The 576,716-nt window shown below is 42.4% G+C and overlaps 2 protein-coding genes and 1 pseudogene across 7 annotated transcripts; all 3 read right to left on the bottom strand.

The window, feature by feature from the left end:
- Positions 1–6,867: 6,867 nt before the first annotated feature.
- Positions 6,868–9,824, bottom strand: LOC118666552 (annotated as a pseudogene).
- A 56,295-nt stretch (positions 9,825–66,119) lies between these two features.
- On the bottom strand, positions 66,120–80,650 carry INHBA (inhibin subunit beta A). Of its 2 annotated transcripts, XM_036327435.1 has the most exons (3): positions 80,598–80,650; positions 77,518–78,030; positions 66,120–68,030 (listed from the first exon to the last, which is right to left on the bottom strand). In XM_036327435.1, the coding sequence occupies exons 2-3, from the start codon at positions 77,903–77,905 to the stop codon at positions 67,138–67,140; spliced, it is 1,281 nt and encodes a 426-aa protein (XP_036183328.1). In that variant the 5' UTR covers positions 77,906–78,030; positions 80,598–80,650; the 3' UTR covers positions 66,120–67,137. The 2 variants fall into 2 exon arrangements, with proteins under 2 accessions (XP_036183328.1, XP_036183327.1); XM_036327434.1 differs by lacking the exon at positions 80,598–80,650 and having other exon boundaries at positions 77,518–78,129.
- Positions 80,651–260,809: 180,159 nt separating this feature from the next.
- Positions 260,810–534,986, bottom strand: GLI3 (GLI family zinc finger 3). 5 transcript variants are annotated; one of them, XM_036327429.1, is made up of 16 exons: positions 534,493–534,985; positions 520,674–520,838; positions 449,394–449,636; positions 379,216–379,321; positions 374,101–374,124; positions 352,123–352,328; positions 347,257–347,403; positions 342,245–342,446; positions 329,845–330,058; positions 328,501–328,614; positions 326,920–327,060; positions 276,468–276,617; positions 275,025–275,189; positions 268,996–269,286; positions 264,502–264,829; positions 260,810–263,402 (listed from the first exon to the last, which is right to left on the bottom strand). In XM_036327429.1, exons 2-16 carry the CDS (start codon positions 520,795–520,797, stop codon positions 261,058–261,060), a joined length of 4,800 nt encoding a protein of 1,599 aa, XP_036183322.1. In that variant the 5' UTR covers positions 520,798–520,838; positions 534,493–534,985; the 3' UTR covers positions 260,810–261,057. The 5 variants fall into 5 exon arrangements, with proteins under 5 accessions (XP_036183322.1, XP_036183324.1, XP_036183325.1 ...); XM_036327431.1 differs by lacking the exon at positions 276,468–276,617 and having other exon boundaries at positions 534,493–534,986; XM_036327432.1 differs by lacking the exon at positions 449,394–449,636 and having other exon boundaries at positions 534,493–534,986.
- Between the last annotated feature and the right edge of the window lie 41,730 nt (positions 534,987–576,716).

Here is a 576,716-nt window from a genome sequence, read left to right as displayed (position 1 = left end):
ATTCTAAATGATAGCTTTGCTGGGTAGAATCTTGGGTGTAGGTCCTTGTTTTTCATCTTTTTAAATATTTCATGTTGTACCCTTCTGACCTATAAAGTTTCTGTTGAGAAATCAGCTGACAGTCTTATTGGAGCTTCCTTGCAGGTAACTAACTGCTTTTCTGTGGGTTATGAGGAATGGCTATGACTGCAGTGGAAGAGGTGTTATGCATGGACTTACTCTACAGAGTAGGATTTGCCTGAGCCAAGCTCTGGTGCCTGCGGAATCAGCTCTTTGAGTGTGTCATTTGTGGAGGTGGTTGGTGATGCTCTGGTCTTCTTTGAGGCTGGCCATCAGGTGTGTTGGTTCTGAGTGCTCCTGGCAGGTGCTGCACTGTGCTTGCTCTGCCTGGGGCCACTTGCTATGAGCTACAGTGTGATCTGTAGATTGTTGCCATTTATGCAGGGCTTGGAAGTGCCTGGGAGAGGTCAAGCTGGGAACTAAGGCTGTCTGTCACTAGTTTTGAACTTGGGGCTGCTTAGCAAGAGCTACTGAGTTTGAAGAGACCAGATGCTGCTTGTTTTGGGATTTATGAGTCGCTGAGAGATTTTAGGAAACTCTACCGCATGAGCCAAAATATGCTGTTTATATGGAAAAGCCAATGGAAATGGCTTGGGTGGGCCTGTAAATTGGGTGGGGCAGGGTCTCAGAGAGTCACCAGGCAGGCAAACAGTGTTAGCCAGGTTGATGGAGACTAAAATAGTTGCCTGCCTGTGCCTGCAGGGGGAGAGTCAGCAGAGGAACAATGGCTTCTGCCAGCACTTCTGTTTAGAGAAAGCTGCCCCTCCAGAACTTGCCCTGAAGCCAGACAATTCGGTTACTTCTTGTATGTCTCTGGTGCCTTTTGAACCTCCGAGTAAATGCTGGAGCTCAAAGCCTGTGAGTTCATCAGTTAATAAGTCCATACTCAGATGCTTTAAGAAGAATCCTATGACTCCAACAGCCCTTTGTCACAGTGAAATCCCCACTGCTTTCATATTTAGATGTTGGGGTGGGTGTGTGTGTGGTGGGCTGTGTGTGGGGGCACTTCTCTTCTTGGTACTAGAACCCTGTGCTGGGGAGCCCGGTGTGGAACTGGAACACCTCCTTCCTCAGGGGGGACCTCCACACCCAAGATATCCCTCCTGATCTTTACCACCCCATGTGTATGTGGGACCAGCCCATTCTGCATTTCCACTCCTCCTACCAGTCTCATCATGGCTTCTTCCTTAGTTATATCCTTAGTCATAGGACTTTTGTTCAGCTAGACATTAGGCAGTTCTTAATGATCGGTTGTTCTGCCGTTTAGTTATAATTTTGATGTGGTCATGGGAGGAGGTGAGTACAGCGTTTAGCTACTCTGCCATCATGACAGGGAGCCAGTTTTAGGTTTATGAACTCAAAATCTGGATGTTTCTGGGTTCCCCATTTTATTGGTAAGCCTCCCAAAACTGCTTAAAGCTTTGCTCATCTTCTCAGCCTCATAGCCACTATTTATCCACCAGCTCTTGGGCTTTTCCAGCCTTCATTGATGAATGAAGTCTAGCTTTAAACCAGAAGTATATACTTCTGATTAAGAGTTCTCAGGAGAGACTTTTACTTTTTTTGCATCACATTTCATCCAAAAACAAGTCTAAGACAAGCATATATTGTACTTTCAACTTTTTCAACCTTTTTGGTGTTGTTGTTCTTATTCAATCATTTTGATCATCATCATTCAAGTGTTTTACTTTCCCGCAGAGGTCTCATCTATTATCTGTCCTTCTGCAGCCTAAGGCTTCACTTCTTATCCCCAAAATGTGTAGACCAACAAAGATGCAAATTGCTTACATTTCCAGATTAATTATTTCTATCCTCTAGTGGAATCCCTTAAATATTTTATCACCTTAGTCACTTATTTGCATTTTAAAAAATTTACCATTTTAGGTATATTGCATCAGGAGGTATATTTCTGAATTTACCATGCTGCCTAAATAAAAATCTAATCATGCTGTGACTCAGTCACACAGAAAATACATCTGACATCTTTCCATTTTCAGGCTTTGATTCCATTAATTCTTCTTTTTTATTTACTTACTTTATTTACAGTTTTTATTGTGGACACTATCGCAGATGTCTCCCATTTTACCTCCCCCCCCCCCTGCTTTGCCCATCTCCACCCAGCCCAACCTCCCTTCCCCTTTGTCTTCACTACACTATTGTCTGTGTCCACATATTTGGGAAATTAACCCCTTATCAGATGTATCATTGGCAAATATGTTCTCCGATACAGTGTGTTCTCTTTTCATTTTGTTGACGGTTTCTTTTTTTGTGCAGATGCTTTTTACTTTGATATAGTCCCATTTGTTTATTTTTTCTTGAGTTCCCCTTGCCCTCAGAGACATATCAGCAAAAATATCGCTGCAAGAGATGTCTGAGGTTTTGCTGCATATGTTTTCTTCTGGGATTTTCACAGTTTTGCACCTTACAAAGTTTTTTATTCATTTTGAGTTTATTCTTGTGTATGGTATAAGTTGGTGGTCTAGTTTTTGTGTGTGTGTGTGTGTTTTTGGTTTTTTTTTTTGCATGTAACTGTTCAATTTTCCCAAAACCATTTATTGAAGAGACTACTTTTTTAAAAATATATTTTTATTGATTTTTTTTTTTTACAGAGAGGAAGGGAGAGGGATAGAGAGTTAGAAACATCGATCAGCTGCCTCCTGCATACTCCCTACTGGGTATGTGCCCACAACCAAGGTACATGCCCTTGACCAGAATAGAACCTGGGACCCTTGAGTCCGCAGACCAACACTCTATCCACTGAGCCAAACCAGTTAGGGCTGAAGAGACATCTTTTAATCCATGTATGGTCTTGCCTCCTTTTTCAAGGTGGGAGAGACCACTCCTTTTTCCCTAAGCCACAGTTTTAGTCATTGACTGAGTCTCTACATATCAGGTCCCTCAAAGTCACTGCTGGGTGCAGCTTGCAGACCCCTCCACTAGACCCACACACAGTCACACAGCCTCTCCAGCAGCTGGAGTCCAGAGTGAACTTCTCAAGCTGGTCTGCTGAAAATAGGGGCACTCCTTCACTGGGAAGGTGTGATTCAGTCTCCTGGACAGACAGTATCCCCCTGATTCCCTTTGTCTGATGCTCCCAGGGCTCTTCTTCTTCCTGTCTCTGTTGCTCTGGGCTGGGGGTCAGTGCTTGGGGTTAAGATTCCACACTCCCAGAGGGAGGGAGTTTGGCAGCCTCAGCCATGATATCCCTCTGGCCTCTCAGCCACCACTCCTGCTTGCAGCGAGCTTTCCCTTTCCATGTCTCCACTCCTCTTACCAGCTCTGCATGGCTTTTTCAGTGCTCCTTATATATATTTCAGATCAGCTACACATCAACCAAGTTTTCAAGTTGATTGCTCTGTATTTTAGCTGTAAATCCAGTTGTGGCTGGGAGCAAGTACATGCAGCCTCCAGTCCAGCTACTCTGCAGCCCTCTTTCCACTCTACTAATTCTTTCATTCTTCTCGATATAAGAGGCATTGATATATGACACTTGAGAACTTGGCCTTTGGAATTAGATATTCTGAATTCAAGTATTTACTCTGCCACTCTTTAAGTATGTGACTTTGGGTCATTTACTTACCTTTCAAGGCCTCAGTTTCTGCACCTATAACACGGGTCTATTAATTGAGAGTTATAACTACTTAATGAGATAATGTGTGTAAAGTGTTAATACAACATCTCACACACTGTTTGCCTAGAGGCAAACATAATAAAAGATAAATTAATGTTAGTTACTATTATAATTGTTTACTATGTCCTTTCCTTAAACATTTGTTATTGAATCCTTATTCTCCATTTGAGGCCAACACATTCTACCTCCTTCAAAAATTCATTCAAATTTCTCTAGAAATCATTAAAATGTTTTTTATATTATATTCCCATAGCATTTTCATTGGTTATTAACCTCTTAGAGCAACTTTCTCATATCTAGCTGTCCTAGAGTTACGTATTCACATGACTCTCCCTCTACAGTTTGTGAGCTTCTATAGTAAAAGGATTATCACAGGGAATATATGTCAGATTTCACTGCATTGATCTGCATCCTATACTCTAGACGAGTTCTTTGATGAGGTGGGTGGCATACATTTGAGTTTGAAAATGAAGAAAAGGCTGGCCAGCATGGCTGCGTGATTGAGTGTCGACCTATGAACCAGGAGGTAAGGTTTGAATCCGGGTCAGGGTACAGACCAAGATTGTGGGCTCGATCCCTGGTGTGGGCCTGCAATGATTCCCTCATTGTTTATGTTTCTATCTCTTTCTCCCTCTCCCTTCCTCTCTAAAAATCAATTTAAAAAATATGAAAAATATTTTAAAAAAGAAAAGGAAGAAAGGCAGAAAGAAAAATGGGATATATGGGTTATAGTTTTAGGCTAAAAAGCTGTTTCATATATATTGTTTCTAATGATCCTTACAATAAATCCAGGGTGAGATTTTCATGAAGTTATCATAATTTCCATTTTTTTATAGGAAGATATAAATATCCATGAGTTAATGGTTTATCAAAATGTGCTAAAATACAGATTTTCTGATATTGTTACACAAATCTCGTTTTGAAGTGAGAAAAGAGGTAGAGGTGGCTTGATACAGAAAATTTGGGAGGAATATTAAGTTTCACCCCAGAAGAAGGTAAATTTCAAGGATAAAAATAGAAGGGGAAAAGTGTAAAGAGTAGGACAAGAGATTAAAGAATGCATTGTTATTAATGGTTCTCAGAGAAATAACAAATAGAATAAATATAAACATGTATATATAACCTATAGAGATATATTTATTTATATCTCTACATCTCTGTTTATCTCCATTTCTGTATCTCTCTATCAAGGGAAAAGTTTATTTTATAAAATTGGCTCATGTGGTTTTGGAGACTGGCAAGTCTGAACTCTTCAGAGCAAACCAGCATCTGAAGACCCAGGGAAAGGTTAATGCTGTAGTTGGAGCCTGAAGGCAGCCTGAAGGCAGGTGCCTCCTACCTGGGACGACCTCGAAAGGCGTTCATAACCTTACTGCTGAGGTCCCATCACATTGTAAACAATGATCTGCTTTACTCAAATTCTACTGATTTAAATGCGAATTGTATCTTTAAGAATACCTTCACGGCAACATCTAGACTGGTGTGTGGCCAAAAGCTATGTGCCATGGCCTTGCTAAGGGGACACATGAAATTAACCATCACATTGGTTAAAAGAAAACGTACAAACTCACAAAGTCAATCTCTTAAATTGTTTCCCTCTTTTTTCATTTAAATATGTTCTTTCCCCAATCTCACTCTTCCTAAATACAGTCTGTAAACTGAATCTCTAATACCTCATCAGTACTCTCTGAGATAGCTTCATTTAGCCTTTTCCAGAAAGATCCTGAACCAAAATTCAAAGCATCTCTTTCCCCTTTCTCTAACCTTTTTCTTTCTTAGTTTTCTTTTGATCTTGAACAAAAAAAAGTTCTATATATTATCTTGGAATGTAAGAGTTTTTTTTAGCAATAGAAGTGAAGAGCAATAGAATGAAACAAGTAGAGTAGAAAGAAAGAGATGAAAGTGGTAACTCAGAGAAGAACTAACAGTATATTTCAAAGGTGAAAAAAGATTTATAGATCTAAGGATGCCAACAAAGTCTTTCCTGGGCTGTACTAGTAAGGAAATGCTTCGAAAGCCGGCGGTGCCTCAGTGCACACTGGCAACTGAGAAGTTCACAGCTGGGAACTTTTGATAGTTTGATAGGAGGGGCAGTGCTAGGGATTCTGAAAGGAGGATTTGGCATGTCAGAGAATCATTTACTGTTACAATATGAGTAGAGAATATTTGCCATCTAGTCAGCTTCTTTTCCTCTATCATTAGATAGTAAGATTTTAGTCAGGTCTTCTGAGGAGCCAGATCCTAATGAATTCAATGTTTTCATTTTTATAAGTATCAACAACAGTAAGAGCTATAATAAGACTAAGTAAATCTTCCAAAATTCCCTGAAAGGTAATGTTTTTAATTCCTTTCTAAGAAGGTTCCTCATGTTGATATAATATAGTTTGTTATTACCATGACATAGACATACTGTCTGGCAAATGAATCCTGTCCCTGTAAAAATGAATTAAAATAAATCTGATATAGTAGTTATTCCTCACAAAGGTTTTTAGACATAGTATCAAAAACTGTAAGGTGCCCTGACCTACATTTTCTTTCACTGTTTGAATGAGTTTTACAACATTATCTACCAAATTGTGGTTCAACTTGCCTTCAAATGTTTTCATTGTGGGGAACCTACTCTTTGAGGAACCCCTCTGAATTTTAGAAAACTTTGACTGCGATTTCTTTATATTGAGCTGGAATTTATCTTCCTGTGACTTCTCCTCCCTGATTCTAGTTCTGCTCTTTTGAGCCTATTAGAATAAAGCTAACATCTTTGACTCATAAGTCACTAAAATAATTGAAGAAAACTATTATTCCCTCCTCACCCTTAATTTGGAGTTGTCTCTTTTTCAAAGTACCCACCCCATATTTTTAACTATGCTTTATTACTAAATGTAAAGCATAGTTGTTTGTTTGTTTACTGATCCCTTTCCTATAACAGATACAAAACTAGACAATTACCTTATATGACCTGACTGACAGATAATGGTAGAAAAAAACTTTTTGAAATGTTTAGCATTTCTATTATTTGATTATATCTCTTTAACTTTTTGGTTTATTAAAACTTGACAGTTGTTTTATCACATGGTGCTATGTTACATACATTACTTCCAATTTCATTGGGCAGTTGGGTTTTTGGATCCATTGTAGGATCTTATGTTAATCCCTGTATTTCTACCTTTTTTAGAGATTCATCCCATTGCTACAGACTGACAAGATTTTTTTGTTATTTCAATTCTGGTTCTGACATACAATGTGTTCATTCTCTTGCCAGGCTTCATGTCATCTACATATTTGATAAGCATGCCTTCTGTAGCTTCATACAATTCAATCTATAGGATTATACAGTCATAATTACATCTTTTGAGAACTTTCCAACCTTCTAAAGTTATATTTTCTTTCAAAACTTAATGTTATAGAGTAATACAAACTTTTCACTACACTTTTAGAAGTTCCACTTTCTAAACTTTAGAATCTATTCTTTCCTTCTTTGGATGTCACACATTCTCAGATGACAGGTTCTCAAAATACATTCATTCCATTAGCCTCTAACTGTGATGCTTAATGCTAACTTAACTAGGCTAAGGGATTTCCAGATATTGGTAAAATATTTTTTGTGATGGTGTGTCCAGCAGAGATTAGCATTAGAAACGGTTTACTACTAAAGAAGATCACCCTCTCCAATATGGATGGTCATCATCCAATCAATTGAGGGCCTGAATAAGACAAAAAGGCAGAGGATGGGCCCATTCACTATCTTTGTTTGAACAGACACATCTATTTTCTCCTGCCCCTGATCATCAGTACTCCTGGTTTTCAGGGTTTGAAATGCAGGCCAGTACAGTCAAACCTCCATTCTTGAAAAACTCCCATCTGAAACAGTTAGGTTCTCGACCAAAATGTTCATGAAAAAATGTCTTGGTTGTTGAAAAGAACTCAGGTTCTCGACCCAACAACCCTTTTCATGCTGTTACCTGTATATCAGTCACACATCTCTCAGGAGACAAACAAAGGAGAGAATAAGCCAGTATGTCAGTTTAACACTAAACCTTGCGCTGTTAACATCTCAGGAAATTGTGCAGTATTTTTATGATTGTTCATAGAAATTGGCAACTTAGATCATCAGTATTATAAATAATCTCTAAGCATTGTTAGATTTTACCAAAGTTATCATTAAATAAAACAAGTTTTTAAAATAGGCATGTAAAGACATTATAAAAATCTGTATTCTTTTTGGTTCCTGAACTATTTATCTTTGTCATTGTAGGTTACTCAGCATTTCCTGTAGCCTAAATAATATTGCAAATGAATAAAAAAATAGCCCTCGCTGGTTTGGTTCAGTAGATAGAGCGATGGTCTGTGGATCAAAGGGTCCTGGGTTTCATTCCAGTCAAGGGCATGTACTTGGTTGCAGGTTCTTCCCTCGCCAGGGCCCTGGTTGGAGCTCATGCAGGAGGCAACCACCAATGTGTTTCTCTCACATCGATGTTCTCTCTGTCTTTCCCTCTCTCTTCCACTCTTCCTAAAAATCAATGGAAAAATATCCTCGAGTGAGGATTAATAATAAAAATTAAAATAATATTAATAATAAAATAAATTACAATCTGTAAACTATTTAGCAAATGTTAAACAATTAAGAATTATCGATATCTTTCTTTAGATAAATGGTCAATTCCAGAGCTAGGTCATGAAAAAAGACAAGATGAATGTGGAGTACCTTGTGGTATCCGAGAGTAAGGACATGCTCAAAAAGATGGAGGCATGGCAAGGGGCCAAGGAGCCAACCTAGAGGAAGTCCCAGCATCCAAAGCTGGAACAAAATGAGAAACAAAATAAATGAAAACAATATGGGTTGTAATTCAATATTCTAATAAATATCCATGAGCTTGTACTGTCATAAATAAATAATAGTATAAATAAGTGGGAGATATGAGACAACTTTTGTTGTTGTTATTATTAGTCCTCACACTAGGATATTTTTTCTTTTGATTTTTTTCAAAAGAGAGGAAGGGGAGAAGGGCGAGAGAAGGGGGAAAACATTGATGTGTGAGAGAGCTATCCATTGGTTGCCTCCTGCACATGCTTAGACTGGGATGGGAATTGAACCTGCAACCCAGTTACATGCCCTTGACCAGGAATCGAACCCAAGACCCTTTGGTGCAAGGACAAGGCTCCAACCGGTGTGCCACTCCTGCTAGGATAGAGACAATTCCTTTTTAGAGAAGAATTGTAATCAGTAAATGTAGAAGGAATGAGGGAACCATAAGGGCACCACAATAACTATTGCAATCAAGATCCACTAATGGAAGCTAAAATTACAAGGGGGAAATTGTAAATTAACAGTGGAGAAATCTGGCAGACAACACTTGCACCAAGTAACCACTTATATGGATATATGTTCTTTGGCTAATCCCTTTACCTTCTTTTACCCAGTCTCTCCTTCCCCCTCCCCCTCTCCACATTTTAAATTAAAGTCTTCATAGTATCATTTCAGAACCTTGCTATCATAATTCTAGAATTAGCTTTAAGATTAAGAGGAAACAAATATGATTTAAATAGAAAGAGCATTATTTACCACATCCTAAAACTGTAATAATTTTTATAAGCTGAAATTTTTAAGTATTTGTCATTCCACAAAACATTTTTTGTTTACATTCTACAGGTGACACCATTCAATGATTTCCCAATATTTTCCTCTTGTGAGGATAGTTTGTCTATCTTTTTGACATCTGTAATTTGTTATTCGGGAAGATTTTTCAGAGAAACTTTTTATCTGAAATAGTAGGTCTTCTTAATTTATTTCCTCCATTTTCAATGTAAACAGTTAGAATTGAACTGCCATTTGCTGAGATAGCAATTGTTTCAAAGCCTCTGAAATATTATCATTTGGGGAAAGGCCGGAAATAATTTCAATAGAGTTCTCGTCTTCATTTCTCCCAGTTTCTAGAGAGGAACTGCTTTGTTTGCTGCCAGAAGTATTTACAATGGATCGATGAGCACTGTAGAGTTTTTTAATGAAGCATCAATGGCTCCTTCCATAGCCTTTTTTCTCAAGTCTCCAGTTTGGTTTGGTTTGGTTTGGTTTTACATCCTTAAATAACTGAAGGGTCACCCTGCATTCAGGTTTTAGGTCCAGCTGATGCTGCATTTCATAGATAGCAGGATTTGCCACATTCCCAGTCCATCTCTTAAAATGGTAATAAGTAAAAGAGTCTCCTAAGGACACAGGAAAAGGAGTAAATAACCTGGAATCATCTATGAATAGAAAGATAGAGGAAGATAAAATTAGAGTTGAATAAATCAGTCAATAATCCTATTAAATACATACTATACAGACAATTTTTTCTTTAGAAAATAATCTATTGAGATTAAGTCACATAAGCAATGATATACTAATTCCAGGTATACTAAACGGTTACAGGCAAAAAATAAAATCATAAAATATGTTAAGAAAACATAGGTGTGTCTAAACCTGTTTGGGTCAGGAAGGGCTTTTCAGGCAAGTGAATTTACAAAGAAAGTGAGAGAAATAATTGCAGAAAAATTAATTACTGCTCCATTTAAAATACCATAAAAATAAGTCCAATGTGAAACTGGGAACTATATTAGCAGTAAGTGTTGAGTAAAGAGAAATTACTAAAAAGCAACTATGAAAATTATTTAGTCACTTATCTACACATTTATTCATTCAAAAATATATATTGAGCAACTCCTCTATACCAACTAGAATACAGTAGCAAACAAACCAGACTGCTCCCTATATGAAGCGCACATAAGCAATAAGCCAATAATTAGAAAATGTGCCTCATCTTGGTAGAACTGTAAAGAATGAGAGCACTGGCTATGGGGGAGAGACGTGCAGGGGGGGTCATCCTTATTTTGTGCCAGGTACTCAGGGAAGGCTCTGGTGCCATCTCTGTTTGAAGAGAGACCTGAAGAACATGAGGGAGGGAGTGGAGAGATGTCTGCAAAAGGGGCTTCCAAGCAGCAGGAACAAGGAGGAGGGAGGAGCGAAGTCCAGGGTGGGAAATGCTTAGGACTTGGGAGGAGCTGTGTCAGGAATGAGTGAGCAAGAGAGAGAAGTGCAGGTGGCTTGGGGTGGTGAGGTAGATTACCTAGGGTTCTTTTTATTTAAATCATATTTGTTTCCTCTTAATTTTAAGGCTAATTCTAGAATTATGATAGCAAGGTTCTAAAATGATACCATGAAGACTTTGATTTAAAATGTGGCCATTTAAATGACTTTTGTTTTTATTTTGATGCCTTTGGAGGCTTCTGAATAGAAAATTTATTTTCATTTGTTCAACAAATTTAATGATGACTTTGTGCAACTTACTGGTCCACACTGACATGCCTATGTCCTAGTAAAACAGGAATATATGAAACAAATAAATAAATGAGTCAAATACTGGTATGCAGGCTACTGGATAGTAACAACGATGTGGAGAAAATAAAGCAAGGTAAGGACTGGCCAGGGAAAGGCTTCATGGAGAAGAGACAGCAGAGTCTGACCTAGGCTTCCAAAGGTCAATCTGCCTCTGTGTTAAGAATTTCCAGGGATGGGGGCAGGAGGGGAGAAGGGGGGCCAGTGTGGGGGCGGGAGGCATTGGGTGGCAATTGCAATATTCAAGCAAGGAGATCTGTGTCCTGAATTAGGGTAAGAGGGGAAGTAGGAGGTTTTGTATATGTTTCAGGTACAGTCAACGTAATGCTTGAATGTGTTGACTTTGAAATGCCTATTAAGACATCCACAAGGAGATAGAGCAGGAAAGCAGGCAATGGAATGTAAGTTTTTTATGTGAATGAGAGACCAGATATTAGTAACCTGTTTTCTCTGCTAGGGACACTGAAAGACATTCCCGTAATCATCTAAGTGCAGAGTCACACGGCTTTCCTGCGTCTTCCAAACATTAGATCATTGTCTCCTCAGAATAAATGTATATGGGAGCAATGGGAGCATTACAGAGAGCGTGAGAACTGATAAATGTCTCTGAAAAATGTGAAAAGAATGAAGTTGGGGTACGAGAGTCTTATTTGTCCTCAGCTCTGCCATTTAGTAGTGCTGTGATCTTTGATAAGTCTCTTGTCGGTCTCTCTCATCCTTTTTTCTTCGCTCCCTCCCTATCCCTCCCCTCCTTCCTCCCTCCCTTCCTTTGATGTCCAACTCTAAAGTGGAATTGGACTATTGTCCTGTCTAGATTAAACTAAGAAGTTCTTTGCTATTTTTTAAAAATTTTCTATCTATCTATCTATCTATTTATTTATTTATTTATTTTTAATTCTCACCCAAGATATTTTTCCATTGATTTTTAGAGAGAGTGGAATGGAGAGGGAGAGAAAGAGAGAGAAGTATCAATGTGAAAGAAACACATAGATTGGTTGCCTCCTGCATGGGCCCAGCACCCCAACCGAGGCTGGGGAGGAGCCTGCAACAGAGGTAAGTGCCCTTGACCAGAATTGAACCTGGGACCCTTCAGTCCACCAGTCGAAGCTCTATCCACTGAGCCAAACCGACTAGGGCCTTTGCTGGGGTTTTTTTTTTTTAATGTTTAACCTTTTAAAACACAGAGAGAACTTCAGAGAGTCCTTGGGGTTTCTTTGATTGGAGGTGGATTGGAATTATTGCTCTCCATGCTCCCTTAGACATGTCTGCTTGTTAGTGAAAATCTCAGAAGGTCCACCGACACAAGGTTGCTGGGAGAGTGGGGCTTGTTGGAAATGTCTGACATACGAAGTGCTGTGTGCCAACTCGTCTACGGGCAAAATACTTTCATGTCTATGATAAATAGGTTTCCAATGGTTCAAACACAGGCTGACACTGAAGGGGTCTAACACCATGATCAAAATGGTCATGGAGTTAAACCCATCGAAGTGGCCTCTTTATTTCTGCTTCTGCCTGTTCTGTAAAGGGGAGTGGAGGGAATCTCTCCGTTCACAGAAAATAAAGCTGAAAATGCATTTGCTCGGGAGTGTTTTATTGTTTTGGTTTGGTTTTTGTCTACTTAACGCGTGAACAAGTAATATTTGGTGACAGTCTACTTCTCTGCTACCAGGGGCAAGTGGCAGGAGAGACAGGACACTGCCTTGGCCAAGTCATAACAACAATCCAGCCAGTTCACCAACCCTTACAGACCAAGCCCAGGCTGGCTGCGAGGACAGTTTTATATCTTTGGAAATGGTTGCTTTGATGGCGCATCTTTAAAGGATAAAACAATGAGTTAATAGTTCCTTGGGGAGTCATTTGGCTAAGGATTAAGGACCTGATCAAACCATTACTTAAAAGTGAAAATCTGACTGAATTAACCAATTGCTTTTGTGTCCAGAGAACTCATGTTCTCCTTCTCTTTTCCTTTCTCCCTTCCCCTCTTTCATCACACCCACACCACTTAGGTCCTTCCGTGACCGAAAGTAGCACAATCACAGGTTTATTCCTCTCAAGCTTATTTGTGCTCACGCTTCAGGCGCCAACATGACAGCATCTCCACCCAGTTTCAGCAAGCCACCAAATTCTTGCATTCGGTACCCGACCCCCACCCCTGCCTATAACCAGAAACAGTGACAGGATTATCTTGAAAATGAAGTAGCTGCCAGATACTGTTAAAATTTCCAGACCTTGAGAAAAAATGCATCTTCTTTCCAGATTGTGCATTCGGTTAACAGAAGCCTCCGTGTGACCAGTTCCATGTGCTCATTCAACTTTGGCAACATCTGGATGATGCCTGAAAGTTTTTGGTGCTAAGAGCCTATTTAATTCATCATAAAAACAAATTGACCATGTTATATGCTGAAGGCAGATTTCTTCATCACGGGCAGACCTAAGACAATGAGTTAAAGGAACCCACTTTTATCTGACCAGGTATAGTTTTGGAGTCTCGTCTAAGAATCTGGTGTAGCATGTCAAAGTGAATTAAAAATGTCTATTTTAATTGATTACACATTGCTATTCCCAAAGAAAAGCAACCAAAATGAGACTCAAGGCTCAGGAATAAAGAACTTTGAAACAAAGGGGTGAAACTGGCTCCAGTTGCTTCCTGTAATATGTTCATTTTTTTTTCTCGTAGAAAATGATGATTCCCGAACACAACAATCTTTTAATCCAGGAACCTGCCTGAATATTTGTTCAACTGTTGTCTGAAAAGAGATTGCTTTCACACATCACTTACCACCCATGGATTTAGGAGAGACTAAACAGGCTATTCAAACATAGTCCAAGATATGAAGGACTAGATTTCAATTTGGTGACTTTCTGTCCTCTTTCATCTAATGGTTGATATTCCACAAGAATTCTTTGCTAAAGATATATTCCTTTCCTAAAATTCAGAAGAGGTGCAAGTGTAAATGCATCAAAATCGATATTAACGTGCATGGTGATTTTAAAGAAAAGAAAATCTTATAACTTTTCTGATTGGAGAAAATCTGTGATACCCCCTGCTATTTCCAACTAATTTTTGGCCATACCTTGTGGTTCATAAAAGTCAATGTTATGAATAACTAATCAAGAAGTGACTATAACATCAGCTCTTTAGCTGAAATGTATCCTGGAAATTGAGAGTTAAAGGAAATAATTAAACACCCCTTTTTAGAAGAAACTGTAGTTGATTTCCATTTGATAAAAGAAGGCCCTTTTTTCATAAGAGAATTCCAGCTAACAAATGGAGATTACGGAATTTAAAAATTATTTTCTTTATAATAAGTGAAAGTATAGATTTAAATTTGGTGGCTTTTAATTCATCTGCCATCTAACAAATTATAATTTAGTGAATTATCTAGGCTAATTCATTACATTAATAAATGAAAGAAGTGAATTGTCTGCAATCTTCAGTGACCCAGGCAAGAAACATCAGTGAGTGCCAAAACAATTAGGTAAAAGTTGTCGGGGCTAGGATATTCACAGGGGCCAAAGAATTATCCCAAAGAGTATTTGCTAGTCACAAAGGGGTCTTAAAATGGGAGAGGTCGCTCACTACCTGAACCCAATGATCCAATATAGCAATACTACCAGACAGGAAACCAGGAATTATGTAGCTCCTGCCATGATGCAGTATTAGTTATATAGTGTCACCCTAAACATTCTTACTAAATATATTTAATTTGAATCTAATGAAGCCTTTATATACACCTAACATGTTCACAGGAAATACAAGGGATAGAAAAAGCAAGTCAAGTAATGAGACAAAAGGAAATAATCCAATCATACCCATAAGGTGGAACAGTTGCATTGATCTCTTCAAAAAGTTAAAAAAAAAAAAAAAAAAAGATTGGAGGACTGATCTAGATTTTTAAGACTAAAAACTAAAACAAGTGCAACACGCAAATTTGAATTAGATTGTGGTTCAAAAAATCATAAAAATGATTTAGGGTGCAATTGAGAAAAGTTGAATATGGACTCACTATTAGAAGATGTTAAGACGGTCATCCTCTTCAGGGTAATATGGGTATGTGGGTATGTGGGAGAACATCATTTCTGGAGATACTGAAGTATTCAGGAGTGAAAAGTGATGACATGGTCAAGGTATTTTCAAATGATTTTGTATGAATCATATTTAGATCAAGGTTTTTCAACTTAACCACAACCTACCTATATTTTGGTCTAGATAATTCTTTTCAGTGGGGCGTGGGGGATTGTCCTGTGCATTCTAATACTATCAGCTCCCCCGCCTCTACCTTCTAGATATCAGTATCACAAACGGCCTCCTCCCCAAGTTGTGACAGCCAAAAATATTTTCAGATATTACTAAACACCCTGTGGTTGAGAACCACAGACTTAAATAAGGCAAAAACATATAGTTAAATAATTATGGTAAAATGTTAACAGTTGTTGGCTCTAGTAAATGAGTATACAGGTAATTATTAAGCTATTCTGTTAACATGGTGCATATATGAGTAATCAGTATACTATTCTTTCACTTCTCTGGAAATTTGAGAGGTTTCTAATAAAAAGAAAGGGAGAAAAATGAAGTCTTGATCTTATGTTCTGAATTGGCTTTGGATAGGAGCCGGGCATTTGTATTTTTCAAAATGCCTCCAGGTGAGTGTAAAGTGCAGACAGGGTTGGGGACAACTGGATCTAAATGATTTTATAATATGTCATCTGAGTTTTGATATAACTCTCGGAAATATAAAAGGGCTGTGAAACATAATGAAAAATAATGATACATCACATTTAATTTATACTTCATGTATTTTTTTAAAAAGGGAATACCTTTTACTGGTTTGTATGCACAGGAGAATGTGGGATTAAAAGAAGACAGTGATGTAATTAATACCTTACTACTAAAAGTATGGTTCCCAGACCAGCGATATCAGTATCACACGGGAGCTTGTTGGAAATGCATCGTCTCAGACCACATCCCCACACCTACTGAAGCAGAATGTGCAAGTTAGCAACATCTCTACAGGTGATCTTATGCATATTCAAATTTGAAAGTGCTGGGTAATACACAGAGAGATAGCTTAGCTAATTTATGAAGTAGTCACATCAGTGAGCGTTAAAGTAAGAGCCAAACAACCAGTTAAAAGGGGGGGGGGGGAACCATTAGTCAAATAAATCATTGTGTATAAAATCTGATTTCACTAATTGACTTTGATGTTGAACAGAACCAGATCACAAAGCCCATGCTCTCCTTCTTCCTCTGGAAGGATACCTTCTCTTTAGGTATTCCTTTCCCATGGCCAAAGACCCCTAAATCATTTCCATCCTCAAAACTTCATGAGTGCTGTTCCTTTATGGTCCATAAACTGCCTGCACTCATTATCAATAAAGTCAAAATGCACTGCTTATTTTTCTGGAACGAGAAAGAACTTAGGCATTTGCAGCAGAATGATCTGATAAAGGAAACCAAGGAGCAGAAAAAGTCAGGAACATTTGTTTTTCCACTACATAAGGCCCCCGAATAAGATTTATCTCTATCACTCACATTTGAAGACGTGATCTCTTACAATTATGTGGTTTACGGTATCCGTGCTGTCCCTCTCTCCACCCTATTAGTTGAGGTAGAAATAAAGGCCAGAAAGATGGATGATCTCCACTCTTATCCAACAGAAAATAGCTCTAAGATATACTTTCTATTCCTGCATCCCTTTCTCTGTTAAATGTTTTAAGAGATGAAATATTCATTGCATCCCTTTGACTACTTCGGAACACAACAGCCTTCTCGTTAGGAATTATTTTTGGTAACTCTAACAAATTTTTTCCGTGTACAATTCCATCTAATTATCCTGTACTACAACCATTTAGAGTACCAAAGCCAGCCCTCTCCTTCTCCATTGCTACAGCCTCCAAATATAGCTTCTGTAGTCAGAGTCAGCTATCTTGCCCTCTTAGTCACAGCCCAGGTGCCTAAGATGAGAAGAATGCATCTGTCAAAATGAATCAACAATAGACACACTGAGTAGGTGAAATACTCCTCTTTTCTCTTTACCTCCTACATTTTATCCGAAAGATGAGAGGGCGAAGAATTCTTGTGTAATTTCTCAAGTGGGAAAGATTTTTACCTTCCATGTTGCTCTACATGACTCAAAATCTACTGTTTTTCCTTCTTAGGGATTTGAAGATTTTTGTAATGTATTAATTTATTGTAATAGCAGCATTATTTGAATCTAGATTTTGATCTGTACCTCCTGGCTTTCCAAGGAACATTGGCTATTGCATATAAATTACTCCATTATTGTTATCATTCAAAATATCTGCCAACTTATTTAGCTGGACAGCAATAGGTTCAGTAAATGGAGAGCTTCTCTTTGTATATTTTTTTCCCAGTTGTGTCTATCTGTTCCTCCAAAAGGATACCCTCGTAGGCCTCAGGGGTTAATTTCCTTTTAGAATCAAAAGAAATGCAAATGACGCAAAGCAAACAGAAGTAAACATTTAAATCTTCGGGTTGGAAAGGCTGTGTAGTTAATTAAAAAAAGAGGAAGCCACCGCTGGTTTGCATGAGAATTTGTGGGCAAGCTGCCCATTGTTAAATTAGGATCATCCATTCATTGCTGAATTTGATTTCACTACACTCCTTGCTTTGGTTTTTGAGTGGGAGTTAAGCCAGTTGGGAGATTTACAGTCTTCCCCGTCTGCTTGTGCCAACATATGGATCTTGGGAAGGTGTTCAATGGTGTTCAAGACATTTTCAATAAGAAAAACCTGTCTGTGGGGTAAGATCACTTTTTGTACCCTCCTTTTAACTTGCATTTGGCTATGAACTTGGCTTCTTTGTTCTTTCATGACTAATATTACCATCTGTGACATTACGTATCAACATAGCAATGTAACATATTAAGCACAGGAAAACTCGGAATGCTTGAGTCCATCCAAGCATTTGTTACTGAAAGTTCCAGGCCTGCTTTCTAGCCACCTGAGGCATTTCCCAACTTCCTACTGACAAAATATCATATAACTAATCAAAGCATTTTTCTCTCATTAGGAATTGGAACCTCAAAGCCTCCAGCACAGCGGCCATTCCATAAGCTGTCTTCAACAGCAACGCCTAAAGAGCCATCGTTTTTGCCGTCATTGGCTGTCCCAGTGGGAAGGGCTTCCTGGAGTTCTGTTGGCTCCAATGAGAACTGGCTACTGACAGAATCATCCTGATTCCCTTTCACAAAAGACTCTAAAGTTCTACATGATGATCGCCAAGCATGGGTCAGAATCTATGACATCTTCTCTGTGGATCATGGGTTTATCCAAAGCAGTGCCTGGGACTAGGCCAAGAAATCGATAGTAAGCATTGTGCTACCTGGTAAGAAAGACACAGGGAGTTAATGGTGCAGAGTTTGAACAATTAATTTGCTACAATGGATGGATCAAGGATGTGATGAAAATAGATAATCCACCTTGCCCTTGGATATATCTCTACCTTTCACAACATCCTTAATGTATACTTATGTGACCTAAGCCAATGAAGAAATGACCCAATTTTCTTTTTCATTTCATGTATTTTCATAAGTGTAAAGTGTGCCCTAAATTCCGTCAGGTTTCGCCAAGGCAGTGTAGTTCAGGAGTGTTACAGGTTGGCCAAAAACCACTGGTGTTAGGCATTTTTTTAAATATATTTTTATTGACTTGAGAGAGGAAGGGAGAGGGAGAGAAAGAAACAACAATGATGAGAGAGAATCACTGATTGGCTGCCTCCTGCATGCCCCCCTCAGGGAAACGAGCCTGAAACCCCAGCAAGTGCCTGGGAATGGAACTGTGACCTCCCAGTTCATGGGTCAACGCTCAACCACGGAGCCTCACTGAGCAGGCTACTGGTGCTAGGCATTGACACAGAGTGCTGGACACTGGTGTCGGTTTTGTTCCATGTTTTTATCCTAGAGTTCCAGAAGTAGTTTTGGTTTTGGTTTAAGTTTAGTTGTAGGTGAAAACGTGACAGAAAAAATTGGTAGCCATCCTGGGGAGTTCCCTAGATGAAGAATCGCTGCTGGCTCTTACTGTAAAAGGAGGTGGATTACACACATATGATGAGACAGAGCCCTACCAATGCCACTGACTAAAACTGCCAGGTTTGGTATGTCCCTGAGCAGGACAGAGACTTATCATCAAAAATGACTATATTGGCAAAGAGGGAGAATTGCATAGGCATGGGTGGTAGGCCAACATTTTCTATGACTAGACTGTAATGTTTTCTTTTTATTGTTTGTTTCATAAATGTTCGCATATGATTTTATGTAATTTCTTCTATAAACTGTATGTTTATTGTTCATACTAATGTGATATGTCTGAATAAAAGACCTAAGGGATATTTTCCCATCCTGACAGAAGAGTGTTTTTTTAATTTGTGGGTTTTGACTCATTGTTGGGTCAATAATTTAGTGAGCCTTGAACAGCACTTTATAATGAACTAAAATAGAATAAAATATATCTGTGTGCATTACACACAATAAAGCTAAATGGTATTTTATTCAAATGTTTCATTTTTATTTATGTACACCAATTTTTATATACATACATGTACTGAGTTATGCTTAAAATGTATTTCCTATGTTGCATCTTTGTTAAAAGATAAAAACTGATGCTCTATATTATAACATCTCATTTTCTTCATTTATTATGAGAAAATTTCTCTCAATGTGTGTGTGAGTGCACTTTGTAGAAAACTAACCATAACCCAAATTGAGAAATGGGTTGAGAGGTCACACAGATGTAATTCAGCTATTCTACTGCCTTGAAGCAAAACAGGTACTAAATCTGAAGGACTATAGAGTGCAGAAAATAACATGGTTGAACCATCCTTTTGCTTATTGGCTGGTAATTACTGAGTGCCTGCTATGTTCTTGGCAGTGTGCCTTGAGCCAAAGACACTGAGATTAATAAACTGGCCCCACCTACCCTGACCACTGCTATCAGTCCTTAGTTTCTCAGTTACTATCATTGGTGTGCTGGTAATTGTTTAACAGTGGTAGAGAGAGGCTGGTGGAGGGTAAGGAAAGTCTGATTGGTAGATAGCATTTGCCAATTTCCATGGTGTAAATGCTCCCACCATGGCTAACTTTAGGTTGCCACCATGATGTCAGTAAATGTGGAGTTAGGTGCACAGTGGAACACCACTAGATAATAATAATAATAATAATAATAATAATAATATATATATATATATATTTATCCTACAGATAAAATATACATAACAGTAAAATAAAATAACTAGTGATGTATTTTGAATATATATTACCTTTGTCTCTAATATTATGTATTTAATTCTGAGTTTATATAATTTAATCTTTAATAATAGCTGTAATTAACAACCGGCTTACAAAATTTCATAAAGTTTAACAAAATAATGCACCATTGCCTAATCATCATAATTAATGTTACTGTGCCTTATGCTGGAATCTCTCCACAGAAATAGAAGTGTCCTTAAAGATAGTCATTTAGAACATTGGTCCCTTCCAATTTTTTTATATAAATTCAAAAGTGGGAAAATTTTTTATATCCTCTAAAAAAAAAAAAAGCCCCAAAATTTTCAGGACAAATTTTGTACCATTTCTGCTCTCTCTCCTTCCATCCCACAATCCCAAATAAACCCTTAAACACACATACACATACACACACAAGAAGAGATCTTGTTTTAGTTTAAGAGCACTCAAAAATTTTTTTTTTAATTTTAGAAAAATGAGAACCTTTATGCAAATGATACAAATCACATTAATTTGAATATTTCAATAAAGTATGCACATCATTCTTGCATGTGTAATTTTCTTGCACAAATCTTTTAGATCCTTTTCTAATGTGTGATTACATTTCAAAGGCAATTATAATTCCCCAGAGTAGTTTATTTTAGCTGCTGGCATGAAAAGATAGAGGATTAGTGAGAAGAGCTGTGCATAATCTGAGTTTGAGGTGTTAGATTAATAAATGAACAGGGCTGTTTATTAAATCTATGTTAGATAAATACATGTCAAAATAAATACGAGCAGTTGAAAACATTGCAGGTTAAAAATCAGAGATGAAATATTTAAGATACTTCTAGAAGTCTGAAGGTGTTTCTAGATGCTTGCTCTCTCTTGACACATGTTTCCTGTCTATCACAACATAAAACCCAGAGACAGTGGCATTAGGGAAACCACTTGTTGTCAATGAATCAAACCAAAAAGCTAATTTTACACTTTATCCTGAAATGTTTTACAAAACATGCCCAGCAGATTTTGTAGTTTCATTAATGCTCACTGTACTCCAATTCTGAATACATTCCTTGAGAACAGAGAAGATGTCTCCTGTCTCTCACCCCTAGTTTGACATAATATTTTTCTAGTCTCAGTGGAAAAAGAAGGATGTACGGGAAGAAGGGAATCTGTCGCCCCTTGATGTTTTTCCAGAATATTTTGTTTACTTCTGAATTTCCTAAATTCCCCTGAGCTGAGGTCTTTTCAACCTCAGCACTAGCGCCCTCTTTGTAGGGGGATTGTCCTGTGCAATGTCCGATGTTTAGCAGCATCCCTGGCCTTTACCCACTGGATGTTAGGAGCACTTCCTCCACTTCCCCAGTTGTGAGAGTCAATCTCCTGCTTCCAGTCCAGTTGGAAACGACTGCCTAAGGCAGCGGTTCTCAACCTGTGGGCCGCGACCCCTTTGGGGGTCGAACGACCTTTTCACAGGGGTCCCCTAAGACCATCGGAAAACACATATATAATTACATATTGTTTTTGTGATGAATCACTGTGCTTTAATTATGTTCAATTTGTAACAATGAAAATACATCCTGCATATCAGGTATTTACATTATGATTCATAACAGTAGCAAAATTACAGTTATGAAGTAGCAACAAAAATAATTTTATGGTTGGGGGTCACCACAACACGAGGAAGTGTATTAAAGGGTCGAGGCATTAGGAAGGTTGAGAACCACTGGCCTAAGGGCTTAGGCTTGAGACCATCAAGGCCTTGAGAGAACTCTGTCCTATCACATCCATCGCCTGGGGCAGTGAGCTTTGGACCAACCATCTCCATCAAATAAGGGAAGTGAAAGAGACTGCAGAAATAAAAGAGGATTTCAGATTGATATTTCTAATGTTTTTATTGTGCCATGTTTCATAATTCTATTTAGGTCAAGTCAAAATTACTAACATTTGACCATTTTGACCCCCCAAAATGGTACTTTTACCTGATTGAAACTGATATTTTATAAAAGCACACAAAAATGTGTATCCTGCCCCCTTTACAAACTAGCCCTGGGGGCTGAATAATCTAAAAGATCATCGCACTAAATGAAGTCATCAAAGATGGTTTATCCCACTGACCTAAAGTCTCAGAAGACTGTGCTGCAACATAAGCACATTTTTGATACAAAAGGATGAGGAAGGCTAGATGAATGGTATTTCCACCAGAACATTGGGTACACAGAACATTGGGGCTTACACTTACGGCTTTGTGGCCTCAGACTTCTGTCCACTATACTGGTAAAAACTAGAGCCAAAGGGAATTTTAATTAACTCCCAGCCCCTAATTTTACACATGAGGAAACTTGGAATTGGGAGACAAAAATTGACTTCCCCAAGATAGCAACAGGATTGGACCTATTGACTCACAGGCCAAAGCCTTTTTCTCTGGCCCAGGCTTCTTGTCTTTGTTTGGAATCCCAGTATGGAATTGTGCTATCATAATTTGAAATGCTCTTTCATCTCTAACAACCTGATCACAATGCAAATAGCCCAGAGAGGAGTTTGGTCTGAAGCATATAAAGCCTTTCAACTGAGTTTAGTGGAAATGACATAGCAGTAAGGTGCTTATGTAGAGATTTCTGACAGTGGTGACTGGAGAAGGGAGCTGGTGGAAGGAGGAAGGGAAGGAGACTGCGGAGAGAGGACACAGGACACTGGGGCCCTGTGCTAACTCCTGGGGCCAGGAAACCTTCAGCTCTTCCAGAGCTGAGATCCTGTTGCCAGGCTGATCATAGCATCCTAGGGTAAGGAGTGGATCTATAGCACGGTGAGGAGACAGCAAAATCACCGAGGAGATCTGAATAAAGAGAGAGGCATAACACGTGCCTAGAAAGACTAAATCTTTCCAGTTATCCTACAGGCTTAATGCAATTGTAATCAAGATCTCACCTCTGGCTAGATATCTCAGCTGGTTAGAGTGTGGACCTGATACACCAAGGCTGTGGTTCAATCCCAGGTTATACAAGAATCAACCGATGAATGCATAAATAAGTGAAACAACAAATCTCTCTCTCTCTCTCTCTCTCAAGTAAATAAATAAAAATCTCATTGGGATTTTTTTCTAAATTATCTTCAAATTCACCTGGGAGATTTCACAGGTGAGAGTCATTAAAACAGTGAAAGAAAAAAATATGGAAGGTCTTATTCTAAGAGCTACAAAACATGTTATAAAAATAATGAAGACCAACAGCCACAGTGTTGACTGCCATTTCCCAAAGTCCAATGTGGAGAGAGGCGAGAAGGAGACCCAAACCCTCTCACACTTTCTATAACTTGTCTAACTCCTTCTTCATTATCCTCTGGACTCTCTTTCCACCCAGGGTTCCAGGGTGCAGAAGCTCACTCTTTGGACCACATAAATGAAGTTTTGAATTTAAAACAGCACAGGATCTTGCCAGAGTTTTCTCTGTCTGAGGGCCAAGTTGCCTTTCTTGAATGGATCTTGGATCTAGGAGCAAGTTCATTTTTTTCCTACATGCTCTGAAATAGACATTTCCAAACATTCTCTTTGATGAATATTCTCTCAGCTAAAATGCCAGCCCTCCACCTTTCGGTGTGGATTTTCCTGAGTCACTGCCCAGATACCTGTCTTCTCAACAGCTGCATTAAATGAGATATTTATCTTATTTTCTGTTGGATAATAGTTTTCTCCTCTGATCACTGCTTTAACCCACCAATGTGTCTCCTTGATGCACCTCAAGGTCAAATTTAAAAATGGAACAAAATCTCAAACCATGAATCACTGATAAGAAAAGCAGATAGAGCTTGATGCTGCTTTTGGCATTTTCCTTATTGTGTACTAGAGGCCTGGTGCATGAAATTTGTGCACTGGGGACGGGGGGGTGGGGGGGGGTTGTCCCTCACCCAGCCTGCACCCTCTCCAATCTGGGACCCCTGTGGGATCGGGCCTAAACCGGCAGTCAGACATCCCCCTCACAATCCCAACTGCTCACCTGCCTGCCTGCCTGATTGCTGCTAACCACTTCTGCCTGCCAGCCTGATCACCCCTAACCACTCCTCTGCCAGCCTGATCGATGCCTAACTGCTCCCTGGCCAGCCTGATTGCCCCCAACTGCCCTCTTCTGCTGGACATCTTGTGGCTCTGGGCGCTGCCATCTTTGAGGGTGTGGCAGTCTATTAGCATATTTCCTCCTTATTAGATAAGATATGCAGAGAAGTGGGATTGTGGGGTAAAGGAAAGGGTTTATTTTAATGTGTTCTGTAATTGCCTGAAGATTAAACAACAATGTAAATACATTATCTCCTCTGGTAAAAGGTCAAACATTTTAACTGATTACTCACAATCAGGGAGGATTTTTACATTGACATTTTCTTGAAGCGCTGCTGGTTTAGGATAGCAGGACATATTAAGCTCTTGGTGCTACAAGATAAATGGGTTCATTGGCCCAGTGGTCTGGCTGTGCAATAAATCTGTAAGAAGTGTGCACTTGGTCACACCCCTCCCTTTGGGGTGTATAATGTAACATTAATGTAGTATGGTAGCTGTTTGCAGAAATATGGTGAAGAAGCCATAAAAAATGATTTGTAACCTTATTACCAAAGCAGTTAATAATGACAGAGTTGAATGCGGAGACTGGGAGGGATAGTGGTAAGGGCAGGGTGAAACAAAATAAATGTGAGGTCTGACATATATATTCATAAAATATGGAGATTTGGAATGTTGAACCTGACAATGGGCACCCATTAATAACAAAGGTAATTAGTGATGATAGTTGTGGGCAATAAGAATTTCCTAAATGGCATCTCAAGTTAGAAAATTATCAAGAGGGCATTTAAAAGTACTAAGGTGAAAGGGGATTGATGGTTAGTGACAGGAGGAGATTTGACTTTGGGTGGTGAACACAAAATGCAATATACAGATGATATATTGTAGAATCACACACTTGAAACCTATATAATTTTATTAACTAATGTCACCTGAATAAATTTAAGATTATATTTGAATTTATGTTCTTTTTTAAAAAATATTTGAAATAAACATTTAGACATAAAAAAAAGTCCTAAGGAGTGTGATGCATCTCCTTCCCCTGCTACCTAATGGAATCTTTGCTTTAAATTACAGAAAAATGGTCTACCCGTGAAGGACTCGAGATTTATCATGATGCTTCTGCAGCTTGGATGCTCGTGTTTAAGGAGCAGCCTTAAACAGAGGTTAACTGCTGTTGGCCCTATCGCTCACTGCATGTAAAATCAGCAGGAATTGTAGACAGGCTGTACTTCCTTACTTTGCCAAACTCACATTCATGTTTATGAATTTCAGGCTCAGTTTTCTTATTTGGAATGATGATAGAGCCTCCTTAGACCTACCTGCCTACACACACATGTTTTTCTTCTTACTATTCTTCTCTCAGCTTTCTACTTTCACCAGTTTTCTCCTCTAGGTTTTCCTTCACATTGCCACCCTGGGTACAGATTTGATGTCAATCATGGGAGACACTACCTTGGGAAATGAGAAGGAAATACTAACTTCAACAAAATAGATGCACAGTGCTGAAGATCAGGTACAACAGTCCACAAGGTCACAACTATTTTTAAAATAAAAGCAAAGGGTGGTTCTTAGAATAAATGATCAGTAAGAATGTTGGCACCCACTGTGGCATGAATTAAAGTACTGGAACCAAAATGTACTCTTCACCACCACATAAAATACCCAAAAAAATCAATTTAAAATGTCCCTGATGATGCAATAAAATTATTAATGTACCTATCTTTGTTTACATTTATGGTTTATGATTCCTACAGACTGAATATTTGTTTTCCCCTGGCCTCAAGTTCATATGTTAAATCTTAATCTCTAATGTGATGGCCTTTGGGAAGTGATTATATCAAGAGAGTGGAACCCTCATGAATGGAATTAGTATTCTTATAAAAGCTCAGTGGATAGAGTGTCGGCTTATGGACTGAAGGGTCCCAGGTTCGATTCCAGTCAAAGATACATACCCAGGTTGGGGGCTCAATCCCCAGTAGAGGGCATGTAGGAGGCAGCCAATCAATGATTCTCTCTCATCATTGATGTTTCTATCTCTCTTTCTCCCTCCCCTCTCCTCTCTGAAATCAATAAAACTATATTTTTTAAAAAGTCAGCAAAAACTTAAAAACAAAAACAAAAAACACAGACCCCAGAGAGTCCCCTCATCCCTTTTCTTCACATGAGGCCACAGTCAGAAGACAGTCATCTATGAACCGAGAAGCAGGTTTTCACCAGACACTAAATCTGTTGGTGCTTTGATATTGGACTTCCCAGTCTCCAGGACTGTGAAAAATAAACTTCTACTCTCTATAAGTGAAGCCTATGATATTTTTGTTACAGCAGCATGAACTCACTAACTCAGTGATCTTCACAACTTTTATTATATGCACATTGTACAGAGGACAGACTTGTGCCTTGAGTATAAATCACTTGATCAGTTCGTAGCTGGTTGGTGGCACCCCTGGTTCTGAAAACAGTAGGCCTGCCTGGCACCAAGGACTCTGTCCTAAACCAGTAAGACACACGCACCATCTCCCAGTGGTTGACATACACTGACAATTACCATGTTCTAGCACTGCGTTATGAGCTCACTGCACTTTTTCTCATTTAATACTAATTTTAAAGAATGAGGTAGTTATTTTTCATCACCTTTTTCAGGTCAGAAAACTAAAGCTGTGAAGGGTTAAGTGACGTAGCCACAAGGAGCATAGCCACAAAGGGTGGAGCAATAATTTGGATTTTTTTATTTTTATTTTTTTTTGTACCTCAAGTACAGGAAAGATTTGAGCTCATATTACTGCTCGATTTGTGGTACACTAACTACCAGTTTAACAAGACCTCTCTTATGCTTTATTTCATTATCTTCTCAACATTTCCCAATACCCCACTGCCATTGATCTCTTTATAAAACCATTGTTTTAATGTGTTTCATATAGCTCCTTAGATATGCATATTCCCTCAAAAAATAGTTTTCTAATATATGTTTCTAATTTGTCTAAGTGCTATCATGATATATATATAATCCCACACTGTCTTACTTTATTAATCACACACTGTTTTCATGATCAAGAAGCTATAATTTATTGGTCCTTTTTGCTGCATAGTATCTCATCATACTTGTCAGCTGCTCTTTACCAGATATCCCTAGATTTCTTCAAATCACTGCTCTTACATCACAAACAACCCTGTATGTAACATATTATAACCACGGTTTTGTAAAGATCTATTTTTAGGAAAAGATTTATGAATCACAAGTTACAACATTATTAATGTATTAACTACTGCTAGAGAGTTTTCCAGAATGGTACAAAAATATAGACTCCCACTGGGAGAGCATGAGGATTAGTATTTTCTTCGTTTCTTCATACTTGGTATCATAAACTTTCTCATTTTTGCCATTGTGATGGATATAAGGTCTTATTTAATTAGTGTCTTAACTTGTGCTTTGCTAATTATTATAAATATTAACCATATCTTCATCCACTTGCTAGCCATTGGGATGTCTCCTTCTTTGTACTGCCTATATTTAAATTGTACCCATTTCTTTATGAAGTTTTCTTTTTTTTCTTGTTGATTTCCAAGTGTTACTTTATATTGCAATATTAATATTTTATTTATATTAAATATTTTCTCCTAGCCTGTTATCCATTTGTTACCTTTGTCTAGGATTCCTTCCTTAAAAATTAATCTTTACTTTAAATGTACTGTACTGGAATTCATCAAATTTTTATGATGAAATATTCATGCATTTTGGATCTGGGTTATAAATTTTCATCCCAAAGACATAAAGATATTCTTCTGCATTTTATTCTACTAAGTTTTCTAGTTTGCCTTTCACATTTAATCATCTGGATTTCAGTATGTGATGAATTCTATTTTTCTTCATATAGTGAGCCAGTTTTCCCAAGAATTTTCACTAAGTAATTTATATTTTATTTACTGACTTGTGGTATCACTTTTATGCCAGTTTCCATATATAACAGGTCCTCTATTTTATTGCATGGGTTCTGTTTATTCTTGTGCCAATAACACATCATTTTTTAATCACTTTGATTTTTTAGTAGTTTTTAATAACTTGTAGAACAAGTATGCTGCCCATACCATCTCCAAACCTGGGGCCATTTTGGTTTTCTTTTTCACAATGCAGATAATATAACCAGCACACTTATTTTTACATAAACTTTGAAATATCTTTTCCAAGTTCCTTAAACAAAGTCTGCTTAAATTTTCCCTAGAATTACATTGAATGCACAGATTAATTTGAGAATAATTTATATCAATGCATGTTAAATTGTCCTATCTATTGACATGGTCATTAGTTATCTATTTATTCAAGTCTTCTTTTAGGTCTTTTAATAGGCTTTATATTTTTCTTCACTTTTTAAAATTTCTCCCACACTTTCTTAGGTTAATTCCTAGGTGTTTCATAGTTGCTGCTATTTTTGTAAAGCAAATAGTATTTTGTCAACTTTTCTACTCAATTATTATTAGTATAAAAGGGGTATTAATTTTTATAAGTTCATATTATATTTGGTGACTTGATTTACACTCATGATATCCAATAAATGTTTTAATTAAAATATTCCTGTCTCTTTCTTTTCAATCCTTAAGCTTCTTACTTTTTCTTCATGCCTTATTGTTTTGTTCAGAAACTTTAGGAAGTGGTTCCCTACATTAACAAATATATCTAATATTTATTAATTTAAATTGATGTTTATTTTAGCTTTTTAAAATAGATTTCATCAGACATAAAAATAACCTTCCAGTCCTTTTTTGAGAATTGTATCATAAATAGGCATTGAAAGCTAATATTTTTCTATAATTATTCATATAATAAAGTGATTTTTCTCCATTGGCCATTTTTTTCTATCTTCAATGAAATGAATTAAATTGATAGATTTTCTGGTACTAAATTATTTAAATTATTGTGATAAACCTTTCTTTTTTAATTAATAAACTTTACTTTTTAATAACAGGTTTAGGTGTATAGCAAAATTGAGTGGAAAGCATAGAGTCCCCATATAGCCCCATCTCTACACACCCACCATGTCCCTAAGCATGGTCACCCTGCACCATACTAGTATATTTGTTACAATCAATGATCCATCATTATCACCCAATGTCCATATTTTGCATTGTTTCACTCTTGGTGTTATACATTCCATGGCTTTTGATAAGCATGTAATAATATATAGCTACCATTGCAGTCTACGTAGAGTAGTCTCACTGCAGGGTGTAGCTCACGTGGGAAACCTACAGCAGTATACTGAGACTTACCCCAGAGCAGAGCTATTGTTTTGCTTCCCTCAGAAGTAGAATTCCTGTTCATGTTCCTCCCCTCAGGTACTTGGTCCCCATCTGCTCCTGCCTGCTGCTTCTTTTCCCTCCCATATTTGACTCTCCATGAGTTTTTCACAGTTTTTAAGATCTGAGAGCAATCAACTCCTGACTTGTTTTTGCTTCATCTCCAGAGTTGGTTTTGGCATCAAGAGCCAGCATCTTATATTAGTTCTTTTCTTGGCAGCCAAAGTAGAGATTTAAACCTTCGTTTGTTTGACTCCAAAACCCATGCTCTTTGTTGTAATAAATGAGAAAGGACTCAGGGCATTAGAAGAACTAGAATTCCAGATGCTATCTTGAAATGAGAAACAAATAAGCAATTGACTTTCCTAGATAAATTTAAGGGCACATATTTTAATTCTCTGACTTGAATGTAACCAAACTTCATTGCAGAACATTTGGAAAACATGTTCTTGTAAACTGTAGGCAACCACTATTTTACTATATTATAGTATATTTTCTTCCTGTGTATTTGTGTAAATTTTTAAGGCATAAAGAAAATCAATTTACATTTTTCCCTCTTAAAAGAACAGCATAACGAAAAAAGAAAAATTCTAGAACAGTTCAAGGGAATCTCACTTCAGCCTCAAATTCAGAGCCATATCCCACTGAGGTCTTGGCAAGGATAATATCCAGCTCAAAAGTCATACCTCATGAAAGTGATTGAAAAAGTCATTTAAGATCAGTGTCTTACAAAGGTGCAAAATAAGTTTAAGAGAACCAGAGATGTTTGTCTAGAGTTAGGAAGACCTTCTAATTCCTCTCAGGGTTCTAAGACCATACCAATTGTATATCTATAGTCCATGTTTTGTGTTTTGGAGGTGACCTCCTCTAACAGGACCTAATCTGTAGTACAGTTGCACCTTACAGCATCATACTTACCTGCTTAATAAATTCTATCTTAAAGAACTAAACAGAGGTTTGGGAAACTTCTACTTTAGAAGAATCCTGATTCAATAGTCAATTGAAATATAGAAGCAGCCACTATTGTTGGTCATTACTTATATGGCAGTCACTAACTTAACACAAACCCGAAGGGAAAGTTAGGCCTCTACCTTGTGCTAGAAGGTGCACTGACAACTGAGGCTCCTGAACATCTTCTGGAAGTTTTTGTAAATTTTTTCTTTATTGTTGGAAGTATTACAGATGTCCCTGATTGACCCCCTGCACCCTGCTCCCACCCCCACCCAGGCCTTCAAAGCACTATCATCTGTGCCCATGGGTTACGCATTACATGCATATAAGTTCTAATTAAACTTGCTTAATAATGTTGAGGCACATTATCCAGGAATCATTAAGTGTCCTGCCTTAGAACATCAAGGCGTATAAAGCACTAAAGAGTGCAACTCATTGAAGATAGAAGGTTCAGTCCCAGCCCATACCTGCACTTACACCCATCGACCTCACCACACCTGTGCCTGCTTCCAGGACACAAGAGAATACAGACTGTCCTATATCATCAAGCTCTAAAGTGGTAAACCAAGATAACTGGATACTATCGCCTTATGTGTTGCAGGTGCACATAAATGATAGACAGTTGCTACATTTTATTTTGTATAAATTTTTGTATAAAATAATTTATCCATGCAACTATTTCTCTCATTTTAATCATTGGAGTTTACTTGCTGTTGTTTTTATAGATCAGTACAATGTTCTGCAAGGTGATTTCACTATATACTAGTATATCCACTGACAAATCCACTTGCAGGACTTGAATTTTGGGAGATAAACCAAGAATTGTGTGTATGTGGACAAAATGTGTATATATATATATACATATATATATATATATATATATATATGTTTGTTGTTATATTATTTTTTACAAAAGAAAATTAGAAATAAGCTCTAATTCCAATAATAGATTGATAAAATAAATACTAATTCACCTGTCTAATTAAATGTCTTTAACGTCTGTGACTGATGCTCTAAAAGGATATGTATTGACATGGAACACCATATAATTAAGTGAAAAACATGTTACATTTATATACACAGTATATAACAATTTAAATTTCTACGGAACACCTGAGAACTTTACTAGGAAAACAGAAGGCACAGCATCTCTTTTTTAACATGACTTTAGGAATTACCTGGTTTTATTAGCAAAAACAATTATGTGAAACATGAGCATGAATTTAAAAATGTAACGGCACGTTGTTACATCGGCAGAGCAGAGTACTTGGTTCTTAAAGCATTTCTTCTTCCTGATTATATCAGCAAGTTTTTGGAAACTTCTGAAGATGCTTCCCTGGCTGCTTAGATAATTCTTCTGTTGTTTTGTTTCCTGAAATAAAATGTGTGTGTTTTTCTGAATATTGAAAGATAAGCTTCAAGACAAATGTTACTATAAAGACTGGGGGAAGGAATATGTGTAGTTGATGATTTTTAAGTCTCTGCATCTTGAGGGGAAAGAACCTGAAAATGTTTTTTAATAACCCAGTTGAGATTTGCTGGCAGGGTTGATAACTACGAGTGGTGGCTATGGCTCCAATTGCCCCACCACTCAAACTTTGTCTCTGTAAAATGTGAGGATGTGACCCACCTTGCCTAAGGGATTTGGGGCCATCTGACTCTCCAACTTTCAGGCCCACGATCAGATTGTAGGAAGCAGAGAGAACATGTACCCTCAAATGATCAGCCTTGAAAGTAAGAAGATTGTTTTGAAATGGGACAATGCACCTTAGGATTGTTTAAAAAAAAATATATATATATATATATATACACACACACACACACACACACACACACACAGAATTAGGACCAGTCTGAGCTCTCACACATACCTGGAATCCACAGATGCCTTTAGGATGTTTCTGATGTAGAGTTGGTTGGAAATGGGAGTATAGCTTCAACAATAGCAAATTGCATTTGGGACTCACTGATTTGAGACTAAGTTGCCATTTAAATGGACCCTTTACCTCTCAGCTATCAAAATAGTGCAGCCAACAAATTTGTCTGCGAGGGGGAAGCAGAGGAAATGTATTGGGTCATTTGAAATTAAATCCCCTGCAGCTGACCCATGAGAGGTGCTGATGGCTTCCAGATGGAGCTGTGTCCAGTTCCCATTGGCCAGATGTTTGGGCCTGTCCGGCAGGATTGTTTTGTATGTAGAGTGGGGAACCATGGAAATAGCATCGGGATTGACCAAGGGCTTACCACTGAAATCAGAAAATTCCAGTCAGAGGTGTGGTCTATAGCTTGAAGCATATTCAGTGCACTGACTGGCTTCAAACTCCAGCTCTCTCTCATCAGAGTTCTGTGCCTTTGGGCAAGTTGTTCAAACTCTCTGAGAATTAATTAATTCATTTGTAAGATGGGGGAAACTGCTTCATAACAGTGTTGTGAGGAATGCAAGAAATGATTTACGTTACAGGCTGACTCAATAGCACTTAATAATGCTAGCCATTTTTTAAATATATTTTTTTCTTTATTTCAGAGTAGAAGGGAGAGGGAGAGAGAGATAGAAACATCAATGATGAGAGAGAATCATTGATTGGCTGCCTCCTCCATGCCCCACACTGGGGATCAAGCCTGCAACCCAGGCATGTGCCTGACCAGGAATCGAACCGTGACCTCCTGGTTCATAGGTCAATGCTCAACCACTGACCCACACCGGCTGGGCTACATACTAGTCATTTATAATTATGAATATCAATATCATGATCTTTCTACAAATTGATTGAGCACCTGTTCCTTGCCTAGGACTGCACTGGGTGCTGAAGATACAAAAAAAAATGCTAGAACATCATTTTGGCCTTCTGAAAAGTCAGTCATTTATGAGAGTCAGGTGAGTGAGTAAGTCATTGGCCAGAGTAAATAAGCAATTGCCTAAAGCTGATAGGGATCTGCGTGTACACAGTGCTTCCAGAGAGGGCTGAGAGTGACATTCACACCCACCCACCACTGCTGCCCTTGGCATTAGGCTCGATAACGCCATCTTTTAAGTTTAACACAGCGGCATGAGACAGCCACGTTTTCCCTCACTTAATAAGTAAAAGAGTGAAGCAAAAGTAATTTGCCCATATTTGCATAGAAAGAAAATGGCAAAGTTTAGGTTGTCTTACCTTGTCTTCTCCCTACCCCACCAGGCTGCCTTCTGAGAACCAAGAGTGCCTAAGTGGCAGGAAAAGGCAAGAGGAGTCAGAATGTTTTACAAGCAATGTACAAATCTTTATTCTAGAAGAATAAATAAGAATTCTCTGTATGAGTAAAGGGCAGGGAAATTCCAGGCAGTGGGAATTTCATACGCTAAAAGTATGAACATCTGAAATGAAATATCCAGAGGACTACAGTTCCATTAGGTCTAGAAAACAGGATCTGGGTGTGCAGGTGGAGGTCTGTGAGGAGCCAGCAGAAATGAGTAATGGGACTGGGACTGTCAGTGGGGAATAGGTCACAGAAGGACACCATAGGTGTTTAGGAAATTCGGATTTATTTGTACGGATATGTGCCTTTCACCTAGTTATCTCCTCAATTTAGCATAACCCATGGGCAAACACTCCGGATTCCACTCTATCGTAGAAGAGGGGGAAGTCTATAGTTGGAGAGACTTCTGAGAAGTTTGAAGATCTCAAACACCTCCATTTGCCCCAGAGACAAATGAAAGTGCTCCAGTCTTGGATTTGAATCCAATTCTTTCATAAATGCAGTCAATCCCACAAATGGTTACTCAGCACTAACTGCACAGCGTGCATGGGTTCAAAAGCAGAAAGAGAACAAACAAATGTCTGTCTTCCTGGGGCTCATATTTTAGTGGAGAGACAGAGACCCAATGTCACAAATAAGTAAATCGTGTAGGATGGTTCTAAGTGCCACCGAAGAAAAATACAGGAGAGTAAGTGGAGTGCATGGGGCCAGAGGGGGAACTTTTCCAATTTTAAATGGGCCTGCGATGGGGGGAGGGGGCTCACTGAGAAGGAGATATTTGAAAGATGTGAGGGATGAGGAATACCTGGAAAAAGGCAATCTCAGGCAGAGAACAACCTGTGCAAGGCTTGAGGCGAGCATACGCCTGCAGTGTTTGAGGGCCAGAAAGGAAGTGAGTCTACCTGGACAGAATGAATGATGGAGAGAGTGGAACGGCATGGGGCCTTGGAATGGTTTTGAGCAAATGAGTGGCAGGATCTGATTTAGTTTTAAAAAGGTCCCACTCTGATTGCTGTGATGAGAATAGACACAAGTAAACATTTAAACCAGGAATAGCTGGATCATGTCTTCATCAATGGCTCCCAAACTTTGTAACTGTGATCCAGGAGGATAAATACATTCTAACTTAAAAAAATGTGATTATACTGTTCCTCATGCTATATAAGATTCATCTGATATTTTCAATTGTAGTTTGGTTTTTTCCTATTTCATTTTTTAATGTTCTGGCTGTCACTCAATAAAAGGCTTTTAGGAGTATATCAGTTACAAAGCTGTAGTTTCAAAAACACTTGAAAAAGGATTTTTGCACAAAATGTGTCATATATTTCAATATGGTTAAGAATATTCAGTCTTAGTGCATAATACCTTGGGTAAAGCTGAGGTCCATTACTTTTCATAATACTTAATAATTATTTCATTAATTGAAGTAATATTAAAGTTAAGTCTGATATTCTTGTGACGGAGACAACTGATGACAATTATTTACTTCAGGTAATTCACAGATGTAGAAACCCAAACCATGTGTTAAACTATCAGATTAGGTCAACTGATGTTGAGCATGAAGTGGAAAATAAAATAACACAGTAGTGGGACATACTAGAAATCATGTGTGTGAATAGACTGGATTAAAAGTTGAATGAAGCAATGACCTTTTAGCTTTTCCTATGACCATGCCCAGCTAGATAAATATTTGTGCTCAACCAAGTTACTGGATATTGTTTTCCTTTTTTGTTGTTGCTGTTGTTCTTTTTCCTCTATCCTGGAAGGAACATTTTCAATTACAGGTCCCATTTTTGGTAGCCTTAGCACATGTCTGTTGAACTGGACGCTACACCCAGCGCTGTGCTCCTGGAGACACTCAGGCAACAGGAAAAGTTGCAGCTTACATGACTGGACCTATAATCAGGCCCTTTCACATCTATCCTAGGAGTCCGGTATTTATGTAACATTGAGTGACCCTTTTCCAGGCTCTTAGCCACCCTTTGAACCTTTGCCCATGTATATTATCAACCTTCAGTTGATATGCTGAAATATTTGGATGCAGAGTTTATAGCAGGGACTAAAGCGAGGAGTGTCAAAACACGACAAGAAAGGCTTTTTCTTATTTGATTTCTGGCAGGGATCAGAGTGGAAGTGATGGAAGGCTTGGGAGAAAGCCCAATGCTGTCAGTGCTTCTAGCCAACTTGGCCGACTCTATAGGTTTAGAGGGTTCAGATGAGCTTTGTGTCCATAAACCTTTGAATACTCGTAGAGGAACTAATCTTACTGCCTGAGCTTTTCTAAGGTTTAACACATCCAGCTCCTCTGGTGCCAAACTCCTAGCTATGACCAGCCTCTCTCCCCACCACACACACACACACACACACACACACACACACACACACACACAAAGGCATTGCGCTCTGATTGTGTATGCCAAGCCAAATTCACAGAAAATGGCAAGGACTTTGATAGAGTATGTGCCTGTACCTCAATTGCATTGAAATTGTTATTACTTGCTCTGCCTTGCGGGCATGCATCTTTAAAAAAACATCTGGAGGCTTTTGTTTGTCTGTTTTTGTTTTGTTTTTCTGTTTTTACAGCTATTAGAGCTATGCCAACTAAAAATGGCCTCTATATAATATGTGCTTTTTGTTGTTGTTGCTAATCCTCACTCAAGGATATTTTTTTCCATTGATTTTTAGAAAGAGTGAAAGGGAGGGAGAGAGACAGAGAGAAACATTGATGTGAAAAAGACACATGGATTGGTTGCCTCCTGCACATGTCCAATCCGAGGCTGGGATAGAACCTGCAACTGAGGTACATGCCCTTGACCATACTTGAACCTGTAAGCCTTTGGTCCATGGGCCAATGCTCTAACTACTTAGCTAAACCAACTTAGGTTGATTCATCCTTTTGAATGTAAAAATTTTCTTTTTCCCTAGAAGATTTAGATTATTATTTCCAATGGATGAGATTATGTATTGATTTGTATTGTGTGTGTGTGTGTGTGTGTGTGTGTGTTTGCATGTGTGAAATAACTTTAACTTATGATCTACATATAATCCAAAGCTACTTATAGTTAAATTTTTCATGGTTCAATATTTTTTGATATCTGTATTTTAAATTGTCCTAGGAAAACGCTTAGTAAAAACAGGATTTCCCAGAGAAACTGTGATATCTGGCAACATGTGATACTGAGTAAAGAAGATAGTTTAGGAAGAAAGATGAGCTTCTTTTCTAAATTCATTGCTTTCACATTATGCAGATCTCGGATATTCATCTGAGGGCTTTGTAGATTTCTGTTCAAGCCTCCACTTAGATTGAAGTAACCTCCAACACACACATTTCCTTGAGAGCCCTCTTATTGAATCCACATTTCCAACTTTTATGTCCCTGGTGCTAGTGTGCCTACAATGCTGGCTCAGGATCAGGAATATGTCTTAGATATCCCTGCCACATTTTCTGAATGAATTCAGGGTTCCAGTTGTAGCTGCATTTTCTCTGAACTGTACACATATTCAAGAAAGACCATGTCTGGTAGTCAGAGAATAGTCAACAATGTCCCTTCTTCTGGCAGCCACACTTCCAGAGACATAATTCATATGCCCAGCACTACTACGGAGGCTTCTGGGTTTATCAATCCCCCGACTTGATCGGATGGGCAATTAGCCTTCATTCCATACCACATCCCAAATGCACAAGTAAGTCCCCAGCGGTGTTCCCTCATGGATACAGGCACAAATCATTTACTAGAGAAGAAAAGTGGAGAGGGTACTGGTGCTGCTTTGTCTCCATATCCAGGCTTCCTTGCCCAAGCTCACTGTAGCATTGAACTTCACATTTCAAATATCAACAATGTGAAAAGTAGGCTTCAAACACCAAACATAAGTCAAACCAAAGAATAAGCAATACACTGCATTTCTGTATTTTTGCAAAGCTGGGTTTTTTTGTTTGTTTTGTTTTTGTCTTCACCACTCTGGCCTTGATTCAACAAAAAGAGGCCTCCATTTTACTCCAACTATTCAGCATTTGTGCTGGTTTCTTTCTGTTTCTGCTCTATCTGAGATGGCTTTCCAATGTGTGTAGGGGTTTTGACAATACTTGTGACATATGAATAGGAGCACACACATTTCAATTTTAATTTGAAATTAAATTCACCATATAAAACAAAATTGTCAAAATAGTTTTTTAAGTCAGAAGAACTTCTGTACTTTGGAATGAATTTCAGTGTACTCCATATGTAGATAATTATTTAAAGTTTTCAAGTACTTGTCATAGAAGTTTACATCTCTAGAATTCCAGGAGTTACTTATAGTTTTATAATATCTCCTGAACATTTCTATTATGGCCATTGTAAAAACAAAAAAAAAATTAGTACCCTGTTTTATAGCAGATTATATTTTAAAATCCAGACTTAACTTGATAAATTCAGAACCTTTACTAGAAAAAAAATAAAAAACAATGATTCATCCATAATTTCATTTCTATTAGTTTTGCTGTCACTGAACTGATCATCCAGAGGGTATCTGCATATTTACATTTTATTGTGGGGAGAGATAATATGGAGTATTTGCAGATTAAGAAGATTTCCAGGCCCAAAAGAATTAAACTCTAATAGTGCCATTTCTGAAACTGGGGCTGGCAGTTGGGCAGAGATGGTGGCAGCTAGTATATCTGCCCACTGCAGAGTTCAGCCATGGCTGTCCCTTGGCAGAAAGGACTGACTTTTTCCCGACCCCCACTCCCATTCCATAGAACCAGGGCCAGTTCCTAGGAGCCCACTAGACATTTAAAGAACAATTTCTCCATTCTTATTTCAGTAGGGCACTAGCCATGAATCTAATAAATTTAAAGAAGAATTTTCCTTGGATGTATTTTAGTTCTTCCAGACTTAAATGTAGACAGGTAAGTAGAAATGTAGACAGTCCCCATTCACCTAGAACATGCATGTCAAACCACAGTGAAGGGCCAGCATTGCATTCCTCTTTTGTTTGTTGTTGTCAGCTGTCAGTCTCACTCACTGAAAAGGCTGTTTCTGAAAGGGCTTTTGGTGGAATCAGGAGTATGAGGCTTCTGGATTTCCTGGGACAGGGAGATGCCGTTCAGATTTCAGGGACAATGGTGGCTGTGTGTCACCATCCCACAGCTCCTCCTCTAGAAGGTCCCAGAATATTTCCCTGTCCTCAACTGGGCAGAGATCCTGTGGGACCTGCTGGAAACTGGGAGTTTTCATTGGCTCTCCCCTGAGGGGGAAGCACCAATCAGGTTCCCAGGACAGTGGAGCAGATGGCCCCACTTTCAAGCCACTCACTGGTGCTCCCTGAGGCTGTTCAAACCTGTAGGCTGTGCTTCTACTGCTGTCTTCTCTGTAGGAGTTAGGATGCAGGGTGTGGCAAGTGGGATTCCTGAGGGTAGGGGGAGCTATATTCGTTGGGGTAGAGTATTGGACATATCTCTAGCTGAGAGGGGCCTGTGCCTCTCAGAAAAGAAAGAAAAAAGGCTACTTTGGTTTTGGGAAATACAACTGATTGCTGGTCTCCCAGCCCCCACTTTTCCATGTCTTTCCCCAATGCTTCCAACTCCAGCCTCTCCTCAGGCAACTCCAGTCCACACTGTCCTCTCTCCACCAACGCCTCGGGAGAGTAGCTGCAAACAAAAATCCTGTGTTCTGGGTTTAAAGGAAAAAATAATAATCATCTGTTGCTTTATCTGGACCAGCTCTGGCCTCCTCAGCACCTGGAAGCCCTGCTAGCGATCCTCGCTTTTCCTACCAGCCTCCAGGTGCGTTCTGCTATTCCTTGTTGTCAGTCTCCTCCTTGGCTGGATCTGTTCCCCAATTTAGTTTCTTTCCAGGCGGGCCCTGGGAGGAGGCACAAGGAAGGTCTGCCTACTCCACCGCCATCTTCTCTCCTTTCTTGTTATGCCAGTTTTGCAGAGAAAAGTGTAAGAACCAGTAAATTCAAACCCTAGAGTTCTACCCTGCCTCAGTCTTCAACTTGCTCCCTCAAGAGACAATCCATGGGTCATTATTATAGGCCTGGCCCCTAAAGGAATCCTGACACCACCACCAATTTTGCATCTTTGCAATCTCTTTGGAAGCTTTGCAACCACTTGTCTACATTCTAAAAGGAAAGAAAAACTGGTAGTATCTTTCATTTTTACTTACATGGTAAATTTCAGGCAATGACACAAAGATTCAGTGACTAAACTTGGTTTAAATGACAAGTTTAACTCAGCCCTAAGTTAGTATGATGTACAGGGTATGTCAATAATATTGTTCAGAATTAAGTCAAGTGAATGGGATGGGAGTAGTACAAACCTTGTGTCTTGAACTAAATAGCTTTATAGTCCCATCTAGTACATTCCTAATCCACTATACTTAAGTGTGATTGAGATGTCTCAAAATCCTATGAATTCTGCCATTTCTACTTCTTAATAGATTTATAACTTATTTCTGTTCCATAATTAGAAAATTATAGTTCTACATAAAAAACATTGATCAGTTTTCTTGTACCAAAATCTCTACATATAATCAAACTGCTTAGGCACCTCTAGATCTTTGTTAATCACATTAGAAAATTCTTTCTTGGTACCCTATCTTATTATGGCAACAGCATATGCTTCAAATTTTGGCCACTCACAAGTTATTTCTTACAGGAAAGGGAGTGCACTGTAGATATCTAAATGGTGAGCATATGTTAGCACACAGACACACACATGAACATACTCTGAGTCAAAATCTGCTAAAGATATTGTAACACATCTGGCCAATGAAAGTTATAAATGTTCAACTGTTGGCTAGCTATACTAATTCACATAATTAATAAAGCTTATTCAAAATGGCAGGCTCATATTGCTATATTTACTTATAGTAATTATATCTTTACTCATAAAGTCACTTACTCTTCCTCAATTCAAGTTGTGGCTTTCTGTCCCTTGGAGGTTTCAGTCTGAATCAATTGCAATTTATGGTCACCATGCCCTTGCGTGCTATAGACATGGTGTCTTGATTTTTTCCTCAGATAGAGTTTCCTGAGATAGACACACACACACTCTTCATGGCTGATCCTATGTGCATCTGTTCATAGACTGCATTCTGGGTGGTCTACCAATGTCAGCATGGAAATCCAAATTTCACCATGTGTTTTATTGCTCATAGTGTTCCTGTTTATTTTTTAGAAATATTGATTTTTTTTGTTTTTTTAGTTCAAGCAATTCCATTTTTGGTCACGTACCATTATTTAGCTTTAGTTGTGAAATAGGTCAGCTGTCCTCTTGACTAGTCTGTGCGCACTGGTTTATGAGAATTCATCACTCAAGGTACAAGAGTACCAGCTTCCATTCAAATTGACTATGGGATTTCTAGACTCTCCCTAGGGCTACCCTCTCCAAGAATGAGCTGTGGCTCCATCCTCCTGTCATTTTTATCTGAGGAGGTATCTTGCTTCAAATAGTTGCTCTGGTCTTCTCATGAGAAGGTCAGGACAGGCCACTTCCTGATTCCTTGAGCCTGGATTTCTTCCTTCAAAATGTTGTTATTTTTTTCTATATTGCTTTGTCTCAAGTTTGAGCACAGTCCCTTGCTTCAATTCCCCAGAATGATTGTAAAGACTGGATTCCAACCTCTTAGAGACTTTACTGTAATTTGGGGAACAAATAAGTGGAAGAAAGACTCAATAAACAACTTGCAACTATGCCAAGTGGCACCTGGACTAAGAATGGTGACATCACTACCTTGCTCACAGATGTCTATCATTTTGATTAGGCTATGTACCTCTCCCAAATGAGAATTTCTCCTGAAGTCCAATCTCCAAAACCAGGAAGAAGACCACCAGCCAATTCCTCCTAGTTCTCTCTATTCCAGCCTAGCTTCCCTTATTTTTTAATATATATTTTTATTGATTTCAAAGAGGGAGAGAGATATATGGAAACATCAATGATGAGAGATAATTATTGATTGGCTGCCTCCTACATGCCCCCTACTGGGGATCAAGCTCACAACCCAGGCATGTGCCCTGACCAGGAATCAAACTGAGACATCCTGGTTCATAGCTCAACGTTAGCTTCTCTTGAACCAAAGGCAAAAACATGTTGAAAGAAAAGCTATAGTTTACTTCAAGTTAATTTCATTATATAGCAACTCCTCCCTCTTTACAGGTTATCAGGCTAGAATTCTGGATTCACCTCTGAATGCTCCCTTTCTTTCAGAGACCACATCCAATGCACTTACAAATCTTGTTAGCTCTACTTTCAATATATCCAGAGTATGAACTCTTCTCACAAACTATACCATTAACACTTGCGTCAAGCATCTATTATCTTTGGCCTGGATTAATGAAGGGGCTTCCTGATTTTTCACCATTTTTATACCTTGCTTTCCTCACCACTAATAGTACATTTTTGACTTACTAGTTAAAGGGATTCTTTTAACATTTAGATCCTATTATTTCACAACTCTGCTCAGAACCTTCTAAGTCTTCCCCAGTACCAGCCTTAGAGCCCAGGCTCTGTGCTGGGTCCTACATTTTCAAGCTCCTCAGCTCTAGTTTACAGCTGTCTTCAGGGGGAGAGAAAAAAAGCCAGAGTTTTCTTCTTTTACCTCATTCCCTTATCCACTGCAATTTTAGTACCTTGACCAGTAATTCTCTGACCCAATGGTCCCAGATGACTTCTCCCCCAGTGAGAGACTCTCCTCTGTCTATTCTCTCTAAAATAAAATGTGTAGGACCTGCACACACCCCTAAGCTTGAGGGATGGACAAGAGGTGGAGTTAAGGATGTGGCTCTGAGTTTCTATTTGTCATCTTGCCCTGGACCCAGACCTATTAGAGACCAGCCTGTGCTTCCTGTGTCACTCAGAGAAAAGCCAAAGTCTTTCAAAGTCCTTCAAGAGCAGATGGCAGTTGTCTCCTCCTTTGTCTCTCCAAGTTTATCTGTTTCAGGTCCTTGAGCCACTTTATGCTTCCTGGCACACTTAGATGAACTTTTATCTCTGGAACTTTGCACTGGTAATTCCCTCTGACTATAAGTCTCATTTTCCATCTATTTTCCTGCATGATTCTTCTTCACAGCACATATCCCGTTATAATATACAACCATAATATTTTATAAAAAATATATTATATTATTAAAATCATGACTCTAATACAAATATAAAATAAAAACTAGTCAAAGATTTTATTTAGTTCATTAACTGGTAAGTGAGTAAGATGCTAAAACTGACTCACAGAATTTATTTTACAAAGATCTCTATTCTTTATTTAACAAAATTCATTTGCAATGCCATATATAGGAAGCATTTGCATTGCTATGGGTAGGAGACTTTAGCATTCTTATCGACTTCTACAACTTAAATTTACTCCTACAGGGTTATAAGATAGTCTAGCCAATGAAAAACAATCAAGATGCACAACTTATAGATTCAGATAATCCCTTGAGCCCCTTTTACACAGGACATTCCACCGAAAGCTCACCCAATGTGATCTCTTGTCCCCATTTCCAAGTCTTAAACACACAATCCTGCCAATAATTATATACTTATATTCAATATTAATATACTAACTACATAGTATATGTTCATATATGACTATATTTTCTTACTATGATATTAAGTACCTTGAAAGCAAAGAGTTTTATATTTTCTTTCACTGATGAATTTATTGTATCTAAAATAATGGTTAGTCCAATGTATTTATTGAATTTTTGTTGAAGACACAACTACACCAATACATGCAATAACTGTATAGGCATTGAGGAGTCTAAATTTACATAGAGAAAAGCAATGGTTAGCCCATAAAATAATACAGTTTGCAGAGATGTTTACATATTTGCCCTCAGTTTATATTATTAAGTAGAATGCTAACCTGCATTTTGCAGCCTTCTTCAAGGCTGCAGTTGCATTATGTTTACCTTATGTTTGCTTAATACATATACCCTTGTGTTGTTTGAATATATATACATGGTTGGGGAAAAGTAGGTTTACAGTTGCTCATATGGAAAATAATATGTAATCAATAAATAAGAACACAAAAATAAACTCTATTTTGTGTAAGCACAACTGTAAACCTACTTTCCCCCCACCCTATAGATATATGACCTCCCAGAGGTAAATTTAAATTTCCACCCATTGGAAACAAAAACTGCTGGCTTTGTTTTTTCCCCCACATCTTCAAGAATCTTGTGAATTAGATGATTTTAGTGCCTAATTACATATATGCTTTTTATAAACTTTGGTGGAATTTAGGGACACAGAATATTTCGCATAAAGACACTTTTTTTCCTGCTGCCACCATCGTCCACATTGTTGGCTATTCCAGAGGTAGGACCCATTTTTCCCTCTCTAAACGATCTTTTAAAAAAAATTCTAGTTTTCACATATTTTATTTTTTATGAAAAGGGGTCTTCAGTTCAATTACTTTTCCTGGTCAGACTTTCAACAGATCTTTTTTCCCTACGCTTGGGTTGTCTCTAAGATATACTAATTTTCTTTTCAAATCTCATTAATATTTTTATTTAAAAAGCAACAAACTAAGCCCTGCTTCCAAAAGCTCATCAATGCTCTGAAAACCTCACAAATTTTTAAATCATTCCTATAAGAAATGGTGACAGCAAATTCTTCATTCAGCCAAATTGCTTGTGCATTCATTGGGTGCTATACTTAGAGATCTAGTTAGTTAAAATACTACTTTAAAAGAAGGAAATATAAGCTTCCTAAGACTCTACCAAAATTGAAATGGGCACATTGATTTCAAGAAAGATATACTGAAGACAATACGTGGGAGGAAAGGAAAGAAACAAACGTGTTTATTGAGTGTTTATTATGTCCCTTATATAGCAATTTCAAACACTATTTCATTTAATTTTCACAATATTCCCATGAGGCAATTCTCCGCCTCCTCCTCCTCCATCTCATCACCATCTTTACTATATTATGAAGCTGAGATTTAAATAACTTGGCCAAGGTCACAGAACCAGAAAGTCACAAAGCCAGGATTCAGAACCAGGTAACTCCCGCGTCCAGTCCATTTTTTCACTGCAGCAGGCAGACTACAGCTCAAGTGATTTAACTCTTTTCTGCTTTAATCAGTGTTTGTAAGTTAGTAGTAAGGCTTAAAATAGTGCAGGAAGAATTACATGAAGGAAAAATTTTAATCATATTCATAGATAAAATATAATATTCATACTTAAAATATGCATTTTAAGAGTATTTAAAGATGACCCAGTGTAGATGTGTGGAAATGGTATATGGTGAACTTCAGACTAGGGCTATGAAGTATTTAATGGGTGCCATAGTCAAAGGTTTCCTGCCTGAGGATTTCTCAATTCCTCTTATTCAAAAGAGAAAATTGTAATTCTATTGAACTTAACCACTGTATAAAGAAGGTTCTTGATTCTAAAGAAAATAGCAAGGTGGCCTTGGGCAACACTTTTCTGTCATGTTTAATATTATACTTCAGTCACAGGGGAATGATCATTTTTGACCTGGCCTCACTAGGCAAGTAAAAGGATATAATGAGGCAGGCAAGAGGAACATGTTTTCAAATACCTGATAATAAGTTTATTGAATGATATAATAGTGAGATGTGATGGAACACAAAGATCAGTGTTTTGAACTTGTCCTTCTCTTCAGTGGACTAGCTCTATCAGCAAGTCCCCTATCACTTAAGCTGTTCCTGCCTGTAGCAACACAATGATCATAAGTGAGCATAGAACTTCCTCCGTCAACCCTCACAAAATCATTGAGAATCCAGTGCCATTCCCATTTTCTAGGTGAGAGATCTAACGGCCAGAAATTTCAAATAACTGGTTCAAGATCATTAAGATTAGATTCAATGTTGTATCCCCTAAATTCTAAACTATATGCTTATTTTTCCATATCATATCCTGTGTCTCTGGAGAGTACAGGGGTTTATTCCACCCATCCATGTGTAGATAGCCTCACCTAAATGACAGGGTTTGGAGAGAGACTCAGATGGGAGACCACCCTCCAGAGCAGTCATGCATCAAATGTAGAGATCCCAGGGGTCCTGGAAAAGAAATTCTTTTCATTTGGAAGAGACAGCACATCAAATCTCAGGCCTTAGCCACTTAACTTAAATCAGTTTATCTTGCTTCCTACTATCTCAAAGGATAGAAATGGCGTATTTACTTTTTAACGAGCAAGAAGTTCAGAAAGACCAGAATTTGCAATCAGCTCTGAACCTCCCCCAACCCCTTCTGTTAACACAAGAGCCTATGTTTACTCCTAATTTTATTAATTCATGATTGTGATAGATGAATGTATAGGAAACCCATGGAGAAAGAAGACTACATTGGACACTTACTGAGAGTCATTTAGAACAGACATTGCAGAAACTTTAAAAGTTGGTTTGGATGAAACCAGCTTCAACTCCCTCTTTCCTCTACTTAAACAAATGAGTTACATGACTTAACAAGTATAGGGTCTCTAGTCATACTGGATATGCTGAAGTGTGATGAGACAAAAGAAAAAATACTATGAGTTGAGATGAAAATTTTTCCTTTCATAAAAATTACAGAGGAAACAAAGGGGAAGGAATGAAAAGCAGTTGTGGCCATTTGAAAATTTGGTTAATCTCTAGTGCCTGGGCTATAAGACCCATATTTTACAATAAATCTGAACATTTACCCAAGCCTATATTTAGGTCCTCTAATATTTGTTCTTGCCTGTCTTTATCATGAGTTAAGCTTCATATTTCATTGTGTGGAAGGAGTAAGTGGCAGGCTAATGGTCTAAATACCTTAAGTCTCATTTTATAAATATTTATTGCCAACTGATGTGTTCCTTTCTTTGAAGTCAGGTGAATGGCTCACTGTGAGCCTGCGTGTCTCTCCTCTGCCTGTGGAGCGTAACTGCCCACCACTTTGTTTACACAAGGATTGCTCCAACAACAAGTTAATTTTTTTTTAATTTACATCTTCTCACATCACTCATCTTTGCTTTGTTATATTTTCTTTCCCTCCTTCACCTCACATCTCAGGCAGTGAAGTCCAGAACTAATAAACGAATAACATGATTTGTGCTGCTGTTGAATTAAAGCAGTAGTATAGGCTGAGGTGACCATTCATAACCAACCAGGCCCAGGATAAAGAAATAAACAAAACTCAGAGAAGAAACTCAGGATAAAAGAGGTGAGCATGGAAGATATTGAACACGATCCCAGTAGCCACAGAGAGTTATTGAAACTGTTGAAGCAGAAGAACCAAGTTAAGAAACAGGGCTTCAGGAAAATGAACCAGTGTACATGAAGGATTGCCCTGCGCTGAGGAGAAACCATTAGGAGACAACTGTCATAATATGAGAAGAGATGAAGACCTGAATGAAAATATAGTTTCACTAATATTTAGGCAATGGGTTATGACAGTGAAAATAGATAGGAAGGTGTTGATAAGAGAGATATCAGTGCCATTCAATTGATAAAATTTGGGTTTATTAGATACAAAGCAAAGGTGAGTATAAAATATAGCAAAAAAATTGACTATAGGGAATAGGAAAATGAGGGTGACATTAACTAAAATTCTAATAAGGAAGAGAAATATTATTAGAACAGAAGATGACATGTATTGTTTATTTTTGAACATTATAAAATTTAAATGTTACTGGAACTCAAATAAAGAGATATCCACAGAGGCATGAGTTACACATTTGGGTAGCTGAGTTATGGCAGGTGAGGGAAAGAAAGGCATATAGGAATCATTTCTGGGTTTTGGATTGGATAACCATGTGGTGATAATAACCAGGCTATAATGAAAGAAGGAGGGGTGTTGAGGAAAAGGGGAGGAAGCTTATACATTCATGGAGAATGTAGGTTTCTGTGGGCCACCCAGATGAAAACATTCAGAAAGGTGAACTCACCCGCCTAGAGCTCAGTGGGATAGTCTACTTGAGCAATCTAGATTTAGGAATAACAAAAATAAAATTTAAAACATTGTTCAGGGGAGCAAAGTTCCACTTCTGGGAGGATGGAGTAGACATATCTTTCCCTTTTCTTCTCACTAAGTAGCACTAAAAACCCTAGACACTTATTCTTAGCGGTAAGAAAAAGAAGACAGATTTATTAGGACCTTCGGATGAAAGGAGCAGCATGGTGGCAAGTTACTAGGATTTGTTTCCTCATATATCTCAGACTTGGGGCAGAAGAAGTTGGCAACCTGGAAACAATGAACAGACAAAAAAGCCTGCTCTTTTTAATCAAGGAACCAGGAAAGAGGCAGCCTAGACAGCTGGGAAACTTTTGGGCAATTACTGCTCTACTCCACCCAATAAATCACCACAGAAGAAACTGCCCCAACCATGTGAGGTAAGACCAAGCGAGGCACCTAGGTTTTTACCTTAATGAGGCAGTAACAAGGTGCCTCAATACCCCTGACAGGATGGGGTCAGAGAAGGCCAAAGAGGGAGCCAGACTCTCATCCCCAACAGCCAATGAAGAGCTCTCATCCGGGCTTGTGGTGTCAGTGGACACTGCATGGGGAGCCTGGACATTCAACCCCACCAGGCAGTGGTGTCAGAGGAAGCCTAATGGAGAGTGAGGATTGTCACCATCACCTAGTGGTAACAAGACCACCCCCACTGCAGGATCAGTAGGTAGCTCCCCTTCCTCTCTTCCAGAATTGGTGTCAGCGGAAGCCAGCAAAAGCAGAAGGCTTAAAAAAGATCCAGAGTCTTATAACATAATATAAAAGTGTCCACATTGTAATTTAAAACCATCCATCAAACTAAGAATCAGAAAGATTTCAAACTAAATGAAAAAGACAATCAAGAGAGGCAAGCACCAAGATGGCAGAGATGTTAGAATTACCTGACAAAGATTTTAACGTAGCCATGTCAAATAAGCATCTGACAAAATTCACCACCTATCACGATAAAACCCTCAAAAATCTGAAAAGAGTGGGAACTTACTGAGTTCAGTCAAGTATTTTCTAAACAACCTACTGCTAACATTATATTTAATGGTGACAGTAGCAACACAAGAATGTTTGAGTCTATTCACCTCTAATTCCACAGAGAGCTGGAAGTTCCAACGAATGAAATAGGCAAGTAAAGAAAAGAAAAAAGCTTACAGATCATATAGGAGTAAAAACAACAACAACAAAACAAATAAATAAAAAATTATCCCTATTTGCAGATGACATGATTTTACATGCAGAAAATCCCAAAGAATCTACCAAAATAGTCCTAGAACTAATAAGTGTGTTCAACAAAGTCACAGGATACAAGATACACATTCAAAAGTCAATTGTGTTTATATATAGTAGCAACAAATACATAGATAATGAACTTAAAAATACAAAACTATTTACAGTCTCTCAACAAAAAATGAAATGCTTTGGTATTAAATCTCATAAAACCTGCACAGGACTTGTGCAGAGGGAAAGATACATGGACCAATGAAACATAACAGAGAATGCAGAAATAGACCCACAAAAGTTAACCCAAGTGGTTTTTAATAAAAGTGCAAAAGCAATTCAATAGAAGATAGATAAAATTTTCAACAAATGGTCCTGGAGGCTATCTATAGGTACTATTCAACCTAAGCCTTACACCTTATATATCAATGCATTCAAAATAGATCATGGACTTCAATGTATAACACAAAATTAGAAAACTTTTAAAAACAAATATGAGAAGATCTTCAGGATCTAGAGCTAGGGAAAGAGTTCCTAGACTTGGCACTAAAAGCATGATTCATAAAAGGAAAAAATGATGTATTGGGCTTTACCCAAATTAAAATCTTTTGTTCTGTAAAGACCCTATGAAGAGGATGAAAAGACAAGCTACAGTGTAGGAAAAAAATATCTACACAACACATATCTGACAAAGGACCCTCAAAACTCAAAAGTAAAACAAGTTACAATACAATTCGACAAGATACATGAAGAAAAATTTCAAGGGAACAGATATACACATTCATAGACACATTGGAATATAATGAAAATTTATTTGAAATCGCCATAAGAAAAATGCAAATTAAAACTACAATGAGATGCTACTGCAAACCTATCAGCATGACTGTAATAAACTAAAATGATAACAAATGCTTGTGAGGATGCAGAGAACCTAGGTCACTCATATATTGCTAGTAGGAATGTAAAATGGAGAGCTACTTCAGGAAATTAGTTTGGCAATTTCTTATAAAACTAACCATGTGACAATCATACAACAATTGCTCTCTTGGGCATTTATTCAAGAAATGTATCTTCCCACAAAAGGCTATACATTAGCATTTATAGCAGCATTACTCAGTAATAACTCAATGTGCTTCAATGGGTAAATGATTAAAACACTGTGGTACATCTACACAATGGAACAGTCTTCAGAAATAAAAACGAATGAGCTGTTGATCCACACAATAACCCGGATAAATCTCCAAAGTATGAGGCTGAGTGAAAAAAAGCCAATCCCAAAGTTTACACATGTGCTGTGATTATACATGCATACATACAATTTCATTCATATGACATTCTTGAAATGACAAAACTCTAAAAATGAGGAAGAGTAATGGTTTCCAGGATAAGGAGGGGTTGTAGTGGAAAGGAAGTAGGTTTCACTATATAAAAGCAACAGGAGGGATCTCATGATAAAAAATGTTCTGTATCTTGACTATACCCATGACCATATCATCTTTGTGATATTGCACGTAGCTTTTCAATACCCTTGAGAGAAAACGGGGTAAAGGGCACATGAGATCTTTGTATTATTTCTTAAAACAGCATGTGAATTTCCAAATGTCACAAATTTAAAATTTTAAATGAAAAAATAATCTTCAAATCAGGAAACAAGCTTGTGTGTTACCTGGATATGACTCACTGTGAGATGGTTACAAGTCTCTGATAAGGAGTGTAAAAGAAAAGACACTCATGAGCAGAATCCTGAGAAACCCCAATTTTCCAGAGGCAACTAGAAGAGGATCCCAAAGGGGATTGAACAAAAATTTCTCTTTAATGTGCACAGCTAAGAAACAGCCAAAGAGAGAGACTCTTAGAAAGTGGAACTTAGGCTTCTATGGGAAGTATAAAATGGCCACTAGCTTACATTCAGCAATACCCCTCAAATGTCCCCAAATTGCCAGTATATACAGATATTTAACAAAGCCAAATGGGCTGAGTTTCCAGTCTGGTCAATTCAATGATAACCAAGGGAGTGGAGAAAGAATGAGATCAGAGCCGGAGGAGAGCACGGAATATAAGTGATCAACACCACACACTCCCCACATTAATCGCCACAATCACCTGAAAACGGTTTTCATGTTTATCTTATTTTCTTATTATTATCTTATTATCTTATTATGTCAAGAGACAGGGAAGTTCAAGCTAAAATCTGGGTTAAAACTTCAAATTGCTGAAATGTCTCATTTAAAAAGCCAACCTTCATTTTTGCTCTGCTTTTATATCTATCTTTTCCTTCCCTTTATAGTCAAGCTCATTGAAATGAAACATCCACTGTATTCTCCCCTTCATTTTCCATGAACCGCTTAAATTAGAATAGTCTGAGTTTTGCCTCCACCACTCCAGTGAAATGGCTCTCCCCACATTTACAAATGAACTCCTTCTAGCTAAATCCAACAGGTATTTTTCAGCCAATATTTTCCTTGGTCTTTTATTTTTGCCAGCATTTGCCACTTTTGAGCACTTGCCCTCCTCTGTACTTTCCCTTCGTAACTTCTCTAACATTCTTTACCAGCATTGTTCCCACATCAATAGCCGCATCCTTAGATTTTACGTCCTCTCCTTTTCTGCTCACTCCTTCAATTTCCAGGTTCTTTATCTCTCATTTTCTCCTTGGAATTTTATCCAAATCCTTGATTTAATTACTCCCACTTCAACATTGGTCCAAGGCCTATATCTGTAGGTTCAGACCAACATATCCAACTCCATACTGGGCATCTTCCTAGGATGTGCCATTTATTAACTCATTTATTCATTCATTTACTCAAGTATTTGTTGGGCTTTTGGGCCAGTCTTTGGTGTAGGGCCAGTGCTCCACACCAGCTAAACAGAGCCTCTGCCTTCAGGACCATCACACTCTGGAGGGAGCAGGGCACTTCATGCATGTCATTTCTGCTTCTCGCTTGCACATATAAAAGTGCTTGCTCTCCCTCTTCTTCCTTGATACCTCATTAAGGTGCCACCCTGCCAGGCCCTCCCAGAGAGAACTATCTCCTCCAAGCATAGCTAACCTCTACCAAGGGATGTCCTCTCACCCTTGGGATTGCAGAGTGAACCTTGGTTGCTGGCCCAGTACAGGGGAGGAAAAGTGGTCCTCTCCCAAATTCTGTACCTCTGACATCAGGTGCCTCTGTCCCAAGTCTTGAGTTTGTCAGCCCATATAATAGTTTAAGTGCACAACTAATTTTTATCACATTTTGGAAGATATTAAAAAAAAAAGCAACCCTGAAATAAACCATCAATCTCCTGATACTCAGCTTACAAGGTCAAGTAATCATCTAGCATCTTCCCTTGGGCTCTCCATGTCATCCCAATCCCTCCCCTTCTTTCAGCCTTCTCTCTACTATCTGACTGTTTTGGTCACTATGAGTCTTATTGCCTCTCTGAATTTCCACCTCATAGTCAAGATGGGCCTATAAAACTTTCTACCAAACCTTATCATGTGTTTTGGCTCAATTTGAACAACTTTCCTAGCCCTAACTTACCTCACTGTAAATCCGGTAACTCCCCAGACTATATATCTCAAGATCTTTACCCATGTTGTTAATCAAAACTACTCACTCATGTCAACACATGTGGTATCTCTCTTCTTGCAACCATGCTCCTGCCTCCCATCACTTTACCCTCTTCTTTACTCAAAAGCCTTTCTCGCATGGCATTTTCTCCATTCATTTCCCTCTGAGTTGATGTGCACCATATTTCTCTTCCTCTCTCTCTCTCTTTGTCTGTAAGTATGCAATTCCATAGCACTTGCTTTGTCCTTTGGTACTCTGTCTTAAGTTGTAATGCATCCATTTGGCCCCATTGAGGATTTCTTCCTTGCAAAGGTCACTGGAGGAGAATTACAGATTCCTATAAGCCACAAAAATGTATAACAAAAAGAAGAAAAATTTACCCAAATTTTCTATGGGCATCTGTTTACACTCGTGGGCAATGGTTTAGGATGTAGATAGATCTGTTTTTTAATCCTATCTGTGCCATATGTAAGCTGAATGGCTCTGGCAAGTTTAATAATTATATCAATAGTAATAATGAGATCAGCTATGATTGAGGACTATTTCTTGTCTTGATCTTTATATATTTTATATATAAACTTCACAATAACTTGCAAGGAATGTGTTACTATCTAAAATTTATAAATAAGGAATGAGACTTAAATGAACTTCAGTTCCTTACCACATGTGCTTTTTATGAGAGAGCAGCTGGCTTCCTCCAGAGCCAATGATGAGAGAGGGAGGGAGGGAGGGAGGGAGGGAGGGAGGGAGGGAGGGAGAGAGAGAGAGAGACCAAAGAATTTTTTATAACTTATCTCAGAAGTGACATATTATCACCTCTGTAGTATTCTATTGGCCAACCAGATCAACACTAATACAATGTGGAATGGGAGAGGGGATTACACAAGGGTGTGGATACCAGGAAGCAAGGTTCATTAAGGGCTATGTTGGAGGCTGGCTGTCATACAAACAAGATCACTGCTAGATGTTCCTGGTTAATAGTTTAATATTTATAAGAGTAAAATTGCATGGCATTTAAAAAATCAGAAGTAATAAGCAGATAAGCCAAACCGTAGTGTCCTATATGTGCTTGCCACTTGTAACACTTCTACTTTCCAAATATATGTGCTTTTTAACACTTTAGTTTTTATTTTTTGAGTAGTTATTCTAAAGTGCTAAGCAATGTACATTTTAATGAGTTTTCATTAACTTTAGTCATTGTCCTGCTACTATGGATGAGGATTTAGAATTCTTACTCCTGTAATCTAAAAACTGCCTTCCATTATGCACATGTACACACCATTACTATCTCTTCCTTCTAATAGACCAGAAAAGCCTTTTTGCCTGATGTGGGGGTAGATGTTTAATAAGATAAGTTGGCTAAAGAGGGTAATTATGCAAAAGGATATATACTTTTAACTACATTTTAACTTCAGGTGCATTGCTATACATTTGTTCACCAAGCTTTTTACTTAGGACCAAGGCCTTTACTTTGAGAGTAGGTCTGCTGATTGGAGGTTGACATAATTTTCTTGTATGAACCAAATTTATAATATACCTGTTATACTTTCCAGTTTGAGATTGTTTAAAGTAGAACAAGAACTTGATTACGGTATAATTTCATGAATATGGAATCTTCCTACATTTTATAATTTTTCTTCACTTTTTTTGCAGTTCTCTCTCATGGCTAATTTAGCCACAAATGTTTTTAGTGATTTTCCTTGAACTCTATGGAAACAGTTTGTTTGTTAGCTTGTGTGTTTTTTCCCCCCTCAGGTTTTAAGTGTCTATGTAATACAAACACAAATGCAATTGGCATAAGCAGGTTTGGGAACAAAAATACTTGAGCCTTAATAAGTACACAACTTGACCAGTGAGAGCAAAAATGTATAGTTATTGTACAGAGTGACCTACTTGCCTATGTGCATTTAATATTCTGAGAGCATCAGACAATAAATCAGGAAATAATGATCACCCATTAATCCCAGAGTCAGTTATGTGTGATCCGTTAAGAGACATTCTGTAATATTTCCTCTCATAGCAGGAACTAGATGTCTGTGTACCACAAGCACCGGAGATATTAGCATCACAACAACTGAGGAGATAACGCATTCAGAAGAGCAGTTATAAAATTCAAGAAATCCAGGAACTCTCTCACACATCAATGTTTCTCTCTGTGTCTCTCCCCCGCCCTTCCACTCTCTCTAAAAATCAATGAAAAATATTCTCAGGTCAGGATTAATTTTTTTTAAAAAAAGATCAGAGCAGAAATAAACCAAATGGAGACTAAAACACAATAGAAAAGACCAATGAAACAAAAAGCTGGTTCGTTGAAAAGATAAACAAGACTGACAATCTTTTAACCAGATTCATCAAGAAAAAAAGAGAAAGGACCCAAATAAATAAAATGAATAATAAAAGAAGAGATCTAACAACTGGCACCAAAGAAACACAAAGGATTATAAGAAAACACTATGAACATATATATGCCAACAAATTTAACAACTTTGGTGAAATGGACAAATTCCTAGAAACATACAATCTTCCAAAACTGAATTTGGAAGAATCAGAAAATCTGAATAAATAGATTACAACTAGTGAAATTAAAGCAATAATAATAATAAAACTCCCAACAATGAAAGTTCTGGACCAGATGACTTCACAGGTCATTTTACCAAACATTCCAAGAACTAACACCTATCCTTCTCAAACTATTCCAAAAAATTCAAGAGCAGGGAAAACTCCCAAGCTCATTTTACGAGGCTAGTATTATCCTAATTCTAAAACCAGATAAAGACATTACAAAGAAATAAAAAAAATGGATATAAATGCACAAATCCTCAGCAAAATATTAGCAAACCAGATCCAGAAATACATTAAAAAGAACGTACACCATGATCAAGCGGGGTTCATTCTGGGGATGCAATAACTCCCAATCAATAAATGTAATATACCATATAAACAAAATAAAAATCACATGAGCATAGCAATAGATACAGATAAAGCATGTAATAAAATCCAGTACTCATTTGGCATAAAAACTCCCAGCAAAGTGGAAAGACAGGGAACATACCTCAAAGTAATAAAGGCCATATATCTGCAGCCACTATCAGATTCAAAGGGCAAAAATTAAAAGTGTCCCCTTAAGATCAAGAACAAGATAGGGATGTCTACTTTCACCACTTTTATTCAACACAATACTGTAAGACCTCGACACAGTAATCAGACAAGTAGACACAATAAATGGTATCCAAATTAGAAAGGAAAAACAAACTTTCATTTTTGCAAGTGACATGATACTGTACATAAAAAACACTAAATATTCCACCAAACAGGTACTAGAATCAATAAACAAATTCAGAAAAGTAGCAGGGCACAAAATTAATATTCCCAAATCAGTGTCTTTTCCATACACAAATAATAAACTATCAGAAAGAGAAACTAAGAAAGCAATCCTATTTACTATTGCAATAACAAAAAAATTAAGGCACCTAGGGATAAATTTAACCAAGGAGGTAAAAGACTTGTACTTGGGTAGCTACAGGACATTGAAGAAAGAAACTCAGAAGATACAAATAAGTGGAAGCATCTACTGTGTTCATGGATTGGAAGAGTTAACATCATTAAAATTGTCCATACTACCCAAATCAATCTAGATTCAATGCAATTCCTATTAAAATACCAATGGTATAATTCACAGATCTAGAACACATATTCAACATTGATATGGACCCAAAAAAGATTCCTAACAGCCTTGGTAATCTTGAGAAAGAAGAACAAAGTTGGAGGTATCACAATAACTGATATCAAACTATATTACAAAGCCTTGGTAATCAAAACAGCCTGGTACTGGCATAAGAGCAGGCATATAGACCATTAGAACAGAACAGAGAGCCCAGAAATCAACCATGTCTCTATGGTCAACAGCCAGAAGAAGAATACTCTACAGAAATAAAGAATAATAAAAATAAAAATAGCAAAAAGCAAACTCTCTTGGTGGAGGGTGAAATAAAAAAGAGGTAGGCCCTAGTCAGTTTGGCTCAGTGGATGGAGCTGTGGACTGAAGAGTCCCGGGTTCAATTCTGGTCAAGGGCACGTGCCTGGGTTGCGGACTTGATCTGCAGGAGGCAGCCAACCAATGATTCTCTCTCATCATTGATGTTTCTATCTCCCTCTTCCTTCCTCTCTGAAATTAATAAAAATATACATATTTTTTTAAAAAGGTAGAAATCCAATGACATGCAGAGTGAAACACAATTAAAAATATAAGCAAAATGTAGCCAGCTAGGCTAAACACATGAGATGCATAGAAATATATGTCATGTAGCCAAAACTCATCTCTTTGGTTAGATCTTTTATTTTTAATGTTTATTTTTTAAAGGCTTTTTTTAAAAAAAATGTTTTTATTGATTTTTACAGAGAGAGGAAGGGAGAGGGAGAAAGGAGAGATAGAAACATTGGTCAGCTGCCTCTTACGTGCCCCCTACTGGGGATCAAGCCCACAACTCAGGCATGTGCCCTGACTGGAAATTGAACCAGCAACCTCTTGGTGCATAGGCTGATGATGCTCAAGCACTGAGCCACACAGGCCAGGCATGACCACTTCTTTAAAAAGCAACAGCAGTAATTCTGAAGTAATTCTTCTAGCCAGTTTGAGTGGTTTAGACAATCATTTTTTCCACAAGAAGTAATTCAGTCGTCTTTTACTGTTACTGATGTTATAACAAAAGCACGCATTGGAGCATCAAAAATAGAATGACAATCAATTGAAAAAGTATGCCTCGTGATTAGGTAGGTCCTTGTGGTAACATCTGTTACAAAGGGAGAGGAAGGTACTTTGGTCAAAAGATACTTGTCTAACCTATGTGGCCAGTTTGAATTTTAGAATATTAACATTGAGATGCACTTAAGAGATTCTAATTCATTCCTTTATACAGACTAGCACAGTGAAACCCAAAGATGTAAATGTAACTTAATAGGACAAAATTACTTAGTGACTGAGGCAGACTAAAGCTTGGATTTCCTGACTCATGGTCCTGAGTTCTTTTCCTTTCCACTACCTGCTCTGCAGGGTTCCAGCTAGCAAAGCAGTTGGTTGTATCAGTTATAAATATGCAATCTATATGCAGACGTGGAAGAAGACAGTTGTGTGGTACCAGTAGAATTATGAGGAAACAGCAATCGTGCTCTTGGTGGAAAGGTAATAGAATATATAGCTGAGGGTGCGATGGCTGATGCAGAACTCCCCTGGGTTGGAGCCCTGCCTCTGTTGCATCCTCGGCATCTCACCTTGGATGAGTTATTTAACTACTCTGCGCCATCGTTTTCTTACCTGTGAAGCAGTGGCTGTGGTCCATCTTCTAGAAGGTAGAAGCAAAAGCTCTACCTCATAGACTTCTTATAAGGTGTAAACCATTCAGAATCAGACCATAATGCCTTTCTAGGAGTTTGTTAAATGTGCTGTAAACCATTCACATTGTAGGTAGTTTCTCTCGGGCACCCTTGCACAGGAAGGACTGTTTCCAAGCCTGCCTCTCTCTTTTTCTAAGTATTTCCTTCTAGTTATTCATAGATATTATTTCATAGGCTTCATTTTTTATTTAAAAATCTATTCCAGTTTGTCAGAAGTAAGTTGCCTTTCGAGAGTTTTCATTAGTAAGATAAATACTTTTGTGACTTGTTTGAATTTGGGTTCAAATCTTTCCCGTGGACACTTTTTCGTGTCTCCATATACAATTTTAATGTAAATTGTGTTTTCTTCACCCTTACAAAGATGTAAGAGCAGAGAGGGCTGTACTAAATGAAATAAGCCAACTCTCATGAGCTCTTGCCCCATCTTCTCAAAGATGAAACGTAGCAGTAGAGTCAGAGATGGCGAACCTATGACACGCGTGTCAGAGGTGACACGCGAACTCATTTCTTTGGTTGATTTTTCTTTGTTAAATGGCATTCAAATATATAAAATACATATCAAAAATATAAGTCTTTGTTTTACTATGGTTGCAAAGATCAAAAAATTTCTATACGTGACACGGCACCAGAGTTAAGTTAGGGTTTTTCAAAATGCTGACACGCCGAGCTCAAAAGGTTCGCCATCACTTTAGTAGACTCTATATAGCCCATCCCTACACTCCATCCAGTTGTGCTGGGAACTCAAGCATTCCACACATGCCCAGAAAGTGCCTAGTCAGCTTCAGTTCCTCCAAGGCCTCTCTAGGTTCCTCCAAGCCTCCAAATGGGGATCCATCACACGGCCACTGCCTCCAGAGATCACCTTGCAAATGCCAACATCTGGTGAGGATTCTATTTTTCATGGCTCCCAAAACTGTTGACCCATTTTTATGCAGTACCCATGATGCTGCTTTCAACTCACAATTGTGGAAAAGGATTCTTTCTCCCATATAATATCACAGTGTGTTACTTGGGAACCAAAGGAGTGCTCCCTCTGCACAGAGTCCTTTATATAAAGGTTTCTTTCGTTTCTGCCTGTGGCTGTTTTCTCCACTGATATAGACCCAAGTTCTTCTGACAGGTGGAGGGTGCAGCTTTGCTCACCTTGATTCCCTGAGGCACCTGTTCCTCCTTTAGGAAAGCAACAAAAAGAAACTTCTAGTATTTTGATTCCCAGAGGCCAGTACATGCATTTATCAGATTACTTCCTGGTAAATCTAAGTCACAACTGAGGCTAGAGAGAAGCACCTGGCCTCACCCTTGCCACACCTGGGTTTAATCTACGTTTTCCTCATTTTGGGTCACCTGAAAGGTATCTGTTTTATTTTACAGTGATTCCTTTTTCCATACAATTTAATTTCAGTGCTTAATTCATGTACTTCCAATTCTGGGCTTACTACGTACTTTGAAAATCAATTTTCCTGATGATGAAAGGATCTAGTCAGAATTGTAACTGGGGGCTTGTTCGATATAAAATGGATTTAAGATTGCATTTCCTGTCTTGTGAAATGTTTACAGTGCAAAGATAAAAGCTGTGTATGATCACCCTACAATGTCCGGTTGCAGGAGTAAGCTGGGCTAGCCCCAGGTACCGGGGTGTGAACTGGCTCTCTTAGGAAAAGAAATGCATGCTTATCTCACTTCTTTATACCTGCTGACATTGGACTTGCTAGGGCCTTGATGGGGCCATCTAGCATTTTCTGTTTACTCATCTTTCAAGGAGTCGCCAGGCTATCCTACCTACTAGGCAGTGTTGAGCTTGGAGAAAACTCTTGAGTCCCCCTGCTTTCCTATAGTGGCTAAATGAATGATTCGGTAAGTCCAATTAACTAGAGTTTTCAATGTAATTCATATCTTATTACCCCAAGTCCAAAAAAAGGGGACTACATTTGCTTGCTCCGTGTTTCAATCTGTAACTTCACGGCAGCATGGGCCAGTCTATGATCCTCTGGAGACTAGTAAAAAGTCACTATTTTGAGACCATAAGGGTTAGTTGATTTCCGAATTGTAAACCCCATAATATTTGGCATAATAATAGCTACTAAATGTATTATGGCATACCTTATCAAGGTATTTCATGTAGTTGGCAATTTAATCATGTTTAGGATATGATTACTCAAATGAAAAATTAGCTTTATCTTTAAAAATATCCTATTTAACAACAATTTTACTTAGAATCTTTGAGGGATAAATCAATTGACCATGAAACACAAACATTTGTTCCTGAGATCAATGGTGAGAAGGCTCCCTGGTTCCATTTAGAAGGGTTTGATGATTGTCTTCAAAGTGCTTGGAAGCTCTAGCACAATAAACACTTTGAAGCCCAGTGCTTTGTCATCCTCCTGCCTTAGGCCTGCTGTTTCTGGCATAGATTAGCAGTGTTCAGTTTTCTTTTCTTCTTTCTTTCACAATAGAAGAGTTTCCCCATAATGAATGCCTTTATCCCATGTGAGTACTAAGCTTTCAAATGGCCTAGGCTGTGGTCCTGAACTGCGTTGGGACAACCTCATTAATGAAAGACATATTAGATGGGGTCTTTGTTGCCACATTACAGTATTTGTCTTACAGCATGTCCTCCCACATGACAGTGATGCGGGCACTTCCACCACCATGGCAGCAGGAATCACAGCAACAAACTAACTCTGACCCTGGGTGGCTTTGTCAATGCTCCTTTCTGACAGTGACTGGCCCTTCTCTCAACATTTCCTCTAACTTCTTCCCACCAGAAGTCAGTTTTTTAAAAATTCATCATTTTTATTTAGTTGGTCTAATATTTTCCAGAACCATTTTCAGATTTTAACTGCCAAGTTTTTGGCAAGAAAAGTATTTTTCTGTTGTCCCTCCAGTGAATCAAAGTCATGGTGGAACTCCTAGGAGTACAGGCTCTTCTTGAAAGTGGGCATAGTTAAGTGGAGCAGATGGTCTATTTCTAAGAAGTTTTGAAACAGATCTAAGAAGTCTTGAAACAGCTCTAAGAAGTCTTGAAACAGCTCTAAAAGGTCTTGAAACAGCTCTAAGAAGTCTTGAAACAGCTCTTGGTTCTTTGCTGGTGGATAAACAATTTGCCTTTCTTATTTTAATTACTGTAGGCACTAATTAGATGACATTTAAAGCCTGAAAGGGTGTAATGAAGAATTTCTAATGAATTCTGCCTTTTCACGGACCAAGAGAAGACTCAAAATTGTATCAATGCAGAAACATCAGAATTCTTTTAAAGAAGCTGATACTTGATTTATGCAAGAAGGAATTTTTGCACTGCTCTAGTCCTTTAGTTTGGACACATCCCCAGACCAATATTTTCTTGGAAAGGATTAAACCTTTATATAAACTGGATTTAGATTTTCCTTTAAATGATGACATATTCTCTCTATATGTCATATATGTTAGGCATGTAACATATATAACATATATACATTGTATACTATAAATAGATATTCATAAATTTTTCTATACCTGTCCTCAACTGTTTTCTTTGTTATTTTTGCCTTCATTACAATAACATCCATATAAATTTCCTAATAATATTACTCATTTGTGATTCAGTGGAATTTTTACTTAGTTCCTAAAATGCATTCATTTTTAAACTTAGCAGGAAATGACATTTAATTCAGGTGCTCATGCAACACACACACACACACACACACACACACACACACACACACAGGTCCCATAAAGTAAAATATTTTGGACAAAAGGTATCTTCTAGCAAAATATAAGAACAGAAAAATAAGACAAGTTAATAAATATAAAGCAAAACTATAACAACTCCATTTCCTTTTCTTTTTTTTAAATCTGGAACTTTTCTACCTAAAACAAATAAAAGGGATTTAGTATGAATTTACATGAATTTGGCATTTCACTTGGAGATAAGTACAAGTGAACTATCTGGTGAGTATAAACTGTTTGTGTTAAAAAGTTAGCAGTATGTTCAACACTCAACTCCTCCCTCCCCTCCTTTTCTTCTCAGTAGAAAAGAAGATTATCACAAAATGGAAGCATGAAACAGCAGAAAGAAAATTAACTTTAGAACTGAATATAGATCTGACTTAGAATCTTAGTTCCAATTAATGTCACTTCATGCCTCAGAAACATCAGTAAAAGCAGGGGTAACACTATCTACTGCTCAGGGTAGTTAAAACGATGACGTATGAAAAAAGAAAAAAGCTGGGCACATGCTTGGTTCATCTGAGCATTTATAAATTTAGCCTCTCAGTAAAAACCTTTGGGAAAGGCTCAAATTCTAGAGAAAACCTATAGAAGAAAAAGTTAGCCAATCAATTCATTATTGGCTGTACTTCTGTGATTTCAAATTGGTCCTATTGGTCCCAGTACTTCTTTCCCTGTGCATCTAGTTCTCTAGCTTTAGCTGCTCTGTTGTATAATTCCAGATTTCTAGCCAGAAAGGAAATGAGAAAGAAATAAGAGAAGGGAGGAAAGAGGGAGAAAGAGGAGGCGAAAAGAGAGTGGGAGGGAGGGAGGGTGAAAGTCTCTATTTCATGTTACTTGCCACTACAGTTTGAGAAATGGGAAATTAACAAAATGAATATAAATATTGCTGGTCAAGCATCTGAGCCCATTACAAATCTCTGCATAGCAATATGTATTCTTTTTCTATATGAGCTCTCATTTTAGCTTTTGTCCTTTCTCTCCCACTCAATCTGTTTCTCATACTCTTTCCATATAATTACAGTAGAAACAAAATTATAACCCAGAAGAAGATGTAGCAATATGTGTGCAAAGTTGATCTTGGAAAACCAATAAGACATAAAATAAAAAATAAATCCCAAACAGGTCTTTTTATTTAACATAAGGCCAAAGAAGCTATCAGGCGTTGCTGAATACTGTCCACTAACTGTACAAAATATTGACTGCATGCCTTGCAAACACCAAAATATCCGCTGGAATGCCATAGAAATAAATAACTTCTGCTATAAACACATGAAAACATATCAAACTGTTATCTCTTTAAACATATTGTAAATAAAAAATTACCAGTACTTCTACACAATAAATATTAAGAAACCATTGACATAGTTGAAATGCACTCATATAAATTAACAACTTTAATTACATTAGCCAAACAGACATTGGTTAAAGAACTGCATGTAGTATGTCAAAAAAATAAACAAAATAAGAACAAACAAACAAACAACATCAACCACAGAACATAAAAACTTTTAAAACAAAACAGGCTTCAGGTTATCTTGGCTTTCATGATTATATTTTTCTTTTAAAGAAAAATATCAACCCATTGTCAATGCACTGTTTTTTCAAAACATTTAAATAGAGGGTAAAACCCATTGGAAATAATACAGAAGAAATGATTCACTCTATGCATAAAAATAAATAATATAGCTGAGACATGTGGTTTGTTTCTGTTCTTGAAGATGTGAACAGCTTCTAAGCATTCATTTTCTCTGACCCATACAACAGCTTCTCAGTGACAAAGGGTTTAATTTAAACACATACAATGTCCACCCCCAAACCTTCTGCCCACATCTACAAGTTTCATTTATTGTGTAGGTTTTCAGGGTGACTAAGTTTTTCTTTACATTGCAAAGGAAGTTGCCAAAAGGCCCACAGGAAATATTTTTTTTTCAAGTGAACACGATAATTCGAATCTAAGCTCAGTACAACTGAGGCATTTTAGTTATTTTTTTTAGAGTCACCTCAAGGTCCAGTCCCATGGGGGTGAAATAAAAATTCCCTTGCTCTACATAAGAGGAGAATGCAGGCACTCTCCTTGAAAACAGAGTGTGGAATCAATCTTAAATAAATAAGAAATTGATTGGTCTTCGGGGACAAGAAAATTCCAACTCAGTGTGCTGAAACTTGTCTTACTTTTTGGCAAAAGAGCAAAAGTTCCAATACAATGTACAAAATGGTTACCATTCTTCAAAGATATTTGGTGACAAATGCTTTTCAGAGCTTTTAGAGTTGGCGTAGGTAGATTTTTAAGAGCCTAGAAATTAGCTCTAGAGAAAGAATGGAGAGATGCTAAGATTAGATCAAGGAAAACATACTATGAAAAACCCAATACGGTAGAATTTAAAAGCTTCTTCTTTTGGTCTCGTGCTGCCGCATGAAAAGTATGGCTGCTCACAAGGCTGCACACCTTCCAAGATTATTAAAGGTGTTAGCGATTTCCATTCCTATTTCAAGGCCATTTAAATTTAATGAAATAGGTTAAAGTTTAAAAGTGTGTGATAACCTAATTAATTTAAACTAAATCATCCCATTCAAATACTCTCATATGGAATTTCATTTTGCTCTGCTTATAATTACTGCGGCCACCAAGCAAAACTCCCTCTCACCCCCAATATGTTGAGGACTTAAAGGGCTTAAAAACATGGCATATATATTCGATATGGCATGTATGTCAACTGTTTTTGTAACCTCTTGCTTTATCCATGGCCTTGGTCATCTTTGCTATGGCATAATGAACTAGCACTTGGTTCCCCACTCTATTTTTGGCCCAGTACCAAATAAGAGGCAGTTCAAAAGGCCCTCAACATTCAACATTTTTTATGAAAATTTGTAAAATATGAACATCGACACCTACTTCTCTCCTTAAAACTTTCCCCACCTCACCCACTTCCCCACCTGACTGACTTCCTGGTGAGTGGTTAAGAGGGAGGAAGCACGCACCAATTGTGCATGCTCTCCCTCTCATAATTAGAATCCACTCTTGTGCAGTACATGCTGTTTCCTGCAAAAGAAATCGTAAATGTCTACAGTGTAGTAAGTATATCTGCCAGGTAACGGCATTAAAGTGATTTGCCTACATACAGCCTAGTGTTACCATACACTGATTTAATACAACAGCTAAACCACCTTTGGTAACATTTTGTTTCTCACTAATATTTTATTTTCCTACAGTTAATTATTTTTAAAAACTATGAATTGACATAGGGCTGAGGTTTCAATATTATACAAAACATTAATGACTATAATTTTCCCCAATTATTAGCATTTTTAAATGTTGGCAAACAAATCAGTAAAAATAAGGCTCTGTATTTTTTTTTAAAGCACATAAATGACTAACTTAGAGATGTTTTAGGCAAGCTAAATACTGTTGAATAAACTAGCAAGAATTTAGCTTTAAGCATGTACTTTGATATTTGCATCTGAATTAATACATACCAACTTACACATCAAAAATTTGGGCTATACTAGGGGTTTTTACTCCTGCTCCCATTCCTGCCTCCTCTTAACTATTCTCTTCCTTAATTCTACTCTCTTAACACCCTCTCCCAGATTATTTATCTTTTAACTAGTGATGACATTACTTAGCCCAAAATATTTCTCACAATCAGGCCTTAAGCATTTTTTAAAAATTGCACTTAACTCTTTTATTCTGGACTAAAAATTAAATATTTTTTCTGGAAAAACTTCTGATTTAAGATTGATTCCAATAGATAATAAATATAAACTGCAAAAAAATAAAATCAGCCTAGAGCTTTGATGAACAGGAGTTTCCTGTTTTTCCAGCAGGGAATAACTTGTAGGATGGGAATGGGGGACAAGGGAGAGGAGGGGATTGGATCTCTGTACATTGAAAGAGGGCCTTGCTGAATAGTCCCTGGAATTTCCAGGCTTTTTCCCAACAAATTTTTTGAAATGTGCCCACCTAGTTCAGAGTAAAAGCAAAAACTATAACCTTTCCTTCTTAAAAATACTGTGTTTTGCACACAAACATTCATTTCTTTAAAAACATTAAAAAATGACAGCCTGAAGTGCTTAAAATGTGTATGGACATGATGTAATACATGTATATATACACACAGATATGCATATGCACAAGCAATGTATATATACATATACAAGCATGTAGCATTTCATGAATTTGATTAAACTTGATATCCAACAGTGTACAACTACTGTACATCCAGTATGAAATGTCCTGTTTCATGGATATAAAAGGAGTCAAAAATCAAACTTCTCAGGTCTTTTAGGCCTGAACACAATCAACCCTACTCAACCTTGAATCTCAACCCCTGACTCATTGATGGTGAATGATAACCAACCACAGACAGACTGTTTAAAGGCTCACACAAATGTCTTTGGTGTATGTGTCTATTTTTAAGGTACAAAATAATAATAATAATTATAATAATAAAAATAGCTATTTTGTGTGCTGTAGCAGTTCTTTTATAGCTCACATTAAGTGCAGCTTTTAACCCTCCCACCCCCACCCAAAGAAAATACTTGTTAAATAAGGATTGGACAGGTCAAACACCATTGTAGTGCAAATAGTAAACAATAAAAAAAAAAAACACAACATTTACAAAATATAGAAATGTTTGGATCCAACACATGGACAAACATATTCCTTTCAAGTATCTCTCCTTGAAGAAAATAAAAATTAATCAGGTTACTTCCAATACAAAAAAGTCTCTCTTTTTGTTCTCTCTCAGGTAAACAGTTTCAAACCTATTAGGTTGCATAGTTCTAGGATCATAAGCACCTTAACGAAATATAACTTGGTATTCTTTTTTCCTTGATCTTTTACTCTTCTAGTCTTGTTCTCAATTTTTTTTGTTGTTGGCTTTTATTTTGTCTTGTTGCAGAAAAAGGAAGTGTGACCACCTGCACACTACTGTTCTCTTACCAGGACGTGGATGTATGTGGGTGTGTAGAAATGCCTGTGTGTGTGTCTGGGGAGGGTGTCTGAATGTGCGGGGTCTGTGGCATGTGTGCATGTGTGTGTGGGGGGGTAGCGTGTGTGCACGCACACTGATATACACAGAGAGAGGGTCACGCAGACATACCTTACAACCTGGGTAACTGGGTGGGAAAGTGCCTGTAACCGGCCCTTTCAAATTCATGGCTTTCTATAGATGCTATTTGGGTCCTGCCAGCCCACGTTATTGCAGACTGGACAAGTTGACTTCCAGGCTCACCCTGAAAGGGAACTGAAAAGGAGAGGACCATACTCCTGTTCAAACGACTGATATCACTTCGATATCAGAAGAAATGAAGGGTACTCCGTTCTGCCTTTCCTTCTCAATTCCCATCTCCTTCACTGCTTCATCTCTGAGCCCTGGACAGGGAATGTTTCCACCACATCTTCCTTTATCTGTTTCAGGTTTTGTTTCTAGTTTATTATTTTTAAAATTTCTTATTTTTCTGGTTTTTTCTTAGAAACCTTAAACATTTCTTCATTTTGCCACCGTCCTCTCTGGACAACTCTTGTTCCCATTCCCCCTGGGCTGGGCACTCTACGAGCACCCACACTCCTCCACTATCATGTTCTGAATGTCCTTCTTGATGATGTTCTGCCCGTCATCATAGTACAACATGGACATGGGCCTCAGCTTGGTGGGCACACAGCACGACTTGAGGTTGGAGAAGGGGCTGTACCCCCGCATGCGGTAGTGGTTGATGACGGTTGAATGAAAGGAGAGCGAGGACCCCGACGTGCCTGCTATATGGCTCGGGCACTCCCCCTCGCAGTAGTTGGCATGATAGCCAGAGGGAGCGATGATCCAGTCATTCCAGCCAATGTCCTTGAAACTGACAAAGAACTGTTTCTTACAGCAGATGTTGACCTTGCCGTCGCACTCCAAGCCCCGCCGCCGTCTCCGATGGGGGTGGTCTTCCGACTGCCGGGCCTGCAGCATGAGGAAAGGTCTATGGGACTGCTCCTTCTCCTCGTCTCCTCCCACTCCTCCTTCTCCTCCGGCCTTTTTCTTTCCTTCCCCGTCCTCTTCTTTCTTCTTCTTCTTGCCCAGGAGCACGAGGCTGGCACCAGTCTCATGGCACTGCTCGCAGGCAATCCGAATGTCCAGGGAGCTCCTGCCCTGGTCCAGCAACCGCTGGATGCTGCTGGAGACGGGAAAGATGTGCCAGGTGCTCTTGCGAGCATCCACTGCCTTTTCCGATATCAACAGTTCACTCCTCTCCTCCATTAATCCAACGGCCTCGGCCTCATCCCCTGTGTCCAAGCTGCCCTGCGGGTGCTTCAGCTGCTGAAAGAGACGGATCGTGACTTTGGTCCTGTTCCTGTTGGCCTTGGGGACTTTTAGGAAGAGCCAGACTTCTGCACGCTCCACCACGGACAGGTCACTGCCCTCTTTGGAAATCTCAAAGTGCAGCGTCTTCCTGGTAGCGCCTGGGAATGAAACACAGCACAAGAGAGAGGGGGGACGTGGTTAGTTCCTGCGTGTTCTGCTACTCACTCATTTCAGGCCCCCACGGGGCCTCTGTTACCCTCCATCTGGAAGAGGGACCAACAAAGGCAAATGAAGGCCCACAGGTTTTGACACTTTTAAATGATTGAAGAAACATTGTATTTTGTGACACGTGAAAATTATATGAAATGTAAACGTCGGTGCCAATTAATAAAGGTTTATGGGACCATGGCTCTGCTTACTTCTTTATAGGTTTGTCTGCACCTACTTTTGCACTTTAATATGAAGTTCGGTAGCTACAGCAGAGACTGGCCCACAAAGCTAAAATGTGTATTCTCTGGCCCTTTACAGGGAAAGTTGCTCAACTCTTGCTCTAGATAGAGCATGGCCTAGAACTGAGTTGTCTGGGGGCTGCAGGGGGCTGCATCTGTTCATTAATTGCTTAATCTCAGCTTCATCTTCTATCAAGTGGGGGTCACGTATGACATTTGACCCATTCTCCGATAGGTTTGGGAGGATCAAACGGAATAACACAAATAAAAACACACTGTAAGCTCTAGCAAGCTGTAGCTATATTATTCCCACACAAATATGCAAAGAACCCCTTAACCCAACCCCCCGGCCCCAGAAGTCTGTGTGGCATATAGCCTCCTCCTCCCTAGTCACAACCTGCTTCACTCCCATCTCTTTCTTGCTGGGTCGCAGCATCTGCTTGCTCTGTAATTTGCCTCTCCAGTGGGGAATCAAGCCCTTCTGCAATCTCTTCTCCGTGAAATGGGGAAAGTAATCTTTTCCAAGGGTGGGTCTGATCATGCTACTCATTCTTTACAGTCCTTTTCTGAGTTTCTATTTTCCTCCGTTTAAAACAGGAACTGCCCAGGACACTGCACTCTGCGTTCAGCCCTCGTCCTCAGCTCTCTCTGTGTCCCATCCTCTGCAATCCAGCCCACTGTGTTTGTTTGAAGTTGGGAGCATCCCATGCATCCCTTTACCTCTGGGTTGTCACATGCCTGCAGTTTTTTCTGCCTAGAATACTCCTCTCAACACGCAACCCTCAGGGGCTGCTCTTAATAAGAGCAGATTGCAGAAGAGACGACACCACTCACTCTAGAAGCCTTCCCTAACATCACCTGCCAGTCTAGTCTAGGATACCCAGGTCTGAAGTCCTACCTATGGTGCGCAGTGTTTAGCAGAAAGTAGGCAATTCATTTATTTCTTTTAACGGGTGGCAGCATCCTTACCATTGAGTATTTTATATTAAGAGATCTACCTGCTACCTCTAAATCCCCCATTTCTGTCTCCTTCCTTTAATGCAGCTTAATAAGCACCAGTTATAACAACTGCTCCAGCAGAGGGAAATTCCCTATATTGGTGGTGATTGGATTCTGCAACCACTCAGTTCTTGCCTAACTCAAACATAAGAATGTCACCTGTTTTCTTCTCGTTCCACTAGAACCTGTCTATTTATTCATGGGCAACCAGTACTCTAAGGTACAGGTGTTCAGGCTAGAATTTTTGATTGATGAAATATTTTTCCTCACTTGCACTTCACCACTGGGTAGTATATGAAACATGCCCTCTTTTCATGACCCCCTCTGGCAAGTACCTGCTTATAGCTGTCTGGCATACATGCATTCCATGTACAAACCTGAGAACAGTTTTAAATAAGTTCATCTCAGAACTTACAATTCCCTAGGAGGGTCCTCTGCCTGGATTTCTATAGCTAAGGGAAATCCGGCCGTACTTATCACTCTCCACCCTGAGATGTTTACGGTACCATAAATTCTAGGCACAGTTTCAAGTTCCCTGCAGCAGAAGGCAGCTTTTCTGTGCATTGTGCACTGCAGATTCTGTTCTTAATTTAACACACTCTGCACGCAGTGATTATGATGGTGGTAAAATCACTGAGGTCAGGGCCAAGGAGGGCTGCATAGGAAAGGTTCTCTGGCATTGTTGTATAAACCTGCTAGGACCCTGGCCTTGATGGCAGTGGTGAGGAGCGCCCCTTTGACCTCAGGTCGCTGGCAGACGTTGGAATGCATAGAAAGCTGGGTTTATGATCAGATCACCAGAGCGAGGAGCAGTTAGAGGGGAAGCCGTCTTTTTTTACGAAGCATGATGACTTTTTTAAAAAGTGAATCCAGGATTCCCCTTTGCTAAACATTGGTGGGGGTTTTTGTCGTTGTTCAGTTTTGTTTTGTTGTTTTAAGAGAGCAAAGAGAAGATTCCAGGAAGAGAGCGTAGTCATTTAAATTTAGGAAGACCATCAGCAGCTGGCTTTGAGGTGGTAGGGAGGGTTTTCCCAAGACCAGAGGTAAAGGCTGCCAAAGCCTCCGGAGCCTCTGAAGACCAGCCCACAGGAGTGGCAGGCTCCCCACTGAGGCCACAGGCCCTGCTATTGGAGAATGTTAACAAGTCTCTCCTGCTCTCCCTTCTGCCTCTAAGCAGGCCAGCTTCTGAAACCCTCAACTAGGTAGGATGCCACTCTAAGGACAGAGAGATCGTAGCTGCTAAAATAGAGGAGCCAGAGGGACACGGTTGTGTTTTGTTTTTCTGTGTGTGTGTGTGTGTGTGTGTGTGTGTGTGTGTGTGTGTGTGTGTGTTTCTAGGTACGAGTTTGAAACCGAAGCATCTGAGCTGTCCCCAGGATGGGAGCACTGGGTCTCAGATAACTCATGCCCACAGGTTCTGCTCTGCTCTGACCCATGTTTGACTGGAGGGGCTGAGGGTGAAGGTAGATGGCCCTCAGGTAAGAGAAGGGACAGGTGGCAATTTGAACCCGCACTTTGGACTTTCCATGAATAAAGTGCAGAGATGTTTATAGATACTGGGGGGTGAGAGGTAGAGAGAGGGGGGTCAAGGGAGGGCTCCTTGGAGATGAGCCAGTGAGAGCATATGCAAATGGATTTGTAGGGCCCCAGGCTGCTTCCTTCCAGCAGCAGCCTACAGGACAGCCTCTCATTTCACAAGATCGGGTTTCTAATGCATGAGCTAGCCCCACCCCTTCTTCACAGGCTGCTGTACTCAGAAGCAAATGATTTCGTGTTCCTGAGAGAGGATTGTACAAAGAGAGTACTCATTAGAGGGGACTCAATCTGTCAGGTGCTGTTATATTAGGATCAGAGAGTCATCAGAAAATGACTTTCATCCTGGTCCTGGCGGAGAAGTGACTGTATGGCATCCCCTGGCACTGCGGGGAGAAGCGGCGCTGATTTATGCCCTGGTTTCATTAACTGAGCTGAAGACGGTTCCCTGTATTCCCGTCCGTTGCCTGCATGCTGTATCTCTCCCCCATATTTCTGACATTTGGATTTTCCCCTCACTAATTGACATGCCTGTCGCCTCCTTCTCCTGGTGTCCATTTCTGGAACTGCTATTTGTATATTGCATGATATTTTGTCAGGAATAAAATAAAACTGAGATCCCATTTCGTGAAAATGCTGTTGCCATAATGCTCAGGAGAACAGGGGGAAGAGAGAGAATCAAGTCTTCTTAAAATCTACCTTACATGCAGGTACATTTTAAAAGTTCTATTGTGTTCTGACTTATTAAACAGTGCATTTTTTTTTCTTTTACATTTAGCTTTCATTGCAGAAGGGGGTGGGGAGAATGGGACAGCTAGAAGCTGAGATGAAATTAATATTTGTCCAGGTTGTAGGCTTCAGGAAGGAATTACAGCCTTCCAATTTCTTAGGTATGAAAAATATAACTAGCTTCTTGATTCTTTTCCCTTTATGTGTATATTACCTGAGAGAGATTGCTATACTGCAGTGATGTTTTCAGAGTGGTTCTCTCTTCAAATCTGTGTGCGTACCAATTTGAAAAATAGAAGGTTACCGAAGGCTCAATTACTAATTGAGGATCAATTACTAATCAGTTTCAGGACTGACTTAAATTATCTCCTGCTGTAAAATCCTGAAATGGAAGCCTTCCCATGATGCTTTGTGGGCAGGTGCAGCATTTTAGTTTCTACAGGCGCATACTGGGTTCCTCCACTATTGCCTATTTAATAAGATACCGCTAGTGGCTTTGCTAACCTTTCATCACCTACTCTGATGATATCCTTTTCAGCCTCTATGCTATTTTTTCCTCCCTGAGGCTTGTGAGCAAGGCTTGCATCACAGCCTGCTCTGCCTGAGTAACTCACTAAGAAAGACCCACACAAATCCATGTGGGTGATAATATTTCATCACTTAAACCTCAGTGGACATATACCAACGGGAGATTTTTTTTTAAATGCCTAAAAATGGGTAGGAGAGCTAAATTGTGCATCTTCCAGGGAACACCTTTGAAATGTTGCCGGTGGGCGAGATTAGAAAGAGGAAAGACTGTGGGAACTGGAAGTAACGACACCTGAAAACAGACTGTCCTCTGCTTTCAGGATTTTTCAAATGATTGTAGTATCCCCATCATAAAAGGGTTAAGCTGCCCAGCCCCTCGTTATTCCCTTCCCCCACACCAGGATGCTGCTCATCCCCCAAGCCCAGTAACTCCAATCTGTGGGCGGAGAGGCATTAGAACATTTCCAATGAATTAAGCAATGCACTCAGTGTGTCCTTTTTGTTTTGTTTTCCTCACCAGGGCCCTGCGTAAAGTATGATGCCCTTCTACCTATGGGAACCATGTCTAACGTTAATGTGGAAAGCCTTGTTGTTTACAGAGGATTTAAACTCATCTGGTGGGGAAGAGCCTCCCTGTAAAATATGACTGTTAATTTAATTTCCCATTCTTCGCCAAGGTTTCCCTGTGCCGAGGTGTGGTATAGTCACTGGTGGGAGCACACGGAGCCACCCGTGACAGCGTGTGTGTTTCCTGAAACGCTAACTTTGCACTTGGACTGCCTCCAGGGGTTTCTGCATAAGCAGCCAGTGGGGACAGAGCGGTTATGCCTACTTTCACCTGCGGTCCAGGGCCCTGTCTGGAGCAAAACTGCACGTTTGGTCATAAATGATCTTGATTGATTTTTCAGCCTTAATGTATTTGCTAAGGACATGCTACGGAATTGTCAGTGGTCACCCACAGTCCTGCACTTTAATTTAAATAGAAATGAAAAATAAGATGGTTAAATATTTAGAGAGAAAGGGGTTTTAGGTTCCTAAGAGAAGGAGAAGAAGTTGTTAAGGCTCAACTCGGAGACTTTCAGAAACTCCTTCCAAAGATCCTGGGAACTTTTACTCTTGATGTGAGATCTAGGACCCAGTTCAGGATAAAGAATTCTAAACTACAACTCAGAGAGCAAATCAAGTATATTTTAGCAAAAAGGGCCAAGACAAATAGGTGTTTTCGTGAGAGGTGCCTGGGAAGGTATTACTCCCAGTTCTCGGAATGTTAAAACTGAGTTTCTCCCCTGACATCCTCCACCCCCGCTCTCATACACCTCCTTCACAGGCCCAACCTCTGTTCTCTTTCGCCTCTTTCCTTCAGCATTCTCTCCACACTCTCGGTTTGGAAACAAACACATCCTCTGAAACTGCACACTATGTTCTCACAAGGCGTTAAATAAATAGGCTTTTCCTCCTTGCTCACATCCACTTGTCATTTGTCGTGTGTGAAAAGCATTGATAAGACAGGCAAATGAGGCAACAAAATCAGGGGACAAGAAAGACGTTTTTTGCAAGAGCCCAGGCAGCCGTATTATGGGGAGATGTGTGAGCAAATCAGTATGGCTGATGATTCATGGTCACATTTCCCCACGTACTGTTTTGTTTGCTTCGGAAATTTATCATCCCACTGTCTTCCATAGAGCTTGGGAAAGTTCACATGCACCACTAGAATTCCCATTCCTTTTCCTTCTGCCTCACTGAATGTATTACAGGTAGCCATGTTCCTCCCTTCCCATAAAATCCTAACATTTCCTGGATGAGAGGAAGAAAGCAGTAACTGATAATCACTAAGATTAGCGTGCTGCAGACTGGGCCTTCCAGGAGGTGAAATTTTGTTTCCCTAAAAGATTAACTGGTAAGAAGCAAAAGTCTTTGGAATGCGCCCTCTTGTGGCCCATCATTTCCCATCATTCAGAGAAGAAAGTGTGTGAAAACACTCTTCAGTGAGGGGTTTTCGAAGAAAAGTTCAGAAGCCTGGAATAGGATGGTGGAAGTCAACTCCACCTTAAGATAGCTCTCTTGGGGTGGGGGAAACAGTCATCCCAGAAGCCTTGTTAGACCCCTGTTTGGGAAGTGTACATTTCAAACTCACCTTCTGTCACTAGACTCTCCAAAAGGGAAGAATTCGTGTTGCTTTCAACCATACCTGACTATGTAAGCATTTCCCAGTTTTTAAGGTTTCATTTGTCTTTCTTCAACAAGTGCTATCAATTGCTAACTTAATTACCAGAACCAGCCTATAAATTTGGCAGCATATGGAGACTCAGCAATATATTGTCATTAAACATTGACTGACCAGCTATTGTCACAAATCAAAATATGATACTAAGATATAGTAGTCAAGAAGGCCACTGACTTTAGTTTCAATGACAATCGTAGTGAGTGTTGGCTTGACATCTTCGTTTCCTTTAAGGTCTTAACGTAAACACCGAGGATTCTGTGCCAGCCATGCAAAGAATGGCAGAGCAATCTTGGGTGACATAAATAAAAATAATGTCATTTTTGTTGGTTGGAATACATGGCAGAGCGCTTGAGAGTGATTCCTAGCCACTTAACAACTCACATCAGTTTTGCAAAAACAGGGCACCTTCCACCTGAGCATAGTGAGACAGAATCAGTTCAAAGAGTTCTAAGCACTTGAACTTTTGCAGTTCTTCAACTGCTGTGGCCATGTCTTGGCTTTATTCAACCATCAAAGAGACTAGAAGTGAAAACTAAGCATGGGGAATCTTGTAGTTGAAAGGTGCATCTATGGGATGCATCTGAGGCATGCAGGTGGCACTCATTGGCTGGAGTCTATGCTGTACAAAATAGTTTACAAGGGAAAGAAAACTAAATGTCCCTTGCTAATTCTCCAAAAATCTTGACACTTGACATACTTTGAATTTTATTAAAGTTGAATTATTCCAAAAGCAATAAGACATTTTCATATATTCACTACAATCATTTAGATGATAAATTTCTTTCCCAGGAAAATAGCAGCAAAATACTGACATGGTACTCTCTTTGGAGAATAGATTGTTCATATAGCAATCATCAAATCTGTGAAATCATACTAATACAACTTGAAGTTGGTGTGTGAAACTTCTCAGATGGGAAAAATAAGCAAGTGCAATAAACCTTGTCTAGAATCCAGCAGCTCACCCAAAACTGAGTTGTAATCTCAACCAGGAGTCGTTTTCCATTACTAACCTTAAACTTTAGTCAACATGTGAGTCAAATGGATCACCTTTTTAAAAAAAATAGCTCAATTTCTTTCTAACTAAACACCTAATAGAAAAGTTTTAAGCCCTGGCCGGTGTGGCTCAGTTGGTTGAGCTTCACCCCATGCACCAAAAGGTCACTGATTCGATTCCAGGTCAGGGCACACACCCAGGTTGTGGGGTGCCTAGGGGAGGCAATGGATCAATGTTTTTCTCTCACATTGATGTTTCTCTCTCTCTCCATCTCTGTTCCTCTCTCTCAATTTAAAAAACACTTACTAAAAAGAAATGACAAGTTTTAAAAAATGATAAGATTTCATATAACTTAGAAAAAGAGTGGCACTGAGACGAAGTCAATAAAAAGATATATAAAAGGTCAAATTCTTTCACTGCACAATCTCCCAATGCCAAGAGAGCGGTTTGCTATGCAAGTCAGCTCAGTGAGAAAGCAGAACATGTTGCTAGCACCAGGTGTATGTTAAAAGTGGCCAAAGGCATCGGTATACTTCGCCACATGATGTGGTCAAGGCAATTGAGGAGGAGCTGCAATTAAGGCCATCAGGTGTGGCAACTGGCATATAAAAACACTCAGGATCCCTCTAGTCAGGACAGGGAGCAGAGTCCAGAGGGACTGCTGGAATCCATGCCCCGCACAGGACCCAAAGCCATTAAACACTCTCTTTCCTACCTTGCCGCAGGAAAGGTTGAGGAACATTGGGTGGCAACCTGAAAACTCCAGCCTGACTTATTTTCCTCAAAAAATAAAGTCCTAATCATCATGTCCTTCGCAGCTCTATCCAGAAAGAGTTTTCGGGGGAAAAAGTAAGACCTTTAAAAGAATGTTGCTCTGATGAGAGAGCTAAACTACCCTTCCGGGAAGCTTGCAGGACACCAGGGCTTCTCCAAGGGGGGGGGGGGGGCAGGAAGCCAACAGGCTGCTGCTCCCCCAAAAGGATGCCCAGGTCTTGGAAGGTTTTCTTGAAAACAGAACATCTGAGTCAACAGGTTTTCAGGATTGGAAATTCTGAGTGTTGCCTTGAATGTTTACACTGCTGCGGCAAACTTTCCAACAGAAATGCTGGGAGCCCCTGCACATACTTCCCTGGCCATATGCTCTACCAAACACAACAATGGCATTCCTTTCAGATAGGTTTGCCAAGAGCTATGCTTCCTTAGCCTGGCCTTCCCATGAAGGTAACATGGCATGAACATATCCGGGCATGCATGGGCGGGTAGGCATGCAAAAGGATCCGTGTCACAGAACTAAAAGTGACCTGGCTGCAGATCTCCGCCTGCACTTTTGACAGGTATTTTCTATTCAGCAACAGGTTAGTGTGGTCCTGAGCCAAAGATTAGAATCTATTTATTAAAGCTCTTCCTCTTAAGGATTGAGTGAGAGTTCAGTGTCGTATCTGAGAGCACTTTGTCAAGGTTGCATTCCTTGGCAGAGAGCGCTTAGTAACTTTACAGAGAACAAAACTCTTTTCTCTCTCTCTCTCAGCTCAGAAAGCAAAAGTCAGTGTTTTAAAAGTGACTGCCGGGGCAATGGCAACTGTCCCCTGAAGCCGCTCTTGGCTGCCTAGAGTGAGACGCCTGTGCTCTTATAGACAGACTTTCTGAAGGTAAAAATGAATGTCACTCAGAATGTGCCCTGCTCCTCGGAGGTGGCCCCTGATTGGACTTTCCAAGGGAAGATTTGTTTAAGGCAGTGACTTCATCGGTGCCGGACCACCCCAATCCCACACTCCCCACCCCGCCCCTGCCCCCACACAAACTTTGGACGGGGTCCGGAAGCCTCCTGAGTCCCCCGGCACCCTGACTGCCCAGCTTTCTTTCATCAGGCTGCTCAGACCTGGCTTCCCAGACCCGGCAAGGGAGCCTCTCCCAGACCAGCTCCCAGCCCCAGCTTGGCCCCAGGGCTTCCTCCCGGTGACCGATGCACATAACAAGTGTAAGCTAGCCACCACCAGCCAGGCTCCTGAATTCCAATTCTCTGAAGTCCTCTCCCCCTCACGCACCCCCCTCCGCCTGCCTGCCACCTTCACCTAATAACTAATGACCCTCCCAGGCAGAGTACAGCTGGAGGGGAAAGAAGTTGCTCCCAGGACTGTGAGGGAAATACCCCCCCCCCCCCCAGCCCCAGCCCCAGCGCCAGCACCCACCTGATTCCGCGAACGTGATGATCTCTGAGGTCTGCTCCATCAGTTCATTCATTTCTGCCCTCCTTCCGATGTCATCCTCTATCTCCACGTACCCGTTCTCCCCCACTTTGCCCACATGGAGCTTTTTGATCGCGTTCAGAAGTGCCGCCTTGGGCACCGGCTGGGTGACCTCGGGTCTCTTCTTCAAGTGCAGCATGTTTAAAATGTGCTTTTTGACGGCCTCCACCATCTCCGGCTGAGCGCTGGGTACATCCTTGGGCAGGGTGGTCAGTGCACAGGACGGGCAGGCAGGGTCCGCACTGTGCCCCTCGGATCCCGGGGCAGGGGAACTCTTCACTATAATCCAGCAGCTCGCCAACAGAAATCCTCGCAGCCAAAGCAAGGGCATCCTGGCAGCAAAAGTTGTTGTGGTTGCCTTTTTAAAGGCCCTGCTTTTCCTCCCCCCTCACGCACAGGTTTTTTGTTTGGTTTGGTTTGGGTTGGGTTTTTTCCTTCTCCTCTTCAGCAAATTCTCTGGAACGAGAACAAAAAGTTTTCTGTGAAGTTTTCTTTGCAGGTTCCCTCTCTGAATGCAGTCAGTGCTGTAGGTTTGTGGCTGTCAGGGAGGACAGTTCTGACTGTCTCCGAGTAAGAGAAGGAGGGAGGGAGGGAGGGAGAGAGGGAGGGAGAGAGAGAAAAAGGGAGGGAGGGAGGGAGAGAGGGAGGGAGAGACAGGGTGGGGGGGAGACAGAGACAGAGAGGATGGGGGGGAGGGAGAGACAGGGAGAGCGGAGAGAAGGGGACAGAAGAGAGAGGGAGAGAAGAGGGGAGAGGGAGAGAGAGGGAGGGAGGGAAGGAGGGAGAGAGAGAAGGAGAGAGGAGAGAGGGAGAGAGGGAACGATTGGCCCTAAGTGAGTGAGTGAATGGGAGAGGGAGGGAGTTGTGAGTAGAGGCTGTGATTAGAAGGGGAGGGAAAGCCCGTTTTCTGACAGGCTGCTTCCCTGCTGCTCACGGCTCCCTCACACACACCTCTCTTCAAATATCTCCATTCTCGGGAGTTCCACTTTCCCTTCGGAAAGACATTCTCCTAATTTTGTTCTACTGTTGTTTTTTTCTCTGCCCAGTCCCCTTGCTTCACCTTCTTCCTCTTTTGGAGAGGAAAAAAATGCCCCAAGTAAAGGCACTGTCTCAATCAGCAGGGATGACTTCATTGCCCAGGCTGCCCCCACCGCCCTGCACTCTCCTAGCCACAGCCCTGGACGCACAGCTCACCGGCCCGGAGAGGGGGCTCGGGGTGCCGGAGGTCAGGGGCCAGGTAGGGACGGTCGGGAAGAGGGGCAGGGGACTACGGGGCACAGGGCCAGCCAAGAGTTCCAGCTTGAGGGAATCCCAGAGATCTTCCCGGTTCCCCATTCATTCAGAGTTAAACACTCAGGATCTTCAACACTGGCAGGCGATCTGACAGGAGCGAGCGCCACAGAACTTTTGTTTGGGGTCATATAATACACTCTACTTTTCCCAACTGCAAAATGCCGCGGGCCACTTTGCAGATCCGCAGGCAGGCAGGCAGGCAGGCAGGCAGGCAGGCAGCGTTTTCTGTGCTCCTGTCATCTGAAGCACTTTCCCCTCTCTCTCCTCAGCAGCCACCCCCTGCTGCCCTGCACTCACACACACACACACACACACACACACACACACACACACACACACACTACAGCCCACCACCGCTTGCCCTGACTTCATAGAGAAAATGCACAATTCACTTGGCCTTTCCCACATTATGTCACACAAATAGTACGCTCTTACAACTTGAATTACTGGTCCTATGGGGGGAAAAATCTCTAAAATACATTGGCAAGTGATTTTCTCTGTCATGTGGGGTTTTTTGCAGCCCCTCCACCCCCCTCCCCATCCTGGACCAGTGTGGTCATGGGCTGGCCCCTGGGCTGCCTCCTTTTCTCTCAAAGGAGCAGCGCAGATGAAATCATCATGGATTTCAGTGTTCACAGTCAAAGAAAAATGTGAATTTTTAAACAATGCCTCTCTGAGGTGGTTGTTGTTTTTTATTCTCCTCCCTGCCCCCGCCACAGCCCCTTTTTTCATTTTCTGTCTTAATGCTTTTATCTTGCAGAAGTATCTTTAAGAGGTCCATCTGTTAAAGCTTTCCTTCCCTCTGGGTTTCTTTCCCACACATAAGCCCTCTCCGTTTCTGTAGATACAGTCAGCTTATATCTGACACCTAGCGTGTTCAGAGCATTACCGTCAAGCATGACAATTTGGGAAAGGGGAGGAGAAAGTTAATCAATGCCATTACTATATGCCTGAGATTGGAGGGCAGGGGAGGAGGGTGAGAAAGTTGGGCACTAAGTTACAATGACAGTTTGCACAAGTAACGACGGTTTCCTGAATTGCATGCACTGCCCCCCTTTCCAAAAACAATTACTTGCAAGACTTTCTGTGTTACGAGCCCTGTATGACCTTTGGAGTTTAACCTCCAGGAACGTCAGTTACTCTGCTGATATGGTTAAGACTGTCAGCATTCCCTGAACAGCCTAATTTTTTAGTGAGGGGTGGTGACAAAAATGGGGAAGGGGACATTTGCATTATAATTGTTTAATAAAATACCTTTGCCATATAATACTTAACAGAATCTAGCTATTTGGCATTGCAGATACAGTATCCAAAGCCTTTTGTAGTCCAATTAAGTTTTACAAGCGAGTCTGACATAGAACTAAAAGTTGAATGACTCCAAACGACACACGAGTCCTAATAGTAGCATTTAGATTCAATGCAATTTGTCAGCATCAGGATTCTCTCTGCGGGGATGTGTGTGTCCCCTACATTTGCTGCTTGTGAATGTAACTCTGAACAAATAGCTTTCTCTTTGGCATGTGTCTCCCTGTACATGTGCTGAATAGGTTGTATAAACACATAATCTATTTGCATGCTGTCCTATTAAAAGCTGTGTCAACCTGCCTGAATAATACAAGAAGGTACAAAACCATAACGTGCATGAAGTGCCAGGCAGTTGTAAAATTCCTTCTAACCATCCTGACTATGAATGTGTAAGCAGCTCACAAGTAAGAGTTAAAAAGCATTACCTTTCCGGTGCTCTCTCTTTCACCAGCAGCCTCTTGTATCATGTGGTTAGAGCTGTCTGAGTTCCTCTTCATGGTATTGGCTCTGCGAACTTTTATACTGTACTACTTACTTGTACACTCACACATTGGTACCACTCAAACAGGAGGGCTGGGATTGTTTGGGATTGGTTAGAATTGCATGACATCAGCAGATGACTAGTTTTTCCAGTGTGAGGCATATTTCATAATCATTATCTAATGGAAAGTCTTTTCTTAGCTGCTTTTGGGTGATCCCTAAGGCAGGAAACCTCTGACTAGATTACCTTAAAGAAAACTACTGGAATCAAGCAGTTATATCTCACTGAGTATCAACTTCCAACTTTTCTTTTACTATTTGCACACACACACACACACACACACTTCTCATTATATTCAGGTTCAGTTTTATGTCTTCACATAAAACATCTGTTACTTCATGAAGTTACCTCTATTTACAAAGTATTTTATTGTTTCTTACAGGCAAGAAAATTCACAGTACCCTTTTTAAGGATTCTAACTTTACTTTTTTAAATAAGATATTCCATTGGAAAAAAAAAAAGAAAATATGTATACTTATATGATGATGGTCTCCCTACCCTGTCAACCCTATTATTTTACATCATGAAATTGAATGCCTGCTTCATAAATCATTTATCACCAAGAACTTTGGAAATAGTCATTCTCTGCAGGTAAACATTATAAGTATCCTTCCCAGTCTTTAGAATCCCCCTTCCCCCCCCAAAAAAAAAAAAATCTCATATATTATCCTTCTTTATCAAATCTTGAAGTCTTATGATTTCTAAATTGTTACAAACATAACAAGAGATTAATGAAAAGAAATAAACATTCCTAGTCTAGGGGTTAAGTTGGTTGGGATTTTCTTTGTGGGGGGGGGGGAGTGTTAGCAAGTCGGAAATAACACAGGAGGAAGGAATCTCAGACAAGGATGGTGGAGAAGGGTAGTTTGGAGTATAGCTGAAGCATAAGCTGGGTCCTCACCATAAGCTGAATAAAATGTGCAAAATTGGGAGCTAATGAAAGCCATATGACCATATATGTTGTTTTGTATGCAGGATTTAACATGCATAAAATAAACTTTTCACTGTGCCCACCAGCAACATCTAGAGGCTCTGGCCTCCTGATGTATAACTGAAGCTGGTTCCTTTAGGACACCACCAGTTTTCTGTGTAAGAGGATCCGCCTTGGCCAAACACAGAGAAAGTGTGGATGCAGAACTGTATGTGGGGGTGGGGAGTATTCTAAGAACTGCATATGCAGAAATAAAGTAGGAAATTAAATCATTAGGTTGTACAGGAACGGGGGGAGTCTGAGAAGGAAGGATAGAAACAGGACCAGTGTTGGCTAACACCACACCTGACCATCAGCTTGGAATTGGATGGACTCAGACTCTCCCTCTGGAAAGGAACTTCCCCAGCCTATTGCATGAGCCCCTCATGGAGGGCAATGGCCTGCGAGGCCTCTGAACTCAGCTCCTCCCCCATGGGAGAACCCGCCTGTCCCAGAAAGAACCCCTGATTTTGAGTTTGGGGGCACACAACCAACCTAGATGGAGCCCCAGGTCCCACTGCATACTGACCACTCCCTAAGGCCTCAGTGTTCTCATCCATAAAGTGGGATCCATTCCTGAGATGCCTTTGTAAACACTGGTGTCACAGGAATCTGCAGCGCCCTCGCTAGCGGAGCCGCCCTGCATGTGTGACTCAGGCCGGGTAGGCTATCAGATGCCCACCAGCTGTGATGTCACTCTCTACCTGAATCCCCCAGGCTCAGCGCTGAGGCACCCTGGAAATGCCTCCTCGCTCCGCTCCCTGGAAGTGAAGGTGGGGGTGGTCGGGGGAGCGGGCGTGTTAACATAACTTCTCTGGAATATTCCGGGCTGGGAAGTGATCTTTTTCCTTCCAAACTCCAGGGTCCAAAGTAAGCGGGTCAGCCCAGCTTCTGTCAAGCATCTCCTCTTCCTTCCTCGCTTTGGTTTCTCTTTCACTTCCTGCCCCCTCCCCCCAGCAGCTCCCCGCCCCCGGCCCTGCTGCCGGCGGCTCGGCTGCTACTGTACCTTGAGCAACACCTGCTGGCAGCTCCCGGGGATCACGCTGCGACGCGATCGCCAAGCCCTGCAGAGCGGCCGCCTCTATTTTTACCCGGAGCACCAGCAAGGGCAAGCTCTTTTCAGAACGGCTCTTGATTTTTGCCCCCTTTTGGCAGCGCAAGAATTCGGGGGGGGGGGGGGGGGGGCGGCGGAATAACTGTTCAGTGATCGCAGCTGGGAATGTCGGAATCAGTGCTCAGCCAGGGCCCAAAGCACAGCCAGTGTCAGGGTCCAGGCTGGGGACCTGCAGGCTGGCTGCTGGGCAGGGAGAGGCGCGCCAGGAGCTCTGACATCTCCTGTGGAGTCGGGGGCGAGGGGGGGGGGGGGGCGGCAGCTCCTGGGCTAGCCCTGGCCCGCGGCCACTGCGGGTCCCACCTGGGGCTGCCGGCCTGCTTGGCCACTTCAGACAGCGTCCAACTCCTCCCGGGAGCATTTGCAAGGCTCCCTTCTGGCCTAGGGGAGCTGCCCCTGGACAACCCGGCCGGCCGAGCAGCTTGCTGCGACAGGGAGCCGGGAGGGAAACGGTGCTACCTTATTTCACTGTAATTGCAAAAGGCAGGATGTGCCAGAGATTTATATTTAGAAGTTGTATGTTTCTACTTTTATGTAAATGGAGCAATTAGGGCTTGTCTTGCTGCTGCTAACTCCAAGGGCTGTGCCTTGCTGGGGAGCTGGTGTGTTCAATCACCATGAGAGAGTTGGTCAAAAACACAGTTCCTTTAAGGATAAGGGCTCAACGGTGCAACCAGGGGAGAGACCAGGATCCCTGCTCCTGCCTGTGGCCTGTGGTGACACACACCTGAGGGCCCGGCTCACCTGTAGTGGTTGTGACCCGTGGCAGCGGCTGTCCCCGGGTGAAGTTAGCATCGAGCAAGAAGCAAGAATGTTCATTTTTCTTCCCAAGCAAACCTTATGTCCTTCCGTTTCCACCCATGCTATTTATTAATTGGCCTCTTTGCTCACTGCTTCTGGAGCAAGGAAATGGCCCTAGAAAAGGGGGCTGTTGTTTTAGCTGCAGCACAGGCGTTGCTTGTATTCAGTGAAACATACACGCCAGGAGACGTGAGCATCCCTAGCAGGTGACTGGGAAGTTGTCCTCTGATTCAGCTGAACTAGCACGAGGCGGGGGGTTCAGAGCACGGACGAGGCTGCTGACAACTCAGGGTGTTTTAGTTCCTTCCCATGAAAAATCTGTTTCCAAAAAAGCATGCTTTCTGGTTCATCCTTTCTGGGAGACAGAACATGATACGTGACTGTGGAGAGAAATAAAAAGGGCTCGAGGTGTTCCCAGCAGTTGACGTGTTATTCTGGCCTCAAGGAGGGAAAACCTGGCCTAGGTGGGCAGCGGTGACTCCCTCGAGGGGAAGCTAAGAATCGAGAAAACGTGGGCAGAGTCAGAATGTTATTTGCTGCAGGGAGATTTGGGGAGTCTCGTCAAATGGTTTTTAGGTTGAATATGGGATTGGCAAACCCTGCCTGTTTCCTGTACAGCCGGCTGTATAAAGATTTGGGACAAAGAAGGGTCAGTATTTCACATTCAAAAATGAACAGGGAAGCTGTTTGCTTTTAAGGTAAATCAATGAATAGAGCTAGAGAGTGAGACAGATCAAGAGAGAGAGAGAGAAAGATTGAAATTCCTCCAGAATTTAGTAGAAAACAAGAGTCAGAAATAATTAATCCAAAATTGTCTTCCTAACCTCACATTTCCCCGAGAATCACTGGGATATTCCACAAGGTCTTGTGCTCTGCCTAAGTGTCTGTGTTCAGAGTATTTGGAAATGCCTTATCAGAACAGAGGGAACCCAGATGCTAGAACTAAAACGATCAGGGAGAGAAAAAATGTAAACTGTTATCCTTTAGTCTAGAGCAGTGGTTCTCAATGGGGGTGATTTTGCTTCCCAGAAGTCACCTGACAATGAAGACATTTTTACTCGGCCTAACAAGATGGGGAGGCTCCTAGCATCTAGTGGGCAGAAACCAGGGATGCAACTAAACATCCTATAGTGCACAGACCAGCCTGCACAACAGACATTCGCTGGCTAAAAGTTGGGTGCCCCAGAGTTGAGAAACCCTGATTTTGAGTTATAATTTTGAAGTTTCACATAATTCCTTTCCCATCCGTGCCCCAAAGGGCCTTGGCAACCATGAAAAATAATAATTCAAGCAATTCTGCCTCCTCCTGTGTTTTGTGCTTCCTGATTAATGCAGACCCACACCACACAGCAGATACAGCTCTGTAAGCGTACCGGCAACGTTGTGGTCTCCCCGACCCCCCACCCCCAATTTTCCAGCATGGCCTTGGTACATTTCCTGCTGACCTTAGGTTCTAAGGAAAAGAAGAATCTTGGTGACCAGCAACAAAATGCTATGAGCTGGCCAACACCAAGTTGTTAGGAAGCAACAGGCTTATGGAAAAGAGTAAGTAAGTGAGGAGTTGAGTTATTCACGTCAGTAATTCCGTAGCAGATAAGTCCATGCAATAGAGAATTCTCAGAAGTAAAGTTCACAAAGGCGAGATTGCCATGCCTTTCTCCCGGAGCCGTGTTCGGCAAACTGCGGCTCGCGAGCCACATGCGGCTCTTTGGCCCCTTGAGTGTGGCTCTTCCTAAGCCTTAGGAGTACCCTAATTAAGTTAATAACAATGTACCTACCTATATAGTTTAAGTTTAAAAAATTTGGCTGCCAAAAGAAATTTCAGTCGTTGTACTGTTGATATTTGGCTCTGTTGACTAATGAGTTTGCCAACCACTGTCCCAGAGCAAACAAATATGATGTAGCTTGATTTTATTTGTTTAATACATTAGGGGAATGACATACCATATCCAAGGAGAGAAAACAGAGTGCTTTGCTAAATCCTAATGCGTCTTCCAAGCAAGATGATATTCTCCAAACTTCCTCTTTAAAAGGAGGTGGGATGACTGTTGAAGGAAGGCCATGCCCTTTCAGGTGTTGCCCCCATGCGAGGACTGGGGGAGCTATTATGAAGGATTTCATATCATGGGAAATAATGATAATAATCAACAAATGTTGGTGAAACACACAACAGGGAAGTTGCCTGGATCCAACGGGCTTAGATGTGAAATGCCATCCCCTGCATGATTCGGCCAACTTCCCTGACTCATCACTTAGTTCCTGGGTGATTTGGATCATCCAGAAGGAGACGGCCGGTCAGAGACTGTTGCAAGATGAAGAGAGCCATGGGGGGGATGTATTAGACACTCCAAGGCCATCTCATTAGCTCTGGCATGTGAATCAGACTCCTCAGGTAAATGGTCATTTTGGAACCAGACACTTCAATCAGCCTCCCCATGATTCAGAGACACCTGGATTTCTTCCCAAGAACTACTTACTACTTGTGAAAAACTCAATATGTAGAGAGAAATAGTCACAAATAACCTCATAAAAGAACATATATTGGGCGGGGGGGGAGCCAATACTAACACTAACTCAAAAGGATAACTATGTCCTCAAAGTTTTTCCTGGCCAACATACATTTCGAAATTGATTATCATAGCTCAGTTCTAATGCAATCAACAAATATCTGCCACAGCAGTTGACCGTATATTGCCCCAGAAGATTAGGAGAGGTACTCACAAAAGAACATATAACAGCTATTGTAAGCGTTTTTCTCACCTGGATCCTCTCGGGTAATAAGTTCCATGTTGCTGACTCGTGGACATATAGGTTTAGCATCTAGATTCCATTGGACTTGGATAAGAGAGCAGAATCCAGGTTTGTCTATCCACAAAGCTATCCCACGACCTGTTCCCAAACTGTAGCTTCAGGAGGGAAGACAGAATAGGCTGGGGGCAGTCCTATGTGTATTTTTTTATCAGTGAATTGCTGTCTCCTTTGTGTGTTGATAGAAAGAGTCCAAAGGTTCTGCCCCCTGTCGAAGCACCTCTGAGGCATGCCCAGGCCCGCACAGTGGAGTGCCGTTGTTCCAGACTCTGTGTACTTTCATGTACATGACAGTGCGTTCTGGCAGTGGCTCAGCTCGGTGAGTAAATATTTCTAGGTGCCCCACTCTAATTTTAGGACAGTCAAGTTTGTAAAGGTGAAATAGCAAGCAGGACTTCTGTTCATTTTTATCAGCTTGCAAAGCCAACTAATTGAGCCCAATATTCTAAATGTTGAACTGGGACCACTGGATTCTACAACTAGTCTTGAACTTTCACACACACATACACACACACACCCAAAACACTTATGGCCACAGTCCCTTTTCTTAATACTCACTGATTTTCTTTTAAAAGATGAGATAGAATGATGAATGTAGGAAGAGCCATTCTATTAGAAAGCAAAAGCTTCAGAAAATCTCCTTCCCAAAGATCAAGAGTTACTTTGTGATGACTACATGAAGAGGGGCAGAAAGCCAGTCATGTAATTTGGGCCAATTCTAACATCATTTAACTATAAAATGAGAATAATTAAAATGGTGCTCCCTGTAGAAAAAAAGTCCACTCAATAAGTTCCCCAAATTTCAAGGAGCTTTTGTTTCATTAGATGCTGTTAGCTTCATGTTAGTCACAGAGAAAAAAAAAATGCCCACATCCACACGCACGACTAAATGTAGTCAGTTTGCTCAGCTGCTGCTGATGTCACTGCTGCCCACTTGGAGTGAGTTACTGTAATAATCCCCCTTTCATTAATCATAGGCTGGAGGAAGCAGAAAGTGGGTGACATCATTAGGCAAAGGACTGGCTAACTCATGCTCCAACTCACTCAGCATTATTATAACATTTCTCAAGTGTCATATGAAAGCGATTACCATTTCACACTTTCCCCCTCTGAGCAATCATCTCTAACCTTCAATCCAAATTCTCATTAAAAAAACAAACTAAGTTTTCAGATGGAGGCGTACAAAGGCCAAGCTTCACCAAGGGTCCTTGTCCCAAGAAGACAGCTCCTCCTCAGAACAGCTTCCTCCTGGACGTAAAATGAAGGCAGTCTTTAGAACCACCTCATCCCAAATGACTCCTGGTTGACTCTGTCCCCGGTGGCATCTAGCTGAAGAGGACAGCCTGTCGTCAAGACTCCCCGAATAACGTGGGTGGGCACAGCTACCTACGGCCTCATGGTTACTAAAGGCGCAGGCTCTGCACCCCAGGGGTCTGAAATAGGAAGAAGTCCACTTGAAGCTGTGCTTAAAGTGTGTGGTTCTGCAGCTGGACTACCTGGATTCAAACTCAGCATTCATGCTTTTCAATATCTGAAAAATAGCTGGAAAAGTAGCAACTCCTTAATGTATATGTATCAGGAAAAGGAAATGTTTTTACTACAGGCCGAGCTATCTTTCATCCTCTTAAATTAGCAGCTTGCAGCCCTTGCAAAAGCAATTTTATAGATGTTTTCACTCATCCCTTTACGTGCAGTCCCGTTCTGAGGGTATTTTAAGGAGTCAAAATAAAGCTTACTTGGGCGTGTGTGAGAGACTGAATGGCAGACCGAAAGAGAAGGCTGGGTTTTGTAATATTTGGATAGTAATGAAACTGGCTCAGCTAAGGCACAGTGCAGTAATTACACAGGGTAATTTATTACTTGGGTTCACCTTTACTCGGTATTGAATTATAAACACTCTAGTAGGTGAGTGGCTTGGCTCCCTGAAATGATCAGCGAGTGCAGGAAGGAACTGCCAGACCACGTGACATGGTAAGGAAAATATTAATACAATGCATATCAACTTCAGGTTCTCCAAACTGGAAGCTTACTTTAGACAGCAAAAAAAAAAATGCCAGGATATCTGCTGCCCCCTAACTGACGCCAGGAGAATAGCATGTACTTTAAAGAAGCAATGTAAGGATTCCGGTAGAACTGGTGGTTGTATTAGCTTGTAGGTGTAAATTTGACCACTTCCATCAACCTGTTGTGGTCAGTAAAGCCAAGTTATTGAACTGAGTGATGTTTTTCCCCACTCTTCTCCAATGAAGGGGAGTTCTGACATCTAGCAGCTGCCTAGGTGGAACCAGGGCAAGGAATGACCAAGCAAAAGACATTAACACTCGCTGCTGGTTAAGAGTGTGACCAAAGGAAATTAGTACTTGGGCATTTAAAACTACATATCCTGCCCTGACCAGTTTGGCTCAGTGGATAGAGCGTCGGCCTGCAGACTGAGGGGTCCCGGGTTCGATTCCAATCAAGGGCATGTACCTTGGTTGTGGGCATATCCCCAGTGGGAGGTGCATAGGAGGTGGCTGATGGATGTTTCACTCTCATCGATGTTTCTAACTCTCTATCCCTCTCCCTTCCTCTCTGTAAAAAATCAATAAAATATATTTTTTTAAAAAAGCAAACTACATATCCTACTTCTACACAAACTTCTGGGGGACTCAGAAAAGTAATATGACTCCTAGAGAAAGTGAGACACCCCGAGTTAGAATCCTATTGACTAATGGAGCATCCATGACCTAGGTGAACAAGCTATTGTGCAAATAGGAAGAGGCAGGGGTGCTCTCTTCTGGGGCATCAGTACAGAAAGAAAAAGGCAGCAATGCCTTCTTGCCCTTCCAAAATTATTGCTTTCTAAATGACATCCATTCTAATTTTAAAACTAACACACAGTTTTTAAATAAAATGTGGAAAATATAAATGAATAGTAAATGGGTATAGCCACTGTGGAAACCATTATGGAGGTTCCTCAAAAAAATTAAGAATAGAGTGACCATATGACCAAGCAACCCCTCTTCTGGATATCTACAGGAAAAAAAAAATTGAAAACATTTATTCACAAAGATATATGCACCCTTATGTTCATTGGAGCATTATTCATGGTGGCGATCTAAAATGGCCTTTGATATATGATTGGAGAAAGAAGATGTGGTACATATATACAATGGAATACTACTCACCCATAAAAAAGATAAAATACTGCCATTTGCAACAATATGGATAAATCTTGAGAATATTATACTTAGTAAAATAAGTCAAACAGAAAAAGTCAAGAACCATATAATTTCACTCATATGTGGGATATAAAACTGAAAGCAACAAATGAACAAATAAGAAAAACAAACAAACAAAAACTCTGGCAATAGTATGGTGCTTACTAGAGGGAAGAGGAGTGGGGAGGTAGTAAATGGTAAAGGGAGTCAAATATATGGTGACAAAAAGAGATTTGACTTTGGGTGGTGGACACAAAATATAATATACAGATGATGTACCATAGAAATGTACGCTGAAAATTAATATCATTTAATAAAACAATGTCACTCCAATAAATTTAATTAAAAATATATTTAAAAAATTATTTTCTAAATAAAAATTGGCAATAGGATGAATTTATTGTGAAAGGATTGTAATTTTGACTTATACAGTATTGTTGCAAATATGCAAATTTAAAAATAAAGCATTAATAGTTATTTCCAAAAAATATAAATCAGATATAATCATCTCTCCCAGAAATGTTATCTCTTGTTTGTTTTTTTTATTAAAAACCATTCTAACAGGTGTGAGGAACTATCTTATTGTGGTTTTATAAAATTAAATTTAGCCCAACCGGTGTGGCTCAGTTGTTGAGCATCAACCTATGAACCAGGAGGTCACAGTTCGATTCCTGATATTGAGTGCCCAGGTTATGTACTCGATCCCCAGTGGGGGGTTGTGCAGGAGGCAGCTGATCAATGATTATCTCTCACCATTGATGTTTTTATTTCTCTCTCCCTCACCCTTCCTCTCTGAAATCAATAAAAATATATTTTTCCCAGCCGGCGTGGCTCAGTGGTTGAACATCAACCTATGAACCAGAAGGTCACAGTTCAATTCCTAGTTAGGGTATATGTCCGGGTTGCGGACTCAATCCCCAGTGGGGGGGCTTGCAGGAGGCAGCCGATCAGTGATTCTCTCTCATCATTGATGTTTCTATCTCTCTCTCCCTCTCCCTTCCTCTCTGAAATCAATAAAAATATTTTATATATATTTATATTATATATAAAATATAAATATTTTATATATAATTGAAATATATATATATATATTTCAATTAAATTTATTGGGGTGACATTGGTCAATTAAATGATATAGGTTTTGGGAAGAGATTAACCAAAGAACTTATATGCAAAACCCATGGACACAGATAATAGTGTTGTGAAGGCCTGCGGAGGGGGGAGGGAGTGAGGAGGCAGAGGTCAATCTAGGGAGAAGGTTTTAAGAATCATAGACTCTGTTCTCAGATACCAACTTTCAAAATTATTCCACAGAGGTCTACGTCACCCTCACTCTGGCATCTGATAGTAATCTGGCATCTTGGTCCCCGAGTTAGAATTTCAATTAAAAACAACAACAACAATTAACTAGGAATAGTTATTTCACAATATTGCTTGTAAAAATAAAATTCGATTGATTTTGAGGCATCATATAGTATTTGGGTATATATTTCTTACTGAAATTACCTTCTGAGGAGAAAACAGAGCAGATGAGAAATAGAAACTTAAGGTCAGAGTCTTAGGAAGCTTTATATTTTATTTTTATTTTATTTTTTTTTTGGAAGCTTTATATTTTAGAGGTGAGTGGAGGGAGAGAAGCCAGCGAAGAATTCTGAGGAGGAGCCAGATGTGCAAGGGAAAAACAAGAGAGAATTTTCAAGGAAGCCCCGTGAAGTGAGAGTTTTGAAGTGTCACATGATGCAGGACAATCAAGTACAGCACAAACAGAAACCTCCAGGAGCTCTGACCATTCAAATCGGTGCTGGTTCTAGCCCAAGCAGGTCAGCCTCATGATTCCGGGCAAATTTCAGTGGGAGGACTAAGGAGATTCGGCAAAAACAAAGAGAACTGGAAAATACAAGAGAAGAGAGAGAAGCAAGTGTCCTGCAGTAGTAAGAAAGGATAGATTGATTTCAAAACAGACCCATATTCAGACCATGTCTTGTCACCCCCTTACCCACCCTCCCATTGATCTAAATGTGCCACCACACCTGAATTATTGTAGTACTTTCTAGCAGATCTTCCTACTTTCATCCTTGCCCCCATGGGATGTTAAGAACTCAATATTCAAAGTGACCCTTTAAAAAATGTAAGTCAGTTGAGGTCCTTCCTCTCAAGCCCTCCCATGGTTTCTCAACTCCCTCAAAATCCTTAGTGTGGTGAGAAAGAAGCTGTAGAGTCTGGCTCTGTCCCTGATCACATCTTCTTCTCTGTTACACTTTACACGCTGTAATCCACTCACATGGCCCCCTTGGTTGGGATCCCTCTGATACACTCAACCATCACCTGCCCCAGAATCTTCACTCTTACTACTTTTGACAGAAAGTTTCTCAGCAAACTTCCTGACTTCCTTGTCAGTTGTATTCTCCTCCTTTATAATTTCTTTTCCCAGTGAAAAAGAAGGTAAGGTCATCTACTAATAGTGATGAACCTTCATCCGGTGGGGATGGTGGGATGGTAAGTTTGAGAAGATAGTTGAAACTTTGAAATGGTGGCAGGAGGTAGGAGATGAAGCTCATTCAGAACAGCCCCGGGCAGCCTTAAGGACTATTGAGACTGACCATACCGAAATTTCACCAACCACATAGTTGCTTTGTCTTAGCCGGCAGTGTTCTTCACCCCAAAGTGTAGAAGAGAAAAAGTTAAAGCATTGCTGTCCGGTAGAGCTTTCTGTGATAATGTAAGCGTTCTATAAACTGTGCTGTATAATATTTGAACATTTGAAAAGTGACCATTGTAACTGGCCACCACACTGGGCAGTGAGTGCGGAGCAATCCAGACTCAGGTTCTGGCAAAGCCAAAGCCACAACAGGGCAACAAAGAATAGGAGTAAAAGTCAATAAAGACATGGTAGGTGAACTTGGTGAAGAAAGAAGTGAATCCAGAAAACCACCGATAGTTTGTGTAAAATATAATCCTCCAGGTATTAGAAACATTAATGATGTAAAATGCTGTGTTTGGAGTGAGACACAGAGAGCTAACAGGAAGTGGTTCTCAGAGAGTGAAATATTGAAGTTTAAGCTTTCAAAAGACAAACAGTTGTAAATGGTGAAAAATGCAAGGTATGGCCCATAGATAAATTTGTTTTGTGGAGTAGGTGTGAAAGTACCTGGTGTTAAGGAATTCAAAGGCCTATAAGAGAGGGTTAGATAAAAAAAAAAAAAAAAAAAAAAAGCTGAAGCAGTATAAGGCACACAACCTGTACAATTGGATAGTCAAGGCCTCAAAGCTTTGTCTTTACATGAGGGAGACAATGTGATGAAGATAATGCCATTGTTATTTATCAATTAACAAGCACTCATCTCTTCTAAGCATGCAACAAGTGCTTGGTATAATCTTCTTTAATCTTTGAGCAACCTTTTGAAGTTGGTTTTCTTATCTAGGGATGAAGCCACTGGAGCTTTGAAAGACCAAATAACTTGTCCAAATATGTATACTGAAGATGCAATTCAGCTAGGATTTTAATTTAAGCTAGAAGCCCAGTGCGTGAAATCACGTGGCCCCGCCCACCTGTGCTCTCAGCCCAGCCCACCAGCATCAGTTTTTGGTCATTATGGCGTTAGAGCCACAGACCTTTTATAATATAGATAGCTTGGCACTCAAGTCCAAACGCTTTAGCTCTGAACTCTATTGCTTTCTTAATTGGAGCAGCAGTCAGAAGCAATAAGACTCTACAGAGGCTCCTGTCCACCCCCATCCTCTGTAGGATCTGAGAGCTGCAGGAAAACATGCATGCTTGATTGAGCCAATGGAGGAGGACTCAGTGTCAGAGAAGATTAGATGGTGGAGCAAGCATCGAGGGTGAAAACTGAGTCGAGTGGCAGCTTATTTATGGTGAAGCAAAGTGAGTGGAATATTAGGAAGGGGTGCAGTCACAGCAAATAGTATGATGTCACAGAATCCACTGGAGGGATTTACTGGAAAGGACATATTCTTAGAAGGCCTTGGTTGGGGGTAGTGCAAAAGGCAGACAAGCAAACATTAATTGACCTTGAACTTTCATACTTAAAATACAATATATATGGCATATATATACTCAATTCTAATACCATAAGAAAACTTTTACGTATAATGATCACATGTATTGTAGATGTTAGAGGAGCACTAAAGATTAAAAAATTTTAAATTTTGGAGTGCCTCCTTTGCATAATAGCATTCCGCTGGTTCTTGCTACACTTGCGGTCATGAGGATTTTACACACAATAAAAATTTCAGAAGGCTTGAAGGAAGAGTGGGTATGAATCTTAATCTACACACAGGTGGTAAGAATAGGTGACTTACTTTATTTTTCGATAATTACATTACTTCTTTTTTTAATATATTTGTATTGATATCAGAGAGGAAGGGAGGAGAGAGAGATACAAACATCAATGATTAGAGAGAATCATTGATCAGCTGCCTCCTGCACACCCCCTACTGGGGATCTAGGCTAAAACCCCGGGCATGTGCCCTTGATCAGTATTTGAACCTGGGACCCTTCAGTCGGTAGGCCAGTGCTCTATCCACTGAGCCAAACCAGCTAGGGCTATAATTATATCACTTCTATTATGAGTCTTCAATATACTAGCAAATGAACTGTACTCCATTTAGAGTCTCCCAATTTTCCCCAGCACCTAAATTCTGGTATGGCAAGGGTGGTGAGGGGGTTAGAGAGCTCACCTAATTCCCCAGTTTAGGTGGGCTGGAGAGCAGAAGGTATGATCAGATTATATCTCACGTATGTCCACCCAGATATCTTGGTCTATGAAGATCATGACTAAATGGTTCCTCATTCTTAACTGTGAGGCTTCTGAATTGTTTTGTAAGTTCTGGTCAGCATAATAAGACAAGAAATGAAAATAATGAGCAAAACTCAGAAAAATGGAAACAAAATTACATTTATTTCTTGGTAGATGGTACATGGACTGTGGGTATCAGTGGAAAAGTGAAACACCTCTGTTATGATGTTGGCCTTTCCCCATTCCAACATGTTCTAGGTTGTAACTAAAAGAAAGATGCTCTGTTCATGGGTCCTCACTGGCTGGTCCTGGGCCACCAGTGTCTTGGTCACAGGTCCCACAAGGACTGAGACTTTGCTGCTTTGTCAGACACAGTCCATCTTCTGCAAGTCTCCATTGCTCCTGGGAGGAGGGTGCCGGCTTTTACCCACCTTTCCTTCTCTTCCCATGGTCATGTCCACCTACCCTGCCCTATTCCTGATACACCCTATTGCCTTTCCAAATTTAGGAAGTCTGCCCTGAAGAAGTCTATCTATCTTATGGGGAAAAGAGAAAGCTAGGCAGAACAAACCCAAGCCAATATTAAAGCAAATTGTATTCACCGTTACATAACCAGACAATCTTAACTTATCAAGTCACATACTAATATGAGAGTTCAGACTGATGACAGAACACAAATATTCACAAAATAATATACCATTCATAATGAAAAATGACTGATACCTAGAAATCATTTTAGAGGGCACATGCCTCTTTATCCCCCATTTTATATATGAAAGAAAATGTGACTGGTCCAAGAAACAAAGTGACTGGTCCAAGTTTACACAACTATACAGCGGCAAAGCTAAACTAAAAACCCAAATCTAGTCAGGTCCAAATCCATGCAACCAGCCAATCACTACGGATCCTGCATTTATTGAGCACCTACCATGCGTCAGACACTTTGCTACACGCACTAATATCCGCTGACATAGGCATTATTCATCCATTTTATTCATGAAGCAGATGAAGAGCTTGGATCCATTTCTCATTCATTCTTCAGCTATGATTTGGCTTGTTCCCAGAAGGTCATTAAAATTGTTCTGACAAATACTGCCTACCAATAATCCTCTGCATAGAAAATTACAGAGCATCTGTTCCCATCCTTGGCAACTCCGTCCCCACCTGCCTTGTCCCCAATTCACCGCATGCTCCTTCTCAGCCTCTCCCTCGGCTCCCTTCTCCTTAGCCTTCTGATTTATTCTGTCTACACTCAGATTCTCTTTAAGTAATTGTATCCAATCTGGCTTTAACTGATCTGTGGGTGATTCCTAAATCTTCTCGGACCCAACCTTTTCTCTGAGCTTCAGACTTATGCAGCCAATCTATCTATTGATTGATTGTATCCATTCAGATATCCTTTAGGCACTTCAACTCAACCTATTAAAATTGAATACATCTTCTTTTCCCCCAAAAGCAGCTTGTACTTTTACATTTCTGACCTCAATCATTGATGTCCAAGCACACAAGAGTTACTCCTTCACTATTTTCTCTTCCCCACAACTAAATAGAATCAATTACCCATCATAATCATTTATGTTATAAGTATTTCTCTGGTCTAGCTTCACATTTCTATTTAAAAGTGGTAGGATAATAAAACAAGACATTGTGGGTTAGGACCTTAGCCCAGGTTCCAGCACAATAATAACTCTCAACAAATGTAAGCTATTATTTTTACTAATACATAAACAATAACAACCACCACAGCATAAGCAAACTGTGCCCCCACACCCATAAATGTGTATTAATCAGACTAGAGGCCCAGTGCACGAATTCATGCACGGTGGGGTCCCAAGGGCAATGGGACGGGGGAGTGCGGGACATTTTTGGCGCTCTAGGCAGGTGGTGGGACGCCCTTGCTGGCCCGGGATCCAGATCCATCCCGCTGACATTTGTGCTGGTTGTCAAGAGCCACCTGGCGGCTGCTTTTATATTATTTCTTCCTTGCAGAGCATCTAGGGAGGGGAAGTGGCTACGGTGCCCGAGGCCAACTTCCAGGAGGCTGGCAGTGCTGTCAGGATTGTGCCAGTGGTGCTGGTCCGTCGGTGCCTGTCCTGTTCTCTGGAGATTGGACCTGGAAGACTACTTAGGGAGTGAGTGGCTGCCAGCGGGAGCACACTGACCACCAGGGGGCAGCTCCTGCATTGAGCATCTGACCCCTGGTGGTCAGTGCACGTCATAGTGACTGGTCGCTCTGGTCATTTCAGTCATTCGGTCACTTAGGCTTTTATATGTGGGATATTTTGGATTAATGTTCCTATTGTTTCCTTCTTTCTTCTTTCTTTTACATTTTTCCATATCTTTGTTCTTTGTTCTGAGGGACTTCTTCATACTTTGCCTTCCTGCCCTTCCTTTACTTTTATTTTAACTTATATTTTTAATTTGTAAAAGTTTTTGTAGTGTCTCTATTGCTTTTTTATCCTTGGGTTTAATTTCTTCTAAAATAGTTCTAAGGACACTTTTTAAAGTACCCTTAGAAACGACTCCTTCAGTGGCCTGAATAGTTTGTTTTCTCCATCAGCAGTTTTTTTTTCTGTTTGTTCATCTTCCATACACTTGTTTTTCCTCCTGCCTGGTGATCCTAAGTTGGCCCTTCATGTTTAAGATGAAGTATGTCAATTACCACAGCTGGCATGTTAGTCACCAGAGCTGGAATGGGTGCCCTTTGCTGTCGTCTAGGTAGGTCTGTTTTCCCAAAAAGCTTCTCCTCTAACTCTAGGAGACATGAGCACATGATTTTGTTTGGTTTCATTCTCTGTATCTTAAGCCCTAATGCCTAGAATAGTGCTTGGCATATATTAACGATTTAAACAATAAGACCCCATTGTTGTTGAAGACCTTTCCATACTGTACTTGACAAGACTGTTAGTGGAATTAAAGGAAGCTTCTAATGAAACATAGGCACTGACCTAATCCTGGGAAAGATACGAGGAGTTTATTTAAGCATGGTCAACTCTCAGGCCAATTTTCTTTTTCCTCTTATTTTTATTATAGAAACTACCTAAAATTAACTCAAAGGAAAAGAGGCAATGCTAATTTGATAACTAGTGCCCTCTGTATTAAGAATCCAAACATACAAATCCTGATTCTATTTTTATTAGTGAGATTTTGATTCACATAACTTAATCTAGCTAAATCCTAGTTTCTCTAAATATAGAGGCCATAAATTTCAACTGCTTGGGTTTTCTTGGAATTTAAGTAAATGTGTTATAAAATTATTTCAGTTGCCTTAGAAACAATATGTTTTACAAATACTCTCATCACCAGCCTTCATTCATAATTGTACCATAATTGTATCATAACTCATAATTGTACCATACCATATGTCTATAGATAATGCTTTAAAATATGTGTGATAACATGTTTTATTAACTTACATATATCAGAATTTGGTTGAATCAATTTCTCAGGCAGTAATTTCTCTTTTTTTATGAAAGATAAAAATGTTTATTTGTTTTTTGTTATAAATGGTGAAAACAAATTTTGTAAATCTCATAGACTTAAAATAACTTACATTTGATACTTAAGTGTACAAAAAAGAAAACAAAACAACACAAAGTAAGAATATTAATGTTAACCAATGTCACCCCAATAAATTTAATTTTAAAGAAAGAATAGTTTTGGACAACAAATTATTCAGCCCTTGATTTTCAGATGAAAAATGGAAAGCCTGAGGTTAACAGAATTGCACAATAAAACAAGCTAATTTAGGCAATAAGGTATTTTATCATGGTAATATATGTATACAATTTATACAGATGTAATAGATAACTGAGGTAATAGAATAAAATCTCATGAATTTCTTGTAATTAAAAAGTCACAGGCATCAGATATTTGTTAATCATATTGCTCATTGACCTACTCAATTCTGGAAGAAAAAACACCATTTTTTTTTTCTGGTGGAGAATCTGAATTCTAAAACTGGTCAATTATCAAGTATTTAATTTTTAGTCCTCCTTTTTAAAAAATTACTTCTTCAGAGACCCCCCAAAATAGAGATTTGCTAAAGCTCCAGCTAATCACAACTATTGAACATCTTTTTTTATATATTTGTAAGCTACTTGCCTTTTTCTGTTTTTGGTAACCTGGCTCTATGTCATTTGCCCATTTCGGGGAGTAAATAGGGGAAAATTGGTCTTCGAATGTTTAACTCTTCAAATAAGCCAATTACTTTTTTTTCTCCATGAGATAAGTTGCAGTTTTTTCTCCCAATTTGTCAGTTAACTTTGCTTATATGCTGGGGCTTTTTTTTTTCTATCTTGTATGAATTTAAATTGAAATTCAAGTTGATGTCCAGCTCAGTTTTTATATTTATTTAGGGAAATGTGGCAGAATATATTCTAAAAGCAACTATTAGAGCTAGAGTTATACCGAAGTGTGCATGTTGTATACATTGAGTCAGCTCCGAATCTTGTGGACCCTATGAATGAGTGACGTTAACAATATCCAGTCCTCAACAGCCTTGCTCAGCTCCTGTAGACTCATGCCTCGAGTTTCTTTTATGGATTCAATCCATTTTTATTCAGTCTTTCTCTTTTCTTGCTGCCTTCTATTTTTCCTAGCATTATTGTCATCTCCAAAGAACCCTGCCTTCTTATGATGTGCCCAAAGTAGGACATCTTCAGTTCTTTGTTGTTTGTTTGGTATTTTTTATTTGCCTTCTGCTATGTTTCAGGCTTAATCTGCTCCAGGACCCATGTGTTTGTCTTTCTAGTGTTTTAGGGTATCCATAGAGCTCCCCTCCAACACCATATTGTAAATTAATCTTAACACGGTTGATGTTATCTCTCCATGGCCTTCTGTTTGCTTCTGGAGACAACTTGATTTTTTGTTGTTGTTGTACTCACAGTTAAGTTGTTACTATCTTTTCATTTTCTTTATGGATGCCTATAAGCTCTGTTTTATTTTGTTTATCTTTATAATTCAAAAACTCATCATGATGGAATTACATGTGATTCTTTTTATTAACATTTCCTGAAACCTGTTTAGCCTTTCTTAATCTGCACACGCTTGTGTTTTTGTTTGTTTTGTTTTGTTTTTAGCTAAAGAAAGTTTTCTTGCAATTAGCTTGGTTTCCTTCCTAAGAACTTCTATAATTGGCTTTCCATTTTATGAACAACATACTTTTCTTCTCTCAGTATTCATCTCTTGGTATGTTTCTTCTTGCTGAAAGAACTACTGAAGTGAGTCACTCTCATCAGTGTTGAATTATTTTATTCAATATAAATCTTGCCTAGTACAGATTTTAATTCTTCCATTGCAATTTTAGTTTCTTTAGTATCCCTAATCAATCTCATTTAGCTCATCCTTTATTTATTTTTAAATTATTCTATTGCTTTTTATCACATCACCCTTTTTTTTCAGGATTCTTTTTCTTGGTCTGCTTTAGGTTACCAGATTTCTAAAATGTTCTTCTATCCTATATAATAAAAGCCTAATATAATATGCTAAGTGTCTGGTCGTCTGGTTGGCCGTTCAACCAATCAAAGCATAATATGCTAATGATATGCTAAGGCCATTCAACCGCTTACTGTGATGTGCACTGACCACCAGGGAGTAGACACTCTGACCAGTGGGTTAGCTTGCTGAAGGGGTCTGGCCTATCGGACTGAGCGAGACAGGCTGGACATGCCCTAGAGCCCTCCCATGGTCCCTCCCCAGCTGGCCTACCTCCCGCATCCCACCCTGGCCCCGATCATGAATCTGTGGGGTCCCTTGGCCTGCCTGAGCCCTCTGGCAATCTGGGACCCCTCAGAGGATGTCAGAGAGCTGGTATCAGGCCAATGGCAGAATGACCAGTCACTGTGATGCGCACTGACCACGAGGGCAGACGCTCAATGCAGGAGCTTCTCCCTGGTGGTCAGTGTGCTCCCACAGGGGGAGCGCCACTCAGCCAGAAGCCGGGCTCACGGCTGGCGAGTCCAGCGGTGAAGGCAGGAGCTTCTTCCGCCTCTGCGCAGTCGGACATTCCCTAAGGGCTCCCAGACTGCGAGACGGCATAGGCTGGGCTGAGGGACCTGTCCCCTAGTGTATAAATTTTTTGCACTGGGCCTCTAGTTAGTAACTAATCATAGAAGAATACTTTTCCATTGAATGTCAAATACCATGGACACTTTTCTTTTTCTTATGTTGGCATAGTTCTTACGTTGACCTTTTCATTTTCATCTTCAGTTGCAAAGACAGCTGTTCATCTTTGATGTTTGCATTTAGAGTGTGTGGATTCTTTGGCTCTGTTCTCTGACTCCAATGACATGGTGAAATACCTTGAAAGAAAGGTTATTGGTAATTTCTTGACTCTTCCAAGTGTCCTTCTTAATATGACTGTGATATTCTAAACTAGTGGTGTCTATGAAAACCTACAATTTCGAAGGTGCTGTTGTAGAAATACTTCCATTTCTAACTCTGAAAGAGAGTTTTACCAAGGGGAGGGTAGTTCTAGGATTCAATGCCAATATACGTCCCCTTTTTTCCTGGAAGTAACAGCACCACAATTTATGCAAAAAGGTAAAAGGGACAGCAAAAGAAAGCAAAGAGAAAAAAAAGACAATATTTTCGACCCTTGGGAAAGCCTTGCCTATGCAGTAAAACAAGGGGTGCACAGTTGGCAAGCCAGGAGTCCAGAGTTGGAGAGGGATGAAATGTTCTCCTTTCTTCTTTCTGATGAAAATCACTGCTTTATTTCATGGATCAATGCATAGATTGGCCAATCAGGACCCAGTAAAATCAGAGCTAATAACCCCCCCCCCCCCCACCTGGACGCTGTGATTCAGTGGGTTGAGCGTCATCCTGTGAACCCAAAGGTCACCCCTTAAATTCCCAGTCAGGGCACATGTCTAGGTTATGGGCTCCATCCCTGGTCAGGTGCATGTGGGAGGCAGCTGATCAACGATGTTTCTCTCTCTCTACTTTCTGTCTATTGCAGCCTGTCTCCCTGTATTCATATGATTTTCTGTTAATCAGTTTTTTTCTATTTAAATAAAAAAATATACATCGTGACTTAGTTGCTATTTTCCCAAGTATAATTTTCTCTGCCAAATACTCAGGAGAAAAGATATGTCTGATTAGTAATGTTTTAAAATATAGTAACAAGTAAAATATCACAGAATTCTAAGTGTACTAATAATTAGAGTTACCATTAATGATCACTATAACAATTGATGTTTCCATGTTTATAACTAGCCTGAGCATGGTTTTCTGAACAGGAGGCATCTCAGAGTTTGTAAACTTGCCACAGAACCCCAGATTCAGCTAGTCGGCAGGATGTTCATGAGTCATGGGTTCCAACATAACCAGAGCTGCTGATATGCAGATCTTCCCCACACTTTTCACAGGAACGGGGGATGCCTCTGCATTTGGAAAGCTACCTTGTACCCTGTCCACACTCGATGCTGCTTAATAATGACAATGGGAATATGTATTCTATCTCCCTTTTATCCTAAGACCTTTATTTAGGGACCCATAAATGTTTTCCCAAGTAATGTATCCCATTGCTCAATTGGCTGCCTAATCAAAAATTATTTTCCTACCATCTACCTTCAATGTTCCCATTTTCTTTTCAAGACTCAGCCCGGCGCTTGTCTTGTACCTGTATACTGCCCTGAACTGCCCTGGTGGGTAGGAAGTCAAGGTAGTAGGACCATGGGTTCAAGTGTCTTATTTGACAGGCAGCCAAGTCCAAGATGTTCCTGTATTCTAGGAATAAGCTGAGTTTGGTATGTGTCATTTATTATTAGCAAAACAAATTTTCTAAATATTTGAAGCTATGCTGAGGCAGAGATTGCTGATGCTGTGATTGCATGGTAGCTACCATCACTGCTAATAAGAAACTGGCCTCCAGGAGAATTAGCTGGATTTGCAAAGGCGACCCTCTTCCCAGGGCATGTTCTACAGAGGTTCCCACTGCAATAGCATGTGTTTGTGCACATGGATCCACATAGAGGGGATAAGTAAGCATGTCCTTGTGTGTGAGTAAATGCAGTACACGGGTAATTGGTGTCTCAGGGAAGCACTAAAATGCCCATCAATCAGGATCTATTTTATCCAGCATTCCTGTGCTTACTTCTGCAGCATTAGTTTTTCCTCTTATAGCTGAGGAGGATCAGCCTTGTGAGATGTCAGAAACCAATTGCCATAGAGCCTGCATTAACTGGCATGCCCACCAACAGTGTCCAAGAGTTCCCTTTTCTTCACATCCTGCCCAGCACTTGTTATGTCTTCTCTTTTTTATAGCAGCCATTCTAACAGGTGTGAGGTGATTATTGCAGCTGCTCGGAAGAACACTATGGAGGTTCCTCAGAAACTTAACAACAGAACTTCCATGTGATCCAGCAATTCCTCTTCTGGCTATTTACTCAAAAAATATGAACATTTATTTGTAAAGACATATGTACCCCTATGTTCACTGCAGCATTATTGTCAATAGCCAAGACATGGAAACAACCTAAGGGCCCATCAATACATGATTGAATAAAGAAGGTGTTACACACACACACACACACACACACACACAGCCATGGAAAATGAAATATTGTCATTTGTGACAACATGAGTAGATATTAAGGGTATTATGCTAAGTGAAATAAGTCAGATGGAAAGGACAAAAATAGTGTGATTCCACTCTGTTTGGAGCATAAAACAAAAAGTAATAAATGAACTAACATAACAAATGCATAGATACATACAACAGAACAATGGTGCCAGAGAGGGAAGGAGTAGGGGAAGGATGAAGAGGGTAAAGGGGGTCAAATATATGTTAACACAAAGAAATTAGACTTTGGGTAGTGAACATGCAATAGAGTACAGATGTCAAATTAAAATGTTCTACACCTGAAAATTATTTAATGTTATTAACCAATGTTACTCCAATAAATTTAATTTTTTAAAAATGTTTACCTTTTATGTGACCTGAAAAACCCTCCCTTTTCAAAGTAACTACTCCAGTGACAAGTAATCTAGGCTAAGAGAAATACAGTCTTTTAGGTTTTAGGAATTGCCCAAGTAACTCTCAACATGACAATAGCCCTGACATTAAAATTCAGGTGCTAATTATAGAGCTGCAACTAAAATAAGCAACTTCCCCTTTCATGTAGGAAGAAGTAGACATTAAACAGCTGATTATTTGATTATAGTTGTGGCTGGTGCCATGAACAGTCAGCATTTTCCTAAATAAGTAACCCAAAATCTAAAAACTAAGAAGTAGAATTTTTCTCTATAACAACATCTTAAGATCATAGTAATAAAGAAAAAACAATGCATCAAATGTGATTAAAGCTTATAATTTTTCCAAAGCATGTACAAAAAAGAGGATCTAGTTTGAGCTTTACACCAATCCTTCCCCCTCCCACCACCACTGTCATGAAGTGAGTGGAGTACTATCACTGTCCTCACTCCATGCATGAGTAACCAGACTTTGGGAAGCTTCAGTGAATTACTCCAGGTCACACAGCCATTAAGGAAAAGAACAGGAAATAGTAAGCAAGTCTACTAATTCTAAATTTAAGAATTTTCCTAGAACAGTCTTTAGAGAAGTTGATTGGGGTTGCAGAGAGAAGAGAGGAGAATGACATAATCTGAGATGTCCAACTCTGACAGTGGACTTCGTTTCATGAATAAATGCAGTTCCTTTAAAGTGGTATAATTGGTGGACCTGGGCTTCTGAGTGTGATCCAAGCTGGAAACAAGCTCTGCCACTGACTAGTTCTCACTGTGGGCACATGATTTAACCTTGTTGAACCTCTATCTCTCCCCCTGCAATATGTGGCTCCTTTCGATGCAGAAGGAAGATTGAATGACCTACAGACGACACAAGGCCAGTACCTAACACCTTATAAGTTCTCAGTAAATAAATCTCTTTTCTCCTAAGAAAGAAACCAATAAAATTGTTTATTAACTTCACAATCCTATCTAATAAAAGAGTAATATGCAAATTAACTGTCACACCCTCGCTCCCTCACTCTGTCAGTCCGTCACAAAGATGGTGGCAGCCACAGAGCTGGAGCAAGCAGGAGGTTTAGGTTTCCCCCCATGATGGAGGAAGCCAAGCTTCCCACCTGCCCTGGCCAGCCCTGAGCTCTGCTCAAGGCTACAAAGTTTCAATTATAGAAGATAAATAAACCCCAGATACCTGCTTCCAGCCGGTGTGGCCTTCACTAAAGGAGGGGCTGGGAACATGGGTTGCCAGGAGCAACCCAGGCTTTGAGTGGGGACCAAGGCTACAAAGTTTCAATTATAGAAGTTAAATAAATCCCAGATACCTGCTTTGCTTTCAGCCCGCAGGCGTGGCCAGCCTGAACACAGCCATCATCCCCTCACCCAGGCTGGCCACACTCCCATGGGTTGAGGGCCCCCACTGTGGGGCTTGACCAGCCTGCAAACAGCCATCAGCCCCTCACCCAGGCTGGCCAGGCACCCCAGCAGGACCCCCACCCTGATCCAGGACACCCTTCAGGGCACACCAGCTGGCTCCTACCCATGCACCAGGCCTCTATTCTATATAATAAAGGGGTAATATGCAAATTGACCCTAACAGCAGAACGACTGGGAATGACTGGTCACTATGACACACACTGGCCACCAGGGTGCAGATGCTCAATGCAGGAGCTGCCCCCTGGTGGTGAGTGCGCTCCCACAGGGGGAGCTCTGCTTATCCACAAGCCAGGCTGATGGCTGCCAGTACAGCGGTGGTGGTGAGAGCCTCTCCCGCCTCCTCAGCAGCACTAAGGATGTCTGACTGCAGCTTAGGCCTGCTCCCCACTGGCAAGTGGACATCCCCTGAGGGCTCCCGGGCTGCCAGTTTAGGCCCGATCCCCTGGGGAGCAGGCCTAAGCCAGCAGATGGACATCCCCTGAGGGGTCCCAGACTGTGAGAGGGCACAGGCCGGACTGAGGCCCCCCCCCCCCCGAGTGCACAAATTTTTGTGCACTGGGCCTCTAGTAATAATAATAATATCCCTTAACAGGAGAAGCACTGAAAAAAACATTCCAAGTGGCCAACCAGTTGTAAGGACCTTATCCCCAAAATTGAACTATGCATGTAACTGCCATAATTTTCCTTTTTCACTTATAGAGAAAGATTTAAGGCAAATTTTGGACCTACCCATAGTACATGTTTACCTCAACAGAGTGCATTTTTAGTGAAATTCCTGCTTCCCATTTGCTTTCCGCCTTTTCCTTTGCTCCAATTTTAACTTGTAATGTTTTGTCATAATTTGTCTACCTTTAAAAGATTCTATTCCTGAGCCTGGACAGCATTGCTCAGTGGTTGAGCACCAACCCATAAACCAAGAGGTCATCAGTTCAATTCCTAGTTGGGGCACATGCCCAAGTTGTAGGTGCAATCCCCAGTAGGTGGTGTACAGGAGGCAGTAGATCAATGATTCTCTCATTATTGATGTTTCCCCCTCTCCCTTTCTCGCTCTGAAATCAATAAAAACATATTTTAAAATTTTTAATAAACATAAAATATATTTATAAAAATAATGTATTAATTTTTAAATTGTCAAATATGTAGTTACTAAGTATAATTATAAAATATTATATATATATTTATTCCTTGAAAATTGTTCTGATTTTTTTCAGTAGTGTCACACGTAAGAAAATACAGCTTAATTGCTTAATACAAGATGACTCTGTAGGCTAAATGCTAATCTGAACCCAAACATATGCATTGGGTCAGCAGGCTATTTTGTTGTGATCCTCTAAAAAATAGTACATCTAAAGCTATAGCGGTAATGGGAAGGCAGACACAACAAATCCCACATCAGCTTATTGTTCATGAAGATAAAGCTTACTGGCATGTGAATAATTACCTCCAAATCTAGAAGGAATCAAGTAAGGTGAGGTTAAAATATGAGAAAAAAAAGGGGGAGCTGACAGAACCTCAGATCAGGCCAACAGTAAATAGTTTTGGATCCCAAAACCATCACTCTAAAAAAAATTTTAAAAATTAGAAATGTATTCTTATTTTCATCACCACCATTTGGGAGACAATTTTTACCCATACTGCTTCTGGTTAAGCCAGGCTAACTGACCGGCATATGCATCAATTGCTCAGTCCCATTCTCTCTGTCTGTGCTCTCTATCCTGATGTGCTTTCTCACGCACGCTGTCCTGACTCTGAATTTTTTGATCCATTTCCCAATTGACATCAGCCTCTGTCCTGCTCCTCTGAATGTTGAGAACATCCTGATCTGCCTTCTGGTATTTGGGACCTCAGCTGTCATAATTTATGAACAAAGTTGCTCTTCTAACACAAGTTCTATCTCCTAGAACTCTACACTGCAGCCCTCCCAGCTCAGGTGGACCTAGATGAGAAGGAACTCCACTTCCGCTGCAGCAGAAAACCTCTATTCCCTCCACCCCCTGTAACAGGATGGTTTCAGACAAATGTAGTGAAGCTGGAGATGAAAGGATAAAGAGTGGAAGCTACATTACAGTTCTACCTGTGTCACATATAGACAAGGGAAGACAGGGCATCGTGTTGATCAATGGGCAAAACCATCTTGAATTGGAGAAGCTTCTGAAATGAAAACAGGGGGAAATACCTGATAAAGAGAGGATTCTAGATCTTTTGGGAAGAAAATTATCCAACCTCATCTACTCAAGCTCCACCCACCATCACCTTCATCTCACTGAGTTTGTTCATACTCACCTTGTATTCCAGGGCAGCCTGACACTCTCTCTGCCTGTAGGGGATGAAGCTAATTGGTTGAAGCTAACTATGGTCATTCTCATTCCTAGATTGGTGACTCTCTAAGGCGGGGGTGGGGAATGTCTGGCCCGTGGGCTGCACAAGGCCAGCGAAATCATTTGTTCTGGCCCTGCCAAGGCATTAGGGGTGGGTTAATTTACTGTTTGACCAAATATAGCTGGCTAATTCTTAAGTTCATAATTTTGTATGGCCCGCAAATCTATACATATAAAAGGCTAAGTGACCAAAGGTATGTCTGTCTGACCATCTGACCAACCGGCCAGCCGGTACATATGACGCGCACTGGGAATTTAAAAATAAATGTTGACTCCCGCATGCGCGATACATATCAAGCTCTCGCTGGCACCGTCAAGCTCTCGCTGGCACCAATCGCATGCGACCGGCTGGCTGATACAGATGATGTACAATTTAAAAATAAAAGTTTACCGCATGAATTTTTCTTCTAATTAATTTTCTTTCAATGTGCATGAATCCATGCACCGGGCCACTAGTGATGTTATAAATATCCAAATGGCCCTGGGCAGAAAAAAGTTTCCCCACACCTGCTCTACAGGATGGACACGTTGCCCAATTCTGGCCAGTGAATAAAGTCTGTAACTTCTGGAAAAGTTTTCCTTGCCCTTAAGAAAATGAAACTAAGAAAAATACCTATTTCCCTGTCTCTGAATGTCACTGTGTGAGGATGTGATACTGGGAGCAGTCATTCTGTGACCTTGAAGAAGGAAAAGCCAAGATTATTGCAAGACGACTGACGTCACTGAGCTATTAAACAAACTTCCTTGGAACTACCCAGGGCCCAGACTTCCACTTGGGTAAAATCATACGTGCCTTTATTTTTTAAGCTCCTTTTAGTTTTGGGTCTTTTGTTACTTGTAGCAGAATGCATTCTAAGTGCTATAGAAGTCATCCATAGACTCACAGAATCTTGAGATTGTTTGGTTGGGTTGGAGGAGTAACACACAGTCACAGAGACGTGTCTTGCTTAGATTATAGACGCTAGACTTGCTGACAGGACTCTTATGTGTTTTCTACCCCCCCCCCCCCCCATGCTGTCATCCAGGGAGTTGCTTGTTAATTTTAAGTCCACTGGCATTCACTTTTATTTGAATAATTTTCTTATTATGATTTTGATGTCATTTTAAATAAACTATTTAGCTTGCCTAACCAGGTAATGGGAACTCTTGAGCCAAAGGGTTACAAACTACACTCAACCTTATAATTTATTGCCTACAACTATAAATCAGGCCAATGTCAGAAGGCTGAGAAAAAGAATAAACAATGAGACAGCTGTCGCCTGATCTGTCAATAATATATGGCAAGGCTAGACATGCTCAGCGATTACACCCAAGCCATAAATATATGTTCTATATTTAACTCAACAATAATAAAGTTGTTTGAGTTTCATTATTGATGCTTGCATACCCTCAGGGTATTAAATTCTAAATCCTTTATGTTGTAATGTCATTGTATTAGGAAAAGTGATTTTTAAAAAATTCCATTTGCATTGCTCCTCAGACCTTGCCTAAATGGTATTTGCATTCTGAGCAGAAGGGAATGAACACATCTGTACTGACTGAAGAACCACAGCCCTAAGGTATGCCAGAGGAGATGGGACTGGGTTTCTGAGTGCATCTGGTAAGGGGAAAGATAGGAGAGTCGTTTAAATCGTGAAGTTTCAGAGTCTTGCAACCAGTGCTTTAAAAAATCTCCTGTAAGTAACTCATAAAGCTTTAACATGCCCTTTATAATGCCAAGTACACCATCTCTGCCAAAAACACTATTTTTTTGGAGGGAATCCTCTCTTCCCTTTACCAGCCTTCACTCTATCTAAGAAGCTAATCCATAATGGGAGATCCCTTATTACAAGATAATGGGAGTGATTCCCATTCACTTCCTGCACAGAGCCCTTACTCTGACAGAAGATGTCAAGCCAAACCCAAAACTGCACTGTGTTGGGAAAAGCTGCTATGTTTGGATGCTGGCAGCTCCACTGTGGCAAAGACTATAGCTATAGAATCATTTGACCCAGGGTCTCACTCCTTCAGGAAAATCTTTGATGAAATGCTGACAGCCAAGTTACCACTGTTTACATCTTCCACTAGAATTCTGCCAAATTGGCAACCAAAGTCACACAACGTTAATCTTGTGCCTGGAAAATAGTCTTCCCTCGAGTGCTAACATTTGCATAGTCACAGCTCTCTAAAACACAAGGTCTTCTTGAAATGTCCCCGGGAGCCTCTTGTGGGCGGGGCACGGTGGCTGCAGCCTCAGTCTTAGTGATCTCATGCATTTGTTGCACAGATTTGCCAATGAGAGGCTCCTCTAGTTTCGAAGTCACTTCTATCTTACTAGCTCTATCTCAGATGGTTTTCACTGAAGGGTATTTGTCCAGTAGCCCACAGGGTTATTTCCAAATTATGTAACAGCCCTCTCAGAAGTCAGATGGGTCTGGAAATGGAATCAGAGAATGAGGTGTCCATTGCAGATGTGCATTTAGAAAGCCACCTTGTTCCTCAGACAGAGGATTTCCTTTCTACTTCTAGTGTGCACTGACTGAAAATGAAAGAAACATGTCTCATTTAGCCACTTGTAAGATCTCATTCCATTTTAGTGAAATTTACACACATGACTAATCATTGTCTTATTAAATCAGATTTTCTCTTTTTCATTTGAATATGAGCTTTAATTATATAAAACAGTAATTGCTGTAAAATGATTGCGTGCATTTATTTGAGCTTTGAGTGCCCTCTACTGGAGAAAAAAAAAAGTAAACTATAAATAGCACGGAGGCTTGCATGGCTGCTTCCTAACTACTACAATGTTATTATTGGGAAAATAATAGTAACTGCACGAACTCAACATGTCTCATTCACAATGACCTACCAGTGTCAAAGCTTTTTCTAAAAATTACTTACAGAATGGACCTAATGGTACATATCTTGCAGGGTTTTTAACTGGTTGTCCTGCTCCTTGATGGCACGTCTTCTTATTCATTTTTGGTGTATAGCCATTACCTCTGAAATAAAGTTGGCCTCAATTTTCTTCTTTCAAAACCATGCATGACTGTAACTTTCATTTGGACGTCACATTTCATATCTCAGTTGGCCCCCCACCCCTGCTCTTATCGCCCCGTCTCTCTGCTTTAGCCTGAGTCTCTGCTCCAGGTCTGAGCTCCTGTATGCCCCCTGTGGACCACCCCGTTTCCTTTTTCCATTTTCACCCCTGCAGTCCTCACTGTCAATGCACCTCGGCCTCATCTCCCCCCCATCTCTGTGTAAAGAGGCTCTTCATTCTCCCTTACTTCAGTTGATTTCCTAACTTGTCTGGACTTAATGGTTTATTATTTCAACCACATTGTTATCAGCACATTCATTCTTCCCAACCCTTTGATTGTCTGCAAGCAGCCTGTTCTACAACATCCTGAGGACTTTAATTGCTAAGCTGCGGAGCACGACTGAAGAAAGTCATCCTGCTCAGCCCTCCTTAGCCCCAGAGCCCAATACAGTTGCTTACACTCCCATCCACTGCCCAACCAATAGGAGGAAGGAAGTGGGATGGAGAGACCTTTTCCTTCCCTTAAAGCGCAGTTATCAGAAGTGGTGCACACAACTTGGATGGCTTGAGTGCAATCACATGTCTAGAGCTAGCCACAGGGAAGGCAGAAAAAATATCTTTATTCTGTTTGGCTAAATATTCAGCTAAAAGTGGAGGTTCCCTTACTAAGAAAGAAGGAAAAACTAATATTTGAACATTTTAAATTCTGTGTATTAGATGTTAACCCAAGGCACATGTGCACACATGCATTCACACACATGCTTGTGCACACACACACATACACACATACACACACCAAAACCTAATGAGATTAGGGTTTAAAATGCCATAAAACACATTTTTATAACTTTATGAACTTTGATCCATTTTGTGTAATATCTATTGTTTAGAAATTTTTGAAATTTTTAATTCTAATATGTTTTCTAAATGTCTTAGGAGCATATAGCTCGGCCAGCGTGGCTCAGTGGTTGAGCATCCACCTATGAACAAGGAGGTCATGGTTTGACTCCTGGTCAGGACACATGCCTGGGTTGCAGGCTTAATGCCCAGTAGGGGGCATGCAGGAGGCACTGGTCAACGATTCTCTCTCATAATTGCTGTTTCTGTTTCTCTCTCCCTCTCTGAAATCAATAAATATATATATATATATATTTTTAAAAAGCTATTAATTACTATTGACTCCCTTCCAATGAGAAAGCATTTGTCAGGTACTTCCAAAAGGAGGGCCTCAGTAGGACAAAGGTTTGGAGTCAATATGATTTGGACATGAGGAGAAATGAGACTTAATTTTGCAACGCAAGCTGGTGAAGAATTTTTCTGTAAAAAAGAAAGTTACCTTGTTCCCAAAGGTGGCGATCCTATTTTAACAGCAAAGAGGTAGAGCTTAAGGAAAACAGAATACTATTAAAAGCCATATCCAATATTCTGCCGCTCAGCTGATACCTTATTAAAAATGTGTGCTTATGGCCAAGGAAGTAGGAGGTGCACTCTCAGCTGTCAGGCAGAGAAAAGTGTCCTTGTGCTGGGATGCACCCTGAAAGGCCTGCTCATTCAAATCCTCAGGCCACGAGGAGGGAGCTGCTCACATCCTCCTCCAAATTACAATCAAAATCACACCACAGACTTCACTTTCCTCACTTCTCCTACACAAGTGCTCATGGTTGGGTACAAGATGACAAGGGCCCACAATGTGGCGAGATAAAGTGTAGCAGAGTCAGAAGAAATTATTTTAGGGCCCCTCCCCCAGGTTTTGCACTGGTGACTCAATTCACCCTTTGGTGGCTAAATGGGTAAGAGCAGATCCAAGATCCTTAAATGCCCTAAGTTTTTAATTCTGGCTCTGCCACTGACTTCATTTCTGCAATAGGTAAACTGTAAATGTTGCCAGGCATATGGCTCCTAGAAGATGATGTTCAACTCTAACTCACCTCACCAAATTATAAGGAACACCAAATTGTATTATGAAGTCTTTTGTGAAGTCAAAATTTATGTCATTTTCTAACTTGCATCAGCTCCCTTATGCTTTGTGAACATTTTATAAATTGAGGATTACCTAAACATAATTGCAGCAATGTTTTTCAATCTTGCTCGTTTTTAGTAGTTTATAATTATGGCCACTAGACCTTTCTCAGAATTAATTTTATTAAACCTCAATGGTTCTGTCAAGTAATGGGTTTCTTAGATTGACCAGTAAAACCCATCCTATGCCTCATATCAATGTTACAGTCTTTAATTCTGTCTCCAAAAAGATAACCATTTATTCCAAAGACGTTGTGTATGTCTCACAAGGAACTCAAACATACTTAGTGTCAATAAAGATAGTAGAAATGCTAAGTTAAAAAAAAAAGAATAAACATATGACATTGAACAACAGAAGAAAGAGGAGGAGGAAGAGGAGGGAGAACAAAAACTAATATGTTACTCTCTGGGCCAACAGTAAACTTAAAGGTCAAAGAAGGTCATTTTATTTACTTCTGTGCCTCAGTCGCTTACTAATAAAGAGGAGTAACAGCTTAAATTGAGCTCACTTAGTGGAGATTTATATTTGTGCCCAATGTATAGGTACGGTTAGTTTTCACTCACTAATTAACTACAAAACTATAAGCGCCCATCAGGCACCTTACACAGGCCTGAACTTGGAAGAACCTGCCCTTGGTTAATTCTCTGCTGTCATCATCTTGGATTCCTAATTATTGTTAAACAGGGATCTTCCATTTTATTTGTTTTTTATTTTTTTAATCCTCATCTGAGGATATTTTTCCATTGATCTTTAGAGAGTGGAAGGGGGCGAGAAGAATGGGGGGGAGACATCAACTGGTTGCCTCCCACATGCACCCTTCAGTTCATAGGCCAACACTCTAACCACTGGGGAAAAAAACACTCCATTTTCATTTTACACTGATCCCGTATATAATGTGGCCAGTGCTGTCCACAGCAGTCTTGTCCTTGGAATGGAGTGGAGGACAATCTCTGCTTTCTCTTGTTGCCTGAGAAGGAGAACTGGCTGGTGCTCCAGGAGAAATTAAGCTCATTGAGGGGTGAGCGCCTGCTCTGCTGGTTACTCTCAGGTTTCCTCCTGGTGCATGCAACTTGCACAAAAACCTGCAGGCAAATGATGCACAATGTCTTTCCTCTCCTTAATAGGAGGCGGCAATTTTCTTCCTATAAATTCCCTCGAAGTGAAGGCATGGGGCAGGATGCACAGTTCCCTGAGAAGGAAGAAGTCGTGACGGGCATCATAGTCATGGCGAGTACCTTTGGTAGCACAGCATAAGGTGGGAATTTTAAAGGCACAGTCATCCCAAGCAAAGAGCAATAATACTTTACCTTTGTTTTACAGTCTATAATTTACAAAGTAGGTTTATAGACATCAGATTTCACTGATTTAGTGACTCATTAAATACACACACACCCTTGCATATACCCCTCCATATACACATCCTTCCTATGTATACAGATACCCCCACATACACACACACACACACACATACACACACACACACACATACACACACACACACACACATATACACTCTTCCATATACATACCCACATACACCCCAGACACTCATATACCTTTTCACATATACATCCCTCAAACAAACACACACCCCTACATAAGTATCACACACTGTATAACTCACACACATATACTACATACACACATACCCTTTAGATACACATCCCCCTATACACACACACACACACATATATATATCACACACATATGTACCACACACATGTATATCACACACACATTTTTGTTCAGCATCAAGTGCAGGTCAAAGAGCTGAATTCTCATCGTGGTTCAGTGGTTGAGCATCAACCTATGAGCCAGAAGGTCACAGTTTGATTCCCAGTCAGGGCACATGCCCAGGTTTCCGGCTTGATCCCTGGTGTGGGGTGTGCAGGAGGCAGCCGATCAATGATTCTCTTCATCATTGATGTTTCTATCTCTCTCCCTCTCCCTTCCTCTCTGAGCTCAATAAAATGTTTTTGTGTTTTTTTAAGAAATCTTTCTTTGCCTCTTTCTTACTAGTCACTGTCTCGTTTTCCTTTTTTCTTTCACAGACAACTAATAGCAGCTATTTTCTATCCAGGTCTCCACTATCTTCCCTTTTGTACTGATCCTCATGCTATCTTCTCTCACCATCATCGCATTCACAAGGCACTCGTTGTCTCTGTGGCTATTAAGGAAACTTGCCTCACTGCTCAAGGCCATAGTCCAGCCATGGACTTACCCATTTTACAGACCCTTTCCAGAACATTCCCTACCTGCCCCCTGAGTTGAGTTTGGCACTGCTGACCACTGCCTATGTGGTCAGGCTCTCCTTTGTTTTCTAGGACACAGTTCCTTTCAGGGTGTCCTCTTACTTATCTGGTATTTCTGTTGGTTTCCTTTGGAGATTCTTCTTCTTTCCACAATGATTGGGGCTACCAAGGATATCCTCTTTCTTTTTACACTCTACACCTTATTCCTGGGAAGTGGGATCAATTCCTTTCTGTAGTCTCAATAATCATTTATGCTCATAGTGGTATGGAGAGTTGTAAAGAGCCTAGTTTTCGGGAATCACGGGGACTAAGATTAGAATCCTGGAACTTCTACCAACTAGACATGTGATCTGAGACAATATACATAACCTCACAAGCATGTTTTTACACCTATAAAATTGGGGGGGCGGGGATTACCCCTACCTGTTACAGTTATCATGAAGATTCATTCATTTACCAAGATTTTTTGAGTACCTATGCACTGGCTATAGATAAACAAAACATAAAAATTCTTCATCCTGTGGCAGTTCTATTACAGTGTGAGACAGACATTGAAAAAAAGAACCCTTGGTATGATACAGTGATTGAAGAATAAAGCAGGGCAAGAATTAATAACTGAATGAACATGAAACAGTTAGTATAATGCCTCATAGAAGAGGTGCTCAGAAAAGGTTTACCACCATCATTTCCATCATCATCACCATCACCTGAATCTCTGTTTTCAGCCTAGACATCTCTCTTGATATACATAGAGACCTCACATTTAGTGTATCTGAACCTATATTCACCATTTCCTTACCTCTCATATCCCCCCATCCCCGCTTTTTTTCATGCTCCTTGGTCCATAGCACTAAGGTATCAACTGAACATCCGTTCTACTGCCCTGAAATATATATATTTTGGCTCTCCCCTCTTCTCCAGCTATCTTACTCCTGTTTTGAGTTAGACATTCAACATTTTTCACCTGCCCTACTGTGAGAGTTAAATTTTCCCTTTCTAGGCTCTTCGTCAATCTGTCCTTCACACTACTGTTGCGAATGCATGTTGGTCCCTAATTAAATGCATACAGTGTCTTTCTATCACCATCTGCAGCTATAGCCCAATTTTCTTAACACCCCCCACACACCACTCCAGACTCTGTACTGCTCCTGCTCCAGCTTGTTTCTCACCCCTCTCCTTTTAACACTTTAGACTTCAGGACACTGAAGTATGAAGCCCTTGACACACTCATGTGACTGTCTTTCCCCTGAACCTCCCTCCCCCATTCCACCATTTTCTCTTCCTTCACTGCCTTCCACAAACTCTTTCATCTAGGTAACCACTACTCACCATCAGAGACTCAGAGCAGGCATCACTCCTTTGATGCATTTCCCTGGTCTCCACCCTAACCCTGCCTCCCTCCAACTGTTACCGGTTGGTTATTGCCTGTAAGACTCCCATGTGCCCTGATCAAATCTCTGTCTCTTTCACTGAAATCACCAGGTTCCTATGGATTTTATTTCTGTGTCTGCTTCTACCAGATGCTACTGAGAGACAAGATTGAGTCTCCCTTGTTTTCCAGGTTCTTTCAGGAGCAACTTCACCCCAGTTCCACCCACAACTGTGTGCTCACTTGTCTTCCACAGCCCATAATTGTCAATTGTGAATTTGCCAAAGTCTTGATTCGGCAGTCTTAGAAAAATACCATGTGGAAAATACCAATGGTTCAGTCTAAATTGGTATCATGGAAAACTTGTCTCTAACCTTTCAAGGCCATAGTTCAGCACTGTAGCTATCCAATTTACATGATTAAACAGACCACTTAACATCCCTGGTTACAACATTTACATTTATATTCATAATGACTTTAAATTTTTTGCCAAGAATCATGGAGTGAATTTTGCATTGCTTCTATATAATCAGAGGGCCCAGTGTGAATTTTGTAAGTCAAGAGGAATGAATCTTCAGTAAAGGAAACCACCAGAACCCTGAATGGTAATACCTTTTTAAATTGTTGAAATCCTTTTTTAAAAATATATATATATATTATTGATTTTAGAGAGATGAAGGGAGAGGGAGATAGAAACACCAATGTGAGAATCATTGATCTGCTGCCTTCTACTGGGGATTGAGCCTACAACCCAGGCATATGCCCTGACCGGGAATCGAACTTCCTGATTCATGGGCTAACCTCAACCACTGAGCCACAGTGGCCAGATTGAAATCCCTTTTTATTGAGCCCCCTTTATAGAGTGAAGCACCTAGCACAGACCTTAGCATCTCAGGTAAAAACTAATTCTCTCTTCCCATTTCCTTTCCTGCGCTGTCGTCTCTCTTGCGTTCCTAGTCTATGCTGATAACCATCCATAAACTCATTTCTGTGATGCTTAAAACTGAACTAAGTTCCTACATTGCCACCACCCGTATTTTTTCTTCTTCTGAATTCACATCTTGATTTGCAGCACTGAAATTTACATAGTTTACATAGATGTCCCAAATCATAACTATATCAATGACCCTTAACTGTTCTCTGCCTTTCCCTCAATACATCTAATCTGTCTCCAGACTCCACTTTGCTTTCTTCAATTGTACAGAGACTGGCTGATTGGGCTCAACAAGGCTTTGTAGAATTCAAGGGACCAAATATATGATAACAGAAGATGATTTTACTCTGAGTGGTGGGTACACAATATCGTGTATCATAGAAATGTACACTTGAAACCTATATGACCCTAATAACCAATGTCCATCCAATAAATTTAATTTAAAAAGTTTTGCACTCTCATTGCCACACCCACTGACCTCTAATCTCTTACTTAAACTATCTAAATGGTTTCCCTGTGCTGAGAATTTCTTTCCTGTAATAAATCTTCAAGCTGCTTTCAGTCCTCAAGTCAATTGAGACTTTAATGTCTCCAATATCATAGCATTTATTACCTGCAGAATAAATGGAAAAGTGTAGCATCACATATGAGGAGTTTCACCCTTGCCTCACTCCTTAGGCCCCAAGGCACAGTCCCTACTACAGCCAGCTATGGCCTTCTCTCAAAATATCATGGTTCTTCCTGTCTCCTTACCTTCCCACGTGCTGCTTTTTTCTTCCTTGCATTTTCCCCCTACCTGTGTGCCCTTCCTGGAGAACCTATATTCTATTTTCAAAACACTACTCAAATATCTTGGGGGATAAATATATGACTCTCTCACCCCTCCTGTGCTTCTCCCTCACCTCTAGTCTCCCAACAGAAAGCAGTTTAAGTGTCAGAGAACTTTCTACTGGCTCTATTAGTAATTCTCAAGATATTACACTTGAATATATATTTATAGCACCCACTAGACCAGGATCTCCCAGCAGCCAATGGTGGTATCATCTCCATTGTTTATCCTAAGTGCCTAGAACAGTGCCTGACACACACACTCAAATGTTTTTCAATAAACAGCCAAGTGATAAATATAGTAAATAAGAAAAGCATAGAATGCATCAATTTAACATTTCTTCCTTTGTAAGAGGAAATATGCAGCTTAAAGAATAATGGGAGGCTGTAGTTTCTTATTGCCCAGGTGATCAGGAGCTTATAAATATGCCCATAAAACGTACCCCTGACATAGTGGAGAAGATTGACATCAATTAGCAGATAATGATCTTTAAAAAGAGATGTTCTGAAGAGTTCTTTTAAGGGTGTATAGAGCTGCTGGAGTAGAAAAAGGTCAATTGTAGAGAACATGAAGAAAGTCTCATGGGGGCTATGGACAGAGAAGTTATTTTGAGAAAATTATAAAAGTGTCCTTTCACTGAAGGGCAACTGTTGAGAAAATGGAACACTGGCAATGGGAAGGAGAGCAATAAAGAAGTAGGAGGGGGAAAAGGCACCAAAAAAGGAAAATAAGCTCAGTTATGATGTTACATGAGATATAAATAAGGGAAATATAAGTAATCATGTGAATAGGCAGTTCTCATTCTAAGATTTGCTTCCTTTAAAATATTTTTTAAAGAATGAGAAAAACAGTAAAGAGGTTTTTAAATGAAGCCGGGAATTCCTTGCCATTGACTGTGATTGTTGAAGAGCACACTGAGATCTTGTTTAGGATGAAAGTGCTTAACTCACATGTGAACATCAAATGTATCTAAGCACTTTATTCTCATGGGGAAAACCAACTTGAATTGAGAAGGATGGACAATGAAGACAGATGGTGACATGTCATAAATATCCAGATAGAATTATGAATAAATAATGCAGCCATTAGCACTCCTCCTTATTAAAGATATCATGAAGAGAGACGAGTTCTGGGCATCCAACTTGCTGCGTCTTAGATTCCATCAGCCACTGCCCCAGAACACTGACCTACTTCCAGAATTTCTACTTAGGAACAGTCTCAATACTCCTCTCTATTAAGGAGCTAGAATTCCCATTCTTCCTTGACAAATGTTTTCTTTTGGGAGTGGAATGATCATCATTTCAGGAACCACTGTGGCCCATTTAGATAATGGTCTACAGGTGTACTGTGTTTGAGGGACTGCACCACCAAGATCCAGGACCTGTTCTCTCTTCCTTACTCTCACTACACACTGAGCAATTACTACAAAACCAACAATGTTAGCAAAGAGTCACATCAGACTGAGCAGGACCATTTGTGTTTAAGAATGATACTGAGTCATAGTAACAGAAGAAGGAATAGCAGGAAATAGATTAGTAGATTTTTCAGATTCTCCAGTTATTTCCTTAGAGAGGTTGCACCATCTTACTGGTCCCTCATTAATCACTGAATTAAATAAAGTCATTGATGGGGGTTATTTTATATTTTATTTATAGTGAAGGTTCTACCCCATTTAAAAATGTATCTTTTAACACAAATAAATAGAGTGGGGTGTTATTAACTCCAAAGCAAACACTTTAGCTCCTGCTTTAGAAAATGACTCCAGCTTCAGTTCTGTGACTACATTAAAGGAATTTTCATAGAGAAAATAGTTTAATGTTAGTCTCTGGATGCAATTGTTTCTTCATGCTATTGAAATGATTTCAGTTTATGAAAATGAATTAAAGAATCTAATATTTCCTATTATTTAGTGCCTGGCCTTTTACTTGCTTAAATACAGTTGGCATAATGTAAACTGAAATAAAGTACAGATTTCTATCACCAGAAATACAGAGGACATGAACTCTAAGTGACTCTCATACTATAAATTCTATATTTTAAAAAAATGGCATTGTGGGGCTGACAGGTTTTAAAGATACCTCTAACAGAAAAACAGAACAGCCTCATATGAAAATTAGCCTTTGGTTCTGAAGCACTTTGATGAAGCCTAGAACCCACAAGGGGGTGAAAGTCATCCCAGAGAAGTAGTGCCCAGATGAATACAGCACAAACCCTCTCAGGAAGTAAGAATCCTCAATTTAGATTTCCACGTTTTCCACAAACAAAGATCAACCAAACACATAAGTGAAAAGAAAATTCAGGTGTGAAACCAACAGAAATAAAATCCAACACTAAAAAGTTTAAATGCTTATGGAGTTTAAATTTGGAATTATAAGACAAGGTGCATACATTAATTGGACAAGATGCTTTAAAAATTAAGGAGAATTGTTGAACTGGAAAGCAGGTGTGAAGAAATTATTCAAACGATAGCACACAGAAGCGAAGAGATGGCGACCATTAAGAAGTTTGGAGGCAAAAATAGAAGTTCAAACAAATATCATGTTAGAGCACAGAAGACAAAAATAGAGGAAACGGAGGAAAGGTTATATTAAATATATACTGAGAGAAATTTTCTAGTGAAGATGAAAAGAAAAGAATTCTCACTGAGAAAAAGCACAAGGAATCCCAAGCAGTAAAATTAAAAATAATAAATACCTAGATACTTTACAGTAAAACATCAAAGACTGGTTAATCATCATAATAATTAATAAAAAAAAAAACAGCAGTAGAAGCCAGAGAGAAAAAATTGTTAATCAACTAAGGAACAATAACTAAACTTTCAGCAGGCTTCTTATCAGTAATATCTCCAAAGTTTGGCAAGTGGAGAGGGGAGGTCCAACTAGAATTATATACCCAGAATGTCATTTTTTCAAGAAAGATTGAAGGAAAATTAAAGATATCAGCAATGTATGAGAATTCCAATTTCTCCACAGCACTCCTTTTCCATTTGTTCAACTAAGTAGGTATATGTAGAATTTTAAAAGAGATGATTTTTATCTTTTTTAAGATTTATTTACGCTGTGAAAAAATAGACAAACCAGAATAAATATATATGTCTGTGTTGTAATTAGAAAATACCTTCACAATTTACCCCATCTCTCCTCCAGGACTTACTCAGAGTTAGAGGGTAAAGCTCCAACTAGAACTTTAGTTTTTCATAGCAATATTTTTTCTGATACTTCTCTTCGGACAAGGGAAACAAAAGAAAAATAAACAAATTGATTTTTTTTGCACAGTAAAGAATACCAACAACAAAATGAAAATACAACTAATTTAATGGAATAACATATTCGCTGATACATCTGATAAGGGCTTAATGTCCTAAATTTATTAAGCACTTACACAACTCAACACCAGAAAGACAAACAACCCAATTTTAAAAATGGGCAAAAGACCTGAATAGGCACTTCTCCAAAGAGGACCTAGAGATGACCAATAGATGTATGAGAAGATGCTCAACTAATTATCAGAGAAATGCAAATTAAAACCACAGTGAGATATCACCTCACACCTGTCAGAATGGCTAGCTATCATCAATAAATCAACAAACAACAGTATTGGTGAAGATGTGGGAAAAAAGGGTACCTGCATGCACTGTTGGTGGAAATGCAGATGGTGCAGCCACTATGGAAAGCAGTATGGAGTTACCTCAAACAATTTTAAATGGAACTGCCTTATGACCCAGTGATCCCACTTTTGGGAATTTATCTGAAGAAAATTGAAACACTAATTCCAAAGAATATATGCACCGCTATGTGCATTGTAGCATTGTTTACAATAGCCAAGATTTGAAGGCAGCCCAAGTGTCCCTCAGTAGATGAGTGGATACAACAACTATGGTACATTTACACAATAGAATACTACTCAGCCACTAAAAAGAATGAAATTTTACTCTTTGCCATAGCATGAACTGACCTGGAGAACACTGTGCTAAGTTAAACAAGCCAGTCAGAGAAAGACAAGCTCCATATGACGTCACACATATGTGGAATCTAATGACCAAAATGAACTAACAAGCAAAATAGAGACAGACTCATAGATAGAGAGCAGGCTGACAGCTCTTGGGGTCGGGGGAGGGATTGAGAGGAAAAAAAGAGAAAGGAAAAAAGAGAAATATAAACACATCTTTTTTTTTCGTCCTTGAGTCCTGTTTTAAGTTTGCAAATAATATTTTATTTACAAAATAATATTATTAAGCAAATAAAAATTTAAAGTGGCAGAAGAGTCAATTCATTAAAAATAAGAAAAGTGTGGCCACAGTAGCAGACTTCCTCCTTCTAGATTTAGAGGCAGATAGGTGGGATCTGGAAGGAAGGGGGATATTAATTTAGAATAATTAAAGGCATTTAGATGCTATGACACTTCAGCTTGGGACTTGTTAACTGGAAAGATGAGTAGCTTTGCTTTGCTGCATTGGTTAAAGAAAGCATAAGCTTTGTGATGGGAAAGCAGCATCTTAAAAATACCTCCAAGCCTCTCGGTTAGAAAACCCAAGTGAGAAGTGACAGAAGCCTGGTTGCTCTAAAGGCCATATTCCCAAGGACAGAGCCATTAGAGCCCCTCAGGCGGTCCTTTACATTGGTCACTGGGGGTCTGAGAGGAGGGCGGGCAGGATGAGGAGCCGGAAGGGAAGGCAGGGCATCAAGAGATGCCACTCAAGGAAAAGTGTGTCTGTTCCCAGAGTAGCCCTCACTCCATGTTTCTTAGGTAACATGTTGGCAAACAACACATCCCCATCAATCTTAGCACAGACCACCAATCTGGGCTCCTTCAATAGAGAAGAGTGAATCTGGACTTCCAATCTGTTTTCTAAAAGGATGAAGTTATCATTCAGTATAAACAAGATAATTAAAAGAGAGAAGGAGAGAGCAGAGAAAAACAGTGTGTGAGTTGGGTGGAGGTGTGGTCTGTGTTTCTGATTACATATGCACAAACACTCGCTGCTTCTTCGCTTTACTCAAGATGGGCTGTTATGATATGATAACAAACTCCCTCAATCCTCAGAGGCTTAAAACAACAAAAGTTTGTTTCTCACTCAAGCCACATGTTCACGGAGGGTTGTGTGAGGTTCTGCTGCACCATGTTCTCAACCCAGGACCTGAATTAATGGAGCGGCCACCAACTGGAATAGAGCCCAGCATACTGGCAGAGAACACCAAGACCCTGGGGTGTTAGAATTGGTGGTCACATCATATCAGCTAAAGCAAATCTCATGGCCACACCTAATTTCCACCATTTGAAGATTTCTTCCACCCAGAAGGAGAGTCAGAATATTGCATCGTTTTCTTCTAACCAACATATGAAATTCTGTGATAGTAGCTATGACCTTCAAGGAACTCTTATAAGTGTCTTCAGTGCCACTGCAGGGGAGTTTGTCTCACAGAGTTGTGTCACTCTAAGAGACCTCTTGCCCACAAAGGGTAGCAGATAGAAGAAACTGTTCGCCATGATTGTGAATTGTCTGGTCCTTCATCTGGAGGATTAAATGAATAAGAATAACCCAGGATATTTGAAAAAAGCAATTAGTAAAAATTCACTTGTAACAAGGACAGTCATGTGAAGTCTTCCTGAGTTACGTCTCCTCATCAGTGATTCCCATTGGTGGAGCCTCAGTGAGGCTGGAGTCAGGAAAGAAGCTGTGACATGAGAATCCTAGACAAACTGGAGGGGAGGAATAGGTTAATGTGTCCCTGGAAGCCACAAAAATTCCAGGAAGAGAAATGAAGAGAAGGGCAGGTGAGGCAGAAGTTGGGAAACCAGAGGGGGACTGTGCAGATCCTGGGAAAAACTTAGGGCAGGGTGCATTTGTTTCAATTTTATTCGAGCTCTGGGAGTATATCCTCTTAACAGCTGCTTCTGCACCCACCCAACTCAGACCCCATTAAAGTAAAATGACAATCCAACATTGTGTGGTCCAGTACACTTGGGTGAGCTATAGTCATTTCTCATGGTGTGGTCAGAGCCCAGGTTGGCACAGGCTCTGAGAGGCACTCCAAGGCTAGCAGGACTGCAGTGGGTCCCTGTCATGAAGTAATGTACAGTATTGCAGAGTCCTCTGGGATAATTGCCTGGGCTGATGACTTGGGCTGGAGGAGGAGGACTACCAGAGGACAAGGCATAGGCCCTGAGGGGTTCATGGCACTCACATAAGGCAGATGGGGGCTAGGTTAGCAGGAAGGCTGTCAGACTCTGACCACATTGAAGGTGGCCAAATCATGTTCCATCAGAAATGAGTTTGAGCCCTAACCGGTTTGGCTCAATGGATAGAGTGTTGGCCTGCAGACTGAAGGGTCCCAGGTTCGATTCCGGTCAAGGGCATGTACCTGGGTTGCGGGCACATCCCCAGTAGGGGGTGTGCAGGAGGCAGCTGATCGATGTTTCTCTGTCATCGATATTTCTAAATCTATCCCTCTCCTTTCCTCTATGTAAAAAATCAATAAAATATATTTAAAAAAAAAAAGAAAGAAAGAAATGAGTTTGAGCTGCATGTGACCAGGAGAACAAAAGAGGTCATCGAGAAGAGCCAAAGAGAAACCACCCAGACCGGAGACACAGTAGGCTGCCTTCATCCACCCAGACAACCATCTCAGGAACTGAAAGAGGAAGGCATGAACCTCAAAAGAAGGAGTTTCTGTGAAAAGGAACTAAGTTATTTAGAGAATGTTCAGTTGGTGGGGTCAGACTGAGATCACTGATGAGGAAAAGGGTGTCCCAAGGAAGATCAACTCACGTAGAGTGGCCATTTTTAACTCTGGCTGCGCACTGCATGTTGGAAGTGCCAGGGAGCTTTCAGATAATAGCTGTCGACCCACACCCACTCCAACAATAAAATCAGAGGCAGTGGACGTGGGCTTGAGTATGGCTATACCTGTGCATGTGCGCAAGGACAGGTAGGTATGTAATTTCCCACTGTTTATAATATACAAGCCTAAGCTATCTACTCGACACAAACAGGGTCATTAAAGGGCATGCTTTGGCAGACACTAGGGCTCCTGGAATCTGCTCCAGAGCTGCTGCTGTTGGCTCCCATCCTCCAGTCAGAGGTGCCTAGTACCTGACTTCCTGACTCTGGTCTTTGGCTCCAGGCTCTGAATTCAGACCCTCTGGCAGTCAGTAATGCCACTAACATCCAGCTTGACCCAGCCCTGGCACCCTCCTCATCTTGTATGGCCCTGCAAGCAGCTCTCCCTAGACCTGTCAGTGCTTTGGATGGAAACTAGACAGATGTAGCCAAAAGGTGCCCGCAGGACTGGTAGGTATGCACCCATGATGGCAAAGTTCACTTGGGGGCTGGTCAAGGCATTGGGTATTCACTCAATAGAATGGTTGATTCTTGCTGTGACAGGGGCTAAAATGTGGGTCCATTGTTGTCAGTTCCTTTTATCTGAAAGTTTCTGATATTTAAACATCAATTCCTTTTTTTAAACATTGTGTGTTCGGGATGGAGGGGGGGTGGAGGGAGGGGGCAATTATCTGAGAGGGAAGCAGGTTCCAGCCACAGAAAACGTTCTGGAACAGTGGGAATCACTGGAAGAGGTGTCTGCCTGGCCAGGTCCTGCCCGGCCTTTTCCAGTGAGGTGGGTCACAACAGAGTGAATTGTTTGAGCAGGCTGTGACTGCACGGAAAGGTACCCTTCCCCAGCGGCAGTTTGACAATAATGATAATAAAAACCAACAACAAAAACAGTAGTGATAATTACAATGTGACTTTGCATAACTACTTTAAAGAGACTCCCAAAGCTTTGCGGATCCTGTAACTCTTTCAACATCTCTATGGGGGAGGGGTATGGCAGGGAATGTTTTCATTTTACACCTGGGGCAACAAGTGTGGGAGGAAAAGAGCTACTGACTTGACCCAAAATCCACATTCTTCTCAGAGCTGAAGAACAACCTGGGCTTCGGGACAGAGCTTTGTTCATTATTTTGAATCCATATTTTTTAAAACACAACTTTTGATGTGGAATATTTGCCCTCATTATCCCTTGTGTCTTTCAGATCCCCTTCACCCATCCATGTTGTGCCTATTCTTGGCGAAGTTCAGAGTCAGTTGCTTTCCATGGAACCTTCTTGGTCAGCTTCAGGCCTTGGCCATCCCTCCCTCCTTCCTCTACACCATGGCATTTAAGAGGCATACAATTCACATGCTAATTAGTCATGCCCTGTCTCCACAGAGACCTTATTGCCTTGTGTTTTTATTTGGCTTTTGAAATGTTACTTAAATCCTGGTAACTCCTTCAGGCCTTGGGCAGAGCAGGCCTCAGAACAGACTTCTGTTATTTATTTCTTTATTTTTCATTGACTTTCAGTTCTCTAAAACAAGAGCCAGGGGAACAGAGATGGGAATGAACCCCAGCTCTGCCCCTTCCCAGTTGAGAAGTCTCCAACTTCTCCGAGCCTCAGTTCCTCAGCTATAAGTTGGGGAAAGCAGTACCTACCTCCTCCAGCTGCTTATGAGGGTGATATGATTGAATGTAGGTAAAATGCTAGAACATTCCCCTTGCACACTGTGAGCATTATCTATATTAGCTGTTTTTCTTTTTTTATATAAATTATTATTACATCAGTATAAGGAGGTTCAAAGGTACCCTTATTGAGCCCTGACCGGTTTGGCTCAGTGGATAGAGCATCGGCCTGCAGGCTCAGGGGTCCCAGGTTCGATTCCGGTCAAGGGCATGTACCTTGGTTGTGGCACATCCCTAGTGGGGGATGTGCAGGAGGCAGCTGATCGATGTTTCTCTCTCATCATCAATGTTTCTAACTCTCTATTCCTCTCCCTTCCTCTCTGTGAAGAATCAATAAAATATATTTTTTAAAAAGGTTCCCTTATTGAAATGCAGCAGTCAATTTCATCATTTTAGACCCTGTAAGAACATTGTGGGATATCTCATTTTATGACTGGTTGTAGCTTAATTATATATATTAATTAATTATACACTAGAGGCCCGGTGCATGAAAATCCATGCACTGAAGGGGGTATCCCTCAGCTCAACCTGACTCCTCTCACAGTCCGGGAGCCCTCAGGGGTGGGAGGCAATGCCCCATCACACCTCTGCTGCTGCCACTGCTAGCAGCGCAAGCCTCGGCTGGCCCTGGTTACCTGAGCCTCAAGCAGCCCTGGGCAGCTGGACAGCTGCCATCTGAGGCTTGCCTGCGCCTTGGGCCAGCCCTGGGTGGCTGGGCAGCAGCCATCCAAGGCTTGCCTGCACCTCAGGTGTTGGCTGGGCAGCCACCATCTGAGGTTTGCTTGTGCCTCCTGCCGGCCCTGGGCAGCTGGGGGTCTGAGGGGACTGGGTGCCACCATCTTTGAGGGCGGGACAGTCAATTAGCATATCCCCTCCTTATTGGCTGTGGGTGCCACGTCTTTGCAACATGTGAGGGTCAATTAGCATATTCCCTCTTTATTAGATAGGAGATATATATATATATAGATATAGATATATATATATATATATAGCCCAATGCACTAAAATCCATGAAAGAGTAGGCCTTCCTTCTCCCGGCTGCCAGCACCAACTTCCCTCTGGCAACAGGGACCCAGGATTCCCTCCTCCAGCCACCAGCAGGCACCTAGGACCTGGGCTGGCTTTCCTCTGGCCCCAGCTTCCTCAGGAAGGACGTCCAGAAGCTGTCTGGTCTAATTAGCATATTACCCTTTTATTATTATAGATAATCACTTACCAACATGTGGGGAAAACACAGTGAATAACATATAGGATGAGCAGGGCTCTATGCACATGAGGCATGTTCAGTCTGGCAGGGAATAAGGATATTAAACCAAATATTACAGGTGCAATGACTTCAGAGAAACACCAACTGCTGTGAAGAGCATAACAGAGGGGGTCTGGCTTTAACCTTTATCCTTCAAAAATCATCATAGAATTTCCATAACAATAAATGACCAATGGATATGAGTAGAAAAGCTCATCTTTGAAATTTGAATTCTTCAGTTTGAAATAAATTGACCAAAATTGAAAATAGTAACAATTCCTGTGGGGAAGCATGGGACTTGGTTGGAAAGTCTGTAAGAAGAATTCTCTGAAAGATCAAAGGCCTCTGGGGGACTTTTCGGAACTCAGCAGAGCCTGCCTTGACTTTTCCAAACAAGTCTGAGCCCCCGGGTGTTTTACTAGAATCTTTATGTTAAGACTTCAAAACATCCTTGTTTGAAAGATACTACAAATGCAGGTGTTTTCTCAAGGATGCTTACCCTGCTAATTGTATCTGAAGGTTAATTTTAATTCAAACTATCCTAATATATAAAAATCCAGGGTCCATAACGACCGAAGGCTTGACCAGAAGTTAGTCCTGCAGTCAGTGCTGAGTTGCCATGGCAACCCAGCACTGACTGCCAAGGGGGCTGCAGATCAGGCCCAGAGAGAGGCCCGAAGAGAGAGGCAGGGTCTGATCTGCAGCCTCTGTGGCAGCTGTTGATAAGCCATTGCCTGTCTCTTTCTCTCCAGGCTTCACCAGCAGCCATGCCTCTGTTTCTCTCTGGGTCTCTGAGGGGACTGCTGATCAGCCACGCCCCTCTGATCAGGCCCAGAGATAAGCCCAGAGATGCTGACTGGCATAGAAACCGACCAATCAGAACCAAATCTGGGTGAACTGTGAAGGCAGAAACTAAGGTGGGGGCTGAGGAGGGGTTTTAAGGGCAACAGCTGTTTGGTGTAAGAAAGTGGTTCAATTTTTTAATGACCGGTTTGGCAGTATAGTGCATATGGCTGGCTATCAGTCCAGACATAGGGATTATGTATTTTTGTCTGCCAAGAGCATCTCCTCCTGCTGAAAAAGGGTCCCCCCTGCCTTTTAAGCAATCCTATCCTATATAATCTATCTATACTAATAAAAGGGTAATATGCTAATTAGTCTAGGTTGACCTGCCATCTTCTGGATGTCCAACTTCCTTCTAAACAAAGCCATGGTGGTGGGGGCTAAGGCAGAGAGAGAGGGCAGTTGGGGTGAGATCAGGCCTGCAGGGGAGGGCAGTTGGGGGCAACCAGGCTGGCAAGGGAGGGCAGTTGGGGGTGATCAGGCAGGCAGGCAGGTGAGCAGTTAGGAGCCAGCAGTCCTAGATTGCAGGAGGGATGTCCCATTGGAGAGGGTGCAGGCTGGGCTGAAGGAACCCCCCACCCCATGCATGAATTTCATGCACCGGGCCACTAGTTGTTAACAATAAAACCCTAAGATGGCAGGCAATCGGGGTTTTTTTGGTCCCTTATGCCAACCAGCCCCATAGCCTCTCTTTCACAGAAACATGTGTCAAAGTAATCATTCATCTGCTGTTCAAAGTCTGCCAGTCAGCCCCAGCAAATTCCTACAATTTTTTCACTCTTGTCAGTAAAATTTAGATGAGGATAGCCTGGCTGGTGTTGAGCATCGACCTATGAACCAGAGGTCATGGTTCAATTCCCAGTCAGGGTATATGCCCTGTTGCAGGCTCGATCCCCAATGTGGGGTGTGCAGGAAGCAGCCAATCAATAATTTTCTCTCATAATTGATGTTTCTATCTCTCTTTCCCTCTCCCTCTCTGAAACCAATAAAAATATATTTTTAAAAATTTAGATGGGGATAGAGAAGAAATAAATGAGAACCCAGGCTCCACCATGACACGTCAACCACCCCAGCCATATATCCCCAACTTTCCACTCATGAGGTGGCAGGAATGTGACAGCTGCAGTGTCGCACATATATTCTAGGAGATGCCTCTGAGCAGCAGTAAAACCAGGAATTCCCATTCTGGGTGGCTATCAAGGATAGAGACTTTTGTGAGGAGATGGATGCCCTCCAGCAGCTGTCTTCCGGACCCTCTACAGCTAATTCCGCCCCAAATTCTCATCATAGACTCCCAGGCCGCTGTGGGGTTATCTCTGGGCACTTGCCAGCATGAAGGAAAATGAAGTGGAGGTAACAGAACAGCAGCAGGGAGAGAGGAGGTGGGCTCGGGTGGGATGCCACCCAGAAATGACTATAGAACAGCTCTCTGCTCTAGACCCTGAAATCCTCACTTCTAAGTGGGGTTTGAAGCTCCTGGCTTCCTGGTTAGTTCCTGATCCAACGTTGGATACCTGACAAACTTGCCATGACATCTGGGACTGGGTCCCAAACTAAATATTTTTTTGAACTTACAGAATATTCCATTACTTTTTTCTGCTAAATACAATTTCAAAATGTCAGCACTTTTCTAGCTAGCCTTTGGCCTTGAAATTGAAGTTCACACATGCTCAGGGAATGGCTGTTCTTTTAATAATTTCAGTGCTACTAGAAATAAAAATGTTGTTTGGGCCCAGTTCAAATCATAATAATATGTTGGGCTTGTTTTTGACATTTTACCTGAGACTCTCCAAAAGTCTATGGAAACTCTGAAGTCATTGAACGTCTCCACGCCCTTAGGAAGAAAAGGGAAGCTTTGAATTCTTCTCTCCTGATTATAAATATAAACATGGATGCAAGAAGAGGAAAGAAGCCTGGCCAAGGCTCCCTGGTTGCTAGGAGCAGGAGGCCAGTGTGGCTGGATGAAAAGGAGGGTGATACAAGACGAAGCCAGATAGTTCGGCAGAGCTGGACCTCACAGATGCTGGAAGATCAGGTTAGCAACCTCGCTCTTAGAACAAGGCTAAGGAAGGTATTTAGGCAGAGGTTTGGCTGAGGATAATTTATTCAAATTGATTTTTTTTTTTCTTTTTTTGGCTTATCAACAACAGACATTTATTTCTCAGAGTTCTGGAGGCCGGAAGGCTAAGATCAGGTGCTGGAACAGTCAGGTTCTGGTGAGGACCATCTTCTGAGCTGCAGACGGCCAACTGGTGGCCGTGTTTTACACAGTGGGAGGGGCGAGGCATCTGTCTGGCCTCTTTTCTCTAGATCGCTGAGCCTAGGGGCGACTCCACTTTTCAGCAGGAAGTCAATCCAGATGCTCATGACAGAAAGGAGGAAGGGAAAGATCATCTAAAAGAGCCCAGAACATTCTTGAACAAGCTCCATAGTTATGTCTGTCTGTTCCTAGGAGCACTTCCAGGATTCTAAGCTTTCATGACCTCGGTTTTCCTAGGCGTTTCAGTATGTAGGCGCGATCTTGTCAATCACTGGCCAGGAGGCTGAGAGCAGCCTCCAGTGCCCTCTCCTCCCCAGGGATTGCGCTCTAATGCCTGACAGGCCACTGGGCGAGCTCAGCAGACGCACAAATTCAGGCCGAGGGCAAGTCTTCTCCTCACAGTGTCTGGGAGTCATGCATTTTCTGCTGCTCTTGGAAAAGTGTAGAGATTATTAACAGCGGGTGGACCCCTACGGGAGATGCATCTGCCCCAAGGTTCCCGAGGCTCCGGAACCGGGCTGCTCCTGGGCACTGGGCTCCCGGTGTCCCCGCCTCTGTGCCTCCCAAGTCCTTCTCCCCAAGGAGCTGGCTCTGGACCACAGCATCCTCGCCCAATGGACGCCAGAGCCTGGGAACCACGACCAAAGGTGACCTGGGCACAGACTTGAAGCTCAAATTGCATTTTTAAATGATCACTGTTGTGTGGAGAAGGACCTGAGGAGGGAGGCTGAATACAAGAAGACCAGTTGGGAGGCTCCTGCAGTCACCTGGGCAAGAAATGGCCTGGGCGATGGCAGCAGGTGTGCATATGGAGGGAAGTGAGCGGATTTGAGAGGACAAGCCCAGAGGGCTTGAGGATAGCTTGGATCAGAGGAAAGAGAGAAGACAGTGTCAGGGATGACATTTAATGTCTGGGAGAGAAAAACTGTGGCACTGAGAGGCCAAAGATATGGGGGAACAGCCACAAGGCATGGTGCCATGCAAGTCCAAGGACAGAAATGGGAATATTCTCCTGGGAGGTTATAATGGTATTAAAAGCTACCGACTTCCTGAACACTCCGTGGGTGGTGTCTCAACACCATTCCTTAAGATGAGATCAGCTGAATATAGTAACAGCTTACCTTTTAAGAAATCCTACTTAGGTGCCAGGAACCTGTATCACAGAACCCAGTATTTAAAGGACAAGCACCTCTTCAGGCAGTTTTGTCTGTTGACCCCACTTTCATAGCAGGAAACTGAGGCTTCGAGAGCATACAAGTCACAGAAAGTCACTGAGAAACTGTCCTCTAGTCTAGATCTTTCTGACTCCAAAGCCCAAACTCTTAACCACAATGTTTGCTGTTCCTTCATAGAGGGTGTCAACATGAAATGCCCAGGAGTTTGACTAAAATAAATAATTTAGCTTAACAAAAGGAAAGAAATGCAATAAACCATATTTCTAAACAAGCCAGGAACTTTACAAATATGCACTATTGGTCACTAGGAGTCCGGATGACATACCATGCCTGGGTCAGCACTATATTGTGTGCTGTTTATTAGAAGAATAACTCACATCACATCGCGCTGATTGGGGTGTTTGCAGCATCTGAGTTATGAAAGACAGCGCGCATGCCCACGTTGGCAAATGGAAAAGTCATGATCTGCCTCATTGAGAGAGAACAGCTTACTTTTTCCCTAAATGAAATATTATTAAAATTTTAAGTGTGTTAACATAAAGGAAGTGCATTGAGGAAATGTATTTTGCAGCCTCTACATGTGTTGAACATATGACTGGTGCCCCTACATAGCTCCAGCCCACATTTTGACCAGTCCCTGATAACAAAAAGGAAAAGGAAACCACTTATTGAGGCAGAAACATTAGATTGTGGGAATGCATGCATAATAGGAACAAGGCAGGCCTTTTCTCAGTCCTTGCTACCAACAAGCATTTTAAGTTCCATGTTGCTAAATGCTAACAGAAGGAGGCGAGGCCCAGGCTGAATGAATGCCTTCTTTCGTTGATTTACAGATTCAAGATTCCTTGTCAGCTAGAGGAGAACATGGGAAAGAGAGGGAAGGACTCTGGATTGTGGGGACTGTCACAGGCATTTTCAGGACAGGCTATAGCAGTGAGACTTTAATAACAAGAGCCTTGGTTTTATTTTTAATTTTGGAAAAGTGTCGTTTTAGTGAAATTAATAATTCCCTTGAGGCAGTGGCAAGGGGCCATCGGGTGAGACTATAAGCCATTTTGCTCTAGGCCAGGAAAAGAAATAGGCCTTCGGTTCTGCTTCCAGTCATTAACAAGGCACCGAAATCCACCTCATCTCAAAATTATTGAACTAAAATATCTTCATATTGTTGTCAGGAGTGCTACAATTTTAGTTTAAGGAGGACACTTCCTCATTTTGTCCTCAGATGCTGCATGGCTTTCTCTCCTACACGGCGGCATGCTGGGGTCGGAGGGGTGTTGACGGAGTCAGGCGTCCCATCTAGTGGAGCCACTGAGCACACTGCACACCACACAGACGTCAGCCTCACGGAACCAAGGGCTGCAAAGGATGCTGCTCACTTTGTTTTTACCTGCTCTTTGTAGTAGGATCTTGGCTGGGAAAATCAGGCGTTTGCGCATGACAAAACTTAGAAAATAGATCCAAAACTCTGTAACTGAGAATTATAGCCATTTACCTATCTACTTAAGATTGATGGAAATACATAAAAGCTATGTGTAAATTTTATGTATATAAATTATATATTAGAATTCATCTGTATAAAGGAATCAAGTAAGAAAGTAATGCTTTTCAAACATATGATTGCAACAGTTTCTGAGATTTTGCTCTCTTGAATGTATATATTTTTCCAGTGGTTTTTATTTTTTTTTTAATCTTCTGGGAAATTAAGAAAGGAAACTACTAGATAGCATTGCTGGGGGAAGCACAGATGAAAAGAAGCAGGAGAGTATCCCATTCCCAGGTTGAATGAAGGTTCTCAGCTACACTGAAAAGAGTGAACAGGAGGCGACCTTGGCCTTGAGCTCTGGAACAGCCGTGTATGGTGGTGACGTCACACCAAAGGGCTTTGGCTGTTCCTGAAGATAACAGAGGTGTCTTCAGCAAGAATTTCTAATGATCGATGGAGAACAACATCCATATCCTTTCTACTGGAATTTTCTCTGCCTCTACCTGACATTTTCATGTTTATTCTAGAAATCAGCGCTTTGTAATATGTGGGAAACCGTTTATTGTCTTCACTAGCTGATAAGCACAGACAGAGAACCCCCTGAAGGCTGGTTGCCTTTGAAGCCCTAGCAAAGGGTGGGCTTCAGTGGTAGCTGAAGAAACTTCCCCATTTATTATTATGTAAATCCTTGCTGATGGGCTAGTCTGCCTGTTGCCAGGGGTCACCTGCCCAAGGGCTATGCTATGGGTGTATCCCAGATCAATAAAAGCTTGGTGAGGCCTGAGCACCAGCACCAGGGGAAGTGCTTCCTCCTGAGTTGGACTTACTGGCCTGGTCCCCCAATATTTCCAAATTATCTCGTGTATTTTCTCTGTCATTTGTGTGCGGCTCCGCTTCTAGTTCCTGAACCCTGATCCACGCGGGACGTGGGAAGGAAACACTCAACAGTAATATACAATTTTTCCATAAAATAGTTGATATGGCAAGAAAAACATATTTTTAGCAGCCAATATACATTTCTTATTTTTAAAATTTTTAAGTGTTTTTATAATCCCACAACTTTTCTGTTTTTATTCTAACTTTTGAACCATTAATGATTCATGGTTCTATCCAGTAAACAGAGATACAGCGGTTTCTAATATCAGTCTCCAGTTCCTTTACACCAGCAATTTTCAATCATTTTCATCTCATGGCATACATAAATTAATTACTAAAATTTAGCAGCACACCAAAAAAATGTATTATATTTCTTCCTGATCTGACAAAAATAATAGGTATCATTTTGATTCATTCACATCAGACCGCTATTATTGTGCTTACTATTGTCATTGTTGGGTATGTGTTTGGTTTGTTGGATTGTTTGGTTGGTTGGTTGACAATCTGAGGGAAACGAGGTCAATGCCCCTGACTAAATAGTAAGGCATTGCATGTTTAAAAATTCTTGCGGCACACTGTTGGAAACTGCTGCCTTACAATAAAGAAATAGTGGTAAAAGTGGGGACTAGAGATGAGTGCTTATCTAGTCTAGACATTGTGTGTCCATCATTATTCATGACTGGTGGGCCTGGAGTACTGGGAAGTCTACTTCTTGCTTCAGAGACAAATGGTAAAATCTCTTGCTTAAAGAGGAGTCTTTCTCAATAGATTTCTTTGTTGATCTCTATTATATTTAACCAACTTTAGCTTTAACTCTGCTGTGCTATAACTTTCCAAGTCTAGCTTGAGAGATCTGTGTCTGATTTCTTTCCCTGGGCTTGGAGTTCTCATTATAGAATAGGGAAAGTTTATAAAGCACACGACACAGGTGCAATAACTTACTGCCAGGAGTCATAACTGCAATGGGATCCTTTCTTGAACAGAAATATGGTGGCCAGACATCATTCATATAACATTAAACAGCATTTCTGTTTTTGCTCTGCTCCAAACAGTAGCTCAGCATATAACTGCTTAATCACTTCATACTCAATATATATGATAGCGTACTAACACCGCTTTCTAGTTTCATCCGAAGATAGTGCTGATTAGAGGAACGCTCCATCTTGCCTTTTCACATGGCACCCTTAAGAACATATTGCCACCATTGCAGAGGACAAACAGGACTGGTCTCCAAACTTCTTTGAATGGCAGGCCTGGTGTGGTCACCTCACAAAGGAGCTGTCAGCTCTTGGCTGATAAATTACTCCATGAGGTGATTTAAAATATATATATATTTAGAGGAAGGGAGAGGGAGAGAGAGAAGCATCAACAATGAGAGGGAATAATCGATTAGCTGCCTCCTGCACGCCCCCTACTGAGGATTGAGCCCCCAACCCAGACATGTGCTCTTGACTGGAATCGAACCTGGGACCCTTCAGTCCACGGGCCGATGCTCTATCCATTGAGCAAAACCATTGAGGGCACTCCTTGAAGTGATTTGAAACTGCCATTGAAAAGCTTTCCTTCCAGCTGATACTTGCATTTGTTTCAAGTTTTATGACAAGTATGTATGAGCCAAGATAAGGGTGTACTTGTGAGCACACATATGTTTGCACTCATGCATCTACATGAACATACACATACCCATCACCCTAACCTCCTAGCCTTTATTCTCTTATGAGGAAAAAAAACCATGAAACTTTTATAATGTTTTAAGACAATTTAAAGCAGGTGGAGGCCACTAACCACATAACTTTAAGAAATGCCCCTTGGCACTGACTTTAGTTGCCATTGTCAGCACTCTATTTGGGGTGGCCGATGCTTGATCTTTTTTTCAGTTCGATGCTGTTGCACTCAGTCTTTCATAACTAATCTTGCATACAGTAATTATGTGGCAACCAGTTCTAATTCCATTAAAGGGGGGTAGGGGGGAGCCAATTCCTCAATCCTGCCAAAATCGGTTCAGCCATGTATGATGAGGTATTTTCCTAATTCCCTTGCCCTATAATTGGTTAGGACCTATTTGGCCTTGCTGCTATGATACTTACAGTAATAAAAAGGAAATATATTCATTTTGCTAAGATGCTCAGGCCTCCCAAACTTGCCAGAGGCATGGCTCTGGCCTCTAAATTTGTCTCGGAGTTGCTGGGCTTCAACTAGGACTTGATATATCCAGCAAGGAGCCAAAGAGTAGATTGAAATCCTTGGTAGGATGTGGGGAGAGATTCCATGAACAGAGGTCAGGGAACTTGAATGGCAAATGCAGAGGGAAAGGCAGCTTCCCATAACATAGACAAGCAAAGCATGAAAGGAAGTTCACAGCTTGTGGACGGTGACGGAAATGGCAGAGGGACAGTGAGCCACACTCTCCGAGGGCATGCATGACTCCCTGAGAATAGAGCGTTTGACCAGCTCAACCAGCTCATTCAGATCAGGCACTTGGCACACAGATGTCAGGAAACAATAAAACTAAATTTGCATTGATTCACAGGTAACCCACTAAGAGAACCTAGTGAATGACTGCATTTTTTCCACCATGGGTTGAAGTGCTTGGTTCACTGCTATGAAATGGTATATCTCATGCCCCTCCCATATTTCTTTCCTTTAGTCTGGCTTAATCATCACTCCAAAGTGACAGTGAGAAGCCCCAGATCAGGACAGACTTAGCCTGCCTAGCCAGTGCCCCCATCTCATTTGATAACTTTATCATAGAATATGACTTTCACTCCTAACCTAGGAACTATGAACTAATCCCTACAGCCTATTTTATTATTTTGTGATCCCTGCCACTGGAATGGGAGAGGCAGCACAAAACAAAACTAATGGACTTCCAGTAATATTAGAGCTATCAGAAGACTTTGTGAAAAGTCAGGAGTTGGCAGAACGTTATATCAGTTACCCAGGGCCCTTAGCTAAAAGGGAGAATAGATTAAAAGTAACTAGGAAAATTATAACTATCTATGGTGTTTATGTAAGAAACATTCAAACTTGTAAAGAATTTTTTTGAGTTTATTGGAGCCAAACTGTCAACAATTGCCCGGAAGCAGAATCTCGATGTATTGGGAGAATGCTCTGGAGAATGGCAGTTTTTCACCTAGTTTCATAAATTCTCATCAAAGGAGGAGAGGTAAGTGGGTTACATGAAATCCATTGATGATAGATTAGGGAGGTGGGAGAAACCTCTGGAATTGGATAAAAAGTGAAATGATAGACACACGCTTTTTTTTGCATAGGTGGGTACAGTATAGTTAACAGTCGACAATTAGCAAGATAACAGTAACAATAAGAGAATTTGTGGTTTCTGCCCTGGTGCGTTGGTTGTGCCCTGAGAGGTCTGGAAAAAGGGAAGTTAAAAGTTACCCTGACATTCCAAAGGTATGTTATGTTTGATACAAAAAGACAATAGGCTTAGTTAAAATCAAAGTTGATCTTTGTCAGGGACAAAGGACATGACTACCCACCATAGCTGCTTTTAGGTTAAGTTTTCATTTCAGACCATCCTTTGTGGTTACTTTAGGTCTTTGGGTTTGCAAGACCACCACACAGGCATTTCCCGGCTAGTCAGGTTAGCATGTGGCCCCTTTTCGTCCACAGTAGCATGTAAAATACATATTTGTGTCTGTAAAGCTAAACATATTTACCCCTCCCAAGGATTCTGGAGGGGAAAAAATGGATTTTACAAGTTTAATTTAGGAGTTTGTGCTGGCTCAATTTCAGACAAGTCACTAATTATAACCACCTGCTCCAACACTTCCCTTTAGGAAAAAAGAAAGTATATCTAGGCCTTTATTTACTTTATAGATATGTCACCCCACTTCATCTCACAGTAAGGTACACAGCGTTTTGTTTTGTTGTTGGTTTTTTTCATGCTCATGCCACTGGTCCTTATATATGAGTGAATTTCCATAGTGCATAGGACGGTCACATTTGAGAAGGAACCAATGTCTCTATTTTAGTTTGGCTAATATTTTGACTGCAAGTGTATTTTGTTCCACATAAATGAAGGTGCCCTTTGCAGATGGCATATAAGGTGATCCCTCACTGAGAGTGCAACAAAGTCAAAATACAATGAACTAAAAGTATGTCCACAGAAACAACATTTACAGTCCAATTTCCCCTGGGCCCATCAGGGTGTAACTATGTGAGGACAATCAGGGTGTAACTATGACAGCTACAAAATGTCCAGCTGAATAAAAATGCTCAGTGTAAAGTCTAGAAAAGAGATTCCAAAGGACCCAGAGAAGGGGCTCATGAGGTCATATTTTGTTATGGGCAGAAAGAATGGATGTCATCTGGTGAGTAGAGTTCATGGGGAGAGTTTTAATCTTATCAGGTCCCTAATACAGACAAGCAGATACTCTTTCTCAGGGTCTCTAACATTTCAAGCATCTGTCTCAATATGTGTATATCTATTTACAAATCATACTTACTTACTACTGTTATTAGCCAATAAGGCACAATATATTCTTAGAGCCAGATTATCCTTAACAAGGAGTCTTACAAATTCCTATCTAAAAAGTATCTCACTCATTGATGTTTCTCTCTCTTTATCTCTCCCCCTCCTTTCCACTCTCTCTAAAAATCAATGGAATAATATCCCGGGATGAAGATAAACAACAATAACAAAAAGTTTCCAAATATATGATGTTATCCAAGATAACAGTCTACATAAACTTAAAGTCCATTCACATTTGCCAAAAAGACAATTTTATAACTTCAAAGGAAAACTCCTTCAAAACATGCTTTTAAAAGTCATCCCGCCCTGGCCGGTTTGGCTCACTGGATAGAACGTCAGCCTGGGGGCTCAAGGGCCCCAAGTTCGGTTCGGATCAAGGGCATGTACCTTGGTTGCGGGCACATCCCCAGTGAGGAGTGTGCAGGAGGCAGCTGATCGATGCTTCTCTCTCATCGATGTTTCCAACTCTCTATTCCTCTCCCTTCCTCTCTGAAAAAAAATCAATAAAATATATTTTTAAAAAAAAAAAGTCATACCAAATACTTTGCATCAAAATGAACCTGCAAAACAGCTATTGTGATTAGTGAAAGATCAGCTAATCAGATCACCTTTGAAAAATGAGGATCTTACAATCTAAGGAGAAAACATTTGCAGTCCATAGCATGTGACAAAAACTTCGTTCAAGAAGTTCCAGCCAAGTAGAATGCCTTCCAGTCTCCACTGTTCTCAGTGTTTTAGTATTCCTGTGATTCTTCTACTACATGCCACAGTTTGTGTTAGAAACAGTAGCAACATTCAACAACACGAAAGGTCATGACCAGCAGAGGTGGACAGTCTTGTTGGCCAAGGCCATAAACCCAGATTGGGATTGTGGGGCCCAAAAAGTCAGTGCCTGACTACACAGCTGACTTACCACGTGACCTTGAACAAACTTCCTGATGTGCTCTTCACTGTCTCCACTGTTCAAAGGAGGGGAACAATCACTGTTCAAAGGAGGGGAACAATCACTGCTTCAGGCCAGGAGATGAAGAGGAAAATATTGGTAAGATTCCCAGAAATTTCTGGTAGAAAAGTGTGGTTAACAGATAATTATATACCAGCAGATTTTCCCAGGGAAAGTAAGTAAGCAGGGAAAAGACTATTTTCAAGAAATCCTGTCTAATGTCGATTAATCCATAACAGAAGAGTGAAAAACAGAATTTCTTTCTATTTTTCATGTTAATTGGGCAATTTTTAAAATATGTTTCACAGTATCAATGAAATGTGAATCTTTTTTGAACGGAGACACTGAGGCATACGTTAAGATTGTTCTGAGCATAGGTCTGGACTTAGCCATATTGAAGAAAATAATTGTTTCCATTTTCATCAAAACAGAGTGAAATACACTCTCATTTGTTTTGAGGTTATTAAGATCAAGAAGCAAACGGGCATACAAAACTCCTTCCACAGAAAATAATTACTCCCTCTAGTTAAGCATTAGACAACCACCTTCTGTGTAAGCTTCTTGCTCCCAGTGAGAGGTATTGGTGATCAGCTCTAAGGCTTCTGCACCCACACTGTGATGTCCTTGAGCCAACTCTTTGATGTACTAGATATAAATTCACTTTTTTTACTAAGTCAGCATGTGTTACATGTTGGCTTCTTCTTCCCACATTGTTTTGGTTTTCTGTACCAGTATGCTTATTTTGGCTAAAGTCAAGATGTTCAAACTTCTGGATGGCCTTGTCCATTATGGTCCCTGGGAGCCATAATGAAGTGTGGGTGAATCTGGTTCTAAACTGATATTTGTTTGTTATTTTTGGAGCTCTCAAGTAAATTGCAAGAAAATTGATTTGCTTTAGTGAACTTCTGTACCTACCAATTCCTTATGTTGTTATAACATGGTTTTCTATGATTAGGGTTTTTATATGTGTGTTGTGGGAGATTAATAGAGTTTATTGAAATCATCTTGTTTAACTATAGGGAGTTTGTGAAGTTCATACAATGAAACTTTACTTCCTTGCTCAGATTTACAGATAAAGAGTTCTCTTTCTTGCTGATATAGCTATTTGGATCTATTCACTTGTCATAAATACTTGAATTACCTTTTTCTATTAAAGAAAGGGAATGCTTTCTTCTTAGATCTGATCTTTAGTATGGGTGTTCATATATAATGTCTGTTCCTAAATTACCTCTAGTTAATAACCAAACCAAGAAACTATGCTTCACTTGTAACTCAAAGTTTATAATATCACTGCTTCAAAATTATGGTTGATCTTGAGCTCCAACTTGCCTATAAAGAAATTATGTTTATCAATACATCTCCTAGGGTAAATTAAACTAAGGAGAAAGTAAACAAATGGGACTATATCAAAATAAAAAGCTTCTGCACAGCAAAAGAAACCAGCAACAAAATGAAAAGAGAGCCCACTGCATGGGACAACATATTTGCTAATAATACATCTGATAAGGAGTTAATTTCCAAAATATATAGGAAAACAAACAATCCAATTTAAAAAGTAGGCAAAAGAACTAAATAGACACTTCTCAAAAAGTAGACATACAGAAGGCCAAGAGACATATGAAAAAAAATGCTCAAATCACTGAGCATTGTCATTTTAATTTGCACCTGAGAGAAAATGAGGTATCACCTCACACCTCTTAGAATGGCTATCATCAACAAATCAACAAACAACAAATGCTGGCAAGAGTGTGCAGAAAAGGGAACCCTCATGCATTGCTGCTGGGAATGCAGACTGGTACAGCCACTGTAAAAAACAGTATGGAGTTTCCTCAAAAAAATAAAAATAGAACTCCCATTTGACCCAGTGATTCCACTTCTAGGACTTATATCCTAAGAAACCAGAAACACCAATCAGAAAGAATATATGCATCCCTATGTTCATAGCAGCACAATTTATAATAGCTAAGATTTGGAAACAGCCCAAGTGCCCATTAGCGGCTGAGTGGATAAAAAAGTTGTGGTACATTTACACAATGGAATACTATACGACTGTAAAAAAGAAAGAACTCTTACTACTTGCAACAGCATGGATGGACCTGGAGAGTATTGTGCTAAGTGAAATAAACCAGTCAGAGAAAGATAAGTATCACATGATCTTACTCATATGTGGAATCAAATGAACAAAATAAACTGATGAACAAAATAGATCCAGAGATATAGAAGCATGGAACAGACTGACAAATTTCAGAGGGGAAGTGGGGGTTGGGGTGGGGGTTGAGTGATTAACTGGGAACTTATATGCATACTAGCAGCCCGGTGCATGAAGTTTGTGCACAGGTAGGGTCCCTAGGCCTGGCCAGTGATCAGGGCCAATTGGGGCCTTCTGGCTGCCAGCCAGGTCCTTCCTCCATTCCATGCCACCCCCTGGTGATCAGCACATGTCATAGCGAGTGATCAAACTCCCGGTCTCCAGGTCAAGCTCCCTAGGGGACAATTTGCATATTAAACTTTATATAGATAGATAGATAGATAGATAGATAGATAGATAGATAGATGATAGATAGATAGATAGATAGATAGATAGATAGATAGATATGCATAGCCCATGGACACAGAAAATGAAGTGGTGGAAACCTAGGAGAGGTAGGTGTGGGGTGGAGGGGTCAATGGGAAATAAAACAAAGGGGACATCTATAATACTTTCAACAATAAATGTAAAAAATTAAATTAAATTAAAAAGAAAAATAAATTTCCCCCTGCCCACCATGTTACACATGGTTGGGACCTCTTGTTTCTCTGTTGTACCCCTACAGCAATCCTTGGGAGACCCGCACTCTTTGAGAAGTGGCCTTAGACAGGAGCCCTGCCCTCTCCTTGGCCAATTAGCTCCAAACTGGTAGCATATCCTTTTTAAACCCTGATGGACCAGCAGAGATCAAAGTCCAACTTTGAACAATATTTCACCAAAACCTTGGGTATTAGGAAAGGAAAGTCCAATCCAGGCTCGAAGTAGTGTGTTTCAGAATCCACACACCCTGTCATGTCTTCAAGAACCTTTACAAGCAGTCCCCTGGCTTTCTCCAGTCAAGCTCCCAGTTTGTTCCCACCTCCTCCTCCCGCTATCACCTTTGGTCCTAAAAATCTAGCCCCAGCTGTCCTTGGGCCCTGAGAGGAGAATCCCTACCATCACTCACAGAACTGCCTGCTCTTTCCTCATTTTGCTAGGCTGAAAAGCCTATTCCCAAGTGAACTGACAGTTTTATATTCCTTTCTACCTGAGGAAACTCCCCAGCAGAAAAATTATATCATAAAATCATAATTAAGCCTTATTACATGGGGGTGACAGAAATAACCATATATGAGACACACCAAGTGCCGGGTAGAGTTGCTTTTCTATAGACACTGCTCTTTCCTTGGGTCTCAGCTCTGGAGTTCTGGAAACTACTGCACACACAGTGTCTTTAGAATGAGAAAGGCCCAGAAATGTTAGAACATATGCCCCACACCCACATCCACACAACTATGTCTTCAAGACAGAAGTTTGGCACAATCTTCCCCCAAATTTATGTTATCAAATAGAACACGTAACTCCTCAGTCTCAAACATCTGTGTTCAGATTAATGCTAACCTCACATTTCCCTCTAGAGCAGTGAGTGAATATTTGACTTACATTTTTGTAAATAAATGGAAGACTCAGTTGTTTTCCCAGACCAAAAGTGACAATTTGCCTGTGAAATAAATTCATGTCCCTACCCTTAGAGACTGGAAATTGCTTGCAGCTTTAAATGTTTTCCTTCTTTTCCCAGCTACTAAAGATAAATTTCTAACAATATCTCAGGGCCAGTGCCAACTAGGGTAATCCATGGCATGTCTGTGGAGTTGTGAGAACCATGGCTATTTTGGGGGTCTTTGCTGACTATGCTATCATATACACCAGTGGTTCTCAAAGTGTGGGCTCAGACAAGCAGAATTTCCTGGGAACTTGTTAGATGTGTGAATTGGTGGGTTTCATCCCAGACCTACCTACTGAATGAGAAGCTCTAAAAATGGGATCCAGCAGGCTGTATTTTATCAAGCCCTGCAGGTGAATCTGACCACTGATAGACAACAACCTTAGCAAAAAGCTTCAACAGAAATGGCTTGTTTAGTGGGAAGATTCACTGGGAAAGGCATACAATATCCTTCAGGTGTACCAACTAGGTTCTTGTCCCTGGTTAAAGAGGGTTGATGCCCAGTGAGGCCCAGGGATAACAAAATCTACAACACAAGATTCTTAGTTGTTCCTTGTCTGTGCTAAAATAGTTTAGAAAGTTCAGTAATTATCTGAACAAACAAGAACTATTGGGTTCAGTGAGCTGAACTGAACCCTCAGTTCAAAAGAAGCAGGGTTGAGAATACGTGTGTGTGTGTGTGTGTGTGTGTGTGTGTGTTGGGGGATAGCACAGAATTGGGGAGGGTTGGTTATGATCACAGCCACTGTCCCAGGAGAGCAGAGAGAATATCTGCTTTTGTTTATGTTGGCTGCCCTCCATTGCCCAAAGTGGCTGTCTAGCAGACCAATTACCTAGATATTAATTCTCTTGTTCCCCTATATTTAGATGGTGTGATTCTAGAAGGCCCTTAAAACGACCTGGAAGTTCTGAGTCAGACGAGTGCAGCATAAGGGAAGAAGCCCACTCATCCTATCTCTCTAGGAAGAAAGGTCAGTGCTCAGCCCAGGTTCCCCAGGACAGCCCAGAAACCCTAAGCTTGGGCCTACCTTCCACTCTGCTTTGCCCCTGGAGGCCCATGCAACCTCTCAGGCTGAGGACAGTAGGGCTGGATGGAGCGAGAGCATTGCCCCCATATCACAGTACAATTGCCAATGAGCAGACTATGTAACATCCTAAGGCAAGTGATGTATGGGCCTCCATTTATGCTCTTATCTCCAGCAATGTTCAAGGTGTGCCTTTAAATTTTATTATAATTTTTTAGGAATGAAATTCAGCTCAATTGATTAAGCAGTCAACATGTGCAAGGTCCGGTGCTTGGTTTCATTGGCACACAGAAAGATGAAGGAGTCTATCTCTGTCCTCAGGCCCATACTACCTAGAGCTGAGGGCAGAGATGTGCACTGCAGGCTTTCCGCACACCAAGCACCACTGAGGGAGAGGCAGGCTTGTCCTTGAAAAATCCAAGAAGGCTCCTTGGAAGACCTGAGATTTCAGTAGCTTACCAATCTAAACTTTCCTTTAGCCTGAGGAGCCACTCTGGCAGAATGCCCGATTCCTGTCCTTGCTTGACATAATATAGTGGTAGAAAGTGGCTTCTAAAACCTGGCAACCTTTCCCTGGACCTGACGATCTAGCTTAGACTCCCAAGGAGCGTTAGGAAGGGCTGGCCAAGTGTGGGAGTTCCCATCCTGGTGGTCGCTGCATCTGTGCTGTGGCTCTTTGCTGGTGGAGGAAGGTTTTCTTCCATACACTGTCTGACGTAAAACTCTGTCTCCAGAACGGCTTTCTCATATGCAAGAGACACCTTGTAATAAAATTTTAAAAAACATGCCTCACAAAGCATTTTCTCTGTAACTTTCTGGGAGACTAGCATCTTATTCTTTTACTTCAAGGTCATAAGGCACATGAACTAACCCAGAGGTGGGCAAACCTTAGCCTGGGGACCAAATCTGGCCCACCACTTGTTTGTGTAAACAAAGCTTTAGCTGAACACATATACACCCATTTGCTTAAAAATGGCTGAGCAGATGCCCAGCTGACATGGCTCAGTGGTTGAGCATAGATCTATGAACCAGGAGGTCAGGATTTGATTCCTGGGCAGGGCACATGCCTGTGTTGCAGGCTCGATCTCCAGGGTGAGGCATGCAGGAGGCAGCCGATCAATGGTTCTCTCATCATTGATGTTTCTATCTCTCTCTCTCCCTCTCCCTTCCTCTCTGAAATCAGTAAAAATATATTTTTAAAAAATAAAAATGGCCCAGTTGATTATTGCAGCAAAGACTGCACAGTCTATGATACCTAAGATATTTGCATAAAAAATAGCCAAGCCCTCATCCACAGTCACTCAATAAGCAGGAGAAAGCCTTCAAATTCCTCCCTGCACCCCAATTTCTGCCATGAATAGCTTCCTTTGTAATTCAGGGTTGGAGAATACTATAGCTTCTAGCAAATAAAGGACAGAAAATGAGGCAGAGGCAAAATACATCAGTCAAAGTTCTGGAGGAAAACAGAATTTCCTGCAGAAAAACTTAAAGGAATAAACAAGGAATGTTGGGGCAGCCAGAGGCAGGAAACTAAGGAAAGCTGTGACCACTCCGGGGATGAAGAAACAAGGCAGGAAAGAGTTACTGGGGCCAACGAGAAGGGCCCCCTCGTGGAGGTATGGCCTTGGAGGGGCATAGCTGCCAACAAAAAGCAGCTTCTAAGCTGGTGGAAATATTTACAAAACACCCTAATATATCCCTCTGTCCTCCCATGTCCTACTGCTGCCTCCCATTGGCTGAACCTCACTGGAAGCAAGATAGCACTAGATCCCAGATGATACAGTCCAAAGTGGGGTGCAGAGAAAGACAGATAAGGGATTGGGGTGTGAGGGGAAGAGTGGCTCACCAGCACAAAGACTCCCCCCCAAAAATATGATGTCAATCAAATTAATAAATGTTAGGTCACATTGATTAAGATTTCTAATACAAGTACAGAAATATAAGTCAGATGAGTTTATATAATGAGAAAGCTTATTAACTCAAATTACAGGAAGCCCCAAGGTTTAAAGGGCTTTGGGGTAGATTTATTTAGTAGATTTAGATTGTCATCAAGGAGATCTGAGTATTTGCATCTCCCTGCTGTACTCATCTCAACATAGCAATTAAGAAAACTTCTTCTTGCTTGTCTGGAGTTCACCAGGAATGAGGAGACAAGGAGGCAGATGAACGGGTTCTAGATATTTCCTCTCCATTCCCAACAGCTTAGATGCTGAGTTTGTGTTGATAGTTGTATAGATACGCAGTAGGCCCCTTTACCTGCATTTTAAGATGCCCAATGGTTGCCTGAAACCATTCATAGTACCAAATCCTAATACACTTCTGCTGGAAATGAGGCAGCAGCTTCTTTATCAGCAGATTCAGCCTCTCCAATCATTTTTATATTTTTAATTTCAAGCCTATTCCTGAATCTGTGTAACCCTTCCGTACCTGCAGTAAATGGCTTGGTGTCACTCATTTCAGGTAGTCCCCTGCTGACGTCATCCTATAGGCTCAACACTTTCTAGCTCAATTTGTTGCCATCAAATTCAATACGTTTCTGTTCATGTCTTCCACCCACAAACGCAATGCTTTTTCCATCTTCACTAAACACCTAAGGCTTTAATGTAGTAAGGCTAGTAAGGCTTTACCTACTAAGGCTTTAATGTTTGCAGTTTGAGGTGCAAGAGCAAAACTAGCACAAATTTCTTTTTCCTCCTTCACAATCTTACTGACAGAAGTTTTGTTTTTGTGGTAGATCTTAGCAACCTGGCATGTGATTATTTTCTCTTTCTCATTATATTGAGAACTTTTACCTTTTCATTTAAAGTTTTACAACTTCTCAGTGATATATCCGAATGGCCAACATCACTACTGGTGTGCTATTGGGCCATTATTAAGTAAAGAAAGGGTAACCATGACAGTCCATCTAATAATTGATACGACTACTAAATGATTAACGGGTGAGGGGTGTCTACAGTGTGAAGATGCTGGACAAAGTGATGAGTCACATCCTGGTGAGACAGAGCAGGGTGGCAGGAGATTACCCCACTCAGAACAGTGCAAACTTAAAACTTATGAATTGTTTATTTCTGAAATTTTCCACTGATATTTTTTGATCGTGGTTGACCACTGGTAACTGAAACCTTTGAAAGCAAAACCACAGATACGAGGGGATGATTGTTCCGATTCTTTCCCTCTTTCTCATTTTACTCTCTCAGCTAGATTCTTTAAGCTTCCCTGAACTCCCTTTACATTTGATTGGCTCTGGTTGGTTTAGTCCTAACAATTCCTGAACCAATCACTGGCGAAGGTGAAAATTACCTTCATTGGTTAGGGTTAGACTAGTCATCTGAAGGATAGAATTGACAGGGGAGTGGCAACCACCAAGGCCACTATGTAAAGTATTGTAACAATTATGATTGTCTTCTTTCAGGTGTGTTTCCTCTGTCTCTATCACCTTGTCTGCAGGTGTTTGCCACCCACATCATCTGACACATGAGCCCCCTTCTGAAAATAGGGTAGTTTACACTGTGAAATGCTGGTACCTGCTCTTGTTCAGAACTGAAACAGATATTCCAAAGCAGTTCATGTGACCCCGGAAAAGTAAAAAATAATTTATGGGAAAAGCCTGATTGAAGTTCTGATTAGATTGTCTCACAAGTCTTTGGTAAGTTATCCATCCTTTGTGGTTTAACTTTCTTCTACATAATTAAGATATATAAAATGGTTGCAGTCCCATAGCAAGAACAATTATATAATGTGAGCTCAGAGGGTTTAACAGCTGAAACTAATTTTAAGGTCTTTAAGAGGTGCGAGGTGTTTTTCACACCTTTCACTGCACCTGGCAGGCATTGGGACCCGTTGCTGAAATCTCCATGTGGTCCTTGTTTGATGAGTTTTACATAGATGTTGCAAGGCAATCTACATGGAGATGTCCCACTTCATCATGAGCACTCTATTGCCACTGGCCTAATCCTAACCTTCATCCTATGCATAAGAGGCCTGAGATTTTAATCTAGTTTATATAGGAAAGAGTCAACAATATAACTTACTTATTATTCCCAGATGTTGAGATAGTGAGAGCAGGGTATGATTACAATCTTGACAGTTACCTGTCACTGGCAGTTGACTTCCTGAGATCAGTGGTTATCAGAAGGGCCAAAGCCCCTTTTATGCAACAGAATTCCCATTGAATATATAACCAACTACCTTTGGGTAACTTTTGAAATAAAACCCCCACTACATAGACAGGGACAATGACAAGAGTCTTGGCAGGTGATAGAATGTCCTTTTCTAACAACATTTGAAGCACATGCACTCAATATTTCTAGGATATCAGAAGCTAGTTTTGGCCAGTATAAATAAGTCAGAACATTGACTTCTTTTAAAATCCAAATTTTCCCCACATATTTCCAAGGCATTTCTCTTATAAAATGTTAATCTAAAACTTTGACAAACCACAGCACTTTTATGGCTTTCCATAGTGGCTTTTCTATACACACTGCAGTAAATTCTCTATGAAAATTATTATATTAATCAACAGTGACTCATTTAAAATTATAGTTTATGATCTCTTATTTTTAAAAAGGTCCAATTTTTATTACTACCCCAAGTTTATTTTTTACTTAAAATTGATATCTCCATTCAGAATAGGAAATGCCACTGGTAAAATGTTTTTTAAACCAAGAATTTTGTTTCCAAAAAGAGAGAAAGAGGACAGATGAAGATGATAATGCTAATAATTATGTAATGTGATTTTTATAACCAAGCAGCTTATAACACTGCTTTTGTGAGTGGTACAAAATATTTGAACCAGTCTTCAAACCAGTTGGCGATGTATTAAATATTAGTGGTTGTTATTACCGGTTGCGTTTTACGATCTGTGGTTGATTTATTTGTATTGATTACCAGAACACATAACCAGGCTAGCATGCTGCTTTGAAAATGCTACCCAGTCCCTGACTCAACTTTGAACCACTTATTAGGGCACTTTAAAGCCTCAAGGAGAAGAAGCTGCTGAGAAAGGTATCAGGAAACCAGGAAAGACATTTGAATTATCTTTGTAAAGTTAGTTGGATATCTATTAACAACCAAAAAAAAAAAATATATCAACCAGTAATGTAAAGAAGAAAACTCAAATTTATGCAATTATGTTAGTTTATAAATATCTCACCTACAATGGGCATAGAAATGTTAAAATGTAAAATGATGAGATAAAGTCATTGTGACTGGGATAAAAGAAAGGCCATGGCTGCCCAAGGTCACTACGAATTGGGGGTGCGGGAAGGGGGAAAGGTGTCTATGTAGAATCAGAACTAGTAGGAATCTGAAAGCTGTTTTTATTCCACTAAAATGGGAAGAGGAGGAAACAAGTCAGGACAAATGAATGAAGTCCTACACAAAGAGACAGACTAACCATTTTCCTTATAATAAATAGTAGCTGCTGGCATTTTTCAGGAAGAAATGAAGGAGAGCGGTGTTTTAAATCTACAAGTGCATGGACCTAGATAGAGCATGATACGGGCTCTTTACTGAAATAATGTATGTTAAGCAACTGCAAACAAACAAATAAACAAACAAAAAATCTAATATTTTTATCTAGCATGATGTAAAGAGGTAACCATTGCAGTGCACTAGACACCCAGGAAGGGATCAACAGAGAATCCAGAATTTGGACAATGGCAACAAAATGAATGGAATTTAGACAGAGACCTTTAACTTGACTATCCCTACGTGTTTCACCAGTTCTACCAGAAGGAATTAGAGGTAGTCAGAATAATACTTTATGTGACTTGCAGTGTATTGTATTAATATAACTGTTCTTATTATAATTGGTTAATCTTCTAACTTAGTCACATTTATTTTTCCCCTTTTTTGTTAAGTTTATTGGGGTAACATTGGTTAATATGATCATACAGGTTTCAGGTGTGGCTTTCTGTGTTACAAGATCTGTATATTGCACTGTGTGCCCACCACCCAGTCAAATCATCTCCCGTCACCATATATTAGGACCCCCTTCACCCCTCCCGCACTCCCTTCCCTCTGGCAACCACCACACTGCTGACTGTGTTCATGAGTTTCAGTTTTATATCCGACATATGAGTGAAAACATATAGTTCTTAGCTTTTTCTGATTGACTTACTTCACTTAGCATAAGGTTCTCAAGGGCCATCCATGTTGTTTGAAATGGCAGTATTTCATCCTTTTTTATGGCTGAGTAATACCCTGTGGAGGGCTGCTGGCTAGCACCTTTGGACGTTTTTTAAATATCATCAGCTGGACCCAGAAGCAGGCAGAGCCACGCTCTGGGGGTGGTCCTAGTCAAGAGGCTAGGAAGCCACTCAGTCTGACTCTCCCTCCCAGGTGCTAAAGGGGATGGATCCTATTAACTCAAGGCCCACCTAGATGTGATGTAACTTCCTGTTACTTTGAATATAAATAAACTTCCCACAGGTGTGGGAGGGGCTCTGTTCATCTATCAGAGGGCAGACGCCACACCCAGACCCAGCTTTCCCTCTATTTCTGTCTCAGTCTTGTTTTATTCATTTTTCATTAAACCCTCATGGTGTTCTACACAAGAATTCATCAACCCTCGAGTTCTTTCTCTCTGCGCTGGTTGAGGGAAGAGAGAACCCCCCTCCAATAGTACCCCAAAATTGGGTAATTTTCATATCGTCTCATTCCATATTATAAATTTAGTCATCTTCAATCAATTTTTTGTTGTCTTCATAAAGTTCTGCATTAAAGAACTCTCTGTGTATATTGGCATGTACAGATACTAACTTGTTTTGAATTCCAACTGCTAATTAATTTAAGAATTCTGGCTTTCATAGTGGTTGATTAAATGGTAAACCACACCCATCAGAAAGAATGTCCTTTTATGGAATGATGTTGTACTAGGACATATTTCTCCCTATATCTGCTAAATATTATGCTTTCATCATATGAATCTAAGGACTACTAAGAGGTACAACTGACTTTTACACTAGAGGCTCGATGCACAAAATTCGTGCAAGGGGCTCGGCCCTCGCAGCCACGGCTTTGTCCAGAGGTCATCCAGAAGGACATGCGGAAGGATGTCCAGAAGGTCGTTCAGCTGTTCGGTCTAATTGGCATATCACGCTTTTATTATTACAGATTGATCTCATATTTGGTCAAGTTGATTATTCATTTACTAGTATTATTTCTAAGTAATTTATACAGAAATACATTTGTGTTTTCTATGTGTACAATGATAAATAATGATCCTCTTCTCCAGACCTAATTCCTTTTATCTTTTCTTGTATTATTGTGCTAGTTAAGATCTCAAATATTTTGCAGCCTTGTCTTCTACCTAATTTTAAATAGAATGATTCCCTACCAACAGTTCTGCATAAATACTTGGAAAAAGATAACATTAATACTTTTTAAAAGATAACATTCACGCCTTAACCAGTTTGGCTCAGTGGCTAGAGCGTTGGCCTGTGGACTGAAGGGTACCAGGTTCAATTCTGGTAAAAGGCATGTACCTTGGTTGCGGGCACATCCCCAGTAGGGAGTGTGCAGGAGGCAGCTGATCGATGTTTCTCTCTCATCGATGTTTCTAACTCTCTATCCCTCACCCTTCCTCTCTGTAAAAAATCAATAAAATATATTTTTTTTTAAAGATAACATTTACAATAGGAAATTACAGTAGATAAATTTAGAAAATCTCTAGGAATAAATGTGGTCAAATATAGATAAGACCTGTACACAAAATAAGCCTTAGTCAAGAACAACTAAGCTGAGGAAAACCCTATGTTCATGGTCAGGAAGACCAAATGTTCAAAAGAAGTTTATTTGATTCTAACTGATCTGTACATTTCTTATAACCTTAATTAAAATATCATGGAACTTAGACAGGTTGATTTTAAAATGTAAATAAAAGAACAAAGGACTCAGAATACCAAGACTCACTGTAAAACTATTATAATTAGGCAATGTAGAATGTGTCTAGAATTAACCAGTAAAATAGAATAGAGAATACAGACACAGAGGCACTGGTGCTTATGGATTTTTGACATATGATAGGCTGTGCCATGGGAGATCATTAGGGAATGAAGAGAACTTCATAAATGAATAAGAAAAATTGTCTGCACGTGGATGAAAAATAAAAGGAAATTAAGTTCCTACCTCAACTATAAGCAAAAATCAACTCCAGATAAATTGAATGCCTAAATATCAAAAGTAAAAATTTTTAATTCTTTAAAAAATATTTAAGTCAATATATTTTAGACTTTAAGGTAGAATAGTCTTTCTTAAGCAATCACAGAAGCGTAACTACAAAATAAAATATTGTTAAATTTAACTACATTTAAAATTGAGAGCTTCTCTTTATCAAATAATACCATAAACTTGAAAACCATATTTATAAAACATCATCAGCAAAGAACATATCAGAATATATATAGATATATTGATACATAGATATATAGACATATTCTATAAATAAATAAGGGAAAGAAAAGCTTCTGTGTTATTTCAGGAACACTATCTAATATCAGATCTGTGAACTTTGAAACAATGCTAAAATAATACTTAGGACTTAAAGAAGACACTATTTTTTAAAATTGCAGTTTGTTAATTTTTGTTCTGCTTATTTCTTCTAGGAAAGTACCTACATAGAAATTTTTCTCTCTACATTGTATCTATATATATATAAGCCTAAGTAACTGAACAACCGAACAACTGAATGACCAGTCAACCAGTCGACCAGTCACTATAACACGCACTGACCACCAAGGGGCAGACGCTCAACGCAGGAGCTACCCCCTGGTAGTCAGTGTGCTCCCATAGCAGGAGTGCCGCTCAGCTGACTGACCCATCCCAGTGGCCCACCAGCCCGGTGGCAGCCACTCACTCCCCCAGTAGTCCTGCAGATCCAACCTCCGGAGAACAGGCCAGGCACTGACAGACAGGTGCCACTGGCACAATCCCGACAGCACCACTGGCCTCCTAGTAGTTGGCTTTGGACACCTCGGCTGCTTCCCCTCCCTAGACACTCTGCAAGGAAGAAATGATATAAAAGCAGCCACCAAGTGGCTCCGGACAACCAGCCTGAACATCAGTGGGATGCATCCGGATCCAGACCTGCAAGGGCATCCCACTGCCACTGCCTGCCCAGAGGGCCAATTATGTCTCAGTCCCTCCCACCCCCCTCGGGATGGATGCCAGATGCAGGGCTCACAGCTGGCAAGCGCCACTGTGGAGGCGCGAGCCTCTCCTGGTCAGGAGTGACTGGGCATGTGCTCGCAGGAGGCGCAGTGGGGCCGGGATGAGTGGGAGCAACATGCAGGAGTGGCAGGGGGCATTGGACTGCCAATTTCAGCCCAATCCCTGCAGGTTACACCAAAGGACCCCACTCCTGCACGAATTCATGCACCAGGCCTCTAGTATATTACAATGAGTTTACAAAAGCCATTTCTATTGAAATAGTGACTTATATTTTAGCCTACAGTCGGCTGAGATTTTTTTATGTATTTGGCTAATCCTTGGAATTTTCATGCTCAAAATGTTTCTAATGAGGAACTGTAATGCCTCTGTAATTTTATTTTTATTTTGAGAACGCGAGGGTTTGCATCCCCATAATATACTAGGTGGCAGAGTTCAAATATAGACAGCAGACTCCCACTATTGGCCCCCTGAGAGCCGCTAGACCACAGCGGGCCCCTATCCCCACCTCCCATGCCCAGGCACACTTCTCTTTCACATCTTCTTATCGACTTCTTTGGAAGCAGGTTTCCAGGAATCGTAGGACCAGATGGAGAAATGAGCTGGGAAGTTTATGCTTCATTGACTCCAGAGGAGAATGGGGAAATCCTCCCAACTGAAATTTTAGCTCATTGCCTATTGTGGTCACTTTGGACAGCCATCAGAAAAGTTTCAACTGGCTGGTAAGGAAGTGGGATATTTTTCAGCTTTCACACTTGTGCAATATGATTTCAGAAGAATAGGAAAAGCTGATGTGTGTGCTGTGTGTGTGTGTGTGTGTGTGTGTGTTTAGAACAGACGCAAAAGCTGGAAGTGTATGGATGTGTAATGAGAAAGTAAGAAAATGAGTGAACCATCACAGCATCACATGAGCACAACTCCGGGTTTTCCTATATTGCTTGTCTTTAACAGTCAGTCCAACAGTTAGAGTCCAGGCTGAAGCAAGGAGCCACACAACAATGGCAGGGCAGGGCTAACAAGGGGTGGGGTAAGGACTCACTGTAGATGAAGCTAGAGAGAACAATGCTTAAGTACAAATGAAAATGCTTTGAAAATGCTACCCAGTACCTGACTCAACTTTGAACCACTGCCCCACGAGAATATGAAGAGTGGCTCTGGAGAGGTAGCTCATCTAACCCAGCCTTTCTGTTTGCCTCCAAATGATAGGTGCACACATGTCAGACAGGAACTTGAACTGAACAGAAGAGAGAGGGGACAGAAGTCCCGCTGACTTCTATTTATTCAAAGTGGGGAAAAGGAAGAGGCAGTCCTGGTCACGAAGGGAATTCCTTGGGTTAAAATTGTTTGCTGTCAGCTTTGCAAGTGGCCTGGTATGTGCAGCAGAGTAACAAATAGTCCAGATACCTCTGGGCTGAGGGGCCACAGGAGAGGCATAACCATCCTAAAACAATCAGCAAGTGAACCCATGTAGGAAGAAACTTAAATCAAAGGGAACCCAGCTTACTACCTCCTCATACTGACACTCTGCATCCCACCTCCTCCTTCTCATCTTCCTTCTCCAGAATCTCAGCAAGTATCCCATTTAAATAAAATTAAGACTTTTGCCTCATGCTTTTTCCTCCATCCACTCTGGAAAGTTCAACAAGGCAAACAAACAGAAAAAGGATGGGAATACATTTGTTGTGAATATAGGGTTTACACAGAAGATAATTATAAGGACACACTTACGCCAAGTGCCAGTATATTTCATAAAATTTATGTGACCAGATTCTGAATTATTTTTCCAAATTGCAGTAATATGTGTGTTAGGTAAGCTACATTCATTCATGAGTTATAGTGGTGTTGGCCATAAGTTCAATGTTAATGAATAAATAATATTAAATAAAGTATCTTTAAACATAAACACACACTTGCCCAGCCAGTGTTGCTCAGTGATTGAGCATCGACCTATCAACCAGAAGGTCACGGTTCGATTCCCAGTCAGGGCACATGCCCAGGTTGTGGGCTTGATCCCCAGTGTGGGGGGTGGGAGGGCGTGCAGGAGGCTCATTATTGATGTTTCTATCTCTCTTTCTCTCCCTCTCCTTTTCTCTCTGAAATCAATAAAAACATATTTTTAAAAGTTTATAAACATAATCACATTTAATACCCAGTTATGTATTAATTTTGATGAAAATGTTGTGACCCGAGGACAGCAGAACCTAACCTTTCATTTCTCCTAGAAACAATGGCTCAATATTTGGCCATTCAGTGTTTTCAGTGACTTTGTAAAAACATAACTTGCAGAAATAAGGAGACTCAACTATCCGTACATATAAAGTAATAGAGGAAGAAGAGAAAGAATGATTGAACAATTACAGCTCTTCCTCCCCACCTTTTTACCTTCAGATTTGTATTGTTTTTAATTGCCTTAAGGAGAAAAGGTTAAAAAAAATTTTAAGTTCCATTACCAAGTAATACTTTTTAATGATTGTATTTAGGCCTGGGGCGGGAAGAGGGGTGGTGGGGGCAAGCTAGAAGAGGTCAATGAGGGGAAAAATGTAATACTTTCAACAATAAAGATTTTTTTAAAAGAAGTGAATTTCAAGCCTCATACTTCTTACAGTTGAGAAGTTTTACTTTACTGTAACCTCAATTCCCTTCTAGGGGTACAAAGATCTTCCGGTCCAAAACACAACATCCTTGAAATATTTACTTTATAATTCATGTCAAGAACATTGGGTGATTGTGGTGTTCCTTTTATTTTTACAAACTTTATAAAACATTTTCTAAAAGATGTCTTTGTGAGTTCTTTTAGTTTTCAAAACATTACCTTTTTCATCTCAGCTATTGTTTTTCAGAGGAAAATGTCATTAACACCAAGGATGTTCTTCAATTAAGTAACAACTTGTGCTAGGACAACAATTAAGATTCTTGTTTAATAATCATCTTTGGGGAAGCTTACCAGACTGACTGTGGAAGAAAACTTAAAAAGAGAGAAAGAGAAAGAGAGAAAGAAGGCATTACCCCCCAGAAATCACTTTTAGCCAGATCCTAGGACCTGCAACATTATGAATAGTTTTCTATATATAGCTACCTGATATCTTGAAGAGTTCTAAAATTGGAAAGCAATTTTTTTCCATGAATTCCCTGTAATAATTTTTAAGGCAACTCTAAACAAAATCTTCCCTTTTCATTCTGTTAAGGTTTTTTTTAAGTTTACAGTGACAAAGTTGCTTCCTGCTAAAATTAGATCCTTCTTTAGAAGGGTGGAGAAGGTTGCCAAGCATGGCAGCCCTAGTCTAATCAAGGCCAGGACTAAATTCATGGTGTGGATGGAAACGATAGACAGGGTCCCTCTGCTGACAGGGATGGTGGGCCAGGAGAGTTCCCCGCCCTCCAAAATGCAATGCACTCCCAGAAATTTCATCCAATACAACTGAAGCTTTCTCCTGGGACTTTCATCTTCCTGGATGGAATCCATGACGTCACTGTCACCGTCACTGACTGCCTATATTCTGTGTGACATCTACAAGCACATTTATTAGCACCACCTGCAAATCCCTCCCCCAATATACTCTAGGAATATAAACAGTTTCTCAGATATAGTTTTGATTTAGAAATCTTAAGAGTTAGATTGATAGTACCCTCAAGTGCAGTCTTAGAATTACAAGAACTCAAACTGGTGCTCTTGGATTCTACCTCACTTCCAGTCTGGGAAGTGTGTGTTTCCGATGTATCTGCTATGGACACCAGGGATTGCTTCAACCTTTGGTGCCAGAGCATTCTATCATATTTCCCCATCCATGACTGGCTCTCAGGTAAGCCAGTCCTATCTGTGCCCTATATCCTAACTCATTTGAGCACAAGTGGAAGACTGTATGTCCTTTTCTGGCTTGTGAGAACTAATGAAAGGTAGCAAAGGAACATTGATCAAGCCAATTAAAGAGGTGATGCCATGAAAAAAATGGTAATGTAACAGCTTCTCTCAGGAAGTAGGAAGTGTACCATTAACCCAGTAATAAGAGCATCTTGAGCCAGGAAAGATGAAGCCAGTGTGATCAGGGAGGATTCTGTGAGTGTTGAGAATGTTAAAATGTAGAATAGCAAAACCAGGAAATGTAGGAGCACATACAGGGATCTCTAGGGGTCTCTGATACAGAAGAGACAATTGTAAGAAGTGGAAAAACAATGATTTCAGGGGTATAGATAAAACCAGCAACTACTGTCTTTTTTCAAATTACATACTATTTTTATTCATTGTGAACTTGATAATTTTTATATTTATTCTAGTGAATTTTTTTTTGAAAAACTGTATTTATTTATTTATTTAGTTAGTTGTCTTTTAATGTTATTAAGATCCTGATTTAATAAAACTCAGATTTCTTTACTCCCCTACCTAAATCCTTTCAGGGGTGTCCATTGCACTTAGAGGAGAATTTAACCTTCTTACCAATCTCCTCTCACTCACTACACTTAAGCCAAACTGGATTGCTCTTGTTTACAAAATATGTCAAGCTTTTAACCACTTCAGAGCCTTCCCACCTGGTTCTTTCTAATTGCATGCTTTCCTCTGGGCTGTGTGTATGCTGGTTTCTTCCTGTGCTTCAGGTATAGCCATCCCTGTCACCCTATAACACAAGCCTCCCCTACTGCAACTGCTAACACCTCTGCCTCCCTATATATCATTATTTACTTCCTCAATGGCACTTCCTGAAACCAAAAATTATCTTATTAAGTTCTTAAATCTGAAGGGTTTATTACTGAATATCATTGCCTGATACACAGTGGAAAGTCAACAAATATTTCTTGAATAAGTAAATGATAAATGAGGACTAAAAAAAAAAATATATCATTAGGTTGGTATGGCCTTAGGGAAAAGCAAGGATAAAGCTGACTGAAATAAAACCAATGAGTATAAGTATCATTCAAGCATTATGAAGTTTGAAATACTTAAAAAGAGGTATCATATGAAATCCTAGGAAAAAATCATGGTGATACTTTCTTGTCACTTGGCTGTTTTAGTTTATAATATTTCTTTAGAAACCCACAAATTACCAGTTTCTTAGTTCTCAATTTGACTATATCTACCCAGATTTGAACTGCTTTGTCTGTGAACTTTGCATGTGACTACTGCAATTGCTAACACCTCTTCCTCCCTCTAATATCACTATTGACCTAAGCAATATTTTCACCAGGAAATGTCTGATGACTTCCCAGGTAGGCCTGTCTGAACAATGAGGTCATCATGAATATGAGTCAGACTCATGACTTCCCTCCTTGAACATAACATGGTGCATGAATGGAAGTTCCGCACAGCTCCAAGGAGCTGGCCTCACCACCCCTTGAATAGAGCTATTGTCTCATCGATAGCAGATAGATGAAAAGAGAAGTCTGTACAGTAGAGGTAGAGAGAATCTCCCCCTTGCCAGTTACCAAGCTTACAAAACTTGGTGTCTTCTGACCATAACCTTTTAAAAAATAGTCTTCAGAAAGTGTGCTTTTTAAAGTCAATTTTTGTATTTATTTTTAACTCAGGCTAAAATATTTTGTCCTTTGTGTCAGGTTTCTAAAAGTAATTGCTTAACTTTAATTTCAAAATATATGCATTTCTAGCCAGTCTGTACAGGGTGATAAAACAGACACATATCTACAGCGAGAACAAGGTGTTGGTTGGCAGGTATCATACTCCTGGCTCTGTCAGAACCTAAATGCAATGACATCCATGTAAATCATCACTAATTTCTAAGGGAGATTTGTCTGAGGCAAAATACATACATGCATTGTACAGAGGGATATTGGGTGTGCACATAGAATTGGAAACACTCATTTCTGCAGACTGATGACAGTATTTATTTAAGTCAAATGAATAGAGACTTTGCAAATGTCACTAGCCTAACTCCAAGTCTCTGACATGGATGGTTTTATTTTTTAAATAGACAAGTGAATAATATTTAAATTATTCATACTTTCTATACAACAGCACCTAGATATCTTATAAACCCAATTAAAAATATGAAGCTAGTTATTATGGTTTTTTGGTTTTTTGGGTGTTTTTTTTTTGTTTTTTTTTTTGAAATTCCTGTCTTTGGGAACTTTCTTATAATATAGGAGCTTCCCTGCAAAAGAAAAACTTTTTTTAAACTCCTTAAAATGTTAGTCGTCAGAGCCAACCATTTGCAATTAAAATTTCCAACTCCACAACAAAAGAAAGCTGGTGGATTTAATCTAATTTATTGAGATTTAAGGAGCAAGGAAGAAATGATTGTTTTTGCAGCCTCATCAGGAGCTTATTTCCACAAACATCCGTAAGACGCTTTCCCACCACATGTTCCTTTTTATTCTTGGGCACTTGGCTGGGATGTGTTTATTTTGGCAGCTTGCCAAATAATGCTCGTTGGGTCTTGGTAGTACCAAATTTGACAGAAAGAAAAGCACAGGGGAGAAAGGATATTTTCAAATAACCTTTTTTTTTTGCATCAAAAATATAAGTAAAAAACTCTCTTGCAAAATGAAAAGCTTGACTACGCTTCTTTGCATTCTTTTATGATGGCAAACCCAGGCATCCTGCCTTCACTTACACCTGCCAAATTCTGGCTTGGTGGCCATAAAAAGGGTCCCCACCTACAGGACATAAATCCTGCAAACTCACAAAGGCTGGTCTGGAAGAGCGCCAAAGCATTTCCCTTTGCCATGTTCCCTCTCCACCAGAGGGCCTCCTCTTGGTCTTACTCAACCTCTTCTCTGCACTTGGAATGTCCCCTCCTTATGATGACATAAGTAATTCCTGAATCTGAATTGTTGAACTGATGAGAATGAATTGTTGATTGCTATAGCCTTGACATAGATATCTGCTGTAAAAGACTGGATTATTGTTCATAGTCATTCACTCCCCTCCTCCCTGTAAGAGAGTCACACATCACCACCATTTTATCTGGGCTTGCAGAGTAATGTGCTTATGTGACCACATATAACATATCCCATCACAAATTTTCATGAGCACTCTTGCTCTTTTCCTTCTGCCATAAAAAAGACATACCCCAACAAGGGTTGAACCTTTAGCATTGGTCCTAGAATGAGAAGATGTGCAGAAGAAAGCCACAACAGAGCTACTGATATGTAATGTGAACAAGAAATCAATATTTGTTTTTGTTAACCATTGAGATTTCAGGGTTGTTTGTCACTGCAGAAAAGCTAAATCATACACCTGTTACATCTTACTATCACTGAGGAGCTACACTCTAGAATATGACAAAATATTGATGTTCAATAAATACCATAGTCTCAAGACCGCAAAATAAAAATTTTAAAAGTTTTAAAGTAGAGTTCAAGACTTCAGGCTCTAAAGACAGATCTGACTGTTATTGACTGTATTTGTGAACTTTGACAGATGATTTCTAATTTCTGACCTGTACAATGTGGACACTAATAGTAGCTACATTAGAGACTTCTTGAGCAGGTTTAGGGGAGTGATATATGTAAAGCATAGCACAGTAACCATCACATAAGCAGTGGTTGAGGAAGTTCTCTGGGAAGCAGGCAATGAGATCAGTATTAGCTAGCAGGGGGTATGTTGATGAGTGCACTTGAGAGCAATGGGTCTAAGGGAGTGGGGACAAAGGGCTGTGCAGAGGAGACAGGAACTGCAGTGGAGATTCAGCAGGGCCTCAGATGATACTAGAGTGAGCTCTAGAGCTGGGAAGGCCCTTCAAAGAGGCCTCAAACGGAGGCCAGGGGTACAGGATTTCTACCAACACATAAGACCAGCCATTACATGTAGGCTGTCCCTAGCGAGGAAGGTAATAGCCAGAGGGTGTTCCTAGAGAGAGCCTTGGCTGTGGGCCACAGCAGGCAACACTCCAGCAGCTGGAGGAACGCGTGCTCAGTCCCAAGAAGCTACATGTCAGGTGTTCCCAGCATCCACCACTGTGTGACCTGGATGCACTTCCTTCATGTGATAAGTTCTCTGACTGGGCAAAGCTCTTTCAGAATCCTCGATGGCTGCTTTTCCAGGAAAAATGACACAGGGAGGTCAGTGTGATGGAAAACAACCCTACTTCAGTATCTGGTCTCTGGTCTCAGCCTATCCTGGTAATCATCATGTCCCTCCTATACCCATTCTAGATTCCCTTGGCTCATGGCTAGCACCCTCCCACTCTAGGTGACTTAACTGGGTGGAATTACCTAGGCCCCCAGGCCACAATTGCTACACTTGTTCACTGAATGGCAAAATTGGGCAGAAGACTATCAAGACATCCCCCCGTGGGTCCTGTGTTCATCCTACTTCTATTTGGTAACAGCAGTACTTTCTCCACCTCATAACTGGGCTCTCTGCCCCTGCCCAGGTTGCTGACACTTGCCCTTGTTTATAGTAACACAAGGACAGACAGAAGGTTAATGTCTCTTGGTGAAAATGTTGCCATTTGAGAACCATGACTCCTAAACCCACAAATAATTGAGTTGCAGTGATAGCAAACACAAATTTTCTTAGTAATTTTCCTTCACTTGTTTTAAAAAATGTTTGTAAATATTTTTATATTCACCCCTTCAAATGATAATCCAAAATTGCCCTCCCCTTGAATGTATAGCAGACTTGGTGGTGCCCTCCTAGCAAATGGAATGTTGCAGAAGTGATGTCTGTGGCTAGATCATTACAAAGGTAGCTTCCCTCTCGCAGACTCTCTGAGAAGCCAGGTGCCATGTCATGACACTCAGGCAGCCACTTTGCTTCTGACAGTCAGGTTTCATGACCTGTCCTCTATTATTTCAAGATTCTGCCATCACTATTGCTATCAGGTGTGTAACAGCATCCCCCACCGTTGCTTGTTAATGATGTTGCACTGCTCTCACCAGCGCCTTCCTTATCTCTTATCAAATTGTCGTAAGGAACAGAGTGGGTGGCTGGGTTTTCTGGCCTTACTTCAGCATGTCTATTTCTCTGAGCTCTTTGATCCTTTTGTCCATGTGTATGGAAAAAGAATCTACTTGCCTGACCAGCGTGGTTCAGCAGTTGAGCGTTGACCTATGAACCAAGAGGTCATGGTTCAATTCCAGGTCAGAGCACATACCCAGGTTACGCAATCCACCCCTAGTGAGGGGCGTGCAGGAGGCAGTCGATCAATTATTCTCTCTCATCTTGATGTTTCCATCTCTCTCTCCCTCTCTTTTCCTCTCTGAAATCAATAAAAATATATTTAAAAACAAAAAAACAAAACAAAAAAGGATCTACTTTACTTGGTGTAGCCATTGCTTTCTTTAAGCCTCAGGAGCCACCGTAGCAATAGATTAGCACTGTCTCTTAGGTTCCTCACTGGGACAGAGCTCCTGATCACAGGGGAGTGTTTCTGTATTGAGAAACTCTCATGTTACTCAAATTTATGCTGTGCCCCTTTGAGTCAATACCCTCAGCACCCAGCCCACACACATCCTCCAGCATCTTGCCAATACATTCAGGCTAGTCCTGCAGCTCTGTAGAGGTACAGTCTCTCTCTCCCTTCAGGGTACCCAGCACTTCCTCAGCCTCATGTTGTGATGTCAGCCCACTGATTGGTCTGGTAGCCAGGGAGGGAGATTCCACAGATCCTAAATGAAGGGAGTGTTATCTTTTAGACAGAGGACTCTATGTTAGCTTCAAACAAGGGAAGAAGGTATAGACACTTACAGGCAGAAGTGGCCATTGCTGTAAGCCCAAAGTGCCAGGAGGATCTGGGGCAATTCAAGACTTTGAGTGCGTTAACTGGATGTGCCAGACCAAACCTCAGTCACACTCCTTCCAAAAAGAGCTCTGCCCCAGGGCACTACTCCCTCTTTATTTTTTAACTCAGAACCTGAGGATATGTTTTTCTGTTTGTTTGTTTTGTTTTTTATTGATTTTTAGAGAGAGAAACATCCATCCATTGCCTCCCCTCCCCCGCACACACACACACACACACACACACACACACACACAGCTAGAGATCCAACCCACAAGCTTAGGTATGTGCCCTAACCAGAAATTGAACCCACAACCTTTTGGTGTATAAGAGGTTGCTCCAACCAACAGAGCCACCCAGCCAGGGCTCTTCGACCCTTTTAATTAAATCCTGGGACTTATCTTCAGTGAATGTGGCAGTATTTGGAAGAAGGGTCTTTACAGGTATAAGTTAAGAGGTTTGAAATAAGATCATCCTGGATTACCTGTGTGGGCCCTAAATCCAATGACAAGTGTCCTTTAAATCCAATGACAAGTGTCCTTTAAATATTTTTCCCTTTTATTGAATTTATTGGGGTGACACTTGTTAACAAAATTATAGAGGTTTCAGGTCACCCAGAAGAGAAGGTGATGTGAGTACAGAAGCAGAGGTTGGAGTGATGCACCTATAAGCCTAGGGAGGCCAAGGATTGCTGGAAAGCTCCAGAAGGCGGAGAGGGGCCTGGAAGGATTTTGGCCTCAGGACTTCCAGAAGGAGCCTACCCTACCGACATCTTGACTTCAGATTTTTGGCCTTCTGAACTGAGAGAATAAATTGCTGATGCTTTAAGCAACCCAGTGTGTGGTAATTTATTATTGCAGCCATAGGAAGACACACCCATACAGAGATCTGCATACAGGGGGGAGCAGGATGGGATAGGAGGAAAAGGGCAGCTCGAATGCATTTGCAATACCAGCCTCAGCTGATCCCACAGGAAGCTTCAAGTGGAAATAACCCTTCAAATATTTCCTGAATTGAGGGAAGGGGCCATAACCTTTTATTCCCTGTACCGACCTTCCAGTCCCTGCACTGCAAGCAGAGACCCTCAAGGCCACTCCTTTCATGAAAGGGCAACTCTAGGGCATGGACTTAATTGTCAGCTGTCAGCAGGCAAGGCGCCTGGCAGCTGCGGGGGGTGAAGGCTCAATCCAAGAGAGAAATCGCTCGGTGCTTTTCAGCAGCTATCACAGGAGGCCAAGATTATATCATCAAAGCAGGAATCATCTCAAAGATGAGGACTGTGGGAGGGATCAACCAAAGCAGATCTTACTGAATTGCTTTGAGAAAAATAAATGTTTTTATCAGTTGAACTCAAGGCAAAACACTAAAGGAAGGACAGAAGAAGAAAAGAAGTTGCTGAAAGGCCCCACGTGATCTGAGAAGAAAAAGTGAATTAGTGAGCAAAGGATGTAGCGGAGGTGAGGAGGACGGGGTGGCAGCATTACGTCCTGGTTCTACAAGGTAAGCCCCAGGTAATTCTCAGCAGCAGTTAGCGGACATGGAAGGGCCACAGGCATCACACAGTGTGCAGTTCTTCCCTTGTTTTGCTTTTTTAAATGTAGGTGATTTCACTCCGGGACACTTTTTTTTTTTTTTTTTTTTTTAGGGAGGAAGGGAGAGGGAGAGAGAGATAGAAACATCAATGATGAGAGAGAATCATTGATCAGCTGCCTCCTGCAAAACCCCCACTGGGGGATCAAGCCCACAACCTGGCATGTGCCCTGACCGGGAATCAAACTGTGACCTCCTGGTTCATAGGTCAACACTAACCACTGAGCCACGCCGGATGGGCAGTTCTTCCCTTGTTAATAAAATGCTTCTGTTTCTAAAACTGACAGGCTGAGTAGTCAAAGGGCCAATAAGCATGTGAAAAGATGCTCAACATCCTTAGTCATCAGAGAAATGCAAAGTACATCTATGAGGAGACATGCTAGATGGCTATAAAAAAGACATGTAATAACAAATGCTGGAAGGGATGTTAAAAAATTGAAACCCTCACACACTACTCGTGGAAAACTTCCAATACTGTGTTGAATACTCATGGTGAAAGTTCATGATTGTAAGTAAAACAATTTTAGTTTGCCCCCATTAAGTATGATGTTAGCTGTGAGTTTGCCTTATGTGGCCTTTATTATTTTCAAATATGTTCCCTCTATTCCCACTTGGCTGAGAGTTTTTATTATAAATGGGTGTTAGATTCTGTCAAGTGCTTTATCTGCATCTATTGATATGCTTATGTAATTTTTATTCTTCATTATATTTATGTGTTATATCACCTTAACTGATTTGTGAATAGTGAACTAACCTTGCATCCCCAGAATAAATCCCACTTGACCATGGTGTATGAACTTTATAATGTATTGCTTAATTCAGTTTGTGAATATTTTGTTGAGGACTTTTGCATCTCTGTCCATCAGGGATATAATTTTTGTTCTTTTTAATGTCTTTTCCTGGTTTTGGCAACAGTAAAATGCTGGCCTTATAAAATGAGCTGGGGGGAGGGGGGGGGTCTTCCCTCCTCTTAAATTTTTTGAAATAATTTGAGAAAAGTAGGTATTATTTCTTGTTTGAATGTTTGATAAAATTCACCTGTAAGCCATTCAATCCAGTTCAGTTATTTGTTTGGAGTTTTTTGACAACTGTGTCAATTTCATTGATTGTAATTGGTCTTCAGATTTTCTGTTTTTTCTTGATTCAGTAGTGGAAGATTGTATTTCACTACAATCTTTTGAATGAATTCAAAAATGAATTCATTCATTTTTTCCAGATTGTCCAATTTGTTGACATATAATTATTTGTAGTATTGTCTTATAATCCTTTGCATTTCTGTCATGTCAGTTGTTACATCTCCTCTGGCATTTCCGATTTTATTTATTTGGATTCTCTCTCTTTTTTCCTTGATGAGCCTGGTTAAAAGTTTGTTAATCTTGTTTATTTTTCCAAAAAAAAACTAGCTCTTGGTTTTATTGATCTCTTCTATTGTGTTTGTGGACTCCATTTTCTATATTTCTGCTCTGATTTTTTTAAAAATATATTTTCATTGATTTTTTTATAGAGAGGAAGAGAGAGGGATAGAGAGTCAGAAACATCAATGAGAGAGAAACATCCATCAGCTGCCTCCTGTACACCCCCACTGGGGATGCGCCTGCAACCAAGGCACATGCCCTTGACCGGAATCGAACCCGGGACCCTTCAGTCCGCAGGCCGACACCCTATCCACTGAGCCAAACCGGTCAGGGCTCTGCTCTGATTTTTATTATTTCTATTCCTCTACTCACTTTGGGTTTTGTTTGTTGTTCTTTTCCTAGCCCGTTAGGGGTAATGTTATATATTTTTATTTGAGATTTTTCTTGTTTCTTGAGGTAGGCCTGTCTTGCTATGAATTTTCTTCTTAGGACTGCTTTGCTGTGTCCCATAGATTACTGGTGTGCTTAATTTTCATTTGCGGCAGGCGCCTTCTGATTTTTTGCCTTGATCTCATTGTTAACCCATTCATTGTTTAGCAACATTATTGAGCTGCCATGTGTTTGCGTATTTTTCAGTTTTTTTCTTGTGGTTGAATTCTAGTTCCATAGCATCATGGTTGGGGAAGATGCTTGGTATGATTTCAATCTTCTTAAATGTATTGAAATTTGTTTTATGGCCTAACATGTGGTCTATCCTGGAAAATGTTCCATGTGCAGTTGAAATGTGTAGTCTGCTGCTTTGGAGTGAAATACTCTAAAAATACCATTTAAATCCACCTGGCTAATGTGTCATTTAAGGCTGCTGTATCTTTGTTGATTTTCTGTTGGGAAGATCTATCTATTGAGATCAATAAGGTGTTTAAAGTTCCCTACTATGACTATATTACCGTCAATAGCTCCGTTTATGTCCATCAAAATTTGCTTTATATATTTAGGTGTTCCTTTGCTGGGTGCATAAATGTTTACAAGAATTACATCCTCTTATAAGATTGATTTATTTATCATTATGTAATAACCTTCTTTATCACTTATTATAGACTTCATCTTAATGCCTATTTTATCTAATTATAAGTATTGCTACCCCAATCTTTCTTTTTTCCATATGCATGAAATATCTTTTTCCATTCCTTTACTTTTAGTCAATGAAATGTCTGTCTTTCAAACTGAAGTGAGTCTCTTGTAAACAACATATACATGGGTCATGATTTCTTACCCATTAATCTACCCCATGTAATTTTTTAATTGAATTTATTGGGGTGACATCAGTTAATAAAATTATATTGGTGTCAGGTATACTATTCTATATCATCTGTATTTGTATTGTGTGTTTACCACCCAAAGTGAAATCCCCCTCCATTATCAATTTCCTCCCTTTACACTCTTCTACCTCCCTTACCCCCTTCCTGTCTTGTAATCACCATACTGAGACTTGCTATCACCTACTGGTTGCCCTTCAGACTCAGCCACTGAAAAAGTCTCTGGTGGTAATGCAAGTTAACGAGTTAGGTCCTCAGGGATTTACCAAGAAAAGGCAAGTAGTGTTTACCAGGTTAATACAGATTTAAACTCAGTCCAGTGCTGGGTCTAAGGCCACTCAGCAAAAGTCTTCAGGTATACTGAGGCTAGCAACCACCCACCGGGGCCTGCAGACCTTTGCGGTGGGTTGGGTCTCTGAGAGCCACTAGGGTGGAGCCAGTAGAGTTCATCAAGCTAAAGCAGATTCAGATTTGGCCATGTGGAAGGAGGGCTCTGCACAGGAACCGTGGTGCCCATCAGGTGTGCAGAAAGACAGCCTGTGCTCTAAAGCCACACAACGCAGTCTCTCCTTATGTGTCTCCAGCACCCCCAAGCCTGCCCGGAGCTCCCTAAGAGTTCTTTAAGAAAGACTGTAAGTGACCTAGGGTGGTTGCTGCTGGCAATTCTTACAGCTGTACATGAGTTGGGTAGAGTGGGGCCAAAGGGAGTTATCAGAATGGAGCTAGTGTAGCTCTGCAGCCTAACGCCCTTGGGTGGGGAGCCCACACAGAAACCATGGTACCCGTCAGGCACATATGGAAAACAGCCCTCGTCCTAACACAGTACCACTGTGTCTTCCCCTGTATATCTCCAGCATCCCCCAAGCTTCCCTAGGATTTCTTGTAAGTTTTTTGAGAAAGACTGCTATGAGGGCCCAGTGGAGTCCATAGTCATGAGCAAGCTGGATAGGGCAGGTCCTCTGGGAGTTGTCAAGGTGGGGCTAGTGTAGCTCTCAGGCTAAAACTGAGGAGGGAGGGGGGGGGCGGGGCGCTCAACCCAGGAAAAATGGTGCCTATGAATGGTATATTGGGAGATGTCCCTCCAGCTTTCTCCCCAAATCCACACAACCCAGTCTCTCCCTGTAGGACTCTGGCACCCTCCAAGTTGCTGGTCCTCCTCCGGAGCCCAGGGTGAGTGCCTTCAAACAAGATTTTGTGTGCCGTCCTTTTGAGAGGATGCCTGAGTTTCCAGCCGCCTTCTGTCTCCCCCAGGACAGACAGAATTCCTGCTGATTTTCACAGTCAGATATTATGTGGGCTCCTCTCCGGACACTGGTGCTCAGTGCTGGGGAGCCTGGTGTCAGGTTGAGATCCCTTGCTCCTCAGGGAGAACCTCTGCAGGTGAGATATCCCTCCACTCTCAACTGCGGCACATGGGTGTAGGGCCAACTCACTTCATGTCTCCACCCCTCCGACCAGTCTTAAGGTGGCTTCTTCTGTATACCCTGAGTTATAAGGCTCCTGTGTAGCTAGCCTTCAGATGGTATACCGGTTGATTTTTCTATAACTTAGTTGGAATTTTGATGCGATCATGGGAGGAGGTGAGAGCAGCTTCCTCCAACGCTGCCATCTTGTACACTCCACATACATGGATGAATTTCAAAATCATTAAGCTGCGTTTTACAATCAGACATAAAAGAATACATACTGTGTGGATGCATCTTATACTCTAGGAAATGCAAATCTAAATTATGGCGATAGAAAGCGGGTCAGGGGTTGCCTGGGGCTGGGAGCAGAGGGAGATTTCCTGGGAAGTGGCACAAGGGAATTTTTGGAGGTGAAGAGTCTATATCTTGATTGCAGTGGTGGTTACACAGGTATATACATTTGTCAATTTTTTTTCTAGCTGCCTATTTTAAATGGGTACAATAAAATTGATTTTTTTAAATTGCCCACATGGAAGCTTCTCTGCTGCTTGTTCTAGAGAAAACGGGACCTGGTGGGTGAGTGAGAATGACTACTCTTTTCTTAGCTCCCACAGTAATCCCAAAGTTACACATCAAAGGCTTGCTCCTCCTCACCACAAAGCAACAATGACAGGGCTGTCTGCTACAAATATAATAACTCCCCAGACGAAGGAACCACAGAAGGTCATCAGAACTTTAACTGCAGTATCATCATGTATTTACCTAGGAGACCTCATGGCCATTTTGACCATGTTTCTTTTCCCCACTGCTTCTTTCCATGTGGGTTTATTCACCACGACACAAAAGGTCAAGCGTCTTACTCACAGTTGGTGACAATGAGTCAATTGCCGTCTTTCCTTTGCTCCCAACCCTTAGTGTGAGCACTAACCCCCACTTAGGCCCACTGACTAGGAGCATTATTTAGAAAATTTTCCACCCCCAGACATCTCCCCCATTCTTTTTCTTCATTTCTTCCATATCCCTGCCCTGTCACAGAACACCTAATAATACCCTAAAATAAATGTACGAAGGAAAATTTAGCAAATATGTTTTTATGCAATAGCAATTGCCATGAAACCTGACTAGCTTGTGGCCTCGAGAGAGCTGCTGAAGTGCCATGTTTTATAAATGTTTAGAATAATGTTCATCTGAAAAATGAGATATATTTGCATATTAACTTACCCTGCTAAACTTGACAAGGTGAAAAACACCAGTAGAATCCATGTGGCATATTTTTTTTCCAACAGAATCCTAAATTGAATCTACTGTGTAAATTACAAGCTGCATAAATTCTAGAGTTATTAGATAGAATTGGTGATCCAAATGTCAAGAGAAATCATCTCAGTGTGGGAGAAATCAATTTAGTTGCCACTAAAAGACGTGATTAGCTCTGACTAGCATAGCTCTTTATACTAAATTCGTAATCGCACTTAAAACAAATTCAGCATCTAGAGGCTCCAGCCCACTCTTCACAACGCTAGCCTAGATCCCACTCTGCAGCTTCGACTCAATGGTCCTGGTGTCAATCCCAAAAGTCTGCATTCTTTTTATTCTTTTAATTTTTATTTTTTTATTGTTTAAGGTATTACAAGTAGTAGTACATATGTCTCTTTTTCTTTTCTTTTTCCCCACTGACCTCCCCCCAGCCTCCCCTACCCCCCAGCACTTGCCCTCGTCCCCCCACCCCCAGTGTCTTGAGTCTGTTGGCTGTGCTTATATGCATGCATACAAGTCCTTAGGTTGATCTCTTACCACCGCAACCCCCACAACCCTCCCCTACCTTCCCGCTATAGTTTGACAGTCTGTTCGATGCTTCTTTGCCTCTGTCTATTTTTGTTCAACAGTTTGTAATGTTCTTTATTGTCCATAAATGAGTAAGATCATTTGGTATTTATCTTTCACTGACTGGCTTATTTCACTTAGCATAATGCTCTCCAGATCCATCCATGCTGGTGCAAATGGTAAGAATTCCTTCTTTTTCACAGCAGCGTAGTATTCCATTGTGTAGATGTACCACAGTTTTCTAATCCACTCATCTGCTGATGGTCATTTAGGCTGTTTCCAAATCTTAGCTATTGTAAATTGCACTGCTATGATCATAGGGGTGCATATATCCTTTCTGATTGGTGTTTCTGGTTTCTTGGGATATATTCTTAGAAGTGGTATTATTTTAAGTGTTCTCGTGATTCTGATGTGCAAACCCGTTTGGTCTAGGCTTGGTCTCTCTGACTTTCCTCTTTCTAAGTGCTGTGCTCAAAGAACCCCTGTCATATACTGCAATCTACTGGAGTGGTACTCGATATTTGAGGTCTTTCACCCCTATCCCTGAGTGCACACCTCTAGTGTGGGTATATTTATTTTATTGAACATTATGTATATTTCTATCATATTTTGAAAAAATAATGTTTTAATCCATAGAATTTACCCCCATCAGCAGATCTTCAGACCTAGGCATCTCCAGTAAAGAGAATGGGTATACCATGCTTAGAGTCAACCTCACAGATCTGTAGTTTTTCTATGACATGACAGATTGTTTTCCTGTGCAGTGCATCTCTGTCATTTTGACATGGTATTATTTCTGAGAGGAATGTAAATATTTAAGTGAAAAAATCAATCAAGGTAAGTTTGGGAATTTTTAACCTTCCTCAAGAGATTTTTATAATTTTATAATCAAACCATAGAAAGATAAGTAAAAATATTTACTTTGTTTTTATTACTTAGTGACATGTTCTTAAACAAGCAAGACAAGAATGAAGCAAGACAAACCATGAATGCATGCCATTGTGCAATGCTGGAGAAATCAGATCATCTGCCCATCAGACTTGGAGTCTTGCACTATCTTTAAGTGTGAGGCGAGGTTGAGGAGTTTTCATCTAAATTTACAAAGCCTCCTAAGTATGTGCCCTTGTAGCAGCGTTAAAGTGCCTCAGAGTGGAGCAACCAGAGGAATAATTTCCCAAGTTTGATTGATAAAGCCTAACAATGTCTTTCCCCACTTAAAGGCTTATCCATAGGAACGAGAAAGAACAGCCCCAGCTCGGCCACAGGCCTTTGGTTTTGCATTTCCTTTTTATTGTTAAAGTACTAGAGGCCCAATGCATGAAATTCGTGCAAGAGTAGGCCTTCCTTCCCCGGCTGCCAGCACCTGCTTCCCTCTTGCCGCTGGCGGCACCCGGGACCCGGGCCTCCCTCGCAGCCCCGGCTTCGTCCAGAAGGTTGTCTGGAAGGACATCTGATCTAATTAGCATATTATGCTTTTATTACTATAGATAGATGACAAACACTATTACGTTAGTTTCAGGTATACAATATAGTGACTCAACATGTATGTATCTTACAATGTAAGCACAATAAGTCAAGTAACCATCTATCCATGGGCGAAGTTATCACAATATTATTCCCTGTCTTCCCTGTGCTGTGCATTGCATCCTGTGGCTTATTAATTATAACTGGAAGTTTGTACCTCTTATTTCCCTTCACCTTTTTACACACACACACTCCTCTCTCCTCTGGCAATCACTTTGTTCCCTGTTTCTATGAATCTGTTTCTGTTTTGTTTTGTTTGTTTATTTGCTTTGTCTTTTTAGATTCCACATAGAAGTGAAGTCATGTGGTATTTGTCTTTCTCTGTCTGTCTTGTTTCACTTAGCATAAATATATAGACGCACCCCTATGCTCATTGCCTCATTTTGCAATGATGCAATGAGGTATTTTTGTTGTTGTTGCTAATCCCCACCCAAGGATATGTTTTCTATTGATTTCTGGAGAGAGTGGAAGGGAGGGGGAGAGACAGAGAAAGAGAAGCCTCGATATGAGAGAAACACATCAATTGGTTGCCTCCAGTATGTGCCCAGACCAGGGCCAGGGATCCAGTCTGCAACTGAGGTGCATGCCCTTGACCAGAACTGAACCCTCAAAAGACCCTTCAGTCCGTGAGTCAGTGCTCTAGACACTGAGCCAAATGAGCTACAGCAAATTAGGTCTTTCACAGAGACACTCAAGAGTCTATGCAGGGTTTGCAAGCTCCGTCTATATTCCCTTTTACTTTCTTCCTTTCTGTGGCCAAAATACAATTTCATATTAAAAATAAATAGTGCCCTTTAGACAATAAATAAATAAATAAATAAATAAATAAATAAATAAATAAGTAAATAACTAGTGCCGCCTTGGCCTCCATCTTTGCTTTCTTTTCAATGGTCTGACAAGAACTGAGGAGTCATCTGCTCCCCACCCCAGGAAAGACCATTGGGTGTACTCAGTCCTTCTTCGGCTTCCTAGCTGCCTGTTCTATTCTCTCTGCTCTGTCTTTTATCGGAATCTAATTTCCAATTTTCTGGCTGCGTATCAGCCACTCTCTCCCTCTCAGGGCCTCCCTGGATCCCCCTCAGGAATTCTCTTGGCCTCACTTTTCTGTTTCTCTCTTTTGCCATCACGCTTTCTAAGTGTCCCTGTTTGTGTTCACTCCCCAAACTAGAATACGGAAAGAATAAAAGCACTTTATTAGAGCACTGTGCCACGCACACCTGTGGAAAATCCCGGTCCTCTTTGCTGTCACAGGGACCCTTTTCAGCTGCCCTTAGGGACCCACTTCCCCTCCACAATATTTGCATCTTTAATGCACATCAAGCACAAGGCATAATGCAAAAGCAATCTGTGCTGTGTTGGAAGATACGGTCTCTAACCTCAGGTTGAACTAGAAAGCACTGGAAATTTTAAGAAGTTGTTTTGACCTTTCTGGGTCACTTAGGATGGGGATCTGCCTGGCAGTTGTTAATGGCAGTTTGATTGTGCTCCAATCTCTACTTAGAGCCCAGCCAAGTTAAACACATTTCCTTTTCATCTCTACTCATAAGTCCAGCCTTCAGCCCCAGGTCTTCAGTCATTCCCTGGTTCTTCTCTGGATTCCCTCCAGTTTGTTGACAAGTTCTCCTATCCTCATTCAAAATTACTTCTTCATATCTCCCCGATAGTATCTCATAGTATTTCCTCACGAGCAGCATTTTATTCTGTTTCTGCCCACACATCAAGCTGACCGTGGGAGCAAAGGTGGAAAGAAAGAAGCAGAAAGATGTTGGGGCAGGACAGACTGATGGAAGGGCATTCCCACAAAGCAGACTCATGTTCTTAGGCTGGCAAAATTCTGTCTTTCTTTTCTTTTTTGGAAATGATGCCTTTTCTTTATTTTAAAACCCATACTGGTCATTGTAGCTGAACATTCACAAAATGCAAATATGCAGAAGAATGTGAAACTCATGAGCAATCCACAAGCTACACATAATTTCTGTTAATATCTTTATGCTTTTGTTTATATGTAAACTAGAGGCCCGATGCAAGAAATTCTTGCAAGAGTAGGCATTCCTTCCCCCAGCTGGGGGCACCAGCTTTCCTCTGGCACCCGGGACTCAGGCTTTCCTCACAGCCCCGGCTTCGTCTGGAAGGTTGTCCGAAAGGATGTCTGGAAGGATGTCTGGTCTAATTAGCATATTATGCTTTTATTATTATAGATGTTTAAATAGATGTAACTCTATATTAAGGATCTTTTTCCATGTTGTTATCTTCCATGTTTCTATTCGTTCTTCCAATTACCCCCTCATGCCTCAGAGCCACACTATGCTCATCCCTGTAGTTTTAAAAACAGTGTAGACTGTAACTAGTAAGGTGACTATATAATTTCTCTTGTTTTCTCAACACCTTCTTGACTGTTATTTTATTTATTTTTTATTTCTAGATGGATGGTGGGTTCACTTTGCTAACATTTAAAATAGAATTTCATTAAACACAAAAGTTATTACAGGAAAGGGAAAAAAAAGAATTGGCATTTATAATACTCTCATCTTTTATCCTTGGACATGAACATGAAGATATGACTATATCTTCAGATTTTTAAACTAAACATTTCTAGTATTTTTTAAGCCATTAGCTTCAAGTAGTGTATGTGTGTGTCTGTGTCTGTGTGTGTGTGTATCTAGATGCCATTTTTCTTGTCTCCCTTGTCTCTGAATAGAAAAGCCTCCTATCCTATTTTCCTATTGTAATAAAATATACACAACATAACACTTATTATTTTAAATGCCTAGTTCTGTAGCATTAAGCAGGTTTATACTATTGTACAACCATCACTAATATCCATCTCTAGAACTTTCTAATCATCCCAAACTGAAAATCTGCATCCATTAAACACTAGTTTCCCATTTCCCCCTTCCCCCAATCCTCTGAAACCACCATTCTACTTTTTGTTTCTATGAATTTGACTACTCCAGGTACATCATGTAAGTAGGATTATACAATATTTGTCTTTTGTAACTGGCTTATTTCACTTAGCACATTGTCTTCAAGATGCATCCATGTTGTGGCAGGGGAAGAATTTCTTTCCTTTTTATTTAAAAAAAAAAGTTTTTCCATTTTTCAATTACAGTTGACATTCAATATTAAATTTGTTTCAGGCTTACATCCAGTAGTTACACATTTATTTAATTTATGAAGTGATTCTCCCAATAAGTTTTGCACCCACCTGATATCATATATAGTTAGTATAATATTGACATCCTCATGACTATTTTATAACTGCCAACTTGTACCTCTTAATCCCTTCATGTCTTTCACCCATTCTTCCAACCCCAATTCCATCTGCAATCATCAATTTGTTCTTTATATCTATGAGTTTGTTTCTGTTTTGCTTATTCATTTATTTTGTTCTTTAGATCCCACATATTTTAAAAAAACACATGGTATCTGTCTTTCTCTGTCTGACTTATTTCACTTACTCTAAAACCCTCTAGGTCTATCCATGTTGTCACAAAAGGTAAGAATTTATTTTATTTTTTGGCCAAGTGATATTCCATTGTATATATGTAGTACTCATTATCCATTTGTCTTTTGATTGGAGCATTTAATGCATTTACATTTAAAGTAATTACTGATAGATATGTAGTTATTGCCATTTTATTAATTACTTTCTGATAGTTTTTGTAGTTCTACTTTGTTTCTCTCTTACTCAGTTGCTCTGTCCTGTAGCTTTTTGGTTTGTGGTTACCATGTGCTTCATGTGCACCTTGCCTTTCCACTCCTCTGTGAGCTAGCACACACCCAGTGAACTCCATTCAGGCCCATGTCCAACCAGTAATCTCACATTCATCCTCTATTTCTGCCTCAGTGAAGAGCATTCCTCCCCGCTGGGGGTAGTAAGATCCTATATCGCTCCATCTTTGTGCTCGTCGCACTGCACTCTATTTATTTGTCTCAATGTTCATCTCCCCTACCATGCTAAGAGTTGCTTAAGGGCAGGCATTTATCTCCTGTAGCAGTGTGGATCCAGCATCCCACAGCACTTCACATGGAGCAGGTACTTTAGGGAAGTATAATACATGGCTGAGTGCATGAATGTACAAAATCTAACAGGTGTCAGAATGGAAATTCAAGCATGAGTGTGTCCAGTCCCAAAGCCGTGCTCTTCCTACCGCGGTGTGCTCTGTCCGGGAGCAAGGCTACACCGTGACACTCTGGTGCTGGTGCCGTGGCCCTCGGATGCAATGGATTTGCAATAATCATGCATTTTAATGTATGAGAGCCTTTCCGTGGTCAGAAAGAGTGAGACAGAATCTGAAGTGCCTTACTCCTCACAGCTCCATCCAATTTATTTTCTCTTGTATCAAGGCAAATATATAAGAGTTTCATTGTTGGCCCCCTAAAACCTCTACTCCTTTTTTCTCTTGAATATAAATAATAATAATATTAATAATAATAATAATAATAATAATAATAATAATAAAGGTTGTCTGAGGAGAGTAGAACCACAAAATAAATAAGATCAGAATTTAGCAGATTTCTGGAGATGATGGGTAGCAAGAGGTGAGGAAGGGACTTGGAAAGGAAGACTGGCTTCATTCCTGTCACTTTGAGCAAAATTGAAGGGTGAAGGAATGCAAATGACTTTCCAAGTAACTCAGGAAATAGTGGCTCTGTATCTCAATCATTTCATTGTTGATTTGCCTTGTTCACCTGAATTAGATATTAAAACTAATAGTGAAATAGCATTATCAATTTGGAATTCAGAAAAAAATTTTAATACTCTCCTAAGGATATGTTTTTATTTATTTATCTTTATTGTTGAGAGTATTACAGAAGTCCCCCATTTTTCCCCATTGTCCCCCTGTACCCGGCTCCAGCCCCAGCCCAGATCTTCCCCACCCTATTGTCTGTGTCCATGTATTATGTATAAATGCATATAAAATCATTGGTTAATCTTTTCCCACTCCCCTCACCCTTCCCTCTGAGATTTGTCAGTCTGTTTGATGTTTTAATGTCTCTGGACATATTTTGTTTATCAATTTATTTTGTTCATTGGATTCTACAGATAAGTGAGATCATGTGATATTTGTCTTGCTCTAAATGCCTTATTTCATTTAGCATGACAATCTCCAGTTCTCTCCATGCTGTCTAAAGGCAAAGAGATCCTTTCAGTACAGCTGCATGGTATTCCCTTGTATAAAGAAACCACAGCTTTTTTTTATCCACCCATCTACTGATGGGCACTTGGGCTGTTTCCAGGTATTAACTATTGTAAATAATGCTGCTATGAACATAGGAGTGCATATATCCTTTCTGATTGGTGTTTCAGGATTCTTAGGATATATTCCCAAGGTGAGGTGACTGGGTCAAACAGCAGTTTCATTTTTAATTTTTTGAGGAAACGTCATACTGTTTTCCATAGTGGCTGCACTATATGTATTACAGTCTGCATTCCCAGTGTAATAGGGTTCCCTTTTCACCACATCCTCGCCAAAACTTGTTGTTCACTGGTTTATTGATGGTAGCAATTCTGGCAGGTTTGAGGTGATAACTCGTTGTAGTATTAATTTGCATCTCTCTGATGATTAGTGATGTTAGCATTTTTTCATATGTCTCTAGGCAACCTATATGTCCACTTTGGAGAAGTGTCTATTCAGATCTTTTGCCCATTTTTAAATTGGATTGTCTGTCTTCCTGGTGTTGAATTATATGAGATTTTTATATATTTTGGAAATTAACCCGTATCAGGTGTATCATTAATAAATATGTTCTCCCATTTCATGGGTTCCCTTTTCATTTTGCTAATGATTTTTGTTGTTGTGCAGATGCTTTTTAGTTAGATGTAGTCTCATTTGTGTATTTTCTTCTTTGTTTCCTTTACCTTAGGAGATGTACTGGTGAAAATTCTGCTTCGTAAAATGTCTGAGATTTTGCTGCCTATGTTTTCTCCTAGGATTTTTATGGTTTCACTATTTACGTTCTTTTTTTTTTTTTTTTTTTGCATGTATCTGTCCAATTTCCCCAACACCATTTATTGGACAAAGAGACAAGTACAGTGTATGCTCTTGCTTCTTTGTCTAATATTAATTGAGCGTAATGGCTTGGGTCGATTTCTGGACTCTGTTCTGTCCCATTGATCTATATGCCTGTTCTTGTGCCAGTACCAGTTTGTTTTGATTACAAGGGCATTGTAGTATAGGTTAATATCCAGTATTGTGATTCCTCCAAATTTGTTCTTCTTTCTCAAGAATTCTGAGGCTATTCAGGCCTTTTTTTCCCTCCAGATAAATTTTTGGAGTATTTGTTCTAGATGTGTGAAATATGCCGTTGATATTTCAATAGAGACTGCATTGAACCTGTACATTGCTTTGGAAAGCATGAACAGTCTAATGAAGTTAATTCTTCCAATCCACGAAAACAGTATTTGCTTCCACGTGTTTGTATTTTCCTCTTTCTTATTTTAATGACCTATACTTTTTCGAGTACAAGTCTTTTACCTCTTTGGTTAAGTTTATCCCTGGGTATCTTATTTTTTGTTGCAATAGTAAATGGAATTTTTTGTTTGTTTCTCTTTCTGAGAGTTCATAATTGGTGTATAAAAGTGCCATTGTATTCTGCTACTTTGACGAATCCATTTAAGTCTTGTAGTTTTTTGGTGGAGTCTTTAGGGTTTTCTATGCACAATATTATGTCATCTGTGAATAATGACAGCTTTACTTCCTCCTTTCCAATTTGGATGTCTTTCTTTTGTTGTTGTTCTTGTCTGACTGCTGTGAATAGGACTCCAGTACTAAGTTGAATAAGAGTGGTGAAAGCAGACATTCCTGTCTTGTTCCAGTTGTTAAGGAAGCACTTTTAGTATTTTTCCAATGAGTATGTAGGTTTGTCAAATATGGCCTTTCTTATGTTGATGTATGGTTCCTCTATTTCCACTTTGCTAAGAGTTTTTATCAAAATAGGTGCTGGATTTTGTCAAATGATATTTCTGTCTTTTGACATGATCATGTGATTTTTATCCTTCATCTTTTTAATGTAATACTAGAGGCCCGTTGCAGGAAAATTCTTGCAAGAATAGGGCTTCCTGCAGCTGTAACGAAGCAGAGAAGGGAGCAAAACCTGCTGAGGCAGGCTTTGCTCCCGCTCCAACACCTGGCTGGTTTCCCTCCCGCTCCACTGCCTGGCTGGTTTCCCTCCCGCCTCCTGCCTCCACCACCTTAGCTCCGTTCCTATCTCTGCCGCCTCTACTTTGCTCCCTTCTGCAGCTCTTCACTTCCACGCTTCCACGTTGTCTTCAGTCTTCGCTCCCAGCCAGTATATGCAAATTAACCGCCACTTTGGTTGGGTTAATTTGCATATAGTCACTCTGATTAGCTGGTGGGTATAGCAAAGGTATGGTCAGTTAGCATCTTTGTCTTTTATTAGTGTAGATATCGCATTTATTGATTTGTGAATATTATACCAGCCTTGAATCCTGAAATAAATCTCACTTGGTCATGGTATATGTTCTTTTTAATATATTGCTGGATTTCATTTGCTAATGTTTATTTGAGGATTTTTGCATCCATATTCATCAGGGATATTGGCCTGTAATTACTTTTCTTTGTACTGACTTTATTTGGTTTTGTAATTATAATAATGCTGGCCTCATAAAAAGAACTTGGAAGTTTTCCTTCCTCTTGAACTTTTTGGAATAGTTTGAGGAGGATAGATGTTAATTCTTCTTTGTATGCTTGGTAAAACTTCCCTGTGAAGCCATCCAGTCCATACTGTTGTTTGCTTAGAGTTTTTTTATCACTGCTTCAATTTCATTAGTTGATATTGATATATTCAGGTTTTCTGATTCTTCCTGATAGAGTTTTCAAAGATTGTATGTTTCTAGGAATTTGTCCATTTTGCCACGGTTGTCCATTTTTTTTGGCATATAGTTGTTTATAGTATTTTCTTAAAATTCTTTGTATTTCATGATGTCAGTTGTTACTTCACCTCTTTCATTTTATTTTATTTGGGTCTTCTCTCTTTTTGTTTCTTGATGAGTCTAGCTAAACGTTCATAAAATCTGTTTATCTTTTCAAAGAACCAGCTCCTAGTTTCATTGATCTTTTGTAATTTTTTTTTTGGCGGGGGGGGGGGGGGGGAGTGTTTTTTAGTCTTTACGTCATTTATTTATGTCATTTATTTCTGTTCTGATTTTTTTTTATTCCCTTCCTTCTACTTACTCTGTAATTTTCTTGTTTTTCTCTTTCTAGTTCTTTTAGTTGTAGGGTTAGATAGTTTATGAGAAATGTTTATTTCTTGAGGAGGGCCTCTAAAGCTATGAACTTCCTTCTCAGGACCACTTTTGCCATGTCCCATAGACTTGGAACATTGGCAATAGGGATGAGAAGGGTGAAGGGAATAGGATTGGGAAAGCCTGGAGCCATTTAGGCGAAGTCCTAGGAAATAATATGCAGAAGGAGCAGAGGATAAGGTAGAGAAGTAACCAGAATAAGATTGAAATATGATAATAGGAGGGCTTACATTCTAGCTGAGGCTTTAGGACTTCACTGAAGAAGCAATGAGCAGGGAGTCAATGCAGATACTGATGTTTTAATAGCAGGCATGACATGGTTAGAGCAGTGCTGCAGGTAGATCAAAGTGTTCTGAACACAATGATTCTAGGACAGGACATGGATTTAAGACCCTTAGTTTTGTTCTATCTTCCTTTCTCTCTCTTTTTCACACCTTCTCTCTTTCTAATCTCCACTCATTTGTCCCTGAAGACTGATCTGACCCTCAGAAAATTAATTTATCTTTTTATTTATAACCATAGTTCTTTTTACATTTTATCTTAAAATTGTGTGTGTGTGTCCCTAAAGAAAGATGAGTTGTCAAAAATAGAAGTCTTACCTTCTTCATCTTTGTATCTTCCATTCCAGCTCAGGGCTGGAACAGATCAGTTTGTTGAAAGAACAGTTTGAATGAGCAAGATATAGAAGCCCAACGTGAAGATTATTGCAATAGTCTAGAGTGAAAGTTATAAAGGAAGAGTCAAATGAAATATACTAATTAGTATTTTTATATTATGTATGTACTATAGGCCCAGTGCATGATATTCATGCACTGCGGGGAGGGTCCCTCAGCCTGGCCTGCACCCTCTTGCAGTCTGAGACCCTTTGGGGGATGTCTGCCTGCCAGCTTAGGCCCGCTCCATGGGAAGCGGGCCCAAGCCGTCAGGCAGACATTCCCCGAGGGGTCCTTAGCACTGCCACGGAGGTGGGAAAGGCTCCTGCCAGCACCACTGCGCTTGCCAGCCATGAACCCGGCTTTTGGCTAAGCAGTGCTCCCCCTGTGGGAGCTCACTGACCACCAATGGGCAGCTCCTGTGTTGAGCGTCTGCCCCCTGGTGGTCAGTGCACATCATAGCAACTGGTCATTCCAAAGTTCGGTCAATTTGCATATTAGCCTTTTATTATATAGGATGTTCTTTTACTTCCAATAAATTCTGAAGAGGTTTATTTATATTTTAATATATTGCCCTTGGTATTCCAATGTAACACTGTATGAATGAAGGCAGACTCTTACCTACATCTGAACACATGTGCTTGGTCTGACATTTACTGAAAAACCCTTTGGGAATAAAATGCTTCCATGAGTAGAAACCCATTCACACATCATGTTCTATTTGCAACAGCTATAAAACAGGGTCAATGGGGAGGAAGTTCCAAATCCTAAAACCCTCTTTATTACCTACAAGATCAATTAACCATAAATATTTTTTTGCCTGAAGTTCCCAGTTGTCAGAGGTTGCTCACTAATGACATTTTCCTGAGGCCTTCTGGATTTTGCAGTTGTCTGCCTCATTAGGACCGAAAACCTATCTGACTCAGAGAGAGTGGTGAGATTCAATGGAAGAAAATAAGTCTGGACTCCCGGGGAAGAGCACTAGAGGTGATCTCATTTTTCCATATTCTTTTTCTGAAGGAAATAACAAGAATGGTTTGTATTACAGAAATCCAACGCCTGTGTCTAGGCCAAAATGAGGGTTACAGTAAAACTTCGCTATAATGGACTAATTCAGAAAAGGAGGTGTACCTTAAAGCTGAAAGTCCATTACATAATAAGATAGGTTTTCCAAATATGTATGTTCAAAAAATTGACAAATTAGTTTACCTGTTTTTACTTATACAGACACTTGTGTAATTAAAATTAAGTAAGTATGAAAAGGTTAATTTCACAGAAAAGTTTTCTATATGTATTACAGTAATTTTAAATTGATACTGAATAGGTCAAGTAAATGAATGCATTCACCTGTCACTGTGACTACAAATGCACACAGATGGGGCGTGGCTTAGTGAGGGTAGAAACATCAGCCTGCTTGAGTTAAAACAGCTGCAGACAATAGTGTGGTGAAGGCCTGAATGGGTGACAGGAGCAGGATGGAGTGGGGTTGATGGGGGGGAAAAAGGAGGACATATGAAATACTTTCAACAATAAAGATAAGTTTTAAAAAATAATTGCTGCAGAAAGTCACTCCACATGACAACAGAACCAATTACTGTGCACGATGTGGTGTTATCACGTGCTAATCATTCTCAGAACATTGTTTACAAGTGGTGACTCTTGGATTTAAATATGTAGACTATATTGTGGATATGTAATATTTATTGATGTCAGCGAAATTACTACAGTGTATTTTCCCAACATCTAGCCTATTTGCTAAAATTTGTTAAAAATGAAAGTGATGCCCAGCCAGTATGGCTCAGTGGTTGAGCATAGACCTATGAACCAGAAGGTCATGGTTCGATTCCCAGGCAGGGCACATGCACAGGTTGCGGGCTTGATCCCCAGTGTGGGGCTTGCAGGGGGCAATCCATCAATGATTCTCTCCCACCATTGATGTTTCTATCTTCTATCTCTCTCTCCCTTCCTCTCTGAAATCAATAAAAATATATTTAAAAAATAATAACAAAAGAATGTAATTTAATAACAAAAGAATAACCTGTTAATTTAGTTATAAGAAAATCTTGGTTAAAAGCATTTTAAAATTAACAGAGTGTTAATTTTCACATATGACATAAGTACCAGAAATTTTGTCCATTAAGTCTGAAGTTCATTAAATCAAGGCCTGCAAAATCGAGGATTTTCTGTACTAAGGGAATTATAGTCTAACTGGTATAGTGCAGAAGATAGCCTACATAATCCGTGACAAATGCCTGTGACGTTTGTATGAACAGATGTCCAGTAGTCCCACCGTACCTGTGGTTTCAGATACCTGCAATCATATGTGATCTGAAAATATTAAATGGGAAATTCCAGAAATAAAGAATTCATAAATGTTAAATTGTGTACCATTCTGAATAGCATGATAAAATCGCATGCACTCCCATTACATCCGATCCCTTTGTCCAGCATGTCCACTCTGTATACACTTCCCAACTTTAGTTACTTAGTAGCCATCTCAGTTATCAGATTAACTATTGTAGCATTGCAGTGCTTGTGTTCCAGTAACCCTTATTTTACTGAATAAAGACCCCAAAGTGCAAGAGCAGTGATGCTGGCAATTCAGATATACCAAAGAAGTGCTTCCTGTAAGTGAAAAGGTGAAAGTTCTCAACTTATTATCTCACATCATCACAAGAAAAAGGGTTACTATCTTACCTAATAATAGACAAATATGTAAATTAACCGTCCCTCCGCTACACTCACCGGCCAATCAGGGAGAATATGCAAATTAACCCAACAAAGATGGCGGTTAATTTGCATACACAGGGGTGAAGCAGCAGAGCAAAGACTGAAGGCTCCAGCCAGAGCAAAGGCCTGGGTCCCGGGTGCCAGGGGAAAACCGGTGCCGACAGCCAAGGGAAGGGAAGGCCTATCGCACGAATCTCTTCGTCCAACGGGCCTCTAGTAATACAATAAGATATTTGGAAAGAGAAACCACATTCACATAACTTCTATTACAGTATATGTTCTATTTTGCTGTTAGTTGTTGCTGTGAATTATTTACTGTGCTCAATGTATAAATTAAACTTGATCATAGCTATGTATGTATAGAAGAAACCGTAGTATATATAGGGTGCAGTATTATCTGTAGTTTTAGGCATCCACACATGTTTGGAGGTCTCGCAAAAAATCCGCCACAGATAATGGGGAACTACTTTATTGGTTTCCTGGGGTTGCTGAAACAAATTACTGAAACTGGATGGCTTAAAACAATAAAAATGTGTCCTCTCACTGGTCTAAAAACTACTCTGAAATCAAGAACTCAGAATGGTCATTTATTCCTTAGTTTGTTGCAAAATAACTCCAATCTCTGTCTCCATCTTCACATGCCCCATCTTCCTTCTGTGTTTTCTGTGTCTGTTTTCTCTTCTTATATGGACAATAGTCAGACTGGATTTAAGAGCCACCCTAATGCAGTATGACCTCATCTTAATTTGATAACATCTGCAAAGACTCTTTCCAAATAAAGTTGCATTCACAAGTTTCAGGTAGTTGTGAATTTGGGGGGACACCATTCAAGTGGGTATTTGAAGGAAGAATGGAAGTACAGAGAGGTGAATGTTGGGTTCTTTGTTACCCGATGAAACTGAAAACTGGGCTCATAAAGGCGAGAACAGAAAAGGTGGAGATCTGAAGCCACAAGGTCAAAGAAAAGTAAAAATAATTGAATGCGTATTTTCAACCAGTCCTAGAATTCATTCCTGGACTCTTTGTGTATCAATGAGGTTGTGTTCTGTTTCATTCAAAAGGGTTTGAAGTAGCCAAGTCATAAAGACGAGAAGGATTTTAATATTCCTCAAGGAAACCAGCATTCACTAAGTAGATACTGCTAGTATGTGCCTGACACAGTTCTAAACGATGCCTTGCATATGTTATCTTATTGAATTCCCACATTAGTCATATCAAGTAGGGGTTGTTTTCTTTATAATAAAGGTAGAGAAACTGAGACTGAACAAATGGCTTCTTTTTTCCAAGGTTAGTCGTGCAAGTATTTAATTATCCTTTGTATTCAAATACAAATACATATAAAACTGTTAAAATTCATTTACAACCTTTTATGCAGAATCGTATCTAAAGCCACACTTTCTATGGGTGATGAGTCCTGATAGTTATATTATTATTTAGGTCACATATCACTGAAGGCAGAAATCCTCTTACTCTTCCTCATAATCTTTGTGAAATCTCAGTACACAGAGAACACAATAGCATCTGACAGTGGAATTGACAATTATTGTTATACATCCTCAAATCAGTAAATCCTCAATTCACACTCTGATCCCAAACTGTGAAAGACTGTTTAGAAGTCATAAAATCCAATTCTGGCCTGAAATCTGCTATAGACAGATTATGCCATTTCGAGACACTCAATTCTCTAGTTCTCAACTTCTTTGTAAAATGAGGGTTGTACTGCTGTATCTCTAAGGTCCCTTTCACCTTACTGTTTTATGATAATAAGTATTTTCAAACCATATCTTTCTTAAGATTCCATGCAAAAAGCCATCATTGGTGAGAAACATATTTTAAGGCACTTTAAATGCAAAATCTTATGTGACCAAAGTCTGACCTTTCAGATCCATGTTACTTTGTGGGAATGGGTAGCACCATATTGAGAATAGATTCAATATTCTGTTGCCTCAATGCCCTCCACCACAACATGTACTGCTTATTTCCTTCTGAATATTGTCTTCCTGGGTGTTTAAATTTTTGAAACTGTGTACAACTAAGACGAAGGTGCTTGCTGAAGTGTATATTTTGCTCCTTGTGGGTAAAGTTGTCCCTTTGCACTGCCCATAGATCTCCTCTTAAAGGAAAACATTGGGTCCATGCATTTGGCAGGTCATCAGAGTGAGCTCTGTTAATAGGTTTTTCTCTTGACCACGTAAAATAAGAGAAAAGAGAAAGAACACACTAGTGACTGTGGTCTCTGCAAGGATTTTTCAACCTTAAGAACATGGGCATGAGGACTCTCAAAAAGGAGCACGCTGGACTAACAGACAGCAAACTGGAGGCTTTACGGTCACTAAGGCTATCTTTATTTGCAACCCTTGAATAGACCTGCTTTTTAGATGAAGGATCAAATTTTGACAAGGGCTGAGCTTGCAAGGAGTGAGCTTTATGCACAGAGGCTGAGAAGCATGGTACACTGACAAGCAGATGTGTGGGTGTCCTTGCTTGCCTTGAGGTTGCCAGGTAGCGTTAAAACCTCTACGTTCACTCATTACAAACCTTGAATCTGAGCCTTCAGCATCACTGGCCATCTGAAAATCCCAGCAAAAATTCTACCATACTTAAAATGCATGAATTTAAGCAACTCTAAATAGACGACCCGCAACTTTTAAATATATTCCATTAATTTTTGTTAAAATATAAATTTATGACCATCAAATTATCTAATAATTATGTGCTCGCTTCATTTGAGAAAGTGTAATGCTCAATTACTTCAAAAACTGTTCTTAATTGGAAACTAAATTATTTGAAAGACAGAAACTAACTGATCCGTTTCGAACCAGGTTTCTCAGGTGTGACAACGTGCTTGTCATGGAGAAAAAGTCCAATGGTTATAAGCATTCAGGTGGGGAGAGAATTGATGGCTCATATTGTGATACATACACTGAGGCTTGTTCCTCATGAATGGGTTGAGTCACTTATAGAAATTGTTTCATCATTTTAGGAACCCAAAGTCTCAGAGATGCCATGAACAGATTATGCACTGCAAGTTACAGTAAATTTTTAATGTGAAATCTGAAAGCTCTAATAATATAGCCAATTCTACAGAAAAATAATCAATTATAAGAATAACGTAATTTTTAAAACCAAAGAAAATATGGAGGCAAAAATCTTCATATTGAAGAAAAGAAGAATAAAAACAAACCAGGGACTAGTTAGGTTGAAGGGTAGTCATGTGGGGAATTATTACTTTGTAACAGTTAGTACTGCTAGACACCATCTGGGCATCTGCTTGGCGGGATTTTGTGTTCTGTGGTTTATCTGATCCACGCATAGTACTGGACTCCCAGCAGCCTCTTTACGCTGTCCCTTTGGCCATATGTCTTAAGGAGGTGGATTCTGAACTTGTCCTTGCATAGGGAATGCCATGATAACCTTCCAATAGATGTATTTTTTAAATAGCTCAAAAGATTAGGTTTCTAATATATTCTATAACAAGAAATTCGACAGGAGCGTTAGCTCTAAGCCTGCGTCAGTTGCAGAAACCGTTAGGTCTGCTGTGGTGTTACTCAGTGGCCATGGGTGGGCGTGTCCTTTGGCCACTGTGACAGGCAGCTTGCTCATGGTGCTGGCCCTTCACTCCCAGGAGGAGAAAGTCACTCTGGAAAGCTGATTACTCCCAGAGAGGACTCATCCGTTGTGACACCTGTTTTCTGAAGAGGAAGCCTTCCCAGAATCAACAAAGTGAGAATGAGAGGACAAGTTAGTCTTTCCTAAGCAGGAGCACTGATTCAAAGTCAACGCCGCCAGACGTAAAAAGTCATCATTGCTGGGGTACTCCGTTCTCATTTTCGTAACCACATTATATGGATAACAGGCAGTTAAGATCAGTACCACTTGGAACTCATTTGGAATTTATGGCTTCCCCCAACTCCTGTTCTCTGGATTCAGACTCAATTTATGGCTTGGAACACAGTGTTTCCTACAGGAAAACTTTGAAATGTGCAGAAGAAAAAAGGGCTCTTGGAGAATATTAAATATCTCTTACAAAACACCATGCTGATGAGTAAATGAGAGTGTAAATGAATCCAGATAAAAAGTATTGTGTTTCCATTAAAATACTCAGGGGTTTAAGAGTTAAGGGGAAAAGTTTTGTGGGAAAATGTGTTTTAGGTTATGCCAAATGTAAAACGTGTGCAGAAGCGTTTGAGATGTTTTTCCTAGATTATGATGCCGCCACATTACTCCTTCTCAGTAATTAGTAAATTAGACAAGTAAAACTTATGTGTAAATTCAATACAATTCATGAGCATGAATAATGATTTAAACTACAGACTGCAATTGAATACAGAATATTTGCAGCATTGCCCTGGAATAAATTTCAGACTCTAAAGAAATTGTGAATTAGGCCATGAAGAAAGAGATGAAGGAAGTGACTTGTGGATTTTGATTTTATTTTTAATGTGGCTTTTAAATTACTTTGAACTTAGTCATGTTAGAAATTGCAATTGGAGAATAAACTATTTTAAGTGGGAACACAAGTCAAATTTTCATCCTCTATAACCCCAGAAGGGGCAAAAGCAACTGGACTTTGGTACAGTGAAGAAAAGAACTAGACAGTGTTGAGTCACCTGCAGTTCCGCGGTCAACTGTGCCGCCTCTTTGACACCGTGGAGCACAACACATTGTGTGCGGCCTGGTTTTCTTCGTTATGTCTGAGCATGGGCGCTTCCCCCCGGGGTGTATAAGAAAGTGACATCAGAATGGTTGTCACATTCTCTTCAACAGATGTCTGCCGGAATCCCTGTAGCAAACAACTAGCCATGTCTTCTGCCCCTGCAAGGTGATCATGTCAGAGAACAGAGAAGACACACAACAAACAACTCTAGCACAAGACAGGTCTGAGGGTACAAAATAGAGAAACATGAGGCCTGGAAGAGAGCATGAAAAAATACCTATTCTACCTCATTGATGGAGATTCTTTAAGAACTTTAATTCACACTTCTGCGTATTTTCTTTGTTTCCTGAACTCTTCATTTCTCTACCACTTAACATCTATCAGCCATTCACTGCCAGGTTTCACGTGAAGGCCTTTTGCATCTACGCCTCCTGGTCCTGATAAAAGCCTCTTAGCCAGAATGTCAATTTCTTTGAATCCCTAACTATTGCTTGCACATCATAAAACAGAATCATTATTTGTTAATTTTTTTAATAAAGCAGCGGGCTATTGCGAAACATATTTATTAAGCTTCATACATTGTTTTGTTAAGTTAAATGCATAGTCTTCACGGTAATAAATTCATATTTCAAGAAGAATATTGGGTAGAGTTCTCTGAAAGAAAAATGGAAAATTTTTGTCCATGTGGAGTGAACTTAATTCTGTGGGACTCTGAACAGAATCGTTTATGATTTTATTTGGTTGGTAAGAATAACCCCAGCTTCAATGTTCAGCAAAGCAGGGTGGCTCTGCTGGGAAAACACTCCTGGGGGGACAACCCTTAAGTGAAAATCATACCCCTCACATTTTCATTGTGGCAAACGCCAGTTGTAACCATAATGTGCTTGCAGTGCTTCCAAACAAAACACAACTACGGAGAAGTGGCGATGCAAAGAGGATGTTCCTGCAAGGGCTCCCGAAGAACACAGACTTCGCAGTTAGACCATTTTGCTCTAAGCTCTTTTTCTAAACCATCCAGTTATTTAGTCAGAGGGATCGGTCAAGTCGTAACCAGACCAGTTTCAGTCTACTACCATCATCAAGAAGAAAGAGGTGCCAGGATCACGTGGGTGAGCTTCCAAACTGTGTTTTCAAATGGTTTCTCCGACAAATGGTTGGAGTCCAAGTGAATACGCATGGAAGAGGTATCAAAAGAGCACTTCCAGAAAGCTCCCCGACGGGCTCACTATGAGTCATTGTGAGGCGCTGTAGCTGACACCAACTACAAAGAGACCTTGCTTTTGAGAGTTGGCATGGAAATACAGTGTTAACCTCGGTGTGATATTTTTAGTAGAAGCTGCTTCTCCTGAGACAGAAGATACTTTCCAACAGGGCACTGATGCTGCGGTGATGCCCCAGTGAAAAGAAATGCCTTTGGCGTGGAAAAAGTGGAGCGATGCGATCTCCTCAAAACTGGGCAACTTCTTTGAGCTTACGTGTTAGTGGGAACAGCCATATCTTTATTTTTTATAAATCCTTAGAGAATGATCACTACTTACCACTTCTGCATCACTCCTTTCTTATTTCACCGAGCATTCCTGCGCATCTTGTACATGCCAGACATTGTGCTAGACAGTGAGTATACAACGATAATTAAGTGTAGGCCCTACAGCAGGGAGCTTCCTATCTAATGGAGAAGAAAGATGTTCCCATGATGACTTGTCCAAACTATGAGTTCTGCTAAACAGCCTTTCTCAACCTCAGCACTATTGATATTTGGGGCAGATATGTCCTTTCTATGAGAGACTATCCTGTGTAGTGTGAAAGGTTTAGCAACGTCCCTCACCTCCACCCGGTGAATGCCAGTAGCATCCCGCCAGTGTACCTACCAACTACAATGCCAAACGGCCCTGGGAGACAAAATCCTGCTTGATTGTGAACCACTGCACCGAAAGCACATTCAAGGAATTCTGAAAGCACAGAGAATGGAGTCCTTATTCCATTGTGGGCATCAGAGGAAATTATATTGGAGTTGAGTTTTGGAATCCATTCATTCAGCACCTCTGTTGAGCACCTAGTACATGCTTCGTGCTTAGTTATGCATGAAGTTAACTAGACATTTCCTAAATAGAGGGAGGCATGTGTACCTAGAACAGCACAATGTGTTCAGGAAATTGCCAGGAATTTGATATCTGTGACCTGTTGTATGTGGGATGGGCAGCAAGAAAATGAAACTAGAGAGGGAACAATGACCCATTGCAAGAAAATAGGTCATTTTCCTGTCATCAAGGGGCTTAGAAATTTGGAATTTACCCTGTCGGTGTTGAGAGGCTACTGAAAGATTTTGTGCAAGAGATTCTTATGCACAAATCACATTGACTCTGTGTACAGTTGGCAAAACAGTCTATTGAAAAGTCAAACACCCTGTCAACTACTGTCTGCCCCACAACAAATGGCCTTTGTGTCTGGGCCTCTCCCTGAATGAATCTCACAGAGAAGGGCTCAGCACCAAGTTCCCCGAGTTACAGCTCCTTCAGGAAAACTCACTTCTACCCCTTCCTCGGGAAGCCTTGCCTTTACAATAGCTGCAAGGTGAGGGAGCACCACTGCACGTGCTAGAACCATTGCCATCCGAGATGGAAAAGAAGAAACAGATGGAAGAAAGAGCCAAGCAGATAAAGCAATTTGCAGCGCTCTAACCGTTTTCCCCAGGCCCTGATTTCTAACTTCCAACGTATAAATTTTTCTTTTTGAAAAAGAGACTCTGGCGCCTGGATCTAGGTGGTTTGCGGCAGTCTGCCAGGCCCTCAGATTAAGCGAAAGTCATTACAAAATGTTTTACACACGTGGGAAGCACAGGGATTGTTTGGTGCTAGTTTGGCCCTCCGACATTAATTCTAATTATATCAGAACGCAAACATGCTTAAATTTCCAGCAGATGACATTATTTTCTCCTTCGCATCAGACATAAAAGAAAGAAAAATAAACACCAACAATGACAGCATTAAGCTGGTAGTCATTTTTCTTTTATATTTCAAATTTAATTCCAGACCAGGTTCTCTGTTTTGTCCTAGAGATTAGGGTAGAAAGATTGCCGTTTTGGTCTGATGAAATCCTTTCTTTTACAATTAGCTTAATTAAGGAAAAAGGAGAGGGAGCCAGGAGGAAAACAGTCTGGTTTAGATCAGGGTTAGAGTCTTCGGTTTTTGCCAACACACCACAGATTTTCTTGTTGTTCTATCTTTTCAATGTTTTTCTGGTTCTTGGTAGAAAGTCCAGTTCCGTTTTCACAATGAACTAATCCCATGGGTGCAATGACTTGGCACTTTTGGTAAATGTTTGGTGTTTCTGATGACAGCAGAGCAGAGTCACACAGAGTCTGTAGGTTCCAACATGGTCTCATAAACCTGAGTGATGATGTGTAATCACTATGGCAACCTGAGCAACGTGGGCACCCTGTCCTCCAAGTCTATAAATATTACCAGTGCGGCAGAATTAAACCATTTGTCAAAACACTGCTACCCTGTTTTTTAAGAAATCATTTAATGTGTAAATTTTATCTGCTGTGGAGACTATGCTGTGGAGACCCAAGTTCATCACGTGGGTCTCTAAAATTTCAAGTTAATGCTGGGTCTCATTACTTCTTCACTGCTATGTAATAGGTTGTTTGCTGTTTATGTGATAAATATGCTACATGTGTTCAGCTCTACACTTAGAGTAACCAGCTCATCTCAGTTTGTCTGGGACTTCCCTGGTTTGCCTAAGACCTCCCTGGTTTTGGCACTGAAAGCCCCTCATCCTGGGAAATCCCTCAGTTCCTGGCAAGAGACTGAATGTAATTCCTCTTTTACATTAAATATAACAATTATTTTGTGTTTCCTAATCTGCACACTTTGTAAAACAGACACTATCTAGTCAATGTCAGGCTGGCTAAAAGTTTCTGTTCACTGTTTGTACTGCACAACCAGCAACAGATTTCTTTTTCTATTGTTTTGTTAAAGTATGATTGCCATACAATATCGTATGAGTTCCAGGTGTACAGCATAGTGCTCCTACATTTATATACCTTTCAATGTGATCACAGGATGTCTAGTACCCACCACCTTTTTTACCCATCCCCATTCTTCCCCCGCCGGCAACCATTCGTTTGTTCTCTGTATCTATGAGTCTGCTTCTGTTTTGCTTGTTGTTTGTTTTATTTTGTTTCAAATTCCACATATAAGTAAAATCACGCTGAATTTGTCTTGCTCTGTCTGACTTATTTCACTTAGCATAATATCCTCTAGATTTATCCATGTGGTCACAAATGGTAAGATTTCATTTTTTAAATTGCTGAATAATATTCCATTATATATATATATATATATATATATATATATATATATATATGTATATGTATATATATATATGTGTGTATATATATATATATATGTATACACACACACACACACACACACACATCTTCTTTATCCATTCATCTAACAATGGATAACAGGGTTGCTTCCATATCTTGGTTATTGCAAATGATGCTACAATGAACATAGGGGTGCATTTAGCTTTTCAAATTTGTGCTTTTGTTTTATTCAGAAAAATGCCCAGATGTCCTACTAACTAAATGGAAGGCTTTTTTCTTATTAAAACTTTGTATTCACTACATAAGCACACATGCACTACTCTGAGTGCTGGCACTATAGAGTGCATTGCATAGTGGACTTGCCATTTGCTTAACGAGAAACCCACCATCCACCCAAAGATGATGCGTTATGAATATGTACTTTATATAGTTGTGTTTGCGAAGGACTAATTAATTACATCTGTCTCTTTTCTAACTATTTATTTATTCAAATATTTCCTAGCTCTGAGCAAGGTGTACATTAAATCAAGAGAGTGATGATGGAGAAGGTGGAAAGAAGTTATCTTTATCAGGGAGAACAGATGATCCTTGACATTGAACTGCTTAATCCTTGACATTGGTAATTAAGGAAATCAGGTGTTTTGTTTTGTTTTTCTTAACTTGAACATATATGCCGGGGCTCCCAGCAGCCCCCGAACGAGGGATGAACATATTACTCCGACACAGTTTCACTGGGAAAGAGGAGGCTAAGGGACGACCTGGATGAAGGAGCCAGGCAGCGATTGCCTGCCTCGTTAGCCTTTTATTGTAACAGAAGTTTGAGATAAAGTTTATCTTTAGATACAATCAGTAAGGTAAGTAATCTTGGGAGGACACGTGTTTACATTGACCTCTAGGCAAGGTTATCCAGGGATTAAGCATAAGGATTCCAGTAAACACCAGGGGTCTGCATATGCACAGGCTTGTTTGGAAAAGTCAAGGAATAATCAGGGGCGCTGCCTTAGACACTCGCCTAAGTTGGAATTCCAATAAACAGGGCAGGTGGTCTTCCACAGACTTCCCTTTTCTCAGAATGTCCTCCTGACAACTTTACAACCAAGTCTCCAGTGCTCCCCAACATGTATCCATTAGTAGAGCTGAAAACTGTATTTATACCTTCTAATCTATACTAATAAAAGGGCAATATGCTAATTAAACCGGGAGACCTTCCGGACAAAGTCATGGTGGCAGAGCCAAGGCAGAGGCGTTAGGGACTATCAGGCCAGGAGGGGAGGGCAGTGGGGGCCATGAGGCCGGCAGAGGAGGGCAGTTGGGAGCCATGAGACTGGCCAGGGAGGGCAGTTGGGGGTCATCAGGCCAGCTGGGGAGGGCAGTTGGGGGCCATGAGGCCGGCAGGGGGGGACAGTTGGGGGCGAGCAGGCAAGTGGGAGGGGGTAGTTAGGGGTGAGCAGGCCAGCAGGTAGAGTGGTTAGGCGCGATCAAGCAGGTAGGCAGGTAGGCAGGTGAGTGGTTAGGAGCCAGCGGTCCTGGATGGTGAGAGGGATGTCCGACTGCTGGTTTAGGCCCGATCCCTGTCAGACATCCTCTGAGGGGTTCCAGTTTGGAGAGGGTGCAGGCCAGGCTGAGGGACACCCTCCCACACCTGTGCACGAATTTCATGGACCGGGCTACTAATTATCTAATAAAAATTATAAAAACATGTACTAGTATAGTAAGAGCTAGAAACAAAAGAAGCAGAATAGAAACCATAGCCAGAAAGAAAAAATAGAAAATGAAAGAAGATAAAGCATTCTTACCACAAATGTAAGACTGAAAAATACAACTACGTGTTTTATATGACTGACATATTGAAAATAAATTTAAAGACATCAAGTCATTATTTACCTTAGACATTAATTTTATTGACATATAAGTTTGTATACAATAAAATGCACTAATTTTAAGTGCAAATTTCAATGAGTTTTGACACATTTACATTTTTATTATCTCCAAAAAATGCCACTTTCCAGTCAATTACTCATTTCCCAACTCCTAGGATAATTCTGTTCAATTTTATGCTGATAATTTTGAAAATCTAAGTTGAAGAAATAATTTTCTAAGACTACCATTACTTAAATAATTGATTCATAAAGAAGTAGAAAAACTAAATAAACCAAAATGGAATACCTTTTAAAAGTTGGCAAACAATGTCAGATGGTGTCAAGGAACAGATAATGTCCAGGCTATTTGAACTACTATAATACATAGAAAAAGACAAGACCATTCTCAATTCATTTTCTCTAGGTAATAGTAAAATCTGACAATGATGTAAAAAGGGAGGGGGGAGGGGAAGAGAGAGAGAAAAGAACTAGGACTAGATGCCAATCCCATTTGCCAATTACATGTAAAAATTCTAAATCAAATAGTTGGCATTTTAATTTCAACAGTATATTAAAAGAATAATGCAAAGTGAGCTAGGAGATTTAATTATAGGAATTAGGGAGTGGTTTAATATTAGTTAAACCACTAGTGTGATATTTGCATCAATTTGTCAATTTTGTCCCAAATGAGCTATAAACTGAATTCAATTTAAATAAAATAAAAATAGCATGTGTTTTCTTATAATTTGACAAATGAATTCTAAAATCTATTTGGAAGAACAGGTTAGCAAGGATAACAAAGAAAATATTGGGGGGGGGGGGAAAGTAGGAGAAATTTGATCTAAAAAATGTAATGAAAAATTTTAGTAATAATATTTTGTCCTGGTACCAGAATAGACAGATCCATGAGACAGAATTGAAGATCTACAGCTACAAATAGAAGAACAGCATCTAGATTTTTCAGGGATCCTCACAGCTTTCCATACAGTCGGCTTAGGGAGGTTCTATATTAGGTGTTCTGAGCAAACCAAAGCGGTGCAGCTAGAACCCTAGTCCTGGAGAAGGCAACTGGGGGACACCAGACAGACATCTACAAATAGGAGAATAGTAAAGCAAGGAAATGTTAATAAAATGTTATGGACTGTGGGTGTTCAGGGCAGAGAGATGAACAGGGACATCAAATGGACTGGAAGGACCAAGGAAGGCTTCATGGAAAGATGGGGCTTGTGCTGGACTTGAAGGGTGTGTAGGATTTAGAAACATGATGAGGAAGAAGAAAGCTCAGATGATGACATAAACTGTGCTGCTTCCTTTGGGAGGGAGTCCCCAGCTCTCCAAACATCCTCTTTCTTTATCATGTTGGCCACACACAGCGACCTTTATTCCCTGGAGAGGAGGATCATGCTTGGCCACAGGAGATCCAAATCTCAACGCTGTGGAATAAGATAGGGTACATGAAGAGTGGCTCTCCTAACCAGGATAAAACTGGATATCTCTCCTCCATTAATATGTTGTGGTGTTGTTTTTCTCATAACTTTTCCTGGTGTGATTCCTGCCATGTCCTCTGTATAACTTTGTCTGGTGGAAGACACACCTCATATTGGACATACCTTGTAGTCAAAAGAACCATCTGCTTGTCACTGCTCTGGAGCCTGAACTATGCTTTTATAAAGCTTATATATAAAATGAGATTACAAAGTTTAAATCAAGAAAGAAAGCCAAAAAATAATTAACCACCGAGAAGGCATGATCATTGTCCAGTCAGAATGGACCCCAGCTAGTACTGAGACATGCTGGCTGCTTGGCACAGCTGTCAGGGCAGAACAGCCAAACTCCAGTTTCCACTCCTGTCCTGGTTGTTTGGGGTGCCATGGCTGTGCACCACATTAGCACCATTAGGGACAGCATGCTGACCACACTCAGAAGGACATTTCCTACCAACTCTTCCTCGGTAGCATTTCCGTTTCTGTGCCCTTCCAGGGAGTCTAGACTCCTCAAAGCCCAGTGTACTCTTCAGTCTGTGTGCAGTTTCCCTTCTGAAGCTCAGCAGAAGCTGCTAAAACTATTCTCACTTCTCTTAAATGGAAACTGCAGCCCTCACTTGAATTTCTACACACCATTTCCACAGGTGGCTCCACTTACAGTGACTTCTGTCCCCAAAGACCTGCTTTATACACATTCCCCACTTGTGCCACCATCCAGTTCTACTGGTGTGTATGTGTGTGTCTAAGAACTTCCCTAAGGTCAGACTTCCTGTCAGGAATAGGAATGATTGGATCTGAGATTCTTCACATTTATGTTCATATTCATGTTAATGTTCAAGACTTACCATTAAGGGGTAAAACTCGAGGCTTCCCTCCCCACCTCACCCCAGCCCATGCATCACTGTGGTCACACTGAGAGACTGTCCCCCAGGCACAAGCAATCCTAATTAAATATCTTCCTGTGGGGGTGCAATAACCAGGTCCATTTCAAGGATCGTTTATTGGGGTGAGGAACACCTTTTGGCTAATCTAGGCCTTGAACGGAAACCACAGTGTCACGCTGAAGTTAGTTTATAGCTAGCTGGCCAAAGGACACTTCCAGGTTCAAGGAAAAACGTTTTTAAAGAACTATGAAAAAGTTCATAAGACTTCAAGAACATCAAAAACGTCTTACAACACAAGGTTCTGAGGAGTTGCTGTAATTTCAAATGAACCAGAAACATGCAGATTAAATTTCCTCTTAAAAGACACAGGAATTACAAAGTTAGAGGAAAAAAGTGATTGACAAAACAAAACAAAACAAAACAAAAAAAACAATTTGGAGCTTGCCAAAGGTCAGTCATTTGGAAAAATCATATGTAGGATTTATTGTGCCACACCCAACATGCAGCCAGGTTGGCAGGATGCTCTGCCGAAGGCCAGGGCTGGGTAGCAGATACAAGTGGGACTTGAGCCCTTGGTAGAAAGATTCTGGAACACAGTTGTAAACTAAGAAGGGAGGATGGGGAGGAAAGAGGTGGAGCGGGTGAAGTAGAGCCGGGAAAAGCTCTAGAGAAGACTCCGGAGGAGACACGTAAACGTGCAGCAAAGGCAGCCGACACTGTGGCCGCACTGGGAAAGGGGAAGTCTGCACCGCAGCCCACAGCACCCCACCTGGCCGGCGTGAGCGAGTGCCAGCTTGTTCTTCGAAAGGGACCCCGGCCTAGAGCTGGAAAGGGCTTGCAAGTCTGTGTGTACATGCAGTGCCTGATGCTAAGACGCAGGATTGGGAGACTTGCACTGGAAAGTGGGCAGAAGAGTGTTTATTTGTATTTATTTCATTCATTTGCAATAAAAAATGAATAGATAAATAAATATCAAATATAAACTTTGTTTCAGACTTCCCTTTTTCAAGATAGAAAAAAAAGACAATTTGTTGGAAGCAACAAGACTTACTGGGAAAATGAAATCATTAGATTTGATCGAAGACATTGGCAGGTGTTTAAACCAAGAGAAAGAAAGACAAGAAGAGCTTGCTCCACCTGGAGGAGGAAGTGGCTTCAAGTCCAAGCTAAGCTACTGAAAAACTTGGAAGCAGGAAAAATCTCCCTATGCCTCTTCATCGGGCCTTCCTTCCCTCATAGGTAAGACAGTAAAAAATTCTCAGGCTCATGTTTTCTGCCTGCTTCTCTTGGCAGCCTTTTCTCAGGCTGATTATTAGCTCTCTGTACCTCTGAGTCCAGGACCGTGACTAAACAACTAATGCAGGCTAATGCGGACCCGCTACAACCATGTGCCAACAAGTATATTTATGTGTTTAGCATATTTACTGCTTTTTTTTTAAAAAGCACCACTTACCTCTTAGCCTCACAATATCCATGCCATGGTTATGTGCCCACCCCCTTCATCTCACAGAGAATAGGCAATGGATATATAAATTGAAATCGTAGAAGAAAGTAAAAGAATAACACCAGCTCTATTCAAAGAAATGATGGGTAAATAAAAAAACGAATGGAAATGGTCACGTCTGGAACCTTTTGCCGCGACTATCCTTCTATGATTCATTTGGGGCACAGATTTCAAAATCTTTGATGCCACTGTATTTGGCTTCCATTTTACAGTGTTGTGACCCTATAATTAACATGCTAGTGCTTTTCTCTGATTCTGTCAGTAGAGGTTGGCCGAGGGAGAGATAGATAAGAAACTATTAATTATCTGCCAGAAAGGAGGGGGGAAGGCTACTTATCAGTAGGGGCAAAATACTAGTAGATCTGCTGAGCACATATAAGAGTTACAACAATTTTTGAATAAAATAAATAGTCTCTTTTCTGTATTCCCCAGAAGGCGTGGTGAGTTGTCATTTATCTTCCACTCCCAGCCTGCATTCTTGATCCTACAGTAACCCTGATTACTTACAAGAGATGAAAGCAAGATCGGAATTTTGCAGAGCTGAAAATTGGACTGAATTTTTGTTGGAATAACAGTAAATGTCCTTGAAAGCATTTTAGTTTTGATGACTGTCTGGGTTATTATGGTTCGCTGGTATTTGACATTTGGTATCAAGTCCAACTGAGTGAACTTACATTTGTGCAATTGTCATCTATCTTAGGTTAGTCCCAGGTGCTCCAAAGCCCCCATCACCTGATAGGTGTTTTAATGATTGCCAAAAAGTCCTTGGCACTTCTTCACCCTAACAAGTAGCTCAACTTCTGGCCTGATCTCATGTGTAAAGCTCTGAATCTGGAGAGGAAGGGCGGTGTGGAAGAGTGGGAGTGTGGGCAACAGTATCCCTATCTAATTCTCTCTCCTCATGGTCAAGTTGACAGAACAATGGTGAACTTCTGCTTTCCTTGAGAACTTTGTCCTTATGACTCCTTTCCTCGCTGATCTGAATAAAGTAGCATCACAGACAGCAAATTAGAACAGATTTACCTACATAGATTTGCAATTCTTGGGGTTTAGGAGAGGCACAGAGGTTTGTTTTCCTGTCCAGGTCAGGGGTAAGGGGGTGAGGGCTTCATACTGGCCACTGGAATACCCAGAAGAAGAAATGCAGTACATGAATTTGGGGATGCAAAGGAAAATGCTTTCATTGTTCCCCAAAAAGCTAATCACAAAGCAAGAGCTTTGAAAAGTTTTCCAAGGGCATGCTTAAAGATGATAAATTTTATATTTGCTTTCTTTGGCCTGGAAGTTTCCCAGTCTCCCTGTATCTTTTCTGGATACACAGTGTGCATTGGGGGGTGTTGGGGTGGGCGTAAGGTTAACTTGGCACAACCTTGCTTACCTGTAAAACCCTAAACTAAAGGAAAGATTGGATGACACACTCACACAGACAGATGACAGGAAAAGGAATAAAGAACAGAGAATAATCTGTAAACCTTAATAAAAACTCTAGCTTATTTTAGTTTAACAGTTCTGTGACTAATTCAAGTACACAATAATTAATAAGAGCTTGCCTAAAAAGGCTTTCAGTCAATGTCAACAGCCTTTGCTTTATTGTCATAAACATTAAAGAACAACATAAAATTAAAGAATATCTATAACTACACTTCCTGCTCCATTTTGTCACATGTGATTTGGACCTTTTAGTCACAAATATAAGATGATATCTATTTATAGACACCATTTTCTTGGCAAACTATTTAAAAATGGGCAAAATGGTGAGACAATTTATATAAATGAAGAATAATGGAGAAATAAGTGACTTCCGGTTATTTGCACAGCTCTGATTTTGGAAGAAGTGACAAAACAGGAATGTCAAGAAGCATGGGTGTGAAAGTGAGTGACAGGGAGAGGAAATGAATGAGCCCCATATCCAGACCAGACAGCCATTAGGCCACCCTCCCCAACTGTAGTCCTTGCATGTTTCCAACTCACCTGCATGATTTTCTGCCTTGCTGCACTGTGAAGAATGAATAGGACTTTACCCAACAAACAAACAGAACTATGGAAGTAGCCATTATGATTAGAGGGGACCACATTGTCAAAACGGTGAGGAACACGTAAGGCAGGGAGTTCCAGGCAGGAGGGCAGATGAAGTGATGAGAGTCATCAAAGGGTTCAAATTAGAGAGCCATTACCTGGGCAGACTTTGGCTTTAAGAAGACCAGCTTAGCCCTAGCTGGTTTGGCTCAGTGGATAGAGCATCGGCCTGTGGAACAAAGGGTCCTGGGATTGATTCTGGTCAAGGGTATGTACCTCCGTTGCAAGCTTAATCCCTGGCCCTGGTCAGGGCACATGCGGGAGACAATCAATTGATGTGTCTCTCTCACATTGATGTTTCTCTCTGTCTCTACCCTTCCCTTCCACTCTCTCTCTCTCTCTCTAAAAAAAAAAAAAAAAAAAAAAAAAGAAGACCAGTCTGACTTGCAATGTAGAGGATGGTCAGTAGCTTATCCAGACTTCGGGAAGCCCTCATTAAGCATATAAATTTAAAATTTAAAATGTATGTAACTGGTTACAAAAGTGAACACCTGTTCAGAATGATAAAGTAAACTACAACAAAATATAAATTGGAAAATGGTAAAAAGAAAGCACTACCAACACAAATTAAAACATGAAATTTTCAGTTAATCTGTTTTGCAGAATTCTCATTGGAAGAGAAAAAGACGGCATGGTGCCTTTATAATGATACACATAGCATGACATATTAATTAGATTCCCCAAAGCAGAGGACTTATATTTTGACCAGTTGTTATTGAAAACAAAGTCCTCTGCTTACAGCTTTAAATATCAAATGTTTGGAAGAAACGTCCACAGACCAGCTTCCTACTTTGTACATTGTACACTTGGCTTCTCCTTCACTCTGCACAAACAGCCGGTGTCATATCTCATAGGACTCGTTCGTGTCTACTGCGTGCCGCAGACTGGGTGCATCAGCACAGTGGGCCAGAGGAGTGCTGCTAGAAGTCATTGCTGCACCCGGATGGCAGCCAGCAGCAACTTCACTACATTTGGAAAGCACTGCAAAGACCATCGGCCCATCCTGCTCAAGCTGTGGTTCTTAAAGAGATAGGAAGGGGTGGGCTTTTTTTCTTCTATTCAATTCTTTTTCTAGCTTTTGGTGCCTGGGTGTAAGAACCTCCCCCTGCACCATCTTGGCCTCCCTGACTACTTACCACAACAATATGACTGTAGCTGAAGACACCCATCTGGAGTACTAGTGAATGACCTATGCAGTGGCAGCACAGTTGTAGAGAAAAAGACAGATGAGAATGGCAATTAACAGGTAGACTCAGCCCTGGAGGGTTTCTCAGTGGTTAGAGCATCACCCACAAACCAACGGGTCCAGGTTCAATTCCTGTTCAAGGGCAGATACCTGGGTTGCCTGATTCTGGCTGGAGTCAGGGTATGTGCAAGAAGCAACTGATTGGTGTGTCAATCTCACATCGACGTTTCTCTCTCTCTCTCCCTCTCCCCATTCCTTTCCTTCCACTCTCTCTAAAAATAAATGAGGAAAAATATCCTTGGGTGAGGACTAACAAAACAAAACAACAAAAATAGGTAGAACCAGGGTGATTTGGTGATCATTAAAGATGAACTATAACAGAGAAAAGAGTGTGGTATCATCCGATCTGGTGCTTGCCCATCTTGATTTCTCTAACTATTCAGCATTTGTGATAGGCAGTTAGGCAGACAAAAGCAGAGCAAGGACCATGGGCCAGGTACAGAAGGCCACCAGGGTGGAAAGCCCCAGGTGCCTAGCAACAGACAATCAATTGTAGGGCGGGACCTCGCCCCCAGAGTGACTTTTCATCCCCTAGCACATCACTGGTCATGAGGTTTGGACCCCCTGACCTTTCCTCCCTAGAGATAACATCTGGGCCTCAGTTGTATTTCAGCTCCAGGCCCAGATAAGCAACAAAACCAGCCACAGCTGATGTCAGGACCTGTTGCATAGAATAATGACCCCCTGCCCGGTGCTGGCCAATCAGTGGAGACCACAACCCTGAATGGGCACACATGGAAAGCTGCTGAGTGTTCAATTGAGATCTTCTCCTGGGACCTCCCCTAAAATCTCCACCCTTAAAACCCTTGGGAAGGAGGACCCAGAGTGTCCCTCCCGGGAGCAAGTCTGTGCCCTTCCCTTCACCTTCCCCTTCCCTGCCCCAGGCACATTTTCCTTAGCTTCCTCACTCCCAAGCGCCAAGGGCCCTTCCTTTATCTCCATAATCATTTCCTAAACCCATTTTAAGAATTACTTATTCTACCTCTGTGATTTACCAAATAGATGTTCTTTTAGAGTTTGAGTCTTGGCTCTAAATTCTTTCCTAGCCAGAACCCAAGTACCGAGGTTGCTGAACCCAGATTTAGTCTGACCCCAACTGGCCAGACAGCTGGCGTCATTCCCACCGCCCACCACACATCCAGTTAGGATGTGCCAGGCGGGGCTTACTGGCAAGTAGGGAGGAGGGTGTGGGACATGATTTTAAAGTGTCATTCACCACTTTTACCAACTTCAGCCACTAGGATGACTGCTTCTGCGGTAACTTAACAAGGATGGGACCTTTCTTTTTGTTCTTACGCAGGAGGCCACACAGGAGGATGTGTCTAGGTGCTCTGCCTTTAAGGACACACACATTTTCCTGGCTCCCTTTGACCCCTGGTATACTTTGTCCACCACTTGGCCCAAGTCCAGTCTTACACAGAGGCAGAAAGATATGCATAACTTCAGTTCTGGGACACACTGAGTATGATGCAGTTTTAAGATTTAGAAATTATAAGTTGTCCTCTTAGCACAGTGGGCAGCACGTCAGTCTCATAAAATTTGGAAATTATAGCTTTTTGTCCTGATCTCCTGCTCTGGACCCTCACATTAGTAAAAGCATCGCTGAATGCAGGCAGGAAGGAGCAAACCTATTCACTGGCCCCTGGATGTTTCCCTGGTACACTAGACAGAAAGGGAAACACATTTTTCCATCATGAGGGCTACGCTACTAAAGGATCTGGGAACCTGAGAACATGAAAGCTAACGAGGGTGGAAACCCCACCAAACATGTCAGATGGGCAATATAGGTCTCCCTCTCTCACAGGCACTAAATCTTTGCATGAATCTTACAGCAAACAATGCTCTTTCCACAAGAAGCCTTTGCTGCTTCTCAAATAATCCCAAAAGGAGAGTTGCTGGATATCCCATAATGAATAAAACTGCTGATCGGAATGGAAAAATCTTATGGAGGATTTTTGAACCCCAAATACCATATGTGGAGTCTGAACATTTTATTTATACCCTTGCCCATGCACACCGGATTAAGGAAGAAATATATGGCCGCCTGCTGGCCTAGACTCGCAGGCATTCCCCACTGGCCAGAAAGGAGCACCGTGGACACAAAATTCCTTTTCAAGTTGAAAGGAAAATGAATAAGGAAAGAGAATAAAATTTAAAATAGTATACAGAGTACTGAATTTTTTTTTCAGGCTCCAAATAAAAATAAACCTAAATAATGGCCCCTTCTGGCATCAGATTATAGGTTGTAAAATAAATCCAAAAAGTATTTTATAATAATAAGATAAGAACAATTAAGAATAATATATTTCCTTTTTTAAAAACTTGATGGATAACCTTTAAGATGTTTTGAGGGTTATGTTCAGGCCACACACATGATGGGCAATATTTTTTCTTCCTTTTTTTACAAGAAAAAAAAAAAGCAAATTTTACTTAAAATAGATGGAGGTCTATGGGTCTTGCATGTAAGCATTTTTTAATCACACAAAATTATCTTTATCTCAAGGTAATGAGAACAAAGGCCAGGCACACAACAGCATATGTGCACATATACTGGTGATGTTTGTGAACAAAGAGAAGTTGCTCAGGGGCCCTTTGGTGAAAATGAAATTTTCTGTCCTGGCCTTCAGGATTGCAGAGGTGGAAACAAAATCTACTGATACAGGAAATGTGAACTGGAACACACGGTGTTCCCCTGGGCAGATGGCTCCCCAGGCTCTTTGTCCAGTGAAGTTGAAGAATGAAACCACAGACGGCAAATGGTGCAGCAAAAGGTGGAAATTTATTGAAAGGCAAGTACAGACTACCACATGGAGAGGGGGAAAGAGTCCCACTGCGTCCCTTTTCTCCACAGCTTATAAGGGCTGCTTTTTTTGTGCCTCCATATCCCTTCTGATTGGTCACTATTCCCCTTTGATTTGGTCACTCTAGCAACTCCTGAGCTCAAGTCTCACCTGAAGTATGTGAGGTTCCCTCCTTCTTCTCCCTTATTGTTCTCCTATTTCCTCTGGACTTTTCTTCCTTCCTCTTTGAATGAAGGGCTTCCTTCCTTTTATTCTGTAAATGTGTACCTTTTGCTACTCCCAGCTCCCTTGTCTGATGGAAATGTAACTTCTGCAGTTCCCAGCTCCCTTGTCATGGAAATGTACCCTTTGTAGCTCTGTATTCCTGTGCTTTTTCCATGGGCCCCTTAATTTCTAAAATTTCCTAAACCTGACTATTTCACCCCTAAAACTCCTTTCACTACTAGGAGCACAGAATTCCAGTTCCAATCTTGGTTTCACCCCTCCTTCCACTCAGGCATCCAAACATCACTTGACCTCAGCAATTTGAATCCCCCTTTTCCAAAGGGTATGTGAGTGGAATGAAGGAGCCACGAGTAGCCAGCCTCTAGGAACAGGGAAAAGCGTCCTCCTCCTCCTCAGGGTCACCCCCTCCACTGAGAGAGGAGGGAGGAGCAGAAAATGCACAGCACTTAGGGTCTCCGCTACCACCTGGGTCCCCCTTTGTTGCAGAGCGTGGTTGGAATAAGAGTGAGGCAAGAAGGCAAAACTGTTGTCCTCTGTGAACTATGCTGTGTCATGGCTATTTATCGACAAGGTCTCCTCTAATTCTCACCGCAACCCTGCAAGGGAGGCGCTACATTATCCCTATCCATGTTAAGCAAACAGTGGTTAGCAGACATTAAATAACTCACTTAAACCACTCATGTGATGGATCATTTTACGCATCCACTTGGTTAGGCCACATGACCCAGATATTTGGTCCAACACCAGCCGGGATATTGCTGTGAAGGTGTTTGGTAGGTGTGATGAACATGTAAATCAATAGACTTTGAGTAAAGCAGATTGACCCCAGAATGTGGGTGGGCCTCATCTAACCAGTTGAAGGTCTTAAGAGAAAACAGACTGCAATTCCAGAGGGAAAGGAAATTCTCACTGCCAGCCTCCAAGGGTCCTTCCTTTACCTCCATAACTTGTTTCCTAAGCCAATGTCTTCTACACATGCTGTGGACGACTTCTTCAAACACACACTGCCACATCAGCTCCTCCCTGAGAGTTCAGACGTGCCAGCCACAATCATGTGAGCCAACTCCCTATAATAAATCTCAGTCTTTCCCTCTCCCTCTCTCTCTCCAGGGAGTTCTGTTTCTCTGCAGAAGCCTGACTACTACATCCCTCCACTGCTGCACTCAGGGTTCAAGTACCAGGCTCTGCCTTTTCTCATGGCACCTGGTCACTGGAAGATTTATAGACACTGCAGGTAATCCACTCCCTCATTTTTCAGGACATACTTATAAAACACCTATTATGTGTTTATCTCTGTATTAGAGTCTAGAAATCCCACAGAACAATATAAGCATGGTCCCTGTCCCCCTCAGAGTTTGGGAATGACTGCCAAGCAACTGTGCAATTACAAGAGACAGCAGGAGGTGAGGGATCCAAAGGAAAAGGGGAAAAGGTCAAAGATCGATAGGGATTCAGAAAGGCCTTTTAGAGGAAGTTAGATATTTAAATGGAGAGCTGGAGAATGAATTCGAATGAACCAAATAAGAAAGAGGAGGATTGACTGGTCAGAAGGAGCTGTGTGTGCTAGGATTTAGGGGCCGGGAAACTGAGTAAGCTTCCGGAAGCTGGTGGTGTGAGAGCCACGGGTTGAGAAGCTGAGCTGGGCTGGAGCAAGCAGAGCCAGCTCTCCTTTTGTGAGCGGTTTAGGCCTGTGAGGCTTTGGCTTCACCCTCAGACCAGAGGAAGCATGGAAGCACTTTCTCTAGAGTCACAGTTAGAGTTAACTATGGCTGAAGGTGAGTACAAAGGGGTGGGAGGGGAGGGGGGAAGACACCGAACAGAAATTGGAGGTGCAGTGGGTGCAGGTGAGACAGAACAGTAGACGCAATGATTGGATTAGAATCGTGGATTTGGGGAAAGGGGAGGGGGTCCCAGTGAGACAGGCTAGTAAGCCAGGACAGATCAGAATAGAGAAACAGACAGATAAACAGCAGTGTGCAGCCATCTAGTAAATCTTATCTTCCCAACCCACAGACACTTCAGAGTAAATGGTTTTCACTTCTCCTTCCAAACCAGAGGGTAAATAGCTTAAATCACCCTACTCAGGGAGACAGAGCAAAAATCCAATTAGTGCCATTTGCCAACCACACCCAAGGGCAGATGACGTTGAGAATAAATCTCATTTTTGCATGGCAGCATAAAACTGATGAATATTCTATTGAATCCTTTCCTAAGACACCACCCCTCTCCCCCCCGCCCGCCCCCAAACTCCCAGCCTTTAAAACCCCTCAAAGTGAAGGTCCCAGAGCACGATCTTCCTCCCAGGAGCACTCCCATGCCTTCCCCCTCACCTTGTTTCCCCACAGGCATGCATCTCCTAAACTCAGGGACCCCAATCAGGGCAGCAGCAGTTCGTCCTAGTGTGGTAGGGGGGCGGCAGGAACTGTACCAGGGGTTAAGCCAATGGGGTTAGACTGGACCTGGGTACAGCAACCCTGATGCTTGAGTTCTGGCTAGGAAAATATTCAGAGCCAAGACCCAAACTATAAGAGAAGAGTTATTTGGAAAATCAGAGGTAGAAAAGGTAATTCCTAAAAGAAATGGGCTTAGGAAACAAATTACAGAGGTAAAGGAAGGGCCCTTGGAGTTTGGGAGTGAGGAAGTAACAGTGAAGTGCTTGGGGGAGGGGACGTGGGAATGAAAGGCAGCGCTGGCCTGCTCCTGGGAGGGAGAGCCTTCGGGTCCTCCTTCCTTAGGGTTTTAAGGGTGGAGATTTTAGTGGAGGTCCCAGGGGAAGATCTCAATAGAACATTCAGAAGCTTTCCATGTGTGTCCTTGCAGCGTCCAGGTCTCCACTGACTGACTGGTTGATGCCAGGCAGGGGTCATTCTCCTATGCAGCTGGTCCTGAGGTCAGCCACCGGGTCCCTGGCCTGGTTTTGTTGTTTTTCTGGGGCCTACCGAGGCCTAGACCAGACCTCTAGGGAGGAAAGGTCAGGGAGTCCAAACCCACACCAGCGATAGGCTAGGCTAGGGGAAGAAAGGTCACCCTGGGGGTGAGGTCCCGCCCTGCAGGTGTCCTGCAGCCTGGGGCTGTTCTGCCCTGGTGGCCTTCTGCACCTGGTCTGGGTGGAGGCGTGAACAGGGGGATGGGGGGAGGGGGGTGATCAAATCTGTAATAGTGTCAACAATAAAAATAAAGAAAAAATATTTCAAACTTCTAAACTTTATTAAGGCTTGCCTCATGGCCTAACATGTGTTCTATCCTGGAAAATGTTTTATCTGCACTTGAAAAAATGTTATATACTGTGGTGTTAGAGAGTAATATTTGAATAATATCAATTAAATCCATCTGGTGTAATTTGTCACTTAAGGCCCGTGATTCTTTGTTGGTTTTTTGTCTGGAATTTTTGGCAATGGGTATTAAAGTCCCCTACCCTGTATTACTGTTGATCTCTCCTTTTATAACTATTCATATTTGCTTTACATATTTAAGTGCTCCTCAAGGGTTATTCTCTTTTGTTGGATTGATCTAGTTATCATTATGTCGTGACCTTCTTCATCCCTTGTGTTGTGTTTTGTTTGTTTGTTTAATTATGTTTTTATTGATTTCAGAGAGAGAGAGAAACATCAATGATAAGAGAGAATCATTGGTTGGGTGCCTTCTGCACACTGACTTTGGGAATCAAGCACAACCACCGTGGATGAGCTGCGGTGCTGGGGGCTGACCGCAGAAGTGAAATTGGTCCCAGCAGGGTCTGGTGCCTCCTGTGATCTGCCTTTGCTTGTACCACTTGCATGGCTACTTGGGTCGTGCTTTGGTGTGGTCTAAAGCCTGCCAGTGGTTGTGATGGTTCTGGGGCCTCTTGGGAGGGACTTCAGTACAGGTCAATGTCAAATCAGATGCTGCCTGTAATTGGCCTTGGACTACCTGTCTGCAGCTGCCAAGCAGTCTGCAGTTTTTCTGCAGGGCCTGTGTGCATGGGAGCAGTTAAGCTGTGTACCCACATGAGCTTTAAAACTTTATTATCTGTGTTAATACAACTCTTCTAATCTGTGTTTTATAAATATTTTCCGTCTGTTGCTTACCTGTATCAGTCAGCTGTTGCTACATAACAAACCCTATAAATGCTGGTAGCCCGTAACAATAGTTATTCTCTCTGATGTCTGTGAGTGGGCTGAGAGTTGGCTGATCTGGGCTGAGCTCAGTTACCTGGCTGTAGCTACAGGCTGGTTTTGTGTTTTCTCTCCATGTCTCTTATTCTTCTTGAGCTAGTGTGCTAGCGTGGGTACAGGACAGCAAGCAGAAACACACAAAGCCTCTTGAGGGAAATAGGGAGTAATGGATATGGCTTTTTTATTTTTACATTATGAATATGTTTTAAAATAGATGTTATGATGGATACACAGCTCAGTGAATAACTAAAAACCATTGAACTGTACCAATTAAATTGGTGACTTGTATGTCATGTGAATTATATCTCAATAAAGGTGTTTAGAAAATAAAATGAAAGGAAAATCAGATTATAATATGTATTTCCCTCTCTAAAAGTTTGTTGAGGCAGGATGACTACTTATGAAAGTTTTTTGCTCTTTTTTTTCTTTTAATACATTTTATTGATTTTTTACAGAGAGGAAGAGAGAGGGAGAGAGAGTTAGAAACATCGATGAGAGAGAAACATTGATCAGCTGCCTCCTGCACATGTTCTGGGGATGTGCCTGCAACCAAGGTACATGCCCTTGACCGGAAATGAACCTGGGACCTTTCAGTCCCCAGGCCAACGCTCCATCCACTAAACAAAACCAGTCAGGGCAGTTTTTTGCTCTTTAAGTAACTATGCGTTCTGTCTTCAGGATTCTCCATTGGGTTCTGGACTCTATCCCTGTCCCACTAACTCTGAGAGAATCCAAAATTCCTCAGCTTTCAGTTGCCCATCTGGAATTAGCAAATATCCTCAGGAAATGCTCCCAAGTCAGGCTCATTTTTTTTTGGGGGGGGGGGGGGGCGGGAAGAGGGGGGAGCTTATGTTTTTCCATCTCCTGACCCAATAATTTTTCATTATCTCATTTTCCCTCTGGTGCCTTCACACATATTTTAATATTTTGTCAAGCTTTTAAAAAATATCTTCGATGATAGGTTGGTTTGAATTATTTATTGCCCTATTCACAGAAGCACAACTTCCTAATATATTTCTTAAAATGTCCAAAGCCAATCTTGTGATGTCAAGACCTGCTCTATCTGCAGTCTTCTCATTACAGCTGATGGCAAATCAATCTTTCTGCTCTAAAGGACTTTTACTTTTGAACAAACTATACTTAGTTGTTATGATTTTGTCTGCTTTCCCCCTATTCGGGTATAAGTTCCACTAAGTCAGATAGTTGCTTATTTTGGTTACTGAGGTATTCCTACTGCCTGTATGACACCCCATAGGTACTTAGAAAGATTTGTTCATAAATTGATGTAATAATAGAAGTCAATGTAAAAAGAAAAGAAAAATAAGTAGAAATTCCAAAAAGAGCAAACAACCTGTATATTACAAAGATAGATAATTAAATTCGGAGCAAATAGTATTTTATGCTCATATTACTATAAATACCATTTATGAATTCAAGTAATACAGTAATTTAGCTATAATGGATATTCTCTTAACTGGCCTCAATGCACTTGACTTGCCATATTAATTGCGCTCTCTGATTCCCATAGACATTGAATACAAGTCCCTAGTGTATCATTTTCTAATACTGTGTTTCCTTGGACAAACGTAAACCATTCCATCTGCCTCACTACCTTTATCTGTAAAATAGGGATGTTAAAGTATGCTAGTAATTTTCAAAAAGACAAAATCATGACTCTCATAAAAGTATAAAATAAGCATATATCAAAAATTTTATTGAACTCATTAAGTAATGAATAAAGCACTAAGATATTTAAACAGTTCAAAGCACATTTGAGGATATTTACATATAAATTTATACATACCGATATATTTAATGATTAGAATATTAGAATAAGATTAGAATAAGAGCACTGGATTAAACACAAAATTGGTAGTGTCCAACATGGCCATAAACCATAAACTTTGGGGTTATTTATTCTTTCAAAAATAAAGGACTTGCATCTCAGGCAGAAGTCTATATATTAATCTCTTCCCACTACATGGTTGTAAAAGAGCCTCATTAACAGAACGTCAGATCTCAATGAGGTACTGAAAGAACACTCAGTAAGCTCTCTTTTCTGGGTGGTTCCAAATTTCAGATGCTTTTTCTTAAAGGGATAGTACTAGGGCTTATGTCCCAAGACTGCTAAGAGTTGTAAATAGGTTACTATGGATGAGCACGAGAGCAGGACCTGGCACCGGGGGAGCAGGAGCAGGACGAGGAGCCGAACCCAGTGCTGTGCACTGAGGCTCCCCCTGGTGCAGTCAATGCTTTCCAAACTCCAAAACGTTTTACAAAAGGGTTTTTACCATCTGCTTAATCCTATTCATTATGAAGATTCGTTGGTTTTTGCCTCATATTACAAAAACTCTAATCCAATAAGGGTGTGGCAAAGAGTTCTTCTTTAATGAAGCATCATTGAAAGATTTGATCATGACAGATCACTAAAAATATTGTAAAAAAGATAAGACAGAAAATTATGAATGTCGAGGGAGAAAAGTCTAAACTCTAGAAGCATTTTTTATTCAGTTTGTCTTGCAAATGTTTTTAATTTTTTCTACAACTTTAAAGAAACCAAACTGGAAATTAATCATAATAGATGTGTTCCGGGTTTGTTTCTTCCAGAGCCATACGCAAGGAGAAGTGCTTGGGTTTACGTCAAAAGATCAGATGCTTTCCGTTAACATAAAATGTTTAAGAAATTTTACATGTAATTTTTATGATTACCTGCTTTAAGCCAGTTTTTCAGTTAAAAGATCAACTGCCAATCCTGCTTATGTTGGTAATAAAGTTTCTACAATACATAGACGTTCAGAGGAACCAAGTAAGGCTGAAGTGTAAGCAAGCTAGAGCCTCATCTATTGTAGCAATTAGGAAACAGAAAATGTCTCAAATTGATAAACCAAATATCATAGAGACTTACCACTTAGAAACAAGGGATTAAGGTCTTTGGTTTTGTTTTTTTGCAGGTTTGTTTTTTGTTTTGTTTTGTGTTTTTTTTTGTCAAATGATCTTTAATTGAAATATTTTCCTTAGTAGTTCTTAATCAACTAGGTATTCCATTGCATCACTGTTGATGTCATCTATGATTCTAGAGGTCATGAAGGTGACAGCCATCAACATTTCAATCCACAGACTGGCCAGTGCCTAGGATCTTTTTAATGGTTCCAGAGAGTTCCCTAGCTAAAGATCGGTGCCACATCTATCAGGCAACGTTGACAATCTTATCAAAAGTGATATTTCCACTGTGCTTAATGTTCTTGTGTTGTTTTTTGTGTTGTTTTTTTTTATTTATTTTGCTTCTTTCTGTCTCTTGGTGACTCTTTGAAGGCTTTGATGATCAGGGAAGAGACAGAAGTACTGCCTCCATCTGGGCCTGTCTGTTCTGAATGGTCAGTTTCACTGTAATTCTCAGAACCTTCCAATCACCAATTGCTTTGGTGATTTGGAGACAGACCCAGGGTGCTAATAAGTGTGGGCCAGGGCAGACTTGGCACCAACATTCCCAACTTTGATCTTGTTGTGGTTGAATTTAGGTGTCATGGTGGAGGGGGTTGTTGTCAGATGAACCTGGACTTCAGATGACCGAAGAAAATTTCACCTTGGCTTCCACTGAGCCAAAACTGAAAGTAGAGTTAAGTTTTATAAGAAATAAACACATGGACTAGAGTCTTTACCTCTAGAGTCCAAGAGTATTAGCTGGAAGCTTGGAGCTGGGGGCTTTTGTTTTCATGATGAGACTTTTGCACTATTTAATTATTTTAAATGTGCATATATTCAATAAAAAACAAAGCAAATAATTCTTTAATAAAATAACTATTTACGGTGATTGAGAAAAGAAGCTGTGAAGACAGTTTGTGTAAAGTACACCAATCCTTATATTTCTTAAATAATTAAAGCCATAATTTGTCCTTTATTACCACCAATAAAATCCTGCTCCATTTAATTCTTACATTCCATTAAATATTGTTTGTCATCTTTGTATTCTCATTATAACTCTCTCTATATAAAAGGCTAATATGCTAAGTGTTCAACTGTCTTACCGGTCGCTATGACACACACTGACCACCAGGGGGAAGATGTTCAATGCAGGAGCTGCCGAGCTGCAGTGGTAGCATCAGTTCTTGGGTGACACACCCTGAAACCAGAGAACAGGGAGCCTGATTCCTTGCGGGGCTGCGAGATTCCACCTTCAGCCGTGGGTTATGTTATTGCTGGGACACTGGCCCTGAATCTGGTTTACTGCACACTTGCATTTGCGTTCCACAACCTGTATGACAGCAACTTTGCAGAGTGCCCTCATGTACTCCAGGACCCCGTGGGTGATGTTGGAGAGCCAGTTTTGGCCTGATCCCCGCAGGCCAGGCTGAGGGACCCCCACCTGCTGGAGGGACATTGCTCACTCCATAGACACCAGGGAGGGACCATGTGAGGTTGGCTCCAGGGCGTGTCTGGCCCATCTCACCCAGTCCCGCCCCACCAGCCACTTTCTAATTAATTTCCTTTCCATGTGCACAAATCTGTGCACCGGGTCACTAGTCTTTAATATTTACTACCTGTCATGGTCTTGAAATATTTCCACAATTTTTTTTATACTAATCCTTTCAAGAGTTGGGGACATGAATTCTCTTCCCCCTATTAAAAATGGGGTCATGCTGACAAATACAATGTGGCAGAAATAAATGAGTGTGACTTGTGATGATAAATCATAAAAGATACTTCATCTTGATCTCTCTCTTTGATTATTCCCTCTAGGGAAATCCAGGCACCATACTGGGAAGACATTCCAGTAGACCTACTAAGAGTCCCAGATGAGGAACTGAGACCTCCCAACAACAGCCACAGGAGCGGGTTTGGAAGCAGATCCCCAGCCACATTCAAGTCTTCAGATGACTGCAGCCTGGGAGACATCTTGATTGCAACCTCTTGGAAAACCCTGAACTAGCTAAACCACACCCAAACCCATGACCCACAGACACTGTGAGGTAACTGTTTGCTGTTCTCAGCCACTCCGGGGTAATTTCTTACACAGCAGTAAGTAACTAACATCATGAAAACAACAGAGATATGGTCCATCTGGCCTTTTCTCAAGAAGTACTCCAGTTCAGGAGACGTTAATATTAAACACTTGTGATGGAGGAGAGAAAATAGAAGTTCCTCTCAGATTGGAATGAAGTTCACCCAGAAGCACAGAGTATACAAAAAGCACTGTAAGAACACTTAAAACTCGTGTAAGATTTGTTTATTTAGCCATAGAATATTTACTTGTCATTTCAAGTTAAAAATATAACAGCTTAACTGCTAGTGTTGTTACATTTTCCTATTCTCCATTCTTTTTTTTTTTTATCATTTACTTACCTAATCTCCCAGATTATTAGTCAAAATATTCCTTACATCTGAGTTATTACCTCTAGAAGGAAAAAGAAGGAACTCTAAGAGGCAGCAAGGCTATAGATCAGAAATGGTCCTCAGGTCATAGCATAGAGAGCAGTACCAAGGCAGAACTTGCTGTTTTCTGTCTGTATGACTTATAAATGCTACTATGTTTTGGTTCTCTAAAATTCCAAATCTCACTTATAGGGATCCCTAATATCTACATGGTCTTTTCAATCTTTAAAACAAAAAGTCCAAAGGATAGACTGTTGAGGGAGGATGGAAGGCAGATAGAGAAAGGTACAGAAAGATGACACCAAAAGGAGACAAGACTGGCCACATTCATAGGTGAGACATGCCAACTGTTTCTGACAACTTGCCTCCAGGGAAGGCTCTGCAAAATATGTTTAGATGAATGCCTATGACTCACAATACCTTTGACTCCATGTCTTCCCTACCTTTGGACTGTTTTACTTGTCATTCCATATAATCAATTCATATGGTATGATTCATTGCCATCTACTATTCATTGCAACTATTTGCAATGACTCTTTTTCCTACAAGCCTCTTCCCATAAACTCAAACATTTTCATCCCACTTCTCATGATGGTATTTTCCTTGCATTTCTTCCCACAGACTAAGTATTACAAACCCTTCCTATGCAAGACTTGCTGGTAACGTCTTTTGTAAGGCATATACAACTGCATTAGTCAGGAAGCATTAAATTTAAAGTGACAGAAATCTAACTCCAATTCAATCAAAATTTAAAAGAACTTTATTTGTTCTCATAACAAGGAAGGGCGGGGGTGTAGCTGGGAGCAAATGCAATGGGGAGCTTGACACAGCCACAATCCTGTTCCTCTTCGCTTTGTTTCTCTGCTTATGGATTGCATTCTCTTCTGGAAAAAGGATTTTGTCATGTGGGTAACATGAAGAAAGCAGTTCTGTTGTTATATACTCACAGGTTTGCCAGCGGAGAGGAAAAGAATCTTTAACTTCTAACCAGAATGAAAAATTATGTAATGGATTTTGATTGGCCTATCTTGGGTCACATTCTCATTCTGGACATGAGGGCATGGGGCATTGGGTGGGGGAGGGGGGACTGAAGGATGATTAGCTAGATGTGTATAGATTCAAGAGAAGAGGAGAGTGCTGTCAGATAAAGAAGGAGGAAGAAGCGATGTACAGACAAATATATATATACTAGAGGCCCGGTGCACAAAAATTTGTGCACTGCAGGGGGGAGGGGGGTCCCTCAGCCCAACCTGTGCCCTCTCACAGTCTGGGATCCTTTGGGAGATAACCACCTGCTGGCTTAGGCCCGCCTTCCCGGGTCGCATACTGCAGGCCCGGATGGCGGCTGGGCGCGCAGCGGATGGCACTGCCCCATCCCACCTGCAGTAGGCAAATTTAACGGCCATCTTTGTTGGGTTAATTTGCATACTCTTCTGATTGGCTGATGGGTGTAGCAAAGGTATGGTCAATTAGCATCTTTGTCTTTCATTAATGTAGATATACACGCTCTACTGTTAGTTCAGATTTATAATTTTACATATAACAAGGAACAAAATTGGGGAAAATATTTGCAACACGTACATCTGCTTAGGGTATAGTATCCAGAATATAGTATCCAGAACTGAAAAGAAAGACAACCCAATTTTAAAATGGGCAGAAGACTTACTCATTCCTCCAAAAAAAGATGTAAAATGGCCAGTAAGCACATGAAAGTATGTTCAATATCGTTAGACACTGGGAAAATGCAAATCAAAACAATGAGATACCACTCATGAAATAGCACAATGAGATGTCCACAAGGATAGCTGTAATATTTTCTAAAAGAAAGAAAGAAAATCTAAGTGCTGGCGAGGAAATGAAGAAATGGGAATCTTCATACTTCTGTTGTGGTGATGTAACATGGTGCAGTTGTGCAAGACAATTTGGCCATCGTTCAAAAAGTTAACAGAGTTACCGTATGACCTAGTACTTCCCCTCACTACCCAAGAGAAGTGAAGCCATATGTCCACACAAAAACTTATACACAATTGTTCATAGCAGTAGTGTTCTTTATAGCTAAAAAATAGAAAGAAACAAAATGTCATCAATTGATAGATGGATAAGTAAATGTAGTATATCCATATATTATTCAGCTTTAAAGTGATGAAGCACTAATAGATTGAAAACATCAATAAGTCTTGGATTTCTTTGTTACTACATAAGCCTGGGAAGTTTGCTCCAATCTGTGTCTGTGGGAGGGGCCACACTCAGGACCCATGGAGGGGTCTGATTGGCACACCCAGCAGTGAATTTGAGGAGCCCATTATTCGCTGGATGAACTTTGGGCAGAGAGCTGGAAGGGGGCGTGACAGTGTGGCTTGGGAAAGAGGATCAGTCTTGCCCACCTGGAGGAATGGGCAGCACCCCTCCCACCACCTGCAGAACACTGGGTCTGTCCGTCCTGCTGCAACCCCAGACAAAGGGGAGCAGCTCTGGGCTGGAAATGACACCTGTATGGCTAGGCCTGATGGTGCAGAGAAGCTGGCCATTTGGTTGGGTTGGAGCCTGGGTGGAAGCCCTGCCCAGCGGGGGCTGACTGTTCTGAAATATTTGAGTGCCAAGAGGGGCTAATATTTTTTTAACCCCTCCAACTTGGTGTGGTGGTGGCGGGGGGTGGGAGGGGCAGGCAGAGCTGAGGCATTGTGAACATGTCTCTGGGGTGGGCTTCTGTCCAGGGGAGAGACAGTCATATCCCTGGCCATTTGGCTGCATATGGGGAACCAAGACAAACTTCTTGTGAGTTCAGCCAGTGTGTCCCTGGGGAGGAGAGGAAGTGCCTGGCCTCCTATTACAAGCCATGGGAACCACCCCAAACACTCCAGCCAGGCCCCAGATATCCCCAAAGAGTCCAGTTCCTCAGGTGAAGAGAGAGCAGTTGAGAGAAGGGTCATTCAAGGTGCAAGACCTGAAGCAGAACCAGCCTCTGTACTACTTGAGGCTCTGCCCTGCCAAGCTTCAGTCAGGTTGCTCCGGCCAAGCAGGGACAGCAACTGACATGGGCTTGCACCAGAGAACCTTCTGGAAGGCCCAGGACTGGCAAGCAAGTGGCCAGATTCGAACAGCATCAAAGCAAAATTCTACGAGCGTCATAAATAGCATCTCCAAAGCAGCAGGCACAAAATAAGGAGAGAGGAACTCCAGTTACCAAATACACACTTTAACAGCTAGTAACTCACTCAATTTTCACTTGTTTTCAGGTTTAACTGATTTGAAATAAAGGGTGAAGCCAAACTATTTTTTGAACAAAGAAAATTTACCCTAAAGTGCCACTAGCCATTTTTTATGGGGATACATAAAAGGTAAAGTTTACAGTACAAAGCCAGCAGCAGTCAGTGAATTGAGGGTGATTCTATTGGTTCGATTTATCAGTGGTGCCTGGACCAGAACGGTATTAGTTTGAAAACAGGCAATGACACACAAAAAATATATTCATTTCTGTAGATTCGGTTACATTTTGAAAATGAATTGTATGTTATAAACACTGACTTTATAATCATTCAAAGTGGTTATACATTTTGGGGGGACATCCTGTCTATTTTTTAAAACCATTTCTTTCTTTATTTTTTTTTTTAAATATATTTTATTGATTTTTTACAGAGAGGAAGGGAGAGAGATAGAGAGTTAGAAACATCGATGAGAGAGAAACATCGATCAGCTGCCTCCTGCACATCTCCTACTGGGGATATGCCCGCAACCCAAGTACATGCCCTTGACCGGAATCGAACCCGGGACCTTTCAATCCGCAGGCCGACGCTCTATCTACTGAGCCAAACCGGTTTCGGCCATTTCTTTATTTTTTCCTTCGTATTTTTTGTGGGTTTTTTTTAATTTCATATCTCTTATTTCTTCTTTTTATTTTATTTTTTCCTCTTTATCTTTTATTTTTCTTTCTGTTTTCCTTTTCCCATTTCATGTTATTTTATTCATTACTAGGGGCCCAGTGCATGAATTTGTGCACCTTGAAAGGACCTGTGGGCCGCAAGGCTGCGGTGGGCACAGGGGCTGGTCTTGGCCCATCCTCCACGCCTCTGCCCAGCCCCTCCCACTGCGCCGCCCCCCTCCCCCCTCCCCACCCCGTCTGCTGGCAGCCCCGATCCCACTGCGGCTGCTCCCATGCACTGGCGGTGCCAGCCCTGCTAGCACCCGCTGATGGTGCGGAGCGATTGGCCAGCACCAGCAATGGGTGTGAGCAGGGCCGGTGGGGTCAGCGGGTGTGAATGGTGGCTCCAGCGTGGCAGCGGGTGCGAGCACTGGGTGGGCCCGCAGTGCGCAGGAGCAAAGAGTTTTCAGTAACCACCAGAGGCTGGCCTCGATGACAGTGACCGGTGCCCCGCCTTGGCCTGGTGCCCCCACTCACCTGCTCCACCATCCTGCCACGACCGACACCCACCATGTGCCACGCGCAGCCCTTGGTGGTCAGCGCACATTGTAACAACCAGTTGTTCCACCATTCAGTCTATTTGTATATTAGGGTTTTATATAGATAGATTACTACTTGTTTAAATTATTGTTTCATTTGCTATTATTTTCTTTTTAGTCTTTTTTCCCTCTTCCTTCTTTTCTTTCATATACTCTTTTTTGTGTTTGTCTCAAAATATTTTGGTCTCTTGTCTTTTTTTTTTTTTTTTTAGTCATCTTTGTTGGTGGCTTATTTGTTTTTGTGTTGTTTTCTGTTTTGTTTGTTTCATTCTGTAAGCACCTGTATAACAATTGGCACAATGTGGTCAGGATTGAGCCTCAGAGTTAGCCAGCCCAAGGGCTGAGCCCACCCACGGAGAGTACAAGAGCAATCAAGACCCAATACAACAGGAGGGCCCACATAACCCATAAGGGACATTCCTAGAGCACCCAGCTCAGAAGATTAAAGAGACTACACCACTGGGTCCCACAAGACACCAACTACAGAAAGAACAGGCAAGCCCTAACTGGTTTGGTTCAGTGGATAGAGCACCGGCCTGCGGGCTGAAAGGTCCCAGGTTCGATTCCAGTCAAGGGCATGTACCTTGGTTGTGGGCACATCGCCAGTCGGAGGTGTGCAGGAGGCAGCTGATCGATGTTTCTCTCTCATCGATGTTTCTAACTCTCTATCTCTCTCCTTCCCTCTCTGTAAAAAAATCAATAAAATATATTTTAAAAAAAGAACAGGCAAAATCTCCAAAAAAAGAGATAAATAAAATGGAGGCAAACAATTTAACAGAAACAGTATAAAGTAATGGTTTTAAAAATGCTCAATGGCATGAAAAAGGACATAGAAATGATGAAAAACAACCAGTCAGAAATGAAAAATGACAGCTGAAATCAAATATACACTGGAAGGAATAAACAGTAGGTTAAACTAAAACAGAGTTCAACTAAAATATACAGCAATAAACCTGAATTAGCCACAGAATTACACCTGAACAGGAGTATTACATCCAAGGATTGGCAAAAAAGAAGCCACCCAGAGACTGATAAGAAGATGGAGACTGACTGGGAAGGGCTGGTCCCTGCACTCAGGGGCACTGGCTGTGAAACCAGAGACATATTGTAGCTATGAGAGTCCCTCCTGGAGGAAAGTGGTCTCAGCCCCATGCTGGGACCCCTGAACCCAAGCACCAGGGCTAGGAGGAAGAGCCTGCATAGCATTTGGCAGCAAAAATACATGAGGACTTTGTCCACTGGAAAGAAGAGGGCGTCTGCTTGAATCCCAGGTGATCTAGGGCTAATGCACAGGGACTCACTCTTGGGCACTGGCCGGAGGCTCTGGTAGAGCGAAGGAGACTCAGGGTATACAGAAGCCATAAACAGAAGATCTGGGTGGCTTAGCTTCGGAGATCTGGAAGGTAGGCTTCTGAGGTCCTGGTCCTGACCCAACATCCCACACCACCCTCAGGTGCCATCTCCCAGGGCCCAGCACATCTATTCTTACAGCACCAGCTGGAGAAAGTGCACTAACACTGTCCTCCAAATATTGGTGACACCACCCGGCCGGCCGAGCTCAAGGGTGACATAAAGGACTATTGGCTGCACCCAACAGGGACCTGAGGTATGTTTTTCCTGCAGAAACTGTATTCAGACTTAGGCAATCATTGAACTGAGTGGCTTGGGAACAAGGGTCAGTCTTTCACCCCTTCCCACAGGTTAGGCGGACACCGCCCCCAAGGGAAGGCTCCCTTGTCAGGGTCTCAGACAGCAGGCAGCTGCAGAGCTAGGGGGAGGCATGCACTTGCACCCCTCCCGTGGCACTGCACCACCCCCAAAACAAGGCTGTCTGGATCCGCATTCCTAAAATCTTTTCCCACCAGCCTGCCAAGCGCAATTCCACATGGAGAAAGAAGTGCAACTCAGAACGGGGACGTTTGGCGTGAACCCCTCAGGTCCCTCCATCAGGGCCTCTGGCCGTGTGCTGCAGGGATAGGACGCAAGCAGCTCCCTCTTCTCCGAAGGGCTAGCACCAAGCCAAGTGGTGGAGGCAGGCTTGATCTATTCCTCCGAGCCCCAAGAGAAAAGGCACACAGCTCAGAACCGGGACATCTGGCACAACCCCCTCAGAGCCTCCCTTCAGGTTCGGGGTGAGGGGGAGGGAGGGGAGCACTGAGCAAGAAGACAAGCAGCTAGCTCCCCTCCCAAGATCCAAAGGCCCACACCATCCCAATCAAAGGGCAGATTGGATTTCATTCCCAAATCCTGCTGGCCCCATCCTGCCAGTCTCATGTCTGTGGCAGCCAAGGGGCACAACTCAGCACTAGGACATTTGATGCATCCCCTTTGCAGCCCTCCATCAGGTCTCTGGCAGTGCACTGGGAGACAGAAGGAGGCGAGCAGCTGTCTCCCCTCCCAAGGGTCAGTGCCAGCCCAAGCAGAGGGCTGCCCTGGTCTATTGCCCCAAGTCCTGCACTGGGGAAGGGAACAGGGAAAGCCCAGCTGGCCCTGTCCTGCCAGGTTCAGTTGTGAGAGGGAACAAAATAGACACTCAATACGTAGTAGCTGGTGAATGGATGAATGAGTGAATGAATGAATGAGAAAAGTACTCATACTAGCTGCCCTGCCAGTTTTCAAAGGCTCTTGTGAGGGTCAAAAAGAGGAAATGGATGCGATCATGGTTTTCAGTGATGGAGCACTCTGCAAATAGAAGATTTAATAACTCTGCTATTAGTTCCCCTTAAAGGTTAGCCACACATTTCTGCCTATAACTAGAGGAATTATTTTCATACCTAATAAATTCTACACATGGAAAATGAGATGGCACTCCAATTTTCTGAGGCAATTTCACTTAGAAAAAATAAAAGAAAACCAAATTAAATTCCAAGTACAATTATATTAGGGTCTGTGTCTTTCTGAATTATAATTTCTTAGCAAGAGTTAGTTCAAATATCTATATTTGTCTCAGTAATCCAGGGAGCTTCAGGAACTGAGTGTTTTCCCACAGCATTCCAAAAAAACTCACCAAGAAAGGGGAAGCAAAGAATAGCATGCTTTTATGTTTGCATGTAGGTCCTTGATGTTTTCTCTCATCTCCTAACTTTCTTACTCAGTTGGCCAAGTGATGACAAAGTAGGTGGTCGGTCACAGACCTAGCCTGATGATGCAGCTCTGGCCTCTGTGGTCTTTTTCAACACTGACTATATAAAGTTCTACCTCTTTCTTAAGGCTGCATGATTTATAGAAGTCATAGAATAAATAACAGCCTGGAGCCTTGCTCAACATGTCAGTGCCTTAGTATGAATTCTTTAGCCATTGAATCACTTGCTTTTTCTACTGGGGTTGATGATTTGGAGCACTTAAGATGTCAGTGTGGAAACTTCTAAATCCACATAGCTTCCTGAGTATTATTAAAAGATACTGGTTAAGACTTTAAGCTTTGGAATCAGCCAGACCTGGGTCAGAAACTCAGCTCCTTCACCTATGAGCTGTAACTTTGGCCACGCTCCTCACTTCTCTGAGTTTCAGCATCTTCAGCTTCAAATGGAGTGATAATGTCAATTAACTTACAGAATTATTATTAAAATTAATGGAGAAAATGCATACAAAGCCCTTCACACAGTGCCTAGAACATCATATGTGCTAAATTATTATTAATTGTTATATCACAAGCAAGCAAATGGAAAACTAAATATGCTGAAAGTATAGGTCGAGAGAAAAAGTAATCACCAATACCCAGAATGGGATCAGTAATGGGAGTTGCTACTTGACTGAGAGTTTTCAAAAATCCTTTTGTTGAGTATTTTTCTCAAGTGTATAGGTTTAATGCTTTGATAAGTAAATAGTAATTAGATATATACTTTTAATTATATTATGCATGATCATTATTAGTACTTTTTTATTTTATATTGTGATATAGGTCACTTTATAAAGTCCACTGAAATTGGGAGTCAGGTCTTTAGCTCTGCATCCCTCCTTGGGTAAACTGGTTTTCATGAACCTTGGTTTGCTCTTTGTGATACGTAGTGATAAGACTAGATCATTGATTCTCAGAATGAATTCTCCATAATCTTAGACCTGTTGGATGACAAGTAGCATTTAATGGCCAAGTTATGTTTGGAAATCTCAAAGGGATGTGGTTTCCTATATTTTACAAACATAATTGATTAGAGAATTTTTTTGTAATTGAGCATCTTGAGACAGAAATTCTGAGAAACATTTAGAAATATAGGGCTAGATAACAACCAAGTTCCCTTCCAGCTCTAAATTCTAAAGCTCTGATTCACTTTTTCCTTCTCAAAGCCCAGACTCGACTTTGCCAGAAGCAAACTACTGGCCTTCCCCTCCATGCTCTTTCACCAGGACCCAAGCGGCTAGACATCTCAATAATCATCCTGTACTTTTCACTTGCTTCCATAGACTAGATCTTTGTATAGCTTTTCAATCAGCACATCAACTAGTGCATGGTGATGATTGTGTCAATCATGATGATTATTGCAGATGTGGAGAGATGAGACCACTGTCTGAAGTGGAAGGGCACTAATGGGATCTTGGGGTTTCCCTGAGGGCTCCCTGTTACCAGGTGTCTGTTGGTGATGGAATCCCAGATAACACTGCACTTTATCTCTTTCTTGGATGACTTTGTGTGCTGCTGGAGAGGCATGCTGTTCACCTTGATGGATGCTTCCCAACACTTCTTATATCATGGCCCATTTAGAAAGTGATATTGCTATTTCTATGGTATCTAAGGATGCCTGCAGCCTGAACCGAGAGGTCGATTATATAAGGACACAAAGAAGGCGTGTGGAGCCCTGGCAGGGTAGCTCAGTTGGTTAGAGTATTGTCTTGATACACCAAAGTTGTGGGTTCGATCCCTGGTCAGGGCACATACAAGAATCAACCAATGAATAAAAAATAAGTGGAACAGCAAATAGATGTGTCTCGCTACCTTTCTTCTTCTTCTTCTTCTTCTTCTTCTTCTTCTTCTTCTTCTTCTTCTTCTTCTTCTTCTTCTTCTTCTTCTTCTCCTTCTCCTTCTCCTCCTTCTCCTTCTCCTTCTTCTTCTTTTCTCTCTCAAGTTACATTTTTTTAAAGGTGGCCTGTAGTTTTATAACATTTAAGCTGAGGAACAATTTAACCAAAGCATTTCAGTGTAGTAGGGCTATAGCTTCAGGAATTTGGGGATCGGGTGTTGTTTTTCCAAGATGGGAGATAGTGAGGAATATTTGTTTGATGGTGGGATGATCCCTGACAAAACCAGAGACAGTGGGGAAGACTCAAAGGTCAGAGCCACTGAGATGGTGAGAAGCATCCAGCTGCAGAGGAGCAGACGATTCTGTTTTGAAGGAGGGTAATTCCTGCACCATAGCAGAGAGCAGAAGGAGAAGATTTCTAAATGTGCTCTAGGAAGGCCAGGCTGCCCACCTTTGAGAACCACTGGCTTCTTATCCATTCACCAATCAGCACTTATAATAATTGAATCCTACTAGGCCATAAGTGCTTAAAGGACAGGGATTATGTACTTTGAGTATCCAAACTGTGGCTCACAGAGCTTCTTCTACAACAGAAACGGAGAGCTGACTGAGTTATAATATCTCAATATGGTGTAGTAGAAAAAGCACTGGATTTATAGCATTAAAGTGATCTCCTCTTTGCATGGCTGATTCCTCATCTGTGAAATGGGAGCCCGATAGCACCTGCACAGGATCTCCACTGTGCCTAACTCAGGCTGTATGCAAGGTTCCTTCGCTTTATTCCTTCTCCCTCTCTTTCCTCCATGTCATTTTACATCATAAGAACATATGAACAAATACTCTCATCTTGCCAGTAAACTGGAGAGGCTAATGGGCCACCCAGGTCTCATTCCTACATCAGCCACAGAACCCATTGTACAGGGCACTTTACTGCAAGACGATGCTACACAATTTCTTTCTCCTGAACTAAATTAGTACGTAAGTTGCTTCTCTTCAGAAAGCTAAATCCATACATCATTGGGTTAGGCAAAGTATAGGTGAGGGTCGTGAGAAAAGCATTAGTTCTCATGAGAGGAACTTGTGTTTTATTTATATGAGTCACGGACACTATGGTGGAAACCGACCAGAATGGGGAGGAAAGCCACACTTCTATGATACATTCCTGTTGGGAAACTCAGTAGCTTAGAATGCATGATGCTCATGAGCAGAAATTGTCTGACAACACTCATCCTAGATGAAGACTTCCTTCTGATACACTCAGTCTAGATGAGGACTTCCTTCTGATACACTCAGTAACCACATCATCTGACCTAGATTGCATCAAGTCAAGCAAAGTGGTCTGGGACACATTTCCCATGACCTGAAGTCTCAGGCTCCTGAAAGAGGTGGAGGGAATGGGCAGAGTGCTGGGGGGATGACCAGGGATTGCTGTGCACTCACCCAAGTGTCATGGTGAGGTAGAGCTCTGTGTCCCAGGGAACAATTCCCCTGGGAGGCAGTGTTGGGTTCTCTCATATGACATGTATCTGGGAAAAGTACACCTACAATAGTCCCCTTAATCATTATCATGTTTCAGAGAGGAAATGATTATTGTCTCCATATTACAAATGAGAAAGATTAAGTTCATAGAAATTAAGTAATTTGCCCAAGTTTATAAACTTGCTAATATGTGGGGACTTAAGGATAGCCTTGCTTATGCTGTGTCATGCTCTTTCTACATTCCTGTCAATGATAAAAATGGTCCCTAAAGTAATTCTTATGAAACTTAGGAGTGGGTTATAAATTAGGAATACAGAACTAAAAATGAAGAACCAGTGTTTTTGCCATAAAATGATTCTGCTAAGGTATTTCTAGAATTTAATCAAAGTCCCTCCAAGTTCTACTTTGAAACAAAGTGTCTGTTAAATTCCACAGTGTTTTGAAGACACCTAGCTTCTAGAAATCAGTAACTTAGTGTGGCAGAAGCTAAATAAATATTTTCTTCTGTCTGAGAAAATGTTGAAATGATAGGAGAAAATTGAAGCTAGAACTTCTAACAAACTCCCCCAACAACATATTTCCTCTTTGTCAGGAGCCCTAATCTGATAGTTAGGCAACGTGCATCCGATCTCTAAAATAACATTCCAGTTCATCTCTACTTTTCATCCCCTTTAAAAAATTAATTTTACTTCTTACTGTAGTAATCCAATAATAGACTTGTGAGTAGTAAATTCCCCTTTGTTCAAAAATAATATTTTTTTACCTTTACCATTAAATCATAATTCTAAAATGACAATTATTTTCCCTCCATACTTTAAAGACATTTTCTCTTTAATTTGTTGATGGGAAGCCTTCTGTTAGTCTAATTTTTGTTCCTTTCAAAATCATCTGTCTTCTCTTTCTGATTGTTGTTAGGATTTTTTCTTTGGTAATTTTACAGTTGTATTACAGTGGTATACGCTTAATTTTTTTTTTTTTTTTAATTTGCCTGGGTTTGTGTTTTTCAAGCTGCAATTGATCAAGCTCTGGATTTACGTATTCCTTCAATTCAGGAAAACTACCCATCATAATCTCTTCAAATTTGCCTCTCTCTGACTATACTATTTCCTTTGAGAGTTGTGACGCGACAAATGTTTGATCTTCTCTTTCCCATACCTCTCAGCATCTCAGTTCTTCACCTCTTTGTGAGGCTTTCGGGGTGATCTTCCCTGCTTTATTTTCAATTCACTAATCTCTGCCATTTAAACTGTCTCTTGAGGGCTTAATTTCAATGACTATGATTTTTATTTCTGGGTACTATAAATACCTGTCTATTTTTAATGGTCAGTTTTTAACATATCTCCATAGTCCTTCCTTTGTTCTTTAATAATGTTTACTGGCTTGTTAATAATCTTGTATAGAAGCTATTTTCCTTAGCCTGGATTATAAGGAGTATAGGTTGGCTGGGTGTGGAGTGCTGTGCTGTCTGCAGCAAGTCATCATGGGCTGTTAAGGTCAAGGTGAAATACTTTACGTGGTACCCTATTAAAAAGTTTTGGTAACAGACTGGCAGGAGCAAGTCTGCACTTTGTATAAAGTTCTCTGACAATGGCAGGCTTGGTGCCCCTGAGAAGGCACATATCAGATTCTGGGAGGCCCTTATAATGTTCCGGAAAAGACCGATCTCTGGCAGTGACACAGATGCTGGCGTGATGGGGAAGACACAGTACATTTCCCTCAATTTGACCTTCCTCAAGTAAAAGAAGCCTTGAGCATCCTAATTATTACACTTAAAACATAACTAACTCATATCATATAACTAAGTTACTTCTCCTATTTCTATAAGTCATACACATTTGCGTATGTTTTTTTCTTTGAAATAATTTTACTTTTTTTGTTGTTTTCTTTCTACAAAACCATTTTAAAGGCATTTTACTGATTGAACACCTGTGGTTTTACATGAAATTGTTCCAGTAGTTAAAAACAGAGTTTTTTATTCTGGAATTGCGTTTCTGTCTTTTTCTCCACCCAAGATAGAATACAGGATAAAGTCCAGCCAGTCCTCATTTTGTTTAAAAAAGAAAACAGTCTTTCCCTGGCCTGTGGCAAGTGGCAAAGGGAGGCTTTGACGCCCACCAGCCACTGGGAAGCATTTACGGTCTGTACATCCTATGACATTTCCCGGAGCCTCTTGCCCACTCAGGGCCCTGGCTGTCTCCCCATCCTGACTCCAGGCCAGCATCCTGGAGGCATGGGGATAAGGTGATGCTGCTCAGTTTGGCTACTTAGAGCCAGAGGCACAGGCTTCATGGAAGCAAGTGTTGGCCAAGATTAGGCCCAAAATGAACTCTTGTGGGTTGAAGATTCCTGTGCAAGAACAGTCCTTTTTGAGAACTGGGATAACTTGTTTCTTTGGCAAAACACTGTTTCTTTTTTCGAGGGTGAGAAGAAAAAGTGTGTGGGAAAAGCTTTGGAAATCTCGCAAGACCTCTTGGACATGGGTTCTGTGTTGCACAACACATTTTTGACGAGTTGAGTGTTAATCAATCAAAACCACTTGTTGGCATCAAAATAGGGCAGGGGAAGTGAGTATACTGAATAACTTTAGGCTTGTTGGGAAAATGTAGAAAATGTAAAGTGACCACTAAGAAAATAAAAATATAATCCATATATTCCAATCCAACACACAAAATAAGAAGAGCATATTAAAAAAAAAAAAAAAAAGTTTTAGCTCAACAGAGCATCAGGAAAAAAGAAAAAATGGTCCATGGAATATATAAAACTATACAGTTGAAATTAACAAATATATCATTAATCACAATAAGTAGATATGGATTATACTTAATTTAAAGGCAGAACTCACCATGTTAGGTAAAATAACACAGGATCCAAAATGCAACTTACAAGAAATGCACCTAAGACTAAAATATGCAGGAAAGTTAAAATTAAAAGGACAGATACATATGTTTTAAGCCAGTAATAATCCAGGTGAAGGGCTGGGGACTTGCTGAATCCAGTCATTTGCAAAAGAAGTGTCAGAGCCCAAATAATGAGAGGAAAGAACTGGGTTTGCTGGTTCCTCTTTGCAGGATGTGACTGCAATCTCCTGGGAGGAAAAAAAAATTAGCAGTAAAAAATCAAAAGCAGCTTCAACTTGTCTGTGGAGGGTGGTCCAGAATACAAATCAAAAAAGGAGAGAGAGGTTAGTTTTAAACCAGAATGAATTCTCTGTCATTTAAAACTCATCCAAAAAAATTTCCATGACAACTTTTGACTGGAATGAACTAAAAGCTAGATATACAGAAACTGTTATTTCTTGCCCTCAAATAGCTCTTAAAGTCTCCCTGGGAAAATACATTAATAAGCAGGAAATTACAATATATTGTAATTTTATAGAATTCACTAGAGGCCCGGTGCACAAAAATTTGTGCACTCGGGGGGGAGAGGGGGTCCCTCAGCCCGGTCTGTGCCCTCTCGCAGTCTGGGACCCCTTGGGAGATAACGACCTGCTGGCTTAGGCCTGCTCCTGGGTGGCAGAGGGCAGGCCCAATCCCTAGGTGCAGCCCCTTGTCGGGCTCAGAGCAGGGCCAATTGGGGAGTTGGGGCGCCGCCCCCTGTCATGCACAGAGCAGGGTGGATTGGGAGGTTGCGGCGCCACCCCCTGTCACGCACAGAGCAGGGCCAATCAGGGGGTTGGGGAGCTCCCCCCTGTCACGCACAGAGAAGGGCCAATCAGGGGGTTGGGGCGCTGCCCCCTGTCACGCACAGAACAGGGTCAATCAGGGGGTTGGGGAGCTCCCCCCTGTCATGCACAGAACAGGGCCAATCAGGGGGTTGGGGAGCTCCCCCCTATCACTCACAGAGTAGGGCCGATAGGGGAGTTGGCGCACCGCCCTCTATCACCCACAGAGCAGGGCCAATCAGGGGGTTGGGGCGCCAGCACTGTCACACTCAGGGCAGGGCCGATGGGGAGGTTATGGCTCTACCCCGTCACATACAGAGCAGGGCCCCTTGGGGTGGGGGGGTTGGGGCGCCGCACCCTGTCACGCACAGAGCCGCAGGGTGATCAGGGGGTTGGGGAGCTCCCCCCTATCAGGCACAGAGCAGGGCTGATCAGGGGGTTGGGGTGCCTTCCCCTGTCACGAACAGAGCAGGGCGGATAGGGAGGTTGTGGCCCCACCCCCTGTCACACACAGAGCTGCAGGGCGATCAGGGGGTTTGGGCGCTGCCCCCTGTCACACTGATCCCGGTGCCTGGAGGCCTCTCGGCTCCGCTGATCCCGGTGCTGGGAGGCATATTACCCTTTTACTATATAGGATAGAGGCCTGGTGCACGGGTGGGGGCCAGCTGGTTTGCCCTGAAGGGTGTCCTGGATCAGGGTGGGGGTCCCCACTGGGGTGCCTGGCCAGCCTGGATGAGGGGATGATGGCTGTTTGCAGCTGGTCACACACCCTTCAGGGTGGGGGTCCCCACTGGGGTGCCTTTCCAGTCTGGGTGAGGGGCTGAGGGCTGTTTTCAGGCTGGGACTGAAGCTCCCAACTGCTCCTTTTTTTCTTTTTCTTTTTTATTCTGGGCCAGCTTTAGCTCTGAGGCTTGGCTCTAGCTCTGAGGCCTCAGCTGCTGAAAACAGGTATCTGGTTTGTTTCGGTTCTATAATCAAAACTCTGTATCAACTCCAGCTCTAAGATCCCAGCTCTCTGAAAGCTGGTTTCTGGGGTTTTGTTTAGCTTCTATATTTGTTACAATGTTTTTTAAACTGCAAGCTCAGAGGCCGGCAAGGCAGGCGGGGAACGTTGCAGTCCTCCGTCATAGAAGCAAGCAAGCCTCATGTTCAGTTTAAGCTGCCTGGCTGCCGGCCGCCATCTTGGCTGGAAGTTAATTTGCATATTGCCCTGATTAGCCAATGGGAAGGGTAGCGGTCATACGCCAATTACCATGTCTCTCTTTTATTAGATAGGATGGGGGCAAGGAGAGAACTGTTTATTCTGATGAAACTGGGAAAGTTTCCACTGAATTGTCGCTTTTAAAGTGGGCCTCAGAAGATGCTCAGGCACCCCAGGAGGAAAAAAGTAGCAAATGAAAAGACTGGAAGTCATAAAAAAACTTTGTCTGTTTTACACTGAAAAGGAGGAAGTGCATGCAAGTTGTAGACGTGTGGCTGGAGGCCTTAGGTCAGGTTGGAATGGTGGCTGCACGGCATGCTAAAGAGTTACTTGAGCCCCAAATGTAATGCAATGTTTGCTTAAATAAGGGATTTTGATCTTCACCTTACAACTTTAGTTGTTCAATGGGGACATCTGCTTTATTTTCATGTGAAAAACACCACAGTCTTTGGGCACTGATGCCATATTTATAAGGTGACAAGAGCCCTCTGCATCTAACAGAATTTAAACAAGGACACATGATAGAAAGACACAAAGATTTTAAAAAAATCAATAAGGAAAAAAGTCCGGTTCAGTGGCATCAAGGATAATTTAAATACTCAGTATAAGTCTAAAAGGAGTTCCATAAAAAGGATAGAATAAATGGTAGCAAAGCAGCAGTATTAGAAAAAAAATTTGACATGAATTAAGAAACATAAAGTCCTTAATTTTAAAAAGGATTTTAAATACCAAGAATAGAGATGAATTCACACCCAGAAAGATAAGTATTATAGCATATAAAGATAAAACAGATAAAGGCAATAAAATCAAATAAAAATAAAATCATAAAGATTTTGAGGCTGATAAAAGAAATTACCTAGAAAGGAATAAAAATTAGACAGTAGTCTGCTCAAAGATGTCTTCCAAGAAGAAAGGAAAAACAGACATCAGGTTTGGAGTTTATACTCAGCTGAACTATTATTAAAGAGTGGGAGAAAAATAATGGCATTTTCACACTTGTAAAAGTTGTGGAAGTGTACCATCCACAGAGTTCCCTAAAAACACTTCCAGGGAATGTGCCTCTGAAAGAAGAAAAGCAAGAATGGAGATATGGTGCCCGGCTGGTGTGGCTCAGATGGTTGAGCGTCAGACCATGCACCAAGAGGTTGGTCACCTGTTCAATATCTAGTCAGGGCACATGCCTGGTTTGGGGCTCAATTCTCAGTAGGGAATGAGCAGGAGGCAACCAACTGATGTTTCTATCTCTCTCTCCCTCTCCCCTCCTCTCTCTCTATAAAAACATATTTAGCCCTAACCCAGGGGTGGGCAAACTTTTTGACTCGAGGGCCACAATGGGTTCTTAAACTGGACCGGAGGGCCGGAACAAAAGCATGGATGGAGTGTTTGTGTGAACTAATATAAATTCAAAGTAAACATCATTACATAAAAGGGTACGGCCTTTTATTTCAATAGTTTTATTCATTTCAAATGGGCCGGATCCGGCCCGCGGGCCGTAGTTTGCCCACGGCTGCCCGGTTAGGCTCAGTAGGTAGAACATCGGCCTACAGACTGAAGGGTCCCAGGTTGAACCGGTCAAGGGCATGTACCTTGTTTGCGGGCACATCCCCAGTAGGGGGTGTGCAGGAGGCAGCTGATCGATGTTTCTCTGTCATCGATGTTTCTAACTCTCTATCCCTCTCCCTTTCTCTCTGTAAAAAATCCATTAAAATATATTTTTAAAAAACATATTTAGAAAAGAATATAGATATGGAATGAAATTTAACAAATAACAGTGATCACATATTTTCTTAAAACTCTTTTGTTTTAATATTTTGTGTTTAGTATTTTTTATTACTTTTGTTGCTTTATTTCATTGTTCATATTAATTTATTATGATTAGTACCTTCTAATTGAAAAAGTACTAAATTTAATCTATTTTATTAAATTTTAAAAGGCATAATTAAACTCTAGATAACAATAACAAGATTAGGGGATAGGAGGACTACATGGGTGTAGGTTTTTGTAGTGGTATCTAGGAGAAGAGAGTATACTGAATAACTTTAGGCTTGTTGGGAAAATGTAGAAAATGTAAAGTGACTGCTAAGAAAATAAAAATATAATCCATATATTCCAATCCAACACACAAAATAAGAAGAGCATATTTTTTTTAAAATAAGTTTTAGTTCAACAGAACATGAGGAAAGAAGAAAAAAGGGCAAAGGAAAAAATGTTCCATGGAATATATGAAACTATATGGTTGAAATTAATACAAATATATCACTAATCACAATAAGTAGATATGGATTATACTTAATTTAAAGGCAGAACTTAGCATGTTAGGTAAAATAACACAGGATCCAAAATGCAACTTACAAGATATGCACCTAAGACTAAAATATGCAGGAAAGTTAAAATTAAAAGGACGGATACATCTGTTTTAGGCAAATAATAATCCAAAATAAGCTGATATAGCAGTATTGACAGCAGATTAAGGCGCATTAGCTTAATAAGGGTAACTAGGAAATAATAATAAATCATCATGAACTTATAGGAAGGATAAATGTGTATGTGCCCAAGCAAAAATCCTTAAAATATAGAAACCCTAAATTAGCAAAATTATTTAAAAAATATGGAAAAATCAACAAAGAATTTAACACAATTGTATCAAAAACTGAGAGGCCAAACCTACAAATCACTAGTAAGAAGAGCAATTCTTTGAACAGTTACAGGGATGGGTCTCAGAGATCTAGAGATCCTAATGGATCGAGTCTGAAGCATTCTATCCGGCAAATACAGAACATGTATGTGTCTTCTCCAAGAATGCTTGGACCTTTTTAATGACATGTCTTTAAGTGAATGTTTCTCAGGGTAGTTTTTCTTCTGAACATGTCTTCTCCTACTCTTCACTCCAGTGTACTCTGTGTGACTTATGTCTTCCATGTGTCTCCTGAAGCATCATCAAGACAGTTAGACGGTGTCTGCTGTGGCTGGGATTTGAAGCTGATGTGTCTCCTGGGAGCGCCCCAGCTTGACCAATGTCTTCCTCTCCAGCCTTTGAACAGTCATTAGGAGAAGATTTAGTCACACTGATGTGAATTGAAATTAAACTTGTGGGCTTGAGGTACTCATGCTGGTTTCTGGAAGAAGAAAGTTTTGTCTGGGACCCTGCCTGTCATGGGAGCAAAATCTCACAAGTCCGACTGCTATCTGTGTGCTGTGGAAGCTTCCTGAGATAATGTGCCAGGAATGTAGTAGAATAAACACGAAGATGATGGACATTCACCATTCCGTGTAGTGTCGTCACAGCCCCAAGTACATTAGCCTTTTATGGTCTTTTCCCAAAGAGAACTTAATTAAGTTATGACAATGGGACAGGGCTAATGTGTCCTCTGAACCAAGCCCGTTCCTCCAGGCCTCCATTGCAGGGCTGGGATGCATCCGGGTTTTATTTTCTCAGTGACGTAGAAAAATTAATATGCTGCCCTTTGTACGTAACAATGATACTATGTTCTTACTCTCTGTGGTCATTCATTCTGCCATGATAGGCGGTTTCCACGGAGCCATAACGACCACTTACATCCCCACACTCCTTCACAATCTGCCAGGCCCTTTCCTAAGCTGGTTTCATCTATTTCCCAAAATCTGATGATGTGCACAAGAAAGGTATTATTATCTCTATTTGTGGAATTTGAGACTAAAAGAATTAAAAATTACATCCAGAATTTCATATGACTTTATGGAGAACAAAGGATTAAAACCTCCATTTTATAATTCAAAGTTTATTGGCTCCCACGCTCTTCTTGGCCTCTCACAAAAATTGTGAGCTGGCTTCCTGGGGGAACCGTGCAGTGTGCACTGCTGCCCAGAAACACTGTATTCTGCCAGGAGGCTGGACAAAGCCTCAATATACTCAGAGCACACATTTGCCTAAAAACGTGCGCTCTAGGGCCAGACCACTTAGGTTCAAATTCTGACTCCAGCACACAATCTAAGCATGTGACTTGGGGCAAGTTTCTTAACCTCTCTGAACTTCAGTTTCTTCAACTATAAAATGGGGGCATGAATTTTACCCACCTCCTGAGGTTGTTGCAGGATTCAATTAGGTCATAACGCACTCAAAGTGCATGGAGTAGTGCCTGGCAAGTAACAAGTGCTTTTTAGGCATTCGCTGCTGGGATGCTGTGATGTGGTTATTGATGTTGTTGTTACTGATGTTGCTGTTTGACTCAAAGCAATGAGTTCAGCGTTTAATTGCTGTGACCTAAACACGCCAGACATGTCCTGATAGAGGGTTAGCTTAGACAAAGAAAAAGATTTTCTGCGTTGACAGCACTGAGAAGATTGTGTAACAATAAAGGCCGGGTGGGTTTGCATAGATCAAAGCTTTGGACAGGCATACATGCTCTTCACAGAGTTGCCATGTTCCCAGTCACTGCAATCATGGCAATTGTTCTCCTCGTAAGTCTCTTCTCCATCACTATCCCCAGGTCACTAACTCCCCCTTGCCCCATGTGCCTGGGTGAATCCCACCACCACCACCACCTTTTTGGAGTTGTAGAAGAGAATGAACTAGAGTACATGAAGTATTGAGAGCCAATCTTATGGACAACAGACGTTAACAATCAAGCCACTGGGGCCTGGGCAGGTTTGCCATCCATTCCTTTCCAGTTTGAGGGCAACTGAGCACATTTCCCCAGAAGAGGAGAAACTATCAGCAGAATTGCCAAGGGGCAGAGGAAAGGATGAGGCCCAGTGGGACTCAACATGGGGCTGATGATCTTGAGGCCTTGGGGGAGGAGAGATGGGAGAAGGGGAGAGGCCAAAGAGCCACAGGCGCTCACGCCCTTACTCATGACTGACCCCGAGTCCAGTTGTGGATGTCTGGGAGTGTGGGCTCCAGGAGGCAATGCCATCCCTTCACTGAATGCTTCGTTTTTGAAGCATCTGTGTACGTCCATGGATCCAATCAGAAATTCTCGGCAAATTCAGTCTCCTTCCAGGCCCTTCCACCCTAGGAACCTCCCCCACCACACACCTTCTGCCCTGAGAACAATCTCTTCCAGGTCCTTAAACATCAAAGAACTCTGCTGAAGTCATGGATCGTCCCCTTTCTCCTTCAGCCGTAGACAGACATGTGCTGATGGCTGGAGAGACAAGCAGACATGACCTAGCACACCATCACAGTTACGGGAGCTACTACCTTGAGCCTCTGATACTCAGCACAATGGCTAACACTGGTCCACTGTGCGGTGCTAATGAGGAGTAAGGCATAGAGCCCAACAGGCAACAACTATCTCCTCCTTAGAGCAGCAGTCGGCAAACTCATTAGTCAACGGAGCCAGATATCAACAGCACTTCTTCAAAATAGACCCGCCCAGGCCGAAAACCGACTTCTGCGCGTGGGCCACGAAGTTTTAATCACACTGTACGTGCGCACCCACACGTGGTATTTTGTGGAAGAGCCACACTCAAGGGGCCAAAGAGCTGCATGTGGCTCGCGAGCCGCAGCTTGCTGACCACCGCCTTAGAGCTTTAGCTGTGTGACTTTAGCAAGTGAGTAAAATGCTATGTAATAGTATATAGTTATACAATACATATGGAATAGGAAATAGTAATTGAATTATCCATGCTTCAGTGTGAGCTGATGTTTATAAAGGGCTTATTTAGCAAGTAGTAAGTATTCAGCACATATTAGCTATCACTCTGTTTCTACAGAAGCTTTCTAATGTTCTGGGTTTAGGAGGAACAAAATTCAGTGTCGAGTAACATATTCCCACTTGGAATCTTGGTCACTAATCATAATCAGGGCCCCTGAGTTGTGTTGGAAATAACCCCAATCTAGTCATTCACGAGAGTACTAACCTCTCCCCCTCCTCTTCCCCAAAGTGAGTGCAGGTAGGCGCAGAGGACCACATTGTCCATGAAGAGGAGCGGGGAGAGACGGCTCTATTTCAGGAAATCCCATCTCTTGCTTTTTGCGGGTCAAGCAGATCTGTGAGCAAATTCTTCCTGGCTGAGAACAGGAAACACACTCACAAGCCGCCGGAGACACAGACCTATGAGGTGTGCGACTTCCTGTTCCCCTGAGGAATGCTTCAGAGCACATTCAGCCGTGAGCTTCTAAAATTTCCATTTATTGTCACGCTCCCAAGCTCACTGAGGGATGAAAGGGGTGAGTCAGGGAGCTGGGCTGGGACACCAGCCGGGAGGAGGCTCTCAGGCTCTGCCTCGTGTTCTCAGTCGCTCACAGAGGCCACTGACCTTTGCATCCTGACCCTGCCTCTGGGTCGGGACATTTGACTCTTCAGACGCACAGCTCCAAAGCACCCGAAAACCGTAAGGTATTTTGTGTAGGTCAATGACTAAACCGTTCAGGGAAAAGGGAGAATGAATGCCTTTTTTTTTTTTTTATTATAAAAATACCTCCTGGTATAGTATCCCACGCTGATGACTCACCCTGAAGATGTTTCATGAACTCCAGCAGTCTGGTTTGGGCCTGTCTGGAAAATGCAGGCTTAGGCTCCATCTCCAAGCTGCCCTCTCACGTCACGCATCGTGTCTTTGGGCCGCTTTCCTCCTTCTCTCACCATGGCTTCCAGGGCCTTCTGCATCCAGCTTCCTAACTGTCCCCAACATGTCTGGAGTTTCAGGGTTTTTTTACTTTTGTTTTTGTTTTACTTTTTAAGTTGGACGAGTGTTTCTTAATTTTTCTGGTTACAAACCACTTTAAAGAGTCTAATAAATTCTATGGACTTCGCATTATTCACCATCATTCTGGAATGTGGCACACAATATCAGGGGCTCACAAGCCCACTGGATGGCCCCCATCACCTCCCGTGAACGAATCCGTGTGAGAAAGGACAAATGCAGCCCCTGACACCCAACAACTGGCCTGGAAGGGCTTGCGGGCAGTCACAGCTGCTCCACTATTCTCCTGGTGGACGCCTCACAGGAGGTCAGCGCCACCGGCGTCAGACAAGGTCACCCTGAGACCATGATACAGTGAGACAAAAGCAAGGTCCCTATGTAACTGACAGACTCCTGCACTTCTCCCTCTTGGCAAATGTCAGTGGCTTTGCCTACTGCTTTATCAATTACAGCTCCATCCTTTCTGTAGTCTTCCCACTCTATAGTTAAGATTTCTTGAGATACTCAAACATAGAAGTGACCCCGCTTTCTTTGTACAGTGGGGCCTTGACTTACGAGTTTAATTTGTTCCGAGACCGAGCTCGTTAAGAAGCTCGTTAAGGAGCTCGTTAACTCAAATTACTCTATCAACTCAATGCAAAAAATTGCCGGAGACACAGCTGGTATGTCAAAAAACTCGTTAGTCGGGACACTTGTAAGTCAAGGCCCCACTGTATTATTCTTGTAACAGCTTTATTGAGATATAATTCAATAAATTATATCTCAGCTTTATTGAGATATAATTCACATACCATACAATTCAACTATTTCAAAGTATAGAATTAAGTCGTTTTCGTATATTCAGAGTGGTATAACCATCACATCAATTTTAAAACATTTTATCACCTCAAAAAGAAACCCTGTATCCCTTAACTATCCCCTCCAATCTGCTCTTTCCCTAGTTCTAAGCAGCCCCTAGTCCATTTTCTGCTTCTTTCTTTTCCTATTCTGGTTATTTCCCCAAGTGAAATAATGGAATGACCTGATGACTCCAGCCCAGCCATTGTGTGACTCCAACCACATGAGCAACCAGAGCAAGAACTTAGCTAAGCCCGGTCCGTTCCCAGAACTGTGGAGCGATAATGAAAGCAATGGGCAGCTGGAGCAGCCCTGAAAGACGACAGGATCTAATCAGCACGTCCGAGCAGGAGCCAGAAAGGATGTATGGGGCTGGGTCCTGAGGTTGCTTGATCAAGGGAATGAAGGAGTTGGTCTATCTGAAAGCCCTCGCCTGTGATACAAAATTTATTGTGGCAAGGCCCTCGGCAAATCATGCTAACATGCTGAGAGGTTAGTTCTTGGAATCTTGGGTGCACTAACTAGAGTAGAGATGCCAGAACTTTCTGGGTCAAATGGTGGAGAAAGGGATCAAAATGTCCACAGAAGTGCACATACTACAATAGATGTGCTACAAAAGATCAGAAAATCTACCAGCTACCTAACTAAGTTGCATGGGCAAGAGGGAGAAAGGCCAGGGAACTGCAGGGGGAGACGGGATCTGTGGGTGTAGCTGATGTCTCTCATCAGTACAGCAGAGAGGCTCTGGGTCAGGGAGCGCCAAAGGAGAGCAGGGCTTGGGGTTGTTATACCCCCAGGCTTACCTATGCTATCAGATGTTGAATGTAGTTTGGCAGGTGCACAAAGCAGGCAGACTCTGTGTGGCTAAAATCACTTGAGCCGTGTACAACACAATTGTATATGTAAAGATTTGACTTGGACATCAGTGGGCTTTGAGCTAATTTGCAGGTTGCTGTGAGGAGTGAACAACCTAGAGACTCGCATCCGAGGCATCTTTGGCTCACTTATGAAGCAATTCTGTAGAGTCTAACATTGTCCTCTTAGAGGTGCCAGGAGCAGCTCAGGAGTCTGTAACAGACTCACGTTGCAGTGCAAGCAGTCGTTCCATGTGGGCTGTCTGACACCAACAACCCTGAGGCTGTAGTGGTACCTGTGGTGGGAAGACGTAGGACAGGGTTTCTGGCACCCACTGGTAGGGAATCGCAAGGTGCATCCCTAACGTTCTGAAACAAGGCCTTCTGAAGTGCAAAATTATACACTAGGTGAGAAATAGCGCCTGCTGCTCACATTTCTTAGAGTCCTGGGCCATGGCACATCCAGTGACCACCATGCAGCCAGAACCGTCCATCCTGAGCTGGGTTCTGTTCGCTCTATCAGGCTATATGGGCAGGCGGGCTCATCAACAATCCACTTTAAATTAGACGTGGTATATACGACATTAGCACAAAGAGGAATGGTCAGCACAAATAAACTGCATGAGCACGTGACCCACACCATCATGTCAACCACGGCAGCTCTTGACTAATTGACAGAAGAGGAAGGAAGCCAAGTTTGTTTCACAAATAAGCTGGCCATGAATGTGGGTACCAGCCAGAAATGAACTGTCCTGAGACACAGCTTGACTCAGGTGATGGTCCTGGAAGGCAGTGATAGGTTAAGTCCCCCCAGTGGGCAGAGCTTGGGTAGCACCCCTGGTCAGTCACATTGTATATAATGAAAAGTGATCTGCGGGGAGAATATGTACAGACTCACAGGCAACAGCGGATGGCTTGGCTCGTGGCCATGGCCCAGGAAGGAGAAACGTTGGAAGATCAGAAATACAATTGTCTGTGGAAGAGGCCTGTCAACAAGCCCACGGAGCAGGCAACCAGAAAGCAACCACACTGATGAGCCAGTAAACAACTAAGTAGACTGAATGACCCTAAGCATTGACAACAGCCAACCTCTGTCATTGGCCATCTCATATCTGATGCAATGGACTCAGGACCAGTGCATACATAGTAGCAGAGAAGGAGGCTGTGTATGGGTCCCGCTGCTGGGTTCCCACTCCCCGAGGCTGACTAGCTACTGCTGCCATACCTCCATCTGCCGGCAATAGACACCGATGCCCATCACACATGGCACCAGTTCTCAAAGGGACCAACTGCCGACTTGGTAGCAAGTTGATTACTCTAGGCCACTTCCATCTTTGAAGAGTTAGAGATTCATATTGACTGGAGGACATAGTATTCGAGGTATAGGTTTGTTTTTCTTGCCTCGGCCACTCTCCAAAGGCTTGCAAAGTATTTAATCCACTGACATAGCATTCCACGTAACATTGCTTCGGACCAAGAAGGCGTGACAAAAGGAGCTGTGTCAGGAGGTCACAGCCCCATGGGATCATTGCTCCTATGATATATCATATCACCAGAAGCTGTCAGCCTGACAGAGCAATGGCATGACTACCTGTAGTGCCATCTTGGTGGTGATGCCCTGTGAGCATGGTACCGCAACTTCCAGGTACAACATACATGCTAAGTCATATATGAGTTCAAGAACCAAGAGCATTCGCCAGGGACACAGGAAGTTGCTTACCTCATAGCACTGTGTCTCTAGCTTATGAATGCCTTCTCTTCTTTCAGAGTCCAAGAACCAAGAGGTTAAAATAGGCATGCTCTTGCTTACCATTATCCTCAAAGATCCACTTCGGGAATCTGTGCTTCCCTAGAATCCATGGAATTCTAGGCTCAACATAACTACAAGTCCTGATTCCCAGAGGGGGATCATGAGGACCATTGCAAGGATCCCATGAAACATTAAGCTATGTCTGAAGCCTGGCGACTTTAGGCCCTGGTTTAGGAATACAGCAGTGGAGGAAGGAATCACCAGACCTGTAGGTATAATTGACCATAATCTTTTTTTAATATTTATTGTTGAAAATATTACAGATGTTCCCTTCTTTTCCCCATTGACCTCTTCTAATCCCTACCCATACCCACCCTAGGCCTTCACCACACTATTGTCTGTGTCCATAGGTTATGCATATATGCACACAAGTTCTTTGGTTAATCTCTTCCCACCCACCCACCCACCCACCCCAGCCTTCCCTCTGAGATTCCACAGTCTGTTCCATGTTTCTATGTCTCTGGATCAATTTTGCTCATCGTTTACTTTGTTCTTTAGATTCCACATATGAGTGAGATCATGTGATACTTGTCTTTCTCTGACTGGCTTTTTTCATGTTTCCACTTAATCCGCTGCCATTTTGGAACCTTGACCATAATCTTTAAGACAGTGGTTCTCAACCTTGGCTGCACATTAGAATCACCTGGGAATCTTTTTTAAAATCCTGATTTCTGGGCCTCATCCTCCGGAAATTCTGTTTCTTTGTTATGGGGTGGAGCCACAACATTAGTAACAAAGAAACAGAATTTCCGGAGGATGAGGCCCAGAAATCAGGATTTTAAAAAGATTCCCAGCTGATTCTAATGTGCAGCCAAGGTTGAGAACCACTGCTCTAGAGGAGATATGGCTGCATTATACACTGGGTGCAAGAAAAAGATTTGGTGAGATGTTTCTTGGTACTCACTAGCCCACGTTTGACAAAAAAACTGGCAAGCGTAGAAGGCATGGATTGAGAATGTCATGGTACTAGGGGCTCAGACCTCTTCAAGACAGGGGCCTGAGTTGCACACCAGTGAGCTACAAAACCAACAGAGATGGTAGCGTAGGAAGAGAATCAAGAAGAACAGGTGTTAAAGGAGGGAGCTGAAGGAATCTTCAGTCTTGCAACCTGAAGACTGCTAGGGTGTGTTGTAGTTCTATTTCTTCCTCATTTAAGTTTCCTTAGGAAAGGAGACCAACCACAGTCCTGAAGCATATGTCTCTATATGGGGATGGACACACTGGATGAAGTGAATGAATCTGAACAGCACGAGGGAAAGACAGCAGGAGACGCGATGATGTGCTGCCAAGATCCCCCTTGTAGCGGCAGGCACCCATTCCCCCAGCTGCTGGGAGCTGTAGGTATCGGAGGCGGGGTAGTAATGGCTCTCAGATAGGCGCTGTTCTCAAATTGCCCACAGCCAGAGAAAACTACCTCTCCCGGGGTTATGCCCCGCCTTGAGGGCAGCCTGGTCTTTCTGAAGACACAATTCTCTGCATTGGGAAGAAGAGGGGGAGGGGGTGGCTGAGCCCCCAAATCACTTGAAAGTGCAGGTTCCTGGTCTCAGGCCATTCAGATGGGATGGGCCCAGGAACCAGGTTTTCTGCTTAAGCAGCAGCCCAGGTTTTTCCGATGCAGAGGACCTCCCCGCCACCCTGTGGCTGATGACGTGTCTCCCAGAGCCAAACAGGCAGCAGCCGCTGCCCCAAGAAGCAGCTCCAGCTCAACCACAGGGTCATGAGCCAATCAGCGTCTTGTCCTCTTCTGGGCCTAAGAGGCCCTTCAGGCCCAGCCATGCTACCCTGAGCTACACAGTCCGACGTGGAAGCCACAGGCGCAGGGACTACCGGGCGTTTGAAATGCGGTGGCTGCTAAGTGAGACGTGCTGCTGTGAGTGTAGCACAGACGGGGGCCATGAAGACTTGCTGTGAACAAAAACGTGAACGAGCTCGTTAATAACCTTTTATTGTATGTTGAATTGACAATACCTTGGATATATTGAGTTAAGTTTATTATGAAGTTAATTTCACTCTAATGAAACTTTTTTCTTGAGATCACTAGAGAATTTAGAACTACATTTGCAGCTTCCATTTGGGGTTCACAGTCTATTCTTATGTATGGTGCTAAGCAGCCCTTCCCACAGAACACCACCCCCACCCTGACCCCACGCCTACTGCTGCCCCCACTGGACAAGGTCCCTTAGGAATCCCGACGACCATCATTTCTTGCTGCTTGTGTGCCAGACACCGCACTGATTGCCCACCCGTGTTGTCCGGCTGAACCTTCACACCGCCCTCATGAGACAGGTGGCACCGTTCTCAGTCCTCAGATGGAGTGTCCCCCAAACCGCCCTGCCCTGAGGCTGCGGGTGCAGGATTAAACACGCCACCCTGCCGCCCAAGCACTCCACCATCTGTACGCTCCTGAACACTGGAATCCATTTCTTTTTCAACTCTGCCGTCCCCGCACAGTGGAAGGTGCAGTGCCGAGCCCAGCTGCCTGGATAACTGAGGTGGAGCAAGGCCCTAGCTGGTTTGGCTCAGTGGATAGAGCGTTGGCCTGCGGACTGAGGGGCCCAAGGTTCAATTCCAGTCAAAGGCACATGCCCTGGTTGTGGGCTCGATCCCCAGTAGGGGGCGTGCAAGGGGCAGCCAATCAATGATTCTCATCATTGATGTTTCTATCTCTCCCTCTCCCTTCTTCTCTGAATTCAATAAAAAATATTTTTTTATTGATTAAGGTATTACATATGTGTCCTTATCCCCCCATCCCCTCCCTCTCCTCCCCCCCCCCCTTCATGCCCTCACCCCCCTGGTGTCTGTGTCCATTGGTTATGCTTATATGCATGCATACAAGTCCTTTGGTTGATCTCTGCCCCTTACCCCCACCCTCCCCCACCTTCCCTCTGAGGTTTGAGCATCTCATCGATGCTTCTCTGTCTCTGGATCTGTTTCTATCTCTCTCACCCTCTCCCTTCTTCTCTGAATTCAATAAAAATATTTAAAAGGAAAAAAAAAAAAAGATGTAGCAAGACCACGTGACTTTTTCACTCTCTGGGTCGCACGGTTTCTAGGCGGCTGTGCCAGGACTTGATTCTGGACCTCTCTGTAAGGACAAAACCAGCTCCCGGGCGGGCTGCAGGAGGAGGCGGTGTGCGGGGAGGGGGCCGCACTTCCACGCTTTCCCCGTGATCGTTTCCTCCGGGAGAGTGTATGCCCCACAGCGTGAAAACAGGCTGGCAGACACGGAAACGGGTCGTCATTACTGACTGTGGGAAGGACGAAACCCAGGCTCCCCTGGAGGGAGGTTTGCGGGGTGAGAGGAGCCACCGCAGAGCTGTCCTGCATGCGGCCCGTCCCAGCCTCTGGCGGCAGCCCACGTGCAATGAACGCCGAGGACACCAGGGGGCGGTGTGCGCCAGCCGCTGCCCGGGCGGCTTCCTCCGGTCCAGCGCCTCCGAGCAGCTCTTCCCCTCCACGCGGGTCTCCACGCGCGTGGTTCCAAGCCCCGGCCTCTGCCCCCTCTCGACAGGACCTCCCTGATGAAACTGAACGTGGTGACAGAGGCGCCGCGGCAGCTGCAGCCGAGCCATGCTCGGCGGCAGGAAGATGTGTCCTGCCCGGCGGGGACCTGCGTGCAGGGTTACAGAATCCGGATCGCGGACGGTTAACGGGCCCTGGGAGGAGATGCCGCCTTCCGTGCCCACGGCACCGGGACCCTGTCGCACTTCTTTCCTGCCTTCCTCCTTCCTTTCACCCACAAGCGCTTCGTTCGTGTTTTGAGAAATGGATCGAGGTCATCAGAGATGCACCCGAGCGGGAGATGCCTTCTCGCCGGAGTCGGGTTCCCTGACCACGTGCGCATCTGTCCCGGGCTGTGTGCTCCCCGCAGCGCGGCCCGCGGGGCGCCCCTCCCCCCGTCCTGGGCTGGGAGCCTCCCTCTCCCCAGGCTGCCGAGGCCGGGCTCGGGCTCGCTCTCAGCGCCCTTCCCTGGGCCTGGCCGCTGCGCGCCCTCTCCCGCAGGTGCAGCTCACCTGCCCGAAGGCTGGCAGCCCTGCTCCCGCTGGGTCCTAGGCCCTGGCCTGACCTGCTGCCCGTGGGGAGGCAGCCCCATGACCTGGCAGCTCCATGGGCTCTGCCCCCCCCCCCCCCCCCCCAGATGCTGAGCATCCTCCTAACTCTGTCCTGACCGGGTAGGGAGCCAACGACATTGGCCTGGATCTCTCCTGTCTTCTGCTCTTCAAACGCCCTCATTTTCTCATCCCGGGACCTCTCCTGGGGCGCAGTGAGCATCACTGCGAGCTCCGCACCCTCCTCGCTGAGGGCGAGCTGCAGCTTCTGGTGGCACAGACGTCACCGGTGTCCGTGTTCGGAGAGATGACCTGGCATGAATAGAAGGCTCATGGCCCCAGGCGTTTAAACCAGTGGTTCTCAACCTTCCTAATGCCGCGACCCTTTAATACAGTTCCTCATGGTGTGGTGACCCCCAACCATAGAATTATTTTCGTTGCTACTTCATCACTGTAATGTTGCTACTGTTGTGAATCGTCATGTAAATATCTGATATGCAGGATGTATTTTCATTGTCACAAATTGAACGTAATTAAAGCATAGTGATTCATCACAAAAACAATATGTAATTATATGTGTGTTTTCCGATGGCCTTAGGCGACCCCTGTGAAAGGGTCGTGACCCCCCCAGAGGGGTCACGGCCCACAGGTTGAGAACCGCTGGTTTAAACAGCCAGTGGAGTTAAGGGGAAGAGGACCTTGCTCAGCGGCCTGGGTGGATGGAATCAAAAGCAGGCTCACCTCGTTTTATCCTCGGACCCTCTGCTTAGTAGAGAGCATCCCCGCTTCACAGAGGAGGAAACAGGGGTTCGCAGATCGTTCAATAACCTGTGCAGAGCACCCCGCCCCCCCTCGCCCCGGGCGCAGACTCACGCACAAAGGTGTGGCTCCCAGGCGCCCCGCGCAGCTGCTCACAGCCGGGTGCACGGAGGGGCTGCCCGGTGCCCTCTCCGCGTGTGCCTTCCACAATAAAGGGAACCACAGCTTAAAAAAAAAGGAAATTATAAATACACGAGGGCATCCTGGGGAATGCTGAAGCTGATCCCTCCGAGACCCAGTAGAGCGCGCTGCCCTGGTGCTGTTGGCGACTGTCCAGGCCGCTGTGCTCCGTGGTGAGTGTGGGCACCACCCCCACCTCTCCATCCCTGGCAGCCCAGGGAACCCCTCTTGTCTGTACTTAGTAAAAAGCAGCGATAGTGTCTTTGGTTCAGATCAAAGGAAGCCGCAGCTGCAGCAGCAGCAGAGCTGTTTCTTTAAGTTTCATGTTGATTCTAACATTTAGAACACCAAAAATGTTTGAATGAAGGCTCTCACTTCCAAAGATACTGTTCTTTTTCCCTCGTTTCCAATCTCTGCACTGCACTTTCTGAAAGGGAACCCTTTCTCCTGTTTCCACAGATTCTTTGCCCATCCGCCCCGAGGGCAGAGGCGGACAGGCATGCTATTCCCACCTCGGCCACGCGGTGGCAGTAGCAGCACGGGATGAAGGAGCTGAGCCGTCAGAAGCCGCTGTTCAATGCCATCCCGCAAGCTGATGCGCCTGGGCCCTCCGCGTGTAGCGTGGGGAAGGGAATGTGTGGGGAGGGAGGAAAGTGGCAGCCACTCTTAGGAGATGGATCTGATAGCTCAGCCGTCTGGAAATACCCCTCACCGTTCTCTCATAGACACAGGGAACTAGAGAGAGCAGTAAAGGGTCAGGAGTTTTTCTCTTGCCAACATTGCCCCAGGCCCTACCTTCGGGCCCTAAATTCCTAAGGCCGGGCCTGTTCTCATTGTCTATGGGCTTCCTGGGTCACAGAGTTTTGACTTCTAGACTGAGCACTGTTGATGTGGCCGGCCTCCTTTCTCTCCTGAAGTGCTCTCCGAAAGCACACACTTCCCACTTACTTGCTGTCTCTTCTCAGGTGCCGTCCTTGGGACCAAGCCAAAATGTGTGCGTCGGCGTTTGAGGCCTGGTGCTCTCAGCCTGAGTTTTCACTCCTACCAGTCGTTGCCCTATCACCCCATCTCTAGCCAAACTTGTCCCTTTACTTCCCCCCTCCCCTCCCCAGAACCCACCCAGGATCCATTTTCCCTTCTCATGCTATTCCCTATGCATTCCTCTGCCCCCTCTTCATCTTCTGAAAGGCGACCTACCTGGTCTCAACATCTTACTCGTGTCCTTGGAACCCTTCCCTGATGTCAGAAATATTAGGAATAATATCCACCATTTGCCTGGTACCACCAACATCACACCTCATGCTAGTTGCCACAGTAAACTCTGCTCCATGCCGTCTGGTTTCACAGATGGGGACACTGAGGCACAGTGATGCTGACTCACCCAAGTTCCCACAGTTGAAGTGAGCGGGTGGGGGTGGGGGACCATAAATTACCACCTCTGAGTAGGTGAGCACACTCCCTGCCTCTGCACTCAGAGAGGGAGACTGTGGCCACCCCTGTCTGTGACCAGCTGTGACCTCAGACAGGAAACGTGGAGGCGAAGGTTGATATCCTGGCTCTGACACTTGCTGGTGAGTCATAGGTAGGTAACTTCTCTTTGTGTCTTCATTTTTAAAATGGTGGTAAGGCCCAGCTGGTGTGGTTCAGTGGTTGAGCATTGACCCATGAACCAAGAGGTCACTGGTTTGATTCCTGGTCAGGGCACATGACCAGGTTGCAGGCTCGATCCTCAGTGCGGGGCGTGCAGGAGGCACCCAATTGATGATGTTTCTCTCTCATCAATGCTTCTGTCTAGCCCTCTCCCATCCTCTGTCTCTAAAATAAATAAATAAAAAGTAAGTAAAAACATATTTTTTAAAAAATGGCAAGAATAGCGGGGCTGGGATTGTTGTGAGGATTCCAGATAAAATATAAAGTGTTGGGTTATAGCAGAGCCTGTGAATGTTGCAGCTCTTACTCTACTTCATTGACTCCTGTAACAGGAATTCAGCATCAGTCGCTGAAAACACAGAGAAACGAGCCACGCACCATGGCTTTCTAAATCAACACCGTGTGCTTGGAGGCATTGAGACTGAGGAGAACTGAAGGATGAAAACTCACTAAGGGGTATCAGATAGGGCCCTACTTGACTGCTCAGTGCCTCCCAATGAAGGAAGTCCCAGGGCTCTGACTCATGTGATCGCTGCTCCATAGGAACCTCTGGCAGGAGGTGAGGTTCAAGGGGTCTCCTCTCATTTCCTGAGAGCACCCTCCATCAGAGGGACTTCGTTTCCCTCCAGCCCGCCGCCAGCTTGCGGCCTGAGCTCAGCGGGAACCGTCTCTGTGAGCCCACTCCCCCTTCCCCGCCATGAGCAGGGAGGGCTGTCCATCCGCCCATGTTGGATGATTCCACCCCACACCCTGGGCTAAGAGCCACTCTGCTGGGGTGGATGGGTGAAGAGTAGGATGGAGGAAAGCCGGACATAAAGGTGGAGAAAAAGTGCTCACAGCGTTCCCAGAAACTCTCTCAGTTCCAGTCTCCCCAAGAGAAGACACTTCTTATAATGGCCCTCATGCCACCACCCACACCGCCAGTCTGGCCGCCTTGGGTGGTCCCTGTCACCGGCCGCCTGAGAAATCCTGCCTGCTCCCTGGACCTGTCCACGGCGAGAGGACCCAAGGTGCCATGACAAGAATTGGGGGACCCTGGTGACCCTTCTGCAGCCCAGGTCCCAGCACCCAAGTTGATCTTTGAGAGAAAGGACAGTGCCTTCTCTGCCTTTGTTCAGCATGAAGAAAAATGGAGGCACATAGTATGGGTGGTACCTCAGTCATAAAAAGAAGTCCCCTACAGCCCTGGCCTGGTGGCCCAGTTGGGTGGAGCCTCATTTCACACCCAAAGGTTTCAGGTTTGATTCCCCGTCAGGGCAAACACCTAGGTTTCGGGTTCTATCCCTGGTTGGGACCTGTATGGGAGGCAACAGATCAGTGTTTCTCTCTCACATCAATGTTTCTCTCTTTCTCTCTCACTCGCTCTCCCTTCCTCTCTCTCTAAAAATCAATAAACATATCCCTGGGTGAGGATTTAAAAAATACACAAAAAAGTCCTCTACACATCCCAGCAGTTAGTGGGCCAAGCTTCTCTTTAAACAGAATAAAACCCTCGATTCCTGGGAACCCCACTGTCTGGGGAGACTGAGTCACCGCAAACTACCTGACACCCACCCGGAGCTGTGCCTCAGAGGGAGAAGCCGCCAGGCACCTTCTCCAGGGTCACATCACCCCTGAAGCCATGAAACCCTTTTCCTTAAGCCTGGCCTGCTGGCCCCTGGGCACCCAGCTCAGGCCCAGCTGGGGAGGATCTCCCCGGGGGCCCCGCCCCCCAGCCCCCAGCGCCTGTTCTAGAAATACTTCTCATCCTCTCCTGGTGTCACTGCCTTTTTTCTTCCTTTCCATCTGGGCTGTGCGGTCCTTCGCCGGGGCAGGCTTTTGTCCTGGCAGGCACCGACTGGCGATCAGTGCTCCGTCAGTACCCTGCAGTTGCCGTTTCTCATCACCGGCAGCCCCACCCCCTTCTCTTCAGCACAGACGCGCCTCTGCAGCTCCCTTCCTCCTTGCCGTCGCATCACTTACTCTTAGTTCTTGGCTCGGGGATAGCTCGGAGGTCCCGAGGCCTCTGCGCATCTCTTCTGCTGCCCAGGGTGCAACGCAACAAACCCAAGCAGGGCCCTGAGCCAGTCCCTGCGGTTTCAGCTCAAGGGGCCATTTGGAGGCAGCTGTTAGACAGGGCAGCGTTCGCGTGCAGGCATGTGGGGGTGGGGTGAAGGGGGGCGGGGGGGGGGGGGTGACTGAAACAGCGAGGCCTGGGATGAGGGTGGGACTGGGTGAGGCGTGGAGGGGCACAGGCCTCCGAGGAACCCATTAGCAAGCCAGACAAGGGTTGGTTGTGCTTTGAGTGACACCAAGTATCTCCATCACAAGACACTATGCAATGTTGCCCGCCCCACCCCTCCCCAGCCCGGGGGTCCATCAGGCCCTCTGGTCCTCAGCAGTGAGCTTATGTGCTGCTCCGAGGGGAGGTGAAGGCAGCCAGGAGCAGCGCCACGCGGTGCTTGTTGACTTGCACGTCAGGGCCCTCCAGCAGCCTGCTCTTCCCCAGGCCTCCGTCCCCTGGTCCTGACACTCCCTCCCTTCCCTCTCTCCCTGCCAAGCCCAGGGGCACAGACCTGCTAGAACCAGAAAACAAACCCAGGCAACCAGGAGGCACTGTCGTCGGGGCAGGTAACTTCTGGGACCTCACCAAGTGGCCACCGAGCAGCACGGCCGAGGCGTGGACGCGCCAGCACTCGGAGGCGGGCATCCTCCTCGCTCCCCACTAGTGGCTGTGGAAGCAAGTGGGCTGGCGGGCCCCCTGACAGGGACAGCAGAGCCGGCAGCGGGGTGAGACCTGCACATGGCTGTGTCCACCTTGGCCAGGGGCACCCCCGGCCCTTCCTGCGGGTGCTCCCCAGCTAACCCTGCAGAGCCACTCCGTGTCCCCTGGTTTTTGCTCAGCCTCCCAGGCCTGTGGCTTGAGCTGAGGTCCCAAGCGCTGGGGGGAAGTGGCAAGTTGCAGGGATATCAGGGGGCATTCCGAGCACGAGCACCTGTGTGCTCTACGATCAGTGCAGACACAGCTCCCACCCCATCCTCACAAGCCTACAATGCACATTTCTTCATCCTCAGACCCGGCCTGGTCCTTCCCGGGGGAGCGTGGGGATGAGCTGGCCTCGTCTCAGCCCCAGAGCCTGTGTCCGTTTGACTCTTTGAATGAGTGTGTTTCACGCATCACACGTTTCCATTATCACCCACTTTACCTGCGGCCACCACACATTCAGTGGCCGCCACCTATCTCTTCTCATTCCATGCTGTGTGTGAAAATCGTCACGATGGTACAGGGAGAACCTGGCAGCCTGAGTTGAGGTAGGAAGATAAGCCATAGTCCCATCTCCTTGCCCTGTCACTGGTCTTTCATGCCCTCGCCCACACCCACATGTTTTTAAAGGATTCTTAATGACATGGGAAAAGCCATCATTAAATGTTATGTGCCAAAGAAAAGATTCAGAACTAGAACACAAAATATTTTTTAAAAATATATTTTTATTGATTTCAGAAAGAAAGAGAGCAGGAGAGAGAGAGATAGAAGCATCCATGATGAGAGAGAATCACTGATTGACTGCCTCCCGCATGCCCCACACTGGGGATTGAGCTGCATCCTGGGCATGTGCCCTGACCGTGAATTGAACTGTGACTTCCTGGTTCTTAGGTCGACGTTTAACCACTGAGGCACATTGGCTGGGCTAGAACACAAAATATTAACAGCAATTATTTCCGGGTGATTGAATGACAGATAATGTCTACTTTCTTCTGATGTTTTTCTATATTTCCCACAAGAAACATGTACTCATTTTATAATAAGAAAATAAATTTTACTTGAATAACTGCTTTACCAAAAACACTGGGAATAAACACATCAAAATATTAAGAATGTATTTGCAGCCTGGCTGGCATGGTTCAGTGGTTGAGCATTGACCTATGAACCAGGAGGTCATGATTTGATTCCTGGACAGGGCACATGCCTGGGCTATCGGCTTGGATTCCCAGTGGGGGATGGGGTGCAGAAGGCAGCCGATCAATGATTCTCTCTCTCTTGCTTCCTCTCTGAAATCCATAAGAATATATATTTTTAAAAAAAGAGTGTTTGTGCACAGAACTACAGTGTATTTCTAATCACCAGACTCACCCCTGGATCATGTTCTTAAATTCTATAGATGATCATTTATCTTAAACACTAAATACTTGAAACACCCAAAGGACAAAATTGTGATAAAATAATTAAGAAGTGATCATCCACTTTTAAAACCATGCCAACAAAATAACTGAGAAGGAATGGGGGTGGGGAGAGCGCTCTGTGAGGCTGCACAGGGGGTCTCTGAGCTCAGTTCTCACCACAGCACCAGGAGGTTTGGCTGCTGCTGACCTGCTGTGCCTGCAGGATCGACTTGGGTTGTGCAAATGCGCGTGTGTGTGTGTGTGTGTGTGTGTACATGACAATATAAAATGACTTTTTAAAAACTCATTTACTCTTTAGGAGTTAGCATTCTAAAATCTAGCATTAATCTTTCTCGGGAAACTACTGTGTCTTGGACATTCGGGGAAAAGACCAGCTGCAGTTTCTGCTCCGTTGGACTTCTGACCCCTCTGAGGTCTGAATGAAGATATGTTGGTTGTGTTCTGTTCTCACCTCTAGAGCGTGACCCCGGTGCACAGTCTGTGTGCTTTGGGAGTCTGAGCTGAAGGCCGCACTGCGGGCGGGCTCGGCCTGGATGCCTCCCATGCAAGGGCCTCAGGCTCCCAGCCCCCCTTCCTGCACACGGAGTCTCTCTCCTGCCCTCCCGTCACCTGGAACCACGGCCTGGGGACGGGAGAAGAACTCGCAGCAGAAGTAAACACTCGGTGAGCACTGGCTGGGTGCTGCAGGTGCCAGGCGTCTTATATCCACGATCCCAAACCCTCCTCAGGACAGCTCGGGGGTAGACACTGCTGAAGCCACTCTTGTGGTTGAGCACTCTGAGGCCAGAGGCCTGTGGGAGCTGCACACGGGAGAGGAGGGGTTGCTGGCCCGCGCCCGATGCCGGTGGGGCCAGCTCTTCTCCATAAGCCGGGACCTGTAGCTCCAGCCACATCTCGCTCTCATCCACTCTCTGTTCTCAGTCTGGACGTTTCCAAGGAGAAGCCCATGGAATATAATAAACATTAGGGGGACATTTAACAGCCCTAGGATATTCCCAGGATGAGGGTATCTTTGTCATGCAGGAGCCCCTTGGCTCACACCTGAGTTTATGTTCATGAGGTGACTCCCGGTGGTCCCTAGGTGGCTCCAGAATGGGGGCTGGTCACCAGAGGAACCCATCATATGGCTAAGGGTTGAGGCTGAGCCGGCCTGGCTTCTGGGAAGGGAGAGGGCTGAAGTTTTCATTCAGTCACCTGGACAGTGATTTTATCAATTATGCCCACATGGGAAAGCCCAGTGAGACCTTGGCACTGAGACTCAGTGGAGCCACCTGGCAGGTGACAGGACCTGATTCCACAAGGGGTGGGGGGTGCACAGAAGCTCTGGGTGCAGGACCCTCCCAGAGCTCACCCTACACACCCTTCACTTGGTTGTTCCTGAGTTGCATCCTTTATCAATATAATGAAACTGTGAGCCCTGGCTGGTTTGGCTCAGTGGATGGAACGTCGGCCTGCGGACTGAAGGGTCCCAGGTTCGATTCTGGTCAAGGGCACATGCTTGGGTTGTGGACTCGATCCCCAGTAGGGAGTGTGCAGGAGGCAGCCAATCAATGATTCTCTCTCATCATTGCTGTTTCTATCTCTCCCTCTCCCCTCCTCTCTGAAATCAATAAAAATATATTTAAAACAAACAAAAACCTGTGCACACGCATGTAGCGCGTTGAGGAGTTCTGTGCGTCCTTCTAGAGAATTATCGACCTGAGGGAACTGCTGAATGTGTAGCCGGTCAGTCAGAAGTGCGAGTGGCCTGGGCCCCTGGAACCTGAGGTTGGCTTCTGAAGTCCAAGACTGAGCTCTTAACTCGAAGTCTGCTGGCACCACCGTCCGAGGGGTGATGCCAAACCTGAACGGCAGGATAGCAGCTGGGGGTGTTGTCAGGCACCCCTTCTCCTTTACCCTTTTTGCGTCCTTCTCTGTAGGGGAAACGCTGTGTCCGCATGAAGCTGGAGTCCTGGTATGCATGGCCGGCAACGATGGATTAAAGCAGCTTACTTTCAAAACCCTTCCTTTGGGCCGAATGATAAGTCCACTTGATTTAGGACAGCCTCGGGAAGCATTTCAAACAAGCTGGGCCACGGCCACGTTGGAAGCTGCTGGGTGTTCAGCTGGAACAGTGGGAAGTGATACTAAATCGTCTAAGACTGCACAGCAAGTGAAGGCACCCTGGGTCAAGGCAACCCCAGGAACGGCTGTTCCTCGACCTCGAGTCTTTGGTCAGTGGAATGTTCTGTTCTTTCCCCACAGGCCTTGGCGACCAGGGAGGGGGCGTGCTGGTCACTGCCCCGCAGATGGAGCAGAGGTGGGTGAGGACGGGTCACGCTGTCACCTCCACTCCAGTGACACATTTATCTCCACTCGGGAAGGGAGTTTGGGTGGGAGAGTTGGGCTTTGTTTTTTTGCATGAACTGCAGGGGAAATATTTTGATCATCATGTTTCCTGACTTCATCTTTGAAAGGATGTAGGTCAAATGGGAGGTGCTGGGGGAGCGGGTGGGGCTTGTGCATGGAGCAGCGAGTTTCTTGAGAATGGCTGTGCAGGTATTTACAATAGCAACCTCAGTGCCTATATATTTACCGGGATATGACTCATCCATAACAAATAATGAAATCTTGCCATTTATGACGCCATGAATGGACCTGGAGAATATGATACTGAGTAAAATAGGTCAGACAGAGAAAGACCAGTACCACATGATAGATCGCTTATGTGTGGAATCTTACAAGCAAAGCAAATGAGCAAACAGGACAGAAACAAAGTCTTAGGGAGAGAGAACGAAATGATGCTTGCCAGATGGGAAGGGGGTCGGGGATTGGGTGGGAAAAGTGAAGAGGATTCAGAAGTGTGAACGGCCAGTTGTGAACATGGTCACTGGGAGGTGAAGCACAGCGCAGGGAACACAGTCAATAATATCGTCATGACTGCATATGGTGTCAGGGGCGTCCCAGGCGTATGGGGGCGATCACTGTGTAAGTTATAGGAATGTCGAGTCACTGTGTCGTTCACCGGAAGCTAATATAATATTGTATGGCAACTGTACCTAAACCTTTGAAAACACAGAGAAAAGAATGGCCGTGCCACGAATCTGTAACTGCGAGTCCCCGGGGGCGCTATTACTCCCGGGGCGGGGGAAGAAACCCCTTATACACACTGGGCTGTTTTGCTTGTTGGCCAATTTTATTTTTCTGGCCTACCGTTTGCTGTGTATTTAAAAATTACCTCTGGGAACTGCCTGGGGGTGTGTTTGGGGTAAAACATCTGGGGGCGTCAGAATCATCTTCAAGTGGAAATGCAATGGACGCGCTGGAGACGCAGCCCCTGGTCCTGGCGCCCGGGAAGCAGCTCTGTGCCTTCTGCTTCGCCCCGAGCCTGGCGCACCCCGGTCTCCGCGCCTCAGCGGAGGAGGAGGAGGAGGGAGGTAGCGAAAGGCTCATCTCCTTCCAAACAGCAACAACATTCCTTGGCTGGACTGTTCAGTAACCCCGCCAGCTGGCTGCTCCCTCTCCCCTGGGAATGCCGTGAATCTCACCTCCGCGCACTTGGCCTTGCAGCCCGGGCTGGAGGCCGGCATCTGCCAGCTCAGAGGAGCTGCAGCCAGACTGCTGCGCGGGGCTCACCTGGCCCTTCCCAGCTGCAGGGGAAGAGCACCGACCTGGGGCCCAGGATTCACAGCCCACCGGCTGCTTGCAGGGGCAGCCTTCCCTTCCCCTCCCCGGGGCCTTCGCCAGGGCTGAGGTTCTCAGAGCAGCCCAGCCAGGGAGTGCTCATGCTTGGTTCTCTTCCCGCCTCCCCTCGCCCTGGCCTCAGAGAAGGTGAACCTCAACCTCATCAGTTCTCCAGCGGTGGCTCAGGGCATTAGCACAACAGGCGAGTGACACCCTGGGTCTCACACCTTCCCAGAGCCACACCGGGCCGTTATTCCAATGCTCAGGCACAGGGGCCTGAGGAGTGACGGCTACGATGGCCCGCGAGCCACTGGCAGGTGAAGCACACGCTCCCCGGCTAGACAAGGGCAGGGTCCCCGGCTTCTCTGATCGGAGAGACTGGGGAGTGCTTCTGTAGATGGGGCTTCAGCAAGAAGCCTGTGGACTCAGCAGCGCAGAGGAAAACGCACAGCCAACCCAGGCCGCGTGGCGCCCTGCTCGGCAAGGCTCAGCCAGTGCACGGCCCCTCTCTCCCCGGGGAGGGCCCCAGGCACCTGGCCCCGTAGTGCTGCGGTGCCCCCTGCTGCTTGGTCCCAGACCTGCCAGGCCACCGGCTGCTCCCTCAGCCAGGCTGGGAAGGCATCCGCAGAAGAGAAACTGGGGCAGGAGGGAGGTATGACCGGAGCCTGCAGAGGTAAGACGGAGGCATTAACCTGTTACTTTAAAAAGTATGTATTTTTATTGTTTTCAGAGAGGAAGGGGGAGGGGGGAGAGAGAGAGAGAGATAGAAACATCAATGATGAGAGAGACACATCGACTGGTTGCCTCTTACATGCGCCCCGACCAGGGCCAGGAATCGAGTCTGCAACTGAGTTATGTGCCCTTGACCGGAATCGAACCTGGGACCCTTCAGTCCGCAGGCCCACGCTCTAACCACTGAGCTAAACCGGCTAGGGCCCTGTTTATTAAATAAACAGTCATGTAACATAAAGCAAAATAACCCCGAAGCACTATTCCCTGGGAAGTCCAATGAAGTTTCTTGCTTACTTGGTGAAGAGCCAGTGACAGAAAGCCCCGGCGATGGGACTGGTCTGCCCCGCACCCCACACCTTGGGGCTTTGTAGGACTGGCCGGAGCCTGCCTCCTGGGGCCAGGCAGAAGCCTGTGCCACTCCAAGGGCACCCCCAACCCCCCTTCTCTCCATGTGCCGCCCACAACCACTGCCAAAGGCATATTTAAAAGTTGTTTTCCCTGAAAAAATAAAAATAACCTTCTACCTGAGTCTTATGCCCAGTTAAGTCCAATCTGGATCCCCTAGTGCAGTGGTCGGTAAACTCATGAGTCAACAGAGCCAAATATCAACAGCACTTCTTCAAAACAGACTCGCCCAGGCCGAAAATCGACTCCTGCGCATGGGTCACAAAGTTTCAATCACACTGTACGCACGCCCGCACGTGGTATTTTGTGGAAGAGCCACAGTCAAGGGGCCAAAGAGCCGCATGTGGCTCTCGAGCCGCAGTTTGCCGACCACGGCCCTAGTGAAATAGCAATGAGTACTTTCTGCTCCATGCTGCCCCACCCCATCACGCACTCTTTTCCTCACTCTTCGCTCGTTCTGTTCACTGGCCTTCCTGACACAGGCCAGACCCACTGCCTCGACAGAGGTTGGGGTCACCTTTGGATCCCCTCAGCTTCTGACCTCCTGTATCCACACCACACATCTGGCTAAACCTGCTCTCATGCTTACCTCCCTCCCTCATGACCACCAGGGGGTCAGGTGATCTGTCCCACAATCCGGTTTGTTCCAATGCTTGCTCCATTTTCCTTAATATCAGCTGCCTCCTGTCCTCTCCTCTTTCCTATTAGATAATTAACGGGGTCAACCCTAGATTGTATTTTGAATAATCAATACAATATAAAGCAAAACCAAAGGGGAAACACTACCATGAAAATAGAAAGAAGATCCTGGCAGAAAAAGGGATAAGTATGGCAATTTAGCAGTGGGTTAAATTTTCCTCTCTATTCTTCTATTTCTCATTTGGGCAATAGATAATAGTATCACTGAATTCCAAAAATTACTTACATCTTTATTTTTTTTTTTTTAAGAATATGTCTTTATTGCTTTCAGAGAGAGAGGAAGGGAGAGGTATAGAGACATAGAATCATCGATGAGAGGGAAACATCATCTATCAGCATGCCCCTATACTGGGGGTAGAGTCCGAAATTGGGGCATGTGCCCTGACTGGGAATCGAACCAGTGACCTCTTGGTTCCTGGGTCACTGCTCAACCACTGAGCCAAATCAGCTGGGCTAACATACATCCCTAGGAGATACCATTTGCATTGCAGCTGCACCACTTTGCCTCAGACGCTGCCTCCTTCATGTCCTTCACAGGAGGCATCTTATAAGCAAAGCTGACTTGTGCCTGCGTGCCTGCTCCCAGACGTACAGGAGGCTGTGTCATGCACCCCGTTCCCCATTTTCCTTTCTTACTTATTTTGACTTGCTGCATGGCATGCATCTTCCTAAACTGAATATTGATATTTAAGGCTGGGCACAAATTCCTAATTTTTTTTTCTTTCTGAATTCATTTGGACACCTTATGTGAGGGATCTAATTAATAAAGCAAAGAATCTGGGGTTTATGGGAGAAAGTTCTCCCTTGCGATTAAAACGTGAAGTATCCCTATGGCAGGGAGAGGACAGGTGCATCCCACACCAGTTCCCTGGGCCACGCGGGTCATCTGTGCAGGTGTGTGCATGAGGCTCCACCCATCCTTGTAGCCCTGAGATACCACCCTTGGTTGCTGGCTCCAAGGTCACCTGCTGCTATTCAGACAGAGGAAGGGGACCCGCTTGGAGTCTGCTACAGAAATCTGGAGAATATTGAAAATAAAATAAAAGGCAAATGAGGCAAAGTTGTTTACCTTCATCTGCAGTCAGTTATTAAAAGCCACATAAAAGTGGCATTATGCGGTGCCAGATTTTCTGTTGGTGTGTGTCCTACCGCAGACCCTTTGAAATGAGAGGATAATGTATAAAAAAGGGACAAGTTAAACTGTTGGCCTTTGAATCCTATTTAGGTCCTTCCGCATAGAATTTGGCAAAGCATAACATTAAGAAAAAATGATCCTGGTTACAAGCCGTGTGTCCAGGCACACACCCGCCCTCCCGCTAGCAGGAATGTCAGCATCTCCTCCACCTTAGCAATGAGGGATCTGGGTCTCTGAGCACCAGGGCACCTGGTTTGCTGGGTGTGGGGGTCTGTTCCAAACACAGGCTCTGGATTTTTCCAAGGAAAGCATGCTTTCCATTCATCGATGAATTAAATAAGCAACACACTAAAATTTTCAGTACAAAGAGTTTTTTTTTATTGACATTGTAAGAAACATTGTTCTTTCTCTTTGTTACAAAAGGACTAAGTGGTTCTGAAAGCAAAAGTCGAGTCCGTCTGTGGCGGCTGCCCTCGGGGCTGGAGGTGGGCGCGGGGCATCGCTCTGGAGGCAGGCAGATGCCAGGGAGGCCCGGGGCCGGCCACGTCCGGACACTATGCCTACAATACTTAAATGTATTTACACGTCTTTCTTTTAAAAAAGGATTACACATTTTATTTTTTAAAAAATCTAAAAAAGGTGAAAAAAATGAACTTGTACTTTATCTTACACGTTTGCAGGATACACAACAGCAACTTGTCCGAAGAGAACATCCTCCTATCGGTTCAAAACAACACGGGAAACCAGGTTACAAGACAGCTCAGGCTCCGCTACAGTCCTGTGCTCTCCGCCGGCTGGGGCGCATGCAGCCTTGCATTCTGATTGGGCAACACCAAATGGTCCCTTGCATCGACACGATGAACACAAAATAAGGCACATACATCGCAAGAATCAAAACTCTGAGGCTCGGGAGGCGGAGCAGGGGCACATTGAACTAGTCTCTAATTCGCTCTTTAGAAAACAAAACAAAGATGGTTTGACATGTAAAAACACGTTTAACAAAGATGTGAGACAGGAATGCCATGCAGGAGCCTGCAGCGTCAAGGAGGATGTGACAACAGTGACACGGCGGAGAGAAGGCTGGAGGCTTGGGGGTGCCTCCCACCACCGGAGGTGCCAAGTCTACGGAGATGCACATCCCGACAGGACACTTCTCAATGGCCCCAGGAGACCTTCCTGCCACTGACGGTCACAACAGATCCATCGCTCTGAGATTTCGGGATGGAGAGGAGCCACCTGCTGCCCTGGAGGGAGTCTCCTGCCCCTCGAAAGGCAGGAGCAAGGAAAACACGTTTGCAAGGAAAACGTAAAGGAACCGGGCAACCCGGAGAATCACCGGGAGCCAGGAGAAAAAGCAGAGGCACAAGGTGGCGGCTCTGTGTATCCCAATCGCTGCCCGTCCTTCCTCGTGGGCCAAGAGGATAGGGCAGTGAGGGGAGCTGAGGGACTGGGCCCATCCAGGAACTCCCGAGGAAGGAACTCAGGCAGAGGAGAACAGAGATCGGGCCAAACCGCAAGAACGTGGAAGGCAAGGCCAGGACCTGGGGGCTCTGAGGTCCCTGGAGAAAGGAGGCGCTGGCAGTGGGTCACTGATTTGTGGCCTATCCGACGAAGGCAGAAAAGACCTCGCTTTTCCCGTTGAAAAGGGGGAGGCGCGACTGTACGGAGCTCAGACTAGTAGCCGTTTTTCGCTTCTGGGCTCTGTTCCAACGCGGATGCGCCCTTTGATTTGAAAGAAGGCGCTGCACATGGGAGGGTGGCGGGATGTGGAGGAGAAACCCCGGCATCCCTCTGCGGAGCTCGGGGACAGCCAGGTGAAGGCAAGCCCAGTTGTCTCATTTACCTCCACGCTGAGGCCCTTGGTCCAAACCAGAGAACGTAAACATGAGAAAAATGGGCTGGTCCTCTCTTTCTGTTATCTAACATGTTACTGTATCTGATGCTGCCTTTCCGAAGCTAATTTAAACGGCAGGAATAAAGGGGAAACGCCACACAACGGAACCATGGGTCACTTTGGGCAAGTCCAACTCCAGGATCAATGGGAAGAAGACGGCGGATAGTCTGTACTTGAATTTGTTGTTCAAGTTTTAATAGTTGACATATTTTTAAAAGTAAAATGCCGGATCATCCATGTGCCCTGTGCACACACAGTATGCTTTTTATGTGTATCCACGGCACATGGGAAGTAGCTACACTCTTCTAATTGTTTAATCCAAAACAAAAGGACAGACTGAGCCCACAGGAAGGGTTAACTACATAGAACATTTAATTTCTTAAATGGACGCTGCATTTAACAGACAAGGTTTAAAAAGGCATCCATACAGCTACTACACATCCCGCCTAGTCTCTCAAATACCAAAAATGGGCGAAGGAATTTATTCCAATTATCCTTGTACGTGAGCTTTTCCTGTTACAACTAAATTTTATAAATCCCTGAAAAGAGGGTGCTTAGAATAGAAGCAGTCCTTCCCTATGTTAGTGACAGCCAGCTGTGGGATTGTACTTAGCACTACACATAATCAATTCTCAGTTATCTAGGATAAGGGTAAAGAGATGGAACTAATCAACAAATACGGCAAACCTACAAATATTCCCCAAACTAATTAATTCTACGCAACAGCTTCAACTACAAACCCACCTAGCCTCTCGCCAGAACAGAAGAAAGCAGCAGCGTGTCTGCGTGCATCCCTGGGCTCTCCTGCCCCTCCTGGGATGCTGCAGGGCACTGAGCTCGCAGAGAAAGAGGCAACGTGGATAACTGAGAACTGACCGGACAGACCTGCCCCCCAAAGCACACGATGGACAGGGAGAATGTTAAACCCAAACTGTGAGCAAATGACTGACGCTCAAGAGCCCCACATTTCCACTTGTGGCAACTGTCAAAAGTGTGCCCTGAACTGAATCAGGGGTGGTGGTGGGGGGCCTGTCAAAAAATCTGTGATCTATGCGACAATTCACCCACAAAAGATACTTAAACTCACTATCCATTCTCGTGCCCAATGTGGGAATTTAGAAAACAAACAAACAAGAGACAAAACAAACACTGGGCATATGGAAAGTTTAAAAGGTGGCATCAAGCCTTTGGTCAAAGGCTTACCCACTCCTGTTTCCTGTGAGTCACAGAGGAACATGTCACACCCTTTCGTCTGACCTCTCTTCGAAAAGGAAGAAGAACATGCACATCACACATTTATACCGGTTTACTAATAAAGGGGGCAGACTTACAGGGCTTTTTTTGTTGTTTTTGTTTTTTTTAAAAAGGGGGATGTTTCGAGTGTAACAATACTGATTCAAACTGAAATGGAAGACAGTTTCTCCCTAGAATACTTTAGGGTTTTTCAGAGTCCTTTTCCATAAAAGGAATATACTTGAAACACATCCCAAGATGTGAGATGAGATTGCTAAAATACATACAGAACTAAAAAACAAAAAACAAGCAAAAAACTGACTCAATGTAACCGTTTAAACTCCTGAAGTTGTTGGCAGTCCTTTTCCCCCAGAGCCTATTGCATAACTGCAAGGAATTTGCTTTCTTCCGCGAGGGAGGTCAGCAAAGAACTCATGTCCCCGATGGCCATGTTGGTGGTGCTCACAGACAGCGCTGGCAACGGCACGGACGTTCGCGGCGTCGTGAGGCGGGAGGAGCTATGGGAAAGGTTCTGAATGATACTGGGGCTCAGGGCTCCTGACATCAAGCTGGCGTGGTCCCCGTCATCTATGATGGCGTCAAAATCAATCTGCACCCCTTCCAGGTCGTGGCTGTCGAGGCTGTCGACGGTGCTGGTCACCTGGTTCGCGCCCGGGGACAGGAGCTCCGAGTGCTCGGGGCCAGCCCCCTGGAGCAGGCAGCTGGCTTCCGAGAGACAGAACGAGCCAGTTTTCAGGTCTTGCTGACTGAAGCCAAGGGTTTGGTCATAGAACTGACCAGAGTAACTCTGCATGTTGGAGCAGAGTTGATGGGGCTGCCCTTGTGTCTCCATCTTGATGCCGTTGACCCTGCAGGTCTGACTGGTGTCACTGGGCTGTCCTGGCTGCAGAGCGAGGCTGCCTCTCGGCACAGCCTGGCGCCGGCCGCCTCCGTAGCCTGCGCACGGCTGGTAGTCCCTGACGGCCGCCACGCTGGGCGGCGGGCCCCCGAGGCTGGGAGGCCCTGGCAGGCTGCTCTCTGGCCCTTGATAGACATTGGTATGTGAGGTAGCGCTAACCGGCCCCAGCGTCGGCTGCCCGGGGCGGCCTGCCCCCTGGTGGTGCACGCTGTCGCTGAGCATCGGATGGGCCAGGTACCCCTGTCCCACCGGGTATCGGGTTGGCACGCCATTCACCGTGCTGCCCGCTGACTCGCTGGGCATCGCGGACAGGCTAAACTCTGGCTGGCTCCCGTTCCCCTGCAGGCTGGTGCCTCTCAGCTTGGCCGCTTGCATCCCAGCACCGCTGGCACCGGGGTCCAGCAAGCCGGGGGCACCAGGCTGCCTGTTGAGGCAGTTCCCGTACTGCTGGACCTTATAGGGCTGTTCATGGAAGACAGTTCTGTTGGTGCCGGTCCCGCCACAGTGGACCGCCAGGTGCTCGGGCCCACCATAGGCGCTGCAGTGCTCCCCGAGGCTCTGGAAGACGCCCGCTGGGCCGGCCCCGCTCCCCAGGGGGTTCTGGGGGTGGGCGCTCATGTTGGTGTACAGCCCGAAGGCCCGCGCTGGCTGCGCGGAGGCCCGCTGGCCACACTTGAGCCTGGAGGAGGACAGGTCCGCGCTGCCGGAGCTGACCTCGTTCCACTGAATGGGCAGGTCGGCTTTGCTGGCCTCGGGGCAGGGCTGCTCCAGCTCGCGGTACTGCGGGCCAGCGTGGCCGGCGTGGCTGTCGGGCAGCCCGGGCTGCTCGAAGTCGCCATGCCCGCTCCCCAGGCTGGGCCCCGGGGGCGCTTTGCTGTCATCAGAGAGGGCGCTCTGGAAGTGCTGCTCGTAGCCAGCTTGGTTCTGGGCGTTTAGATACTGCACCACGTCGTCGGGCAGGAAGTCCTCATCGTTCAGGCTCACGTCGGTGTCCATGGTCAGGGCCTCCAGGGTGACGTTCTCGGCGATGCTTGGAGGACAGGGGGACGTGCGGAAGTGGCGGGCCGGAGCGCCCTCCGGCCGCGTGTAGTTCTGCAGCACTAAGCTACGCTTTTCCAGGGCTGGAGGCAAGGCCGGAGGGTTGAAGCTGTTGAGGCTGTTGAAACGCTGCACCCTGGGCAGGGAGAGGCCCTCCGAGACCGTCCTCACTGGGTCGCTGGCTCTCCTCACGCCGTGGCCCAGCGCGTCCGGGGGCAGCAGGGGCCGCCGCCCGTAACTGTGGGCTCCCCCGTCGCTGCACCTCCGGGGAGGGTGGACGGGCGGCAGGGTCCCCGCGGACTCCCTGCCGTCCCCGAGCAGGGCCATCCTGGTCTTCAGGCTCATCCTTTCCATGTTGGGCAGCGGCGTGGGCGGGGGCCCGCCGGTGGCGGCCGCGTACTTGGCCTTCAGGCGGTACTGCTGGGCCGGCGTGAGGCTGAGCAGGCTGGGCAGCCCGTCGCACTGGCTGGCCTCGCTGGACCGGCGGGAGGCGTCGGTGGAGATGGGGTCGTAGGAGTCGGCCACGCTCACGTTCTGGGGCCGGCCCTCGGCCTGGGACGCCTCGCTGGACCTCCGGCTGGAGAAGCAGGGGGAGATGCCCGAGGAGCGGCGGCTGCTCAGGTAGGCCGAGCTGATGGTGCTGGCGCTGCTGTCCCTCCTGGTGAGCACGTTCAGCACGGTGACGTCCACCCCGGAGAGGTCGCTTCTGTTCGGGAGGAGGGTCACGGGCCCGCCCACACTGCAGCTGTTACCGGGCTGGGTGCCTGCAGAGAACGTGTGGGAGAGGGGGATTCATGTCAGGATGACTTGATCCAGGCCTCGGCAGAGGGGGAACGGCCACGCGGGAACCGCTGTCAGCTCCCCACTCCAGGCAGCCTCTGTCACAGCCACCCACCTCTGTCGTGCAGCACCCAGAGCCACAGGCACCCGAAGGAGTGGGGGTGGCTGGAGGCCAATAAAACTTTATTTATAAGCTCACGGGCACGTTCTGGGACCCTTGATTAGACACAACAGTAAGGAGTGCCTGGATCAGTTACAGTCCTCACAGGCCTAATGCAAGGACCGAATGCAAAGCTCAGGTATATACACAGCACTGAGTACAGGCACGTCCATAGGCCAAAGGCACTACGGGACTTCACGTCCACACTCAGGGCTCCCTGTGACATCCTATGAAACCGAAACACACAGTCTTCACCTTCGGGGGCTGCTCCAGGCACCCGGTGTTATCTCAGACGCAAAAGCTGACCTGGGCCGACAGTGCAAATGGTTGCCTGCCTTTCTTCGAACCGGACAAACATCAGGGAGGTGGCTGCTAACCTCCCACTTTCAGAAACAAGGAGCAGGCACTGACCACAGATGCCCCTGCTGCAGGGATTTCTTCACCTGGTCTAACTGTTACCATGTCAACATCAGAGTATGAGTCACGCACAGGCTTACTTTTTGTTTCAGCATTATCCCTTTAAAATATGGACTCTCACCCCAACTGGGTTGGCTCAGTAGATAGAGCGTCGGCCTGCGGACTGAAGGGTCCCAGGTTCGATGCCGGTCAAGGGCATGTACCTTGGTTGCAGGCACATCCCCAGCAGGGGGTGTGCAGGAGGCAGCTGATCGATGTTTCTCTCTCATAGATGTTTCTAACTCTCTATGCCTCCCTCTTCCTCTCTGTAAAAAAAATCAATAAAATATATTTAAATAAAATATGGACTCTCCATACATTAATATGTATGATTGCAGCATAATTTTAAGTGTGGTGGAAAAGTTAGCAAGCATAAAACCCAGGGCCCGGTTCCTCTCACACTATTGTGACTGCATTTAAAAGAACCAAAAACCCTGAGCAGAAACACGGTCTGACACGGAACTTACCGTTTCCTATGAGAGGAGAGACGGCAGGGGCTTTGGGGGGTAGGATGGGGTTCAGTCGCGGAAGCATGCCATTCACTTGTTTGAGCCTTTCTAGTTTGACGTGCTCCATCCATTTGGTCCCTGCTGGGTTTCTCCTGGCTTGCAGAGCGAGGGCTGTGGTTGCAGTGGAAATGGTCGAGTCCATGATTGGGGTTTCGTCGATGGCACCGAGGTCTCCCACACCACCTCCTTCGCTCAGAGGAAGGTCGAGCCCACTGTTGGAATAGTTGCTGACGGGGGACTGTTGGCTGCTGCATGAAGACTGACCACCAGGGCTTGGCTGAGATGTCTGTCGGGGTCAAGAGAAAAGGAAAGAAATGTTACCGGAAAAGGAAAAGGGAAAGGGAGTCAATAATGAGAGATGATGCAGATCAAGGCGTGCAGTACAGTCAATGGGTTGAAGGAGAACTATGTTCTGGCAAATGGGGGTAGCCTTCGTCAATGGCTGATGAACCACCCAGTGGAGATGCGGTGGGGAGCAACAGATGGCAGGGAGGGCTCGAAGTGGGGTGACTGACATGACAACAACCATGGAACCCTGTCCAAATGCCAACTCTGCAAACACACCTCCTGAGTTCCAGTCCCACTTCCACGACTTTATTCTTTGGGTAAATGACTTAGCCATCCTAAACCCCAGCTTCCTTATCTATATATATAAAAGCCTCAGTGACCGTTACAACCAGTCGACGAACGACTGGTTGACTGGTCACTATGATTCACACTGAACACCAGGGGCAGATGCTCAACACAGGAGCTGCCCCCTGGTGGTCACTGTGCTCCCACAGCCAACCTCCTGCGCCAGCAAACCTCCCACGGTCCCTCCCCCGGCCAGCCAGCCCTGATTGGCCCCAATTGCCAGCCAGGCCGAGGGACTCCACCTGTACACGAATTTGTGCACTGGGCCTCTAGTCTATAATAATAAAAGTGTAATACACTAATTAGACCAAACGTCCTTCGGATGACCTTCCGGATGAAGCCGGGCTGCGAGGGAAGCCCAGGTCCCAGGTGCCGGAGGGAAGCCAGTGCCAGCAGCCGGGGGAAGGAAGGCCTACTCTTGCACGAATTTCGTGCATTGGGCCTCTAGTCTATAACATAAGGACATGTTATTTATCTTAGAGATTGTTGTGAGAATTAAGTGTGAAGCCCTGAGAGCACACTAAGTGTGTAAAAAGAAAAAAGCCTGGGTAATAGGAACTGATTGGCTCAGAGAGCATTAGCGATAATTATCCTAGTTGGTGTCAGTGCTTGGGTTCCTATATACCTGGGCTAATATATACCTGGAAGACATACTCCATAAGCACACACTATCTCCTCCCCACCTAGAGCCCCTCCGAGCTATTCAGGGAGGGTTTCCCAAGCAATTTGTAATCTCTCCCCTTCCTTCTACACGTTCCCAAAGAACAAAAGATCTCTGGGGAGAGAGAACTACACTGCCTGCACTCAGCTACAGACCACGGTCGTCCCAGGTGGAATGCACAGTGCTGTCAGGAGGGGGCTTAGGACACAGGTTGCACTTCCCGCCACCACAGTACACACACCCGAGCAGACGAACACGTATCAAGTGAGCGCCACATGACCCACTAAGTGTGCTGGGCAACCAAGCAGATCCAAGTGCGAAACACAAATCTGGTCACGAGTCAGACTGGCTTGCGTTTTTGCTTCCGCAGCCTTGGCGTGCCCAACCACCTGCTCCTGCTCTAAGGTTCTCGGAGCAGCCCGGGCTTTGGGTGCCTTTTTCTCTGGATTGGCAGGTCAGAGTGTGTGTGTGTACACAAAATTGTGTAAGTGCACCCAAGCACACGCAGACACACGCTTCCACAGGGCACGAAAGAAGGCATAAGTGCACTTATAATTAGAAAACTGATTAAAGAGGCTCAAACAGTTAAATACAGATTAAATTGCTAGCAAAAAAAAAAAAATGTATCCAGATCTTCTTCAAAGAAGGTGGTGCATGTCTGGTCTGGATTTAACACTCCTCAATATGGTGATTAAATAGTCTTTGAGAACATCTGCTTGGTCGGCCCCAGTGTGATTTATTATGAAAACCTAGACAAATGAAACAATGAATTTCACCATCTAACTCCACATGTCCACAAGCTAAATGTTCAAAACACAGTGCTTCTAGGTTTAAAACATAGCTGAGTGATGTTCTCTATCAAAGGAATAACAAAGCACAAACACTCAAGGAAAAGGAAATGAATAAAAATTAAACGTTAAAGTGAAGACAGAACAAAAAAGAGCAGAGAAGCCGAAATTCCCTCACCTTATTACCCACTGTCCTTAGGAAGTAAGAACAAGACATTTAGGAGCATTACACAGAAGGGATGTTGGTTTGATAGGAAAAAAGAAGAAAGAATTTAATTTTTAGCATGATGATCAAGTCAAAGACAGGCTTTTACAGAAAGAATATTAGAAATGCAAATCTCACGCGCATTAGTAAATGTCTATGAAGATATCTACCGATTCCCTAAGTGTGTGCACATATACACATATAACGGTCTCCTGTGGGAACTGATGGATTCATTGACAGTGAGGAGCCTCAGTTTCCTCACCTATAAAACACGGGGCCTCGTCTCAGCCTCTGCGATCTCTTCTCGTCCAGTGTTTCTAAGATTTAGTTACTTTATAAAATATTTTATATCTTGTAATACCTCAGATATCACTTGACCAAATTGCTGTGAAATTTTATTCCTACCTATTTTCTTTTTAAATAATGGGTGTTTGGAAAGGAGATGATGAGTTTTCTTGAGCCAGAAATACGCATTAAAGGTACAAGAGACTCTGGGTTCTTAGGATGTCCTAACAATACACATCGTTGTCTTTCGACGGCATCATCTAAGAAACCACAAATTCACATTCCTTGTTTCATTGAACACTTGAGGATAAACTGTGGAATGTTCTGCACAATTAGTACACAGGTGGACTTTATTTTAGGAAGTTGATATGTGCTCCCAAGAAAAAGTATATAAAACACAGTTTATGACCCGGTTAAAGTACAGTGATCGGTCATAATACAGATGTAAACTTTTTACTAAGGTGATTTTTAAAAGCAATGTATAGCTACCCACTAGGAAATGATGATAAACCTGCATTATCTGCATTATGTGTGACCAGAGTTACTGTCATTAAGACTCGCAAGCCTTCAAAGACAAACTCACTAAGTCATTAAAATCCAGTAGAAGTCATTGAGTTCTACTCCATTAATTCTGGAATTGTCTGTGCATCATTTCCTGCCCATACGTACTGCTGCACAGTGACATCATTGGGGAATTCATAGGTGTCTATCCGATTGCTGGACTTTTCTAATGTTAAGAAAATGCTTCCTTGAGCTGAGTACAGAGTTGCCTGTGGGTCATTTCCACATGTCTGGAAGTCTAAGCATGTAACTTCTATCTGGCACCTTTCCTCTGCGTCCACAGGGACAGACTACAATCCAGCACATTCGCAGAGCTGACTCCATTAAATACGTGGTCAAATGCCAATGTACTGCCTCTCCTCTGGCAGCTGCCCTTTCCATTGTTCTTGTTGTCTTTTTGAGAACCCTTAGCTGTTTTATTAAGGCACATACTATATAAAGCAAAATGACGTTAGAAAGAAGCTGTAACAGTAGCATAATCCATATAGCCCATTCATCACTAAACCATAAAGGTGTTTGCTGGAGGCCTTTCAACCCCTCCCTTTCTCTGCACCTCCTTGGTTCAGACACCTCTGTGAAATGGTCTCCAGTCTACCAAACCTGTCTCCAGAAGGGCACTAAAGCTGTCGTTTCTAAAAACTCAGCAGAAAAACATAATCCCATGTATCCTCATGCCTACTGCGCACTGCCCTGAGGTCCCACGGCTGGTGCCTGGCTATGCCAGGATCGGTCTGCTCCTTTCCCTGTCTGAGTGTTGAACCTGGCAGCACCTCTTCCTCTGCCTCCCCCATCACGTCCTCGAGCTGCACTGGTGGTGAGATCCCTTCTCAGATGTTCTTACACAGATGTGTGCTAAAGCCCCATCACACGGAGTTATATTTGTTTCTCTGGCCTGCATATCCCACTGGATTATAAACCCCTGAAGAATAGAGACAATGGCTTATTTAACTTGGAGTCGCCAGGGCAAAGAAGACAGAACACCTGTTAACAGAAAGACCCAATGAATGATTTTCTACATTACATTGAAAATGCAGACAGTCATGTCTTTCTGTCTGCCACAAGGTGGTACGGCTGCAGATCTACTTTAAAAACCATTGAGGAAACCCAGAAACTCTTTTTTTTGAGCTGAGGTATTCTCGGTGGAGCGACTTAGAGTAAGTAACCCAGGTCACGGAGGTCACTGAGCTTTGACCTCCTTCAATGAGAGAGCTGGATGCCGTGAGGATGGGGGCAGCCTATTCTCTCTCAGAGCTCTCTCCAGCTCTGCTAAATGACCTCAGATGGCTTTGGGACAATCGGAAGGAAAGTGAATGACGTACCATGGGCTTCTCCGCCTTGACCGTTTTCACTTGGAGGCATTCCTCCCGCTTTGAGGTAGTGTTGCTGAGGTCCTTCTGCTCACCAAGGGCTCCCTGAGTCTGCCGGCCAGGTGACCTGGACTGGGAATGGCTGCCGGAATCCCGCGGTGGTGGGGGCCGAGGATGGATGTCCCCACGCTGCTTCTTGGTGACATGAGCCTCTGGGCCGTGCACGGTCTTCACGTGTTTCCGGAGAGAGCTGGGGTCTGTGTAGCGCTTAGTGCAGCCTGGGATTTTACACACATATGGTTTCTGCCAAATGCCACGAGAAGGAGATGACAGATGGTTAGGAAAGTGATTATGCCCAAGCCCAACAGTCTTTTGTGGTTGCTCACTATATTTTTAATTCTTTAAAAGCACTTCCACAAAGCTTTGAGGTATCCAAATACCTCTAAATAATACAGAGGTTTAATGAAGGCCATTTGAACATTGCCCAGGGTCTAAAGAATCTATCTTTAAGACATCAGTGCTTTAGAGAGTGGTCAGGGAGAGCGAAGGCTATACAACCTGTGTTTATAATCTTGGAAACATTTATCCTTTGAGTAGGAAGAAGTATGGTAGTATCACAGTAGGTTCTAAATAGCTATTTGATGATGACATTGATGATGATGATGATGATGACAGAGGAAGGCATAAAAGATACCCATCATTTAATCAAAAGAATGTTATATACCTTTTGGGAGAGCTCGTGTGAAAAAAATATCTTATGGATGTCCTAGCTCTATGGATGTTCTCAGCTCTAATATCACTCTACCCCCTTGAAAATGTGCTTTTTACACTTAGGCAGAAAAAAATTGCCTACAGATTCTCCCGTGTTAGGTATCATTAAAATACTGTCCTTTGAGTAGCATTACAATTCTGTGAGGATGGTCAGGGCTCAGAACATCCAGAACCTTTCTGACCCTCAGAGTCGTGAAGCCCTGTTAGACTGTCATGAGAGCTTACCCATAAACTGAAAAGGGCTGAGGGATGATGACCTGGACATGAAGATTCCTGGCCTGGGCTCTGCTTCTGAGTACGAAGGTCTATAAATTATTTCATGTTAATTTCATTTTCTATGGGGGCTAGTGATCAAGCCTACAGCTACAGTCACAGAAATTACATGGATGCATAGAGCTGAATGTTACTCAGATTACAGAGTGGCTGGCATTGTATTTCATGACCAATATTGCAATTATGGATTTGTTTACTTGACTTGAAATATATTCATGCATGCTTATAAGAATACATACTTATATCTGTATCTACATACCAGAAGATGAACTATTAGGTAAGCAATAATCATAAAAAGCATGATCAATATAATACATTCATTATATCTAAAAAGATACCCTATCTTATAGAGTGTATGTGTCTGAAAGATGCTTTTCCACTAAAAGCCCAAGAACAGACGGAGTGCTGCCTCCAATAATGATGAAAGGTCCTAATGGAGTGAAGCAAGGACTATGAAAATCATCCTGAAATACTGCAACTCCAAATCTGAGATTCTTTTGGGTAGAACTGATTCCCATTAACTACGAATGACTTCTATTCAGGAGCTCCTGTGATTTGCAGCATGTGTGCGTGTGTGTGTGTGTGTGTGTATATATATATATATATATATATATATATATATATATATATATATGATGAAATAAGCACATCAAATTTTGTGCATTAGGGACAGAAGAATGGTGCCGATGATTAGTGCTATTACCTTATAGTACTCTGACATGGGCCCAATGCATGCTCACTGCCTGGCTATGACATGCTGCTCCATCAGCAGACAGAGTGGGCTGCATGGGGCAGGTGTGTGGGGATTGGAGGAAGGTGGGGGGACAAAGCCAGGTCAGCGTGACATGTTTGAAGAGCTATTTTTCCTATAAATATATGCATGTGGACACTATGGGTTTGCCTGGAAATGGAAACATAGCTATAAGTGAAATGAGTCTACAAATGTTTGTCAACTCTTACATTTCAGGAACAAGAGCACATACGTGTGTGCCCAGGTGTCCTGCGTGTGAACATATAGACTTTCCACCTGCAAAAATCCATAAAGACACAGGTTCTGGAAACTTAGGCTTCACAACAAAACACATTAGCTCAACTATGTAGCCTGGCACCCAAATTTTGTTGTCCCCCATGAGTAAAATGAAATATAACTGTAGGCGAAGGTAAATGTTGTCAGACTTTCTCAGCTGAGGTACCCCTATATTTCCTGTCCTGCATGTTCTACTTTTGGCATGGCCAGTACCTTTTTGACTCACTGCACTGATATTTGAAATTTTCTACAATAAAAAGTTTTAAAAATTAAAAAAAAAATGCTTGGTTGCTACTCTTGTTAAAGGTGTAAAATTTAAAAAAAAAAGCACAATTGATACTGTTTATACTTGACTTTGTAAAATTTACCCCGAGAACTTTTTCAATACACATTGAATGATCTCTGCTATAGGCAAGACTCTCTGAACACAAAGTTATATACAACAGGAGTTAATCTCAAGGATTATAAAATATGGTAAGAAAAACATAACAGCATGTACTTATCTACAATATACAGTGTGCATGCTACAGAAGGATGTGGGCAGAGGGGAATCATATTTTAGTTAGGATGATAGTGGGAAGCACTAAATATCTATATTGGGTGTAAAAGAAACGGTAAGGGTCATGGTAAGGGTTAAATAAGATAATGTAGGTCGGCCAGTGTGGCTCAGTGGTTGAGTGTCGTCCTATGAACCCGGAGGTTCAATTCTGCTCAGGGCATATGCCCAAGTTGTGAGCTCGATCCCCAGCGTGGGGCGTGCAGGAGGCTGCAGATCAATGATTCTCTCTCTCATCATGGATGTTTCTATCTCTCTCTCCCTTCTTCTCTGAAATCAATAACAATATATTTTAAAAAAGATAATGTATACGAAGTGGTTACCACAATGTACTGCACATAGTAAGTTCTCAATAAACAGAGTTTTTATTAGGGGGAGGCCTGTAGTTGGACCATGAAAGAAGAACAAGATTCTGAGGGATAAAAATGCGGGCAAGAGGTGGAGGAAAAGAAGTATCCCTGAGCAGAGGTCCTGCAGCGGGACCACTGCATGCGTGGGGCATGGCTGATCAAGCTGAGGCTGTCTGGGAGGTTCCATTCATGGTCACGATGACAAAAGGTCAAGACTGCAAGAGCAGGCCTGGGCTGGGTGAGCGCAGGCACAAGCCTGAGGAGTCTAACATTCCCACAGGAAAGAGGGAGCCATTGGAACCGTATGGAGAGGGAGATACGACCAAATCAGAGCTCAAGGAAATGTGCTTAGTTAGTGTGGCTCTGGGAGGAACTGGCTTCCTCGAGTGGGAATTACTGCCTTTAGTCTAGTCCACCGTGCTCCTTGCTGCACCTACAGCAGCCAAGTGCTTTGCACATTAGCTATTGATAGTGATTAGTAAATCAATGAAGGTACCACTAAGGAAGCAAACCAATGAAAGATGGCATCTAGACTTATTTAGGATCGTGAGATTATACAACACTGGATTTCCTAGACAAACTTAATTCTGGTGTATCAGAAACTGTCCATCATTCATATGCCAGGACAAGCCTTATATAAAGAAGAGAGAAGAATAATTTACATGTTTGTGAATGAAATTTTATTCTGTGTTTATGGTCAATGTTAATAATTTCTTTTAGGAAAATTACTCAACTTTGGTGTCAGATGGATACTAGACTTATCGGGGCAATCACTTTGTAATGTCTAACACTATGTTGTATACATGAACCTCATATAACATTTTATGCCAACTGTAATGGACAATTTTTTTAGTTATTTAAAAAACTGCTCAGCCTTGGTAAAAAATATTAACCAAGATACCTGTTAACCTCACAACGCATTTAAACTCTCATTGGGCACGGCTCTTTCTACCTAACAAAAGAACAGAAGCTCAACTGTAATACACTTAATTACAGCAAACATACATGTGTACATGTTTTAAAGTCCATGAAGAGATAAAAAGCTGAGTAGTATGTTTATGTGTATGCACTGCTAATCTGAACATACCCACTACTTAAATTTCTCCAGGAGAGAACCTTGGCCTAAAATCCACAGGAATAAATACCCTCTAAGTTTCTAGTCAAAATGATCCTTAACTATATTAAATGTAGTTAAACACATTAATTAAATTCTAAGTTCAGTTAATCGAATCCCCTAAAACATTTTAAATAGAGACATAATTCACATACTATAAAAAAACACCTTTTAAAAGATGCATAATTCGGTGTCATTTAGTACATTCACAACGTTGTGTAAACATTACTACTATCAAATTATAGAATATTTTCACCATCCTAAAAAGAAACCCTGTACCTGGTAGCCTCTGGCAACCACTAATCTAGTATAGCAGATTACACTAACTACTGCACATGGTAAAAGCATTTTGACATATAAAAAGGAGATGAAGCATCTTTCCTAAAACATCCTCAAACAGTTGATCAATAATAAGATATTCCAAATGACGTTTCCTTATTCCACCACGACCTTTCAAAGAGTTAAGTATGTGAACCTGCATGTGTGAGTTTATGTGAGTGCTTTTTAGGGAGTGTGGTTAATCTCCTTAGAGATGGGTTTTTTTGTTTCTACTGTTTTTGTTGATCCTCACCCGAGGATATTTTTTTCCATTGATTGTTTAGACAGAGTGGAAGGGAGGGGGAGAGATAGAGAGAAATATTGATGCGAGAGAGACACACTGATTGGTTGCCTCCCACATGGGCCCCAACCAGGGCTGGGGATGGAGCCTGCAACTGAGGCACGTGCCCTTGACTAGAATTGAACCCGATCCCTTCAGTCCCCAGGCAGATGCTCTACCCACTGAGTCAAACCGACTAGGGCAGAGATGTTTTTGTTCTGCCAGTTCAGTTGAAAGGAAACTCAATGAGGACCATCCTTGCCACCAAAGCCAATGGCCAGTGAGCTGACGGCACACTCTGTTTTTAACCAGATTCCCTCTCTCAACTCTCCATCCGGGAGATCATGGATGGGCTTCCCAGCACCTTGGGAGGTCAGGTGACAGCCGTGCCAAGGTCAAAATGTTTCTTCTCTCACACATTTCAAGCAAACTGCTGACATACTTGTGGGGCAGAGCTATGTTTCTTACTAACAAATTCTAGGTAACTCCCCTATTTCTACCCAAACTATGGAAGCTTTTTGGTTCATTTCTGGATTCATTCAAGAGAAGGTTCACTGAGGAGCCAGAATGAGCTAGATCTTCAAGAAGTTGGAGTGTGTAAGCAGGCATGCATTAACATGTACACAAAGTGAATCTGAAATCATTTTCTTCTTATGTTTCCCTGAAATTTTGAGGGAATAACTACCTAAAAATAACAGCAACACGACAGGATCCGCCCACTCACCAACCATGAAGCTTTACTCAACGTGTTATCTTAAATAACTGACTAGAAACCATTCTGAGTTTCTGAGAATAACTTCCAAGACCCGCTGGAATACAGAATGTCTGGAAATCATAGTTAGCCAAGGCTGGTTGCTCTGTAAAAGTCTTTTTTAAATATAATGCATTGGAAGATATGACGCCTGGAGAAAGCAAATAAAAATGGCTGTTTTAGTGGAAAGCTGCTGCCAGCTGTCAACATGTGGCTTTGGACTCTATGCCTGGTGCTCACAGGGTCATCCTTCCCATGGATTCATGCTCCTCCTGGCCTAGCGAGTGGATGGAATTCCAAGTTCAATGCTCTTACTGTTTGGCCAGTAGGTGGCAGTTCTGAAAAAAAGTAGAACCTGTTTGCCAGGGGTTTTAAGAAGTTCCCGCTTCGTCAGCATTCTTCTCCAAACCAGGCCATTTTTAGCCCTAGCTCGAGGCCCCAGGCCTTCACCGGCAGCATCGGTGCTCACTCGCGCTGGGAATGGTCACGAGGAAACAGAATGGAACAGGTTCACCTCTCCCTCCACGTATGGCCTCCATGAAGGTTCACTGTTTCTACCCACAACGTCTGGGCCCCAAGTGTGTCTCAAGGGGAGCCTTACCTCATTGGAATGTGTTCTGTTTTGGTGCTTGGCACGATCGGAAGCATTCGAGAAAGCCTTGTTGCAACCTTCATGCTCACAGACATATGGCTTCTCTCCAGTGTGAGATCTCAAGTGTGTTTTCAAGTTTTCGAGTCTCGAGTAGGCCTTTGTGCAACCTTCAAACTGAAGACAACAGGTAAATCTGGATTACTCCACACAATAACAGCTTATGCTTAACTTTCCCTCCAATTGACAGAAGACTGACGTTTGAGGGTCAGCAGCTTTTCAAAACCAAGGAACAAAAGTCCACTAAACTCTGCATTTATTGGGATTTAGTGCAGCTCCAGAGAAAGCATTTCAGTGCTGGTGAACGTCATGGAGATCTTTTCTTAAGAGACCACTCAGTGCAGACAATGGGTTTCATTATCTGCTCATTGATCTCCTTGAATTCCCACTGATTTCAGATTCAGCACCAAGTTCATTATATGGCTTTGTGTGTTTATAAAGGGCCTTTAAGATGTAAAGCATCAGGGCTGAGCAGTGCCCAGTGTGCCTGCCGGGCACCTCAGTGAGAAAAGGCTTAGCCTCCTAGGAGTCCCAGCCTAGTTGTGGGTAGGTTTATACTGGGCCACGAGAACAGACTAAGAGGGAGAGGAAATACTCTACAACTATATAGGTTATATATTTTTTTAAAAGTCAACTTAAGTTTTTAAAATCACAGTTGGCACCGGCTTTTGCCCTCCAAGTCCTCTGACACAATGGATATGGGCACTGGGGCAGGCCCTGTGTCTGTGTGCTCATTTCCAGTGCCCACCACTGTGTCCCAGCCACTGCCTGCCCACTTGCCATTCTGCACAGCTGTGCTGTCCATCCTGCTAGCCACAGGGGAATATTTATATTTAAATTTTCCAAAAACAAATTTTAAAAATTAGTTCCCTGGTTCTAGCCAAATCTCAAAAGCATACAAGAGCCCGGCCAGGGTCACGATTTGATTCCCAGTCAGAGCACATGCCCACAGGTTACGGGCTCGGTCCCCAATAGGGGGTGTGCAGGAGGCAGCTGATCAATGATTCTATCTCATCATTGACGTTTCTTATCTCTCCTTTCCTCTCTGAAATCAGTAAAAAAATATTTTTTTAGAAAGTGCACAAGAGGTACATGTGGCTTGTGGCTACTGTGCTGGATAGCGCACGTGCATCTAGAACACGTCCATCATCCCCCAAAGCTAAGCTGTCAGCATTCTTTCTCCATGTCTCGCTTCCCTTCCATTTCAGAAATCACTTTGACAAACCACTGTATTTATCACAGACGGCGCCCGCCACCCAGCCATGCCGCCCCTGAGCTGGAGTCATCATCATGCACAACCCTGAGAGTATGGCAAAGCACCCACGGTACGAATCCTGACACCCACAGGTGTGAGGGGACCCCCAAGCTGACAGCCTGGACCACCTGTGTACTCACAGTGCATTTGTGAGGTTTCTCTCCTGTGTGTCGTCTCATATGCACCACCAGCATATACTGGGCTTTGAAGGGCTTCTGCTCTCTGGAGCAATCTAGCCACCGGCACACAAATTCCTTCTTCTCTCCATGAATATGGTCATTGTTTATATGCTGAGGGTTGAAAGAAAGCAAGCGAGAAATTGAATAAAAATCTATTAGTAATTTCTAAAGGCAAAAAACAGCAATGCAAAAAATGCCCTAAAGACTCTATGATAACTTTACCCGATTACAGGTTATTTTGTTCTAGTTGAGTATATTTCTTACGTAAATTTGCTCTAATTAATTGTGCGTGTATGCTTCCTAACTAGCAGAAGGGACACTATTGGGAGGGAGCCTGATGTCCCAGGGCATCGGCAGAGCAGAGTTGTGAAACAGGGTGAGCCACACAAGTGCTCTCTGGGTCTCTGTTATTGTTCATCTTCCAAGTGGAGGTCAAGGCTCACTGCCCACAGAGGCGCTCTCCCGCTCTCACCACCCAGGCCTTGGGTAGGGCTGCAGCTGGCTGCGAAGAAGGACACACACATGCGTGCACACAAACACACACAATCTGTAGTAAGGAACCCTCCCCTCCCAAAACAACAACAACCAACAAAAGCACTTCTCCAAGCTCCACTTTATTTCCAACTAGTGGGATTTCTTCTAGAATAAGAATCACAGAGAAGTAAACTGAGATACTGGAGAACCAGGCGATCGTCCACAAAATGCTACAGGTTCTCGGGATCTTGGTGGTCGCATGCACAAAATAAAGAAATGGATGGCCTAGTTCTAAAACGTTCTTTCCAGTTCTATAGTCCTATTAATCCGGTTTCTAAAATGAAGATGAATTTCCCTGACGTCCCCAACAATTCAAAGTTTAGCATCACAAGCCCTACAACTGGGAGACATGAGAAACTTACGGCAGCACCAGAGGAAGAGAAGGTTCTTAATTTGGATCAAAGTTAAGTTAATTACAATATAATTAAAATGTCAGTTATGGATTACTGGGGAAATTTGTGTACTAATTTGATCTTGTGGATTTTATTCTCCGGTCGCCCCACGGTTTTATTGGCCTTAACATAAGGTTTTTGCAAACACCTTCTCAAACATACATAGAAATACAATCACTAAAAACGCGGTGCAATAAAAGGAAGCTCCCCTCGGGTCCCATGAGCTGCAGAGTAGTGACAGAACGTTTAATTACTCTGCTGCCTAGGCTCCTCAGTGAGTGGTCTCTGGGGGCTGGAGCCTCAGATTCCACCATCACAGCCTGCCTTTCCCAGTGACTCCACTAGGCGGCCGGCTGCTGCAAGGAAACAAGGAAGTGAGCCGGGCTGTCTCTGGAGCTGAAAACAGAATGAGGGGAGAGAAAGCAATTAACCATTCACTCTCCTCTCCTTGAGCAGCCCCCAGAAAGCCTGAGGAACAAAGGATGTGGGGAATACAGCACAGCGCACGGGGAGACAGCCAGGATCCTTTCCCAGGCTCTGAAGACAACAAGGAAACCGCACAGAATCACTCAGGTTCCTGCGGTGTAGCAACCCCAGGGCAAACAGGTGTGAATTTCCTATAAAAAGTCAACTGTCGTGAGTATCCGTGTTTGTTAAAAGTCATGCCGGTCTCCATAAGTATATGAAGAGAACAGATGTGCGGGGCAATCTTCAAACTGATGCTTCAAGTACACGTTTGCAGGCCATTCACACCACCCAGGATTGTCCCACATGTGTGCTGACATCCAGCCTTGAAGTCCACATGGCACAGAGGGGTTCTATGAATTCTCCTTTCCAGGGAGAAAAAAAATTAATGGTCACACAAAACCACTCCATAACAATTATTCTTGGTTCAGTTTTTTTCCAAGTTGCTAGAAATAAAGCTCCTTAGATTGATATACATGAAAAGGAAAGAAGGAAGGAGGAGGGGGGGGGCAGGTAAAGTTAAAACTGTAAACTGAATCAGAATTTGGGCTGAGTGTCTATTTGAGGCCAGGACGCACATCTTTTGGTTTCAAATTCTCTGTCATTGACAAGTGTTCCTGGTACTTGGTGGAGCCTCAGTAAAGGAAACTTTCGCCGGACAAAGTAAATTGTACTGTTGATGCATTTGCTTATCTTTTCAACCTCATTTTATCTAGTATCCACACAATAAGATTTTAATATAAGGTATTAGATTACTTTAAAATAACATACCATCAAGAATTCAAAAGAATGAGAAAGATAGCCAAACGTGAACCCTGTTTTGCTGCGTAGAATACAAGGAACACAATGGGACCGCATTCACCTCTCGCCTGTTTGTGGAGACTGCCACTGCACACCAGGCCCCGTGCTGGGGAATCAGACAGACATGGCTCCTGCTCGGAGGAAATTACAGGCCACTGAAGGAAACAGGTAATGACTCAAGTTACTATACAATTATAGTTGTAATCGGTGGCATGAAGGGAAATAAGAAGGTTTTATACAAACAATGAACAGGAGATCACATCTGCGTGAAGCTTAAGGGTTAGCTTCTCCAATGAAGTGCATTCAAAGTCGGGCCGCAAGGGTGAGTGAAGACCCGCCTGGGGTGCAGGTGAGGTTGGGAGCGGGGAGACAGGAGGCACCATTGCAGAAAGACGAAACAGACGCACCTGCAGAGGACAGAACTTGGGGCATTTGAGGACCAGAGTGCAGAATACGCATGGCAGGAGAGAATGGGCCAGGCAGTCACCAGGGGCCCGGGGGATACCACTGTGAGAGCCAAGCTTGGCCCTCCCGAAACGCAGTGTGCAGGTCAGGTCTCCAGCAGCTAGACTGCGGGATATGCCCCCGGAGAGAAGTCACATGCACCCCACCAGAAAGCCAGCACCTGGACGCCAGCCCTGACAGAGGAGGGCATCAAAGGTAATTGGCTTTACTCAGGGGAACTGGGATGACCAGCAGGGAGACACCAAAGGCAGCCAATGAAGTAAGAGACTCTTGTTCTGTTCTCCCCAACACACCTGAGGAGACAGACTCTAGAAGGGAGGGAAGAGGTGAGGGTCAGAGCCAGAGCACACACCCCCAGCTCCTGAGTGTATGCCTGGGTGTTACAGGAAGGGGAAGCTCTGAAGGGGGGCATGAGACTGGATTGTTAAACTGGATGGGCTTTAGTGACCTGGAGAGACAGACAGATTGTAGAAGATGCCTACAAGGTGCTGGTACCAAACTGAGACAATATCTGAAAATCCTAGTGATGGGAGTTCCGTGCCAATCAGCAAGCACACCCCAGTGTTACGTCCACGTGACCGGGACGGGGCAGGTCCTGCACTAGACAGTGGAGGCAACCTCACTTTCAGCCCCCATAGAGGAGCCTGAGTTCCACCTAACGTGCTTTCTGTGATTTTTTGAAACTGTTCAAGTGCCAATTCGGATGGAGACCACAAGTTCTTGTTCTTGAAATGAGTTCCATGATCTCAGCCCGCAAGGACCAGGTCCACCTTGCTTGTCTTTATGGTCCAAATGCTGAGCCCAGGAGGTAACCAATTACTACAAAGAAACACAGAGCCATCTTTCTGTCTCTCCAGGTTGCTCAAATGTATTTTAAGCTTCAAACATTTCCTGGAGCTGGATTTCGGGTGAAAATTAAAATTCTAAGAAATCACAGACTTTACACGGCCATAGGTCCTAAATGTTTACTTTTCTTGGCAAGCTGCTTTGGCCTCTGCCAGGAGTGCGCGCGCAGGCTTGTTGCAGGGCAGACCTTCCGTCGCAGTGGGAACAGCACGGTGGGCAACGGAAGATGCACCCACACCAATTCCGGATGAGCTGTGTACATTTGGACAGTTCAGTCCACCTATTTGGGACATTATTTTCTCATCTCTAAAAATTAGGACAGCAATTTTCACCTGAAGTGCTACAAGAATTTTAAAAAATGTATATTTATTGATGTCAGAGAGGGAGAGAGAGATAGAAACATCAATGATGAGAGAGAATCACTTATTGGCTGCCTCCTGCACTCCCCACCCTGGGGGATTGAGCCCACAACCTGGGCATGTGCCCTGATCGGGAATCGAACTGTGACCTCCTGGTTCATAGGTCGATGCTCAACCACTGAGCCATGCTAGCTGGGCTGCAAGTATTTTTAAAGCATGCAATACCTCACTATTTAGTTGGGGGCACGGACCCCTTTTCCCTTAGATTGCCAACTAAAAAAAATGACAACAGCCAACAAAACAACAGCTGTCCGGTGTGAATAAATCAAAATTATACCTATTTACTTTTGTGAGATATTTGCAAAAATGTATTTTGGTGTGCTGCAGAATTTTAGTAATTAGTTTGTGTGCCATGAGATGAAATAAGTTGAAAATAGCTGCATTAGGATGATAAACTAGATCAGGTGTCAGCAAACGTTTTCCGTGGAAAGCCAGGGAGTAAATATTTCAGGCTTTTTGAGCCAAAAGGTCTCTGTTGCAACTCCTTACTTACGCCACTGTTTCAGGGGAGTAGCCATAACAGTACAAAAATTATGGGCACAGCTGTTACCTGTGGACACCAAAAGTTTCCCGTGTCATGAAATACTCTTAAAAAAACACACACACTCTTTTCCCCCCAGTTGTTTAAAACTGTAAAAACCATTCTTAGCTCACAGGCCGTGCGAAGCCAAGCTGGGGGCCTGTAGGCCACGGGCTTGCTCACCCTCAACTGGATGACTTCGAAGCTTCCTTTGTGGAGTCGCATAGCCCATGACTTTCTCGGTCAAGGTGGCTCTCAAGCCCGAGAAAGTAAAATTCGAAGGAGATACGTTTCAGTGCCAGAGAAAAGGAAAGGCAGTAGGAAGGGATGAAAGTCAGAATCCTGAGCTAACACAGGGGAGGGGTTAGTCCAGACAGACTTACCCCTTTTTGCATCGTGTTCCTGGGGCCGGGTGGACAAAGCACGCATTCTTTGCTCACCGAAATCCCAGGTAGCTACGGAGACTAATACACAGTAAGTTCTTAATATTCAACAGACAGACGGATCCCAAGAAACTGCCCTGAAATTCAAGGGGCATGTTGTCATTGAAAATTTGACTTTCTAGCAGTGAAACCGTTAGTCAAATATATAAATAATTTAATTGGAGGGAAAATAAATGCATGATTAAATTCCAAACTAATCTAACACAAAGTCTTGCCATTTGCCAGAGGCCCAAGCGCCAGAAAGAGATAGATGGCGTAAATTACGGCGTTGTATGCCAACTCTCTCAGCGGGACCGCTCAGAATAAACAGGTGAGGGGGGCCAGGACCAGGCAAGACATGGGAAAGGCTGAGTCCCACCACTGAACTTCCCGATGGATCCATTTCGCCATTTTTCCAACAGGGATTATAGGCTTTTGCCTTAGGAAACTGTTGGCTGATGAAACAAACAAAAAAAATAGCTCAGGAGCCCACCGCAAACCAACAAAAGCGAGATTTCACAACTGCGACTTCGTTAGTGGCTGGATGAGCCAAGACCCAGTGCCCCTGGCTCTTCCACTCCCACAGAGCTGCAGAAGCAGAGAAAGGTGGGAAAACCTCTCTGCTGGCCTGGCAACTGAGGCAGCTGAAGGTGCTACCTTCTTCAAAGGGTTCTCTCTGGGAAGCCCAGTCCTCAGGGGCACCCACCGAGGCTGAGGCGCTGCCAGAAGGAAGACCTGAAGGAAAACGGGCCAGGGAAGCCTTTCCTCCTCCAGCAGCACAGAGGAAGCCCTCCCTAGACTCTACTGAGCTCGTCGGGGTGCTCTCCTCTGGCTTCGTCATTTCACTCTGAGCTCGGAGCTGCCGGTTTTCCCCCAGTCTGATTCCTAACCCTGTGTTCAGATGAAGGGCATGCGTGCAGCCCATAGAGCCCAACCGTTCCCAGCTCTCCAAATATAGCTGCTGTCATGCAGGTCGTGACCCCTGGAAGCCTCTGCCTTCTTTTGTCTCCCTCTCCTTCAGCTAGACTCCCCGCAGATTCTCACTCAGAAAGCACCATGTTTCCCAGTGGTTAGAGCATCAGCCTGCACATAGGAGGGTCGTGGGTTTGATTCCTGGTCAAGGGCATGTACCTGGGTTGCAGGTCCAATCCCAGCCCCTGGTAGAGGCAAGTGTGGGAGGCAACCAATAGATGTGTCTCTGCCACATCTATGTTTCTCTCTCTCTCTCTCTTCCCCTCTCCCCTCCCATCCACGCTCTCTAAAATCAATGGGAAAAATATCCTCATTCCTCCGGCGAGGATTAAAAAAAATAAAAAAGCACAGTTTTCTAGATGCATCCCCCACTTTAGGTGACGTGTCAGAGGGGAAGCCACAGCATGGCTCAAAGATCTGTGTGGAAGAGTTGCACATCCCCATTCAGCTCACTAGCCAGGCGACACACTAGTCAACAACTGCCGTGCCGTTTCACGTGGTTCACTCTTTAAGTTAGTCAGCTGCTTAATGTCAGGAAGGTAACTTCCTCCCACGGTTGTAATGAAAAGATTACTGTTGAGCACGTCCCAAAACCGTGAGGACAGGAGACACTCATCTTCCATTTCCACGTGGCTCCCTGTGCGTGTACCTGGCACACCAGTCTTTCCCACAAGACAAGGGGGCTAGGAAAGCAAAGAGCTTACGTAGCGCTCAGGTAAGTATGACCTCTCTCCAACACAAACACCCAGGTACACACAGTGTACACACAGTGTCACTGCTTGACGAGAAAAGGAAATAAAGACTTGGAAAGCGGTGCATTTCATATATGAGTACCCAAGACAATGGGGCTGCATTATGGGCTTGCGGGTCCGCTGGAGCCTAGAGCTGCATGTAGGACGCTCAGTTTTATTTCTGATCCATCCCTTTGCTACTCTTCTCTGCATCTGGCCACACTAACATGCCACTACTTGATGCCATGATTGGTTTTTAAAAGGAAAGAAGAAAACACACATTTCCTTCTCAGAATATCAAAATGGAAATGTTTGATAGTTTATAAATGATTTCACATGGGCTACCAGGTCATTAGCTCATAAGCAAAGTTGAGTTAATGAATATGTTTAACAGAGTTCAGTAATTTGAAGCTTCTAAGGATTTGCTGAGGAGTACATTAAGAAACGCTTCTTTGGCAGAGGATGGAATATGAACAAGTAAACAAGTTTAAGAAAGCTCAATTTTCAATCAACCTATTACTATCTCTTCACTTAGTAGTCCAGAGATATTTCTGAAAAGGGGAAAGAAGGAAAAATAACTTAGAATCAATTAAAATTTAATTTATATTAAAAATAATTTGCTAGAGAGATTAAAATGCTTTATCTAAAAAGGAAGCCCTCTACAAGAATCCCTCAAAACGTTCCATCTGAAATGAGGCACATGCCTTCTTGTTTTATCTATTATTTGATACATGGACCATTTTTGAAGTTTTACAACTGTCATGACATGGATTCTATTAGAGACAGGCTGTGATTGGATTCCTAAAGGCTTCACTAGGCAGGAGCAGAAATAAGCAGGAATCACAGACTACCAGGGCTGAAAGAGGCCCTATATCTCAATATGCACTTTAATTTTAGATAAATAAAATAATTTAAATGGTTTTAGTGGCACCCATCAATCTTCCTAGCAGAATCTTTAAAAAGCTGTAGCAGCTTGCTGCGAGAGGGATCTTCATTGAGAAGCAGATCTCAATAAACAACTGTTTCAATTCACATGACCTAGTAAAAATATCTACATTTATTTCAGTTTTCTGGTAAAACGATAAAATTATACAGTAAATAAAAGACTCAAGACACTGGTTACAAAACTGAATTCTCTTCACAAAAGTAAAATATTTTCCTATTTCTAACTTGTAGATATTAAGAATTGGGGTGAGATCACACAAAATATACTTCTTGTCGACGGTTATTTAAATTTTGCTTCTAGGTGCAAATCTGTAACAAAATTATTTTCTTTTATGTGAAAGAAAGGCAAACAAAGTTCCTTAAGAGGGTAAATGTTTTGTCCAAACAATGGGCTTCACAGTACCTCCCTCACCCCCACCCCCAGCCCTACCAGAGTCAGCTGAACATGTATGTTCCACTGCAATGGAACTTCATCATTCACATTTAAAAACAAAAGTGTACAGAAAGGACTGACATAGTGAGTGGCATGTGCTAAAACACACATGAAATTTGACAACATCATGATAATTAAAAGAAACCAGTCACACAAAAAGAACAACTATTGCACAATTCCATTCATATGAATGCCCAGAATAGGCAAATCTATTCAGAAAGGAAGCAGATCAGTGATTGCCAATGGCTGGGGACAGATTGGGAGATGGGGTAATGAAACATATTATAAAATGGATAGGGATAACGGTTGCACAACTCCGTGAATAAGTAAAACACACTGAATTGTAATATACTTCAAATGGGTATAGGAACTATATCTCAATAAAGATGTTACCCTTCCACCCCTCCAAAAAAAGGAAACCACGACAATGTACTTGGTGATGAACTCTGGTAACAATGGAGACTGTGGGGGGAAATAAGAAAAGTGGCCCTAGTCAGCTTGGCTCAGCGGATAGAGCGTCGGCCTGCAGACTGAAAGGTTCCGGGTTCGATTCTGGCCAAGGGCACATGCCTGGGTTGCGGGCTCGATCCCCAGTGGGGGCTGTGCAGGAGGCAGCCAATCAATGATTCTCTGTCATCATTGATGTTTCTATCTCTCTCTCCTTCTCCCTTCCTCTCTGAAATCAATAAAGAAATACATATTTAAAAAAAAAATAAGAAAAGTGATGGCGAACAGCCAGGTTAAACCCAACATTCCCCAGGACTGTATCTAGCCTTGGCAGACAGACTAGGGGTTGGGCCTATCAAATGACTTCCCACAGAAGCAGAAGGCGATACGCATCTTTATCAGAACTTCTGTTCACTCTCACACACACACACACACACACACACACACACCCCACAATATCCAGACAGACTGAGTTAAAGCAGAACATACTTTGATGGCACAGTATTTCCTGGTGGATTTCATACTGAACTCAGAGTTAACAATCTGGGAACTTCACATAAATGATAACTTCTCTGTATATTCCTTCCTCATCTTTCAAGTTGTAGAGATGAGTGGGAAGATGGAGAAAACTCAACTTTGTACAGAGTTGGAAACAAACCTAAAACATTATACACTAATATTAATTCAAGAAAGTTCATACAAAATAGCACACGATTTGGAAAAACTGGTTATTTTCTAACAAATTATACATTCCAAAATTCACTAAAAACTCATAAAAAATTCAAGGCCAGTTAATTCAGAATCTCTACATTGTTGGTTTGGTTATTACCCTGAATTACAAAATAACTAGATGTAAACATTATGTAATTTGTGATATAATTTATTTAGCTGATACTCTCTCCCACGAAGAAGGGCATGTGTTACTGGTCCAAATTCATGAACACAGAACAACAGTATATTGCTTAATATTAAGATGACCCAACACTTAAATTATAGCTTTTGGAAATAATATTTTAAAAGCAAAATATAGGAACTAATAACATCAATTAATGTGATTTACGTTTCTTAGATAAAAAGAAGACATCTTCATCATTGAAAACGGGTTAAGGGCCCATAATTCCTTGCAAGAACTGTAAAACTGCTCTCTCACGGTTTTATTCTCTGGATTCTAACTTTACTAAAACATAAATGTAACCTTTCTCTTTCCAGAAGGTTCTTTTACAGTGTCTTAAGGTGACTTTTGTTAAAGAACTTCTCAGAATTTCTTTTCTGAAAGGGCTAGTATTTAAATCCCATTGACATTTTTTTTTTATTTTTTTTATTTTTTATTTTTTTATTTTTTTTTTAAAATATATTTTATTGAGTTTTTACAGAGAGGAAAGGAGTGAGATAGAGAGTTAGAAACATCGATGAGAGAGAAACATCGACCAGCTGCCTCCTGCACACTCCCCACTGGGGACGTGCCCGAAACCAAGGTACATGCCCTTGACCGGAATCGAACCCGGGACCTTTCAGTCCGCAGGCCGACGCTCTATCCACTGAGCCAAACCGGTTTCGGCACATTTTTAAATATAGATATAAAGCGGTTGAATCATAACCCCCAAACATTCCAAGATTCTGCTTACATCGTTTCTACAAGGATGTGGGCATATTTAATTTTTTATCTTATGCTTTTAAAATACCAACGTTTGCTTTAGCCAAAATAACTAAATCAATCAAAGTAAGTGGCCAAAAACGAAAACACACACTCTTCATAAGCAAACTGATTGGGGACCTAGTCACCACAAAGAAAACTATTCATAGTTTAAACAAGTAAGAATTTATTAGTATCCATTTTAAGAATAAGAATACTAAACTCAGCCAGACACGATAAAAACTGTGTGATCACGGAACGAAACAATTTAGAAAACCAGTCTTCAAAAAGACATCATCTATTTCATTTCTACAGTGGACTAACCCACCCAGCACAGTGAGGGCCAGCTCTGCGATCCCAGCTCTAGCTCCCGAGGAGAAGCAGGCAAAGCCCCACCTTCCCGCACCTCACCGGCTCCTGGACGGAGAAGGAGGGTGAGGTCAGAGGGTCCAGGAAAGGGGCCATAAAATGCCACCTCTCCCAAGGACGACATGGACTAGCCACTCACATGTATGGATCATTTCTATGTATCCAGTATATCTGGGAAGCATTGCCATCTAAAGGAATGGCATTTGTTGCCAAATCAAATATCTCAGATGCCAAATGGCATCCCACCTTGGGGGTCTGGACTTCTGCCATGAAGGAAAAGGAGGATTAATGTACACTCTTTCCACCTTGTATCTGCACAGCAGTCACACTCTTCAAAAACATGCCGCCCTGGCCCCGTGGCACAGATGGCTGAGCATCATCCTGTACACCAGAAGGTTCGATTCCCAGTCAGGACACATACCTAGGCTGTGGGTTTGATCCCTGATCCCTGGTCAGGCACATTCAGGAGGCAACAAATTAATGTTTCTCTCGCATTAATGTCCCCAACCCCCTCACTCTCTCTAAAAATCAATGAAAACATATCCTCAGGTAAGGACTTAAAAAAATCATGCTTTTTTTTTAAAAAAAAACATATTTTATTGATTTTTTTACAGAGAGGAGGGGAAAGGGATAGAGAGTTAGAAACATCGATGAGAGAGAAACATCAATGAGAGAGAAACATCGATCAGCTGCCTCCTGCACGCTCTCTACACTGGAGATGTGCCCGCAACCAAGGTACATGCCCTTGACCGGAATCGAACCTGGGACCCTTCAGTCCACAGGCTGACACTCTATCCACTGAGCCAAACCGGTTCGGGAAATCATGCTTTCTTTTGTTATAAAACTTGAACATTTGGGTGAATAGGTATAATAATATAACAGCACATCTTACACTTTTAATTGCAACCTCATGTCCTCCACATTACTCAACAATGATTCTGAACATTACAACATATCAACCCTAAAAACTACATACTGTTTCACAGGTTTTGATACCATAATTCTGATGACTATAATACTTGTTAAGATAATAACAAAAATGTATTTAGATTTCAAATGATAATCTTCCACTGAGCCAAACTGGTTAGGGCAAATGATAACCTATTTTTTAATTTTTGGAGAAAAGTCAGCTTTTTTTTTTTTTTTAAATGAACTCCTTTAAAGATACAGAATAGAAAATTTTTTGTGGCCCGGCTGGTGTGGCTCAGTGGTTCAGCACTGACCTTTGAACCTAGAGGTCACGGTTCGATTCCCTGTCAGGGCACATGCCTCGGTTGTGGACTCAATCGCCAGTGGGGGGCATGTAGGAGGCAGCCAATCAATGATTCTCTCACATCATTGATGTTTCTCTCTCCCTCTCCCTTCCTCTCTGAAATCAATAAAAATATATATTTTTAAAAAAGAACAATTTATTGTGTTGCCTGCCCAGTCCCAACCCTTAGCATGACTTTGCCTGAAGGTTTTCTGCCCCTCATACTGCGAAGGGAGTGTGCTGCAGGAGGTGCTGGGAGCCTTCAGCGGTCAGAAGGAGATTAGTGAGCACACGTGTGCATGTGACCATGCAAAGGGGGTGGGGTCTGCTGCTGTTGGAAACACAGGCAAAACTCAAGAAATACTGGAAGAAAAGACAGCGGCAGGCAAGCAGGCAAAGTTATCCACGTGGCAATCTGCCCACAATCCCACTGAGCTGACTTATTCAATCACTATTAACTCGGTGCTCATTTATGATATGACAGCTGCTGTCCTGAGCACTGAAGATCCAAGACTGACTAAGACATAGCCATGGGATCTTACCCAAATTTGGCTCTTGAAATGCAGAAAGGAATAACATTTAAAAATTAATTTCACATCATGGGTACCTTTGCAACTAAAACGTAAACTAACTACCCAGAAGAACGCAGGAGGCTCTTCCTCCCCTCACATCCCACATCATGGAAAACTAGCATGCCCGTTGCCCAGGGCCTGGTCAGGTTTGTCTCACCAAAAACATGAGAAGGAAACCCTTGCACATCGACGCTTTAGCAAGCTTTCAACATGTAGAATAAATAACTCTACCATGTTTTGATTAACTCTTAACTTGTTCACATGCTACCCTCCCCTTCTATACATTGTAATCCCTTATTGCTGGTACATATAAGGATATAAAAATAAAAGTTCTTATATGATACTAGAGGCCTGATGCACGAAAATTCGTGCAAGAGTAGGCCTTCCTTCCCCCAGCTGCTGGCACCGGCTCCCCTCCAGCCCCCGCTTCGTCAGGAAGGACGTTGGAAGGACATCTGGTCTAATCAGCATATTACCCTTTTATTATTATAGATGGACATACACTAACTTTTCCATATATAGCTTGTAGTTTTCTTTATGTTAGTAGATAACACAGAGTTTACAGAAGGAACATTGACCAGACATTAGGATATGGGATTCATTCGTTTACTGTGGCAAAACAAATATAAGTAAAACATAGGCACTGTGCCTGAGATGATACTCTAAATGGGGCAAATGAGAAACAAGTTGTTAAAATTAAATGGAGAGGGTAGCACTAAACACATGAAGTCAGGAAAGCCTTTAGGAGCAGGTAAATGAGCTGAATCCAGAAGGGAGAGGGATCCAGAAACAGACGGAAGTGTACCTGAGAGGAAGGTCCATGGTCAAGAAAGAGCATGCTATATTGGTAAATAACACCAAGTGCAGGGGAGGAAGCATGTGTGTGAGCCATGCTCTAGGAGAGGTGAGGGAGCTGTCAGGAGGATGAGTGCTCCAGAGGTGGGGTGGGGCAAAACCATGAGGGGTGTTGAAAGCCCGAAGGCACCCAGACCCCAGGCAACCAAGCAAAGTTTTGAACAGGACATTGATCAGATTTGTGATGATAAAAGGTAACTGAGTAGGAACCGGGTGGGAAGCCCATTCAGGGAGCTGCTATAATCATCCGAGAGAGCTGTGGTCTTGAGGATAGAGAGAAGGAGCTGGATTTGGGAGACATTTTGAAATAATTTGTGGATGGTAAATAAATAAAGAGAGGAGTAATAGATGATACAGACGTTTCTAGCTTGACAGAATCTGAAATAACAGCATTGGAGATTTGGGAGAAATTATGTTTCTGTTTGGGGTATGACATACTGGAAGTGTCCCAGGGCATCTCCATAAAGGGATACCATGGAAAAGACACGTCTGAACATGAAGACTGAAGAATGTAAGAAAGGCCATGGCTGGTTAACAGGGGCAGCTCCTTCCCTACTCCATGCTGCCTTCGGGGATCTCAATATACAGAATTTTAAGGATTGCACAGAGCCCAATTTGAAAACCCCTAGCCCATGGAGATGGTTTAGAGCAGCGGTTCTCAACCTGTGGGTCGCCTAAGACCATCGGAAAACACATATATAATTACATATTGTTTTTTGTGATTAATCACTATGCTTTAATTATGTTCAATTTGTAACAATGAAATTGGGGGTCACCACAACATGAGGAACTGCATTAAAGGGTCGCGGCATTAGGAAGGTTGAGAACCACTGGTTTAGAGGATGAAGAAGAACGGCAATTGGAAATGAAGGGAGACCAATGTTTAAGAAAATACATAAAGAAAAAAGGAAGTAAAGGAGAGAACAAAGGAGAAAAATAAGATGGCGGGGACTGGGGCACATCAATCCTGTTGGGTGTATCTGCAGGACTCCTGGGCAGAACATCTACAGAAGTCAGTAAAAGCTAAGTTCTCTGCCAGTGACAGCTCCCAGTTCCAGCAAGTTCTGGGGGATCAGATGGAAAGAGAGACAATGTCTAGTGCCATGGCAGAGAATGGGAGCTTAAGAAGGGAAACTGTCCCATTTCTAATTCCCATGCTGGCAGGGGCTAAGGAACAGGTAACAGAAATCAAAGGTAATCATTTTTTAAGGTGTTTTCTGCTTGAATCCTCTTTGTTTCCTCCAAGATGTCTGTAACACTCAGCCCCGTGCTTAAGCCTTTTCCTGGAGAACAGCTGCGGAGGTAGGGAAGGCTGCTACCTGCCGCTCTCGGTCTGGGCAACAGCATGAAGGACACAGAGCAGTCGCCAGGGACTGAGTGCCAGTAAGACGGGATTAAATTCGAGGGGACTCCAGGACCACAGAGACCGGGGCACACCGACTTCCCGCAGGATACCAGATGACGAGCAGGGCCAGTGCCTTACAGGAAAATGCCACTCCAGAGGCAGGACAACTGGATGAGCAGCTGGAGACACTGGGGGAACATCTCATCTAGGATGGGGCTTCTAAGTCAAGATTATTTTATCTCCTTCCAATGTGGCCTCCTTAATGAGACTGTTCACCCACTTACAGCCCAATTTCCTGCTCCCTGGAAACTCCACCCCCACTTACCCTGCTAGGCTCGGATCACATCTAACATGCTTTAATTTATATACAGAGACTGTTTATCATTTGCTGTCTGCTCTCCTCCAGAAGGATGTGAACTCCACATAGGCAGGGATTTTCATCAGGTTTGTTCAATGACATATCCCAAGTGCCTGGAACAATACCCAGTAGAGTAGGTGTTCAATAAATTGTTATTGCAGGAATGTGTTATTGGAAAGACTACATTTGGAGCTGATGTGGTCCTAGGCCTCAATATACTCCCCATCTGCCACTTGCCTTAGGTTTCTGCTATGAGAACCAGAAGGCATAAGAAACAGAAGCAATTTCCTGTGATACCTTCATTCCCAACAACTGGATACCAATAAACCTCAGCATCACATATGCCTTTAGGGTCAACCAAGCAGAACTGCCCTTTTATCTTTCAATTGTAGACTGATATTTTAAGCTAATAATGACATAATTCAGAGTTATCTTCGCTGGCTCCTATAATTTTTTAAAATATATTTTTATTGATTTCAGAGAGGAAGGGAGAGGGAGAGAGAAATAGAAACATCAGTGAAGAGGGAGAATCATTGATTGGCTGCCTCCTGAATGCCCCACACTGGGGATCTAGCCCACAACTAGGGAACTGAACCATGACCTTCTGGTTCATAGGTTGATGATGCTCAACCACTGAGCCATGCTGGCTGGGCCTATTCATAAATTTATTTTTGAATAAATTCTAAAATTTATTTTTGCCTCCCATGACAACGTTGAGCTGACATTAACCTTGGGGTAAGAACTCTGGGGTCTAAGTGATTATCCTAACTTTCATGTTGCATTGTCTATAGAAAGCAAGTAATCTTATACTTCACGATAGCTTTCTCCTGAAATAATTCAATGAAGCTTCAGGTAAGGGGGGAGGGGTGAAATGGCCAAGTTTCCCCTGTGATTAAGCTATATTCTGTCTCCCTGGAATTTTGCCCCCTGGCTACTGTTTTTGTCGAGAGTTTATCCAGATTTCTTCCTAATGTGAGAGTGTTAAGTAACAGAAGACTGAGGGCCATATTTCCTCTTTAATCTGCTTGTGGAAATCTCATTAATGTAATGGAAATTTTGCCCCCTACCATGACTAAAGTTTTTGTTCAGACAGAAACCATGATGTAAGGTTGTTCCTATAGAGTTTCAACTGGGGAAATAAATAAGGAAGGCACTTTATAAAGAGACACAGGTTTAAAGTTGACAATTAAAAATAAATAAATAAGGGGGTCCATGTGCACAAAACGATCTGTGACCCTTCCAAAAGTGAACTGGAAAAACAAAACAAAATATCTCTATATATATCAAAAAAAAGAACCAAAAGCGAACTGGGGAGCAGCCCACCTCAGGCTAAGAGCCATTCTTCACATGGTGCAATCACTCTGGGGGAGGGGGACTTTTCTTGAATTTGAGACATTTCTGCTTTTTTTTTTCCCTTTGCCTTTCACCTCTCCACCAAAGTAAGAATTTTATTTCTCAGGAAGTGTTCATTTATTCCTAAAAATGCTTTTAATTTGGGGGCTTGATTCTATAAAACATATTTTATAAGCACATTTTCCTAGAAAAATGTGGCCAGTATATGCCGAGTAATCATGCAACTTTTTAAAAAGTTTCATTTCATCCTTTAAGCATACGCCAACATATAGGTGGCTTTCATAATTGTCTCCACATTGCCTATGAATGTAGTATGAATATTGTGTAATTATAATAGCACAGAAACTGGCTAAAAGTTTATGAATGTCAACATTCCATTGGGAAAAAACATTGAATGCACTTGTCAAAAAAAACCAACAAACCAAAAACACAACACTAAAACTCAATGTTAGGTCCAAATTTTGTCACCTGGATATTTAAAGTAAAACCACTATTTGCTTGTTGTCTGCAAAATGACCTTTGTGCATTTTATTTTTTTAAAATATATTTTTATTGATTTTTGTCGAGGGAAGAAGGGAGAGGGATAGAGAGATAGAAACATAGAAGAGAGAGGAACATCATCGATTGGCTGCTTCCTGCATGCACCCCTACCAGGGATAGAGCCTGCAACCCGGGCATGTGCCCTGACTAGGAATGGAAACAGTGGCCTCTTGGTTCCTGGGTTGATGCTCAACCACTGAGCTATGCTGGCTGGGCTGTGCATTTTATTTTTTAGGTCACTCAACCACAGCACAGGTATCAACACAATATTTTAAGAAAGAGTCAAGGTGGGCATCATGGTTCCAGGCTGTCTTCACCTAAGTCCTTCCCATGAAGAAATATAAATCCATTGTACAGGGTCATGGGTGGATGGTGGCTAGCATTCACAATCCTTCCTGCTTGTTTTCTCTCATCTGTTTCCAGGGGTCTGACGTGTAGGCTGTATGCACTGTATCTTTGCTCATGTCAGCTCTTGCTCCTGGCCTGCTTGTGTGATGTTTTTCCGTTTGTCTAATTCCTTCTCATCCTTCAACTCCTAGAGGAGGTTTTCCGGATGCGCAGAGAGGTTCAGACACTTATCTAATAGTACACTATGAGTTCACGGCATAGCTAAGAACAGAACTCAGAGCTAAACCTTCTACATACACATAGATGGAACTAAGGAAAAAGTGATAAATTCAAGATTAAGAGCCAAAATATTTTTTTTAAAGCACTTTTGTCAGAAATAAAGAGCCCAAGTGCTAACCAGAAGGGAGACTTTCTCAGTTTCTTTAATTAAACACTCCAGAAAGTGTACAGAAAAGACAGGCTGAACTGCACTCAATAGAAGGTAGGAAGGCAGGGAAGGAGAGAGGGAGGGAAGAAGGAAACGTGCATTCCTGCGGGGACACACACACACACACACACACACACACACACACACACACTCAGGCAGAGGTCCTGCTTATGCTTTGTAAGCATTCCAAGTCCCCACTATCAAAACCATTAACCAAAGTTTCAAAGGCTAAATAAGTTATCCTTGGTTAGAAACAGCCTTGACCTCTGGCAGCTAGTGGTCTGGAAGGAGAGAGAAATTCACCTTTACTTCAAATAGCAAATTTGCTCTTTTTTGGATACCAGGGTCTGTGGCTCAACTCCCAGAAGGTATGCGTTCACATTTCATACATTTGATGGAAATGTAGGAAAGTTGTTTTGGGTAGGTAAAATTCTTTAAATTATATGTAAGCACATGTACACATACTGCAAAATTACTCTTTATTTCTGCCTTCAGCTATTATTAAAATGAGCTGGGTAAATTTTCTGAATGAATTTATCACTTAAAAAATCACTGGTTAGAACAATGATTTCCCCCTCAAGACCACATGAGAGAGCCATGGCCAATCCACATTCCCAGTGGATTTCACTGAGCATCACCAGTTCAAACACACCCAATCTGTACCTTTAAAATGTTCAACACAGAGAATTCCCCCTGGGTTAGTCAACTGCTGGCTCATACACAAAGAAAATACTGTATTTTGCTCTGAAAAGCTTTTTGAATCAATTTAAACACAGTGAGACAGACACAATATCCCAGAGAGAGGAAAACTTACCTTATTACATTCCTGACCCAAGAGAAAAGATTTGCCTTTAGGACATAAAAGGAAGTCATAAGGGGTTGGGGGAGAGTTATCTAATCCTTAACATAAAATCAGTTCATAATGCAGCATAACAACACTTTTAATCATTGACATAACTGTAATATGTATATATAATACGATACAGGGAAAGTCAGTGCAGCTTGCTTTTAAGCCTTAAAGACTTTCTTCAATATTCCACTTTCGGCCTTCTGGGTTTTATACATGCATGAGGGAATTTTCAAGGGGGAGGTAACATAACATTATAAGGATTCTTTCTCCGTAAGATCACCATCTTGTTCCGATTTGAGTCGATGCATCTGTACGTGGTAAGTGTGGCGAAGTGAAACTGCGGGCTCTGGGAATGGCGTGTTTTACAATCTTCCTTGATTTCCTGTGCAAGTGCACAGGGCCATGAAACGATGGGCAGGAGGACAGGGGTTTTATTTCTTCATCTTGGAAAGCTGCTGGGAGGGACACTCCCTTAATCTCAGTGGTGAGTGGTGTGGGCGTTGATCATTTCCCTTTTACAGCTACATAAAATATTGTTAAAAAAACAGGGGTTTAAGTTTTGTTTTCCCCCCACTGATGTTTCCATACGCTATATAACCTAAGCCTCAGGTGCCATCTCCCAGGAAATAATTGCATCCTTCCTTACTGGTTAGAAGTTCATAGAGAAACTTGACATTCTGAGAAGTTCAGTTCCCTCTTCCCCCACCTTTAACATTATTTATGGAAAGAATTTTACAGCATCCTTAAAAGCTGCTATATGGTGGCTGAACTGCCAACCCTGCAGGCTTACACGTTCATTCTAGGCTTGCCTGTGACCAATGAGTTGTCGATGTTCACATTTTATGAAAGCGAATGCTATTGACAATTCCCGGCAGAACCGACCATTATTCCAGATCACAGAGTATCAGAGCCGCTGGTCCCCTCTGCATCCGTATGCTTAGATGAGCAAAAGAGAAGAGGGTGCACAACACAACAGAAATTGTAATACAAAGGAGAGAAGGGAAGAGTGGGTACCTTGTCTGGACATGAAGTGTGCCCTAACTCTCCTGAACACTAAGCTTCCTTGAGCGATACCTTCCACTTTGCATTCTTAGAGAAGTTTATTTTGCTTGAGCACAGATCCTGTCCCCTTCAGACTGCGTCCTCAGTGGAGGGACTGCATCTCATTCATCATGGTGCCCCACAGTCCTTCACCATGACCTCCACACCAGTAGGGGCTCAGGAAATGGTGCGAGGGAAATGTGAAGCCATACTGTGATCCAAGCATCTCAGTTCCCTCATATTTCATGGTAGCTGGAGTAGGCTGTTCCTCCCCCTAGATGCACTAAAAGGTTCTTTCCATCTAACTTTCAGACTGTTTTTCTTGCCGTACTTCAGAGAAAAGGTATGCTCTAGGGCCGAAGACATCTCCTATATGCCTACTGCAGACTCCCCTGGCCACCACCCCCCTTTTTTGGCAAGAGACAAGGATCAGGAATTCTTTTTCTTTCTGATGTTGTCATTAAGCTGGCTCCACCAGGCCATCCTATGGTAATGCTTGGAAAGAGGTGGTAAAAGATGGAAGTGGTCATCAGGGACTTAGAGGGGCCAAGGGCTGACTAGATTTATTTTATAAGTAAACTGAGAAGGTTGAAGTAATCAGTACATGGCACCTCTTCTAAGGTGTTCACACCACAGGCTCAAATTCCAATCATGTGACACAGAATACTGTATTTTCTTTATACATATTTTTAAAAATAGCTCCTTTACTGCTTCTTAACTGAAGTGTCCAGAAAATTTGAAAAAAACATTCAAAGGATGCTCAAAATGTGCTGCAGCCAACTGCTTCTCACTATGGCAGAATGTGGGTTACGTCAAGCAAACTGGCAATGAAGCATTAATGGGCCTAGTGCACAGCCATCAGTTATATAATTTTCCCTCCTTTAATGCCTCAAAAATAAAGTCCATTTCTAACATTTAACACCTCTCATCAGACTAGGAATTACTTTTAGCAAGAAATGTAAAATAATGAATTATAGCATTTCAATAGAGTACTTAATTTTATTGGTAGAGGCTGTGAACGGTGCTAACATAATATTGGCTTCATACAAATTACACTGACAGAGCCAACTTAATGTTCAAGCTGTAGATATTCTCACCTCTACATTACTCACTAAATTATCCTTCAATTTTGAACATCAACAGTCAAGTCACTTTTTCATTAAATAAAGCTTTGAGGTGAATATGAACTAAATCTTCAATTATTTTGTTTCTTTCTCTTTGGTCCAAAAGTATTGTTTTCACCCCAATCTACTTCAATGTCCATTTATTTTTCTGAATTTCCTTCCATATGGCTTTTCAGCCTCTATGGAGTATGATGGGCCCATGGAATTAAATCTTACTCAAGTATTAGTATATCCAAAGTATTTTACATTTAGTATGCAGTTACTTGAAAAGTTGGAATTTGACTTACTATGTAAGTTAGATTATTTAGACAAGTGAAGTTTTTGTTGTTGAAAGAAGGTAGGGTACAGTTCTCTTCGCTTTCCATAGAACATAATTTTATGATAGGAAATTAATACAAGTCTAACTTCCGATGGCAAAACTATTAAGGAAAAAAATGGAACCATCTGAATTAACATGTGAGACACACAAAAATGGCCCAGAATGCCTGCTTCCATCGTTGTACAGAGAACAACTAACTACAGCAATAAAAACTCAGACCACGGCCTGATATGTTACTGACTTGAAACAAGTAATGTGGCCCTTTTAAAAAATACGTCTTCTGAACCAAAACTCTTTTTTCTTTTTTCGAAAAGAAAAAAGAAAAAAAAAGTTTTTGATTAATTTTACTGTCTTCCTTTGCCTCTGGGTTATGAGGGCAGCACTGACAATAAAATTAGGTAAATGATCCTTCCATAAACCGCATTACTTCCAAGTCATCCAGAGTGGTTCTTGCTGACCTCATTAATTCCTGTCTTTACATTCGAAGGCAGTGGTTCTCAAATGCTCTATGTTGAAGAACCATCGCGTCCCCCACCTCATCTGTTGCTGATGGCATGGGGTCCCAGGTCCTATTATACTAGCACTAGAGGCCTGGTGCACGACATTTGTGCACTGGGGGGAGGAGGTGGTAGGGAGGGTCCCTTTGCCTGGCCTGTGCCCTTTCACAGTCCAGGACCCCTTGGGGGATGTCTGCCTGCCGTGGAGGCAGGAGAGGCTCCTGCCACCACTACTGCACTCGCCAGCCATGAGCCCAGCTTCTGGCTTGTGACTGAGCAGCACTCCCCCTGTGGGAGCGCGCTGATCACCAGGGGGCAGCTCCTGAGTTGAGCGTCTACCCCTTGGTGGTCAGTGCACGTCATAGCGACCGGTCGTTTCGTTTGGTTGATTTGCATATTAGGGTTTTATTATTAGGATACTGGACCCCTAGTTTGACAACACCCATATTGGTCTACACTCTGTCAGTGAGAGGAACCACTGATTACACACACTTGGATGCCAAAATGCCATGAATCTCTAAATGAGTGAGCATTGTCTATTCTGTCCCAGGACACACCATGGGTCACTCAGCTCTACAGAATCAGAATAAGCGGGTCAGCAACACACCGAGTGCATCCTGGGCTGTGTCTCACTGCTGACCAGCACGAGAACCATGCCATGCTACCCCGCTAGAGAAGAACTAACAGTGGTCTCTCACCTAAGCGGGCAGAGGGAACATTCCACCTTATCCCCACAGAGGTGAATGCCTGCCAAGCACGAAAACTGGTTAGGGCTGAGCCAAGCACACTCTGTTTATACTATTAGGGAGGAAAAGCAGGACGGAGAATAAGAATTTGTATTTGTGTTTGCTTATATTCCCATAGTATAAAATACAGAAATTAAGAACAGTTGTGACTTTTAGAGGGAGCTGAGAATCAAGAGATAAAGAAGACTTTTCAATACTTATCTTTGATAACCTCTGGCTTTTTTTTTTAGTACATGAATGTATTCTATTTTAAAACTCTAAAGGTATATAAAATAAACCAGAAAAAAAGAAGCTGGTGAGAAATTAACGTAAAAAACTATGTGGGTTGAGATGGGAAGCCTGCCTCCACCATAGGGGAGTAGCAGCACACTTCCGGCCCAGCCCGTTGCCAAAAACAGCCTCCCTCACAGGAGGGCCGTGGACATCTTTTTCTCTTGCTGAGGAAAACGGGGAAGACTGCCAGAGACTCAGAGTGAAAACAGTTTGCACACTCTGAACTGAAATACAACAGGGAAAAAACTAGAAAGATCTGCTTGCTGCTCCCAAATGGGATCAAAGAAGCCATGAAGCCTGCACGCAAAGCACGCGGGGGGAGAAACCAGTAGGCCGAGGGGAAAGGAAACGGCCCTAAAAGCAAAATCTACAGAAACCAGAGAAACCAAACCAAGTCCAAGCACGGTGTGTAGCACAAACACGTATGCTCCAAAAGAAAAAGGCAGAATAAAGAAAGTACAGAAAAACTGACCCATCGCAAACTAAACATTCTTAGCATAAACCGGACCTGAACTTATTATTTTTTTTAATTTTATTTTATTGCTTAAAGGATTACAAAGAGTATTACATATGTCTCCTTTTTTTTTTTTCTCCCCTTGACCTTCCCCTGGCGTCCCCTACGCCCCAGTGTCTTGCGTGCATTGGTTATGAACTTATTGAAAAAGACCTAGATATATTTGGCATCATTAAAAATTTTTTTAAAAAGAAGCAAAATATAAGTATCATTCCAAAGAAGAAAACACGGGTTACCATAATTTTGCTACACAGTAATCAGAAATAGGATTCAAGGTGAAGGGCCACATGGCATACTAGTATATTAAAGGTTTGGATAAGTCCTGCAGCAAGAAATAGCCTTTCACTGGGCACCTATCAATATCCTGCAGGACTAGTATTCTGCAGAATATATTTTAGACAATGTTGAATTATATGGATGCAAGAGAAAATAAGTTTTTCTCTCCAAACTACTTAAATTATTACTAATGTAGGAAGATAGTTTTTAAAGTTTTTCCTGTTGACAAAAATAAGGGGGAAAATCTCAAGGAAAAAGCCATTGCATGAGAGGACAAAGCATTGAAACCAACTGAACGCACAGAGCAAAGTATAAAAGATTATTGGGAAGACTTATAAAAGTAAATATGTGAAACCATAAGCAAGGTGAATTGCATGGTAAAACTCGTAGCTGTGTAATAATAATAAATGAGTCTATAGGCCTTAATTAAATTAAAAAAGGCAGGAAGTAAAGAAAGAGGAGGGAAATAATTTTTAAAATGATAAATGAATTATCCTGAAAAATAATGTGATTGTGAAGAGGGGTCATTTTTTGGTATCTATTTTTTTAGCAACTAGAAATTATACATTTAATTATGCATTTAATAAATATATATGCAAACACATTAATATTTAAAACACTAAATTTACTTTTAAATTGACTATGGTAGAAATAAGGAAAACAAGGTAATGCACACCTATAAATAATGGGGAGAATTTAAAAAACATAAAAAATTCACATTCAAAATAAATGACTCAAATCTACCCACTACAGGCAAAATCTCTCAGATGGTGATAAACATAACTATAAACCTTAAAAGGTAGTCATTACAAATAAAATTATAGAGAATGGTTAAAAAATAAATAGGTAGATGTATTAGACAATATATATATATATATATATATAAAAATATATATATTAGATATAGTAATGGGGATATTAAACAAATTAGACTTTAGGACAAAAGTATTCAAATGGAGTATAAAGAAAGTTACTTTCTCTTGATATACGTATATTATTAAAGGAAAGCAACCCTTTCTCTACCAAATTACAGAGCATCAAATATGTAAAGCAAAACCTATTAAAATTATGATGGATATAGCTAGAAACATAGTCACATTAGATTTAGTACATGAGTACCAGTTTATGATAGAATAAGTGGACAAAGAAATAAGTAGATGCTACACAAGTTCAAAGTGGGAATTTTCTAATAAACCTTTTCTGTTACTACCAAAATGAGCAAACAAACAAACAAAAATAAGTGAGGAAAAAAGGATTTGACATAACATCAACAGAAAAGTTGAATAAATGAATATTGTCTCAAACTCTTTGTTTTTACTTATCAATAGCACATTTAAAAAATGAATATACATCACACCCCGGAAATGACCTCAAAAAATATTACAAGTACAGATTGCACACACCAAAATCTCTATTGACTAGATTAAATTATAAAATAATAATATAAGCTTAAATGTTTTAACAAACAAACAAAATCCCATGTCCAGGGGAACACAATAAGGCCATTGTAATCAAAACAGCCTGGTATTGGCATAAGGCTAGTGGAAGAGACGGAGAACCCAGAAATCAACCCAGACCTTTATGGCCAATTAATATTTGACAAAATATGAATTCAATAAATGGTGATGGGAAAATTGGTCAGGTACATGCCAAAAAATGAAACTAGACCACCAACTTAGACCACACACAAGAGTAAACTCAAAATGGATAAAAGATTTAAATGTAAGTTGCAAAACTATAAAAATCCTACAGGAAAATGCAAGCAGTAAAATCTCAGACATCTCCTGTAGCACAACTTTCACTGATACATCTCCTAAAGCAAGAGAAACAAAGAAAACAATAAACAAATGGGACTACATCAAACAGAGGCTTTTGAACAGCAAAAGAAACCATCAACAAAATGAAAATGAAACGCACTGAATGGGAGAACATATTTGCCAATGATACTGCTGATAAGGAGTTAATTTTCGAAATAAATAACTTATACAACTCAATGCCAGGAAGACAAGCAATCCAATTAAAAAATGGGCAAAGGACCTGAACAGACACTTCTCCAAAGAGGACATACAGATGGCTAATAGACATAAAAAGAAAATGCTCAACATCACTAATCATCAGAGAGATGCAAATTAAAATCACAATGACATATCGCCTCACTCCTGTCAGAATGGCTACCATCAATAAATCAACAAACGAGTGCTGTTGAAGATGTGGAGAAAAGGGAACCCTAGTGCACTGTTTGTGGGAATACACTCTAGTGCAGCCACTAGTGTGGAACACAGTATGGAGTTTCCTCAAAAAATTAAAAATGGGCCGAAACCGGTTTGGCTCAGTGGATAGAGCGTCGGCTTGCGGAATGAAAGGTCCCAGGTTCGATTCCGGTCAAGGGCATGTACCTGGGTTGCGGGCACATCCCCAGTAGGAGATGTGCAGGAGGCAGCTGATCGATGTTTCTCTCTCATCGATGTTTCTAACTCTCTATCTCTCTCCCTTCCTCTCTGTAAAAAATCAATAAAATATATTAAAAAAAAAATGGAACTGCCTTTTGACCCAGCCTTCTCATCCTGAGGATATATCTGAAAAAAACCAAAACACTATTTGAAAGATACATGCACCCCTGTGTTATTGTAGCATTATTTACATTAGCCAAGATCTGGAAACAGACCAAGTGCCCATCAGCAGATGAGTGGAGAAAAAAGCTGTGGAACACTTACATAGTGGAATACTACACAGCTGTAAAAAGACGGAAATCTTACTTTTTGCAATAGCATGGATGGGCCTGAAGAGAATGGATTCAATAAATGGTCATTTGGCTAAGTGAAATGAGCCGGTCAGAGGAAGACAAATACTGTATGATCTCACTTACATGTGGAATCTAATGAAGAAAATATTCTGAGGAACAAAAGAGAAACAGACTAACAGCTGTAGGAGGTGAGGGGTGTGGGAGGGCTGGATGAAAAAAGGTGAAGGGATTAGCCAAAAAACATATAAACATACCACATGGAGGCAGACGACAGTGCGGAGATAGCCAGAAGATACAGATTCTTTTCAATGTAAGGTTTTAACAAAATCTAAGTAAAACCCCAACAGCATATTCTTTTAAACGTAGTTAAAATCCTCCTAAAATTAATCTGTTTAACTTAGTTCCTTTGTTTTAAGGATTATATCTGAAAGGAACAACCCAAATTAGGAACAGAGAATTTTAGACAAAGATTATTATTTCTGATAGTAAGAAAATGTGAAAAACCCTAAATGCCCAACAATATGATGAGGTGATTATGGTGCACCCATATGATGAAAGAAGAATGCAAAATATAAATTTGCATACCAAATAGACTCAGTATATTCTCCATTAAAAAAAAAATTAACAAAGAGAGAAATCTATAAACGTATTAATAAAAGTTGCCTTTGGTGTGTTTCTTTACTACAAAGGCATTGTGGATTTTTTAGTAGTTATTAAACTTTAATATTTCTGTGTTCAATACTTTTCCCCATTTAATATGTAGTTGGGTGAGTGTTGTCTATCCGTTAAGGGCTCTCTCTGTGTATCAATATAACATTCACCATGTTTTAGAACTTTGAAATCTATTTTTAAAATGAATGGATGGATAGATGAAGAAATAGATAGCAAAACGCTTCACTGATTAAAAAATATTCTTTTACCCTGAATTCAAATACATACACACACACTTTCTAGCCATTGTGTTAAGGAGAAAGTCAATGTCCATTCATTCATTCATTCATTCATTCAACATTATGTACATGACAGGTCTGGGAGTACAGCAGTAATTAACAGTTTTCAATTAAACTAAGTATTCAATTTCATGGTGTTGATAGCCTTGTGATGGAAGGAAGAGAACACAATGGTAAAAAAATTAATGTTTTAGACTGTAAGATATGTAAAAAATTTAGAAGCAGGATCGATAGGGTGATGAAGGGGGCTCATGTGTCATTTTCTACAGGCAGGTCAGGGGAAGCCACTCAGATACAGTGAGACCCTTGTATACAGTGAAAACATTAGCAGAGACCTGGAGGGAAGCCTGTGGATTCTGTCAGATCAAAGAACAGTAAAAATGGCAAGTGTAAAGGTCCTGGGGTGGGCGGGCCTCGGTGTCTAAGTGAAAGTAAAGAGGCCCCCGGGACTGGGAAGGATATGGCAGGAAAACCATATCTGAGCTGTAAAAATTAATAGGAAGAGCCATTATACACTACATTAATTGCATATATTTAATTACCCTCCCAAGCCCCTCTTAAATTTTACACTGTATTGCAATTAAAAATTTTGGAAGCAGACTTCCAGCATGTTGGAACCAACTTATTCTTTGAGTTTACGTGCATCTACAGGGCCCAGCAGCTTTATAGCATTTTATGAGTACAGACAAAGCACTTAATCCCAAGAGCCAAATTACAGGTCTGAAAAAGTCATGCATGTGAGGGAAGGAAGAGTGAAGCTAAGGAGCTTTGAAAGCCTAATAAAATGCTGGAGACCTAAGCCCTCATCATCCTCTGTAATTACGCACTGTATTAACAAGCCCTTAGCGGGGCACCTTCATGTGCCCGCACTGCCCTGAGTATGTCTGGGACAGACACACAGGGGTCAAGAAGTCATCCCAGGAGCCGTGCGCTGGCCCTATTGCACACTTGGCCCTGGAAAAAGCCCACTTACTCTCCACCTTGGGCCTCCTGTTGTCTGCTATTCAGACACCTTTCACTTGGGCTCTGCCACAACCTAACTAACCCAGCCCAGGAGGGGAAGCGGAGGGGGGTTGAAGGCAAAGGACATTTATTTTACTACCTCCCCAGCTTCCTGTTCCATTTCTCTTTCTTCTTTTGCTCATCTCTAGTCTCTGAAGTCCAAATTTCGCTGGAGCTCCAGTTGGTGAGAAGAATTGAGGAAAGAAAGGGAGGAAGGGTGAGGAATTAAGCAATCTGGGGAGGAGGGGTAGGTAACTCATATCACGTGTCTTCTCAAAGTCCAGAGTTCAGCATGGCCTCTATGTGAAATGATGACAGAACCAAATCACATGCATATTTCGGCCACTAAGTAGTTACGGTTGACCTTGAACACGGTTTGAACTGTGCGGGTCCACTCTTACACAGATTTTGTTCCCCCCAATAAAAAACTGCACTGATTTAGATCTGCGGCTGGGAGTTCATGGAAGCAGAGGGCTCACTGTATGCATTGCTCTAGCTCATTTTACATAGAGGACTTACGTATTCCGGATTTTAGTATCCGAGTGGGGTCCTGGGTTCTGGAACCAATCCCCCACGGATACCAAGGGGAGTTCAGTTTTGGGAGAGTCAAAAGTTATACATGAATTTTCAACTATGCAAGGTTTGACACCCCTAACCCCGCCTCCATTGTCAAGGATCAACTGTAGCTGTTTTACCACTTATATCTCATTTGAATGTGTCACCCCCAAAAGATAACAAAATAAGTTGAGCAAATCACATGGGGAACAAATCTTAAACTAGACTACAGAGTCCCCTGTACTTAAGAAAATGTGTCGAGGAGAGGAGCTCTAGGCCACACAGCCTGGGGGTAAGGTTCTCCCGCCCCCAGGCACCTGCTCCAGGGAGCCAGCAGGGCAGGGATCCTCATCTCTCCACCAGCACAGGGGTTATTTGAAGCTTGTTAGACATGCAGGTTCTCAAGTCCCCCATCAGCTCTAGGGGGAGGCTAAGGACAGGCAGTGACTGATACAGGTGGGTCTGCAGGTTCACTGTGATGACACCTGGTCTCATCACCAATCAGCTACGAAGCAGGGGCCCCAGGGAAGACTCCAATGAGGGACAGAAAACAATTCAGCCTTTTTACAGAATCTTACCAGGGAAGGGAAGATGGAAGGCATCCAATAAGGGGAAATACAGGCTATATCATACACCCTTATCCCAGAAAGGACCTGAGGGTCCCGCAGAAGCCAAGATCACTGAGCAGTTCTGTCATTAGCCTCTGCCAAGAAAGGCCATGCCTGGGCCCAGTGCTTGTAGGAGTGCTGCCCCAAGCACCGGTCACTGACATAAAGCATTTGCTTCTGATAGCCCACTAAGCACGCTGTTCAGTTTAGTTGACATATTTTTTTTCTTTCTTTGGAAGCAAGACTTTGGATGACAAGTTGCTTTGATGTGCATCTGACACAGCCTTCTCATCTCATTGCATACTAGTGACAGTCTGTGAGCTGGCAGCTGGTCTGAAGATCAAACTCGGTAATACTGCTCTAGAGGGTCTTGTTCCAGCCTCTTCCAGCAGCACACCTGTCTCACAGGAGGAGGAGTCAGAGACCTGGGTGCCAACCCCTCTTCTGGACCACACTCTAGATCCTGGAGTTTGGAATTCCTGGACCACACAGACTGAGCCAGCTCCCAGTGCCTAGATAGAATCCTTTTAGGGGTTCCTCCTTCTCAAGACAAACCATGCCACTGTCCCTAGTGTGTGTCCCCAGGCCAATGACTAGCAGCTGGGCGGGGGTGGGACCTGGCCCTGCAGGAGGGTGTCTCCAGGCCTCTCCAGTGTCAGAGTAGGGAATAAGGGAGTGGACATGGAGAAAAGCGTCCCTGGGCCGCCACATTCCGGCAGAGAACTAAGAATTCTCTATCAAACCTGGCCTTCCCACTTGTTACAGAGGTATTTAGACAAGGTCAAGTATAAAGTATTTTACTTAACCGTGTTTGAGCTTGACTTGCAGTCTCTAAATATTTAGATAAATAGTATGTGAGCTATTTGTTCTCTTGTAGTAATTAAGGGGAAGGCCTAAAATGCCCCGGTAGGGACTAGATGTCCAGGTTTTGGGGGCTAGCGTCAGTTAGATTTATTTCCAAGTTGGGAATGTGCTATTTCAAAGAGACATCCATCCATTCATTCACAGGGATCAGGCAGGCAGCCTCCAAGTTCCTCAGGGGAGACATTACTGACACCCAACAGATCTCTAAAGGGTGAGGTTGAGGAAATAATGGTAAGTGCATTTCATAAAGTAATTTCTTAATACTTAAGGTTAAAAAAAAATTATTATTATTATTATTATTATTATTATTTTTTTTTTTTTTCCCTAGCTGGTTTGGGTCAGTGGATAGAGTGTCAACCTGCAGACTGAAGGGTCCTGGTTTTGATTCCAGTCAAGGGCACATACCCAGGTTGCGGGCTCAATCCCCAGTAGGGGGCATGCAGGAGGCAGCCAATCAATGATTCTCTCTCATCACTGATGTTTCTATCTCTCTCTCTCCCTCTCCCTTCCTCTCTGAAATCAATCAATCAACAGTCTTTTTTTAAAAAGTTCATTTTTAATTGGTTCTTTTCACTCATCTTAATTTCTTATATTTCAAGAATTTCTCATGATAAAAGGACACTGAAGGTAGAACTAGTCATGCTGCCAGGTCATTTCTCAGGGCACAGAGGTGTTGCCGGTCCCACATGTGGCAGATGAGGATCCACCAAATGTTCTGAGCTCAGCCGTGGCCTAAGGCACAACATTCCTTCAAATGAGATGTCATTCTTATCCCGTGGGTCACAAAAGGGGAGAATGAAGGGCCATTAAGGAACGACCAACATCACCACATATGTCCTAGCTCTACTCAGAACACGGGGAGTGGAGTGAAATGAATTGTCAACATAATGAGGCTAATGAAGGAAATTTAAAAAAAGAAAAGTAAAAGAAAGGAGAACCCAACAAGAGCCATATGTTGCTACGCAACAGAGAGGATGAGAAAGAGCAGACAAGTTAAAAGTTTATTATATAATCTCTCATGTGTTTGAAATAAACACAAAAACAAGATGGGGACTACTCTGATAACGACTTCAGTCTGAAAAAAAAGTGATGCAAACACTGAATAATCAGACTGTTTTATGTCCTTCAAATTACAAAAGACTTTGACCACATATCCACAGTTCAAACCCAGGGAGAACGGAAGTATTTTTTAAGGAAAAAATCCCTTTCCTAGTATTCAGAAAGTATTTGATTATTTACCTCTCAATCAGCTTAGCACTAACACTTTTATCTGAAATTATCTCAGAAAAAAAGGTATGTGATTGGAAAGTACTCAGCACACAGGCTAATTTCTAGAGAAAATTCTAAAGGGAAATTTTCATATGTAATAACCTCAGCAGGACTAGTCACACCAACATGAAATGAGAGAAAAAACAAAAATCCAAGAAGTTGCTGGATTAACAATTAGCTCTGGCAAACAAGGGTATCTGGCCTCACAGCACCCAAATTCTTATCCTGAGTTTGTAATCTGGGGAACTCAGAGGTTCACTTTCAAATGAAGGTGTGTCAGTCTAATTCAACGGGCTCATTAGTAATGTATTACTATAATAAAAAAATATTTTTGTTAATCCTCACCCAAGGATATTTTCCCATTGATTTTTAAAGAGAGTGGAAGGAAGGGGGAGAAACAGAGAAAGAGAGAAACATCGACGTGAAAGGCACCTAAGTGGCTGCCTCCCACATGCTCTCCAAGCAGGGCTGGGGATCGAACCGCAACCGAGGTACCTGCCCTTGACTGGAATCAAACCGGGGACCGTTCGGTCCATGGACTGAGTTCTACACTGAGCCAAACTGGCTAGGGCTATAATAAAAACAATTTAAATAAGAAAAGAAAAGGCTTGGACTAGACTGTTAGAAATGTTAGAAAACTGAGATGATTTCATTAATTATTCTAACTTAAGAACAAATGCCGATCTGTCTCTGCTCTGAATATAGCACATAACTGGCTTCAAGAACACATCTGTAGTATAAAAGAATGTCTCTCCCATTTGAGAAGAACTTCGAGTCCATCTAGTTCCGAACCCCAGGGAAGCTCTGAATTACCTCTAATACCCCACAGCGAGAGGTGTCCAATTTAAACACCTAGCAGTCCAGTTCAGGGACTCCTCCTTCCTGGGGCAGCATCTTAGCCAGCTCTCATCATCAAATCAGTCTTCCTTCTCTCAAGCCTAAATCTGTCTCCTTAGGGTTCCCACATACTGGGCCTACACCCTGACACTTAGAACAAGTCACATCCACCTTCCACAAGGCAGCTGAGCCACCTACCCATAACTGAAGGCAGATACCATGCCCCAGCTCTCTATGTCCACCAGGAGCCCCCAAATCTCTCTCCCCGGCTTCTAGCCACCATTCTTAAACCCTTTTTGGATCTTTTTCTACGCAATCCAAGGCTGATAAATCCGTCTATCTTTACAATATGGAGTTTGGGGCTCAGAGAGATTTTCCAGAAATAGTTTGAGCATGAGTCTACTAGAGTGCATTTCTATTTCTGTAGTTGAGAATCCCATTAGCTAGTTTTGATGGCAAATCTCAGGGCCTAGTAAAAGTTAATTAAAGGCCCTATGTTATTATCATAATTTTTTAATCTCCTTGGAGCTATTTCAGTGTTTTGATTTCTCAAGATCTTTTGAGGACCCCATTTCAACTGGATTTGAAAATTCCTCATAAACAACTTTGATGATAATTGCACTCAGTGACTTTATCCAGGAAACAAACACTAAACTGTTAAGCAAAACAGCGCCTGGGGCCAAGCTCAGCAGCTTCCAGAAATAGCTCCTGACTGATGTACAGCCATCTCTTATCTTCCATCCAATGACTACATCTCTTAACTGCCATTTAGCACAACCATCACCTTCTGTCTTGGCTGAAGTTGCTCATTAGACGTTTTGCTGCGGTCCCAACACATATTTACATTTTCCTGATCAACCAATCAAACGATATTTCAAAGAAAACATTGGCCTGGTCTAGCATGACATTCTTCCTGGTGAGCCCTGAGGGTTTTAGTAATTAATTACTATTTCATCTCATCATAAGAACACAAATATACTTTCCTGAAGAACTGACTCCACCTTGTTCACCTGTTAATTTTCAGAATTCGTTTTCTTGTCCCCTTTGAAAGTGCAGAATGACATTTACCATCTTCAGTCTCCCAGTACCTCACCCATGCTTTGTGATTCTCAGAAACGTCTGATACTGGTTCATGGCGACCTTGGTAAGAAACCTCAGGTCTCTGGGATAGGAGCAGCCTCTCTACTGGAAGATGCTGCCACTCCATTGGCCTCTGACCTCCTTTGCCAGTTGTGATCTTCATCCCCGCACTGGCTGACGGGCACTCTTCTTTCTCTGCCTGCTCTCCCCCTGCCCTGGATGCCTCGCCCAAGTCACTGCTGCACCCTCAGTTCCATGTCCCAGATGACTGTTCATTCAAATAAACACAAAACAGAAGAGCACACATGGAAGTGAACTCTTTTGCGTTTACTGCTGTGAGTCACCTCGGAAACGTTAGTTCCAGGGAGGGTGCCTCCCCTTCCCCAGCTCCTTCTGCGGCCCTCGGCAGGCATCGGCATCGGCATCTTCACCAGCCCGCACACTGAATGAGGATCAGATCACTAAGTCTACGCCCCACCCCCTTCTTATCTCCACGCGGTGTCCTTCCTTTCCATAGTCTATACTTACGATTTATAAAATCTAACGGAAGCAAAGAATTCCATGGGGACCTGTGTTTTTCACACGCTGTGCTTTCTCAGGGAAGCTGTGCTTGCTCAGTCAGAATGGCTTTCTTTAGTGACTGCGAATTCTCTTGCAGTAGTTTCCCCCCCAGAGTCTTCTGCCCTTTGACCAGGCCCGCTAGGAAATGTGGATCCTCGTTTGACCTGTGCCTCTGTAGCTGATACTCTTGCCAACGTAAGGCATCGAGGGCTGTCCTGCTGGCTATTCCCATCCTGGAGAAGTCTCATTTTTGTCTCTCCATTCGAAGGGCTACAGCTTAAAGTAAAACTAGAAAGTAACAGCAGGCTGGGGATGGGAGCACCCAGCCTTGGGAGGTTCAAGCTCCCAAAGCTTCGCCTTCTCCTAGTGTTGTTTCCACCATATGTTTAATATAATCAGTACTAGGCGTCCTTCAGTGCAAAAGACAAACACATGTTCTGGATGAATGTTAGCTTGAGTCCTACATGGGCGCCTGACTCTCATCTCATTTTGATGAAGAGGTTTGAAGTTTACAATGAAGAGTTACATTTATTTTCAAGGGTAATCCAACTTGCAATAAATGTGGGGGAAAATCAAACCTGAAGCAGGTTCCCCTTGCGAGGTAAAAAGATTCTGTTGGGGAAAGGAATAAGGTGGGTGAAATCGGGAAGGGTAGAATGCATAAATTTAATAGTTAACGAAGACTAGAGACCAAACCTTCCACATATGCATCAAGCCATTTAAAGCAAGATGATTTGTGTATGACTGAACTAATTATTAGTAAGTAGCAAAGCCACTCATTAATGAGGTTAGTGGCCTTAAATAAGTTTCTTAACCTTTCCTGACCACGTTGTACTTGGTTTGAAAGAAAAGACAGGTTAGGTTATTTTTAAGATTCTACAATTAGAAGTGATCACAACTAATATCCACACTCGATACTGGGGGATTATGTTCATGCATGCTGAACTGCATCCCCATTCATCTGATTCACCATTCGGAAATGAAATTTGGTCCATCTATCTGTCTCCTTTATTTGTCTAAGCGCCCCTGACCTCGTGCATTTGTCCTAAACAGTGCCGCCCCATTTGGGAAAATAGTGCTAACGATGGATGGATGAAACGACTTGCTGAGGGATGCCCACAGATGGCAGCACCACAAGGCTCTCTGTAGAGAAGTACCCAGAGATTCAGCCTGTGCTACATTCCAGGGAAGGAGGTGAGGTTCTTGGGGAGGAGATGGAGTTCTTCAAAGGGGCTAATGAGGTTAGAGATAAGGCCACCAGAGAAGGCGGAGCCTGTATAAGACAGCTTAAAACCTGCCAGAGGTTTGGGCAGTTTCTCAAATAAGTTACTAGTACATGTAGAATTACCCAGAATAACCCAGAAATCCCGCTCCTAGAAATATACACACAAAAATTAAAAATAAGGGCTCAAACAAAAACGTGCACACTAACGTTCATGACAAGACAATAGCCAACAGGTAGAAACAATACAAATGCCCATCAACAGAGCAAGGGATAAACAAAATGTGGTATAGTCATAAAATAAAACATTATATATTTGGCCATCAAAAGGAACGAAACACTGACACATGCTACAACACGAATGAACCTTGAAAACACTGTGCTACGTGAAAAAAGCCAGGCACAAAAGTCATTTATCTTATGATTCCATTTATATGAAATGTCCAAAAAGGGCAAATAATCCTTAGAAGGAGAAAGCAGATTAGTGGTTTCCAAAGGCCACAGAGAAGAAAATAGTGAAGTGATTGCTTAACAGTGTATGGTTTCCTTTTGGAGTGGTGATTGCTACACAAAATTGTGACTGGGCTAAATGGCACTGACTTGCACACTTTAAAATGGTCAGATGAGTATGCCTACTCTCACCACTTCTATTCAATATAGTACTGGAAGTCGTAGCCAGAGAAATTAGGTAAGAAAAAGAAATAAAAGGCATCCAAATTGAAAGGGGAGACGGAAAATTATCTCTTTTTGCAGATGACATGATTTTATATATATAGAAAACCCTAAAGACTCCACCAAAAAACTATTAGAACTAATAAACAAATTCAATAAACTTTCAGAATATAAAATCAACATACAAATTTTAGCTTAGTTTTGATACACTAAGAATGAGCTATCTGAAAGAGAAATAAAAATAAGCAATCTGATTTACAAAAGCATCAAAAATAAAATACATGCCCTGACTGGTTTGGCTCAGTGGATAGAGCCTCGGGCCTGCGAACCAAAGGGTCTCAGGTTCCATTCCGGTCAAGGGCATGTACCTTGGTTGCGGGCACATCCCCAGTACAGGGTGTGCAGGAGGCGGCTGATCGATGTTTCTTTCTCATCAATGTTTCTGACTCTCTATCCCTCTCCCTTCCTCTCAGTAAAAAATCAATCAATCAATAAATAAATAAATAAAAAACATAAAAAATAAATTTAACAAAGGATGTTAAAGACCTGTACACTGAAAACTATAAGATATTTATGAAAAAAGTTGAAGACATAATTTAACTGAAACACAGTCCATGATCTTGGATAGGAAAAACATTATTAAAACACTCATATTTCTCAAAGGGACCTATATATTCAAAATCAATCCCTATCAAAATTCCATTGCATTTCCCACAGATATAGAAAACATTAACTCAAAATGAATTAAAGACATGAAACTGTAAAACTCCTCAAACTAAATATAGAGAAAAAGCTCTTGACATTGGACTTGGCAATAATTTTTTTTTATGTGATACCAAAAGCACAGACAACGAAAGCAAAAATAAGCAAGTGGGACTACATCAAACTAAAAGCTTCTGCATAGCAAAGGAAATCATCAACAAAATTAAAAGGCAGCTATAGAATGAAAGAAATTATTTGCAAATCACACATCTGATAAGGGGTTAATATACAAAATATAAAAGGAACTGATACAAGTCAGTAGCAAAAAAAAATCTGATTTTAAAATAGGCAAAGGATCTGAATAGTCATTTTTCAAAGAAGACATACAAATGGCCAACGGGTACATGAAAAGGTGTTCACTATCACTAATCAACAGGGCAATGCAAGTCAAAATCACCATGAGATATCATCTCACACCTGCAAAGATGGCAATTATAAAAAAGACAAGAGATAATAAATGTTGGCTAGGATATAGAGAAAAAGGAACCCTTGTGTACTGTTGGTGAGAATGTACATTGGTGTAGCTACTGTGAAAAGCAATATGGACATTCCTCTAAAAATTAAAAACAGATCTACCATATGATCCAGCAATCCTACTTCTAGATATATATTTGAAGGAAATGAAAGGAATCTCAAAGCGGTATCTGCACTCCCATGTTGACTGTAGCATTATTCATAACTAGAGGCCTGGTGCACGGAATTCGTGCATGGGTAGGATCTCTAGGCCTGGCTGGCGATCAGGGGGCTTCCTGGTCTACCTTCCCCGGCTGCCGGCTGGAGCCTTCCTTGATTCCGCACCACCCTAGGGTGGTCAGCGCACATCATAGCTGACGATCGAACTCCCATTCTCTGGATTGAACTCCCAAGAGGACACTTTGCATATTAGCCTTTTATATATATAGGTAGCCAAGATATGGAAACCATTTATGTGTCCATCAACAGATGAATGGATAAAGAAAATGTGAGGGATAGATAATAGAATGTTATTCAGCCATAAAAAAGAAAATCCTGCCATTTGTGACAATATGAATGAATCTGGAGGGAATTATATGCTAAGCGAGATAATTCAAAGAAAGACAAAAATTATATGGTATTATTTATATGTGGAATCTTAAAAAAAGAAAGAAAAACTGTCAAACTCATAGAAACAGAGAGTACAGTAGTGGTTGCTAGGTGCTGAGGGATGAGGGAAACAGGGTAATGTTGGTCAAAGGGTTCAGTTTTTTAATTTTATTTATTTACTAGAGGCCCGGTGCATGGATTTGTGCACTGGTGGGGTCCCTTAGCCCGGCCTGTGAACATTCCCCAAGGGATCCCGGATTGTGAGAGGGTGCAGGCTAGCCCCAGGGACCCCACCAGTGCACGATCGGGGCCGGGGAGGGGCCACAGGAGGGCTCCAAGGCGTGTACGGCCTGTCTCTCCTAGTCCCGATCAGCCAGACCCCAGCAGCAAGCTAACCTACCGGTCAGAGCACCTGCCCCCTTGTGGTCAGTGCGTGTCATAGCTACCAGTTGAATGGTCAAATGGTCACTTAGGCTTTTATATATATAGAATTTTTATGGTTAATCATTACCCGAAGATATTTTACCATCGATTGGTTGCCTCCTGCACAAGCCCTGACCAGGGCCCCGGATGGGGAGGACCCTGAAACCAAAGTGCGTGCCCTTGACCAGAATCGAACCTGGGACCCTTTGGTTTGCAGGCTGATGCTCTATCCACTGAGCCAAACCAGCTAGGGCAAAGCATTCAGTTTTAAGTTGAATAAGCTCTAAGGATCTGTGTACAACATACTGACTATGGTTAATATTACTGTATCGTATTATATACTTGAAATTTGCTAAGAGTTCTTAGGTGTTCTCACCACACACACCAAAAAAGGTAAGGTAATGGATATGTTAATTCTCTTCATGGTATTAATCATTTCACAGTATATAATGGAATCATCACATTGTACCCTTTAAATACACAGAATTTTATTCATCAATAAAGCTGAAAAAAATAAAATAAAATTGAAATTGTGTTATGTGTATTTGACCACTTTTTTAAAAAGGAAAGTTAAAAAACAAACCAACCCAGCTGCAGTCCAGTGAATGAACCGGCCAGGCACCTGACCTTTATCCTCCTGCCCCCCCCCGCCCCCCACTCCCAGTCAGTCTGCACTGCTCTTGCCCATGCTTCCCAGCCGCCAAGCAGAAAGAATAAACCTAATGAGCTCAAGTGTCAGCGCAATATAAATTACCGCCGCGGAAAAAAAAAGAGAAACAACTTGATGCATGGCCGGGGATCTAAAAGAGGAATGTCTACCATTGTTTGTGATTATGGATCACATCACAATCTAATAGCAATTTTTATTTAATCAATAATTTCCATGCTGAACAGACAGCCCTGTTACAGAGAATCGACAAGTAGGTACTGATAGCGACAAGCCTTGTTATTAATCTTTCCTCCCCTGGCTTATCAGCCAAACTACTGTAAAAGGCACCACCAAGATGGATTTTAGAAGTCACCTTTCTCCTTTCCCCTCCTTTTCTTTTTCCCCTCTCCCATAACATATCACATAACGGAGACTCTACATTTATTTGAGTAACTTGGGGCTTGAGTGGCATAAAAAGGCAGTTCACATTAAGCAATTTCACAAATCAGTAGGACCTAGGCCATCACTCAGGGTTAGCCATTATAGGCTAATAAATCATACTTCCTCTTTGAGTTGTCAATCGCCAAAAAGCCTTGTACAAACGTTGGCATCTGTAACTCGGTAAAGGCTTTTCATCTTGAAGTAAGATGCTCTGGACTGATAACAAGAATAATCCCCTCTTGATTAAAAAAATAAATAAATAAATCTGCATCTTAGCAATTAAAGCTGCTGCCAGAAGTCAAATGGCTCAGTCCTAAGACTGCAGTCAAGTTTATCTCCGCTAAACACAAGCAGAACACAGTGAGTGCAGTGTTTCATTTGCGGTGTGACTGCTTTATCTTGTGCTGGAAACCGCGCCATGTCTCACCAAGTGGCACAGCGAGGAAGGTTCGAGAACGTTTGCTTCCTCCAGGATAAGTCACCGGAAAGACCTACTCTCCATGAACCTGTCGTGAAGTGAGCTCTCGGCTCCTTGGTACACACCACGTGTGCTAGGCACGGAGGCAGCACCCAAAGAAGCACAGGTCTGCGCAGGTGAAGAGGGGGAGCAGAGGGGACAAGATCGGGCCAGGGATGGAAAGAGACCAACCGCCTCACCAACAGAAGGCAGCTGCACAGTTTCGTTTTCCTGATTCGGAAGACATTTTAGGAACTTGAGATTGTGTGTTTGTAACTAGAGAATAGGCACGCACACACAACACACACACAAAAGGTGACCACTACAATAAAATCATCTCTGGCTGGGCCCTGAAAACCTGACTAGCACTGCCGGTATCTTCCATGTCCTCAGAGGTCACTCCACTTTAAAGAGAAACAACAGAATTGTAGGACCCTTAAGTAAGGAGCCTGGGCCACACACACAAGAAACAAGGGTTCCGGGCGCAAAACCACCTCAGCCAGCCACCTGGAACCTCCTGGCTGCTCTCTGAACAACAGCTACAACATCCACATTGGCTGTGAAAACTGTGACTGTGAAACATCTCCAAATTATGCTCGCAATTATTTTTAAAAATAACTTCTCCTGCGAGTCTCACATCTTGCCTCGCTTCACTCTATCCCTGCCCTCTTCACCACACGGTACTTACAGCTTCCAGGGCACTGCAAACAGCCCACTTCCATCTCTCCAATATGCATGCTGCCTCAATGTTCCTCCATCAAGAACATGTGATTCTCTTTGCTCCATCTGAACATAAGTCAGACTCCTAATCTATCACTCAGGTCACCCAGGAAACAGTGCTACTCTACCCTTTAATATTACTTTCCACGACCCTCTGCCTTCCAAAACACTTCAGTTTTTCATAACTGCATTATTTACCACTCTTCAACCCTAAAGATTAGAATAGGTCATTTTACACTTATATTTCTAAGCCAAAAAAGTATCAAAAAAACGCCAACCTTTTACTATATTAGCCACTATCATAGATCAAATTCTCCTGTACTTTCTGCATTCTATTAACTTTTAACTTCCATATGCCAGCCCCAACACCTCCCTGCAGTGATCTTTCCCTATTTAAATCCACCTGTTCTTTAAAGACCATGTTCAAAGGCAATCTCTTCAAGAACTTTCTCTCATTCCTTCTTTTGCACCTTCAACTTACCTGTTTTCCCACAGCTCTGCCTATACATCTTTAGTCCTCACAATAGCCTGCCCTTTATCTCACTGGACAGCCTGTCCTCTATGTTCCCCTTACTCAGGGGAACAAAGGATCTATGTGTCAGGTTTTATTCAGCCCCAATCCCATCCAAGTCCATAGGCATGATATGCATGACATTTTTCCTTCCAGCACTATGCCTGCAATTTTCATAGTGGCCAACAGGTGGTGATGTTGTGTTAGTAGGTAAGATCAATAGCCTATAGATGAGAGGGTACAACTGAATGAAAAACATACTTATATACTCCTTTTTAAGTCTTCTTAATCTCTATGTTCTTCAATTAATTAAGTTTATTAGTACAACTTCCTCTGAAGTCCATTCTTCCTTATATTTGCACTAGAGGCCTGGTGCACAAATTCGTGCATGGGTGGGGTCCCTCGGCCTGGCCAGTAATCGGGACCATGGGAGGTTGGCCGGCAGCGGGGGGTTGAGGGGGGGCTGCAGGAGGTTGGCCAGCCACAGGAGGTTAGCTGTGGGAGTGCACTGACCACCAGGGGGCAGCTCCTGCATTGGGAGTCTGCCCCCTGGTGGTCAGTGCACACCATAGCAACTGGTCATTCGGTCACTCAGGCTTTTATATATATAGATAATGCTGTAGCTTGGAATCTACACTTCCATGATAAAGCACTTCCATGACATGATCTCATTCTGTCCTCACAAACACAACAAATTTAAAAACATAAGTTGTAGATCAGTGGTTCTCAACCTGTGGGTCGCGACCCCTTTGGGGGTCGAACGACCCTTTCACAGGGGTCGCCTAAGACCATCCTGCATATCAGATATTTACATTACGATTCACAACAGTAGCAACATGACAGTTATGAAGTAGCAACGAAAATAATTTTATGGTTGGGTCACAACATGAGGAACTGTATTTAAAGGGCCAGAAGGTTGAGAACCACTGTTGTAGGTAACTTATTCAAAGTCAGGAACAGCTATTGGCAGATACAGGAATAGAAGATAAACCTCTAACATACCATCCAACGCTCTCTTCACACTCCGATCACTGATTAATGCTGGTTTTACCAGGAACTGGGTGGGGTGTGGGGGTGAGGAGTTTAGTCCTTTGAGGATATGCCATTATAGTTCTATTCTCATGCCAACATTAATTGTTCTAGAAATTAAAAACCAGAACAAAAACCATCTACGGCAGTATTTAGCTAATCTCAGAAAAGCCTAAATGTCCCTGAATCTTCAAAAAGTCCTTGCATAGAAAATTGCTTTCTGTTCCTGGTGCTCTGTTTTATGTCAAAGCAGGAGTCTGATCTCCAATGCTGCTGGCCATGATCTCAGGAGCTGAAGTCTGAATGACTTCCCTTGGTCTGTGGAAAAAAAAATAATGATGGAATTTCTCCACCAAGACCAAGGGCCTGGCTGGTATTAGGCCTCACTGAGCACTGAGTGCCTAACCTTAGCAAATGTGGTTTTAAATTTAAGCTCTGCCCATTTACACACACACGCCCACACACACACGCATGCACACACAGGTATGTACCATATACACACATGCATAAAAGCACACCACCTACATATATATTAACTAGCCTTCTGCTAGGACTATTTAATGAGGCTATTTTTTCTCTTAAATCTGATCAGTCTAAAGCATATTTAAGCAAGAGAAAATTTATCTTTAATCACAAATATACTTTTTTGTTTATTTGTTTTTCACACTGTACGAGGAAAGGTATGGGCAGAACTGGGGGCAATTTTGCCCCTCAGGGGACATTTGACAATGTCTAGAGACATTTTGGGTTGTCATGATGGGGGGGGGGGCACTCTTGCATCCAGTGGGCAGAGGTCAGCAATGCTGCCAATAGTCCCACAAAGGACAGGCCCCACAACAAAGATTTCCTGCCCCCATGTGCCCAGGATGAGAAGCCTTGGTGTAGAGCAGCGGTTCTCAACCTGTGGGTCGCGACCCCTTTGGGGGTCAAACGACCCTTTCACAGGGGTCGCCTAAGACCATCGGAAAACACATCTATAATTACATATTGTTTTTGTGATGAATCACTATGCTTTCATTATGTTCAATTTGTAACAATGAAAATACATCCTGCATATCAGATATTTACATGACGATTCATAACAGTAGCAACATGACAGTTATGAAGTAGCAACGAAAATAATGTTATGGTTGGGGGTCACCACCACATGAGGAACTGTATTAAAGGGTCGCGGCGTGAGGAAGGTTGAGAACCACTGGTGTAGAGTGATTATCAAGCAGAAGTCTCAGAAGGATGTCAGGATAACAGAATACATAGGAGGATGAGGCCCTGATGCTCAGAATAGCACAAGCGAGTGTAAGGAGCCATCTGAAGCACAAGGAACGAACCCAGGAACCTCTCCAGTCCTTCTGTCTCACGGCTTCAAGAGCCGGGGGGCTGGTCAGCATCTTTATGTCATTATTAATTTCATGGTGACGTGCCAACCCGTACACTGCCCAAACACCAACCTGGCAACTGGTAAATATCCTTACACTTTTCACTTTTATAAGAATAATCACTACACTAGTATGTACTGTTAATATCCTTATTTCACAGGGAGGGAAAATGTGCAGTGTCTAGGGGGAAGGAGTAGGCCTTGCACTCAGGTCTGTCAGCTTTGAAACACATCGTACTGTTGTTGCAGGAGAACAGTGGTAAGCCACAGAATTCTTTCAGATTGGGCGCTGTTTTTTTCTTACAGAACCATTACCATCACAATCACCATCATCACCACCATCACCATCACCATCATCATGCCTCAAAAGTTGACCTCCATGCTTTGCTTTGACCATAACCATATTTCCCACCTGTTTCTCAGACGTCTTCTTGGGTAACCCTCATGTACTTCTCTCTCTTCTGAGCCCCTAGCATCTCAACTGCACAATTTTGTCTTCATTATATCCTGCCTCCTACTGTTCATTATGCTTTTCTATTTCCTTCTCCCCCCTCTCAATGAGAATGACCAGTCCTGGAGCGCCCTAAGTCCTGCTGGCAATGTGTCCACCTCCAAGCTGGGGCAGTGGGCAGCATGCAGGCTGCTCCTGGCTCACTTCTGGTGAGCAGTTGTTGAGAGAATGCTCATCTACTAATGTCAGCTCATACTTTTCCTGATAAACAAGAGGGCACATCATGCTGGCCAGATCTGCTATCGGCAGCTACATGTCAACGAAGTATGCAACCCAATCCCTTTTGTATAAAGTGTGTCCTTAGAGACTATCCCAGGGGGCTAATTATTGGCAGAATCTTAAAATTCACCTAAAGTATCATTCAGAACCAATCAATAAGCTTTTGATAGGAAAATCCTCCCCAAATAGCAGAAACAGTTACTTGGATGAAGAGTTTGATGAAATATTTCAGGGGGCACATACCATGAAACATTTCAGGGCGTATAAAACAGCTCAGCAAATTTAAGGAAGTAACTAAGTCATTAATTCCTCTGTACCAGTTATATCTTATTCAAAATATTGATTTGTTACTCTTCATTCAGGGGTTAAGGCACATTATAAAGGGAACATTTTAATAATTCAATAATTACCCCAAGTAATTAATATACCACCCTCTTAGAAAAATTAACCACAATTATTCTGGAGGGCACTTAATCTACAGGGTTGGACTAGACCCTGGGAAAGAGGTGGCAAGTATCTACTCCTTCCAAACACTACCTGGAGGCATCCATCCATTACTGGCTGCACATCCCCACCCCAGCTCCATGGCTGAAACGGAGGGGGGAGGAGGGGGCAGCCCATCACAGAACTCCAGGTGACTGCCAGCCAATACGATGGCACTTAAGATGAAACCTGTTTACATCCCTATCCTGAGGACTACCGAATTCAAATCCTTCACTAGCTTTTACTAAAACTGAGGATCAGGAGGCGAAATGTCATGGCCGAAACCTATCAGACAGACACAAACTGAGGAGCAGAATGGGGCCTCTGCTTCCGTTAAGAGCATGTCCCAGTCCAGCAACAATGACTATTAAATAAGCCTTAGAGCTGACATGCAGAAGCCACAGAACCGAACAGGACCACTCCCCACTCCCCCCCTCACCCACCCCTGCAAAACACAAATACATAAAACAAAGGGATGAAGGCTCTTAGGCCCTCTGTCTGTTTCTCATTAGGGCCGGCCGCATGTGATCTCCGTTTGGCCTTGGATGTTGGGGACGGCATTTATTTTCACGGCTGTTTCACAGTATGATAAGTGAGAAAATAACATTCTAAAGGGTCGAACAGTTCCAAGGAGGTCATCCCGAGGGTCAGAGCAGAGAGGGAGCTGCCACTCAGAATTCCCACGGTCCTGGGAGGCTTTCAATGGTGGACCACACAGCCCTCCAAGGCCCCAACTCAGTCTAATCTCCTGAGTGTATTTATGGGAACAATTTCTGCAGGTGCAATTTAGTCAGTGAGTTTTTTTGGTGTTTTTTTTTTTTTTTAAAGTGACCCTTGAGGCAGAATTGTCAAAGAACGGCTTTGAAGTTGGAAGTTCTTAGTCTATATTTTACATGCAGTATTTCCAAATAATTAAAGTAAATTAACTATTAACTCCATGTAGGGAAAATAAGATCAAAATCTCCACTCATTCGTTTCACATTTTATGTGCACACAAAACTAATTTCAGCCTCGTATCTGAGACCCCCTATCACATCTTAGACTCAATTTTCTCTTAGGTAAGGATATACAATGCAACCTTAACAAAGGGATCAAAATTAGATGGAAAACATTTAAAATGCAAATTTAGGATCATGATATTAATACGAAAATAATGTCTTTACCACATCTTAACTTTTCCCCATGTTGGTTGGGATGCATCCATTCTTCACAGATTAGATGTGCTCTCTTTTTATCTAAATCTCTATGCTATTAAAAAGAAAGCCCTTCATTTTCATGCTGCCAATGTATAGAAATTTGTTTTCAAGTGGTAGCAATGGGGATTATAACTGTATTCTTTCAATGAGGCAACTTCAGCATGATTTTAGAGGTCAACATTCACAGCACATGAAAGCATTTAAAATCCAAGTAGGTGGTTAATCAGTGTACAAAAAGGTGAATTCTGCCACCATGCTTAAAAGTGGAGGAAGGTGCCCTACCTGGTTTGGCTCAGTGGATAGAGTGTTGGCCTATGGACGTCCTGGGTTCAATTCTGGTCAAAGGCACATGCCTGGGTTGTGGGCTTGATCCCCAGTAGGGGGCGTGCAGGAGGCAGCCGATCAATGATTCTCTCTCATCATCGATGTTTTTCTCTCTCTCTCTCCCTTCCTCTCTGAAATCAACAAAAATATGTTTTTTAAAAAAAGTGGAGGAAGGAGTTCAGAGCCTGAAATGCCACCCAGTTCAAGCTGGGGCTGATGTACCCACAACTCATGTAATTTGCCATCCAGGCCCACCGGCAAGAGACACAAACCCTTACAGTGTAATAGCCACAGCCATTCTGCTGGGGATGGTGCAGTGAATAAAACTATTAAAAAATAACTTGACCTTTTAAAGACCTTTGGAAAGAAATTTTGTTTATAATTTGTTGTTTCTTAGGCTGATAGAGAGGGTTCGAAATAGAGAGTAAGGAATTTCAGCGATGCATCAAACAGGTGGCATTAGGCAGGGTGATGATACAATTCTTAGTCTTTCAGTTCCCAGCAGCCATGTTTTCAAGTATAACTAGCCACTCAGCAGTGGTGACCTACAATGAGGTGCACATTCTTCACATTTATTCCCTTTCTTCTTTTTAAAAAGCCTCTCAAAACACCTGTGGTATACACACAGTGTCATTCAGCAAAAAGCAGGCCCGTTTCCAAGAACCTGAGACTAATGTGTGTGCATGCTGTGCGCATTTCAGACTCTCGGTCACCCAAGCGCCAAAGATGCACTGACTGGTAGGACAGGATTAACACAAGAGGGACAGGCAAGGATCGGCAAGCCCTCGCACCTGTGAGAGAACCCAGGCCAGAAGGCAGATCTGAGTTGTTTTACTGAATAACGAAAGCTCAACTCAACCACACAAAACAGAAACAACACTTTGAGAGCGGCTATTCAACAAATGTAAATGTAAGATTCATGACTTTTGTAATATATAATGCACAACAGCAAAAAGAGGGTCTAATTAACTTAGAATTGAAGGGAAAATGTGGACTTTTCCATTTATTTGGGGATGTTAGAACATGTGCTTTCAGATGTCAAGGGAAGAGACAGCATCTTAACAAATCAATAATAAATGCAGTCTTAATTAAAGGTACTTTAAATTAATTAACTTTTGTTCTATATATCCCTCTTATGCTCTGTTGCCTTCTATTTTAACTGATACCAAGAGAAGAACAAAGTACAACACAAACCTAGTTAACAAAAATATATATCTATCTTCGTAGCTTCTGGGCACAGAAGTAAATTTATGACAGTTTTAATGCTAGCTTGAGAGTAACTAAATCCAATTATAATTATCTTGCTGGGAAGAGAAATTAATTAAACATCCAGAGATAAAGACCCCCCAGCAAAAGTAGCATAAACACACAATTGGAGAAGGACAGGGCCTTGAAATAAAGAGGAGGAGAAGGGAAAGGCAATATTTAGTCCATCTGTTCGGACAGTAATGGGACAAGGTAATCTTTTCAAGAGAACATGGAGTGCATTACCCTGGAAATGAGACTACCTGGCGGGCAGAGTCAGCCAATTCCCTAATTCTCCTTCAACTTTGTGATTTGCTAATGTGAAACACATGTCTCTCCTTTGCACTAAGTTCAAATGACTCTGGAATTCCAACTGTGCAGCTCAGCGACTGAACCAGAACAAGGGGAGAACTTGTCAGGATTTAAGAGCTTTCAGCAAAGCCCTTCAATTGCAGCCAGCACCCTATTCCACAGAAGGATATCAATTATAGATAGTGACTTGCTTTAGCAGGCAGTCGGGACTGTCAGACACTAGATAGACAACCATGAAGAATCATGAATCTTTCTATTAACTGTAAGAGGGGGAAAAAGAATGGGTCATGGCTATAAATATGGCACAGCATCAGAATGGTTTAACACCTTGCCTCTTGGTTGTATGTACCATGAAAATTCAACTAATTCAGAGAATGTCCTCTCTCCAAGGGAAACCGTAAGAACGGAAGCAGTTAATGTTTCCTTTTATCCCTAAAAAAAGTGGCTCTTGCAAGTGATATTATTTCCATCTACCATCAAAGTGCCATAATTAGGTAGACTTGAAGTACCTACTCATTCAATCAACAAAAAATAAAGCACCTATTCTATACACCAGGCTACTGCAAATGCTACCAGATACACCCAGTAGTATGAAAGTGCTTTTACGTCATGCAAAGTAAAATCAGTTTAAAGGCACATATTTGGAATTTCCATACTTCAGATAACAAGTAAAAAGGTAGCAAGTAAGTGATATAAACTAGTATCTTTATTTATGCTGTTGTAAGTTATCATTTTTAATTCACTTAACAAGTTTATTTAATCATATAATTTATCAGACTAAAATTAATGTCAAACAGATAATATATTAGCTTTCCTTCTAATTCTGACATAAATTTCTTCGAGGTATTTGGAATTTTTTTTAAAAAAAAAATTACTGAATTCATTCGTATGTTTATAACAAAACAGAAAACATGGCGGTCATTTAATTGATAGTTTAAGCAGCCTTTCCTTAAAGCTACTCAGATCTCTCTGTTAGAAACAATATCACTGCCTAAAACCTTCAGCCACTGAGATGAAATACAAAAACCTGCAATATTCACTGGTTTGAAACAGCCTTCATGTTCAGTAGGCAGCACAAAGTTTAAGTTATTACCTCATGCCTGGCCTCTAGTCAGTACAAATCCCCTTTATTTCATTTTATTAATTTATTTTTATTGATTTCAGAGATGAAGGGGGAAGAGAGATAGAAACATCAATGATGAGAGAGAATCATTGATCAGGTGCCTCCTGCACACCCCACACTGGGGACTGAGCCTGCAACTTGGGCATGTGCCCTGACGGAGAATCGAACCATCACCTCCTGGTTCATAGGTCGACCCTCAACCATTGAGCTCCGCCAGCTGGGCCACCACAATTCCCTTTAAATGTACGCCCCCTAATGAAATGTAGGCTCTTATTTCATTCCGCACTTGATAATGGCTGACCCACAGTCAGAGCCCCCCTTGGGAACTACAGTGACTTATCCACAGACAAGGAGCCAGGAGACGGTGGCGTCGCCCCTCACAAGGACATTTTAACAAGCACTGCCAACATCTAGTCTCTGATGGCAGTTGTTACCCGAACAATTCCCTCATTTACGTCGGGCACTCATTATATCGCTCAGAGTATTTTTGGCACACTCTCATTTTTGGGAATATTTCTCCACATTAAAATAAAAATTCAAAACCTCTTTTCCCCCTTTAGTATGACAATGTCTGTGGTTTCCATTAAAAACAGTCAGCAAGAATAAAGGGCCATTAAATCAGGCTTGGCTGAAAAATAACACTTGCATCAAATTAAAGAGAAAAAAATAAATGAAGTTCATGGAAAAATTTAGAAATATACCTTAATTAAAACCATCTGATTTTCTGGTTTCTTGCTGTGCTGAGAAATCTATAATTCTCCCTATACCATTACAAGGAGACAGGGTTGAAAAAGAAACAGAGGGGAGAACAACCCTGCTGAGGTCCTGTTAAATCCTAAAAACAATCTGCACATAACCGATCGCAAAACCAGCAAATCATACATTCAACACGATGATGAAACTGCAATGTGTGAAACATATTCCTCAGGATGAGCCATGGTGCAGAAGAGACACTTCAAAGGCTCATGCCGCCTATAAGACATGTGGGATGTGTGAGGAATTTTATCATTTCAGCGGTTAAATAGAGGAGAGTTATCAAGAACTATGGGTTATTGAAAAATAAAAAGTTACTGGGAAAGAAAAGAGGATGAGTGTGCATATGGAGGTTAGGGAGTCGAAATAAAAGCTGTTCCGTCAGATTTTCCATCAGATTAAACGCTTCTGAAACTGCCACACTGAGCAAACCATCCTCAGTGCCTCCACGGGACCCAGTCTTTCTGCACGGAGTGTGTGAGCTACCTCTTTTTTTTCTTCTTCTTGATTTTCTAAATGCCCTTCCATCTCAGTTGCTCCTGCTCACATTTGCCAGGGAGACTCCACAGGCCTGAGAGAAAGTGCCAAATAAAATGAAACACTGGCAAAGGACATGTGGTTCATCAGGTATGAGCACTGGGTGGGGAGCGCTGCAGTATTTGAAACAATACACGGGAATAAATACGGGAGAAAGATTTCAGAACATGGGATGGCAAGAGAAGGTTCTCAACCTGACCATACTATAGCTTTCAAAAACAGACATCATTAAACACAATACACATCATTGCACAATACACATCTCTTTTTCCATGAAACTATTAGGCTTACAAGGGTTGGCCTCAAGTCAAGAAATTGCTAATGGCTTGCCGCAAGCATCCACCTATCTCACATACAGTACTAATTGCTGCATAAAACAATGGGAGATTCCTGAAGTGCTGAGGGCTTGGGAAAGGAAAGTAGAATGGAAAAAAAAAAAAAAAAAGGAATCCTCCACTTCTATAATTTTTTCTGTTGTTACTCTTGGAAAGGAGACTCAAACTTGGTTAAAGGTTAATCATAATTCATGTCCAGCTTACTATTACTCAATAATCATCCAAGTCACTAACTCAAAATAGTGTTCTCTGACTTACAGGATCAGAGTCATTACACTCTCTATCGAAGACTTTATTGAATTTTACACTAAGCTTTAGCTGACTGCACAGGTCAGGCACCAGGGCTCCGAGTTCTCTTTATTCTCAGAAAGTCATAAAGGGCTCTCCAGTTCGGAGCACTGTTAGCTAAGAAACTCGACGCAGTGCAGGGTCAGGGAAGCTGATCCCGCAGAAAGGGCACGTAGTTGGAAAGCCCAGTTGGCGAGTCGCTCTCACTTACGTGCACCAGCTGCTCCTGGGTGTCAAACTCCCGGGTGCAGCCTTCCCAGTGGCAGTTGGTCTCATAGATGACTTCAGGCTCCTGCTTGCTTTCATCTTTGTCCCCTTCCTCCTTCACCAGGGTGGTTACTTCCGGCTGTTCCTGATAGGTGAGGGGAAGGAAGAGAAAAAAATCAGACAATGAAAGAAGAAAAAGACAAAAATTTAATTTAGATGTTTTCCCCCTTATGCAAATTTTTCAATGAAAATAAAACAGTTCAGGTCTGTTAACTAAGTTTTGTGAATAGAAGAAGTCAAACATATGGAATCATTTGTGTGTATTTTTTCAGAGTTACTAAATACACCTTCCGAGATTATTCACTTGTGATTAAGGACAACAGTCCAAACCATAATGATGATAAGAAGTTGAGGCAAACTCCGCTATCCTTGAATACGACGGTGAAAACAACAACTAAAAATGTCATCTCATAAGAGAAGCAATTAAACTAGATGATGTCATCTTTACCCAAAAGATGGGTCTTTCTCTTTTGATTAAATTCTTTTCAGTATATTAAAGTTTATTCTCATATTTTGGAATCCAGGGAAATAATTACAAGTAATTCTAATTTGCTTTCCTTGCCCTTGGAGGCTGCTCTTAAGAGGCACTTTGTGGATTTTATAGGAATAATGTCTTCTTGGTTCAACTTCTGATGTCTAATGTTGCACTCTCTGCCCCAGAACCACGCCATCTAAAGCTTTGGACTTGGGGCGGGGGGAGGGGAGTGGGTATAGTCTTTCCTAGTCTTCTAAGCAGCTTTGTAGCAATTTAAATACAAAGAATTTCTATAATTCTGGAAGACAATTAGGTGTGTAGATTCAAGTTCTAATCTGGGGCTAGATGAGAAAAACTATACAAGCATTGAGGTGTGACCAGAAAGGATGTCGACTAGCAAAATGCAAAAGGATGACTTTCAGAACCCACCACACCCAATCATTCCATAAGAGCTTGTCACTGAAACAAAAATTTGGGCTAAAGTGGTCTGAGGTTGGGGCTGAAGCAGCCCGGCCATAGCAAGATCCAGATCCTGTGGATGTCTAGATTCTTGTCCAACACTTATTTCTGGGAATTGATATTCCTTGACCTCTTTCCTGTGTCAGGGGAGAGGACCCTAGGAGGTGAGAAACACATCTTTAAACTGAGGCTCAGAGGACCTCATCCTTTGAGTAAAGGACTGGAATCTAAGTTGCCTTAGAATAGAGGTGAGTTGTGCCTGATCCCTCCCTGTTCCCCAGGCTCTCTTGCCAAATGGGAAGTGGCAAAATAAGAATAAAAATGTGACTGGTATAGAGAACATCACTAGCTCTTCCCAGCTCAGGCTTGGGACCAGGAGCTCACAATTCAGGCCCAAGGTCAGGATTAGGGACTGAAGCCCGGTCACATCGATGGTCAGCAACACATAAACCCAACCACGTACTCAGTGAACCATAGTTCAAACCTCACACAGCTTCCTGCACTTGTTGTGTTTGCTTCTGAGCTGGAAAAAGAAACTGAGTCCAACTCTGCAACTGGCCTTCTGCCACGTGCAGAGCCCAGGCGCCTCACCTGCTGCCCCCGCGGCCCCGGGCTGGGGAGGTCCTCATCAGGTTTGATCTTGGATCGCTTGTTGTGCATCAGGTCGCCAGTGCTGCTCACCGCAGACTCGCTCGTGGGCTTGTTCTGCCGGTCACAGTTGCAGGAACAGAGACAAAGGTTAGGTTGTAACCAAGAGCAGGACTATTGCTAAAACCTGCAACTGGAGAGAAGCAGGCTTGCTTGGCACTGGAACAATGACTCATGATAATGTTCCAACACCGCGGTAGCAGAAAACACATTCATGAGGCAGTTCCTAGTTTTACCTCACGAGCATAAACGCCCTAGAGTTTAAACGCTAGAAGAATAGCCCTGGCTGGTTTGGCTCTGTAGATAGAGCGTCGACCTGAGGTTTGATCCCAGTCAAGGGCACATGCCCTGGTTGCGGGCTCAATCCCCGGTGTGGGGCATGCAGGAGGCATCCAGTCGATGATTCTCTCTCTTCACTGATGTTTCTCTCTCTCTCTCCCCCTCTTCCTTCATCTCTGAAATCAATAAAAATATATTTTATCCCTAACCGGTTTGGCTCAGTGGATAAAGCGCCGGCCTGCAGACTGAAAGGCCCCAGGTTCAATTCCGGTCAAGGGCATGTACCTTGGTTGCAGGCACATCCCCAGTAGGAGGTGTATAGGGGGCAGCTGATCAATGTTTCTAACTCTCTATCCTTCTTCCTTCCTCTCTGAAAAAAATCAATAAAATATAAAAAAATTATTATATATATATATTTTAAAAAAATAAATTGATAAAAAGAAAGTAATATTAAAAAATAATAAAAATAAAAGCTAGAAGAATAGAACTGGGGCCTGGACTTTAACAAGTTCCAAAAGAACAAAGCTGTGAGGAGGGTAGGAAACCAACATGAACTGTTTGCAACGTTCTTTAATTAGAGCATCAGATTCTTCCCTCAGCACGATCCGTGTGGAGAAAAGAACAATTGTATTCGTACTCTGGAGTATCACACAATTCGAAGCGCCAGTGGACAGTGACCAAATGAGAGCCACACATTCCTGAATGCATTTCTATTGCGGGTGGGGGGTAGAGAAAGCACTGGCTCAGAGTGCAGCCTCATCAAGTAGCCACATTTCCCCCGAGGGTCAATGGACTCTGGTGGAAGAAGCTGCTGTTTCTTGAGGAGCACACACACAGCATCTTCCCCAAGACGGAAGACCAGAGCCCTGAGATGGCAGGACAGGCTGCATGTAGTATGGAAGTGCTGAGAATGCCAGGGCACCGTGCCCAAGAAGAGCTGGCACAGTGGCACAGCTCTCCTCTACGATTACCAAGACCGACCAGCTCATCGAGCTGTCTCTCTCTCACCTGTGAGGACTCCGAAGGGCCAGAGCTGACCTGGACAGGGTTCAGAACCGTCGGGATCCCGGGAATAGGCCTCTGTGTTGGAAATGTTGGGGCAGGATGGATAAGCGGAGGGCTGTGTCCAAAGGCTGAGCCTAAGCTCTGCTGTCGGCTTAAGATTTGTTGATGCACGTGGAGAGACACAGGCGCAGAAGGGTAGGTGAAGCTCAAGGCAGGGCTGATGGGAGAAATAAAGGGCAAGAGACCATCACTACACGGACCATGGGGACTAGTGCAGCAGCCCATGTTTGCACCTTGACAGCTGGTTTTACCATCCCAGATCATATCGGGTCCGTCTGTTTAAACTAGAAGGTAAAAAACAATGGCTGACAAACATCTTGAGAACTTCCAAGAGAAAGATGACAAGACGCGCATGTGTGCACACACACAGGACAGACCTGAAATAAGATTCAGGAAAACGAAACAAAAGGCATTGGCTCAATAACAGCTATTTATTGCAATAACAAACTTTATATAAAAAAGAGAATGGGTGACTACAAGCTTTATAGTACTTTTATTGGCTCTCAATCCCATATGTTCCTGTGCATGGAGCAATTCCTTTAATCTTGGCTCACACTGTGCACTTTCATATGTCTCCAGATCTTATTACAAGAGGAAAGAAAATCAATTGGTTAAATGTGTTTTGAACACCATGCTTGTCATATCACTCATTTGTTTGTAAAGATGGAAAGCTTGGTTCATCCAGAATGCCACCTAAAGAATTTCCATCAGTGCCGTCTGGTTACAGAAACTGATGGATTAACCTCTCCTGGGCGCAATCGGTGATCAATGGGCTTTGATGGAGGAATATTCCAATGGGAGAGAACAGCTCCCTCTCCCAGTTAAACAGCATTAAATGTCTATTAAAGCCCATTATACATGCTAATGCCTGTCACTGCTTCATTATGCCACAGGATTTCCCAGGCTAGGGTAGGTTCGGAAACCGCAGTATTTCCTAAAGACTAGTAGGCAGTGCCAAATTATCTTCCATGCCAGCGTAGTTTAGGAATCAAATCCTCTTAAAAGAATGAAGTGCCCTTGAGGAATTTTCCAATGGCTTAAAAGTGCATGAAAAATTATAAGTGCATTCATGAAAATGTCTTTCTTAAAAAATAATCAGTGAAAAAAAATATATCTCTCTATATTTCCCCATCCTGCTGTGTAATACACAGAAAGAATCAGGATTTCTTGTAATGTCAGAGGTAGAATTCATGCAAATTTACAATCTGGTGGGTTAATTACTATTGCTGTTAAGCACATTAACTGAGAATATAATAATTACAATAACAAAATTCAAACCATTTCAACAACTTTCAGCAATAATTCCGAAGATATACTCTGTTCATTAATGTGACTGCACATTTTGCCTATTTGATTACAATCTATAAAAGGCGACTTCAGGGGGATTACATTACTATTATTCCTTCAGAGAACCTCACATTACAATAGCTTGCCCATTTAAGACTGAATATCATTAAGAATACCCTAGGAGAATTTCACCAGGCTGGGAGGAATTCTCCTTTCATTCCGTATTGTATTTCTGTAATAAAGGAAAGCAGAAACATGGTGAAAACAGTCATTGTTCACAGTAAGTTAGGGAGGAATCAGTAATAATATTCCGTTTCTGCAGCACTATAGTTTCTGCCAGTGTTTCCGAAAGCAACCATGAATGATTACAGCAAGACTTAGCGAAGGTAGCTGTGCGGATGATTGATAGGGCGTTAATCAAAAGATGCATATCTGCCTCAGAATTTGTTCACAAGCTTTCTTCTAATAGCTGATTTCATGTTCACTGAGCTCTATGCCAGTTTGTCCAATTTATTTTTCAGTGTACAAGCCATTCATCAAAAAACACAATGATTTAACACACACCCTTTCCTTTTGGTGAATGGGTATTACTAAGTGTAACTACCTTACTCTATTCATTAAAAAAACAAAAAACAAAAGACCCCTCCACACATACATTTCCAATTCGACACAGACTTTGTAGGAACCTCCATACACCTGTCCAGAGTTTCCTGCGCCCATGCGATCGGGTGGGCTTGGGATGGGCTCCTATGGCCACTTACACTCTATTTCTAGACGGCAGACTATTGGGGGGTTCAAGACATCAGGACCTAATTAAGAATCACGACCATTAGAGAACACATTTCACAAGGCAGAAACTGTACTCAGTTTCATATATAACCAATTTTAAAATGTGAGTAGCTGAACAGGGTGAGTAGTTTTACTTTCTAAAGATGCAGGAGAGGAGACGAAAGCCAGCCCCAGCACCCAGCTGCACCCTCTCAGACTCCCGAAGACACAGGAAGGGGGTGCAAAAGCTTACAACACATTTGGGCAACATTCCCTTTCTGGGCTGCTCTTTTGCTGGCAAAGCCAGGCGAGAGGAATAAACATTCTCCAAAACCCGGGTCAACTGTTAAGATTCCAAGAGACAGAGCGTACAGAAGGAACGGTGATTTTCAGCTCTCGCCGCTCATTCCTAAGAAGCCAGCAACAGAAAACTTCTCCATGAGACACACACAGAGGCCTGGGCTGAGCCCAGGAGGGCCTGTGCTGGCTCCTCACGGTGCTGCAGGTTACAAAGACTATGTAGAAAGTGACCATCGAAGAGGATTTGTTGACTCTGTCACAGCTTCAGGGCATGGTTTTGAAAGCCAAGGCTCCTCTTGCTCTCAGAGCAGACTGTGGAGTTTTGTTAGGAAGCAGCAGAGGATGGGCAGTGACTGGGCAAGTAGGCCTCCCGTCCCATGTGTATGCAAAGAACCTCGAGGACTTCCTGCTAGTGGGGGAGCAGGGGGTCTGAGCCACCACCTCCTGCTCTGTGATCCTAAATGGTGGTGAGCTGTCATCCTAAGAAGCTCCGCCCCCTGAGTCTCTGCACACAGTACTTGCTGTGTCTGTCCTTCCAGAAGTCAGCATGGCTGCTTCCTTTTGATCACTCTGGTCTTAGCTTAAATGTCACCTCCTCAGAGAGGCCCCCCTCCCACGCACACATCAAAATGAGCCCCTCTGCAGCACGTGGCCCAATCATTTTCTATTGTTTTGACACTTTTATTCTCACAGCAGCACAAGGTACTCTCTGAATGTAAGGTTAGGTGAGCTGAGGGAGGGAGGGGGGAGGGTCCGAAGGGGAGGGGGCCTGGTATGTCTTGCTCCCTGCTGACCCCTGGTGCCTGGAATACTGCCTGGCACATAGCGGGCACTCAACTTTGAGAGGAGGGACTAAACTGCTTCCACAATGTATTAATATCCAATTGCTGCTAAAACAAATTACCGCAAACTTAGTGGCTTAAAATGACAGATGCTTATTATCTCACAGCTCTGGGGTCAGAGTCTCAAACAGGTCGGCAAGGCTGCATTCCTCTGGAGTCTCCAGGCACCTTGCCTCTTCCAGCTTCCACAGGCTATTGGCAACCTAGGCTCGTAGGTCCCATCACTTGGACCTTCTCTCACTCTGACCTTCACCTTCCGTCTCCCTATTATAAAGAACCTTATAGTTTCATTAGGGCAACCTGAATACTCCAGGAAAACCTTCTTATCTCAAAATCCTTAATCGCAGGCACAAAATTCGTTCTGCCACCAAAGGTAACGTTTATGGGCTCTAGTGATTAAGACATGCACATCTTGCCCAGCCAGCGTGGCTCCGTGGTTGAGCATCGACCTATGAACCAGGAGGTCATGGTTCAATTCCCAGTCAGGGCACATGCCAGGATTGCGGGCTCGATCCCCAGTGTGGGGCATGCAAGAAGCAGCCAATCAGTGATTCTCTCTCATCACTGATGTTTCTCTCTCTCCTTTTCCCTTCCTCTCTGAAAGCAATACAAATATGTAGTTTTAAAAAAGACATGCACACCTTTGGAAGCCATTATTGTGTCGACCACACTCAGAATTGTGTTTCCAAGAAAAACATGTTTTCCTCTGAAAACTACAATTTGACAGCATGTCTGTAAGACAGTATTCCTTCCATAAACAAAGCTCGTGTCTAGATTCACTTCTCTCTACAGAACTTCAGCAGGTGACAACAGATTTTGTTGATTACAGACGTCAGAATTTTTTAAAAAGTAAACTGTACCTGTAGAAGCCCTAAAAAAAAGTCCTCCTAAATGGTTCATGCATTTACTCCATAACTTCCTAGATTTATAAAGTATTGATACTGTTGAAATTTGTCTAAATCTCTGTCTCCTTTAAAGAAGGACCGAGTCGAGTCTACAGCGTGGCCTATCAGAGCTTTATGACCCCAAGCTTTCGCACTTCTGCTCGCCCTATTCTCCCTTATGGGTCACTTACATACCAATTAACTTTACATTCTGGCCTCTAAATTCTCTTCACTCAACATTCTATAACGTGTACTTCAGAAAACTATTTTTATAGCTTCCACTTCTTTTCTACGTGACTACATGAAAGATGGGATAATTTAAAAAACACAAACTTTTGTAAGAATGTGGCTGAAGACTGTTAATCTATGTCTAGTCGGTAAAATCTCTAGGAAGAACGTGTCAGGTGGCCTAGACCTTCCTAACAATGCACTAACATGGTCACAGGCGTCCTGAGATAACCCAAGAGCAAGTGCTGCGGAGAAAAAGAAAAAGAAGTGGCAAGTTCCGGAAGGTCTGAGGAACTAGGGTTCAACAGTCCTGAGTGTGGAGTGTTAATGTGCACACGTGCCCCTCATGTCCCACCCAGATACGGTGAGCAGCCGGTGAGCAGCCATAATTGGAGGAGCTTCTAGAGCAGTGATGGCGAACCTATGACATGTGTGTCAGGGGTGACACGCGAACTCATTTTTTTGGTTGATTTTTCGTTGTTAAATGGCATTTAAATATATAAAATAAATATCAAAAATATAAGTCTTTGTTTTACTATGGTTGCACATATCAAAAAATTTCTTTATGTGACACGGCACCAGAGTTAAGTTAGGGTTTTTCAAAATTCTGACATGCCGAGTTCAAAAGGTTCACCATCACTGTTCTAGAGACTAGTGTTCCTTGTAAAACATTTTCAAAAACACTCTTCAGAGACAGCATTTATAAAGCCAGTATAAACGAACCCAAATGTGAATTTGCCCTTTATTTTTTTAGAGAAGGAAAACGAGTGGATTTTAGGTCCCTGACTATAATGTGTGTGGCAGCCTCATCACCAAATATAATGTGTATCCCTCAGAACAGAGGTATGGCTACCGATTTTTGTTTGGTAAAATACTCTTAAGAGGCATTCCACTGTCCGTGGCGACACAGCAGAGTTCTTTCTGAGCACATCCACGTCAAGATTAACTACTCAGAGTCACTTCCACCCTCAAATTTAGCTCAGAGTTTAGTTAAAAGTGAGTGGGAGCCAGTTCTTCTATTTCCAAAGATTTAAAATTCAAACTCCCAAACTCTGAATCTTTAAGAAGGCTTTGATACATTTTTTTATTCCCTATCAAAAACCAGAGGTAAAGTTTTATCAATACCCTTTTATACTAGTAAAGTATGGTCAAACATGGCAAGCTGGGTCTTGTTTCTTAATATAGTTAATAGCACAGTAACACCTCACTTGCCTAGATGATTTCGGTCTTGGAATCTCAACAATTAGGTTAAAATCATTTACTTTTCAGTATCTCATCTCTCTTCCAACAGTTGCCCATGAAACCAGCTTCGGAGGTGGGATCGGGCAACAGGCAGATTGGGAGAACACAAGGGCCCCATAATCTGAGAAACCGACTTCAAGAGGAGAGAGAGGAAAGTGGGGGTGGGGGGAGAAGTTCTAATCTAAACCAACTCCGTGGCTTTGTACTAACGAGGTCATCCACTTTCTGGTTACAGCTGTGGAGTTTATTGCACAACCACTGCCATTCAAAGTAAGAACAGTTCTTTCCAGTTTTGCAGAGAATGGGCCAACAGCTATTATTATTTGTGTACGGGTAGGTTAGGGACACACTTAACGTGCATGTGCCGGTATCTGAAAAGAAAAAAAATAAATAACGCTTCCACTTCCATCCATGAAAGTTACCAGGCACGTTTGCTAGAAAACCCAGCAGTCTCCAAAGATGTAATGAGCACACAGAGGCCTGTGTACTCACAAAACCAGGACGACCCCAACGTTTCATTGAGAAACGCACACTTTTTGAATAATGCCTCAGACAAAATTTCATTCGGTTTTATATGAGCGAAGTGTTCTAAAAGGCTTTAAAAGCTACTTGCCACTCAAAAGCCCAACAGACAAAACCTCCAGGACTATAACGAGCAGTGACACTCCCTCCAATGAGATCTGCCTCGAAGCACTGGTTAGAAAAATCATTAGTACAAGCATAACATAATTTTTAAAAACATCAGATACTATTTCTCCATTGTAAACGGTGTTTCCTGCCAATCCTTTTAGTCAAAAGAGAAGGAAGTATGGCCTGGGGAACAGAAAGAAAGAAGATGAAACGATTAGCCAGAGAACATATATGCATAGCCCATGGGCACAGACAATAGTGTGGTGATAGCCAGAGGTGGGGGAAGGTGAGGGGCTGGGTGGAGATGAGCAAAGGGCAGGGGTGGAGGGGGGATGGGAGACATCTGCAACAGTGTCAATAATAAAAAACAATAAGGAAAGAGGAAGTTCAAAGTTAGACTCACCAGATTCTGCCCCATAAGGAGTTGAGTGCCTTCGCTTCAGCCCACTAACCTCCTGGGCATCAGCTCCCTCACCCCTAAAACAATGCAGCCTCCTGTTCCTGGATCCGTGCTCCACCTCCAACCTCGTGTTTTGGCGTAGGTAAACCCTTCCCTGTGATTACTGCCATCTGAAGCCCTGGGCTAGCCTCTCACCAACCACACTTCTCACTCAGGGCCTCATCTGATTCACTCATTCATTCATGTCTGATTGGAAGTTCTTCCCTTCTGTGGGTTCTGTGAGGACATGTCATGTCTCTCATTTATTTTTGTAGCCTCCACGAGCAGCCCAGTGACAAGCACACAGATGAACATGCAGTTAAGTATTTGAGGAAATGAATGAATAACTGATTAAATGAAGTAATATATGAAACTAATGACCACATCTGGGAATAAGTGAAAACTCCCTTTTTCAATTAAGATCAATCACCTACACTGATACTGTGGGGAGAGAAGGTTGTCTCATGATCCTTAGAAGATGCTCTCAGAGAGTTTTGAGGACACTGGTAATTTGGCACTGTATCCCTCTATTACTCAATATCCCCCCCCACCCCCCAACTCACTTTTGCATTGTTTCTTCAACATACAAGGTTGACTCCAGCAAGGGTGCAGAACCACCTTGCTATGGAGGCCAAGCTGGTTCCTATTCTGCCTCAGAAAGTGGCAATGGGCCCACCAGGTATGTCCTTAACTCCTGTTGTTGGAAAGGGCTGATGCTACATGAAGCAGGAAACACAACCTGCCCTCTGCTTACCAGGCAGAGCTGGTCAGTGCTGAAAACAGAAACCCACACCGACTTCTGACATAGCTCTGGGCACATAGCTCTCACTTGCACTGAGGTACCTATTCTGGCCATGCCAGACCTAAAACTACTAAGGATATGAAACCATCTTTATGTTAGCCATTAAACTGAAAGTGAGAAATGAGTGTGTTACTAATTTCTTTATTCTATTTATGTTTGCCCTGCAGGAAGATGAGGGCCGTTTGAAACACCTCTTCTAATGGCAGTTCAATTTCTAGGAATAGGTATTAGCAGAGAAAAAACTGTTTCTAATATAATGTCATTAATTGGGTATTTATTACATTAGCCTTAACCATACAGAATGGGAATTATATGCTGTACCTGATAAATGTGAATCATCTCATCTTAGATGGGTGTCTTCAGGGTGATGGAGAAATTAAAACTTGAGCAATAAATACTTCACAACATCATTTCTAAGTGCATGGAGTTATGTTTTTTGAATTATGATTTTAGTTATGACATGCAAAAAAGGCCCATGATAATCACTTGGTCAATATGCTTGAAAAAGACATAATCAAGTACTATGTTTTAATAAGCCAATGGACGTTTAGTAACTTGCTTTCTATGGCATTTTTATAGCTGTCAGAATTATTAAGTAAATATTAACACAAGAACCATGCACAAGCTAAAGATAGACGTTGATCTTTTTATCCCTTTATTTTGCATCCATCCCTCTGTCTCAGTCTCTCTCTATATAACTATCAACATATGGACATAATACACCATTTAGATAGACTGTAACTCTCTGAAAACCACCACTGTTCATCTATCACATAAAATTTCCTTTAATAAAGGTGATTATAATTTTTATTACTAATTGAAGAGCTCCTTGATTTATTCACTAAAGAAATATTTGTTGATACTACAAGGCAACAATAATCAAAACAGCATGGTACTGGCATAAAAACAGACATGGATCAATGGAACAGAATAGAGAGCCCAGAAATAAATCCATGCCTTTATAGTCAATTAATATTTGACAAAGAAAGCAAAAACATACAATGGACTAATGATAGTCTATTCAATAAATGGGGTTGGGAAAATTGGACAGATATGTCCAAAAAAATGAAACCAGACCACTATTTTACACCTCACACATGAATAAACTCAAAATGGCTTAAAGACTTAAATGTTAGACCAGAAACCATAAAAATCCTAGAAGAAAACATAGGCAGTAAAATTTTAAATATTTCTCATAGCAATATTTTTTCCGATATATCTCCTCAGGCAAGGGAAACTAAAGAAAAAAATAAACACACTAAAGAGTTTTTGCACAGCAAAGAAAACCATCAACAAAATGAAAAGACAAACCACTGACTGGGAGAATCTATTCACCAATGATACTTATGATGAGAGGTTAATATCCAAATTTTATAAAGAACTTATAAAACTCAACACCAAAGAAACAAACAATCCAATTTAAAAAAATGGGCAAAAGACCTGAATAGACACTTCACCAAAGAAGACATACAAATGGCCAACAGACATATAAAAAGACTCTCAATATCACTAACCATCAGAGAAATGCAAATTAAAAACACAATGAGGTAAAACCTCACATCAGAATGGCTATTATAAAAAAAAAAATCAATGAACAAGTGTTGGCAGGGATGTGGAGAAAAGGGGACCTTCATGCATTGTTGGTGGGAATGCAGAATGGTACAGCCACTGTGGAAAGCAGTATGGAGTTATCTCAAAATATAAAATGGAACTGCCTTATGACCTAGTGTTTCTTCTTCTGGGAATTTATCTGAAGAAACCTGTAATACTAATTCAAAAGAATATATGTACCCCTATGTTCACTGCAGTGTCGTTTACAATAGCTAAGATCTGGAAATAGCCCAAGTGTCCATCAGCAGATGAATGGATAAAAAGTTGTGGTACAGTTATACAATGGATTACTACTCTGCCATAAAAAGGGAGTGGATTTTACCCTGTGCGACAGCATGGATTGACCTAGAGAACATTGCACTAGGTGAAATAAGCCGGTCAGAGAAAGACAAGTACCATATGATTTCATTCATATGTGGAATTTAACGAACAAACTGAACTAGTAAGCAAAATAGAGACATACTCATAGACAGAGAGCAGGCAGACATCTGAGTGTGGAGATTGAGGGGGAGGGGTTGAACAAAAAAGAAAAAAGTCATTGACATGGACAACAGTTTGATGATTGTGAGGGTTGAGGTGGGGTAGGATGGAGGTAGAAGAGGGTATAGAGGGGATAAATGGTGATGAAGAAAATAAAGTAAAACAAACTTTTTTAAAAAAGAAATATGTGTAGACTCGTGTCAAGGTGATAGCACAGATTTTGTGGGGTGGGGACTGTGGCCATGAACAAGACATGCACAGCCTTCGGCCTTCGGGCCTTGTGTTTAGAGGAGGAAACACACAGTAAGTTACACAATGAGCAAGTACACATGGGATTTCCAATGGTGGTAAATGGTATTATCAGCCTCTTGGAGGGTAACATTTGAACTGGGACACAAATGTGAAGGAAATGGCTACAGCATTTTTTAGAAAACTCAATGTGTGTCTTTAAACATTGATTAACATCTTTAGACATTTATTTAACCGGTATCAGTACTCTATGCACTCTAATACCAGAAGCAGACTAGGTATTAGCAAACATGTATGTATGAAAGGCAAATGTGTTTGGGGTGAATTAAAAAGCAAGGGATAAGCGTGCTGACACTGATGCCAACCAGGCATGCCCTTTGTCCATTTCCTCTTGCAAAGACACACGGCTGATGTGCAGAACAAGAATAACACTATGCTTTCCGAATCGCGGGTTGACTAGCGCCCGCCGTGTTCCATGGCGTGAAGCAGAGCTCAGGTGCCTCCTGAGTGCACATCTGCTCTTGTATCTTTCACTCTTGAGAAAGTGAGCTCCTCTTTGCAGATTTCTTCATGCTTCTTCCCTTTCCCTGTCATCCACTGGTCCTACTACCCACCAATTATTCCTCAGGTCAGTGTTTAGATTTCACAAAATGAAACTTAGAACAGGGCAAGCAGAGCACTAACATTTCTCCAGTTGAAGGAGTGGCAAGCATGCCGATGACAATGACTCTCATTGTTGTGTTATATGGCAAGCTCACCTCATCCTGGGTTATGTGTATCACCTCATATGCAGTAAAAGCTACATGCTAACCTAACACATAGTAGATCTGTACTAATGAAAGAGAGGTCACGTTGCAAGAGAAAACACAGAGTGGAAAGAGCCGAAGACAGAATAGGAGTGTGTGATGGCCTGGCTCTCCCGACTGCAACAAGGCCCCCAGGGACTCTTCTTCCAGCTCTAATGACAATAACGAGGTCTATTGTAGGTCCTCGGAGGCAGGGGATAATGATCATTTCAAGTCAGTGTACTTGATAATTTCAGGTCTTTCAAGTACTGACACCAGGTTACCTGGGCAAAGGTAAGAGGATCAAGAAGCCAGTGAGAGGCTGGGGTAAGAATAAACAACATTGGGACCATTTGCACACCATATTTTAATCTAAGTCCTTTAGATGCTGTAAGATAGCTGGGCAGAGAGCAAGGGGAAAGAGAAATGCACAAGAAACAAGAGAAAGGAATGCTCACAGAGTGATTCTGTGTGAATAGCATCATGTGCCACATTTCTACTACTGTGATACTATGACTTCTAGCCGAGCCACATAATAATTACATGGTCAACGGCAATCTACAAGCCCGGAATATCTACTAGGAGTACAGAACAGCCAGGTCACAGTTCTGAGATGAGCGTACTACCTCAGAGCCAGACTGGGATGAGCACAGGGCAGAGCCAGGCCGTGATAGCCCAGATCCTCAGCAGACCATCCAGGGCCAGTTCCCTGAGGCTCTGCCCACGGGTAGGGGTCTTCATCCTGGAATTGCAGGTCCACACCAGCTTTAACTAAATGTGCCCCTTCCCCATACAGTGGGTGTCTTGCCTTTAGTTTACAAGTGTGAAGACAATTTCAGAGAGCCGAACAGCGAGCCGGGTTTGCACAGGTGGTTGGTGGCAAATATGGAATCTGCCTACAGATACCCCCGACTCCAAAGCTACATTTGTAACTCAAGTGGTTAATCTTGAAAACAACTAGGTCCCCTTTCTATCTCCTGACTTCAATCAAGTAAGCAGAGTTATTTGCTTTGCTCCACGTTTCCACATTTTATTGACCATAAATTGACCATATCTTTTTCACTGCGGAAAATGATATGGTATCAAAATGGGGATTTACAACATTTAAACACTAACTTGCTTGTCAAGGAGCGTTGCTGATAATGGAACAAGAAAATAATTAAAACTGTAATTGAGAACATTCTGGAACAAAGAATAGTGTTAATCATTTCTAGTAAATATGGTGTATCACTACAGCTAAAACTGTTTTTCCTGGATTTCCTGTGATAGATATGCCTTCCCATGTAGCCACTTATTTTCCATTAGACTAAAGACCATGATGCCACCTTTTCTTTTTCTTCCCACATGCTACTACTGGGGAAAGTGCACGTCTTCATGCACGCCTTTCCCCAGTAGGAACATGCAAATTACACCATGATTTTCGCTCTCATTCTTGCATGTGTCACACAACCAGGTATGAAGTCAGTTTTTCCACTACAGAACTATAATCAATAACAGGGACTGGGATAAAAAGATTTGCCATATTCATTCACTGTCTTTATGAAATGAATTTCATCATAACTGAATAACTACTATTTCTATATATGGGCTACTGACTAAAAGTCTACAAAAAACATTTTGGACCCAATAACTGGATCTGGAATTCAGTACAGTGACATTTGATCTGCATCCTGGGCCAGGCCTAGTGTCATGCTGCTGTATTGGTCCTCACAGGTAGTCAGTACTGCAAATCCAGGTGCAGTCCAGAGCTGATGTTTTATTAAAGAAACACGTAACAGCTTCGGGAAAATACATACCTGATTGCACTTGCAGATAAGTGACCATAGGAGCCACTTGCTGAAGAGCTGCTGCGGGAATTATTGAGAATTGTGACCAAGGAGTTGGGAGACGTCCTTATCATGGTCTGAAGGTCAAAGCTATGATCGGACAGTGGTGATATAGACAGTGTACGTTTTCGGTTTGGCCTGGCTGACAGCCTGGGGCTGGGGAATCTGGTGCCTGTTAATAAACAAAACAGAACCTGATTACCTGCCGTATCTGTTATTTATTGCTACTCGCCTGTGTGGAAGAAATGAAGGATAAGAAGTGGCAACTTCTGATGACAAGTACCTCTCCTCCCACTTGTGATCTACTGGATACAATTGAGGAAATTAGGGAGAAATATTTATCTTCCAAGGGCTTACCTCAGGGGAGCTCTGTTTATTAATGTGCAGGCAAAGTGATAAATTGCTAAACAAAAGGGAAAGACTTTTATGTGTTATCCCTCTCATTTCTAGTGATTTATGAATCTGATGGCTGCTTAGATATTCCCGTCATTAATTCACCACAAGCAACAAAGACAGTGGTTCCCACAGCTACACAACACACCACCCCGCCAACACACACCACTTTAAGGCAATGAGCCAAAGGAAAAATGAGTTAAAGTATCCTAAGATAAAAGATTCAGCTTGGTTATACACTCATTTCCCCACAATGTCTGTAGTCATCTGATTCATTTCTTAAAATAACTGCTAAATATATTATCCAAATTAATGGTTCTCAACTGGGGGGCAATATTGTCCCCAGGGGTCATATGACAACATCTGGAGACATTTTGCTTATCATAACTCACGGGGTGCTACTTACATCTAGTGAGGAGAGGCCAGAGATGCAGCTGAACACCCCAGATGTGGGGGACAGCTCCCCAGGATGAACTGTCTGGCATCAAGAGTGCTAAAACTGAGGAACCCTGCCCTAAATTCCCCATAGCCTAACAACAACGTAAGTCCCAAGAAACATTTAAAATCTGGGGATGTAGTTTGTTTATAAAGTTAAAGCCCCAGCAAGCACTATAATGAGATTTGATAACTCTATTTTAATTCTCTGGACTTATTAATTATTTACATTTATTAGAATGTTTCACCTTCAGGAAGATCCCACCAGTGAAGTGCTAATCTGGAGGTTAACAAGTCACAACTCAAAGGCAAGCCAACTTGTATTAACCCTTCTTAACTGGAGAGTTAAAAAATAAACGCCCATTTACCTTCAACTTGGTAGATAGCAGAGATCTGAATTTCAGGGCACAGCTATGCATGTGGCTCACAGGCCCACTCCTGCCCTTTCTAAGGTTACATTCATATTACAATGTCATCAAAATAAAGTTTAATGCAAGAATGAAAACATAATCCCAAGAGATAGTGGCAAATAAAACACGATTACTTTGAACTAACAATGGAGGGTTTCTATGTCATGGCATGGATATGCCTGGTGAGAGGGACAAGGTAATTTTATGGTACCCAGAAAACGGAAGTAAAAGCTAAGTCTTCTTTATATAAAGAAGTCTAGGCACTTGGTCTCTGGGAAACCCATTGCGAATATTTTCCTGTTCAGAGATGGACCTTGACACAAGACCACAATCCAATATGCTTTAATGCAATAACATAGAATAGAGGAATATAAAGACCCTACAGATAACATTATAGAAATAAATAGAGATATATTTTATAGTTAATAAAAAATAAATCACAAACTGGAACTTAGTAAGTTAGTACCACCCATGTATAAAACTGGGAAACCAGCTCAAATGACAAATGTGGTACCTACTCAAATTTTTCTTTCAGGCACATTTAAAATCGAGTTTCTTCACTGAGAATAATTTCATTAGCTGATTCAGGGCATGTTAGTACAAAATTGGTAATGCCAACTATGTGCACACCTTTTAGTGTTTTATTATGGCATCTGCCTTACACATAAATGTTTGACAATTCCCACGAGAGGCTAATTTCATCATATAGAAATTTTTCAATGAAGAAATACATTCCACTTCCAAAAAATTTCCAAGGACAAACTGGACTTATGGTCAACTTCCAGACAATCCTCAACGATAACCCTTCTCACTTGGACTCTGGGATCAATGGCACAGTCAGAAGTAACAGGCATTAAAGAGCTGATCTCTGAAACACCTTTTAATTATTTAAATCACTAACTAGCTAAGGAGGCCATCTGATGCTATAAAACTCTAGTGACCTTATATTCCTTCATGCCTTCCAAAGCCAGACAGACATAGGCAGAGCCTGACTTCATCCCTCCAAGGACCCTGGGGTTGCTCTTGGCCTGGCACTGGTCTAGCAAATCTGTTTTTCCCTCCAAGATGGAATGGAAGTCGGTTTTTGCCAATATCAACAGTGTTGTTTTTCAGGTGTCCTCATCTCTAGCATGTTCCTTGTAGGGATATCTCTCGCTCTCCTGTACTTTAAGGTCACTCGAATCCCAAAAGGTAGAGTGAGAGCCATAAAACAGACTTCATTCTAGCATGCAACAAAAAATGCTCTATACTGAAGCTGGCTGGAACCCGGCTATGCCCACTATTGGCTCATTTAAAAATCAGGTGGTGCCTTAGCGGGTTTGGCTCAGTAGATAGAGCGTCAGCCTGCGGACTGAAGAATCCCAGGTTCGATTCCAGTCAAGGGCACATGCCCAGGTTGCAGGCTCGATCCCCAGTAGGGGGCCATGCAGGAAGCAGCCAATCAATGATTCTCTCTTACCATTGATGTTTCTCTCTCTCCCCTTCTCCCTTCCTCTCTGAAATCAATAAAAATACATTTTTTTAAAAATCAGCTGCTCATCTGAAAAGACCTTGTGATTTTTGCCAACCGAGGAGACCAGATCTGTGACAACGGGCCTGAGTGACCCGCTGGATCCCAGTTTGGCTTTGCTCCTACAGCTGTGCTTTCATTGCAAAAGTTTAAACTGGTTTTACTTCGCTATTGGAAAAGTCTGCTAAATTCCGAGTACACTTCTTAGGCTCTGCTTAACCAAATGCTATCTCAAGTATTTTAGTGAGAAAGAATATAGTACTTTATGCACTCCCCAACCCTTTCATTATGCTTTTCCCAACCCCCTAATAACCAAGCAAAGCGAGATAAACTCAGCACTGTGAGGCAGTGATTTGGGATCCTCTGTTGAAGGGAAGAGGAGACAAGGTGAGCACTTTCAAAACAGCTGAAAGAGAAGAGGCCCAGGTCTTCACTGGTCAAACCATTTCCTTTTTAAATATAAGCTTGAGCATTCTTATTGTTCCAACACGGGTATCTTTGATTTGGCTTCCTGTTAATTGTTTTGTTTCTCCATTCTAATAAAATATTCTGACAAAGAAAAAGGAGTTTTCTTTTTATGTGATGAATGATAGGACATCTAAATTCCTACTTAATGACAATCAATTTACCATATACTTGGCAAATTAAAATTCCTTTAATTAGTTTTTACAAAGTAAAAGGATAGCTTCATCCTTTATTTAGATAAAAACCACCATTGTCTGACTAACCAGATTCTCATCAAATAAGGAAGGTAATGTATGGGCTGACCTTCCAAGGATTCTGTATTATTTTAATTATTTGCAGATTTAAAATAACGAATTTGCATAATAACACCGAACTCTTTTTTCAACAGTCCCTAATTGAAAAGTGCTTATGATGAATCGGAAATTGAAGCTCTCCACTCTACAGAGCAGAACAACAAAGGCCCCGCGGAACATGGAATACATGTTCCACTTTGTGTGTGGTCACCAGCTCCCTAAGGGAAGCCTGCACACGCTCGTGTTACTATGTGACACAGCCACGCTCGTTCATGATGGAGAGACTGAGCTACAGGCTTCACCCGGACCTGCTCCAGACCTACGGACTGAATTACTAACTAGTGTCTGAGTTGACAGATATATACCCTTTTCACAAAAGAATACAAATAGACGGTGATGGAAAAACACAACTTGCCCTAGCTGGTATGGCTCAGTGGATAGAGCATCGAGCTGTGGACTGAAGGGTCCCGGGTCCGATGCCAGTCTGGGCACATGCCCAGGTTGCAGGCTCGATCCCCAGCAGGGGGCACGCAGGAGGCAGCCAATCAATGATTCTCATCATTGATGTTTCTATCTCTCTTTCCCTCTCCCTTCCTCTCTAAAATCAATCATATATATATATATATATATATATATATATATATATATATATATCAAGTTAATCACTGCTACTACGGAGTACAAACAAAATCTCAAGCATACGCTCTCCTCAAAGTCATATTACTGTCATATTCAAAGGGTAGTGGCTTTCATTGATGACCCCCTGGATGATGCTTCCAAGTCACCTCCTACTACCTGACAAATGGATGTGGACTCAGAGAATCTGCATAGCTGAGAACTCTGGGATGTTCTGAAAAGTCACAACCATAGCCTCATTTTTCTACACGTCTTGGTAAGTGACCCAGAGAAATCATCATAAGACCCCAAAATAACTGATATAAAATGCATCAAATGATCCCATTTTCTCCCACTGCTATGTACCAAAAATAGGCTTCTAATTTGGAAAGGCTTTTAATTTTTCTTAGATAAAAGGTTTTAGTGAAATATAAGTTTTAATGTAAAGAAAACAAATGAGGCAAATAAAATCAAATAAAAAAAAGTCAAACCAAGTACAGTTCTTTTTAAAAATTAACTTCTAAGGCATAAAAAACCAAGAAATGACTAGGCAAAGTACACTCATGTAATCAAACAGGTTTCCTTATTTTGTTATCAAGAAGAGGAAGAGTAGTTTTTTGTTTCTCTGCAGAATTACAATCGCCTGCTCCTTCCAGTTCGTTCCGAGTTAAACAGGGGTCCTGGGATGGCCCCGTATCTGGCAGCCTCCTAAAATACCAACAGCACCAGAGCACCAAGTATTGGTGGCTCCTCCTCTTCCTCTGGTTTGTCAAGTCAGACAATTACCTAATCTTTGTGTCTTCCTCTCCAGTGCGTGAGTTAGCGTCTGCCACCCCTGCAGAACATGGCCCCATCACTTACTGTCCATGGCATGAAAATATTCCATGTGGATGGCCCCAGCGCCAGTGGTGGCCGCCGTGGGAAGGATGTCTGCGTAGGGGCTGCGCTGGCCAGCTAACAGAGCCATCTGATGATAGTACTCTGCTGGGCTGACTCCCGCGTGGGGCGCTGGAAGAGAAGAGGAGAAAAGAATGAAAAGGATGGGTACTTGTTGAAAGAAGGTCAACAGTCCATTTGTTATGCAGCCCACATCAACAATTCCTTTTATGGCTCATTCTAGTAAAATTCCTTTGACTCAAATTGTACTTTCACTTAAGTCTACCAGACATCTTTTATTAGGAAAAAAAACTGAAGGAAAAGAACAGCGCTAATAAAATCTATACTAATAAAAGGGTAATATGCTAATTAGACTGGGAGACCTTCCGGACGTCCTTCTGGACAAAGCCATAGTGGTGGTGCCTAGGCAGAGGTGGTTAGGGGCGATCAGGCCAGCTGGGGGGGGAGGGGCAGTTGGGGGCGAGCAGGCCAGCGGGGGGTGGGGGGGGACCATTGGGGTTGAGAAGGCCAGCAGGGGGGCACTTGGGGGCAAGTAGGCCAACAGGCAGAGTTAGGGGCAATCAGGCAGGCAGGCAGGTAAGCGGTTAGGAGCCAGTGGTCCCAGATTGCGAAAGGGATGTCTGACTGCCAGTCTGTGGGATCGGGCCTAAACCGGCAGTCGGACATCCCCTGAGGGATCTCAGATTGGAGAGGGTGCAGGCCGGGCACAGGGACACCCCCCCCCCCCGCACGAATTTTGTGCACCGGGCCACTAGTACATTATAAAATATTTGAGGTTAGTGTTGAAGGGACCAAAGTTTTGCCACCCCAAAAAGATGTATTTTGGGGTATTGATTTTAAGACATGAAAGGCTCAGAAAGAACCTCTGACCCTCTTCCTTACACACCTAAAGGAATTCAGACAGAAAAAAACCTGTTTACAAGAAAGGAACATCTGGGTACCAGAATTATCAGGGGATCACTTTGTAAATTATTCAACTGTCTGACCAATGTGCTGTACATCATAAAATAATAGTGAATGTCAACTGTATCTGAAACATAAAAAAAGAAGGGAGCATCATTTAACACCATAATGTAAACTAAGTGTGGCAGACAGAGTGAAATCTAAAAAAGCCTCTTTTTTTTTTTTGGACATCCCTCTGTGTCCAATTGTTTCCGGGTGACCCAGCAAGAACTTGTTCAGCACATTTGCTCTTTCTCATCTACCTGCTGTATGTTGCCTGCTGTCCCTTTGAAACCCCAGACCCCTGCCTCCCTCTCCTTTGTCCAGAATGGCATACAAACCCCAAATGCATCTTCAGGTTCCATATTTTTATGGCACCTCTGCATGTACATCCGTAATAAATTTGGGGCATTTTCTCCTGTTAATCTGTCTCTTATTAATTACCAGGCAGCCAGAAGAACTTAGAAGGTGGGAGAAAAATTATTTCTCGTACATCCCCCCGTTTAAAGAAATCTTCAAGAATTTAAAATGATTAAAATGTATGCATGTACATAACCCATTCCCACCTCTGCCTTACAAAACAAAACTGTTTCTTATATAAAATCAGTGTGTTCACACTCCTTATAGTAGTTGACAACTTCGACAACTGTGCTTTCTTTCCAGACATACTTAACATACTTCTCTAAGCTTTCTGACAGGCGTGTCTGAGTCAGCTCTCTCTACCTGGAGGACCCAGCACTTACAAGGGGAAAGGCCGCACAGCTTTAATAACACACGACTGGGTGATAGCTGCAATTTTGTGTTCCATAAGTTAAAAGCTCTTTTTTCATTACAAAATCAAAAAGAAAATATACCTACCAATCTTGAGCAATTTACTGGCAAGAGTCAGCTCTGTGAGAGTGGGATAATAATCAGTGTCCGCCTGCCAATTTATGGCAAAACTGACGGATATTGCAGAGGTTCTGAGGGTGGTCTCCAGATTCGTGAAGATCTGGATACACATGTCAGCTCTGCCTCTTGCTGCTCCATGAGGTTGTTGGGAGCAGGAATGCAGTGCTGCATGTAAGTGCCTATTAGCACATGGCATTCCATCACTAAAAGTCAGTTTTGCAATTATTATGTGGAAAAACTGGCATTCTATAAATAGCTTTGTGTTTCACATTTGTGCCCACAGTCTTTCTTTTAAAATCTTTATTGTTGAAAGTATTCCATATACCCCCTTTTTGCCCCCTCCACCCCCTCCAGCCCACTCCTGCTCCCCGCCCCCCGCCCTAGACCCTCACCACCCCACTGTCTCTGACCGTGGGTTATGCATATATGCATTCAAGGTCTTTGGTTGATTACTTCCCATCCATCCTCCCCCACCTTCCCTCCGAGATTCCACACTCTGTTTCATGCTTCCCTGTCTCTGGACTCACTCCATTCATCAGTTTATTTTATTACTTAGATTCCACATGAGTGAGATCATGTGATAACTGACTTTCTCTGACTGACTTATTTCACTTAGCCTGATACTCTCCAGGTCCCAACATGCTGTCCCAAAGGCTAAGAGATTCTTCTTTTTCACTGCGGCATAGTATCCCATGGTATAAATGTACCACAGCTTTTTTATCCACTCACCTACTGATGGTGTGCCCACATGCTTTTTATACATGATAAAGACATGATATAGACTAAAAATTCTTAGACCACAGGATTAGTGACTTAAGTAGTTATTAGTGACTTAACTTTATTTTATTGGATATCATTGGACTCTTGAGGCAAGAAGAGTTAGGTAGAACCACCAATCAAAAAATGTCTTATTCACACGCACCATGAAATACTATGGGTAGCAGAGGATAACATCCTTTAACTAGAGGTCCAATTTTCTAGTGGCTCAACTAAATTTCCACAAGCCAGGCACGACTTCAACCCCACTGTTAGCTGACCTCCCTTCCCCTTCTCAGCCTCTGGTCCCCTTGGTAGTCATTTCCCAAAACTCCCAAGTGCTCCATGGAGGTAATTTCTCATTTTTCCCATTTTAAAACCAAATCCCAACCAGAAGATTGCCTTTGACTCTCTGATGGTTTTCTTTTTAAAATGTAAATCTTACAAACTTCCAATTATAAGAGAAATAAGAACTGGGGATGTGCAATATGATGCACATAATTAACTGCTGGATGGTATATTTGAAAGGTGCTAAGACATTAAATCCTAAAATGTCTCATCACAGGGGAGATAACATTTTTTTTTCTTTTCCCTTTTTCTATCTATATGAGAAAATGGATGTTAACTAAACTTACTGAGGTAATCACTTCACAATATACGTAAGTCATTATGCTATACACCTTAAACTTATACAGTGCTTATGTCAATTATATTTCAATAAAACTGAAAAAAAAAGTGAATCTTGTCCAAATGGCAAAACTTGTTCTCCTTAGGTGCCTTACAAGGAGCCGGCAGCTGTTTCTGGAGCACTGCTACTCCTGGAAGCACAACTGAGTAATGTTTACTGAGAAGCCTCGTGCGGCTTTCCCACACACTGTTCCCACCACACACAGCCAGCCTTGGAGAGTGGTCTGCGTAGACATGGGGACTCTGCAGGGTCCCTTCAAATGCTGCTCAGTGAAATGGGGCGCATGGTGTTTCTCTGAGCTCCCCAACAAGCACCAGGGATTTGTGACCTGCTGCAGGGAACGCACAGCCTGCCATCCGCAATCAATAAAGCTTATCCCATTCTGGACCTTAATTCAGGTTCTGGCAATTGTGGGCAAGTGAGTTTGTATACATGCGTATGCAATGGAAAATGTCCTGCCTGAATCGAAGGAATGCTTTAGAACTTGACAGTTGCAGAATACACAAGCCCAATGAAAAAGGGTCATGTCAACGTAATTCATTTGGAGGCTAATAGAACCAACCAGAATTTGATCCTTGAGAGCTTAACCTGAGCATCAGGTATTACTGAATTCAAGTCAAAGTTCTTATCTTTTCCCACCATATCCCTCTCCCAGTTTCTGTTTGGTACCATCAAGGATAGAGGGCAGCATCAGTTCTGAAGCATCAAGTTCTCTAAGACCTGGCTGCTCAGAGCGTGGTTCATGGACCAGCTGCACTGACATCACCTGAGAGCTTTACAGATGTGCAGAATCTCAGGCCACCCCTGGACCTACCCAACAAAGAATCACATTTTATCACCATCCCCAGGTGATCCATATGCACACTGGCGTTTGAGAAAAGCCGCTGTAATAGACACGTCGGTATAAATGTACTGCAGAACAGAAAAGTAAACCCTGGATAGTGAGCAAAAGGCTCCAGTTATTACATATGCTCACTGTATGAAGGCTTACAGGGCCAGTCTAAACTTCTGTCAAGACGCCAAACAGAAAGGTGGGTCAGAACAAGGATTTTGCACCTCCACCACCTACTAGGCCAGTGATGGCAAACCTATGACACGTGTGTCAGAGGTGACACGCGAACTCATTTTTTTGGTTGATTTTTCTTTGTTAAATGGCAAATATCAAAAATATAAGTCTTTGTTTTACTATGGTTGCAAATATCAAAAAATTTCTATATGTGACACGGCACCAGAGTTAAGTTAGGGTTTTTCAAAATGCTGACACGCCGAGCTCAAAAGGTTCGCCATCGCTGTACTAGGCCAATGGACGAGGCTGCAAACTATTTGGCCCCTCTGCACACTGCTATCTTTACCTGAAAATGGAGATAATAACCCCACCCTGATGGAGGTGTCTCTACATTGGCACGAAAGCATGAACTCAAAGCACTTAGCCTAGTGTCTGGCATGTGGGAAACAACTCAATAAACAAAGCTACTCAACACCATGTCCCAGGGGAGGCAGGAGGAGAAGGTGGCGTGATGCAAAGAAGCAAAATGGGTCGGTCTGAGACTTACCATCTGTGGGACTCAGCCCCCGGGCTGCGGAGATCATGGAGAGGGATGGGCTGCTGTGCAGAGAGCGGATATAGTCCATGTACGGGTTGATGTAGGGATGTGGAGGGCTGAAGGGGGACTCGGAGGCGGCAGCAGGGTTCCGGTGCGGGGAGATCCTAATGAAGGGCAGGTCCGAATACGTTGGGCTACTCGATAAGGCAGAAGGCCTGGAGAAAAAGAAAACCGGGTACAAGAAGTATGCGTGAAACAAGTGTCGCCATAGGCAGAGGCTGTCTGTGAGAGGACATAAGATTTGAAGTAAACTCAAGGTGTCTTGGGGGATATCAGAAATATATCTTTCTTTTACCTTAAAGTCATGGTGACATAATGCAGGTAGTATATACGATTATTTGGGCAAAGAATATTGACCTTTGAAAACTTTTATGACACTATGAATATAGAAAAGTAAAGGTCTGCCTTTGGCTTTCATGGAGAAATTCTAAACAACAGGCATCTGAGCTTAAAGTAGCTTCTGAGACCCTATCTTCAATTTGACCTGATCATTAATTTCACCACTGAAAACTTACCTCTCACCATCATGGTGCTGCATTGAGAAGAAAGCAAATGTGTCTAGACTGGAAATCGGAGCACGCACATGGCAGAGTTGCCCACCCCTAAGAAAGGTGACTAACTGCAAAGGTCTGAAAAATGTGAAATCGGACACTCCACATATCCCTGCGGGAGCTTTACTGCGAAGTCTTGCATATGAATGAAACCAGTTTCACAGATCTGGGCTCCACTGTGCTGAGGGCCCCTCCTCCTCTCTGAAAGGCAGGGGATGAAAGCCCGCTTCCTCTCACACTCATATTTCGCATGGCATCCTGATTAGCCACATTCAGGGAACAATCAGTAATTAAGTGCTCCTGGGGTTGGAAAGCCGGGAAAGAATGAGATTTTGATCAAGCCCCTGCTTTGGTTTTGGGGGCGCTAAAGCAGGCTGTACACTTGGGCTGATGAAAATAAATTTTCGAACACACCTGGCTGCCACCATACCCCGATCCCCTCCTGGTCCTCCTTCCCCACAGCCAGTCCCTGAAGCCCCTGTAAGAGGCATTTCTGAAGAATAGCCAGACTGTACAACACCCTCCCTGCCTTGTTCCTTCTTCAATAGGAAACATTTTGTGTGGATAATCCAGTGAACTGGCCACGACAGGCTAAACACTTGCGCTCGCCGTTTTCCCATTGATGGAGGGCCCGGCTACAAAAGGGAGAAGCCAAGATAGAGACAGATCTGCGGAGAACAGCCAATTCCTCTTATGCGACTGGCTTTAAGTGTAAAATGAAAGGGAGGGGAAACGTGTTTTTTCAGCACGCCTCTCAAAGCAAGTGCATACTGACGGCAGGGCTCTGGCCCCTATCACCCTGTCAGAACACAATCTCGGGAGAAGCCGGCTCCACCACGTGCACAGCACAGGCACTGAAATAAATGAAACCGAAGATCAGATAATGAATTTGCTCGCAGTAGAAAATAAAAGAGACTGAAATATGGGGGGGAGATGATCTCTCGCTTGCTCCTTGTTATTCTTTTTTTTTTTTTCATTTTGAATTAAAAAAAGAGGCTTTTTCTTGTTATTCAGATGCCACTTTTGGTGAAGTAAAATAAAAATCCAGTTCTCTAAATTTACATGAAAGAAGAGTGAAAACTCCCCACCAGGAAAAAAAAGCTTTCTTTTAAAAAACAAAAAAAAAAAAAAAAAAAAAAAAAAAAAAAAAACTTGAGGTTGCCCATACCCACTCAGAAATTAGTAAAATTACTTCTGCTTTAAGTAAAAATCGGTATAACCTATTAGTATATCCCATTTTAGCTCTTTACCACAAAGCAAGTTCGCTGTGTTACATTCTAAGCTCCATTTAGACATGTTGCTACTTTAGAGCTCAGGGGATGCTCCATACCAATAATTCATTTTCTACCAGAAAGGAAAAATCAGCCTTCCAAACTGGTTCAAAATAATTATTACCAAGTATAAACTTATTTGTAGGCATATAATGGGACCAGTGCAGCAGAAATGTAGAGAAGTAGACATTTCAAGCAATCCATGAAGTGATATCTCCTAGATAAGCTTTTGTGACCCATTACAAACTGGGTCTGAACAACCTGAACCAAAAATCAGTGACGGCAATAGCACCTCTTACTTGTGTTGTTTTTTTAGTTTACACAAAAATTGAAACTTGTTATTTTTCTGAAATTCCAGAATTAAGAATAGTAGTGGGAATATTTCAGAGGCTTAGATTGCACTTTGAAGAAGCACACTTTGGGGGGGATCTGCATCTGGAATCACATGAAAATTACAGAGGTGGGAGATGAGCAGTCACCACCCAGAGATGCAAGGAAGCCAGCAGGTGGCTGGCAATTTTCTGACGTCTGCACCCAGGCCTTCACTTTCATGTGACCAGTTTCCACAAGAAAACCGAAGATAACTATTAAAAGCACTGCCGTGAGAAGGAATCCAGGCCTGCTCCCATCGTCCCTGGCAGGAACTCCAGGAAGAAGCAACACAGGAAGAGGGCTGATTCCTCCTGGAGGTGAAGCCAGGCAACCTCACCCACTCTGGGAATGTCATAATCACACGTCACTTCCAGAGAGATGATGCTGAGGAGCTACTAGGTCATCTAGTTCTAAACACAGTGGTGGGACATGCCTTCAGACTAGAGTACAAGTAAGAAAACTGTAAGTTCATCACTGCCCTAAAGAAAGAAACTAGCCATCCCCAGAATATGAATAGCAAAATATTTAGTACTAGAAGCCCGGTGCATGAAAATTCATGCACTGGAGGGGGGGGGGGGTCCCTCAGCCCGGCCTGCACCCTCTCACAATCAGGGAGCCCTCAGGGGCAGGAGGAGACGCAGCGATCAGGGGAAGGCGACGCCCTATCACATCTCTGCTGCTGCCACTGCCGGCAGCGCAAGCCTCAGCCGGCCCTGGTTACCTGAGCCTCAGGTGGCCCTGGGAGGCTGGGCAGCCAACATCTGAGGCTTGCCTGCAGCTTGGGCCAGCCCTGGCCCTGGGCAGCTGGGGGGCGAAGGGGACTGGGGGACTCAGAAGGCAGGCGCCTGGAGCGGCAGGGGTGAGGGGACTGGGTGCCGCCATCTTTGAGGGGGTGGCAGTCAATTAGCATATTCCCTCCTTATTGGCTGTGGGCACTGCCATCTTTGAGGGCATGGCAGTCAATTAGCATATTTCCTCCTTATTGGCTGTGGGTGCCACCATCTTTGCGACAGCATGAGGGTCAATTAGCATATTCCCTCTTTATTAGATAGGATGGGTTACCCAGGGAGGGGTCATTAGGAATTCTGGAGACAGGTGAGACAGACCCCTAGAGCAGTGGCACATGGAAGGGCTCAGATGCAACCTCAGCCACCATACCTACCCTCTCCTGGTCCTCAAGGATCCCACAGGGAAGATACCCACCTTGTAGGGTTCCTGGCAAGTGAGTATGAGTAAAGCCTGATGTAATGAGTTGGTATCATACACTATGCTAATATACTCCACTCCTAATTTACATACATATACAATACAGCCATATGCACTCATACACACACATGCATATTAGGGATGGCATAAACAGCATATCATGACTTTCAAACACTGAAATATTGGAACCCTCTTTTCAAAGCGAATCTTATGCTTTGCTCTCCTGCCTGACAGTGTTCCTGAAGCATCTCCTTGGATTCCCCGGGCCCCTCTTAGTAAAATCGTAAAACCACATAAGGTGGTTAAGAACAGGGGCTCAGTAATTAGATACAAGAAATTTGAGGGAACTGGATTTGAATTGAGGCATCACTGACAGTGTCACTAAGCAGAAGTTCCCTGATAAACACAAAAATGGAACAATAGCAGCTCCCTCACAGGGCTGCTGCCAATGACTGGCACTGACACTCAGTAAACAGAGAGAGTTGCTGATGTCCCTGGAGGGTGTCAGAAGCACTCCCCAAAACTCTCATGTGCATGTGGTTCTCAACTCAGCAGAGAGCTGTCTGCAGGGTGTTCTGGTTTCCTTGCTGCTCAGTTTCTCCCTGGGAGTTGATCACTGATTAATTGTTTCCACATCAGGCCCCCGGGAGTTGGCTAGCATGACATGCTTCTAGAGCTGAAGCCCGACATACATCAGTTTCTAAGCCACCAAGGCTGAGCACTCAACCTTGAACTCCAATGGCTCCAGTGCCACTGGACATGGATGTAAAGGTATATAAATCATAGTTTTTCAAGAGAGCTGCTTTTAACATTACCTAACCAAAGTCACTTCCAAATTCCCAGAAGCTACATCACTTGTCAGTTTTTTTTGTTTTGTTTTGGAAAGCAGATTTGAGAGGGAAAAGTAACCTCCTTAAACTTAATAGGCAGATATGTGTTTATTGCTGTGTGCAAGTGCCATTCAAGATTATGGCCAGAGAGAGGAATTCTACGGTAAGGAAAGGAGGTGGGAGTTGTGAGGAAGGCAGCCACAAAATTTCCCATGTCCATGACATATATAATTTCACAAACTATCATAAACTTGACCTGGTAAATATTTGTCAAACTTTCTAAAAATCTTCATTTGAAGATTACAGTAGCACCAGGAAAAAAATTATAGGTGTCTCTTTCTTGGTTTATATTTTTAGTAGAGACACAATTTGAAGATTGCTGTTGGCTTCCCATGGCTTCCTCTGCCGGTAGCTTTCCCTTCCCTCTCTGTTCTGGGGCTGGACAAGACTCAATAATTGAAGGACAGCACAAACCAAGGAGAGAAAAACCAAAACAAGAAACGTTCTTAAAAGAACACTGAAACTTAGAACGGTTCCAAGTACAGAGATTCCAGGCCTTTTATGTTGTCGCCAAAGAGCACAGCAATATGACTGTGACCCTCTGAACTAAGTCATACTAACTTTAGCCTGGGGAACCAGAGATGCCCCAGCTGTAGAGGGCTGTCTGGGCTGTCTGGGCACAACTGCTGTTCCATTACCTCTGCATCTGGGCTCAGGCATGCGGGCCCAGCACGCTTAGTCAGGGACAGTGTCCCTTACATTGCTCTCACCCATTTGTCTGTCCAAGGCCATAGAGACCTAATGAGTGGCTGTCATTTCTTTCCAATGGCTATATATAATGCACAGTTTCAGACAAGAAAGACGGTGGGGATTACGTTGATGTTCTCCCAAAAGCAAGAAAGCAATATGAAATTGTGTGTGTGCTTGTGGAGATGATTTGACTTTGAGTTACATTTTTTAAAAGGTCATGAAAATAGATTACAATAAAAAGAGTAGAAGAAAGACTGTTATTACAGCGTTTTAAACATTATACTATGTATGATAACCTTCAAAACAAAAAACACATTGCAGAGAATACCTTCTTAGTTAGAATGAAATATGATTAAATAATCTAATTTGTTACTGCCTTTTCATCTATCTTATTGGGTTACTAAAATGCCAAGATTAAAATCACAGTATTTAATCACTTGCGTGACTTATTATGAGAGCATTAAACAAGGTTTGTATGCTGGATTATTACAATTTGCTTTCATGTTGCTTGGAACGCTGGAAATGTACATAATTCCCCTTGCATCTTTGTATGAGGGCTCCAACTACCAGAAGAATGAAATGGTGGTTTGTTTGTTTTTTAATATAACAAATTTATTTTTTTGTTTAACTTTGTTCTTCCCATAACAAGTAAACCACTCTTTATATTCAAGCAGTGGCCTAACAGAGAACAAAGGGAGTTATCCCTTCTAATGTATTTTTAACCAACGAATTAATTATTCAATAGTCGCAGTTTTAATAAACCAAAATTTGTAATAAAAAATTTGCTTTCCATACAGTGAAGGAAACCATTAAAATGTCCATGGCTAATGTACTAAATACTGCCGGAAATCCGCACAATCCTAAACTTCATGTTTTCTTCTATTCAAGGTGAGCTCCCAGAAGTCTCTGCCCAGCGTTATCATGGGACCCTTACATGAACAGAGGGTTCTGCCAGTTATTGCCATTTACCATCCTTCACCTGGGAACCCCTGCATGCCCAGGAAGGCTGGTCTGTAGGGTCTGAATCAGCTGGCTCATTTTTCCTCTGGATTCTCCTAATGAGATGCACTGGCAGGAGCTGGCAGTGGAGGGAAGAGGGATCAGGGGTATTTATTCCAGTCACTTCCTCTCCTTAGCTTGAGATCTGCTGGCCACCTTATGGCCACCCCTCCAGAAGTGTGACTCCTCTTCCTGGGCCCCAGCCCTCAATGAATCAGTTTGTTTGCACCTTCAGGTTAGCGATAGGAACTTCTTCCAACTTGTGCTACTCCTGGGAGCTGCTGGGCTGTAGGGTCACTTTGAGGGCCTTTCACCTTGTTCACATCTCCGTAAATATCCACCCTTTTTAACTGCCAGGACCCTAACGAATAAGATGGTTCAGTTTCAAATCCCATTTTTATCATCTTTGTAGCTAAATTATATTCCCCATGAATTTTGAACTGACTTAGGCTTTTTACACATTTACCATGTTGGATTTCAATTTTTAAAAATTACATGTATAACTACACAGATGACTATTTCAATGAAATATTCATTAGATAAACATTTATTGAAAATCTGTTTACTAAGAATCCATTATGATTTCAGCACTTGGGGGGGAGGATTTCAATAAATATAATATATGGTCATTCAGTCTTTAATCTCCAAGAGTTTATAGTCAAATCAGGTGAAAAGTATACATGTAGCCCAGCCAGTGTGGCTTGGTGGTTGAGCGTGGACCTATGAACCAGAAGGTCAGGGTTCGATTCCCGGTCAGGGCACATGCTTGGGTTGCAGGCTCAATCCCCACTGTGGGACTTGCAGGAGGCAGCCAGTATAAAAGGCATGCATTAGAGCAAACGTTATCTGATGAGCAAGCAGCACAGTCAAAAAGTACCAAAGGGGGCTTCTAACATGCATTTTGGTCATGGTAAATATGGAATGTAAACCTTGCTACCACATGTAGATAGGATTTGGTTAGAAGTGACCACTAAAGGTGAAGGTTAAAACATTGCTTACTGTGTACATTCACACTAAGTTAGTGTGAATATTTTCTTATACAGAGAATTTAAGAGCTATGGTTGCGTTCTTCAACAAGAAGAAAATGGGGTGGGGGCAGAATATTTATTTTAATGATGAACACCATTTCAAGAGATTTTTCACAATGACTTTCTCATTTTTATTTTCTAATTATGTCTGAATATAAAAGGAGTTTACACCCATAAATGGAAAAGTTAAGAATTTTTTTTAAAAAAAGGTCGTTCTCTATATCCAAGCTCTCCAGATTGAACCACTGTCAGTATTTTAACTTATTTAGTCCCCACACTTTTTCAGGCATTATGCACTTCTAACATAGTCAAAATAAAAGTATGTTTTGAATTATACTTTGGCTTTTAATATTAAAAGGTTTTTCTAATATATCTTAGCAAACTGTACATAAACATCATTTATAATTGCAGTACAAATTAAAGCCTTAATGAGTTATTATTAAACACCCGCTGGAATGGCTAAAACTAGAAAGACTGATGATGCTAAGTATTGATGATGATTTACAGCAATAGGAACTCTCAAACAATGTGAGTATAAGCTGGCACAAACTCTTTAGAAAATAGTCGGTCATTATCTACTTGAACGGATGCACACCCTATGTCCCAACTATTCCTTTCCCTGTTACATACCCAACAATAGTATGTAAACATGTGCCACAATGCCAAATATATTCAGAGCACTGTTATTCATTCACATTAAAATCGGAAACAATCAAATACCTATTAACAATAGAATAGGCAAATAATGCATACAATGAAATAGGAAACACCTATAAAAATGAAGAAACTAGAATGTGAAAAACATTGAGTGAAAAAAGGCCTTGCACAAAAGACTATAATATATAATCCCGTAAGTTCAATTAAGAGACACATCTAAACTTTAGTGTTAGAATAGTCATGATAATGTTTACCTTTGAGCTGGTGGACTTTCAGGGTGTTAGCGATTGTTCTATTTTCTAGACTTGGTTAGCGGTTGCAGGTTTTCACTCTGATCATTAATTATACTTTGTGAAGCTATACACAAAAATGTATATTTTGTGTACTTTTCTGCATATATACTATAATATCATTTTTTTAAAAGGGATACACACAGGCCCTGGCTGGGTAGCACAGTTGGTTAGAGCATCGTCCCCAACATACCAAGGCTGCAGGTTCAATCCCCGGTCAGGGCACATACAATAATCAACTAATGAGTGCATAAATACGTGCAGCAGCAAAACTCTCTCTTTCTCTCTTCCTCTCTCTCCAAAATAAATAAAAATGTATTTAAAGGAAAAAGAATTCTTAAACTTACTACTGATTCAAGTAAGCACTTTGCACTAAATGACTTTTCACACTATGCATCTTCTCTCTGCCCCAACTCACACTTGTATAAAGAAGCCTGCTGTGTACCTCTAACATTTCAGAACCAAGGCAGAGAGAGGGCACCAGTTGGGAGGACAGTATCCATGATCCAAACGGCAGTTAACAAACCAGTTTTTGAATAACCTGTCATCAGTTTTGAATATTTTAGTTACATAGGTGCATAGTATATTTAAAATTATTATTCTGACAGTCTCTTTGGTGGTCAAATGGGATCCAGATATTCCATACAAAGGTACCCTTCTTTTTGCAATGTAAAATAAATAAGTCATATTTTTCTTCTTCCTCCAATTACTACAGAGCTTGTGAAAAATACAAAAGTCATAAAATTGGTAATGTTAATTTTAAAATTAATATACATCATTATGTGTTATATGTTGTGTGTGTGTGTGTGTGTGTGTGTATATTTAAGATAAATGTAAGGACTAATTATTAGAAGAACTATTGTGTTGTGTCTTCCTTTACAAAGTCCACAGATACCACCTTGAAGAGAAAACAATTGTGGTTGCCTAGGAGAGAAACTCAGATATCCAGCTGCCAAGCTTCCCCTAGCCCTGTGGTCGGCAAACTCATGAGTCAGCAGAGCCAAATATCAACAGGACAACAACTGAAATTTCTTTTGAGAGCCACATTTTTTAAACTTAAACTATATAGGTAGGAACACTGTTATTAACTTAATTAGGGTACTCCTAAGGCTTAGGAAGAGCCATACTCAAGGGGCCAAAGAACCGCATGTGGCTCGCGAACCACAGTTTGCCGACCACGGCAACCCACCTCCTTGCAGGTGAAGAGCTGGAGGGCTGCCCTCAGTGGTCCGAATCTGGGACACTGGATGGGTCCTGTTTTCTAGAGGGCTCCCCCCTGGTTCGTGGTAACAAAGCGGACAGACACAATCCTTTCTCTCTTCCTTCCCTGAGACAGTATAAACGGTTCCCTTTGAACAGTCACTGTTTCCCTTTGGATGCGCTCTTCCTCAAGGGAGGTTGTTCAATCCAGAGAGGCCCAGAGGACAGGGGGTGAGGGGTGCCCTCCTGCCTCACTCTCCTCCTCCAAGTCTCCCAGTGGCAGGAAGTGTGCACTTAATCAGCTGTTCTACACTCAGAGTCACAAGAGTGCACATTTAGATGTGGTATTGGGTAAACCAAATCTCCAAAGTCTGCTTTGCCCCAAGGCTATTTAGACCCAGAAGGAAAAGCAGCAGTGCTGTACTGTTTAATTTTGGACAATCAGGTGGTAAGTTCTCAGCACACTGGCCGCTTTGACCACGTCACTCATTCTTGCTGACGCTATTAGTGCTAGAGCTCTGGACTGGTTAAGGCCAAAATCACCTTGCTTTCACCAACTCCTTGTGTATTCATGCTCTCAGGACCCCATGTAAGTGTTCTGGAGCTAGTTGACATCTAAGAGCACCCACACCACCTCTTCTAACAAAGCAAATCGTTTAGTAACTTGACTTGACCTTTAGTAAAATGAGTGGGACTTTCTTTCCTAAAAGTAAATTCATGGGCATGGTCATTCTGTACTTTTAGTTCAAAACTTCATTGCCATGCAAAAAAAAAAAAAAAAAAAAATGGAAGGGGCAGACATTTGAAAGTCTGATTTCGCTGATATTCCCACCAATTTCCCACTCATACTAATAGATCCGATTTTTCAGAATTTGATGAATTACCAATTCCCCATCCCCCACAGAAAAAGAATTCAGAATAGCAAAATAATGATAAGAAAACGCACAGAAAACACACAAAAAGAAAACACACAGAAAAATAAAAAGACGTTGAAATGCGATAGTATAACTCGGCAAATGACAAAGTCCCATGAACTAAAGGCATCTAGAAAACTCCTGGGAAGTGTGGCATTTGTTTGTCTGGGTATTATGTTCTTTAATAACATAGAATCCTATCAGCATGGCATCCTTTGGTAAGGATGGGTGGAAATAATCTTATATAATAAAGAGGTAATATGCAAACTGTCCCCTCAACAGGGAGTTCATCGGGGAGTTCAACCAGGGGGCAGGGCTGGCAGGAGGAAAGGAGGGAAGCCCCAGCCGGCAGCCACTAGGGGCCCTACCAGTGCACGAGTTTCGTGTACTGGGCCTCTAGTTAGAAATAGTAAGTTAGGTTCCAACAGTTTAATCCTTGCTTCAGATTGAGTCCTCTTACCAGTGGTATGGAAAATATTTATTTCAAAGACAGGGTGCTTCTGGAATTCTGAGCCAGAGAGAGTGCAAGGCTTCTATTTTAATATTTTGTAAATGTTACTTCAAGAACCAACTAGATAGAATAAATTCTTTACCAACAGCGGTCTTCCAGGAGCTGATAGGGATTTTTTCACTATCTTCATAATCCTTATAATCCTCATAATAATTATTATTATTATTACTAGTACTATTGACTAGACTGCTTTTCCGGGTTGTCTCTTGTGATCCTTGGCAAGATACATCTGACTCATAGTTTCCCTCATTCTTTAAATCAATGTTTAAAAAAGTGATAATAATGATGTCCATCAAGGAACTATTATGATCTAACTATTATTACTTATCTAAATAGCTCTCCTCTAGAATAAAATCACCAAGGTCTGTTAGGGGCCCCTTCCTACAAAAGGTGAAAACAGTGGCCCTTTCTAAGTAGCAGTCTCTTTAGATTTAAGTGGAAGTGGACCTTTTAGGTCTCCCCCACATGTTAACGAAGACTCTCTATCCGAGGCACACTTGTCAATATTCCAGAATTTAAGCCCCTTTGAGGGTGTCAAACTTGTCAAAAATAAATTAAATATGGAAAAGGAGTATATCTAATGCACTGAGGAAAAAGTTGTCTACATTATTCAATAGAAAAGCAGCATTAACTTCCAAGAAACGAGATCATTTTCTTACAGTTCTTGTTATCATGGCTTCAGAGAACTTTGCCCAGAGCCCCGAGAAGAGCACCCTGGAAGACCGACCGAGTCTGGCCGCTTGGAAAGGAGCCACACGGTCGCCTACTGCACCCCTTCTTCATAGAGAAAGCGAGTCTTCTGATCCCCATGAAGGACAGATTTCCCAGACGGGAAAGGTCTAAATGACGGGCCCGGGAACTACCTGCTCATATTACCACTGGAGAGCCCGGGCCTGAGACCACAGACTGACTGGGAGCACTTTTGGGGGCGTCACATTTCTCATCTGTAAAATGTAAGGATTTGGACAAGAGGTTCTCCTTTCCTCCTTTTGGCCTAAAATCCAATGTTTTCTACGATTCAAACCATTTGGCCCTCTTTCCCACTAGTTCATTCTGACAATTAACAATGTAAAGTCTGTTCCTTGAATAAAGTTTGCTTAAAATTTAGTGACACCTACCCATGTGGTCATCGTTCAGATCAAGGTATGGTGCATTTCTGGCCCTGGCTGGTGTTGTTCAGAGGTTGGAGCATTGGCCCATGCACCAAAGGGTCCTGGGTTCGATTCCCAGTCAAAGGCACATACCTGGGTTGCAATTTCGATCCCTAGCCCTGGTTGGGGCACCTGCAGGAGGCAACCAATCAATGTGGTTGGTGATATAACATAACATCGAGCCCGGGACCCTTTGGTGCATGGGCCAATGCTCTGGCCTCTGGGCAGCATCGGCCAGGGCTGGAAGTGGACTATATTTTGGTCTGGGTGATGATTGTATGGGTGACACATAGGTTGAGGATTTGTTGACCCTTGGGATTTTTACTTTTATGTATGTTATATCTTAATAAAAATGTAAAAAAAAAAAAAAAAAATTTAGTGACACCTTACTCGAGTAGCCTACAAATGAGATCTCTTTTCCCCTCTTTCTTAAATGACATTGCCATCATCACAGCGACTGGTGATCCCCCGGGCCATCTGAACTCCAACTTTGATATTACTCCCAGAAGAAAGGGAAGTGTCTGGCTTTCTGCTGATTAGCGTTGGATGGCAATTGTTTAGAAGAAAGTGGGGTTATGTAGCCATGCAAAAGGCTCAGTACTAAGCTACAGCTTAAGCACTAAAGAAGCTGGGACCAGGGAGTTCAGAGCTATTAGACGTTTTTATATTAACAACATTTCTCCCATCCAGGTTTGTGCATTTTATCTTCATTCTTTCAAATCCCGAAATTGCTTGGATAAGAGAGAGGGTTTATGCATTATACACACACACACACACACGCACACACACGCATGTGCACACACAGACACGTTTCTAAGAGCAGCCTGAACTTTTAGGGGAAATTGAAGAGGCTTTGTGTCAAGTACAGCTAAATCCAGCCTTTCCATATCAAACCTCCGCTAGAAAATTACTGTGCAGATGATAAGGCGGAAAGATATAATAAAAAGTGACTCTACTCAATTTACACTGCAATATTGGTATGACTGAATATTTTTCATTCAGGTGCCTGATAAAATCGCTAAACTGTATTGCAGATAAATAAAGGAGGCTTCTGTCAAGAATAAACACCATTAATCATGAAGTCTTACCCTCTGAGAGCCTGTGCTATGCATCTGCACAAATACACCAACAGAGCCAGCACACAACACATGCTTCGCTCCTTTATGCTGCTCCAGACTGAAGCTGTCCTCCTTTTCTATTTTTTTATGATTTAGGCAAAAACAGCATTTTTGAAAACATTCTTAATACTTTTTAACTTTACAGTCCTGCAACTAGGTCCATTACTATAATATTTAGAAAAAATTGCTTGGCTCTGGGAGAAAAACTTGGCAGTGAAACGTTTTTATTTATTTATTTATTGCTGATTATACACCTACACAATCCATATGTTATATACTGTATTTCATCAAAGCTAAGATGCTACTGACCTAAAAAAATGCACCATTATTTTAGGTACCACTAAGAATGACAATACTTCCTTATCGCTTTCAATTTTTACTTTATACTCATTTTTAAAACTCTCCTATGCTTATTCAGGCATAGGTTATATCATATAGCACCAAAGTACTTGCACACAAAGGGATATATCAGCAAAATAATTTTATTGAGAGATACCTGAAACTTCCCCATAGCTGCCACTCCACCAACAGTAATCATAAAACACTACAGATGCTGAGATACATTCCAATTTCAGCGATGTTAAAAGGTGAGAAAAGATACACAACTTAAAACAGATGACTTAAATATGGTAATATAATAAATACATATTAGGTAATTCGGCCATTTATCAAATACCTATGACATGACAAATTGTGCTAAGTGCTATCTATATGCTCATTCTTTGAATTCATGATATAAAATGGGATTGAATAACGAAATAGGTCTGGACAGAGTAAGTCATCTGATAGGAATTACCTAAGCTGGATTCAAACCCAGTCTATAATTTTAAACACAAAGGAAAATTATCTTGAACCAAATACAAAAATCTGTATCTGCTTAAATATTATATTTTAGCATTATTGATGCTGTTAATAGAACAGATGACCTGGTCTTCCAGTTGTCCTTCCACTCCAGTGGGAACCTCTGTGAGCAACACTGAAATGGCACAGGTAGTCCCTGGCAGCTCTACACACCGGTGGCTAAGGAGGGATGTGCAAAGCCTGCCTTGGGAAGTATGAGGAAGAATGAGGGAGGGATGCAGATCTTCATACAAGGAAAGAGGGGACAGAAGGAGAAGGGGCACATGGGCATGCATGTAGCAGGGCCACAGTGTTTCATGGACTCCTCTTCTAAGTATCCATACACAGGAGAAAAATACAAAGGACAAACCTAAGCTTTCTCATACCTGTGCAATGTTACGAAATCTTAAAGTCAGATCATTTCATCTGACTACTTCATTTCACAGACGACAACAAGGAGGTCCAGAGAGGCCAGGGAAAGTGTTAGGATCCAGTTAATTTGTGGCAGAGCTGAGAACGGAACTGTCCAGGGCCCACGTCTGTTACAAAAACAGCTTAGGAAGTGGCTTTAAGAGGCTCATCAGAAACTATGTGCCAACAGACTTACGTTTTAATTTTCTGGGATGATACGTTGAAACCCGGGGGGGAAAAGCATTAACATTGGCTAACGTAACGATTATCTTGAGTGGGAAGGGGGTACGCTCAGGGGTGATGATTCAGCAACGCTGCAACCCAGTCCTGCTCCCGAGGATGGTCCATTGTGCGCACAGGAAGCATCCGGGCAGCTGTGCACTCCAAGGAGGAAGTGCCTCTTCTGCCAAAGGGAGGCTTCACTCCAATCTTCCAGGCAAATCCTCCTTGTGTGAGAAAGAACCTTGACCCCGCAGAGCGAATGCATTTATCTGCCCCAGGGAACCCTGGCCAGGAGACCCCCACAGAAAGCCTGTGTCCCCGGGCTCACAACAATCGGATGCCAAGAGGCCAGTTCTAACTAGGCCCAGCAAGAAAACAGGAGGATCTCAAGAAACCACAATCACTGCTTGGGCCTTGTCCACTTCTTTTAGGAAAAGTTTCTATGTAGAAAAAGGTATTTCATCAGCATGTAATTTTCACCACTGATGTCGTGTTCAATCATTTCTAACAAACACTCTTTGGTCCTCTTTTGGGAAAAGCCATGTCAAAACTACTCCCAGGCACACTATCAATAGATGCAGGCATCCCGTTAGCACAGTGCACCCCACCTGCTGGTCCTCATGTATAAAAGAATGGGTACAGCCCTAACCGGTTTGGCTCAGTGGATAGAGCGTTGGCCTGTGGACTGAAGGGTCCCAGGTTCGATTCCGGTCAAGGGCATGTACCTTGGTTGCGGGCACATCCCCAGTAGGGGGTGTGCAGGAGGCAGCTGATTGATGTTTCTCTCTCATCGATGTTTCTAACTCTCTATCCCTCTCCCTTCCTCTCTGTAAAAAAAAAATCAATAAAATATAATTTTTAAAAAATGGGTACACACAGGTGAACAGATCCCTTCCAGAATTTTGCCCTTAAAACAACTCCATTTTGTCTAGTGGCCTCACATGCTTTACCAACACCTTAATGAAGGTGTAATTTATCCAAGAACCAAATATTTCATCTTTATTTAATAGGTTTCCGAGTTTAATTGTGCATCTCTGTCTCAGTCATAAACAGTACTATAGATAAAAAACATATTTGCAAGAAAATGGCTATGATTAAGATATCTGAATACTTTTCACTATTGCTGTTGATGATTTCCACACAGATGGAAATGTATTTTGTGCAAATTATTATGAAATTCTTTCTGAATGTAAATTCAACTGAAATGGAGTCAATGGTCTCCTGCCCCACCCTGCACTGGTGGTTATGTCAGTGAAGTGGGAATGAGTATGTATAATAACCTGAACTCCCCTCCTTCACTAGCCTTACTCACGTCAAAAGGCAGCCAAATGGCTGGTAGTGTCCTTCCGTGATTTCTAAAGGCAGTGATGATTCCACAGCAGCTAAGTTATTCGCCTGGAATGAAGCACTGCCCTCTCGCTAATGAGTTACAAACGGTCTCTAGGTCTCCACGTCAGGGAAACTGAGCAAGCACTTGGCTTGGCAGAGACCCGCAGCTGGCTGTATCTCGGGGCTCATCAGACAGGCGGGATCACACGGACTGCAAGAATCCGGAGACCTTGCCTCCGAGGAATGTAATTCATGCAGAAAAGTGTTGTCAGAGGAAGGCCAGGGAACCTCGTGGGAAGAAAGCAAAATAAACAGTTCAACAAAGAAAACAAAGAAGGACCAATAGCCTTTTTGAACATTGAGTACAGGGAGACTTCAGCGGGGCCTCAGACAAAGGCCTCATCAAAGGACACCCTTGCAAAGCCAGAAGACCTGAAAGGATGTTTCTCTCCACGCACTGGGAGGAGGGAGGCCGCCTTCTGCTTTTCATTCCTTCCAATTCAACTGCCACACACCTCCCCCCTCCCAACAAACAGAGAAACAACAAACAACAACCAAAATAACTAAAAAGTGCTCTGTCTGCCCAGGTGAAGAGGTGGGGAAGGGTGGAGAAGTTAACCCAATTAAATAAGGGATAACGTATCTGCTCAGTATCCTTCAGATCAGTTGCAAGTACATGAAACAAATGCCCAAGTCAGATGCACACAGCCCGCCATCCACCTAATACTTGTGGAATGCTCAATCACTTACACTCTGCAAATTCTCTCTCATAACTACCATGTGACATTCTCAACCAGGAGGGAATCCCTCCCTCGAGCTTAATGCAAGAGGTGGGACCTCTGCTTTCAACCCTCACGTCACAATCCCCCGATTCCCAGTGGAATCCTGACTTGGACTCTTCTTCTCTCAATCCAGTAGCTCCATTTATCCCGCAGTCCTGAAATCCAAAATCTGAGGTCACCATATTTTGAGCATTCAAACAGGATTACAGTGCTTTATGCTGACCTTCTTTTCCCCTCTTACTTCAGTTAAGAAAGAAGATTGTGCAAACTTTTATTAACCCATCCCAAAGGCAGGCTGAGATTACCACAAGGAACACGGACAGAAGTGAGTGGTGTATGTGCATACATTTTAATGTTATATATTACAAATAATGAAGACATCAAATACTTAAATTTAAAAAACCCAACATGTTAGGTAATACAAACATTAATATAATCCTAGTATTAATCTGTTGTGTATCTCAGGCCACTACAATATGAAAATCCTTTTAAAATCAGAGTCTACAGGTTTGATTGCCTTGGCTAATGACTTACAATTCTGAATTTGTTTCTGGAAACTTTCACTGGTGTGCGTAGGTTAAGTTGAAAGCAACGCAGACTGGGCCTACAGGGATTCTGTTCTGTGAGGGAGCCAGAGATTGCTTTGAATATAGGCAAGAAGCATTTTAGTAAACTAGGAATGCTTTCTTGGGATTCTGTTTTAAAAATGAAAATCATATTCATGCAACAGGGTGTGGTGATTTGTTTCGCAAATGAGGCAGATCTTTAAACTGCCCGGGCCTCTCTCTCTCTCACTCCCCCACATACAAGAGACACTGTTTACTTCCAATGAACTTGGCAATATTTGGATATTATCTGTACTTAGAAGAGTATTGGTGTTCTCCAGTTAGTGGCTAACTCAGCGATTTTCAACCTTTCTCATTTCATGACACATAAACTGACTACTAAAATTCTGTGGCACACCAATAACTATATTCTATTTTTTGCCGATCTGACAAAAAATAGGTCTAATTTTGATTCATTCATATCAGACTACTATTGTGTTGGCTGTTGCCTTTTTTTTTTTTTTTTTGAAAGATTGGGTCAATTTTTTTAATTAATTTCAGGAATAGGGAGATAGGGACAGAAATATCCATGATGAGAGAGAATCATTCATTGGCTACCTCCGCATGCCCCCTACTGGGGATCCAGCCTGCAACCTGGGCATGTGCCCTGACCAGGAATCAAACCAGGACCTCTTGGCTCATGGGTTGATGCTCAACCACTGAGCTATACCAGCCAAGCTGTTGTCATTTTTAAAATTTGACAATCTAAGGGAAGTCAGTGCCCCTGACTAAATAGTCAGGTATTGCATGTTGTGGCTCATTCCCAGGTGGTAGCATACATACTCTAAACCCAGTGATCTCTTAATGCTGTGAACTAAAATAACTGACCTTAGGCAGAGTTCTTATCACCTGGGGGTGACCCGGGCCTGAGGCGGACGAGGCTCTCTGGGAACAGTTTGCAGGTATGATAGCACTGAAGGCCTCTCACTGGCAAACCTTTAATAAAAGATCGCAACTGTACACATAACTCATTCTGGGATTAATTTAGATTTTTGGACAGAGTCTAAGCTTCCTATTGCACCTAGTGGTCCCAACTGGGCACTTTTTAATGGATCTATAATCTCTCTGTAGCTGTAGGAGGTTTTAAATATCTTTAACTTATAAATATGTGAGATGAGGCATGACTCACAGTATTAGGTGACTGGCTTTAGAAAAATCTACAGCTTTAGGTTGCAGACCCATATTTATTTTGCTCATTACTGGAAATGCTCTCTCATGCCTTAAGGCAGCTCCTGACCTGCCATTTCTTACTTTTCTCTGTATTCTTTTCTCCCTACTTTGTGTGTAAGCAGTGTGTGTGTGTGTGCGCGCGTGTGTGTGTGCGTGTGCGCGCGTGTGCACGTGTGTGTGTGTGCGTGTGTGGTGTAAAGAGAAAAAGGAGAGGCAGAGGCACAGTATACAGATATAGCATTACAGATGATGTTTTTGAGCATCAGAGTTGTAAGAAAACTGATGCAATGCCACCAATTCCACTAGGAATTATAGGAGATCAACATAGGACCCATAAGCCATTTAACTTGTTAAATTTTATCCAACGGCAATATACTGATGCCCACTATTGTTCTGATATTGCTTTTGCAAAGATCACAACAAAACTAAAAACGGTCAAGATTCTTCCCCAAATATCTTTTCAATACAGTTATCGAGAAATATTCTGCAAAAGCATCCCTACCTTAGCTTAGGACCAAGAGGATGACTTTCAAAACCGACCTTCCTCCTGCTATTTCCTTTTACGATACTTAGTTTCTGGATCGCCAGAGATGCCAAACTCTAGCTAATATGTTACTTAGGATTCAACAGTAAGCAGGCAGTTTCCTGGAAACAAGTCTGCTGGGATTTTATTTTTTGATGTATGGATTTCACTGTGGGCAGGGGTGGGGATGCAACAACAAACAGGAATGAATGGCAGGCGGGCCTGAGTCCGTGGCCTTTGTTCCCCGGGGAAAGGTCTGAAATGAACTCGGCCTGCTGTGCGGCTGTAGGAAATGGCATGTCTTTGTGGAGGTGGAAAAAGCGGGCTCTGTTACCTAAGTGAAGGAGAGCGGGCCACATAAGATGAGCTGCAGGCAGCTTCACTTGGGTGGCAGTCGTCACGTAAACGAACCTGAAAGTATCTTCCCGTGGGGGCAAATTCTGTTAGAGTTCAATTTTTTCAAACACGTATTTTGAAAAATAAATAAAAATGATGGCGGTAAATTTCTGTTTTCTCTGAAGCCAGGCTTACCATGAGTGGAAGCATTGTGCTCAAAGAAAAAAGTCTGTTACAGGCCAGTACCCCCCAGGCACCCGCAACAGGTTTGACAGCAGGCTCTATAGAGCCCGCGGCTTCCGGTTCAGTGCCCCTGAATACCTTCAGTCACCATCTGCTCCCGGCCCGACGCTCAGCGCTGCACAAAGAACACTGAAATTTTAGCCAAGGAACTGGCGCTCAGGCTCTGAGCGTGCACTGTAATTAGGGCCTGCTTTATCCGCCACCGGCGATCAAATCCAATATTTCAGTCATTAGAAATATTGCAAAACAGAAATAAGCATGATGTCCTTGGAGTCCGATTTACTGCATGTTTCTTATTGCAAAATAAAGTGTGTATAGCTTGATCTGGATCGATGTGGCCAGCTCACTACAATGTTTAAAGTTTAGAAATTTGCTGTAACCGGTTTGGCTCAATGGATGGAGCGTCGGCCTGCGGACTCAAGGGTCTCCGGTTTGATTCTGGTCAAGGACATGTGCCTTGGTTGTGGGCATACCCCCAGTGGGGGGTGTGCAGGAGGCAGCTGATGGATGTTTCTCTCTCATCAATGTTTCTGACTCTCTATCCCTCTCCCTTCCTCTCTGTAAAAAAACAAACAAACAAAAAAATCAATGAAATGTATTTTTTTTAAAGTTTAGAAATTGTAACTCACCCACATTTGCATACTTGCATGGCAAACTAGGGATGCAAATCATCTAAGGTAGTTCTTTAAAAGTGTAAAGCTGGATTTACACTTTTTCAGTTTATCACGAGAAGCAATGACCAAAATAAGACATGTTCTTTTTTTCGAGCTGATATAATATGCAATGAAAATGCTGGGAAATAATAGTAAGAGAGCTTAAAAGTAGAAAGTATAATAAAAATAAAAAAGCAATTGCTTATAAGAAAGAAAAATAAAGCAGAGTAAGGGCAAAAGATCAGGCTGGAAAGGGGGTGTAACCTTAGATCAGGGGATGGCAAACATTTTAGGCATTGGGGGCCATATTCTCTGTGTGTTAGCTACTCTGCCCTGGACTGCTAAGGCTGCGAGGACAGTATTGAGTAAGTAGCAATCACTGTGTTCCAATAAAACTTCACTAACAAAAACAGGCCATGGGGGGATTGGGTGCATGGGCCATAGTTTGCCAACCCGTGTTCGTTAGACGGTTCTTCATAGAAGACCTCTCAGGTAAGGAGACGTGTGTGTAGGGAAATGTATTAAGTGAGGGAGCGAGCCATGGGTATCTGAGGGAAGAAGGTTCCAGGCAGCTGCATGCTGTGATCTAGTCCAACACGGCTTGCAATCTACAGAATAAACGGCTATAATCACCGATCTCTACTCAGCCATGTTTTAACATGGTCCTCTCAAATGTGATTAAGCATTGCTCAATATTCTACCAAGTCGACGAATCACAAGTTATCAAACCATTCCCTGTAACAACTGGTTACATAAATTGTCCAGTTATTTGGTGTCACAAATTCTACGGCAGCAAACATGTTGTATGTCGGATTGCTTGGCTACAGGAAGGCTTATTTGTTCAAAAGGCTTTTTACAGCTCTTCTCCACACTGCCATACCCATACACTCCTTAGAAACTTGCAGAAGATAATGACAGCCACTAACACAGAAAACTTCCTATAGTGTGTTGTTAGGATCCTTTGTGCTCACCCAGGAAGTAGAAGCCAGAGCAGCCAAGTCTGCAATGTTCATTTTCACGAGCAGAACTTGAAAGCCAAGAGCAAGAAGTAGAGCACCTGATGGGTTCCAATAATGCTCGATCTGCTCCTAAGCTATGTACCTCTCTGTATCAGGATCTCCATGTCTTTAAAGTGAGGTTAGTAATAACAACTCCATCACAGGGTTGCTGAAACTACTACATAATTATGTAAAGTCTCTAAAACTGTGCCTAGACTATGGTTAAGTACTCAAAAACATCACATTACAGTCAGGGTCATTATTACTTCTTTTTTTCCTGTGAATTGTCTGTTCATTTTTACTTTCCCTTATCTTTGAAATTTTGCTATTCTTCTTAAGTTGTCCATTTGAGATTGCTATTTTCACCTATTTTAGTTCCATGTGAAGGGCATGGAGAGCAGCAATAGATGTACATTAAATAGTACCCTACTTTACATCCAGTAACTGACTTAATATTTGCCAGTGGATAGCATCTGTCCTTTAATATTATTTTAAATAGTAATCAAGCTTTTGATTTTGAGTATTAAGTGTGCTAGCTTTGTTGGCATAAGAGGACACATTCTAAACAAAGTAAGCAACAAAACAGATGATGACAGTCATCCTGCAGTAGCCTAAGAAACAACAGCCCATTACCATCACTGAAAATAATATTTATTCAGGAACTACTATGTATAGACATGGACTTGACCTAGTAAATGCAAAGAAATAAATCTTGTCTTTGCCCTCAAGAGATATAATTATAATCTAGTTCATTCTTTTCTTTTTTTGAGAGGGTTTACACAGTGTTAGGTTACAGTATTTGATGTAATCTGATATGTCATTACACTATACCAGCTTCAATAATGTTTATGGTAGAGCACAGACAGTGGAGGGGAAAAAAGAAATTTCCTTTGTTAATTTTAAGTTGCACTATTAAAATATGTCAAACTAGTTATGCCCCCAAATACACACAAAAGGTTTTGCTCACCTCTGCATGTTACTGGAGGCTTTCCTGGGAATGGAAAGAATGAAATCACTATTATGCATTATGGGACCATCACAAAGTTTTAAGTAAGGGCCTAGATGAAGGCTATTTTTTAATATATATTATATGAGGTCCCAAAACCACAGTACCTAGTACATTCAAGATGCTGAATTCAGGGAGGGAGGGAGGGAAAAAAGAGAGGGTAGGGACCGAGTAGCAGCCCTGGCTATCTACTTACCCTTTCTCTCTCTAAGCTTTTACCATAATGATACATCCTTTCTTAGAGCTTTTTCTCTCTGAAAAAAAAAATGTATTTATTCATACTCCAAAATTGCCACTCATCTCCCTGCTCTCATTTCTAAAAGGCAGCCATAATCACGGGGGAGAAGCCTTACCAGTTCCAATGTGCCCTATTTCACTGCTAATATTAATGATCTACCGTGTACTGAGCCCTCTCCCCAGGCGCCAGGAAGTGAACCACTTTTAGTAGGAAGAACAGCTCTTCTTACTTAGGTGGAATAATTTCAGTGAGTCAGGCAGCCTTGGAAAGAGCCACACTGACTCCCCTAAGAGAAAAAGGAGCCGCCAAGTAGAACAGAATATGAGTGATCATTCCTCTAAGAGAGAACAGAATATGAGTGATCATTCCTCTAAGAGAGAAACGACGAGGCTGGTTTTCTAAAATGAATTAGTAGAGTGGATGGTGACATGCGACAGCCGCCCGTGAGTGCTGGCTTTGGATGCAACTTGGGGTGCAGTGCTCTTCACATCCACAACCTGAGACGAGGGCAGCTCTCAGTTCAACTGGTGAGATCTGTGGGGCCTGAATTACTGTCATGGATTAATAACTAAGGAATCTGCTTTGGAAAATGAATTGCAGAGCTCAGATGAAGAAAATGGACAGTCTGAAATTCAATTCAGATTGGTCCATAACTAAGTTTAGGTCAAAAAGGTAGTATATAAAATATCCCCCCCCCAACCCCCCCAAGGAAAAATTACAAATGAATGTCAAATTTAAAACTTTATTTTGGTGTTTCTACAAATGCATTAAAAGAAGCATGCTTACATGAGTACTAACATAAAATTTTAAAAAACACACCCTCAAAATGCAAAAGAAAGAACACTTTATTAGTGTGAAAGCAGTCATTTAAAAATATATCTGTATTCTGGGGGAGGGGATGTAATATTTCAACTGCCCAAATTTCCAAATGATTTTTTAAAACAAATAGTAATTTTTAGCCTACAGCATCACCCATTCCCATAGGATACAATACTGCCTCCTGGAATTGTGCAAGGAAAAGCCCTGGTATAAACAAAACAAAATATGGTATAGAGAGCAGGCAAAGAAGTAAATATTCACATAAAGCTACTGCCTTGACTATGTGAATTTGATTGGTTTTCTGTCTATGCTCCAAATAATCTCAGCAATATAATAAAACGTATTCATTAAGATTTTTTCTAAAACACTGGTATTTTTTTCTATATGGCTTAATAAAGCATCAAATCTGTGGTTGAAGCAAATAATTTGAGAGAGCATAAGTCCTAGTGAAATCAGTGGAGAATTTTCCAAAAAAAAAAGGGAGAAAGTTCTTGATATCCAATGTATCCTAATTTTCAAACCACTTGCATTAAATACGCATAATGCAGGAATTGTACATTTTATGTGACAACCTTTATGTGACAATTCAGGGAAAGATAATACTCCATGTCCTACTTATAAGTTCTTAGTCTAAATTCATGATTTTAGTCGAGAAAGGAAATGCCAATAAATTCTAATGTTACTCAGTACTGTATTTGAAAAAAAAAAAAAGATTCTATATGCTTATCCACACTGCCTCACCATAAATGGTGAAATAACATTGAGAGTACGTAAAGTAACCTAAAGACATTCCATTTAACACACTGGGTTCTTTAACACAAACTGACATATTTCTGCACATATTTATAAGGCTTGATGGCCATTATTAGGCTGTAACTGCAGTTGTTCTAACACCTAATAAGCCATGGTTGAAAAAACAAAGGCAGGTTAATTTGTGATTTCCTCGACTCATTCAGAGGCAAATTAAGTGTCAAACAGCTAATACAGAACATATTTCACTTTATGAGATTTTAATTTAATTCTGCACAGTATCGCTGATGCCTTAATATAGGGTGGTTTATCTAAAAATAAGAGCAATTTATAAACCTCTTTCAATAGAATCTTTAATGATAACATATGATAGCATAATTATTGCAGCGCCTGCCATCCCTCCTAGCAGAGGTCTGCGAGCATTTCCATCAGCAACACAAATCCTGTTTTCAAGACTTATAATTGACATTTTAAAGTGGGCACCAGAACAACAATGTGTACAAAATAATGAGAATGCCCGCAGATTTTGTCTTCTTATAATTACAAATATATATACTCTAACAGCTTATAGTAAGCTCACTCGGTCTCGTTTTCTGTAATACAATTCTCTAGCACGCATTTTGGACTTCAGGAATCGGATTCAAGCTCTGTGACTGCTCGTCTGCTGATTTCCGGAATGGACAGCGTGGGTGTCTCCTGAGCACCTTTTACAAAGTACCTGGCGGAGAGCAGGGCACTGCCCACAAAACTAACAGGAACAGCGGCCACTAAACAGTAACTGATCAGGCAAGATAAGGGCACACACAGGGTGCTGTGAGGAACAGCCAGCTAAGGGTGGGGAGTTTAAGCAGGTCCTTGCCATGCAGAGCCAGAAGGTCACTGAGGGCAAAGCAGAGACAATGTCGTATTATAGAGGCACAGAGGTGTGGTTTGCACTAGCTTCCCAGCGCCTACTTCATAAACTCAGTGTCTCCACCCAGGACCCTGCTAGGAGGCCAGAGACCCAGGCTCCCCCCACGCTCTTCACTCACAGTGATGACATTTCCTCTCAGAACCTTCCAGAACTTCTCCTTTGAGGCTCAGTGTTATTTACATTATGAATCTTTGGAGGACAATTTAGTCAACTGCTGCTAAAGTATCCTAATGCTTGGCTGGAAAAGAAGGAAGTACTAAAATCTGTAGAAATCCCAGTTCACCCGTCATATCTGAAATGCAAGCCCTTCCCCCAGGATTCTCCAAACTCACCCTCAATTATCTTGTAGTGATTTTATAACTAGCGAGCTAGCACTGTAGGCATGGCGATCAGGGCCTAGGGCACATAGTGTGGACTATAGGAGGGCTTGCTATTGTTATATCTTGCCAAAGAACCAATACCTGGGATTGTACTGATTAATTCCTATTTGGATTTAATTAAAAGCCAAGCTATAATAAACCAAGAGGAACCAGTTCATTCAATCACATAGACTCATGTTTTGAAATTTTTCTGTAACATGATTTTGAAAGAGTGAAAAAAACTCTGAAATTCCACAGAAAATCTGATTTAAATTACTACATCACTGCAGAGACTGTAGAGTCTGGGAGAATCAGCCATGCAAAACCTCTGTGTAACGGGTGAATTACACTGCAGGTTTAAGCCTGAATTTGGAATTTCCTCCCCTTTGTATAGGGCATTTTAAATTGGCTTCTTGGTTTTATTTGGGTGTATTTCTAGCAAGCTTCAGAACCCTGGAAATTCTTATGCTCCTGTGAAAAGTGAGAAAAAAGTCACAAGTTTCTGTGTTTTCTCTCTATAAATACTCACTTCTCCTATAATGCTTATGGAAGTCTGCAACACAGATTTATTACTTACCTCCGGGCAAAGCTGCTCTGAAATTACAATTTAGCAATGGAGGACGGGCCCAAGAAGCGGTTGGTAAAATATGATATGTGTACTTGGGCACATAGTTAGGGTTGTTAATATCAATTAATTCTGTTCACAGAGGAGGACTTGTTTTAAAACAACTTCATTTTTCTTTGGCATATATGTAATTACACAGCTGTAACTAATAGCCAGGGAGATGCAATCCACCATCTAAATAACCAGCATTACTCTTCAAAGTATTATTTGTGCTTTTCTAACTTTACTGTCTCAGAATGAAGGGTGATTACATACAACTAAATGTTGTGTGTGTGTGTGTGTGTGTGTGTCCATTTGTAAAGGGCAGCCCTTCCTAGAACATGGTTCTAGTTATCCGGACAGTACTAAAAACACATACATACACAAATACATACACAAACACACACACATACACACATACATTTGAGCTTGTACGTCTACTATTTCTTTTCCCACCAAACTGAGTAAGATAATATTTATTTCCACACGATGCTCTTCTTCCTTTCCTAATGTATGTTACCACCACCATTCTTTCCTTTTATCTTTGTGTAAACCATGTGCTCAATCACATTTGCCATTTTGTTTGGGTGACATTCCCATCAATCAAGTGACTATTGGTGTACACACCACAGGGCTATGAAATTTACCATAGAAATTTCATTACGATTCTTGTGATCCCTGGGACAAGACTTTCACATCACAGAAAGTTTAGCATGAAAAACTTCAAAGGCATTCTCAACCAAATACATATTCTGTGTGGTATCCTTCCATTAGTCCTCTACTTTTTAATTTAGTATTTACAGCCAACAGAACACACATCACCAAACGAGATAGGAATGACCTGCCAGCTACCTCGTACAGACAGTCCTCAGGTTACATCGGACTCGATGTACGTCGTTTTGTGGTTTCGTTGCCATCTCCCATTTATTTATAAAAAAAAAAAAAAAAGTTCTGTCATTTCGACGTATGTACATATGTGCTTTATGTTTTTTATTATTTATTTACCACAAGTAAAGGTCAGGAATTGTTATCTTCCTTTTAAATCTTTTTTTTTACTGTTTCACTTCATTCCTGCTGTGTGTATGCTCCATGTGAGTGACATAGGTGCTTATGTAGGTGGGTTCCGACTTACGGCGAAAATCGCGTTACGTGGCGCCGTGGGAACGGATCTTCAACATAACCTGAGGACCTGCTGTACGTAGTATGACGGGAAGCATTGGGATTTGTTTCAGTAGGCCCAGGAATAGATAGGCTTGCTATATTTCAAAAAGTAAACCTTATTCTTCTATCACATCCTTAACGCCCAATAGCCATGCTGAAAACAAAAGGTCCGGAGGTAGCAGAAGCTGGTATTTTGTTCTGTGTCATTATTGGGTACGGTTTTAATACTTACACATGCAGTGGAGGAATCGGAGACGGATCATAATGGTAACGCCCCTCATGATGTCTGGCATCGATTGGCACAGGAGGGTGGAATGCAGGAAACAGGTGAGGAGGGTCTGAAAAAGAAAGTCCGACCTATATGAAAAGAACACTTTGGAACAGGATTCCAACCCGTGAAGCAACGCTGCGGTGCTGTCTTCATGACGTATGCTGAGCCTCCTTTAAGAATTTGTGGGAGAACTCTTTCAAGTTCATTATGAGGCTCCCTAAAGCAGAAGTATGACCAAGGCCCTACCACCTGCACCTGAGAAAGCAGAGCCTATGAAGGCAACCAAAGCCTACAGAGGGAAGCAAGAAAGAAAAGCACCCAAGCCTACCCTGGGCGAAAGGCTGGCCAGGACGGGAAGACTGGGTCACAAAGTCAAAGGAAACAGATTACGAGGCACTTGGTTATTGTAAATTACACTGTCAAGTGAATTTTAGACCAAAATGAAATATAAATATTAGTTTCATTTCTCCTATACCCATGGTGCTTTTTAAGGAAAGGAATCTATTCTAAAGTCCCTGCTGAAATCCATGGCATACATACAACACCCCACATACATATATCACACACAACATACCACCACACAAACTGCACATACCACACGCACACCATGCATACCTCACAGACACATCACATATACACATACAATGCACCACATACACAACACATATCCCCACACCAACCCCACATTCCACACATATACACCCGACACAGTACATCCACGCCCATTCATCCCACTTCCACACACACCACAGATACACCACATACACAACACATACCCACACACGCCCCCCACATACCATACTCACACTACACACAAGAAACACACATTTTGGTCATTTAAATGCATGCTCCCTTTCTTGGCCTGGGTTATACCTCCACAGTCCTGACACTGGGGCAGCAAATCCATAGGTTGGTGGCAGAAACGCTACCTGGCCTTGCTGCAGGAGAGGAGCGGACCCCCTCAGACTTACAATGGGTGGTTTGCGGCAAACTGAGGGCTTCCTACCTTTCAGCCCTAACATTCACCTTGGCTCCAGACTATCCTCCCATCTTGTTCTGCTCAGGCTGGGGTTCACCGTTTCCTGGGCTCCTGTGTGCACACTTCACAATAGTTCCTCTGCTCCCACTTACTTGTAGTAATTTATGCTAATTGTCTGACAAATCTGGAAGTATTGCCCGCCCCCCCCCCGCCCCCCCAAATAGTGGTTCACTGCAAAAACTGGAGTTTTGCTCCATTTTATCATTAGAACCATGGGAGATATTTTGTAACTGACACTCCGGTTTTTACCAAGTTTCAAGAAGCAAAATAAAGAACTTCAAAACCTGGGGGTGTGCCTCCTGGGCTTTATGTAAGCCTGATGTTACAGCAAACAAGCCGAACTTGTTCTTCAATAGCGCCTTCCACACGCAGCGGGGCCTGCAACAGCCATCGTGGTGCTGTTGCCCGTGAACTGGCAACACTCCCAGGAATTGATGTGTACATCAACGTGCCTCCAAAGGGCTTTGAGCTATTTCTACAAGCCTGAAGATCTGCCTAGACCTGAGGGTAGCAGGTGGTACAGGCAATTCCAAATGATGGCTGCAAGAAGCAACACGGAACCCTGAGGGCGGAGTGTGTGTGTTGGGTGCCGGTGCTGTGCCAAACACAGAAAAGGGTGTAACCAGTACCTCACCCCCACCACCCCCACCCCCACCCCCACCAGGAGCTCCTTAAGTCCCAGTGGAGAGCTATTGTGAGTGCCTGTGTGGGAATTCAGGTGGTTCTCATTTTCTTCCCCATACATTTCTCTTTTCTAAATCTTCAACAAGCATCTTTTAGGATACACTACTAAAACTAACAAACTTTTTAAAACTATGTATTTTCTATTTTGTTTATTTATTTTGTTCTTTAGATGCCACATGTAAGTAAAATCGTGTGAGATCTGACTTTCTCTGTCTGGCTTATTTCTTTTTTTCTTCTTTCTTATGACATTAACATACCTTCATATGAAATCAACAAATAAAACAGAAACAGACTCATAAATGCAGAGAACAGATGGATGGTCCCAGAGGGGAGAGGGTTTGGGGAACTGGGTGAAAAAGGTAAAGGGATGAAGAACTACGAATTGGTAGTTACAAGATCCTCAGAGGGAGGTGAAGCACAGCGCAGAGAAGGAATACAGTCAATAATACTGTAATAACTATGTATGGTGCCAGGTGGGTACTTGAAATATTGGGGAGATCACTTTGTAAAGGACGTGATTATCTAATAACTATGTTATACACCTGAATCTAATACAAAAATAATACTAAATATAAACTGTCACTGAAAGATAAAGTTTACAAAAACAAGTAAATAAAATTCTGTCTTATTTCCCTTGTGTTGGACTTTGCCCTTCCTTTGGAAATCTAACAGTATGGTTATGAGAAAAAAACAGTAAGCGTGAAAAACTATTAACATAGCATAGATAGAATTCAAAGTTGTGATTCCACCAGATTTAGAACCTAGGAAACTTCCGTGGCTAGAAAAAGACCATTGTACTGAAAATGCCCATTACTCGTGGTATTTTGTGCTTCTTGTCAGATAAGCGGTGGGAGGGCGGTTCAGGGGAAGGAAAGGAACCATCTTGGTATAGTCCTATCATTGTCGCTGTGATATTAGGATGTGCGACAATGCTGGGATTCCACGGGTGAGGGCTATGCTAACCACCCGATCCTGTCTCCCACACGTTATGCATTTTATAGAGTGCGTATGAAAAAAAGCAATCATATTTTACATGCACCAGTGAGGGCTTACTATTAACAGGTGTTGGAGCTGGGTGTTTTGTAAGGGAAATCTGGATAGTTGGTCGGCCAAGTTTAAAAGTTTATCCACCATGGTTGTCCCAGGCAGCGCTCCACATAACTCAGAGCAGAATGCCCTGCTTTATTTAACCATTTTCAATAAAAATCACTCATCCTTCTGAAAACAATGTCATGTGAAGTGGAGCAATCTTTACCACTATTTGGAAAGTCTGACACACCACACTCAGTGAATGTTTCCCGATTTTAAATTTGGAAACAGGCCCAAGTGAATCTGACTCCAGTCTGGGGTCAGGTGGATGGCCAGGAGACGGCTCTTCTTCCTCTTCCTTTCCTCTCAGCAGCCGCCGATGAGCACACGCTTGCCTCCAGCAGACTTCAGACTTAACACATGCCATCTGCTCTTGGAAATCAGGGCAATAAACCTGCTAGAACTGTGCGTAAAGTAAGCATTCAGGAGGTCTAACCCACCCCCGAAAGGCTTCTCCCCGGCACCATTTTATATGGCCGCTTTGAGGTGAATTGTGACAACTATGTCAAGAGTTGGAAGATATTTTTACTTCCTTGTCTCTTCGCTCTTGGCTGTGTTCTGCCTGATTAAACTCTCTCCACCAAATAAGTGGGTATTAGCTGTACCTGACTTTCTCTCTGTGGGTGCACTGTGCATTATGACAAAGCACAAATCCACATTTTCCTCTTGTTTTTTAAACATAATTTTATTTATTTCAGAGAGGAAGGGAGAGGGAGAGAGAGACAGAAACATCAATGATGAGAGAGAATCATTGATTGGCTGCCTCCTGCACGCCCCCTACTGGGGATCAAGCCTGCAACCCCGGCATGTGCCCTTGACCAGAATGGGACCCGGGACATTTCAGTCCGGAGGCCGAAGCTCTAGCCACTGAACCAAACCAGCTAGGGCCACATTTTTCAAACACACAGGGCTCAAAATGTGTGAATTAGCTCCACATTCAATACATACCTCATAGATGCAGGAACTTATAGTCATTATCTATTATATGAGTATTTATAATAAAGTTACAGGGATTATGTGCATAGGGGTGAAGACAAACCTGTTATTCCTATAAAATCAAGACAGTATACCTGGGCATTATAAAACTCTCTTCTCCAAGGAAATCTTACAATACTATCATGGACATTTAGAAGGCATTACCATCTTTAAATTTTGAGAAATTATTCGAACGGGATTTTATTTCAACATCTCTGTCCCACCCTCTTTCCTTTTTTTGGGATGAAAGAGAAAATGATCAAGCACTGTAAAAACACCTGAGAGGAAAATATGGAACAATTATTGCAGTCATTTCTCACTGTTGAGTGAGATTTGTGAGTGTAGAAGTTAATTCTGACTGGAAGTCTGTGAGGCATCTTACAGCACTGTTTGCACAGCCTTTACTTATGTCCCATGGAAATGTATGAATTCTGCATTCTGGAATTAGGTTACGTCAACAACAAAAAGTTATGGTTATGATCTGACTTGGCCAAAGACCTCTGGTTATAGGTTTAAGAATTTTACTATTTCTATTTATTTCCCTCTTGATTTCGTTTAAAACAACTTCTCCTGGACTGATAAAATCTACTCAAACAATTTACTTTATGTCATTTATCGGTGGGAATGACACCTCTGAAGCCACTTTCTGCAAAAATGCAATGGAACACCTCATCCAATTGAAGACATGCCTGACCACAACTTAACAGTATAAACAAAGAGTAAAACGCAGAAGGGGACCATCCTTCCCCGTATCACACAACAATAAGCCTAAGGAAAAGAAGAAGAGAGACAGAAAAAAGCCTGATCCTCACGCCCCGAATGCTTCCCTTGCATCTTGGCTTGTCGTTTCTATCTGGAAGATCCGCCGCACACTCCATCACGGGCCCAAGAAACTGTCCAAAAAAACCCATATGACAAGAACAGGCCCACGTCGCCAGCAGCCACCATAATTATCCACCTCATGGTTTATTATTTACACATGAGCAGCGCAGCTGTGGCGCATCATAACTCAAGTGTATGTGTAATAAGTCACGGCACCGCAGCCATCTCCTGTTCTGGCCCTTGACAAAACACCACATGATGACTTTTCCAAACTCCAGTTAAAACTGCTGAAGCAGAAGGAAGTGCCACTAAACCTAGCTACCTCCTATTTATCATACAATTTCCTGACTGATGGTTCCACAAACCAGCTGCTAAGTGCTGTGTACTCTACTGTCAGCAAACTAACGTGCTAAATGGAAGACAGGGAGACTAATGTGCAGAACTGGTGAAATCAATTTTACTGAGGGAATTAAAATTCTACTAGGTGGGGGTGGGTCTGTGGAGCAGTGGTAACCAGTCAACTGTACATGCTTATGGTTGCAAAGATGATTTATTACCATCTTGCAAGAGGCTTGACTATTGGACCAAGTTCCTCTGTACTAACCTGAGATTTTGAAGAACGCCTATTATCCGAGGCTTGAGCAGAATAGTCTAAAACCCTATAATTTCGTAATTGGCTTGATACCTGTTTAAATTGAAATGCATAGTAAAAATATTTGTGCTGTGTCCAGTTGCCAGTGTTCGATTTCATGCTGCCTGTCATCGTGCTGAGCATTAAGGATCTCGTTAGGAATCAGAGGCATTGATTTTTAGGTCTCTTCACAACAGCCTGGGTTGATCATAAAACCTGTAGCCAGAGGAAGACACTTGGAGATTTATCTTCAGTTGCATCATTCTCTCAAGAAATAGTTTTAGTTCCTCAGGCTATAAGATCTGTTGGATGCCACTCTGGGACAGTCTTTCAAGGTTTGAAATTTACATACAAATATTGTAGATTAAAAAAGAGAGATCAAAGTCGGCTAAGTAAGTGCCCTGAAGGAGTAATGCACGAAATGATACTTGAGTGGCCTTCAAGTGCACAGGAAATAGCACAGGAGAAGCCACAAGAGTAAACTGCCTGGCGTGCACAAGTCCTCCCGGCTTATTTAAATACTGAAGTGGTCTATACACTGACTTTGGAGTTTACTCTAGACCAGACCTAGAGATTATTTTTCCTGTCATCAGGGTCAGCCCTGCCTGTAATAATGTCCAGTTCTCACAAATTCACTTACTTGCTTGTCATCACTACAAACATTAAAACCCCTTGTGGTCAACATCCACTACGCTACAACCAAAATAATTATCCAGAATCTATCAAATGAGAGGCCTCAAGTGAGAGGAGGGGCACAAAGAGTGAGGTCATCACCACCCCAATGAGAGGGTGGAGCGGTACCCCAGGCCTCTTCCGGCCTTGGGCATTTCTAGTCATCACCTTGGCACCTGCAAGACTTTTTTCAGGGTTCAGTGGCCTAAGGGAGTTATCACCATGTGGACTGACTCCAACACTCAGACTGCCTACCTACCTCACACATCCTGTCTACAGACAGGAATATGCCCATGGATAGCACTGAGCCGGAAAGAGTGATCTAGCCCCTCTGAGGACAACAGCCCAGGAATGCCTGACCCAGAGTGTCTACAGCAACAAGGCAGTCTGTGGCCCTCCTGGTCGGTTCCTAGCAGACACTGAGGAGTGGCACCTCACAGGGACCAGCTATATGGACTTGCTGGGCACCCTGGTGGAATCACCCCATGGAACACCTCATGGAGGAACAGGAATTCTCCTACTGTCCTTACAGGCATGTTGTACAGAGTTGGAAAAAAAAAACTATGGAAAAAATATCCGTGGGTGAGGATTAACAGAAATAAAAACAACATGGATGGACCAGATTATTATGCTCAGTGAAACAAGCCAATCAGAGGAAGACAAATACCATATAATCTCACTTATATGTAGAATCTAATGAACAAAATACACTGATGAACAAAACAGAAACAGAGGCCCTGGCTGAGCGTCATCCCATGCACCAAGAGGTCACTGGTTTGATTCCCAGTTAGGGCACACGTTACAGGCTCAATCCCCAGTCCCTTGCAGGAGGCAGCTGATGCATGTTTCTCTCTCTCTCTCTCTCTCTCTCTCTCTCTCTCTCCCCCCTTCCCTTCCTCTCTAAAATCAATAACTCTCTCTCTCTCTCTCTCTCTCCCCCCCTTCCCTTCCTCTCTAAAATCAATAAAAACATATTTTTTAAATAATACATAAAAAATAGAAACAGATGCATTAGTTACTACATGAAATAGACGAACAGCTAACAGATTGAAGAGGGTTGGGGGGGGTGGGTGAAGGAAGGTGAGGTGGTTAGCCAAAAAACATATATATGATATATAACACAGACACAGACAACAGTGTGGTAAGAGCCAGAGAGCAGCCGAAACCGGTTTGGCTCAGTGGATGGAGCGTTGGCTTGCGGACTGAAGGGTCCCAGGTTCGATTCCGGTCAAGGGCATGTACCTGGGTTGCGGGCACATCCCCAGTGGGAGATGTGCAGGAGGCAGCTGATCGATGTTTCTCTCTCATCGATGTTTCTAACTCTCTATCTCTCTCCCTTCCTCTCTGTGGAAAATCAATAAAATATATTTAAAAAAAAAAAAAAGAGCCAGAGAGCAAGGGCGGTAGAGACTCGGAGGAGGTGGTCAAAAGGGGGGAATAGTGGGGTGGAAAGAGATTTTGTTTGGGGCGGTGGGTGTACAATGTGGTATGCAGATGATGTTTTATTAAGTTGTACACTTGAAACCAGTATGGTTTTGTGAACCAATGTCACTCCAATAAATTCAGTTTTTAAAAAATCTATTGGCCCGGCCAGTGTGGCTCAGTACTTGAGCATGGACCCAAGAACCAAGAGGTCATTGGTTCGATTCTCGGTCAGGGCACATGTCAGGGTTGCGGGCTCGATCCCCAGTAGGGGGTGTCCAGGAGGCAGCAGATCGATGACATCTCTCTCTCACAGATGTTTCTATCTCTCTATCCTTTCTCCTTCCTCTCTCTAAAAATCAATAAAAAACATTTTTTAGAAATCTATTGTTTTGTCACTTTATACCACAGCAGAGCCTTAACTTGGAGAGCCTATGTTATGGGAACATCTGCAAACTACTGTGCACAGGTCTGTTTTGGAAAGTAAGTTTTTATTGGAACACACGTGTGGTCTTTTGCTCACCGGCTGCCTCTGGCTGCTTCTGCACTGCACCAGCAGAGCAGGCCAGTTGCAACAGAAAACAAAACCCACATTTACTCTCTGGCCCTTTCCAGAAAGCTGTTGGACAGGCCCTGTCCTAGCACACCACAGAACCATGATTTTCTGAAACTTTCACATTTCAGAAAAACCACTTACCAATTTTCCTTACCAATATGTAGCTTTTCAATGATAACACTATATGTGTAGAAAATTTATATGCCATTTTGTGTGACTTAAGAATATCTTTATAGAAATATCCATATTAGTAATTATTCAGAAAAGGGATGCTTATTCTGTGATTTTAGCAAAACATATCCTAAATAAATTCTAAGATAAGAATGATGATAGGTGAAATCAACTATGAATCTAGCAAATAATGGCAATAATCAATTAACATTCGCAAATTTTAGTTTCCTTATAACTTAATGCATATACAAAGTTACATAGAAAGCTAATTACCAACAAAAACTATGCTATTTCTAAAAACCCAATAAATTTTTACTTTTGGCAAACGCCTGACGTTCCTGACTCCGTGGGCATTCCCCACTACTCAAAGAGCCACCTTGCTGTCATTTCTTCTGTGCAAGTCTGTAGGCATACTAAATTCATTTAATTAATATTTTAGACCTAAATGCTAACCCAGCACAACAGTTTTGTCATACCACAATTCACCTATGTTATGCTCCTTAACAAACATAAATATGTGCTTCCACAAGAAAATGGCAAGCAGCCCCTTGCAAATGAATTGACAAAACAAATCTCTGTCTTTACCACCTCAAATGTGTCCGGGATAGTGAACAAACAATTGACGGCTCCCTTTTCTGGTCCCTTCTAACTTCTTTTATCAGAAGTCTTTGCATGTTTCTCAGTGAAAAATCACAGCCATTGAGTTCCCAGTGGCAGAAATAGACCACATCTACCTACTGACTGACTATGAAATCCTTCCATCCACAGTCTGTGGAATATATCTTGCTTCTGATCACAAATATATGCACCCATGACATCTTTGTTCTTTCTGGCTTTCCTGCCAGGATAAGAAAGAAAAAAAATCAACAGAGGGAAAGAAGAAATAAGATGTGTACAGCCATTATTCCTAAACTGCAGAACTCTCCAAGGGAAATCACATGAGCTATACAAATCCATTACTTTTAAATATACTAATGGTGTATTTTCTGTGATAATAAGTAACCTTGGAAATTAAAAAGGTGGAAATAGGTTATTGGTAACACATTCTTATATTTATAATCATATTTTTGTACATCACAATTCAAAACCTAAATTCATAGTTCCAAAACTACACATTAGGATTCCTAATGTTGATTCAATGAAAGCAGAGGATGAAAGGTTTCCAGGAAAAGCATAGTTCAGATTTAAAAGTGTCTCACATTTAACTACAAAAGCCTTCGACACACATCAGACTCAGAAGTTGCATGGTTTAGTTAGTAAACTAACCATTAATCAACAAAGATGAGGTCTAGAAACTGTATCCTATCCAAAATAAATCTATTCAAAGAGTTTCCAATTTTTTTTTTTTAATTTTGCGAAATTAGATAGTGCAATGTGAAAGCAAAAGGATACAAAGCTTTACGTTTAATAAAGCTCATGTACATTACCTCATGGGATCTTCTTGACAACCCAAAAATCATCATTTTCAAAGATTTATTATTATTCTCCTAAGTCTTATTTCTCTTTATTTCCTATATTACAACAATCTGGAGAACTAAGAAGGGAAAATTCCATCATCTGCTCAGAAAAGCTAAATGATCTACCCAAAGTTGCATAAACCAGGTGGCACTCCTAATGAAATCCCCGTTAAGGGGCATATTCCAGGCGTAAGTAATGGAGCCCCATCTCCATCTCAGTTCTGCGTCTGCAGCAGCAGCACACATGTGATGGACACAGACAGGGCTGAGGCTCAGAGCAACAGGGGAGTTCACTCTGGTCTTCAGAGTTCCTCAGCAGAGAATCAGAGAGCCACTCATTCAAGTCCTTGGAAAATATTTCAAAGGTGCTGGAAAACCAGCAGGGATCATTAAGTGTGCTTGTTGGCGTATTTTTGTAGCCAATCAGAAATGAATAAGGCACATATTCCACTCAAAATCTGGTGAGAAGTTGTTAGAGAGTAGGTTATTAAGTCTCTCCCCTTCCATCTCCACCATCTACCCAACTTCTAGTTCCTGTCAATAAATCAACAATTAAACGTCTTCCAAGGTTTTCCCCATTAGTAGTAATTAATATTTTTTAAAAAAACAATCATGGGTATAACTACAGTATCCCTTTTATCCTCAGTGGATATATCCTAAGACACCCCCAGTGAATGCCTGAAACCATAGATCATACAGAACCCTATACACAGTGTATTGTGTTTTTTCCTATACATACATACAAATAACATTTAATTTACAAATGAGGTACAGCAAGAGATGAACAAGGATAACTAATAATAAAATAGGACAACTATAACATTGGAAAAATGTTATGCGAATGTGGTCTCTCTCTCTTAAACTATCTTACAGCTTTGTGCATACAGAAAGCATGGGTACACAAGGCAAAGAGAGGCTTACATTGCCAGCGAGATGGAGCCCAGTGGTGCGAGATTTCATCACGCTACTCAGGACAGCGTGCAATTTAAAACATACCTATTGTTTATTTGGGGGATTTTCCATTTAATATTTTACAACGGTGGGTAATTAAACCTGTGGAAAGCAAAACCTCAGTTAAAGGGGGCCTACTGTACCATTCATTGAATACTTTAATGCTAAATACTTGAAACCTTTCTGGGATAATTTATATCTTCTTACAACGCTAGGAATCAAACGCACGTAAGAGTATGCCCATTGTTCTGGACAAGGGAGCTAATTAAGGGCCCTGGCCAATGAAATTTGGGGAGAGTGGCAAGCTGGTGTCTTTTTCTCTTCCAAGCAAGCACTCTTAGACACCCTGCTTCTTACCATGCCACTGTCAGAGTACCGGCATTTTATCATTTCTTACCTAAACTATATTCTCTAGACTTACATCCCTAAAACGTAGACTCGCCCATGTCCCTCCCTGCTCTCAAAATGTGCAGTGGCCCAGGACCGTCTTCCCTGTCCAGCCCAACAATTTATCATGGCACTCAAGGCCCCAACAACCAGGCTGCATCTGGGGTACCTCTGTCGGAGAGTCAGTGCTTAAGCAGCCATTCATTGTTATGGCTTAGGTTGTCCCCTCAGTAAAAACAAAGTCCCTCTTACCCAAGTGCAACTCTGTCTTCAAGCCTCAGAAAATGCCACCCCATAAGCCAAGGTTCCCTAAGGCCCTGGGGGAATACTTGCTCCTTCCTCCCCTCTCCATCATTTGGGTTAAGAAGGCCCGCCATGGACAACGTGTGGAACTCTACTTGCAACCACACTGTGTCCTCACCATCTCTTCTCTCACTAGACTAAGTTTTCTGAGGGCCCTGTGTCCCAACTTAGGCATGTTCCCTCACACAAATACCTGTTTACACAATACAGATGGTGCTCAACTTGACTTATGATGGTTCAACTTAAGATTTCCAATTTTATGATAGTGCAAAAGTGATACAATAGAAAATGGCCAGGCTAAGCTATGGTGGTTTGGTAGGTTAAGTATATTAAATGCATTTCAACTTATAATATTTCCAACTTACAATGGGTTTAGAAAGGTATAATCCCATCATAATACAGGTAGCATATGCACTGAGCTGTAAGCAGATAACACAAATGAAAAACGAGTTCTCCCCATGTTCCACTAACATGCCAGGCAATGTGGTGACAAACCCCTGGCCTGGCACGTGGTCAGATCAGAACTTTCTCCCTTCCCTCCCACACTACCTGGGGTATGAAGGCAGAAGAGGCTCACTTATCCCTGAACACCCTATAGAACTCAATCAATGCTTACCGTAAGAAAGGTGAAGTAGGAAGAATAACAAGAAAGGAAACGGGCCCTAACTGGTTTGGCTCAGTGGATAGAGCGTCGGCCTGCGGACTGAAAGGTCCCAGGTTCGATTCCGGTCAAGGGCATGTACCTGGGTTGCGGTCATATCCCCAGTAGGAGATGTGCAGGAGGCAGCTGATCGATGTTTCTCTCTCATCGATGTTTCTAACTCTCTATCTCTCTCCCTTCCTCTCTGTAAAAAATCAATAAAATATATTTTAAAAAAAAGAAAAAAAAAGAAAGGAAACGGGCCACGCAATGGCAAAAGTGGACCAGGCCAGCCTCGCTCCTAGGGAATGCAGGACTTGCATATACCTAACGGGCCTCCAACAACAGGTAAAAGTCCAGGGACACAAAAGGGAGGCCCAACCTTCTCCTCAGAATTGTCCCTGTGCAGGTTTCCAGCACATGCAAGGGCCAACTCCTGGCAGATGCCTGAGCTAAATCGTAGCTCTGAAGTTCATTTTCTAGCCTTGCAAGGCTGCCTGCTTCCTGCTGGCCACAAGTCATTTCAGGTAGGCATGCGAAGTCACCACCCCAGCCCACCCCACCACCCCTAAGGCAGGGCAGACAGAAGTGGACACTCAGCATTAAGCTCCCCACCTTGGGCCTTTTCCAAGACAATGACTGTCCTTTCCCACCAAGGCAATGTTGATGCTCCAGTCAATTCAGGATGCTGAAGCAGGCTGCTAACACCCATATGGAAAAGGCTCTTTGACACCAAAGGTTGAAGGTCAAGAGTTTAAAAGCTCATGACAGAAATGACAGGGGCCCCTTCGCCTCCACTCCCCTTTTCTTGTCAATAACATCAAAGGCCCTGGCCTGTTCTTAATGCTGTTATTGTGACGCCTTTAGAATCCATTGAAATTCCAGCACATTTATTACACACTGAGAGAATTGAAAGGCTCCATTTTCCTGTCCTTTAAACTCTGAATTCTCACTGTCTATGAAGCATCATGAAGCAGGAAAATACAAGGCTTTTAAGCAAAGTTTATTTTAAGTGCTCCTTTCACTATGACTGTAAAATAATAAAGCGCACGAAGTGATTCCCTGACAAGGATGAGCAAGGAAATCAGAGAGAAAGGGGAGAACCTAGCATTGCTTAAGGGGGGCAGAAATGTCCTTTACGTTTCTTGGCTCATGAAGAATGCAAGTACCTAAACATTCCCTGTTTCTCTTAAGACTTCCCTTTTTTTTGCAATCCTGCATTAGCCACTGACACACATGTTATACACACCCACCAAGACATTAGCTATGTGAGCATGTATCAAATGCTATCATTTGAGGGAAATAGAATTCTGCTCAAGAATGGTGCTTTAATGGCCAGGTGTGGCCTTTGCACCTATGGACTCCCCACCATTAATGTGTGAGATGACCAAAGTGGAGAAACTCTCATTGCCTGAGACTTCCTCTGGGGTCCATCAAAAAAGTTCAGTTTAGCAAATTATTACACTGATAACACGGACCCAGAAAAGATAGAAGTCGAAGAAAATAACTAAAACCTGTTTAAGTTTGTCATAATACCACATCTAAACTCTCTTCTCCCCCCCCAAACTGGAATGTGGGGCCCCCTGACATTCAGTGTCTTCCAACTTACTTGACCACCTCCCTCCCCACTGTCCATGCACAGCCCCCAGGCTGCTCACACCTGTCCTCCATCCTGCTGCTGCCCCACATGTTCCTTGTTATGCAGATAGAAAGCCCACAGCAGCCCACATGTTGGTCCAGAACTACCCCAAGCTCCACGCCTCAAAAGTTCACACTGTGATTCCTCTCTTATTGGCCATCCTTCCCTTTGCCACTATCTCATCTGACTCCCTATCTTGATTCTGAGCCTAATTCCTTTTGGAATGCTGAATAACTTTCAGATTATCTCTAATCTGCTGTGCCTTAGAACATCTGTTCTTGTGGTAATGCCCTTGGATGTCTAAACTATACTGCAGGCCAGGGAACCTCGCCCTGGGCCCTCAAGCTGTTGGCACAACAACCTTCTCTGCCCACAGAGGACAGAGGCCAACTCATTCTCTCTACCCATCCATGTTTCCTACAACTCAGTCAAGCTAAACTGCTCAGAAATATCCAAAAGGAATTCAAATTGCCAGCATTCTCCTTCAGAAAAGGAAGGAATGATGGTTTTTGGGGATCATCAACCCTAGCCTATTCATCTGGGCACTGCTGGGGATGCTTCTTCCAGAGAGGCCAATGATCCTGAGGCTACTTCCACTGAGTAGGGACCTTGAGTCTTCCAGCCATGCTTCCGGAAGACCAGGCTCTCCTATCCACTCCCCTATGCCTCTGAGATGGCCTGTGCCCCGTCTGCTTCTATCCTATTTCTGCAGTGACCCTTGACAGATATGCATCAGAGTGTGACCACATGGCTGGTTCTTCCCAAGACTTTCCACCAGCACTCAGCAGCTACTCACCTTGTCTAAAAGGCCCAGGCTCTACCTGATCTCAATGTGATCATTACCTGGATCTTCTCCCTTTCCCCAAAGTGACCCTGGTTTCTAGACCAACTGCATGGTACCTCGTCTTTACAAACTACACCTGGTAGATGTCTAAACTCTGTGATGTCCCTTTGCTCCCACAGACCCCTGAGGACAGAAAACATGGTGTACTTCTGGAGTCCATATCTCCACCTGGCCCACCTGGGTCCACCGATAACTCTAGAAACTATGGCCTCAATACATGGATGTGCATACCCTGGTAATAACAGACACTCCCTTACCAAGATAACCCCTTGCTGCACTTTCTCAGTGAGCTTCCACTTGTCAGAGAATGAAGTCTAGACACATTTCTAAAAAGTAAAGCTACTTCTAACACTTGGCTGTTTGTGTTAATAAAGACTTACAGAGTGATAATGTGAGGACCTCAGGGTATTTAAAACAAAGCACAGGGTCCGGCTGGCATGGCTCAGTGTTTGAGCACCGACCCATGAATCAGGCGGCCACAGTTCGAATCCTGGTCAGGGCAAATGCCCAAGTTTGGCTCGATCCCCAGTAGGGGGTGTGCAAGAGGCAGTTGATCTCATCATTGATGCTTCTATCTCTCTCTCTCACCCTCTCTCTTCCTCTCTTGAAATAAATAAAAACATATTAATAAAATAATAAAAATAAATAATACAAAGCTAGGTTTAATAAATGATACCATGCAGTAGAACAAATTGATGGTGACCTCCTGGTCATCTTGCAGCCAGTATGCAGTATTTGCACAAAATTTATAATGCTTCCAGCACAAAACCGTAGAAAACCCATCCTTCCCAATCAGTTTCCCCTTTTCTGAAGTCAGGAGAAGGCCAAACATTTAGCATGTTGCTGTCCTGATAGGACAATACCTACTGGGTACACCCTTCCCACAGCAATCATCGGGTCTCCACCATCCATGCAGCCGAACATGCTTCCCATTTTAAACCATATTTTACAGATTACATAGAAAGAAATGTCAATAACGACTATAATCATAATATAACATTTTTAAGGTCAATAAAACCAAGGGGCCAAATGACATAGGTAAAGGCGATTCATAAATTTAAAGGACTTACAGTTAGGGGATTATTGCAAATTCTAAGTGCGTCTTTCTCAAGACTGACGTCTAAATTAACATCAATAGTGAAAACAAGAAAGAGGTCTGTCTATGCAATAAACCTGACAAGCTCAGTGACCAAAAGCAACCACACAGGATGGTCTGGTCACAAATTCCTAACTGGGCAAGTCATCGTGGATAGTCACCTCCCAGGCCTATAGTTTCCTTAGCAAAGGTCAACCTTGACCTCAAGTGAGCTCTGTCCAGTGTTCGCATACTTTGGAAATGTCAGAGTAATTTTCTTTTCCTTCTGCTCAGAGGCACAACCGCCGGCCAGCACCAGAACACAAGACCACCAGAGCACGCGAGCACAGAACCCCTCGTTGTTGTCTGACCCCACAGACCATCTCCAGGGGCGGGAAATGTTCCTCATTAAATATCAGTGTAAGTATAATGTATGCGTGTCTCCATTTTGCCTTTTCCCCAATCCCACAGATTTCTCCACCGCACTTTCTCCCACCTCGTTACTCTACCACCAAGGGCTTTCAAGTGCCTTCCTTCCGTCTTCTCCTTTGATTCTAACGTATAAAATAAGCTACAAAACTGCCGTGGAGGTCCAGAATGAGTCGCCCCCAAGATGTGCCTCAGTGGCGTACAGATTACTTTAAACTTTAGCTGAAGGCTGGAGAGGAACTTCTGCCTCCCCCCAACCTCATTCCAAGGAAGAACTTGAATTAGGGGTTTTACCAGTAATAAGCTATTATCAGAGATAAACCTCTTTTGAAATTATCTTCTACTAACTGTATTAAACTTAAGGTTTTTCTTGTCATCCTACAATGACCCTTTGAAGCCCCCCACCCCCCAGGTGCATTACCTCAACCCTAGCTCAGAAAAAATCTTAAATACCTCAGTCCCCCTTTCTATCTCTGAACCGCTTCTGCATCTAGGGTCTCTGACTCTGACATGCATATGTATGCATTAAATTTAGTTATTTTCTCTAGCTAATCTGTCTCATGTCTATTTGATTATTGGACCAGCCGGGAAAACCTTGAGTGTAGAGGAACGTTTGATCCTCTCTCACACTGCCACAGTCTCTGAAGCATTTGAGATGTTGCTCTCCCCTAGCATATGTTGTCAATTGGGCTCAAATAAACTGATAAAACTTCTCTAAAGGATGTTCCTTAGACTGACAAGTCACCGACTTTACCTGAGTATCTTCAACTTTGTACCTAATCTAATTGCTCTGCCCATGTTTCTTCTTGCACTCAACTGGTCATGAGGCCCATGAAAGGTTCTTTATACCTTTGCTTCTATGTAAAATCTATGGCAAAGACCCAACTTTGTCCTCTGAATTTCAAATTAGCCATACACTGTGTCGGTTCAACTATTGGGGGGCAGGGGGATGAAAATTACAGCCATAGATACATTCAAATAATAAAGAGCCATCGTTTATTGAGTATTCACCATGTGCCAAGGATTGCCCTAAACATTTTTCACACAGTTCTTTATTTATGCTACGGGAAAACTCAATAAAGTAGGTGTTACTATCCTTATTTCACAGATGAGAAAATGGATCAAAGCAGACAAGAAGTCAAGGTCACTCAGGGAAGGACTGACAGAGCTTGGCCTCAGGTCTAGATCAGCCTGCCTGCAGGGACCCGGAAGCTACAGCAACCCAGGCCCCCACTCAGAAGGTTTCATATGCTGCTGATGCCATCTTGAAATTCTTAATAATTTTTAAGCAAAGGCTCCCAATTTTCTTTTGGTGGTGAGTCCCACAAATTACCATGACAAAGCCAGTCCTGCTTACAGCTATCCTTCTCCTCACATGCATTCCCCCTGCCTGACCTTTCCCAACAACCAAAGCTAGAAGCATCTAAAAGACACTGACATCCATTTACCCATTGATCCTTCATACCCCACATACCCCACCTGCACTCTGAGGGCCTGAGGCAGGAACAGAGCCGGCCTTCCACCCTGGGCTACCCGTCCCCTGCCCCCCCTCAGCTGCACATCCTCTGGTCCCATCACCCCACGTCTAGAGCAGGAGTAGAGCGGACTTTCTGGACACCTTTTGACAATCCAATATGGCGTCCCTGTCAGCAGTGACAGCTATGTCAAGTAGCATGAAGCCCAGAAATGAAGTAATAGGGTGTAATGAGAATATCTTTGGGAGGGGCCCGGAATGCCCAAAACCACAAGTCTGAACACTGAGATAAGAACTCCATCTGGACACTGATATGAGTGGGACCACCACCTCTTACGGGCTATTCGAACTCAGAGCTCCAGCCTTCGACACTCAAGCTTGGCTGTGCCACAGGTCCCCCTGAGCCCTGCCAGACCTGCACTTCACCAGACGCATGCCGCCTGGCTTTAGCCGGACTCCCTGTCTCTCCATCCATGGACACCACCAATGACCCAGGACCTTGCAACGAGTGCTTGCTCTGCTCACTTCTATCACATACGCTCCCCCTCTTTGTGTGCAACCTGCCTGTGACTATTGGCTTATCAGGGAGGTCTCCTCTAATAAGCCTGGCATTGTGGAAAGACTCAATGTGTGCGACTCCTCTCCTCTTGGGGATGCTCCCTTGCTCCCAGCACCTTAAACAGTCCTCCCAGGCACAGGGAGCCCAGCGGTCACACAGCAGGTCCGCCGTGTGCCCGAACAGGGAGGACAGGAGCTGGACACCCCTTATCCCACTCTCTTGCCTACCTCTGCCATTGCTAACAACCTCGCCCTGCCATCCGCCAGCCATCCCGAGAGCTAACTGGCTTGTTTTAATCAAAACTGAATGAAGCCGAAGTCCCTCTACACATAAATAAATCACAGTTACTAACTGCGAGACTGGAGCGGCAGTCTCCTCCCCCGCGGCCCCGCACAGGAATTCCCAGGCCCGTGGGCTTGCACAAAAGCTCCCAACTGGCCAGGCAATATCCGCTCCCTGGGCTCCTTGACTATTTAAACAGTTCCTTAAGGACTCTTCCTGGAGGTTAGCAAGGCCAAACTGTTTTCCTTCCCTTCACAAAGCAGATCCGCATGGCTTTTTTGAGCGTCTGTCTCCCAAGTTTACTTTAGTGCCCCGTTCAATGCCTTCCTCTGCGGAGTCAAACAAACAGTTCACTCCATTAGAAAGGCAAACAAGTCAGCCAGAGAATACCGGCCCTTATGGGGACCAGGCTGGGCCTGAAACCCTCCGCGGGGAAAGGCGGCCTGGTGCTCCAGCCCAGGCAATAGCTCTGGGAAATCACTTCAAAACCCTCTTAACAAATACTTCACACATTCACTGGTAATTAACAGATAACCCCAAAGAGATTATCTGCCTGGAGGCTGAGGGCCCTAGAGGATTATCTACTGGGCTACTCTGGACAAGGCAGAACTGGGACAGCACACCTTTTTCCTTAAAAAAAAAAAAAAGCAAGTCAATAAAGTTATCTGGGAAAACACCCAAGCGAGCAGCTACCCCCAGTGCAAAATAGCAAAGTAACAACTCACTGAAATGATATTCACTTTAGTAACAGCGACCAAGGGGTGCCTGGGGGAAAAAACACGCGGGAGGAAGCAGCAAGTGGGTGCACAAAGGGAAAGCTCAGGACAGGGACCTGGACAGCGATGAAGACTGGTGTGTCCTCAGGATTCCAACTCAGGAGTAAAGATCTGGATACACTGAAAAAACTGGGGGACAGATGGAGAGCTGGTGACAGTCACTGCTTCTCCAGCTGCTGAAAGAGAAGCGTGTCAGGGGTCGAGCGTGTCAGGGGTCGAGCGTGTCAGGGGTCGAGCGGGTCAGGGGTCGAGCGGGTCAGGGGTCGAGCGTGTCAGGGGTCGAGCGTGTCAGTGGTCGAGCGTGTCAGTGGTCGAGCGTGTCAGGGGTCGAGCGTGTCAGTGGTCGAGCGTGTCAGGGGTCGAGCGTGTCAGGGGTCGAGCGTGTCAGGGGTCGAACGTGTCAGGGGTCGAGCGTGTCAGGGGTCGAACGTGTCAGGGGTCGAGCGTGTCAGGGGTCGAGCGTGTCAGGGGTCGAGCGTGTCAGGGGTCCGCTGAAGCCTAAAGCCATCTGTGGGACAGCGGCACACCCAGCCTCACGCAGCCCGCAGCTTCAAGGCCTGGACCCAGAGCCCTTTGCAGATGGAGTGAGAGCCCTACCCCGTCACCAGCTTCCTCCAGGCCACTTTATCTCAGGACCTCATCTCACCTATCCATCCAGGGCACAAGAAACCATTTGGGGCTCATATTTAAGAACACACTGCCCCACGCATATACATGTTACAACAGTCCCATCAGACAAAAATGGCCTGGGTGGTGAAGGCTTCCCTATTATACTTGAATTTGGGGTTTCACCCATATTGCGGTTGTGCTGGACAGGGTCAGATTAAGCAATTCTAGTATTCATGGCTTTTACAAAGTTGGTAAACCTCAAATGCCAACTGCAATAAATCATAGAAATCTCTATTAAAACTCTAAATCACTCACGAAATGTAACCCCGCCATGAAGAGTAATTAAGTGCTCATGTAATAAATCTACAAAAGACAAGCACACGCGATAATGCAGAATCAGAGTAAGAGAATGCTCATGTAACTAGAGCTTTAAGACAAATATCTGTTCCCAAAGAAAAGCTCCTGCCTATTTTTTTTATTCGAAACCAGTAGTCCTCCAAGGAGGGGTGAAAAAAATCATTAAAGGTCCACATTTCCAAACTCAGGACTGAGGGCCAAAGACATAATACCTCTCTTTGCATCATCCTATTAAGGAAAACAGAAAGGCAGGAAGGAGAAGTAAAGCAGGAGACACGGAGAGATCCCGTCCTAGAGGTGCTTTGGGCTTGAAAGAAGGCCTAGCAGGAGTCATTCGGATAACGTTACTACTGTACCTGCCTGCCGGAAGCCGGTCCATCCTTGCTGCTTGACACAGTCGCTGCAGGAAAGAAACATCTGCACAGCATATGTTTCAAGGGACCTGGCGTATATAGCATACTGTTCTTAATATGTTTGCTCCCCTTAGCGCTGTGTGTTTTAACCAAGGTCACCTCTCCAAGAAAGGTTGTTTCCCCAGGTAGGAATTTTTCCCTGAAGTCAGGGAGGGGATGCCTCTCCTAGAAAGGTTGTTTCCCCAGGTAGGAATTTTTCCCTGAAGCCAGGGAGGGGATGAAACTCCTTAACTAAGTGCCAGGCGGGTAATCACTACAAACAATCATGCTTAAGCTACATAATCTTTACTCCCTGGAATGGAGATAAGAAACGCCCTAACCTTTGTAATAGAAATTGACAGGATTAAAATCAACTGGGATAAATACGGATGTAACAAGACAATAAACAGCAGAACCTCTCTGGAGATCCAGACCAGAACTTGGCTGGAGATCCTGGCTAGAGATCCTGGCGAGGCTGCTGATCAACTGAACTCCGTCTCCGTGTCATTCCTTCTTCGCCGACTCCATCCACACCTTTGGGGACCCCTGGACCTGCTGGGGTTGGACTCCAGCACCTGCCCTTCAAATAACTGCTTCACGGCTAAACAATTTGTTCTTCTTGCCTCTTCAAGTATCCTGATCTTTCCACTGTAGCTAGGATGATTGGAATCAGGAATTTACTTCCTGGGCTATGTCAGTCACAGACCTCAGGACACAATAAGCAAAGATCGATTCCTGGTACAAACCTCACCAGCACTGCTGGCTCCCAGGCACTGTGAGGGCTGTGGGAACAGGGAGAGCCTAACAGGCAATACTGCCCTAGAGGAGCACGGGGCTCATGGGTCATAGAGCCACTAACAGGACACTAGCTCCAGCCGCGGTAAAAAGACTCAGATGGGGAGGGGGGAATGGGTCAGAAAGAGGAGTGGGGGGCCAGGGAGAGGGCGCGCAGAGGGAGGGCAGGAGGCAGCAGGTAGGTCTGGTGATGCATTAGGGCCCAGGATAGCTGCAGAGCACGGGTGCTCACACTCCCACGTGAACAAGTCCCGGGTGAGACTGACGCCGCTGGTGTGGGGCACTGCACCTGGACAGCCGCTGCTCTCAGAGCGTTTCCGTTCCAGGAGCTTCAGCTCCAAGTGGGAGAAAAGCTGAAAGGATTGTACACAAGGGACTGAGATGACCGGGCATGCATTTTGGAAATATTTCTTTGCAGTAACAGGAAGAATGGGTTGGAGAGGGATGAAATTAGGTGGGGAGGATGAGATGTCAAAGCTCAAAAATCAGGCAGGGCAGTGAGAATGGAAATAAAGAGGCGGAGGAGAGGCTCTGGGTGGAGAAGGGTGAAAGAATCAGTGAAGAGAGAGCGAGAAAAAAAGGATATTGGTCTGACTGCTAGGGTCTGTTTTTCGGGTACTATGTTAGCCTCACCTTAGCTCTGGGAACACAGAGGGAAGGTAGGCAGGGGTCTAGGACCAGGGAGCAGGCAGAGAATGGGTTCACCCTGGGATGGGTGAGGTTTGGAGACTGTGGTGTCAAGGCTCCTGGTAGATGTCTGAAGAGAGGTGGGTCCATGTCTGGAGTTCCAGAGCCAAGTCTGGCCTGGAGATGGGAGATGAAATCACAGGGGCAGCCGAGGCCGTCAGAGTGAGTAAAATCAGCCAGGGCGAGGGTACAGAGTCACAGAGGATGCCTGGAGGGCGGCCAACAGTTAAAAGAGCAGAGGAAGAGGCGAAAGCAAAGCTGTGTGAGGAGGGAATATCAGAGGCCCGTGGAGGAGCCCGAGGGAGGAGGAGGTGGCCTCAGGCAAGAAAGAAAGAGAAGAGAGGGCAACGGACAGGCAGTAGCCAGAGAAAACCCAAGGTCAGGGAGGAGTGCTATGTGGTGTCTTTACTTTTTTATGGGTGGGAGGCATCTGAGCACATTTTCAGTGGAAGGGGCTGGAAGACAGAGTGAAAGGAGAGAACCGGTGGGTCAGGTTTCCTAGAACCCAGAACAGGAAGCAGCTTAGCCCGTCCATTCCCCCGCCCCCCCACCCCCGCAATGAGAGAGATGGAAGAGAAAGGGAAGGGGCTGATCTGTTTCAAACCCTAACAGACAGGCGCCGGTGAAAAATGTCTAACCAGGTGGCACTGCTGAGTCAGAGGCGGCTCTTTTAAAATTGAGACCACAGGTTTAAAAAAAAAAAGTGGGGTGTAGGCGATTGCTTTTAGGAGTTTCAGTTTGAAGGACGGATTCAGAACACACTCCTACTGCCTTCCCACTGGCAAAGAGAACTGCTTCAATCAGCTAAAAACTAATGCTCCCGCCCCCCCCCCCCCCCGCCCCAGATCCCTCGCCCATGATTGCACCCCCTTTCACCTGGAGATACTTGCAGTGGGGCCACCTCCCTTGGCACCTAGAGAGAAAGAAGGAGGAGATCCCAGGAGCCAGGTCAGAGCAGGGGAGAACAAGTAAGATGGAACAGAGAAATGGGCAATGGAGATCCATCATCAAACCAGATTCCACCCACGTGTCCCCAAAAACAGGTGCCTGAAAATCTCCATGAGCCCAGAGTCCTCAGGCTCAGGACTGTACCGAGGGGAGGGTTGGAGGCACACAAGGGCACTGGGGGGTGGCTGCCGTGGCCGGGTGATTTTACGAGGTGGCGGCAGCTGCAGCTGAGCTGAGGCCAGCAAAAGGGAGGTGCAATAAAACCTGTGGTCAGTTTCACCCCCTTCTCAACCCTGAATTCAATTTCTTTATTTCCGACCCTGGACACACTATGGGGAATCCGAGGGGCCAGGAGAGAGTGCAGGAAGGGAGACAGAGACAGAAAGAGTTAACAGGCAACAGCCTTTAGAGGGTAAAGCGTTTCTGAAACAGTGAATTTACTGGCACTCCCCGCTGCTTTTATTGCTTTCGCTCAACAGCTGGAGAAAATGTTTGATCAAAATATTTGTATTATTGTGTTTAAGTGAAATGACATATGACAGCTCATTATCCCAAACTCAGAATTCCCACAGCATCTGTCACAGGCACCCTATTAGAGATAGTCATTTCCCTTAGAAGATGGAGAGGCATGGGTGGAAGATGTGAGACACAAAGCAGCAGGCAACAGACCTCGGGCGTTCTCAGCCCCACAGGCCCTGGCCCTGGCTCCCATATAACAGGAGGGGAACTGCTTCAGGGAGAGGCAGGTGAGGCCCAGAGCTGGCACTGAGCCCAGAGCATGGCTGTCCCCTGGACACAGGCAGCCAGCCCCTCCTTCCCCTCCACCGGGGACTTCCACGTCCGAGGACAAGGGCGGGATCTCCCTTCTTAGACGATACTTGGCAAGATTATTTGGCAAGCTCTGTTTATTGATTAAGATTTCAACCAAATCTCTCTCCCAAGCCTTCTGCCTGTGTCATTCTCTCCACCCTGAAATGAGTAATGACATGATTGGGCAGAGCTTGTCTTTATGGCCCTAAATTCTTTTCCAGGACATGCTTTGAGTAAAGTTCTCAGCTCTGTTCCCGCCCTGTTCACCCAGGATGCCCTATACCAGACACCCAAGGAAGGAAAATCATCTACGGAGTGTTTACTGTGTGCCTAGCGCATTTCTGAGAACTTTATTTACCTTATTCAAGTCCCACAATACCAGGAAGCATGTGATATTATCTTCTCTTCAGAGGTAAGGAGATTAGTGCTCTGAGAGGGTGAACAATAGGCCCCAAGTCTCAGAGCTCCAAGTCAGTGGTTCTCAACCTTCCTAATGCAGCGACCCTTTAATACAGTTCCTCATGTGGTGGTGACTTCCAACCATAAAATTATTTTCGTTGCTACTTCATAACTGTAATTTTGCTACTGTTATGAATCGTCATGTAAATATGATATGCAGAATGTATTTTCATTGTTACAAACTGAACATAATTAAAGCATAGTGATTAATCACAAAAACAATATGTAATTTTATGTGTGTTTTCCGATGGTCTTAGGCGACCCCTGTGAAAGGGTCGTTCGACCCCCAAAGGGTCTCGGCCCACAGGTTGAGAACCGCTGTCCTAAGTGGAAGAGTAAGGTTTTAAACCCAGAATTCAGGGCCCTAAAGCATATCTGTTTTCCATGGACCCTGGTGCTACCCACAGGGAAATGAAGAAGTATGCTGAATGCCCATCAGAATGCTGCTTAACCAGTCCAAATGGGTAGACCCCAAAAAATTCATCCCCCCGCCCGGGTTTATTTGTCTCTGTGCAATGTATTAAAAAAGAGATCCATACAATGGAAAAAGATCTAAGTTTTAGCCCCATTTTAGCCACTTGCTGATTAATAATATTTTGGAGCCCCCTATTGAGATTTCTGAGTCCCAATTTCCTCACCTACAGAATCGGGGAGGTGATTCATCCCTGCTCCATGACATACGGCTACCACAGTCAGCAAAGAGCCATAAAAGTCCCCCAGTACAACCTTGTACAGATTACCCTATTTTGCAGAACAGCCATCCTCTCAGGTATAAACCCTGCCACCCCCACCCCCACCCTCAGGTCATTCCAGGAATCCAAATAAAAATGAGATAATGTATGTAAAAGTGCTGTATACGCTGGGAAGTGCTATGTCAATTTAGGGTAGCTTCCATTCTGTCATTTGGAACTATGATAAAAGCCTTGTTTCTAATAGTGCTTTTTATTCAAAGATTTTAAATGTCTCTTATTCCCTAACTAGAGGCCTGGTGCACAAAATGCATGCATGGTGGGAGGGTGTTCCTCAGCCCAGCCTGCACCCTCTCCAATCTGGGACCCCTCAGGGGACATCCCTCTCACAATCCGGGACTACTGGCTCCTAACCACTTGCCTGCCTGCCTGCCTGCCTGATTGCCCCTAACCATGCTGCCTGCCAGCCTGATAGCCCCATAACCGCTCCCTGCTGGCCTGATTGTCCCCAACTGCCCTCCCCTGCCAGCCTGACTGCCTCCAACTGCCTTCCCCTATGGAGCTGAGGGGACTGGGGGACTCCGGCTGGATGAGGCACGTGGTGCCTGCTGCCCCCCGGCAGGGCTGAGGGGACTGGGTGCCACCATCTTGTGGCTGAGGGTGCTGCCATCTTGTGAGGGCGTGGCAGTCAATTAGCATATTCCCTCTTTATTGGCTGTGGGTGCCACCATCTTGTGAGGGCATGGTGGTCAATTAGCATATTCCCTCTTTATTAGATAGAATGGTCCTGATTGCTCACCTACCCCAAGAGAAACAGAAATTAACACCATGCTGAAGGTGAGGACAGTACAGAGTTTTCTTTATTCTGCCTGGCTCTGAAGAGGATGGATCCTAAATGACACAGCCCAATTCTTACTCATCTCGTCACATGTTTTGAGGCTGGAAAACCTAAGGTTGGGTGGATAGACAGGGTGACAGCTAGGTAGTCCTGGGACCCTAATAGCCAGACATGCATGAAAAAGATGCCCTGGGGCCCTCCCACCCCTGTGCCCAGGACAGGGTGGTGATGTCAGGCCAGGAAAGGCCCTGCCCCAGAAAACTTCAACCATCACCAACTTTCATGTTACCCTCATAGGGAACTCACAGGATAGGCCATTTTTAGAGAAACCAGTTACTGTATATTGATAGTAAGTTCATATCTGATGAACTAAGTGTCTAAAATTAGGGGTAGAAAATACAAATGCAAGTCAAGATTTCGCATTCTCCCCACGATGCTAAACTTGGAGTGATTACTTCCTTTGAATTCAACACCATCTCCCATGTTGTTTTATAACAGAAAATCAGTCCATGACTTAGTCAACACAGAAAACAGATCACACGGAATTGTTTTTTAAGTTAGCAATAACAATATTTGTTATTTACTAAGTTCGTTTTCCTTTGTAACTTCAAATTTTTCTACAATAAACACTTTAATATTTTAAAATTTAAAACAAAATGCACTTTCAAAACAGAATCTGACATTCTAGAATCATCTGGGAAAGGCATGCTCATGCCAGAATACTTTCTCTCCACAAGCATGATTTCCACTTTAGTGCTCATACGTGGTCTTCCTTTGTAACCGGCATCAACATGTCTTGGTAATGGAGAACTTCTCATCTGATTCTGTGTTTAAAGCCTGTGTCATCCTCACATGCTATACCATCCAGCGTAAACGCAGGCAGCTTTCTAAGAGCAAGTGAGTAGTTAGTACGGCAAGTCCATCAGAGCCGGCGGACCTCCAGGCGTTTTCTCACGAAGCTCCGGGCACTGCTGTGGGAGATGTCCAGTGCATCCAAAGCAGAAATAAAGACTCTTGATGATTATGAAAAGCCAGCAGCCTGTGCCCACCTTCTGTGCTGTGGAACGAGGGTATAAGGAGTCACCTGGTGTGGACTGAACTATGTCCCCTGACAAGGTAAGCTGAAGCTCTAACCCTGGAGTGCGATCTCATGTGAAAACGGCCTGCAGAAGTCATCAGGTTTGATAAGGTCAGTAGGGTGGGCCCTCCATCAATATGACTAGTGTCCTTCTAAGGAGAGGAGATGAGGACACAGAGAGGCACAGGAAGAAAGCCATGGGAAGGCAGAGACGGGAGAGATGGAACTCCTGGGGCCACCAGAAGCTGGAAGAGGCAAGAAGGGCCTTGCCCTCAAGGTGTCCGAGGGAGCACAGCCTTGCCGACACTTTGATTTCAGACTTCAAGCCCCCAGAGCTGCGAGAGAATAACCTGTCGTGTTAAGCCACCGCGTCTGTGGCACATTGTTCTGGGAGCCCTGGGAAGGCCACGGCACATCAGCCACTTCTGGAGAGAAGTCCACAGGCCACTCGCTCTCCTGTTGGGCAGGAGCAGCGATGAAGATTCCCAAGAAACAAAGAATATCACAATCCTCAGAAAAGCATGTGCGGTTGGCCTCTGTCAATGTTCTGGCTGTGAAGCATTCATTCCTTCTTCCCAAAGAACTCCGACTTCCTTTGGGAAATTACTCCTTCTCTACGGAATTTAGGCCTTGAGGGAAGTGACATAAAAAAGCCATGAGCCTCGCCATGCAGACAGCAGGGCACCCGGCTCTGACAGCTGAGGTGTCTTCTGGGAAATGGAGTCTTAGGCGAGAAACGGAGGAAAAAAGGAGAACCTGCTGGAGTTCATTTCCCCAGAAGAGACTGACTGTCCCTTTCGGGAGCCCTTCCTCCCACTCCCGGTCTCTGCAGCAACCTGCTTCTCTAGATTTCTGGACAGTTTCGAGCTCCTGAAGTCATCCCAGCAGCTCCTGTTCGTGCCAGAATTGGAATCAGTTTTCCTTGCCTGTAATTAAATACCCCTGACTGACTTGAGAAGAAAACCACACAGGGCAGCTGACCAGCAGCTTGGGGGAGTCACTTCAGAGCCCCATCAAGATAATGCCTTCCCGGCTGAAGCAGTCTCTGGGTCAGGCAAGCCCAGATTCTCTTTCGATGCCTACGATTAGGTTATTTATGACTCTGAGTGTTTCTGCTTAGGAAGTGGATTATGGAAGGTTCGGAAATGGGGAATTTAACTGCAGGTAGAGCATTCCTGCCTGGCTTGCCCCAATGTTGAGCAGGGTGCCTTTTGAAAGTTAGTCCTATCTTTCTCTGACTGGCTTATTTTGCTTAGCATAATACTCTCCATGTCCATACGTGCTGTTGCAAATGGTAAAAGTTCTTTCTTTTTTACAGCCGCATGGTATACCATGGTGTAAATGTACCACAGCTTTTTTATCCACTCGTCTGCTGATGGGCACTTGGGCTGTTTCCAAATCTCAGCTTTTGTAAATTGTGCTGCTATGAACATAGGGGTGCATATATTTCACATGATCTCACTCATATGTGGAATCTAATGAAATAAGCTGATGAATAAAATATAACCGGAGACATAGAAGCATGGAACAGACTGACGAATTTCAGAGGGAAGGCAGGATGAGGGGCTGGAAGGGGAGTGATTAACTGGGGAACTTATATGCACATATGCATAACCCATGGGTACAGACAACAGAGTAGTGAAGGCCTGGGAGGGGCAGGTACAGGATGGAAGGGGTCAATGGGGTAAAAAAATACAAACAAAGGGGACATCTGTAATACTTTCAACAATAAATATATTTTTTAAAAGAACGTTAGTCCTAAAATCCACCTGAATCTATTTATCGGGGGTAGCGTCTCAGTGGTGCTCAGGCGTATTACAACATACATCACACCCCAAACTCCAAAGGCTTCAAACACCGTTCTGCAGAGCAGGCCCTGCATTGGTTATCCACCGCTGACAACAAATTATCTCACATTTACCGGTTTAACTCAACACACACATCTCCCAAGTTCTGCGCATCAGCAATATGGGAGCAGCTTCGTTGGGTGGCTCAGGCTCAGGGACTCTCATGAGGTTGCAGTCAAGCCGTGAGCCCAGACCTCTCGAGTCCTGCCTGAGGAGGAGGTGCTTCCGAGCTCACTGGCCGAGTTCCCGGTGAGCTCAGTGCCCCTCCTCACAGGCCTCTGCCCGGCTGCCTGCATGACCTCATGGCAGGGCAGCGCTCTTCCTCCCGGGTGAGGGATCCAAGAGGCAGCAAGAGAGCCACCCCCAGAGGCTGCAATCCTTTCAAAACCCAGTTTCAGAAGTGACATCCATCCCCTCTGCCATCCCCTATTTGCTGGCACTGTCACTGGGTCCAGCCCCTACTTAAGGGAACAGGAATGAATAAACCCCACTTCTTCAAGCAGGAGAATCAAAAGCATGTGGACATGTCTGTAAACCCACACAGCGCCATAAATAGCTGCACTTTATCTAGTCTCCCATTTATCTAGTGAAATGACTCCAAGATCAAATGTATCCTATTAAGAAGGAAGCAGGGCTAGGAGCCAAAAGCTGTGGCTTTGATCTGAGTTCTGATGGCAGCTCCATTTGACCCAAGATAATTGGCGAACTTGCCTGTGACTCCGTTTTTTCAGCTGCTACAGTCCGGCCAACCACTGTGCCAAGTGCTCTATGTACATGGTCTCACCAGATCTTTTGGGCATCCCAATGAAGTAGATATTTGAATTCTCATTTTTCAACTTTGGACCTTGAGCCCCAAAGAGGTTACAAAACTTGCCCGAAGTTACACCAGAACCAACCAGGCTGAGACTGTCAATCTGCCTCTTCAGAGATAAAATGACACACAAAAAGATTCAGGGAAAAGTCAGAAGTAGAAAGAAGAGCACCACAACTTGATAAAGCATTACCATTACCCATAAATAGGCGCAAAGTTAATAAATAGATCACAGAATGATGCTGCAATGATGACAGAAGAAGTCGGGGTTGTGGGTGACAAAACGGCTGGTATTTACTGTGCATTCTTTTCTTACATCGTCTTCTCTCTGAGGGCCCAGCATGCCATGTGTGTGAGCACGCTTATTTCCTCCACTTGAAGAGGAAGAAAGCATTACATACTACAATGGTGCCTGGCAGTGAGACCACTGGTTGAGATTCCATAGTACTCAGTAAAATCTTGAACTTCTTTGACAATCAATATTATGTCCAAACCAAAGACTGATAGTAGAAAAGGCAACAGTGCATCACATAAAACTTACCGAGAGATACTCAATACCCAACACCTTTTCACATCCAACTAAAATGTTCCCTTGTTCTCTGAAGCTTGCCCTGACGTTCCCACTGTCCTGATTTATTCAGACATCAGTTCCGGCTCTTCCCACTTTCCATTTTTACGATGGGTACAAAGACAGAACAGGGGGGAGAAAAGGTCATACTAAGCTTTGAATCCCAGTAGGGATTCTAGCATATGGTAGTCATTTCCAAATAGTTACTGAATTAACTGCCCCTGAGATTAATTATCACGTGTAATGGTGTGAGATTATGAAACCATCATTCATTAAACACCCATTTTTTCTGAGGTTCAAATTCCTGGATTCCTTATGATTGCAGATGAATGGATTCAGAGAAAAAGTTAAAGTTGTAAGATATTGCCAGTGTTATGGACTGAATGCTTGTGTCCCTGCAAAATCCCAATGTGATGTTATTAGGTGGTGGGCCTTTGGGAGGTAATTTGGTGAGGAGAGCGGAGTCCTTGTAAATGAGATTTAGCGCCCGTATAAGAGGTTAGAGAGCTAGCTAGTCCTTTGTTTCTGCCATGTTAGGATACAATGAAAAGATGACCATCTATGAACCAGGAAGTGGGCCTTCACCAGACACCAGACCTACCAGTACCTTGATCTTGGACTCCCCAGCGTTTCGAACTGTGAGAAGTAAATTTCTATTGTTATAAGCCACCTGCTCTACGGTAATTTGTCTGAGCAGCCTGAACTGACCGAGACAGCCAGGAACTTTAATAATTATGATCTGGATTTATCAAAAGAAACAGACAGTAAAATTGTCCTTCATTTTATAGGTGAGGAAACAGATTGAGATAGGCTAAACAATTGCCCCAGGTCTTACAGAGCCAGGCCTGAAACGATGTATTTTTAACTCTTAACCTATGTATTTTTAACTCTTAATCTGCCATGTTTCTGCTGCCTACGGACCCTGAATTCGGGTGGGCAAATTCAGGAGGGCAACCTGGTTCTGCAAATGGATAATCAGTCTCTAAATGGTCGTTTCTTTCTTTGCTCCATATTCTACATCTACATGTGGAGCTGGGTTACAACTTTATCCTCCAAATTATTTTTCAGAAGGCAACTTGGCTCTGAGAAGCATAAAATTGGTTTCAATGTGTATACAAAGGTAAACTACGTAAAAGCAAAACTCCACGGAGGGGAGTTATTGGCAAAAAGAGAAAAAAGTGAGAAGCGACAAGAAGCACGAAGAAAATTGGTGTGGGCGGGGAGGCAATGGAGAAAAAGAAAGAGAACAGGGAAAGATTAAAAGGAAGATAATTTGTACTTAAAGTAAATTACAGATGTTAGAAAATCTTTTCAGGAAACGTCTGTCTGAATTAAACAGCGGCATTCCTCAGTTCCTCTCACCAACCCAACGGGAGGATTTGGAAGCTGGAATCCTTCCACGGAGGCCCGGCCTGCCCAGCCCAGAGCTGCCTGGGCAGTGACCAGCTCTCAATCCACATCTGCTGACTGGAAATGGATTTTCCAGGAAGCTCTGCCTCCTCATCTACGAGCACCTCGCTGGCCATGGTCATAGAAGAGTGATTTTAATGAGCAAGGTGTGAGCTGACACCCAAGGTGCATCAGCTCATACGAGCAGCCCAGACATCCCAGCAGGAAATCAAATTTCTCAGTGCATACCTAAACGCTGAGCCTTCCTTTTAGTCCCTAAAGGTTTCTCTTATCCTTTATACAGTTGGTTTTCGGCCAAACTGGCTAAATTGTTCAACAGCCAAAGGAGGCCGGGGCAGGAGCAGCTGGGCGGGCAGGGGAAGCACGGCCCCCACTTGCAGCAGACCCAGTGTGTTCCGCAATGAGCAGGCTTCCCTCGCTGCCCAGCGAGCACCTTCCTCTGACAGCCTGCGGTGCCCATCTATTCGCTCTAAATGTTTATCTGTACCTTCTTCTCTGAGAGAGAAAAACCCAGAGACTGGGTATGTGGACTGACCCTCAGAACTGGGCTGCTTGCTCCTAAGGCCTCAGGAACCCTGACCAGCTCTGGCAAAAAATCTACAATGCAGTGTCCCAAAACCTCTGTGTCCCTTGAGCTACTACCACTAAGACCACAGCAGCAGAGCAACAGGACCCCCAGTCACAACCGGTTTGTGTGTGTGTGTGTGTGTGTGTGTGTGTGTGTGTGTGTGTTTAATATATTTTTATTGATTTCAGAGAGGAAGGAAGTAGGAGAGAGAGATAGAAGCATCAACGATGAGAGAGAATCATTGATCAGCTGTGCAACCCAGGCATGTGACCTGACTGAAAATTGAACCCTGACCTCCTGGTCCATTGGTCAGTGCTCAACCAGACTGGCCCGGCCACAACCAGTTTAAAGGGCTGAGGTCAGGGGCTGGAGTTAATGGTTATGGTTAAGGTTAGGTTAGGGGTAGGAAGCAACAGGACCCCAGTCACTTCTGGTTTTATGGCCACATGAGCAGGCACAGGCCCTGGCCAAGGCATCCATCTGGTGGCTTCCTGCCCGGGAAGATGGGCTACCCTATTGGCTTTATATTTGTTTTGCTGCTGGAAGGAAGACCTCATTCTTTCAGAATCCTTGCAGTAGTGGCCTCTAAATACTGGTTGGAAAAGTAAATGTGTTAGAGGAACAGAAGTTAAATGAGATTAATTAGAATAAAAGTGGCGAATGTTCCACACAGCTAAAGTTATTCTCTTTAAAAGAATATTTTCTGCTCAATAGTATGTTCTTCATAGAGTGAAAGTTGCCTTTTGTTTTGAACTGATGGCAATAACAGAGGATGTTTTTGTTATTGTTTTATTTTTCCAGCGTCCCAAATCACCCTCATGTCCTTATTTGGACAAGTATCTGGCATCCTTATGTGAGTCTCTCCCACAGTATTTTTTAACGTACTGCCAAAAATCTGAGGACTACTGATTCGTAGTAATGAAGAAATAGTAAGGTGTCCTTAAGAGACAAAGGAAACGCAAAAGCATCAGGGTAACTAAAAAGCAATGGCACCAAGTCATGAGTGAACTTGAGCATGAACCCAGCGTGTATTAAATTCAGGAGAATGAGTCTGGCATAAGAAATGGGTCATGGAACGACAATCACAGGGCTGAGGCAGCAGACAGAGCATAGTCCCTGCAGTTCCTCACAGTTCGCAGCCTGAGGATGGCACTGGGGGTGGGAGGTGGGAGCAGGGAAGTGGAGGGGCCGGAACAGAGCAGGAGCTGGCCAGGGAGAGCAGAAGTGGCAGGAGCTCTCATCCAGGGTTTTTGTGAATGGGAGGGTGTGGGGCTTTCATTTCCTGTACATTCCAGACGAGCAAGGAACTGTCACAACTGCTGAGGGTGGAGAAATGCTGCAGGAACTGGTCTCTGGGGACACGTGGCATCTCTGGACGCCTTTCAATGAACCGCTCTTCTGTGTGAGCAGCCCGAGGGGGGGTTTGTTTCCATTTTGTTTGCTGTTTTTAAAAGAACAAACCTTGCCTACAGTGCATTGAATTCTGAAATGTTCTTTCCTCATCACACACACAGTTACAAGTCTGATTAGAAATGGTCCGTGATAAGACTTCTCTTTTAATCTGAACCACAAAAAATAATCCACAATCCCTGCGAAGAAGAAGAAGGAGAAGGAGGAGGAGGAGGAGGAGGAAGAAGAGGAGGAGGAGGAGGAGGAGGAGGAGGAGGAGGAGGAGGAGGAAGGGAGGAAGGGAGGGAGGGAGGCAGGGAGGGAGGGAGGGAGGGAGGAACTGTCCTAAAGTGACTTCCCTTAGTATACAGGGTGGGCAAAAGTAGGTTTATAGTTGTTTCTATGAAAAATGATACAATTAATAAATAATAATACAAGAATAAACTGTCTTTCACATACTCACAACTGTAAACCTACTTTTGCCCACCCCTGTAATAAAACCATGGGATTTCAGAGCTGGAAGGTAACATAAGAGTTTAAAAAACCTGTGGTATCTCTACACGATGGAATACTACGCTGCTGTAAAAAAGAAGGAACTCTTACCATTTGCAACGGCATGGATGGGCCTGAAGAGCATTATGCTAAGCGAAATAAGCCAGTCTGAGAAATAGAAATATCACATGATCTCACTCATTTGTGAAATATAATGAACAACAAGAACCGCCGGACAAAAATAGAGCCAGAGACATAGAAGCATTGAGCAGACCATCCAACCTAAGAGGGAAGTGGTGGTGGTGGTGGTGGGGGGGGGGGGGTAAGAGATCAACCAAAGGACTTGTATGCACGCATATGAGCATAACCAATGGACACAGACAGTAGGGGGGTGAGGGCATGTGCTCAGGGGTGGGAGCGGCCGGGGAGAGGTCAGTGGGGGAAAAGGAGACATATGTAATTCTTTAAACAATAAAGAATTTAAATTTTTTTTAAAAAAAGAGTTATCTAAGTATTTACTGCAATCTCACCTTACAAGAACCCCTCACACAGTACCTGCCACCCACCCCAGCCTGGTGGCTGAAGAATCCATTCACTCCCCTCCATGATGGCAAGGCGGCCTCCCTCCAACTTTACCCATCATCTAGTTCTAGCTCCCTATTCTGAAACCACCTACATTAAATGCTACTGATTTTCTTTGTGATGGCTCAAGTATTTGAAGACACCTAATCATGCCTGCACCCCCACCCCTGCAATCTATTCTTTTCCAAGCATAAAAGCAGCACCTTGCTTTAACCCATCCATGGGAGAAAACTAAGGTAACTGACAGTGTCGATGAGCACATCTGTGGTTTGTCACAGCAACCGCGGAGCAAATGAGAGCTCGAAGAGGAACGACCCGTGTCCACGGACAGGCTATCCCATGTCCTGGAAAGTAGAATTTCTGGAAGTCTGGCACCTGGGGAAATTTAAGGAGCACACAAACCCCATGAGCTGTAACAAGATATAGCTGATGTTTTGGCTGATACACACCAGAGAGCCACAAGAGGAAAATGGCCTCGAGACTGTAATGAAAAACAGCATAATGTGCTGCATCTGAATCCACAAAATTAGAAACGGAGATGACGATAGAAAAGCCAACAGGGCACTGGAGTTTTCCAGTTGAGCTTTCTGAGCTGACAGTGAAAATAATGAACAAAACACAGCCGAGTGGAAATGGATTTTACCCAGAAGAACCTGTTTCCTGGAACTGGAGCGAACACTGTTGAATAAGAGATTTCAGAACAATAAAGAATCGACAAATAAGATGAAGAGACGCCTAGCGATAAAGATGCAAACCCCATATCCTGGATCTAGATGGCTTATTGTTGAACAGAAACAGTGCTCTAAAATTAGCAAAATCAGCGGTCATTCTGAACAGCTTTTCCACTTGGATAGAAAGACTTTCACGATGCCTGGATCTGCAGGAACATTAAGTGAGAAAACAATAAATTAAGAATGCTTTGTTGCAAGATGCTGGATATTCCTACTTTGGACACTTTATTATTGGAAACCAAGTTGTCTTACTTTCCTACTAATGGAAGTGAATGTGAGGAATATGTATATCTTTCTCATGAATGGTCTTGTTTTACTGAGAACAGCAAGAATCATATTTGATGCCTGTAGGCGGCTGCAGATATTGCCAAGGAAATATAAAGAGGCAAGTGGGACAATCTCACAATAAAAGGTTATAAGAAAAAGAGGAAACAACCTCTGTCTTAATTCTTTCTTCAAACATTTCCAAAGCTTTTTGGAAGTTTCTCCTCATAAATCAGTGTTCAGTTTTCTAATACAATGTGATTTAAAAATTCCTCTTATAACCAACTTTCCTGCAAGGACATCTGAATAAAGGTGCATTCCCACTCATTCATTCATGCATTCATTTATTCATATGTCAACAAATATATACTGAATACCTACTGTGTGCCGGGCATTGTGCTGGGTGCTCACGACACAGCCTGAGCAGCACGGACATGGCCCCTGGCCTCATGCAGCTAGCAGGAGAAGACAGACAGACATCAAGTCATCACACAGATAATTACTCACATAATAAAAAAGTGTGAAGTCCAGTGAAGGTATGAAGAGAAAGCCAGAGTGAAGCAGGTAATTCAGAACAAACTCCTGTCAAACATGCTTGCCTTGCTGGTATCTACAAACACGCAAAACTACATCATCAGCTTTGTGAAGGCTGGTGTTGCCCATCATCTTAGGATATTATTAAAACTATAATCAAAGCATATTTTCATTTAAAGAGACGTCAGCCATTTACCAGCTTTAAGTGATTAGACAGAAGAGAGGAGGCTTGCCGTTAAATAAATAAATAACACCACAGACAGGTTTTGTTTGTTGTAATAGATTAGTTCCTAAAGAATGATATCAGTTTACTCAATGAATGCTTTACTTAGCAATTTTCCTCACCAGACAGATCCTGGCTCTGGCTGGTAACAAGGGAGACTGGGGTGCAGGGGGGGGATAGATCAACACAAACTTTGGAAATCAGTCCGACTTGGGTTTTAATCCCAGCTCTGCCACCAATTATGCAAACTTTGAAAAGTAATTTATCATCTCTAAGCCTCAATTTTCCTCTATACTTTGTATTATTCATAGTAGGAAAAGGATTATTAAAAATTACTGAGGACTCACCTCATAGTTGGCTTAAATACATCATGAATAAGTAATGACTTTAGTGGTCCATCGACTATTCTCCTAACTAAGCTTTGCAGGAAAAGCTCTGGGAGGAAGACTGGCTTGAGGCCCAACATGGGCAGGGTGTGCACCTGAGGCAAGCAGGTCAGAGGGCACACCAGTGGGGGAAGCTGACCCAGAACAAGCGGAACAGTCTGATGAGGGGAGAGGGTTCCACAGGGGCCAATGGCAGGCAGATCAAAGGCCGGGACGATGGGTCAGTGGGGAGCCACAGCCATCAAGCAGGAGGAGAATACGCTCCGCGGGGCATTTAGAGAAGAAGAATAAGGCGGCACCATAAGGACAGACAGACTGGAGACAGAAAGCCCAAAGACAGTTACAATAATGCACGCAAAAACAGGATGGAAGTGAGGGCTTTAAGACACTTTCTGTTTTTCTCACGGTGGGAGGAGGGAAGGCCTGAGGAAGGTAGAAAATGTTTGGAAGTCAATGTCAGGTGCATGAGACCCAGCAAGAAGAAGCAGAGTTCAAGAGCACCTCTCAGTATCCATGGGAGTAAGGAGCATCTCCACTGGCCCAGGCCCCCAGGCTGTGCCCCTTCAGCAGCTCACACTCTGGAGTCCAGAAAAAGAGCAGGCAGCAGGTGGTCTGGGTTTCAGGTTTGAGTACAGCGCACAAGGGGACTGCCAGCATTATGGGCAAGCTGGGTAAACCACGGGCATATACCGGCACAGAGAATGTACTGGTAAGATGCACAGCGTGGCCATCCTAGTACTGGCTCTGGTGCATGATGCCTGGGAGAGCAGGACATATGAGCCAGAGGGAACAAGGGAAAGTGAAGCCACCATGGATGACAGCAGAGGAGAAGGTGCTCCAGAGCCCCACAGCACCACAAATACTGACTGAAGAAACTTTACCCCACTGCCGCCAGCATGCCTGATCGTTCATCTGCATCTATGAAGAGATGAACCTTTTCTGGAAACCAAGCCTTTTTTCTCCCAATGCACTATGCCTCACCATGTATAACTGAGCACCAGAAAACTCTGCCTGCTACTGTCATAGGCAAGGAAGCCAACCAGGGAACCTCAGCTGTTGAGCAACAAAAAGCCTTGGGTTCAATTCCTTAGTGACCTACTTAGCTTTATTAGGTTTTATGACCTGACCATTCTAACCATCTAACATTCTTTCAACTAATAGTAATGAAGAAGAATGATGCCTGACATTTCCTGAGTGCCAGAGGAGTCTAAGGGCTAGAGACATGTTAAGCCTATGAAAGAGGGTACTGTTGTTGCCCCCATTTTACAGATGAAGAAACTGAGCTCATGCACCCCAGACTGGACAGGAGAGAAGAGATATTCAGTAAAAAAAAAAAAAAAAAAGGAACCAGAGGAATGATGGGTATGCAGTTTGATGAATAAGAAATACGGAAGTGCTTTCTTAATTGCAAGGATGGGTGTAGCAGTGAGTTGGTCATTAGGGCAAAGAGGTCTAAGGAAGAAAAATGGTGTCCCTCAGCCATCTCTAGGAGACACACCTGTGCTGTGAAGTGAAGGTCATGTTTCAGCCAGGGGCTTTTGCCTGAAAGGCATTAACTCTTTTCAGAGATCTATCGATGTAGAGGTGAATACATACATGTGCTGGAGAGAGGCATAATTTAAGAAAACAACATAGGATTTTCAATAATGATGAAATACATAAGAGAGAATGGGGGGGAAAGTGCTTAAGATAAAAATGCAAGCCCCTTTTTCTCCAATGGGCCCCAAATAATTTTCCTACATTTTATAAACTTCAGACTATCCTGCATTTTCATTCCTCCAAAGAGAATACCAGATACACAGCCTCTCTCTTTTTCCTCCAGATGCCCGACTGTTCAAGGAAGGCGATGAAGATGGTGCACGAACTCCATCAGACCTCCGACAGCTACTAAGCACATGGTGGTGGGGGTGCCGCGCCCAGTTCCCTGCAGAGTGTCCCAGGGAACCAGCCTCGCAGACGCACAGTTAAGTTGCTTGGGTAAGAAAGCAAAATCTCTAAGTGAGGTCACTTTGTGGTGGTCCAGGTTATACGTTAAGAAGTTTTATGCCCTGAATTATTTCTCATCCCACCTGAGAGTGGAAAGGACACGGCACAGAGGTTCTTACTTACATCACATTATATAATTTTGGGTTGGCGGCAAGTGCTCACATCTGTCACACCTACCCAGGACTACATTAAACACAGGACCGAAATAAAGATTGCTATGGGCTGCTTGGGGTTTTCCCTCAAAATTTCTGAAGAAGAAAGCACTATCAATGAAGAGTCTCTCTGACGGCACAGCCCAGCACAGAGGGGACCACCGTTATACTTCCCCAACACGTAAGAGTTGTTTTGAAATTTTTCTAAAGCAACAAGGTAGAAAAATAAAAACATAAAAATCCTTTCCATGTTAACTAATGTTTCCCCAATAAACTTACTTTATTTAAAAAAAGGAAAGAAAAGAAATCCTTTTCTTTAACACAGTCTTCTGTAAAACCTGCCTTCACAGAAACCACCAGGTCTCAAAAATGTCACAGGCACAAAGAATTCAGGTTCGAATGAGAAGAGCTGCTTCTGCGTGATCCACCTCCAGGTGCAGGTCCCTATTCACGTGCACAATTCAAACCTCTGAGCCTGGATTACAAAGCAACATGTGAGCTCACGGGGATTGACTTGGTGTGATCACAGGTGGGTGCTGGCTAACATGCATGAAGGAAATGGGGGAAGTGTAAAGATGAACAACTTGTAAACCACACCGATACTGAGAAATTCTGAGCCTTTGAAACTAGATGAATAAATAAATAAATGTAACATCTTCATTAAAACCCAGGGGATCTGGCCCAGGTCTTAGCATTGCAAAGAACTGAATTCAACTCAAGTTTTTCTTCCTCTTTCCAAATATGTCAGAAACTTTTTTGGCCTATTCATAAAATGTACCCGCTTGCTTTCATTATTATAGGAACACCTTTTAAAATGCCAGACAGGTCCCTTGAAAGGAAGGGGAGGCTGCACCGGCTACCTGACTGGCCCACGCATCCCTCAAACCGAATTGGGCTTATCTGTTATGTAGGTCACCCTGCCACATGTCTTCAGGAATATTAATATAAAACATATCAAAACACTAACAGAATCCACAACCACAGGTAGCTAAACATCCCTTTCAACGTCTCCAAATTTAGTAAGAGTTCCGCCCACGGTCTCACAACAGGGACTGTGCCGTGTTGAAGTCTCTTCCATCTCAGCAATGGACAGAAATGCTCACCAGTCTATCTATCAGGTTACCAAGGCGCTCACCCTGAGGGATGGTAGGCCACCCGCAGACAGACGTCACTGTGAGCTAAAAAGTGGTTTTAAATAGGTGAGAGAAAGGATCCAACATGCAGATGCACGTTTTCAATTGTGGGTGATGCTCAACCAACCAACCAACCAACCAACCAACCAGAGTTCCCTATTTTGGAGAGATTCCCAGGTCTTTCATCCAATACTAGTTTTTGGTTTTGGCATTTAAAAACGACTGTGGCTAGGAACTTGGGTTGCCCAGGTTGCACTCAATTTGGTGGTCAGAAGGACAGGAGGGAGGAGAGAGAAGAGAGGCAACTAGCATAGGAAAGAGAGAGGACGGCCAGAGGAAGGGCCTTCTGACTCCAGGAATGCCTTTTTAAGCAATGTTTTCTCTCGCAGCACATAGGTGCACCCTTATATGGCCGAGTCCTTTATTTATAACGCCGCCGTCAGCCCTCTGACAGGTAGAGTTTTACATGTTGCAGTACCGAGTACCAAATGCCTTTTAGTAACATTCTGAGCGCAACAAGCCACTTGAACGCTAATAGTTGCAACTCAGTTTTAAGAAAAATATGAGAACGCTTTCCCATCTGAGGGCTGCGAGCGGACTCAATGAAATGGGTGCAGGAAAGAAGGCACCTGAATCTCATGCTCTAAAAAACACCAGGACTCATAACAGAAAAGAGTTTTGACTTGTTGGATGCCCGTTTTTGCTGGAGAGTAAAGCCAGTGATGTTTCAGGCTGAAGCTGCCAGTGATATAAAAGTACTTCTGGTAAAGTGTATAACCTGAGACCAGATATTCTCATTCCCCCTGAAGTTTAATATTCTTAATGATATTCATCCAAAGGTTTTGTTCACCTTTTTTCCTAAGTTTTTTTCATGTGTAAGCTTTTTTCCACTGCCAATAGTGTTAAGTCGCGGAGCCCAAGGACTAAGTTTTTATAGACATCATCTCATTTTGATGCCGTTGTAATAACCTGGTTATTATTTAAGAGGAAAGGAGTAAAGGGGAGACCAAATCATATAGGCATGCCATTTATACAGCTTTGCCAAAACACTGCATTGAACAACCAAGCCTGTTCCCGCTGACGGATGGGGGCAGGGACTGGACAAGGCAATTTAGATGCATGCCCGGTAAGGTCTAAGTGATGTGGGAAGGTGCCTACCGGTTTGCCCTGCCAATCACACCTTGAAGCAAGTCAGTGGTCAGAATGGGTATGGCCACTGCAAGTGCTCGAAACCTAAATATGCAAACTGTTAAACAAAGAAAGTGAGCTCGCTTGGATCCAGGGCACTGGCTCCGTTGACTACTTTTGCAAGGGCACGCTCCCCTGCGCCCACATGGCTCCTGGCCCTGTGGGATACCCACAAGAGACTAATGGACTTTAATTAGCGTGGACGCTGGACTATACCCGGCTGCAACGTGGAAGAGCAGCTCTAGACATGGGCCTTGCCTCTGGCATTGCTGAGCCACCAGCTGCTCCTTTTCCAGGACTGGCTTGGGGGAAATGGGACATGGCAACCCGAGGACTGTGACTTCACACAAATAAAGCTTTTCCCACACCCCATCCTCGTGGGGGCTTCTGAAATGCTTGTTTCAGCATTACCCCAAGAACCTCATTCCCAGTCGTATCTGGGAAATCTGGCCCATTAGTTCCTCCTGCATGAATCTGACTCCTCACAGAAGGCCTGGAGGACAATACACATCTTCTTCCCAATTTCCAGGTTTACAGGAAACCAATCAATCATCCACGAACACAGAGCCAGGGACTGACAGAGACATGACTCAGAATGGGCCTTGGAATGCCACCGAGGCTTAAATATGCACAGGCCAAATATCCCTGCCCCTTCGCCCACGGCTACTCCCCAGACTGACCCCTGGTCCCAGCAATTCTGAGTTCCACAGTGAAGTTCCCACCAGTTTGACCTACCCAGTTTGATACTGTGGGCATGGACCGGCAGACTGTCGTCACTGTTTTAGGGCCCTGACAATGGGTGGGGTAGACATGGATCCAAACCAAACTGACCACTGCTATGAAATAAAAAAAACTGCAAAATCAGCATTCTGAAAGTGTCCCAAAGCTCTGAAAAGAAAACTAGCATCCAAACCCAACTATGACCAGCTCCCTTTGACAGGGTAACAAGACAAATCTGTCCAATGCCTGCACTTCTGTGTAAATGAAAGAAAACCAAAAGCAACATTTGGGGAAAACCATTTTTAAATCAGGAAGAGTCCAAACTCAAGACTGCTTCCCGCCCCCGTCCCGTCCCCCCTCCCCAGACTGCTTTTTGATTCACATGAGGAATCTCAAGAGTTTCCATAGAATCAATGGGCTGTAGAGTTTCTTTTCACAAAAATGGAACTCAGAACTCGGAGTCAGGTGAACCACACCAATTAGCATCCTTGGTGGTTCTGCTGGGCTAAGGATGTGGGGCTGTCTACTTAGGGTCTGGATGAGGTCACCAAACCTGACCTAACATCTGCCCTCTTCTGAAATTCAGTAAGGGGTTGGGGAGGTCCTTACTGTAAGCATTATGGCTTAGAAGTGACTGTTAGTTTTTAGCTAAACATGGGTCTCTTCGCTGTAGTAAGGCACACAAAAAAACTGCAAGTGGGATGAATATCGAACTGACACAGCTTCCAATATGCCCAAATTTCCCATCCAAAAACAGTCATTTTCCTAAAAATGTCATAAGGGTGGTGGTTTGGCACGAGCATCTCTTATAATCAGAAGAAATCTTTTAAATATTTCCAAAAGACCCAGTCTAAACAATGTTCCACAGCACTACAGCGGCCTGATTTTGATTTCTGAATAATTTGACTAGGAGCACATAAAGTCACAACAACATTAGGTACCATAACTTTCTACCCCCTTTTTGGTTCCCAATACAAAATTTGCTGAAATAGAAATTGACAGCACAAAGCTCCCTGGGATATGTTCCAGATGAATTGAGTCATCCATACACACTCACAGACACACGGACACACTCACAGACACGCACACACGCGCACCCTGAGCCCTCACACGGACAGAGAGAGTGGTTTCCATCTGTGTTCCACAACCCAGGGCAGTGGGTCCAAAGCTGAAGACTGCCTATGAATGCAACTTTCAATTTAATTTGGGGGGATGCTAATTGTTGAGCAGTGGGAAAATGCTGGTGACATTTTGAATTTAGCAGCCCCACTGCCCTGATTAAAAAATATCAGCTCTCCATCTGCAAGACATTTCTAAGGTGGACTCCTTACAAATTGTTAAGGTGCAATTTGTGCACAGTTAGTTCTTTGTTTAATCGAGAAATCTGCCCGAACTCTGATTGGGCTGATTTCCCTAAGGCCGAGAGGGAAGGTTATTTCCTTATGCCTTTTGGGAGCAGCAATCTCTCTAATATGTTTCTGAATTATTCCAGACCGTGCTGAGGCTGAACAGCAGAACAAAGCCCTGGTTCCACAGCAGAAAGACTAACTGAGCTCCCAGCTGGGAAGGTTTAGGCAGAGATTTATAAGCACAAACACTGAAGAAATTTGCAAGTAATTGCATGTGTTTGCTCTCTGTTGCGGCATGCAGTAAACCGGTATTTATTAAAATACATCAGCCAGGTACTGTTTATTACCCTCTCTCCTTGATGCCTTGTAGAAAAACAAAGTGTCTGGACTTTTTCATTTCTTTAAATTAAGAGGCTAAAACTGTATTTCGAAGAATGGAAGGAAGAACTGAAATTGGATACATAGGCTCAGTGGCTATTGTCCTTTACTTAACTCGGAGTTCAAGCACAGACTATCTTCTGTTCTGATTAATCCTGCAAATACTTACTTTATTTTTCAATTCATAAGGTCCCATGAATCCATAATTGGAGGATAAACAATCACCAATTTCTCCTACGGACTTTCTGTTATTGTTTTTGCATTGCAGCTTGCAAACTTGAGTGCTAAACAGGCCCATTTCAAAAGATATACAGCTCCAGATCAGAAAGTCATTGATTAATTAGGGAGGGACTTTAGCAAACACTGGCTCCCATCTCCGAATTACCCTCCCACCAGTTACTTCAGGCTTTCATTTGGCCTGAGGAAGTCAGAAGAAACCAGAGAAGTGATACTCCTTCCCCCTCCCAAGTTGATCACAGTCCTTTCCCTGCTTCTGGGTTCCCAATCTTATGGACGGACCCAAATCATTCCACAAGATACTCGGACACAGTGATTCTTAAACTTTAGCTGCATGAGCCTCACTTACAAAACTTGGTACCAGAATCTGCATTTCTAGCAAGTTACCCAGGATGCAGAGGCTGCTGGTCCCAGGGACCACACACTGAGAACCACTGACCTAGCAGGTAGATGGGCACAAGTTCAGAACAGTAAAGGTAGGAAGTACAAAAATAAAATACAGCAAATAATGACAACCAGATTGCATTTTTCCCTCTCTCCTCATACAGAAATAAAAAATACCAGTGTCTGTTATTTTAGCCAACACATGTCAAGTGCCACCCACTTACATGCAAGGTTGATAACACAGCCTCCACAGAAGACCTCCCCGGCCCCTCCTGCCTTCCCTTCCATCTGAAGGGTGTGGATGGGCACACAGATCCAAGGAGAACTTCCTGAGAGCTTCCGGTTTCCAAGTCTGCTCTTTTAAGGGCTGCATTTCCACTTCTTCCCCCTTTACCAAATGTCACCCACACCTACGTGGGCGTGAACACCTGGGCAGCACATAGGCACTCACTGAATACTAGCTGTGGGCCTGGTAAAATTCTAATCATTACAGTCAAATCACAACGCAACAACAGAGGCAGTGGGTGCCTCTTCTTTTCCCTGAGGCTGAAAACTCAGCAGGGCCACTTAGATTTACTGAATTTTAGCGTGTGTAATGAATACGTCCCATATCTTCACATAAAAAGGTCCCGATGTGGCTGTGTTTCCTGCACACGGCACCTTTAAAGCCGAGCACGCAAGTTCTCTCCAATGTCATGACACAAACACAAGAAGTTAGTGACCCTCAAAAAACTGTCAAAATAAAAATGCTATTCGATAAAAATAAGCCACGTAAAAATACCACTCGTGTCTTTTTTTTTTGACTCAAATTCTTTATAGAGAAAGTCCTGGCTTTTACATACTTTTTCCAATCACATAAAATCAGGTTTTCTATGATTTTTATTAGAGAAAAACTGTAAGGTCTGTACATATGATCAAACTGGCCAAAAGAAATACTGCTGGGACAGGAAACTAACCTGCGCTTTTTTTTAAGGTTTACTAAGATAATGGACATACAGTTCTGTATAAGTTTAAGGTGCACTGCATAATGACTTGACATACATATATTGTGAAATGATTATTAACATCTATCTATGCGTATAGGTACAAAACAATTTTTTTCCTTGTGATGAAAACTTTCAGGATTTACTCTCATATACCACACAGCAGTGTTAACTGTAGTCATCACCTATAAATTGAAATCACTTAGGAATGGTAGGCGCTTCACACCAATAAGTCTTGCAGACCTGCTCTGTCCCTCTCACCAGCCTCTGAAGTAGGCACTTGATCTCAGTTAGAAAACTGAGATATTAAGTGACTTACCCAAGATACCCCAACAAGCAAACAGCTGAAAGTTGAATCCTGTTCTTTCTGATCCCCAAATCAGACCTTCTTTTCCTCAAAGTCACCATATCATCAGTACCCATATGTCCTTTAGCAGAAACATGCAGCAGGGAGAGAAATGACTGAACAGAAAACATTTGTACTAGAAACAACCACGACCTTACAACCAAAATGGGCAAACGGATAAATCTGGATATTAAACACTAAACCTGTACTATTCCAAACTTCTTATTTCATGCCTCTACTGTTCAGACGTGTTTATTACAAATGTTAACAAAATGTTAGCATTTATCAGGGGTGGGCACATCCAGCCCAGAGACCATAAAAGGCCCGCGAAATCATTTGGTCTGGCCCTGCCAAGGCATTAGGGGTGAGTTAATTAAATGTTTTACTAAATATAGCAGGCTAATTTTTAGGGGTAATTTTGTGTGGCCCCCGAATTGCTATAAATATCCAAATGGCCCCTGGCAGTAAAAAAGTTTCCCCACCCCTGATTTTTATGTAGGAAAATCTGTTGGAAAATCCATTGTGGCACTTATTTAAATATGAATGTCTGGAGTATGCATTAATCAGCTCTTCAATTAACAGCTTCCATTTTGATGGGCTCACGGGAGAGACCAGACCAACTTTTTTCAGCAATCATGCCTATATTTTCCCATTTTTGGAAATAATCAAGTCAATCAACATTTCTACATCCTGAATCTGGTAATCTCAGAATTAAGAACTTACTTTAAAACAAATGCAAGTCTTGATCAAAAAAGAAACAACAGAAAAATAATTCATAAACTTGGTGGATATTCTAGCAAATGACAGTATTTTCATATTTAGGAAGGTCTGTGTTTTTGTTGACAATATACATTCAAATACATATACATTAAAATACATACAAGGGTGCATATTTCTATTCCCTAAACAGAAATTTAGATATACAACTCATAATTGCACAAATTATCCTTACTGCCTATTGCCAATCCAGTTTAGACACAGTATAGAAGAAATAATAAATAAAAATTCTCTGTGGTATCAAATCATTTATCTGACCTTCCTCACCGTACAAGGAAAGGAAGTTGATTTCATAAGTATTCGAATTTCTACTTAAACAACTATCAACAATAGAGTGTAATTCAAGTAGGAATATAATGTATAACAATCAGGTGAGCAGATTTACAGGATAATTTTGAGACAAAAAAAATATCTGCGTGTTTACCAATTGGAAATTTAAAGAAATTGAGATCGACATCTGACTTTAAATTCTTAAAGCATTGTTCTCACACCACATTGTACAAAAACTTGTTAAGAAACAGGATCCCAAACTCAGTTCCCCAAACTTCTAATTCAGGAGGTCTGGGGCGACGGCCAGGATTCTACACGGCCAAACAAGTACCACATGGTTAGTTCTGATGCTACAGATTCAAGAGTCACCCTCAAAGGCCAGGGGGTGACGCCTACAAGCCATCCTTCTCTGTGTAACCCCCAAACCACTTCTTCCCGCTGTCTCACCTCCCATTAAACACTCACTTGTCAGAAGAAGAAAGTCAACCTCAAGAAAACACTGTCTCGGGGGGTGGTTTTCCTTCTGACACCTGAGTACACGTCAACCAACATAAACACACAACAAAACAACCCCTTGCAGAAGTGTAAAGCTTAAAGCACATGCTGGTCCCCATGCTGTCATAAGGTGGCCCATATGACAACATTCTCTCCCTTCACTACGTTGACTGCTGGGGCTCAGCTTGCTTCTGCTGTTATTTTAAAAATTATTTCCAATTTGCAGAATCCGACCTGCACAATATTAACATGTGGACAATGCTTACTCTGGGAGTGATGGCCAGTTATGGTGATTGCTCCAACCCAAGCACCCCTCCTGTGAAGAACTAGACTGACACCAGAGATGCTGCACGGTGGGATGTTAACTCCTTCCAGTCACTGACACAAAAGTTACCCTGAGCCACTGACTGAGGGGTGAGAAGCCCCCACATCCCACTGCTCATTCCCAGGCAGCCCTTCTAGTAAGAAGCCTTTTCAACTTAGCCTTGATGGGCCTTTCAAAAGGTAGACCACTGCTCCCAGGCTCTGAGCAGACACACTGCCTCCTGTTCTTCTGTCCACGCTGGACTAGAGGTGTTTCTCTCTGTCACTACAGCCCAGTACACATCCTCAAGTACAGGAAGCTGCGAGGGGCCAAAAGCCACACCTTCACTTGCTTCCTCAAAGGAATGCCTCAAAGTTCCCCACTTGCCCCTTCAAATGAACACTTAAGAGTCTATGAGCCCTAACCGGTTTGGCTCAGTGGACAGAGCGTCAACCTGCGGACTCAAGGGTCCCAGGTTCGATTCCGGCCAGGGGCATGTACCTTGGTTGTGGGCACATACCCAGTGGGGAGTGTGCAGGAAGCAGCTGGTTGATGTTTCTCTCTCATCGATGTTTCTGACTCTCTATCCCTCTCCCTTCCTCTCTGTAAAAAAATCGGTAGAGTATATTTTTTAAAAAAAAAGAGTCTATGAAATGCTTTGTTCAACCAAAACTTTAAAGTGTCAGGACAAAGTTTATTTCTGAAATTCGGGAGATAGTTTTGTTTAGTTGTTGTTGCTGCTGTCGTGTCAAATAAGGCAGATATAAAAAATCTGCACCTTTCCTTTATCTAACAGGATTACCTAAAACAGCAAATCCAATAAATGTTAAGTTTGATTTGCTCATTAAAAAATATATTTTTAAATTAAGTGCTCCAAAAAATATGCAATTTATGCACATGGATGTTTTCCTGGGTGCACCTGTGGAATCTGTCTTACAAACTGTTTTTAAAAGTAATGGGTTAAGCCCTAACCGGTCTGGCTCAGTGGATAGAGCGTCGGCCTGTGGACTGAAGAGTCCCAGGTTCAATTCCGGTCAAGGGCATGTACCTTGGTTGCGGGCACATCCCCAGTAGGAGGTGTGCAGGAGGCAGCTTATCGATGTTTCTCTCTCATCGATGTTTCTAACTCTCTGTCCCTCTCCCTTCCTCTCTGTAAAAAAATCAATAAAATATATATTTTTTAAAAGTAATAGGTTAAAAGAACTCACCAACCCATTCTACAGCCAAGCAACATCATTATTTCTTTCTAAAGAGAGAGTTGACAGGGAGTAGAGTGAAAAAAAAAATATATACTAAAAAACACTGAAGGGCAGGATGAATGAATAACAGAAGTAGGCGATTTAGTGCTAAAGGTTTGCTGCAGCAGGACAAAAACTCAGCCATCACCAGAAAGGGAAGCAAAGGGTGCGGAAGGTTCGCTGCTTCGATGTCAGCAGCCTGGATTGGGAAGAGGGAAAGCAGGGGGTTATGCAGGTGGCACCACGGTCTCTGGCTGGGCCTCCGGACAAAACCATGCCATGTAAACCTTAAAGAGGATTAATCCTCGAGGAGCTCTGTAATGAGACCTTAAAAGACTGAACAACAGCAGCCGATTGCGGAGGAAGGCAGTCACCTGCTCCCCAAAGTCTTGCGAGCAGAGTTACATCAAAGCCAACGGGCACCAGATAGCAGGCTTCTGCAGAAATCCCTTATCTCAGCTCCAGCGGGTGCGGCTGCTGTGATTGTCTTGAACTGCCACCTGTCCCAGGCATCTTTGAAGGCAACGCTAAGCCTCTGATGGATCTGACCTCCTTGAGCTGAGATCCTTTTATGTCTTTCTTCATTTTCTGCCCTGCTACATTCTTCCCCTGCCATGCACACGACATGAAACAAAGGCAGTTCTCACTCCGGACTCACTGTCCCCAGCCATTTGAAAGCAAAGAAAAACAATGTTAAGGATTATACTCCACCCGTAATACGGAGCGGTCCCAGGAGACAAGCCTCTTATTTCTGAGAGCATAACTAGACCACATTTATATGTGGTGGAGCTTTGCAGTGGGGCTCAATGGCGCTGGGAGCTGAGATCCAAAAGCTGCATATCGGTGATAACTTAAAAACACAGGATTGATCTTATGGAACTTGATTAACATACCTCACATGAAATAAGCCCGCAGTTCTGTAACTGCCACTACAGCTTTCTTCTGGTCTGTGTTCGGGTCTGGGCTACAAAACCCATTCATTCAGAAAAGGGAAAGAGTCAGCCAGGGGGGCTGGGTAGCTGTGGCCTTCTTGGTTCTGGCTTAGAGGACTTCCTCCAGCCCCAAGAAGAGTAAGGATCACACACACACACACACACACACACACACACACACACACACGCATGCACATGCACGCGCGCACACGCACGCACACACACGCACGCACGCACACACGCATGCACATGCACACACACACACACACACACACACACGAGTGATGAGGATCGGTCCAGAGCCAGCCTTTGCTCGAGCCCCATCTCCTCACACTCCCCACACCAGCTCTGTGTGGCCTCCGCAACCCTGGGCCTATTCCAATTCTTTCTGTTTGGATTTTCAGCTTTTCAATTTTTCACCAGCTTTCAACCACACGGTCTTGTTCCCTGATCGACAGCCTATCTTCCCACTTCTGACATGGTTCGCGATTGCAGGCAGCCCTTCTAGTAAAAAGCCTTTTCAACCTGGGCCCGAGGGGCCCTTCAAGAGGCGGACCGCTGTTCCTGGGCTCTGAGCAGACACACTGCCTCCTGCTCTCCTGTCCAAGCTGGGGTAGATGCTTCTCCCTGACACTACCGCCCATCACACATTCTTCGGGGTGCATGATTTTTAAAAGGAACACACTGACATTTACTTCATGTGTGGTGGGCAGAGTGGATTTAAAGCTCATAAATCTGCTCACCTCCCTCTTCTCAACGAGGTCTGACTTGTAAAACTGTTTGCAGGCTGTGGTGCCTTCTACACAGCACATGTGCATCCCCACATTTCTCCATGCCCATCTCCTAAACACAGCCAACTTCCACAATGGAACAGTCTAGGTATTTAATACAGCACCAACTTAAAATCTTTAAACCCTAATAATACTTGGGGCAGGATGAAAATAACCTAATTTAAAAAAGTATATGTTTTATATAATATTATTTATTTCTTCAAGTTTATAATTTCTAACAGTACAGGGGCATTAAAATGAACCATATTAAAAAATAAATGAAAACGGTTTATTAGCCAATTTCATTAAAACATACCTAATATGAAAAAAGAAATAAAACTAAACAAAAAAAAAAAAAACACCACACACACAAAAACGCAGACATATATAGATGTTAGGGGGAAAACTTTCCCATGCAGCAAGTCTGCAGTAAATGGGCACTCAATTTAAAACATATGACAATATCATCCATTTTAACTGTTTGTTACGGCATTAGCCACAGCTGAACTACTTAATTTCAATTTCTACTGAACCACTATACTAGCTGCTTTTTTAAAAAGTAAATTTGGGTAAAAAAAATAAAGTAGGGAAACTTTTCTCCAAAGACAAATGACTAGCTCTTGAAGCAGGAAGGAGTAAAGACTTTTTGGCTGGGCTGGTAGCTGCCTGCTGGAAGTTGTACTACATAGTCTTTGTATGTTACTCCATAAAATATGACACAGCGACCATACCTAGTTTTTATCCAGGTAGGGCTTTTCCTAGTTCTTAGGGTTAAAGTCCATTATTTTCAATGCTTCTCAAATTTATAAAATCATAACGTGAATAAAATACATTCCCAAAGCTGAAAGTAAAGAAGATTATACAGAAGCACTAGCAGCATCCAAAGACATCCTAGATGTGCACATGACGGTGCACAAGCCACACTCTCCCGTATATCTTCCTTCAGTGTGAGATGCAGAGCATCGGGGAGGTGAAAGGCACTGTGACAATGCTTGGGTTATTCACAGAAGGGAAGTCGACTTGCTGGGTGGCTTAGCACATCCTCTCATGTAGTTCCTGGTTCCCAGGTGAGGTCGCCATCCCTGCCCCCATTTTAAAGACGAGGAAACCAGAGTTAGGCGATTGCTCAAGGTCACACTGTGAGAAGGCAACAGAGCTGAGACTGGATTCTAAGTTTAACTAACTCTACATCTTTCTGTAATATGCCCCAAATGGAAACTATTTAATTTGTCATTTCCAGTTCAAGATGGCAGCCTGAGCCAACCTGTTCCTCACCTGTCCTTCTGAAGACCTCTCTGAAATGAAAAGATGGAAGTTGATGGTGTAGTAATGCTCAAAACACCAACAAAAATAATAAACTATACTGAGTACTTACTTTGTGTAGGTGTTTCTAAGAGCTTTATTTATATTAAAAAATTCAATCCTCAAAACAAGCCTGTGAAGCAGGTGCTGCTATTACCCAATCGTAACAAATGAGAACGCAGAGGCCCACAGAGGCCAAATAATTTGCCCATGAGCACATTGTTAGAAGTGGCAGAACCAGGATTTAAACCCAGATAGTCTGGCTCCGGAGCTTGTACTCTGTAACAGTCAATGAAATAGAATCAGAATAAAATGTGTTAACCCATGCAAAGTGGCTAAGACTTGAATTGTGGAGAAGCAGCAGCCTAGACTATTCTTTAAGGGAACAAGAAAGGGTTACCAACCAAGTCCACCCAAGAAGCCTTGGGTTGGACAAACATTTACATGGAACCTCTATGCCAGTCATGTTGCCTGTCTCCTGCCCCACTGCACAGCAACATTCTATGGCCTGGAAAAGTGAATTCAGCAGGGAATTTGGAACTTTTTCCCATTCCCAGGTTTCTCACTCAAAGGCACTCACCATGTGTGCCATACAGGCTCTCACCACCAGTGTCAGTCTGACAGGTGGGTGCAAGCCCTGACTGGTGCCTGAGCCATGCTGGTTCTTACTGCCCCCCGGAATCAAGCCATCCTTGTCCTGGCATATGGAGGGCCCCAGCCTATTTTCCTAAAGGAAATCTGGCCAGTACATATATGTTGTTAGGATGCCAAACATAAGGCTGAGCAGAGAGAACATAGGGCAGCAACCTTTCCCATGGCTTTAATATAAATGAGCACCCAAGATCACCAGGCTTATGAAGAGATAGAGGACATAAATGAGCATGACCAGAAGAAAACAGAAAAAAAAATGGCCCCAAGGACACTTTTGAAAGGTTTTGAGAAAGTACAGCTGACTCTTGAACAACAGGTGTTTGAATTGCACAGGTCCACTTATATGCAGATTTTTTCATCACTGTACATGTATTTTCTCTTCCTTCCGATTTTCTTAATAACATTTTCCTTCCTAGCTTACTTTATTGTAAAAATATAGTATATAATACATACAGCATACAAATATATGTTAATTGACTGTTGATGTTACTGGTAAGGCTTCTAGTCCACAGTTGGCTATTAAGTAGTTAAGGTTTCGGGGATTCAAAAGTTATACATGGATTTTCAACTGTGTTGGGAGGGATTAGCACCCCTAACACCTGAATTGGTCATGGGCCAACTGTATTATACAAAAGGCACCCAAAAAAGGGAAGCTATATAAGATTTTTTTTTAACGCCTGAAAATTAAAAATGATGGCTGAAATTAAAATATCACTAAAAGCACTGAAGTATGAATTCAAAAAAATTTCCCAGAACACAGAACCAGAAGCAGACAGGGGAAGAATGTGAGAGAAAAGATGAGAGACACAGAGGAGTAACCCAGGAGACCTAATATTCACTGAAGCAAAGTCTTAGAAAGAAAGAACAGAGAAACCAGGGCAGGTAAATGATTTAAAATATAATAGAATAAAACTCATCCCCAGAGACAAAGAATGTATCTTCACATTGGGAGGTTCCACCCATGTGATAAGCAAAATGAATGAAAATAAAATAAAATTTTAAATACCTATTGCTTTTAGGATCAAAAGTTTCCAGGGGAAAAATAAGGAACTATCTAAAAGGAATTCAAATCAAAGGGGCATCAGACTTCTCATCTATAATTTTGGATCTTAACAGAAAATGTAGTAATATCTTCAAAGATCTTGGGGTGGGGGTGGTTTTTTGAAGTTAGAGTTCTAGCTAAACTATCAAACAAAAGCAAGGGCAGAATAATGATATCATCACATTAAAAAAAAAAAAGATCATATATGTAAGAACTCAGAAAGTGTACCTCCTTCCTTGTTGGAAAGTTACTTGATGTGTACTCCAATAGAATAAAAGGAAATAGCATAGTGTGGTGAAGGCCTGGGGCAGGGGGCGGGGGGTCAAAGGGGAAAAAAAACGGGACATCTGTTATACTTTCAACATCAAAGATAAATTTTTAAAAAAAAGGATAAACTAAGAATGACAAAGTCAGTTAAGACCCAGGAAACAGTAGTTCCAATCAGGATGATGGTGAGGGGATGTCCTGAGACACCAGATCCAGATTGCTTGCGAGAAAGAAATGCCCAAGAAAGATGGGTGCTCTCCCTTATGTGTAAAAAATATCGTTAGGAAGTTGGAAGAAAAAATATATAAGAATAATATAAAGGGCCCAGTAAGCGTGGCTCAGTGATTGAGCGTCAACCTATGAAGCAGGAGGTCACGGTTCTATTCCGGTCATGGCACATGCCCAGGTTGTAGCCTGATCCCCAGTGTGGGGTTTGCAGAAGGCAGCTGATCAATGATTCTATCTCATCATGGATGTTTCTATCTCTCCCTCTTCCTTCCTCTATGAAATCAATAAAAATAAATTTTTTAAAAAGTTTATAAAGGCAAATAATAGAGGAAAACCCAAAGCAGCTACAAAAATGCAATTCAGTAGGTATGCAAGCAATAAAGAAAGGGCAGGAATATAAAAAACACTTGTTCTTTTTTTTTTTTTAATATATTTTATTGATTTTTTACAGAGAAGAAGGGAGAGGGACAGAAAGTCAGAAACATCGATGAGAGAGATCGATCAGCTGCCTCCTGCGTGCCCCCCAGTGGGGACGTGCCTGCAACCAAGGTACATGCCCTTGACCGGAATCGAACCTGGGACCCTTGAGTCCGCAGGCCGACGCTCTATCCACTGAGCCAAACCGGTTCGGCAAAACACTTGTTCTTAATGCTAGACCCATCACCATCAGATGATCTAGGGCAGTGATGGCGAACCTTTTGAGCTCGGCGTGTCAGCATTTTGAAAAACCCTAACTTAACTCTGGTGCCATGTCACATATAGAAATTTTTTGATATTTGCAACCATAGTAAAACAAAGATTTATATTTTTGATATTTATTTTATATATTTAAATGCCATTTAACAAAGAAAAATCAACCAAACAAATGAGTTCGCGTGTCACCTCTGACACGCATGCCATAGGTTCGCCATCACTGCTCTAGGGATTAAAATGCTGGACCCTCAAAGAAGTAGGTGTGGAACTAACATTCTACTTCGATGCTAAGAATTCATTGCTTTTAACTTTTAGAGTCAGCCTACGTACACAAACATGGCAGATGCAGTGCTGGTTGTGAGATACCATGGAGATATTAACAACTGTGACACTATAATAGGAAAACTTGACTCCAGAAGATGGAATGGGCAGGGTGACCGAATGTACTCATCTTCTGAACTGAAAGATCAAAAGGTTTAGAGTTTTAAGACATTCTTTAAAGTGATGAAAATAACCATTAGGCAAATAACATAACATCAATAATGAAAGAAGAGGAGGGCACAGTGTTAGAAAACTGAATGTTAATTCTCATACTGGAGAGTCAATAAATTGTATTGAGTGAAAATATCTAGACTTGATATATCAAAAAAACAAATGTATAAGCATATTCTGGACTTTCTATTAAAAAAAAAATGACAAAACCTAAAACAGAAATAGCGAAAATTATACTTGGGACTGGGGCTGGAACAGGAAAGATGGATAGAGCTACTTTAGCTTTCACACTAACTTCATGAACTGTTGAAATGAGTGTGTTACTCATAAACATAATTTCAATAAAAACACAGGAAACTGTTAAATTATAAAGAGAATTTCTTTAAGAGAATTTCAAGGTTTCTTTTTGACTCAAAAGGAAAATAACTAACGAATATTGGAGTAATCAAATAATCACCATATCTATACTAATAAAAGCCTAGATGACCCTTGCGCGCAATGTCGTCACAAGATGGCCACCATAAGATGGCCGCACACAAAGCAGAGGTAGGGCCCGGTGGCCACTCCACGTGATGAGGCCTGGGGGTCCCATGGCTCCACGCAGCGCAGAGGAGGCCAGTCCAGCATCTCCGCCGCCTCCCACGGAGGAGAGTCCCAGTGGAGGAGGCGGGTCTCGGCAGTTGTGGGCCATCAGGCTGGCAGGGGAGGGCAGTTGGGGGTGATCGGGCCCGCAGGGGAGCAGTTAGGAGGCGATCAGGCTGGCAGGCAGAAGCGATTAGGGGCAATCAGGCAGGCAAGTGGTTAGGAGACAGTGGTCCCGGATTTCGAGAGGGTACAGGCCGGACTTATGGACACCACCCCCCCCACCCCCGTGCATGAATTTCGTGCACTGGGCCACTAGTGTATAAATAAAAAGAAGGTTCAGCTTTTACAAATCTGTTTTTCCTGGTTAGTTTTTATAAATCAGTTTCTAAGAGAGAACTTTGCTTGCACATGCTTCAGCTTTCCAGTTTGGAATATCACTCTGGGGTGGAATCCTAGTAAATCTCTCTAGAATCCCTAGTGGATCGGAGGCTCACAGCTTCACTTATTCCATTTTGGCACCCTCAGAACATTAGCTCTAATGGTTCATCTAAACCTGACATCACTTGGCAGAGATGAGCCAACATTAACAGGTTAAATGTGCAAAGCATTTAACTGAAACTACAAAAGGATCCAAGAAGGTGAAAATGAGCTAAAAAAGAACAGGAGCCTGGCCAGGTGACTCAGTGGTTGAACATCGACCTATGAACCAGGAGGTCACGGTTCAATTCCCGGTCAGGGCACATGCCCAGGTTGCAGGCTCGATCCCTAGTGTTGGTCATCACTGATGTTTCTATCTCTCTCTCCCTCTCCCTTCCTCTCTGAAATCAATAATATAATATATTTTTAAAAAGAAAAGAAAAGGAAAACACAGGAATCTTTACTTATCATCCTACCAAGAATCAACTGCTTTAATTCTATGCATATCACCAGGTCCCACTGTCACCATCCCCAGTGCCTAAAAGCCTCTCCTACGATTTCAGAACACAAAAAGGCCACCTTCAATATTAATTTTATCTAAAAGAAAAAATGGTAGGAATATTTACTTTAAAGGATTAAATTCTTTAAAAATACAAAAAGCAACAGCAACAGAAAAACATTACCTATGCCTAGGTGGAAAAAACAAAGCTCCAACTTCTCGGAATGCTTCCATTTCTACCTTGGCTCCTTGCAAGACTAGATCGTCACTCAAAACAAAGCAGGTACTCTGAAATAGTTTACCTTTGTCTAAAGTATTAGCTAAATAAAGATAAGTAAGGAAACGCCACACACAATCATTAGTATTGCTAATGGCTACAAGTTCATTAATTCTAAAACTCAATCACACAACACAGCCTGCAGAGCTTCCAGCCAGTCTAAACTCAAACCTCGCTCCACACACTCGTATCGGGAGGAATTCACATGACAGGAGAGCTCACACTTCCACACATCATCACCCTGTAGGAGCTTGACTCTTCTAGAAGAGGGGCCAATCACAGCTCTACTATCAAGCTGTTTAACAGAGCTTCTAATTGGAATCTTAATCCTCATGACAGAAAACAGCAGAAAAAAAAAAAAAAACCTATGCCTTACAGTCATGCTAACCTAGTGGCTTGTTATGAAAGAGACGCTTCAGAAAAATCTAAAAATTAATAGGTGACTGGCACCAAAGGAAAAAGGCTGCACTGTTATCAAGAAGAGGTAATTTTTTTTTTTAGAATATCCAATTGAAGATTTCCAAAATAAAAAAAAATATAAGATAGATCTCCAAACTTATTTCCTCTGTGGGGTAGACAGTACCAAGTGCCACTGGCCTCCATATTCACTGGGTTATTTCAGTATTCTGGTTGTGCTCCCAGACATGGCCATCAAGACGATATTAAGCATGAAAAGGAGTCACGTCTAAGAAAAATCAAGCATGAATGACCAAAAACTGCACCTGAACGTTTCATGCCCCAGACTCAGTTCCTTGTTACTGTGATCCATCAGCAGACAGAGGAGAGAGGAAAAGTGCATTTCCAGCAGCCTCTATGGTACACAAAAATGCCAGAACTTTTACCTGCCTTAGATCACAGGGCAGGCCTGTGAAAATCCAGAAAACTATTACTTATGAGCTTGCGAGACTATATGGGCAGGAACTACGCGCCGGAAGAGACAGGCGGAGGATGCTCAGGTTTGATCAATCGGGTGGGGGGGCGTAGTGAAGTCAGCATTGACCTACCCTAAGTGCGCACCCCCCAGGTGCCAGGACAGCGCATTCAAGCACACATCACCGGAGGGCCCTGGGAAGGTTATGAGGCAGCAATAAACTCGCATGCTTGGCTAAAATATTAGCAAGGGTCATGATCAACTAATGTGAAATTTGCCCCCCAAGAGTCTAAAATTCAGAGGAGCATTCAGACTGCAGCTCAGAAGTCGTCATAAATTAGTGAAAGTCAGACATGAAAGTTAATAACAGCTGGAATGGATCAAGCAGAAAGAAAATGCAGCATCGGTAGATGTGTTCTGTGATTTTCTGAGAGTCCATAAATTTGCTATTTGGAAAGAAGAAGGGAAATGCTAATTAGGAGAAATTTCATACTGGATTGAAATTTGCCATGGAGTCAGGGCCCTATTGTAAAAGCCCCTTGGAATCAGAAACTGCCCTCCCCAGCCCCAGGTCATGCCTTTCATCCTGTTACTTCATACTTGTTGATAGGTTTCTTAATTGATTTCATGTGTTACTTCGTGCAGTCTCTCCCCAAAACATAAAATCAAGAGCCACGGTCGTAATTTCTGTTTCTCCTGTGTGTGACACTACGTCAATGTTGGGGAATCAATAAACATATCTAAGAAGCCATCCCTCTGCCCTCTCTAAATGCCTTGTAATAACTTTCCATAACTTTTAGACTCTTCTAGTTATAAATAGCTCAGGGGATCCGTAATCACTCTTAAAAGTCTCGAAATCAACGTTTCCGATTTTTCTGATCCAGTAGGGAGCTTTCTTACAACTTGTATCTTCCTAACCAGACCCCGTCATATCTCAGGTCAGATCAAGTCCCCTGAAGCATAAAGGTATGCAGACGAGTGGGATAACTCACATCAGTCTTTACAGCAAACACCAGCCCTACATGCCGGTCCCTGAGAGAAAGGGGTCCCACTCTCTCCCCTTGACTATCTTCTGAGTCTTGTCCCTCCTTAGCAGCTATTTCCTTAAGTCAGCAATCTTTAGCCTTCTCCATCTCATGCCATACATAAACTAATTACTAAAATTCTGCAACACACCAACAAATATAATTTTTTTGCCGATCCAACAAAAAAATAGGTTATAATTTTTATTCATTCGCACCAAACAGCTATTGCTGTGTTGGATGTTGTCGTTTTCTTATTTGACAATCTAAGGGGAAAAGGTTAGTGTCTCTGACTAAATAGTCAAGTCTTGCATGTTTTAAAAATCCTTGCATTACACCGGTTGAAAATCGCAGCCTTAAGTTATTCGTGGAGAGTTGCCATGTGTCTCTTTAGCCTGCACTGTCCCTGTTATTCATATTCCGTCTTTTTCATCTTTCCTCATAAATCATTCCTCCAGCCCCTTAATCATGCCTAACTGCTTCTCCCCAAGGTTCTTTCAGTTTTTCTGAGATACCAAAGCCTGGAGACCAGGAACTGCCCTGCCCATGTTAGTGGGATGCCAAGATGTTTTGGGGCAAAAAGGTCTATTTGTACTCCCCCCTCCCCACCTCCCCCCAAAACACTCCAAGTATGCTTATAAATAAAGGGGTGCTCTGTCCCTGCCAATTCCACCCCTGGGGGGGCAAGGTCATCTGACGCCCTGTATGTCACTCAGAGGGACAGGTGAGGGGTCCCTCTCCCCAAACAAGGTCTAGGTGGGGCCAGATACTGTATTATCCTGGTGACATGTGAAAGCTCGCGAATGTATGGAGAGTGGGGCAGTTTAATAAGACAAGTAGAAGAGCAAAGCACGTCAGGCCTCCCTCACATGCTCCCACCAAACCTCGGCCATGGAGTCCAGACTCAAACCCGCACTGTGAGCCCAGTCAACTCAACTGCCAAAGGGGCTTGTGCAAAAGCTAAATGAGATCGTGTAATGGGGTCAAGAGCCCAGCGCCTGGCACTGTTTCCTCACACACTCATCCTCCCCAAGTGGAGGGACACGGAGAGGACCCAGAGGCCTCCCCATAACCAGGTCATAGGTAACTTCCAATTCTTTAGGAGAGTATCAGTTTAGAAGCAATGTCTCCTCCCCTCCCATGTAGCCATGCCTGGAGCGCAGCGACTGCAGAGGTGGCACCAAGCATACCTGTGTCTTCCACGCTGGGATCCACTGGATGTCTGGAGACCTGGGCGACAGGTTGCCTTCCCTCCAAGGGCCCTCCCGGCCCTTGCCATCGCCACTGAACACCAACACCGGTTACCACAGTGTTCCCAAGCTTGCCCCTAATGAGCTTAAACCACAGGCCCCTGCCCAGACGGGGACCACCACTTTGAAGACTCAGCAGTTCTGGGCATGGGTTAAGAAGTTGAGCTCTGGAGCCAAACTACGTGAGTTCAAACACTGGCTCAGTCATTTCTGAGCCACATAAGAATGGACAATACTTAGCCTTCCTGGTCCTCTGTGTCCTCGCCCGTCTATGGGGAACCACAAGACCTCTCTCATAATCATGTGTGTGAATTTGATGAATCCAAGAGCGAAGCCAGTGGCTTAAAAGGTGGCACAGAGGGCTCGTTTCTGCTGGCTACCATTTCTGAGAGGGGACCATTTCCCACCTGAGCTACTGCAACAACCTAGGGAGGAACCACCCCAATTCTAGTCTTCAGACCGGGGTCCTCAAACTACGGCCCGCGGGCCACATGCGGCCCGCCGAAAACATTTATCCAGCCCGCCGGGTGTTTTTGCCGCCGCTGTGTGCATAGGAATTTGTTCATAGTTTTTTTTTAAACTATAGTCCAGCCCTCCAACGGTCTGAGGGACAGTGAACTGGCCCCCCATTTAAAAAGTTTGAGGACCCCTGCTTCAGAGCAATACACACACAGAGTGATGTTCCTCCAATAAAAATCAACTCATGGCACTCACTCCATTGGCTTTCCATCGGCCCCCCAACCTGATCTCACCCCCTTACCAGCCCATCAAACTAGCCGTCGCTCTGCTCCTGGACACGGCCACACACACAAAACAAAATTTACACTCTTCCAGTGGAATGCTCTCCCTTACATCTTCTCATGATGGGCTCTTTTTTGTCACTTGGGTCTTGACTATAAAGACGCCTCTGAGCAATGCCCTTCCCCGCCCATTCTCAGGGCTATCACTCCCCCTGAGCCTCCCTAGCACAGCACCTGCTTAGCAGGCTCAGACCACCAGCTGTGCAGCCTCCTGGATGTCTCTGTCCCGGTATTTGGTGTGTGTCCTTGAGGAGAACAAGGACCTGACTGGTCTCAGCAAACACTGACCTCTCGGGGTGAGGAGCAGGGCAATGACATCCCATGACTCATGACTCCTTACTTAAAGGGAAAAACAGGGATGGGGGAGAAAATGTGAAATCTCACTGAATTTGAAAGCAGGTTCATTCCACGAAAGCATGCTGAAAAAGGGAGGTAGTGGCCTTTTTCCTAGCACCTGCCTTGGGCACTTATCTGCTGCTCTCTAAAGTAGGAAACACACCTCCTTTCATTCCACTCACAAGTCAGGAGCACAGCCAGCAGGCAGATTTGCATCCCACTCAGTGGACAAGTCAACACCCAGCTTCCTAGAGGTGCCTCCTGGGACCTGCACAATATCAGCTGATTAGCTTTGCTGCCCCCCACGGAGAGGACACATCTCCTCCTGGGGCCGGGGGCGTCTCACCATCTCCCTTAAGACTCTTTCCCTTCAGGCCAGATTTCGGGCTTATCCCATCACTGGCAGTCTTTGTTCTTACTTCCCCCCGGGATATAGCTACTGGATTTCCCAGCTGAATTTCACTTTGTTGTTTCCTGCCCCTCTCAGCAACCTCACCTTGGGCCACCGCACAATTTCTCTAGTTTGACTAATGTTAGGGCACCTGCAAGTTTTCCAACGAAATAAAACTCAAGGTTTTTAAAATTATGAATATTCCATTTTGGAGTTAAAATGTGTCTTGATACAGAGCACTCTTAATTGATTGGAAATTAAGCCACACTAATCCCCAATGTGAGGGATTTGTATTTCAAAATCAAGGTACAGTGATCATCGGGGTTATCTCAGAGAAAAGCTCAGCGGTTGGAGGACAAGTACAAGTGCATTTTGTTGTCTTCAAGGGGACATATGACACCCTGCTCAGGGGAAGCGGCAGCACCGGAGGACCAATGAGGTGCGGAGGGGATGTGGGTGAGAGTCACACACTGGCAAATCTGAGTTAGGAGGCGAATTAAACTCTGCAACAAAAGACTCCGGGTCAGTGATGGGAAACACAGCTACGCAAAGATCTGTTTTAAACATTCAAAAGCCATGGAACAAGTCTCGGGGGTCACCATGTAGTGGTGCAGGAGAGGACCAGCTCCCCCTGAAACATGCTGGCCTAGCCGGTTTTGCTCAATGGATAGTGTCGGCCTCCCCTCTGAAGGGTCCTGGGTTTGATTCCAGCCAAGGGCAACGTGCCTGGGTTGTGGGCTCGATCCCAAGAAGGAGGCAGCCAACCTCTGTTTCTCTCTCATTGATGTTTCTCTCCCTCTCCCTTCCTCTCTCTGAAATCAATCAAAACATATTTAATTAAAAAAATAAAAAAGAAAAGTATCCTGTCTCCGCCACTCCCTTCCCTGAGTTCCACCTCCAACCAAAGAGCCCTGACCTCTTAGGTCCTCACAGGTGTCAGATTTTCTTTTGACCTCCAGGCCTTTGCCAACATTCCTCTCTCTACCTCTTTGCCAGGGCGTCACTCCCTCCAGGAAGCCCCTGGACTCATTGAGTCTGAATCAGGTATGTGTGTGACCTGCTCCCAAAGGACCCTGCTTCTGTCTCTTCTGACTGGACCTTTCTGTGGACCTCTGCCTACCTGTCTCAGTGTCCCATCAGCCTGAGTGTCCATGGAAGCAAGGACCTTGCTCGTTCAGTCCAATACTGGTGAGCACTGAGAAGACACTCAGGAAGCACATGCTCAAGTACCAATGACTGACAGATGAATGGCTGAATGAATTTAGATATTTCCTCATTTTGTTCCAAGAGGAAGAAACTCATCCAAAACTGAGGTTAACAAAAAGCTCTGGAGCCCCGAAACGGAAGGAAGACATCAGGAAGGTAAGAACAATTCATGGCGGGAGAGACCCAAATGTAAAAGCTACCAAGACTGAGGAAACTGAATACTTTTCAAAGAATCCAAACTCTACCAGAAACAGGAAGACTACAGCAATAAAATGCTCAATCGGTGACCCTATATTAAACCAAACTGTGAAAGACACAGAGAAAGCGTAGCCCTTTCACTAAGAAGTATGACAACACAGCACAATTTTATAGGCGCAGATCAAGAGAGCTAAAGTGAGACCGGAGATGCCGCTTTCAAGAGACATCAAAGGTAACATTCTTTAATTATACAAGAAAAAGAACGAGGAGCCGGAGATAATGTGACCTCTGTTAGAAATGGGATGGAAAGCTATTAGCAGATGATTATGAAATAGCAAGGCTTGCTGTGTTTCTTGGGGTTTAGTCTACAAAGGAAGACAAGAAGGAGAGGGAGGGAGGAAAGAAAAGACACTATAAGCAACTATAAGCATTGAGTGGGTGCCAAATTAGACAAGGAAAAGGCATGGAATATTTAAACTCCTGGATTCATGATCCCACACCAATTTGTTGGTGAAGTCTCCTGGGAGCATGCACATTTGGACACTAACAAGTTGAGAAGTTATTACCAAATTCATGAATTGCCTGAAGATAAGACAAATCACTGAAATTTGGGAAAGGGGAAAGAAATATGCTCACCTTCACTATAGGAAAAATACCTACCTGTTCAATTTCAGATGGGTGCTAACCCAACCCCAGGACATTGCAAATGAAGGTCCTCATTCACGTCTGTAAGTAAAGTGCCGACTTATTCCAAAGTAAGAGTCAACCACGTGTGAGAATCCTAGCAGTGTTAAAATGTACAACTTATAAATACATAAATGTGTCATAAATACTATAAACCCTGCCTACTTCTAAAAAGGACTGAGTGACTGCATTTGGATAACAGGCTGCATACAATGACTAACTTGTCAAATGGAGGCAGAAGCAAGTAGCCACCTCTGACCAGCAGGCTCTGGACACACTTCTACTCTGGTGTGACTGAGGTCAAGAACCGAACAGCTTGCCCTTCTCTGCTCTAAGGTAGCGTAAATGAGCCGTCCTGGTCCTGCCCTGGGAATCCCAGTGGATATGTAAGCGCTCAGCAGTGCCTCTAGACTACCACATTATGCTGTTAAAAATAAGATTCAACCAAATACATTGGAAGACCTAATTGACTTTATCAAGCAATTAATGAATTGGGCAGAACATTCCATACTAGTTAATTAAGATTATGTTTCTAAGAGAAGCTGAAACTGGGATTAGATCAGGTATTAAATCTAGGTTTGGTATCATGGGCTTTTAGCAGGAGCGATGCCTTTTGGCATGTGACATTTTTTCCTGTAACAACCTAAAGATCAACATACAAGGACGTAGCTATGATATGGTTAAAGGTGAGACTTACACATCTACTTGGTGTCAAGGTAGGAAAATATCCTGGTAAAATGGAACTTAAAGAAAACATTCAAAGGAATGGTGTGTAGATTGGGCTTAAAGAATCAATACGATTTGAAGGCAAGGAGGAAAGTTAAAGGATGGTTCTAGAAAGAGCACCAGGAATGAGCCAGGCAGCCTGAGAAGAAGCTGGTCAGAGGGAGCCTGACTTGCCTGAGGGGAGGGCTGTGTTAGGCAGCAGTGAAAGAAAAGGCTGGGCCAGTGCACCAACAGGCCAACTAATTTTCTCTAGAACATGGTTTCCCTTAGCTTTTTCTTTCTATTCCTCTCCTGAAGTGGCCTTCAAGCTTCTCCCTTGTCCTCTCTATTAAATATGTCCCCAAAATTCAATGGATAAAATCAGTAACTATTTTTTTTTCAAATGCTGCCGTGCTTTTCTTACCCTTAGTTCCCAATTACACTTCCTATCTCCCAAGATCAATATGAACAATCACAGTCACATTAGGCACAAGGGTAGTCAACATTCACTGGCAAGAGTAAACTGGAACCCTAAGAACTCTTAATCCCTCAATTTCTACCACTTTCTGCAGTTACCTTGCATTGTAGTTCTTTAAAATAAAAAATCTATGGAAGTGGCTCACTCTTTCTAGTCTTTAAACATTACCTCAGGGTTATTGAAAGAAGGCCTGGATTATTATATTGAGTTTCTAAGAGAAGGACAAGAATAGGCCGGGAGTTACTCTTAAGCTCACAAATAACACGTTTGCAAGGGTTCAGAGACTTGTTTGCATTTCCCACTCCAGTTCCCCCTACAAGTCAAGACTAACATCCGAGGAAGCGAGATACCTAGAAAGCCCCCAGAGGATGATCCAACATCAGTCTCTCAGGGTAAACAGTCTACTGTTCAAGGGGAAAAAGCCAAAACACTCCTGATGGGCTCATCAACTGTTTTCCGAGAGGCAAAGAAAGCTGGGTAGGAACGGAGCTGTGTGCTGAGACGCGTCACTGCCTTTGCAGTGTGCTCAACACCAAACTATCCATCTGTGCCTTGTAGGCATTTCCGTCTCTCTCAGTCTCCACATGACACTCCGATAGTTAGGAGAAATGTGAGCAGGTGCACCTATTAAATATGTAAAATACACATCTTCTCTCCCATTCACTGGAAGATATATCTGTAAGGGGTGTAGAAAGTCACCTAGTATAAAGACAGACAGGTAGGGGAAGAGATCTCATGTGGATTTTCCTTAAGCACATAAGAATGCAAGTAGGCTCAGGACATCAGCTTTCCACAGAAAATAAATGCAAGCCATTAAAAATTCAGTTTCTTTTCTTTAAGCTCCTTCCTCCGGTTTTGCTAATTAGCCACCAATAGTTTTGTCATCTGAGCTGGGAAACATAAGGAAGAATACCAGTGGAATGTTTTCAATCACGGCACTGGCATGGAAGAATGAATCATATTTTCCAGGAATGACTGCTTAGGGGCAGTTGGGGGCAGAAGGAAACAGTCTTCACACAACTATAAAACTGTAAGAGACCTGAAATTTTAGGAAAGGGAGCATCTTTCTTCCCCCGTGAACAAAACCAGCAGAGAACCTAGAGGACATGACTAGTGAATCCAAGAAACTCCCCACAAAGACCCCTGCAGGGACTTTCAGAAAACTCAAGTCTTCCCAGTAAGACTAAGACAGAAGACAATGGAACACATGTTTCCTGTAACAGGGAGGGGAATAAAACTTAAGTGTCACCCAGGGTAAGGGAATGCTTTAACTATTATGTCACCTGCCTCACAAGTTTATAGAAGAATAAATGCATGGCAGTAAGTGAAAGCAGAGGGCGATGGTGATTTGAAACATCTAGCTACAGATGGAACAGAAGCAGAGTACAGCTGCTGAGAAATCCCTGGGAAGGAGATGGGGTTCCTTATCCTGATTCCAATACAAGCAGGTCAGGTCCCACAAATCCGTCCCCCCCCCCTCCCATGCTCTCCCCAATTATCAAGCGCCAGTGATCCTGCAGCCATGAGCCTGTCAGCACCACACCATGTCTGAGCCAGGCAGCCTGAATGTCTACTTTCTGGCCTTGATATACAGCCCATCCACAGCTCCCTTCATGAGAGAATAACCCCCAATGCCCCCACCAGGATTTTATTCCAAACATATGTTGCAAATGTTTGAAGTACCCACTATCCCTGGGTTTTCTTTTCCTTTTTTTTTTTTAAGTCAAACCCCCAAAACCTAAAATACTTTGAATCTTACCTAAGTGCAATTTGTGAAGATGCAAGTTTGCATGCCCAAGTATAATAAAGTCTTGTGCAATAAAAATTTTACAGATGTCCTTCTGAGGGGAAAAAATGATGTTCCTTTTTCCGGTCTTACAGGAAGCCTGCCCACACATTAGAAATACAAAGTTAGTATATATAGAAGCACAAATTAGGCATCTTGGAAAGTTTGCATTTTCCAACCACAGAGAAATGAAGGAATTACTGTGAGTGGTCAGATACCCAGCGACGCTGTGTTAGAAGTCTTCTCTCTCCCACAGCATTGGTGGAGCTGGCTCAGGACTCAAAGGCAAAGGGGATGGCCCAAGAAGGTGTTTCTGAACCTTGAGCTGCTGAAGGTCTGCAATGAACTTGTGTTACTGACAATGCTGCAGGGCTGCGGCAAGGTAAAGAAACGTGATCAGCCGAAACCGGTTTGGCTCAGTGGATAGAGCGTTGGCCTGCGGACTGAGGGGTCCCAGGTTCGATTCCGGTCTAGGGCATGTACCTGGGTTGCGGGCACATCCCCAGCAGGAGATGTGCAGGAGGCAGCTGATCGATGTCTCTCTCTCATCGATGTTTCTAACTCTATCCCTCTCCCTTCCTCTCTGTAAAAAATCAATAAAATATATTTAAAAAAAAAAAAAAGAAACGTGATCAAGCTTGGATGTCTCATGTTATTTGACTTTAATTTAATTAATTTATTTTTTTAATCCTCACCCGAGGATAAGTTCTCATTGATTTTTAGAGAAAGAGAAAGGGAGAGAGAGAAAGGGGAGAGGGAAACATCAATCGGTTTCCTCCAGTATGCACCCCAACCAGGGATCAAACCCGCAACCGAAGTATGTGCCCCGATGGGGAATTGAACCTGCAACCTTTTGGTGTACAAGATACACTCTAGCCAACTGAGCCACCTGGCCAGGGCTTACATCTCATTTTTAAAAGGTGGTACTTTTCTCATACACTAAAAATTTCTTAGAAGATGTGATGTGATGTACGTGATGTGATGTGATGTATCAATTTCAGCAGCATCACATCAGTTATTAGCTTTAGTTGGATAATTCAGTCCAGATAAAATCTAACAGATTTTATTATAAAGTACCTAAAAGACACTCTTTATACTAGCAGAAGATTAAATAAGCCAACGGGGTTCTAGAAAAAGTAAAGTCATATCTTATCTCACTCTTTGAGATTTAGTATTAGACATCTTTAAACTGTTTACGATAAATAAATAATATTGTACCTTTCCTTTTCCACATGTATTAAGTTTGTTACATAAAACACTTTCTGTCGATAATTTAACGTTAAAACTTCTCAAACGCATTTAAAAGCTTTAAAACTTCTTTACTTAAAAAAAAATAGGGGAAAAATTATAATCAATCTACTCAAGTTGCACGAGGAATGGTTATGTTCAGAAGGACACAGAGCACAGTTTCAGGCCATGCCAACCCTTTTGCTAGGTTTATAAACCAACCGCTCCATCTCTAATCTGTGCTCACAGGAGACACTGACCTCAGGGAGGTAGGTGAACAGGTCTGGCAGGGAAACGCCAGTCTACCCTGAACCAAACACAACTGTAGCACCAACAAAAATAACTTGGTTTGGAGAATGAACTCATCATGAACAGATGAAGACGATGGTGATGGAACAAAAGGAAGAGGGAGGAAGAGGAGCCACAGGACAACTACCATAATACTTCTGAGGCACCATGAGCCAGTGCTTTTATTAAATACTTCATTTGCACTGGCTCACGTAATTCTCAAGAGAACACCATGGGGCAGGCAGTCACCTATCACCCCCACTCAACCGTTAGGAAATGATTCCTAGAGGGGTCAGCACACTTGGCCAAAGTCACACAGCCAATAAGTGGCAAAGCTGGAACTTAAACTCAAATCCCCTGAGTGCTCAGCCAATCTGAGTAATCTCTAGGACTCCTGTCCATATTATTGACGTAATGACACCATTTATTTATGACCCATTTAGGGAGTACGTTGCAATGGTGGGTCAAAATAGCAAGTGCTTGTAAGTTATCATGTAATTTTAATAGTGAGTTGAACAATACTGTGGGAAAAGCTAAAGAATAACCCACCTATTGTTGCTATGCCCTCTAAACAGAGGGACAATGAGTGGTTCCAAGCCCACCAAGAACTCCCCAGTGCCCAATGCTAGTTAATATTTCCCTGGGGTGCACACACAGGCCACACAGAGGTGATGAGAGTCCCTGGTATGCAGAGTTCCTGGACCCTCAAATGACAGGGAGAGGATTCAATGGGCAAACGGTTAGAACAAATGGATCAAGAGCAAGCTGCAAGGTGAATGGCACAGAGAAAGTTAACGGTCATCTGCCTGCTTCTGTCAACCAAAAAAGAAGTTCTCTCAGCTGTCCTGACCAATTAATACCTCACTAATTAGAGGGCATCTGGAACAGAAAACAAAGTGTCAAATGTATAGGATGGGAAAAGTTTTGTTCACACATAAGAATGAAAACAATGCAAGGAGCTTATGGCTAACAATCCAGACTTAATAATAATCATCTATCTAGCACACTATTGGGGAAAATTAATATAAGTAGAAAGTATGTAGATTCCCTCACATTTTCTGCATGGATGATCTCTAATAGAAACCCATAAAAATGTATAAAACAGGAACATGTTCAGATAAAAACCCTACCAGCACTATTTTAAACTGTTATTTCTAAAATAAAATGAAATGAAATAACCCTTTAATGAGGAAGGACAGGATCATGCACACCACCCCTCCTGACTCCCGCAGCTGTGAACATAAAAACTGCAGCAACAGGCACTTTTTACACTGAGAAGTTGTGAACTTTCTAAGAATCCATAAAACCTTTTCTTCCACACTTCTGACCACTTTTTGAAAAATCCTCTCTCCATTAAAAAAAAATAATAATAATGTATCTTCCATCTTTACCAACAATATTGGGGGAGGGCGGTTGCTGAAACTTCAGGTTGTGCAAGGCCCTTTGATCTGCACCCTGATGAGGGACCGTCCCCCTCTGCTGCAAGTCAACTAATGAAGGGATGGAATTAGCTTTTATCCTGGGCACTTTCTTGAGCAAGAAAATATGCACTAATCAGCTGTCCTCAATAATCAGTCATCTGGCTAATGACCTTTTGCCTTAAAACACTAAAATTTCTGAATGATGTGGAAAAGGGGAAACAAGAACCAGTCCCCCACTCTGGAGCTCAATGGATCATCTGGAATTGGAGCCGGGAAGGTTAAATGGCAAGTCCGTATCCTGGCAAGGTGATAAATCTGTAATCAAGACTGCAAGCTTTGGCACCTCAATGCGAACTTCATTACCCCCCAACCAAAGTATATTCCTTAACTAGAAACAGGCCAGATATAAACTCAGCACAATATTTTCCTTCATAGTGTCTGCCTTTGGAGAAAAACCACTGTATATCTGTGTTCAGAGTCTACTTTATTAGTGCTGAGAAAGGGAACAGCCGATGTTTCTAGTAGTAGACTGGTCAGTGACCAAAGTCGAGCCTGTACAAAAATCTTCTATGTTAAGGAAATTTGCACTGATTTGTTGAAAGAGGTTGGTTCCTCCTCAACAACTGAGCAAAAATTAATTTTCATTGAAAACGGGAACTGTTGCTGTTAAAGATTTCAGCTAATGCAGTCCACGTTAACAACTCCCCCATCAACCAATTTTTCTCCCGCAAAGTCTAGGAGACTTTGGGGAAAGAAAATTAGGTGCCATTTCCCAGGAAAGGTCCCTGTGAGTGAGCCACAGATGGACACCTTCCTCAAGGCCACCCCACTGACGACTGAAGTTACTCAGGGAATATAAGGAAATGACTCTCCCTAAAAAAGAACGGAAAGGATATGGGAGAAGCAAAGTGGGCAGTTAATTAAACATTTATATAAATCAATGTTAAGCCAAATAATTCACGAAGCGCATGTGCATGCACGCACACACAAGCCGCCCAGGGCTCTGGACCACATGCCGTGAGGCAGGACCCACTTACGGTAGTGAGGTTCCATGTAACCGTTCCTGGGGTCCATGGCGAACACGGCCCCGCGGTATGGGATGGAGGGCTCAGCCAGGTGGGGCAGGGACCCATGGATCTCCTTCTTGATCAGCGAGCCCCGCTCGTCACTAGATGTGGCAGGCTCCTCGCTGATCTTGCCAAGCCCCTGGACACTCTGTGGCTGCATAGTGACTGCGTTTCTTCTCTCTCTGTGATAGGTCTGTCCAGGACTTTCATCCTCTAAAGAAAGAAGGAACACAAAAGCTCTGTGACCATTTTAAGAAGCAATTCAGAAACAGTCATCCCTGAGGTCTTCCTCCAAAAAAGAAGCCAATTTCTCATTCTGGCAACTCTGAAAAGCTACACCACGATGGGATGTCTGTCCTTCAGACAAAATTGCCTGTGAATGAGGGTCCACAATACAAATGGAAGGATGAAGGGGAGCCAGAAATGAGCCAATTAAATTGAGATGTAGGGAGAGTCAGCAAATTATCATCACAGGCTCACAGCTGAATCTGCCAGCGAGGCTCTTCCCTGGGTTCTTGCCAATGCCCCTGCAAGTCCCACTGGAGCTGGACGTTTTGCCAGCCTAGGGGCTGTGGGCGGGCCGCGAGTTTGACATGCTTGGTGTACAGCTTCCCCTCATCTGTCTGGAAGCCAGGCCTCTGGGATAACACTGAGGCGCTGGGTGATCCTGGGGTCAAAGAGCCTCTGTTCCTCAGAGGATGACCTGTTAGAAAGTGATCCAGACAGTCTCATGTTTTAGTTTTTTTAAGTCAGATTTGTAACCCAATGAGAGGTTTAACCGAGCCAGAAATGGTGCAGAAAATCCACTGGTTACAAAGGATAAAGGTGGCGATCCTGGAAACCTCCAGGGCCCCTTGCATGACACATCTGACCATAGAGCAGAGCTGATCACTAGAAGGAAGAAGGAATGAAGGTGAAAAGTTCAAGTGTGAGATGGCTCTGGGGGTGAGGAAGGCGCCCATTCTGCCGATATGTACATACTCTGGTGGGGTCCAGACATAGCTTTAAACATGTAAAAAAAAAAGAGCCCAATGGGATCCCCAGCTCCCTAAATGCTTCTGGTTTCCTTTGATCTGTAAGAAGTTTCCATCTATCCAGTATGGTTCTCTACAAATGTGATTGGATGACCTTTCCATAATAGCAGATCAAAGAAACAAGGCATAAAATGAAACCAAACCGGCAATCAGAACCCACAACAAGTGAACCAATTCATCTGTTAGAACCATACACATACTCTGAAACTACATCCGCCAAACAAGCTCTGCATTTAACCAACAGACTGTGCTCTGACAGGCAAGTGCTGATGGAAGCAAAGTTGTTCAGGCACTGCTTAGGCATCTAATCTGAAAATCCCTGATCTGGAAAAAAAAAGGGGGGGCGGGGGGGAAGGAATAAAGAAACTATATTTGAAAAACAACAACAAAAAAGAAACTCCATTTGAGTGTAAATAATAATAAATTTTACATGGACAGATTTTGAACATATCCCAGTATATAAACTTATCTTCAAAGTATTTCATAAAGCAAATATCTCTAGGTGAGAGCCCCTAAAAGCCAGCAATAGTATACTTTAGCAGTCTTGTTGTTGTTCATACAAATTCAAAGGAAATATAGCTATAAACACAGACAAGCACGATAATACAAACTAAAGCAATGACTACTGTTTTGTGTTGAGTAAGGACTTAAACTACCTAAAGCCAGTACTCTTTCTGCCTACGTCTAGGACTTTAAGAAATAAGCAATGCATTTTTTTTCAGTATGGCAAGTAACAGGCCAAACAGTATAAACCATGAGGTACACTTTAGTTGTCAGTGAATTTGCTGACTACTACAGGGTAACTGTGAAACATTATTTTGTGCAGATCCTCACCTCAAACCTTGTAATTATGGGATAAATAAAGAGTTTAATCTATCAAATAACTACTAAAAAAAATAGATGTAATACCACATTTTCACACACTGATCTTTACAAAAGCAATTCAAACCATGCTTTTGCTTATTTAAAAACAAACTACAGAAAAATCCTACATTTTTATTTTCCTTCTGATTAATACTATCCACCCTTGTACTTTGTTAGCAGTGAAATTGCAAACCATAGAATAAGGGCTTGCACTCATGTAAAAGCAAAAGGGTGTCAAAAACACTAAAACCCTTTGTCAGTTTTATAAAATTTCCTATAACCTACAAATGGCCAAAGTCATATTTTCCACTCATTTCTGCCTGTATAAAACCTTTATTTCAAATTTCAACCTGAACTTGTAACACTGAGGTGCAAATGCTATAGAATGGACCTTCATTCAGAAAGCCAGAAAGCCCTTACCAAGAGGGGCTGAGACTCCTAATTAGCATTCTCTGGGAAAGATGAATAACCAAGCCCTACTAATCTCTTCCAGGTTTAGAACAGGATTCCCTTGACTTACTCTTCCTAGAAGAAATGAACTCTTCTTCTCTTAAAACTGTACCGCTAAATTGAGGGAGTTTCTTTTAGAAGCCATGCCTTTATAATGAGGATTTGAATCCAACTTCATGAATAACTGAAAATTTGGCATGGTCTGTTTAGAGTCCTCCCACCTCCCCCCAGCCTCCTCGGAGAAGGAAGTTGGGGGTGGGGAGGAGAGAAAATAAGGGTGTCTTTTTAGCTAAATGATCCTTTTTTCACAAGTGCTTCACTTTATAAAAATGAATTATTTTCTTCATGAGAGTTAAGCCAACATGTATGGATATTAAGTTATAAAAAGAAAAAGGCAAAAGTTCAAATATTTAATACAGAAAAAAATTAATTCCCTTAAGTTAAAAAAAAAAAATCAGGCACAAATTTTTTTAATGTGGAAACTTTCATTAGACTTACTTTTGCTAGTACAATAATAGTTAAGGCTACCACATTTTTACCTGCCCTCCCTCTCCACAATATTCCAGTAGACAAGTATTTCATGAAGTTTACCTCGTGCACTGAGTTGCTTCTGACGGGCATTCAGATGAAAACTTGACAGTACACACGCTCCAGAATACAAACAGCTACGGGACTTAAAAGCACACTCTCCACAGTGAAAGGGAAGCCTTCCAAGCAATATTCCTGCCTACTCTTATAAATTTAGCAACCACTTCAGCAAGCCAAAAGACCAAAGCTCCTAATCTTGTTCAGTTGAACCGAGTTGTTCAATAAAGTTTGAGAGCCAGTGCAGACAGCTACCCCAGGCCAAATTATTGACAGAAACATACCGTCCACCATGGCAACTAGCAGACGTCGGCTGCAAAAATGTAAGCAAACGGCCCACTGCTCCAGGAGCATCTGCCAATGGACTTTAACAGCCAAATACCAGGCGGCTGTTTGGCTTCTCTGTGTTAAACTGTTGCATGCTCAGGGGTCACACCAAAGCATGCAGTTCGGGGGAAAAAAATTATTTTAAATACTGTCACCATAATCCCAACCTTGTACCGCCTTCTTTCTGTCTACTCGTGCTTCAGTGGAAGTTAACGGATTCTTGCCCCAAATGGAGAGCTGCCCAAACATCACACTGAGAAACTGCCCCAGATTTCCCAAACGCATCCAAAGGCAACTGACATGGGGCCAGACACTCAGGGCCATAGACTCTGAGAACTCAGAAGTTGCTTCATTGCAAACACTGCTTAGACTGTTTACAACAAAGATTAAGAAGAGGGTAATCCTGTTGCATGAGGCGGGACTAGAACACACACTCCTCCCGTGCACCGCTCACACACTCCTGACGATTCCTCACTGCGACCCAGGAAACAAGTGTATATTCGCCTACGACGACTGGAGATAAAAGTATCCAAGGCTCCTTCCAACATAAAGATGAAGCCTTGCTGCTCATCACTCACTAGGAACCCCTCCCGTCACCCTCACAGAATTAGCTGATGAGGAAGGAGCTCACGGCACAAGTATTCACCTTTTTTAAAATGAACATGGATTTTAAGCTGTCCCCTTAAATCCCATTTTACCACCGTACCTCCTTTCTTTCCCCAGGATGCAGAAGACAGAGTGTAAGAGAAGAGACAATACTTACAACTCAGGCCCCAGGCTCTGGCTAGCTACTTTCTGCAAACTTCTCTTGGTGGGCTTTCTCTGACTGTGCAGACCCTCTAAGGAACATTCTGGTGTCCCCCTGCCCCCCTCTCCCACTCCCGTGCGGTGCTTCTCCCATTAGAGGAATTAAAAGTGGTTGGAGCCATGCTAAATTTAACAAGCTCATTAGTATTCTTTCGGAGTGCTTCTGAGTGAACTCTCTCTATTCAAGCCGATCTCTCCAGGAGAAGGGTCAGGCGGCTAATCATTAAATCAAACTAATGTCACCCTATCACAATCAGCCCGGGAGAAGGAGGGTTTATTATTTCAGTTTATGCTAAATAAACGGTTTTACAAATGGTCCCCAAGCAAGGTCAACAACAGCTTCAATTACAAGACAAACTTAACAAGAGTTGCTATAAACCAAGTACTCAGTATTGACTTAAGAACAGGCTCAACTCCACATATTGCCACTAGCCGGGTATTACAGGAATGCATATTGTAGAATAAAGGAAGGGGGGGAAGCTTCTTTCTTTGCCAGAATTTGCGACTGCACAGAGACTCCTCATTCACCTCTCTCCAACCAGCTAACCGCTCAGCTCAATTCACCCCACACAAAGGCTGGAGCCCAGACCTCAATGGACCGAGTGAAACATGTTCAAAACTAGGCTCTCTATTGTGACTGAATTTCTTAACATCTTTTCAAAAAGCGGAGAATGCCTTGAGGCTAAAGGAAGAAACAGGCTAATGGTGAATTGGGAATTCTGAGCAAATTTCAGAGCCCTTTCCTCCTAGCTTTTGAGGTTGAAAGCAAGCTCTTTCCTTTCAAGTTTCAAAGTCCTTTTTCCTCCCGCAGTGTCACAGAAGGATTTGAAAAGAAGGTAATTGTGCTCGCAGTCTCCCTGATCAGAGCTTACGTCCTATTTCTGGTATTTCGGAATACTTCTTGCAATAATAGTGCATATAGCTCAATCCCTTAACCGGCCTGCACTCTGCAATTGCTCATTAAATGAACAATTGCGGGTATAAAATGCCTTTTATGTTCAAGGTCTGGATATAAGATAAGCATTCTAGGACTCTAAATTTGGTTTACTAAGGAAACTCTCCATCATTAAATTACAAAACTGAAGTCAGAATATCAGGCTTTCCCAGAAAAGTGGCACTCAGATTTCGGTGAGCCAAAATGAAGGGAGAATGGGGGTGGGGAGAAGGCAACAAAATGTTAAGAGTGGTGGGTGTGTGTGTGGGGGGCGGGGGGCGGGGGGCTGGATACTCAGATTTCTAGCCCAATGGAATTCTAAGGAGAAAATAATATTTCCATGTTTAGGAAGATCGGAGTTTGTGAAACCTGATCATTTCCAAACTGCATGATATAAAGTCATCTTCAAATACATTCAAGCAGAGGTCTGAGGCTATCAATGTGCAGAGGACTTATTCATGACCCCTCACCAGCAAGCATCACACACACACACACACCCTTAAAAAAAGAAACAATCCTTTACCAATATGGAAAGTTTTATCATTTATATCATCTCACTTCCTCACAACAACCCAAGGCTGTGGGGAGCAAGGTGTTAGGTCCAATTTCCAGGTCAGAAAGGAGTAACCACTTCCAGGCAAGTAGGCGATGCAAGAAGAATGCCACCCATGCCTTATTGAAGCCACACAGCCCTGTTAACAAACAGGGCAAGAGGTCTGCTTCTGGGCAGGTTTGGGGATGGCACCCGAGGTAGTCTGCATTCCCAGCCTCCACCACCACCGCTACCACCCATTCAAGAAAACAAGAATAACTACACCTTTATGCACAGACATTTCAAAATTCCAATCCACTCCCAGTAAGTTTTGGGCAACAGACATCCACTCCTGGAAAGCACCCAGAACAAAAGATAAATCTATGGTGAGACATCCAACCTCAGGATCTCAGTGCCATAGAGCATCCTATCCTCAGAGACATGAAGACACACATGTGCCCTACACAGGGCTGCACCCCAGCCCCACAGCACACTGAGGCTCAGCCAACGACTGTTGAGGGGTTACTGCTGTTCTTAAGGTGACCCCACAAGCCTGAAGCCCCACCTTCCTGTTCAGAGCAAGAAATGGAGCGTGTTTTTCTGCTTCCAAGAAAATTGCCTCGCTGTGCTTGCAAAGAGCATTCTTTCATTTTCTTCCTATTATTCATTTGTTGCATCTTGCCAGCTTTTATTTCTTTGGTGTTTTACAGTTTGATGTTCTTTGAAGAAGAAAAAAATGGAATCCAAGTTCTCACCTCCCTGATTCAGAATTCTCCTAACTCTGACCAAAGAGAGACTAGAAGTAAAAAAAAAAAAAAGAAGAAGAAGAAGAAGAGACTTAGAATATTCCTACACATTACAGAACTGTGCTAGGAAGGGGGAGTAAAGTTCCTGTGGTTTCTAGAAGTGGAATCTTGCCTCTGTCCATGGGACTGCAGTTATGCCTAAACCAGGGGCTGCTCAAGGAAGTCTAGAACTCGGCTTCCACAGGGGAGGTAGGGAACAGTGCCTTCTCTAAGGGCATTTCCAACACCTTGGGGTGAGACCTGGCCCTTCTGAAGCTACAAATACTTCTCCCATTGACAAAGACTGATGGCAGAGGGCGTGGTCCCGAAGGATGAGAGAAAAGCACTCTGCTTTGTCTGCAACCTTTACACCACACTGAGGGCCTACAACACGAGAGGGCTATGCAGGACCCGAAGCTCTGGAGAAATTCAAGTGGAAACCGTCACTCAAAGATTGCAGAGGAGCACTCTCCTCCTACTTTCATCCACCTGGAGGTGCGGAGGTGAAAGGACAGAAAAAATGCCCTTCATCAGTCTTAGGAGTATCTTAGTTATTTTAACATTTCTAGAGCTCTTTGGCCAAAGAATCAAATATAGTCTAGACCAGTGATGGCGAACCTTTTGAGCTCGGCGTGTCAGCATTTTGAAAAACCCTAACTTAACTCTGGTGCCGTGTCACATATAGAAATTTTTTTATATTTGCAACCATAGTAAAACAAAGACATATTTTTGATATTTATTTTATATATTTAAATGCCATTTAACAAAGAAAAATGAACCAAACAAATGAGTTCGCGTGTCACCTCTGACACGCGTGTCATAGTTTCGCCATCACTGGTCTAGACTAACTTCCCACTGGCCCTTCACCGGAAACTACTTGCTCCAAAGTGCAGGTTAGCGCTCAATCCAAGGCTAATTTCTCGGCTCACTCCCCACTACTCAGTTTACAGAGCTCCATTCAACTTCAAAAGGGGTTCCCTGGGACCAGACGGGAGTAGGCAGAGAAAGCAAGATGAGAATTTAGATAAACTAAAATGCAAACCCCGAAATGGCTGTGGCCCCAGGGACTGCAGCCGAGGGCTGTGAGGGTGTGCAGAGCAAGCAGCCTCCTGCCTTTTTAAAAAAGATAGTATCACACGGGCTCTGCTCCTTGCCCATCTGGAAAATCAGGAACTGATAACACTATCTGCTTGTCTGCGGCCTCACCAGGCATGCCCGGTGGCCTGTAGGGTTTTCATTTACTTTTCTTGTGCCTCTGAACCCGCACAAATCAGAGGTCTACAACCCTGCCCCCATCTCTACCCCCACCTCTGAGAGGAAGCCTCTGGGTAGTGATGACATGGACAGCGAAGAATTACTGTGGCTTGGCCAAACATTCCCCTACACACTGGGGCATTGAAGTCCAAGAACAAACCCAACCCTACTAACCATCTTTCAAAATCCCAGACAGAAAGCACTAGACAATCCCACCTGTACTTGGGGGGGGGGGGGGGCGCGGGGATGGGGGGATAGGACCCTGAGGGTCCCTTCAGGTTTCCCTATAAAAGGGAGGAGGAGATAGTCCCTATTTTTCCATGAGCTTAGAAAGGCCCTTCCTTGAATTAAGAATTCTAAAAAATGTCATGGAGCTTTTCTATTAGCCTGCTATTAGTTACTAGTCACTGCTTACACAGAGTGAGTTCATTAGTGACATCAGAGGCAGTACAATCAGTTCTCAGGAGGGCAAATATTTTCCCCCTTCTGCCTAACAGTGCATTTATGCCTATCTGTGAAGGACAGCCTCATGGACAGTTAGGTATTTGAGATTTCTTTGAGAACTTAATTTTGGTCTTTTGTAAGCAAAGAATGAAGAGTCTCTCTTCCTTACTTTGCACATACAGACCTGAGCAGTTAAGATTCCCCAGTGAGACCAACAGCCAACAGTTTAACAGAAACACTGAAATGTCTTCTCACAAGGCCAGTGTCTAGGGTGCTGCAGCCTGCTGCATCCTCAGATGAGACCTAGCTGGAGATCTACCGCAGCCCAGGGTCAGAGGGAGGCAGGAAAGAGCCTGCCCTTTCTTTCCTTAAAGATACTCAGGAATAAATCTGGGTCACAGCTTCTTCTGGCATCACTTTAAAAAAAAAAAAAACATGGTTCCCTAGGTTCACACCCCTCCCCTCACAACATCCATGTCCAATTTCCTAGCCTTTCTGCCATGTTTTGAATTGCAGGAGGGAACACAAACTTAACTGGCTTCAGCTGGTGTATTCATATTGCGTGGTTTTTGTTTTTAGAAGATTAGGTAACGAGGAAGCCCAAGCATATAGGGGTGTGTGGGGTTTTTTTTTAAATTTTAAAAACTATGCTTATTCCATTGTAGAAATCAGACCCTCTTGAGAGTACATTTAAATATCAAGAGAATCTCCTCACTGTACCTAATGAGCTGGGGCTCTGCCCACACTGTGACAGGATTAGAGACGGTGAGCAGGGCTCACATCTGCTGACTCGGCTCCGGGCAAGGCCGGGTGCTGCCTGGTCAGGTTTCTACAACAGGGGACGGGACCCCTCTAGCCACCACCCACGTTCACCTATGAAATGTGCACTTGAGGAACCCATACAGCCACACATTTTGATTCTTCACAGTTTTGTGTAGGTAAGGCATGCGATTGCTTTCTTCTAGTTATGGTGGCAAAAGTCTGCAACTTTGTAAACTGCTTGCACAAAATGGCTCAGATGCTGTCTATGAGTGAAGCAGGAAGGGCCACGAAACCTAATCTCCCCCGAAAGCCCATCTTCATGGTCACAGCCAAGACAGGATGCGTTTGGTCCTCCAGCTGCTCTCCTCTCCTCCTGCCAGCTGGGTAGGAGAGAAACCACCACCTACCCTCTCCTGCAGGGAGACTGGGAGCCAGGACACACCCAGACCTTTCTTTTGCCCTTGTTCCAACTTTCTAGGCACATATAGAACCTACTGTCCCAACACCAACGGACGTATTTTGATTTTCAAGAAGTCCCAGTAAACGCAACTGAAGAAAACAAAAGCGTCCAAACTCCTCTACCTTTCTAAAACACAAGTGATTTTAGACTCATTTTCCTACCAATCTCTTTTTTCAAAAGCCTGCCAACTCCGTCTGTTAACCACGCACCAATAAATGACAGCTAACATTCAGTTACTATGAGGTAGGAAGGGCTTCAAAAAACACTGTCCTTATGCTCATCTGCCAGAGAAGAAAGCTTTGGCACCGAGAATCTGGGTCACTTACCCAGCTTACTCCGCTGGTTCTCAGGCAGAGCCTGGAAGCCCCGGCAGTCCAACTCTAAAGCCCACATTTAAATATTTGGCTAGCAGCCCTTCCTACTCAGTGACAAAAAAATTTAAAATGAATTTGAATTTTGGTCAATGCCCTAAAACACAGGTCTGCAAACTTCACAACTACCCAACTGCGCTGCCTTAAACTGAAAGCAGCCTTAGGGCAAGACTTGAACCAAGGAGCATGGCTGCGTTCTAAGAAACCTTTCTTTAAAGACACTAAAATTGGAATTTTATATAATTTTCACGTCACATTTTAAAATGTAAAGAACCGCCCTGGCTGGTTTGGCTCAGTGGATGGAATGTCGGCCTATGGACTCAAGGGTCCCAGGTTTGATTCCGGTCAAGGGCACATGCCGGGGTTGTGGGCTCAATCCCCAGTGGGGGGTGTGCAGGAGGCAGCCGATCAATGATTCTCTATCATCATTGATGTTTCTTTCTATCTCTCTCTCCCTCTCTGAAATCAATAAAAATATATTTTAAAAAAATAAAAATAAAAATGTAAATAATCATTCTTAATGGGCTGTACAAAAACCAGTAGCAAACTGTAAAATAATAATTGAGTTTTAGAGAGGATACCGAGAGATAGTCACTTTACCAAAACTGGTAGCAAACTGTAAAATAATAATTGAGTTTTAGAGAGGATACCGAGAGATAGTCACTTTCTTAAACTATTAAAATATTTCCATAATTGGCAAGGTGTATCAAATGATTCCACTTCCAGGATATATCTTAAAGAAAAATATTAGCAAAGGTATTAACTTATATTCAAGGATGTTCATCACAGTGTTATTTATAATAAGAAAAACAAGTTAGCAAAATAAATGTCCATTACCATATTCTATGATGAAATGTCATTAAATATAGTACATTCAAGAATTTTAATGAACATAGGAAAGAACTGGGCTGAGTGCCAAGTACTGTTTGTTCTAAGGTCTTACATGCCAATCCTATGAGCTAAGTATGATTGTGATCCTCATTATAAATACAAGAAGTACTTGCCCAAGCAAACACAGCTAGAAAGTGGCAGAGCCTGGATTAGAATTCAGAGTCCCCTCACTTACCCGCTAGACTACCACACCTCCAAATTTTTTAAGGATCCAAACTTTTGGAGGTTGGGAAGGTGAGAAGAAGAGAAATATGTAATTATTTCTATACAAAATTCCTTAAATAAAGAAGAAAAAAGAACTTACTAGTAAAAGAAATGTACCAAAATAGCATGAAAACATTTTTATGTCTTTTTCTTTATGTTTCTATGTTTCTCAATCATTTTAGATTGCAGAAATAGATTATCTAATTTACTTTTATTTTAATGTTATCATAAGTATGACCTTTACAATGATTCTCTAGAAAAGTCTAAATTAAGTACACATAAATTGAAAAATTATCTCACAAATTTATATCCTGAAATCTTGTTATAAATTATTACACCACTATAAAGTCTAAGTACCTGGTAGGCTATTTTTACACATATTAGGAATACCTGACATTGATATTGATCTTTATGGAGATTTCAATATATTTCCTTATTATAAAATCATGTTATTTTAACTATTTTGTATCTATCCACAAGTGCCTCCCCCAGATGAGTACCAAAATTCCCTCACCTCCCTCCCCACAAAACTTGGTAACTCAGCTTTCACTAGCCATCCCTGAATGGCTTAAGAGGGAAACTACATTAGAAAATATCATGATCACCATGGATATCGCTTGTATTTATTGAGCATTTACCCAATTAAATGCCAGGCCATGTGCTCTATGTTCCATGCATATTAACTAATCCAGTCAAATGCTCACAGGCCTATTAAGTATGCAGTATCACCACGGTTCCAGCTATTTAGGTAAATATCCTGAGGCTTAACAAGTTTAAGCAACCAGCTTCAACTCATACTTGATTCGCACAACTTTCTCACCTATGATAAATGACTAGCAACCCTTGCAAAGTGTCTCCTGTATAGAAGCCCGCAGAGCACTGACTTGCTTGTGCTTTTCTATGTGAAGATTAGCTTCACTGTTGAAATGATTCTACCTCTCCCTGTAAAGGTTACTGGGAAAGGCTACTTCGAAGTGTGTTCAAATGAACTTTACTGTAAACTTTAATCTAGAGTTATGAAACATGGCTTAGAAACCTCTCTGAAGTTCTGATTCTGCTTCAGTCATTGTGGTTGCCAAGTTCGGATCTTAGTAACGTTCAGGATCTTGCAGTGTAAATCACACCTCTCATGCTCAGGCTAAATGACTTTTTCACCACTCCTCCTCCAAGCCCTTCCCTTCCACTACCTGTTTATCTTTTTATAGTGCTTGTAGGTTCTGCACAGCCATTTTGCAAAGGATATTTAACACTATTTTCTGGGGCTTAGATGTAAGAAGCAGTCTTGAGTATTTGGTTTGTGTTCAAATTAACTAGCGTTCCAACAGATAAGGCCATACATGGCTTACTGAAAGGGGCATATGTCCAATAGTTAAAGAAGCATAAAGAGAAAGGGAGAAAACTTGCTCTTGGGAGCAGCTTTGCTTGGATTATTTACCAACAAGTGAGAGGCCCTTCAGGTGGCCCCAGGAGGATGCGCCCCTCCCGCAGGCTGGAATGGAATGCTGAATGAGTCAATACAATCAGTGTCCCACTCCACAGAAACCTTCTCCCCAGTGGAAGATGATCACCAAACTTTAGCAAATTGAACAAAGTTTTCTCTCTTTTTTTTTTTTCAATCAAGAACAAAAACCAGAAAACCAGATTACTCCTTAAAATGCACTATTAGGAATTGTAACTGTTCCTAAAAGTGCCAGGTATATTTCTACCCATGCAATATTAAAACTAACAAGCGTCTTTCCAATTTCTTTTAATGATGGGGGACGCAATAAAAATACAGCAGTGCTTCATTTCGCCAAAGGAGCTGAAGCAAAAAGAACCAAAATAAATAAATAATAAACTTACATGGGCCACTTACCAAAAATAAAGTCACTTAATTCAACCATTTACAGGAGGTGCATGCAGCATTTTGAAAGCAAAAATTCTCATAATACAAATCTCCACTAAAAATCACTGCCAGGGGCTGAGACAGGGCAGGATGTTATTTTTCAATTTATTTTTTAATGTTTGGGTATTAATGACATCACCTCCATGCCATATAATAAGGCAGCATGGTATAATAAAAAAAGGAGCTTGAAAACCTAGGTCCCAGACTTCTAATATTTAGTGGGAGTATGACCCAGGGTAACTTAACCTATATAAGATTGTCAGGGGGGGTGATAAAACTTGTCCCTCTTACTTGACAGAATTTTCTGAGTATTAAATAAAATAGTATTATGAAAAGGATTTTTTTAAAAACATATTTTTTATTGATTTTTAGAGAGGAACAGAGAGGGAGAGAAAGATAGAAACATCAATGATCAGAGAGAATCATTGACTGGCTGCCTTCGGCACACCCCTTACTAGGGATTGAGCCCACAACCCAGGCATGTGCCCTGACCAGGAATCAAACTGTGACCTCCTGGTTCACAGGTGGAGGATCAACCACTGAACCACACCAGCCGGGCAGGATCTTTTGATATAAACTGTATATTTACGAATGCCAGGTACTACCTCTATTGTCATCTATTTCCTAATAACACAAAGCAGGCTAGCAGGGTGCAAGTGCCCTGGGCCAGAAGTCGGAAGGCTGAGTTTCCAGACCTGGTCCAAGAGCTAATGTTGACTGAACCTCAGGCAATTCACAGAATCCCTCTGGGCTGCTGCTATCTCTTGTATAAAATGAGACATCAGTCATGTACTCCACTCAAGTTCTCATTGATGTCCTTGAAAAAGATGGGATGATGTAGAAAAAAGTGCTCTGAATCCTCTAAGGGGACAAATCAGTGTACACCTTTACCAAGAACCAGACCAGACAGCTTGGGAGAGAATAATCGCTCTTTCACAACCAGAAAAAGGACCAAGTTAATGACCTATAATTACAACTGGTCATCTCTTTCACCCACTTCTTTGTTTTGAGTCATAAACAACATTTACCAGACAAGTATGCCCCCTTGAAATATACACAGAAAATATTAAATTTCCCTCTACTTGATTTTCTATAATGACTCGAGACACTTAAATCTTCCCAAGAAATCCATTTTAATATTTCTCCATAAATAATATTTACTCTTAAAAAGATTAAGCAAATTATGTTAGGGTGCTTGTTGGCAATCTACAGCCACTGCCTGTTTTTGTACAGCCTGTGAGCTAAGAATGGATTTTACATTTTTAATGGCCAAAAAATAACCAAAAGGAGAATATTTCGTGAATTATAAAAAGTACATAAAATTCAAATTTCAGTGTCCATAAAGTTTTATTGGCACATAGCCAAGTTCGTTCATTTCTGTATTGTCTGTGGCTGCTTTCACACTACAACAACAGTGGTGAATAGTGACCAAACGGCCCACATAAATCCTAAAATATTTATTAGCTGTCAATATTTACCCAAAAAAGGGTGCCACCCCCAACTTACCTATCTCAGGACATGCTAAGAACACTCACCAGTAAAACAATAAAGCATACCTGGTAACTATAGACAAAAATTAAGGCAGCACCATTTTCAAAGTACTTAATATTGATTCTTCTAAACGTTAAGATAACTGTGAGGCAGGTAGTAATATCACTGAACTTTATGGATGAAACAGACTTAGAGAAATGAACTTCCCCAAAGTTTCAAGTCGGTAAGTTGGGGATCAAACCAGTTCCCTATAACTTGAACCTCTCAATTAATACGGTGAAAAGGGGAGAATTTTTGGCTTTTATCATAAACTTAAAGGTAGAAAATGCTTCCTGTTTCCTCAGTGCTAAGCACTAGGGTAAATAATAAATTTTAAATATAAAATCTGAAATACTTATGATGAAAGGTCTGTCTTCTTAGCCAGCTTTGGTTGTGTTTGCAGTTGTTTGGGCTGTCTGTTTGTTTAAGAACAGTCACAAAACAAACACGTACACACTTATGTTCCAAGTGCCACTCTCTCTGGAAGTTGAAGGTGACAAAGGCCATTTCCCACACAGCAGGCTATTCAATGGGCCTTGTTTCAAGTACAAGGGACAGTGCCCTCCGCTGAGCCAGAAGAATCCCAAAAGATCTGTTTTTGAAGGTAGGATGAACCAGACCGGCATGCATTTTTGTTAATAGGGATGCAAGAATAAGTTTTGAGTCTTTCTGTTCCCACCAAACCAAGAGTCTCCTGGCCAAATGTAGTTGGGGTTCCAAGACAGTATTTCGGTGCCTTAGATGAAAGATTGAGCTCAGAAGGATTAGGGTTCTCCGAGTCAACACAGGGAATGCAAACTGACCCAGGTCTGCCATTCTCCTCCACACTTGGTTCACGTGGATGCACCATGTCAAGGTTTCCATGTGTCCAAGCACAAAAATCTGACTTTCTGAGAGGAGTAACAGCAAAAAGGTTGCTGCTCTTCCAGGCCTTATTATAACTGAGATTTCTCTAAATGTGAAACTATCTGAGAAGGGAAGGATGGGCCACAGGGTTGGTGCAGCAGGCGGGGTGGACAATAGTCAACCTTGGAATAGGCTATTGGGAAGCAAAGGGCTCGTCTTCAGATGTTGAAGAGACCAGACGGACAGTCAGAGAGTAGGTTTGTTTGGACAAGATCCAGTTTGGGAAAGTCTTAGGTGAGTCTCCTCAAATTCAGATTTTCAGTGAGATTGATCACGTAATACCTCGGGGATTCATTCAACTCAACAACACAATATTAATAACTGAGGGCTTCTATATGGGGGTTTTTTGTTTGTTTTTGAACTTTTCTTTCTTCTTTAATTCACATCTTGCTGACACAAGTAGAAATTCCTATTTCTTGGCAAGAAATTTAAGTTTACTGCCAAGCCATTCAGATATTAAAATTCTTCCATCCTCACTCATCTCATTGCCCAGTCCAGCTCTAAAGCTCTCAAGAAGAGTTAAAGACAGCGACCCAAACACATAATCCAGACAATTTTATTAATTCTACTGGGTCTCTTTAATCTATTCCTTTAAGTTGTAGGGGGCAAAAATCCTAGTATGATCCAGATAGCAAGAGCAATACCCCCTCTCCCTAGAAAATGAAAGCTTTTCACCATTCATTCAGCAGAATATTGGCAACCATTGAGACTTTACTCTTGGCTCCCTCAGAGAGAAGTTGCCACCCCTTAGCTCTCAAGCAGCCCAGCCTCACAAAGCAGTGAGTGATGGAAGCTCATCCTTATGTGTCTTCCTTCCTGTGCATTACTCTTGCTTAAGGTCCAGGAGAGAAAGAAGTAAACACTTTTTTCTATTTTCAACCTAATTTTCAAATCTACACCACAAACTTGTCTTTTCCTGTCAAATAACAATGGTATTTGCAAATTACGGATCTTCTATCCAAACATTAATTCTTTACAACCATAACCTCTTTCTGTAATATTCAGGCCACAGTCTTCCTGGGTAAGGGCCTCATACATTACTCAGAATAAACCAAGACAGGTATTTATCTCTATGCACCTGTCTTTCCTTTCATTCTGTTCCTCCTTCCTCCACCCCACCCCACATTAAGGAGTGCTATTCCAGCCCACCTTGACTGTCACAGCCCTCCCAATGCCAGAAAAGAATACTCATCCCCTTCACCAACTCACCTGTGCCATGGAGCTGGCCCCCTCTGATTTACCTTTTTTTCCAATTAAGTCTTTATTGGACCCAACACCACTTCCATCCAATACACCATCTTTCTTCCATATACATCAGAACCACTGAGCAACTCCTAAGATCTCTGACCCAGTGTCTCTCTCCTGACTTTGTGTGGCTTGTACCTGCCTCCTGCGGTTGTCTGTAATGTTTCCAAGAACTGTGTTTTGGCCAATTTAATGGCCTCTATCATTTAAATTTAAATGGCTCCAAATATGCGTAAACAGTCCTTTGTAAATTTGGTTATCTTTTTAATAAATCTATCAAGATAAAATTCATTGTAGGGTAAAAAATCAAAGTATGTGTAAAAATATAAATTTTAGTTTAATAACACAAGCAGAAAAATCATCACTTAAACAATCCTGTATATACGCCTGCATTAAACAGATAAGGTTTCAAAGGTGGGGTTTTAACATAGTTGTATACTCCCGTGTTTCAAACCACTGAAGGAATCTAAAAAAAAAGGGGGTTTCGTTTTTATGTAATTAAAGTACATTATAGAAGCAGTTTTATTAGTGCAAGAGAAAGAAATAATGAAATGATGAAGAAATTAAAACCTATTCAATAGATTGCAGTCCTTGGCAGGTACAGCAAATCTGTCCAAAAAAAATTTTAGCTTTAGAGTAACTCCCAAATGTTTTAGTAAAATTCCCATCCTCTGAGGTTGCCCTAGTCCCACCCAATACCACTTCCTTATCCAATGTGAACAGTCTTGTTATGTTCCTATTTGAAGGTTGTAAAATAATTTGCAAAAGCATCAGGGTTTTCATGGGGGCTGGGAGGATTTTTATTTAATTGCTTTTTAATAAATATCTCCCTCAGAAATACATATTCCTGAAGCTAAATTTGTAGCCACTTTTCATTCACTGAAAAATGAGCAAACAGAGAAGTCCTGAATTAGCTTAATTTCACTAATCAGGTCATGAAGATATACTATAAATGTGCCACATAATTTATCAAGTCATTAAATCGAAATATGATGCTAGTGCATTTAGGGTTCTCCTTCCCCACTTGTGCCATGACTTGGCCTTGGCCTTGTCTCATTGAAAACTAGTTAATGGTGATCTCAAGTCCTGAACTTCTTTTGTGCTCTGCTGGGCAGACCACAGAAAGGAACGCCAAAAAACAAACAAACAAACAAACAAGACAACAACAGACCCCTTAACAGTGAACCAGTAGATTCTGTAAAGTCACTGAACATAGTAACATTCTGAAAAATTCCATCCAAAATGCACAACCCAGTCTGGCAAATAAGCTTCAAACCACAGAGGAAAAAGACAAAACACTGGGAAATAGATACTTTGCGGATGCTAAAATTACATATTCCAAGAATGCAAAAGCAAACTCTTTGCAGGGTATGAAAAACTGAGGCAATGTTGAAAGTTTCTGGTGTTCCTCACTCCATTGCCTAAAAATCTTCTAGAAGCACATGTCACTCCTCAGCTCCCAAACCTTCCCCAAAGGCCGGCTGTCTACAAGGCTAACACCAGCTGCTTGTCCTGAATAAATCCCGGGTGAGAGGAACCATCCTCAGCCTCTTCTCTCCCATCCTCTGAGGTTGCCCCAGTCCCACCCAGTACCTGCAAGAGCATTTCTCACACATGACTCTTGTTAGCTGTGGTATCTCTGTGCCTCCATACCCCTGGCACGAGAGAATTGTCCTATGGATGAATACGTAATTGAATGAAATGGGGGACTTGCAGGTACCGGCTGAGAGTGCCAGGGCAAGTTTCCTGCCTCTCCTGTTTTCTGGCAGCAGCAGCAACAACAGCATCTATCTGGTCAGGATCAAGCCCCAGAGGAGAGGATATGGGGGTGTCTCTGGAGAGCCTGGAAATGGGACGCCAAGAAACAAGATGCCAGAAAGAAAGCACAGCTCCAAACAGGTGAGGGAGGATGAACAAAGGACAGAGGGAAGTCACTTAGGGCAGCATTTTGCAACAGGTGGGCTTGATTCTTTATGCCCCATTCAGTGTTGCCCGACTATCAATTAAAAACACTATCCTCCTATTCATAAACTTAAGGCTGGTATCCTTTAAGGGCAGATACATAGTAAGGACAACAAAGCAATGAGAACAAGAATAAGCAAACAGATAAAGGGCAAGGAAAGGGGACAGGAACTACTACACCACAGGCTTCCTCTCTCCCTGCATCAGTGTTTTCTCTGTTCAAATAGGTTAACACTTTCCATGTGTTCATTACTCACCTCATGGAAGTTGCTGTGGAGATTAATATTTAGCCCATGTATTTGGGCAAAGTATAAAGTGATCCATAGTTTACAGAAATGCCAATAAAATTGGAAATGTATCAGCAAATATCTGGCCTTCCTTGATACCATGAACTATTAGGTTAGATGTGTTTGGGAAAGTATCAGTGACCTTTAAATAGATGTATCCACACTTGATGGATTAAAGAATACAAATGTAAGAATTTAGCCTTTTCCCTACACCTATGGGGGAGGGGGGCAGAGATTTTCGGACAGAGAGAGGGAGGGAAGGAGAGAGGAGATGAAGAGGGGGAGAGAGAGGGAGAGAGGGGAGAGAGAGAGAGAGAGAGAGAGAGAGAATAGTAACCCTGCCAATTCCTTACAGGTAGAGCACTTTTATGTTGCACATGGTTGTTTTTTTAACTCGCAGCCTTTCATCTTCACTCTGGTGAGGACTGCATTTGCCACAGGCTGATAAGTGAATGGGGTAGAACTTCAAAACTCATGTCAACCAAAGAATCTAGAGAGGGGGGAAAATCAGACATAAAGCTGGTAAAAGGCAGCTATAATTTTTTAATGCCTTTTATTTAATTCTACCGAAAGATCATATAGCCGTGTGATCCAGATTTGGTACATCTCTCAACGTCAACTCATGTACACACATGGCCTTAATCCAATTCCTTAAGCCCAAAGATGTGGTTTTCATTAAACTAGTAAACCTAAGAGGGCTGCTAGTATAACCACTAAGTTAATAAACTCCTCTTAAGACAATCTGAACCTTCAATTTACCAGGATGAATCAAGAGCTGATAAAGAAGAAAATATAATGTAAAATACAATTCTTCACACGACAGTGCGGCCTGAATCAGTACTCAAACCCTTAGAGAACTCCATTACTTTCATCCTTACTAAAAGTAAAACGAAGGAAAGGCAAATTACAAGCACTGCACTGCTGGTCCTTGCTGTGTTTCACTTGGCTCAAGAGACGTAGGAAGAGAGGTCAGAAGGAGATTGTGGGCACATGAACTTTTGCTAAAATGTCAGTTCTATTCTCAAAACCAGGGGTACCTTATAGCAGTACTATCTGCAACCAACAATTCGAAACTACAAATGTCCATCATAAATTGTGGCATATTCATACAATGGAATATCACACAGCAAGGAGAATGAATGCTTATAACTACACAAAATGTCGGTGAATATTTTAGGCAGAAAGTAGAGAAAAAGAGAAGCTGCCAGATACGAAAGCAGAACAGATTTGCCAAGTACAAAAACAGCCACAACTAACCTAGGCTGGTAACCTGCCCAGGAAAGGCATGGGGGCTAGGGGTGGCTTTGAAACTGCTAGTGATAGTCTGTCTCTGGAGCTCAGTGCTGATTTCATAAATAAATATGTTTGGTTTATGAAACTCATGTAAGTGTACAATTTATGATATGTGCACTTTCCTGCATGCATATTTCCTTCAGTAAAACGTGGTGTCAGTTCTAAAAGCTCCCAGACGGTTGCTAAAGGTCAAATTCTTCAGATAAGTCTCTTGCGATCCCATTCACAAGTGCTATTATCTTCCTTAAACAGGAAACTTACAGCTGTGTATTTCAGGTTAAATACAAATCTATTTAAATATTTGCAATATGTAACAAAATGTTACTCTATAGCAAAAAGAATTCCCAAGATAGGGGTGATGGGGCATCAATAGGCAATTCACTGAAAAAGAAATTTAATAATGTGCCAGTAGAAAATGAAAACTAGTTTTTATTTCATTATAGCAGTGTTTCTCAACCTTCTGGCCCTTTAATACAGTTCCTCATGTTGTGACCCAACCATAAAATTATTTTCGTTGCTACTTCATAACTGTAATGTTACTATGGTTATGAATCGTAATGTAAATATCTGATATGCAGGATGGTCTTAGGCGACCCCTGTGAAAGGGCCATTCGACCGCCAAAGGGGTCGCGACCCACAGGTTGAGAACTGCTGCATTATAGAGTGAAAGAAGTGAAAATCGAAATATGATACTGGGTACTTGGGTTTTTTTGTTGTTGTTTTCTGCCTTGGTCCCAAATTAGGAAGTATTGGCAAAGACTAAGTAAAGAAAAATACAGTATGATCAGCAGAGTAAAGTAGTACATTTTGTATACTCACAAATCTGTACACCAGCTTGGTGACCTGTATGACAGGTCTTAAATGTAAATACCAGTTTACCCAGCATTCCCGTTGCTGGGTACATTCCCAAAGAAGGAATTTGGGTTCCATGCAAAGACTCAGTTACAAGGATATTCACTGAAACATTACTTATAATAGAGGGGGTACAGCTCCTAAATGACCAATAATGGGATATTAATGATATCCACAAAGCAGAGAGAAGAGTTGGGAATAGAAGAGAGGGGAGAAAGCATATACCAAAATGTTAGCAGTAGTGCTTATCTCTGCGAAGTTGATTACGATGAGCATATTTTACAGTGGGGCCTTGACTTACGAGTGTCCCGACTAACGAGTTTTTTGAGATACCAGCTGTCTCTCCGCAGATATTTTGCATTGAGTTGATAGAGTAATTTGAGTTAACGAGCTCCTTAACGAGCTCGGTCTGGGAACGAATTAAACTCGTAAGTCAAGGCCCCACTGTATTATCTTCTATTGACTGCATTTTTTGACATTTCTCTAAAATTAAAAAAGTCTTAAAATTGTTTAATTTGGAAATAAATGTGTCTTTTCAGAGCTGTTTCATGCTTAAATAGTGTACAGTTCTTACACAGAACATACCGAAATCTCTTGGTCTTTTTGAAACATGAGTTAGTGGTAAATAAAGGAGATGCCAGAACTCTCCCTGCAATTTCCACAGTCAAGTATTTGCTTGAGTATTTTTTTGTCTTTCTGAATCCCCATGGCTATGGGAAGGAGGTTAGAGGCATTCTGTGAGCCCACGCCCAGTTTAGCCCTAATTCCCCAGACAAAATAGAACCTGGGAGGACTCATTTGTTTCTCCGCTCTGCAGCAATGACCCAGCTGACTCAGCACACAGCTATTTATTAATAAATGCTATGTGCAATTACTCGGTTTTATAAAAACTGCCATGTCTTCCACCGCAGTTACACCATCACACACACACACACACACACACACACACACACACACACACACACAGCCTTGTCTTTAACAGGACACTGCCAAGAGCTTTGCCTTCACCATGCAGCAACCTTGTGAACTATGAAGATTATTTCACATTTTAAAGCCCTGGAAACAGAGGCTCAGAGAGATAAAGCATCTTATTCAAAATCCCACAGCTAGGAAACAGCAGTCAGAGCGAGACGACTCGTCAAGACGACTGAGTCAGGAGTCCAGCCCTCCAGCCCTGTAGTAACCCAGGCTGCACCTCACACTCTGGGGGGTACACCGCTGTCAGCCACTTGTTAGTCTGTCTGCAAGTCAAGCTGCCGTGACAATGGTTGCATTTTCATTTTGCATCCTGCGGCAGGTAGCGGCCCTGTAGGTGCTGGGGAAATGCTGGTGCCTCTCTCACCTGGAGAGGTAGAGCCTTCAGGAGCAGCAGGCTGGATTGGCCGAGCAGATGCACAGGTGAGCAGTGTTCTCAAGGAATCAGCTGAAAAGCCTAACACATACTGAGCGCTTTTTTGTCTGGTCTTCCCTCACATCCCAAGCAACTTTAAGTCAACTACTGCTAAGGCCTGAGTCTGGCTCTAATTTCTGAAAAGGGAGTTTAAAAATCGCATCTGTGTTACTTTTCAGTCTCTACAATAAACCTGGGAGCATGAACAGGCTGAGTGTCCTACACGGAGCTGGATGATGACTTGGCAGTCTATTTTCCCTTTTGTGGAAAGCTGTCCATTTATTCTGATTTAGAAGTAAATATTATAATACTCCCGGTTCTCCCTCCCTTCCGTCATTTGCATTCCAAGTTGGGCCTGCCAGAAGGCTTGACAAGAGCATGGCACACAGGCTCCTCTCAGGAGCACAGCGGGATGTCTGAATCACTGAGCCCCAGAGCAGAGAACCTCAGGAAATCCTTAAGTAACAGGATCAACCAAAATATAGCCAGTGCCTCTCGGGAAGGGGCTGGGTTCATGCCCACGCAGATGTGACGCGGGGAGATGAGGAACAAGAGTGGCCACTACAGAACCTGAGAAAAAAGGCAGCGCTTGTCCATTTCAGTTCTCACAACGTTATATTTTCAGTCGCTAAATAAAGGACACACACTTGACCACTGCCACTTGGCTTTTGCTGAGGGATTATAGAAATCTTGCCGTACTCTGTTAATTCTTCAAAAATATCCCAATTTTCTATTTCTCCCAAAGGACAAAAAGGCAATGTAAAGCAGACTCCTGATAGTGTTTGACTAAACAAACAAAAATGTTAAGCGTAGTATGGTTTCATGTATTTTATGGAATAAAAGACTCAGTAATATGGATGAGGCACTAATAGTTACAATATAATATAAAATATAAACATTCTGACTGTTCAAAAATTCCAGATGACCATTTTATGACATTTACAATCAATTAAGGATGCCTATCGCCTGATAATATCTGGGCAACTAGATTTTCTTTTCCATCTGACTTATCTCACCTAAACCAGGTAACCTCCCTTATCTGCAATTATACAAATAAAGATTTCTTTGGACAAGTCTTACCTGTGAGAAATGGGGAACGGACTTACAAATTTGATTTCCTGACTTTTGTTTACAGGAAACTCAGGTTCATAATTGGGTCTAGAGATGTCTGCACTGTATGTCAAAACTTCTTTCCACAGAAGTCACCTTTCAGCCGATCCCACCGACTTGGCTGGCTTCATCCCTAACACCTGCTTATTCACTTCCTCCCCCTGAAATGTTAAAAGCTCTGTGTTGCTAACCAGCTGGTAGAGTTGAGCAAATCCCCCTAAATCAGCCCCTGCCAGACGACCCGGGAGTTAGTTCATGGTGGCTCTTTGCTGACACACAGAGAAAACAAGTACATTTTGGTTCACAAAGGAGCCTTCACATGTTTCACAGACCTCTTCTTTCATCTGTCGGTTCACAGCTCGTTTTTGATGAACTGTGTTCATCAGCCGCCCCCCAGGGCCGCACAGAGGGTGACAGCACGGGCGTGGAGTCTGGCTGCAAGGGTTCAAGGCCTGGCCCCTCACTGCACTCAGTACAGAGTCCCGGAACTCCCAGCGCTGCTTCCTCATCTGTGAGTCGCGGCAGTGGCAGCGGGCTTGCCGTGAGGATTAAGGGGCACACATGAGAAGTGTTCTATAGATGTTAACGCTCAGTAGAACCGCTCGCCCCATGCTGGCATACAGTATGTCTGTACAGCTGTGGGATCATCTTTCCTGCCTGATTTATTTTAAATTCAGACTCCTACCTTATAGTTGCACCCCATGCCATTTTGTTGAGTCCATTAAGTTCCTAGAGAGACCTGAGACCAGCTGATCCAAAACACACCACATATGTGACAGTACATGCACCTGTGTGTCTGTAACCAACTGAGTGGTAAATGTTTCTAAGTGCTACCATTTACCAGTGATGCTAGCATAAATGCGATGCCCTGGACCAACTCCCCAAAATGCTCACCTTCCACACCTCAGTCCAGCTGTGGGAGCTGAGGACACAAACTGCACCCCTTTGGGCCTCAGTTTCTTGAGTTTGAAAAATGGAGGTGACAACAGCTTCCCTCATAAAACTTTGGTGAGCAGGAAATGAGTTCCCTTATACAAACTTATACAGAAAAGCAAAACTGCTCTATGGGAGTAAGTGGATTCTAATTTGCATGCTGGGATAAATAATAATACTAACAGCAACACCAATAGCTATCAAGTGTCACGCTGTGCAAACCCTTCACATCTTTGATTTCCTTAAATCCTCACCACGATCTTATTATTCCCATTTTGCCAATGAGAACAGCAAAGGTTAGAGAGGGCAAGAGAATTTCCCGAGGTCACGCAGCAGGGTCAGACGAGGCCCAGGTCTGAGTCCCACAGGACACGTACTCACTCTGCCCTGGACAGCACAGGCCCAGAAACATCCTCTTATTTTGGCAGCTCTGAACTTGCCAACTGAGCTCCAAGTCACAACAGTAAAATGGAGGAGGATGGTCACATGGGTTAGCCAACAAGATCATTGACATCAGGCACAGAGACCAGCAAAGGGATAGATGCCCGGGCCAGTCCATCATGAAATCCTGTTTCAACTGGATTTAGCATTTACTCAAACCTCATTACTTGTGCCCCACACATGTTGGTGCTGACCAAAGATATCCTCCAAGATTCATCTGGTGCCAGAGGGAGCTGGTTCCCAGCTGAAGTACAGAGGGACCATCCGCCTCCACATTTTGTGCACTACTTGGCCCCTCGGTCTTGACAAATCCTGTTTAGGCCCATGGATCACATAATACTCGTTCATGAAAACAGATGTCAGCTCAGGTTTCTAAAACTCCTCTACCCTCATCCAGGATCTAAACCAGTCCATGGAGCCAAGAATCCTAAGACTTCAATCAAAAGAAATAAAATAAGACATGAACTCATGCAAACAACTGCCCAAAGCAGTACAAGCCGTCAGTTGTATAAGTAACAGACTCCCAGCCCCAGTCAGAACCCAGCTGGGAAAAGTCTGCTTCCTCATGTGTCTAAGACAACCTACTTCTTCAGCCCTAAGCTACTGAGAAAAATAGAAGGTCCAGAACTGAATTCAGCGAGGAATTCCTCCAAGGAGCTACTTCCCAAACCTTCACTGGGTTGCGCCCTTCTCCTCTGGACTCAGGTGCAGGGTTATTGACCACTGAACCCTGTTGCTGCCCAGCTCCTGGCTTCCCTGCCTGCAGACGGCTGGGAACGTAGGCAAGAAGGCTAGATCCTGTCCCCTTGGCACCTATGAGACCTTTCTCCAAATTTCAAGTCAAGAGCCAAGCTATTTGACTGGCGCACACACTGAGGAGAGCCAAACCTGAATCATACTGAATCTCTCATGGGGCCGAGAAGGGGGCACTTCCGTTTATGCTCTCTTTGCTGCCTGACTCACCTACTTCCTGGTCACCGGCTGTTTCACACAGGGCACTATGCCAGGTGCCCGTAGGTCAGTCCCAGTCCTTCCCTCTGGAAGCTTACAGACACCTGCTAAAGAGTCCATATTCTAGTGGGGGGGCTGGCTTTAGCTCAGCGGTTCCTTCGCATACAGAGCTTTCTAGTGGGGGTTAGTGAGGGTGGCTAGAGGTCAGCAAAGGCCTCAAGGGACCCTTAAACTGAATAATGGGATCTATCCAGAGATACCAGCTCTGGGAGAAGAGACAGAGATGGTCTTGAACATTCAAAGCACAAAAACATGAAGACGACTGTGACTTGAAACAAAGAGGAAGGTTTCTTCATGATTGTCTTTAGAAACCAAGGGCAGTAGGACTGAATGGCCAAATAAGGGGGCGAGGAGGGGAGGAATGAGGCTGGGTCATTATCATCACCAGTTTGCAGGTAAGGGAACTGAAGTACAAAAAGGCCAAGCAGTGCTGGACATGAACCCAGTCTGACTCCAGGACTCAAGTCTTTGATCATGAGCTCTAATTCTACTTTTCTATGACTTCAAAATGTAGAAATGTAAAATATTAGGCTTGATGGAAAAGTGATCACTAATAATCAGTTTATCCAAGGAATAAGGGACTGAAGACAAACTGCAGAGTGAATCACAATTATAAACAGAGATGGAAAGCACAGACAAGGGGCATTTTAATAGCTCAAAACTGACACAATTCCATGTGCCTCAGTTACAATCTCCATGCCTCCTGGCTTTGGCTTGTCCAGTAAAACGATGCTAGTGTCATATTTAGTGGGATAGCTAGTGCATGAGTTTCTTTCCCCAAATGTTTTACTGTGGTAAAATACACATAACATAGTATTTACTATCCTAACCACTTTTAAGGGTACAGTTCAGGGTATTAAGGACATTCGTATTGTTATGTAATCATCACCACCATCCATCTCCAGAACTGTTTTCATTCCCCTAATGCATAGCTTCTGATGAGGCTCCGCTTTAAGCAATATCACTCACAATGTTGTAAATATTCACTAAACCCTGCCATGTGTGAAACTGGGCGAGATGTCAGTGCATCAAGACAGACACAACACAGCTCTGCCTTCATGGAGCTCAAAGTCTACTAGCAGAACTGGACACATAATCAAATTGGGGCTTAAACAAATTTCAAGGGCTGCACAATTAAGAAATTAAATGGATACAATTTAAGATATTAGCCCCTCTGTTGTTGTTCAGTGGTTGAGCATCAACCCATGAACCAGGAGGTCAGGGTTCAATTCCTGGTTAGGGCAAACGTCTGGGATTGTGGGCTCAATCCCCAGCAGGGGGCGTGCAGGAAGTATAGCCGATCAATGATTCTCTCTCATCACTGATGTTTCTATCCCTTTCTCCCTCTCCCTTTCTCTTTCTGAAATAAATAAAAACATAGTTTTTTAAAAAAGAAATTATACGGATAATGAACGCCCAGCTCGGAAAGCGCCTAGCGTAAGACAACATGCAAATGTCACAGAGGACTAGAAGCCACTCACACAACTTCTCTCCTTTGGAATAGAAAGTTCCAGAAGGAGACAGGGCAAAAATATGTATTACCCAAAGCACTGATAAAGTTTTAAAAATTAACTCTGTTTCACACAGGTAGCCTCTGGGGGGACCCGAATTTCCAGTAAGTAGTCAAACTGCAGGCGACCAAGATGCAGTTTAGTTTAATGCAGTTTAATTCCACAGTCACATGTGGAAGTCCCTTTGGTAGCTACCAGCACTGCAGAAGTCATGGTACAGAGCATCCTGGAATAGGTGTCTTTGAAAAGACAGCCTGCTCTCACCACCTAAGGCAGTGGTTCTCAACCTTCTGGCCCTTTAAATACAGTTCCTCATGTTGTGACCCAACCATAAAATTATTTTCGTTGCTACTTCATAACTGTCATGTTGCTACTGTTATGAATCATAATGTAAATATCTAATATGCAGGATGGTCTTAGGCGACCCCTGTGAAAGGGTCATTCGACAGCCAAAGGGGTCACGACCCACAGGTTGAGAACCGCTGACCTAAGGTAAAACAATACAACAAAAAGACCTTGCCTTTGATCTCCAAGGAACTCATCTTCCCTCTCAAGAAGAAAGAAGAGCTATTCCTTTAGCAATCAGATGGGCCTCATCTGATAGAATCAGGGCCCCTTCACCCATTCAACAAATATGTATTAAGCTCTCACCATGTACTAGAAATTAGTAACTAGACCCTGTTTCAGGCACTTGGGCTACTATACCAGGCAAGAAAATAGACACAACTCCCCATCAACAGAGGAAACAGGCAACATTTGTTAGAGGGTATCAAGAGCTATGAAAAAATAAAAAGTGGAGTGATGTAGGTGGAGGCGGGCGATAGGGAGAGAGGGGGAAGTGGGAGGAAGGCAGGAGGCGATAAGGTGATACTGGCGGATCTCACTGAAAAACTGGCATTAGGGCACAGAATTGAAGGAGATAAGGGAGTTAGAAGAGGTGGGGGAAGAATGAACAGCGAGAACAAGAGGCCCCAAAGCAACGGCTTTCCTGGTGTATTTGGAAAACAGCCCAAAGCAGAGTGTGACTTAAGCAGAGGGAGTGGGGTCGGGGGAGAGCATGCAGGGCCCTGGATTTGGGTCCAAGTGAAATGGTGAGTTCACAGCAGAAGGGTGACACAATCTAATCTACATTTTAAAGGCTCACTCTGGCTCCTTGTTGACAGAGACAGTAGGGAAGTTAAGTAGATCCAGGCAGGAGGCAGGCAGCTATTGGTGAAATCCTAGGAGGAGTTGAAGGTGGCTCCTAGGAAGACAGCAGGGAGCCGAGCTTTGGGAAGGTAGAGCCAACATGGGTCCAAGATGTTGAACAACTGGAAGGATGGTGGTACCATGAACTGAAAAGGTGGGATGAGCAGATTGGAAAGGGTGGGAAATCTGCTCAGTTCTTCAGTGACATATTTAGGATGATATCTGTTATACTAGTATAATGCAACAGAAGTGTTGTTGAATATACCAATCTGAAGTTTTAGAGAGTGAGGTCTGGGCCGGAAGAACAAATCTGGTCGTTACAAGCAAATCAAGAAATCAATGTTTTTCAATTTGCTATCACCAAAGGAATGAGCAGAGACAGACAGGAAGACCCTGAACTCTGGGGTACCCAACATTAAAACACTGGAGAAAGAGGAGCCGGCAACGGATGGATAAGCAGTGTCCAGAAAGCAGAACGCAGGCAGAAAGATGAGCTGGATGTCAAGTAAAGAAGGTACACTGAGGAGGAGAGAGGGAAGAGCTGTGTCAAACGCTGCTGAAGGGCCAAGTATGACGAGGACTGAAAACTGACCGTTGGATTTACCCACATGGGATCCCTGATGGCCTTGACAAAGCAGTCTCCATAGAGCAAGAGATCAGAACAAGGCCAGAGTGGGTATGAAAGGGAATGGCTGAAGAGAAGATGGAGACAGTGAATATCAACAACCCCTTGAAGATTTGCTGCAAATACCTGAGGGGCTGGGGAGCTGGTCATTGGTGAGGGGGAGTAAGATCAAGGAGCGTGTTTCTTTTAAGAGGACTGATGCTTATACACAGGTAACATCATCCAGCAGGAAAACAAACCAGATGATTTAGAAGGAAAAAGGGATGACTATGGGCATGGTGGCTGGAGAAGATAAGAACTGGACCCATAGGATATCTGGGGGAAGCGGCTTTAGATAGCTCTGATAATAGAGGTGAGGAGATGTGGCTGTAGGAGCTGGTGCAAGTTCTCTTGCATTGGCTTGAATGTGCTTAGTAAAAGCAGAAAATTAAGCCCCTGGCCAGGTAGCTCAGTTGGTTAAGAGCATCTTCCGATACACTAAGTTCAATCCCTGGTAAAAGAATCCCTTTTACAGAATCCCCCAAAAGTCTCTCTTAAATATTAGCTGTTATCATCCTTTCAAGCTTAACCATCACCATACTAGTGGTGCCAACCAGTCCCATAGCAAGAGCTTACAACAAGCAAGCTTTGAACAGTAACTGATTTCTGGGGACAGCAGGGAGGAAAAGGATCCTGACAGGAATCCATGTAAGTTAGTTTACTTTTCCTTCCAGGTCACTAACAGATCTGTGACAGCCCAGACTTCTCCCAACCCTTCATAACCCCAAAATAAAGAACTTGTATGGGCACCCCCTTTCATGTGCATACTTATGCATGGGCTCAAGTCAAAACTCAGGAGTCATCTGAGATTCTTCTTTCCTCCCATACCCTGGTCCAACTGCATGTCCACACCACAGGCTGAATGTGGCCATTTCTATCCATCTCCAGAGTGACAATGCCGGCAACAGGCTTCTAAATGGCCTCCTACATACACTCTTACCCTTCATATTAACCAGGTGATCTTTCCAGAACAAAGGGGGCAGGAGCACAAAATCATAAGCCTGACCTCCGCACACTGGGTCCCCAGCTCTGCCACTTACCAGCCCTATGGCCTTCGGCAAGTCACTTAACCTCTGTGCTCAGTTTCCTCATCTGCAAAATGGGGATAATAGCAGCTCCTACTTGCTGAGGCTGCTGTGAGAATTAAACGACTGGTTCCTGTGAAACACTTAAAATAGGACTGGCGCATGCTAGTGCCCTCTCTAGAAAAGCCCCCTCCTATTTCCAAACCCTCCAATAACTCCTGGCAGACTCAGAAGAAAATCTAAATGCCTTGCCTTGACCTCATTTCCTTCTGCTTCCCCTTGTTCTTGCCCTTCTGTGTCTGCTCTGGAATACACCCAGCCTATGTCCCCTACAAGCCTCTGCTCTGTTAGCCCCTCAGTCTGCCATGTTCTTCCCACATCTTCCCATGGACGTGCCTTCTGGTCTTCCACAGCTCCTCAGTGACTCACCATCTCAGTCCTTTTATGGCCATCAGAGCGCCTATCCCACCAGGTCCCCAAAACCAGGCACTCTTCTAGGTCCCGGAGGTAGAGCATTACACAGACTAGGTTCCTGCCCTCAGGAGCAGGCAAGCCTGCTCTACCTGTGTAATGCTCTACCTCCGGGACCTAGAAGAGTGCCTGGTTTTACTAAGTGGACAATGAACACTGTGACTGATGATTGCTTCCATGAAGGAATGAACAAACACACAAACATAGCCATGTGATACACAGGGTGTCCCCCCAAAAATATATACATACCTTGCAGCTGATAGTTCAACTGATGATTCTTTCTTCTCAGATTTAATTATTCAAAGTATGTGTACGTTTTGGAGGTACACCCTGAATACTGTGGTGAACGTCCAGATGTTCAATCCAGACCTCACTTCAAAGAACAACCTGTTACTTCAGCTGCTATCGGCCGATTCCCTTCAACTTAGCGCCTGCAGGGACTGCCCGAGCTGTACAGAACTGCCTTCCTCAAGGTCACCTTGATAACTGATCTATGTGAGGGTATGAAGGTCTGGCCATCTCAGTCCAATTCAGGACAGCTCTTACAGTCCATACCAGATGCAGAGCTCCCTGTGGGTTTGGCTGAAGCTGGTGTCCGGGCCTGCACTGCACCTCAACATCTTCCTGCACCCACTCCTGCTCCTTTCCACACGTGCCCATCTCAAGGGACCGCCAGTAAACATCCGCACACTAAACCCCACCTCAGAGACCACATCCAGGAAATGCACCCTGCAATGCACACTATGCTCCAAGGGGGACGCTAGCCCCACCCACCCAGGCATGCAGGTCCTCAGGCTGGGGAGGTCTGCACACCGGTATCTGCCCAGTGCCCTCTTCTGCCCGGACTGATAGCTTTTTAACCATAGTGCCTGGGCCTCAGAGCCCACCCTGATGTGGCGGTGATGACCTTGGGAGGAACTTCATTCAGTCCACGTTTTCCTGATGCTATCAGAACCCACACATTTTCAAACCTACACGTGGTATGCTAGTTGTAATTCAGCCATATTTTTTTTCAGACTCAAAGGAAATAATGTAGAACTGCTTCCATCTCTCTGGCTGCTCTCTCATTCCATATTACTCTTACATGTTCTCCTGCATCCTTTTCTGGCAGCCACTCAAAGGTGATTCAGAAACATGCTCAGAAGCCTTTAAAGTGGTAATTTGAACCCCACACGTGAAGCCATCTTTTCCTAATAAATTACAGCAGGATGCTCAGAGACATTTTCTGTGTACTTCTCAGATGCTACACATGCGCTCCTGTCTTGCAGCACGAGGGAAGTGCAATGCTTTATTCATGCCATTCTGCAGCCACCCAAATGCACTTCAGCTTGTCTTGCGCAGTCTGGGGCAGTTACAGATGTGCTGCCACAGAGGCACAGTGCGTGGTCTCTTTGACCAAGCAGTGGTGCTCTCCAGCTGGCAACAGGGGCAATTCGTGTCCAGGATGAAAGATTGTGATTTAAAAAAAAAATACTCAGGCCAAAACCGGTTTGGCTCAGTGGATAGAGCGTCGGCCTGCGGACTGAAAGGTCCCAGGTTTGATTCCGGTCAAGGGCATGTACCTGGGTTGCGGGCATATCCCCAGTGGGAGATGTGCAGGAGGCAGCTGATCGATGTTTCTCTCTCATCGATGTTTCTAACTCTCTATGTCTCTCCCTTCCTCTCTGTAAAAAATCAATAAAATATATTTAAAAATAAATAAATAAATAAAATAAAAATACTCAGGTAACAGAATTTGAGACATGCTTTCTTGGGTTGACCATCTCTACACACACACACACCCTGGAGCGTAGGGGCTTGACTTCTCCCTGCCGTTGGGGTGCACCGATCTGGGCTCCTCCCTGGATGATGGCAGCCGTTTCGGTGACAGCTGGCTGGTGTACTTCTGGCAAAAACCTAACTGAAGCAGGGACTAAGAATTTAGCCTCACTGTCACCTTGCATTAAGCAATAATCAAACAAGCCCAACCATATCATCAGCCACCCGGGTATGAAATTCCACCTTAAATTGACTTGGCACATCAGAACCAGGACTTTATGCTACAGAAGCTTGTATCTGAAACAAAGTCAAATCTCCGCACCTCTCACCAACTTTCCCTGACAATACCCTCCCATGAAATAACGGATTGTCCTCGCTTTTGTCTCCCAATAGCACTTCGAAAACTTCTCAACCATTATATTGGTTGTAAATGTTGCCCAACCCAAGTTTGAATTTGTTAAACTCTGTCCTTTCCATCCCGATTAGCATCCCTCATGGCCAGCACAAGGCTGGTCCTCTAAATTACAGAAAAGACAATGAAGCTCTTGATTTACGGGAAAAGGGTACTTTAAATGTCCTCGGCCATTGCTAAGGTAACGTCATGTTATGATCAAGGACCTAAGAACATACACTGGAGAAAGGGAAGTCTTCAATAAATGGTGTTGGGAACATTTCTCTGTGGAGAGCCACATGCCAAAGAAAGAAGCTTGACTCTTATCGTACACCATACACAACAATTAGCTCAAAGTGGATTAAAAACTTGAACCTAAGACCTGAAGCCATAGAATTCCTAGAAGAAAACACAGGTGGTAAGCTCCTTAACAAAAGTCTTGGCAGTGATTTTTTAAATCTGACACCAAAAGCAAAAATAAACAAATCAACTACACTCAATGAACTGCATCAAGCTTCTAAAAAGCTAAAATGCTACTGCACAGTGAAGGCAACCACCAACAAAATGAAAAGGAAACCCACCAAATGGAGAAAATCTTTGCAAATCATATATTTGATAAAGGGTGAATTTTTGAAATATAGAAAGAAATCATACAACTCAATAGCAAAAAAACAAACACTCTGATTAAAAATTTGGCAGAGGCTCTGAAAATATACTTTTCCAAAGAAGACATACAGTTGGATAATAGGTACATGAAAAGGTACTCAACCAGTAGGGAAATACAAATCAAACCTACAATGAGCTATCACCTCACAATTGTCAAGATATGCAAACAACTAAGTGTCCATCTATGGATGATGGATAAGGAAATATATATAATGGAATATTATTCAGCCATAAAAAAATAATGAGATCTTGTCATTTGTGATAATATGGACGAATCTCTAGAGCATTATGCTACGTGAAATAAGTCAGACAGAGAAAGTCAAAAACCTTGTGCTCTATCTTATATGTGGAATATAAAAACAAACCAAGGTCATAGGTAGAGAACAGATTGGTGGTTGCCAGAGGCAGAGGGCACTGGGGAGATTAGTTTAAGTAATCTAAATTTAAAGAAAAGAGAAATATAGAAAACACATAAAGATCATCAGTAGGTCAAGGGAAAAAAGTCATAGATCATAAAAACAAAAAATTGTGAAAAGTTATCCAATAAAAATCAACACACATTTTTGATTAAAGAAAAAGTACTAACCTCATAAGATAGTTCCTTAACATGATAAAAATAATAAAATTATTAAAGTAATAGCCAATATGGTTATCATCAGAATTAATCACTATTATCTAGGAATTTGAAGGAAGTTTGATGTGATAGAACATGGAGATCAAATATATAGCAATTGGGAGGGAAAGAAAATATTATTGGCACATAGTATTATAGTCTAATCTAGATATAACAAAAATTATTAAAGTAAATATAGTATTTACTATAGCCATAAAATTGAAAATAAATATCCAGAAATCAAGTTTTTCTATTTACCAGAAATTACTAATTAATAAAAAGAGATATTTTAAACACATATTAACTTCCAGAAATGGTATTAAGCCCTTCACACATTAGCTCATCTAATTTTCACAACAACCCTAAAAAGTAGATAGCATCATTACCTATATTTTATAGGAGAGAAAACAGATACTCAGAAGGATTACATATCTTGCCCTAAATCACACTGGTAGCAAATGACGAAGCCAGTATGAAAACCAGGCCAGCCGGATGCAAAGTCCTCATGTCCACTCCATTCCACCTCTGTCTCCCAATTAAACTGCAAAGGGACACTCTTAATTCAAGCAAACATGCTAAGAGTAAACACACAAGAAATACATGCCACATATATGAAGACATTAAAAATAAAAAGCTTTCTGACAATCACAAAAGATCCCATCTGACTATTTATACTCTTACCGTTGTGATTAGCTAGTTTACTAATATTAACAATAGAAAAAGAGCAAAGGGGAGGCCAGACATTGTAAGCATGGTCATCCATGCAGATTCACCAGGAAGTTAGAGCTTCACGCTCCCCAAGGAACCACTGGTCCATTCCCTGCAGATCAGTGGGGGAAGTGATCCTACAAAGGGGAGATGGAGGCATACACAGTGAAGTCAGGGTGCCACAGGGAAGGGCTTGCCTGTCCGTCTAGCCTGGGAAGAAACTGTTAGCTAGAAGGGTGGAGCCACCACAAGGGCCCGAAATCTTGGAAAATTAAAATAGCCAAAGAGTTCCCTCTTCTTGCTCTCTCCTGTTCTCTTACTCGCTCTTATCCTCCCTTGCTCACTCTTGCTCCATGACCCGAACTCACCCGTGCATTTGCTTGTTCTCTCTCCACAGCCATGTGGTCTTAAGCAGCCGCATGGCCATGGACTGCAGCTGGGAACACAAGCTAAGCTAACCAGATGCTGGCCTGGACTGGACTTCAATATGGAACAGAAATTCTGTGCAGTCGCCTTCATTCTGGCCCTGCTGAAGACACGGTTGGGCTTTTCCCATGCGGGATAGCTTGGAGGAAAACCCCCTTAATTTTACATGATCAATAAAGATTTCCATGACACCCCATCCTCCCCTGGGGACCTCAGGAAATTCTTTTCCTCAGAGCACCCCAAGAATTCCACTTCCACTGAAAACAATACCATACTTCATAACAGGCAAATTGTACTTTATAAAAATGTTAATTAGCCCCAAAATAATAAATACATTTAATGTGATTCCAATCACAATTTACAGAGATATTATTACTTTTGTTGATGTTGTGCTTTCCTTGGGTGAGGCAAAGTTTAATCACAAGATTCTAAAGTTCCTCTAGAAGAAAAAGAAATGAATGTCCAGCCAAAAAATTTTAATAACAGGGATTAAACTGCCCTTTAAGATGTTTGTTATTGTCATTTCCAAGCTTCGATCGGTTCCACATTCCTAGAAGCAATTTTCCAAATAAGAGGTCTGTGTACACCTTTGGTAGCCACTGAGTTTTAAGATAAAGAAACTACAAAAGAACTCACAATACCTAGAACAACAGATAATTGAACATTCAAAAGAAAACAAGCTAACATTTTAAATAGCTAACATGTGAACGTGAAGAAATTGTTTTGTGCCCACTTATTGGTCTTTAAACTGTATGGTTATACTCTTAGTATCGTTAAATGTTTAAAAAAAAAAAAAGAGCAAAAGAAAGAGAGAATGACAAATGTAAAAAAAAAAAACTAATTTAAAAATTACTTTTTAAAAAACTTCAGAAAGACTGCATACCGTACAATCAGAATGTTTAATGTGGCAAAGCAAGGCTCAGGAATAATTTCACAGCTGCATTAAAATAGGAAGGGACACCAAGGCACCTTCTTTATTCCCTCCCTGCCATCTCTTCAGGTCCCACACCAGGCCATGCTTACAGTCCCACTCCAGGGCCACCCCTCCACCAGGCTTCCCCCCCCAATCACCTCCTTCACTGTGAGCTGAGCGCCTTTTGCAGTCCCTTCTCTACCACACAGCACCCAATTCTCTGGCACTTGTATATAAACTGTGCTGGGGAGGAGCCTATCTGTCTCCCGCAACCTCCCCCAACCTCAATCCCCCCAACTTCATACCTCCCCCCCATGTGAGGACCACCCACCCATCAGGGAGCAGGAGCCAGGGCCCTGAAAGACTGGTAGATTCAGGCGCTGCAAGTCAGCACTGTGGCTGTAGGAAAGTTTAAGGTTTCAAAAGATGGGGAAATGGCCACATCAAAAAGGTGAGGGTTTTTTGACTAGCTCCAGCTTTTTAAAAATATTATGTTTCTAAATAAAGTAAATGGATACTCCAGAGAAATAGCTAGAGAAAGGTCACAGGGCAGAGCAAGACTTGATAAATCAAATAAGCAGTGAGGTCAGCGCAGGAAAGCAGAGAGCATGCTACAGAACTCTTGCCTTTTTGTTTTTCCATTAAGGAGCTGTTCTTATAAACAATAAGCCCATTCAAAAGGGTTTTTTTTTTTTTAATCCCCGGAGGAAGCTTCTATCTCCCGGACCCCACAGTGCCCCTCACCCTTTTCTCCTGTCTGCGACCCCTGAGGAGCAGCATCCTGCTCTCATTTGGATGGAAACACCTTTGATCACCACTCCAAGAAAAAACAAAAAAACTCCTGACTCCAATTACTCAGGAATTCTATCGGTAGCAAAAGGTGAGTGAAAAGTAAAGACCCCGCTGAGAATGGATTTGCTCTGGGCCCTGTTCCACCAAAGGCTGGGTTTCCAAAAACAGATAGGTGTTTGGATGTCTAGACAATCCCACCCCTTTTAATCTGTTATCTATTTTTGAACATTTACTTATTATTCATTTACGACTAGTGATTATTACCTGTCTGGTTTCCATGGATTCCTGGGGCTAAACTAAATAGGTAGTCAGCACATGCACATCCCATCTTATTTTTCTCTCTTTTTTAAAACTTCTAATTATGAAATAGCCGCATGTACAGAAAAAAGTCCAAAAAATGATATGATAGCAATCCACGTTACATACAACCCAGATTTAAGCAATGTTAACATGTCCCCATATTTGCTTCAGATCATTTTAAGGAAATAAAACAGATATACCTGAAGTCTCCCATCCCCTGCCCCAGATATACTTATCCCCTCCCTCCCTCTCCAGAAATACAGAATTGGCAAGTAACTTAAATGACTGTTGATCTTTCCTGTGGATCATTTTCAGAAGAGCCTTCCATCTCACAATCACTCTATACTGATCAACCTCATCACAGGCACAATCTTGCCTGCACAACATCAAAGTGAAGATTAAAAAAAACTTAGGAAAGAATAAAAAGAAACAAGACATCAATATTCACCATTAGAAAGAGCAGGCCCAAACTTTATGGTTAATATTCTAGGAAGATATACCACATTCTCATGTAGCCAAGTTCCTTGAGAAAGTCAACATTTCTTCCTGTATCTGTGCACTATGCACTGTACCCCACCGCGTTCAGGCCTGCATTCATCCCTTCTCGCTCTGCTCCTGTGACCTCGTGCCTGCCCATTACCATCCACATTTCCAACCAGGCCTCTTTTCTAAGGTTCCAACCACCTGGATGGCCTCAAACTTAACCTGCGATTCTGAGGCCACAATAGTCTCCAGACCTGCTCCTGGTTCCTGTCTCAGTGGATGGCACCACCATCTACCCAAGAAGCCAAGCTACAGGATGAGGAAGCATGCTTGATTCTCCCTTCTTCATCCTCACAGTTCTAGTAAATTATTAAACCGGCCAAATTCCATCTAATATGTCTCTAATGCATTGCACTTCTTTTATCCCCCACTGCCTACAATGCAGTCTAAGCCACCACCAATTTGTACACAGACTATACATTCCCTGAGGGCAGAAATTGTTTGTGTAATTTATTCCTCAGTACTTAACAGTGTTTGGTACACAGGACGTTTTTGGAAAATATTTACTGAAGAAATTAATCGATGGATGGATGGATGGATGGATGGATGGATCAACAGGCATGAAGTAAGTCTGGTTTGCTGTCTTCCTCCTCCAGGACATAGGCCAAGGGAACAGACACAATGTCATTTCCTAGCTAGAGCTGTAATTGAATTTATTTCTATTTTCATCTTTTTTCCAACATGGTTTTTATTACCAGATTGTCCAGGTGGAGGGTCTCTAGTAAACTAAACAAAGGTAAACACAAAAATTAATGGTCAGAAAAGCAGAAATGGCGTCTCATCCTTAGTAATACAAAATAGCACACGTATGGATAAGGCAGGTCCCCAAGATGTTTCAGAAAACAATGCTGCCTCCATTTATGCAATTATGATTCAAGATATTTTCCTCATCCTGAAAAGTTAAAGAATATATTTTATAAGGATCTATATCTAAATGTAGACACACTGTAAATCTCTTCTAGCAAGAACTGGTGAAGAAGCATAATTGTGAATCAGCTCTTCCACCTTTAACTAACAATTCTCAAAGTGTTAAATAAGAGCTTCAAAAATTGTGGAGGGAAAGGGGAAGTCAGTTATATAAGAGATTAAATATTTTCCTACAAAAGAATCTTAATCAACATTTCCTTACAGGAGATGTACCTCCCATGTAAAACCTTTTAAAAGTCTGTTTAAAGGGGACAACCAAAAAAGTATGTTACACAAAAGCATTGACCAGTATTCACTTCTAAAAGCAGTAAAGATTTGATTTATACAAATTGACCTTTGTCAATCCAAGTTTACACTATAGTTTCATCTTTGCTCCGAATTAGGAATCTGATGAAGACAATGTTGCTTCTGACATGAAGATTCCAATTTCCCTCTGAAGACTCCTGGTTTTCTAGATTTGATTAGAGATCATCCTAGAGGTGGTTTCATGTCTCATGAGATGTCAGAAAATGTTGGATCTTTCTAATTGAGGGAGAAAAAAGAATAGAAGTGGGGGGGGGGAGAATTGGAGACAAGAAAAAAATGAAGAAATCTATTTTACCAATCTATTAATATTGATTGGCAACATTGGAACAAAAATGGAAAGAAGCCAGAGAAACATTTTCCAGAAAAAGGGGACTGAACGTGGAGTTGACAGTTAATGAGGTACTCCATGTATGTCATTCTATTACTCCTCATAGCAACCACTGGGAAGTATTATGACCCCTACTTTACAAATAAGGAAACTGAGGTCTAAACAGTATCTTTCTTCGGGCCTTCATAGTCCCTGCTACCAATGGCAGAATCTGAACTCACATCCAAGTCTGGCTGGAAGTAGAACCCACCTATACCCACAGTTCTCCACCACAGGTTCCTCTTTCATGTCAGAAAGTTTAGGTGACCTTTCAACTAGAAAAATCATCTTCACAACCTATCAGCAACTATCCGATGTCCATGCAGCTGAATGAGTGGTTATGCAACAATTACTCCGTATTTTTAGGCTTAACCAATAAAAACCTGCCAATCAACAGGCTGCACCTCATCTGCACCGAAGGAAGGTGAAGCCAAGTGAGGAAGATTCTTCTGCTGAGACGTAGGTCCTCTCTGGAGAATGAAGGGATCTTACACTGGCAGCCCTTTTCTTATTTTAATCCTCCGACTAACCAAGGGAGACAACCAAAATTAAAACTAGTAGCTCACTAGAGAGCAGAGGTATTTGTCCACTGGACAGCCTTGAACCCAACAAAGCAAAAATAAATGTTCTGCTGCTGGAGCACTGAGTACACAGAGAATAATGTGGGCTTTGGTCATCTCTAGATTTACTACATCAACGTTCCCATTGGCAAGAGGCTAGCTCTACTCGTAGGCCTAACAGCAATGTCAGGCTTCACCATCCCAGCCGTGAACGTGAGCCCCTGCCTCACATTCTGGACTAACACGGCTGTCTGACCAGGTATTACAGAACTGTAAGGGCCCCTGAAGACTCACTCCGTGTTCACAGAATGCTCTTGCTCCAAATGACCTTCATGAAGCCTACACTGGCATTTCCAAGGAAACCAGCCAAGACGGCAAAGAGAAGATGTAGGGGGGAACACAGTAGAGTGATTTTAGCAAGTACAGGTGGAGCTTCCAAAACATATGGCACACACATCTACTCCATAAATTAAATAGAACCCACCATAACCTGTAGCACTCTATCCTCTAAAAGGAGTGAAAATTCTCCTAAATCCCTCCAGCCATGGCTTACGGTCATTCTCAGATCTACACATATTTATTGAGTCCCACAGTGTTGGCCTCTGTTCCAAGCAGAGGTTCCGAGTGACGGAGACAGGTTCTTAGATCCTGGTGAAGAGACAGAAAGTAAACAGGCAAACATAAAGGAAAATAACTATGTGGAGCAAGATGTTCTTTGAAGGAGAAAAAATCAAGGAAAACGTGATGGGGAATGTGGGGCAAGGGGAGGAAGGGCCAGGAGAGAGGCCTCAGAGAGCACAGGCGGGAGCTGAGCCTGGACTCCTGGAAGCAGGCAGGTGCGCACAGGCCGGGACCGAGACCTGGCCTGAGACTTCTGCCAATTCCATTTCCCATCTGAGTAGCTGCCCTGAGACATCAGTTGCAGAGCCGATCCTGGGGGTTGTGACGCGGGGATGTGGGAGGATTGCATTACTGTGCTCACAGGCCAGGACAAGTTCTGTTTGTTCTCCGAAGATCCTCTACCTCATCTCATGGTGCTTTGGCAACACCTGGAATCATGGCCTTCTAGGCAAATGGCTGTGGTCTCTTTAACAATATCAAAATTGTAGTATCTAAATCTTTAAAAATCTTTAAAAATCAGTATATCACTCTGGTATAACTTTGAGATCCCCTTAAGACGTGCCACACATACACACATACATACACACACACACACACACACACACACACACACCATAGGCAAATTAAGTCTTCTGCATAGAAAACCAGAGACCATGACAGTTCAGACACAATCAGATGAAACACGATCTTGTCTTCAAAAATGCACAGCTTAAAATTCTCAAACCTCTTTCATAAAGTTGTTGTTGTTGTTATTGTTTTCTTGACTCCGGAAAAGACTGGGGACAATCTCACTGCCAACTAGAATGAGAAAGCATTTTTCTCCCCTAAGTTTACTATGGATGGCCTCTATAAAGCAGTCAGCCAATAACCAAAAACAAAAGCATACACTGCAAAGACCAAGAACTGAGTTAGAAACAGCCCGTGAGACATGCAAGAAGTGCCAGTCCTTGGAAAATGTACAACTTGGTCTAAATGTTAGATGTGGTTTTCACTATTCACCACAAAGCTGAGTTACTAACATTTCTAAAATTTCTGAAAATGATTTTCAGGCCACTAGCCTGCTTTGGAGCAGAGGAGAATTTTCCATTGTTAATATATAGACATTAGTATGCAAGATAAGTAGGAGGCAACAAGCAAGATACCTAATTCTAATAAGTTTACAGAAAGCACCTTGGAATTCTAATTTTCCTCAGGACACAACGCGGGCAGAGTGGGGAGGGGGGACAACCACTGCTCCCCCGGCTTCAAGTCCACTGTCCCGCCAAACAGGGCAGAGGGCCAGCCGGGCAGGTGAGGCCCACCGCGCTTCTCCTCCTGACATCTCCGTCAGTTCTGTTTCCATAGTCACAACTGCATGAGTTTATTTAGGGCCAAACAAATAACACTCAAGTCATTTTCAGGACAAGAGTGGCAGACATATGACTTAGCATAGACGTGAACGAATACCTAGGCACGCATTTTTACCTCGCGAAGAGTGGATCAGTTGTGAGTGTGAGGTCTCGCTGCCCCAAGCCTACTTCAATCTCCTGCAGGAACGAGAGCAGCACCACCCTCGTGTACTATGTACTATCACACTGAGATGCGTGTTCACAGCCATTCCAGAACAAGAAACAAACTGAAAGGAAGGAAGGAGGTCTCGGGGCCTTATTCAAATATTAGAGGCCTGATGCACGAAATTTGTGCAAGAGTAGACCTTCCTTCCCTGGCCGCCGGCACTGGCTTCCCTGTGGCACCCGGGACCCAGGCTTCTCTCACAGCCCCGTTTTTGTCCGGAAGGTGGTCCGGTCTAATTAGCATATTACGCTTTTATTATTATAGATTTGCAAGGACAGGGGGGATGGGGGGTGGGTACTCTACCTTGTGTGAATCCAGAAGGCCAGAGAATCTTCCCACACACATTATTTCAAGTGCTTCTGAAGGCAATGGGGGTGAGGAAGGGGCAGACAGTGTTGAAATTATGGGGAGGTAGAGCTTTGCCACATACAAAGAATATTCTACTAATGGTAACTGTCTGAATGGAATGGGCGGCCTGGCAAAGGCTTCTTTCCTTCTTAGCAGTGGTTGTGGCAGCACTTTTCAGGGCTCTTACCATCATTTTTGTACATTAAAAACGGGATAGACTCTAAAATCTACAAGACTTCCCACTTCTAGCAGATGATGGTTCTATCAAGATTCCTCCACCTCATGGGGGATGGTGGGTGGCGAATATCTGTATATTAGTGCTCTTAACCACTAAAAAAATACTCCTCTGGCAAAAACAAAAAGGGAAGGGTGGGGAGGGAGGAGATGAACTAACACATGTTGTTCTATGCTGGCAACAACAATGGCAATGAATCTAAGATATGGAGCCACATTCATTAGAAGTTGCTTTCCAAGGACCCATTTCCATCTGTATTTGCTTCCATCTCATCTTGGTGGGGCATTGACTCTTTACTTCACCTGGGGGAGAGGGGAGGACATTTGAAAGGGGCAGAGGCTTCTGGGGGCATCTAGGCATTTCCCAGTCAGGGAGCTAGATCCCACAGCCAAGGCACTGTCTGTGTAATGCCCACCCCCAGCAAGGCCCTGGTTTGTACTACAGCTAATTGGTTACCATTTCAGGATCCTCCTGCCTCCTCTGGGAGGGCCACCACCTTAGAATAAGGGGGGAATGGAATGGATTGGAAAACCTCCCCTAATTCAAAATCAGCTCTGTCCCAAGAAGCTTTGTTCCCAAAAGATTTTCAGTTAGCATTTCACTAGTCCTAAGTTTTGTATCTGCAACATTGGTTTCTGAAAACTGCTAGCCAATTAAATGTTATTAATTGCAGTTGTGTTTTTTTTAAAATAATCTGTCTCCATTAAGGCAGTGTGGTAGACATAAAAAGTGATGTTGACAGACTGGTGAATTATATAATCCTATATAATAAAAGACTAATATGCAAATTGCCCCCTCTACCAGGTACGGGAGTTCAACCAGGGGGCAGGGCTGGCTGGCCAACCGCCCACAGCCCCTCCCCCCGGCTGGCCCAGCCTGATCAGCCTTGACTGGGGGCTGGCCGGCCGACCGGACCCCACCCGTGCATGATTTCGTGCACTGGGCCTCTAGTTTTAAGATAAAGATGGCAAGAACCATTTTTTGTGTCTGAAAGAATGTGTCTCTTACTGGACCAACTGGTCGGGCCATTTTTGGTGTGAGAGGAGGTTCAGGCTTTTAGTCTTGTTCTGGCTCTCTCATGACTTCTTAGGCATTGCAGGCAAATCTCAAGATAGAAGACTCTCATTCATTCCAGACCTTTCAGTGGGGCGGAGAGGGTGGCGGTGGGGGAATCACCATTCATTTATATCTGGATTCGTTCAAGATGAACCAGTCTTGAGACACAAGGAGGGATTAAAAGGCATGAATACATGAACCATTCCTACGAGGATAGAAGAACTCCCAGGTCTACACACTCTAGGATTTGAAAGAAAACAACGAGCATTTTAGAATTAACTAATATTTATGAAATAACACGTGTCCAAAACTTGCTAGACATGAGGCAGAAAATGTTATTGCCACAGCTATAGGACAGAGCAAGCTCGTCATTCTGACACCCAAAGCTTGGCAAAGCCTGGCCACCAGCAATACTGTGTGTTATAACTGCTCTATACTCAGTTTTTTTAGTGCCTTATAAAGTGCTTCCAGATACTCTCATTTGTATTTCAAAGTAGTCCTTTTTCAGTTTGTTGTGTTAAGACGGAATTACATGTTTCAGTTTTCCATCCAATGGCAAAAAAAAGAACACAGATTTTAGAGAGGAAAAGCATGCATGCTGTGTAAGGATACAAAAACAGAGACACATGCTTAGCATTTATACAAATATATATACTAGAGGCCCAGTGCATGAAATTCGTGCACGGGTAGGGTCCCTAGCCATGGCCGGCTGCCCACTACCGGCTGCCGGCCACCAGCCAGGGCCTCGCTTCCCCAGCCAGGGCTTTCCTTTGTTCTGCACCGCCCACTGTGGTCAGTGCACGTCATAGCGGTCGGTCAAACTCCCAAGGGGACACTTTGCATATTGGGCTTTTATGTGTGTGTGTGTGTGTGTGTGTGTGTGTGTGTATGGCTTCATAGTGATTAGCAATGAAACTTTACCCAACAGAAATGATCATTTGTCACTTACTACAAAATATGCCAATGCTTGATCTTTGATTCAAGACACAAAAATGTAACACCACCCCTTCCATGACCCCACTCCCTCCTCCTGCTCTGAGTGTAAGGAGGCCAGGAAAACAGGAGCCTGAGGATAGTCCTGCTTGAGTTCCAACTATGGACTAGAAAATCCCTTCTCTGAGCCTCAGTTTCCTTATCTATAATATGTGTTTTTAATACAGATGACCCCATTCAGTTCTGGCAGGCTATGATTTGTAGTGAACAGAATGACATCTCAGAATAAGCACAATGAATTTCTCTGAAAAACCCAACATGAATTCTGGGCCACAGCAACAGTGAGGGGATCGTAAGGCACAGGTTGGAAGCACCCCTCAACTAGAACAACTCTTTCTTTAGCTCCTAACCCCCTTTCCCAGACGTCCAAGCTGTCCACAAGAAGCTCTTCATTGGGTTTAATAAGATGGTCATGACTGATGAATTAACAAACACTGAACCTAATTTCACCAAAGGAAACAAAGACGCCTTCATGTTCATCCTCACGCACCTCTTTAAGCTATTTTTCAAGGAAGCAATTTCTAGGATTTTACATGTGTATTTGCCCGTACATCAAAATCCTCAAAGTGGTGACTGCGTCATTGTTAACATAAGAAAAAAGAAGAGAACCAGTGTTGCCGGTGGAAGTGTAGTCCTTTCACAGAGTCAAGAGAAAAGCATTTCGGGAGACTCATGAGACTTACGCGTGGGGGGATGAGGTTTCGTTCACTGGGGTGGAAATGGAGGGCTGCCCCTGGGTTCCCAGTGTTCATTTCCATCCATCCCAACTATGGGAAAAAGTCTTCACCAAGACCAGAAATAGGGCCACTGTCCAAAGATCCTATGCTATGCCAAAGTTTAGTCCGTTTCAAAACCCAGTCCAGTTCCAGCCGTCTCCGACACCCAGGCTCAGCCTGGAGCCTGCTTGAAGCAGCCGCCATGGCCGCTAAGGCCACATGGTTGCGATGGAGAGAAAACACAAGAACCGAGGGGAGAAGCGCACGCTACCAGTGAGAGAGAGAGAACGGGGCCTTCGGCTTTGTTAGGCTCAGATCCTGTTATCTCAGGCTTGGGAAGGTGCTTCTTCACTCTAACTGATCAACTTCCCAAGCTTTCCCGGCTTCTGATGGGTCCAACCCCTAGCCAATCTATGTCCTAGATCTTCTGGAGTTCTGTGTCCCTTATCCAATCCCATCCTCTCCCCAGGCTAGACCAACAGGCCTAGTTAAAATATCTAACTCAAGTCCAGCCAGTGTGGCTCCGTGGTTGAGTGTCAACCTATGAACCAGAAGGTCATGTTCAATTCCTAGTCAGGTCAGGGCGCATGCCCAGTTACAGACAGGCTCAATCCCCAGTAGAGGGCATGCAGGAGGCAGCCAATCAATGATTCTCTCTCATCACTGATGTTTCTATCTCTCTCTCCCTCTCTGAAATCAATAAAAATGTATTATTTTTAAAAAGTAGGTTTAAAGAAAAAGGTCTAACTCAAGTGTTACCTCTTCTATGATACTGCACCTAACAAGTGTACTGCAGTTTGGGTTTACTCATCCATTGCAAGTATTTTTAAGCAGGCCCCACATTAATTAATCTTCTGAATCAGATACAGTGTCTGACATTTAGCAGTCTCAGTAGTATTTGTTGGCTATGGGCAGCACATCAGTAAAAAGGAACTATATATATATATATGTGTGTGTATATATATATATATATATATATATATATATATATATATATATATATATTGATTTCAGAAAGGAAGGGAGAGGGAGAGAGAGATAGAAACATCAATGATAAAAGAGAATCATTGATCAGCTGCCTTTTAAATGCCCCACACTGGGGATTGAGCCCACAACCTGGTTATATGACTTAACTGTAATTGAACTGTGACCTCCTGGTTCATAGGTTGATGCTGAACCACTGAGTCATGTCAGCCGGGTGAACCTTAGACTTCTAATGGCATGGATTTGGATGCAAAGAGTTGGAAAAAGTATAATGATTCAGGGTTTTCTATATATCCTTTTCCTGCATTCTGTCCCCAATCTTTTCCTAAGCTTTGTTCCATTTGAGTATGCTTAAGAAAAAAGAAAAGGTTCTTAATAGACAGAAATCTCCTGGGAAGAGTCTAGACATGAAAAGTTCTATTGTATGCATAATTTCTCCAAGACACACCTGTGGAAAAAGAAGGAAGTTCGAATTTCTCTGTGGGCTGGCAAATTTTCTGTACTTATTGGCATTGCTATGGTGAATGTGTATTTCCCCAGACAAAAGGCCAGCAAAATGCTGGATGATCTGAAATTTAGTAAATAAACAAATGTCTCTCAATTATTTCCAAACGCTTTAGGCAGTAGATTGTGGGCATGATTTCAAGTGTATGAAGTTGAGGCTTAAGAAACTAAGAATTACACCTTTGATGGCAACACTTCCTATCTTCAAAGGGATGTGTATTCTGCTACTTGGAGTTCTTAAAGTCGTTTCTGATTATTTTATCTTTATGAGTTCTAATTGATACTCATGCATTATAGCAGCGGTTCTCAACCTGTGGGTCACGACCCCTTTGGCGGTCGAAAGACCCTTTCATAGGGGTCACCTAAGACCATCCTGCATATCAGATATTTACATTACGATTCATAATAGTAGCAACATTACAGTTATGAAGTAGCAATGAAAATAATTTTATGGTTGGGTCACAACATGAGGAACTGCATTTAAAGGGCCAGAAGGTTGAGAACCACTGCATTACAGCAACATGTCACACACAGAACCAATACCATATCCTTCTCAGACCTCTCTCTTTAATTTGGCCAAGACCAGAATCAACTTAAATACAGAACTTCCAAGTCATTAGTCAACTAAGGTTATTCCAAGGTGAAGGTAACTTAAGATCAACAACAAGAGCTCCACCCAGCCAGTGTGGCTCAGTAGTTGAGCACTGATGTAGGAACCAAGAGGTCAAGGTTCAATTCCCAGTCAGGGCACATGCCTGGCTTTCGGGCTTAATCCCCAGCAAGGGGGTGTGCAGTAGGCAGCCAATCAGATCAATGATGTTTTTCTCTTGTCAATGTTTCTCTCTATCCCTGTACCTTTTTCTCTATCTCTAAAATCAATTTAAAAAGTTTTAAATATTAAAGAAAAAAAGAGTGCCAATATTCCTTTGGCCATTTCTGTTGCCATCAATGGCCTTCCAATAACAACAAGAAGAAACAAATAACCACTCCTGATTCTTGACGCTTGCATTTTGATTATTTCAGTAGAAAAGACACCACTATCCAAGAATATGGAGAGCAGCTGCTGGGACTTAATAAAAATGCAGAGAAACCAGGCCAGAGTGTTTTTCCTGAGAGAATACAAGCAGTATTTACATTAACCCAAGTACTTATTGATGTACCTAAACCTTTCAATTCAAGACAGATAAGACAAAAGAAAAACTAAATTGCTTCCAGAACATGTTAAAGTATAAAAGGTGAAAATAAAGCAAACACCTGTTAGGTCTCCCCACTGTTATTTCCTACATGTTTTCTTATAAGTGACAGATTTTTTTAAAAAAATCACTTCTGAATATGAACGCAGGACACTAAAGTGAGTGTGCCTTTGTGTGTACTTTGATGTATGTCTGGGAAGAGAGTGACTTTGTGAGAATGCAGCAGAAAACAACTGAGACTGTTTCTCATAGCCAATATAATTACAATACAGCCTGGTTAAGCTGGCTGAATATAATTCTGAACAAAATTCCGAAGTGGCAGCTTTTAATCCTGTCTGATGTCAGAGAATAATATAAACGACATTGAGATACCCACCACCCAGACTTAACACATGAAATTGTGCCATATTTCTCTTTTAACAAACATGGTACAGGTACATGTGAACCCTGCCCATCTTATTCTTTTCCTACTACCCTCCGTAGGCAAACACTATTACTGAAACTGATGTTATCCACCCACGTTTTTATGCTTTTACTACATATAAATGAATTCATAAACAACAGAATTCCAGAAAGATGTTCCTAAAGTTCACCTAGAAGACAAAACCTGAAAAAGAGAAAAGGAGCATTTAAAACGTAAGGATAATAAACGATAATGTGTGCCATCAGATAAAATGCGTAGGCTTAAAAACATCTGGTAGAGGATAGTGCTGGCTAAAGAACAGACAGGTCAAGAGGATAAAATAGCTCAGAAAAAGAAGCTATAAAATGTATGCAGGCAGGGCAGTATCAGAAATAGGCATTCTTTTTGGTGTTCTGAGACTCAAGTTCTGATGTTGGGGGGAGGGTCCTACACATAAAACAAACAATTCTCCATGAGTCAGCAGGGTGCATGAGAATTCAACTTAATTCTGACTCTGTCTACCCAGAGATAGCATCAGGTGGCACAGGTTAAGGGTTTGATCCCCCCCCCTTCCCCCCTTCAGACACCAGTGGCAAATCCAGGTTGTTACCTATACTAGGGGTTCCCAGATCCCCATCTTCGGGTTCAATTAATTTGCTAGAGCATCTCCTAAGTCAGAGAAACATTTTACTTACTAGAGCACAGAGTTACTGTAAAATGCTGTAACTCAGGAACAGTCAGATGGAAGAGATGCATAGGATAAGGTGTGGGGAAAGGGTACAGAGCTTCCTTGCCCTCTCTGGGGGGCCACTCTCCCCATGTGCTCACCAACCAGCAGGCTCTGGGGACCCTGTCCTTTGGGTTCTATGGAGGCTTCATTGCAAAGGCATGAGTGATTAAATCACTGGGCCTTGGGGATTTCGCTGCCTACCCTCCCCACCCCAACCCTCAGGTCTGGAGTGGACTTGAAAGTTCCAACCCTCCAATCAAATGGTTGGCTCCATTGGCAACTAGCTTCCCCATCCTTAGGGGCTTTCCAAAAGTCACTTTATTAACATAACAAAAGAACTTTATCACTCAATACTTAGGAAATTCCAAGAGTTTTGGGAGCTGTGAGCCAGGAATTATGGAGGAAGACCAAATATATATATGAGAAACAGATTTTGGACATCTAAATGACCAATTACATATTTCTTATAAATCACAATATCATAGGTATCATGGCAAATCAGTGACAGAACTAATAAACAATCATTTGACCCCAGTTGGGGCAAAGTGTGGGAGGCAACCAAATGCCAATTGATCTCTCACAGCAATGTTTCTCTCTTCCTCCTTCCCTTTCTCTCTCTCTCTTTCTCTCTCTCTCCCCTTCCCTCCCTTCCACTCTCTCTAAAAATCAATGGAAAAAAATATCATTGGGTGAGGATTAACTATATATATAATAAAAGTGTAATATGCTAATTAGATTAGACAGAGGAATGACCTTCTGGACATAATTCCGGACGTTCTTCTGGACGAAACCGCTGTGGCTGGGGCCGAGGCAGAGGCAGTTAAGGGCGATCAGGCAGGCAGGCAGAATGGTTATGGGTGATCAGGCAGGCAGGTGAGTGGTTAGGGGCAATCAAGCAGGCAGGCAGAGGCGGTTAGGGGCAATCAGGCAGGCAGGTGAGTGGTTAGAGGCGATCAGGCAGGCAGGAGAGCAGTTAGAGGTGCTCAGGCAGGCAGGCGAGTGGTTAGGGGCGATCAGGCAGGCAGGCGAATGGTTAGGGGCAATCAGGCAGGCAGGCAAGTGGTTAGGGACCATCAGGCAGGCAGGCTAGTGGTTAGGAGACAGTGGTCCCGGATTGCAAGAGGGATGTCCGACTGCCGGCTTAGGCCCTGTGGGATCGGGCCTAAACCGGCAGTCGGGTATCCCCTGCGGGGTCCCAGATTGCAAGAGGGTGCAGACCTGGCTGAGGGATGCCCCGCCCCCGCCCATGCACGAATTTCGTGCACCAGTCCTCTAGTATACATATAGATAAATTTTTAAAAAAGACTTCAGAGATCACCTTTTCCCTGGTGTGAAAGGTTAGAGGAAGTATGATTCTTTCCTTTTCTGCTTAAGCTCGAGTGGGTGTTAAAATTGGCAAGTTTATGAAACCCTAGAAGGTGGTGCTGGTCCCAGCCGGTCGCAAAGGGGTCGTCTTGGAGAACATTGATAATGGCCCCTCAGATACCCACAGCCATGATCTAGTGGCTAGAATTGACTCCTATCCCCCAAAGAAGAAATTGTTAAGAGCTCAAAGGTCAAGTCTTTTGTCAAAGTTTATACCTACAATCACCCCATGCCCACAAGGTACTCTTCTGAATACCCCCTTGGACAAACCTGTCATCAACAAGGATGGCTTCAGAGAGCCTGCTCTAAAACACAAGGCCCAAAGGGAGACCAAGTTTCAGTCTCAAGAGAGGTACAAAACAAGCAAGAACAAGTGGTTCTTTCCAGAAACTGTGGTTTTAGATCTTTTCTGTTTCTGTCATTAAAAATCAAAATAAATTGCCCTAGCAGTTTTTGCTCAGTGGTTAGATCGTCTACCCTAGGACTGTAGGGTCCCAGGTTTGATTCCTGTCAAGGGCATATACCTCGGTTGCATGCTCGATCCCTAGCCCATACTCAAATGTCTCTCTCTATCTTTTCCCCTCCCTTCCACTCTGTCTAAAAATCAATGGAAAAAATATCCTCAGGTAAGGATTAACAAAAAAAAAAAAATTTCAAAAATAAAAAAATAAAGACTTCAACGGATATCTCACGAAGGAGTATGTCCAAATGATCAATAAGTATCTAAAAAGATGTTTAATACACTTAGTCATCAAGGACAAATTAAAACCAGAATTAAATAATAGACAGGACCTAGTGTTGACAAGAATGAGGAGCAAATCTGTACAACCACCTGGGAAAACTATTAGGGATTATCATCAGCTAAAACTATTAGGAATTATCATCAGTGTTGGGTGGTTAACAGCCAACACTGGAAACCACCAAATGCCCATGGGTAGTAGCATGAACAGAGCAAGCCCTGGAACAGGAGGGAGTAACTGGCCAGGGAATGAGAGGGCCTTTCCAGGCACTGGTAGTGCTTTCTTCTTGATCAGGCTGCTGTTTACATGATGTGTTCACTTTAGGAAAATTCACCAAGCTGTTCACATATGTTATGCGCACTTTTTCTGTATTATACTAGAGGCTCAGTGCATGAAATTCATGCACTCGGGGCCCTCGGCTGATTACTTGCGAGAGGGCACAGGCCAGGCCAAGGGACCATACCAGCGCACAATCGAAGCTGGGGAGGGATGCGGGAGGTTGGCTAACCAGGGGGGCCCGTGGAAAGGTTCCAGGGAATGTCCAGCCTGTCTCAGTCCCGATGGGCCAGACCCCAGCAGCAAGCTAACCTACTGGTGGAAGCATCTGCCTCCTAGTGGTCAGTGCACGTCATGGCAACTGGTTGACCGGTCAACTTTCTGCCCCCTGGTGGTCAGTGTTCGTCATAGCGAGCAGTTGAGTGGCCTTAGCATATCATTAGCAGATTACACTTTGATTGGTTGAATGGACAACCAGACAACCGGACACTTAGCATATTAGGCTTTTATTATATAGGATTTCTATTAAAAATTTTAAAAACGAGGTGAAGTTTTCACCTATCATATTTTCTTCAAAATATATCACTAATGTTGGCAAGTATCCCTGGAAATGAACACTCATAAACATCTCATGGAACTATAAGTTACTTCATTTCTTGGAGCTAATTTGGTAAGATTTCTTTAAGACGTAAAGGTGATTTTGGGTTTTGTTTTGTTTTGTTTTTTCGATTTTCATCACATCCTTATTTACAATTGGAAAAAGAAAAGAAAAACATAAATGTCCAATGATAGAGGATTGGACATTTCCATTAAAATGAAGTTGGAGAAGAGTAGTACATGATATGGAAAATGCTCTCACCATATGGTTACCCAAACATGTAGGCAAGAAAATGGAGAGAAAAACTAAATATATAATAAAATCTTAACAAAGGTTAACACTAGGAGGTGAGATTCCTGGACATGTTCAGGCTTTTCTTTATGCATTTCTTGATCTCTCAATGAGCACATATTACTTAAAAAAAAAAAAAAAGAATAAAAAAAAACAGCTTACGAGAGAGTATAGCTGAGATAATATAGGTAGTTTTAAAGTTTCATACTATGGGGAGTAGGCTGTCTAGATAGCTGGTTAAGGAAGAAGTGCACTTCATTCCTTGTATTCCTTTAGGTTCCATTTTCACTGAAATGCTTTCTAAATGGCATTATTTTAAAAATTTCTGCAAAACGAAGCACCTCATCTTGCTTAAAAATTACAGCCTCTTCTCAAGATGTCCTGGGAAGTGCAGCATTCATCCAAATCCACAAGGGTTTTCTGGCCTCTGGCTCTGCACCCTTCCCTCTGTATCTGAGCAGCAACAGTAACAATGCTTCCCAGGTTCCTCCTATAAATTCCATTCTCAAAAACTAATGATAAGTATGGGTTACTTGAGCGGTTGAGTGTTTAGGAATCTGGTAATCAAAGTTTATTGTACTCCTGGTTTTGTTTCTTTTTTCCCCTCCAAAGAGTTTAAAGCAACTAAATTAGCATCAAAGAAATTTGCAAAAGCTCTCAGTGAAGCTGTGATGAAATATAACTACATCAAACCAGATGCCAAACAGAAAACTATGCAGAGCATTCTATGAGGATGTTGAAGAAATTTAAAAGAGGGCCATGGTCTGGGAAGAGTTAGTCACACAAATGTCAAAATGCCCCTAGCACTCCCAAACACAGACTATGCCCATGTACTCCGAGAAGATAAGTGCAGAAGTTAGGTTGGCAATGTGTGACACCAGGTCCAAATCAAGGACACACACATCCCAGATTTCAATAGATCTATTGTTTTTGTGGCAACTACCTGTAATTATCAGCAATTTAGTCAAAATTGGGCAAAAAACCTTCCTGCATTTGCACCTGAAATGGACAGCTACAGACTGCCCTCCAAAATACTTGGAATGTTTAAAATAAAAAACTATATATTAACTAGAGGCCTGGTGCACAAATTCGTGCACAAGTGGGGTCCAGTCAGCCCGCCCCGAACGGGCCGGGACCACTGGGGGGAGGGGCCGTGGGCAGTTGGGGGGAGGGGCCGCGGGCAGTTGGCTGGCCAGCCCCACCCCCTGGTCAAACTCCTGGTCGAGGGGACAATTTGCATATTAACCTTTTATTATATAGGATGTTTTTATTGATTTTCAGAGAGAGAGGAAGGAAGAATGAGAGAGTTAGAAACATCAATGGGAGAGAAAAATCAACAGACTGGCTGGAGGGAATAAAACCAGTGACGTCTTGGTTCATGGGTTGACACTCAATCACTGAGCCGCACTAGCCAGACGCCTGGAATGTTTTTGACTTAACAATGTAAGACCACATTTTGGCCTAAACAAAATCTTCAGTAGTTTTTAACCAAAGATAGATATACATACATGTGACATATTATTATTTTTTAAAATCTTGATTGTTGAAAGTATTACGTATGTCCCCTTTTTTCCCCCATTGACCTCTTCTAGCCTGCTCCGGCCCCCCTACCCCAGGCCTTCACACCCTATTGTCTGTGTCCACAGGTTATGCATATATGCATACAAGTTCTTTGGTTAATCTCTTCCCAACCACCCTCCCACCTCAGCCTTCCCTCTGGGATTCCGCAGTCTGTTCCATGCTTCTATGTCTCTGGATCTATTTTGTTCATCAATGTATTTTGTTCATTAGATTCCCTATGTGAGTGAGATCATGTGATACTTGTCTTTCTCTCACTGGCTTATTTTGCTTAGCATAATACTCTCCAGGTCCCTCCATGCTGTTTCAACAGGTAAGAGGTCCTTCTTTTTTACTGCTGCATAGTATTCCACATGTAAATGTACAACAGCTCTTTTACAGAAAATTGTGGATTTCCTTCTAAACTTAGTTACATTAACTCATCCCTTTCAAGCTGCTCTTATTAGCTAACATCTTTCCTGTCATTTTATGTCCTAGGGAAATTAAAGTGAATGTTATGGAGCCAGCTTTTGAGGGGAAGATGGGAAGAGCTCTTTAAATCAACCCAAGTTCTTCATTCAAAGAGATAAAGTAAGATGCAAGCAGAATCTTTGGAATCCTTAATGTGCAGCCTCTATAAAGTAAGCTGGGTCACATCTGTGGTTACCACATCATATTTTGTATGAGAAAGATTCAGTTTCATGGTCCCTAATCACTGAGAGGTGCTCTTCTCATAGATAATCATTCCTTCAGAGAGCCATTCTAATCTTCAATCAATATTCTCCTGAAGAAAGTTAGCGCTCCGAACCCTATCCATACACCAGTGGCTCTGGCAAATACTAAGGCATGAACCTATTTAAGAAGCTGAACAAAGAGAGAACAAGCACATGCCCATAAAGCTCTGCATAAAATCATTTCAAGGGGTTGGCCCATTTTCTAAACCTATCCATGAAACGCAAGGGTTCCTGAATTGCTACTGAACAAGATGGTTCATTGCTCTTAGCTGCCATGTTGGGCTTGAGGTAGCTGCCACCGCGTTCAATGGTACTTGTTCCTGAACTGGTAGTTGCCAGATGGGAAGGGGATTGGGGGGCTAAGGGAACAAAGATGAATTAAAAAATACAAATTGGGCCCTGGCCTGTGTTTCTCAGTAGATTGAGCATTGACCTGTGCACCAAAGGGTCACGAGTTCAGGTCACAGTCAAGGAGATGTACCTGAGTTGCAGGTTCGATACCCAGCCCTGGTCAGGGTGTGTGGGGGAGGCAACCAATTGATGTGTGTCTTTCACATCGATGTTCTTTTCTTTTTTCATTTTTTCATTTTTAAACGTATTTTTTTATTATTGATAGTATTACAGATATCTCCCATTTCCCTCCCTTTCCCCACCTCTGCCCAGCCGCCCTCCACCTTCCCCAGGTCTTCACTACCCTATTGCCCATGTCCTTGGGCTATGCATATAAGTACATAAGTTCTTTGTTTCTCTGTTTCTTTCTCTCTCTTTCTCTGGTCCCTTCCATTCTCTAAAAAAACATTGATGGAAAAAATATCCTTGGGTGAGGATTAACAAAACAGAACAAACAAAGTGGCAGTAGTTACAAAATAGCCACAGGGATGTAAAATACAGCATGAAGAATATAGTCAATAATATTATAATAACTATGTATAGTGCCAGATGAATACTAGACTTATCGGGAGCATCACTTTGTAAGGTATATAAATGTCTAACCACTGCACTGTACACCTAAAACTAATATAATATTAAATGTCAACTGTAACTGAAAAATTTTTAGTTTAAAAAAAAAGATACTTGTTCCTGACTTTGTGGAGGCAGGAGCCAGGCTGTTCTAAAGCTTAGAAACTAACATCACCTTCATGAGGACGATTGTCTATAAAAATGTAACTCTTGCTTTTTAAGCACATATCTCTTATTTATATTTAAAAATAAAAAAGAACTATCCCCTAAAACATTAAAACAAGGTATAAAATTATACTAGCACATATATGTAAGATGTGTACTTGTATCACTAATTTACCCATGTATTATGAAGTTTCTATATTTAAACAATGACTGGCTCCCTGCCCCTGGATCCACCCCACCCCCAACCCCCCCCCACCCCAGGAGTGTGAAGACCACTGGTCTAGTCTAGAATAGTGACAAAACAATATTTTGTAGTCTGGTCCCAGCTAATATAACCACTTCTTTCTTAAAGTAAGAAAGGATTTTTCTTTCCAACAACTTTCTCCCAACCTTAAACTTTTTGAAAGAGTAATAAGCAGAAGGCTGTTATTTTTAACTGAATTTTTTCTTCTAAAAAACAAAGAAAAAGGGAAAGAGAGATTTGCAAAAAACCTTCTTATCTCTCTTTTCTTATTATCTGTTGTTGTTGGAAAGACAATCAAGGCATAGATTTTTTCAAGATAGCCAGATGAAGGCTTAGCAACAGGTACATATAGGGCATATCCCCCCCTCTTCAGTCTAAATTAAAGAAAAACAGCCACCAGCAATCCAAACAGAATATGGCCTCATGCTACACCAGCACTAGTCACAAGCAACAATAGAAATTGTCCTGCTGCAAAACTGCGTACGGCCTCTCTCATATTAATTACCGAGCCTTTTTAATCCTGGGATCCCCCAATTTTCAACCAATATGTTATATATGCTGATACATGTTTGAGAGAATATATTTATAAGCATCATTTTTTTCCAATTCACCCCATTTTTTGAGTCAAACTGTAGATGAAAATATTCTCAATGTGTGTGAAACTGATCAAAGAAAATGCTTTGAATTTATGTGAAAAAGTTTCCCATTAAGATGGTAGCTATTTTTTTCAAGCATGATTCCTTTTAATTGCGGAAAAGAGCCCAAAGGCTTTGTCAAGGGGCACATGTTTCCTATAAATCAAAACATAAATAAATGTGAGGTTATTTCACTAGGCATACATATGGTTTTTGCTAAGTAAACTCTATTTATAAAACATTGTTAGCCTCCACCGGAACTGCTGTCAACATTTATAGGAGAGGAATTTTTCTACTGCTCTGAAACTTGCCAGCATTTGAAAACAAGCCTAGAAACATTAGTTTTTTTTAAGACAGATTTGACTTTAACTTAATGTGAAATGGGCCACTGTGAGTTTTCTAGTGTTTAAATGCTTGGAAGAAATCTTCAACTGAATATTCGAAAATGTTTTCCTTACTGGAAGTTCCATTATTTTAACCATGACATTGTTGTATTCTTTCTGGAAGTTCTTTTTCAGTTATAGGCAAGGCCCGGGGATTATTTTTCTTATCACTGCCAATAGAACAAAAATATTCTGAGAAAGGAGAGTCTTTGACGTCCATTAAAGCTGAGTATTCGTAATTGCCTCACCATCTTCTCTCAAAGGCTCATTTGCATGATCTCCTCCCTTTGGATACTCACCCTACACCATAAACGCATTTATCAGTTCTACTCAGAGGGATTTCTCAAAATGAAGTTTTCTGTGAAAAGAATTAGCTATAAGCAAGCCTGAAGCAATAATCTTCGACAACCAACAGCAAACCCTAGAAGGTAACAATAACTATATAATAATTTACCTTCTCCATCTTCCATTCAACTTTTCTTTCCTGGGCTACGTGCCTTCCAAACAGAATTTGCTCCGATGCCTCTGCAATCAATCCCTACTCTAGGCGGATGTGAGCCAATAGCAACGGCGCATCAAGAGTGCTTCCAGAAAGAGATCTCTTGCTCTTTCCTGTTTTTTATTATTTCCTTCCAAGGTGCATCTTCCCCAGGTGGAGGATTTGCCACCTCTTGTTAGAGAACACATTTGTTTTTATTTTTGAATGGCACAGGGAAAATGTTAAAAAGTTCCATAAAAATAATCGAAAGGGTTTTTAAAGTCCTAAAGTCATAAATTTCCAAGATAATACAGCATTTAGATTACCTAATGCATAACTACCTGTATATGATTAAACTGTTTTGGAAATAATGTAAATGTTTTCACTGATGTACATTGTCCCAATTTTTATGTGGAATTCCAAAATGCTTAACCCATTTACATAAAAAATTATATTTCTTTGCAACATACTTAAAGAGAAAGGTTGCTTATAAAATGCAGGCATGGCTCCAATAAACTTAAAAATAGACATAGATCCAGATGAAAAATATAGTATTTTGTATACCATTTATTTTTGTAATTTTGTGGATTAAGAGTTAGCTACCCTAATGGTAGACACCAATGAATTCGACATTATAAGAAAAGGCAGAATTCTCCAGAACTTATGGTCCTAATCAATCACCAGAGATCAGTGACATCTTTAGAGCCTTTGATCACAGCTCCTCTTTAAAGCTCAGATGGGACTGGACTGATCCTTGCTGGCACTGAGAATAGAGAAACACCTAGGAATACAATTCACCATGAAACATGAGAGGTCATCAGCATCTCCTCTCCTTGGAGAGCAACAGAGAGTGCATTCCAAAGTAGCCAGACACCAAACAATAGAGCCACCTCTTTAAATCCAAACCCAATTCCGTTCTTACTAGGATTCCCAGAGCACTTTAAGAGAGGAGTAGACAACATGCTACTTTTCTTTCCGTTTGGTCTTCCTTTCCCACTCCCCACCCCCATACCTACCAGGGCAAGCCCCAGATCCCTTCCCCATGGGCGGGAAGAGAGCATCTGTGGGTATTTTTTTCCCCATTCTCCCCAATACAAAGCACTGATACAGTTCAGAACTTCCCCTTCTCCTTCTGATTCACTTAATGAGTCTTTACTAAAAATGGTAGTTAGCCCACATGGCCAAAAAAAGATAGTTCCTTGAATATAACGTTGGCTTCCATAATTTTAAAATACTTAAGACTGCAATTACCCAGAATGTTCTGATCTGAAATGGTCACTTTGGGAATGAAAAGTTTTCATTGACCTTCACTACTGTAGTTCCATTGGTGTTTAGGTTTTTCCCCTCCTTATTTGTAATGCGAATCTAAATGAGCTTTGTGAACACTGGTGAAACGTAGTTTATTATCTTCCTCATCAGGTGATCAATGATTTCATTAATAAGACAGATAACAAAACTGTCATATCATCGACACTGTTATGAAAGATGATCCTAGCTTCCCGCTCCATTTTCCAAGGCCCAGGGTTCTCTGTGGCAGCTCTGAGCCTATTCAATATTTTCCACAGACAGAGAAAAGTGAAAATCCATTTTGAAACCAATTTCAATTAGGATCCAGAAGCTGTTATCACAGGTGTCTCAGAATGGGCCGGTAAGTGGAAATGTCGCCTATCCATTCTGAAATGAAACCTTATCAGGGGCTACAAAGATGGCTGGGGACAGCCTATCTGTAAATTACTTTTCGTCCTGTGTTAACTCAACCTTAGTCCTGTCATATGGAATTCTTTCCATCCACTAGTAATAATCTAATGACTAACTAGATACAGCGCCCAAACAGCATTCCGCTGGACAGGGCTGTCCCCTTAAAACATGGGTACAAACGCAAACACGCTCAGGCCAGCCGGTGAGCAAAGGGAGATGCACGCTTTAAATGACAGAACTAAAAGTTTATTATGGGAAATAAAAGAAGCCCGGCTCCACCCATTGCATTCCTGGTGATTTTTCAATTGCAAACGCCAAGGCCCAGTTATTTCATTAATGCAGCACCCAAGTTGTGAGGCTTTTCTCTCACATCTTTCAGTCCCCTTTTAGCAAATTATCCCATGACGGCGGATTTATTCAGTCAAAGACCTCGGACTTTGAGAGGCAACAAAAGAATCAAGAGACTTTCTGGTCCACCTGCCTGGCGAATGATGAGGCAGGGAAAGTCTCCCCCAGAGAAACCAATCAAACCATTGTGTGGCACAGTCAGACCTTTTCAGCTGTCAAGCCAGAGAGCAGGGGAAGAGATGAAAGAACGCGGGATGAAGCTACCATTTACAGAACCATGTGGGAATGGTCTCCTAAGATTTAATAATTGGGATGGAACTCAACTTTCTAGCACTAAAGGGGGAAAAAAATAGAAGAGAGAAGAGTCAAAGAAAGGCGGGGGGGAGGCAAGAAAGGAAAAAACAGCAGCCTAAGTCAGACTAGGAATAACTTTTATATATAAATGTCCCCTACCTGAAATGAAGTCCTATCTATAAAAGTAAAGGGGAAAAGAATGTTATTAAAAAAAGAAAAGGAATATTTAAAACCTTTGATATCTTTCCTCTAGGTTAAGCTGCATTACATGTTCTGATTCCTACCTCTTGTGCAATTAATTCATAGTAGCAAAACAATAACAAAAAAAGCCCTCATTAATATAGCTGCCTTGTAGTTTTAAGTATAAAATGGCATTTTAAATTGGCCTAAAAGGAAACAATTCGTTGATTGGACACAAAAAAGATTCAGACTGGCAGACACTAGGTTATATATTTCCGAGCAGCGTTCAAGTATATTTTAGTTGCGATGAATGCAACAGGACCTATTTAAATAGAAAGGGGGGAAAACAAGTAAGTTCTGCTAAGAAGACCTAAAACATCATGAATTTTTTAAAAACTCAAAGTCAAATACTGTCAGATACTAACTGTAGTTCTAATGCTTTCTAATATTACTGGTGACTCATACTTCATGTATTACCATACCGAGTTTAAAAAATAAGTATTTGTTGAAATTTTAGAGGTGCTGGAAACTATTCTGTTTGATTGCAGTGGTGGTTACAGGCCTTCTTGGATTTGTCAAAACTCATAGATCTCTACACCAAAAAGAATAAATTATGTTGTTTGTAATTCTTTTTAAATAAATAAAAATTACAACTGATCTACTTGGAAAGATTTCCATGTAAACAAGATGAGAAGGTTTGTACTTTCATCCTCACCTCGCCTTCTCCTCTGCCTGGGACCCTCATGTTTCCCAGTGCTGCCCGCACATACTCGAGGCTCTCAGGGTGTGAGCTCCCTGTTAAAGCAATCTCTCTCTCTCTCTCTCTCTCTCTCTCTCTCTCTCTCTCTCCCTCTCCCAACCTGGGGCTCAAAGTGGTGCAAGGATGGAAGGCCATGCACTGCCTCCCTGGAGGGAGACTCCTCCCACAAGCACTATTTTGCCCCCGGGGCTTCCACTCTTCAGTTGCTATTTCTGATTCTGACCAGTTTGTTTCTGGAAATATGAATTATCCACATCACATGATCACAAGTAATGAAGGGCAACCCAGAAACTTTCCACAAACAGAACACATCATACTGTGGCTTCTTTTTACTCCAAAGTTTGGGAAACAGCCCTGGCCGGTTTGGCTCAGTGAAGAGAGTGTCCATCCTCAGACTGAAGGGTCATGGGTTCGATTCTGATCAAGGGCACACACCTCATAAATCAGTTGCAGGCTCAATCCCCTGCCCCGGTTGGGCACGTGCGGGAGGCAACTAATCAAATGGGCCTCCCTCACATAGATGTCTCTCTCTCTCTCTCTCTCTCTCTCTCTCTCTCTCTCTCTGTCTCTCCCCCTCCCTTCCACTCTCTCTAAAAATCAATGGAAAAATATCCTCAGGTGAGGATTAACAAAAAAAAAAATAGGAAAATAAAGTTTGGGAATATCTATTTTTTCCTGATTTATCTGAGCACCCAAAAAAGTGTTTTTTAGAGTAAAAACACAATAGCTATATACAAGAGAAAAAAAGAGCCTTAAGAATGGCTGATTTCAACCTGAAACTACAATGAATGCGAAGTACACCCTAAAAGTAACTGAATCGTTAAATCTAAACTCATGCCAATTTCAGCACTAGTGGTTTGAAGTACTATTTCCTGACCCCAGCTCCTATTGTCAACTTGCCTGTTAAGCTACGCCCTGATGACCACCACATTTTAAGGACCATTAGCCAACCCCACTAATTCTCTCAGATTGCAGCTTAACCACTTACAGATTATTAACATATGATATTGTACCAAAAGGAGTGAGATTTAACATTGAATTAAATCCTACCAAATTATATCCAGTAGACATTATTACTATCCTATATAATAAAAGGCTAATATGCAAATAGGCCGAACAGAGGAACAACCAGACACTATGATGTGTGCTGACCACCAGGGGGCGCATGTGGAACATGGTGGGCATTGGCCATGGCGGGATGGTGGAACAGGTAAGTGAGGGTACCAGACCAAGGTGGGGCACCGGTCACTGCCATCGGGGCATGCCTCTGGTAGTTACTGAAAATTCTTTGCTCCCATGCGCCGCGTTCTCACCCGGCGCTTGCACCCGCTGCCGGTGCCTGACACTGGCCAAGGTTGCTCGGCACCATCAATGGGTGCGAGTGGTGGCTGCCAGCCCTGGTTGCCCCTCAGGGCTTCTCCACCTCCCCCTGCTCCTGAGGGGCAATCGGGGCCAGCAGCCACCTCTCGCATCTGCTGCTGGCGATGGCCCCACTTGCACACGCTGACAGCTCCAGAGCTGCCACTTGCACCCATTGCCAGCGCCAGCCCCATTCGCACCCTCAGCCGGCGCTGGAGCCACCGCTCACACCCGCTGCTGGCGCCTGGCACCGGTCCTGATTGCTTGGGGCCGTCAGCGGGTGCAAGTGGTGGCTGTCAGCCTGATCGCCCCTGAGGGTTTCTCCACCTCCCCATGCTCCTGAGGGAAGATCGGGGCAGCAGCCACCACTCCCACCCACTGACAGGGCCAGTCCCCTCTCACCCGCTGCTGGCGCTGGCCCCAATTGCTCCATGCTGTCAGCGGTTGTGAGTCAGGCCGGCACCATCAGCAAGTAGGAGCCGTGGTGGGAGCAAGACTGCCAGCAGAGAGGGGACTAGGGGCTGGGCGGGGGTGCGGAGGATGAGCAAGACAAGCACCTGTGCCCACCACAGCCTCACAGCCCACAGTTCCTTTCAAGGTGCACGAATTCGTGCACTGGGCCCCTAGTTACTAATAATAGCTTAACAGGTTTGGGTACTCACTCTACCAACCTCAGAGATGTTAAGTAATTAGCCCAAGACCACACAGCAATTAAGCAGTAGAGCTAAAATTCAAACCTTGGCATGAACATTAACACTTCTGCTGTGCTCCGCATAGCCCAGCGATGGCGAACCTTTTGAGCTCGGCGCGTCAGCATTTTGAAAAACCCTAACTTAACAACTCTGGTGCCGTGTCACATATAGAAATTTTTTGATATTTGCAACCATAGTAAAACAAAGACTTATATTTTCGATATTTATTTTACATATTTAAATGCCATTTAACAAAGAAAAATCAACCAAAAAAATGAGTTCATGCGTCACCTCTGACACGCGTGTCACAGGTTCGCCATCACTGACATAGCCCCCTGCCTACACTGAGCCGAGTAAAGTTCTGGCAAGCTTATTCAGTGTCTGCTGAGAACCTCCCAGCACAAAACACTGAACGGGAGGTGGGGATTGGCATGAGGAAAAAACAAACCAAGTGCTACTCTCCAAAAATTCTAACTAAAATGAAAAAATTAAGTATTATGGGGGGGAGAGAGAGGGAGATGAGTAAATGAAGCACAGGGAATTTTTAGGGCAGTGAAACTATTCTGTATGACAGTGTAATGGTAGCTACATGACATTATATGTTGGTCAAACCCATAGAATGTACAACACAAGGAGTGAACCCTAATGAAAACTATGGACTTAAGTTAATAATGGTGTATCAATATTAGTTTATCAATTATAAAAATGTACCACTCTAATGCAAAACATTCATAATAGAGAAAATGGTGTGGGGATGAGGAGAAGGGTACATAGAAACCTTATACTGTCTGCTCGTTTTTTCTATAAACCTAAAACTTCTCTAAAATATAATCTAGTAATTAGAATTAAATATAAAATACCCCCCAAAAATCAAGTGTTATTAGGTAAGTCCCAAAAGGACCCAAAACTGTATGGAGAAAAAGAGATTGAGGACATAGTTACTTTTGAGAATAATTTAAACATGCACTGATCTTAGGAAAAACACTTGTTCTATGTAGAAACAATATGAACAAAGGCAAAGAACCCCACAAGTTAGCAAAATATAGGTTATGGATGGGACGTTGTAGTGGCAGCATATCAAATTGCAAAGTCAGACTGGGGTCAGATTTTGGAAGTAGCTGGGAATCACTGAAGGTTCTAGAGAAGGGGTGTGGCATAAGCAGAATAGTAAAAAGATGCATATGGCAGGGGCAAATGCGATGAAAGAGAATAGGAGAGAACAAACGCAAGGTGACTGGAGAGCACCGTTGAGCTGCAAGAATTCTTACAACATGCAATACCTGACTATTTAGTCAGGGGCACTGACCTCTTTTCCCTTAGATTGTCAAATAAAAAAATGACAATAGCCAACACAACAATAGCCATCCGGTGAATCAAAATCCGCGGTCAGATCAACAAAGAATATATTTTTGGCGTGCCAGGGAATTTTAGTAATTAGTGTATGTGTGCCATGAGATGAAAAAGGTTGAAAATTGCTGGGATATAAAGGTTGCTTTACCATAATTGTCTAGGAATGAGGTAGTAAGGTTTTAAATAGCACAGTGCAGTAGCCGTCCTTAAGGGACACATGGGTGAGTAATTACAGAGGAAAATCTACCAGGACCTCAAAACTGGTTCGTACATGGGAAGCATGAGAGGAAGGGGTCAAAGGTGACTGTGCGGTTTCAAGCCTGGGTGACCACAGAAAAGGCGATATACTCAGCCCAAATAAGAATACAGAGGTTGCCGGGGTTCAGGGACATGTGAGTTTGAAGCTCAAGAGAGCAAGGGTTTTTAGGAGAAGCAGATTATTCGTTATTAGTTAATTGGTTTAAAATGTTAAATCTCTTTTTAAAAGAATAAAATCTAACTTTAATCCAGCACAACCACTCTGTGAATGGGTATCGCTGACTTGAAGGGAAACAGTTTAAATAATCAAGAAAAATAATCAAGACAAGGGAAATGCGTGGGCTGTTTCTAATGCAAAGACATATAATCAACATTAGTTTTCAAGGTTAAAAAAATCAAAATAAATTCTCTGAAAATTATCTTCCCTATTTTCTGACTTAAAAAAAGGCACTCAGAAGGTAGAGAAACTTTGATACATCTCATAAGACGTGCAGGTCTGGTCACATTTGGAATCTGTGAAACATCTTGAACTATTTTTCGGAGTCCAGCAAATTCAAAACTGATTTTGCCAAACATTTTTCCTTAATTTGAAAACCAATGTGTATTTTCAAAAAAAAAAAAAATAATAATAATCCTTTTGTTTGGATTCATAACATTTAACTTATCCACACGATTTCTCCTAAGAACAATGGCTGACATTTGCTAAGATCTTACCATGGGAGGTGCTGTTAGAATGGTACAAGCATCAATTGCCTCACTACTCTTCCGGGAGCTTTTGAAGTGGGTCGAAATATTTACCTTGGTAAGTAAATGAAGAAACTGGGACTGTGAGAAGTGAATTTCCCCGCGCTCACAGAGCTAATCCTTGGTGTTGCCAGAACCCAATCCACAGCTTTCTGACATCAAAGCCTGTGGGTGCCCCTCACCAGGACCCTACAGAGTGAAACCTGTTTTATCTGACAGTCCTTTCCCTCCAACTGTCACATGCCAGGAAACGGGCCGTGGCAAGAAAAGAAGGGTGGAACACCTAAAGGGACAAGAACCCAAAAACTCACAACCTACTGTCTATATGGTATGAACTGCACAGAACTAAACCTTCTTACTCCCAGCCTGGAGGCCACAGAAATCACCATCACAATTAACAACTATGTGTTGGGCAGTTTAAAAACAAATCGTAAGTTCAAGGGGGAAAATAAAGTATCTCCTTATTGTTTACAGACCATTCATACCACTATCCCCTTGAAAACCTCAAAAAAAGCCCCTGGCCAGGTGGTCAGGTGGTTCAATTGATAGGAGTGTCATCCTGTAACCAAAAGCTTGCAGGTTCAATCCCAACCAGGGCACATTCCTAAACTGCAGATTCAATCCCTGGTCGGAATGCATATGGGAGGCAGCCAATCAATGTTTCTCTTTCACATGAATGTCTCTCTCTCTCTCTCTCTCTCTCTCTCTCTCTCTCTCTCTCTCTTTCTCTCTCTCTCTCAAAATCAATGAAAATGTATCCTCAGGTGAGGATTAAAGAAAAAAATTTAAGCAGAGAAAAATCAAGCCCTTCTTTTTGAAAGAATCAAAGTGAACAGGGAACTTCCTCTCTGTTATTAATAATCTATCAATTTCGGTTTCATATTGCATCACCATTAGTCTAATCATTTCAGCTGTCTATCACTTTAAGCTGATAGTTCCCAATAACTATCAGATCTGATAAAAGATCCCCAAGACCATGGCCTACATGCGTTTATTATTATTTTCCTTCTTTCTTTTTTAAAGCAGAGGAATCACAAATAACAAATATGAGACAGAGTGGCGAGATGAGGAGGCTGCCTCCGGCTCCAGCTCTCACAGCCATTGCAGTACACTGAGCTCCATAGAGACAGCGCCCAGGCAAGTGCGAGCCGGGCCCTGGTCAGCTCTGTGCTCGCTGAGAAAAAGTAACTAAACTTGGGCAAAGGAGGCCCTAACAAGCCAGGAGGCAAAACGTCATCATACGCTTTCTGTGTGCAAAGTCGCCGGAAGGAGCACAAGCAGCAGCCCCCAGATGCTTCAGGCAACTTCTGAGAGTTTTCTAGGAAGTGCTCAGAGACAGAGGAAAACGTGAAGACAACACAGCAAAGGAGCACACGGCCTGTTAGGAAAGAAATGGAAACGTATATTCCCTAAAGGGGAAACAAAAAAGAAGTTCATGGATCCCAATGTCATCCAGGGGCCTCCTCCGGCCTTTTTCTCGTTTTGTTCCGAGCATCCCCCAAAAATCAAAGGAGAGCATCGCAGCCTGTCCACTGGTGATGCCGCAAGGAAGCTGGGACAGATGTGGGATCCCACTGCCCCAGGTAACAAGCAGCCAGTGGAAAGACGGCGGCTAAGCTGAAGGAGAAATAAATACGGAAAGGAGCCTGCTGCACACTGAGTTAAAAGAGAGCCTGATGCAGCAAAAAAAAAAGGAGTCATCAAGGCTGAAAAAAGCAAGAAAAAGAAGGACGAGGAGGAGGAGGAAGATGAAGATGAAGAAGATGATGACCATGACTAAGTTGAGTCTGGTGCAGTTATTTTTCTTGTCTATAAAGCATTTAACCGCCCTGTACTCATTCACTCCTTTTAAAGAAAAAAACTGACATGTAAGGCTGTGTGAGATTTGTTTTCAAACTGTACAGTATCTTTTCTTGTACAGTTAGCACACTACCAAATGTGCCTTTAGATAGCTCTGTCCCGGTGGTATTTTCAATAGCCACTAACCTTGCCTGGTACAGTATGGGGGTTGTAAATTGGCATAGAAATTTAAACCAGGTTCTGTACTGGTGCCCGGAAAAAAATTAGTTATATATGGGGATGGTAGTTTTTTCATCTTCAATTGTCTCTGATGCACTTATACGAAATAACTGTTGTTCTGTTAACTGAATACCACTCTGTAGTTTAAAAAAAAATTATAGCTGTTTTGTTGACATTCTGAATGCTACTGATTAAGCACAATTTTAAATAAAAAATACCAGCTTGCTCCTTCAACATATATCCATACGCCAAAAATGAGACAAAACACTTCAAACTGAAAAGTCGACATTTACAAGTCATTGAAGAAAATTTTATAAGATAATGAGAATGTTTAAAACATTGAAAGAGCCATATTAAAAAAACTTTTCTAACTTATAAAACACAACATATAGCTTAGAAATCAATACCAGAAACAGATTATTAGGGCTTTTAACTTATAATATATTAGGATATTTCCAGATTTTTTTAAGTAAACAATAACACTAAATATCTTAGTGCACATTTTATATGTAAAAGACACCGATTCCAAAAATGATCACTTAATCACTATTGTACTGAACAAATATCCAGAAAATCAAATGTCTTCTCTTTTGTCATTTATGCTTAATAAATAACAGTGAAGCTTAAAACCTAAGTATGGCACATGAATCACACATTTAGGTTTCTGAGTAAAGAGTACTAAATGCTTTATATACAAAAACCAAATTTGTCTTCTTTTTTTTTTTTCCATAGAAGACTTAGAGCATAGTTTTTAATTTGTGTTATTTTAAAGTTCAGTGTTAAGAGGCAAATGCTTACTTAAAATGCGGTTCGAGGTTTTTGAACCATACCTTTTCGTTGTGTGTGCTTAAACAAAACTCTGTATGAATGTTATTCTAAAGCAGATACTTAGTTGAGAAAAGAAAGAAAACAGATCTGTAAGGACATGCATTGGAATGTGCATGTTTGGCTGGAAAGCTCACAATCAGGTACAAACTGCAGCACGATAATGGCTGGGAAGTTAATGAAGTCAACCTCGCAGCACCAATAACAAATATGTTTGTTTGCTCTACTTTAATCATGAAATTTTGGACAGGAGAGAAAATTCATGTAATACATTCGCTTGGTTCCTGGTGCATTTTTAATTGTTCATTTATAAATTCCTGAATCTCAGAGCTTTGTAAAGGAAGCATAAGAACCTCCCGGAAACTAGCAACCAGTACGACCTACTACAATAGGATCCAAAATATTTTAATTTCCTTTTTATGAATAATCTTATTACAGGAATCCAAGCACTTCTGAAATGTTTGGAGGAAAAAAGAGGAAGAAAGGGAAGCAACAGAGACAAAACAGATGGATGGGCCAATGACCATGGCAATGGCAGCCACCAGCCGGCACACACACGGAGTGTCAACCTTTGAAAGTGCCCCCCCATGAGCTCTAAAACCCAATGGGGTACAGGACCAAAGCCCAGGTACTAGCTGTGTGACCACTTCTGAGTGCAGAGGAAAGCGTGCAACTAGACAGAAGCTTGCAGAACAAAGAAAAGGCCGGGCCATCCCATCCCATGACCATGGCGCTTGAGCTGTAAAGAGACTGAACTAGATAGATGAAACCTGCACAGGACTTTGTTTAAAAGGTCATTACAATTACTAGCATTGCTTACCTAAAGGTCATTACAATTACTAGCATTTCACAATCACTGAGAAAGAGGTTTATATTCCTTTATTTTACTTTTCCCATCACTAAATTTTTTGTGCTGGTTTTCCTTTAACCTTCCAGTAGGGTTTCAATTCATGCTTAAGAACAAAACTATTTTTCTTTTATTTAGATTGGGTCTTTATGTCATCCCAATATAAAAAGCAGTAAATCCTTTAGAAGAAACAGGAACCCTGGGAAAATGGCGAGAATTACCAGGATTTCTAGGACAGCTGTCATTGATGTAGGCGCCCTGCAAACATGACTAATGAGCATTTGCCCCCAACAGGGATAGGTTTTGCACCCCTTTAGAAGGCCATGGGTGCTTCAAGGGCACAGGCTGATCAACGGGGAAGCCAGTGGCATGTGATTCAGAAGTCAGTTCTGTGGTTATTCAGACTCTCGGACTAACTTTGTAAAACATAACTGCTCCTTCTTTGGATAATGCTCTTGAGTAGCTTCCTGGCTGCCCCAGGACTGCTGGTTTAATTCTGTTCCTAGTCACCCTAAAGGGGTTCATAATGGCAACCCCTGGTCAGAGTGGCTGAAGACCACGGCAGGAGCACCAAACACGTCCTGAGCATGTGTGTGGGTGCGGGAGTGGCAGAAGCCGCAGCACCTTCAGGAGAGCAGACCACTGCTGTTCCTCTGCTGAAATTCACAGAAACGACAGTGGTTCGTAGGGGCTACCCATACCACAACCCCTACCTCCTCACACTCCTCCCTTCTCACCGGTTCTCTCACACACATCCACACCCCCCCTGCACATTCACACTCAATGCACTTTCACACTCACTCACATCAGCTACAAAGATAACCAAAAGTCCATGTTTCCCATAAAGCAGAATACGCAGACAGTGCTTATTCCTACAAAAGTACTATTAAATTTACCAAATAAGCAACACTGCATGGACTGATTCTACTTCTGAAATAATAAATTTGTCTAACTTTTAAAAATTCTAGGGGGGGAAAAAAAAGTCACGTGGTTTTTTTATAACTACATTGGAAGAATAATGCCAATACCGGGCTCAATTAAAATAAGCTCCAGTTCTGACTTGAAACACCAAAAATAAAGGGAGAAGTACAGATATATTTTCATGTGTTTGTAAAGTAAATTCATTATTTTAATGAAGACATCAATATATCTCCCTAAGGATCAATTCTAAACAGGACTCACTAGCCAGCAGGTTTAACACTGGCCGGCCAGCCCCTCCCCTCACCCGGTCAAGCCAGCAATGCACACTGGGGACATCTGCGAAGGACACCTGAGTAGCACTTACTCACCATGGATGAGGATGGGCACAGAGACCAGGGGCAAGCACCTCAGTCTGTCAGCTCAGGCAGTGCCAACCGTCAGGACAGGAAGGTGCGGTGTTTTTACTAGATTTCCGCCCTTGGAGTCTATGATTCTGACTCCCCAAATGTATGTCAAAAATACTGTAAATCAACCTAGTAAAATCTTTCTAGGAATAAATAAAACATGCCCACTGAGAGGGAGGTAGCAGGTTAGCTCATGCAAATCAGTGTGCCCAGGTACGCAGTGTCCAGGAAAGGGAGAGCAGGCCAACCAGGGCATGTGGAAGAGCAGCGTGCAACGCGGGGAGGCCAGGGCAGCTATTGACTCTACAAACTGCAAAGGTAGTAACGGCCTCCGAGGTGGAAAAGCAGGGAAAGAAAGCGAAGGTTACTATTGACCTGTGCAGTCCGTTATTTCCAGAAGGGGCTCTGGAATTCATTTTCAATGCTCCACGCTTGACTTGAAATGCCTCTGAACACTTTGCTTAAAATATTAATATAGCATGTAGAAACAGTGAACTAACTCTATGCTATCTCTGAACACAAATTAGGTAAATTAAATTTTTATAAGCCAACAGCAAAACCTGTATCTCAGATATTCATGTTACCTTGAGGCTCAACCATTAACTTCTAAACTCCTTTAAAGCGGACTACTTAAGAGTTGGGGGTAAAGGAATCCCGTCGCTAATTTTGACGAGGCAACTTTTGTGTCTTCTGTAATAACTAATAACTTTTTTTGACTAGTGTAGGCTTTTCCACGTGAAATGAAAAGGATTCGGAACTCCTGCCAGACCAATCAAGATGATTTCCAAAATGCCCAAACAGGAACTTTCTATGATAAACAACCCATCACATATACATCTCAAATTAGAAAATTGGAAAGAAAACATGTTGTTTTGGTGCCAAAATAGAGATTACAAAAGCCTGCCCATCTTGTACTCCCTCCCCCCCAAACCCCCACACCCCCACACCCCCCCCCACACACACACACACACACACTTCAATCCCATCTGCTTTCTTTAGCCCCTTCTAGAACAAACACTGGTCCAGGTGCAGATACTCAATTCACAAGGAATGCAGAGAACATAAAAATGACGGTAGGGTTGGCTGCTGGTAATCCCCGAGGCTGCTTACCATTGGAAGTAGTGCTGGAGGCCACCGCTTTCTCGCTGACATCTGTTCGAGTAGAGCATTTTACTACAGAATTCTCAACTTTTTTCTTCTCAGTGGTCAGGGAGCTGTGGGACTGGGCCTCCATGATGCCTTCTCATTACTTCAGCTCTCTGGTACCAGGAACACCTGAAGGACACAACAGCGTCATCAACTTCAAATAAAAGGGGGAAAACAGCTCCCTCAAAAGCCCACTCACTGTGCCTGTCCCCTGAGGAGGTGCCCACCGCTTTAGCAGGCTCAAAACATGGATGAGCCTTCCCTACATGTTTTCTTGCAAAAATAATGCATCAAAGTTTTATTAACAAGCCAGTCATAGTGTCTGCACGTGCAAAAGGAGAACAGACGGCAATGTCCATAATGTGGGACTTTCCCCAAATTCCTACTGGGCATTTGTTATTAAATGATCTAAATATCTCAATTTACAGCTGTGTTTATAGTGCGAAACCCAAGGGTCACATTACTCTTTTAAGCCACATCTACAAATGTCTCTTCAGGTGGCCAACTTTATAGGAAGGGGCATTAGGACAACTTTCCAAGCAGGGGAAGGCTTTTAATTAATTAGATGTGTTTAAAGAGAGTGCAATTTCTCAAACCCAGGCCCTACTCAAAGTTCTGAATCAGAGGATAATTCAGGTCAAGAAGCCAGTGATTTTTGCTTCCTCTCACTGAGATACCTAAATTGCAATATGCTTCTTGATCCTAATTGGCTAGGTAAACCAAATTCTTTAAGCTTTCTTAAAACATGAGACCATTTCAAATCATTTCAGTTATATTTTTTTAAACAAACATAGGTAATAGAACAACACGCTCTCGATCCCACAGAAAGTCAAAAGACTGCCAACAGAAAAGACTGGAACCACTTAAGAAATATTAAAACTCAGCTAAAGGCAAGTTCAGTTAGTCAGCCTTTCACTGGCTTCATTCATGTGATAAATCGCCCTAACTCATCATTCATCAACTTTCACTCAATTTGGTGTCATGTTCTTTTTTTTTTCTTTTTGCAGCCATGAAATACAAGAATACAAGAAAAGATGACAAGTACCCTCTCTAGAATGTTTTCTTCCAGCTATCTAGATTGTAACTAACACTCATGGTGGGCATTTCTTCAGTTGAGTCATTTGCTTCTTTTCTACATTTAGCAAAAATGTTCCGCCAAAATGATTACTGAAATAAAATAAGCAACTGCCTAACCAATAAAAAGAGTTAAAATAGCAGATGATATATTTAAGTCATCCTTAACTCAGATTTGCAAGGAAACTGCAAATTCTTGATTGTACAAGAAATCTGGAATTCAAGTCACTAGAAAACTTTAAGACCCAGAGGCCGCATACCAGCTTTTCCACTAACTTCCATTTCTTTCCCTTGATTACTCAGTGTCATTCATTGTAACACACACAAGTTATTTAAGAATAGCTTTTCTGGAATAAATAAGAAAAAAAAAAGAAAGAAGCACAAAGTTAAATTTACAAATCAATTGTAAGATCCACTGCAAATTCAGAAACAGCCCTCAGAGAGCCCTGACCAAGTACACCAGTGTGAAGGAGCTCACAAGGTCCTTTCACAGGGCTGCCACCCTGCACAAGTCCAGGGCAAGGCCTCGTTACCTAAACAGAGCTGTTCGGTGCCTGGTTTCTCATCTGTCACATGACAGAAGCACACAGTGGGACTTAGCCTTGGGGGGAGGAGGTGCAGTCCTCTTTAAGAATATGTTAGAAGTTATGGATCCTCTCCGTAGAATATCCTTAAACACTCAAGTGTTCACTTAATTTCAGAGGGAACACGGACCCCCCCCCCCCCCCAAGCTTTTGCATGAATCCAGATGAAGACCCTGGAGGGAGAAATGTTTGATGGCCCCTTCTAAGCTCTAACAAATTCCTTAATTTCGTAACACTCCCCCAAAACTGATTTAAATATCATCTTTAAAGTATTCCACAAGAACAGTTCAACCCCAACCACAGCTCTGTTTCTCAGAGTGGTACAAGAGCCACTTGAATCTGCCCTCTGTAATGCTTGTGAAGCATTCAGATTGCCAGGTCCAACCCCTTAATATCTGGGAGGGTGGCACCAGGGAACCTGCATTTTAACCAGCACTACTGATGATCAGGCGCACTAAAGCTTGTAGGCAACTGCTCTGCAGACTTTTGTTCACTGCTTACGTACTCGGTACAATAGGTCCCAAATGAAGTCTTAGCTGACTGCGCAAGCTATGCAGTCATAAGCTATCAATGAACTGCACTCCAACTGAATTCCAACAGCCTACCTGAGTCTCTAGCCCAATGAACTCTTCATCTGGAATTTTTGCTGAAAGTCCATCCCACCTCCAGACAGTAAGCTCCATGAGGACAAGCCTTGGCTATCTTCCCAGCACCTCAGACCCAGAAGAATGTGTAGTAAATAGAGGATCTAGTGAGGACCCCATGACACAGATGGTGACTAAGTCCTGATCCGATATCTTAAATCTTACATGCCATTGGTTTAACTATATGTCTTTACTCCAGTGTTTCTTTGAAAACTGGCAATTACATAAAAGCTAAAAATTTTAACAGGAATCTTTAATTAGTCAAAACACTCCATTCTCAATCATTTTGGATAAAAAGGCATTTACTATAATTTCCCCCCTCAAAACACAGTTTTATTGGTTGAATATGAATGGAGTTTACTAAATTCAAACTGCAAACAGAAACAAGCCATTGGACCAGAAAAACCCATGAAGAGATGGGATTCCTGGTAAGAAATCAGCCTCTTCCTTAGTAGACAGAGCTAATTAACAGCAGTGAGGAGACAAGTCACTGAAGTTCCTTGACAAACTTGGTTTTGGGAGTTGTTGGTTTTTACCCCAAGCAAAGGACTTCAATTTAACAAAGTAATAAACCCTCCAAATACTCATCACTGCACAGAGGGACTCCTGTGAGAAGAGGTAAAGCCCCAGGCACTGACTGAAAAATCACACTAATTAATGGTCCCAGAGAATACTAATTCCTACCCTCCACCCCGCGTTTGAAATAGATTTTTTTTTTTAAAAAAAAGGCCCTTTAGTCACTCAAGAGTCGACCTTCTTCTTCTATTTTGACGACTTATTTTTGGATCTCATTAGTAAGTAACTAATTATTTAAAAGTGTGGCTTGTGTTTGAAACAAGGGCTATAAAAATGGCAACTTGCCAAGGCAGACATCTGCTTCCTGTATATCCCTATAAATTATATCAGTTTATTTTACTGATAAAATCACAACTTTGTCCCTGTCAGTTACAAAGGAGAAAGTTTTAACATTCTAGACTCTGACACCTCATCAACACTCTGCACCAAGCCTCAGTGAGCAGAAGAGAGAATCCGCTTCGAGCTGTAGTGGTGGTTCTTTTCATAGACTTATTAGCCAAGTTGAGAAACTAAGTCCTGAGCTGATACCCAAAAGCCTGAGGTGTAGAAGGGGCCTGTAAAAATTCCGGATGGAATCCTAAAGCATAAATAATTGGGGAAAGAGCCCAAAGTACTACTTTTAAAACCTGGAACTTCCTAAACAATAAAGCACAATTTATTTAGAACAGAATGATCAAGGAAAACATTTCGTTCGGTTCTGCTTTCACTTCAAAGATTTTTCTCTGAGGAAAATGCAACAGTTTTTTAGATGTGAATGAAATGAGACCTTTTCCCAACCATGGTTCCTTTTCTTACAACTCCACACTGTTCTCCTTCCATCCCTTTCACCACTGAAACCTTACATGCAAGGTTGGCTGGCCTGCCCCTTGATATTTTATGCTGATGAAGAAGAAAAAAAGAAAACTGTAGCGAATGGTTGAAACCCAGCAGTTCCAGTATTTAAAAAAACACCAAAAAAAAAAAAAAAAAGCCTGCAACCAAGGAAAACTGTACTAGTACTGCGTGCGTGCTGAGGCCTGGGGTCTCAGAGGTAAACGGAGGGGTAAAGATCCCTTCCTGAGAGCAGTCATGGCTTTCCCCCCCTCGATGGTCCCTGAACCTTTGTAATTTCCTGCCGGCCTAAACCCTGGGCACAATGAATTCCAGAGCCCATTTTACATCCTATCCTTCTCCTAGTAGCAACCTGCCTGCAGGTGGGTCCTTTCTGTCTAAATTATGAATCTGAACTTCCCAATAAGGCATCTAAAGCCTCTGGGGTTACTGACCAGCAACATTTACCAAATTCGTGAATTCTTGTGGGGACCTTTCACACAAAAAGCCTAAGGAGGCCCTCCCTTAGAGTTGCCACTCGGGCTGCAATGAGAAGAAGAGAAAAAGAAAACAACCCCACCAGAAACTTCTATGTTTGCCTATCAGCCCACTGGAATCACGTCTTTTCTTAGGCAAGGGGGCTGGGTGGTTTTGTCTGCGCGCTGGCTCGCAGCGTGTCCCCACCGGGCTGCCTGCACGTGCGGACCCTCATGCGGTTCCAGAGCCCGATCTTCACACCCTGGCACCTCCCGCCGCGGGGGCCTGCCCTCCGGGTCCCGCGGTGCTGGTCCGTGCTGGGCGCCCGGCCGCACGGTCCTCTGCTCCGCGCCGCCGGGCCGCGGCTCCTTTCCCGGCCGCGGGGCAGCCACGGGCGGCGGCTAACCCCGCGCCCAGCGCGCAGCGCGCACAGGGCTGGCTCCTCTGCAACCGCTGGCGTCGGGGCTGCGGGGCGCTCGCCGCCGGGTGCCGTCCGCATTCCAGCAACCGTCTCCAGAACGTGCCAAGCCGGGCGGAACAATCGGAACCCCGCAGGGCCTCTGCAGCCAAAGGAGCGCCCCTTATCACTTCCATCGCCCCGGTGATCTGCTCCACGGGAATATTCTAATGAGGGCCCGGCGGCGTTTCCAGCAGACAGTTATCCGGGCAGCCCTGCTGCCATTCGCACAGCTGTGTGGCCAGCTGAATACAGAGGTGCCACTTTCCAGATACTTTGCAATGCGACACCCTGTGTGTTGCACGACAGTAAAACACTGGGACCACTTGGAGTCCTTAGGAAACCAACGGGGGTGAGCCTCGCTCATTCAACTTGTAACTCACCATCCACTAACCTGGCTCCCAAATACCGTTTCTTCAAGAGTCCTAACTGCATTCTGGTGGAGTGAATGGGTAAGGCGCACACACATCTCAGTGCGTCTGGGCGAGGGAGGCCCTCGGTGGAATTCCAAAGTTCAACCTTCATCCATGAGGCTTTTGGTAGTAAATCACAGAGAATGAAAAAAAATCAAAATCTGGAAAGGTGCAGAAATCAGCCTTTCCCCTGGCAGGTCTCTGCGGTGAAACCTGGGATCCACACGGAAGCAGGATTCCTTTATCCTGCTTAAGATTTTTAGGAGAAAGCACCAGTACTACAACCACCATTTAAAATAATGTTTGAACTATATAAAATGACTTGCTAATCTAAGGTGAAATGAGACAGCGATTATAAATGATAATGCATGCTCTGTGAACAGCAGACTGCTTCATTTACTTCCCTAATCCAGTTGGTTTATTTCTAAGTTGCTTAAATTTGGGCAAAATCTCTGTTTGATTTTTTTCTTAAAGTATTTTAAAGACTTCAAACAACTAAGTTAAAAGCCTGATTAATGGTAACCTGATCAGTTTCTGATAGGTTAAAACAACTACTGCCAATGAGGGATCAGAAAGAGAAGGCATTCCAGTGGGCAGAGCAGAGCTTTTAACAGCAGTGATTAAGCCCTAAGTAAGAAATTATTCTGTGCAACTTAGGGAACTATTGCTCAAGTGGAATAAGGCCTTTTTTTGGAAGAAATTATATTTACTTACACCTGCCTATATGTTTATAAGCTGAATGTATTGATGCTTGAAAAATCCAGAAGGCACCAGCCTGTGAGAGGATTTGGGGGGGGGGGAGGGGGGGGAGTCTCCCTATATCACTGAGGAATGAGGAATGACATTTCACTCATACTTTATTGCTACAGATTAGCTGCTACTTCAAGATACTGCTCTTAAGAAACCATTCAGGTGAAATTTCTATTAGATAGTTATACCATCCTATATCATTAAAACTCAGTTCTTAAAGACAATAAATCGTTTAGGGAGAGAAATTTCTAAAAATCAGAAAGCACAGACCTGATGCTGATTTTAACTTTTGATCAATTCTGAAAGTTTGAGTTTCAATGAACAACATTTAGGGAGTTTAAAATAGTTCAGTGGATTGAATACAATCGTGCATTAGAGTTAACCTTTTATAACTGTCTGGTGTGGTGGTTGTTTCTTTCTGCTCAAAAAAAATAATTTCTGGACTTAAAATCAATTAGATATGCATAACCCCTGTGACACACCAACAGTTCCTAAGTTTTATAAGGCTTCCTCTCCCTTCCCTATCTGCACTGCCTCTCTTTTCTGCAAGAAAAGAAGCTCAACATCATAAGTTCTTAATGAAATTGTGATGAATGTTTAACTATTTTTTTTAAGTACAATTATTTTCCTTTCTATATGATTTTTTCCCCATAATTAAAGCCTAAAGCCTTGGTAGCCTAGAGAGTTTCCCAAATCTGCTGCATTTTGTTTTCAATCTTTCCATACATTTCTGAAGCTCTTAATATCTGATAAGCAGTATTCATGATCGATACCCAAATGAAATTACTTGAAGGGGAAACAATTACCTGGCTAAGGATTAAGTAAATTTGGTTTTAGTAAATTAACTGCATCAAAACTCTTAAGAAACCCATATATTGAACTTCAACCACTGAAAAGCTTATTTGACAGGAAGTAACTGTTATTACAATGAAAATCACAAATGACATTGTGTGTGCCAGTTTTACTTTTCTGCTATATGTAATTAAAAAAGATTATCAGCTACTCTTTCTCTACTGCCAGTAATACTTTATGAGAAACATGTGATGGGAGTATGAGGTCTGTATTTAATAGTTGTTACCATTTTTGAGTTCTGCTGAAACTGTAAAACACCACCAGCCCAGTGTACTTTGGTTAGGCTTAGCACAAAGCACCATGCACAGCAGGTGCCATTAACGAATGAGCAATAATGTGAAGCAAGCTGGCATCCCTACTTTCTTAGAGTTTGCTGGAGACAGACAATCCTCAACTCAGACAGAAAATGAGATCTTAAGGCTGATAAATCAGTTATCAATCTAACATCAGCTAAGCTCACAAAAAAACAGTGAAATCACAGTTTAAAGCCACAAATCACAAAAACAACCCGAAGGATCAAAGGTCCCATTTCACTGAACTTTACAGAAATTAAAAGTTTTCACACATCTTCAGAAGGGGAAAAAAAAAACTAAATTTAAAAATTATTCATATAGAACTTCCATAACTTTTGGTTCCTAGAACCATGTGTGTTGTGTCTTTACAATAAAGCTGATGGGGGTAGAGTGCACATTCTATGATTAATAATTTACTTTTAAGCCATCACAAATATTAGACCATTACCTGCTGGGTGTTAAAATCAACTAAAGATAACCCAAAGATATTAAGCTGCTATTCTGTGAAGTACTACTCGTCATATTTTATCCTCCCAATTTTTAAACTTGTGATTCTTGAACCTCAGTTGCCATTTAAAAAGCAAATTTTTCAAAATTTAAGAATTTTAAATGAAGGTTCATTCAGTGAAAAATTACTTCCAGTCCACTAAGCCTATAAACTTTGCTAATTCAAAGACAGAATTCTTCAGTTATCTTTTTTTCACCCCTCCCCCAATCCTGCACAAAATGCCAATGTAAACTATACCAAACTGCACGCCCTCCCCATGAAACACTTTGGCGTGCAGTTTCATTTGAACAGCCAGAACTCAAGCAGCAGATGTTGTCCTGAAGTGGCATGGCCTGGTCCACACTTCTGGCCCTTCCCTTCAGGTTTCCATATAGTTTAGTTCGTTAAGGCTTCATTCTGAAGCTGCTGGCTGAGGCTTCTTTACACACAGATAACTCTCTTGTTTCTTGTTTTTGTTTTTACAAATAACTCTCTTGAAACTAAATTATTCTTTTAAAAAAAATCACAAAATGAAATCAATAATAGTGTTAACCCCCTCATTCCTTCACTACTGCAATTTCAAAGTTACCGTTCATGTGAATTATGAGTTTTCCATCTCTTTTTATCAAAAATGAATAGTTTATCATGTAAAGCACTCTGGAATATTGTTAGGCATTTTATGTAATCTTCAAGGAAAGTCAAAGTAGCTAATGCTAAAGTTTCCATATGAAAATAAGCAAATAAGATGTCACAATGCATTCTGAAGGTATTCCAATAAACAGATTTAAATAAAATTACACTTATCTCCAATTATTTTATTTAATTTTGTGGCATAAAGATTACTCAAATATACAGTCAAATGCTTATGTTTAAAACATTCTCTGTCTGTCTCTCTCTCTCTCTCTCTCTCTCTCTCTCTCTCTCTCTCTCTCTCTCTCTCTCTCTCTCACACACACACACACAGTGTCACCCCCTTCCTCCAAAAAAGAAAAGAACCACTAGCTGTTTCAGGCCAGCAATCAATCCAATTTACTGCAGGTACAATTTATATGTACAGTCCACTCCACGACAAAACCACAGTGTGATGCCAACCGGGCCCTTAAGAAAGTTCTCCCCTAAATCTCTGGAAAGGAGCTTTAAAAGAAAGCAAGGATTACAGTCAGCTGGAAGGTAGGGAGGGGACTTACCTCAAACCCAGCCAAGCGGAAATCAGAGCAGTAATTCTACAAGTCAACAGAGTACACTTTCAAAGCTATAATGGTGTGAAGAAGTGCTGGGCAGCATGGCCTGAAGGCAGCACTAATACACTGATGACTAATGGCTGGGCTGGGGCAGACAATGAATTTGGGGACTGAAAACTAACAGAACCCATGCAGTACTTTGACAAATGGGCTTTCACAATTTCATTCATTGACTAACCTTTAAGCACAAAATTGGCTCCAGTTCTCTTGGGAATTACATGACATGTTGCTGGACGATGATGTAAGTATTTTCTTTTTTTAATTATGACTCTTATGCAAAATGCAAAAGCACCATATATGAGGACACAACTATAGGTGCTGCAGATGAAGATGTGGAGCTCAGTACAATATTACCTTTCAGGAGGTGCTGAAACGTTCCAATGCCACCTTATTAACTATGTAATGGCTTGTTCATTCATTTTCTTTAGAGAGCCATAGATTTTCTGGGACATTTTGTCTGGTTGAAATAGACACACACAGAACAAAAACACTTTCACATTAAAAAAAAAAATAATTAAAAGTGATTATGAGTAGCTTACAAATGTGTCACTAAAAATATGGTGCATTTGTAATTGTAAGTGGAAAAAGTCTAATTTTAAGGGCCAGGAAGAGGAAAAGCGCCTTAAGACAATTACAGCACCATGTAACATTTGCAATGAAATGCACTTACTAACATATTTAACATCTAATTTCTTTCAAACAGCTCCCCTCTCTCATCCCTGCATAACAAGCCTTTCAATTAAAAAATAATAATTCCAGCAATTTTTAAAGAAAGAATGAAATATCTCAAGTGTCTCTAAATTAACAAATAACACTTACTCCAGACAGCATTGCCTTTAGCAGCTCCTAAAAACTTAAGAAACGGATCTTAAAACAGGAAGCTTAGTGAGCTCATAAAACTGTTGTTGGAGCCAGGAACACATAGCATATTTAATCTGCAAACTGTGAGAGTCTACAGTGATTTCAGCAAGATCTGAGGCATGCCCTTAAGGTTTGCTGGGATCTGGGATTAGGGGGTTGATAAGAACCTCTACTGCCCATGGACATGTTTTTCTTCTGCACTTAAACACAAATGCACAGAGACGTTTGACTGCTGCTTGGCGTTACTGCTCAAGTTATATAAAAGCTTGCAGCTCCTTTTGCTGTCAATATATCAAAGTTTAAAAAAAAAATCATCAAAGTGTGAAATTTCATTTAAAGTCTTCACCGGTCTACAGCTCTATTTCACAGGCCCATCAAATAAAAGTAAAGATGAAAAATACACTGAAAGTACTTGAAAAAGTTTGCAGCAGTGCCCCTGCCCTGTTGTTGTTTATTCTGTCTCCATCTCTTTGCTTTGAAACTAGAACAAATCAATTTTCATCTAGAAAAATGACAACATAGAGTGAAGGGCAGCAACTTCTACTCGGCTTTAATTAAAAGACAACCTGAAGGGAATCTTTTGCTTAACAAATTAAATACACACACATTCCCTCTCTATCACTTCAGCATTTTAATTGCCTCTCATATATAAGTTGGCAGAAAATTTCTTGACTCTTCCAAAACAAATCAGATTGACTATAGAATATGAACGCCAGCAAAACTAAAACCTCCTTCAAAGAATTCTTTAGCTGGGGATTTACAACAATTGCATAAAGAAGAAAAGTCTGACTTTTAAGATAATCTACTATAGTCTAAAAGCATTAACATTCCATTACTAAGGTTTTCTTGAGGATTTCATGACTCATTGATTCACTTCTCCTTCAAGACTGGTTTTTCCTAGTACATTACTGTCTCTATAAGTGAGTGCATAGAACAATGATCATTAAATTGTTTCCTTTCATAAACTCCCAAACCCTAACTTCAAAAACTGAGGGCAGGATGATCTTAGAGAGTAGGATACCTTACACAGAAGGAAGGACCTCTAACTAGCTAAGAAAACACAGAAGTCTGAAACCCTTACAACATGCAGATAATTAAGAAAACTGGCCTCGAAACAAAGGGAAGTTAAACTTTTAGGCTTGGGGATCAAACTAATAAATTAATGACTCTTTCATTAAATAAGTAATGAAATAACTCAACAAAGTCATTTTTCATCCGTACTCATTTTCTCACTTCTGTGTGTAGTTCTTTGCAAACCAGACATACAATAAAATGTGTTTATACCAGGGTTTAATCAAGGAATACAAACTCGTTAAAGGTACCGGGAATTGGTAGGTATCTGAGTTGGACCTACTATTAATAATAATATAACCTACACCTTTTAAAAGGTGTTTCACAAGACACCTCTCACATTCATTCGACTCATTAAGGCATCTTAAACCAAAGCTTCCCTAGGCTGACTTTAAGAATTATATACCCTGAAAGGATACTCCCTTAGGCAGGGAGTTTTTAATTAAATAGCTTTTAGTATAATATAAATCCTCTTCTCTTTATAAGTATGCTGTTACAACTAATTTATATATTATTTCATGTTTGTTTTAGGTATGACTATAGTCCAACGGGCCAAAGTGTTTGCATACCAGGTTGTTAAGACCAATATTTCCTAACATAAATTATTTCAATACTTCACACAGTTTACATTAAGACCGATCACTACTGCCTTATATCCCCACAACTGAAATACTGTTATGCCTTAGAAAAAAAAAATGAAGAGATTTTTAGGTTATTTCACTACTTTAAAACATAGCATTTTCCTCTTTCAAAATAATCTTGACACATGTAATTAAGAAACTGTCAGACTATTATTAATTTTTAATTTAAAACCTAAATGAAATAATTACAGGAATCAATCAATAAGGCACCTATTCAAATTACAGAGCAATTACATAAATACTCAAAATTAATACTTTAGGCCAATTCTTGACAATTTCAGTCTATAATATGCTAAGACATCAAACAACACAATAAGCATAACATGGGAAGGATGAATAGTTCCTGCCTTGGACTAAAATGAAATCATTTCAGTTGGCCAAGCAGAGCTCTCCACTCCCCTCCCCCCTTACCCCCCACCAGCCATGCCCAACCCACTCAAGCTACAACTCTTTTTAAAAGTTAATTTATTTCCACAAGACACATATTTCAGAGATCTAAAAAATCGCCTCATCCAAATTCTGTACAAAATCACATGGTGGGGGGGAAGCCTAATTATTGTGACTTTCCAGCAAAGTGCTCTGGAAAGAGGAATTGGGGGAAAGGAAAGGAGAAAGGAAAGCAGGAGGTGTTTTTTAGAACTAATCATACCAGCCCGGTTCATGGCACTGACTTTTCACAGTAGCCAGCCCTCCAGCCCTCTGAGAGGGACCAAAGTTTTGCCACTACAAAATATGCCTTTTGGGATATTGATTTTTAAGTTAGTTATAAAGCAATGAAAGGCTCAGGAAAAAACCTTGGACCCTCCCTCCCACTTGCCTGCCTAAAGGAATTCAGATAGAAAAACCTGCTTTAAGGATGGGAGCAGCAGCATAGCATCATCATACAAAGTAAATGTGGTTGACAGGGAAAAATACAGCAAAGCCTGTGTTTTGGATATTCCTCTATGTCCAGTTCTTTCTGGGTGGCCCAGCAAGAATTTGTTTACTACGTGTTTGCTCTTCCTCATCTACCTGTAAATTGCCTGCTTTCCTTTGGAAATCTCAGTCCCCTGCCTCCCTCTCCTTTGTCCAGAATGGCACATAAACCTCAACAGCCTAATGCCTCCTTGGGTCTCATATCTTATGGCACCCTTGAATATACATCTGTGATAAATTTGGACTTTTTTCTCCCCCTGTTAATTTGTCTCGTGTTAATTTGATCATTAGCCCAGCTAGAAGAACCTAGAAGGTGGAAGGAAAAATTCTACTTGGTCCCCAAACCTCTGACTAAAGGGCTCTTTTACTTGGAGATGAGGACAGTCCATCATTTCAAAACTGAAATGGCAGCTGGAAAATGTGGAACAGCTGGCAAAGAGCTGGGAGAAAATGTTTTACATAAATACATGTACATATAAACTGGCAGAGGGCCATGAGCACTGTACCCAAGGCCAGAATCTATTGGGCCACTGCACACCAGGGAGAGGAGAAGTTGGGAGGCCAGAGAACTGCAAGGAGGATGGATGCCTCCTGAAACCTCTTTCTGCCAGGGGTCAGCCAGGGAAGCCTGGGTCCAGCCTCGCTAGGAGTCCGGCCTCTCCGGGGCATCTCCGGAAGCAGGTGCAATCGGGGACAGGACCACAGAGTCGAGGGAAGGGGGAAAGGCCCGGGTGTGCAGTGGTGCTTCGGCAACTGGCAGTCTGCTTTAAAAGTCGCTTCACAAAGTCTCCAAGTTTGGGGCAAATATTTACGCCCTCTACCCTCCTCCCGCCCATTTCCCCTCCTAACTCAAGAAAGTGACTGTCCCCTGCAGAGCGGTTCCTGCACAACTCTGTGCAAAGGCGGCCGCTTAAGTGATTATTGCAGGGGGCACGGTTATGTACACCCCCCGCACTGACTCCCTGCAGCTTCTAACGCTTTTCTCTCTCTTTTCTTTCTTTTTATTGTGTGTGTGTGTGTGTGTGTGTGTGTGTGTGCTGTCCCTGAAAAAGAAAAGAAATGAAAGAATCCCAAATCATCTACAGATGGTACAACTTTCACTTTTCCTCTATTACAACGGAGGCGCGCCTCTCCCCGGGAGCACCCCGCTCCCCCGCCCTCGGAAAGGAGGCGCGGGCTGGACGCACCCCCGCAGCCGCGAGCCCCGCGCGCCCCACCGGCCGCCCGCCGCGCCGGGCACCCGAGGGGGGTGAATCGGGGCGCAGTCGGGCGCCCAAGCTTCGGGGTCTAAGGTAGTTCCTCTCCACCCTTGAGATGGGGGGTGGGGGGTGCGGTGCGCCCATGCAACTGCTGTAAACTTCGTCCCCCTCTGGGATGTGCAGTTCTCCAGTCCGTCTCCGGATCCCGAGGGGTCAGCCACTTGGAAAGGGAGCTTCCAGGAGGAGGAAGCGAAGGAAAGCCCGGCTCTGACGCCTTACCCATTGGCTCTGTAAAGCGGGGCGCCTTTGACAGCCATTTTCGCTTCCTCCCGTCCCCCCGATTGGAGACCCCTCGGGACCTGGCAGCGCCGGCGCGGCCGCAGGAGCCGGCTGGCCCGTGCGGGGCCCGCGGAACAAAGAACTTCGGGCGGGACGTACCTGCGGCGGCGGCGGCTGTCAAGTCCCCTAACTTCCCGGACACCCGCGTCCCGGGCGCGGGCGGGCGGTCCCGGCTCCGCGAGGCGCGGGGCGCCGGCCGCTCGGGCGGCGGCGGGCGGCGGGGCTGGGCCCGGAGGGTGCGGGCCGCCGGCGGAGCGGCGCGGGCGGCCGCGGGGAGGGCGAGTCGGGGCGGCGAGTGTGCGCGACCGCGAGTGAGGAGCGCGCCCGAGGAGCAGCCCCTGCCCGCGCCCTCCCGCCCCGGCGGCTCCGGCATCGGTTTCCAGGACCGTGTAACCCGATCCCGCCTGACTCACAGGCCTGAGTGACAGCTCTGATTTGGTGAACCCACGGGAAGGAGGGAGCAGGGGGAGAGAGCAGGCCCCCGCGGGCGCCTCTCCGGGCATCCAATCGACTTTCTCCCCGAGGGTCCCGGCCCCGTCCGGGAGCCCCGCGCGGGACCAGGAGCCCCCGCCCCGGCCCGGCGCCGCCCGCGCTCCTCCCGCGGCGGAAAAGTTGTCCCTCGGCTCCGCGCGCCCCTCCCGCCAGTTCCCTCCTTCCCTCCTCGCCTCTTCCTCCTCCTCCTCCTGCAGCCCGTGCTCCTCCTCCCCCAAGTTTTAACAGATGTTGCGGGACTCTCCCCTCACCCTCGTCTCCCTCTTCCCCCGCCCCGGCCCTTTCTTTCTGCCTGGCGGCCCCTCTCCGCGCGGTGGGGACGCGCGGCGCAGCTGGAGCCGCAGGGGGCGAAGTTGGGAAAACTTAAGAGCGCAGCTCGCCTTACTTTTGCTTCCTCGCTCCTTCCAGGCCGAGCCGCGTCCCCGCGCCCGGATCGGTTCCTACGGCGATGCGGGCGGTGCTGGCGAGGAGGCAGCGCGGCCGGGGTCGGGGGCTGGGGGAGCCTGGGCGCCCCAGCCACGCGCGCGCCTCCCCCCTGCGCCTCCTCCGCCTCCCGCGCCTCCCGCGCCTCCTCCGCCCCCTCCGCCTCTCCGCGGTCCTCACACAGACACATTCAGGCCTGCTCCTCCTCTTCCCCCTCCTTGACCCCGCGCCCGCTCGGCGCGCCGAGGCCCCACCCACCCGGCGAGGGGAAGGGGGCCCGGGCATGATGTCACGGCCGCCCTCCCCGCCTTTGCTAGCGGCACCGCCGGGACGCCCTCGCCGGCTTCCACCCCAGCGCCCCGCGCGGGGGCTGCGTCCTGCCTGTTCCCTTTGCTTCACACCCCGCCTCTCCGCTCCCCTTTTCTCTCGCTCACAGTTTGGGCCCCCTTTCTTCTTTTCAAGCCTCTCTGAGGACACCCCCAAAGGCTCCCCCTCTACTTTTACATTTTCCAAGGCCAGCCGTGAACCTCTCTCTCTCATCACCAGAGGATGCTTTTGGAAGTTCTTGGTATTCCTTTCCGCCCAACTCATCTGTCCTTGGGGCCAAAATCTGGGAAGTGGGAACTCCCACTGCACAGCTTGCTGTCCCCATGGGCCACTTTATAAAGGACACAGAAACAAAGCCCCCCCCCTTCCAATCCCCCCCACCCCCCACCCCCGGTTTGGAACCTGAACTCCAACGTGGTGCTTTTCCCTGAGCTACAAAGTTTCTCCGTCCCTGATTTCTTTTCAGCGGCCCATACGAGTAAAAATTATATTCCTCCTTCCTCAAACAGCCAGCCCACATTCATCTGCACCCTTTCAATGTATCCAACCTGGACCCAGGACTTGAAAAAGGAGTTTCCATGGGGGCTTGGGGGGAGGGGGAGACAAAGGAAGCAAAAGAAAGAAAAGGAAACGGCTGTGGCATTCCAAAATCTATTCTCCTGGGGTAAACTGAGCTTCTACCCACCTGCCCTCCTACCCTCCCGCAGTGCCTGGGAGCTCCACGTGCTCTTGTGTTGACTGGCTGAGCCTCCTGACTGAAGGCAGAGAGTGGGTAGATGAAAGATTCGCTATTATGATTTGGAGAGCATTTTGGGATTCAAATGTTTAACTGGAGAATTTTTCAACAGAATTGATGGTGGCATTCACCGTTTGTTTCCTGGGACTTGTTGCTTATCTCAAAGACGGGACAAAAGCAGGCTCTGACTTAGGCTTTTATGGTAGAAGTGGTGGAGATACAGTAGGCCTGAAGGTCCTTTTTAGGTATTTATTTTAAGATTCCTCACTGGACCTCACCCCTCTTGAAAGGAAGAAAAAAAGATAGAAAAGAAGAAGGAAGGAAGGCAAAGAGAGACAGGAAGGAAGAGAGGAAAAGGGAGAGAAAAGAAACCCACAACTTACTGTACAGAGCCAGGGTTCATGGGGGGTGGGCCCAGCTTCCCCTCACTAACCGGCCTCAAGCCCTGAAAGATTGATTCTTTGAGCCCATCTGTGGGATGGTCATACCTCCAGGCTGCATGCCTCCCAGGATTGATATGAGTTTTCAATGAGATAATGCATGTGAAAGTGTCAAGGGACACAACAGTGTAAAAATTGTATTTATACTTTTACAATTGCAGAGAATTAAAAGCCACTCTTTCCCACACATAAACTCCTCCAACATCAGCCACAGATTTGTTTGTATTCAAGTCCTGCTTCTGCCTCAATCGTATGAATGCAAATACATTCTGATAGCATCCTCTGTTTACCCAATGGCAAAAAGTAAAGAAAAAGAAAGACAGCCAATAAATCAACAACTTGAATAAACTAGATGTTTTGACTTTTACTTTTAAAAGTCTTTAGCCGATTTTGGATCATGAAGATCTTGATTCTCTTGTTTTAGAAAGAGAAGAATAAAGAAAAACAGTTGATCTGTCCCCTTACATCCATCCGAATAGTTACAAACAAAAGAGGGGAATGATGCTGGTGTAGGACTCCTGTGTGTCCCCTATTTCCTCTCCTTAGATTCTTGGCAGCTCTCGGCTTGAGTGGTGAACATATATGTAAGTGGGCACATTCTGCAGAAATGCAAAGGGAAAAATCATGGGTAGCCTTAGTGCGAGTTAAATAGTGCCGTTCTCTTTTAACACAAGAACTCTTTTTCACAATGAAATCTTATATGGAATCCCAAAACATAAAAGAGAGCTATTCTGGTTGCAGCTGGAGTGGGCTCTCAGAGCCCAGCCCCTCAGCCTTTCTCTTGTCACCCACCCCCTTTTCTGCAATGGCTCCGGAGACGTCTCTAAAAATCCCAAAGGAACCCTGAAAGTCAGTATGGGAACCTTTCTTGTAATTTTAAAGTGCACTTACAGACTTACAGGGCTCTGATACTGCCCTTCCTCCACGTGCAAAATTCCACCATTATAGATTCATTTATTGCCATCTCCCATCAGTTCTCTTTTTAAATGAAAATCTTCTAGGAAATTTTAATATAGTGAATCCTCAAAACGATTAAGGGTATAAGATAGATTTTTGAGGGGAGGGGGCAACAAATTGGATGAAGTAGGAGACATGAAGATACGTGTATTAGTGTTCCTAGGGTTGACACAAAATGGGTGGCTTAAAACAACAAAAATCTATTGTCTCAAGTTCTAGAGGCTAGGAGACCAAAACCAAGGTCTCGGGGGGGGGGGGGGGGGGCATGCTCCCCCTGTAACCTCTGGGGGAAGATCCTTCCTTGCCTCTTCCCAAATTCTGGTGGTGTCTATCAGTCCTCGATATTTCTTGCCTTGCAGCTCTTCACTTCTGTAGTCATATGGCATTTTCCCTTTGCTAGTCTCTGCTCTTCCTACACCAGTCATACTGGCTCAGAAGCCCACTCCACTCCAGCGTGACCTCCTCTTAAGGAAGTACATCCACAGCAACCCTGTTTCCAAATCAGATCATATGCCGAAGTTCCAGGTGTTACAACTTCAACATGTCTTTTGATCACTGGCCCTTTAAGAGTTGGTCCTTCTGTATGAATATCTTACCAACTTTCTTTTTGAAAGTAGCTTAGATTTGCTTAGCAACCTTTTTTCTCCTTAAGGATTAGTATCTCTTCTGTGCTCCCAAACCTAAGACAGTGAAGGCTCTTTTGATGGAAATACACACGTTGCCCCGCAGCCTTACAGTGAAGCTGTTACTGTTAGGCCAAGCCTATCTGCTGCATGCTTTCTGCACTTCTGGTGAGTTATTTCCCAGGAGCCTCCACTGTCTGGCATGCAAATAGACTCCTTGCTGACAACATAACCAGCCCAACCAACATTTCAAATGTTTCTGAATTACAGCAGATAACACATTTTTAATGCTGAAACTAGGACTTTAAACATCTATGTATGTATGTAAGTATGTCTTTTGGAAGTTCATACGTGCCGGTTGAGACACTCCTTCTCTAAGGATTCTCACCACTTTGAAAAATGGTGGGAATTGAAATACAGTGTTGGCTGCATTTGAGAACTGTAGTCCAAAACAAAAAATAAGGTTTCTTAAATTCATTCATGCTCCCCCTGACTGACCTGGCACCTGAGATCAGCTGGAGAAGGCATAACTCACTCACAGCAAGGAAGCCCTGACTTGTAGAGCCACCTCGTGAATGTGAGTACAAGGAGAGAGGGAACCTGGCTCCTGCAGGTGTACAGGAGAGACAGAGTAAGAATCAAGGTCCCAAGCTCCAGAGTCCTCCGTCTCCCTCCTCTGTCTTCCCCTGCAGGCCCTGACCACTGATTCCCACACGGAGCTGCTCTGACTTCCTGAGCACAACTCTAGGCCCATTCAGAGTTCTTGCTGGCCCCTCTCATTTCCCAGGCATACTGATTTTGCATTTGGGTGGCTAAGGATCGACCTGCATCCCACCAGCCAGTGTACACATGGGGAAAGTCCTGTACAGGTCAATTCTTAGCCAACCAAATGCCCCAGGGAAGGAAGCTTTCCCTGAGGTGGTACAGAGTGCATGGCCCTGAGCTTCCCATGCTGACGGGCTGGTTGCCAGAGAGGGAGAATGCTTTTAAGTGCATCACACAGGTGCCCTTCGAGGGTCTCTCACTCAGCACCCACGTAACTTATGCTTCCATCTTCCTGGAACATTGGGATTATAAATGTAACCCAGATGTTGACTATTCACCTTGGAGATGTAGCTATTATTGGCTTGGACCTTAGCCAATCCCACAAGTTGGGAAGACCTAAAACCCTCCCATTGCAGTTCTGCAGAATTCAGAGCCCCTGTGGATGCTACATGATAAGCTATACTCAGGCCCTTACTGGCCCCACAGGAAATCCACCCCCGCCCCCACCCCCTGCGGCAATGGGGTGAACTTGATAGATTTTACTGATGATTTGGGTAGCCCAAGGGTGATTTTCTCCATCCCTGTCTTTCAAAAATAGAGTTTCTCTTTGTGTCTCAAACAAAGCAGTTTAAGGACCAGTGTCTGTTTCTTAAGGTCTCACCTTCCTTTCCTCAGAGCTCGTGCGTGTGACATTCCGGTTTCATTTGCCCCTTCCACCTCTCTTTGCCCAGGGTCTGCTCTGCTTACTGTCTGTGATCGTCTCCCATCCACCTGGCAGTCATGCTCAGCACTTCTTTGAGTTTCCTTAAAGCTAAAGTAACAAAAGTGGCCTGTGGGACAGTTGCTCATGCACAGTGTTCGATGTGCATGTGTAAATTTTGCCCCGGACTCTTCATTTTGCCACAGTCTCTACCATTCCCCAGCCCAGTGGTTCTACTTGCTACTCTCATTGACACGATCTGCCTCACTCCTAAAAACATTTGAATTTTCTGTTTTTGTCCTAAATAATCCACTCAAACAAGCTTGGTTTTACTTAGAGGCTTTTCATAAATAGGGTATAAAGGAGGGGGTGTCATCTCAAACGTATCATAGCAAAAGTTCCAACATTTCCCACTAGAATTTCTGTCCGTCGTTGTTTCTGCCAATGTCCCCACTGTATTATTATTATTTGCTCCGTTCACCTCTTGTTCAGTGCCCGTCTTCGCTGCCAGGAGCTGTGGAACTGGTAGAGCAGTGCTTATGGTGGGCATGGGAGACTGTTAATGAGCACCAGAGAATTGGGGCCACAGAGAGCCAAGCGGGGGGCGGGAGGGTGTAGGCGCCCTGTGCTACATTATCCCAATAGCTGAGACCTCAGAACCAGTGATTATTTTTATGTTTTTGTCATTGTAACACCCCTGTCACCTTCCAGGCTCCATCATGGCTGAAGAAAAAAGCACAAGTTATATAGTGAAGGTAAAAAGTAAGAGTCTCTCTCTCTCTCTCACTTTTCTCCCCTTTATATCTATCTCTTTCTCTGGCCATCCATAATGTATACCATTTTTTTTATTGGAAAAAAAATCCAAAACTCTTTTGTCAGTTTATTTTGTCAATATTTTGTATAAGGTCAACATTATATCCCAGTAATTATTCTGTAACTGCCAGTTCATACTTCTTTTTTTATATATACATTTTTACTAATTTCAGACAGGAAGAAAGAGGGAGAGAGAATCATTGACTGGTTGCTTCCTGCACGCTCCCCACTGGGGATCGAGCCCGCAACCTGAGCATGCACCCTTGTCCAGAATTGAACCTGGGACCCTTTAGTCCTCAGGTTGATGCTCTATCCACTGAGCCAAACCGGCTAGGGCCCATTTCATACTCTTAATCGTCCAGAATTGAACCTGGGACCCTTTAGTCCTCAGGTTGACGCTCTATCCACTGAGCCAAACCGGCTAGGGCCCATTTCATACTCTTAATCCCTTCACCATTTTTACTCAGCCCCACAACCTCTCATCCTATCTGGCAACAATCAGTTTGTTCTCTGGGTCTATGAGTCTGTTTCGTTTTTGTTTCTTTGTTTGTTTTGTATTTTAGATTCCACATATAAGCAAAATCTTATGGTATTTCTCTGGCTGACTTATTTTACTTAGCATAATACCAAGTTGTTGCAAATGGTAAGATTTAATTTATTTATTTTGAATTGATTTTTAGAGAGAGGAAGAGAGAGGGAGAAATAAATAGAAACATTGATGAGAGGGAAACATCATCGAATGGCTGCCTTCTGCACACACCCCACTGGGGACCGAGCCCACAACCTGGGCATGTGCCCTGACTGAGAATCAAACCAGTGACCTTTTGGTTCATGGGTCAATGATCAACCACTGAGCCACACCAGCCAGGCTCATTTATTTTTTTATACATTTTTTTTGCTGACAGTATTACAGATGTTGCCCATTTTCACCTTTTGCCCCCCCCCTATGCCAGTCCCTGCCCCAGCCCAGGCCTTTACCACACTGTCCTCTGTGTCCATGGGCTATGCATATAATGCATATATGTTCTTTGGTTAATCTTTTCCCGTCTAGCCCACCCGCCTACCTCTAAGATCTGTCAATTTGTTCCACCAATCCATGCCTCTAAACCTATTTTGTTTATCAGTTTGTTTTGTTCATTAGATTCCACATAAAAGTGAGATTGTGAGATATTTGTCTTTCTATAACTGGTTTATTTCACTTACCATAATACTGAGGTCTGTCCATATTGTTGCAAAGAGTAAGAGATCATTTTTTTTTAAGTCACATAGTATGCCATTGTATAAATGTACCACAGCTTTTTTATCCACTCCTCTACTGATGGGCACTTGAGCTGTTTCCAGATCTTAGCGATTATAAATAATACTGCTAAGAACACAGGAGTGCATATATTCTTTCTGAGTGGTGTTTCCAGATTCTTAGGATATATTCCCAAAAATTGGATCTCTGGGTCAAATGGCAGTTTTATTTTTAACTAGAGGCCTAGTGCACGAAATTTGTGCACTTGGGGGAGGGGGTGGTTTCCTCAGCCCAGCCTGCACCTTCTCGAAGTCCAGGAGCCCCAGGGGATGTCTGACTGATGGCTTAGATCTACTCCCCACAGATAGCTGGCCTTAGCCATCAGTCAGACATCCTTAGCACTGCTATGGAGGCAGGAGAGGCTCCCGCCACCACTGCTGCACTCACCAGCCCTGAGCCCAGCTTCTGGCTGTGCGGCGTTCCCCCTGTGGGAGCTCACTGACCACCAGGGGGAAGCTTCTGCATTGAGCGGGATTGGGCGGAAACCAGCTCTCCAACATCCCTCAAGGGGTCCTGGATTGTGAGCGGGCACAGGCCAGGCTGTGGGATCCCACCAGTACACGATTGGGGCTGGGGAGGCATGCGGGAGGTTGGCCAGCTGGGGAGGGACCGCGGGAAGGCTCCAGGGTGTGTCCGGTCCATCTTGCTCAGTCCCTATCAGCCAGACCCCAGCAGCAAGCTAACCTACTGGTCAGAACGTCTGCACCCTGGTGGTCAGTGCACATCATAGCAACTGGTCAACCAGTCAACTGTCTGCCCCTGGTGGTCAGTGCACATCATAGCAAGTGGTTGAGCAGCCTTAGCATATCATTAGCATATTACGCCTTGATTGGTTGACCAGACAACCAAACGACCGGACACTTAGCTTATTAAGCTTTTATTCTATAGGATTTTTAAAAGAAACTCCATACTGCTTTCCACAGTGGTTGCAACAGTCTGCATTCCCACCAGCAGTGTACTAGGGGAAGTTCCATTTTCTCCACATCCTTAACAGCACTTGTTTATTGATTTATTGATGGTAGCCATTTTGGCAGGTATGAGATGACACCTCATTGTGGTTTTAATTGCATCTCTCCGATGATTGGTGGCATTGAACATTTTTTCATATGTCTCTTGGCCATCAGTATATCCTCATTACAAATGTGTTTATTCAGGTCCTTTGGTCATTTTTTTCCATTTATTTATTTATATTTAATTATCTTTATTGTTGAAAGTATTACAGATGTCCCCTTTTCTCCCCATTGACCCCCTCCATCCCTCACTCAACCCATCAGTCCTTCACAGCACTACTGTCTGTGTTCATGGGTTATGCATGTATGTATATCAATCATTTGGTTAATCTCTTTCAATCCCCACCCCCTCCCAACTTCCCTCTGAGATTCCTTAGTCCTTTCCATGTTTCTATGTCTCTGGATCTATTTTGTTCATTAGATTCCACATATGAGTGAGATCATGTGATACTAGTCTTTCTCTGATTGGCTTATTTCAGTTACCATAATACTCTCCAGGTCCCCCCTGCCCCCCCGCCTCCATGTTGCCTCAAAGGGTAAGAGATCCTTGTTTTTTACAGCTGCATAGTATTCTATTGTGTAAGTGTACCACAGCTTTTTATCCATTCATCTACTGAATAAGAGTGATAAAAACAGATATCCCTGTGTTGGTCCTTATTTTAAGGGAAACACTTTTAGTTTTTTGCTCATTGTGTATGATATTGGCTGTAGGTTGGACATAGATGGCATTTATTGTGCTGAGGTATCATCCTTCTATTCCCACTTCTGTAAGAGATTTTATCATAAATGGGTGCTAGATTTTGTTGAATGCCTTTTCTGCATCTATTGATCAGTGATTTCTATCCTTCATTTTATTTACATGATGTATCACATTTATTGATTTGCAAATATTGTACTGGCATTGCATCTCCAGAATACATCCCACTTGATCATGGCCTATGATATTTTTAATGTATTGCTGGATCTGATTTGATAAGGTTTTCTTGAGGATTTTAGCCTCTATATTCATCCGGGATAGTGGCCTATGGCCTATACTTTTCTTTCTTTGTAGTGTCTTTATCTGCTTTTGGGGTTAGGACAATACTGGCCTCGTTTTCTTAAAAAAAAAAAAAAAAAAAAAAAAAAAAAAAAAAAAAAAAAAGCTTAGAAGTCTTCCATCCTCTTGAATTTTTTAGAATAGTTTGAGGAGGAAAGTATTATCTCATATAATAACAAAGGTTTTTTTTCTAGAATACCTCATAAAGGACCTGCCTTAAGTGCTTCTTGAAGATATGTCACTCTTTTCAGAAATATGTCTATGTGGTTTGCTTTATTCTTTTTTCATCATAGATTTGCTTGAAAGTAGATAACATACCATTAACATTGCTCTCTATTAATGAAAACCTTTTGGTGTTATGGTCCATATTTTCAAACTTTTTAAGGAGTTTGTTAAAGTCTGAAAACACTGCTTAAGCCCTTCACCCCTCTTAGGCCTTTTCTTCCTTTTCTTTTCCTTTTCTCTTCGTTAGCTGTGCTTTCCTCTTCCAGTTCTGACAACTCCTCATTAGTCATTTCCTCTGGAACCACCTGTAGAAACTTCTCAGTGTCGTTCTCATCCACACCTAGGATAAAGCTGTTTGCATTCTCAACCACAGTCTTGTTGTTTTTTGCAACCTCCTCATCCTTGGCGAGTCCTTTGAAGTCCTGAATCTCTTGAGTGTCTTCTTCCAGATGCCATTTATACATTCCTTGATGACATCACCCCAAGCCAAGCAAGGTTGTTTATACAGTCACAGATGTTGTAATTCTTCCCAGAATTGCATGTGTTTTCCTTTTCCTTAGTTGATTTTAGAGAGAGAGAAAGGGAGAGAGAGAGGGAGAAAGAGAGAGGAACATCGATTTGTTGTTCCACTCATTCACACATTCACTGGTTGACTCCTATATATGCTCCGACTGGGGATCAAACCCCCAACCCTGATACATTGGGACAATGCTCTAACCTACCAGGCATTGAGCAATAGGGCCACATCAGTGTCTTCCCAGTATCCTCTTCGATTGCAGCCATAGCCTGAACAAAGGCCTTCCTGGGATAGTAAGCCTTAAAAGCTTCTATAACTCCTTGATTGGATCAAAGAGGCAATATTTGGAGGGAGAAACACCACTTTTATATCAGAATGAAGATCACCAGTGAAAGGGGGATATCCAGAAGCATTATCAACAATAAGCAAAATCTTGAAAGTTATATTATTCTCCAAAGAGTGCTTCTCCATTTCTCTGGCATAACAATTCGCAAAGGCAGCCTGGAAGTAGAGCTGGGTCATCCATGACATTTCATTGCTCCTGTAATACACTGGCCGTGTGTGCTGATTGATATGCTTGAAGGCCCGGGGGTCCTCACTGTGTCAGATCACAAAGCATTTCCATTTGTAGCCTGAAACATTGCTCCCAACATTACTCTGTCTTTAGAAGTTTTAAAACCAGGCACTGTCTAAGCCTACTCATTGGATGAAGTCCTTCCAAGCATCCATTCCCAGAATATAAAGTATTCACCATATTTTAAAAAATGATTTTTAATTGATTTTTTAGAGAGAGAAGGAGAGAGAGAAACATTGATGTGAGAGAGAAACATGGATTGTCTGCCTCCTGCATGTCCCTAATTGGGGATTGAGTCTGTAATCCGGCCATGTGCCCTGATAGGGAATCAAACCGGCAACTTTTCAGTGCACAGGATGAGCGCTTACTAACTGAGTTACACCAGCCAGGGCCATATTGAATATTTGCTCTAGTGCAGTGATGGTGAACCTATCACGCGTGTCAGAGGTGACACGTGAACTCATTTTTTTGGTTGATTTTTCTTTGTTAAATGGCATTGAAATATATAAAATAAATATCAAAAATATAAATCTTTGTTTTACTATGGTTGCAAATATCAAAAAATGTATATATGTGACACAGCTCCAGAGTTAAGTTAGGGTTTTTCACTAGAGTCTAGTGAGAACTATCCTTCCACAGTAAGTTTATTTAGCGTTTCCAAAAATTCTTCAGCTCTCTTCACATCAGACTTGCAAGTTCACCACTCACTTTCACATTATGTGATGAATAATAATTCTTAACTTGCTAAAAACCACCCAGAGCTAGCAGAAAATTCAACATTGTTGTCAGATCTAGCCTTTACTTTCAACAATGTAGACAAACTTTTTGCTTTGGCATGAATGTCATGATTCTGAGAAAGATATACTACTGTGTCTTCTCTTTAATCCAGGTTATTAGAAGTTTCTCCATGTCTGCTTTAGGTCCTTCTCAAATATATATTAGTTTCATTGTCTTCAATGAAGCATACTCTTTAACAGCTTCCATAATTTTGTTCTTGTTCTTCAGGATCATAGCTCTAGAGAAATGTGACATGCCTGACTGGTGAGTAATAACCATCACTGGTTTCCCACCTTCATAGTCTTTAATCCCTTTTAATTTTGTTTCCAGATCAATCACTCAGCATGGCCTCCTACTGGCAGCCTTAATAGTAGATTTTCTATGTTTAGAGGCCATGATAAATAAAACATCATGAGATGAAATCAAGCACAGAGAAGTGATGCAATCAAGAGATACACATGGTAAACATGACATATATAAGGCTGTGTAACCATGGAATGTTATTTAACAGAAACCTTTTTTAAAAATTAAGAAGAAGAATGAGTACACTCTAAAATAATGATTAGAAAGTATAATATAGTCAAATTATAAACCAATTAACAGTCATTTATTATCCTATATAATAAAAGTGTAATATGCAAATCGACAGAACAGCAGAAAGACCGGTCGCTATAATGCGCACTGACCACCAGGGGGCAGACATTCAATGCAGGAGCTGCCTCCTGGTGGTCAGTGTGTTCCCACAGGGAGAGCCTGCTCAGCCAGAAACTGGGCTTATGGCTGGCAAGCCCAGTGATGGTGGTGGAGCCTCTCCTGCCTCCAAGGCAGTGCTAAGGGACAGTGAGCTGGGTTCATGGCTGGCAAGCGCAGCGGCGGTGGCAGGAGTCTCTCCCACCTCTGCTGCAGGCAGGCAGTAAGGAGTAAGGGGTCCCGGACTGCAAGAGGGATGTCTGACTGCTCGCTTTGGCGATCAGGCCTAAGCCAGCATGCAGATATCCCCCGAGGGGTTCCGGACTGCGAGAGGGCATAGGCTGGGCTGAGGGACACCCCCAAAAGTGCACAAATCTCATGCACCAGGCCTCTAGTTATTAAATATTATGGAATGTATACTGTTTCTCCATGTCTGCTTTAGGTCCTTCTCAAATTTATATTAGTTTCAATGTCTTCAATGAAGCATACCCTTTAACAGGGACTGGCAGAACAATAGGTTTCTTTACACCAGCATCACTAGAAACATGCAATGTGTCACACTGTGACATACAGCTAAGGTGATGGGAATTTTACTGTCCCATTTGACTCTTATGGGCCCACCAACATACATGTGGCTCATCACTGACTGAAACTTTGTTATTTGGCTCATGACTGTAATGGTATCCATCTCACAGAGTTTTTGTGAGAAGGAAATGAGATAGTGTATATAAAAGGGCAAGCCTTCTGTCTGGATTAGGACATGCCAAGAAAAGCAAATTTCCTCTACCATTCTTTTATGACAACTGAGTCTCATGTTATGTCACAGTTTTTTCATACTGAGTAAGGAAGATGCTTGAGGTGTGGGGGTTTAAGTCTTTTCTACCACATCTATAAAAATGTGACTCATTTTGGATAGTTTTCCTGCTGAAATATACGAAGTCACAAAATATATTCCAAGTTTCTGTAACTCACACAGAGCTCTTGGGAGAAAAATATCTCCCCCAATGAAACAACCTGCCAATTCCAGATAACGTGCTACTCTTCCATGCCCACGATCATTTGGAAGTCGTCTGCTGGCACATCATTCAGAAGCAGCAAAGATACAAAGCACCCGTACTTAGCTACTCTGGGTGTTTCTTTATACAAACCCATCTGCTGGTGTGGCTTGCGGGGTGATAGCGTGCAGACAGAGCTCTGTAAAGAGGCGGGCTCTCTTTCCTTGTTCAGATTGCCCACACTCGAGGGACTTTCGATTGCTTCTCCACTCAACCATGTACTCATTCAACTAACGCGCATGGAGCATGTGACATGTGACAGGCTGCACAAGGTACTGGGCATATGGTGTTGAGCCAACCAACAGTCACATTCTTTGCTCTCTCAGAGCTCAGAATCTAGAAGGGAAGACAACATGAACACACACACACACATGCATGCATGCACGCATGCACGCACGCATGCATGCACATATTGTGGTGAGCACTATAAAAGAAAAAAAACAGAGCAATATTTGACAGATTTCAGGGTGAGGACCTACTGGAAACGGGGTGGTCTGGGGGCCCTCTCTGAGGAAGTGACTGAGGGCTGAAGAGCAGTAGTGAGGCTGATTATGTGCTGCAGGCAGAGGAAGTAATATGGTTGAAGGCTCAGAGTCACGTAGATTCCAGGCCAGAAGGTCAGTGTTGGCTTTGCTTCCGTTCAACCTGATACAGGAAATTAATCTCATAGCCTTACGTAATGCCGAAAAGGGTTTAAGATCCTTGTTTAAAAGACATGTTATAATGAAAGGTCAGCATAGGCTTAGTTTATGGTTTTACTCTGACATAAATTTAGACCCACACAATGCATTTCTTTTTCTTTCCTTAATGTTTCACATCATATTTGAAAGCATCGATTCCACATGGTGCTTCAGTTCCCATGATACTATCTAGAAAAAGCATATGCTCTACTTATTTACCATTCGAAACACAAAACCACTTCTTAAGCTTCACCAATATTAGCTATGTTTTAGAGGCCTAAATGGACAAGGTTGCATGTGGTGTCTACTTGTACAATACATTTCTAAGAGAGGCACACCAATAAGCACATATGTATGAAGGCTCAAAGTAAAATCAAGGTTGAGCCTGAAATACCAATGCATTGCAGAGTCTTTGTTGCTTGTTAACTGGAATTAACTGTGCCTGAGCAACTGCAGTCAGATTTCATTTACACATACAACATGTAAGTGAAGAATTGAATTAAATTATCTTCATATGGGCAGGGCAAATTAAGGCAAAATGTGATTAGTTAGTCTGGATTACCCAGATTCTGGTTTTATCAGATGGCTGCAACAGGAAAGGCAGAATAAAATACCTTTCGTTTTAAATTAAATAATGAAGTGTGGATTGGAAAGGTGCTGGGTAGATAGTCATAAGGTTAAAGTCACCCAAAGAAGGAGCTTGGCCATGAAGAACCCATTCAAGCTTGCCCCAGGGAGAAAGATTCGGACAGTAGTTGAAATCTTGCATATATCTCAAACACAAAGAGAGGGCATCCACCTAGACAAGGAAGCTTTCTCAATAGAGCTTCTATTAAGAACAAGGTGTTAGGGATTTTAGAGACTAACTTTTAAATTTTGTATTGTCAGTTATACCATGCTCTGGAGCAGGAATGGGCACAGATACTTATATTTCCAAAGAGAAATGATTCATGCTCCAGAGTCAGAACCCTCACCTCTAGCTTGCTTTCCAGGAGCTTTCACCAAAGGGTCTACTGGTTTATGGTCAACTGGACTTTCCCATTTTTTAAAAAATGTGTTTTTATTGATTTGAGAGAGAGAAATGGAGAGGGAGAGAGAGAAACATCGATGAGAGAGAAATATCTATTAGTTGCCTCCGACACAGCACCTTCTGGGGATGGATCCCACAAGCTGGCCATGTGCCCTGACCAGGAATCAAACCAGCAACCTTTTGGTGCATGAGACGGTGTTCAATCCACTAAGCCAGTGGTTCTCAACCTTCTGGCCCTTTAAATACAGTTCCTCATGTGGTGACCCAACCATAAAATTATTTTCGTTGCTACTTCATAACTGTAATGTTGCTACTGTTATGAATCGTAATGTAAATATCTAATATGCAGGATGGTCTTAGGCGACCCTTGTGAAAGGGTCGTTCGACCGCCAAAGGGGTCGCAAACCACAGGTTGAGAACCGCTGCTAAGCCACGCCCACCGGGCTGGACTTTCCCATTCTTATCTCATTTTCGTAAGATCCTAGTTAGGGAAGTAACATAAGGAAAGTGGTCCATTCACTTGTGTATCTGCGATGTCTGTGGTAACTTTTCCTCTTTCATTTGTGATTTTACTTATATGAGTCTTTTTTTTCCCCTTAGTGAATCTAAACAGGGATCTGTCAATTTTATTAATCTTTTCAAAGAACTAGCTCTTTGTTTTATTAATTTTTTGTATAGTTTTTTGTTCTCTACTTCACTCAGTTCTGCTCTAATTTTTCTTATTTTCTTTCTTCTGCTGACATTGGGTTGCTTTTGTTCTTATTGTTCAAGTTCTTTAAGATGTAATGTCAGGTTGTTTACTTGGTTTTTCTCTTGTTTCTTGAAATAGGCCTGTAATGATATAAATTTTTCTCTTACTACTACTTTTGCTGAATCCCAGAAGTTTTGATATGTTGTATTGTCATTCTTATTTGTCTCTGTACGTCTTTTAATTTCACCTTTTATTTTTCTGACTCAGTCATTTGTTAGTAGTATGTTGTTTAATTTCCACATATTTGTGGGTTTTTTCCTTTTTGCTGTTGATTTCTAATTTCAAAGCATTGTGGTCAGAGAATATGCTTAGTATAACTTTAATCTTCTTGTTGAGGCTAATTTTGTGACCCAAAATGTGATCTATTCTTGAGAAAGTTCCATGAGCACTGGAGAAGAATGCATAACCTGATGTTCTGGCATGGGGCTGGGATAGTTCTAGCTTGCAACCAAAAGGCTCTGTAAATGTTAATTATGTCCATTTTTTTCTAATGTGTCATTTAAGGTTGATATTTCTTTATTCATTTTCTGTTTGAATGATCTACCTAGTGCTATCAATGGAATATTAAGATTTCCAACAATGATTGTGTTTTTGTTAGTTTCTCCATTTAGTTCTGTTGCTTTATATATTTTGGTGCTCTTTGATTGGGTGTATATATATTAAAAAGTGTTAAGTCCTCTTATTGTAGTGTTCCTTTTATCATTAGACTATGTCCATCTTTGTCTCTTGTTACCCTTGGTATCTTGAGATCTATTTTGTCAGATATAAGTATGGCTACATCTGCTTTTCTGCGGATGGTATTTGCTTGGAGAAATATTTTCTACCCTTTCACTTTGAGTCTAACTTTGAGACAACCTAGATGTGTCCCTTGAAGGCAGCATATGGTTGAGGTTTGTTTTTTGATCCACTCTGCTATTCTATGCCTCTTTATTGGTGAATTCAGTCCATTTACATTTAGGATAGTTATTGATGTATGAGAATTTCCTATAGCTATTTTATTTTCTGTTTTCTGGTAGCACCATGCCTCCATTGGTTCTCTTACTCTGTGTTTCTGTCTGTTGATTTTGTTTGATGGTAATCTATATTTCTTTCCTCTGTTTCACTTTTTTTAAGCTAAGTGTCTCAGTTTTGATGTGTGTGTGTGTGTGTGTGTGTGTGCTTACCAGTAGATCTATGAAAAAGAAAGTTTCCTATATACAGTAGATTTTTTCTTTTCAGTGCATCTGATCTCCATCCTCTGTTGCGAAGTCAGACATTTACTCCCTCCCCTTTTATATTTTGTTGTTGCAAATTATCCCTATTTTTTCTTTAAGTTTGTCAGTGATCATACTCATACTTTTGTGAATTTCTGTTCTTGTTTCAGGTAGAATAATCCCCTTGAGTATTTCCTGCAATGGAGGTCTTGTGGTGATAAATTCTCTCAGCTTCTGTATGTCTAGAAATGTCATTATTTATCCTTTATATATAAAGGATAACTTTGATGTATTTATTATTCTTGCCAGGTAATTCCTTTTTTTTTCAGTAGTTTGAATATTTGTAAAACCATTAACTTTTGACTGATTGTGTTAAGCTGTTTACACAAGAGCAGGCCTAATGTCTGCTTTTCAAAGTTTGGGGGTAGATGCATTTGCTAGTGTTGTTTTGCTTTGCTTTAAGGGGGACGTTATGGGGTCAAGGTGTTTAGAGGTGGTTGGTAGAGGGGAGAGAATGAACATTTTAAACTGCCTTTCACAATCCCTTATCTAATGTAATGTCCTTCTGCTCGTCCCTAGCTACGTGGGGCTGGGATAGTTCTAGCTTGCAACCAAGATCGCCCAGGACAGATGTGGATTAATCCATGTGAGTTTCCAGGCTACTTTTTGACTAACCCTTGATAAAGAACCTCTAACCACGACAACATACAGTCATCATCTAGTGTATTGAGAGGCTTCAATCCTCACCCAGCTGCACAGTAAACAACGTAGAAAGAAACAATACAAATACCTCATTTCTTTTTGGCTTATAAATGGGTTTCTGCATCTTATTCTGCTTCCACTTAAGTTTGTTGTACACAATTCAGTACTGAATTTTATGATAGCCTGATGTGAAATCCAAGGTATTAGAAAGGCTTAAAAACCATTGACATTGCATTGGACAGGGGCTACCAAACACTTCCAAGGGAAGATCAGGTAGCATGTTCTGTCTGAAGCCCCAGATCTGGGCAGGCTCCTGTAGGAGGAGTTTCTCTTTATAGACTGTTCTACAGCCACAACTACGCTGTCCGAAGGAAGTGAGCAACAGAATAAACTGTGAACTTGCCCTATACAGAACTACCATTTTGCTTCTGAGTCTTCCTATCAGATCCACCAATCAGAATAACCCTAGACGCAGCGGTTCTCAGCCTGTGGGTCACGACCATCGGAAAACACATATAGCATATCAGATATTTACATTACGATTCATAACAGTAGCAAAATTACAGCTATGAAGTAGCAACGAAAATAATTTTATGGTTGGGGGTCACCACAACATGAGGAACTGTATTAAAGGGTCGCAGCATTAGGAAGGTTGAGAACCACTGCTAGAGTACTGATAGACACATGCAATGACTAAGAAACAATGAGTAATTAAGGGTCTAGAGATTCATATGGAACATCCTGGAAAAAAAGATTCAATATTTTTATTGTCAATTACTAGAAGTACGTTATTTAACTAAAAGAAATAAGAAGTGCCCATTTAAATCTCATACCAATGTATTTTTATATCTTTTTCTAAAGACCCCTAAATCTCAAATTGATAATACACTATGGAACTATCAAAGATTCTACAGTTTTTCTCTCAATGCATTCCTGGAAATTTTCTTGAAAAGCAAATCGTCATAAAGTTGCTCATATTTTCCTATAAGGACAGTGCCATAACTGGGAGCTGAGCTACTGACTAAAGATTTGAAATAAAATAAATCATATATATGGCCACCAATCTATCATAAATGCAAAGCCATAACTGCTATAAACCTTAGTGATCACTTAACATTTTAAAATTATGTTCTAAGTCACAGAGGCCTATAATTTTATTACTGTAAAGGACCTTAGGGATTAACTTATCCAGTCCACAATTTGGAGGTAAGGAAATTTACCTCAAAGATGATTAAGTGATTAACTTAATTTAGTTAGAAGCAGAGCCAGGACTGTGTCTCCATCTTGCCCCTCTGCTAAGTTCTTCCTTGGCAAGCTCTGCAAATTGAACATATAAATAATGATAAGAAAAGAGTAAAATTATGAATAGAGGGGACAGAAAAGTTACTTTATCACCAATGTCACTGTTATTAATATTCTCATTGTAATAGATGTTTATTTGATATCTATTTAATAAGTTTGTTACCCTTCTTAGAATTTAGGAGAATATTTTAGGGTACAAAACGATCCTTATTCTCCTTCTTAATAACCTTTCTTAAGCAAACATAGATTTTCAAAATCATTCCCTTCTAACAGGGGCTGGCAAAGCTTTTTGATAAAAAAGAAGGTGGTAAATATTTTAGACTTTGTAGGCCATACAACCCCTTAGCAACTACTCAACTCTACACTTGTAGTTCAAAAGCAGCCGAGAGGACAGCAAGTATGGGCAGGGCTGTGCTCCAGGAAATCTGCTCTTGGAGAGTGACATTTCAATTTCATAATTTTTATGTGTAATAAACTGCTATTATTGGCTGTTGCTTAGCTTTTTAATGTCTTTGTTGGACCAGAGGTAAATGTGCGTGGTACCATCCATTTCATAGGGTATTGTGAGGACTGAGGGAGTGAGCACCTGGAGAATCCTGTGTGGAATCCAAGCCCATCAGATGTGGAATACATGTCAGCTTCATTTCCTGGTTTTCCTTCATCCTAGCTTTTATACAAATACACACACATGCACACATATATACATTTTTTTTCATTTTCATTCATATGTTATATTTATTAATTTAAATGAGACATTCCAAATTTTTAACCATGAAGAGTCAAGAGGTAACATCTATAGCTGATGAATTAAGAAAAAAGGTGTAAATATGTTATATACAATTTCAGTGGCAATTAACAGTAGAACTTAAAACAGAAACTGTTAACAAACCTCTGAGAAATGGGAGTGGGAGTGGTGAGGTGGGTGGGGATGGGTGGTGGAAGATATTTGTTGCCATTTTAAACATTTCGGTACAGTCTGAATTTCAAAAACACGTGAAAGCATTACTTCTATAAATTAAAAAAGTTTTAAAATATAAAAAAGAAATAAAATAAAAAATATTCTTCGATAAGTGGCTGCTTAAAATATTGTATGTAATACTATATAGGCAATAGAAAAAAATAAATACATCTTACAAATATTAAGTAAAAAACAAAATAGTTAGGGTAATATCATTAACTTCAAGTGTGTGTGTATGTGTGTGTGCAGGTACGTAGGTCAGTATATGTGTACACTGAACTGAGAGGATATGTATCAGAATGATATCAAAGTGGAGAAGAGGGAGACATTTATTACTTATTATATACTTCTATACTTCACTATACTCTTTGTTCAAGGAGCAGGCATTGAATATAAAGGTGCATGAAATATTCTGCAGGTTCAAAGCTGAAGTAATTTTGAGTTATTCCCTTTTCTGACTTTTTATTGAATTTACTGTTGTTGTTGCAATAGTAAAAGGGATTATTTAATTTCTCTTTCTGATAGTTAAATATTGGTGTACAAAAATGCCACCGATTTCTGGATGTTAATTTTGCTTCCTGCTACTTTACTGAATTCATTTATTATATCTAGTAGTTTTTTTGTGGAGTCTTTAGAGTTTTCTATGTATAATACCATGTTTTCTGTGAATAATGACTGTTTTGTTTCATCCTTTCCCATTTGAATGATTTTTATTTCTTTTTATAGTCTGATTGCTGTGGCTAGGACTTCCAGTAATATATATATATATATATATATATATATATATATATATATATATATATCCAGAACAACTGGAACGATCGATTGCTATGACGTGCACTGACCACCAGGGGGCAGGCGCTCAATGCAGGAGCTGCCCCCTGGCGGTCAATGCACTCCCACAGCCAACCTCCCCTGGCCCGCCAACTTCCCAAGGTCCCTGCCAGCCAACCTCCCGCGGTCCCTCCCCTCGGTCGGTCGTCAGGCCCCAGTCAATCCACGGTGCCTCCCCGCTGCTTTCCCCTTGGCCAGCAGGCCCTGATCAGCCTGACCCTGATCAGCCCTGATTGCTGGCCAGGCCTAGGGACCCCACCCATGCGCAAATATCGTGCACTGGGCCTCTAGTATTGAATAAGAGTGGTGAAAAAGAACATCCTGTCTTGTTCCTGATCTTAAGAGAAACGTTTTTAGGTTTTGACCATTGAGTGTGATGTTGGCTATAGGTTTGTCATATATGGCCTTAGGCCTTGGCCTTCATTAGCTAACCCTCCCGATCTCTCTGGAGCCCTGGTGCTTTGGTTTGGGGTTCTTGTGTGGAACTGAGACCTCACTTTCCTCAGGGGGGACTTTTGCAGCTGAGTTATCCCTCCAGCTTCTCAGCCACTGCATTTGTGTGTAGGGAGCAGTCCTCTCCGTATCTCTGCCCTTATTACTCTCTGTGTAGCTTCTTTTATAAATCCTTGGACTTAATACTCCTGTTCAGCTGTCCTTCAGTTGGTCATTCAGGTTGATTGCTCTGTAATTTAGCTATATGTTCAGCTTGGAGCTGGGAGGAGGTGTGTGTAGCTTCCACCTACATTGAAGCCATCTTGGAATCCTCTGTAAGTCACTTTTCATCAACAAATATTTTTGGGCTGCTGTTATAAGCTAGCCATGGTTAACTCATTTAATCCACTCAATAATCTCTGAGATGGACATTATTATTATTCACATTTTATAGATAAAGGACCCAAGTCATGGAGAGTTCCAGTAGTTTGTCCCCTGACACATTTTCAATAAGTGGTTAAAGCCAAGCTGGCTTCTTAACAGCCATTCTAACGAAGAAATTAATATAAAATATTACAGAATGTAAACTGTTATTTAAAAATTTTTAAATAAAGTAATTTAAAAAGAATAATCACAACAACCCTTTATCTCTGAGACTGTTTTATATAAAAATTCTTTCTGATCCCAGGACAGAAAGAAGAAGCAATATGCAAGCAATTACCAAAATGAATTCTAAATAAATAAACTAACATGCCTATATCTATATAGCATACTTGTTGCAAATTACATATTTTACCCCAAAGTGCTGAATTCTTTATTGAAAAAATACCAAAGCCATAAAGTGACCAGGTCGTATTTGCTGTAAGAATGAGCCCCTTTTGCATTTTAATTTGGGTATATTTCTCAAAGTAGATCCCATTCATTCCACATCTGCCTTCCTTCTTGGGCATGTTCCTTAGCTATGAAAACCCTCCCATGGACCACTTTAATGGAGAAGGATAGAAGGTTGAGCCAGGGTACATGCACATAAGGCCCTGATGGGCAGACTGAGGGCATAGAGCAATAGTGCTCAGCACATTTCACATTTCCATGTCAGTGGACAGGCACTTTTGGGCTCTGCTTCCTAACCCCTCTATCTGCCTTACCAATTCCGAATCCTGGGCAATTTACTTTGGGCCCAATCTCTGCTTTCCAGATGCTTCCTTGGACTTGATGCTTCGGGTTTTCCCAGGCTCTCAGACCCACTGCTCACCCTTTTCCTTCACAAATAGCCAAACCTACTCAGTCTTATCTACTCCTACACAAAGCCCTGGCTCAGAAGACCAACTCTTCAGTCTAAAATAAGTCCCTGGTCTCTGACTTAGCATGGGGGATGTGAAAACCAGAATCATAGGAACGGTAAGTCTCTAGCAGAAGAAGTAAAACCAAGGATTTAGAGGAGGTGATAATTCTAAAGGCCACCAGGAAACCCAAAGAGATTGAAGAACTTTTTGCCAAAGTTTACTGGAATCATGTATTTGAACACTTACTCTGAAATGAACACAAAAGGAGCTGCAAAAAGACAAGAGGCAAATGACCACTAAGAATATGAAAATATTCGCAACATCACTAATTATTAGTAAAATAAAAATTAAAACCACAATGAGATGGTATCATTAAAAAAACATAGGAAACAGTAAGTGTTGGCATGAATGTGGAGAAATTGGAATCTTTGTGTATTATTGGCACAGCTGTTATAAAATATAATGGTTCCACAAATCATTGAAAATAGCATTACCATATGAATCAGCAATTTTACTTCTGGGTATACATCTAAAAGAAGCAGGGTCTCAAAGATATATTGTACTAGGAGGAAGCAACCCGAGAGTCCATCAGTGGATGAATGAATAAAGAAAAATATACTATATTCATATAATTCAGCCTGAAAAAGGGAAGAAAATTCTGCAAAATGGATCAACCTTAGGATATTGTGCTAAGTGAAATGAGCCAGTCCCAGAGAGACAAATACTTTATTGTCTATATTTATTTTAAATGTAAATATACTTTTTATATTTAAATATAAATATAGTTAAAATAAAATACTTTATTTTAACTATATTTAGAATAGTTAAAATCATACAGAGAGAAAGCAGAATGATGGTATTCAGGGGTTGGGGTATGGGGAAATGGGGAGTTGTTTAACAGTATAGTGTTTCAGTTTTGCAAGATGAAAAAGTCCTGGAGATTGGTTGCCCAACAGTATAAATATATTTGACGGTACTGAACTGTGCACTTAAAAATAATTCAGATGGTAACCAATAAAAACAAATAAGTGTGCTGCATGTGGACTATGTGCCAGGATCTGTGCGACATACTTTGAGTGCTGTGGCAGGAAAGCAGCTTGGAATACAAATGCCTGTGCTTTTCTTTTCCCTCTTCCTTGTTCAGTTCCCACAAAACCTGAAGGAGAAGGAGGACAGTTGAAACACAGAGTGAAAGAAATAGTCAGTGTTTCGTTTTTTTAACTTCCAAAATAAGCTCTTGATCCCAGATCAGAAACAATACTTTTGGGAGCCAAAGTTTTTGATATGCAAGAGGAAGGTTTTTCAGAGAAGAAAAGACTCTTGAGAAGCAAAAAGGGAAGGCCTTAGAGGAAAAAGGGGCAGAGCATTTGTGCCAGAACAAGGGGTTGAAAAGAGAATGGAAGAAAACCAGGCTCCCACGCTCTATCCCTACCCCCAGGCCTGACGCAGTAGATGTAGTTCAAGTAGACTCGAAGGCTGGAACATTCCACCACAGGAGTAGAAGGGGCCACAGCGGGTACTAGGCGTGCAGGACAGTGGAGGCCTGCAGACCATCATACCCCAGCAGTAGTGAGTGTGGAAGGATGGTTAGAGCCCTGCCAGCAGCTGGCTCAGGAATGATTCTGCCCAAATTACACACCTCTGGGTGGGCTTTTACTGAGCCCATTCCCCCAGCTTCATTTAACAGCCCCTTTTTATTTTTATTTTTTTATTGTGTAAAGTTTTACATATGTTTCCCTTTTTCCCCAATTGACACTCTCCCAGCCATTCCCACCCTGGGCAAGCCCCTACCGCCCCAGTGTCTGTGTCCATTGGTTTTGCTAATATGCATGCATACAAGTCCTTTGGTTGCTCTCTACCTCCCGCCCCCCACCATTTGTTTCTAGATCAATCTATTCTTGTTCATCAAATTATGTTGATCATTATATCCCACATATGAGTGAGATCATGTGATATTTATCTTTCTCTGACTGGCTTATTTTGCTTAGCATAATGCTCTCCAGTTCCATCCATGCTGTTGCAAATGGTAAAAGTTCCTTCTTTTTTTATAGTAACAGCCCCTTTTTAGTTGGGAGCTACGTGTAGTAGTTAAAAGAATGCTCTACCACTTCACCCGTGCGTTACTGGGTCTTAACCTAGAAGTATAGCTGATTCTTGTGCACGTGCCTCCCAGAAGGGTTGTTCTTAGGCAAAACCTGCAGAAAGTGAAGGAAGCAGGAAGGAAGGAAGATCGCTTCAAGGAAGATGGCAAAGAGGTAGGTGCAGCTGCAGGGTAGCCTTGAGAGACATCATCTCTCACCCAAGAAAAACGTCAGCAGTGCGTGATGAAGGAAATGGCAGTGAGGCAGGATTTAGTGAAAAACCAAATAGCTTGGAATTTACCAGAATGAACACACGGTATGTATCTTTTTTAGAAGGTATGCATTGTGTGCCAGGAATATCTACAATTAACCTGATCTTGGTGAAAGTGCAGAACTTCAAGCATAAAAAGAAAATGTTAAAATCTATCAGATGTAACCGTATAGAAACTTCATTTCTTAAAATGATCTTTTCTCCTTTCTTTTGATGACAACTGGCCTCATCCAGCACCCTAACCCACCTGTCTCCTTCTTTCTCGCATCATTAAGCCCTCAAGACAATGAGGTTCTGCTTGACATAAAATAATCTTAGGAACAAAGCTTCGGGTCTGTTGACCACAGAGAGAGTTTGGGACAAACTAGGGATAACATCCAGGCCTCAGTTGCGTTTCAGCTCCCGGCACAGAAAAGCCTCAAAACCAGATGAAGCAATGCCATGGTTGGCATCAAGGCCATGTTGCATTGATCAACTAGTCCCTACCCTAGCGCTGACCAATCATAGACACCACCACCTTGACTGCCACCCTAACTCCCTTAGTCACCATGATGAATGACTTCCCCCCTATAGAACCCATCCCCTGGAACCTGTCAGGGACCCAGGGCTCCCAACATGGACCACTTCCTAAAAATAAATGTTTACTTTCTTTGCTGTAAAGTCCTGTTCGTGTCTTAATGAGCTTTGATGCGTACAGGCAAAAAGACCCTTTTAAGTCTGGTAACACAGACAGGAGAAACTCTAATACCCACAAAAAAATTAGCACTTATGGAGACACCAAGATCCTCACAAGCAACACCTGAGGCCAGAAATCTAGATTGTAATATCTTTAAAGTGCTGAGAAGGGAGAGGATGATGATGAGGAGAAAATCCTATTGACCTAGAGCTCTACATTTCATTAAACTATTATTCAGAGTGAGAAAAAAATAAAGCCATTTCAGTCACTCAAAAATTAAAACAATGCTAACAATGGATCCTCTTTAAAAGAAGTACAAAAGGATGAAATTTAGCAAGAAGAGAAACCGACAGAAAAGTGTCTGATGCAAGAAGCAATGATGGGTAAAGCTAACTAAAATACTGCAGTAAACTTAATTAATTATCCACTAAAAATGGAACAGCACTATGAATAAGACCCAATTTTTGCATGAATCAAAAAGGTAGAAGTAAAACTAAGGGTGATAATAATGTTAAAGACCAGAGGGAAGAATTTGAAAACGTTATATTAAAACATTTGGTTTTCTTCAAAGGAAAAATATAAGTACCAAATTCTTTTTAAAAATGTTTATTGAGGTTAAATAAAGGAAGAGAGAGAGAGAAAAAATGAGTGAGAGAGAGAAACATCAATGTGAGTTAGAAACATCGATAGGCTGCCTCCCGCACACACCTGGACTGGGTATGTGCCCTGACCAGGAATGGAACTTGCTCCAATCAACTGAGCCGCACTGGCCATGGGAGGTACTAAATTATATTGTATCTTATTAGAGTATAAAGTTAAATGTTGGTGCTAAAAATTAAAGAGAACTACTAAAAATAGAAATACAATCTATAACTCTGAAATTAGCAGGGTGAAAAAAGGGAACAAATTTTATTAATAAAAAAAATAGGTAAAGAACAAAAACAAGGGCAAAAACCATGAATAGGAAGCACAAAATAAGATGGGAGTAATAAGTCTGACTACATCAATAATCATAGTGAATATAAATGAATTGAACTCATCCATCAAATAACAAATTATTCAGTTGGATTGGAAAAACAAAAACAAGCTCCAAATATATGTTTCTCTGTTGCTTATGTGAAACATACTAAAAACAAATTAACAAACAAGAATCTAAAAATAATATGTTAAAAGATATACCAGGGTGTAAGATGGGTACTAGACTTAATCAGGGTGATCTCTTCTTAAGGTATACGACTGTCTAATAATTATGTTGTGTGCCTGACATTAATATAATGTATGTCAACTGTAATTAAAGATACATTTTTTAAGTTATACCAGGAAAATGCATGCCAAAGAAGACTAGTGAAAAAAATATGTATACAGGTTTTAGACACATAGAATTAAAATGAGAAACTTGTCCAGCCAGTGTGGCTCAATGGTTGAGCATTGACCTATGAACCAGGAGGTCACAGTTTGATTCCTGGTCAGGGCACATGCCCTGGCTGCAGTCTCGATCCTCAGTGTTAGGCATGCAGGAGGCAGCCGATTAATGAGTCTCATCATTGATGTTTCTCTCTTTCTGAAATCAATAAAAATTTATTTAAAAAATAAGTAAATAAAATAAAATGAGAAACTACGATAAAGAAACATAAAACATATTGATAAAAGAAACAATCTCTGAGGACCAATAAGCATGTACCTGAGTGCACCTACAGCAGTCTCTAGGTTTATGAAACAGTGTCTGTTTTTGTTCTTTTGACTTTTCAACGAATCATAAATACCTCGGTGCTATAGGATTTCTGGTAGGTTTAGATTCAAGTAATTTTTGTCCCATGTATCAGGATATATTTCTGCTGTAACACATACAAAGACACACACACAACTACAACAAAACAAAATAGCTGAATAAAGTTACTTACAAAAGGTTGTTTTAATTCACTTAATTAGAAAGCTGAAGATTAAAATTTGTGGAACTGGTTAACCCAGCAGCTCAAAAAAGTCAGGGTTCGGCATCATTTTCACTCTGGTTGTATTGGCTATCTCTTCATGATCACAAGATGTAAGCCTCAAGCATTATCTCCTTACATATGTCCAAAAGCAGGAGAAAAGGCAGGGAGTGCCGGGGTCCAACCCCAGCAGGTCCAGGGGTCCCCAAAGGTGTGGACGGAGTCGGCGAAGAAGGAATAACACGGAGACAGTGTTCAGTTGATCAGCAGCCTAGCCAGGATCTCCAGCCAGGATCTCCAGCCAAGTTCTGGTCTGGATCTCCCGAGAGGTTCTGCTTAGGATCTCCTGCCAGGGTCTGTGTCCATGTTCTCTTGCTAGGTTCTCCAGGTTCTCCAGCCAGGTTCTGTCCAGGTTCTCCAGCCAGGTTCAGTCACCAGGTTCTAGTCAGGTTCTCTTGCCAATTTCTGTAGTCAGGTTCAGTCCAGGATCTTTTGCCATGTTCTCTCGCTAGGTTCTGTCTCTAGGTTCTGAGGCCAGTTTCTGTCCAGGATCTTTTGCCATGTTCTCTCCAGCAAAGTTCTTCTGTCTCTAGAGAACGTTCTGTGTAGGTTCTGTGCCTCCTGGTTCTGTCTTCTCAGTTCTGTGTTCTAAGTTCTGTGTCTCTTCTTCTAAGTTCTGTCTCTCGCTGTCTTGTTACATCTGTATTTATACCAGTTGATTCAATCCTATCAATCTCTATTACAAAGGTTAGGGCGTTTCTTATCTCCATTCCAGGGAGTCAAGATTATGTAGCTTAAGCATGATTGTTCGTAGTTAAAGTGATTAATTACCCGCCTGGCACTTAGTTGAGGGGTTTTATTCCCTCCCTAACTTCAGGGGAAAATCCCTACCTGGGGAAACAACCTTTCTCAGAGACCTTGGTTAAAACACATAGTGCCAAGAAGGTGAGCAAACATATTAAGAACAGTATGCCATATATGCCAGGTCCCTTGAAACAGCAAGGATGGACTGGCTCCCAGCAAGGGAGGGCCACGTATCAGAAAGCTATTAGCAGAATTCCTGGTATGTCCACTGGCAAACCGTGAATCCCGTGGCTATCCTTAAACCCATTCACTGGAACAGGGCAATGGGTTTCCGATGAATGCAAGTTATGGTTCAAAGCCTGTGGCAAGGGAGGCCCACTTCTCTGAGAACATTCATACCTGATACACCAACAAAATCAGTTCCTTCAGCAAGGAAGACAGGGTAGAGGCTGTTGGGAAGTCATCTGAAAAGAATTGTGTATAGGTTTCTCTTTTGCTCATTTCTTGCTGTCTTAGGGCAGCAGGTGGTGCGTCTCACAGCAGCCTATTAATTTTCCTATTCTCCTTAACATTCTAAATCTCCTAGGCATAAACATAAATAAATATAGAACACGTAGCATGAATAACTGAGAAATCACATTAGAAATGACTCTTCAGAAGTCTAAGGAAATGGATTAAGCAAGCTAATGGTGTTTGGGCTGATAGATAAGGACTACTGCCCATGTGTAAGTTTGTTTAAGTTAATGGATTTATTTATACATAGTGCCATAAAGTCAATCTTAAACATTCAGAACCAGTGAGAGATTCTGCCTCAAAAATTATGTAACTCACGCAATGACTAGTTAGAAAAAAACAAAGATTGTACCTCAAGATGCCATATCAACCCAGAATACAACTCACTTTTCAATTCACACAAATCCCTGTCTTCAAAGGATCTTTGGTCTAAAATGCTTAGCTGGCTCCTCATTTCAAACACTCAGTCCAAACCTCTCATCAGGTCACACATGACTAGGCACTACCCTGTTCTCTAGTCTGTGCCTTACTGAACAGTAATACCTAATATGACTATACAAAATTCATAATGTGACATTAATATTTGCTTGTTTATGTATTTATTGTCTAACCTCCCCCACCACCATCTCACATAGCAGAATTTTCACTGATACAGTGCCTGGGGCAAAAGAAACAAAGAAAAAAATAAGCAAATGGGACTACATCAAAATAAAAAGCTTCTGCACAGCATCAAAATGAAAAGGGGACTCACCGTACGAGAGAACATGTTTGTCAATGATACAACTAAGAAGGGGTTAATGTTCAAAAAATGTAAAGAACTCGGCAACTCAACTCTAGAAAGACAAACAATCCAACTAAAAAATGGGCAAAGGACCTTAATAGGCACTTCTCCAAAGAGGATATACAGATGGCCAATAGACATATGAAAAAAATGCTCCTTGTCATCAGTCAACAGAGAGATGCAAATTAAAACCACAATAAGGTTTCACCTCATACCCGCCAGAATGGCTATCAAAGGATGTCAAAAAAAGGGAACCTTAATGCACTGTTGGAAACATAGACTGGTGCAGCCACTGTGGAAAACAGTATCGAGTTTCCTCAAAAAATTAAAAATGGAACTGCCATTTGACTCAGAGATCCCACATCTGGAAATATATCCTAAGAATCCTGAAACACCCATTGGTAAGAATATATGCACCCCTATCTTCATAGCAGCATTATTTACAATAGCTAAGATCTGGAAGCAGCCCAAGTGCCCATCGTAGATGAATGGATAAAAAAAGCTGTGGTACATTTACACAATGGAATACTACGCAGCTGTAAAAAAGAAGGATCTACAACCCTTTGAGACAGCATGGAGGGATCTGAAAGGTATTATGCTAACTGAAATAAGCTGGTCAGAGAAAGACAAATATCACATCATCTCACTTATATGTGGAATCTAATGAACAAAATAAACTAACAAAGTGGATCTAGCGATATGGAAGCATGCAAGAGACCAATGAATCTCAGAGAAAGTGGGGGTGGAAGGTGGGAGGCAGGGAGAGATTAAACAGAGAACATATATACATATATGCATAACCCATGGACAGGACAATAGTGTTGGGGGAGGCCTGGGGAAGGGGCAGGAACAGGGAGGAGGGGGTCAATGGGGGAAAAGGAAAAGGAGACCTTTGCAAAACTTTCAACAACAAAGATAATTTTTTTTAAAAAAAGCAAAAAATGAAGTTTGCAGGAATGTAAAAAAGTAGTAGTCTTAAATGTAGGTTCTTGCTTTTTATCACTTTAAATACTTTGTGCCAATCCCTTCTGCCCTGAAATGTTTGTGTTGAGAAATCAGCTTAAGATCTTACAGGAGCTCCCTTGTAGATAATTGTCTTTCTTTTCCTGCTTTTAAAATTGTCTCTTTGTCTTTAACCTTTGCCATTTAATTATGATGTGTCTTGGTGTGGGTATGTATGATTCATATTTTAAGGGCTCTCGGAACTTCCTGGATTTATGTGTCTTTTTTTTTTTTTAATTCACCAGGTTATGGTAGTTTTAAGTCATCATTTCTTTTTAAACAGGCTCTCAATCCCTGCTATTTCTTTTTGCTTTCTGGTATTTTTATGAAGAGGATATTGTTGCATTTCATGCTGTCCCATAGGTCCCTTTAATTGTTTTTATTTTTTAAAATTTGTTTTTATTTTTGTTGCTCTTTTTGGGTATTTTCTTTTACCTTATCTCCCAAATCAGCAACTTAATCCTCTGCTTTATGTAACCTACTGTTGATTTCAAGTGTATTCTTCATTTCTGACTGGTTCTTTTTTTATGGTTTCTATGTCCTTTTTCATACTATTGAAGTTCTCACTAAGTTCTTTGAGCACCCTTAAACCACTTTTTAAAAACTCTATGTCGGATAGATTGCTTTCATATATTTCATTTCACTCTTTTTCTGCCAGTTTCTCCTGTTCTTTCATTTGGTGGGTGTTTCTTTGACCCCATTTTGATTTCTATGCCTGTGTTTCTTCCTGTGTATGAGGTGGATCCAATATATCGCCAAGTTTTGGAGGAGTGACCTTGCATAGTAGGTGTTCTGTGGGACACAGTGGAGCAGTCTCCTTCATCACCTGAGCTGGGTGCTTCAGTAATGTTCCTTGTGTGGGTTGTGTGAGTCCTGCTGTTGAAATTGAGTCTTGATTGCTTATAACTTATTGTGCATTGGGTTAACCCTCAGGCTGGCTGACTGCGGATTGACCCCGACCACAGTGTCTGAGCTGCTGTGCATGTACTGACCACACAAGTAGTAGTCGTATCAGCAGGGTCCAGTGCCTACCAAGATCTCGCTTGGGTTGTACTGCTTGTGGAGCTAAATGGATCCTGCTCTGGTGTTGTTTGAAGCTCACCCCTGGGTGTGTTGATTTCAGGGCCACTTGGGAGAAACTGTGGTGTAGGTCAATGTGAGACACTTCCTGGGTTTGGCCCTGCTCAACCTATTTGGAGCAACAAAACAATCAAAAGTTTGTGCTTGCCTCTCCTTGGCCTAGGTGTGCTCGGAAAAGACCAAGCTGTGCACCAAGCATGGATTCCACCAGCACTGGGATTGCAGGCTGGCCAGCAAAAGGACCAAGGTACCCGGAGATCCGCTTCCACCTGCCTCTGTTTGCTTCTGCCTGCCCGATGCCTGCTGGGCTCAGTGACTGAAAGAGCTTCTGGCAGTACTGGGATTGAAAAGGGTAGTTCTAAGTGAGTCACCAGGTAGGGGAGAGCGGCGTTCACCAGATTTGTACAGGTTTAAACTCGGTGCCAGTGCTGGGTTTGAGGCCACTCAGGAAGACTCACAGGGCACACCAAGGCTAGCTGCCATTTGCCAGGTGTCTACAGACACCTGTGATGGGACGGGGTCTCAGGGAGTTGCCAGAGTGTGGCAGGCAGAGTCACACAGACCTAACAGACCAAAATTTGGCGATGTGAAGAAAGGGCTCTATACCAGTCAGGCGTGAGAGGAAAAAATCTCCCCTGTCCTCGCTTCTACAGGTCATTCTGCTCTAGATTCTGCCCAATCCTCCTGGAAAGATGGAGATCAACAGGAGAAGCCGCTGGGAGTAGGATAGTTGGGTTTCTGGGAGTTTGGAGTTTGAGACTGCTGGGAGCCCAGAGGGTGGGGCTACCAGATCTTTGTGAGGGGAAGGTACTGGTCAGGCTCAGGGGAAGGAGGGGGAAATCGATTTGTCACACTCTGAGTCTGCCCAAACCTCTACACCTCGGGCTCAGGCAGCTGACCCCTTCATAGGGCATGAGCATCACAGGATGGGTGACAAGACATCTGGAGGGGTCGTTTATTGCATTCCTCTAGGCCAGCGGTTCTCAACTTGTGGGTTGCAACCCTTTTGGGTGCTGGGGATTGGGAACAGCTGGGGAGAGGCCAATGGAGGAAAAAAGAGACATATGTAGTACTTTAAACAATAAAGAATTTTTTAAAAAGTATTATTATTTTCCTCCACTAAGGTACAGAGCAGTTAAGCAACTAGTCTGTGGTCTTCCTATGTGACAGAACAACATTCAACCCAGGCTGCCAAATTTCAGAACTTCAGTTCTTCAGCACTGGGTTATTCTGCCTTCCAACTATCTCCAATACAGACTTCTTATTTTGAAAACATCTCTTTTGCTCCCTAGCATTCCAGAAGGAGGCAATTTTCAAAGCTCTTATTGCAAAAACAATTATTTAAACTGGTCAAAGAAACTGCTTTTTCTGAAAATAATTTAGGTTTTTCAATTAGCCAGTGAAGGTGAGAACTGATTCAGTCTGATTCTAGCAGAATTACACTCATTGAAAGCCAGCAGGCCCCAGGGACTGGGATAAGGTCCTGACACATCTATGTGCTCTCCTGATAGAGGGCCTGGAAGAAGCTGATTCCAACCACCAAGTAAATATAGTTGATTCTTGAACAATATGGGTGTGAACTGTGTGGGTCCACTTACATGAGTATTTTTTTCAATAAATTCTGTAAATATATTTTATTTTCCTTATGATTTTCTTAATGACATTTTTTCCTCTAGATTAATTTATTATAAGAATTTAGTACATGATACATATTACATACAAATTATCTGTTAATAGACTGTTATCAGTAAGGTTTCTGATCAACAGTAGGCTGATCGCAGTTAATTTTGGGGGGAGTCAAAAGTTGTACATGGATTTTCACCTACTCTGAGGGTTGGTCCCTCTAACCCTGCATTATTCAAGGGTCAACTGTACCTGGGCAACAACTCAGCTACACTATCTATTGACAAATATCAGATTAATCGATATGGGGAAGAATAATGATTAAACCCCAAAAATTTAACATTACAAATGCTGCAAAACATTATGCTAACTGAAAGAAGTCAGACACAAAAGCCACATGTGACATGGAGCCATTTATAAAAAACTAGAGGCCCGGTGCACAAAAATTCATGCACTGAGGGTGTCTCCCTCAGCCTGGCCTGCCCCCTCTCACAGTCCAGGAGCCCTCAAGGGATGTCCTCCTCTGCAGGAGGCAACCGAGATGATCAGGGGAAGGCTGCTCCCTTCACCCCGCTGCTGCTGCCACTGCCAGCCACCGCAGCTGCCGGCCCTCAGCCCTGGCTTCTTAGCGCTGGCCCCGCCCCCTGCCCACTGGTGGGTCAGGGGTGATCTGGGGCCAGGCTGGCTGGAGGAGGGGCTGTGGGAGACTGAGGAACAGCAGGTTGCACCTGTCCAGCCTTTGCAGAGGCATGGCGCCTGGATTGGGCCCACACTGCTGCCTCTGTGGCTACCTCTGCAGAAGGGGCAGCACTGGGACGGGGCCGTGCCGCAGCCTGTCCTGTGCCACCTCTGTGCAAGGGGGCATGGTGCCGCCTGCTTGCGGGGGTGATGCCTGCTCGCGCAGGCTGCTCACATCCTCTGCAAAAGGGCCCGTGGCACTGGACCGGCCCGACCCACCTCTCCCGCACGGCGCTGGCCGTAGGCCCTCGTAGCCACTGTGGCTTTGTCCGGATGGACACCCACCCTAAGTAGGATATTACCCTTTTATTAATATAGATATCCAGAAAAGGTAAACCAGAGATGTAAAAGACCGATTAGTGGTTGTCAGGGACGAGGGAGGAAATGGGAAGTGATGACTTCATAAGTGCAGGGTTTCTTTTTGAGGTGATGAAAATGTTTTGGAACCAGACAGTAGTGCTGGTTGTACAACACTATGATTATACTAAGTGGCATTGAATTGTACAAAAAAATAAAATGGTAAATTTTATGTCATGTGAAGTTTGTTTCAATTAGAAAAAAATTCAAAATATTGCAACACGAAGGAAGGCAACATCACTCTAAAAATTCAGGGGAAAAACATGCCTTTGAAATTGATTTATTATAAAAAGTGGAAAAAAAGCAGCATTCTCAATAACTTCAGTGGAATGTGGGAAGTTATGACTGCTTTAAGCAGGTGCAGAAATAGCTAATAAGAGAATTTATTGATGTTAAGTTAACAGAATAATGTGAAAGGATGTTATATGTAATATGGAAAGTTTGAAACAGAATTAAAATTACATGGCAGAATTTAAATCCAGTTGAAAGTGCTCAAAAGCTTAATTGACACTGTGGAAAAGTAAATAATTGGTGCAAAAGAAAAACCTGAGGTTCTCTCTTAGAATGCTGACAGAAAGAACAAATATAAAGAGAAAGCCCAGCCGCATGGCTCAGTGGTTGAGCATCAACCTATGAACCAGAAGGTCACAGTTCGATTCCCAGTCAGAGCACATGCCCAGGTTGTGAGCTCGATCCCCAATGTGGAGAGTGCAGGAGGCAGCTAATCAATGATTCTCTCTCATCATTGACGTTCCTCTCTCTCTCTCTCTGAAATCAATAAAAATATATTTTTAAAAAAGGGAAAGATGAGAGGGTATGTAATAAATATGGCAAAGAATAGTAGAACTTAGAACAATACACTCACTGATTAAAAATATAATTGAGTATTTTTTTCTGAGCTAAAACAAAGGTCTAAAAATAGTCATAGAAAATATAAGATTTCATGTAACATTGTTGAAAAGAGACCATTTTTGTAAACCTTGTGATTTTATTCTAAGGAAAAGAAAATTAAAGCATTATACAATGAAACCAAACAAGACAAAATGGTCACTGGCAAAGGAATAAAATAGATACAGGATTTTCTGAAACATCGATTAATAGAAGATGTTGGAACAAAGTCTATGGAATTCTAAGGAAAAACTATTGTAAACAAGCATATTTTCCCAGCCAATTTATCATACATGTGTAGGCAACAGAGAGATATTTTGAGAAAACAAATTAATAGTTTCTTTTTTTTTTTAAATATATTTTATTGATTTTTTACAGAGAGGAAGGGAGAGAGATAGAGAGTTAGAAACATCGATGAGAGAGAAACATCGATCAGCTGCCTCCTGCACATCTCCCACTGGGGATGTGCCTGCAACCCAGGTACATGCCCTTGACCGGAATCGAACCTGGGACCCTTCAGTCTGCAGGCCGACGCTCCATCCACTGAGCCAAACCGGTTTTGGCAAATTAATAGTTTCTTATAAAACTAAACATGCAATACCATGTCACATAATAATTAGTATCCCTGGAATTTATCCCAGAGAAATGAGATTTATGTTCACACAAAACATATATATGAATGTTCATAGAAATTTGATTTGTAATAGTCCCAAACTGGAACCAGCCTTTCAAAAGGTAAATAATTCAACGGTGGTACATCTACCACATGGAGTACTACTCAGCAATAAAAAGGAAAGAAATATACCTGCTGATGCATGTAATAACTTGGATGACTCTCTGAAGTGGTTCTCAACCTGTGGGTCGCGACCCCTGAAAATACATCCTGCATATCAGATATTTACATTACGATTCATAACAGTAGCAAAATTACAGTTATGAAGTAGCAACAAAAATAATTTTATGCTTGGGGGTCACCACAACATGAGGAACTGCATTAAAGGGTTGCGGCATTAGGAAGGTTGAGAACCACTGGGAGAATTAGGCTGAGTGAAGAAAACTATCTCAAAGTAACATACTCTATAATTTCATTTATGTAGTAATCTTAAAATAAAAAAGAAAGAAATGGGGAACAGGTTAGTTGTGGCCAGGGGTTAGGGACTGCGTAGCAGTGGTTGGGTAAGAGAGGGAGGTAGCATGTTTATGAAGGGCAGCATGAGGTATCCTTGCGGTGATGGAACTGTTCTGTCTTGACTGTGAGGGTAAAACTGACACATGTGATAAAATTATATAGAGGTAAACACACATACAAAATAAGTGAATACAAATAAAATTGGGGGAATCTGAATAAGATCTGTAGATTGATTCAATGGCAATATCCTGGCAATATCACTATGTACTAGTTTTGCAAGACATTGAGGGTTTTGAAACCATGTAAAGTGTATATGGGATCTCTCTGTATTATTTCTTACAATTACATGTGAATCTACCATTATTTCAACTAAAATTTCAGTGAAAAATTACTTGAAATGTGTTCTCCCTACTGAAAGTTTAATCAAGCTAAGATCTTAAGGATGGCAATGTGATAAAAAGAATAAATATTATTACAGGATCTAATCCTAATGTCAACAATAATTTCTGAAACAAACTCTGAAAAACGAAAAAAAATAATAACAACAATCTGTTTTGAAAAACTCATTTTATACTAACAAAGAATAGGAGGTGAAGGAAATAAAACTAGAGAAAGTTCTTTTTTTCTAGCAAGGAGGTGTCAAAAATACCTTTCCATCTTTTAATTACAATTTTTAATTGAGATATAGTTGACATATCGCATTATATTAGTTTTAAGTGTTAAAAAATTTAAAGGTAACATGGAATAGAATTGAAACAGGATTCATACCTCTTAAACCTTTGGGGAGTATAAGTAAACATACAGCAAAACAAAGAAAAGAAGGGGGGAAAGCAAGTAATCATAATAAATATAAAGTATAAAAGAAGAGAACAAATAAAGACAATCATTGGCTATGACAATAAAATGAAACACATAAATTGCCCAAGTAAGATAAAAAAAATTTGTAAGATTAGGTTAAAGACAAAATTGAACTCTATGCTGCTTCTAAAAGACATACTTAAAATGTAACAGCACAGAAAGTTTAAAATAAAAGGTTAAATAAATATTTAGTCAACAAATATAACCCAAAGGAAAACATAAGGTGGCATCACCAACTTAAGAAAAAACAAGTCACTTCTAATATTTGCAGGACTGGCAACAAGACTACACATAGAGGCCCGCACACCATATGTCTCAATATTCAAGAGTTACAAGCCAAACCAGGAAACCGTTAAATGAAACGCCCTCTTTTCCTACCTTGACATACAAACCTTCAAAACAATCTGGAAATCCAGGGTCAAAAACAGAATTCTCAGACTCCCCCCAGTTCCATGATGAAAAGGAGCCGCAAAGCTGTGGCACTGGCCCTGGGCCTGGCCTGCCCCCTGGGCTTCCCGTCAGGGCCTGGCACTGTGGGACCAGCAGGTTGTGCGTCTCCCTCCCAGATCAACACCCACCCCTTGCCTTAGGATTGTGCGCCCCCCAGGGAAGAGAGCCTCAGAAAGAGGCTGCCCAGGTTTAATCTGCTTCTTTCCCTTAATAGTACGCCAGGCAGCGTTTCCTGTAGCTCCATGCTCTTTGACAAGTATTTTCCCGCTGCCACCTGACCTCAGGTTGTCCTGCAGAGCGGACAGTGAGAAATGGGTTTAGGATCCCCGCTTGGAGTGCAGACAGTGCAACTTGGTTTTCAGCTGCTTTATATGTTGGGCTTGTACTTCAGATTTTGTTTAAAGTCAGGAAGAGTTCATAGCTTTTTTTTTTTTTTTAAAGAAGCTTCCAAATTTCAATTCTAAAGACTTAAACAGTTTTCTGCTGTCCGGTATTTAAGTTGCTCCCAATGTTTCTTTATGACAAACACCTTCCTCCTCTTATCTATCTGGCTAATTCCTATTCTTTCCATTAAAAGTCTTTCAGATGTTGACTCCCACTTCCATGGGAAACTTGTTTTTAACTTTCTCTCAGCCCAGCCTGAATTTCCTTCCCAGGTGTTCTAACAGAAGCGTGTGCGGAGCCCCAGGATACAGCCTTCTGTTGCACTCAAAATCCCTACACAATCTGTCTCTGAGCAAGTTTGCGAGTTCCTTTAGGAAAAGCACTCCCCGTTCCTGCCTCTGCATTTCCACGGAGGAGGGCTCACTGGAGTTTGTTGGATGAATGGATCCTCTCTGCAGCTTCCTGTGCAAGGACCATGCTGCTGAATCAGCAGGCACGGGCTCCCTGGGAGAGTTTGTTAAAGTTGAGATCTGGGGCTCTCCCCAGAGATCCCAGTGAGCACCTCAAAGCCGCTGCTGCTGTCAGAGGACACACGTCCCGAGGCATTGCAGTCACATCCTTTGAGAGAGGGCTTTCTGGAGAGGACAACATGTTCTGATGGTTGACAGAAACATGTGGGTCTGCTTGGGATGTTTCGTTTCACCCTGTAAAATTAATGAGCAGAAAGTTTGGCTTTTCCAACTTTATTTTGGTGTGTGTGCGTTTGCTTAATCTGAGCGCCTTTCCCTGAGTTCGTTACCCTGTGGAAAACGGACCAAATTCACTTTGCCTTCCTCGTCCAGCTCTTGGAACATGTGAGCCTCATTCTGGTGGTGGCGGCTCTTGGAGGCTCTGAGCAGCTGGCCAGGCAGATGCCTTCCTCCCAGGCCTCTCTATCTTCTGTCTCATCATTACTGCAACACATTAAATACCTTTTTCTTTCTAGTCACTTCCAAAGCTGGTTACGATTTATGCCTGCCAGCATGTGGGTTTAGAAATAGAAGGCTCTTCTTTAATAATTGTCACTAGGAGGACTAGTTGGAAAATTTGGAAGTATGTCATTGCTGTTCTAGACATGGGTGGAGGAGTGACTGGTAAGAATTCTGTGCTTCCTAAAGCCTAAGTCATAGCCAACATGCAAGGTAGGAGTGATGTAAGAGGAGAAAATAATTCTGAGGAAGAAGCTAATTATCCCCAGAACTGGCTTGGAATAAAGGCCTGATTATAGCTTGGAAATGACCTTCTTGTTATTCACATGCATTTAATGGTGCTGTAGAGAAAGAGTCTTGAATACCCTGGCCCTTGTCCAGGACAATATGACTTAATAATAATAGGTGCTCAGCTCTCACCTGGTTGAGTTTGCAGGGTAGGAGGTTAGTTTGCGAATGCCCCTTTATATGTATTTAGTACCTTTAATCCCCCATATTTCACAACATTTTATTTCAGTAGTTTATTCTCCTCCCCCACCCCCCCCGCTCTCTCTGTATGTGTGTTGGGAGGCAATGGAGGGTAGCAGTAGAAAATGTTACTGTACCACTTTATAATGTGGGTAAAAGGAACATCAGAGGCAGTGTACTTTGCTGAAGTCCACACCAATGGCTGTCAGTAGCTGCTCTTCTTGGCAGTCTTCAGAAGTTTAGATGCCCAGTGGTTGGCCACACTTTTAGAGTCTTGTAATAGGTAATGATTCATTTAAATACAATATGAGTACATGGTTTACATTTTCTCACAGAATTAAAAGAAATACAGACAACAAATACACACCGGCTTCCACTGCTAAGAATGATTACACTCTTTCCAAATGGCTTGGGTCCCAGTTATTATTAAAATTGTCACATATGTTTCTATAAGACCTTCTAGGAAATTCAGCCAACCTAAAATAAAAGGAAATATTTCAAATTTTCAATGGCAATAATGAAATACTGTATAATGGAGATCTGAAGCTAACATGAACTCCAAGTCCTGAAGCCAATACTGAATTGTTTCAGCAAAGACTTAGGCAGATCTGATTAGCTGCCACTCCCCAGCCCTCTCGACTCCACTTTGGACAATTATTATCTCTCATGGAGTCATTTTCCCTTAGGTGCTGCTAGGATAGGGTGGCAAATCAGCTCCTCCCGCCCTCGGTGGATTGTTGGAGTATCTGGGGGAAAGGGCAGAGGTTCAGCAGGGATCCTTAGAAGATGTCATCCAGCTCTTGTCAATGCAGAGACCTCTCATGGATGTAAGGGGGACTGGTAAGCATTCTGTGCTTCCTGGGGGGTAAGTCATAGCCAACCTGCAAGGTAAGAGGGATGTAAGAGGAGAACATGATTCTGAGGAAGAGGCTGATTATCCCCAGAGCTCGCTTATAATAAAGGGCCGCATTGCCCATTCTATCCCATGGGGTAATGCCCATTTCTAGAGCTTGGGGAGATGAGATGCTTGTCAGTAATAATTTACAGGAGAATGTAAGTAGTTCTCTTTTCATTCCAATAGAAATGAAGTGCAACCATCGGTGCAGACACCACCTCAGAGTGGCATCCACACCTACCTCTTAAAGATAATCTGATTGTAGGTGACTAGAAATAGGCTCCTCATCCTTTCCCTCAACTGCAACACAGCCCCCAAATCAACCAACCCTGCAACCACCCACCCACCCAACCAAGTTCATCCTTTGATGCCAGCTGCAACATTTCTCCTAACCGATGCCTAAAGAACTACAGCTCAAGGAACAAACTTAGCTTGAACATCAAATTCAAATGGCATACCCTGTCTTTACTACACCTCTCTCAAAGTTTTTTGACCGTCTGGATTAAGGTGTCAGCAACGTCATCCACTACTTCAAGGTCAGGGCAAAGCTGGCAATACGTGAACCTCCACACAAGTTAATAATTGGGAATTGGAGGCTTAATATTATTTTTAAAACTGGGTATTTGACAGCCATTTAGGGGACAGGCTGAATGGCTGGAGGGGAGTGTCAAGAAGGACCCAGGACCTTATATGCCCACAACTCCCAGGAAGAAAGATGAACTGTCCCCCTTTCCACCTTACAGGGCGGTTTACAGAGTCATGTTGTCACTGACCCCTCCCCTCCCAGGAGCTTTAGCGCCAGCGCACCATGTAAGTGGCCCACCGCTTTCTCCTAATCGCGCACGTACAGTTTTCTCTGTGAGAACTCTCCAAAATAAGTTTTTGCTTTTTATTTTTAAAATATATTTTTATTGATCTCAAAGAGGAAGAGAGGGATAGATAGATAGATAGAAACACCCATGATGAGAGGGAATCATGGATTGGCTGCCTCCTGCATGCCCCCTACTGGGAATCAAGCCCGCAAACCGGGCATGTACCCTTGACCATAATCAAACCTGGAGCCCTCCAGTCCTCAGGCTGATGCTCTATCCACTGAACCAAACCGGCTAAGGCTGCTTTCTTTTTATTTTATTTCCAGTGTTTTTCTGTCCATTTTGGACTGGAAGCCTAGCAGCCTTGCCCTGCCCCTCAGTCTGGCTCTGTTAATGGTAATGATAATTAAACGCCTTGGCAATGACCAGCCCAATAAATTCATCCACATATTTTAGATGGAGACCTCAACTCTCAATACCAGTCCAAATACAAAACACGCCACTCCAAAGTGTGTTTAGACTCCAGTGCTCTCTCATCTAATTGGAACCAGTTCTATCTTGTAAAAACAAACAACCCCAAACCTCTCAGATGTTAGTGTTGACCCATGCAAACAAGCCCATCATGCTACCTCCTTTGTCATCTAGTTTAAGTGGTGAGAATTATTTCTCAAAACAGAAACCATTTTGGTTGTAAAACCAAACCAGCAGCCCTCTTAATTCATGCATCTCCAGGGTTAAAAGCTTAGTGTCAGAGGAGCAAACCATGTTAGAGTTTTGCAGAGACTGTTAGGTTTTTAATTCCCAATAGTTTACCAGGGAATAGCATGGGGGAACATACAAAAGATAAACCTGCCACAAGAGTATAACTCTTAAGTTGGATATTTAAAAAAAAAAAACAACCCAGAAACTAAAGTGTCATCTTAAAGTTAGTATTATACTAGAATATTTTTATAAGAATCATAAAAACCAAGCTATAATGCTACAGCTAGACTCAC

The sequence above is a fragment of the Myotis myotis genome, unplaced genomic scaffold, assembly GCF_014108235.1.
Source record: "Myotis myotis isolate mMyoMyo1 unplaced genomic scaffold, mMyoMyo1.p scaffold_m19_p_11, whole genome shotgun sequence".
Taxonomy (NCBI): Eukaryota; Metazoa; Chordata; class Mammalia; order Chiroptera; family Vespertilionidae; genus Myotis; species Myotis myotis.
Note: the sequence above shows the minus strand (reverse complement) of the source record. Positions and strands in the feature narration are given on the sequence as shown.

Bases quoted from the DNA above. Each gene is read 5' to 3' on its own strand.
- INHBA (XM_036327435.1), bottom strand. From the start codon at position 77,905: ATGCCCTTGCTTTGGCTGCGAGGATTTCTGTTGGCGAGCTGCTGGATT. The intron at 68,031-77,517 runs GTGGGTGCTGGC...TTTCATTCCCAG, and splicing joins CATCACGTTCGCGGAATCAG to GCGCTACCAGGAAGACGCTG.
- GLI3 (XM_036327429.1), bottom strand. From the start codon at position 520,797: ATGGAGGCCCAGTCCCACAGCTCCCTGACCACTGAGAAGAAAAAAGTT. The intron at 269,287-275,024 runs GTAAGGCTCCCC...GGCATTTGGCAG, and splicing joins ACAGAACACATTCCAATGAG to AAACCATATGTGTGTAAAAT. The intron at 263,403-264,501 runs GTAAGTTCCGTG...CGTTCTCTGCAG, and splicing joins CTCTCCTCTCATAGGAAACG to GCACCCAGCCCGGTAACAGC.